We start from the raw sequence: 571,650 nt of genomic DNA, 5'->3' as shown, positions 1-571,650 counted from the left end.
CAATTATGGGGATCTATTTTGCTATCAACATTATGGGCATAATTTTTACACAAAACAAACACGTGAAGACCTGTTTAAAATTATACACAATGGGAGCATTGTCCTACTCCCGTAAAAGGGAGTTCTAAAACTCATACAGGTAAATTCACATGTTTTACAGATTATGACATATCTAATCCGGAATCCTATTTTTTTAAACTTCTATCATCTTCACAATCCAAATGTATGTTGACCCACACTAAATTGATATACGCCAACTTGTTTAGAAATAAATTGGCTACAGAGGGTTATGATCACTGGAAAGAGATGGTTGATTTAAAACCAATCTGGGGCATGAAGCCTTGGCAGGTTCAGGGAACTGAGTCTTTACATCGTGCCTGCCTGATCCCAGCTAAAATTTCATTTTTGAATGATACGGTGTACCAGACCACTTGTTTTGGACTGGCAACTGTCAAAAATGTAAATACCCCATCCATTCCGTCCTTAGCGGAATATGACGATTGGTGCACTCAAACAAATTATACCATTGAGATATTGCAAGCTTTGCTTCCAAATGATACTTTTGATGTCTCTGAAATTGATTCTTCCGGGTGGTTGGTGTGGCAAATAAATACAAATGCATGCCAATTTCATTTTCATACTGCTACACCTGGATTCATTCAGACTAGACCTGATCCTCGATATCCCCTCACACATTCGGTCACCACATACTCTGTGGGTAAATTATGTCAACAATTGTTAGAACATTCCACATTGGCATGGGTGAAACAACATCTTTCTCTCTTGTCGAATGACTTCAATCTGGCTGATTTCATCTTAGGACCTAGGAATCCTAGATCTAAGAGGTTTATTTATGCCGCTTACAATGAAATTTGGAAACTTTCGCAGATTGAGGCTGCTCTTCGTCTGCGCCAAATTGATCAAGCTAATTTAGAAAAAGTCCTTGCTATAGTAGACAATATCGTCAACACACTTTCCTCACGCATTTTATACATTGGATAATATTGTTTCATCTGTTATTGATATTGTTTAAAATGATGTATTTGTGTTATATCATGGTCAAAATCAGTTAAGATCTGTTATGCAATTTGCTTGGACATTGCAGACTCTTAAAATGGGAAAAGTGCCCTGGGATTATTTGAATGCCACAGCTTTATTTTTGCTATTTAATCTAACTGATAAACAGAGATTTATGTACATGAAAGAGGCTGCATATACACTTTTGCATATTGAACAATTGGAGCCCTTGCCGTTCTCGGTAGCGGAAACAGATTCTGCTGTTTGGTTAATTCATGGGGTCATCTCTCTCCCTTTTTCACTGTTTCAATTTAAATCATGCATGCAACATTTTCCAGTTGGCCGTTTTGAAACACTGGGTAGTGCAACTCTACATGAATTGTGGTCCCTACCTTTCACTTACAGATTTTGGAGGGAGGGTAAGGACGTTCTTCTTACAGGTGAGGACTGCGATTTCACAGTAGGACATTCCCCTGTTTGCAAACACGTTAAGTTGCATGGCACTTGTAATGTGTCGGCGCCCAATCTGTCTCGTTTTTTAAAAGGGACCCCAGTACCGTCAATAATTCCCACTTTTACATTGCTTACAAATGGCAGTTTTCTTATTTTACAGGCAGGAGTCCCGTATTTAGTAACGTTTTCCCAGAGCGTAACTTGTTGTAAAAATGTGCTTTTTCCTCCCCCGCATGGGAGTCTAGATAGTTCAATTTGGGCTTCCATTTTGACTTTGAAAACAGATTTCAACAATTTGAGCAGGCTCAAAGTGCTATTATTCCAGCAAGGGGTGGCTCTCACTTCGGGCCGAGAGACCTTTGAGTTACAGGTGGCTAGGACTGCTAATGAGATACTGTCCCTTCTGAACACTACCCTCCTACTTCATTTTGGGGAGCTTATACACCAAGGGCCTCATGTAGGTAGCCAAATACCGGTCGGTAACGGCCGATTTTCGGTAATTATACCGTTACCGACCGGTATTTTGGCCATTGGTATGTAGGGGGACATATTTTGCTTTCGGAATTTACCGAATCGGTAAAATTACCGAATCGGTAATAATACCGAATCGGTAATGTTACCGAATCGGTAACTTTTCCGAATCGGTAATTTTACCGATTCGGTAAATTCCGAAAGCAAAATCGGGATGTAGGGGGAGTGTGTGTGTGTGTTTATGAGTCGGTATTTACCACCAACTTATAGTTGGTGGTAAATAATGAATGTATGTGTAAATGCATTTTAACGCGCGTAGCAGTGTGCAATGTGGCATACATACATGCCCTTAGGGCATGTATGTGTGCCACATGTGCACACATGGCCGAATCAGGGGTGCAACAGGGTGTCAATGTGACACCCTGCCACCCTTGTATGTGTTCCCCCCATTACCGAATCGGTATTTACCGATTCGGTAATGAGGCATACCTTCCCATCAATGGGAAGGTATGCCTCATTACCGAATCGGTAAATACCGATTCGGTAATTACCGACTAGTAACGAATCGGTAAAAATTACCGACTCATTACCTACATACGAGTTACCACTTCTTAAATACCGAGTCGGTACGGCTCGGTATTTAAGAAGTGGTAACTGGTACGCTACCTACATGAGGCCCCAAATCTTTAATGCGTCTGACACCAAAGGCCTTGCATATTTCTTTAAACGTGTGGGATCTGGCCATGTGACTTCTTTTCAGACGATATTTGGAGTAACACTGGCTTTTATTCATTCTATTTTTTCCAGCGTCTTCGGAGGGTTCCCCTTAGTATTGGCGTTAGGGGCTGGAATCCTGCTTCTCCTGTTCCCTGCTGCGCATTGGCTGCTCATCTTGTGGTAATGCACAGACCAGGCCAATTGCAGCTGTACCGTAATCACATTCAACACGTTTTTGGATGCTTGCCATTAGCAACGCTTGGCGTCAGTTATAGATTAACTTTTCGCTTTGCCTACACAACCAGTGTTCTACTGTCGGCGATGCCCCTTCTATTGGGCAATGGCTATATGCCTCTCTAACACGTCGTGTCCAGTCCTGTATTTTGTCCAGTTGATGAATGCCTCAGAGGCTCATGACCAGGCTTGTTCTGTGGATGGCCATATGGTGCATGCTGCTGCACTTGGAGTATTGGTTGAATGGGATGTCAGTGCGGCTGCGCAGAACGTCCTGAATCGGAGTTTCATCCAATATCACGCAAGTTGCCCACTTATGCTTTTAGAGGCGTCTGATTATGAGGAGCACGTTTGTTCCTTAGACTTACTTACTTGGATGGCATCCCTTTTTTCTACCAACGATAGCGATGATCTTTAGAAGAGAATTACATTCGTCGGTTCACACACCTTGATGGACTTACCACCTCCAGCACTCTTTCAGTAGGCCCTAAATAACGATATTGAAAATTTTCTTTTTGAGAAATTTTGAATTTTTTCCAATTTTTTTTTTTTCAAATGCTTTGAACTCTGCTTGACTTTTGAACTCTGTTTTGGTCCTTTGTCTGTGTCCTATGACCTTACCAAGGTGAGGGTGTTATATGGCCCTTATGGACATTGTCGACATTGCTAAGTTAACATGAGCCTTTCTGCCATGATGCAGCTTTTGCGCACATTACCAGCCTTTCCTGGGAGTTTAGTCTGAACACGATGTGCAAAGTTGATAAACAATGCCCCTTGTTATTCTGTTCTGGTCAGTCTCTAGCACCTAGACATAACATGCTACACACAGCTGCAATACTGAAGACTCGTGCCTTGATATTACCGGGTTGCATGTTGTTTTAACACATTTGGTGAAAGCCGTTCCATGAAGAAGAGCTCCGCTGTTCCTAAGATGTAAACCTTACATCCAGGCTTAAAGGTATGGGTCTGCTGTCAAAGCCCAGAGATCTTCCTTTATATAAAATAAACTTCTTCTAATCAAGGGGATTGTGGTTAGGTCTAATTGCCCTTTTTTCCACAGTCTTTATATAATGACTTCTGTATTCTATGGAATTGTAACAATGCTAACCTTGCTGAGTTAATGCATTTTGCTGCTGGTAGTGGTTCGTGTACTGTATTGTAAAGCACAATAGTCAAAATAAACATTTTGAACTATTTTTAGTGACTCTGCAAATTCTTATTGTGGACAAGTGCGAGTGAGGGAGCGAAAGAGTATGGCTTGCTCCCGCGATTCTAGAGAGTCGGGAGTGTTGTGTTCTGGGTTGTCTAATCATTTGTAGCTTCGTGATATTTGGAGGAAAATGAGACACTGTAGCTAGTCGGTTTTGGGATTTTGGGTACTAATGTGGTTGGTTGGTACACCCCTATACACTGAGGTCCTGTTTTCCTGTGCATAGCTCTGTGTATGTGCAGAATCCCCGCAACAATAGATAATCGTGGGTGGCACCCTGCACTACTGGGACATTATCAGAAAATGAGTTATTCGTAACATCTTGTGATAATAAACTCTCATGCACTGCTATAATCTGAGAGATAAAGTTACTGTCGAACTCCACGTACTCTGGTACATGAACCCGAAGATCCTACCCAGTGTCATCAAATCCTATCACAACTCTTTGAGATACCTTAAATCTACTTGGATCTAATCTTGAAGATGTCTAGTATTATTTGATGCTTGGCTTTCCTTAACAAGATCTGCTTGTTCTTTATCACACCAGTCTTCTAACGTCTCCCATTTTGAAAGTCAAAATTTCAGACAATGAGCCGGATTTAAATTTAAGCGGATTTAGGTGCAGGAGTACCTGGTGGCCTGAATTAATGTTTACAGCTGTCATCTCTACATCTAAATCTGGCTGTTATCAGTTAGTCCACCAGGAATGGGGAAATAACATGCAGGCCTAGTTTTACTGATTCAAAATCCACATGTAGATCCCCATTATGTGCGAATAACAGCCCCTCTCCACTTCCGTTTATCATTTGCTTTAAGCAGACGGTAAATGGCAGTAGGGATGTTGCTTAGGCTTATGAGAGGTACAGGAAGCATTCCATGCTCCAACCTTGCAGAATGCTGGGGGTCAGCAAGGGGCTGGACTGGGCTTGTGCGTGCAGTCCCAGCTCAGACTGAAAGCAGTAACCTCACCTGGTATACACACCCAGTAAGGATCACAGGAGCAGTTGTGACCGGTCATAGCAGTATACTGACTGGGGATATCGTTCCTGCCAACCTGTAATCTGGCCCAATGTCTTTAATTGTCCATCGAGGAGATAAATTGGTCAGTAACTTTAATGTCAAAGATAAACCTTTCAATTTTTAAGTTTTACATGACAGCAAACTCCTTCAAATGATCATAGAGGCATATGTTCTATACAACTTCGCTGAAGATTTCCTTCAAAATTAAAAGAGTACTTTTGTCAATATGTTAAAATACTTCCATCCATGTCCATACCAAAAATGTACCTTTCACTACTCTGTTGGAACTTGGACATTTGCAGTGATCTGTGTAGAGAACCACCCGGTCTTTATGTATAAATGTATCCACTGTAACCCTCGGGGCTGAGCTCGGCCCGAGTGTATAAATAAAAGAGTAGAAGGTCACTAGTGGCCTTAGCTGAGAAGTACCAAGCAGTCTGTCTGCCTCCAGTCATTCCGTTGCCCAGAGAGGCCTAGATGGCCCGTCACTGACGCTACTTCACACTGGCGAAGAGGGGGAAGTACCCCTTGCTTTGACCTTGCTGCAGCCCTTGCTTCTGTGCTGCTACACGCTTGTGCCAGCCAAGTGCGGTGCTGCGCCACAGCTACTACCTCCAGCTCCCTTGCTGGCCATGCTTGTTCTATATGGCCAAAGCACCCCGCCAGCTGGAGGTCTCTCAGTGCCTGCTTACCTGCACCCTGCTCTGGGTGAATCGAACCGGTGTTCCTGTGTGTGCGGTGACCCTTTGCCTGGTCGCAGCCGGCTCTGCTTTCTGGCCTGTGCCGTACTCACGCTGCACCGGTGGGTGTGGCCTTCACCTGGATTTGCCTCAGGGCTGTACCTTTTTGTTCCTTCAGTGCTGGTGAATCCTGCTGCCCTCACATGCCCCAGTCTTGCAGTACGTCCTGCCTTCTGTGGCTACAATGGCCCATCGTTCCTCCTACACCGGTCCTGGGACAAGCTCATGAGGCGGGAGCATACCAGGAGGCCTGCACGTGGCATGCCCCAGCAGCACGTGGTCAGAACCATGAATGTCCCTCCTGTGCAAGGTACTGTGGTTTGCCCTGCATGTCCCCTGCTCTGCATTTTCAAAACAAAACAAATACAATTCACTGCAGAGTGTATAGGACATAATATTGATGACACTGTTCCCCACCATCTCAATGTTTTCCGGAGGACCAAAAGGCATCCACTCGTCAGTATTCAACAGTTGCCACATATCTTCTCCGCCGCAGCCCCCCCATACCCCCATTACCTCCCCTACCTCAAGCAACAATTGCAGCGCCGCATGGGCCACCCGGCGCCCGTCTCCTTCCGCCCCACCGCGGTGCAGGCCGCTGTTCTACAGTTCTTGGAGCGTTGTGTGAGCCAACCAATGTGTGAATGGCTCCCATATGTCCTTAGGTCGGGAACGTGCCGGCATGAGCTCCCAGTATAGAGTAAGTTGTGTCTGGCAATATACTACACTTTTAATCCATTCCCTAATAGTGGGTGATGTGGTAGCCCCCCAGTGTATCGCGACTTGTCTTTTAGCAAGCAAAAGGAGCATGGCCGGCAGTCTACGGTGTTTAGGCTGTACCATGTGCAAGATCCCCAGTAGTGCAGCCTGCGGGGTGCATGGAATCTGTAGTCCAGTGATCGTGCACACTATCGCCAGGGCCTTGGTCCAGAAGGAGGCAAGCGTGTGGCAACCCCATGCCATATGCATGAAATCGGCGCCGCGTGCGGCACATTTCCAGCAGTTATCCGTGTCTCTCAAGCCCATACGATGCAACCGGATGGGTGTGCGATATGTCATGTGTATGTATTTGAAATGGATCAGCCGGAGTCTGTAGTTGGGGGACAGCATCTCAAGCATTTTACAGCAGATATCCCAGTGAGCGTCAGTGATGTCAACTCCCAGTTCAGTACTCCACAGACCGCGCGCCGCCGGGGTCACTACTGGATGGTCACTTTGCATGCGGCCATATATGCGGGAAATCAATTTGCGTCCCGATTCTACCTTCAGTACATTCTCCAGCGCCAGCAAACTAGGCGGCGGCGCCGGAAATGTGGGAGATAGCTTCTGACAAGTATGCCGAAGCTGATAATAGAGCAGGGTGTCAATCATCGTCGGGGCCTCTGTGTTGCACATTTGCTCCAGCGTAATAAAGCTATCGGCAGGGAAAATGTCCCCCGCCACGTGAAGGCCGCGCGTCATCGCGCGTTCTCCAGTTTTCGTGTGTTGCAGCGGGGGCCACATGGGATTGCCGCGTAAAGGTACCGATGTAGTGAAGAGGAGGTCCAGCTTGGCCCTACGGTGCAAACCGTCCCATGCCCACTTAAGCGTGTGCACCGTATCAATTTCATTACACCGCCTCTTGTACTGTGTATACAGGGCAGTGTTGAGCGGTAACGGGGCCACCCTATCTGCCTCTATCGCCACATGCGGCTGAAACGCCGTTGGATGTGCCCAATAGTGCAAGAATTGCGCCTGTGCGCTGTAGGCATACAGCGTAAAATCTGGTGCCGCCATACCTCCCTGTCTCTGTGGAAGAGTAAGGGTCTCCCAGGCCACCCTTGGCTGCTTCCCCCCCCATGCCAGTTCGATCATCAGCGAGCGCACTTGGTTCAGAAAGCGTTTTGTCAGGGGAATTGGAACATTTACAAATAAGTAGAGTAGTTTGGGCAGGATGACCATTTTGGCCACAGCTATCCTACCCGCCAGCGACAGGGGCAAATGTTTCCAGCGGCTGACCCTTTCCTCTATCCAATGCAGCGCCCGATCGTAGTTCTCTACCCACAACGTTTGCATGTCTGTGCTGACCCATACCCCCAGGTAGCATACCGGACCTGTCGCCCACTTCAGCGGGCAGTCTGGAGTGAAGCGGGGTGTCCCAGTCGTCAAAGGCAGAATTACCGATTTTTCCCAATTTATGGCCATTCCTGATAATAGGCCATACTGTATCAATTCAGTCGTCATTGGGGAGAGGTTTTCCTGCGGGTCGGTTACATATAGTGCAATATCATCTGCATACATCGAGATAGTCAATGCCCGGGAGGAGAAACCGATACCCCTGTCCGCATGGTGCTGTCTAATCCGGGCCGCCAGGGGCTCGGTTGCTATCGCAAACAGCAGGGGTGACAGGGGGCAACCTTGCCGCGTGCCGCGCCTAATCGCAAAAGGCTCAGACACAAGCCCGTTCATCCGCACCCGGGCGGTGATGGTGGTATATAGTAGTCTAATATATCGGATAAATGCTTCGCTTATCCCCATACGCTGTAGCAAGGGAAATAGAAACCCCCAATCCAGAGAATCGAATGCCTTCGTGGCGTCCAATAGCACCACCGCAGCCCTCACGTGGGGGGCCAAATAGTGCAGGACCCCAAAAAGGGTTCGTAAGTTGTGGGATGTGGAGCGACCCGGCACGAACCCCGACTCATCCGGGCGGATCATGAGTGGCAGCACCGGCTGCAACCGCAGGGCAAGCATTTTAGTGAATATTTTTGCATCCGTGTTAATTAAGGACAGTGGCCGATATGAGTCGCACTTTTGGGCATTCTTATCAGGTTTTAGCAGGGCAATAATTAGGGCCTCTCGCATGGAGTCTGGGAGGACACCCGATTCAACTGCCTCAGCGTAGACAGCCAGCAGCCGGGGGGCCAGGATGTCAGCATACTCCTTGTAAAACTGCGCTGGCAGGCCATCTGGCCCCGGCGCCCTGCCCGCTGCCAATGACCCCAGCGCTTCCTTGACATCTTCGAGAGTGAAGGGGCGATCGAAGTACCCTTTTTGGTGCGCATTAAACCATATCAGTTGCACCGTGTCTAGGTAATCAGAGAGGTCTACCGAAGTGGGCACCCCCCGAGAGCGGTATAAATCTTTATAAAAAGACCGAAATGTGTCCAGGATCTCCGGAGGCGTTCACGCAAGGTCTCCACTCAATGTTTCGACTGAGGGAATGTATGAGGAGGCTCTCTGCGAGCGCAGCAAATGGGCAAGCGTTTTGCCCGAGCGATCCCCCTCTCCATACCGGCGCGCCGTTGCATGCTTATGTAAGAATTTAAGCTCCCTATCTGCCTCAGTTTGGTACTCCGTTAGTGTGGTGCGTGTTTCCGCCAGGGTTGTAGCCGAGGGGTCAGAGCAGTATTGTATTTCTAAAGCATTTAGGCGGTCCTCTAGCCGCTGAAGGGTATTTCTGATGTCCTTCAATACCCTTGCCTGCCCCGCTATGCAGTGGCCCCTTATCACCACCTTGAACGCATCCCAGAGGGTGCCCATGGACGCCACTGAGTTCGTGTTCAGTTCAAAATAGTCAAGTATGTGTTGGTGCACTTCCTCGCGGAATACCTGGTCCAATAAGGCCTGCGCCGGTAAAGTGTACGCGCTCTGTGGTGAACCACAGATGTCCACGCATGTATATGCGGAGTTAGGAGCCAGAAGTCTAACCTGGACCATGCCTTTCTGTGTGGGGTGAAGCAGGTGCCCTCCCTCCCTTCGGGGTGTAATATCCGCCATGAGTCTAGCAGGTTGTATTCCTCCATGAGGCCTCGAAGAAGGTCCGCCGCGCGTGGGTGATGCGTGCGTGCAGCCCCCTCCCTGTCGTGTTCCAGCGATAGCACCGCATTGAAATCCCCTCCCCATATGTATTCCCCCTCTCCCAGTGAGTGTGCCTTGAGCCATACGGTCCGGAAGAAACCAGGGTCATCCGTGTTAGGGCCATATGTGTTAATCAGTATAACCGGCTTATGAAACAGTTTCCCCAGCAAGATGAGATACCGCCCATCCGAGTCGGCCAGCACTTTAAATGTTTGCCAGGGCAGGCCCTTACGAATCAATATAGCCACCCCTCGGGAATAGCTAGAGCAGCCAGACGTGTGCACCTCTCCCCACCTAGCATGTCGTAGTTTGTCCCCAGCATTCTGCAGCAGGTGGGTTTCCTGCAGGAGACATATGTCGATGTGGTGCCTGGTCAGATGCGCATTGGTCAGTCGGATCTTGCGGTGGTCGTTAAGACCGCGGATATTCCATGTCAGGCAGCGCAGCGCGGTCAGTGGTGCAGTTGGTGATGTGTCTGACGCAACTGTGAGTGCACCAGCGGTGCAAGGGCCGGGGCGAGCGACGAGATGCCCATCGTGGCAGGTCCTATACGCAATTGCAAGGCATGTGCGGTCAGGGTTAACACTATGTCATCAGGAAGTCGGGCATTAAGATGCTGCAGTTCAACAATACATAACAATAACAATCCCCCCCCCCCCCCTCCTCCCACTCCAACCCCCCAATTAGGTTGAGATACATTGACCCTCCCAAAATTAACCCAAAAACAGTACTTCTGTAACCTTAGCTCGGGAATCATCCCTGCGAGGGCGCGGGGTCACCGGCACACTACCCCATCTACAATCGATAGGGTGGCCGAACAGTTTCTGCCGTCCAAAATCGTTAGCAGATCAGACCCAGCAGGCGACATTAAAAAAGTGTAATTTACTATTCCAACTCCAGTCCACTTAACAGTAGGGAAGGTGTTGGGATAGTAAACTACACTATTTGTAATGTTAGCACGCCATCTAGCGCAAGTCGATGTACAGACTTGCGTTCTAATGGCATAGCGTTGTAACATCGCATGCGTTGTAACGCATGCGATGTAACTGCACAGCGTTGTAATGGCTGTTCCCCCTGGCTAGGCTGCCAGAAGCAAAATAATAAAAAGGGAAAACAAAGCTGAATGATAAAGTGATAAGCCCACTCATACACCGCATCAATGGGAGACCCACCGTAACCACAAGTCCCTGCACCCCCTGCACCCTACACGCATGCTTCCATCACCCCTCTGCCTCCTTTCAGATAGTTGGCTGACCCAGTAATGGGAACGCCTCGGAGGATGCTGTGGCTCGGACAATTAAATCACTATTTTCGCAGCACAAGTGAGACAGATAGTGCCAGGAAACTCTCACTACTGATGCACTTTGGGGGTTATGAGCTTTACGAACTGTTTCAGACCATGCCAAATACGGTTGAGGACGATGACGCTGCATAGCCACCCTTAACAGGCACTTCGACCCACAGATGAATCCCAACTACAAGCGCTTCAAGCTGCGCCAAGTAAAGCAGGCAGACTCGTAGTCAGTGGGTATGTTCTACGGCAGATGCGTAATCTCACGTGCACATCCGTAGCCATTGACAAACACGAAGAAATATGTGAACAAATCAACCGAGTATGCAAGTTCATTGCACTTCGCTGCCTCATACTCCGCCAGCCTGGGATATCTTTGGACAAGATCCTGATCCTCGCATGTTATCAAAAACAGTCACAGAGCAGAGGAGATGGAAGCCGCTTGTGTCGGAACTACCCCCACTCCCTCAGCACCGCAACACCCTGTATCAAGTAGAGCAGATGTGGTGGAAAAGCCACCGGGGCAATCACAGCCACAAGAAGCCCCTGGCAGGCGGCACCAAAAGTGTGGTTACATTTAGCTTTGATCACAAGCCATCAGCGTACCCAGCAAAAGGACAGACCAGTTCTAAGTTTGTAAGGATCAACCGTTATGCAAGAGTTTGCCGGGGTGGAAGGTGGTAACTGAGACGAGGTGCTTCCAGGAGATGGACACAGACTCTTCGACATCTGACTCAGGAGGAACACTCCAAGGCAGAACTGTCCCCCTCCAAAGGGGCCACCACCCACTTCGAGGATGATGATGATGACGCCATCTTCGTTATCTCCTTCGCCAGACACTCTGGCCAAAAGAGACGTCCCACACCCATGTGCATGGTACATTTGAAGGACATCCCTATGCTAGCCTTGATAGACACCAGGGCATCAGTGAATGTGATGGACTCTGTGCAACACGAAAAACTGATACCTTGTCTCATGCTCAATCCCAGCCGAGCAAGAATCTACACGCTTGGGAGCATTGAACCACTGCCACTGATAGACACCATCGAAGTTGACGTCACCAGCTGTGACCGGACCATCAGAACCAAGTTCCACGTCACCAAGGGCCAAAAGGGTACTCTGCTAGGGTGCCATTCCGCAGAGGACCTTGAACTGGTGTTCTTCATGAAGCAGATCCACGACTCTCATGCAGACAACATCTTGAAAGACTTTCCTCAACTGTTCCACAGACTAGGGAAACTTAAAGATCGCCAAGTCACCCTGCACCTTGACAAGTCTATAAAGCTCATGGCGCTTCATCACCGAAGAGTCCCTTTTTATCTTAGATCGTTATTGGAGAAGGAACTGGAGAGACAAGGGGTCATTGAGAAGGTGTCTGGTCCCAATCCATGAGTATACCCACTTGCCATCGTGCCTAAGCCGAAGCAGCCTGGCACCATAAGACTATGCGTTGACATGAGATTGCCAAACCAAGCCATCTGGAGAGTAAGACACGCTACTCCAACTATGGATGACATCATCGAAGACCTGAACGGAGCCTAATGGTTCTTGGAGTTAGACCTAAATTCAGGATACCATCTGTTGGAGTTAACAACGGAAAGTCGATACATCACAACATTTTAGATGCATGTGGGTCTCTGGCGTTACATGTGGTTGAGCTTTGGCATCTCCTCTGTGGCAGAGGCATTTCAGAACGCCATCAAAGAAACACTCTCAGGGCTGATAGGCGTGATGAATCTGACTGACGTTATCCTCATCTACTCGCAGAACCTGGAGGACCACCACATCCGACTGCGGGCCACCCTCTAACAGTTGGCAGATCGTGGCCTTACCTTACATCGGAAAAAAAAATTCTTCTACAACACTTTGATTTACTTTTTTGGATATGTCTTCTACCGGGACGGGCTCAAGGTTGATCCAAGGAAAGCAGAGGCAATCCATAATGCACCGATACCACAGAGCCCTATGGAGGTACGCAGTTTCCTGGGAATGGCAGCATAGTGGGAGGTTCATACCGAACCTAGTTACTCTCACAGAGCCGCTGCAACATCTAACGAAAATGGGTATGCCGTCGCAGTGGGGACCCAAAGAAGAGAGGTCATTTCGCAGCGCAAAAGGCACACTGTTGGCTTAAGCCACCATGGCCTACTTTCCCCTTCAATGCAGGACTGAGCTTGTAGTCAATACCTCAGAACCATCCTCCTACAGGAAGATGTCAGAGGTGAATGCTTGTTACTGGCCTATGCCAGAAGGGTGTTATCATCCATGGAAGCCTGCAATGCCCAGATAGAACGAGAGGCTCTTGCCTCCAGGTGGACATGTCAACATTTCCATCTCTACCTGTGTGGTCACAAGTTTAGGGTAGTAACAGATCATAAGAATATAATACCACTCATATAATCATAAGAATATAATACCACTCAGATCATAAGAATATAATACCACTGTTCACCGGATCATCTTGACTTGCCCCACCGCGGATAGGGAGGTGGGCCATACAGCTGCAGTCCTCTGCATTCCAACTCAGAAGTGTGATGCAGCGGCGTGATCGGCTGACTCCGGAGCACAGGCTCATGGTTTGATCCCGGGGCAGCTCAGCACCCTATGACTCTTGGGCAATAGTTTACTTAATCTCCCCGACGGTCCTCAGTGCGTTGAGACCCCTAGGGGTGATTAGTTCATGCTTTACAAATACCGGATACATACATACAACTGGTCTACAGACCAGCTTCAACAACCCTGCCGATTTCCTATTGCATCATCCTACACAGAGTACCCTCAGTCAGCAGGCCCATTAAAAAGAGCACATAGAGTGTTTTGTAATGATCAAAGACAATGCCTGCCCGATTGCCATCACCCTGGAGGACATACAGGATGCCACTGATGTGGATGATACCCTCATGAAAGTGAAAGAGGTTCTGGCTCGGGTACAATTACACCAATTCCTCAACGAGTCCAAGACGATGATGTGGGAGGAGTAGAACATGCGTTGTCAGCTCTGGAGGGTATGAAACAAGCTCATTGTGAGAGGCACTGACCTGGTGCTGCGGGGATAGAGAATTGTCATCCATAAAATCATCCTGAGTGGGATGAACAAGTTACTTACCTTCGGTAACGCTTTTTCTGGTGGATACAGTATCTGCCTGTGGATTCCTCACCTTATGAATATCCCCTGCGCCAGCAACATTCGGAAACTTTTGTAGCAGTCCACGCCGATGTGGTCGAAGACGACGTCACAGAGACACGGCTCCGCTCGCGACTCCGCTGACGTCACCGGCTCCATAAGAAGACCTCATCGGCGTGATGACGTCAGTTCCGCCCCTTTTTTGCGTGCCTTCGAGGCACACAGACGGACTGACAGCAATATGTACATAAACAGTATACACAGTACACAATATGCATATCAACACACACAGTGTGGAGAAGAAACATCAAAGCACTAGAAATAACATAATGCCCTTGACAGTCATAAACACATTTGAAACCATCAATAGAATTACAGTCATAGAATCACTGGTATAGAAGGATGGACAATGGGGAGGCGGGTGGGTCAGTGAGGAATCCACAGGCAGATACTGTATCCACCAGAAAAAGCGCTACCGAAGGTAAGTAACTTGTTCTTCTGATGGATACATCTGCCAGTGGATTCCTCACCTTGTGAATAGATTCCACAGCAGTCCCCACTCCCGGAGGAGGGTGTCCATCCCCTTATACCAGAAAATCCTGAAGGACGGAACAAGCAAAATGTCCGTCCCTCCTCACCTCGGTGTCCAAGCAATAATGTTTTGCGAAGGTGTGGAGGGAGGCCCAAGTTGCCGCCCTACAAATGTCCTCCACAGGAACACCCCTAGATAAAGCAGACGTAGAAGACTTTGCCCTGGTAGAATGAGCCCTCAAACCCTCCGGAGGCTCCTTACCAGCCAGGGAGTAGCAGATCTTGATGCATAGTACAATCCATCTGGAAAGGGTGCGCTTGTGCACCGCACGACCCTTTCCGCAGCCAGCAAAGCCCACAAAGAGCTGGTCATCAATCCTGTAGTCTTTTGTCCTGTCCAGGTAAAAGCTCACCACCCTCTTAGGGTCCAAGCGGTGAAGTCTCTCCTCCTCCTTGGAAGGGTGTGGGGGAGGATAAAAGGAAGGAAGGGTAATGGATTGCCCCAGATGGAAGGGAGTTACCACTTTAGGCAAAAACGCAGCCCTGGTCCGGAGCACCATTCGTTCAGCATGCACAGTCAAGAATGGGGGTTTTGAACTAAGAGCTTGAAGCTCACTTACCCTCCTTGCCGAGGTGATTGCAATGAGGAAAACCGTTTTAAAAGACAACAACCTCAAGGGACACTTATGTAAGGGCTCGAAGGGAGAACCCATAAGATAAGTCAGTACAAGGTTTAAGTCCCATTGAGGTACAATAAAAGGAGTAGGAGGAAATTTATTTGTGAGGCCCTTGAGAAACCTAAGAACAATAGGTGATTTAAACAAGGACGGCTGATCCGGTAGGCATAGGAGAGCCGACAAAGCTGATAAATATCCTTTAACTGTAGCCACAGCAAAGCCTTGCTGAGCAAGAGAAAGGGCAAACTGCAAAATGTTAGACAAACGAGCCTTCAAGGGATCAATTGACCTCTCTCCACACCAGAGAACGAATTTAGACCATCTATAGGAGTATATGGATTTGGTGGAATGTCGCCTGGCCGATAAAATAACATCCACCACATCCGGCGGGAGAGAGAAAGAATTCAGGTTGCCCCGTTCAATCTCCTGGCATGAAGGTGTAAGCTCTGGAGGTGGGGGTGTACAACCTGCCCCTCCGACTGCGAGAGGAGATCTGCCCTCAGAGGGAGACGGAGCGGAGGGCACGAGGAGAGGTGGAGAAGATCTGTGTACCACACCCTTCTTGGCCGATCCGGGGCGATCAATATAACTTGGCCCGATCTTGGCGAACCTTCCTCAGAACCCGAGGAATCAAGGGTATGGGAGGAAACGCGTAAAGGAGTTGTGAACCCCAACTCAACTGGAACGCGTCCCCTAACGCTCCCTGCAACGGATACTGGAGACTGCAGAATGCCGGGCAGTGAGCATTCTCGTGAGTGGCGAACAGGTGCACCCGAGGAGTTCCCCACATCCGAAAGACGTGACGAACTACCTCTGGATGAAACCTCCACTCGTGGTCGGCGGAGAACTGCCGACTGAGACTGTCCGCACGCACGTTCAGAACTCCGGCCAGATGATTTGCCATCAGACAAATCTGATGGTCCTGAGCCCAGGACCATAGACGCAGGGCCTCTCTGCAGAGACAAAGAGACCCCACACCTCCCTGTTTGTTTATATTCCACATCGCGGTAGTGTTGTCCGTCAGGACTTGAACAGACTGACCGCGAAGGGAAGGGAGGAAGGCCTTGAGCGCCAAACGTATCGCCCGTAATTCCAGAAGGTTGATGTGCAGCAACCTTTCTTCCGGAGACCAAAGGCCCTTGATCTCCAGATCCCCCAGATGAGCACCCCACCCTAGAGTGGAGGCATCCGTTATCACTGTGGTCACCGATGGAGGTAGAGTAGCATCCCTGACCCTCTCCTGCTCCGGAACCACCTCTATCACAGCTTTCTGAAACAACTTCAGGACTTCCTCCTGCAGGAGAAGACGGTGGTCCTCCGAGCAAGCCCCTTGGCAAGGAGGATAATTGGGAGGGAATTCCCGAAAGGGAAGGGCGTACCCATTTTCTACAAGATCCAGAACCCAGAGATCTGTAGTTACAGATTCCCAATCTTGTAGAAAATGGGTAAGCCGGCCCCCCACAGGACCAGCATGATCCGGAATGTCGAATCTAGGGCTGTTTTGCGGTGGTGGGAGGGGCTGAGGAAGAGGAAGAGGAGGAGGAGAGTTGACGGCCACGTGAGCGACCTCTAAGTCTTCCTCTATATCCTTTGGACAGAGAGCCTTGCTGCTGCAGCTGCTGCTGCTGCTGCTGGGTTGGTCTGTAGGAACGAAAACTCGCCCTTCCAAAGCCTCTGTATCTTTTGAAAGTACCTCGCGGCTGGGATTGAAGGCCCAACGACCTAGCCGTAGCCTTACTCTCTTTGAAGCGTTCTAGAGCCGCATCAGCCTTCTTGCCAAACAACCCAGACCCATCAAAAGGTAAGTCCAATAAAGTTGACTGTACATCAGAAGAGAATTCGGAGGACTTAAGCCATGCACCCCTCCTGGTGGCAACTGAAGACCCCATGACCCTGGCAACTGAGTCTGCTGTATCCAGGCCACTCTGAATAACCTGGCGAGCAGCCGCCTGGGCATCCGATAGAACTTCATTGAAGCCCCCTCTATCCTCCTCTGACAGTTTTGGCGCCAACTTTTTAGCCGAGTCCATAAGCGCATGAATATAGCGCCCCAACAGACAAGTCGCATTTGAAGACTTTAACGCCATACTGGCTGATGAAAAGACCTTTTTGGCCGATTGGTCCACCTTTTTTGCCTCCTATCTCCTGGGACTTGAGGAAATGCCCCTTTCGACCGTCCCGAACAAGCCGCCTGAACTACTAGGCTTTCAGGTGAAGGGTGTGATGATAAAAACTCAGGATCCCATGGAGCCACCCTATACCTTCTTGCGACTACTTTGGAGACTGCAGGAGCTGAGAAAGGCTTGCGCCATACATCCAGCACAGGTTCCAAAATTGTTTCGTTGAAAGGCAACAGAGGCTCTGAGACCGCAGTCGGGGAATGCAACACTTCAGTTAAAATATTGGACTTGAATTCGGTGGATGGCAATTGAAGGTCCAACAACTCAGCAGCCTTTCTAATTACCGCATGATAGGGTGCTGTGTCTTTGGAGGGTTCGTCTGATGGTGGAGTGATCTCCCACTCTGGAGACAAATCTAGTCCACTTGCCTCCTTCAACTCGTCGAACACCTCATTGGATTCGACTAATTCCCCCTCTTCAGCCTCTTCCATCAGAAAGCGTCTCTCCTCTAGCACTCTCTGCGCTTCCCTTCTCGAACGGATCCGTACCTGCGGCGTCGGCGGCGCCGTGTTTGAATCCGACGGCGCCGGCAGCGGCGTAGAACGCGGATCAGCTGGAGCAGCCGGCGTCGAACGAAGTCGAGTCGGCGCCGGTGAAGAGGGAAGCGGCGTCGATGTTCTCGGCGCCGGCAGCTGCCAAGACGGCGTCGCTGGGAAGAATGGCATAAACGGTGCTTGAGGGTAAACCTGCGGCACTCCCAAATTGAAAGCCATCGGACCCATAGGTGCACCAGAGGTATACATGGCCCGTGAAAACACCCCATACATTGCATTGAGATAATGCGAGGGGTCCTCACCTGGAGTAGGGAAAGCCGGATACTGGTCAGGTAACACCGGACTCGGGCCTGCCAGCGCCGACGGTGGAACTTGCGGCGTCACAGACTCACCCGGAGCCTGACGATCCTCATCCTGGCCCGGGGTCGGAGACGGAGCCCGAGGACTAGCTGGAGCCGGAAATGGAACCGGCGTCGGAGATGACACTGGCACCGGAGATCCAGCCGGAGCCGGCGAAGTCACCGGAGAAGAAGGCGCCGGAGGCGAAGTCGGGACTGGAGAAGGAGACACTGACTCCCTACGACGTCGCGAAGGCGATCTCGACTTCGAAGTCGCACCTTTATCGGAATGGTGATGTGAAGAGTGCCTCCTCTTTTTCTTATGCTTCTTGCTCTTTGAAGCATGACCCGAAGTCGACTTGGAAGCCGACCTCGACCTCAACCTGGAACCAGACCTTCTTCTTCCTCTTTTCTCCTTTTTCTTCATCCGGGCGATAAAGAGCTTTGCTTCTCTTTCTTTAAGAGCCTTCGAGCTCATCTTCCTGCAACTCGAACAACCTTCTACATCGTGGTCCGAGGACAAACACCAAACATAATCGTCGTGCGGGTCGGTGATAGACATATATTTACCACATTCACGGCAAGGCTTAAAACCAGACTTCCTTGTTGACATTTTTCAAAAAAGACAGAGAAATCCAGAAAAACACACAAAGTAACCAGAACAGCTACTAGTAACGATTCCCGAAATCCGTTGGCGTCGTCGGCGCAGAAAAAAGGGAACTGACGTCATCACGCCGATGAGGTCTTCTTATGGAGCCGGTGACGTCAGCGGAGTCGCGAGCGGAGCCGTGTCTCTGTGACGTCGTCTTCGACCACATCGGCGTGGACTGCTACAAAAGTTTCCGAATGTTGCTGGCGCAGGGGATATTCACAAGGTGAGGAATCCACTGGCAGATGTATCCATCAGAAGGTCACCTTCGCCCACCAAGGATACCAAGGGGCCGCAAAGACCAAGGCGAAGCTGAGAGCACATATCTGGTTTCTGGGCATGGATGATCTAGTCGATGAAGAACTCAGGAGATGTAACCATGGTGCCATAACCAGCAAAGACCCAATCCCTGCACCTGTGCTGATGGTAGAGCCCGGTCTCACCCCATGGTCAAAAGTCAGCATCAACTATGGAAATTTTCCCAATGGGCGCAACACCCTGGTGGTCATGGACTCGTAGTCCAAGCTCCCCATGGTAGAACTGGTTCCCTCCACGGCATTTGCCCACGTCCAACCTGCACTGGAGAAGACTTTTGCACTGCTAGGTCTGCCAAAAGAGGTGAAGTCTGATAATATCCCCCACTTCCAGGGACAAGAATTCCAGGACTTCTTGGCACAGGGAGCTATCCTTCACCTGAGAATTACCCCACAATTGCCGCAAGCTAACAGGGAGGTAGTGAGGTTCATGAGGACCCTGACCGAGCCCTCTGAATTCAGGTAGCCCAACACCGAGACGCCCCAGTCTGCCTCCACCAATTCCTCAAAGCATACCCACAGACCACACATTCAACTATGGGGTGTGCCCCTGCCATGCTATGTTTCAAGCGGACACCTCAAGACTTCATCCCTGAAGTTCCTGTTCGGGTGCCCCTGAGCATGGATGTGGATAACAGGTGACAAACGAAGAGGCCAGATGTGATCGGCACGTGAGGATCCTAACTCTGCAGGTTGGGGCTCAAATTGTTCTCAAAGATCACCACTCAGGGTGGAAGTTCAGGACGCCCTATGAGCCTGAAGTTTGGTCTGTCGTGCAAATCAAGTCAAGTCAAGTAAAAAAAAACTTTATTTCGGACAAAATGTCGTGCAAATCAGTGGGACCATGGTAACAGCGAAATGTGGTCGGCAGACAGTTGTGAGAAACATATCGTTGTTCAAGGAGATACCGAGAGGCACCAAGCCCCCCAGTCCAAGAAGAGGTGACAACAGCAACCAGGAAGATGGAGAAGGCATGCCGGAAGTGGCAGAAAGTGGAGGTGTTTACTTGTACCCTCAGCAGGCGGAGAAGGATTTGAGCACCGCGTGGATGTCACTTGCAGGCCACTGGGGTTCCTGTCAGCACCGTCCAGTGATGTAGCAGAAAGAGAGCAGCACAGCGGGCAGGAGCCGAATGCGATACCCAGGAGCCAAAGGTACCAACTGCGCCCGAACTTGGCACCCAGTAAGAGATTTAGAGACTTTTTGTGCTGAAGATCTGCTTGTGTATTTCATTATATTTATTGATTAGAAGATGGGATGGATGTAGAGGGTCACCCGGCCTCTATGTCTAAATGTATCCACTGCAACTTTTGGGGCAAGGCTCTGCCCGAGGGTATAATAAAAGGGAGGAAGGTCGCTTGTGGCCTTAGCCGAGAAGTACCAAGTAGTGTGTGTGCCTCCAGTCATTCCCTGGCCCTGAGAGGCCTAACTGGCCCGCCACCAAAGCCACTTCACAGACTGTTACATATGCATTGTTACAAACAGTGCCTTTTCACTCTGTTAAATCCCATTCCTGTGAATATTATTATTTTGTAATTGCATTCATGTAGTGCTTACTATCTCTGACAAGGCATCAAAGTCCTTTTTCGACGAGTACCACGCTTCACCGGAACCCAAAAAATTTGTGGTAAATTGGTATAGTGAAATATTAAATTAATTTGAGCTGTGCATATGTTGGTCTGTGCTTTGGATTGAGAAGGATAGTGGAGGGATAGTTTAGGAAAAGAGTTGCATTTATATAGCACTTGCTACTCCTGATGAAGGGTTGAAGTGCTTTTTGGTGAGTAGCATGCTACTTGGGAGACAGAAAAGGATTAATGGTGAATTTGTCTGGGGAAGTATGAAATACATTTTTGCAGTGGACATGTTAGTGTGTTATTTGGATTGAAAAGGATAGTGGAGGGGATGGAAGAGGGATGGGTTTGCATTTATATAGTGCTTGCTCCCCTGATGAGGGGTTGTAGCACCTTTCGGTGAGTAGCAGGCTACTCTGGGCCCCAAAAACGATTAGTGATGAATTAGTGTAGGAAAATATGAAATTAATTTGATTTGAGCGGCGGACATGTGAATCTGTTATTGTAAAAGGAGTATTGGAAGAATAGAAAAAGGAAGGGTCCCGAATTTTTTTAAGTTCATAGTAGTAGGAGGGGGTTTGGGATGAGTAAAGGGGAGGTGGAGGGTGAATATTCAGAGATAAGGGTTTATAAAGGCTTGATTGGGAGATCTGAATAGTAAAAGAGGTATAATATGATGATAGGAGGGGAAGAGGAGGGAAGAGTTTAGAGAGGGTTATTTTGGGGGTCATAGTAGTGGTATGGGGTTTGGGATGAATGGGAGAGTGGAGGTTGAGGATATATTGAGAGAGGTATAGGGTGAGAAATTGGGTAGTGCATTGGCGAGAGTAGTGGAATGAGGTTTGAGATGAGTTAGAGTGCATGCAGAGAATATAGTGCGAGAGATTAAGGGTGAGAAATAGGGTGGTGCATTGGATATGCCGAAATAGAAGCAAAGTAATAAATAGAATAATACATATGTGCATGGAAGGTATGTCATAAGTACATGGAAGGTATATATGTATTAGGAAGGTAAGATATATAGATTAAAGTTGCATTTTTTTATTTTTTGTAATTGTAGATAAATAGTTATGATAAAATATGCACTTATTTATGCAATCACTTATATACATGGTAAACCTAGAATATTGTAACTATAAGTAATATGTACAATTGTTTCTATATTCTGTATTATGGATCTAAACTGATGGTTAGTATCTGTGTGTATTTCTGGTTAATTAAAATGTTGTATCAGCAATACATTGAATTGAATTTAAATAATTGTATCTCATTGGTGAAACAGATCAATGGAAAATCTACGCAAAATTTCGTTTCAAAATATATTTGCATGACTGGCTAAATCATTTTGACAGTTTACTAGTGTAGCTAATATTGAATGTGCGTGATATGAATTTTGTGACCTTGATGCTAGTTGACCTTTGCCCACTAGATGGCAGAACGAGCAAATAAATCAGCGTTAAGCATTTTGTTGCAAATGAAATTAGGGCTAGATTTACAACGCTGTTTTGCCTTCCCAAACTCTGCGATCTACAAAATCACAGGGTTTGCAGAACGGTTTTTTGCCATTTACTGACCCCTTTTTGAGAATCAGTAAAGCCTTTCCCTAATTGCAATGTGCGTTTACCGCCTAATACCTATTCGCAATCAGATCAGGAAGGGGTGTAAAAGGGGCTTTCCCTCCTAACTGCAAATTGCATCGAGATGTATCAATAGTATGTGAGCTCAATTGTAGTTGCAATTCCATAAAAGGATTACTAACCCCTCAAAGGAGGTGGCCCCCATTCAACCTAAAGTCTCTGACTGTCTGGTCTCACCTTCTGTGGGGACTAGGGTTCCCAACTGTCACAGAGAAAAAATACCAGACATATGTTCACGTTTTAAGATTCTGCAAAGGTGTGGACACTGTAGCAGTCTAGTTGTTCCCCTAAAGACTGCCCCCATATCCCGGAAGGACTCACACACTTCGTAGCACTCTCTGGTCAGGTGTGGCCAGAGAGCTTAAATAAACGGGCGGAGGTCGCACAGGACTTCCGGTCCATACTATGAACCAAGTGTGCACTTCATTATTTCCTGGGTCCCGCATGCTGGCATAAACGTAGTATAAAGCAAACTCCACACTGGCGACGAGGGTGGGCGCCCCTGCCCATCGCATCCTCTCTCCCTACCTCCGTGTGCAGCCGACCAGTACCGCTATCCAGGTGCCTGCACCCCGCGCCGAGAATCGTCGCACTCCCGCTGACTCCTGCAGTGCACCGGAAGCCACACGTGGGTGGTAAAAGTCGGCAGCCGCATCTCTCCTGGATCGTCACAGTCCAGGTACCCCAGCATATGTCCATGCATCGCCCGCTGGTTCCACCGAGCGGATCTCTGCTCACACACAGCACAGCCTCTACATCGCGCGCACGGGCGCATCGTCCTGTCGAGGCACTCTGGCCATCCCGTTCTGACTCGCAGAGATACGCCACCTGCTGGCTCAAAGGTGGAACTGCATGCTGCAGTCACACTGTGCATCTAAGCTGACGTCGCTGCTGAGAAGTACCCTTGCTCATATCCTGCTGCCTGCAAACCTGGACGTTCCCTTACTTATATCTAAGGGGAGGAGAGAGCTGGCCTGCTGCAGGGGCAGCCCATCACCCTGACATCTTCTCCAGGCCCGCCGGGAGTAGGAACCTCTGAGGCAGCCTGACAAGCCCAGCGCGCAACGCATCTCAGCGGAGGTGGAACTCATCGGTCTTTGCAGAGAGCATTACTGTGCTGACAACGCTGAGGCACCACCATGTCGCTCCCTGCTGTGGCGGCCGCACCTGCGGCCCAACAGAACGTGCCTCCTGCACAGCCAGTGGCACAACCCACGTCACAACACGCACAGATCACCGCACTGCCCACGTTCAGCGAGCTCACTGATCCTGCGACAGCGTCACCGAGGTGGACAATCTGGATTGGTAGGCTCAACAATTACTTCACCGCCACTCATGAGACGGACGGCGCAGTGGAAAGGTCGCTACTGCTCCATTTTGGGGGGGAAGAAATATACAAACTGTTTGCACATCTCCCGGACACCAGTGCCTCTACCGATTATGATGCAGCAGTGATGGCATTAAACGCCCATTTTGACCCGCAACTTAACCCAGATTACAGGCGTTTCAAGCTCCGTCAAGCTTGTCAGAGAGCAGGTGAGACTAAGGACGCTTTCCAGGCTCGTTTGCGAAAACTGGCCAGTACCTGCATGGACAAGCAATCCAAGGGTGCCGCAACGAACATCTTCGGACCCTCATACTGTGACAACCAGGAATCATCCTGGAGGACATCCTTATCCTAGCAAGGTCGCATGACCTTTCCGATGCCAGAGCTACGGTCATGGACGCGCGCTTACCTAACAAGCAGAAAAGCCAGTAACAATAAAGACTGAACGAGCGGATGCAATACGCACCCCAGCCAGAGGCACCCGAGGACGATGGCTGACCAGAATTCCGTGAGGGTCGTGCTGTGGCTATTGCGGGAATAAAGAACATCCACCTGAGGAATGCCCTGCACAAGGCCGGACATGCTCCAAATGCGGCATCCCCAATCACTATGCAAGTATCTGCAGAGGAGAGGCCCGAAGCAGAGGAGCTCGTGGAAGACGACCGCCATCCAAGGCAGTGCGACAATTATTGCTCGATGAAGTGGACAATTCCAAAGCAGCTAAGTCATCAGCCAATCAGAGGCAGTTCCTAGAAGACTCATCCACAGATGATGAGGCTGAAGCCTATATGATATAATTTGCAAGTGATCTAAAAGGAAGAAGGAGACCCCAACCGACGTGCACCATCGAAATTGCAGGAACACCAGTGACGGCTCTGATCGACACAGGAGCATCTGTAAATGTAATGGGCTGCCAACATTACAAGCAACTGAAGCCGAAGCCTGTGTTAACCCCATCAAGTATGAAAATCCTGATGTACGGAAGACAAAAGCCATTACCTCTAAAAGGGAAGATGATGGTGCAAGTCAAGTCAGACACTCACAAGGTCACCAAGACGTTCCACGTCATAGACTGAGAAGCAGACATCTTAGTGAGCAGCCACACGGCAGGAGATCTGGGGCTGGTGACATTCGCCAACGCAGTCAAGACCCTGCAGGCCGATGACATACTTGAGCTTGTTCCCACAACTCTTCAAAGGCCTTGGGTGTATGAAGAGAAACCCCGCCAAGCTGCACATTGATAAGGCGGTAAAACCAGTCGCCCTACGACACCATCGCATACCTTTTTATCTCAGGCCACTCGTCGAGCAAGAGCTGCAGAATCTAGAGCAGCAAGGAGTGATCGAAAAGGTCATGGGACCGACGCCATGAGTGTCGCCCATGGTCATTGCTGAGAATCCGAAGCAGCCAGGGAAAATACATCTCTGCATTGATATGCGCATGCCGAATCAAGCAATAAAGCGGGAGCGACACCTCACCCCAACGGTTGATGACATACTGGCGGGGAACAACCTTTACAACGCAACTGTTACAACGCACTACACTTACAACGCATTTTTTACAACGCATAATCCATTACAACGCACTACACTTACAACGCATGACACTACAACGCATTTTTAAAAAATACCTTTACAACGCATACCATTACAACGCCTACCATTACAACGCATAATATTACACTACACTATCCAACACTTACCCTACTGTTGCACCCCCTGGAGTTAGAATAGTAATTTTTACCCCTATACTATCCAACACTTACCCTACTGTTGCACCCCCTGGAGTTAGAATAGTAATTTTTACCCCTATACTATCCAACACTTACCCTACTGTTGCACCCCCTGGAGTTAGAATAGTAATTTTTACCCCTATACTATCCAACACTTACCCTACTGTTGCACCCCCTGGAGTTAGAATAGCAATTTTTACCCCTATACTATCCAACACTTACCCTACTGTTGCACCCCCTGGAGTTAGAATAGCAATTTTTACCCCTATACTATCCAACACTTACCCTACTGTTGCACCCCCTGGAGTTAGAATAGCAATTTTTACCCCTATACTATCCAACACTTACCCTACTGTTGCACCCCCTGGAGTTAGAATAGTAATTTTTACCCCTATACTATCCAACACTTACCCTACTGTTGCACCCCCTGGAGTTAGAATAGTAATTTTTACCCCTATACTATCCAATACTTACCCTACTGTTGCACCCCCTGGAGTTAGAATAGTAATTTTTACCCCTATACTATCTAATACTTACCTTAAATGCAATTAAATATTATGCGTTGTAATGGTATGCGTTGTAATGGTAGTTTTTAAAAATGCGTTGTAGTGTCATGCGTTGTAAGTGTAGTGCGTTGTAATGGATTATGCGTTGTAAAAAATGCGTTGTAAGTGCATGCGTTGTAAAAGTGTGCGTTGTAACGTCATACATCCCATACTGGCTGATCTAAACGGATCCTGATGGTTTTCCAAGCTCGATCTCAACGCGGGATACCACCAGCTGAAGCTGGCGGAGGAAAACAGATATATTACGACTTTGTCAACTCACCTGGGGCTACGCCGCTACAAAAGATTACATTTTGGCATATCTTCGGCAGCAGAAATTTTCCAAAATGCAGTCCGGGAAATGCTTTTAGGGCTTCAGGGAGTTTTCAACGTCAGTGACGATATACTCATTCACTCAGCAACACTCGAAGAACACCATCGCCGTCTCAGGGCCACTTTGCAATGCTTAGTTGACCATGGTGTGACACTACACCGGGACAAATGCCAATTTTGCCAAAAGTCCATTGAATTCTTTGGCTACTTATTCAGCCAAGATGGAGTGCAGGTAGACCCCAGGAAGTCACAAGCTATTCAACAAGCACCAGCACCCAGCACGGCATCAGAAGTTCGGAGCTTCTTGGGCATGGCCACATACTGCGGACGGTTCATACCTAACCTTGCTACAGTGGCTGAACTTTTAAGAGCTCTCACCAAAAAGGATGCAGTGTGGAAATGGGGAAAGGAAGAAGGAGAAGCATTCTAAAAAGTAAAGTTGAGCCTGTTGAGCAAAACCACCATGACCTATTTTGACACTGCTCGGCGGACAGAAGTAGTAGTGGATGCCAGCCCCGTGGGATTAGGAGCACTCCTCGCCCAAGAAATAGAGCCCGGAAAGTGGGTTCCTCTCGCCTTCGCAAGCAAAGCGCTTACACCAACCGAGGCTCGTTACTCCCAAATTGAGCGAGAAGCGCTAGCCATCAAATGGGCTTGTAATCACTTTCATCTTTATATCAGCGGACACCCTTTCAAGGTTGTAACTGACCACCAGCCACTACTTCCTCTGTTCAGAGGCACCGCTCCACATCCACCTCCCAGAATCGAAAGGTGGGCAATGCAATTACAGCATTATCAAATGGAAATAAAGTACAGACCTGGAGCCAAAAATCCTGCTGACTTTCTGTCCAGGAACCCGTTAGATGTACTCCCAGGAAGCACTAGACAAGAACAACGCACCGAGGAGTACGTATGCATGCTGTCTCAATGGGCCTGTCCACGAACCCTTACAGTAGAGGAGATAAAAGCAGAAACGGACAATGAAGCCATACGCAGTGGGTCATGGGAAGGTTTCCTCCAAGGCATCACAGGCTGCAACGAACCAGACCGAATCCGGCTCGGGAAAATGAGGTGGGTCCATGACAAATTCAGTACTACTGACAGTGGCGTTGTACTACGAGGGTCACGAATCGTCATCCCGGTAGGCCTCTAGGAACGAGCGACCGTTCTAGCACACAAAGGCCATCAAGGTACAGTGAGAATGAAGTCACGGATGCGAGAGAAGGTGTGGTTCTCTGGCTTAGAAGTAGCCGTAGACACCGTTGTGAGAAATTGCCGGTCCTGCCAGCCCACCAGCAACTCTAAAGTACCAGCACCGGTGATAACAGAAGATCCAGCACCTTACCCGTGGTTGTGGGTGAGCCTAGATTTCGGGAGCTTCCCAGGCAGAAGGGTCACCGCTGTCCTAGTTGACAGTTACACAAAGTACCCTATTGTAGAGGTCATACAGTCCACATCATTCAACCATCTGCAGCCAGTGCTCGAGAAGGCGTTTGCTCTTTTCGGACTGCCTCAAGTCGTGAAAACCGACAACAGGCCACCGTCCACGGAGGAGAGTTCAAAGAGCTGCTAACGCAACTAGGAATCAAACACCACCGCATTACTCCACAATGGCCTCAAGCCAATGGTGAAGCAGAACGCTTTATGCGAACACTAAATAAAATCCTTCGGATATCAGCAGCCGAACAATCAGACCCTGAAATGGCGCTTCACCGGTTCTTGAGAGAATATCGCAATACCTCACACAGCACTACATAACGGTCGCCGTGGGCCCTCATGCTAGCCGGGCCCCGGCGAGACACCATTCCAGTGGCTGAGAACTGGACAACCGAGCCATACAATCCTGTCGATGCACAAACTCGACAAAGAGCCACTAACGATAAAGCTAGCAGCCGGAGAAGAGCACGGCCAAGGGTCATAGCACCTGGATGCACTGTCCTAGTGCGCCACCTTCGCGGCGGAGGGAAATTCTGCACAGTATATGAGCCCGGACTATGGACAGTATTGAACATCAACGGAATAGCCCTCACTGCAAAGAAGGGAGGAGAGATCATCACCCGGAACATTTCCTAGTTTAAACATGTACAACCGGACGATACTGAGCCGTTGCACCCCAGCGGACTAGATGATGAGGACCCTCCAAGCGGCAGTCTGTCACTACGATCCGACAGCTTCAGGACCAGGTTCCCGAAACTGTCACTCCAACCCCGGATGGTGGACAACCCAATGTCATGGAAGCACCGCCAGCCGCCAGCCCGATAAGAGGTCAACAAGATGCGCAATGCCGGTACAGCTTAAGGCCAAACCCTAGGCCGAGTCAGAGACTGGCAGACTTTGTATGTTGATCCATCGTTGACATCCCCGTTGAACACTGTTTTGGAATGGGATGTAGCAGTCTAGTTGTTCCCCTAAAGACTGCCCCCATAGCCCGGACTTTGTAGCACTCTCTGGCCAGGCGTGGCCAGAGAGCTTAAATAAACGGGCGGAGGTCGTACGGGACGTCTGGCCCATACTGTGAACCAAGTGTGCACTTCATTATTTCCTGGGTCCCGCATGCTGGCATAAACGTAGTGTAAAGCAAACTCCACAGACACGATCCCTTGACTTAACGTTATATAAAATCGTCTGTGTTCATTTTCACATAGCATTTCTGTGTTTGTTTACTTTAATTATCAGTCAGGAATCATCCAGGCAGCTCTAGAGCACTTTTTAGAGAGCTTTCTTTATATAGTTACTGCTTTACGTGGAAATATACTGGCTTCGTGTGATTTTACGAATCTATGGATTGGCAGGGACATTAGAATACTGCTTATGCCCATAAAAAAATGGCTAAGTAACGAGTGCAGCGCTAGCGTGTGCTGAATCATCTTGTGTTACACCACTGACTGGTTGCCACTCAGTCTATATCAGCACTGGGTGTTAAGGATGAGGCCTGAGTAGAGCACAACATACCCGAAAAAAGTATGGGTAATTTGAACTGCTCATGTCCAAGGAGATGGACTGAACACTTTGCACTACAGTACACAATTCAAAGGGTCAGCTAAAGCACTACTTATACATATATAGGAACTGGAATATATGTGAATGTAGCGGTGCACTTTTCTGATGGAGGAGCGGGGAGAATGTCAGGATTTTGAAAACCAAAACCTGGACTTGCCATAGATATAACCTTGAGATACATTTTGGGAGCACAAGGATGTTTTTGGCACACAGCAATCATCAACATAGAAAGTGTATCACGATGAGGTATGCAAGACAAAACAATGGTATGTTGGTGATAATAAGATGGAGAACATTACATGAAACTTTTAACCCCAGTATCAGATTAAAAAGAATAGAACATGTTATAATGTGGGTTTTTACTCATGACATATGCCACAGCTAAACATATGGCACAGTGCCAAAATAGTAATTGGAAAGCAATGAGTTTCTTTGGCATCCATGCAGTAACAAGCAATGAACGTGGTGGACACAGAATTAGAAAACTACGTCACATGGAATCACGTTACATAATAAGACCAAGAACTAAGACCCCGTCAGGGATCAACATTGACGAGGAATTATATGCACACTTGGAATAAGAACAAAAAAGAAAAAATAAGGAAAAGAAACAACTGAAGTTAAGAATGAGAAAAATGAGACAAAAAATTAGAAGGAAATTAAATTGAGAAACAAAAAACTCAACGATTGAACAAAGAATACAAAAGAAATGCAAAACTTTGGGGAGGTCCTGAACTCAAGAAGCATGGTTTGATATAGAAACAATGGGCACTAAACCCGACAAAGCAATTCGAAGTCAAATGCCATGTAATTATGAAATAACATGGGAGAAACTGGGCAAAAAGCCAAAAGAGACTATCCAAAGATACCAATGGACATAGAAGACAGCTTAACTATAAGCTGTAGATTTACAACAAAAAAAGAAATATGTACATCATACAGCAAAAGTATGACACATCTAATAATTCTGAAAGTCTCTAAAAAATTGTGATAGTAATTACCATCAACAGTCAATACATGCATGTTGTAAATATTGTAAATATATTTCAATGTATATGAGCACTACATTACCCTCAAGGACGCATAGAAGGCTAATGTGACATGTATATATTTTGCTAGAAGAAATTCACACTAACCGTGATTAAGGCCTAGAAAGGCTGAAACGCGTTGACGAAGTGTTGCATAATAAATTTTGAATATCGGAGATCTAAGAGTGCAGTGTTTCTTTGGATGTAAAATTGACTATAGGGCTTGGATTCAGCCCCTCACGCTGGCACCTGTTGCAGAGCGTGCTGTAAACTAGGATCCTATTGTGGTACATGGAAAGAAAAGTTGTGGCGCCCGTGACTATAGGAGGATACACTGTGAGAAGCAAGAAATCACCTCCGTGGTAGAGCGGCAAAGGTCGGGCTTGGAGGACGCCGTCTGCACAGGAGTCCCCCCGAAGGTGAGTGTAACATACACGGAAATAGAGTGTAGTTCACAAACGGCCTTTGTTCGGTATGGAAGCAAAGTCAGACTTGTATACAATACGGCTGACATAGTAAACAGAGCGGTGTAGATCTGATAACAAATAAACAAGGAAAGGGAAGATTTTCCTGAACTGGAACGACTCAGTGAGTTCAAAAGACTGTTGTGGTTGATTTTTTCTTTAACGAGAGTAATGAGATTAAACATGGAGGTGTGAAAGGCAAAAAGAGCATTGAAAGCTGCTACAATGTTTCAGTCTGGCTTACAAACCATGGAAAGTCAAATGAGAGGCAACAGTGGACAAGAGAATCAGGAAATCCCCCTGAAATAATTGCTTTTATAAGTGGAACGGCTGTACAGAAAAGAAATTAACAAAAACTGGGAGGCCATAGCCTTGGAGGAAGATATAGAGGTTAACAGTGTCCCAAGAGGGCTACGGATTTTCACAATGCCAACTCACACAGACGCCAAAACCGAGTTATTGGAAGAATGGGGCCAAATTAATATGCAGTGCTCCCTCAACATGAGGAAAATCCATATTATTAAACACGCCAGAAATAACCTAGATGAATTAATAAAAAAGATTGAGGATGTGGAAACACAAAGTAATGCACAACCCAATAAAGAGGAGGCGGTAAAAATGAGAAAAAAGATGGAAATGCGCCTCGAAAAGTACGAAACAGAGATTCAAAAACGCAAACAAAGAAAATTTAAAAGGGATGAAACAAAATGTAAGCAAGGAAGAATCTTGACATTTGCAAAAAGATTTGACTCACTAAAAAAGAACTACCCTACTAATAAGTACATTCCAACTGGGGACATTACAAGTGAATCGGACATAAGTGAAGGAGAAGGAATAAGTGGCCCGAACCCACCAATGAAGACAGCTTTTTTAGAAGAGATGCGTTTAATGCATATCGATCAAACGCTGATAAGGGGGAGAGGACGAGGAAGAGGAACCAACATAGGTAGTGGCAAGGGAGATTCAAATGCGACCAAAATCCAAGAAAAACCAGACGATCAAGATGGAAAAAGGAAATATCTGGTTCGCAATCTGAAGCCTAAAAGAACAAACAAACTTGATTGTAAATCTATCAAAATACAAGTTAACAAAGAAGGAAATCACACTCTTGAATAAAGGACTCTCCTTCTGTCCGGAAAGCCATTATGATTATACCCAAACCAGAATTGAGTTATATACATAGAGAAAGAAATTAAAACTAGCAAAAACAAATGCAAAGAAAAATTTGAAGGGAGATGAACATAATGTGAACAAACCATTGAAACAGGATGAAACAAAACTAAACATTGATCAAATCACAGACCTAAAAAATATGTTCGATTTGATGTTCAATTTGAATAATGAAGAGCTGTCGGAGGAACAAGCCCTTCAGGAACTATCAATAGAAACTGACAAACTTCTTTCAAGTGGCCTAAAAAAGAAGTCCAAATACTGCCCGTCAGTATCACCGGGAAATACATTTGACCTATTTAGGGAAGCAATAACAGGAGAATTGGACAAAATGTAAAAAATAAAACACCAAACTAAAAGAGAAAATTTAACGTGCAAAGAAAGGAGAGCTTTGAAATCATTGATGGAGAATCAAGCTATAATAATCAAACCCACGGATAAGGGTGGGAATATTGTCCTTATGGACAAAAAGACTACAGAAAAGAAGTATACAGGCAATTGAACGATGCCACCAATTACAGTAAACTTCAGAAGAATCCCATCAATGAAATGACAGAAAATCTGAATGGAATGCTGAAAGACTGGCATGAAACAAATCTAATTGATGACAATGAATTACAATTTTTAACGAACAACTTTCTAACAATAATTCATTTTCATACGAAAATTCATAAATCACTTGATAATCAACCAGGTAGACCAATTGTGTCCTCATGTGATTCACTATATGAAAATATGTCAAAATATGTAGATCATTATCTGGCACCCATTGCACAAAGCTTAAGCTCGTACCTTCGAGACACTGGAGATTTCCTAGAAAAATAACTGGGATCAGTTGGAATAAGAACTACATATTAGCCACCATAGATGTAGTCTCTTTATATACATCGATTCAGCATGAAGTTGGATTAAAAGCCTGAATATATTTTTTACAACAAAGATGTGTAACAGAGATGGAACACACACAAATGCTATTAACCATGATAGAAATATGCTTGACCAACAACATTTTCCTCTTCAATCATGAACTATTTAGACAAGACTGCGGGACTGCCATGGGCATTTCTTTTTCACCCAAGCATTACAGAATACATTTGAATATCAGAGATCTAAGAGTGCAGCGTTTCTTTGGATGTAAAATAGACTGTTGGGCTTGGATTCAGCCACTCACGCTGGAACCCGTTGCAGAGCGCGCCATAAACGAGGATCCTGTTAAGGCACATATATATATATATATCGCCAAACAAAGGGACCCAAAGTTCCGGGGCACACTGGCAGCGGGTGCTCTGCATACGGGCCGGATCCAGGCCCCAAAATTTAATTGTAAATCCAAAGATGCGGCACTCAGGAGAGAGATTTTTCACAAGTAAATTTATTTGCCAAACAGCTCCACCAACGCGTTTCAGCCAACAAGGCCTTGGTCACGGTCAGTGAGTCCTTTCTCTATTGCACCTTATATCCATCCACTAGATCATAATGTTGCATTGTGGGTGATGTAGTGCATTGAAAAACAAAAAGTGTATTTAGATCCAAAAGGGTACTCATATTCGACTGTTAGATAACAGGAAAAGAGAGTTTAAACTAAGTTACGGTCTAGTACCAGACATTTCAAATGATTGTGAATTATAATGCTAGTAAAGAAACGATAAATGACAGTACTGTCATGATGTCTGACAGCGTAAATTACATGCTCAAGTAACTGTATAGTACAATTATTATACAAGCGGCATAATTAATGTAAAATACAAAGGTTTCAAAGTCCTATGTTTTCAAAGGCGGAAGTAGAAAGAGGAGGAACACAAGCAAGAAAAGGAAAACAAGTCAGTTGAGAGAATAGAGGTCCCAATCAAGTTCATCGTAGGTCAACAAATTCATCATGTAACGGGACATTATTCTAAGTGTACATAAAGTTCTTCGTCATTATTCATGCCTCTCGGGTACTTCGTTTTGAGTTTAATTATGTAGCGTGATTCAAGTTGGCGAAGTTTCCTGATTCTGTTGCCACCTCGCTCATTTACTGGGATGGTGTCAATCCCATAGTAACACATTGATCTCCAGTTCCCCTTCTGGCAGAGTATCATGTGTTTGGCAGTTGCATAAGCTATGTCTTTATTTTTCACTGCGCGAATGTGTTCAAGAATACGCTTTTTTAGTGGGCAGATGGTGCTTCCCACGTATTGCTGTCCACAGGTGCATTCAATGACGTAGATCACGAATTTAGTGTTACAGGTTATTCTTGTCCCTATCGTTACAACATTTCCATTAGGCTCTGTAATAGTTCTTGTGTTTTTGCCAATCTTGCATGCCTTGCACGAATTGCATTTGGTAAATCCATTTTGTTTTTCTGTTAGCCAAGTTGTATCTTCTTTTTGTACAAAATGGCTTTTGACAAGCATATCGCTGAGAGATTTGGTTTTTCTGTATGTGACAGTTGGTTTGGTGCCAACTAGTTTTCCTATGTCTGGGTCTTTCATGATTAAGTGCCAATGTTTTCTGATTTTGCCCATAATGGTGCTGCTTTCTTTACTGTAGGTAGTTACAAATCTCGGTATTTGTTTTTCATCTTCAGGTATTGGTGTCATTTTGGGTATTAAGGTCTCTGCTCGGGTTTTATTGTCAATTCTTTTTTTGTTTTTCTTGAGAGTGGGTTCTGAGTAACCTCTCTCTCTGAACCTTTCCATGGATTCGTAAATTTTGTCTTCGGCATCTTCTGGTTTAGAACAGTTCCGTTTTAATCGCATAAATTCCCCATAGGGAATACTGTCCAGAAGGGGCTTAGGGTGGAAGCTGGTCCCATGTAGGATACTGTTGGTCGCTGTTTCCTTTCTGTATAATGTCGAGTGAATTTGATCGTTCTCAATGTAGATCAAAGTGTCCAGGAAAGGGATTTCGGACCTGCTCATACTTGATGTAAAGGATAGGCCGATTTCGTTGTTGTTCAGTTTCTCAAAATACTTTTTGAAATCCTCATCTGTGCCATTCCAAATTAAAAACAGGTCATCGATGTAACGAACCCATAAAACAATCTTTTCTAGTTCCTCCTGGTTGTCAAGATTCCACGCAATAGTTTTCTCCCACCATCCCATGGTGATGTTAGCGTAATTTACAGAAAAGGAAATGCCCATGGCTGTTCCGCACATTTGTTTGAACAGTTCCTTATTGAAACAGAAAATGTTGTTAGTGAGACACATTTCGATCATGCTGAGAAGCATTTGAGTATGTTTTTTTTCCGTGATTTTCCTTTGTCTCAAAAAGTAGTTGCATGCTTCCAGGCCCACCTCGTGTCGTATAGATGTGTATAATGAAACCACATCTATGGTGATTAGCAGAAACTGATTGTTCCAGGATATCCCATTCAAGACACGCAAGAAGTCTCCGGTGTCCCTAATGTAGGAGCTCATGCTGCGGGCTATTGGGGCGAGGAAATGATCCACATATTCTGATACGTTCTCAAACATAGAGTCACATGAGGATACGATCGGTCTGCCCGGTGGATGGTTTAGGGTTTTGTGGATTTTAGGCAGGAAGTATATAGTTGGAATGGTTGGAAATTCATTCGTCATGAATTTCAATTCCTCTGCACTAATTAAGTTTTCGTTATGCCATTTGATTAGTTTTTCGCTAAGGTTCTTTATCATTGTGTTCATTGGATTAGTAGTAATCCTGTTGTAGTTTGAGGTATTGTTCAATTGTCTATATGCTTCATTTAGGTAATCTTCAGTGTTTAGAAGTACCGTATTGCCGCCTTTGTCCGCCGGTTTTATTATCAGATTTTTATTTTGCATCAGGTTTTTGATTGCTTCTCGTTCTTTTTTGCTCATGTTCTCTCTGTTTGTGACATTTCTGGTATTTGTAATTTTATCCAGTTCTTCAATTACTGCTTCGCTAAATTGGTCGAAGCGATTTCCAGGTGGTAAGACAGGGCAATACTTTGATTTCTTCTTAAGTCCACTGTCTGGTCTTTTGTCTGTTTCTATTGCCAGATGTTCAAGAAGTTGTTCCTCAGTCATCTCATCATCATTTAGGTCAAATAAGAGATCAAAGATATTTTTTAAATCAGTTGCTTGGTCAATACTTAGCATGGGTTCCTGATTTGGAGGGGATTAATCATTAGATATTTGTGTGCTCATCATCTCTTTGGAGGCTTTATTCACATGGATTTTAGCAAGTTTCAGTTTACGAATATATTTATATAGATCGATCCTCACTTGAGTATGGTCAAAATGACTTTCTGGACAGAAAGATAATCCTTTGTTTAATGCGGATTCCTCCTCAGGTGTGAGTACATGTTTTGAAAGATTAATGATCAGGTTGACATTGTGTGTTTTTATTTTCGGTTCCGTAGCGAATATTGTCTTTTTCCGCTTAGCACGTCGGGTTTTTCTGGTGCTTGTGAGGGGTGTTCTCCCCTTCCTCGTCCGCGGTTTTGATTTCTTCCGCGGCCTCTTCCCCGTGTCAAAGTCTGATCTACATGCATCAGCCGCATTTCCTCTAAAAAATTCGTTTTTGGGCCCGGTGTTGCTCCAATGTTAGATTCTCCTTCACTGAGGTCTGATTCCCCTTCAGTTGTGCTGTCTGTTGATCTTGGAATCTGTGCGGGGTAATTTTTCTTCAAAGTTTCGAACCTTTTGGCAAAAGTGAAATAGATATATTCACTGAAAAAAACAAAGGTTTAAGTGGAGTTATACATAAGTAAAGTAGCAAGATTATAACTTATGTTAAAAACAAACCTTAGAAATTCACTGAAATAACCAAAGGTTAAAGTGGAGTCATTCGTATGCCTTCTAATTAAAAAAAGCTACTGTTTTAAAACAAAGAAAACAGTGAAATGTACCAGTTATGCCAGTTATAAAAATTGCACCACCTTAGGTTAGGTTCCAGGTGTCATCAGAGATGTAATATGTTGGCTGCCGTGGGGGGCTCGATGCATGACCTAGCTGCAGGCCAGGCCTAGAGGCTATCTCTAGGCAGCAATTGTAAATAAAATGATACTTGTAAATTGATACTTGTATAGCGCACTACTCACCCACAAGGGTCTCAAGGCGCTTGTACGAATACCACTGTGGAACCCATCCTGGCTTCCCCTGTGAGGCGTCCACTCCTGGGCACCCTCAAGGTGGAGGCCAGGCATCCTTAGTGTTGTGTGGGCTGTTGTGGAGATTAAGCAAGCTATTGCCCAGAGTGGGACTCCATGATTGGAATGGCACCGAGGCGAGAATTATCAGGTCTGTGGAATTTTTGAGCCGAGGCGGGGAATTGAACCTTGGTCCCAGGCTAGACCTCTGCATCAGGGCCTGCCGCTCTAATCATTGAGCCACACTTCTCCACAATATGAGTGGGTTCATTGACCCATTGTTTGAGTTGTAAGAAGTGCATATCATCTCTTAGTTGCTTGCCCCTAGAATCAGTCCTGTCTTCGTAGTGGATAATAAAGTCGCCTATAACCAAAAAGTGGTTATGTTTCAGGCAGGAGGGAAATAGTTGGGCTAATAGGTTGGTGCTGAATTAGTGCTTGCTGCCTTATTCTCAAGGGTTACAGGGTGTCATTCCTTTTTACACAGGTTAGCTAGAACATCACTGTTAGAGCTAGCCCTCTCAGCAGGGTCACCCCCAAATGATTTGCCTTCACCCTTCCTGTTTTTTTTAAATTTATGTTGGCTCTTTGCCTCTGTGCCATTTACCACTGCTAACCAGCTCTAAAGTGCTTACGCTCTGTCCTTTAAATATGATAAAATTGGCATACAACCAATTGGCACATTTAATTGACTTATAAGTCCCAAGTAAATTGGTACTACAGGTACCCAGGGCCTGCAAAGTAAATGCTACTAGTGGGCCTGCAGCACTTATTGTGCCATCTACTTAATTAAACCTTTTAAACATGTCTCATCCCTGTCATTGCAGCCTGTGGGCCTTTTTAAACTGCCATATCGGCCTGGCAATACCCTTTTGCCAGGCCTAAACCTTACCTTGGAATCCATAAAAGCCACCTATAACCACATGGGGCAGGGTGTGTTGTATTTAAAATATTGGACCTGCACTTTTAAGTTTTACATGTCCTGGTAGTGAAAAACTCTCAAATTCGTTTTTCACTATCACAGGCCCTCCCTCTCCCATAGGACAACGTTGTGTTACTTTATTACATTTAATACATGATAACCCTTGATTGGGAGCAGGTGGGACAATCATGTCTGATGTCTGAGGAATTGTAATTTAAAACTCCTCTTTAATGGTAAAGTTGGATTTTAAGTCACGATTCTGAAAATGTCACTTTTAGAAAGTTGGCATTTTCTTGCCCTAACCATTTGGTGACTGCAACCTGTTCCTGGGTCACATGACTAGGTGTAGATGACTGTTTGCCTTCGTGTGTTCCTCCAAGGCCGCCACACAATAGGGGGATTAGATGTTGGCAGGATGGACCACCTCTGGCTTGATGAAGGGGTGGAGCTTTCACCTACCACACTTGCACTTCAAAGGGGCTGCATCAGCACACACACACACACACTGGACTTCACACTATCCTATTGTGCCCCCAGACAGACTCGGACCAGGGCAGAGGGGCAGGAAATTCCAGACACCTCTGTAAGGGGAAACTCCAGAAGCTACTCGCACTCCAAAGTGGGCACCAGGTATAAAAAGGAGACCCTCAGTCCCACTCTTCAATACACTCCTAAATCTGTAGATACCTCTGAAGGAGGATACCCCATGCCATTCTACCCTGCTGCTTGAGGCCTACCCTGCTTGTTGAGAAGGAAGCCTGCAGCTGCACTCTTCATCCCAGGCTGAAGTGACTCCAAGGGTCAGCTGAGTAATCTCCTGTTCTGAGCTATAGGGAAGCAAAAGGCTCCAGATGCCCACTGACCTGCAGCAACTGGACCTGCCTGAACCCTGCTGGCCTCTGCTGGAGTGAGTTCCTGATACCCAAGAGCTGCCTCCAAGGTCCTGGACCCTTTGTGTGGCATCAGTTGAGCTCCTACTTAAATAAAAGATGAAATCCTGATGTTTTGGGCTCTTTGCGAGTGCGAATGGGCCCATTCACTCCAGATCTTGCCATCCGCAACAACCGCCAACGTGAAACCTCGGTGAACCCGACTCATCTCGCTACAGCAACTACCAGCGACAACCGGCAATGTGAGATTTGCACGTTCCGCTAAAACATTGACATTCCATGGTGACCGCCAACGCAATGCTCCAGCAACAACCATCAACGATGTCAACCATCATTTATGTGTCTTTTGCTTCCTCGCACTAAGTGCACTAGGTACACCTAGAAGTGGGTCCCGGGCTCACTGTGTTACTGCTACACCGCGGGCCGACTCGCAACCTGCGGCGCTTCTTGTTTCCTCTTCGCCGGCTGCGGTGCAACCCACGGCGCGCCTCCCTTCTCATCGGGGGTGCCGCGGTACAGCGTCGCAGCCTGCTGTGGCCTTTTTTAACGGCGTCTCGGAAAGCACCCGCGACGCCTGTTGGTTTTTGGGCACGCCGCATACTTGCACGGCGGCTCATCCACTTCCCGAGGCACCATGGGACATTACACTCACCTGGTGTGGGCGTCTGCTGATTGCCCTTCCTTGGGGGCGATATTGTTGCTCTCCTCTTCACCTTGCTTCCAGAAGGCAATAGGGGAGGTTTATTTACCTTCCTAATATAGTGATCTTTCTGTAATGCACTTCACTCTTTTCCCTATCCAAGATGGCGACACCTCTCCTTCCTGTTTTGTCACTTCCTGTTCCTGTGTGTCACTTCCTGTTTTTCTGTATATAAGGGATCAGAACATTTCCTTCCTTGCGTTGCAACACTCTTTATTCCTGCTGGTGTGTCTTCGCTCCTGCTGGCTCCTTGACTTTTATTTTGGTGATCCCTTCCTTCAGTTGACGTTCCTGGTTACCTTGCAACTTCTGCTCCAGCTTGACTTCCAGTTTTCTCCTGGTTCCTTTTGGGCTCCTGGTCTTCTAGTGTTTTCTGTCTCCTTGTCTTCTCCTTCATTCCTGGAGTCTCATCATCATCGTCAGAGGTTTTTTCTCTCTGGGGTTTTCCTCTTGGGACTCCTTATGGAGTGCACTTGCTGCTTAGGCTTTCATTGTCAGCAGCACCGTGGCTACCGGACGGGGTCGACCCTATCTTGGACAAACCAGGACTTACAAGAACCGAAGCCGAGAACTGTCCCAACGCCTCAAGACTGGTAAGAAAGACCCTAAACCCGACAGCCACTGGATTCAAGCTAGCCTGGCTGATTAAGGGTGTTACCCCGAAGCCAGTCCCAGGATGCTTGTTTGTGGTCCAGGGAGGACCTGGCTTGGCAGTTGGGGAGCTGGGTCAAGACTGATTTGCATATGGCTGGGTCTAAACTGAGGTGGCATGGTGAGCAAAAGAATGATAGATTTAACCCAGATCTCATGACTGGGGTTGACTGTTTAATTTATTCTGCATTCCGTCCTTCATTTGTGTGTCTTTTGCTTTCTCGCCCTAAGTGTGCCGGGCACGCCTAGACATGGGTCCCGGGCTCACTGTGCCACTGGATTCAAGCTAGCCGGGCTGATGTTGGGTGATACCCCAAAACCAGTTCCAGGATGCTTATTTCTGGCCCAGGGAAGGCCTGGCTTGGCGGTTTGGGCTAGACTGTTCCCATGAAGAGCAGGGTCAGGAGTGATTTGCTTATGGCTGGGTCTAAATTGAGGTGACATAGGGAGCAAAAGAACAATTGATTTAACCCAGATCCCCTGACTGAGGGTGAATGTTTGATGTATTCCGCATTCTATCCATCACTTTTGTGTCTTTTGCTTTCTTGCCCTATGCCTCGACGTGGATCCCAGGCTCACTGTGCACTTGATTCAAGCTAGCCTGGCTGATGAGGGGTGATACCCTGAAACTGGTCCAAGGATGATAGTTTCTAGTCCAGGGAGGGCCTGGCTTGGCAGTTCGGGCTGGACAGTTCCCACGAGGAGCAGAGTCAAGATTGATTTGCATATATGGCTGGGTCTAAACTGGGGTGGCATTGTGAGCAAAAGAACAATGGATTTAAACCAGATATCTTGACTGGGAGTGAATGTTTGATTTATTCCGCTTTTCATTCATCATTTGTGTGTCTTTTTAATCAACAATGCATCAAAATGTGAGATTTGCACGTTCCGCTACAGCATTGACATTCCATGGTGACCGCCAACGCAATGCTCCAGCAACAACCATCAACGATGTCAACCATCATTTGTGTGTCTTTTGCTTCCTCGCACTAAGTGCACTAGGTACACCTAGAAGTGGGTCCCGGGCTCACTGTGTCACTGCTACACCGCGGGCCGACTCGCAACCCACGGCGCTACTTGTTTCCTCTTCGCCGGCTGCGGTGCAACCCGCGGCGCGCCTCCCTTCTCATCGGGGGTGCCGCAGTACAGCGTTGCAGCCTGCTGTGGCCTTTTTTAATGGCGTCTCGGAAAGCACCCGTGACGCCTGTTGGTTTTTGGGCACGACGCATACTTGCACGGCGGCTCATCCACTTCCCGAGGCACCATGGGACATTACACTCACCTGGTGTGGGCGTCTGGTGATTCCCCTTCCTTGGGGGCGATATTGTTGCTCTCCTCTTCACCTTGCTTCCAGAAGGCAATAGGGGAGGTTTATTTACCTTCCTAACATAGTGATCTTTCTGTAATGCACTTCACTCTTTTCCCTATCCAAGATGGCGACACCTCTCCTTCCTGTTTTGTCACTTCCTGTTCCTGTGTGTCACTGCTGGAGCAGGGTTTTCTATTTAAACTCAAACTTCAGTTTATATTTCGATATGTCACAATTAAAATTACTAACGAATAATTATTAAATATTAAATTTTGTCGAGTGTTTTTGACTAATCAACCTTACGAATGAAAGGACTACACGTGGGAATTCAATTGTGTGGCTTAATTGATACGTGAACTAAGTTGGTGAGCAAATTAATTAAATAAGTGTGGCTAAAGTGCTATTTGTTATGTGTTTGCGCTTTAAATAATATGCTTTAATGCTTCTTTATGTCACAAAAAGGCTAGATAATTACATACACATAAGGGTATTAGTGGGAATTAACACTGTATAATCAATACGATGTAGTAACGTTGTTTTGTGTTTCTTTTAATTAAGATTGTCCATTTTGGCCTATTGAAAAATGGCCGACATTTACAGCCTGCATTTGAGTAGATGAAATACGAAGAGAGGCCTCGCTGAATATGGTTGAAAACATGACCTCGGCCTCTGTCTGAAGCTAAAAGTTATGAAAGGACAGCAGCTCTGGGCTCATCGCCAGATATCCTTGGAAGAGAACAATTGTCACAATGAACATTTTGATAAACTTGCGGTGGCTTCACTATAATTCCGGAGAAGAGCATCCATGAATGTTGCGGATTTAGTTTGTGCTTCCTTTTTCCGTGTTTTTATTTTTGAGATATTCGAGAGCGGAGGTTTTTTCTAAATGTTGCGAGCCAACATCCTTTCCTGCTCGCTCTGCTCAATGGATGTTTAGAGCTTGTTTGTAACTTTTAATGTGTAAGTTTTAGTATAAATATTGTTAGACTAGTGAGGGTCTAAGGCCACTTCTTCCCGAACCTATGCTCGAGAGGATCGATGCTGATCAAGAGGACGGCGACTCGGGAGACTCTTTGAGAGACCTGTCTTGACCTAAATACGACATTTAGCTAGAATAGGTAACTATGAGAATAATGATTTTGCTATTAGATGATTTTCATTTGAACTAATTTAGATAAAATGACCTTTGTTTGAATTACAGTGTCGGGTGGTTTTTTTTTTGTCAATTTATTGAGATCTCAAATGTGTTCTTATTGTTTAAATCATGACTCGAGACAAATCAATTAGGTTGCATTGACCTCAGTTTAGATGCAGATTGATTCAGGAGTTCTCTCGTATATTCAGTGTGGATAGAGTAATAGAATGAATGTTGGTGTGATGGGCCCTAGTGTATGGTGATTGTATGCGCGTATGACTGGAATTACTCTGTCCATGGAAGTAGGGAGAATTTATATGCTCTGATCTGCAGCAGTTTGCTGGTAGCAGTATGATGGTTTTGATTATTGTCTTGATCTGATAGATTGCTTGTACATAGGCTTTCGGATTTATTGATTTATTGATTGATGTTGATACATGTACTAATACTAAATGTTGAAATCGTCGTATTGAGTTATATGTAGTGTGTACGGCTTCTGGAACGTAGGGAGCTGGTGACGGTTCCGTAGTAGGGCAGAGGGAAGTGAGAGCTGCTCTCGGGAAAGACGGGATTGTTGGCCCTGTACGTATGCAGGGAAAAGCGTGTGACAATTGAAGTTGCGCGTCGCATTGTCTGGGTTTGGAATCAGTGACATCGCCGTGTGTTACTACTAGAGATATATTCTTTTGTATAAAAGGAGTGTGTATGGTAGCAAAGGTTATCTATGAAACTCTGGTCTTAAGTCCCAGGGATCCGTAAGGTTTGCCGTTAAAAGCTTACCGCTGGAGGAGTAATAGGTATTCTCTGAGCTTGTTTGAAGGACTGGGCAGAGGTAAGCGCTGCTTGGTTAATGTGTGTTATAATTCTGTAGCAGGACAGATTGTTCGATGTTCTCGGGAAAGGCAGGATTCTGTGTAAATGTGCTACATTTTCTGGTGTGAAAGTGCGTGAATGTATGAGCATTTAGTTAATTGTGAAACTCTTAGGAGCATTCCGGGAGGAAACAGTTACACTGCATGTTAGAAGGGCAGAGTAGAGGGATGTGCTACTGTGTCAACGAAAGTAATAATTCCGTAGTAGAGCAGAGGTAAGCGCTGTTCTAGAGAGAGGCGGGATTCTCGTGGGAAAGGTCTTTAATATTCTGTGGTTAGTGGAGCAGACAATGGAGATGTTTATATGTTGTAACTAATAGATTTGTGGAATCTGAAACAGAGTCTACCAAGAAGGTTTTGTAAAGGAGGGGTAGATGAGTGACAGGAGACAGGAGTAGATGCGACTGCAGCAACTACTGACGTCAGAAAGACCGCGCTGTGATTGGATAGTGGGTTAGAACAGCGAAAGCGCTGTGATTGGTGCGTTGGTGTGAGCCGCGCAGGGATTGGAAGAGGTACAGGGTGACGTAGACGCTCCGGGATTGGTGCATTAGTGTGAGTCGCGCTGTTATTGGACAAAAGATCGTACAGTTGTAGTGAAGACTAGAGGGTTGTGGTAAACGCGAAAATGTATTACCAAACAGAGGAAAAGAAGAAAAAATCCTTGTTCAGTAAAATTAAAAAGTGGTTCGACAAGGATAAGGACATAATAACTAGAGAAGGTGAATTACTACCTCCGACAAGAACCCCTGCATCCTTCATGGTTGCGAAATATGGGTATCATACCTGTATTTGGTTAGACAATTGGGCTAAGTACACTAGAGAAGATGGTGTTCTAGCGTTCCCGGAACATGGTTCATTTAATCTGGCCGTGTTGAGAAATTTAAGGGAAAAGATGATGTGTCTAGAGCCTAGACCAAGGCCGACACAGTTCGAGGCATTGGTGGAATGGGAAGATGAGGTGCATGAGCGAGAAAAGCAGAGGAGTGGAGGTAATTATAGGTACATTTTTGGGAGGGAATATGATCGTGAAACTCATCATGATCGAATGAGGAGATGGCGAGATGCTAGTATGTCAGAGGGACTATATCCAATGAGAACTGTTGAGGAGACGGAAGGGAGGAAAGGTACAAAAAAGGTACCTGATGCAGAATTGAGAAGGTATGGGGCTAATGACTATGAGGATGAAGTCATGGATGACATGATCTATAAGAGACCACCCCCATATAGACCAGAACCAGAAGAGAGAACACCAGTTGCTACTCCCATAAGAGATACTTTGCGAATCGTTAAAACAGAAATTGCGACACCAGATCTGAAAAGTGGTAGCTCTTTCATGGAAAGGGAGAGAGAGAGAGAGCGAGAGAGAGAGAATGCAATCCTGGATGAGAAAACAAGAGAATTAGCAAAAACCACATCCGAATTGACTGAGAAAATTAGAGAATTGACAAAGAATCTAGAAGCAGTTACAGTTCCTGTAACCATAGGTCCGGTTATGCCTATTTTTGATAAGCAAAGAATGGGTGAAAATGGTTTAACAGTTCCATATGTAGGAAATGGATTAGTTGGTTCTTCGGGAGGGTCAGAAATAAGGACGGAAGAGAATCATCTGAGACAGCTGAGACATGATACATGTAGTGGAGGATCAAATGTACAGCATAATTCAGGATTGAATACTGGTTGTTTAGGAGGATCAATTTTGGAACCACAGAGGATGGCAGAACAAGTGAGTACAGTGAAAAAGTCCACAGAAATAACGGCTGAGGATTTGAATGATTGGTTGAAAGTTCTCCAAAAGAAGGATAAAGATTCTCAGGCAATTGATGTAGCCAGGTTGCGCATAGAATTGGAGGAACCTATAGCAGGAACAATTCCTACAGAAATGTTGAAAAATCATCATGATGGAGAGTTGTTTTTCATGTGCAAGAGTATCACCTGGAGGGCTAAGAGTACACATGATAGGTTAAAGGGTATAGCGAGTGAAATGGGAGTTGACATGGATAAGGTAAAAGCTTTGCAGAGTGGATTTTTCTGATAAAGATATCGAGAATCTAAATGGTGTTGGCAGAACAGGGCAGATTAAGGAAATGATTTCCTTATTGCGAAAATGGGGTGATGTGGAAAAGTGGAAGGATGGGTGGTATAAGAAAAGGGAAGATTCAGAGGACAGGACTTACTCAGCATTTCCCATGAGAGAAAAGGAAAAAACAGTGGATGCCTATCCTATGAGGGAAATTCATGGAGGAGGATATCTACATGTCCCATGGACTAGACAGGATATTTTGTCATTTACAAATGATTTCCCTCGACTGAGAGAAAAGCCCGTCGAGTGGTATAGGCAGGTAGATAGGTTTGTGAAATTGTCAAAAGTGCTGTGGATTGACCTGAATAGTCTGTTTGATATAATTGTTCCAGCAGACTTGTGGGCAGAGTGTAAAATAGTTGTAGGTTGGCCTGCAAAGGAATACCCGAGAGATCAGAAAACAGGAGCTCCAGATCCGGAGGTTATGAAGAAGTACGAGCAGGTTATTGTGTTCCTGAAGAATAAGGTACCCCCTAAAGAGACAGACTGGGTTAAGAGAGATCGAACGCATCAGGAAGCAAAAGAATCAGTTCATGCTTTCTATGAAAGGTTGATATTGGCTTTTAAACTATTCAGTGGAGATGAACACCTGGGTGATAAAGATTTGAGTCATTTTGTATACAGATTTGTATATGGCTTGAGACCTGAAATCAGTGAAATGATTCGTGAGCACACAGTTGACTGGCAGAGTAAGAAGATTGATGAGATCTTGAGACATGCGAAGTACTTCAGTGATAAAATTGAGGCAAAGCAAAGAAAGCTGAAGGAGAAAGCAATGTGGGCACAGGTGAAAGTTGCAGAAAGACAAGAAGCACAGCTGGTGGAACAAGCAAATAATCCAGGAAATAGGCCTAGATATGGTACAGGAAAAGGAAAGGGGAATTTAGAAGAGGCCAAGAAGAAATTCCCATGTCACAACTGTGGACAATTGGGGCATTGGAGATCCGAGTGTACGAATCCACCATTAGTGAGTAATGAGAATAAATCCTTGAATCAACAGGTGCAGAACGAGTGGTGTAATCATCAGCAGCAACAGCAAAAGGTTGTCAAGCAGCAGAATCAAGAGCCAAAACCGCCCTTGCCACAGAATAGAGGGTCCCAGAAATATAACCAGGACTCAGGATTCTACAATGATGAGCAGGTAAACAAACCGAGACGTACTAACCCAGTACAGCAATACTGGTTAAAGAATGAGGGGAGTGAGTCTGAAGGGGACTACTGACGGTGCCGAAGAGAGGAGGAAGAGTGCATACTTGGAACAACTCTAGAAATAGACCAGGCAGGACCATTTGTGGATGGGAAAATAAATGGGGAAAGTGTTGCCTTTTTATTAGACACAGGAGCGACAAGATCAACTGTCAGGTCAGCAGATATAAGAAATTTTCCTCTCTCGGACGAAGCAATCCAAGTGGTTGGTGTAGCTAATACACAGATTAAGACTCGTCTTACTGAACCAGTAAGGGTGAGGATAGGGAAATGTTCAGATATGCACAGGTTTGTGGTGTGCGACACTAGTCCAGTGAACTTGTTAGGTAAAATGAATTGCACAATTTTTTGTACTCCGGATGGAATAGCTTTTGAGACACCAGATGAGGATGTTTTGTACAGGATGACTCTAGATAATAGAGAAAGTGAGATTGTTGGAACATATGCTGTGTTTAATCCAGATGATTTGCCTCAAGAGTTGAGAAATACAGTAAAAGCAGCAGTTTGGGATTTTACTGGAGAGGATGTGGGATTGATGAATAATGTAGATCCAGTAAAGATTACAGTGAAAGAGGGAATCACTTATCCTAATATCCCACAATACAGACTGACACCGGAGATAATTGAAGGAATAACACCTATAATTGACAAGATGATTCAGCAGGGTGTTTTGAGAGAGTTACTGAGTAGCCCATGTAATTCACCAATAATGGGGCTAAAGAAACCTAATGGGAAGTTCAGAATAGTGCAGGATTTGAGAAAAGTTAAAATTGTGGTATCATGCTGTCCCATTGTGCCAAATCCGTCAGTGATTTTGTATCAGATTCCTCATGATGCTGAATGGTACACAGTAATTGATTTGTGTCATGCTTTCTTTTCAATTCCATTGCATCATGACAGCCAGCCGATTTTTGCATTTCGGTTTGGACAGCGTATTTTGGCATGGTGCCGAATCCCACAGGGGTATACAGAGAGTCCTTCACTATTCAATCAGTTGCTGAAAAAATCTTTGGAGAGTTTGATCATGCCTGAAAGCTCAGTACTAGTACAGTATATCGATGACCTACTTGTGGCATCAAAGACACGTGAAGCTTGTGAGGTAGATACCATAGCTTTACTGAATCATCTGGCAGATGGAGGGTTAAAGGTATCACCAGCCAAATTGCAATTTTGCAAGAAAGAAGTACATTATCTTGGACACAATATTGAAAAAGGTCTGAGAAAGGTGACTAATGACAGGATCAAGATTATCAGAGGAATGAGAGCCCCAATGACTCAGAGAGAAGTGAGAATGTTTTTGGGAATGGTGGGGTACTGTCGTCAGTGGATAAGTAATTTTTCCCTGATAGCAAAGCCACTGATTAAATTGACCAAAAGTGAGGTAAAGGACCCCTTGGAACTGAATGCGGAACAAATGGCAGCATTTGAAGAATTAAAGAGCAGATTATGTGAAGCTCCTGCTCTGGGAATGCCAGACTATGAGAAGGAGTTTGAACTCTACTGTAGTGAGAGGAATGGATGTGCACTTTCAGTGTTAATCCAGAAACATGGACGTCTGAGAAGGCCAATTGCGTACTTCTCATCAACACTTGATCCAGTAGCTGTGGGTTTGCCAGGTTGCCTGAAAGCAGTAGCTGCCACATGCAGAAGCTTGGAACAGAGTGAGGGTATAATAATGGGATATCCTGTACGGGTATTCGTACCTCATGATGTGGCAATTCTTTTGACAAGAAGCAGAACTCAATATATGTCACATAGTCGGCTGACTAGATATGAGAAAATCATTCTGGGAGCATCAAATGTGACTCTTGAGAGATGTGTGAATGTGAATCCAGCGACACTGTTGCCAGATGCTGAAATTGTGAGTGTGAGAGATGATGTTGATCATGATTGTTTGGATGTGCTTGATTACTGCACAAAACCGAGACCAGACATAAGAGATCTGCCACTGCCTGAGAGTGATCATGTGCTGTTTGTGGATGGATTATGTTTGAGAACAGAAGAAGGTGTGCTGAGTGCAGCATATGCGGTGTGTAAAGTCTCAGAAGTTATGAAAGCTTCATCTTTGAAAGGAGTAAAATCTGCTCAAGTAGCTGAATTGATTGCATTGAAAAAAGCTTGCAAGATTGGGAAAAATATGAGAGTGACTGTGATGACTGATAGTCAATACGGATTTGGAGTTGTTCACAACTTTGGCCAGCTTTGGCTACAGAGAGGTTTCCTGACCTCGAGTGGAACTCCTATAAAGAATGCTGAAGTGATTGGGAAATTGCTTGAGGCGATACAGCTGCCTAAAGAACTAGCAGTTGTAAAATGTGCTGCTCATGGACAGGGAAATGATTTTGTTACTCTTGGTAATCGGTCCGCAAATGACATAGCACAGTATTGTGCAAAGAACGATAATTCGATTAACAAGGGAAGAGAGAAGGAAATGTCTTTTTGTTCAGTGATGTTTACTAATGTCCTGGAAACATGGGATGAGGTGAAACAGTTGCAGGATGAAGCAGGAGATGAGGAAATGAGAGATTGGATCAAAGCAGGTTGTGCACCAAGAGAGAAAGATCATGTTTGGATTTATAGAGATGGAAGACCAGTCATGCCAAATTCCATGTTGTCAACAATGGCAAGAATGTATCATGGCCAGGGACACTTGGGGAGGGATGCTATACTTAGGTCCATCAAACAAACCTGGTACAATGCAAAGTTCAGGCTGATTGCAGAGAGCATCTGTCAAAGATGTTTGATTTGTCATCAGTTCAATACTGGAAAGAAAACAGTGGTGAGCCTAGGAACAATAGGCAGAGAAGGAGGTCCTTTTACCAGAATGCAAATAGATTTCATTGAAATGCCCCAAGTCAATAGATTGAGGTATGTTCTAGTGGTAGTTTGTTTGTTCTCAAGGTGGGTGGAAGCATATCCGACTAGGAGAAATGATGGAATAACAGTGGCCAAGTTGCTGTTAAGAGAGTTAATTCCTAGGTACGGGTTCCCAGTGACAATTGAGTCAGACAGAGGGGGACACTTCTACAATGAGCTCATGAGTTTAATTTGTGAAGCATTGAGCATACAGCAGAAGCTACATTGTGCATACAGGCCAGAGGCTTCTGGCGTTGTTGAACAGATGAACGGTACAATCAAAAACAGAATTGGCAAGATGTGCTTAGCTACTGGAATGAAATGGCCTGATGTCTTTCCTCTGGTGCTAATGACTATTAGATCTACTCCAGATAGAACTACAGGGTTGAGTCCACATGAAATATTGATGGGACGTGCTATGAGACATGCATTTGTGCCTGTCAACAAGCTGATGACTATAACTGATGACATGATTTTGGTTTACTGTAAAGGCCTGGCTGACGCAGTTCATTCTGTGTTTCACCAGGTTGGAGAAGACGCCACTACACTTGAAAAGAAGCAAGCCCATGATCTGAGTCCAGGGGATTGGGTGAGAATAAAAGTGCACAGGAGAAGAAATTGCTTGGTTCCAAGGTGGGGAAGGCCAAGACAAGTCATTCTGACTACGACGACTGCTGTGAAGTGTGCTGGAGTGAAAAACTGGGTTCATGCAAGTCATACTCTGAGAGTTCCAAATCCAAAGGATGGGACTGGGAAAGAGTACTTTGAAGAGTCAGATTCCAGTGACGATGATGACACTGAAACAGTGAGAAGAAAAAAGAATCCTGATAGGGGGGAAAGAGAGTCAGAAAGAGAGTCAGGTGATTCTTTTTTCTTACCGAGAGAAGCTTCAAGAGGAACACTGCGAACCTCAGAAGAGAGTTCAGATTCTGGAAAAGTGCCTGAAGTTCCAACGAGCAGTGGAGAAAATAAAGAGGGAAGAAGAAAAGAAAAGAGCAATTCCACAGAAACTACACCTGAGTCAGATGAAGAGATTGAGAATCCATCTGAGATAACTTCTGAAGAAGTAGGGTCAGAAGAAGATAGAGAGGGACAGATTGCGGAAGACCCCCGAGGAGGTGTAGGGAACATTCCTGATAAGCTAGGTGAAGGGACAAGTAGACAGCAAGAAGATTGCGTGTCGGAGACCCGAGGAGGGACAGTAGCAGGGAAATCTCAATCGGTGGAAAAGAAGATTGTGGAAAAAGAGAAAATTGTTGATGAACAAGAGGCAAATGAGACAGAATCGGATGAGAGTGAGAATGAGATACCAGCGGGTCGAGTTCTGAGAAAGAGAACTTGGATCGGAGAAAGAAACAATAGAGAAGGGAAACAGAAAAGAAGTGTAAAAGGAGATCTTTGGCCTAACAAGATAAAGAGGCTGAGATATGGACTGACACGAGTGAATTCATCAAAAACTGAACAGGTGAACGAGGTGTCAAGTCAAAATCAAGCAAAAGGAGAAGAACAAAAAGAGCCAAAGGAACCAGAAGGGATCAAAAGAATCAGAAAGCCCAACCAGAAGTATAGGTCACCGGAATGGACGTATGTGGCACTGTCTGAAGAAGAAGAAGAGGCAGAGAGTCAAGGAAATCCAGAGGGGACCTTACGCCGAGTGGTTGAGGAGGAGAAAGCTGTTGGAATCCTGAAAGTTATCTTGACTGACATTGGAGAAGAGTCAGATGCTCAGGATGTTCAGGATCTGATACAATTTGATGTTGCTGAAGAAGAAGTGAAAAGTGATGAAAATCCAAATTGAGTGAACTAGAGGAGTCACTTGGAGAGGAGTGAAAAAAAGAGATCTAAAAATTAACAGATTGAAATAATCTAGTGTCCTAGAAATTCAGTAGTGGAGTAGTAGGGGCTAAGTCAAAAGTCACTGCCAAAGTAATAAGATGGCTAACACAGAAAATAATCAAAGTAGATGTACCTTCTTGAAAAGATGGTGTAGAATTTGCTGCTGCTGTACAGGATTATTAATGCTACTATGGCGTGTACTTGCTTTATTAGTTACTTTTAGAGTTACAATAGATACTTTGGGAATACATACTGAGAATATGACTAACATAGAGAAGAGTTCACAGAAAGTAGTGCCAACTAGAATTAGCAATATATACATACATAAGGATAGATCAATTAATGATGTTTCTAGCAATGTTTTTTCAAAATTGTTGTATGAATATGTAAAGACAATGGAAGTAAGGGATTGCTACGTCTGTATGCAATTGCCTGCATCCGTTTCGGAGGGAGTTACTTATCATCATCTTCCAGCTACGTATGGGATTTCATGTAGTGTGTTGAGTAGTATTTTTTATTTGTTAGGGAAAATAGATTATGAGATGTCTAATAAGGATAACATTTTTGGGCAATTGCCTATGAATAAAAAACTGAATCCTGCTAAAGAAGCTAACATTTTTGGTGAGATTTTTATTGAAACAGAAGAATTAACATTAGATTATATTTTTAGATACAATTTAACTTGTAGTTTGAAAGAGGAGGAAAAAGCTTTCCTAGACATGGTAGAGAAAAGGAGAGTGAGCATGCATGAAAAGGCAGGAGGATATAAAATGAGTGAGACAGTGTGGGACATTGAGATGGGAAAGGAGTTGAAGAATGGGGCCAGTCCAACTTTGGCTTTAGATGCACCACAGAAGGGTAAACTATGCATTACCAGAAGGAAGTCCCAATATGATTATCATTTCGTTGGGACTAGTGAGTGCCATGATACATACTTTATTGCAACAGGATGGGGATTCAAAGGAGGAGAAGATCCAGTTTTCCCGGGAGTGTATTATATTTGTGGGAATAAGGCTTATTACAGGTTGCCTGACCATTGGTATGGCACATGTTATGTTGGCCTGGTCTTTCCAAAGATTTTTCATATAGATAGAATAGAAGATGCAGAACAAATTAATCTACTAACACGTTTTAAAAGAGAAACTTGGTCAGAAATTGTAGGAGATATTTTTGGAGCTTTGATTCCAGCAGTGGGAATTTCATTAAATGCATATGGAATTCGGAAGCTGTCAACAGTGGTGGATCGCTTATCGACAAGCACCGCTGGAGGGTTTCTGTTGGTGAATACGGAGATGGTTGCCTTACGCGCCATGTCTATGCAAAATCGACTTGCCCTTGATATTCTATTGGCCAAAGAGGGTGGAGTCTGTGGAATGCTGAAAGTTCAACATTGTTGCACTTACATTCCTGACGAAAGCAAAGATCTAAAGATTTATATCAAAAATATTACTGATTTGCATGAAGAATTAGTACCACTGGAAGCTGAAAGTATCTGGACTAAAATGGCTAATAAGATGATTGCTGTTAAGAATTTTATTGCTAAGATAGGTAGTCCCATTTTTGGTAAAATATTATTTCCATTGACATGTGTGATAGTTGCTTTATTGATTCTTAGATTAGGGTGTTTATGTTGTAAATACAGGAGAAGTAAAAAGAAAATAATAAAAAAAAATGTTGAAAAGAGACAAAAGAAGTCAAAAAGAGACCCACAAGAAATAAAATTAGAAGAATTTAGAGAGAGCATGTACTTAGAAACGAAAAGGGATGATGAAAGAGAAACTGGAGTATAGTATAAATGCAAAAAGACATTTGAATTTCTCCTAAGAAATGGGGACTAAATTTTGGGTTGGATTTTTGTGGTGATGATATATCACCAAAGGGGGGATTGCTGGAGCAGGGTTTTCTATTTAAACTCAAACTTCAGTTTATATTTCGATATGTCACAATTAAAATTACTAACGAATAATTATTAAATATTAAATTTTGTCGAGTGTTTTTGACTAATCAACCTTACTAATGAAAGGACTACACGTGGGAATGCAATTGTGTGGCTTAATTTATACGTGAACTAAGTTGGTGAGCAAATTAATTAAATAAGTGTGGCTAAAGTGCTATTCGTTATGTGTTTGCGCTTTAAATAATATGCTTTAATGCTTCTTTATGTCGCAAAAAGGCTAGATAATTACATACACATAAGGGTATTAGTGGGAATTAACACTGTATAATCAATACGATGTAGTAACGTTGTTTTGTGTTTCTTTTAATTAAGATTGTCCATTTTGGCCTATTGAAAAATGGCCGACATTTACAGCCTGCATTTGAGTAGATGAAATACGAAGAGAGGCCTCGCTGAATATGGTTGAAAACATGACCCCGGCCTCTGTCTGAAGCTAAAAGTTATGAAAGGACAGCAGCTCTGGGCTCATCGCCAGATATCCTTGGAAGAGAACAATTGTCACAATGAACATTTTGATAAACTTGCGGTGGCTTCACTATAATTCCGGAGAAGAGCATCCATGAATGTTGTGGATTTAGTTTGTGCTTCCTTTTTCCGTGTTTTTATTTTTGAGATATTCGAGAGCGGAGGTTTTTTCTAAATGTTGCGAGCCAACATCCTTTCCTGCTCGCTCTGCTCAATGGACGTTTAGAGCTTGTTTGTAACTTTTAATGTGTAAGTTTTAGTATAAATATTGTTAGACTAGTGAGGGTCTAAGGCCACTTCTTCCCGAACCTATGCTCGAGAGGATCGATGCTGATCAAGAGGACGGCGACTCGGGAGACTCTTTGAGAGACCTGTCCTGACCTAAATACGACATTTAGCTAGAATAGGTAACTATGAGGATAATGATTTTGCTATTAGATGATTTTCATATGAACTAATTTAGATAAAATGACCTTTGTTTGAATTACAGTGTTGGGTGGTTATTTCTTTGTCAATTTATTGAGATCTCAAATGTGTTCTTATTGTTTAAATCATGACTCGAGACAAATCAATTAGGTTGCATTGACCTCAGTTTAGATGCAGATTGATTCAGGAGTTCTCTCGTATATTCAGTGTGGATAGAGTAATAGAATGAATGTTGGTGTGATGGGCCCTAGCGTATGGTGAGTGTATGCGCGTATGACTGTGGAATTACTCTGTCCATGGAAGTAGGGAGAATTTATATGCTCTGATCTGCAGCATCACTTCCTGTTTTTCTGTATATAAGGGATCAGAACCTTTCCTTCCTTGCGTTGCAACACTCCTTGTTCCTGCTGGTGTGTCTTCGCTCCTGCTGGCTCCTTGACTTTTATTTTGGTGATCCCTTCCTTCAGTTGACGTTCCTGGTTACCCTGCAACTTCTGCTCCAGCTTGACTTCCAGTTTTCTCCTGGTTCCTTTTGGGCTCCTGGTCTTCTAGTGTTTTCTGGCTCCTTGTCTTCTCCTTCATTCCTGGAGTCTCATCATCATCGTCAGAGGTTTTTTCTCTCTGGGGTTTTCCTCTTGGAACTCCTTCTGGAGTGCACTTGCTGCTTAGGCTTTCATTGTCAGCATCACCGTGGCTACCGGACGGGGTCGACCCTATCTTGGACAAACCAGGACTTACAAGAACCGAAGCCGGGAACTGTCCCAACGCCTCAAGACTGGTAAGAAAGACCCTAAACCCGACAGCCACTGGATTCAAGCTAGCCTGGCTTATGAAGGGTGTTACCCCGAAGCCAGTCCCAGGATGCTTGTTTGTGGTCCAGGGAGGACCTGGCTTGGCAGTTGGGGAGCTGGGTCAAGACTGATTTGCATATGGCTGGGTCTAAACTGAGGTGGCATGGTGAGCAAAAGAATGATAGATTTAACCCAGATCTCATGACTGGGGTTGACTGTTTAATTTATTCTGCATTCCGTCCTTCATTTGTGTGTCTTTTGCTTTCTCGCCCTAAGTGTGCCGGGCACACCTAGACATGGGTCCCGGGCTCACTGTGCCACTGGATTCAAGCTAGCCGGGCTGATGTTGGGTGATACCCCAAAACCAGTTCCAGGATGCTTATTTCTGGCCCAGGGAAGGCCTGGCTTGGCGGTTTGGGCTAGACTGTTCCCATGAAGAGCAGGGTCAGGAGTGATTTGCTTATGGCTGGATCTAAATTGAGGTGATATAGGGAGCAAAAGAACAATTGATTTAACCCAGATCCCCTGACTGAGGGTGAATGTTTGATGTATTCCGCATTCTATCCATCACTTTTGTGTCTTTTGCTTTCTTGCCCTAAGTGTGCTGGGTATGCCTCGACGTGGATCCCAGGCTCACTGTGCACTTGATTCAAGCTAGCCTGGCTGATGAGGGGTGATACCCTGAAACTGGTCCCAGGATGATAGTTTCTGGTCCAGGGAGGGCCTGGCTTGGCAGTTCGGGCTGGACAGTTCCCATGAGGAGCAGAGTCAAGATTGATTTGCATATATGGCTGGGTCTAAACTGGGGTGGCATTGTGAGCAAATCATGACAGCCAGCCGATTTTTGCATTTCGGTTTGGACACCGTATTTTGGCATGGTGTCGAATCCCACAGGGGTATCCAGAGAGTCCTTCAATATTCAATCAGTTGCTGAAAAAAACTTTGGAGAGTTTGATCATGCCTGAAAGCTCAGTACTAGTACAGTATATCGATGACCTACTTGTGGCATCAAAGACACGTGAAGCTTGTGAGGTAGATACCATAGCTTTACTGAATCATCTAGCAGATGGAGGGTTAAAGGTATCACCAGCCAAATTGCAATTTTGCAAGAAAGAAGTACATTATCTTGGACACAATTTTGAAAAAGGTCTTAGAAAGGTGACTAATGACAGGATCAAGATTATCAGAGGAATGAGAGCCCCAATGACTCAGAGAGAAGTGAGAATGTTTTTGGGAATGGTGGGATACTGTCGTCAGTGGATAAGTATTTTTTCCCTGATAGCAAAGCCACTGATTAAATTGACCAAAAGTGAGGTAAAGGACCCCTTGGAACTGAATGCGGAACAAATGGCAGCATTTGAAGAATTAAAAAGCAGATTATGTGAAGCTCCTGCTCTGGGAATGCCAGACTATGAGAAGGAGTTTGAACTCTACTGTAGTGAGAGGAATGGATGTGCACTTTCAGTGTTAATCCAGAAACATGGACGTCTGAGAAGGCCAATTGCGTACTTCTCATCAACACTTGATCCAGTAGCTGTGGGTTTGCCAGGTTGCCTGAAAGCAGTAGCTGCCACATGCAGAAGCTTGGAACAGAGTGAGGGTATAATAATGGGATATCCTGTACGGGTATTCGTACCTCATGATGTGGCAATTCTTTTGACAAGAAGCAGAACTCAATATATGTCACATAGTCGGCTGACTAGATATGAGAAAATCATTCTGGGAGCATCAAATGTGACTCTTGAGAGATGTGTGAATGTGAATCCAGCGACACTGTTGCCAGATGCTGAAATTGTGAGTGAGAGAGATGATGTTGATCATGATTGTTTGGATGTGCTTGATTACTGCACAAAACCGAGACCAGACATAAGAGATCTGCCACTGCCTGAGAGTGATCATGTGCTGTTTGTGGATGAATCATGTTTGAGAACAGAAGAAGGTGTGCTGAGTGCAGCATATGCGGTGTGTAAAGTCTCAGAAGTTATGGAAGCTTCATCTTTGAAAGGAGTAAAATCTGCTCAAGTAGCTGAATTGATTGCATTGACAAAAGCTTGCAAGATTGGGAAAAATATGAGAGTGACTGTGATGACTGATAGTCAATACGGATTTGGAGTTGTTCACGACTTTGGCCAGCTTTGGCTACAGAGAGGTTTCCTGACCTCGAGTGGAACTCCTATAAAGAATGCTGAAGTGATTGGGAAATTGCTTGAGGCGATACAGCTGCCTAAAGAACTAGCAGTTGTAAAATGTGCTGCTCATGGACAGGGAAATGATTTTGTTACTCTTGGTAATCAGTCCGCAAATGACATAGCACAGTATTGTGCAAAGAACGATAATTCGATTAACAAGGGAAGAGAGAAGGAAATGTCTTTTTGTTCAGTGATGTTTACTAATGTCCTGGAAACATGGGATGAGGTGAAACAGTTGCAGGATGAAGCAGGAGATGAGGAAATGAGAGATTGGATCAAAGCAGGTTGTGCACCAAGAGAGAAAGATCATGTTTGGATTTATAGAGATGGAAGACCAGTCATGCCAAATTCCATGTTGTCAACAATGGCAACAATGTATCATGGCCAGGGACACTTGGGGAGGGATGCTATACTTAGGTCCATCAAACAAACCTGGTACAATGCAAAGTTCAGGCTGATTGCAGAGAGCATCTGTCAAAGATGTTTGATTTGTCATCAGTTCAATACTGGAAAGAAAACAGTGGTGAGCCTAGGAACAATAGGCAGAGAAGGAAGTCCTTTTACCAGAATGCAAATAGATTTCATTGAAATGCCCCAAGTCAATAGATTGAGGTATGTTCTAGTGGTAGTTTGTTTGTTCTCAAGGTGGGTGGAAGCATATCCGACTAGGAGAAATGATGGAATAACAGTGGCCAAGTTGCTGTTAAGAGAGTTGATTCCTAGGTACGGGTTCCCAGTGACAATTGAGTCAGACAGAGGGGGACACTTCTACAATGAGCTCATGAGTTTAATTTGTGAAGCATTGAGCATACAGCAGAAGCTACATTGTGCATACAGGCCAGAGGCTTCTGGCGTTGTTGAACAGATGAACGGTACAATCAAAAACAGAATTGGCAAGATGTGCTTAGCTACTGGAATGAAATGACCTGATGTCTTGCCTCTGGTGCTAATGACTATTAGATCTACTCCAGATAGAACTACAGGGTTGAGTCCACATGAAATATTGATGGGACGTGCTATGAGACATGCATTTGTGCCTGTCAACAAGCTGATGACTATAACTGATGACATGATTTTGGTTTACTGTAAAGGCCTGGCTGACGCAGTTCATTCTGTGTTTCACCAGGTTGGAGAAGACGCCACTACACTTGAAAAGAAGCAAGCCCATGATCTGAGTCCAGGGGATTGGGTGAGAATAAAAGTGCACAGGAGAAGAAATTGCTTGGTTCCAAGGTGGGGAAGGCCAAGACAAGTCATTCTGACTACGACGACTGCTGTGAAGTGTGCTGGAGTGAAAAACTGGGTTCATGCAAGTCATACTCTGAGAGTTCCAAATCCAAAGGATGGGACTGGGAAAGAGTACTTTGAAGAGTCAGATTCCAGTGACGATGATGACACTGAAACAGTGAGAAGAAAAAAGAATCCTGATGGGGGGAAAGAGAGTCAGAAAGAGAGTCATGTGATTCTTTTTTCTTACCGAGAGAAGCTTCAAGAGGAACACTGCGAACCTCAGAAGAGAGTTCAGATTCTGGAAAAGTGCCTGAAGTTCCAACGAGCAGTGGAGAAAATAAAGAGGGAAGAAGAAAAGAAAAGAGCAATTCCACAGAAACTACACCTGAGTCAGATGAAGAGATTGAGAATCCATCTGAGATAACTTCTGAAGAAGTAGGGTCAGAAGAAGATAGAGAGGGACAGATTGCGGAAGACCCCTGAGGAGGTGTAGGGAACATTCCTGATAAGCTAGGTGAAGGGACAAGTAGACAGCAAGAAGATTGCGTGTCGGAGACCCGAGGAGGGACAGTAGCAGGGAAATCTCAATCGGTGGAAAAGAAGATTGTGGAAAAAGAGAAAAATGTTGATGAACAAGAGGCAAATGAGACAGAATCGGATGAGAGTGAGAATGAGATACCAGCGGGTCGAGTTCTGAGAAAGAGAACTTGGATCAGAGAAAGAAACAATAGAGAAAGGAAACAGAAAAGAAGTGTAAAAGGAGATCTTTGGCCTAACAAGATAAAGAGGCTGAGATATGGACTGACACGAGTGAATTCATCAAAAACTGAACAGGTGAACGAGGTGTCAAGTCAAAATCAAGCAAAAGGAGAAGAACAAAAAGAGCCAAAGGAACCAGAAGGGATCAAAAGAATCAGAAAGCCCAACCAGAAGTATAGGTCACCGGAATGGACGTATGTGGCACTGTCTGAAGAAGAAGAAGAGGCAGAGAGTCAAGGAAATCCAGAGGGGACCTTACGGCAAGTGGTTGAGGAGGAGAAAGCTGTTGGAATCCTGAAAGTTATCTTGACTGACATTGGAGAAGAGTCAGATGCTCAGGATGTTCAGGATCTGATACAATTTGATGTTGCTGAAGAAGAAGTGAAAAGTGATGAAAATCCAAATTGAGTGAACTAGAGGAGTCACTTGGAGAGGAGTGAAAAAAAGAGATCTAAAAATTAACAGATTGAAATAATCTAGTGTCCTAGAAATTCAGTAGTGGAGTAGTAGGGGCTAAGTCAAAAGTCACTGCCAAAGTAATAAGATGGCTAACACAGAAAATAATCAAAGTAGATGTACCTTCTTGAAAAGATGGTGTAGAATTTGCTGCTGCTGTACAGGATTATTAATGCTACTATGGCGTGTACTTGCTTTATTAGTTACTTTTAGAGTTACAATAGATACTTTGGGAATACATACTGAGAATATGACTAACATAGAGAAGAGTTCACAGAAAGTAGTGCCAACTAGAATTAGCAATATATACATACATAAGGATAGATCAATTAATGATGTTTCTAGCAATGTTTTTTCAAAATTGTTGTATGAATATGTAAAGACAATGGAAGTAAGGGATTGCTACGTCTGTATGCAATTGCCTGCATCCGTTTCGGAGGGAGTTACTTATCATCATCTTCCAGCTACGTATGGGATTTCATGTAGTGTGTTGAGTAGTATTTTTTATTTGTTAGGGAAAATAGATTATGAGATGTCTAATAAGGATAACATTTTTGGGCAATTGCCTATGAATAAAAAACTGAATCCTGCTAAAGAAGCTAACATTTTTGGTGAGATTTTTATTGAAACAGAAGAATTAACATTAGATTATATTTTTAGATACAATTTAACTTGTAGTTTGAAAGAGGAGGAAAAAGCTTTCCTAGACATGGTAGAGAAAAGGAGAGTGAGCATGCATGAAAAGGCAGGAGGATATAAAATGAGTGAGACAGTGTGGGACATTGAGATGGGAAAGGAGTTGAAGAATGGGGCCAGTCCAACTTTGGCTTTAGATGCACCACAGAAGGGTAAACTATGCATTACCAGAAGGAAGTCCCAATATGATTATCATTTCGTTGGGACTAGTGAGTGCCATGATACATACTTTATTGCAACTGGATGGGGATTCAAAGGAGGAGAAGATCCAGTTTTCTCGGGAGTGTATTATATTTGTGGGAATAAGGCTTTTTACAGGTTGCCTGACCATTGGTATGGCACATGTTATGTTGGCCTGGTCTTTCCAAAGATTTTTCATATAGATAGAATAGAAGATGCAGAACAAATTAATCTACTAACACGTTTTAAAAGAGAAACTTGGTCAGAAATTGTAGGAGATATTTTTGGAGCTTTGATTCCAGCAGTGGGAATTTCATTAAATGCATATGGAATTCGGAAGCTGTCAACAGTGGTGGATCGCTTATCGACAAGCACCGCTGGAGGGTTTCTGTTGGTGAATACGGAGATGGTTGCCTTACGCGCCATGTCTATGCAAAATCGACTTGCCCTTGATATTCTATTGGCCAAAGAGGGTGGAGTCTGTGGAATGCTGAAAGTTCAACATTGTTGCACTTACATTCCTGACGAAAGCAAAGATCTAAAGATTTATATCAAAAATATTACTGATTTGCATGAAGAATTAGTACCACTGGAAGCTGAAAGTATCTGGACTAAAATGGCTAATAAGATGATTGCTGTTAAGAATTTTATTGCTAAGATAGGTAGTACCATTTTTGGTAAAATATTATTTCCATTGACATGTGTGATAGTTGCTTTATTGATTCTTAGATTAGGGTGTTTATGTTGTAAATACAGGAGAAGTAAAAAGAAAATTATAAAAGAAAATGTTGAAAAGAGACAAAAGAAGTCAAAAAGAGACCCACAAGAAATAGAATTAGAAGAATTTAGAGAGAGCAAGGGATGATGAAAGAGAAACTGGAGTATAGTATAAATGCAAAAAGACATTTGAATTTCTCCTAAGAAATGGGGACTAAATTTTGGGTTGGATTTTTGTGGTGATGATATATCACCAAAGGGGGGATTGCTGGAGCAGGGTTTTCTATTTAAACTCAAACTTCAGTTTATATTTCGATATGTCACAATTAAAATTACTAACGAATAATTATTAAATATTAAATTTTGTCGAGTGTTTTTGACTAATCAACCTTACTAATGAAAGGACTACACGTGGGAATGCAATTGTGTGGCTTAATTGATACGTGAACTAAGTTGGTGAGCAAATTAATTAAATAAGTGTGGCTAAAGTGCTATTTGTTATGTGTTTGCGCTTTAAATAATATGCTTTAATGCTTCTTTACGTCGCAAAAAGGCTAGATAATTACATACACATAAGGGTATTAGTGGGAATTAACACTGTATAATCAATACGATGTAGTAACGTTGTTTTGTGTTTCTTTTAATTAAGATTGTCCATTTTGGCCTATTGAAAAATGGCCGACATTTACAGCCTGCATTTGAGTAGATGAAATACGAAGAGAGGCCTCGCTGAATATGGTTGAAAACATGACCCCGGCCTCTGTCTGAAGCTAAAAGTTATGAAAGGACAGCAGCTCTGGGCTCATCGCCAGATATCCTTGGAAGAGAACAATTGTCACAATGAACATTTTGATAAACTTGCGGTGGCTTCACTATAATTCCGGAGAAGAGCATCCATGAATGTTGCGGATTTAGTTTGTGCTTCCTTTTTCCGTGTTTTTATTTTTGAGATATTCGAGAGCGGAGGTTTTTTCTAAATGTTGCGAGCCAACATCCTTTCCTGCTCGCTCTGCTCTATGGACGTTTAGAGCTTGTTTGTAACTTTTAATGTGTAAGTTTTAGTATAAATATTGTTAGACTAGTGAGGGTCTAAGGCCACTTCTTCCCGAACCTATGCTCGAGAGGATCGATGCTGATCAAGAGGACGGCGACTCGGGAGACTCTTTGAGAGACCTGTCTTGACCTAAATACGACATTTAGCTAGAATAGGTAACTATGAGAATAATGATTTTGCTATTAGATGATTTTCATTTGAACTAATTTAGATAAAATGACCTTTGTTTGAATTACAGTGTTGGGTGGTTATTTCTTTGTCAATTTATTGAGATCTCAAATGTGTTCTTATTGTTTAAATCATGACTCGAGACAAATCAATTAGGTTGCATTGACCTCAGTTTAGATGCAGATTGATTCAGGAGTTCTCTCGTATATTCAGTGTGGATAGAGTAATAGAATGAATGTTGGTGTGATGGGCCCTAGCGTATGGTGAGTGTATGCGCGTATGACTGTGGAATTACTCTGTCCATGGAAGTAGGGAGAATTTATATGCTCTGATCTGCAGCATCACTTCCTGTTTTTCTGTATATAAGGGATCAGAACCTTTCCTTCCTTGCGTTGCAACACTCCTTGTTCCTGCTGGTGTGTCTTCGTTCCTGCTGGCTCCTTGACTTTTATTTTGGTGATCCCTTCCTTCAGTTGACGTTCCTGGTTACCCTGCAACTTCTGCTCCAGCTTGACTTCCAGTTTTCTCCTGGTTCCTTTTGGGCTCCTGGTCTTCTAGTGTTTTCTGGCTCCTTGTCTTCTCCTTCATTCCTGGAGTCTCATCATCATCGTCAGAGGTTTTTTCTCTCTGGGGTTTTCCTCTTGGAACTCCTTCTGGAGTGCACTTGCTGCTTAGGCTTTCATTGTCAGCATCACCGTGGCTACCGGACGGGGTCGACCCTATCTTGGACAAACCAGGACTTACAAGAACCGAAGCCGGGAACTGTCCCAACGCCTTAAGACTGGTAAGAAAGACCCTAAACCCGACAGCCACTGGATTCAAGCTAGCCTGGCTGATGAAGGGTGTTACCCCGAAGAGCAGGGTCAGGAGTGATTTGCTTATGGCTGAGTCTAAATTGAGGTGATATAGGGAGCAAAAGAACAATTGATTTAACCCAGATCCCCTGACTGAGGGTGAATGTTTGATGTATTCCGCATTCTATCCATCACTTTTGTGTCTTTTGCTTTCTTGCCCTAAGTGTGCCGGGTATGCCTCGACGTGGATCCCAGGCTCACTGTGCCCTTGATTCAAGCTAGCCTGGCTGAGGAGGGGTGATACCCTGAAACTGGTCCCAGGATGATAGTTTCTGGTCCAGGGAGGGCCTGGCTTGGCAGTTCGGGCTGGACAGTTCCCATGAGGAGCAGAGTCAAGATTGATTTGCATATATGGCTGGGTCTAAACTGGGGTGGCATTGTGAGCAAAAGAACAATGGATTTAAACCAGATATCTTGACTGGGAGTGAATGTTTGATTTATTCCGCTTTTCATTCATCTTTTGTGTGTCTTTTACATCAACGATGCCTGATAGGATATTCGCACTACAGCGGCTACCTGTTATGGACCGAACTCGAGCGCGCTCGTTAACGTTACGGACGAAGACACCCCCCAAACTACATTTCCCAGAAGCCCTAGGAGCGCAACACGTCATACGCTAGGACCGACGTCACATGAACGCGTCTGCTACATAGACGCCGGCGCCGCCACACAACGCGTCGGAAATTAATTCCAACGGCCGTAGCAGAGCCGCGCACTTCCAGTGGATCTTGTCCGGTTGTGCAGAGTTGCAGTTTGTGTCCAAGTCGCTCCCTTGAGGAAGGGGGCTTTACGGGACCCGAAGGTCTGGTAAGGGTGCTGTGCACCACACCGTGACAGCCCATTGTTGCTTTCCCCAACCCCTACTCCGTTGGAGAGCTCGGAGCTAGCTCATGCGGAGGTAGGGGGGGTTAACGTCTCCTTGAGTGGTGGTATTGCTGCCACTAAAACTTTGTTACCTCCTTGAGAGAACTTGCCCGGAGGCTTCTGGCTCCTTTCGGTTCTCTGAATACGTACATGGAGGTTAGCCTAAACATTACCTCTTGGTATCAAGCGGTACCCGAGTAAAACTTGACCTCTGGTATCCATACTAGTTACCATACGTTTTCCTTTTTTGTTTGGACATCTATTACGAAATACCTCCTACATGAATACTGACCTCTGATAGAGGCTGGGCTCTACCAATGGCGATAAACTTTATATGTTACCACATATGTGTCAGTCGTTGTGTTTGTGTGTTCTTGACTCCATTCTAACAGGAATTCCTACAAAGGTAGCGGTTTCGCGCTGTCCCTGTGAAGCAAGGTGGAGCCTTGATTGGGGTAGGTGCTGGGAGGGAACTACGCTGTTGCATTGTATCTCTAGGGGAGAACCCGTGCTCATTGGTGACGCTGTATTATTGTCCTATGATGCCCTTGTATTTGTGTATCCATTTATGTAGCCAAACCAACGAGAACATCTGTTAAGACCACTCTAATAGGAGTTACGCCAAAGAAGCCGATTGTTCTGTTTTCTTTACAGGTATACATATGTCTTTATAGAATAGGTACGCTTATGGGTCTGAGGTAACTGGAAATCTTAACGAAACGGTAGGGAAGCTAGGTAGAGTACTAATCGTGTTTCTTCTGTTTTACAGGTCTCCCTCCCTGCTGTCCCCATCCTTTCCTTCCCTCACGTGATCCTCCTCATGACCTGTGCCATTACGGCTATCTAGGCTTGGGTAGATCAAGAGGTGGACCAAAATTAGCAACAATCCGATCCCGAGGGCTGAACCAACGTGACACTACCGTCCGTGATGCACGGTATACTACTTGAGGCCTTCTCCCCTGCGAATTGAACTCTTCATGATGGACTGTAATAGGTAATTTTTTTAGTGGTACTAACCTGGTCCCAGTATCAGGCCCATGCTCCATAGCGGTTGGCCTTTACTTGGGACTTTCACCCAGTCTCACACACCAGGTAACCATGAGTGGTGCTTTTTACTTTCAGGTGCTATGCCTACCTTAAATCTTTAAAATTGCATATTTCCGATTCTACTGATTGGATTCTTGTCATTATGGTGGCAATAAAAATGTTAAAATCTACTCTATTTTCCAAAAATTTATGTGGGATTTTTCTTCTGCTGTGGTGTCACTCAATTACTGTTTGTGTACTCTACACATGGCCTCTACCTTAAGTCTGACTGCTTTTTTGCCAAGCTACCAGAGGGGCAAACAATGTCTAATTAAGTGATTTTTTGTGGTTTACCCTGGCAATGATTGTGGCTGTTGCTTGAGAAGAGTTTACACACCCTCAGCAAAAAGCCCAATTACTGATACTCATCAAAAAGGTCGATTATATCTCAAAATGTGGTCATTAATAGTCCTCTTATAGCCAAAATGTTGCAGAAAATGCCCAATGTATGTCAAGCATTTGACACTATTGTGACAGGGATAGGCAGACACTAGTAATTGTTGTCTAGAATGCCCACCTTCTCTGGTATGGGCATTTTGGACACCATTAGGCCACAGTGAGCTCCCTAGCCTCTTTAGCCCTGCCTCCAGCCGACCACATTCCCACACCAAATATACACATGCACTCACATATATACACACACACACGCACACACACGCACGCACACAGATGCATTCATGCACGGACACACTCATAGACTCTTTTCAGCCCCCTGCCCCTTTTTCTAGGCTGATGGGACTGCAGATGGTCCTTCAGTCTTCTTTGGGCTCTGTGATATAGGCGCGGAAATTTGATGTGTGGGGTGCTGTAGCATTTCCAAAATACCCATGGTGACGTTCAGAAGGTGAATGAGCAATAAAGATGCTTTTAATTGTTTGGTTTTATCTTGTCACATTTGCTGTGTTCAAAGACAGAGGTCAACTTCGAGGGTGTGTCTTTAGGTGAATTGCTGCTTATCTTTTTTAACGTAGAGATTGGTGTGTACTTTTCTTTCTCTACAATGCAAAGGGAAAGGATTTTGTAAATTAAACAATGCGACAATCTTCCTAGGCTACAGGGGGTGTGAAAGGAAAGGCTGTAGGAAGTCATTATTTTCAATACAACAACATTTAAATACCTGAACATAAATTGTACACATATTTCAAATATATGTGCAGTTAGGAAAGCGCAAATAAATGGAGCACCTATTTTTGTGTTTCAGAAGTGTGATGGAAACAAAGGGTCTCATTTATGTGTTTTTGCCCTAGGGCAGTGCAACAGAAAAGGTCAGGAATGCGCTGTATCTATGAGATACGGCACATACCTGTCCTTTTCCCCGCTGCTGGCGCATAATGGGGTGCCGTGTGCCAACACAGGCACCTTTGCACCATGGTGCAAGGGTGCCTGTGTTGAGGGGATGATTGTTTTTGTGCAGGAAGGGAAATCTTCCTGCACAAAAACAATCACAAGAGGCTTTGTACTTTTTCTATGTGTGCTGCATTCTTCAGCACACATAGAAAAAGGAAAAATGAGGAGAAATAAAGACATCTCTCCTCGTTGTGACTCCCTTACGCCTCCTCTGGGGAGGCATATGTTTTTGGCGCTGCCTCAGATTTACAATTTTTCGTAATTCTAGGGCAGTGTCAAAATGCCATGGATGTTGCTGGGAAGGTGCCCAGCAACACGCATTGCAGGCCCCTTTAACGCAAAAAACTGCATTAAAAGGGAACGTCACAAAAAGTGATGTTCCGACGGTGCAAGGGACCTCATAAATGAGGCCCAAAGATTTTAATAGGATCAAACAAATCAAGATGCATTTCCACGTGATGCACAAATTACCACAAACATTGTTTGTACGTGGTACATTTTTTATCAATAAAAGTGTATGTCTGTGCAAATTTAGTGGCCATGGAAATCCTTATGGAAAACTGCGGGGGAATGGGAAATTACAAGGGTGGACTTTGACCAAGATGACCTATTCCAAAGTTAAGTTCTCATTACTCGGGGGTTTTCAAGGTCGATCCCAGGATTCCTGTTAATTACGCACATACCCTCCCCTGATTTAATGCTATTATTAAACCCAGGGGGTGCAGAATTAACAAACCTGCATCCGGAGACTTCAGAATGAGGCCCCAGGGGGTCACAAAATTACTGACATGGAAAGTTGAAACAAAGTTAGTGAAATAACTGGTGGGGGAGAATTGCAGGGGAATTTGCCACGCCACCTTCAGAGACAATCTCATTATTTTCAAAAGTGAATAGCACAGAAAAAAAACCACAGAAGTGTCCCATCTTATTTATTTCCTGTCATTGCAGATAGGAAGATCTGTCAATGGTTATACAGGTCACACAGGCTGTAATCTTCTATTAAATGACAAGGCATATAATGTGGTGAGGAGTTGTGGCCCTACAACAGAGTAGGCAAAATATTAAATTTAACTAGCATCCCAGCAGTTGCCAGTTCATCCATAAACAGTTTATTGCACTGTTGAAGGCCTTTAAGGTGGGTTTTTGTGAATATGCTCAGGAGTTCTTTGCTTTCTAGTGCTCATTTTAAAACTTTGTCAAGAGAAAACTTCCCCAATTGCTGTAATTCAGTTTTCTTCAAGAATGGAAACTCTTGTCCATTTCTTTGACCCCCACGGAGCTTTAAACAAGGAATGAGGGAACCTGTGGTAACATGTACCAGTATAAATGGCCTCAAATGGAAGAGGGGAACGGTGAGAAATAAACACTCTAATAAATATCTTCAAAATTCAGCCAAGAACAAGTGAGTGTAGTTTCCACCACTCAGGAGGAACTGCGCATTTGGGGAAACATAAACTTAGGATGGTGCCAGACTGATTCCATGAACCCCCGCAGGATAAGTTGTTCATTGGACCAGTTAGCTCACAGTGCCACCGTTAGCCCCCCAAACCTAAACTGGCAGCGAACAGTTCTTGCTACCACTGAACATGACAACTCTGTTCCCTCAGGAACCGTGGTGACAGACTTCCAACTTTTCGCTCAGTCACTCTTGCCTTCTTTCACTCAGAGAAATATACAAAGAATACACAGAGGGGCATTTTCAACATTTATTGAACCATAGTGATTCTTGCATAGAGAAAGTGGGCTGCGATGATTAATAGACAGAAGCAGACAAAAGGCATACTAAGGTGCCGATTCCGATCCTGGAAAAATTTCCCCCGTACGAATCGTATCCGGATTTTTTACCGTACGAATCGTACAAGTAGCGTACAAACTGCCAAGTAAGATTCGCATGGCAAAAAGTCCATACGAATCGCAGTGGGAAAATTTCCCCACACGTCCTCGGGTCGGAAAATGTGTCCGACACATCCCCGGACGATTTACCGTACGATTCGGAAAAATGAAGTCCGACCGCGCAAGTACGATCAGTCCCGTCCTTTAGATTTCACAACCGTATGGAAAAAACACCGTACGGACCCAACTTCCATAGCAACCATGGGGACATGTGCCCGCATACTCGCAGAACACCCCACCCCAGACCCCGTATGTACGCGCAGACCACCCCCCCAGCGCCCGTATGTATGCGTCGAACCCCCCCCCCCAGGCCCCGCATGTACGCGCCAAACGCCCCCTGGCCGCGGATGTACGCGCCGAATCCACACCAGTGTATGTACGGAGCGTACTCCCACCCGTGTATGTACGGAGCGTACCCCCACCTGTGAATGAATGGAGCGTACCAACACCTCACCAGTGTATGTACGTAGCGTACCCCCACCCGTGTATGTACGGAGCGTACCCCCACCAGTGTATGTACGGAGCGTACCCCCACCCATGTATGAATGGAGCGTACCAACACCCCACCAGTGTATGTACGGAGCGTACCCCCACCCGTGTATCAATGGAGCGTACCCCCACCCGTGAATGAATGGAGCGTACCAACACCTCACCAGTGTATGTACGGAGCGTACCCCCACCCGTGTATGAATGGAGTGTACCCCCACCCATGAATGAATGGAGCGTACCAACACCTCACCAGTGTATGTACGGAGCGTACCCCCACCCGGGTATGAATGGAGCGTACCCCCAACCGTGTATGAATGGAGCGCACCAACACCCCACCAGTGTATGCACGGAGCGTACCCCCACCCGTGTATGTATGGAGCATACCCACACCCCACCAGTGTATGTACGGAGCGTACCCCCACCCGTGTATGTATGGAGCGTACCCACACCCCACCAGTGTATGTACGGAGCATACCCCCACCCGTGTATGTACGGAGCATACACCCAGGCCCCTTCTGTATGTACGGTGCGAAACACCACCACCGATGGACGGTGCGGACCAACACCCTGCCCGTGTCTGTACGTACCCTACCCCAGGCCCCTACACCAGCACCCTCACCCAACATCGCGCATGTAGGAGTCGTACTAAGCCATAGCAAAGGACAGCACTGTGCAACAACATGGCCCATGTACGCACCGTACAGACGCCAAAAACACTCGTACTGAACCAGGACAAACAAAAACAACACAAGGAGAGTCAATTTGATGCACACAACACCACAAAACATGTCCAACAAGCCCAAATACATCCTATACACTGACCTGCAACTGCCAAACAGCTAAACAGAGGCCCAAAACACAACCACTCCTTATAACACACCCACCCAAAGTTCAAACACAGCCACACCCACAAATGGACCAATAAAAAGGCCCAACACACACAAACCATGATCCTTTGCAACTGATCCACTACTGCCAGACCACAGAGACAACACACTGCACCATACTACATCCATCAATACACCTTACACTTGCACTCCTTCACACAACCACCATCACAAACACCCCCTCATCACATTCACATACACACACCTTCACAACCACACTCACACACACACAACCATCCACACCAACACCCCCACAAACATCCACACCCACACCCCACACCATGCCCACTAACAAGAATCCAAAGTTCACAAAGGAGGAGCTGGAGGTCCTTGTCGACGAAATCGTCAGTCGAGCCACAGCTCTTTGGAACATTGGTCAGACGGACCAGCATATCCGAAAAATCAGCCATGTGGGAGAGTATTGTCAATGCTATGAATGCTGTTGGGTCCACCAGAAGGACCAGGCATGAGTGCCAAGCCAGGTGGTACGATCTGCGGAGGTCGGTCCGCCGAAAAATGACGGACGAGCACAACCAGGCCAACATCACTGGAGGAGGGCCGCCCCGCAGACCGGTACACTACCATCCCTGGGAGGAGAAGGTGATGGCCACGCTGCCGCCGGTGGGAGTAGATGGAGTAGAAGGAGTCCGAGAGCCTGGTGAGTACACAAACAACTCACCTCACATGGGGGGAACGCCATACACAACCAAAATACCAATCATGCACGCAACCCCCCCAAAGCCAGCACCGGACACAACCACACTCCAAAAACACACACATGCCACTAGCGCCTCCATGCCCCAAGCAAGGCCAGGCCAAGTTACAGGCCACACAAAACACCAACACAAGACAGGATGTCCCCGATGCCGGGAGGGTGGCCCTCAAAACTAACATAGAACAACTCTGAAGCACACAACAATGCCCTCAGCCCATATGGCCTAGGGCACAGCCATACAAACAGTGTGTCCCCACACAGTACTGTGTTGCCTGCAAATGGTGGCCGCGTTGAAGGATGACATGGGTATGAAGGCACAATTTGCACATAACAGCAGCTAATGAAGAGGCTTCACTCTGAAAGAGTGACAGCACACACCGCCACAGCAGCAGCGCAGACTCAGACACTCCGCCCAATGGGTGCCCGGAGATAAGCAACAAACCCACATGAACAAGCCAATGGCCTTTGAAAGACCTGCAAACTGTGTGTGCCCAGGAAGCTGGGCTGAGGTGACAGAGGGTGACACACAGAGGGAGGGAGAGGGGGAGAGAGAGGGAGGGATACAGAGGTGGACACAGGGAGACAGACAGAGGGAGGAAGGAGGTTGACAGAGGGAGACGGACAGAGGGAGGAGGCGGACAGAGGGAGGGAGAAAGGGAGACAGAGGGAGACGGACAGAGGGAGGAGGCTGACAGAGGGAGGGAGAAAGGGAGACAGAGGGAGACGGACAGAGGGAGGAGGTTGACAGAGGGAGGGAGAAAGGGAGACAGTGGGAGACGGACAGAGGGAGGAGGTTGACAGAGGGAGATGGACAGAGGGAGGAGGCTGACAGAGGGAGGGAGAAAGGGAGACAGAGGGAGACGGACAGAGGGAGGAGGTTGACAGAGGGAGACGGACAGAGGGAGGAGGCGGACAGAGGGAGGGAGAAAGGGAGACAGAGGGAGACGGACAGAGGGAGGAGGCTGACAGAGGGAGGGAGAAAGGGAGACAGAGGGAGACGGACAGTGGGAGGAGGTTGACAGAGGGAGGGAGAAAGGGAGACAGAGGGAGACGGACAGAGGGAGGAGGTTGACAGAGGGAGACGGACAGAGGGAGGAGGCTGACAGAGGGAGGGAGAAAGGGAGACAGAGGGAGACGGACAGAGGGAGGAGGCTGACAGAGGGAGGGAGAAAGGGAGACAGAGGAAGACGGACAGAGGGAGGAGGTTGACAGAGGGAGAAGGACAGAGGGAGGAGGCTGACAGAGGGAGGGAGAAAGGGAGACAGAGGGAGACGGACAGAGGGAGGAGGCTGACAGAGGGAGGGAGAAAGGGAGACAGAGGGAGATGGACAGAGGGAGGAGGTTGACAGAGGGAGACGGACAGAGGGAGGAGGCTGACAGAGGGAGGGAGAAAGGGAGACAGAGGGAGACGGACAGAGGGAGGAGGCTGACAGAGGGAGGGAGAAAGGGAGACAGAGGGAGAGGGATAGAGGGAGGAGGTTGACAGAGGGAGGGAGAAAGGGAGACAGAGGGAGACGGACAGAGGGAGGAGGTTGACAGAGGGAGACGGACAGAGGGAGGAGGCTGACAGAGGGAGGGAGAAAGGGAGACGGACAGAGGGAGGAGGCTGACAGAGGGAGGGAGCAAGGGAGACAGAGGGAGACCAAATCACCCTTGGGTGTTGTGGCCATGCCCGCTCGTCAGCAGGTGGACTGTGTGCATGTAGACAAGGTTTGGCAGTGCGTGAACCCGCCCTTCAACCTTTGATAAACACTGGGCCATGTGTCAATCTGTGCACGAGTACATCCATGCTGCAGGCACAAACCTAACCTTACACCCAGTATACCCACCCACTGTGTTTGTTAGAACCCTGTCACATGTTACCTACCTGCATTCCAAATAGCATGGAAAAAACACCATTTGGCATCGTACAGTGCAACACGTAAGGTGGCTCAGCATGGCTTGCTACGGCCGCACACTACACTGCTGACTGCGTTCCAAAAAGATGCATCAACTAAGATTGTGTCACACATAGGTCAAGTGTCGAAAGCTGTGGCCAAGGGACATACCCATGCACGAGTGCACTGTGAGAGGAATGCAAGCCAAATCCAACCACACAGAGGAACTGTGCCAACTCAAAATGAATTAAACATGGATGTCGCATGTAACACAATTAACATTGCCTCTCTCACACACAGGTCAACGTCGTCCATCTCCCTCCAACACTGGGGGGGAAGACTCACAGGACCAGGCTCTGCGTGAAGAGGACCCCACCGGCAGCGATGACTCTCACCACTCCGTGGATGACCCAGACCAACCTGGCCCCTCTGGTGTCCAACCACCTGCAGCACCTGCGTCAGGTACAACTGTGCCAACCACCACCCCCATTCCTGCCACATCCCAGGAGACATCCAGGAGCCCTGCCCACACACAACAACACAGCCAGTCTGTCCAGGAGGGACAAGGTTCTCCGGGCACCCAGGAGGAGGCAGGTGACACCGCAAATGCCATCCCTCAGGTGTCCCGGAGACCCGACGTGCCCACAAGGGCAGGCCGGGCTCAAGTGGGCAGGGGTGGTGGGAGTGGAGGACGGCGGAGGCGCAAGCCTGACCAGGCAGCTGGGGACCCGGTTATGTCACACGTCCACAACATCCTGGACACATACCGGTGTGACTCCAGAGGCATCGACCAGGTAGTGGAGACCCTCAATGAGATAAAGAACATGCAGGTCGAGCATCATGCCAGTCATCTACAACACCATGGACGGATGGAGGCAAGACTGGCTGAGCTCCTGGCGGTGCACAGGGACGTGAGCCAATCACTCCGTCAGATCGCCCAAAGCCTGGCAAACCCTCCCTGTGCCACCAGGCGTAGACCAGCACCAGACACAGGGAGGGAGGAGGATTCATCTGACGGAGCGTCCCCAGCATTGTCAAGGCCTGCATCTGAGGGTCCACGGAGGAAGGTGGGTCGTCCACGCAAAAGACCGTGAGAGTCAGCGGACCATCACCATCTCCCAGGTCACCTGGCCTGGCACCTGGCCCCCTGGCGCAACAGCAGCACAGCAGCAAGTGACATTCTCTGCCACATGGACTTGCTGGTCACTGTCTGACCAATGTTGACAAAGACTGTGGCACAGACTCTGATGACTTTCAATGGCAAGGATACCAACTCCCCCTGTGAACTTTGGATTCTACACTCCCGCCAAGCACCTCTTGTCACCCCGCCAACACGTACCCCAGCACAAATAAAATTCATCACAATCACAAGATGATGCCGTCATTTTGCATTATTCCACTACATGTGTGTGTTGTAAAGTCAAACCATGCCTGATTTCAGAAGTAACTCCAAACATCCATACCCTGGGGTCTGAGTCTGGCACAGGACACACATTGGTCACAATGTACCATCCAATACAGACATGGAGCACCATACTCACCCGTGATGGGCCCAACCAGCTGAGGGGGTGCCCGCACAACTGTGCCTACAGACCTATGTAGAAGAGCAACAGTCATGCGCAGAGGTCAGGGATCATGTGGAGTGTCCTGGGGTGCTACTCCCAGGTATGTGTAGACACGTGGCAGAACCATGTCCTGCATGCTTGAGTCAGGTGGATGTGGAGAATGGTGGGCCGGCCAACGTTGGATGCATGGAGATGGCACAATGGGGTGTTGGATCACAGTGCCACAAGGTTGTGTTGTGGTTGTGGGCTGCATCCTGAGTGTGTGCGTGGATTGAGAAGGTCATCCTGCAGCTGGCAGTGATTCATTCCCCCCATCTCTGTTGGACGTTGATGTGGCCTGGTCGCCGGATGTAGAAGCAGAGCTGTGCAGATGCACCCTGGATGTGGACAAGTATCATGGGAGTTGTAACGCACACGTCCGTAGAGTGCAGGGTAGGATTAGACACGGATGTCGTAGTTGACCTGGGGGATGGTCTCTCTTGCCTTGAGGTGGATGGAACTGGGGATCTTGTGCATAATCCAGAGTGTGCAGCAGCATGAGGCACAGATGCTGCTGATCTGCATAGCACGTCAGCAAGCAATCCATGATGTACACCAGCTCGTTTGCGTGGACACTGGGTGCCCTTGCTGCAGGGCCTGCAGCAGCATGTGCCATGTCAAGAAAACAATGCCACAAGTAGCACACAACGACAAGGATCTCAGGAAGGAACCATGCAAACGGTGTATGTCAAGGAAGGACTGTCTGGTTCAACATGGCACACACACACACAATGGATGCACATGCAGCACAGTGGCTTTCGTGGAGACTGACATGCCATAATACCTACACAGCCATGGACATCATGCACAATACAGATTCTAATCCCTGACAAACAGCTTGCATCTTGCTACTCTACACATAGACTCATATGCACCATCTCTGAGAACTATGCCAGACATGGCGCATGCACAGTGGCAACAGACCACCATTGACAGAGATGAGGCACCTTGGATGCAGAGGGACACCTTTATTAGTCATGTGTGTCGGAATGCTAATGCAACTCTGTCAACACATACACAGGTCATGTGGATGAACATGTGGGACCAACACTGGCACCCCCCTGTGCACCACAGATGCTGTAAATCCATAGAACTGGCACACAAGTGACGGGTTACAGCTAAACACCCCCTGCTGCTCACGGAGAGGCTGCTATACACCATTGAGCCTCTAATGGGGAATTCACACACCATGTCAACCCGGTGCAACCCGTATGTTTCCGAGGGCAGTGTTACACACATTGATGGCTTCATCACAATCCACAATCCCATTACAGATGACTGTAACCAAGTCTGTCAAAAATCAACAAGAGAGGAAGGGATCAACACGGCTAGTCCCCTCAGTAGATTATCCAGAATCAACAAAGCCAGTGTACAGTAATAATAACAAGGGGCACTGTAGTTAATGCAATACATTAATCAGAAGAGCACAGAGCCACAGATTCTCTATGAACCGTTATGTTCATGGAAAGAGAGTGGGCCACTATGGAACAATACCCGGTGGGTATAAAAAGCCCTCACTCGCCAACAAGGAGTGAGGGTCAAAAAAATAAAAGACCTGGTTCACTCCGTGGCGGTCAACATGTTTCTGCCTCTAAGAGTGTTAATCGGGCATTCTTCAGGACCAGAGTGGGATGTGCGGAGCCCCGGTGGTGTGAACGCACTAAGGTCCACCCTACCGTGGGCTGATATGTGAAAATCAAAGTGTTTTTTTGATTTTCACATATCAGCCCACGGTAGGGTGGACCTTAGTGCGTTCACACCACCGGGGCTCCGCACATTATTTTTTTGACCCTCACTCCTTTTTACTCCTTTCCAATTAAGCAAAATCATTAAAGTTCCTTTTTGACTCAATTGGATATTTTAAATTCACTTTCCCCACACAACAAACCCCGCTCCGCAGTAACCTGGCGTCGCAGCACACTGGGATGACATTCGGCCGTCCCAGTGGAAGCCCAATGATGAAGCATGTCACCAACCAGGTTGGCGAGTGAGGGCTTTTTATACCCACCGGGTATTGTTCCATAGTGGCCCACTCTCTTTCCATGAACATAACGGTTCATAGAGAATCTGTGGCTCTGTGCTCTTCTGATTAATGTATTGCATTAACTACAGTGCCCCTTGTTATTATTACTGTACACTGGCTTTGTTGATTCTGTAACCAAGTCTGACCATCAATTCAGGGGAATTCAGCTCCATGTCATGTGCCCCATGGTGATTCTACATGTATGTAAAGTATCCAAACATGAACAGGAGCAGTGCACACACATTCCAAACAAATACCACACCCAAAAAGCCGTGCTGCATCCCTTACCCTAAGGAGATTTTCAAACTTGTCCGTGCATGTAACGCTGATTCAGCACATGTTGCTGTGTACATGAGGAATAGCAGGAGCACAACAATGCCACCAGCAGACAGCAAGCGCAAGTACCTGTGGATGAGAGACACACCAGAAGTCAGCCAAAAGAAGAACATCCGCATGCATGTGCATGTACTCGACACGTATAAGGTTGTCAACATGCTAGGTGACAATGATGTCTCTGGAAAAACATTCTTCCATTGCACCATCACTCGAGTGACACATCCAAACACACCTCTGACTCACTTGGCAGACATGCAGATGGACACACACATCGCAACCCATGCCACACACGGCCCAATGCGTGCACACTCAGACACTGGAACTCACCACTAAGCAAAGAAGTTGCGTATGTGCCGACTCCGGATGTCCTCTACCGCCTCCTCCTCCTCCACATCACTTGCCTCGTGACCAAGCCCTTCATCCTCCACGGGTGGATGGTCCTGCTCATCTGGATCCAGGATGAGTGGCACAGCTTTCTCCACTGCCATGTTGTGCAGCATGCAGCACACGAGGAAGATCTTGCAGACCTTCACCGGTGCATATGGGAGTGCGCCACCGGTCTTGTGGAGGCAACGGAATCGGCTCTTCAGGAGGCCAAACGTCCTCTCTATCACTCGCCTGGTCAGCCCATGGGCGTTGTTGTAGCGGTGCTGGGCAGCCGTGCTGGGGTTGCGGAGAGGCATGATCAGCCATGGCATGTTAGAATAGCCAGCGTCCCCTACATGGAAACATCATGGACAAGAGTGGGTCAGGAGAAGCAGTAAGACAGGAAGATGACGTTAAATACAGGACTGCCAGAGTATACCCACCAACAACACATGCTCGTTTGTTGCGCAGCTGCAGCATCATTTCAGGCACCCTGCTACGCCTCATGATGTAGGCATCGTGTGCTGATCCTGGAAAACGAGCACAGACATGTGAAATCACCATGTTGGCAAGACACACTACAAGGGCATTAATGGAGTGGTAATGCTTGCGGTTCCTATATGCTACCTCCTGTGCCTGTGGTGGTACCAAAGCCACATGTGTTCCATCTATGGACCCAATGACATGGGGCATCCCTCCCAGGGCATAGAACTCACGCTTGACACCTGTCAACTGCTCAGGAGTTGGGAATTTAATGAACTCATCCAGATGATCCAACATGGCCTCTAAAAAATCATGCAGAACACGGCTGAACATGGTTTGGGACATGCCCCCAACATGAGCAATGGTAAATTGAAAGGTACCCGTGGCAAAGAAATGTAGGGCTGCCATCACCTTCATCTTCTTGGGTGTCAGTGCAGTAGGATACCTCTGTAGCGGTTGGAGGTGTGGTGCCAGCCGTGTCGTCAAGTCCTCAACAACTGTTGGGGGAAGCGGTAGCGGCGTATACAGTCACGTTCCCTCAGGTCAGCCAAGTCCGGAATTGGTCGAAGGAGAGGCGGAGCCCTGCAGTGAATTTGAAGGGACAACGAAGAGTGAGTACAGTACACCACCAATGTCAATGTACTGAGCACATGTTCAACAGGCAATACACATATGCTACATACAGAGTTAGGTCTGTGCAATATGCCCTGGACACGTATGCCAGGCAGGTGACACTCCTACCAAGAGCCAGCCACAAACGTGGATTCTCAGGCTCAACATGACATGGCATTAAACTAGCGGTGGGCCAGTGTGAGTGAACAGGCAGACGCATCACAGGAGTGCCAGACATCCGCATATGGGCAGAATAAATATGTCAATCATACAGACAGGTTGCGGAACACTAGAGGCACAGGTCACATGTAATGTAAAAAGGACAGACCACACACCTTGCCATCAAGGGGTACATGTCAAGACTGATCACACATACATTGAGAGTATGCAGATATGTCCTTGTTTTGGAACTCCGTGTCGATGCATACATACACACCTTACGTCAGATTACACATGTGGGCTGGTGTGCGTAACAGTGTGCCATGCCCATCTACACACAGACACATGTTGGTTGCAGCAACTGCAGATGCATTTGACCAAACACCTACGGCAAACCCATGGGAACACATGACACACACATGACATAGTTACAGCGTGCAACGCAGGCATTCACATCTCAGGTGTAACCTTCCGTGTACCTAGCATCAGGGGACAGTTGCGGGTGTCGGTGACTGTGGCATGCCAGTGACGCATGGCTCAACAAGTCTGTACTACATGCACACATGTCAAAGGAGTGAAGGGGATGTGTGGCACATAGTGCACCATCACACATGACATGTGTACACAGCTCATCATACAGTCATTTGCTTCACACCTCAGGAGTAATGTGCCACATCATAGCCTGACACACCTGTGCCCGACACATGTAGTACTGCACAGATGTCCAGCCTTGGCCAAGTATGACAGCTCTATTCCTGTCTGTGTGCTGCCTGTCACCACTGTCAGGTGTGAAACGCACCGTACATACGCACTGAGGGCGTGTGTACGGTCCCTATCACAATGGGAGTGCTGGCGTATGCATATGCCATAGTGATACAGACCGTACACGCGCGTGTGGGGTCCCTATCACTATGGGAGTGCTCGCGTATGCGTACGCCATAGTAATACGGTCCGTACCCACGTGTGTAGGGTCCGTACCACCATGGTTGTGCAGCCCTAGGCGTACGCCATGATGATATGCCCGCCCTCTCTGGTCATCTGTTGCGTGCCAACATTCTGGACGACACCCAGAATGGTTTTCGGGCTGGCCACAGTACGGAGACAGCACTGTTATCTATGGTCGAGCACCTTCGGGTAGTTCTGGATGCAGGTCAAACGGCGGCGCTTGTTTTGTTAGACCTAAGCGCCGCCTTTGACACGGTCTCCCATGACATTCTCCTGCAACGTCTTGAGGAGATAGGGGTGATCGGCACTGCACACCAGTGGTTCCGTTCGTTTCTCAGGGATCGTTCCTTCTGTGTGGCGTCCCCGCCCTACCAGTCCAAATGTCATCGTCTGTCTCTTGGGGTCCCACAGGGTTCCTCACTGAGCCCCACGTTGTTTAACATCTACGTGAGGCCGCTGGCTGAGGTTGTGAAGCTCTGTGGTATGACCATGGTGTCGTACGCAGATGACACCCAGCTAGCGGTCACGATCAGCGGGGACTCGGGGGTGGATGCCCCAAGATTCAGAGAAGGACTCAGGGCGGTGGCTGGTTGGATGACGTCCAACTGTCTCCAACTAAACGCCAAAAAAACGGAGGTGATGATCTTTGGGAAGCGGACGGACCTATGGGGAGATACTTGGTGGCCCTCTGAGTTGGGGCCGACCCCCACTCCGGTTGCGGAGATCAAAAACCTTGGTGTTTGGCTGGACCCTTCCCTCAACTTCGTTGGCCACACCAAAAGGACGGCGGCTTGCTGCTTCGGCATCCTGCGCAATCTGCGCCCTGCCCTTAAATACTTCGATGCCGCAACTCGTCAATTGGTGGTGCAAGCAACGGTTTTGGCACGGCTGGACTATGCCAGCTCCCTTTTTATAGGATTAAACCAGGCTGAGTTAACCCGACTTCAAAGAGTGCAGAACGCTGCGGCCAGAGCGATCATAGGTCTTCCTAGGTTTTGCTCGGCCGGTCAATCTTTGCGAGCCTTGCATTGGTTACCCGTTAGGCAGCGGATCCACTTTAAAGTTTTGTGCCTTTCCTTCAAAATTCTGAAGGGCCTATCACCTCCCTTACTGCACCAACTCTTGCGCCCTTACATCCCGGGCCGCACTCTGCGCTCGCTAGACCAAGAATTAGCGGTAGCCCCTCGGTTCAAACTCAGTCGGGTGGGGGGTCGCTCTTTTAAGGTGCGGGCAGCCGCACTCTGGAACGCTCTCCCTTTGAAACTCCGGACCTTTGGTGACCTGCTCTCCTTCCGCAAGGCCGCTAAAACTTATTTATTTTCTGAGCTTTGTTAAATCCTGCACTCCCCAATTTCTTAATAATTATTTCTGTTCCCCAGTTGTGTTGTGTTCGCCACCTTGTCGGTGCGCCGGGACGCTCCTTCGCTGGAGCAGCCGTGCGCAGTACAAATAGCACTAACATAACATAACATAACATAACATATGGTCCGTACCCGCGTGTGTAGGGTCCGTACCACCATGGTTGTGCAGCCCTAGGCGTACGCCATGGTGATACGGTCCGTACCCGCGTGTGTAGGGTCCGTACCACCATGGTTGTGCAGCCCTAGGCGTACGCCATGGTGATACGGTCCGTACCCGCGTGTGTAGGGTCCGTACCACCATGGTTGTGCAGCCCTAGGCGTACGCCATGGTGATACAGTCTGTACCCGCGTGTGTAGGGTCCGTACCACCATGGTTGTGCAGCCCTAGGCGTACACCATGGTGATACGGTCCGTACCCGCATGTGTAGGGTCCGTACCACCATGGTTGTGCAGCCCTAGGCATACGCCATGGTGATACGGTCCGTACCCGTGTGTGTAGGGTCGGTATTACTATGGCGTACGCATACGCGAGCACTCCCATAGTGATAGGGACCCTACACACGCGTGTATGGTCCGTATTACTATGGCGTACGCATACGCGAGCACTCCCATAGTGATAGGGACCCTACACACGCGTGTACGGTCCATATTACTATGGCGTACGCATACGCGAGCACTCCCATAGTGATAGGGACCCTACACACGCGTGTATGGTCCGTATTACTATTGCGTACGCATACGCGAGCACTCCCATAGTGATAGGGACCCTACACACGCGTGTACGGTCCGTATTACTATGGCGTACGCATACGCGAGCACTCCCATAGTGATAGGGACCCTACACACGCGTGTACGGTCCGTATTACTATGGCGTACGCATACACGAGCACTCCCATAGTGATAGGGACCCTACACACGCGTGTACGGTCCATTTCACTGCATTTGGGGTGCCCTAGGGTACCTGTGTGTGAATATTGGAACAACATAGGGGACACATGAGGGACAAGTATAAGGGCCTAAATGCATGCTGGTTGTCATGGAGACCGAGTTTAAAGTTTGAAGTTTTCCATCAGGTGGCCAGCAGAAGTCGGTTGGAAACAATATACTTTGTTGCAAAGTGGTTGTTGACTTGACATCATGCTCAATTTTTAAACCATGCAAAGACACTCACTGGGGTAGGTTTAAAGGGATTGGAGGAAACGTAGGATGCTAATGTGACTGACCAATCACTCTGTACTCCTGTAAATGAAACAGGCCAGCAAGGCAGATATAAGGCAGCCAGGTCCCATGAGAGAGCACTTGCCTGCACATCCTTTCATTCCACAACACTGCTGCTGCTTGTGATTCCTCTGGCACCATGTCCAGGTCTGTGGAGAGGGCCCAGCCATTCACCATGGAGGAGAATATGGCGTTGGTGGATGTGATCCTCCCACAGTACACCATGCTGTATGGTCGACCAGGGGAGCAGGTGAGTGCAGACTCCACTAGCTTAAACTGTGCCCCTTTTTGTGACTGTGACTTCTGGCATTGTGTCCATGTGTGACAGACATGCAATGTTGTTTAGAGTGGGTCCCAGGGTGGGGAAGGCCTCATGTCTCCCATGCAGAGCATGCTGTAGTTCCTGTGTGCACTCCTCACTTGCATAGTGCTTACTGTGACAATCAATGCATGGTGCATGCCACATTCTGCCTGGCTACTCCTCCTGGGAATGTTGTTTCTACAGTCCTGATGTGATTCTGTGGTCCCCCCAGTGTGACAGGTGACAGTACCCATAGATGTGTGTTTGTTTAGTGTACCTGTGCTGTGAGTGTCCAAATGATGTGTTCCTCCCCTGGACATTGGTGTGTGTGTCCCCTGTCATGTGGGTGAGTGCATATGGGGAGTGTTGCACACCAGCTGAATGAGGGATGGATATACCCTGGCCATCTGATGTGAGCAGGGAGCAGTGCTGTGTGACTGCCGTGCGGAGCCAGCCCCACACCTGTGACACCCCCCAGTCTAGTGGCACATGGGCAGAGTGAGGTTTGTACCCGCAGTTGCCAATGGCAGGTGATTGTCCTATGCCTGTGTGTGTCTGTGTACTCTGCTGAGGTTGCGTCAGTGGGCTGGGGCATGTGACTGCTTTGAGGTGCTGTACATAATCCTGGTGTAGCTTGTGATGCACAGTGTGATCCAGGATCATTGATTGTGTGGCACCCCTCATGCTACCTGTGTACGTTCAATGCCACATAGTGCATTTGGCCTTCCCCAGAGGATAATGTCCCTATGACAAAGGTGCAATGAGTTGCCTGCAGACCATGGCCTGTTCAAACAAGACAAGTTATTAATATGTGTGTCTCTGTGTCATTGCTCAGGTGTATTAAAGTATTCTCACTTTTGCATCCTCACAGGTAGGCGTCCATGCCAAGGGGGAGATATGGAAGCAAGCCGCAGTGCCGTGAGGAAGACGGAGGTTCGGAAGCGGCGCCTAGCCCAGGTGAGGAAACGCTGGCAGGATATCCAGTGCTGGACAAGGAGGATCGCACGGGTCCTGCTGGGGGACTCACCTGAGAGCCACAAGAACCGTGGGCGCCGGCGTCTGACCCACATCCATAAGCGTGTGCTGGCGGTGGTCTTCCCCGACTTGGATAGGCGCTTACTGGAGAAGCAGCAGCAGGAAGGGGGTAGGTACATGTGTGTTTGTTGTGTGTCACCAGCTTTTGGAAGTGCGCTGTTGCATGGATACACTGCCAGTGTTTAAATGTGCAGTGTATGACCTGTTCCCCAAAGTACACCGGTGCTGTTCTTCCTCCCTTTCCCTCCTTGCCATGTGTTCCCTGGTCTGTGTGTAGTCACTCTTGCACAAGGTTATCTAGGCTGCCAGTTAATCCAAGTGCCCAATGCTTGCAGCATCATGTGTGGGGGTGGTGTGTAACAGGTTTTGGGACCTTGCCTGTGCCCTGGCCAGTTCAGTCATTGTGGGGTCTATGTCAGTTGGCACTGATGGTGAGTCCCGACATAGGAGTGTGTCTTACAAGTGTACTGCCTTACAGCATACATGTCCAATGTTGTGCTCTCTGACATGATGTGCATGAGTGGGAGTAATGCACAGTGCAGGGACGGTTGCTTCAGTTGCAGTCATATCCATCCAGGACCATGGAGGAGTGTGGCCACTACCGTGCCCTGGGGCACCTTTTCCTAGGTATCATGTGTGTCATCCAACAATGTGGACATTCTCTGTGTCTTCGGCATAGGTTGGGCTCTGTGGCATTGTACCCTGGCCTCATCTGTATTTACGTAAACTGTGCTACATGTGTCCACTGTACTGTGTGACCCAATTTTGCTTGTACATACTCACAGTGGGCAGTGCCTGTGTGTCTTGGTACGACAATCTGATGATGGTTTATTGTCAATGATATATGTGGACAGGCGCACCAGGGGTAGTTTGTGTACAATCAGGATTTAGTGCAGGCCATGTGTTTTTATCCCAGAGTAAGAGGTGTAAGTACTTCCTCTGTCTCAATCACATTGTCTCAGGTAGGGGATGGTTTGTGCGGGCAAGGCCTACATGTAAAAATCTGAAGTCTCCTTGGTAGGTGTGGCCTGTGTGTGATGTTTGTCTGGACATACACTCAAGGTGCAGTGACCCAGTCATGTTGGGCATGGTTTAATGTATTAGCTTTGCAGCATGTGCATAAAGTTAATAGACATGGTTCCTGCTCATCCCTTTTTTGGCAACGCTGTGTGGTGCAGATGCTGTGCACGATTGTCCCCAGAGCCTGGCTCCTCTGTCCAATTTGATATCAAGTAATTTGCTGTTGTGTCATGCTCTCCATTGTTTCTCAGTGGCATGGTGGGTCAACCAACCGTGTGTTGCAGGGCCTACAAATGTACCTTGTATTGTAGATGTTACTCATGTTGCTTTTCAGGCTATGCACTGTGACCTATGTAGATTTGGCTCATGTGACATATGTATCCAGGTGTCTGATTATTTCCTGTCTCTTCACCTTGCCCACAGCATCGTCGGGGGACTCCGAGGGAGACACTGGCACGGACCGTGAGGAGGGATCGAGCACCAGTGCTGTCTTGTCTGGCGAATCAAGTGGCACGGAGCCAGAGGGGAGTACGGCGGAGGACCTGTCCAGTCCCACCACCGACTATGACGCTGACGGGTCCGAGGCTGAGCTCCCAGAGGGGGCGGAGGCAGCTCCCACAGCTGAAAGCAGCACTCAATCTCTGGCCGCCCCCTCCATTACCATCACCGGCCTCCCACTTGCTCGGGTCCCTTCCCGCTGTGCTAGGTCACCACGTGTCTCCTTCTTGCCAGGCACCGCACCCCCTGCCCCTGTCTCCACTGCTGCCGCGAATGCCGAGTCTGTGGACATCCTGCGCCAGTTGCAGGTTGGTCAGACTGCGATGCTTAATGTCCTCCATGGCCACACCCGTGTGCTCACCCAGATGGAGGCATACATGGAGGGCATCTCAGCTGCGCAGTCTGACCAACGCCAGTTGCTGAGGTCCATAGACTCGACACTGACTGCAGCAGTGGGTCTCCTACAGCGCTGCGTCCCCCCCCTACCCCTGCACCATCCACACTTCCCACTCCCATGCCTTTCCCAAGCACACCCAGACATCCCCATGCACACACCCCACCAGACACAGGCACCACACCACCAGGGAAGGCCAAGCGCACACCTCCTGTCACGCACACACAGGGTGAAGTAGGCACAGCCACTGGGTCGGGGGGCAAACGGAAGACACGCAGCCACAGTGGGAGTCCACATTCCTCACAACCCACTCCCTCCAAATCCACTCCCCTCAGCTCTCCTGGCCAAGATTCAAAAAAAGATTCCTTCATGGCCGCTCTGTCCCTGAGCCCCAGTGTGTCACCACCCCGCAAGCGGTCAAAGGAGTCCCCGGTCAGGGTAGTTGAGTCCCCCCCCTGTCCACACCCTCCCCCAGTAGCGCTGTGACCCATCCCTCCGACCCCCCCCCCCATCCTTGGGGCCTGTGGTTCCTTCGGGTGCAGGGGAGACGCTGGGGGACCTTGCAACCGTGTGCAGCGCCATTCTCACCACCACCTTTGGTGCTGCCCCACCCCCTGTGCTGGAGTCCTCCGTCCCTGCACCCACAACACCTACCCTTGCCCCTCCTGTCCCTGCGGTGCCTGGTCCTTCCCCCCCACATGATGCCCCCCCCTGTGGAAGCTATGAACTGTGCAGGCAAGCTAGGGGACACGCGTCCCTATGTGTCCCCCACCAGGAATTGGACTATGGACTGCCCTATGGGCCCTGTACATATTGAACTTTTATTACCCATTTTTTTTCATGCTGAATAAAGCAATGTTTTTTTTCCTTTGAACACTACTGCTTTTCTGGTATTGCTGTTGTTGGTGCTGCTCCATGATTTGGGGTGGTGATAATGTGTTAGGTGTCTGGGAAATGTAGTGGTGTGCTGCTCATGGGGTGGACCCTGGTATCTGTGTGCCATCACAAGGTATTTGCCAAATCTCTTTGTTCATGTCAGCTCTTACTGTATGGTGACATTGTCCCAAGGTGTGTTCCTTCCTCTGTGGCCCCTGACATTTTCCCTGCAGGGTGTTTCCTAAATGTTGTGCTGGGCTGTGTCTACATATCCTGGGTGTGTGACGGATCTGTTCAACTTTGCCCATGCATGCTGGGCAATGTCTCCACCTGCATCATTAGTGGCATCCTTGGTGGTCACTGTACTTGTGTATGGAGTATATTGACATGACTTCATGTGGACATGTTCCCTTTTACACACTATGCACTATGCAGCCTCGCACACATGTGTTACGTGTTCTGCAGGGTCTTTGAGCACCTGACTGACAATTGTGGCCATTGTATCTGTGGGTACTGCACCCTTTTCTTTCCATGGGCACTGCTGGGGGGACTCTGCACCCACCCCTCCTGTGTCTGGGCACTGCTGGGAGGACTCTGCACCCACCCCTCCTGTGTCTGGGCACTGCTGGGAGGACTCTGCACCCACCCCTCCTATGTCTGGGCACTGCTGGGAGGACTCTGCACCCACCCCTCCTATGTCTGGCCACTGCTGGGAGGACTCTGCACCCACCCCTCCTGTGTCTGGGCACTGCTGTGAGTGATGGGAACCCACACCTCCTGTGTCTGGGCACTGCTGGGAGGACTCTGCACCCACCCCTCCCGTGTCTGGGCACTGCTGGGAGGACTCTGCACCCACCACTCCTGTGTCTGGGCACTGCTGGGAGTGATGGGAACCCACCCCTCCCGTGTCTGGACACTGCTGGGAAGACTCTGCACCCACCCCTCCCATGTCTGGGCACTGCTGGGAGGACTCTGCACCCACCCCTCCTGTGTCTGGGCACTGCTGGGAGGACTCTGCACCCACCCCTCCTGTGTCTGGGCACTGCTGGGAGGACTCTGCACCCACCCCTCCTGTGTCTGGGCACTGCTGGGAGGACTCTGCACCCACCCCTCCTGTGTCTGGGCACTGCTGTGAGTGATGAGAACCCACCCCTCCTGTGTCTGGGCACTGCTGGGAGGACTCTGCACCCACCCCTCCTGTGTCTGGGCACTGCTGGGAGGACTCTGCACCCACCCCTCCTGTGTCTGGGCACTGCTGGGAGTGATGGGAACCCACCCCTCCCGTGTCTGGGCACTGCTGGGAGGACTCTGCACCCACCCCTCCCGTGTCTGGGCACTGCTGGGAGGACTGTGCACCCACCCCTCCTGTGTCTGGGCACTGCTGGGAGTGATAGGCACCCACCCCTCCTGTGTCTGGGCACTGCTGGGAGGACTCTGCACACACCCCTCCTGTGTCTGGGCACTGCTGGGAGTGATGAAAACCCACCCCTCCTGTGTCTGGGCACTGCTGGGAGGACTCTGCACCCACCCCTCCAATGTCTGGGCACTGCTGGGGGGACTCTGCACCCACCCCTCCTGTGTCTGGGCATGTACGCTCGGGACATACACGGGTGTTGGTATGCTCCATTCATACACGTGTGGGGGTACGCTCCGTACATACACTGGTGGGGTGTTGGTGCGCTCCATTCATACACGGGTGGGGGTACGCTCCATTGATACACGGGTAGGGGTACGCTCCGTACATAAACTGGTGGGGTGTTGGTGCGCTCCATTCATACACGGGTGGGGGTACGCTCAATTCATACACTGGTGGGGGTACGCTCCGTACATACACTGGTGGGGTGTGGGTACGCTCCATTGATACACGGGTGGGGGTACGCTCCGTATATACACTGGTGGGGTGTTGGTGTGCTCCATTCATACACGGGTGGGGGTACGCTCCATTTATACACTGGTGGGGGTACGCTCCGTACATACACTGATGGGGTGTGGGTACGCTCCATTGATACACGGGTGGGGGTACGCTCCGTACATTCCCGTACCCACGATCTGTAGGCCTGGGTACGGGACATACCCATGCCTTTGGAATGTGGGTACGGTGCGTACCAGCATTGTTGGGGTGCCGTAGGGGTACGCGTGGTACGACCCGTACCCACGCTCTTAAGGCCTGGGTAGGGTGCAGACCCCCAATGGGGTGCCGTAGGGGTACCCACCGTACCCAGGCCTTCGGAGGGTGGATACGGGTCGTACCACGCGTACCCCTACATCACCCCAACGATGCTGGTACGGCCCGTACCCATGCCTTTGGAACGTGGGTACGGGCCGTACCACCATTGTTGGGGTGACGTAGGGGTGGGGGTGGTACGACCCGTACCCACGCTCTTAAGGCGTGGGTACGGTACTTACCGGAATTGTTGTGTTGCCGGTTTACGTCAACATCCACTTCCGTTGTGGCGGACGCTTGCGTTGCTGGACACGACCCCACCCCCTCGAGGTGACCAGGTCCTGCAGGTCAGGTATGTCCAGGGCATGTCTGATTTGGGACTTGGGTGGGGGTTATGTTTCCTGCCCCTGCCCCCCCCTTAGCCCCTGGGTGTTGTTCTGACCTTCTGCGGCGTCTGCGTCGGTTCCTGTAGAGCAGGTGGACTGCTATGAGGGCCGGGATGACGCGTAGGTTGGAGTCCATGGCTGTCCATCGCGTACAGGTGCTCCTTGTGCGCGTCGTCCTGATTTCCCGGCTGTTTTTGGCAGCCGGAGAATATAATCCGTGCGGGGTGACGTCGGTGCGGATCGTACTTCCTGGTTCGTGAAACGCAGCCAGAATGCGTCCCGATGTCACGTCGGCGCTTTCCCGGATCACATTTGTATGTATATTTTCGTCGGTCGGTGTTTTGTTCGATTCGCACGGAAATAGTGTTTCCATGTGAATCGTACTTGCATTTTTGTAATGTTGTTTTGCCGGGTACGAGTCGGACGGAGAAAATGCTCCGTTCGACGGTTCGTACCCGGTTTCTCCAGGATCGGAATCGACACCTAAGTGTCAGAACACTTAACAAAATGAGTAGCTCTAAAATTTGTTGAGACAACTTATATAGCATACATATACAATTAAATGACTATGTAGCGCACTCCTATAGTATAATCCTCTGTGTAGATGTATGTTTTGCCAGGAAACCCCCTTCCGGATGATCAAAACCCATTACCTGATGGGAAGAGTTGCTAGGCAAAGGTTTTAGCATGCAGCAACCCTTCGAAGTCAGCAGAAATGTTTCCTCTGATTGTATTAGGAAACAAAATGTTATATTTCGAAAATGGTATCCTTGCCTTGGGCCGAGATTGTGATCAGTCAAACATGGTTTGTATTTCACAGATAGCTGCATCGCCACTTGGACGTAATGATAAACACATTGTATCCCTAATGTCAAGACAGTGTGATAGTGTGCTCACAAAGTGTTCCGTGTCAGAAACTAGTCCTAGTGTCACAAATGCAAATGTGTGTCAAAGGTTGATGTAGCAAAGAGAGGGCAACTTTAGGAAAGGACCGTGTACATATAAAAATAGCACAAATTCCTACGGGGCCTAACTCAGGCACATGACAACATTATATAAAAACAACGAAAACTCAAATTCCAACATTAGTCTAAAGGGTGATCTGGACATATGCAAGCTTTGTGTATGAATTGTAAATTAAAGTGTGGGATAAAAGTTGGTTGGTCTTCTCAATCAAAAGCATTGCCTTCAGTATTAGAAACTCTTCTAGAGGTTGAAGATCTTCAGAGGGGTAGGTGAAGAAGCCATAGCCATGAAGGCTCTATCAAGGTAGATACGTCTGATGAACTGCCCCACTGTAGCCTTGAATGTCTCACCTAAAAAAGCTCAAATTGAGAAACACTGCTCAGATGAAGCTGGGAATCACGAATCTTCTATCAGGGATGCTTGACACCTTCCCAACTTTTATATACATTTTCTCTAGCACCACCCCCCTGATGAAAAAGATGATAAAGTCTACTAATCCTCCACTCTGTCGATCTGTGAAGTGCTATCTTTTAGCTTCCAGTTAAGCGGCCAACAAAACTTCAAAGGTATTTTAGTTTACTGACCGCCAGGACTAAGTTATTTTAGTTTACTGACCGCCAGGACTAAGAAGTCCCTTTATAGACAACCTGCACAATCTTTTAGAAGATGTCTTGGCAGCCCCAATTTAACAGTGATGGGGGATTTTAACTTTCATCTGGAAGCCATCACAGAGTCAGATACAGCAAATCTTCTGGATCTTATGGAGAGTTTTGGGCTCTCTCAATTTGTGAAGGAGCCCACCCATAGAGCGGGCCATACGCTAGATGGGATTTTTTCTAATAATCCCCATATTTCAGTAAAGGATATCTTACCGCTCACCTGGTCAGACCATTCAGCTATTCTATTTACCATCGGATTAACAGAAAATGCCCCTCAAATTGGGGGAGCAGGTCAGTTAGAGCTTGGAATAGGGTAGTCCAATAGAAACTCCAAGTAAATTTAACTAGCTCACAGCCAGAGTATGGGGAAGATGCAGATAATAATGCCAGTTCTTATAATGAATGGCTGGATACAAATGCTTCCTCCTTAGTGCCCTTGGTCTTTTCACGCTTACGGCGCAATGATCCTACAGCCCCTTGGAACTCGGAACAATTGAAAGAAGGTAAACTAAACTGTAAAAAACAGGAACGCATTTGGAGATCAGCTTATGATCCAGTAGAGATACATAAATACAAACAAACTTTGAGTAAATATAAAGAACTGATAAGGAGCGTGAAAACGTTGTACTAAATAGAAAGTACAAGAACTCCTCTTAGGAATTGTTTAGAACACTATTGTCCCTTACCTCGCCACACACTCAAGAGTTTGTACCAACTCAGTCTCTGTGTGACAAGCTCGCCATGCACTTTTTGCATAAAGTAGAGAGTACCTTTAATAAAGTAGGCATACCTAGATCTCAGGGGAAATCACTTACTTCTGACATAGAGTTTGTAGTGGTTTGACCTGGAGTAAGCCAAGTTTTTGAAAGTTCACTGATATGGACAAAACACAAATAATAGACTTAATGGCAAAAACTAAATCAGGATTTCCTACCGATCCCTGCCCAGTGGCTGCGGTGAAAATGGCTCAAGAGGTAGTAGCAGATAACTTGTTAAGAATTTTTTACTTGATCTTGAAGGCAGGAGTATTTCCAAAGATGTGGAAAACAGCCTCAATTCAGCCTATAGTTAAAAAACCTAATTTAGATCCAGAGGACGTTAATATTTACCGTACTATATCACGACAACCTTTTCCTGCCAGACTCATGGGGGGGGCTATGAATAGACAGGTTGTAGAATATATCAATGCACATATGTGGCTAGATAAATCACAACATGACTTTAGAGCCGGACATAGCACCGAGTCGGCCTTGATGAAATCGGTCGAGGAAATGAGGGAAGCATTGGATAATGGTGGGAAGGCTGCTCTCATTCTATTAGATCTGTCGGCGGTCTTCGACACTGTCCACCACACCATTTTGGTGGAGAGGTTAGCAGCAGTAGGAGTGCAGGGAGTAGCTCTCTGTCTGCTTGAATCTTTTCTGGAAGATAGGACACAATTTGTAGATATGGATTGTACAAGTCCACTTTTTTCCAGCTTCCATGTGGAGTACCGCATGACTCTTCAATGAGCCCCACCCATTTTAATATATATGTATATATATATATATATATACATATATATATATATATATTCACTTAAAAAACCATAGGTTTCACACAGGTTATAGTTAGGTGGACATTTCACTCGTAAAAAAACAATGAAATTCCCCCGTTATAGTTAGTTCAGATAACTATAACTCACGCTCCCACAATCCACTGCTCATGACGTCACATATTACATAACTCATGACATGGTCAGTGGCATCACTCGTGACATCACTGATGACATCATCCTTGTGATAGAGTGGCGGTCGCGCGAGTTATAGTTATCTGAACTAACTATAACGGGGGAATTTCATTGGTTTTTTACGAGTGAAATGTCCACCTAACTATAACCTGTGTGAAACCTATGGTTTTTTAAGTGAATTTGCAAGGTTTTTTAAATGCTAATTCCTAACTATAACGTGTGTGAAACCTATGGATTTTTCAGTGAATTTGTACGTTTTTTAAATGCTAAGATATGTATTTATTAATATATATATATTTTTTTAAGGTATTTCACCGTGCGCGCATGGTGCGCGCCCGGTGCGCTTCGCGCCCCGAGCGCACGCGTTGGGCGCACCTTGCGCAGCGCGCACCGTGCACCGTGCGCGCGCGCACCCCGCGATTTTTATAAAAAAATATAAAATGTTTATTTGACCCTTGGGGGTCCTTCTGTGACCCCCTGACAAAGGCTAGGGGGTCAGGAACTCTCTTCCCTGCCCCCTTTTCACGTTTTCCACCTTTTTTCCCCCTTTCCTTTTCAGTGCGAGAGATAAAATGGCAGCCGACACTTCCTGATTTCGACCGATTCGAATGTTGACTGACATCTAACAACCAATCAGAATTTCGCTCGCGCACGGCACCGCGCGTATAGATATTTATATGCTTTTAAATGCAATATTCTCAGGAAATACTGAACAGATTGACACCAGACCTGCAAAAGGCACTTCCCTGACCTGAGGACTACCTCTCTGCCAAATTTCAAGTAATTCTGTTCAGCCGTTCGGGCTGTACCTTCGACTAAAGGTCCTATGGAAAAATGCATGGGGAAAACGTGTTTTGGGACCTCCATTTTTTCTCAGCCCCCGCTTGACAAATCACCCCGAGACTTTCAGGGTAGGAGCTGAGCGGAGCGCCCCATTAGTTTTGAAAATTTCGCGAAGATTCGTCAACCGGCGCCAAAGTTATTCAAAATAGAATTTTGAGATTTCCTATGGAAACACGGTCCTACCTATAACTATGTACTGGCGACCGCCAGTAGATATATATATATATATATATATATATATATATATATATATATATATATATATATATTACAGCCATGGCTCCAGTTGTAAGATCCTTTGGGTTCGCATTAACCTCTTATGCTGACGACACGAAAATTGTTATAGAAGTCACAGATCAATCTCATACCATTAGTAAACAATTTAGTGACTGCATGTCAGCAGTAAACTCTTGGATGAATTTTAACTGTTTAAAGTTAAACAGTAATAAAACAGAGGTAGTGCTGTTTGGTAATGACCCCTCTTTTTGGTCCCCTAGCTGGTGACCAGTGAACCTAGGTAAACTACCTCAGCCAGTTGAAAAAGCCAAAAATCTTTGGATTATTGTAGACAACAAGCTTTCTTTTGGTAATCAGATTGATGCCTTGACATCATCCATCTATTTCATTCTAAGGAAAATTAGGAAGATTCTTGTATATATCCCAGAAAACACCCAAAAGCTGGTAATATCAGCTTTGGCACTGGCAAGATTAGATTATTGTAATGGTCTTGATCTCAATCTTAGGACCAGACAGCTTAGGAAACTACAGGTACTGCAAAATACTGCAGCCAGAGTTTTAACTCACACTCCTAAACATGTTTCAGTTAGGAAACCAATCAAGCAGCAGCACTTGTTGCCAGTGAAGGAAAGGATTCAGTTCAAGGCTGTGTGTTTTGCCTACAAAGCCTTGCATAAACAAGGACACAATACCTAGGCCAGAAATTTAGACGGTACATACCTAATAGGGTACTTAGGTCAGCTAATCTGAAATTTAATAGAAAGAATTGGGGTGGTAGAAGTTTCTACCCAGGAATGGCTACAATCTGGAACTTACTTCCATTACCCATTCGATCCGCCACCTCCCTTCTTAAATTTAGATGGGAGTTGAAAACGTGCCTTTTTAGTGTATCAGAGTTCTGGTAAAGATACATGGTTATATATCCGATCATTGGTTAGCTCCAGGACACCGTTTGGTAACAGTGCACTTTACAAATCTCACTAACATTAACATCTACACTACTGGTTATTTATATCCCGATCAATGGCTTCTAGTGGCAGAAGGCTTTCTGTACCCCCAGGTCCTTAGCAAAATATGTGGTTGCAAATAATCCTAGAGATTTTGCTAGAGCAGCAACTAATATGACATGGAACCATTTCCAGTCTCAAGTCACAATAATGAAGTTCCACAGGACAAATAAAGGAAATGTGTAATTGTAATTAGATCCACTGTTTTTCTTCCAGTCAGGCAACAGTGACCTATGCTACAAGACCTTCTATACTTCCTGCTGCTAGAGAAAGATTTAACTGACACAAACAGGCTCTACCTACAATACCTGGTCTCTTTTTAAATTTGTGGAGTAAGTGAAGCCGGGGGCCAGTACCCTTGGAGGAAAATTTAGAAGGCGTAGTTCCTATACAGAGCAAGAAACAACTCTATCCAGAAACCTCTGCCAGGCAGGTAGGAATTATTCAGAGCGGCAGCTGGCAGAGAGCTTTTCTCGCCACTCAAGTTACAAATATATCTGTTTTTGGTGTGAATCAAGCAGTGCATTTAAAAGAGAAAAATCTATCCATTTGGGTAAGGACCACTGAGCCAGTGATACAGAAATTACCTTGCTTTCCCCATCAAGAATTAATCAAAGTTATCCACTCCCATTCCTAAATATATCCTAGGAAAAAAGCTATGCCACAGTCCCATGTACTATGGAATTCAGGATGGTGCTTCCTTTGTTCAACTGTGTAAACCTCAATCACTCTGCTAACATAAAGCCTAGGGTTCATTCTGAGACTGGCTGTAATGTTCTGTACTTGCCCTATCATCTAAAACAAGAAGACTGCTTTAACAGCTATTCAAATGACGCTGTGACTCAGGAAAGCCCATGGCTAAACGTCCTTCTCCATCCTGGCCTTTGTGTGGCTTTACAATGTTTTAGAAGCTGATGTCTCTGGTGGAGCAAGACTAGCAATCTAACTGTAAAGTGACAAAAACACCAACTGATAATGTAAAAGCCGCCTATCTTGCAACCCTGCCCCTTTTTTGCATTACACTTTCTATTTAGGTTGAGCATTCAAAACCTCTTGTATATGCTTTAGTATATACTTTAATGTATATGCACTTGGCGGTCTCTGGAGATCAGCCCTAGAACTTGTCTGCTTCCACTTAGGGACTTTTGTCTGTTCTACTGCCTCTATTTAACTGTTTTGATAGAAAATTACCAGTAGAGGTCAGTAAAACACCAGAATTGCTGTCTGCTTGGTCCACTGCCTTTATTTAACTGTCTTGATAGACAACGACAAGTAGAGGTCAGCAAAATACCAGAATTGCTTTCTGCTGAGGGACTTTCTTTTTTTAATTTTTCTGTCACTGCCTCTATTTAACTTTTTTGATAGAAAACGACCAGCAGAGGTCAGTAAAATACCAGAATTCCTTAGCATTCTTTAGATTCCAGTCCATAGAAATTGTCTTCCACAAGCCCCCGTAGACAATAATATTTTTTTCAAATCATGTATTTTCAGTGATATGACCACAGAAGGCCCTGATTTTATATTAAAAACAGAGCTTTGGACTATACCATTTCCTGCTGAAAGGCAATGTTTCTTTCCATTTTAAAGAACAGTAGATGTTTCAGCACCCAAGCTAATGTGCTGCATAACTAAAAACATATAAGGTCCCAAAGGCGAGACCAATTGCAATGCAAATGCTTGTTAGCTTGGATTTCATTTAAATTATACATACTTATACTCGGTTGAGCTTAGGCAGAATTAATATTCCAAAACTAGAAAAAGTGTTTTAGAAAATATTAATTGGACCTTAGCACGTTTCTCTTGAAGACAGATTCCCCAAACGCTAAAAATCGGATTTTAAAATCTCGTTCTGATCAAAAGTTAGCAAAGTAATGAATTGCACAAATCCTGGCTGCAGAGAGCAAACATTTCTAAAAGCTTTTTATGTTTTTAGGTGTAGGGTGGAAACACACTTCCGGTCTCTTTAACATCCCATATCATCACTCCATGCTACAGAACTATTAAGTAACCAGAATGTCGGCTCAGAATGCTAATTAAGAATTAAAAAAAAAAACTTTAATTACAAGTGGTCAGACAGGATATTCAGGATACAAGGGAGCTTGTATGGTAATTTGTTCTGGTGCCTTTTATTCTAATAACATTCAGTACTAGTCTGGGGAATAATATGTGATAGCATGTACATAATTCATTGATTAAATTGTCTTTACGTCCGGTCTATATAGGGCATGGTTGGTTAGAGGACCCACTGAAATCAGGGAAAGGACACTCTTCCAAATCTTGTCTTCTTAATTTCACCTCTGTATTAGCCCAGTGTTGCATGGGATAAGAAAAAAAATACATCAGCACACACCTCTATTGTCCTGGTTTCCAGACCTCTCCTCACTCTGCTGTACATGGGTGCGCCTGACTCAGATCACTTCCCTCCCACGCCCATAGCAAATACCAGTCAGAGACTAAATATATCATCCCATAAGAAATAATATTAAATAATATTAATTATTTTGACTTCAAAATTATATATATATATATTATTGTTTTTAGTACTAAAAAGTTAGATTAAATAAAAACTTTTTTTTATCCTTTTAAAAATTGGTAATTAACTTATTTTGAAAAAAAAAAAAATTCAACTCTTAAAAATGTAAAATTATTTAAATTAATACAAAGCACATAAATGTACTTATTTACTAAATGTTTATTAAATCTTAACATGCTGTGATGGTGTTATTTTTAAATTGTTCTTAAATTTTTTTTATATATTAAATTAATATATTTTTATTATTTACTAATTTAACAAACATTTGATGAGTTAATGTGCTGAGATATTTTATTGTATTAGCTATGGATTAGTAATTATCATTATAAATTAATTCATCTTTAATGTTACATAAAAATATGTTTAATATTTTTAGAGAATAATACATTTATTATTTTTCCCTATACTTTACCATAGAGAGATCTCTGCATTGGTGGTGACGATCTTTGACTACATGTGAAAAGTTACGTGTAGTAACTAACTTTCTACTCTTAAATTCTGTCTTAGATGTCACCATCCCCTGATTTCAAGGTGTGGAGACATGTAAGTTTGCACTTAGGTACAAGTCTGCACTTGGACATGTTGAATAGTGAAAAAGTGTAGACTTATACCTAGGTGCAGGAGTAGATTTACTCATAAATAAATCCACATGTGTTAATTTACCTTGGTGAATAGAGCTCCAAGGAAGGACTGCAGGCACAGAACCTTAAAACGAGCAATCATACTTAGAGAATCATTGGAACTTTTGAACGTTATTACTTTTATTGAACATATCCTTTTCTAAAGGAAGTCAGCAGAGGGAAGTTCACTGACATCTTGTCACTTAAGGGGCAAACCCACCCAGTAGGAATCATTAGATAATGAGAATCTATTTCAGAGGTTCTGGACTTTTTTGTAGACTGTTCTGGGACTCGGTCACTCCTGCAAAAGAGCAGACACACTAAACGGGTTGGTGGTTGTGCCATTCTGTTCCTTGACACCCACCTCTGAGAAGCCGGTGTCCAATGTACTAACCATAGGCTAGATAGTCTATCTGTGTTTTTGTAAGTTAACCTGATACGTTGACTTTGATTTAAAAGTAGTATATAATATGATATGGTGTGTGCATTAGTTGAAATATAATTTTGAATAGCTTGCGTTTTGTTTGAGCAAAAGGTAATCTGCACTGTAGTATAATATTTCTACTCAGTACATAGATGCACGCAAAGTACCTTTCTGTTATCTCAGAATTGGTGCAGCAAATGCAGTGGCACTGGGGCCAAGAAGCCTGAGAGGCCCACTAAAATATGACGATTGCTTTATTTCACAGGCCAGGAGACCCATTTCCACCCTTGCACTTCTGCCTGTGACACACTGGCTACTCTGCTGTGGTTGTGGTAATTTAATGCAAGGAACCATCCAATAAAATATGCAATCTGAAGCAAAACGGTTTTTGGAATTTACTCATGTAATTGATTTTAAGATTATGGAAGATCTCGCATTTAGCAATTATGGTGCCAGTGTGTTCATATGATTAATATATAAAAAAGCATATTAAAAGCATAATGATGATGATGAAGACAATGGTAATAATATCAAAAATACTAATAAAGTTCGCAATAGCAACAACAATATGAACAATAATTAAATGTAATCATTTTTCAAACAATATGCAGGTATTCTTTTAAAGGCCATGGAGCACATGAGCATCTATATTCCTTGGTTCTGAGCGCTGACAATTCCATGTCCCAAATGTAGGTTATGTGAGCACGTAATACAGCACAGAAAAAGAAGAGCAACCATAATGCTCAATAGCTATTGGTAGCCAAAGATATAATCCACATTTGAAATATCAAGTCGTTCCTGGAGCAGCAATATGTGCTGGAAGATTCGCCTCACTTCAGTTTACTGGAAGAGGTTGTATTACCTACTAATAAAACCAATACTGTGCCTAAAACTCAGTCATTAAGGCACTTAGTACATGACATAACTGATTCCCCTCCTGAAGAAACCATCCGCCGACCCATCAGACCCGGAGAACTACCAGTCCATCTCCCTGCTCCCCTTTTCAGTGAAGCTTCTCGAGAAGGCACTCAACCAGCAACTCACTGAACTCCTGGGACACAACAGCCTCCTGGACCCCATGCAATCCGGATTCCAAGCCAACCACAGCACCGAGACAGCCCAGATCACAGTCACCGATGACACCAGGGCACTCCTGGACCATGGCGAAACGGCTGCCCTCATCCTCCTGGACCTGTCGGCCACCTTCTACACCATTTCCCATCACATCTTGATAAACAGACTCCACCACACCGGAATCCAGGGGGACGTCCTCAAATGAATTGCCTCATAACTAACAGACAGGACTCAAAGAAATTGTCTCCCACTGTTCACCTCAAAACCCAAGAAAATCATCTGCGGCATCCCCCAAGGAACATCCCTCAGCCCCAACCTCTTCAACATGTACATGACCTCCCTGGCTAACATCGTCAGATCGCACAGACTCAACATCATCTCCTACCCCGATGACACCCAGCTCATCCTCTCACTTTCAGAAGACCACTCCACCACCAGAGCCAATTTCCACAGATGTATGATAAACTCCACCGACTGGATGGAGGATAACCATCTCAAGCTTAACACCGACAAGACGGAAGTCCTCAGCTTTGGGTAAAACACCTCGCCATGGAATGATGGATGGTGGTTGCAGGAACTCAGCCCATCCCCCGCCCGACAGACCCCGCCCGCAACCTTAGCATCATCTTGGACAGCAAACGATCTATGAAGAAACAGATAAATGCACTCTCATCTGTCTGCTTCCACACCCTACACATGCTCTGCAAGATCTTCAGGAGGCTCACAGTCAACACTTGGAGGACTGTCACGCAAGCCCTTGTCACCAGCAGGCTGGACTACAGAAACACACCCTATGAAGGAATCACCACTCTCCTCCTAAAGAGACTACAGACAATACAAAACTCATCCTCGACCTCCCCAGACAGACTTACATTACACCCCACATCAAGATGCTACACTGGCACCCGATCCATAAGAGATACTAGTTCAAGATGTTGACCCACGCACACAAAGTCCTGCACAGCAAAGGACCAGCATACATCAACAAACACATGACCTTCCACCAACTGACTAGACACCTACGATCCTCCTCTGTCTTCCTTGCTGACAACCCCCCACCCACCGGATTCACAGAGGCAACAGTGGTGGATGCTCCCTCTCACACCTGGCGGCCAAAGCTTGGAACGACCGCCCCCTGCACCTCAAGACCGCCTCATTGCTCCAGCAATTCAGGAAAGGACTCAAGACATGGCTGTTCGAATTATAGATCACCACGACCCAGTAGCATCTCCAGCGCCTTGAGACCCTGACAGGTGATTTGTCGTCCTTTATAAATCCTTGATTTATTGAGTGCCTAACGGTGCTTCTCTATTAATATTCATGGGTGCTACAATCTTTTGCTGGAGCAAGTGTGAGTGACGAGGAGCGAATCGTCATCCTAAAGCTGGATCACCTGTATCTCCTGGAGAGGAATCTATCAGGATAAAACTGTGAGGGGGTGATAATTATCACACAACGCATAATTCCGACCACTAAGCATAGTGCAAACTCCTGTTTGCACAAGGATCGGAAATGAGCCCTGAAGTTGTAATGAAGGCCTCAGAGTTTTTGTTACATAGTGTATGTACCTGTGACTCCCCATGAAAACAGCCGCCTCTGGTCCGACCATGGGACATGTTGCTTTTGTGGTGTTCTTAGATATTGATTTGTCATGAGCACTAGGACTACAATCTGCACGCTCAGTGACTCTTCTTGTTCCTATTTATGTGTGCTCTAAATATTTTTCTAGGCTTGTTCATTAATTATATTTTCTATCCAAATCAGCTTCCTGTCATTATTAGTCAAGTGTGCGTTGCTGGAGATATTTGATGCTATGCCATTTTGGGACTATCTGTGACACCAGTGTGGATGTGGTTGAGTCTAATTAAAAACTGATGCTAATTAATTCAGAAATTGAGCACCTGCACGTGTTCTGGCATGATAAAGTTTTCCTTGCTGACTGTTGGCCATGACAATTTTCGTTCTATAGCTACTGTTTTTGTCACCTCCATTATACTTATGTCCAAAATGTTGCTCCGTCTCTGGATCTTCTCTAGGCAAGGACAAAGTGATAGTTAAAGTGTTTTAAACTTCGGGGTCCTCCATGCTATATAGCCAGTTCCAATCTGCCTTTTAGGATTCCAAGGGGCATATTAGCAAGGAGATGCATTATCGCAGTCTATCGCTGGATTTCTGCCCCGGGTTAGCGGAGTATTCTCAACGCTTTTCACCGAGGCGATGTGAAATCCAGCGATAGAGGGTGAGAAGCTGCATTAGCGTGTGAAAATCAGCGATAATTATCCTGCAAGAACGAGAACCTTGATAATAGGCAGGTGTGGACCTAGCCTTTCAATCCTCCTCCCATGTTACAGATCGCTAAGTAGAACTTTTAGCAGGAGTTAACATCCAACGTTAAAGGGGCCTTAGCGCGACTTTAAGAATGGCTTTGCGGGTCTGGGGCATCCTTGTAAATATAGCGAAGCTGTGTTTGCGAGGTTATCCCTTGATGTTATATGGGGAACGCCTACTTTGCATGTCATTAGCGATATTGATCGCTGATATGCAAGGTAGCAAGGAAATACGCGCTTATGCTTGTTAGCGTGTCGTTGTAAATAGGGTGATGACCAAATCGCCGCTTTTTCGGCGCTATGTGCCGAAAAAGTGGCGATGTCTCCCTTGATGATATGCCCCATAGTGTGTGTGTATTTGCCGCCTTTGTCATTTGCGCCTGCCAAGCCTCAGACGGCGCAGCATATAATCTGACAAACACTTGCTCACCTGAGGTCCGTTTTGTGACCCTCAGTAATTTTCCACCGACATTATTATTATTATTTTTAGCAACTTGTGACGCGCACAGCTACCCGGATAGGGTTTCCTGGCGCGAGGAAAGCACAGATGAAATGTCCCAGGACATTGCCTTGGAATAGCCATGTCTTTCGATTTTTGCGGAGCTGAAAAATTACTTGCAGTTTCTGAGAGCGTCTGGTGGAGAATTCTACAAGTTAGGGCCTAAATTTGCCGGGGTAGAAAGGGCTATAGAAATACACATTTCTCTACAATTACAATTTACAGTGATCGACAGGTGCAAAAAAATGACAATTTCATGACTCGGCAAGACGTAAAATTAGAACTGCATCAAGCAGTCAAAGGACTTCACGTTCATAAAGGTAAATAAATGCAAATTTAATTTTTGCACCAGTTGTTTGGAGCAAAAATTCGTGCAAATTAGCAATGCGGAGTTGCAAAAAGCAAACCAATTGACACATTTGACATCAGAAAGGTCATTTTGAAAAATATGATTAAATGAAAAGAAATTCACGTGAAGTAACAAATGTAATAATGCACTATCATTAATAAGGCCATTTTAACTGATTGGGCAAAGTGGTGATCAAGTAGAGGCTACCAGAAGATGTTCATGTATTCATTGCCACTAAACTCTCTTGTAATCCCCAGACCTTGGTTGACTGCGCAGCAGGGATTATGTCCCAGCAAAGATCTATGAAATGAAGGGGCATATTATCAAGAACGGCGTTAAATTTTAGCGGCAGGACACTGCCGCTAAAGCGGTGATAATGGGCTTGATAATATGCCGCAGAGAATTTCAATAGAAGTCCATGTTCTGGTGTCAACCTGGGCTTCTATTGGAATTCTCTGCGGCATATTATCAAGCCCATTATTGCCGCTTTAGCGGCAGTTTCCTGCCGCTAAAGCGGCGATGATTTTAACGCCGTTCTTGATAATATGCCCCCTCTTGCTTTCTTTATTCTAAAGACATTAATAAATGCGGCCTCTGGCGTGAGATAAAGTGAGAGGCTGTGGAACTGATGAGTCCTGATCTCAAATGGAGGTGGCTTTGCATCTACAAAAAGAGATTTTCTTGCGAAATGTAATCTAAAAAGGATCAAACAACATCTAATCCTTGGAACACATTAATATTCTATTTCCTGAAATGTACGAATAGCAGATAACTATGCATGTGGTGCGGTAGCATAATACTTGGCATATAGTAGTGAAATTAAAGGCCCTCTTTTGTAAACCTTGATTTCTTCACACTTTAAAAGTTACTAAATTTCACTCAAGGGAAATCAGACCAAATGTGTGCAATTGAACAAATGTGGCAAGCCTGTCCAGGACAGAGTAGGACTGGGACAGGAAATAGACCCGGGCACCAAAATAAAAGTGTCTCTCATCAGCGAACATGATAGCTAAAAAATGGCCCACATTTACAAACTGGGACAGTTTTGAACTTGTAAAGGCACACTATATAGTTATTTTGCAAGGTATTGGGAACTGCATGGATTTGTGTTGCAGGCAATTTTTGTTGTAATATCAAATAACTCCACAGTAAGACCCGGCCCTCAAGAGTGTACAACAGGCCCACAAACAGTCAAACAAGCATTTGCAAGGCAATAGTTATTTGTTAAATTTAGAGCTGTTAGTGTTGAAAATTACAATGTTTTTTACTTTTGTTTTTAAATTTGCAGTTGAGTAATTATATTTGCATAGCGCTATTGCCATTGGTATAAAAAAGCAAAAGTGAAAAAAATAGTCATTTGTAATGCCAACAGCTTTAACTAACAAATGCAAGACCTATTGCATTGCAAATGGTTGTTTACCTAGCCATGTCGCGGGTGCAGTACCATATGTGGCACATGTGGGTGCCTCTTTCGCCCACATATGGTATTGTACCCGCAATATGGCTAGATAAAAAAGGCAGTGTGTGAACCTGTCCTCCCACAGCATAAGAGGCAGGTTGTTTGAAAAGGATTTGTTCTGGCACACGGAGCGACGGGTTTCCTGCACCGATAAAGCGAGATACTTCAAAACCAGCAGTGTGCAAAAGCCATATTACATGTCCACGTCTTGAGGTTGCATGACCTGTTGCAGCTCTAAAACTAGGTCCCAAGCCTGGTGAAATGTAGGGCCAGCCATAAAAATAAAAGCAACACAAGATTAAAAACGTCATCTTTTGTAAAGTCAACTACTCAACCCACATCATTTTCTTAACAATTAATCACGTGGATGCTGAAAATGTTATAAAGTAATTTACTATGCGAAGTCTTCCAACAGGCCACTGAGCTACTGTATTTCAAATGCCCATGTCTTTTAAGTAGCAGGCTGAAATACGATAACCAAAGTCCTAAGAGACACACCTTGGGCAAGGGTGCCATGGGGACTAATGCAGGCAAGGAAATAGCTTCCCAGACACCCGCTTAGGCAGTAAAATATGGCTACACTGCGCTACAGTGGGCCCCTCGCACGCAGGGAGCCAGGTGCAGTTTCATCTGTTGCACTAGTAATAGCCACCTCACTAAGGACCAGACCTACCTATTTATTAGGCAATACAGCCTTTTCCTCAAAGCCAGTCAGGAGGAGAGCCATCCCATAGTGCAGAATAAGTTTTATACGCAAATGACCGAACTGTGGTGATCTGGAGCAAAGGGTGAAGAAACTCCACCAAGGGAAGAACGAATGCAATCCCCACTGTGCACGCGCTGCTACGACCAGTTTTATAACATTAACAACTAGTAAATGGGGAGGGCAAAGAAGGGCCAAAGTAATCGATGAGCTGGTCACATGCATATCCTTAGGATATTGAGAAAAATAAAACTGTCTCTTCCAACGGATGGTTTCAGGTTAGCAGTCTCAGCACTTAATCTGTCACGTTTGGACTACTGTAACAGTCTGTATCTGAATCTGAAAAAAAAACATCTGCACAGACTACAGATGGTACAACACGCGGCGGCGAGACTGCTAACAGGCACTCCAAGGTTTGCCTCTGTCCGAGAGGGAATACGGCAACTGCACTGGCTGCCGGTATCCAGACGAGCTCAATTTAAGGCACTGCGCACGGTATTCAAAGCATTGAAGGGCTGTGGCACAGAGTTTTTGAATAGATGCTTCAATTGGTATGTGCCAGGGAGAGCTCTCCGCTCCGCCGAAAGCAAACTAGTGGCTGTGCCCCGAATAAAAAAGGCCAGCTGGGGAGGAAATACTTTTTCCTATGGTGCAGCGAAAGCTTGGAACAGCCTGCCGGCGCACATCAGGAAGGCTGAGGAGCTACTCTCTTTTAGGAAGACCCTGAAGACTTGGTTAATTAGGGATTGAGCCCCTCGTTCTTCAGGAGTTCAGTGTGCAGCACCAGGACACCCTTGGGTATAAGTGCGCTTTATAAGCGCCTAATAATAATAATAATAATGGGTATCATGGCCCTAAAGCCCTAAGTGCAGGGCCAGCTTTAGCGCTGGTGGCACCCAGTGCAACAATGGTCGTTGGCGCCCTCCAGTGACCACCTCTGCCATGGATTCCCTCACTACCACCCTTTAACAGTGCCCCTCAAGTCGCCATAACCACTCCATCTCTTAGATGCATTTAATTAGTTGTATAGCGCCACTTATACCAGTGTAGGGTGTCAGAGCACTTTACATCACACGCACACTACACAGAGACAATCAATCATAGGTGTGCAAATCAGTGTATAGAAAATGTTAAATAAGACAGAGGACTACAAGGTGTAGGAGTCACATGTCATCCATAGTTTAATAGCGCTTGGTCTGGAGAAGCACAAACTCAGAATTTAAAACGTAACACCATAGTTGGGGGGGGTCTTTTTATTAATCAGATTTGATTTATATCCAAATTAATCCTTTTTCCAACATTAGAATAATGAAAGACGGGGGAAAAATCATAACACTCTCATCTATGCCTTGCAGGTTGCATGCAGCTCTTTCATGACAGTTAATAGCTCATTGTCTATGTTAGGATGTTAACTTATTAACTGCAAGTAATAAAAGGATCTCTCAGACAAAAGCAATAACCCACAGATCTATTTAAATTATATGCACGTTGTGATCTGCTGTTACAGGTTCTTTGCAGTAAGCACATTAACCATCTGCGCTACCCTACCATGACTCAAGGCTTCCACTAGACAAACCTCCGATCTTTTTGTAGGAAAAAAATTAATCACGGAGAAATCTTGACATTTTTATTGACGGCTGAAAACTGCTGGAGGCCAGAACGCTGGCAGATGGCGCTTTTAAAACTATTATATACTTGCAAACATGACGCCCCCACCTATAGTCAGTGCCCTGTGCGCTTGCACCGGTCGCACCGCCCTGCCTAACTGCTTCACCCCGCCTCTCTCCATATTGTGCAGTGCGCGCTGCGGTCTCTCTGGAGTGTCCTTCCGTTACACCTAGCGAAGTTGTGCACTTTTCCATATCTATCTTCTCAAAAAAACAAACAAAAAGAAGAAGAAACAAGCATGAAGCATGAAGCAATGCAATAAATAACTAGGACCCAGAGAGCGGCGTGAAGAAACCTGAAAGAAAAAGAAAATAAACAAGGAGCGACGGGCAGATGGCACTGAGGGGGGGCACACAGAGGGTGGGTGGCGGTGCGGTGGGGGGACGATGTTCAGGAGGACAACACAGACGTGTTTCGAGCAAAGCCACAAGCATGAAGCACTGCAATAAACACAACAAAGAGTTCCCCAAATAACAGTTACGCTGCCTAAGCGTAACAAGCCTGTACTTAGTCAGTGCTGCATGGGAAAAAAACGGAAGTGATGTTGGCTGCCTAAACCAATTACACGGCAGCAAAGAAGACCGACACTGCCCTGAGCAAATAGTAAGCAGCAGGCGGGAGTTACCTCACTTTACTGAATACTACAGGTCTTGCGACAGCACATGCGCTGTCTAGGCTCAATCTAAAAAAAGAGTCACAAACTGACCTTTCAGACCAGCCCGTCGGGTACCGCCGGATGGCCCTATGGCAAGTGCCTCATTCTGAGTGCACCGCTATTTGGTGTGTGGCATTTCTGTATTGGGGAAATACCGATACCGTCAGATGTTAAACTTCCGGGTGTGCTATAACCTCATCCTTCTGAGCTCTGAACCTAAAAATTGAGTCATTGCAGTAATACCACAGGTGTCCCCCCAACCCCATACATTGGTGCACAACTCCGAGTGATGCAGTTGCCACCACAAAAGTTCCATCAGGTTTTACGGGGTGAAATGTTTGCCAGTAAAATTAGGAATTGTTGGTTGGTTTCGATTCCTTATTCGAATCGGGATTTACGTGGAACTCAGAATAAAGCCATAATGTGAAAAGTGAACGTCAAAGTAGAATGACTGACGTCACTCTAAACACAGCATCTGCATTATTATTGACAACGAGGCACTGCTCCCCGCGCAAAATTGAGATCAGTCACCTCGAAGTGTGGCTCAAAGACATGCAGAATTTGTTCATGTCTGCACATACAATCCCATGACTCCACTCTGACTTAACGAAGATCTGTATGAGTAATGATTAAGAAGTACACTTGCAATCAATGTGAATCAATTAAAGTATGCACAAACAAGCAACACGAAAAACCAAATAATTCACATTGGCATTAAACCTAAGACCGCAATGTTGAGTGATCGCAGTACATTTAATACCCACATGTAGTTTTTGTACTTAATTATGTGACTCTCGCCCATACATACACATCAACACAGACCAGTACAGTAATGAAGGAAAATAAAATAAATGAAGAAATATATGAATGTACTCATCATTATGGGTTATGTACAAGAAAGACAAAGTATTTTTTTAGAGGAGAGGGTGGGTCACTGTATCACAAATGTTGCAGATATCCCTTCTCCCTATTACAAGCACGAACTTGCAATAAGGTGGATGGGATATCCATCACGTTCGTGATAGAGAAACCCAGCTACCAAATTTTAAATTGGGCCCATAGTCTGCAAGATGCCCTCAAGAAGAACACAAACCAGGAAATGATAATGCAGCTCAATGGTCAGGCACATAGATGCAAGCACCCAAGTGGAGAAGTGTGGCTCACTGGTTAGAGTTGCAGACCTGGAAGCAGAGTTCAGCCCGGGACCAGGGTTCAATTCCCGGCTCGGCTGGGTCTTGAGTCCATAAATTGCCCATGGACTCGATAATTCTCGCTCCAGTGCATACTCGATTCATGGGTTCACACTCTGTGACTCTGGGCAATAGCTTGCTTAATCTCCACAATGGCCCCTCGCGGCGGGATGCCTGGCTTTCACCTTGTGGATGCCCTGCTGGGTTATCTCACAGGGGAATACCAGGACGGGTTCCCTAAGCAAGCGCTTAGAGACCGGTTGGTGATTTGCGCTATATAAATATCTGCACATTTACTTTACTCATACCCCTTGGGGCTTCAGGACCTAGGGATAGTACAGCAGATCCTGGCCCTCATCCTTAAATCATAATAAATAGAACAATATATGGTCACATCGCACACAAATCCTGATTATCGGAGACCTTAGTTAGGATTTACATAATAGAGGGGATTACCAAATCACTGCTCACATATATCTACATTACGCATGGTCTGTTTCATTACATTCTCAAATAAGTCACATTTTATCAAGCTATAGACAGACAGTTCTATTTTCAATGTGCCTGAACACCTATATGCTAATGTTTGTAGTGCACGCTTGAAATGGAATATGTACCAGGACACAAGGTAGGAAAACGAGTTTAATTATCTAGGAGCAAGTTTCTGGTTCTAACTCAGGCTTAATGAACAGTATAAATACATTGAATTAAATCAAAGGTGATATTAACTTTATCTATAGGTTAAATGGTACAAAATATATTTCCTGTATGTGATGATTGAGTGCACAGAAAATGAAATTTGAATGCAATTATCTACCAAATCGACAGACAGAAACAACATACTCGTGTACGATATCTTTCTCTCCTTCTGCTCAAAGAGACATTGACTTCAGTCTAAACTCGTAGAGTTTAATAGAATTATATTGGCCCTTGACAAGTGTGGAAAAAGATGAAGAAACCGTACAACAGAAGACTATAGAATGATGGAAAGCTCGAAAAGTATCGGCAAAACATCAGAAGAAATGAAAAAAATGTAAAAGAGATGAATTGTTGTGTACGCGTTAGAAATACTGAAAAATATTACAAATGGATGTAATATTTAATCATATGTTTTCAAGAAAAGAAAAGGGTTCTACCAAAATTCTAAAAAATAGTGATTAAATGAATGCATGATGGAATGCTGCAACAGAAAGAACAGCAAGCATGCGTGAACCCTGATGAACATTGACAATGAAGTTTGCAGTTATTTAATTGTACTTACATCAGATTATTGCATAATGAACAAGAAATCGTTCCAAATGGTCTTTAAAATTAATGGTTGTGAATTTGTGTTGCCGGTAAACTGTTTGTAAAGTAGCACTTGATGAGGAGCACATCCAGAGATGCAAACTGGGGAAGGCACATCTGCCTTTGAAGACTACTTTGATTTTAATTGAAAAAGAAGAATACGCACATCAAATAAAATGCATGAATTAAATAATACAATATTTGAATAAAAACACTTGAAAAAGAGATGCATAAACTTACAGACATCTTCTTTCAGCCCTCCAGACCGTGTGCCATTTGGAACTGGCAGAAGTACCCCAGACGATGAGATATATATTTATGGTAGCTGTCATATCTTACTACAAGGACTGCAGTGTTGTGAGAGACAGGGGTAATTAATGCTACTGTTGCTGTCCTGCATCAGGCAATGAAGCAGTTGGTTTTCACTAAAGGCAATAAGATGTAATTTGCTAAGCATAAGATCAGGTAAGAAGGTATGTATACTGAATGTCTGACAGCTTCCACAACCTATACATTTAATAGACCATAAATTACTTACTTGGTGCAAGACTAAACTAGTTAAAGCGTCAGAAGAATGGATTACGGGGCATATTATCAAGCAACTTTTTGCCACTTTTGCGGCCCATTTCGCCGAAAAAGTGGCAAAATTAATATCGCTCTATTAGCAAGGACTCGCTAACGCTTGTTTCCTTGCGATAGTAGCCTGTTTTCACATCGCTTTGTATGCCAGCGATATTTATCGCTAATGGCATGCAAAGAGGGCGTTCCTCACTAAAAGTTAATGAAATATGTCGCTAAAACAGCTTCGCACTATTATCAATGCGGACCCATATCCGCGAAGCTATGAATAAAGCTGGGCCATATTACCAACAAAATGCGATAAATATCGCAAAACACGCTTAGTGCGTTTTCTGCTATCGCCGTCTATCGCTGAATCACATCGCCCTCTTAGCGGCGTATTATTAACGCTTTGCTAAGAGACGATGTGAAATCCAGCGATAGCGGTGATTAGCGTGAGAAATCCTGTGATAATGCGAGTGCGCTAATGAAAAGCTTGCTAATAGGCAAGCGTGGACTTAACATATCAATCCACCTCCCATTGTAAAGGTGGTTAAGTAATGTTTTTTTCATGTGTTAAATAGCTGCGATAAACGGTGCTCAGCGTGGGGCATATTATCAAGTGACTTTTCTTCACTTTTGCGGCCCATTTCCTCCTTGCAGCTTGTCCTCCAATTTGGGTCCCTCTTTAAGGGACTCTTGACACCTTTCATATATAGTGTTCTGGGTAGGGTGCACCTATCTTGGGCAGTCTAGAAGGGGAATAGTAGACCATTCAAACATCCAGTTCTTGGCGCCACCTGACACATGGAATTACAGGGGTCTCCCCTGCCTTCCACCAGTAAAGACAAAGGCTGGCTTAACAAGTTAATTAAACTGGAAAAGGCATGACAGGGTATTATATTTTAGCAGGACATGCATCTAGAAAATCATATTCGCTGAGCGCAGCAACATTTGACAGAAAACCACATTTCTGCTTTCAGATTCTTTGAATAGTCCATTCTATGAGGCTCACAAATATATGTAACACATTCTATCATTTCCCACGCCAATACACTATATTTTAATACAGTTTCTGTGCACATGCTGCTTTTGTATGGGTGAAGATGCTTAAGTAACTAAGTTGCTTGGTAATTTACGCTATATAGTCAATACCCTTCATTTAAAGTGCAGCCAACACCACAGATTATTATGTAATATGTGAACATACAGGGCATGAACTGTATTTACACTGTGATAGATGCAGAGCTTAGATCTAAATGGCCCCCCACCGTTATGAGCAACAGTAAAGTGGCCTAGAGGGCACATGTAGGTCCACCATGCACCTCCGTGCACTTGAAGTTTGGAGGACCAAACAAAATGCAGCTAGCAGTTAGAGGCAGTTATTTAAGACCAGAACATAGCTGGTCTTAAAAATGGAGATAACCCTTGGGGCCTCATTTCAGCAGGTTTTGGTGCTGGACAGCGTTGCAAGCAATGTTGCTGCACTGCGCTGCGACAAAACTACAGGGCAGGACTGTGCACCATCAATAAGATGTGCGCATTCCTGGGCATCACTCATGAAAATTGTTGCAGCGATGCGACAAGACAGCATTGCAACACTTTTCACTACCCCCTTCTTGCTACACCACGGATGTTCTGTATCACTGGACAGCGCTCCATGATGCAAGTAATGACATATATGTCTGGAATCCTGACGTATCTGTCTGTGCTAAAGTCACGCATTGCTGCAGTCATGTCACAACTATGATGCAACTCCAGCAATGCATGGGGCCAGTCTATCCCCGTGGCACTGCTTCACCCTTACGCTTGCCATCACTGAGCTAATGTTAGCAGCATTTTTCGCAGCCGATCCCTGAAGCTATCGCCATGCAGCGACGGCTTGTAAATACGTCACTAACATGGCGATAATTTTCAGCGGTACGCGGCGGTAAGAAATCTGCCGCTAACTAACGTTAGCGATAGTTTTTGCCAGTCCTTGTACATATCCTCCGATGTGTTATGTTCCACTGTAGTAAAACGTTAGCTGGTAATTAACGGTTGCAGTAAATAGTTATCCCATTTGTCCATAGATCTTAATTTAACTAACCAGTTGGAATTGGGCCATGATTCACAAAGGTAACTTACACAGTTGTGCACGTTTATGTTTTGTTTGGTATTCACAAGGTCTGAGTTAACAGTAAGTTTATCATTGTGGAGACCTGCCTTGTCTTTTTATGTGCAGAATTTCTGCTGCCATGGAATCTCCGTAGTTGTGAACTTACTGTTAACACGTACCTAGTGAATACCAAACAAAACGTAAACTTAGACAAAAGAGTAAGCTTACCTTTGGGAATCAGGCTTTAAGTGACTCACAGCCATTAGTGTTCTCTTGCTTCCTTGCAGATTGAATGATTGATGGTGCTCAAGCTTGTTATGGACAAAGTCTCTCTTTCAAGGCCAGTAGGTCAGCTGAGGCTTGCTTTCTGTTCCCCTGACTCTTCTAAATATTTTTCTGCAATTACCTGATAATTAGTCTACTTGTCCTAGACACGTTGCCTGTTTAGCATAAGCTTTTCATAAGTGTTATTTAATGCCTGCAGTTTGTTTAGAATATATCCAGTAGCTACTATTCTGGCTATATCAGCCCCTAGGGCACAACTGATGGTATTAGTATATAAAACCAGTATTGGAATGGGGGAAAGGAGGGAGTTCTGCGCATTGCTAGAAATTCAGCACATTACTGATTACTGATTTCAAGGGTTACCAATGGCTGTTATTGCGCCAACCTTTATAGAGAAATGGTGATAGTGGTTTGGGGGAAACATCCATTACAATGCAGTCATTACAACGACCTACCTTTACAACGCAACTGTTACAACGCAACAGCCTTTACATCGCATGCCATAACAATGCATGCCATTGCAACGCATGTCACTACAACGCATGCCATTACAACGCATACCACTACAATGCATGCCATTACAACGCATTATAGGGTAAGTAATGGTGATTGTTTTAGTATTAGGGTGGATATGGGTTTGGGATATATAGTAATTTTTACCCCTAAACTATCCAACACTTTCCCTACTGTTGCACTCAATGGAGTGGGAATAGTAATTTCTACCCCTACACTATCCAACACTCAGTAATGTTTACCCCTTCACTATCCAACACTTACCCTACTGTTGCACTCACTGGAGTGGGAATAGTAATTTTTACCCCTACACTATCCAACACTTACCCTACTGTTGCCCTAAAAGTATCATGCTTTGTAATGGTATGCGATGTAATGGTATGCATTGTAATGGAATGCATTGTATTGGCAGTTTTAAAAATATGCTTTGTAATGGCATGCGTTGTAAAATCATGCAATGTAATGGTAGTTGTGATGTAAAGATTGCATTGTAAAAGCATGTGTTGTACTTTCATGCGTTGTACCATCATATATTCGTGGTTTGGTCCTACATTTAGTGCTCATTGTACCTGCAGAGGTGCTTTTAATAGGTGTCATAGAGGTTGTTGTAGTGATGGGGTGATTTAGAGTGGACCAGCGAGACACATGCTCCAGTATATTGGTGAAAGACTTATTTCGGTCATTGCTCATGCTGTCATCATCGTTGAGTGTTTCTTTTGCACCTGTGATTAGATTAATGTGACATAAGGATAGCTCGATAAGTTGAATGATCTGCTGGAAAAAAGTTGTGATAGCATCCACAAGGTCTAATCGTAGCATGGCCGACTCTGCCTTCCATCCTTCCGAAGGTGAGTAAATTGAGAACATCAAATTGGGTAATAGTAACATCTAATATTTACACTGCTTCGAAATGGCAACAGTGCAGTATGAAACTGTATATAAAGTAAGTTATTAATTAGGGTATATATCTTTTTATTCCTGTGCGAAACCCCATATCCTCTTAGTCATAAAGCTATGGCTCATCCGTCACTCCTTTGATCACCACTTCCCAACCCTCATTTTATTTTCCTTATCATGCTGTACTTTCTGTACACACAGCAACACTTAACCCATCATACATTCATAACAAAAATGGGGGTGAGTGTTTTTTTTGCACATGTCGTGAAAAGTTAAAAAATGCACATTTTTATTTCTGAGGTTAATTGAAGTGACATAATTAACCATGCAGTGAGAACCTCCTCGATAGGATGACTGAGCCAGCAGAGCGTCAAATGAACTGAATGTTAGTGTAATCAGTGTGACCACTTCAGATCAATGCCTCCTGCCATTGTGAAGCTGTAATCATGACATCTAGTAAGGAACCGTGCATAAAAGAACATCCATTCAAGCATGGTTTTGTTACCATGGTGGCTGCTCTGACACAGCCTAGCACCAACAGTATTATCTTTTGAAATGGAACAATACTTTCCCTTTACTCAATTACTTGTTTTTAAGTTCATATGTTTACACAGTCCGTTTGTATACATTTGCCAGTCCTCCAACCCAATTTGTTCAGTTTAAATATTATTCATACATAATTGTATATGCTTTTTATAGTTCTTTTATTAAATGTGTTTAATCAAAAACATGTTTCTATTCATTTGCAATGCAAGAGGTCTTGCATTACTGAAAGTTTAAGCTACTGGTGTTGCAAATAAGATTGTTAGATTTTATTTTGTTAACAAATATCCCAGCATTAGCATACGTAAGGGTGCAGTACCTTATGTGGCTAATAGCAGTCCCTTACAACTCAAGAGGGACACTTAGTAACATCCTGTGGTACTGCACCTTTTTCTTGCTTGCTTTATTTTATTACTTTGCTACTTCAGGGATATTTTTTAACAAAAAGAAACAACCTAACAAACATTATCATTTGCAACACCAATAGCTCAAACTTTCAGTAATGCGAGACCTATTGCATTGCAAATGCTTGTTTATTTCTCCACCTTCATCTGCTGCTGCAGTGCTTTAGTCAATGGTGTGTTGCATGTGGGCATGTAACCAGCAAGGTGATATAGGACAGAAAAGAGTTCTCAAGATGATGGATCTCTTTGCTAATGGAAATGATTCATGAAATAGATTTAGAAAAATCTAAGGTTATTGCACAGTTATCCACAACTTCATTTCCTTTCTTCCTCAAAATTGGACAGAAAAAAATCTGTATACTTTTCAGTAAATTTCCCACTAATCACAAAAAGATCTAGGAGTACTCCCGGGAATCTGCGACTATGGCAACTTTACTTGCATATCCATTTATACACACAGAAATGATCTATCTCTGCAAGCAGATTTGCTGACATAGGGCCTGTTTGACAAAGTTATTTGTGCTTCTGAGCTACACATAGGCTTACTAATAGGTTAGTTTCTAAGGATCCCTTATTTAAGTTTTCGTTTCTCACTTTAGGTTGGGCACCTCTTTATCTGCATGGACATTTGGAGTCCACAAAGTCTTCCAGCCATCTCAGAAACACGCAAAGATAAGCTTCTGTGTCCCAGTTGAACCATATTCAATGCTTCGTAGTTGTATTCCATTCCATTTGGTTAATGTTAGAAATGGGGGTCTCTAGTTGGCAGAGGTAGGTACCTTTGACCAACTAGGGACACTTCTTCCTAGTCAGGGTAAGGGGGATACACTCCTAAAATAAACCCTGCCCACCCCCTTGGTAGCTTGGCATGAGCAGACAGGCTTATTTCAGAGGCAGTGTGTAAAGCATTTGTGAACACATACAGTAATACAGTGAAAACACTACAAACGGACAGCACACCCGTTTAGAAAAAGAAGTAATCTGTATCTAAACCAAAACAAGACCAAATGACAAAAATCCACAAAACAGTAATTAAAAATTACTTTCAAATGGTAGAAAACTGTTTTGTTACAAGAAAATGTGAGATGTGACACTTTTACACAAAGTATCTTGGATGTGTCGAAAAATGCAAGCAATAAGGGTTGCAGGGAAGGTGATGCATTGGTTCCTTACACTCAGGTAAGGTGATGCATCGGTTCCTTGCTCCGGGGGACGTGATGCGTTGGTTCCTTACTGCTGCACAGAGTACGTGATGCGTCGGTTCCTTACCGGAGAGGAGGTGATGAGTCGGTTTCTTACTGTGTGGGGAGGTAATGCATCGGTTTCTTACTGCATCCCCCAACGATGCAACAGACTTGGCGCTTCAATGCGTTGCGTGACGATCCGGTGCGATGCGTTGGTTCTGCTCCACCCGGGCCTGCGTCAGAATTGGTGCAGTGATCTCGGACGTTGGAGATCAGTGCACAGGATTCATCGCACGGCAGACACATCAGCCGCAAGCAGGTGCTGCGTCGATTCTTCGGCGGGGGCGATGCATCTGAAATCTCCTCTTGCACCGTTGCGATGCGTCGGAAATAGGCTATGCATCGTTTTTCACAATTCTTGCAGTTTCCAGTCCCAAAACAACCTCCAGGGGCCCAGAACCCTGGCAGGCACCTCTCATCAGTGCGGAACTCCCAGCAAAGGAGTTCAGGGGGAATGTTTGTGTCCCTGAGACTTCAGAAAAGGAGGCAAGCTCAATTCAATCCCTTGGGGATCTTCCTCAAGCAGGGGACACAGCAAACAGCAAAGTCCTTCTCATTTCCTTTTGCAGTAAGTCGCCACTGCAGGCCAACTCCAGACAACAAACAGCACAGGGGCAGTATTTCTCTTCAGCTTCTCCGACTCTTCTCCTTGGCAAATGTTCCTTTTGATTCCCATAAGTGATCTAAAGTTCAGGGGTCTGGGGCCCTCTTTTTGTAATACAAAATCCTTTGTTCTCTGGAGGCAGAGAGTGTCTGTGCCCAGCCAAAACCCAGTTCTGTCCTCACTGGTGCAGCTTCCTGGCAGGAGGTGGAGACAGCATTGTCCTTGGCAGACCAGGCCCATTCAGGTGTGAAAGAAATCTCCTCCCCTACTCTGAATGCAGCCCAGGTCTATTCAGCATGACCCTGAATCACCCTGGAAAGTCAGGACACACCTAACCCCCCCCCTCCCTCCCAAGTGGCTGTCTGAACAGAATGCACTTCCCCAGCCCCTGCCCCTCCAAAGCCAGACAGTCAATACACAACCTAGCAGAGGCACACTAGATGGTTAGGCAAGAAAATACCTACTTTCTAAAAGTGGTATTTTCAAAACTAGAATGTAAAAATCACCCTCGCTAAAAGATGCATCTTCACATTCTGAGTTCAGACATATCAAACTTTATTTTCCTATCTTGTTCTAATGGGCAGTAATGCTCATAAGATGTTATGAGCAAACTCCCTATTCTATCCAATGGGGACAGATAGCCTTATAATAGTGAAAAAGGAAATTGTTAGAATTTCACTATCAGGGCATGCCACACACATCAGGGAATGTCCTACCTTTCACATACACTGCAACCTGCCCACAGGGGTACCTTGGGCCTACCTTATGGGTGACTCACATGTAAGAAAAGGAAAGGTTAGGGCCTGGCAAGTGGGTGCAACTGCCAGGTCGACATGGCAGTACTAGACTGCACACAGGCACTGCAATTGCAGGCCTCAGACCTTGTTGCAAAGCTGCTTGTGTGGGTGGCACAATCAGTGCTGCAAGCCCACTAGCAGCATTTGGTTTACAGGCCCTGGGCACACATGGCACACTGTACTAGGGACTTAGTAGCAAACCAAATAACCCAATCATGGGAACACTAATCCATAATAACAATTTACACAGAGAGCATATGGACTTTAGCACTGATCGGCAGTGGTAAAGTGCCCAGAATCATAAAACCAACCAAAACAGGGGGGCAAAAAGCAAAAAGTGTAGGGATAAACCCTCTGAAAAAAACAGGTCTAACAGTTAATCAATGTTACCTTCAATGCTGAGGAGCAACAGATTTGAAAAGTTTCAATTTATCCCTTCATTCTCTATTCTTCAGCGGTCTCTTCTACTGATTATTTGTGATTTTTCTGTCTAGTCATGGTATGCTTTATAGGTTTCTGAACAACACTATGATTTGGTTCTCATCTCTTTATTCTCCCAGACCTTTTTCCATGGGGTATAAGACAGTTGTTTCTTCCACAATGAAAGTCAGAATCCTGGTCTTTGGCATTTTCTGGTCTTCTATGGGTAAGAGAGTACCAGTTCTATAATCCATTTGGATTCCAAGAAAGATAATTTTCTCATTTATTGAACATGCACACATTTCACATGAACAGCCTCTATAAGAAAGTGCCTAACTTATATAACCAAACAACATCCAATCAAGATTAGAGTGTAACAGATACTGCCAGGCAGTCTTAAAGATCTTTCCATGAGATCCCTATGGCAGCCGCAATCTTACCACTGGTTGTAATGAACCGAAGAGGGAGACAGGAACTTGAGACACAAGCTAGTGTGCTTGAAACTATTAACAACTTTCTGGATTCTTAGTAAAGTCGCTACAGTCCCAAGCTTAATTAGGTGAAATTGGTGCTTTCTCAAGAGCAACTCCGTAGTCAACAACATGGCAAAGGACTAAAAGAGAAAAGGGTAAGGAAGATCAGAGACCAGCTAAAAATATAAAGGACTAAATGAGAAAAAAAGCATGGGAGGCACGCAGAGGCAGGAAAGGAATCAAGGGTCGCAAGGTCAGAGTGAGGATAGAGATGCAGAGAATGCCAACTGAGGCAAAAATATCAAAGAGAGAGACGATGAGGATGCTACCTTGGGAAAAAAGCCAAGGAAAGAAAATGGAACACTGCAGTTGACCACAGTAATGCAGAAGACACCTACGGTGGCTACTATATGTTAATTTATCTTTGGCAGATTTAAAAAAAATCTTATATGGATCCAGCTCTCTTTGGCCTACGGTCCACCCATTGTCTAGCACCTAACCCCCGCCTGTACCCCAGTACCTCAACTCCTATCACTACTTATACTCTGCTATCGCTACACATACATCTACCATAATACCTCTACCCCCTCTATACCAGTGTCTCTATCACTGCCTAAATCCTATTGCCTTTAGTCCTAAATATATCCTATTATTTGCCTCTCTGCCTAAACACCAGACCCTCTACTTCAACCTATACTCAAGTAACAGTTTCTCCACTCTTCCTATTTCTATTCCTCCTACCTTTATTTTCTCATTGCCTACATTCTTGTATTATTTCTGGTTCATCATTTCTGATGCCTGTTTTGTGAAATGTCCTCCAATTTTATGAGGAAAGAGTTGCTCTCAGTTTGGAAATTCACCAGACTGAAGCTTAATCGGCTTAGCATTGTCAGGAAACTGTGTGCCACTTTGGGGGTTCTCTGGCATGATGGATCCCATATTTTATGCTTACTTGACATTATGGATCCCATACCTAATAAATGGTGGCTTTGCCATAGTGGTGTATGTTGTTTGGCATATAGTTGTTATTTGTGATATTGCAGGGTCACCCCTGACATAATGGTGAACAATCCTGGCAAGTGATTATCGTCCCTGGAATGTGACGGAGATACAGTAGCATGTATGGTAAAACTGTACATGCGTGGTAGAGATATGTGTGAGAACTTGATGAAAATGACAACATGATGTTTGGGGACCAATTTTGATTCTACTAATATAAAAAGATGACATTTGGGGACAATAAAAACGTTCAAGGGTTTGGGGAGGTACGATGTCACTTATGTCATTACACAATATGAGTGGCAGGATGATGTTTGCAGACAAAGTGTTTCTAGTTCGAAAATCTATTTAAAGCTTCTAAAGGCTCGGTCTGTGAGCATTAATGCCTGTGTTGTTTACTTGGTGCTAGATGGCACTTCCTACTATGGTTGTTATTTCATTAAAGGCAGGGGTATTTCATCAGCCAAGTATCTTGTATTATCTGTACAAATATTACACAGATTATCTGTATTATCTGTACAAATGGAAAAAATAGAACGAAGACCTTTTCCTACAATAGCCCACGGATATATAACATCAATCAGTTTATCAATTGTAACACCACTTATGTGGTATATATCTTGGGATGTGAGTGTGGTGCTATCTATGTGGGGAGCACCATACGATGCCTAAAAATTCGCATACAAGAACACAGAAGAGCTCTACTCAATAGGGACACCAGATATCCTATTACTGTACATTACAACATTAAACACAATGATAGTAATATTTTCTGGTTCCATGGCATTGATCATGTTCCTACAGGCAGGAGAGGCTTGAATAGTGAACTGGCACTCAGACAGTTAGAGTCAAAATGGATCTGTCGCTTGCGGGCTACCACGTTGGGCCATAATTCTGATTCTGAAATGCATCATTTTCTTTAAGATAGGTTTTGGTTATCTGGATATTACTCTATTCTCGATGTATCTGATGTAGTATATTTTGTTGTTGTTTATTGCGAGTCTATTGGTCAATTTTATTTTATGTCTCTTCTAGCAGGTTATTTTCTTGATTTACCATTGCTTTTTGAATATGGAATACCATTCCAACATGGCGCCCTAATATGAAGTCCATATTGTTAACCTATAATGATGGCTCTGTGTTGCCATTTAATTTGGACTTCTCCCATGTTTTTCACAACATTCCTGCTGAAGTATAACAATATCTGGGGCAATTTTTCTATTACCATTCCATAATGTCGCCCCATTTTTTAGCGTACTAATGGGACGTACGATGACCTTCTTTGTAACAACATCGGGGGCGTGTATTTATTTAATTTGGTTTCGTATTGTTATTTGATTTGTTAACCCACGTTATTTACTATAGTTTGACTTAATTAAGTCTTAACCCCTGTTGCTTGCCTATATAGTTTTAACAATAGTGGGGGTAGGTCTCCTTTTTCCATCATTAGTGTGCCCGGTTTTTTCCCTTCCTACTTGGTCTTTTTACCTGTACTACCTTTCTATCATGGCGCCCCATCTTTTTGCGTATTGATGGTACACACGATGACTGTCTTTACAACAGCATCAGGGGCTTGTATGTACTTTATTGTATTTCCATCACGGATATGTCCGTTCTTTCTATGGTGTTTCTTTATTTTTATTTTTATTTTTATCACCATTTCATCATGGCGCCCCATTTTCGATCGTATCACCTTGACGTACGGGGACGTCTGTTTACGGTCAGGTGACCGACACTTCATGTGTTTATAAAAATCAGGCAAAATGGAGCGCGATGCTGAGTATACCGTCGCTTATCTATTTAGGGTCCAGTGTTACGGGACTTCTAAGGTAGGAGTATCTCTTTGTATGACATAGCCGTTGGGTTTTGTTTTTTTCTTCTGCAAATGTTATTATTGTACTTGCGGGTTATGGGAGGACGGGTGGTTTGCGTCTCTTCACATATAGGCGACACTTAAGCCATATATGTCCCCTTATTATTCTTTAATTTGTCATCTAACATGAAGTGACTTAACAGGCAGTAGCGTTTTTTCCTGTGTGGTATAGTTGTTTGATATTGGCCTTACATTTGCCAGTATTATTATTTTCTTTTGCTCTTTACAGTAGGACGGGTGTTTGTGCATGCGTTAATCTGTAGACAATATCGAAGCCTTTGGTGGTTACATGGATGTCGAGTCATCTTTCTCTTTTTTCCTCTATTCTCTTGTAACCGCTTGCTGCATAAACTTTGTTGTGTTTATTTTTCAGTGTCTTTTTTCTTCATATTTTGCAGAGGCAATATAAGTTTATTGTTATATATGTGTTTCCTTGTGTCCACTGTTTTTAGATTTCTGGAACCCTATTGATTGCACTCTTATTATGAAGTGACACAACAAAATATTTAAGGGACATATTCCTAGATGTATTTGTTCGGTCCATATTCACTTCATGATGAATATCTTCTCTATTTCGGGTGAGATTCTTTGATTGTTTTGATTTATTTTGAAGCCAATAATATGAATTTTCTTTGTATAAATTCTACTTATTTTGTTATTTGGATTACGTATCCTTTATCTTGATTCTTATATCGTTTGTAGACACTTATTTGATTAGTAATATATTGTTTTTTAAATATAAATGTTTTGCTGCTTGATAATGTATTTAATGAGATTGTTTTTCTAAGTATACTGTGGTTCTGAAAGGGGTATAGTTACTTGCTCTTTTTTCTGTCTTTTTAGGACATATTGTTTACATAATGAATTATTATATTCTGTCTCACATATACATATACATATATATACATTCTCTTTATATACATTAGATTGTCGTATTTAGGAATTTTTCATGCACATGGGACTGCTTTCATTGCATTTTTACTGCCGAAGGCTACAAAGATTCTATTTTGGTGAGTGTTTGGCTATATTTATTATTATTAATTTTTGTGGCTTGATGTTTCACTTATGGACTACCTATGAATTCCATTATAATTCCATTACCCTCAGAAAACTGGACCTTGCCTAAAATAAATGAACTATATGTGTGGGTTTTTTTTGGGGATTTGGAATGAGATAGGGTATGCATATATGCTATCAGTTTGGCATGTGTTCATATTACATTTGTATCTGTTTTTTATATACGTTTTAAATGTTTTTCACCTTTTGTTGTTATATGTTTATGTCATTTTTTGTGCTGCTTATCTGTGTTGATTCCTATTTGTGGTGATAATATTTACAAACAAATATTTTTGTTGTATTTGTATTTTATATATATTGTATTGTTATTTATTTGTTGTCATGTTGCTTGTTTCAGCCCTGAAGAAGTTCCTGTGTAGAACGAAACGCGAAGGCTGAGTTTTATCTTTTTGAACTACAAGAATAAAAGAAATACTAAGGACCTCTTTTCGAATTTGGACTTTTTTTGCTGGTGCACCTTCCTCTTTTATTTCTATTGATCTGACAGCTTAAAACCTGTTTGTAGGAAAGTGCATCTCCTAATATGAGGCAACTAGTTTGTAGTCTACCCTAAAAAGCGCTAGGGGCCGATCTCTTGCCACCATCTCCCACTTGCCTTTCAGGTCTCCCTATCTTTGCAGACCGAGTGATGCTACATCAGAGAGATGTTATTTAACCTTTTTGCTTGTTGCAGTAGGTGCCCTAGGTGCAACAGATATTCCTACATTTGGGGCCCATGCTCATGGTGCTATAGTACTCATGCTAAAATCAGACTGGGGTTGCTTGTGTTTCATAAGTACGAGCCCCGGGGGGGGGGTAAGATGGCGACCGGCGCAGAATGTGAGATCAGGCCTGAGCCTAACCTTAATCCTTCACTATCCAGGGCGCTCTGGCCTCCCGACACCCATTGCAGGGCAGCCGTGCCCCCCTGCGGAACCTGACACTGAGGAGTGATTGCGCGGGCAGGTGAGGGCCGACAATGGCTGACAGCGGCGCTGCCTATGCCGGACCACAAGACTAAATATGGCGGAGGCTATCGACCTCCGGTGAGGCCTCCGAGGAGTGTGAGGAGGCAGGGGTGCCCCCGAGCACCTAGTATCACCCCCTGCTGGAGCGGATGCAGGGGTCCGGGGCAATCAGCCGAAGTCTGCACCGGGCTCCCTGAGCAGATCCCTGGTGCCTGTGGCCTGCAGGAGCATATCACAGCTGACTGCTGCCCAAACGGGCGGATTGTGAGTAGGTATCCCCCTACTGGAGTGGATATTGGGGGCTGGGCCGACTGGTCCGAAGACTGCACCCGGCTTCACCGAGCATGTCCGTGACACTTGAGGCCTGTGAGGGCATATGACAGCCGGGGAGGCCGGAGGTGACTGCGGCCCAGTCAGTGGACGCTGCTAGGCCTGGGCGGTTTATCGCCTGTGTGGGACAGCTCATGAGTAAACAGGGGCCCCATGCTGAGGAGGCACGTGCAGTACATGGGAGATGATGGGTGCCTGGGGGTCAAAGGCCCGCCCTACCCCTTGAAGCCCAGTGAGAGGTGGACGATGGTGGACCTAGGTGAGGCAGAGAGTGCTTCTGATCGTGACCCCCTACTGGAACATGCACCCGGAATCAGACACCTGTGTGAGGCGCTGGCGGCTGAGATGCCTCCTTCCCCGTGGGCCCTGGATAGGGATCGGCCCACCACGGGGGCGCCTGCCACCCTGCCGAATCCCAACTGGTGATGGTTGCCTGGAAGTCGTTGAGTGTAGTGGCTCCTGAGAATCTCTGCTGGTTCAGTGTGGCACTAATTGAGGAGTGGGGCACGCCTACCCCCCGAAGTGCTGGGGCCCACGACCTCACCCTAGATTGAGCATTGCAGATTTGGAGATCCCTAGTGGCAGCAGCTTGAACTGCAGTCATATACATCTTTGGAGGCGTGACGGCCTGTCGGCTGGCGAGTGTGTGGCCCTTGCTTCAGAGTTCTTGGGAATTCTAAGGGGCTCCCAGATGGCTGCAATGTGACTTGTTTGTGTGCTCTTTGCCTCTCACCACAGCGATGGTGAAGCCTAGATAGACCTAGACCCCATCCCTGCCTGATGAGGACCCCACGTCCCGAGACAGTGGCATGGAGTAGGAGGATAGCGCTCTGCGCAGCCTGCAGGCCACCCGAAACAGTCATTCGAGCTAGTTCAAAAAGATCCTGCAAGCAATTCTGGACACTAAAATCATCTTGGAATCAGTGGCGCAACACTAGCCCCTGCGATGCGGGAGGGGGTACTCTGGCACTGGGCATGGGTGGTGAGGCACCTGGCCCTAAATCTCCTCGCTGGGTCCAGGGTATGGTGGCCCCTCAGTGAACTTGCAGGAGGCCCCCCTCAAATTTCGTTATGCCACTGCTGAAATCCAAGCTTGACGCAGTTTCACAGGACAGTGGCCTACTTTGAGTGGATCACCGGAAACGGGCATAAACGGTGGACCACACAGAGTCTGCTTTAATCTCACTGTTTCCCAGGGTGCACGAGTTGCAATCTCAAATACAGGGGATGCAGACAGACATCAACACCTTGCAACAGAAGGCGGAGTATGCTGAGGGGGACTAACGTCAGAACAATGTACGCTTCCTGGGCTTCTCAGAGCATTCAGAGGGCCTGAGTGTGGACATTTTCCTTGAGTAGTGGCTGGTGTCCACGGTGTTTGTCTGGCAAGGTACCAAAATACTTCTTGATCGAGTGAGCACACCACCTGCCAGGTTGTCCTCCCCCACTGGGGGCTTCATCGCGCCCAGTGATAGCGTGCCTCCTGAACTTCAGTGGCAGGGACTTGATCCTCCAACTGTTCAGGATGAGGGGCCCCTGGCAGTTTGAAGGTGCTACCATTAATGCCTATCCTGATTTGTTTGCAGAGGTGCAGTGACGCCGTGACTCCTAAGCTCAGTAAAGCAGCAGAGTCTTGGATTGAAATACGCACCCCTCTTCCCTGCAAAGCTCAAGGTCATAGAGGCGAAGGAGATCCGTTTCTTCTCGACTCATGAGGATGACTGGGCATGGCTACATGCTAAGGGCTTGGCAATGCCACTGGTAGCAGACCAGCATACTGCAGATTGGTTGATCTGGAGATCAAACCACTGATGCTCCAGGAGGCTGCAACACCGCCCTACTACTGACCAGGTGACCAGGAAACTAGCACAAGTAGTGGCAGAGGTGTTGCACCAGAGTCATAACCCCTTCGCAGTTCTACAACCGGACCATGCCTGCACCACTGGATTGGACACTAATTACACTGTGGATTTTCTTGGTGGGGAATGCCTTGGTCCAGAGCTGACATGGCATCTGGTGGATGACCGGCTGTAAGAAACTCTGTCTCACCTGGTTGGTTAGCCCTGTGACTGGTTTGATAGGCCAGGTGGACAAAGGGTTGGGCTGGGTGGTGGGGATTGGGTGGAGGTTGGGTGCCAAGTGATTCATAGTGGGCTTAGGAGGCCGGGTGCCACGCAACATTAATTGCTGAACACCCCGGTTTACCCTAATGAACTTGATTTATACAGTTATGTCAAGTGTCTTTGTAGTTAATCTGTTGCTTTTACGATGGCTGAGCAGCAAGTGTTGCTCAGACAGGGTGGGTGGGCTGGGGGGTGTATGAATTGTTTATATGGTGTTGGAATTAACCTCTGCACTGGCCTGGTCAACACCACATGCACATACACAGGGGGAGCGGAGCACCAGCCCAGGGGGACTCCATAGGGAGGGGCCTGCTAGATGCACACACACCTAATAACTACATCTCCACAAGTGCAGACACTGCAATATAACCTGATGACCTGGAACATGAGGGGCATGCCCACTCCCACCAGGGGGTACTATATTTATTCTTACTGTAAGCGGCATCATACGCACATAGCATTCCTACAGGAGACTCACATGTAAACTTCGCACAAAATAGAGAGGTCAGATCTATGGGACAACGATATCGGCCTATGCGAAGGGGGTACTGTTGTGGATAGCCCTGGGTGTCCCATTTAAGGCTTCCACACGAAGGGAGGATCCAGAGGGACAGTACATGGTGGTGGAGGGCCACTTAGATGGCATGCCCTATGTGCTGTTGGCTATATATATTCCCCCAATGCTGGCCCGTCCTCGCCCCTGGACCGCCTACTCCAGCTCTCCTCCCTGACACCATATGCACCTACCATTTGGGACAGAGATTTCAATTGCATCCCAGACATTCTCAGGGACTGATTTTTTCCATTGTTGCCGGGGGCTAGTTGTCACAAAATGACCAATCACTTCCAGGGTTGGCTGACCAGTGGCAGATTGCATGATATATGGTGCCTTCAACATCTGAGGATAGTGTGTTCTCTTTGTACTCGTCGGTCCACAACTACATACTAGATTTGATCTTTTCCCCGGCTGCGCCACGCTCGGCCCATTGATCCTTCGCACAGACTACATGGCATGTACATTTTCTGATAATTGCCTGTTGCTGCTGACATTGCGGTGTGAAAGGGCCTGCCCATGTATTCCCACTTGGAGGCTCCAGACGGAGGCGCTTTAGGATGCTCCCTTCTGCGATGCACTGGCAAGGCATATCACTCAATACTTTGCTATGAACACAGGTACCACCTCCCTCAGGTCAATGAAATGGGACACACACAAAGTGGCAATGAGGGGACAGTGCATCCATACGGAGGGGGCTCATGATGCAGAAAAGAGAGCTGGAACAGCTTGAAATTGAGCCGCATGTGCAGGCCGTGGGGGCAGACTGGCTGAGTCAGCTGCGGAGAGAACACCTGAACCTCAAGGCACGTTTGGGAAAGCTAGCCTATAAGTAGTACCTTACCCACCTCCATGGTGAACGGGATAGAGCTGGCAAATTGCTAGAGTGGCTGGTCCATGAGAACCATTCACGCTCACTGAGCTCAATCCTCCCACACATGATGCAGCAGATGGAAACCATATGTCCCTGCTGGCAGAAATAGGCGGGTTGCTGTAACGAGACCCTACCCCCATAGTTGCCACTGATCCTGATTTGGCACACAGCAGCGCTTCAGGGGATTCACCGACACCATGAGACACAGAGCTGGCGAGACGGGGGACTAGAACACATGGGGTATCTTTTCGGGGAGGGAGACATTCTTGTCCTTCCAGGAACTTGGGGACACCCACACCATCCAAGTGGGACACTTCCTGGCGCTTAATGCAGTGTACCCGGCAGTCACCACGTATTGGTGCAGAGCTGTACTGAACCACTCACAGCGATGCTGCTAGACACGGCTTTATCCCACAGGGGCGCATGCAGATTCATATCAGTGCTATGCGGTGCTGTGTTGAATCATCACCGCAGGCCAGAGACTAAAGCACGTGAGTGCTGGGATCTGGACCTGCGAACGCCACTTACAGACAGGTGTTACCCCGAAAATGGTCTAAGGATGCTTGTTTCTGGTCCAGGGAAAACGAGTTCGGGCTGGACTGTTCTTATGAGGCACAGGGTCAAGACTGATTTGCATATAGCTGGGTCTGAACTGGGGTGGCGAAGTGAGCTAAAAAACTATGATGGCTTCAACCCAGATCTGTGACTGGGGTTGAGTGTCTGAAAAGTTTCAGCGCTCCATACATCATCTCTTTGTGGTAGTATTACTTCATAACCTATCGATCTTTGAGTGCTCAGTGTACTTTTACTTTTCTGAAGCACGGCAAATGGGGAGTGTTCAACATACAGCTTTACTGTGCATTTTGCAGTAACAGTGCTACTCTTTTCTACAGCAAAAGCTGCTGCCGCAGGAGCTCACTCACAAGGAAATTGACCTTTCATTACTGGATCTAATAGTCCACCAAGATAGGTGAAAGGTTTGTGACCCATCGGGTATTTTTAAGTAAGGACTGATATCATGGAATCCTCTGTGGCAGCGGAGAACGGAAAACAATCTCTTTGTATAGTCTGGATTTGCTAGCACTGGGCCCAAAGCAATTGCTTCTTTCCATGTCTGAAATGCACTCCCAATGTCATCAGTCCACTGTATGCCTGTGTTATCAGTTTTAGCTTTCTTCAGTGCACATAATATTGGTTGTATGATGGTAGCATAATCAAATACCCACTGGCGAAAAAAATTACAAAGATCTAGGAATCTTTGCATGTCTTTTACAGTCTTGGGCTGAGGTTGATCATGTATAGTTTGTATTCTAGAACCTGTTATCTTTTTGCCTTCTTCAGACAACACTTGGCCCAAATACAGCACTTCCTGTTGCACAAACTGTAATCTTGCCCTATCCACTTTGCATCCCTTAGTAGCAATTAGCGTTAAGAGATTGACAGTGTCCAAAACACATTCATATTCTGTTTTACTACATATTAGTAAATCATCTACATATTGCAAGAATGTACTGGCTGACTGGAAATTTAACAAATCGTCTCTTAACACTCTATTGAACACAGATGGAGACTCACAATAGCCTTGTGGAAGTCTAGAGTAAACCACTTGTTCACCCTCAAAACTGAAGGCAGTCAAATAGTGACTGTCAGGATGTAAAGGTATACTAAAAAAATAATTCTTTAGATCCACCACAGAAAACCATATGCTGTTACTTGGTATTTTAGTCAATATCACAGATGGGTCTGGCACTATGGGGTACTCTGCTAATACTATGGCATTAAGAGGGCAAAAATCCTGTACTATTCTCCAAGTATTACCTGTAGCTTTTTTCACAGGATAAATTGCGGTGTTACATGGACAGGAATATAGGACTCTCTGATCCTTCAGTCTTTGTATTGTCCCTCTAATACCTTATTTTGCTTCTTTGGGCAGTGGAGACTGTTTTACATGGGACAATTGTGCACCTGGTTTCAACTTTATCTTAAATGGTTCTGCAGATTGTATCAGTTCTACTTTCATCTGAAACTGATGTCCAGAGACAAGGCGGGACCATTGCAAGCACTTCAATATCATGGGAGGGGGATGACACAACTGGTAATGTGGTTTGTGCACGGTAAACATGCACTAACAAGGGTACGGTGTGTGTTAACTATCTAAGTCCTGGTGGGATTGTCTGAAAAGAGTTCTGAGTCAGAAATGTCCCTTGGTTTCAGACCAGGCATGAGAAAAATCAGGACCTTCCAAATTGCTCCATCATTATGCCACCAGGGCACCCCACCTACTGGGTATTTCCATGCACTCAGGTAAAGGGTATTCACCTGTCCCAGTTTGTCACCACTAACTTGCCTCCGTAAAATTAGTCTAGGTGGCAATTCCATCCATCTCCCTAAAAGTATTTTCTCAGTCTTCTGAACCTTAAGTACTGCATCTGCTAGTAATTTATAATGCACTGGTTCTGCCCTTCCAACCGCATTTTTCTCTGGTATTCTTAGCAGTATCCCACATTCCGATTGACCTGGCATTTCACATGTCACGGAACCATCAGAGGAAAAACCTATTGTCATGTTTAATTTAGACATAATATCCCTTCCTAATAAATTTGCTGGTGAGTTTGGAGAGTAAAGGAGATGCTCCTGCGTTCGCAGTCCTGTCACCTCTATGGGCACATATGTTGTATACGGAATGCGCTGTACTTCAACAGAGAAGCCCTGCGTATCCATGGTGGCAGAAGACAATGGAACATTTCCTTCTCAGAGGCCAGATTTATTTACCCCTGTATCAACCATTATCCCATTATGATAATTTCCACCATTGGTTCTTCCTCTGGGTCAAGAGTCCTAGCTACCACAGAACAACTTGGATTCCCTGGTGCGTCCCATGTAGCTGTTTGACAAAAGGAGTTTCCACCTTGAACAATCACTCCCCCTTGCCCTTGACTCCCTGTGCTTACCACTGCGGTAGTCTGCACCTGAGTCTGGCCTCCTGTCTGTACTACAGGTGCTGTGTCCCTTGGACAGTTACATTAGCAAATTGCTGTTGTGGAGTTATTTGTTGTCGAGAGTAGGGGATATACTGGTAAGGAGCACATTGAGGTACTGGCCCTGACATGTTGACATTTTGTCGTCCCCTTCCACTCCCTATTCCTATCACTCCCTGTGCTTCATCACACTTCTTAAGGTAGCATTCAGCAATAAAATGTCCAATGTTACCACAGTAATAGCATTTCTGACATCTGTCTCCCCTCTCTTTGATCCCTTCCTTGCTCTCTGTTCGCAACAGGAACCAGCAAGTCATTTCTTTTCCTGTATTTTCCTGTATTTTTTTGTGTCACCAGTTTGGCTTGGGGTCTTTCACTTTGGTCTTTATTTTTTCTTTCCTTCTAATTATATATATATATATATATTCACTGAAAAAAACCACAGGTTTCAGGGCCGTTATAGTTAGCTGGACTTTTCACTCGTACAAAACCATTGAAATTCCCCCGTTATAGTTAGTTCAGCTAACTATAACACGCGCGCACGCAATGCACTGCTGATGATGTCACATATTACATCACTCATGACATGGTCAGTGACATCACTCATGACATCACTGATGACATCTCAAATGACATCACTGATGACATCACTGATGACATCATCAAGTGAATGTGTGTTTTTCTGAAAATTACATATGTTTTATATATGTATATCTCAAGGTCGATGGAAGAATAAATGGGTATATAAGTGTCTAAATGGATGATTTTTTTTTTTAAATTGATTGTATAACTGACTGATTAAGTGTATCTTAGTGAATACATGGCTTAGTGAGTAATGTTTAAATATGTCCAGCTAACTATAACGCCCCTGAAACCTATGGTTTTTTCAGTGAATTTCTAAGGTTTTTTAAATGCTAATTCCTAACTATAACGTGCCTGAAACCTATGGTGTTTTCAGTGAATTTCAAAGGTTTTTTAAATGCTAATTTCTAACTATGCCTACAGAGATAGGACATGTGAAGAAAGAAGAAAAACCACACAGAAATAAAAAAAAGAGATGCAGAAAGAAGCAACAGAAGTCCTCAAAGACGAAGAAAAGTGCAGGAAGAAGGATAACGTGCAGAAAGAACAAACAGAAGAGCAGAAAGAAGCCTTGTTGCAAAATCATCCTGTACCCTCAACTTTTTCAGACGGATACTGGTGGTAACTGAGTCTGACTAACCAGTCCTAGAGCCAGTGCTATGTTAAAAGATACTCAGAATACAGTGAAAACACCTACATACACTAGGGAACACTATGCGTTGGGGTCCCCCTGTGATCAGCATGACCTCCTCTGTAAGCCCCTAGTATATAATAGGGCAGGGGATTAAAACTACCTCTTAAAACGCGCCACAGGGCGTGTTTGCACACGTCACCTCAGGCCCTGTCCCCTCACTTCCCCACTGTGTAAACAAGCCCTGTGGCCGTTTTAAGTTGGGAGATTAAGTCTCCTTGAATCCTGAGGGTCCCTAGGGTCCAACTAGACCACTAGGTACCTCCAGTAAGCGCCACAGAGCTGCGTTGCAGAGAGGTGTAAAAAGTGGCATGGCCTGGACCACCTCTCTGCAACGCTTACTGGAATCACCTAGTTGGCTAGTTAGCCCCCATGGGCCCTCAGGATTGAAGGGGAATTATTTCCCCAACTTAAAACGCGCCATAGGGCGTGTTTGCACACGTCACCTCAGGTCCCGTCCCCTCCCTTCCCCACTGTGTAAACACGCCCTGTGGCCGTTTTTTAAGTTGGGAGATTAAGTCCCCTTGAATCCTGAGGATCCCTAGGGGCAAAATAGCCCACTAGGTATGCCCAGTAAGCGCCATTGCAGAGAGGTGTAAAAAGGGGCACGGCCTGCACCACCTCTCTGCAACGCAGAGCAGTGGCGTTTACTGGAAGCACCTGGTGGGCTAGTTGGCCCCCAGGGTCCCTCAGGATTGAAAGGGAATTATTTCCCCAACTTAAAACGCGCCACAGGGTGTGTTTGCACACGTCACCTCAGGCCCCGTCCCCTCCCTTCACCACTGTGTAAACGCACCCTGTGGCCATTCTAAGTTGAGAGATTAAGTCCCCTTGAATCCTAAGGGTCCCTAGGGTCAAACTAGCCCACTAGGTACCTCCAGTAAGCGCCACAGAGCTGCGTTGCATAGAGGTGTAAAAAGGGGCGTGGCCTCAGATCACCTGTCTGCAACGCAGCTCCCTGGCGCATACTGGTAATACCTGTTGGGCTAGTTGGCCCTCAAGGACCCTCAGTATTGAAGGGGAATTAATTCCCCAACTTACAACTGGCCAGGGGGCGCGTTTGCAGAGTGCTGCATGGAGGGGGCGTGGCCTCCGGCACGATGCCGGTCTTTTATTTATTTTATTTTTTTAAGAAGGCGGGCTGTGTGGCCCCCCTTCTTTTTCTAATTTACTGGCCCTGGGGACCCCATCCCCCAGGGCCTGCACCCTAATTTATTTTGTTGAAAAAAATTAATTTGGCCCTCCCAAGGCCTTAATCGGCCCTGGGGACCCCAACCCCCGGGTCATGGCCTATTTTTTTTATTATTCTTTAGGAGGGGGCTGCGTCGCCCCCCTCCTCAGGCCACTTATGGCCCCAGGGATCCCATCCCCCGGGGCCGGCCTTTGTTTTTTATTATTTATTTTATAAATATATTTATAGAAAAACCTAGGACATGCTGGACAAACCGTATGTACCTATCATCATGACGATTTGCGTGATATTCATTAAAAGGCGACTATGCATAGAATGAATCCACATGGAATGTATTTACTCCTCTAGTGAAGCTCTGACGTGTCTGATGCCCTACCGTGCCTAATCCCGGCGCCCCCGTCCATGGGTACTCTCCAAGTAGACACCCTTGTCGTTTATTTATACAAACATGGGTAGCTATTGACGGGCACATTTAATATACACGCACACCAAGCCATTCAAAGCGGATTCGACAAAAATTCGACCAAACTATGCAAGAAACCCCCCTCACGGTCAATAAAACACACATCCACCGCCGGATGTGTGTATATATATATATCCCATAGTCTGTTGCACTTTCCGGAGCCAATGGACCCCTGGGAGGTGACGCGTGTGCCAGCAGAGCATACCGGCTATAATCCAAAACAGAGTTTCCCAGTAGACGCGCTCTCAGGGTACAGTACACCAAAATCCAAAGTAGATGCTGCAAACTGTTTATTTACAATAGTGAATAAACAGTTTGCAGCATCTACACTGGATTTTGGGGTACTGTACCCTGAGAGCGTGTCTACTGGGAAACTCTGCTTATATATATATTCACTGAAAAAACCACAGGTTTCAGGAACGTTTTAGTTAGAAATTAGCATTTAAAAATCCTTTGATATTCATTGAAAAAAACACAGGTTTCAAGGATGTTCTAGTTAGTTGGACATTTCACTCGTACAAAACCAGAGAAATTCGGCGGTTATAGGTAGTTGAGCAAACTATAACTCGCGCCCCCGCAATGCACTGCTGATGACGTCACATTAAAGGAAATGACCCGATTAGGGTCACCCGGGTCACTTACGACCACCTCTTAGCCTTCCAAGGAAGTGAAGAGTCGGTCAGACAGTAGAGACAATCATTTATTAGTAAAATACACTGCAGCGGAGCCCAATCTGAGCAGCATCCAGGGATGGCTGTCGAGGGGACTGGCTCCCCACCACTTGGTAATGCATAATCATTCTTCCAACCACCCCCAACCACGCCAGTGGAAAGTTACCAGCTTGAGTCATTCATGAACAAAGAAGGCACAGGAGGATGGGCTACCGCCTGCGAGATGGGTACACACTATCACTATGTCAAGGTTGCCTTGCTAGGTCTTGGTTCCTCCTAACGTGGGAGCAGGGCGACAGCGAAGGATACGCATGCAGGGGCAGAATGGCCTATTCATTAGTAAGTCGGAATCCAACCTTGAACACGAAAGAAAAAAATAGCTGAACTCAGTCTTCTGCTGAAGCAAGCAATACAGATAATTGGAGTCCAATCCAGTCACAGTGTAACATTGCCTACGAACTGCAAAATGGAGCCGCAAATGCTAACTTAAGCTTGCATGACAAGGAAATGTCAGTGGGGTACAGTAGGCGTGGCGGCTGATACAAACATAGCCTTATAAATGCTAACCTAACATAACGCAAATTAAAGTACATAAATTGCTGAATTCCTACAACATATTACATCACTCATGACATAGTCAGTGACCTCACTCATGCCATCATCCAGTGACTGAGTGTTTTTTTTAAGTTTAAGAATGTTATATATATACACACGCCAAGGTGTATTGAAGAATGAGTTTGGTTATGAGTGTCTGAATGGATGATTTACTGGGTGTGTGACTGACTGTGTATGTGAGTGATTAAACGTGTCTTAGTGAATGCATGGGTGAATAACTAATCTGTGTGAATGTCTGTATCAGTCTGTTAGTTGGTGTGTAAGTGGTTGCATGGATTGGTGTGCTACATGAGTGTCTATATGGGTTAATGATTGGTTGTCTGAGTACCTGTATTGGTGCCTGAGTGTCTGTGTTGGTGGATGGGGGTTGTGTGACTCTCTGTATGGATGTGTGAGTGGGTGTTTAACTATGGGCATAGGCTCGTTAGTGCATCTGCGAGGGGCTGTATGGATGAGTGAGTGTGCATATGGCTGTGTTGGTGAATGAATGGATGTCTCAGTGGTATATGTTTGAGTAACCACATATGTAAAAGGCAGTATATGTGAGTGTTGGACTATATAAGTGACTATATGTGAGAGTGAGTGATTGTGAGAGTGCCTGTATGGATGAGTGTGTGCTTGTGTCAGTGATTGTATAAGAGAGTAAGAATGTGTTAGTATCTGCATGAATAAGTGAGGTGGTGTGTCTATAACTGTATAGGTGAGTAAATGGCAGGTTATATTAGGGTGTGAGGAAGTGCATCAGTTATTAAGTGGATGATGTCATCAGTTGTGTCATCAGTGATGTCATTGACCATGTCAAGAGTGATGTAATATGTGTCGTCATCAGCAGTGCCAACACAGACACTCAGGCACCCATACAGGTACTCAGATAACCAAAGTCACCAAAATCCCTTAGGAGTAAAGTGGACTTCATCCCCCAACCAGTACTGTGCCAGGAGGCTCGTTTGCAGAGTGGTAGAGAAAGGTGAGCGTGGCCTCTGAAGACCTCTTAGCAAACCCACTCTGTGGGACTTACTGGAGGTAACAGGAGGGGGAATTGGCCCCCAAGGTCAACCTTGGGAGCCAACTGCCCCTCATATTACCTCCAGTAAGTCCTACACAGCAGGATTGCTAAGTTCTCCTAGCAGGCCACGCCCCCTTTCCCCACCACTCTGCAAACACACTTCCTGGCACGCTCTTGAATGGGGATTAAAGTCCCCTTCGCTGCTGGGGGTCCTTAGGGGCCAACTAGCCTACCTGATACTTCCAGTTAGTCCCAGATAGTGGGATTGCTGACAGGTGGACACAGGCCACGTCCCTTTTTTTCCACCACTCTGCATACACGCCTCCTGGTGCGTTCTGGGTGGGGGATTAAGTCCCCTTGAATCCTGAGGGTCCCTGGGGGCCAACTAGCCCACCAGGGACCTCCAGTAAGCCCCACACAGCTGGATTGCTGAGACTGGTCTGAGGCCACGCCCCCTTTTTACACCACTCTGCAAATGCGCCTCCTGGCGCACTGCTGCCCGGGGAATGAAGTCCACTTTAGTCCTGAGGTCCTCAGAACACAAGAGGACCTCTTCGCCCCACCAGGAATGTGCCAAGAGGTGCATGGCATGAGGTCCCAGTAGTTTGTCAACTGTTCTTGGCAGTAGACAACATCCTGAATCCATGCCTTAACACTTGGGCAACTAGGGGTGCCCCAGTGCATAGCTAACCAATGCTGTGCAAGGACCAGCAGCATTGCTGTCAGGTGGCGGACCTCGGGTAGGGACTGCTCCACATAACCCAACGACATCACTAGTGGGGAACATTCAAGGGGCTTGCCCGTTATGGCCTGAATGGTGTCACATACCTGCCCCCAGTATTGGGAGATAGCAGGGCACTCCCATGCTATGTGTAGGAAGGCGGCTCCTTTCCGTTTGCACTTCCAGCAATTAGAATCAGCTCTCAGTCTTAATTTAAATAGTTGTAGAGGGGTACGATAGAAGCGGTGCAAGAATTTAAAATGTATGAGCCTCAACTTGAAGTTGTGGGACAAATGCTTTATTTGTCTGCAGCAGTACGCCCATTGTTCATCCGGAGGCTGAGCTATGAGCTCCGCACTCCACTGCTCCAGCGCCCTTGGGTCTGCCCACGGAGTGTGTGCTTGCGTGTGGACATAGAGTCTGGTAACCAATTTCTTGGGGGATAATGTGTTTAATAAATGTTCTAGCTGGTGCAGTGGAGTTGGAGAAGTCGGAAAGTGGGATGTAACGCTCTGCAGGCAGCCCGAGTTGATAAAATCACAACCTTTCCAGAGCCGGTATTTGTTCCCCAGGCCTAATCCACAGGCCGCTCCAGAAAGGTGCCATTTGGGTAGAGATCACCGAGCGTCTTAATGCCCATTTTGTGTGCCCTTTCAATGGCGCCCTTGTCGTGTAAAAAGGGAAAATGCGGATGCAATGCAATTGGGTGGAGGGGGCATAAAGTAGAGGGCTCTGCATCCACCTGTGCAAGCTTTCCCATGCTCAACAGTATTATTGTCATTAGCAGATCTATTGTAAGGCTGAAACACCGCCATTTGCAAAGGAGTGGGGTCTACTATATCCTTCTCAGTGGCCACGTGGTAAAAAACCCAATAGTGTAAAAATTGGGCTTGCGCACATAAAGCGTATAGTTCCAAATCTGGCGCTTCCAGGCCACCCCTGGATAGTGGGCGGGTCAGCAGATCCCAACTTATTCTGGGTTGTCCCAGATCATGTAAATTGCAGCGGAGCGCAAGGATTTAAAAAGGGCTTGGGTAAGTGGGACGGGTATATTCACGAATATGTACAATAATTTAGGGAGGAGAATCATTTTCAATATAGCAATCCTACCAGCTAGTGACAAAAGTCAGACCGTACTTAGACCTTTTACCAAAGCATGCTGTAGATTATTTCCCAGATAAATGTGCAACTTATACATGCACTTTAACGACACATTTAAACAGTCTCCTCATATAAAATTTCCTTCTTTACACCATAATAATGCTTTGCAGTTTTTTGGTGAGAGACAGGTAAAACAGAATAATGAACAGAATGATTAGGGCCTAAAGCTAAATTTGGGCTTTGATTCCTTTCAATTGCTTGGGCTATGTAATGCTCCTGCAACGTTTCATTACTTCCTCAATGAGGTATTACGAGATTTTCCAGATGTATGAGTCATCGTCTGTATAGATAACATCTTGACTTACTCCAAAAACACGCACGACCATGTAAGAGATGTAAGGGTAGTCCTGCAAAAACTACCAAATTGGAAAAATGTGCCTTCCACATCACACAGATATATTTCTTAGGCTTCATAATTTTGCCCACTGTAATCCAGATGGATAACACAAAGATAGAAGCGATTCTTAACTGGCCAATTCCAACCTGTGTGAAAGAAGTGAAGAGCCTGTTAGGCTTTGCAAACTTCTACCACAGGTTTATTAGCCAGTTTTCTGACCTAGTTGCTCCAGTCACTGAGATATTGAAGAAGGGCACGGTCCACAGGCACAAACCATAATTATTCCTTACTAAAGGAATGATTCACTTCAGCACTAATTCTCAACCACCCGAACCGCAACCCAATCATATTTTGTGTTGGGGACATGCTTCCCAGTTTGACAACTGGGGAGTCCTTTCCCAAAGGGACGAACACACAGGAAATATGCATCCAATAGTGTATTTCTCCCGCAAATCATTACCAGCAGAACAAAACTAAATAGTCACAGAGTGCGAACTCTTAGCTATCAAACTGGCCTTCCAGGAGTGGAGAAATTACTTATTAGGGGATCGCCATACCATAATGATATACTCATATCACAAAAATCTGCAGGTTTTTTTTTGCTCTGCCAAAACATTGACACCTTGTCAGATCCTTTGGCTCCTAGTTCTTTAGTGAGTTTGATTTTGTAATAATATACTGACCGGGGACAAAACTGGCCAAGGACAATGCCTTGTCTCGTATTCATACCTTTGGTCCTGCAGACCATTCCATGAGCGTTCCCCCCCATTCTATCTCTGAGAGAATAATAAGAGCAAATACTGTATCTGACTTCTGGGAAAGATTGCAACAATATAATGACAAAATGGATCCCAGAGACTGGTTAAAAAAGCCTGGCAATAGCATCCCACAGGGAGGATTCTAATATTCTGGGCTATTGTATATCCCTACTCCAGACTTGCAAAAAGAAGTTATACACTGGAATCATGCCACCTCCTTAGTAGGACATTCTGAGGAGCAAAAAACTTGACAGAATTGCATGCACTGGTTATGGTGGGAAGAGATTTCCAAAGACATCACAACATTTGTGCAACAATGCCCAACCTGTGCACAAAACAAGAGTAGTAAACACAAACCTACTGGATTGTTACACCCATTACACATCCCACTAGCTCCTTTGCACACTCTCAGTATGGATTTCATCACCAACATGCCTACTAAGAAAGGATATACCACTATCCTTGTAACTGTGGATATGTAAACTAAACATGCTCACTTTATATCTCTATGGAAACTACAAATAGCCATGGAATTAGCTGGATTTATTTCTGCAACATATGATCCATTTACATGGAATACCTTCAATCATAATCTCAGATCATCGCCCCCAATTAATTGTTAAATTTGTATGTGGCTTTTGCGCATCTTTGGGGATTTACCTCAGTTTCTCCTCGGCCTACCATCCTCAGACTGATGGACAGAGAGGATAAATCAGTCCCTCGAACAAGACCTTTGTTGCACACTACATACCCTTAATAGTGATTGGGTCCAAGCCCTTAGCTTAGCAGAATTTGCATACAATACCACACATTCAGCTATTAGGGTTTCCCCTTTCTTTTGCAATCTAGGATACCACCCATGATCTTTCCCAGTCTCTATCTTACATGAGTCCGCTCAATACCTGCAGTCAAGGAACATCATGATAATCTTAGACTCATTTGATCAGTAGTAAAAGAACATTTCACACACTACAAAAATACCATTAAAGTGCAGGCAGATCACAAACGTATCAAGGACCCACACTGTCATTGCCTTTTTAATTTAGGCCTCCTTCCTACAGCCCCTGGAAACCCTGCCTACTCACATGGCCTTGGGGAGTGGCTACTATCAAGGGTGGGATCTTGTATAAAAGCCAATCCCCTACATGTGCCAACTGCTTGGTTTTCAGACTTCCCAAGAAGAGTGTCTGAGTATGTTTGTTCTCAGGTCCTGTTTGATTTTGCAAGACTTGACACCACTTGCCTGATGCTGCGAATGGAACTCTGTTGTGGCATCTACCTTACATCCTGACATCCGGAGTCAATGTTTTCTGCTCAAGGCGATCACCTTTAAGGGAAACAAAAAGAGTCATTACTTGTACGGTAAGGTGAATTACCGTGTGCTGTTGCTAGCCAGGAAAAGGAGCGCAACAACAACAAAAATGACTTGTTGGACAGTGGTATGCTGAGTTATTTTTTAGGTATTTAGATGACAGCAGCAGCCAAAGACATTCGCAACGAAATGCCAAAGCAATTAAGCCAGAATAGAAGAACTAAGAGGACCCTGAAGGCAGGGTAGCCCTCTGAACTTTTAGAACTGGCAAGAAATGGTGAAGAGCCCGAAAAAGAGTTAACAGATTAAAAGGAAACTCCCACTTGTATGGTTTTCTGTAACTAACCCTGAGGCTCACTCACTCCTTGTGTCTTTAGGGAACAACAAAACCAGAGACTGTCATTTCGGAGGGAGAGATATGATTATCAGCCATGCTACTTACTATCACACCACTACAGAAGAAGTCATTAGGAGCCTCAAGACTCCTCCCCTCATAGAGACAAGGTACATAACTGGGAAGTGGGGGATCAGGGGGAACCCGGTGGAGCAGGGTAACAGTTAGGGTAACAGTTAGGGTGTATAAACTTTCCGCTATGTCCTCTTAACAGAAGGTATCCTCAGCTCATCTAAAGTTTCTGACCTTGGAGATCAGTGACCCAGGGAGGCAGACGACACCCAATTCATAGATGAAGTTGGACGAATCTCTTCTTTTTTGCTTTCCCAACCTCTTTACCTTGGGGGCTGCTCCCTGTACACAGTTGTGAGTGTGGTGTGCATGGTGCCAGCCTTGTAGGGGATTTGCGGTCTCGGTTTTGCTTCGTCAGACTCCTGGAACATTTCAGGTTAGTGTTCTCCTGGTCCTGGACCAGTCTACCCAAGACTCCATGGGGAGTGCTCCATGTACAAGACACACAATGACTGCAAAAAAGGGTCAAAACTAGTAACAAGGAACATTTAATTTTCTATGATGTTTTAAAGTGCTCTGGATCAGTAGAAGACAACGGTTCCGAAGCCAGAAATGATGATCAGTTGGAATGTTTCTATGATATTCTTCCTGGGTTACTTCCACGGTTTGACCAGGCTCACCCTTCACCATTGTTGCAGGCAGTAGTGGATTCTCTACTGACTCGGGCCACCATTTTCTTTAACTGATACGCATTTTGAGCTGATCAACCTTGATATTGTTTGACGGTCAACCCCCCACTGTCTCAGCGATATATAGACCATTTTCAATAGCTGTCATATTTTGTACTGTAGGGATGTCACCTAGCAGGTGTTATATCAACATGAGTGGTAATTTAATATCCCTGACAGTACAAACATCTGGGTTAAATAAAGCCAGTATTTTCCCCTTATCAGTACATACTTTAAACAGTGAGGGGGTTATTTATTAGAGCCTTGTGTCACTTTTGCACCACATACAGTGGTACATGCGTGACAAAGCGCTTTAAAGCAGATTTATGAAGCCACGCAAAGCCACCTTCCATAACTTTGAGTGGCCTCATAAATCTTGAGTAAGGCGACACAGCGATTTGCAATCGGGAGTCGCTACCTGGGCGTAGCGTTGGGTGCTTCCACGCAACACCAATGGATTTTGACAGCGCCCCAGATTTACTAAATGATGTAAACCTGGGGAAGCGTACAAGGTCATCCTGCTGGGTTGCCATTATAAGTTTAGATAGTTGAGAAATCTTACATCTCCCCTTTATAGACTCCAATATCGAGTTCTTAATACGCCCTCTTAGATTAAGTTTATCTAAAAAACTTTGAATTTGAAGATATTTAAAGAAGTCCGAGCATTGCAGCCCAAACTTCTCCTGAAGTTCACAAAACGACATCATTTGATCATTTAAAAAGAGGTCCCCAATAGTTCTGATCCCCTGAATATTCCATCTCAGAATAGTTGAGTCGCAAAAGATTACAGGGAGCTTCCCTGTTCTTCCTAGAGGCATATAACGATTATATTCCTTTGAAATAAACTTTGCGCCAGACTGCAGCTGCAGCCCCAAGAATCTTAAAACGGGTTCTTTTATAATAACTTGGCTCAGAGAACTTAGAAAATAAATACCTAGCTTCAGGCCCCATGATGAGCTCATATAGAGAGGGAAAAACAGCTGGGTCTTATACATCTGAGTACCAAAAAACAATATCCCCATATGCTGGAGCATCGCAGCCCAATAATAATAACGAAATTGGGGGATATCCGACCCCCCCCTTGCTCTTGGTAAATTGAGCCATTTAAAAGCTCTCCTTGTCCTCTTATAACCCCATATGAAAAGAGAGCACATTCTTTCTATCTTTATAAAGATTGAATTGGGTAACAAAAGTGGAATTGTACGAAATAGATAAAGAAATTTAGGAAAAACAACCATCTTAATAACATTGCACCTGCCATAAAGAGACAGGTGCAAATAATCCAAATTCTCTAACATTTTATTGGACGAGGCTAACATTGGATCAAAATTTAGATTAACAATAGTTTGTACCTTTGAGGCAATTTTGATGCCCAAATAAACAGCCTCTGTCACTGTGTTAACACCTGTCAAAACCTCTGTACCCGTAAAAAGGACTTGTGTCTTTTGTAAGTTCAATTTGTAGCCTGACACGGCACCGAACTCCGACGTCAAAATTTCAATACGTCTCATCGTTTTGACCACGTCCCCTGTAACAACAGCCACATCATCTGCATAAGCTAATACTTTAACAGATTCCTGCATAGGTTTAACTGACATAATCTCTGGGTCTTGCTCAATTTTGATCAACAGAGGCTCAATATAAAGAGCAAAAAGAAGGGGAGAGCAGGGGCAACCCTGACGAGTGCCCCTGTAAATCTTAAACTCCTCAGAATACTTCCCGGATATACGAACTGTCGCAGCAGGACGGATATAAAGAGCGTGCGCTGCCTTGATAAAGGATAATGGGAAACCTTTCCATATGAGAACCGCCCATAAAAAGTCCCAGGAGACCCTGTCGAATGCCTTCTCGGCATCCAACAGGGCCACCCCGATTGAAGCTTCAGAAACCTGAGCCCAATCCAAAAGAGATATTATTCGGCAGACATGGTCAGTAGGCAATAACCTTCCCTAGCCTTCTAGCAAGAAGCTTGGAAAAGATCTTGCTGTCTGAATTAATTAATGTAATTGGGCGATAGGAAGCCGGTTCAAGCGCATCCTTCCCTTTCTTTTTAAAGACTATTATGGATGTCTTAGACCATGAATCCGGTATTATACCATTACATGCCTGCTGAAATAGAGAGAGCAACACCTCGCGCAATTCAACCTGAAAAATACTGTAAAACTCCAAGGGGATCATATCCGGCCCCATCGCTTTCCCCTGAGGTAAAGATGCCATCGCCAACTCAATTTCCTCCCAGATTATTGGAGTAGAGAGCATGTTCTTCTGGACCAGCCCTAAACATGAAGAGGGGATTTCCCCCAGATACTCCCCCGAGTCCATAGTTTTTTCATTTTCATACAGCTTTTGATAGAAGTTTTTGAACACCTCCCGGACCCCAACCTCCGTTTCTTGTATTGAACCATCTCTATCCTTGATTTTATCAATCTTAGTTTGCATCTGTTTTTGCCGTAATCTATTGGCCAACACCTTCCCCACCTGCTCCCCATATTCATAACATTCCCTTCGGAAAGTCTGATATTTAACGGCTGCTTCATCAGCATAATGCTGAAAAATTAGAGACCTCCGTATATCCGCGTCCGACCTGTCCTTAATCTTTTGAGCTAGCTCGCATTCCGCCATACTTAAATCTAGAATGCGTTGTTCCAATATATGTTTCATAGTTTTACGCTTCTGTACCACAAATCTCAAGGTTTCCCCCCTTACACCGGCCTTAAATGTGTCCCAGACCACTGTGTCTGGGGCCGAATTTTTATTAACTAAAAAGAAGCCTTGCAGCCAGAATTTGATATGATCCCGGTACTCCTGATCAGATAGTAGTTTCCTATCAAAGGTCCAATTGGACATCGGAGAAGGCGCAACAGAAATTAAAACATTTTAACACAAGGGGATTTTGGTCCGAGATTAGTCTCGGCAACAGAGTAATTGTGGCTTTTTCCAATATCGCAGATGAGACCCATATATAGTCGAGCCGAAACAGTTTATTGTGGGGAGCAGAGTAAAAAGTATAGCCCAGCTGTCCTTTATTAAGCCTGCTCCAGGCGTCGTATAGACCCTGATTCCTAGCTAAGTTACACAGAGTCCTATAAACTCTTGGCTTTCTCCCCACATACGATAAACCTGAATTAATATGACTGACTCATCCAAATGTATATTTAGATCCCCACATAGTATGACAGGTTGGGGCCACATAGAAAGTTCCAGATTAAGGAGGTCATATATTTCAGGTTCGTCCAGGTTTGGCCCATAAAGTGAACAAATAGTTAATACCTCCATATTTCCAAACATTGCCTCAATGATCACCCACCTACCCCACTTATCCTCCTTATATTTCTTACAGGACAGTAGCCCCATCTTGCAGAGAATTGCCACACCCCTAGTATTAGTAGATTGTTTTGAACACGCAATCAGCTCCATCCCCAGTTTTTTAAGCCACGCCCTATTGGCCCAGGCAATGTGCGTCTCCTGGAGACAGAGAATATCCCAAGAAAGTCCTCTAGCTATCTTTGCCAAAACCTGTCTTTTTTTAAAATCGTTCAGTCCACAGATATTTAAAGTACATAATGATATTGTTTTCATTTTGTTCTTTCAAATTTGAACATTTACCCCCAGCTACGTATATGGACCCTGCCTCAGGTCCCCTACACCTATCTTAAAGAGTACAAACATAGCTATGTTACTAATTATTTTATAAAGAAAAACCTCTTGTCTCAAACAAAATAACATAAAAAAATATATCAATGCTGATTTTTTTTTTACACCCCTGTAACCACCCCATGCACGAACCCCCAACACCACCCATACCCCCACCCCATCCAACTTCCCCCCTCCCATCCCACCCCTACCAATCCCATGAAGCACTAAGACAATAGTCCCGGTAGATGAAGAGTCGGGCCACCCACCTCCCCCCCCTCGGCCCCCCAATATCCAAGACATTATAGATGCTTAAATTATAGCCAAATACAATATGGATTTCGACAAGTCCTAAGTCCGTGAAAGAAATAGCTATAGATTCTGCAGAAATTCCTTAGCAGAACATTCTTCCGTGAACACTGATGACCGTCCCTTGACGACGACTTTAAGCTTTGCCGGATTTTGTAAGAAAGCCTGCGCTCCTTTTCCTTGGAACTTCGGGATGAGCTGTCGGAGTCTCCACCGGAGGTCCACAGTTGCCTGACAAAAGTCCGGACGTACAGAGAATTCGAACCCCCTGGCCTGGGCTTTCTTAGTGGGACGGGCCATATCATAAAGAGCTTCTCGTGCCAAGAAATGATTTAATGAAATTAAAATAGCTCTTGGGAGGAGGTTGGGGGTAGTGGGTATTGACTTACAGCTTGTATTGGGCCTGGTGGATGCCGTTCTTTTATCAGGTAGTTTCAGAAGTCAATGTTATATGGCTATTTTCGATTTATACTATTCCCCAGCGAAGATAGCTAAATGGGAGACTAGTCGGGGGGACGTTTGTCCTCGATGTGCCTTGAGCGCAGCTGATTCGGTGCATATGTTTTATGAATGTCCTGTACTGGCCCCTTTGCTGAAGGAGGTAAAATGTTTTCTGAACTCAGCTCTGGGAGTGCTTGTCGATATTACACCTCAATTAGTGTTATTTGGATATGAGTTTGGGGTAAATATTAGAAAGCGTTCAACTCCTGAGAAGGGGTTTCTGCTTTTATGTATGGCTGTCTTCCGTTTATGTATCACCTCCCAATGGCTAAGTCCGGATTCACCGTCTTTCTCTATTTGGAAGGCTAAACTGTTAGCTTTGGATAACTTGGAAATTGCTTTGTATAAACTTAAAGGCAGAAGAAAAAAGAAATTTGGGTTAGCACTATGGGCCCCAATAATTAATTGGGTCTGACTGAGGTATTCTTTATGTATTGATTCTGTATTGACTAAAACTTCTTTGAATGTAATTATGAAATTATCAATGCTGATTTTAATAAAACTTTAAAAAATAAAAAATAAAAATAAAAAAGTAAACCTGGGGAAGCGCCAAATTCTTACGCCTTCCAAGGTGAGGCAGAATGAGGAGAAATATATTTATTTCTCCTTGTTTTTCCTCTTTCTATGTGTGCTACATTCCGCACCACACATAGAAAGAGGAAAATGCCTCTTAGGATTGTTTCTGTGCAGGATGGTGCCCCTTCCTGCACACAAACAATCCTTCATACAACAGAGGCACCCTTGCACTGTGATGCAAGGATGCCTACGTTGGCACTAGGCTGCCTAAAAGGTGCAAGGAGAAAGGACAGTAATGCATGTATTGCTTAAATATGCTGCATTTCTGCCCTTTCACTTTGGCATAGGGCATTGCAGCAAGTTGACTGGCTGCACTGCCCTAAGCCAAAATCCTGTAAATGAGGGCTTAAATGTAAGAAGAAAATACTTTAGAATGTGTTCTACAGGTGCCTTAACCCGTTGTGTGCGGTGGACAGCCTGAAGTCATCCTCTATCACAATGGGCATGTGCTGAGGACGGCTCCAGCCCATCCTAGCACCCACTCACCCATGGGGGAAGCACTGGCGCTCCTCCATGCACTGCCCACCACATGCCCCCAGCAGGGGTGATCTGATGATGTCAGCGTGCATGCCACATGCTGATGTCATCAAAACACGGCAGGGACACCCTGGACGCCATTTACTTCCAGCTCAGTGAAAGAGGAGGGATGTTTTTCCTCCTGGGAGGGATTGGGGAGGGCAGAGAGGCACTGGGGGAAAGGAAAGAGTTTTTCCTTTCACCCAGTGTCACTGTGCAGTGCATTCCTAGTCTAGGATCGTGGGTGGGTTCGCGATTGCACAGCACAGAAGCACCCATTAGGCCACCAGGAATATTATTTTAATTGTAGGGGACTGTCTCCTCGGCCAAGGGCTTCTCCCCATTATGGGGCATTATTTTGGCCGTTTTCTGCCCCTCCTCCCCTCTGGGGCAGATTTGCAATATTTTTAGGACGATCTGACCCCAAAGGTTGGCAGAAAACTACTAGACACCAGGAATAGTTATTTTAGATGTCAGGCAGTGGCATCTTGGGAAAGGGTCCCTCCCCATTATTGGGGAAGTATGTTGGTCATGTTGTGCCCCTCCCCCGCCCGGGGGCAGATCAGCTTTATCTTTAGACCCAAAAACCACTAGACACCAGGGATTAATCTATTTAGATGTCAGGGAGCAGCCAGTTGGGCAAGGGTCACTCCCTATTATTGGGGAACTGTTTTGGCCATTCCCCGCCCCCCCGGGGGGCATATCAGCCATATTTTTAGACCCATCTGTCAGGGAATGGCCCCTTGGGCAAAGGCTGCAACCTATTATTGGTGAAGTGTTTTGATTGTTTTCTGCCCCCTCCCTTGCCTTTTTTTAGTCAGATCTGCCTCCAAGGGTGGCAGAAATCCACTAGACACCATGAATAAGTTTCTCTGTGTGTGTGAACTGGTGTTTGGCTGGCGGTGTGTGTGGACTGGCTTTGTCTGATGGTGTGTTTGAACTGAGGATTTTGCTGGAGGTGTGTGTGGACTGGCGTCTGGCTGGCAATGTGTGTGGCTGGCGTTTGGATGGTGGTTTGTGTGAACTGGTGTTAAGCTCGGGTAAAGGTCACTCCCCTTTAGGGTGTCAATTTCTTGCCTTTGCTCTGTGCCCCCCTTGGGGGCAGATCAGACATTTGTGATGTTGATCTGCCTCCAAAGACAGACTTCATAGTGTTTTATAATGTTAACTGTTTTATTTCTTGTCATTTGCATTTGTGATCTTAATGTTTTATTTCTCCTATTTTTCTAGTGCAAAAATTTTGATTTCCTAGGTAGTAACTCCTGCTTGCAGTTTTGGCACTGGCATGATTCATGATCAAAGTACTTCACCTGTGACTGTTTGGGGTCAGGTTGCTGAAGTGCGCACACCTGTGTGCATTTTAGACTACATTAAGCACATGGGTGGCGTAGACAGAGTAGATCAAAGGTTTGAGCCTTACAGTGCAGATTGTAAGGCATACATTTGGTCTAAGAAGTTGGCTGTCCATTTGTTTCATTTGGCAACCTTCAATGCTTTTGTTGTATTCAAGGATTGTTCTCCAGATTCAAAGATTACTTTTGTTCAGTTTCAGCAGTCTGTAATAGGCAGCCTTGTTGTAGTGGAGTAGGCAAGTGTTCCTAGAGATGGAGTGGTGGAGGATGTGGCTAGATTAAAAGATTGCCACTTTCCTAATTACATTCCTTCCACACCCAAAAAAACCTTTCCCTGTAGGAGATGTAGAGTATGTATCTGAAGAGGCGTGCGAAAGGAACATTGCATATACTGCCTGGGTGTCATTCCAATCCTGGGCTGTGTGTGCCCACATGTTTTAAATTATACTACACACAACTCAAGTATTGGGAGCAACCATGAGAGTAAAGGTGAATGGACTGGTCTGTGTCATTTATATTTTATGTTCAGTTTCAAGTTTGGTGGTTGTTTGATGTATTTAGTTAAACCTGATGTGTTTGTAGTCATAATTGTTTTTTTATCTCATTGGTTTGTGTTTTCTTGTTTGTAGAAAATTATTTTATGGTGGTGTGTGTAGACTGGTATTTGGCTGGTGGGTGTGTGTGGTCTGGCACTTGGCTGGCGGTGTGTGTGGACCAGTGCTTGACTTGCAGTGTGTGTGGACTGGCTCTTGGCTAGCAGTATGTGTAGACTGGTGCTTGGAAGGTTGGTGTGCGTGGACTGGCGCTTGGCTGGCAGGCATGGACTGGCGCTTGGCTGGGGGTGTGCGTGGACTGGTATTTGGCTGGCGGTATGTATGGCCGGTGTTGTGTGTGGACTGGTGTTTGGTTGGCAGTGTGTGTGTTGTGATCAACAGCATCTGGCTGGTGGTGTGTGTCGGCTGGTTGTGTGTTGGTTGCTGGTAGCCAGTATGTGTATTGACTTGCTTAAGTGTGTTTATAAGTTGTCTGATGTTTAGGTGTTTGGTGGTGAGATTGGTGCGTTAGTCTTGTTGGTGTATGAAAATGATGGGCCCTTGAATGGTGCTGTTTCTAATGGTAAGTGTTGTACTGTGTTAGGCCCACAGCTGGCAGTGTGAATGGACTGTAAAGCGGTTGGTTCCTTAATATGGCTTTACAGCTCACAAGATGTAAGTCAGTGGTTCTCTATTCTGATGTTTAAAATTATTAACAATGACGTTTGCAGATTTTAGTTTGTAAAGGCATTGGTGAATAAAGTTTATTTATGAACCATTTACTTACCCTCATGCCAAATCCAACCAGTGTGCCTGTGATTGACTAGTGGATGGGTGTGCAATAATGTTATTTGTTTACTTTTTACTGTCAGTGTGTGCTCTCTCTGTAGTGAACACCTTCTCCCCACACATATATTTGGAAACTGGTCACTAAGGGAATAAGGGAATAATATGTGGGATATTTTCTGTGGATCCTACTAGGTTTACTTACCCAGAAGTCCTTGTAAATCTGATTCATTAACAAAAATATATTTTTTTCTCACATTTCTATGTGGGAAAGTTATTGGATGACCGGGCCAGCATAAATTTCCTAACACCCAGCGTTCTCCAAGGGCTCCCGTTAAAAATACTACCGCACTTGTGTGGGTGGGCCAACTGCCCACGACAGGGAAGGGCACAAAACGTATAGTGGAGACATCCAAATGATCTATTACAAAACAACCTGGTTTTGCAAGAATGGGCACCTGCGTTTTTGGTCCCGGATGTGGCAGCCATCTAGGGAAATTTACCAAACCCAGACATTTCTGAAAAATAGACACCTGGGGGAGTCCAGGTAGCTGTGGCTTGCATGAATCCCACAATGGTTTCTTACCCAGCATTCCCTATAAACCTCAAATTTAGCTAAAAAGTTAAATTTTCCTTACATTTCTGTGAGGTAAAGTTGTTGGATCACCTGGCCGGCACAAATTTCCTACCAACCAGAATTCGCTCAGGTCTCCTGATAAAAATGGTACCTCACTTGTGTGGGCTGGCCAAGTGCCCACAACGGGGAAGGGCAAAAAAGTATTGTGGAAACATCAACATTATCTATTACAAAACAACCAGGTTTTGCAATGGGGGCTCTTGCGTTTTTGGTCCTGGGGTTGGCGGCCATCTAGGGGAATGTTAGAAAATGGGTTTCTAGTTGGCAAAGGTTAGCACTCTGTCCAAGCAGGAGAAACAATCCTAGTCAGGGTAAGCTAGATACACACTAAACCTGTGCTCACCCTCTGGTAGCTTGGCACAGAGCAGTCAGGCTTATCTAAAGAGGCAATGTGTAAAGTATTTGTGCAAAACACACACACAGTAACACAATGAATACACCAGAAAAACACTTCAAACCAGTTTTTAAAAATAGATTAGTATATTATAAACAAAATAGGACCAAAACGACAAAATTCCAATATATAGAAGTTGAGATATTGAATTTCAAAAGAATAAATGCAGTAAAAGCGCTTAGAAGCAAGTAGCGCAAAAAGGCTACTTTAGGTCTTGTTGCACCGAGGAAAAGTCGAAGTCCAGGCCAACCGTGATGGAATGCCGGACGGCTATATGACCCACGCAGGCCCCTATGAACAGAGTACCTTTCCTGGTTGCAAGCAACGAGATGCGTCGATCTTCTCCGTGGAGTGAAGGCAATGTGTCAATTCCGAAGACAGGTGCCAGATTCAAGAGGCGTCTAGCGTAGCGCCCAATTCTGCCATGCAGTCAAGAGGATGCATCAATCTCACCAAGCTGTAGGGGCATCAACACGCTGTCCCATATGTCGATCTCTAGAGGCAAAGCACTGGTTCCTATGCAATGTGCCGATTTTACTCTGCAACCAGTTCGATCCGCCGGTTCTGTTACACACAGAAAGGAGATGCATCAAAATCCATGTTGCAAGTATCTGGGCCACTTCCAGTGGCTTAGGCACAGAAGTAGGAGTAGAGACTTTGATTTCCCTGAGTGTCAAGCAACAGACGTCAAGCCAACAGGCCCTTGGAGATCACTTAGAGGGAAGGCAGAGCCCAGCTCTCCTTCAACAGAGTCAGAGAGCAGCAGGGAAACACAAGAGAGAAGAAGTCCATACAAGTCTGCCGTCCAAGGATGAGTCCTTTAACCAGCATAGTAGTCCATCTGTCAGAGGTTCAGAGACCCAGAACTTATACCCAAAAGTGTCTTCGATGTGAGAAAGACTTCAAAGCAGCTCTCTGAAGTACACATGTCCCCTGTTCAGCCCAGTCCTGTCTGCCAGGCTATCCATGGTGGGAAAATCAGCCTTTTATGTGGGAACAGGGCACTACCTATTCAAGTGAAGTGTAAGCCCCTCCCTTCCATCCTGCCCAGGCAAGGCCATCAGAATACAGATATATGTAGATGGGTACTCACAAACACCTACCATAACTGTGTTGTGGCTGTCTAGAGGGAATGCACAAAGGGTAACTGTCACCCACCCAAGATGTATACTGGAAACAGGCTGTCAGGCACACAGACCAGTAAGTGCAGAGAAATGTACACTTTTTAAAAGTCGCATTTCTAAAATAGTAATGTTAAATCGAACTTCATCAGTAAGTAATATTTATCAATACCATTCCAAACATATGAAACATGAAAACGCCACTCCCCTCTGACCTGGAATTATAGCTTAATGGTGTATTAAGGAATTTCCAATGCTAACCTATGAGAGGAGAGGGCCTCACTGTACTGAAAAATGAAATAGGCTTGTTGTCACTACCAAGACGTGCAACACATAAAAGTACATGTCCTACCTTTTACTTACATAGCACCCTACTCTTTAGGCTACCTAGGGCCTACCTTAGAGGTGACTTATATGTAATAAAAGGGGAGTTTAAGGCTTGGCAAGTAGCTTTAAATGTCAAGTTGAAGTGACAGTAAACTGCACACATAGGCACTGCAGTGGCAGTCCTGAGATAGGTTTAAAAGGCTACTTCTGTGGGTGGCACAATCACTGCTGCAGCCCACTAGTGGCATTTAAATTACTGGCCTGGATATATGGTATACCACCTTACAAGGGACTTACAACTAAATGTAATATGTCAATCAGGTATACACCAATTACACACATGTTTAGGGAAGATGTATATGCACTTTAGCACTGATTAGTAGTGATAAAGTGCTCGGAGTCCAAAGGCCAACAAAAAGATTCAGCAAAATGTGCAAGCAAAAAGCAAAAATGTTGGGGGAAGAAAAACCTAAAGCTGACAGGTCTAACACGTGTCCCCCCAGCTGAAAGTGGGGAGAGCTACCCAGTCTCTAGGGAGTTCTCTTCACTAAGGTGTAACAACCTGAATAGACCATCAGCAAAGGAGTGGTCTACCCCTGGTCTGTGTTTCACTCTGAAGTCCATACCGTGTAGGGAAATGGACCGCATCAACAGTTTTGGATTCTCACCCCTCATTTGCTAGAGCCACCTGAGGGGTCTGTGGTTGGTCTGAATCAGGAATTGAGTTTCAAACAAGTATGGTCTCAGCTTCTTCAGTGCCCAAACCACAGCAAAAGCTTATTTTTCTATAGCACTCCACCTTTGTTCACTGGACAATAACCTCTTGGAGATGAAGGCTACAGATTGGTCTAGGCCCTCCTCATTAAACTGAGATAGTACTGCCACTATGCCATGCTCTGCGTAATCTGTCTGTATGATGAACTCCTTGGAGAAGTCCGGAGTCCTCAGTACAGGAGCTGTGCACAAAGCTTGCCTCAGGGAACCACATGCAATTTGGCATGCCTCTGCCCAATTTACATTCTTGGGCTGCTTTTTAAAAGTCTGTTCATTCAAGGGGGCCACAATAGTACCATAGCCCTTGACAAATCATCTATATTACCCAGTGAAGCCCAAAAATGCTCTGACCTCAATCTGGGTTTTGGGTAGGAAGGTCATGATGATTTGTATCTTAGCCTGAAGGGGTTACACCTTTCCTGTCCACCAGGAGTCCCAAGTACACCACAAACCCCTGCCCTAACTGTCACTTATTTGCCTTGATAGTCAGGCCTGCCTGTCAAGGAGCCCAACGCACTTCCAGGTGGTGAAAAAGGTGGTCCTTCCAGCTACTACTGAAGACAGATATGCCATCCAGATAAGCAGCAGAGAAAGTATCAGTACCAGCAAGAACCTGGTTAACCAGCCTCTGGAAGGTGGCAGGGGTATTCTTTAATCAAAAGGGCATCACTCTAAACTGGTGATGGCCCTCTGGAGTGGGGAAGGCTGACCTCTCCTTTGCTCCTCTATTAGGGTGATCTGCCAGTATCCTGATGTAAGATCAAAGGTACTGAGATACTGGGCAGCACCTAACTGATCAATCACCTCAGTTCAGGTTAGGTGCCCGGTGAGGCAGCCTTGGCACCAGAACCACAGGACTGGACCAAGGGCTACTGGAGGGTTCTATCACCTCCAACACCAGCATTTTGGAAAACTTCAGCCTTAATGCTAGACCTCCTCTTATCTGACAACCTGTAAGACTTATTCTTATCAGGGAGGTTATCTCCTGTGTCCACATCATGATTACACAGGTGGGTAGTCCCAGGGACAAGGGAGAACAGAGAGGCCCAACACTTCGTGGCATTCTCTCTGTTGTTCAGGAGTTAGAGTGGGGGGATAGACTTACTCCCTCGACAGACCCATTTATCTCCTTACAGTCTAAGAGGTCAGGGAGAGTTTCACTCTCCTCTTCCTCCTCTCCATCTGTCACCAATAGCATGCTGACCTCAGACCTCTCTAGGTTATTAATATGTAGCACACGGTGAAGTTGCTTAGGGGTCTTGAGATCCACAATGTAGGTGGTTTCCTCCTTTCTCTCAATCACATCATATGGGCCAGTCCAGTCATCTTGGAGAGCTCTTGCTCCCCAGTCTCCATTGCCCACACTTTCTGACCAGGCTGCATATTTAGAGTGGTAGAATGTTTGTCATACCACTCCTTCATTACAGCTTGGCTGGCTTCAAGGTTGTTGGAAGCTAACTTCCACAACTTAACCATTTGGCCCCTGGTGGCCAGCATGTGGCTCACTACCTCCTGGGGAGATTTCATGGGAGATTGCTCCCAGCCTTCCTTGACGACCAAACTCAGGGGTCCTCTAACAGGGTGCCCAAACAGAAGTTCAAATAGGCTAAAGCTGACTACCTTCTGTGGTACCTCTCTTTAGGCAAACAACAGGCATGGCAAGAGGCTAGCCCACGTTTTTCTCAAGGCCTCAGGCAGGCCTCTAATCATGTTCAACACAAAATGGGGCCGCTCCCAGAGTAGTGACCTAGGTCAAGCTTAAATTGTGAGTGTGGGCATCTCACAAAATGTGACGGACTGGTCTCACACACCACCTGGTGTCATGCTTCATCATTGACCAGTCCTCGCCCTCCAGAAACTCGGTTTGGTGGAGGGCGGGCATACACCTGACGATAGTGCCTCGTTTTCCCACTAGCCTGGTAGGTTGCAGTAGTCCTACAAAACGTATCTGAGGAAGTCTTGATCCTGGACCAATAAAAGTGTGGGATAAGCCTTGCAAAAGGTCTTGTTTTGGACCAGCTGTCCTGCTAGGGGGATTTCGTGAGCCAGTCCCAGTGGGAAGGCCCTGTAGCAATGGTGGACCACCACAGCCCTTGTTGTCCTATGCCCAGGAACCTTAGGCTCACTTTTTTTTTTTGCAGCGTTTTATATAGCGCAAACGTGACCCGAATCCAATCAGGTATCAGAGCTCTTTACATAGTACCAGTTGCGTTACATGAGGACACACATTCATTTTTTGTTAGGCACGGGGAGATTAAGTGATTTGCCCAGAATCACAGGCTGTTCAGCGTCATTACCGAGACTCAAACCCAGTTACGCAGGTCCGAGGTCGAGCGCCCTAGCCGTTAGGCCAACTCCTCTCCCCACTGAAGAGAAAGCCGTCCTCCCAGTAAATATAGTGACTACCAGAGGTATTACCTGAAGCTTGGGCTTCAGCCTATTGCCTTAGGCCTTCAAGGGTTGGATACTCTCTTAGTGCACCACAGAACTCCTCCTTGGTGGGTCCTCCTTCTGCATGCCATCCAGCAGTCATAGACAGGTCGCCAAGAGAAGCAGTGCCCTCCTCAGTGGGATCCGGGTAAGCCACCGCAAGTGCCCCATTCACCTCAGTGGGATTACACTCAGGGGCTGGTTTTCCACACCCCTTGCCTTTCCCAGTTTTTAGTATCTGGCAGGGCTATTATTCCAGGCTTTATCTGTTTTTGACTCTAATCCAGGGCAGCCATACACCTTGTTGTGGCACAGATCCAATCAGGTAATCCTAACATTTATTTATTTTAACAACTTGTAAAGCGCACAAATACCCATAGGTGTCTCGGCGCTGTGAGCTAGAGGTACGCAAAAGCCAGGTTTTAATTTGTTTTCTAAATTATATCAGCGTGGGACTAGCCCTAATCTGCATGGGAAGAGAATTCCATAGTTTGGATGTGGCCACTATGAAGGTTCTGTCACCCCAGTTGGCTTTCCTAGTTCTGGGGACGATCAGCAGATTGGCATCTGCTGAGCGCAGAGGTCTGCTGGGCGTATAAGCTCGGAAGGCTTTCTTTAAACATTCTGGTCCGGTATCGTGAATTGCCTTATAGGCAATGCAGAGAGCCTTGAATTTCGTTCTACTTCTTATGGTCAGTCAATGAAGCAGTAGGACCACATTGGATATGGGCTTGAACTTGGGGGTACCCGATAGTATCCTAGCGGCTACGTTCCATACCAGCTGCAGTCTGCCCAGTACTCTTTCTTGAGCATTGATTAAAAGGCTATTGCAGTAGTCAACCTTCAACATAACCAGAGCACAAATTAGCTTTCTCCCGGTACTGGCTGGGACAAAAGGTAGCAGTTACTTTATTATTCTTAAAACATACAAAGATGAGGAGACCACTGCATTAGCATGATGTATAAAACATAATTTATCATTACAGATTATACCCACATTTCTGGCCTTTTTAACAGGGATTGGGGCTACTCCCAAATTCTCTGGCCACCAGGTAGTGAACCATTTTGGGGCAAGGTTGCCAAAGACCATTACCTCTGTCTTGGCCGAATTTAATTTAAGGTAATGATTAGACATCCAGGTACTAATGGCCAACATGCCATCATGAAATCTGGCTGCTACTGTGTCTCCATCTTTATGCACCGCCAGCACCAGTTGTGTGTCATTAGCATATGATGTAATTCCCATCCCAAATGAGTTAATTACTCGTGCTAAGTCAATCACGTAAATGTTGAACGTCGGACTAAGCGATGACACTTGTGGAACTCCATACGGGAGCCTTGAGCTCCACTTCCTTCCAAGGAGTGTGCTCAAGGTCATTACTTAACAAACAGTCCACAGGCATGGCAGGGCTCACAGCAACTTTCAGATGACCAGAACTCCCCGCTGCTCAAACTGAACCAGGGCCACAGGATAGTGACAATCTCTGTTGCCAGCCACCACAACCTGGTGGAATGCATTTGGAATTACCTGCTCCGGGGAAACCAGCTGACTCCTAACCATAGTCATACTGCCTATACTTTGCAGTACAAGAGGGCACATGGATCTTAGGAACCATCTCACTGTCACCCAGGGACACTAGGTTAACCTCACTAAACTCCCCCACATTAACTGGGATAAACTCCTCCCCAGCACTACACTCACCCCCCCTGGAACCTTTCCTCCAGTGGGAGTTTGTGCTCTTTTTGGATACTTGGGGTCCACCTTGTAGTGCCCATACTCAGAGCTCTCATAGCACTTAACAGGCTTGGGCTGCTGACTTTTGTCAGGGTCGTTTTTCTTCTGGTGGACCAGATTGGGAATGAGAACCAGACGCTTTCCCCTGTGAGTTGTTTGGGGACATGAAGAGAACTCCTTCTTTTTATCTTCTTCTGGTGGGAACCCTGACCCCAGATGCTTTTTTGGACACTCTGTGCTGACCCAGATGTCCGCCTCCTCAGCAAGCTCCCTGGGGTCATTAGGCTTACTATCTACTAGGTGTTGACACAGCTCTGTAAAACGAATATCAAGCATTTGCTCCTTTAAATTGAGTTGTGCAGCCCTGAATAATCATCTACTTTTCCCCCTCACCCAGCCCTTCAGTGCCTTACCAGCATGGTCTAAGCAGTCAACCCAGCTTGTTGTGGATAACTTGTGGCTGGTCCTCAACCTCTGTAGGTATTTCTCAGGCGTCAGCCCAAACTTACTGGTCAAGATGGCCTTTATAGCAATGCAGCATGTCTGGTTACCCACTCTAGTGTAAGAAGAGTGTCCCTCCCCAACATGGGCATATACCTCCATAGACTACCACCCCAAAACTCCTCCTGGGACCTTGTCCACTCTTTGAGTCACTTCACAAACTGTATACCACTTGTCAATGTCATCCCCCACCACATAGCTAGGCACCAACTCCTTGGGTATTCTGACACTTGACTCATGTGAAGACACTGCAGGTATGCTGCCACCATTAATGTTGCTGGACCCTACTTGCAGGGCTCTGATATTCAGCTTTCTGAGATTAAGCTCACGGGTAAGTTTCATCTCCTCCATGGCCAGCCTCCTTTCTTCACGAGCCTGCTCCAGTTTGGAAAGCACTACCTTTAATTTTCTTTCCTTCCTCCCTCCTGCCTGCCAGCTCCTCTGGAAGCAGGTTCTTTGAGGAGACACTGCTCCATGCTCCGGTAACCACTGCTGCTCCTAGCAAGATGTTGGCCCACTCCCAGGGCGTTCCAGAGCCATTTCAGACTCCAAACTCAGGTCACCCTCCTCCTCAGCAATTTCCTGCTCCTCATCTAGATTGTCATCCCCTGCAACCTGGGACTCTGCTGGGGACCTCAAGGTTTTCTGCAGCTCCACCTTCAGTGTGAAGCCTCTCATGGAGACCTGAAAATCTTTGCAAAAACTCTTCATCTGAGCCACAGTGTAAGACTTTAACCTGGTGAGGTCAAACTCCAAAACTTCAGGTAAAGGTGCAGTTGCAGGTGTAGCTTCTCCAGACAGACGTGATTTACAAAGAAAAATCAAAAGGCCAATCAGGGAGAATTGAAAAAAAAATAGAAATGGTCTAAGTATAAAGTTATAGTGAACAATGAGTTACTATATGGCTTTGCACAAACACAAGTCCTATCCTCGCCGCTGATCACCAATGTTAGAAACTGCGTTTGTGGTTGGCAAAGGTAGACACTCTGTCCAAGCAGGAGCCACAATCCTAGTCAAGGTAAACTAGATACACACTAAAAGACAATCTGTGCTCACCCTTTGGTACCTAGCACAGAGCAGTCAGGCATATCTAATGAGGCAATATGTAAAGTATTTGTGCAACACGGACACAGTAAAACAATGATACACCACAAAAAGACCCCACGCAGGTTTAAAAAATATATATTATAAACAAAACAAGACCTAACCAATAAAAACCCAGTGTATATAAGTTGAGATATTGGATTTTTAAAAGAATAAATGCAGTAAAAATGATTAGAAGCACGTAGTGCTAAAAGGTTACTATATGTTGCGCTTCAGGCCGGCTGGCTACAGGACCCACACAGGTCGCGCTGAACAAAGTACCTTTCCTGGTCGCAAGCAACGAGATGCATCAATCTTCTCCGTGCAGTGAAGGCAATGAGTCAGTTCTGACGACAGGCTCCGGAGTTGAGGGGCATCGAGCGATGCACTGGATTCTACCATCCAGTAGAGAGGATGCCTTGATCTCACCAAGCTGCAGCGGCGGCAACACGCTTTCCGATGCATTGATCTCTGGAGACAAAGCACTGATTCTGATGCGATGCACTGATTTTACTCCCACAACTGGGTCGATGTGCCGGTTCTATTAGACACAGACAGGAGATACGTTGAAATCCATGTTGCAAGTATATTGGCCACTTCCAGTGAGCGAGGCACAGGAGTAGGGGTAGAGACATTGATTTCCCTGAGTCTCATGGAACAGGAGGCAAGCCAACAAAACATTAGAGATCACTTAGAAGGAAGACAGAGTCCAGCTCCCCTTCAACAGAGTCAGAGAGCAGCATGCAACAGGGCAATGCAAGAGAAAAGCAGGCCTTCCAATTCTGCAGCCCAAAGAGGAGTCCTGTAAGTAGCACAGTAGTCCTTCTGACAGAGGTTCAGTTCATGATCCAGAAGTGCCTGATTTTAAGGGATCAGAGACCCTATACTTATACCCAAAAGTGCCTTTGATGTGGGGAGGTGACTTCATAGCAGCTCTCTGAAGTGCACAGATCCCCCTTTCAGTCCAGTCCTGTCTGCCTGGCTACCTAGGGGGGTGGGGGGGTTAAAAAGCCCTTTGTGTGGGGAAGGACACCACCTATTCAAGTGAAATGTTAGCCCCTCCCTTCCATCCTGCCCAGGCAAGGCCATCAGAATGCAGATGTATGCAGATGTGAAGTCAGACACACCTATCCTTCCTGTGTTGTGGTTGTCTAGAGGGAATGCACAAAGTGTAGCTGTCACCCACCCCAGATGTTTATTGGAGACCGGCAGTCAGGTACACAGAGCATTAAGTGCAAAGAAATGTTCACTTTCTAAAAGAGAAATTTCTAAAATAGTAATGTTAAATCCAACTTCACCAGTAAGTAAGATTTATCAATACCATTCCAAACATGAAACATGAACAAGCTACTCCTCTCTGACCAGTAATTACAGCTTAAATGTGTATTAAGGAATTCCCAATGCTAACCTATGAGAGAAGTGGACCACAGAGTAGTGGAAAAAAAAAATCGGCTGGCTGTCACTACCAGGACATGCAAAACATAAAGGTACATGTCCTACATTTTACTTAAATAGCACCCTTCCCTTTGGGATACCTAGGACCTACCTTAGGGGTGACTTATATGTAACAAAAGGGGAGTTTACAGCTTGGCAAGTAGTTTTAAATGTCAAGTCAAAGTGGCAGTAAACTGCACACACATACACTGTAGTGGCAGGCCTGAGATAGGTTTGAAAAGCTAATTCTGTGGGTGGCACAATCAGTCATGCAGCCCACTAGTAGCATTTACCTTACAGGCCCTGGGTATATGGTATACCATTTTACAAGAGACTTACAAGTAAATTAAATATGTCAATCAGGTATACACTAATTACACACATGTTTAGGGAAGAAGCACATGCACTTTAGCACTGATTAGCAGTGGTAAGGTGCTCAGAGTCCTATGGCCAACAAAACGATTCCAGTCCAGGGAAGGCATGGCTTGGCAGTTCGGGCTGGACTGTTCCCATGAGGCACAGGGTCAGACTGATTTGCATATGGCCATGTCTGAACTGGGGTGGCAGAGTGGGCTAAAGAACGGTGATGGATCAAACCCAGATCTGTTGACTGGGTGTGAGTGTTTGATTGTTTCTGATGCTCCGTCCATCACCACCCCCTTTTTTTCACCACCCCCTTTTGTACAACAAAACGATTCAGCAAAATTGGGAAGGCAAAAATGAAAAAGATTGGGGAAAGACCACCCTAAAGCTGACAGGTTGAACAGGAAACCTATCAAACCCAGACATTTCTGAAAACTAGACACCCGGCGGAGTCCAGGGGAGGTGTGGATTGTGTGGATCCCTCAATGTTTTCTTGCCCAGAATTCCCTGCAAATATGTAAGGTTGAATAAAAACACTATTTTTTCTGTGCATTTCTGACATAAACTACAGGAATGTGCACGGATCCACAAAATTCCTACCGGCCAGCATTCTCCCACTTGTTCCGATAAAAACCCTACACCACTTGTGTGCCTGGGTCTAGTGCCCGCATCAGGAATGGTTCACATCAGGGTCAACAGTAGTCCTCATGCAAGGCCCAAAATATACAGCTAGCCACATTGCAAAGAAACACTTTGTTTTTCACTTGAAAATTGTGTTTGGAATGCTTTCCTGTCACATACACTCGACCTACCCATACAAGTGTGGCACTGTTTTTCTCAGGAGACTTGGGGAAACTCTGGGAGGTAGGAAATTTGTGAATACCTGCAGATTCTAGGACTTTTATATACAGAAATGCGAGGAAAATGTGTTTTTTGGCAACGTTTGCTATTTGCAAGGGGTTCTGGGTAAACAAACCTGGTGAAAACTACACAAGTCACCCCATCCTGGATGCCCACAGATATCTAGTTTTCAAAGATGTGCTGGTTCCATAGGTTTCCCTAGGGGCTGGCTGAATTGGGGCCCAAAATCCACAGCTAGCCACCTTGTGAAAAAAAAATATGAATTCTGCTGGGTGAAATATGATATCTCCTAGGTCACGTTTTGATTTTTTTTGTGTCGCGGGCGCCAGGCCCAGCAACACAAGTGGGTACCATTTGTATCAGAAGACATGTGGGAATACAGAATAGTAGAAGATTTGTTATTACCAATTGAATATCTCTTCGTTTGTGCCTTTCAAATGTTAGCAAGTGTGTAACAAAGAAGACATTTTACAAAATGACCTCAGAAACACATGTCAGTATGGGTGCCCCTATATTCAGAGATGTACAAACAACCACTGCTCCTAAACTCAGTATCTGGTGTACATTTCAGAAATCCAGAGTTTTCCTTCATACCCTTTTTCCATTCTTTAGAATTTACCATATGAATTGCTGTAGAGTTGGTACACAATGAGAAACCATTGTATGGTGCAGCTCGGTTATTGGCTCTGAGGACCTCGGGGTTTTGGAGAACTTACAAACTTGCAACTAGAATGACCCAATGGACGTAGTGGTATGTTGCTTTCAAAAATCTGCTGTAGTAAGAAGAAGTTACAGATGAAAACGCAGACACAAATGGCTGGTTTTCTTCAACTCAATTGCAATATTCCTTTAACCTCTGTTACCTTCTATAGGAAAACCTTGAAGGGTCTACACCAACGACCCCTTGATAAATTCAGAAGCTTGTCTAGTTTTCATAAATGTATAGCTTTCTGAGATTCACCATTGGATGTCATGCCCTTTTCCATCACACAAACTGGAAAGCGGTGGAAAGCACAACAATAGGAAAAATTGGCTGTCTCCCAGTAAAATGCCAAAACTGTGGTAAAACATTTGGTTTTCTGAATCAAGTCTACCTGTTCCTGAAAGCTGGGAAGATGGTGATTTTGGCACTGGAAACCTTTTGTTAATGCCATTTTCAGGAAACAAAAACAGATGCTTTCTTCTGAAGCATTTTTTTCCATTTTCCCCCAAAAACTAAGTTTAGCTACATTCTGGCTAGTTTCTCAGTCCCCTCTATTGGAAATCTACAAACCCTGGGTACCACTGGAATCACCAGGATGTTGGGGGAAAAGGATGCAAAATTGGCGTAGATACCTTATTTGGAAAAAAAAGTTATGGTGGCCTCAGCACAAAATATCCCAAATAGCCAAAAAAAGGCGTAGTATTGTGGGGAGAGGGGATAGGGAGGGAGTCTTAGCAGTGAAAGGGTTACTGACCACCATCTTGACTGATAATTAAAGTAAACAAAGACAGAATAGCCATGTTAAAAATGAATATAGACAATTTCATAGAAAGCTCTACTTAAGAATCATGTTCAAGCCTTTGCAGAATCTTAAAACGTGAACAGATGTCTGCCACATGTTTGTCTGGCAAAGGTGGCAACCCTGCTTTATACGGGGTTAGTGTAACATACGTGTGCTACTGTAGGGAATGAATGGTGTGCCTCCACTGACCCCTCTCCCCGGGCGTAAGGCAATGAATTAAAGAAGGTTTGCTTTGAGTCGGCATTCGTGGTGCCGGCGAACTAGAATATATGTTTACGAGTAATTGTGGATTCCAGTGCGACATCGCCATGGCCTCCTGGGCCCAAACACAACAGCAACTAGGCCCCAGTAGTGTCATGCGCCGTTTAATGCGCGTTATTTTCCTAAACACGGCATTTTGTTCAAAGAAATCTGTTTTACCGTCCAGTCTACATACGTTATCTACGTTCCATCCCAACGAGACACCTAAGGTGCAACAACACTCTACTTGTAATTAAAAGGATTTAAAAGTATCGTATTAAAAATTGTCATCTGCCAATATAGAAGAATTTGATGTTTTGTTTGTACACACTCTGTATGTGCGATGATTTCTAAAGAACATACTTTTTCCAAGACTTACACTATTTTTCCTGTAGATGGCACTGTAACCCAGAAGAAAATGCAGACAGGCTGTTATTGACTCTAACAGTCACGAAATGGGTTGCCAGGTTACCAGATTGCATACTGGCAGAGTACATATGTGACAGGGCTACCAATTAAAATACATGCCAAAAATAGGGTTCTTGAATTGTCATGCTAGACCCCAGCGAAGCAGGAGGCATGGAGGAAAGAACAAGACTGTACAGGAATTCTGAATCCAATAAAACAACGAAAAAGTGAGAATTAGATGCAAGAAAGTGGAAACATCTATCTATCTATCTATCTATCTATCTATCTATCTATCTATCTATCTATCTATCTATCTATCTATCTATCTATCTATCTATCTATCTATCTATCTATCTATCTATCTATCTATCTATCTATCTATCTATCTATCTATCTATCTATCTCTATCTATCTATCTATCTATCTATCTATCTATCTATCTATCTATCTATCTATCTATCTATCTATCTATCTATCTATCTATCTATCTATCTATCTATCTATCTATCTATCTATCTATCTATCTATCTATCTATCTATCTATCTATCTATCTATCTCCATACTCGGGTCCGTCTCCCTGTCCCCTCTCTCTCTCACACACACACACACACACACACTCACACACACACACACTATCTATCTCTCTCTCTCTCTCTCTCTTTCTTTCTCCCTAATTTCTCCCTCTTTCTCTGGCCCTCTCTTTTCACTCTTTCGCCCTCTCATCATTTCTCTTCTCCTATCTGCCTTCTCCTCCCTCTGTTTCTCACCTTTACATCTTTGTGTCTCAATCCGACTGGACTCCAGAATTCGGGATCTGGCAGGGGCTCGAAGCAGCATGGATGGGCCATGAATGGGATTGTCATGTGTCCCCAGGAGTCTGAGAGCTGGCTCTGTGCATGCTGCATTATTTACTAATTTTATGTGGTATTTCTGGGGGTTTATATCTATGCGCTACATCTCTTCTGCTCTCTGCCTCACCCTCCTTTCTCTTGCCTCTTCCCTTCTCCCTCTCTCATAGTGCCGATATCAGCAACCCCCTCCCCCCCAGCTCCGCAGTAATTTGTCGCACTGCACGCAAAAAAACAAGCTCCGCTGTAATCAGGCGTTGAAGCACATCCTAGATGCATTCGGCAACAAGGGTGGGAAACCTATGATGAAACATGTCACCAACTAGGTTGGTGAATGAGGGTTCTTTTAAAAACCTTGGGGTTCCACTCTCACCGGGTCTTGAGCTAGAGATCCTGAAAGATCTTGGGTTTGATAGGTACTTGTTCCTCTTTTGTTTTGTTGATTTAGTCTAGGAAAGACGGATGAGTTCCCGTCTCTCTCTCTTGTGTTTATTATAGATTTAATTTGCAACCGGAGAAAGCTCCAAACCTATTAGCCTCGTGAGTTATTTGGCTAATAGCAGGGGATTCTCTTTTCACGCAAAGGTATGCACATTAGATAGCTGCAGGAGGACGTTCTCTGTAAAAGACTCGGGTTCGTGACATGGTTTCTTCCAGTAGGTTCTATGGTAATGGCATTTAATTTCACCAGGCACTATGGTGTTCACAGGTGCTTTTCCAACATGTGAATCCAAGCGGTGCTCCACGAGGCCGCATCTCTCAAGTGGGAGTTGGGAAAACTGCATGTAGGACATGGCAAAAAGAGTCAGTCGAGGGCGCACTTTTCAGCATTCCATAGAGTATGTTCTACAAATTTAGCTCACTATGCAAAGGTGCTTTGTGGCAATTTCAGCAGTGCTGCTGTACAGACTTGAAATACCCTTTGGTTCTTCCAGCTGTCATCTTAATTGTTTACAGATGATCAAGTTCAGGCAGCACCACCATTTTTTCAATGTGCCGGCTCAACTTCCTGTCGATAGTGCCTAGAAAATAGCATCAGGGCACACTGGGGACCCTGTGTGTAGCTCTTCTCTGCAGTCCATTTCTCTGGTACCACATCTTCTTGGAGGGTCTCCAAGGCACTAGACAAGGGTGTACAAATAGCCGATGGGCATGGAGCAAGGTGTCCCTCTCTGCCACATTAGACGAACAGCAAGCAGGCAGGACAAGCCTTTACCGGAGCTATCAACTGTCACAGGTTAACAGTGGCAAACTGTGGCACCTTCATAGGCAAACATAACTAGTTTCGCAGTACAAATCTCAAAGGATTAAGTGACTAACAGTGAAGGACACCTTCTCTCCTTTTTACATCACCCTACACATACGAGAGCTGGGGTGGGACGGTGTCAGTGGAATCCTCTCTTCAGATCCCCTGTATTAGCTTGAGTGGCTTCTGCAAGCCTCACTGGGCAAAGTACATCTCTACAGGCCAAATTACAGGTTGTCCGAATCAAACCATCCTACCATGTAATGGAGCTCTCTATCCAGTTCAGTCAAGTTCCACTTTATTCGATTAATTAAAATCATAAAAGCATTCTACAACAAATATCAAAGAATTCATCTAAAACAGTATTAAACAATTCATAAATTTAAAAAACAGAATAAAAAGGCATTATTTGCATAAAATACATTACAAATGCACTCAAATATGCGATAAAGATGGATACAAATTTCTATTGTTCTTCCAATCTTAGCCTTAGTCTCTTGCATCTAACAGATGCGGCCAAAAAACTAGCAGTACAGTACATAATTAATGGAGAAAGCAACATCTGTAAATATAACAATGCAGGCTTATACTGGATAAAACCCAGGTCCTTCAAAATAGATTTTAAATATCTAATGCGAGGTTCATGATAGAAGGAACAAAAAAACAAAAAGTGGGCATTATCCTGAATAGAGAAACCATCGCATTTGCATGGAGACGATTCCTCAAGCTTGCACCAGTCTTTCTCATCCCACAGTACCGTATAAATTTGATTAAACCGAAATTTGGATAAAAGCCATCTATGAAAAGGGTTGGTTACCGTTATTAAATAAGGAGCCAGCACACAAGATGGAGTTATCAGAACATGGGCCCTCACAGAGGGTTTACATAGATCGTGAGCTTCGCGCTCGGCCATGCGTATTCTCAGAAAATTTGTTTTCACCCACGGCAGGTCAGCTCTACACAGGGCTTCAGGTCTACTAAAAATTTCAGGGCGTCCCAGAAGTGCTGTCGTAGTTTCAATGTAAGACAGCCACTGAATATCCCTCCTGTGATCAAGTTGGAGACAATCTTTGATGATCCGATGATTAAGGCTAAGGTTTGGGTTAAGCCAAAGCTTTATCCACATCAAGAGTGGAGCTAGATTGATTATGTCTAGGATGTAGCCCATCCCCAACTCAAGGTGTACTGAGTAGGTAGCAGTTGACTGGGGTAGACCCAGCAATGAGCGAAGAAATGTATTTTCCTCAGTCTGGATATCTTTAGAATTAACGTAACCCCAGACAGCTGCACCGTATCTAGCAATTGCGATAGTCTTAGCTTTATAGACGGCCATAATAGCCTCCATAGGTTTCCCCCCCAATCTCTTAGCAAAACCCAAAATTGCAGCATATGAACTTCTAACCGCATTCATTTTAGATGTTAGCTGCGGTGTCCAGGTTCCCCTTTGGTCAAAAATCACACCCAAGTAGGTAAAGACTTTGACACTAGTAATCACCTCTCCATCACAAAAAAAGGTTTTTTCTTTACGCTTACCACATCCTACTGACATGGTATGTGATTTGCTTTTGTTGATCACCAGGTCGAGACTAGTCATAAAATTGCCAAAGGCATCAAGTAGCTTTTGTAGGGCAACTGGGGTCCTAGCTATAAGTACCGCGTCATCGGCATAGAGGAGCACCGGAATTGGTGCACCCCCCATGCTCGGGAAATCCTTTGTGGCAGACGTTAGGTAGCCCTCCAAAGAGTTCACGTAAAGCGTGAACAACATTGGCGCCAGGATGCATCCCTGGCGGACCCCTCTAGTGGATCTGAAACTCTCGGTACACTTTCCGTCGGTGGTCATTCTGATGCGGTCCCTCAGATCTTTGTGGAGCTCCGCCAGAAAGTGTACCAAGGAACTGTCGAGGCCCATCTCCAGCAGCATTGCCCACAGCTTAGATCTATTAACAAGATCAAAAGCTGTGGACAGGTCCATGAAACCAAGGAATAAGCTGCCCCCTTTTGCTCTGGTGTATTTGGACAGTATGAGGTGGAGATTGAGGCATTGGTCCTCAGTACTCCTCCCTGACCTAAAGCCAAATTGTGCCTCGGACAAGATGTTATTCCCCTTAGCCCACGCAGAAATCCTCGCCAGGACAGCCTTACCTAAAATTTTTACCGAGGAGTCCAAAAGCGATATTGGTCTATAGCATTTTGGGTCTCCTCTCTGCCCTTTTTTGAATATTGGGACGATTGTAGCTAAGGACCAGGACTGAGGGAAACCCACTATTGCAGCAGCGTTAAAAACTCTAGTTAAAATATTTGCCCAAAACAGCGGATTTGCCCTGAACATGTCCGCTGGCACTCCATCGGGGCCCGGGGCCTTGCGACCTGCTGTCTCCTCTATGGCTCTAAGTACCTCACTGGTTTCAAATCTCACAGGCTCCATGGGGCTCTCATTTACGGGGATTGTGAAAGGGTCCGGCTCCCTATTACTGTCATAAATTTTTTCGAAATGGCATAGCCAATCCTCCTCTCGAATATTTAATTCCTGTGCTGAGTTTTGAACACCTGTAAGTAATGGGGAATTTATTATTGTCCAAAACTCAGCGCTATTTTTTAGAGTGGCTTTATCCCTTAAGTCCTCCCAAGCTTTGCTTTTTAATTCATTTTTACGCAAAGTAGTGGCCGTGTTATAATCCTTTCTTAATCGCGCCACAAGCTCCTTATCCCTTGGGCGAGTATTGAGGGCTTTTTTAAGGCGGTTATGAGCTTTACTGCAATTTTTATCAAACCAGCCTTTAGCCGGCTTTTGTTTGGCCCCCTGCCCTTTGGCTGAGAGACTGCTAGACACAAACCGGCAAATATCTTCAAAGGAAGATATAATATCATTGTGCCCAGCTGACGGAGTGGCACACACAATTAACTCTTCCGCGACTGAGTTGGATAAAGTTAAGAAAAAATTTTCTGGTACAACCGTCTCCCATTTAAGTCTTCTCCCCTGATCTTTTTCCTTAACAGGCAATATGGTCCGATGGAGAACAACAGATTTCGACAAGAAAGCACTATTTGTTAACACCAATCCAACAGGATTATGATCACTCATGGGCATAGCAATTGCATTATATGAAATCACATAATTAAGAAAATATCTCGAGACAAAAATAAAATCAATTATCGAATCGCTAGCCCTTCCCGTGTAGGTGGCAACCCGTGTACTATTGTCATAAAATTCAGGTTCAAATAGCTCATTTTCCTGCAGTACATGTTCAAGTGCCCGACCCTTTTGTGTGTTTTCTAAATGAGGGGGGGGCACGCTGTCTGGCCCGTCTGATTCCACCATAACACAATGTGAGCACAAATGAACATTAAAATCACCCATTAAAATGAATCGATACAGAGTGGAATGCTTGTCTCCGTAGAGAATTAAAAAATCAGATAACCAATTAAAATGCATGGATTCTGGATTGCTATTAGGAGCACTATAACAGTTAACCAAAAGTAGTTTACCACCATCCTCTAAAGTTAGCTCCAGAATAATAAAATTATTGGAGGCGCAGTCTATCGGGATCAATTTGCCTTTTAAATTCACCGAAACCAGCATCATGAGACCTCCTTTGTTCCGTCCGGCAGGAGAAGGCAAAGCAGGGACAAAGAAGGATGTGAAGCCATCTATCCAGTAATCACACTCCAAGTCCCAAGTCTCTTGCAAGGCGATAACATCGTAACGCTTTACAAAGTTTTCCCAATTGGGGTCTCCCTTCTTAGCCCGCAACCCAGCAATGTTCCAAGATAACAGTCTAACCGTGTCCCCATTGTCAATAATAATCTCTGGTGAACTGTTCTTGACCGCCTCAGAAGAAGGTACAAGGACCGCTGGTGTGGGGGTCGCTACGGCGGCGTCCTCTGTACCCTCTCCCTCACCCCGTCAATCACAGAGGTCGAGGCCTGAGAGCACATTAAATCTGTTATATGTTGTAATGGGGGGACCAAATGTACTAGGGTTATCACGGCCCTGCAACGAACTTTGATGAGCCCAACTTGACCCCACCGGGGTGAATGGATTTGATCTTAGTCTGGGCAAGGAGGGAAAATTGGCCTGGTTGTAGAAATACCCAAGCGGACGAACTCGGATACTGTTACTGTCCTCCAACAGGGATGCTGCCCGTAGGAGGACTGTGTCCACATGTTGTGGGTATTTAAAGTTCACAACCACGCAATCCCCTCTACATGATTTCCTTGATGGGCCAATCCAGTTCACTCTCCTCGTCGTAATAATATCTCCAGCATGTTTAGAAGGGAAACCACATTTAGCACCTAACCAGGCCACCACTTTGTTTTTGAGAGAATCATGCGCTTCCTCTAGCGGCTCAGAATTACCTGAGCAAAACGACGGAACATTTGCAAGTACGATGACATAAGGGGCGCAATCCGGGGGCAAATTGATGGTATTGATGCGCCTACATTGTGCAGCGTTAGTGGTCTCTGGAAGCCCCTAACCTGATCAGCATCCAAGTCTACTGGTGGGGGATGGATGGCTGGGGGAACAGTAGGGTTGTTAACCGGGCAACTAGCCGGAGGGATCGAGGAAGGTGGGTTGGGGGCTTTTGTGGCACTTTTTCCCATGACTTCGGGGCTTGCTAAACTAATTTGAGGGGGTAAGGGATTCACCTGAGAAAGTTTAGCCAACTGTTGGTCCAATAGACCTCCTAGTCTTTTAAGCTCCGCATTTGCGGTGTCCAATTTGACTGTAAGACAGTCAATGGAAGCCTTAAGTTTTAGGTCAACAGCCGCCTCTATACGTTTAATTAGCAAACCAAACTGCTCTGGGCTCAGTGTAATACTGGGTTCCTTTATGATCTCTGCATTTGGTTTGGATTTGGGGGAGATGTAGCTATCCGGCAGGTGATTTTCCCCTCTTCTCCTGTGGGCGGTCTTGCCCCCCCTCTTGCTTTGCTGCCTTCTGCATGATCTAAAGGGTCTCTTTCCCCTAATATCTTCCAATACTTCTACCTCTTCCTCAAAGTCAGAGTATAACGTATCATTCATTGTAGGGTCCATCATTACAGTATCAGGCTCCCGGTGGATGGAAGCTACTATAGTACTTATTGGCTCGGTAGCGTTTTGTTCGCCTAACGTGCAGTCCACGCTTCTTTCGCCTTCTTGGGAATCCTCCAGTGTAGCAGCTCTAGCTGGAGGGAGGGCGTAATCTAGAGCGTCTGCTTTACCCAAAGAAGCCCTTCTATCATCGTTGATTTTTGTCACCATTTTAACGAGGAAATTATTCATGGGACCAGCCCCCGTGACCACCTTGTTTTTCTTAGAGCCAGACATAATAGGATATCAGCCGAGATTAAATGTCAGCTATAACTACTGACTTGCTGCCTGCAAGGTCTCACAGCCTTAGACCCAGGCTACTCCAGGTAATAATGCGCGGATTAACTCTCACGGGATCTTGGAACAGTTAATATCTCAACTCTTGCATGACAGTTGTCAGAGACCAAAAAGTCACGAGCAGGCTCAAAAGATGTTACGAGATCCAGATTTCAGCCAATGTACACCATCACTAACCGACTCCACAGCAACACTCATGGAGCAAGAATATGGGAAACAACAGCCGTACCTGATATGGGGCAGATGTCCTGATGTCCGATGTCAGAGGGATGGCCCAGCCCTGCCTCCTTCTGCCCCTGACGGCCACAGACGGCCCGCCCTTTGCCCGGGCTTAGCCCGGCGCGGTCCCGCGCGCGTCCCGCGAAGCGGGTCTGCCCGGTCTCTTGAAGCGTCACCTGGCGCTCACAGCGCGTCAGCTGTACGCGCCGCCGCTGGGGCTGCCGGGAGATTGAGTCCCGGGGCGGCGACGCGGTGGTTATGCTCCTCTGCTGCTCGTTGGCCCCCAAAAATGACTCCTGGCGGTGGCGGCGTAAAGCGGGTAAGTATTCCTGCTCTCCCCCCTGCTCCGCCGGTCTGCCCGGTCTCTTGAAGCGTCACCTGGCGCTCACAGCGCGTCAGCTGTACGCGCCGCCGCTGGGGCTGCCGGGAGATTGAGTCCCGGGGCGGCGACGCGGTGGTTATGCTCCTCTGCTGCTCGTTGGCCCCCAAAAATGACTCCTGGCGGTGGCGGCGTAAAGCGGGTAAGTATTCCTGCTCTCCCCCCTGCTCCGCCGGTCTGCCCGGTCTCTTGAAGCGTCACCTGGCGCTCACAGCGCGTCAGCTGTACGCGCCGCCGCTGGGGCTGCCGGGAGATTGAGTCCCGGGGCGGCGACTCGGTGGTTATGCTCCTCTGCTGCTCGTTGGCCCCCAAAAATGACTCCTGGCGGTGGCGGCGTAAAGCGGGTAAGTATTCCTGCTCTCCCCCTATCCAGTTATTTTTGGGACGGATCCCTCCTCTTTACTGATACTTCAGCCTAGGCCTCAACTAAAGATTGACACTAGTGGACTTCCAGATATCTGGTGCCACAAGGTGACAATACTGTACAGTCTATTCAGCCATCAGCAACAAATCATACTACCACAATGCATCTCAATGGGTGAAGTGTTTCTTTTTTGCTTCATCCCAGAAAGTACATACCATGGTGATCAAATCCCAGCACGAATAAACTCTGCAAGGAGGCCCTCTATCTCTGCTGCAGTACCATCCAAATCCTTTCTCATGCATTATGAGACCTAACTCCGACTGATTCCTATCTTTCCTGACCCCGTCTCAGGATATCCGCATTTCTTGCCTGTAAAAGTTAATTCCTTTAATAATACCAGAGGGAAGTGCAAGTCCAGAATTTTGCATGCTACTAATTAAGGGATTCAAATTCCCGAATGTTGGAAGTAAGCTTCTTCCACATTGTATGTACTCTACTGCGACCAAATCAAAAACTGCCTGAAGGTGTCAAATACCTTTCATAAAGAGACCGCATGGCACCTGATTATAGAGTTGAAACTATTTTGCAGTGGTAAAAATGCATTGGCTGCCAACAAATCTTGTGGCATAATATGGTAGGTAATTATATTGTTGTTCTGCACTTGTTAATAGTATAATTTTTTTAAATATTGAATATTAAAAATATATTTGCATCTAATTTAGTTACCAATAGTATTACACTTTTAGTCTTAGCTAAAGCCTTTGAAATTGTTAGTTGGAAGTTTGTATTCACTGCCCTGAGAAAGATGGGCCTATGGTCTGGAAGGCTCAAGTGGCTCTCCTTCTAACTCGCAGCCAACAACAAGCGTCCCAGTCGTAAGTTCATAACAGACTTATTCAATTTATAGGGAAACACAACATGACTGCTCCCCTTTCACACTGGCCATGGATCCATTCATCAAATTGATGCAGCTTGAAGGTAGGGAACAGAAGTGTAATGGTTAACAATGGTAGACTTATAATCCTATTAGAAGAAGGTGACTTTAAAAGAGGCCCCTTTTCGGACTTGTGCTTGAAGTATTTTGCATCAAATAAGGGCTTTTGGATAACTGGAACAAGGCTTACATGCTTCTGGCCAACCCTGTGCAAATTGCAAAAGAAATAACCACCGACACTCCCTTAGGACAGGAACTAGTTACGTTCAGGTACCTAGGGGGTAGACTCTACCTGGCAGGAGGGAACATCCTAGGTGAGGAATACACCTCCAGGTCAAAGTGGTAGAACACATACCACATGCTTAACTGCACTGCACACATCTCCTTGCTTGACAAGGGTTTGCAGTCATATCGGCTCTCGCGACAGCTTCAGTTCGGTTCACTTGGCCTTGCATTGCACCCAACGGTCTTGTGTTTTCTATTGCCGGTTTGCATTTCTGGTTAGTTCTTGCTCCGAGAAAGGATCAACACTGGTAACCTGCCCAATGTCTTGTCGCATTATGGCCTCTTTTTCCCTGGATTGGGCTAAGCCACAGTTCCCCATCATGGGGCAACTATTCTCCTCATGCTTATCGTCTTGTAATTTAGCTCACCTTCCAGTCTCTATTTTCTTATTTAGAACTTTCCTCACCCACTGCCTGAGGAACATTCAGGAGACTAGTCAAACAGCAGACACTAGACCTGTCTGCACATTTCAGATGGCGCGCTACCATGATAAACAAGCGCTTCTGTGTTTTCTCTTCTTCATCTTCCCCTTATGCTTCTTGTCAAGGATTCAAGTTCTTGATACCACTGGAGAAATTCCCCGGAAAGACTCTGGGGTTTTCACGTGTCTGTGTCTTGACACTGCCATACAGAACCAGGTATTGTGGATATTAATATTTTTGCAATTATAGCAGCCCTGAGGAGTTGCATTTCATTTGAAAAGGTTATCAAAGGTAAGGATGCAGCCATGCGTTTTGTATAATTTTGACAACTTACCCATATATTTACATCAAAGACTATTCAAGGATAAATATTCTGTCCTACTTGACTTAATTTGGGGGCTCAATGCAAAATGTAATTGATTCTAATCAGAGTGGAACATGAGTCTCAGATTTTAAGTTGTATTACTTGAAAGCCAAATTTCAATGAACTGCAAAATGGGTGGTCAGTGACTGTTATGTGTAGATGCAATCGCATTTTTAGGGACTATCTGAGAGGGTGACTTTATTGGTATGTTTATTAACTCAAAAACGTACCCAAGTAATTATCCAGACTCGTGAAAATACCTAAACACTCTATGGTGCAGATGAGGATGGAAGTGCCATTCGCCCCCAGCGCGCCTCCACTGTGTCTTCCAGGAAAGCAACACTGATGATATGATCATGGAAGGGAATTGAGTCAGCTACAGACTTTTTTGAAGCAAGCTGGCTTATGAAAACCTTTTAAAGGGCCGGTGAAGTTCTAATTTATTACTAAGGGTCAATTTTTGATGTATGGGACAATAACCAGAGAAATATGTCACATCTTGGGAGAAGCTGATCAGAAACCAACCATATATAAAGTAATACATTTACTGTACACGATAGGGGAAGGCAGGAAGATAGTTTCTTATTTGTAACATACATTCCCCAATACTACCACGGTCAATCTTGCAGTCCTGAAAGAAAGTTGGGCAACATATATCAGTATATACATTAGCAAAGAAGATTAGATGCTGATATTATCCAGTATCATAAAAAGCTAATTTCAAGCTTATACAATTTAGCTTCTTATACAAAACATACCTCACAACCAAAAGGATGGCTAAAATGTATCAAGCAACTTGTTCATATTGCCCCAGGTGTAGGAAAGATGAAGCTGATTTCTTTCATATGCTTTGGACCTGACCAGTTAACTGTCAGGAATCTGCTCGTTCCAGCTGGGGAGAGCGAGGCATTGGTCTCAGACTCAGAGAATAACCAACCAATCTCCCCGTAAAGACTTCCCAGGACAAGATATAGTTGGTGCAACCAATCAGAGAAATCAGTCTGCAATGGGGCAAGAGGGGCATAGGGGCAAGGAAGGACAAGAGAGAGCACACATATCTGTGTGGAAATGTCACAGGAAAATCCCTCTACAGGCGTGAAGCGGATGGTGTTGGAGTGGGCTGTTTCAGGCTCGGACAGAAAGGCCCTGTAATACCAAATGGAACTACAACTGTTAACACATGTGGTACCACACATACAAGGTATTAATATGAAACTGAAGGCAATATTGGACCACCAGGTGCTTTGTAAGAGATAGCAATAATGAGCTTCAAAGGCAGCAAGAAACACCCTGAAACCCAAAAGAACTTGGTGAGTAGGTGTCAACAGGCCACCTGAAGAGCTAGAACCAATGATCCCTTGTTGTAAAACAGCGGGATCCAAACTGAGAAAAGGTAGTAAGACAAAAAAGGAACAGGGGATAAAGGAACCCAGGAAGGAACAAAACAATAAATATGAAGCATACAATGCAGAGATAAACCAAGCTAGAGTGGGAGCCAATAAATAATGACAAAGTTGCTTGGCATCATCATGCTAGTTTGGAGCCCTTTTTTAAAGAACCAGAAGGTACTTTTCTAGCCGTTCCAGTCCTGAACTGGAACTGCAGGCTCTCATGGAAAATTCAGATCAGATTTCAGAAACTCAAACTGTAATATTCCAATACCTAGTAGACAAAAAGAGGAAAAAACATCTCAACCAAAATCAACAACCTCTTTGAAGAAAACCAGACAAAATCGAGGAAGAAAAAGTACAAAGTTTTAAAGTTTCGCTGTTATCTGAAATCCACCTTCTAGTAAAGATACAAATGGCAACACAGGCTGGTAGAGCCCCTGCAAATAAAGATAGAAATAAGGGTTCACATGATGATAAAATCTACTCCCATCAGAAATTATTTAAGGAGCCCTCAAGTAAAACTAACACACAAAAGGTTATTTAATTTTTTCCAATCTTTGATCAGAAAAGAACTCAGGATTCTATAAACCAAATAGTAAAAAAATAAGAAATTGTCACTCTTGGATCTCCGACTACAAGGGAGTCTGGACCTTCGCCAAAACATAAGGAAAAGAGAGACAACAGACAAGGCAAAGGTAATAAGAAAAGAGTAAAACGTAGACTTTCTAAATGAACAACAAGGAAATAAAAATGTCACAGTCCCTGTCTCTAGAACGGAAAACTTTGGCCAGTGAAAAATCTCAAAGCCTCCAGAATCTGCCCAAACAAAAGACCAGCCTCCATCATTCCACAATATTAAAGAAGACCAGAAACAGTTAAATCCCTTTCCGACAAATTTCACTATGGACATTATAAAAGAACATTCATTTATGATTATCCCAGGCAAAGAAAGCCACTTCTCCTCGGGGAATCCAAATGAAAAAGGGAAGCAGATTGACTCCTGTGTCCTAGAGTTTATGGACCTATTTCCAGTCGGGAAGGTTCCTCAGATCTGTGGGAGAATAGTAAATCTATTACAGAAGATATATTCATTACACTAATTAAAAACCTCCGAAATAAAACTAGTGGTCTTCCCGAACAAATCCCAGCCCATGGTGGCAAGCGTTGAATTTTTGTCGAACGTGATCCCGTCTATTATCTTAAAAGAGAGAGAGATCTCCTCCATAAAAATGGATTTGATGTTGTGGAAATCAAGGAAAATGTAATGCTACAAAAACCAAAAGGAAAAATACGACAGCAAGATCTCTTATCATAATCATACACCTCATGGAACTGGAGCTCAAACGAACGTACCTGAAGGTTCGTTAACCATCTCCATAAAAAACAGAGTGACAAATTTTGAATTATAACCTAACAAATCAAGTGACACAGCCTCAGGAATACTCCTGGTCCTGGATCTCTGGTAATTTGAACAGTAACAAACAGGGTAAGGTAAATAAACTCGCTTTTTAGCAGATCCTTAAACATCGCATCTTGGAACAAAGCCGGGAAAGACCTGGAAAAACTAGCTTTGATCCTGGAAATCTCCCTGGCGATAGTGACCCTGCAAGAAACTTGGGCTTTTGAAACCTTTGACCAAAAAGATTACTTTGGTACAATATCCCGGCAGAAGACGTGAGAAGGTGCCATGGAAAAGGAGGTCTTGAAATTCAGTTAAAGTAAGACATTTTCTGGGATCAGGAAGTAGTTAACATGTTTCTTTAGAATATCCAATGTATAAAGATTTTGTACAGGAAGGAAAGCCCGGACTCCATTGAAGATCTTCTCATTTTAATGTTTATATACCCCCCAGGGCTCTGTAATCCTCGTCTAATGAATAAACCATTCGACAAAATTGATCTCGTCGTAGAATACAAAGGGTACCCTTCGATAATGATATTTGGGGACTTTAATGGAAAAATCTCTAATGCTCTTTTGGCTAAATGGGGGACTCAAGCACATCAGGAAGTGTTGTCAAACCCATTACCTTTATTTCTGACAAAGGCAAAAGCTGATAAAAAGGAGAAAATACTTCTCGCCTCAGTGACCACAATGAATCGACTTATACTAAGTGGACAAATAGAAGGCGATATTCCTGCTGCTTACACGAGAAAGGGGTTCTTTTAGTTCTTCAATTCTTGACTACATAATCTGCAGTTTGGACCTATTCGGAAAAGTGCAAACACTGAGCATTGAAAGTACAAAAGAAAGTGATCACGCAATTTTGCACTTGGGAACTGAGATTCTTCTGCAATCCACCGTTTCATGGTCCCTACCTCTTAAAAACTGAACTTCTGAAGTAGAACCAAAAAATGAGCAGATACAATGGAATTCTAGTGCAATTGATCAAATAAATACCACAATTATTCCTTCACAATTGGTGGCCGGTAGATTTGTGGTGGACCCTATAACAACTTATGAAGATACAGTTACTGCGATCATGGCCTCTTTGATGGGACACCCAACTGGGCGAGACAAGTGAAAAAGATATCTTGATGTAAAGCGTCCAGATTGTGAAACATCAGACCTAAGTTAATTGATCATATTGCAATTCCAAAACTACTCTGGGGCCAGACAAAAAGAGATTGCAAAGTTGATAAAAAGTGCAACAACGAAAAAGGGAGGAAAAGTGCCAAGATCAAAAAGATAAAAACTGGTTGGATATTCAAATTGCAGTAAAATGCAAAAATAGTCAGCCATTTTGGAGGATAGTAGCTGAAGAAACGGGTACAAGTAAACCCCTCCAGTCATCTCCAGTATCACCTTCCGACTGGGAAAGATATATGCTTGAGTTATACAAACCGAACTCCCAGAATTCGGAAAAATAAAGACAATCTTGGTCCTGAAAGGAGAAAAAGATCCAAGATGTTTCAGCTCCATCTCCGAAACAAATAGCCCATTACAGTCCAAATCCAAATTACAGTCGTCCAAAGTAACCCCGAAGAACGGAGCAATTTTTTAGCCCCCTTATTCTCCCACTGTTTTTCCACTGGGAAAATTCCAAAATCATGGCAGGGGAGCATTGTGGTCCCTATTCTTAAAAAAAGGGTCCAGCTCTATAATAATTACCAACAGATAGCTTTACTGGACGCTACCGGGAAGATCTTTGCAGCATGTGTTCTGGATCATCTGAAAGAGTGGTACCCATGACGCAGGCTGGTTTTCGCCCAAAACACACTGTAACAGACAATATTACAGCCCTACAAACAGTGATAGATAAATATGTAGTATCAACGGTGTAGGTTGTATACTGAGTTTTTGTCAATTTCACCACTTTCTTTGACAGCGTTGACAGGCCAACGCTCTGGATGAAGTTGGAGAAGTTAGGAATTCCCAATGGCCTTCTAACTAAAATTATCTCATTACACTCTGCAACATGATGTAGAGTCCAAATGGGGGGAGAAACGGGATTAACTCGATTTATTCCTACGAGGAATAGATTGAAGCAAGGCTGTCTTTTGGCCCCTATTTTATTTTCGCTCTTCATAATTGATCACACAGAGTGTTTCTTAAAAAATTTAGTAATTTTAGATCTCACACATATTGTCCTAAAAAGAAACTTAAACGCAATAAATCGAAAGTTTATGTCATCCCAAACATCTCTAAAACAAAAGTCGTTCCCTTTAGATGGAGAAAGCAATATTCTCACTTTAATTGGACATTAGACAGAAAATCCTTGGAGGTCATTAAGGAATACACTTACTTGGGGCAAATTTTTACTCAGTCCTTACAAAATTCCTCCCATTTCCAGTATATTGGTCTCAAGGCAGACGCCCACGCTGGCGCACTTCAGAGATTTTACTCTTCCTCTGGGAACAGATATTTTTACGGTTTGCTTGAGGTTTTTCATACGCCCTAGAATATGTCTTGATTAAGACTTGGCATTCATTAAAAGAAAGCATAGGAAACTTATTACACAAGCTGTTAAGAGTTAATCAAGCTGTCTCTGTCTAAGTAATACGCTTAGAGTTATCCTTAGTGAGCACCTATGCTAGAGCCATCTCTAATATACTCAGATGGGCCTATAATCTTTTACTTGCTGATCTAGGATCTTTAAGGTATATTTTAAAATTGGAGAATTTTAGAAATGAGTCCTCACAACATACTTTATATAAGAATCTTAGTATTGCACTAAACCTGTCCTGTTGCATGACAGCACTTTTTAAATCTTGGACACCAACACATCTGAAGGTTTTCTTAATGAATTTGACCCCCAAAAATAAGTTATGACCTGGATGTAGAACACTGTTCTCAGTTAAAATACTTTGCACACCTAGTAGACAGCTTAGAATATAAAATCCTACAACAATATATACGCTTTTCATTACAACATAGGGTCCGGCGCACCATCATTTTATTGCGGTTGGGGATTCTGCAATCCTCCGCCAAGCATATTGTGACCTCAAGACTGCCGCACCATGCCAGGGATCTCTGTGGTGGTCCCAGGGCGGACCCACTGCCCTGGTCTTAATAGGCCCCTGCGAGCCTGGCGGTCCATGGACCATCAGACTGGTAATAAGTCCTTAAATATTTTTGTAATTCTGAAGTATAAAAGAAGCAAACATTTTCAGAGCATCAAAACAAGCCAAGACTCTTACTCGAGTGATGTGCAAATGATAATTATGTGCAAATGATAATTATGCACAGAAGTCCCATTTTTACAAATTATTGTTTGTGCACCATCTATGTTTATCAATGCTAATATAAGTCAAATATTTGGGACAATGTTCTCCAAAATGCACCACTCGATGCATGCTACTTTCCTGCCAGTCTCCGGTGGAGTAGGTGCATCTGATTTGCTACACAATTTCTTTGCGTGATGTTTGAATTGTATACACACCCTATGACTTTAGTGATCTAATACTGATGGCAGCAACCTCCATTCTCCAAATTGTCCCAGCAACACTATGTACATCAGGCCTTCAATGTACAGATCAGTGGTTCCTAAACTCTATAGAACCTTGACCTACTTTTTAGAACAAACTTTTTGCAACTCACCTACCTTTAATGGACATAAGGATGGGCAATTTTTAAATGTGATTAAAGCATTGTGTGGTAGCGCTTTGTCATTTACAGAGAGCATATTTTCCATTGAAATGGCAATAACTTTGTGCAGACATACAGATTTAAAGATAAAACTATATAGCACACAATTGATAATGTGTGGAAATCAGTTTCTGTGAATATTTGTCATTCGTACATCACCAAGTAAAGTATTTTGATATGTTTTGATCCTATTCAAATCTCTGTTTCCAGCACACTTCAGAATTACAAAAAAGTGCCTACTTTTTGCTTTCCTAACTGATGAATGGATACAGTTCATTACCCCCACATCCCTCCCTTCAGCACCAATGGAGCCTCTTTGCCTTCTCAGACTCAATCCCAAGTCAACCTCTATCCTTCAAAACCCACCCCCGCCAGCTTCTCCTGTTCGTATTAAAGCTTAGCACTTAGAACATCTCAGTTGCTCCGGACAGGCAGGGAGTGTCTCTGAATTAAAGCGAGGGAACAGAACTAGGAGTAATGTAATTACTGGTAAGTAATTGAAACATTACCTCCATGTTCCTCCCTCACTGGAATCCAGGTCAACTGTGCTGGATGCTCAAATCCAAAAACACTTTGGGGTATATGTACAAGAACTGCGGCTAACTAATGCTAATGCTAGTTAGCTGCAGTTTTCTTAACACGGTCTATCACCAAAACCTGTTAGCGATGTATTTACAATACGTCGCTACATGGCGATATTTTCAGGTAGCCGTGGTAAAACTGCTGCTAACACTAGCGTGAAGGTGATACAAATACTGACGTAAGTGGGCGAAAACTGGCGAAAGGCCCATTATTCAGCCCAACGTAACTTTTTTTGCCTCTAGAGGCAAAAGTAGCCTATAAGTCCACCTCCAATGAAAAATAGGAAACAAAACCAATAGAATGCAGAATGGAGCAGTCAGGGCCAAGTGCAGCACAGATCAACAACCCCCTCCAAGCCCCCAACAGCCAGGAGTCCCAGGGGAAGAGGAAATTCAGGGCTACAATCATGAAAAGAGGCGCATCGCTGGGCAAAACGAGTGATGCATCACTTATCATTGCGCACTCCTTACAACACCATGGCATCCAAAACCTTTAAAGCAAGGACAGTCCCTGGGGCTCGAAGGCCTTGCTGAGCCTGCATCTGGGAATCGGAAGGGAATGCGGAGGTGCTGTGGAGTTGCTGGGCCGTGGCGGTAGACATTGAGGCATCGGCGATCGCACTTACCTGGTGGTGATTCTGCCAGGTCGCATGGAGACACGTTGCTGACCTGTGTGAGAAGACCTCCTGGTGCCCCATGGAGCTGTGAATGGTAGAGGCGCTCCTACGTACCAACGTAGGGAAGTCTGCATGGCATACCACACGCCACCACCACACCGAGGTGCACGGTGGAGTTTACCAATGGTGGGCCGCGCCTCTCTGCATCACATGCCGGAGGATATTGCACTGGCCAGACGCTATGGAGGGTGAGGGCCCTGAGCTGCACCAAACTTGTGTGGCGGGAGCACAGCAACTTCATGCCTAAGGGGGCCTTGTTGCATTACCAGCATCGGGAGGTTCCCCAGCGGACTTGGCGGTGACTGCTGTACCCAGGCTTGTGAAATACCACCTGGCTGAGTCTCCTGCTGGCCGAGTCACAGAATTGGAGAGAGTGCAGTGGATTGCACCATGGTGTCAATGTCCAGTTGAGGAGAAGGTGGGGCGCATAGCCGAGGAGGCCCGGGGGTCGAGTTGGCCCAGACCTAGAACCTGTGGATGACGCAGCCCCAGTGGTGGCTCATCTGCTATGGCGGAAGAGCATCGCCCCACTGCTTCAAGCAGTGCAAGAAGAGGAAACACAACATGATGATAACTTTCTGATGTGCTCATGCTATGTTTCCTTTGCGGGTGGGAGGGTTGGTGGTGCTGCTCTACTCACGGAGCACGGCAGGGGCGGAGTGGTATGCCCACTCAAGTTTGCAATGACTGTTTGGTCGGCCCTCTCAGGCCACCCAAAGCAGTCATGCGCACTTCCCTGTTTGCAATGAAGGCTGCATTACAGCCTGCATGGAGTACATGCCCAACCCTTTGCAGCATTGTGATTGGCTTAGGGGAGGGAGCCTGGCTGCCTGTTTTCTGTTCCTGAAAGCAGACTCAGGAAAGCAGGAGCACAGAAGACGCAGGACCCGGCCTCAAGGTAAGAATTTTTAAAAACATATTAACCCCCACTCCCTCCCACATCCCGGCCTCCTTCAAAGTCCTTTCCTGTGTTTCCTGCCTCCTAGCTGTTCCGTCTCCCCTGCAGCACTACTTAATGGCAGCTGCTGTGCGGCCATGTGCAGCAGGGGTACCACTGGTGTGCCAAAAGCAAGCCCGTCTGCATTTGTCTGTCCATGGACCGTGCCCAACACCAAGGACCCTTCCTCTCAGACACTCCACCGCTACGACGCCAGCACCCTCCTCGCCATCAACCCTGGACACCACACGACTGCCATCTAGCAACACTATTGAATTCTATTGCACACTGCACCTGTCGAAACTTCCACCGCACCTTCTGCCACATCAGCACACCAGCGCCTCCTGTGTGGTCCCTCCACAAACACACAACATAAATTAGGGACATCCTCGATGCCACCTCTTCAGACATTGCTTTCTTCACATAAACCTGGACCAACCTCTGCTCTGGACTGGACATCGCCATCACCATCCACGACACTATAAATTCACCCGCACGGACCACCCCGAGAACCCAGGAGGCGGTGTTGCCATTTTCTAAAAAAGCACACTCTGACTGACCATGCACTCTAATGACCTGATGGTGACTATGGAACACCTCCACTTCCAGATCCAGACCAACATCACCCTCTGCGGCACCCTCATCTACAGGCCCCCCGGGCCATGAACCCCGATTCACCGATGCCATTGTAGACCTCATCGCACCCCAGGCTCTCCCACCCACCGACTACATCGTACTAGGAGACCTCAACTTCCACCTGGACAACCTCAGTGACCAGAACACCACCCCCCTCCTGAGGAACCTTACCAACATCGAACTCAAGCAGCTATTCACCACACCAACCCACATACCCTGACACACGCACGAGCCCATCATCTCCACAAGTGAGAACTTCAACTACAGCCACATCACAGGACTCTCCTGTACCAACCATAATTGTTTACATCATGCCTTAACCACGCCCACTGTACAATGTTGCCATCATTGCCCCACTGCCAACTGGTTCACTCCCACCTTCCACTAGGCCAGCCCCACCTGCAGACGTCTCTACAAGAGATGGAGCCACAACATCAATCAAATCCGCAACACAGTCACCCTTGCACCATGGCGCAAGGGTGCCTGAGTTGGTGCCTGGCAGCCATTGTGCGCCAACGTAGGGGAAAAAGACAAGGGGGCTTATTCATAAGCCTCTTCTGACAGTTTCATCCTGCCAGCGCGTCATTTTCTTGACGTACTTGCATCGTGGTTCTTGCACCACGTTGCGCCTTATTTGAAAAGTGACGCATCCAGGCATATGCATGACCTTGTGAAGCCCTGTGCGCCGTTATAAATGCATCAGGTATGATTTATGTAGGGTGGGCCTTCCCATGCAACAAAGCCTCATTGGAGTGGCGCAGTGAGATCCATCAGATTTCACTGCAACAATTGTAGGATGCCTCTCCATCAATACCTTACGTCTGCCTCATGGCAGGCGTAAGGGTGTTGCAGTGCCACAGGGATAGGTGGGCCCCATGCATTGCAGGAGTTGCGTCATACTTGTGACAAAACTGCAGCAATGCGTGCCTTTAGCGCAGACAGATACATCAGGATTCCAGACGTATCTGTCATTAATTGAGACATGGAGCGCCAGACCGTGAATACAGCGCATCCATGGTGTTGCAAAAAGGGAGTAGTGAAAAGTGTTGCAACGCTGTTTTGTCGCAGCGATGCAACACTTTTCATGAATGAGGCCCAGTAATGCACCCTATCTTATTGATGGTGCGCATTCCTGCCCTGTAGTTTTGCCACAGGGCAGTGCAGCAACATTCCTTTCAGTGGAGTCCAGCACCAACACCTTCTGAAATGAGGCCCCAAGTTTTTGCACCATTTTTAAGACCAGCTATTTTCTGGTCTTAAACAACTGCCTCTAACTGGAGTTAGAGGCAGTTTTTGGTTTTGCACCATACAAGGAATTCCTTGTAAATATTGTGAGGTGGGTTAGAAGCAGTATTTGCTCGGGAACTCCTACCTTGCATTTCATTATAACGTCAACAATTTGACACTACGGCGGCGTTAACTCCTTGACCATATGCTCCTTTATTTTTCCAGACTATACCTCTCCCTTTATTACGTCATAGAGGAAATAACTTTATGACCAAAAACATCAGTAATGTCCCCACACTCCACAACCTTGTAGGAGTGGCCCACAGAGCTGCCCAACATATTTCAGAGATTGAAGCCTCTTGTCATAGAACTGCACCCAAAACCCACCCTCACACCTGCTCTGAATGCTCAGTTTCTTTGCACTTCCTTTCTAACCATTGTACAGCATTTTATGTCATGATGCTCTGCACCTACAAGTAAAATAATGCACATGTAATAAATATGAAGTGCTTGACCATTATGAGTAACAAGAACATTAAGGGTAACAAGCTACCCATGTAGCTCTTAAATGCAAAGATCACCTGCATTAATAAGAGATCAGTGTGCGGTCACCTCGCTGCATGAGTCTGTCTTGTTTGTCAAGGGCCGGCTCTGGCTTACCCAGGTTGCTCAGGGTTAGGAGGCATTGCTGGTACAGCTGTCTGAACAACTGAATGCGACTGTGGTATGCACCTTCAAAATCTCGATATGGTGTCTCACAATTTCAAGACGGTGACTGACATTAACCCCTGTTTACGCACAAGTTGAAATTTACGAGATTTATTTAAAGCATCTGATAATTATCGACATCGGGTCCAACCTGTAAAAATTTTACAGGGGGAAAGCATACAGTATTTACAATATGATGCAGAATTTGGTGAGTTAAACACCAAAATCAGCATGTTATTCCCCACAGGCTATACCCCATGGCATTGTTATTTATCAGGTGCGATAAAATAGCACCTATACTCATAATCAGGACCCAAGTAATTTGCCCAGAATCACAGGATACTCAAACCTGGTTCCCCAGTTCCAAAGTCAGCAGCTCTGGTTGTTACGCCACATCCTAAATACCTCTGCTCTCTTTCCTCTTTCAAAATTGTCAATGGCTACTAAGGATAATGTTCTCATTGATGATCATACGGAATTATCCAGTAGTACAACTATAAATGGATATTGCATAATGCCATGACGTGCACCCCAAAAATAGAAAGTAAAAAAAAAATACTAAGAAAAGGGGATGTAGTAGATGATCTGATCTGTAAGATGTTACATGACAAGAAACGATAAGAAATCTGAAGCAGATGCTTTGTTTTAACATGTTTATTCGTTTTTTAACAGAGGCGCATTTGGAATTCAATCTGTTGTAGTTTAATCAAGAGGTTCAAATCGAGTATAATTGCATATTTTCATTAAGACATCTTATAAAACAATAGCACTTCTACTTATCCCCTTCTCTCCCACCTGCAAGCATTGAATCAAAAGAAAGTATCACAAATCCATTTGGACTGTGTCCATACTGTCCCATTCCATGCACCTATAGAAGTATATTGTACTACTTTCTTATTTATTTATAATAAATCATAACAATTGTATTATAACATCATATACACATTTATAAACCACGCTTTAGTTGTAACAAATCACAAACACTTTTTGGTAGAAAAATCAGTCGCAATAAACAATTCCTATAATATGACACATACTCTTTGAATACACTGCCTTTTAAAATAATTCCAGTATGTACCTACTTCTTTAACTCGTTTGCTGTCTCATTGATGTACGTACACGTCATGAAAGTACATTACTACTGCATCCTTATGATGCTGTTATGACTTATGTATGCATCATTAAATGAAGGGGGCTCCCATAAATTGCAGCCTTTGGTCTTTGTTTGTGTTCCCCGAATTGGGGACAAACTCCTGTTAGTGCTAGGTATATTTTTTGTAGTTTGGCAGTGCCGGATCTCTTCCAGGCATGGGCAGAGTCCTGAATGAATTGGTCTGGTTCTCACTTCCCGGCCACCTCATTGATATGCATGTCATGTGGAAAATATCTAAATATCATCTGTCTCCTTGCTGGATCACAGACTTATAATTTTGTATCACAGCAAGAAGCCAGACATAGTTTAGATTTTTTCTCACAATAAGAAAAGATTCATACAGCCCCTGATTCCTTGCTGGTAAGGGGGGGGGGGGGGCAGACACAGAGTTCTATTCCCTGGCACGTAGCCAGAAAAGGTGTGGTTTTTATTCTCAGCCTAAGAAAGAAATCAAACGGCATTGGGCTATGTGCTGGGGCACAGGTACACTGGGCTACATATACTTAGTATTTAAACAGTCCTACATGCTCCAGTTCAGTGTTTGCAACTGTTAAAATGCTTTTCTTATGCACTGATTCAGTTTTAGCAGTCAGAAAAGTTTTTACGACTACTAAAACAGAATTTCATTACAAAACCGAAGGACAAATATTTGTGTAGGTATCTAGGAGATATTTTCACTTTATGATTTAAGACACCAAAGAAGTGCGGATTGGTGGCCGTTGGAGCATGCCACAAAGTTTATTAAATTATGGATCAGGAAGCCTTTAGAGAAGGAAGTGAGAAGTGTTTAGAAGGCTGAGTGTTCCATACCTGTTATAGATGACAAGGTCTGTTGTTCTCCTAATTTGGACCCAGAAATGATCTATTTCTTGTTTAAGTTGGGTAGAGACTCACCCAAAGGACTAAAAAGGTTACTTAAACAGAGTCAGATCATATTCTTGGATGTGTTAGAGCCTTTAGCCCGAATTAATAGGTATTGGTTCTGTATCTATAAGGGGTGTGTCCATTCCAAATATTGAATTGGTATCTAATGTATCAATATTTTCTGACCAAATTCCTTTTCCAAACATTGATATTTTACTGACACCTAAGATGTGGTAATGTATATGCAAAAGGGAAGGAGTCCTCCTTGTGAATGTAAAATAGGTTTGGTGAAGAGTAGGCATTGGAAAAGGGCATCACTGTCAGCTCTTAAACAAAAAAACTTATTTTTCATTTTACATTCAGGTCTGTTTGCTTTAAGGAATATGGGCTGCAGTTCAAAAGTGCAATGACAGACATGAAGGTCTGCTGACACCGACAGACCATCATCCCTGTGATAGCACACAAATGAATTGAGCTGTAGTTTGTGACCTAACTCCTTAATATTCATTATTCTGTTCTTCATACATTGGTTCGTTTTTAAAACTCTTTACTGGCCACAAAAATTCTGGTTGCGAATTGCGACCAGCATTTTGTGACCAATAAATAGTACATCTGGCCCTCAGTTCTTTGCCCCAGCAAGGAGCTTATCACAGTTCAAATTTTTTTCTTTGCATCAGAAATAATTCAGACTGCATATGTCTCCCTCTTGAGGCTTATTCACCCACTTATGTACCCCAGCAAGTAAACAGAAGCAGTATGGATTATGTTTTAAGCTATGAAAAAACACAACTTGTGTCTGACTCTCTGGCTGAGCAGAGAGTTGTGAGTCTATGCTCCACAATAGACTCAGCTACAGTTTAGATTTTTGTCATAGGCAACAAATCCAATCTGCATCCTGCAGGGGCACAGAACATGCGTGTGCCCATAACAATTCATGGAGCCCAATACAGGAATGTTCTTAGTTTAAGAAAAATCCATACAGCCTCTGGTGTATCACAAGGCGATGGTTCCTAAGGCCTGCAGGTGGCGGTACAAGGTCCTGTGTCAGAGATGCTTTGTGCAGAATTGGTTCCGAAGGAGCCATCGACTGGACTTGAGGTCCTGCATCATCATTGAGGATGCCATTGATGAAGGCTTGCAATGAGAAGTCCTGCGTCGAGGGTACTTCTCTCACTGGCGGTTCTGAGGAGTTGCAGGCTGTGTTGTGAGGTCTTGGTTCAGGGATGCGTCTCACAGGGGCGGTTCCGATGTGGAGCTGCATTGGTTCTGCCCAAAAGACCACCGCTTGGCTGGCAGAGGACATTTAGGCCCACTTCCAGGCCAGGACTAGGGTGACAACAATGGAGGGGCAAGACTCACAGCAGATAGAGTCCATGTGCTGGGTTCAAGGTGGTTGGAGCATTTTTGTGTCCCTGAGGCTCTTATCAGGAGCCTAGCCACCTAGCCCTTGGAGTCACTTTGGTGGTGATGGGTTCAAGATGTAGGTCCAGTCCTTTTCACTCAGGTAGCAGAGTAGCAGGGCAACAGAGTAGTACTTATTGCAGTGGAGCAGCACATCAGTCCCCTGAGTATTCCACAGGTCCAGGGGTGTGGTGAAGAGTTGTGTCTGAGGGTCCAATATCTATACTTGGTGCCAGCTTTGAAATAGGAGAAGATTCTGGAGGTTTCCACCAAAGAGGTGTTTGGAATTTCCTGCCTCCCTCCCCTGGCCCCAGCTTGTCAGGGGGCACGAAAGACTAGCATAAAACCCTTTGTGAATGTGCTGAGGCAGAGCCTTTGTGATGTGTAAGTGTGGAAGGTGACAGCTCCTCCCCCTATCAAGTTAGAGATGGCCCATCCTGTCAACAGCTATTCTCCCTTTGTTTCACAAAGGCTAATAGCCAGCTAGACCTAGTCACGTGTCCCAGGCTACAGGCTGCAGGCAGCAAATGGTTAAGACAAGAAAATGCAAGCTTCAAGCAACAGCTTTCTAAAAGTGCCTTTTTCAGAATTGTGACTTCTGAATTAACCATTAAAGAGAGTTTTAAATTATAATTCTTTAGAGATGAAACTTGATATTACTACCTGCTTCTTATTGAAAGTTATATATTATTAAATGTAATAAGGTAACCAAATGTTATGCTATCGGAGCAGTAGGCCTCGTAGTAGTGAAAAACAAATTTTTTCACTACAAGGACATGTAAAAGTTAAACATACATGTTCAATATTGAAAATACACTGCACCCTGCTTTATGAGCTGTTTAAGGCCTACCTTTGGGTTGACCTGCATGTATTAAACAGAAAGGTATAGGCGTGACAAAGGGTTTATTCTGCCAGGCCCAAATGGCAGTGTAAACGTGCACACACAAGCTGCAATGGCAGGCCTGTGACATGTTTAAAGGGCTACCTAAGTGGGTGGCACAATAAGTGCTGCAGACCCACTAGCAGCATTTAATTTTCATGCCCTGGATACAGATAGTACCACTTTACTAGGGTCTTACAAGTAAATTAATTGTGCCAATTGGGTATATATCAATTTTACCATGTTTAGAGGAGAGAGCACAAGCACTGGTTAGCAGTAGTAAAGTGTGCAGAGTCCTAACAGCCAACAATAATTTGTTCAGAAAACAGGAGGATGAAGGCAACAAGTTTGGTGAAGACCCTGCAGAAAGGACCAAATCCAATAAAGGAAAGGGACCCCCTGCAAGTTAATTGTAACTGGGCAGGGAAAACACAAATAATAAATGACCAACCCCCCCCCCCCCCCCCCCATCTTGCCATTCAATACCATCAAATAGCCTTCTAATGCTCAGAAAAGTTGAGTTCTTAATAACATCATATTAATTACTTTTATTCAATATACATTTCATTTAATATGAAAATACAAATTGCTTTTTTCTCCTCTCTTTTTATTTGAAGATCATCTATATGGCATTTCATAGTATATAAAATGAGTACTCTGTGGGCTTCACCTAAACATTTGTAAAAACACACTTGCGGCCAGATAAGAATAGGAAATACCGCCCCATCTTTTCCTGCTAAACTTGGGGATCACCACCAAAAGAGAGTTAGAAGAGCAAAGGGATCTAGATGGAAAGTAGGGAATGATCCTGTTAGAAAGATAACGAGGGCCTGAGTGGTAAAAGGCTTTGTGTGTCATATCAGACCTGTAAACCTCACCCCCTCCCCTGTAATAGGGAGCCAGTGAGGCTCTTTCAGATAGGGCTATGTGTGAGTCCTTCTAGGCAGCTTTAGGAGAGGGCGCATTGCTGCATTCTGCACGAAATGCATTTTTTACAAGGTAAGAAGGTAGACCTAAATACAATGAATTAGCATAATCCAACCTTGAAGTCATCAATGCCTGGATTAGTTTTCTGCTGTGAGGTAGGAAGAAGATAAAGAAATTTCTTTAGTGTCTTTATAAGTCCAAAACAAACCCCAACCACATTAGCCACCTGTGGGGCAAAGGTAACAGAATTACAGGAACACAATATAATACCTTTCTGAGCGTTCACAAAAACTCAATGAAAAGGAACTAGAGAACCTCCACATTATGTATGTGGCGATTATAGTGCTTCCAAATGTGCTGTGGCCCCCTTCACCAGGTCCTCATTGAGTGCAGATACTCAGTGCAATCAGCCTGTGAATACATGCAGGCCTTATAGTGATTATTAGTGCATCAACTGCAAATTGTCCTCTATCACCTTATGGTTCCCTCTAAATGACAAACCGTGAACTCCAAACCATTAAAGTACTCAAAAAATCGAATTACTTGCCAAGAGTCAAAGATATGGCTTCCCAACAATCGTTTGTGTACTTCCAGCATCCTCAATCAAGTCTGCCTTTCTGGCTTAGAATCGGAGAATTCCCACCCAAACTTAAATCCATTTCTAAACACATAAGGGAAGCGCAAAAAATATATAGTCACTAAGTTTAATTGAATGAAGGAGCCTAGGAGCACAATAAATCTGCTTGAAATGCCCAAGTTTCGGGTTGAACTTACTTCGTTTGAATTCCTGTGCACTTCATATGTACACCTTCCTAGTACGGACGTAACTTCTCATCCTTCACAATAATGGCAAAATCTAAAAGGAACCAGAGATCACAAAACGTTGACTCACTCTTTTGAACTGAAGGCCTGGCAGGGAAGGCATTGTGAATAGAGACAAATGGAAGCTAGGAAGCAATCAGCTGATAGAAATCCTCTTCTCACAAAGAAGACGGCCAAGTCAAAACGTTGCTTGTGTTCAGAGCGGACCTGGCTTGGGAGTTTGGGCTGGACTGTTCCTATTGGAGCCAAACTAAGACTGATTTCCATATGGCTGGGTCTAAACTGAGGTGGCATGGTGGGTAAAAGAACAATGGGTTGGAGCACTACACCAAACAATTGCCAGTAGTTAGACAAACTGCAATCACTTCTCCCATCAACTTTGTGTGTTTGATGTACCGCCCTAAGTGGCCATGGGTATGCCCAGGCGTGAGTCCCTTGTTCACCATGCTACTGAAATCAAGCTGAACCTGACTAGGGTGAAGCAAGTCTGAGGTTGCTTGCATTCCATTTCAGTGTGCACCTAGCTTGGCATTTTGGGCTAGACTGTTCCTATTGGAGCAGGACTAAGACTGACTTGAATATGGTTGGGTTTAAACAGCGGTGTCATGGTGGGCAAAAGAATGATAGTTGGAATGCTACCCGAGCGATTGCCAATAGACAAATTTCAAGCATTCCTCACCTCACCTTGTGTGTGTCTGAGGGCTCCTGGTTTGCTAAACCCTAAATAACTCCCTATATATATATAGCAGCAGGAAACCATTGTAGCTAAACCAGAGCATTAGAAATGTAGTCATACTTGCACACGGCAAGCATAATTTGTGCAGTAGAATTTTGAATGTGCTGCAAGTGCTGAATCTGAAGGTAGATGCTGTTCTTGTAATTCAAGTGGGTTTGAATGAAAGCTTTTTCACATGGATGTAAAACAGAGGTTTTATATAACAGAATATCCTCTTGAGTTCTTCTAAGGGCACTTGTTACATCTCAGAACGGGGCTCACTGGTGGTGTTGTGTTCCCATAGCCGTGAATCATACAAGAAGAAGACAGCATATCTTTTGTTCTCGCAGTCAGAGTATTTTAAGAGGCTTGCCTTCGCTATGCCTTGCTGGCATTGGCATCTACAAGGCCATGGCTGCCCTGCGGTATGTTCCAAGCAGTGGGCGAAGTGCACAAAGAAAAGTATGGGAACTGTGATCCCGGATACAAAGAGGGCATGGTCAGCGAGTGTGTAGGCGAGGTCTGAGACATGGCTAAAAAGGACAAAAAAAAATGTTACTTTTTTGATGACCTTTCACATACGGGTCACAACATATAAAATATAATGCACACACCTGAAACGAAAAGTAAATGCAACCTAAATTTAACCATAGGAAATGCATTTTTCAGATTGATCAGCTCGGTTGGTTAATGCCATCACTATGTGTCTTTGGGTGAAACTGGTTGGTCACTAACCTGAATCCTGTTCACTGCACTGGGGAAATAGAGACATGTCTTTATAGTGCTAGGAGGCTCAAGTCTGTGATAGAAAGCACTGTGAATAAGCAACTCATAGTTTAAAAAAAGTATTACACACAGTATGAGATAGGTTGCACACAGTGTAAATAGGCTTTCGCTCAGTGTACAAGAAGATTTTGTTTAAATGTTTACAGTGCTTTCAAAAAGTTATGTTTTCAGTAACACGCTGATTGTACGTAGTGCACACCTTTTTATAGGTTTCCATTAAAAGGACACATGCCATATTCTATGAGTTAAATCCTATACTGGCTCCCAAGCAGCCTATAGATTTTCCAATTCACCAATTGCGCTCATTTATTTCAGGTAGCAGGCACCCTGGAGAGAAGACTTGTTCCTTCTTTATCTGCAACTCCCTGGTAGAGAAGTTCTGTTTCCCCTTTCACCCTGCAGTAACTCAACCATTCAGGAACAATTGTTTTTTAAAATAAAAAGTATGGGAACTATTTTGATCAAATGAATAAAACTTGGAAACGTCGTTCACCCAATCGCCTGTCCACTTCGATCTTTGGTTCCGAGGGTGTTGCCGAGCTCTGGGACCCGGAAAAAGTTGTCAGAGTGTGAATGTATGAGGTTAAACATGGGGTTCTTCAATTGCCTACGATTCTGGGGAAATGTTATTCTCCTGGAATGGTAGACAAAACTAGTACCAAGGAAAACCTGTACACATACCAATCGAAGTCTGAAATTAACAAAAGAAAATGTAATTATCTGTGAATGAGAGATTTGGTTTCCCAGGGGATCCCTTAGCAAACCATAATAGGAGCTATCCATTCCGAACTGTCCCCTTTGGTGGCCTTGACTGGCATGCATAGAATGTCGGCTTTGGTATTATTGCCCGCCCACCTTGCATCCAGAATCCAATTTTCCAGGAATACACTTTTTTTTTGTCTTTTAAGTTTACTGCACTGCACTTGTATACAACAGCACAGTATTGAGCAACCTGCAACTGTATCAGTGCGCCATAAAAGGGTGCTTATTAATTAATGATTTCATTCATTCACGTTATCCTCTAAAAACTGAAAGCTAAGTCCTGCTGATGTCAAGTCACCATCCTTGCTTCAGAGGCTAATGCGTAGCGTGCAAGAGCTGAGTAGGGCTTTGCTCTTGTGTTGTCATTGCAGGCCCACACTAGATGCCCAGCTCCAGAGGCCTATTTACAAGCCCATTGCACTGCCGGTCCGTCCCTTTTTATGACATACCGACGATGCAATGAGCTTGCCCAAGTTTTCAAGGCCACGTAAAGTCACCCTGCATGACTTTTCACGGCCTTGTAAATATGGGCCCCTTTCACACATTACTCTGCATGAAAGGGGCGTTTCAGGGGTGTTGCACTGGAGTCCCATGCAACATCCTTGGAATTCGATGCATTCCCAGATATACAACATTTTGTCAAACTGATAAAGCGTCAGAATTCTACGACTCCCCAGGGGGGGCGTAGGAATGGTGCAATGAGGAGAAATACTTTTATTTGTCCTTGTTTTTTTCCTCTTTCTATCTGTGCTGCTGCAGCACACATAGAAAAAGGAAAATGCCATTAATTATTGTTTTTGTGCAGTTAGGTCTTCCTTCCTGTACAAAAACAACCAACTCAGCAGAGCAGGCACCTTGCAAAATGATGCAAGGGTCCCTGTGCTAGCGCACAGGGACGATGGGTAAATAAAAAATAAAATTAAACTTACCTATGCGCTGCGTCCTCCCTCCCTGCATCCTCCTCGTAGCGTCCCTCCTCCAGTCGGAACACAGAACAGGAAGAGCCCAGGCCTTCGAGATGAGACTGGTGCAATGCAGCATTGTGGTTGGTCTGAGGATCGTGGTTTGGCGCTCAGACGGGGACAGGGAGGCTGGGCATGTTCTCCACCAAGGCTGTAATGCAGCCTTTGTGGAGAACACGTTTTGTGCGCATGAATGTTTGGCAGGCCCGAGAGGGTGGTGAAAACCATTCCTGCCCTCCTCTGCTCTGTCAGCAGAGCAGCCCCACCCTGCCCGCCTCGACTGGCAAAGCTGCAGCGCCCGCAACAGGAAAATAAAGTGATAATAACTTTCAGTTATTATCAGTTTATTTTTCCTTACACTGCTGAAAAGCAGTGCGGCGACGCTCCTCCGCCTTAGAGGAGGAGCCGCCACTGATTGAGGCCCTCACAAAGGACCCCGAAACCACCAGACTCAGCTTCCAAGAAGGAATGAAAGACGTCGCAGCTTGGATAAGCAGCAGCTGTCTGAAACTCAACTCAGAGAAGTCAGAAGTCCTTGTCATTGGACCCACCCCCTCAGCATGGGAAAATTCTGGTGGCCCACCACACTCAGCAGCCCCCCCACCCCCCACAGACCATGCCCGGAACCTCTGCATCATTCTTGACTCCTCCCTCACCATGACCCAACAGATCAACACTGTTGCCTGCTTCAACACCCTCCGCATCCTCTGCAAGACCTTCAAGTTAATTCCCCCCCGAAGCCAGAAAGACCGTCACCCACGCACTCATAACAAGCAGACTGGACTACGGAAACACCCTCTATGCTGGAATCAACAAATCCCTGCTCCACAAATTCCAGACCATCCAGAACACCGTGGCCAGAATCGTCCTCGGCATCCAACGACATGAGCACATCACCCAACACCTGCGAGACCTCCACTGGCTCCCGGTCGAGAAGAGAGTATCCTTCAAGCTACTCAAACATGCCTACAAACTCCTCCACAACACCGGACCCAAATATCTCAACAAAAGAGTCTCCTTCCACGTACCCGAAAGAAACCTCCGCTCTGCCGACCTTGCCCTAGCAGAAACTCCACGCATCCGCAGATCCTTCAACTACATTGCAGCCAAAACCTGGAATGTCAGACGCTCCCCCACTCTGCACACCTTCAGGAAGAGCCTCAAGACCTGAGTTATTGGGTGACTCGGACCTGCAAACCCAGCCCCCCCGCGCCTTGCAACCCTCACGGGTAAGTAGCGCACTTTAAACCCCGATTGATTGATTGATTGAACTTTGTAAGTGAAAATACCTGTTTAATTACCAATATTTGTGAAGATATAGAGCACTGATCTCTGTTTTCTTTCTAGCACCAAAAGTCAGCTCCCTATTTAAGCCTGCTGTCTGTATTCCACCCTAATAAAAGCTCACAGATTCCATCCAATTTGAAATGCCACAGCCGAGTCAGCCTGTTTCAGTAATTGCAGAGTGCATTGAAAATGACTCACAAAGATCTTCTGTAAAATCTCCCAACTAACACTGTGTTAATGCCCTTAAGGTGTGAAGCTGCTGGGACATGGCATTGGAGTAGCTGTGTACATCTCGCAATGCATGGACATGCAAGTTTAATATAAACAGATATTCACCATCATCTCACAGTTGTGTGAATGTTGCAGCTTAAACAGTTCCAGCATACAAACCTATGTCAACAGTAAAGGAGATACGTTCGTGCTGGGCGTGAGGGATCCTGGCGGATTTAAAAAGCCTGTGCATGCAAGGATCGAAAACCACAAACCACCACGGAGGCACTTGTGAAGCAAAACAGTCATTATTAATGATGAGTAGGTGGTAGCGTGACACATGCACTTCTTCTTTTCGTAGTTGTGTTTGGAAACATCTGCACAGTGCCGTGCGGGCACATGGAGAGATGACATTGAGGGTCTTTTGAGCTAATTAAATTACGAGGTCAATGTATTTATTTGTGATAAAACCGTGGCACCTTCCTTAACCTCTTCAATGCCCGTGACGAGCTGGTCTCGTCATGGGCCACGGTTGCGCTGTGCCCATGACGAGACCAGCTCGTCATAAACCCTGCCCGCTAATGAAACGGCCGGCACAGGTAGGGGAAAGGGGCGGGCACTGAAGGGGTTAAGTCCCAAAACCAGAATTCCGTGTGAGGCAAATCGGCACTGTGGTGATGCAGTAATCATTCTACGGCGTAGGTGCTGAGGGTTTGCTGCCATTTCACTACAGGCCATACACTGGCGCAGTCTATTCATGGGTGTTTGCTCCACAGTAATATCTACGTCATGTTTTAATTCCTGCCCCCTTTCCCCATCACCAGGGCACAAGTCCTAAGAAAATAAGTGGGGGGACTAACCAAGTTAGGCAGAATGCTAGTGACATCATGGTGAGTGCCATCACAACGCATGACGTCAAGACGTGTGATATCGCTCATGGCATCACAGAAAGTAACCTCACTGGAGGTGACAACACAAGAAGTTACATCAGATATTAAGACCTCACAAATATGTTTATCAGGTATATCACGAGTACATTTAAGCACATTACGAGATTTAAGAAATTAGATTTTGCGTCAGGGTTGTGCCAAAAATGTCGCACAACATCAACGCAAAATCTGGGCCTCAACTAATACATTTGTGTTTTTCAAAGAAAGTGCCACAAAGAAATTGGCAACAAGGAGAAGCATGGCAGCAGATCTGTTCTGCTTAATTGGTTGCAAAATCTGAATTTAAAAATATCTTAAAGGATTTAAGCACCTGCTGCACAGATCTTGGCGTGCCCAGTAAATCTCAGGGAATAGTAATAATAGTAAGATAACTCTGGAGGTTAACACTTTTGTGGAGAGACCTGTGTTTTGTCTAGTGCCAGATTTGAATCAAAGTAGTATAGAATATTAATGTGTCTCCTGCAAAGCACAACATGTAACATGCAAATGACATATTTTTATTTTATGTAGATCGGTAAGTGGTTTACTGCTTTGAACACAGAGATCCTTTTGTTACTTGCAGTTCATCAACTGTAATCCTTCTAATATAACACATGTCCTATAAATGACATGTGACTCCTACACCTTGTAACCCTCACTGTCTTATGTATCAATTCTTGTACATTTATTTATACACCTACATGATTTATTGTCAAAGCATAAGGTGTATGTAACGTAAAGTGCTTTGATACCCTGCAATGGGATGAGTAGCGCTATAAAATAACTAACACAGTGCTAATTAAATTGTTATTTGTGTAAATACTGGGACAGACCAACACTTCTGACATTCTTACAGTATATGCAACTATATACAGGGACAGAACAAAATCAAAAGCATTCCTCTATTAAGTACTTGTGAAGTGATAAGCCGTGTGCTTTTGTTTCCCCTCCGTTGCATTGCATTTATGTGTGAGGCTGGTGGTGATATGTCCAGCACGAGGAAGGACCTGGCAGGAAGGCCACATGCCAGTACAATGCAAAACTAGACAGATGTAGTGGTGGCCGAGTGGTTAAGGTGATGGACTTAAAATCCATTGGGGTCTCCCGGTGCAGGTTCGAATCTGGCTGACTAAGCTTTCCTTTTTAATCATATCATTACATTTTGACGTGGAACGCAAACATCTGCATTTCCGCATAATTGTGTCTTTGCTACTCTGGTGCTAAGTGTGCTGCACCTGTTGCTTGAAGCTTGCATTACTGCTTCCCATGTTGTACTTTGATGGCAGTGCAGCTTAAAAACATCTTTTCACTTCACAAAACCAAACTGAATGTCTTTGAAAATTCAAGATTCTGGTGGTTGGTGGTACAATACATTGGGATCTAAACACCCGAAAACATCTTTAGCTTCGAAGGAGGAGCATTGTGTGCATGAGGATAATTATAATTAATGCTCCAGGTTTTCCGTTTTTACAGATTTTTACAGATGCATACATACTAAAAACCATTTATTTTCTTGCCTATTTGTTTTTAAATATGGATAAAAACGGAAATTGGGTGCTTTTTGAGTGATTTTAAATACATTTTGCCATGACTGCCAGGCCAATAACTGTGTGGACTGATAGGTAAAGGGGTTAAAAAAGAAAGACATTTTGTAAAGAGGATTAAACAGCAGTAGATATGCACAAAGCTGATACTGAAATGCACATACTCTCATATAAGTGCATTGATTTATCTTCTGCATTTGTTCTTATCACTAACACCTGGCAGACATTAAAGCATGGCTGCATATTTATTGGTTAAATAAATATGGAAATATACCAGTTTCAGCTTTATTTTTCTCACAAAACCCATAATAAATATGGATGAATACAGATAAAGTTGACAACAAAATTAAATATGGATAAATACAGACGGAATTGTCAAAAAAATAAACACCATAAAACCGGGAGCCCTAAATATAATAGGACCAAATGGGTTTACAAAGAATGACAGTACCTCTTCTATGAGGTTGTGTAAAACAAAAGGCATTGCTGAGATACGGACTCAGGATCTCCTGTCTACTAGACAGGCGCTTTAACCAACTAAGCCACAGGACCTACTCTGCTTTAGAACTCACCACTGTACCTTCTGTCCTGGTGTCACTGTGAGGCCCTGCATATTTTTCTGTCTTGAAAGATTTGATATTTTTCAGCTGCTACCAAAAAGAAAATGGAGAAGAAAAATCTGATATTAGAATGGAAATATTACAAAGAGGGTCATGAAAAACTAACATCATTATACGTACGTATCTGTATTTATTTTCTAATGTTTTACACTGATGGACCAGGGGCTCAATGCATTCGTTAAACTAAACCAGATTACAATGATTTAAAGGTCACCAATACACACAAGATCATTTCCTGATGCCTACATTACCCATTTGCTCTTTCCTTCACCTCTCGTGACCTCTGGACATCCCACCAAGAAGCAGAGGAATCGCAACTCACGGAGAGAAAGTGTCACCTCAGTGACGCGTCCATGTTCAAACAGCGCTTCACAAAGTGTACTTTTGAGAGACCCAAGAAAACATGGCATAGGTGGGTATCACAGCAAGGGGGGTTGATAGAACGCAGTGTCCTTTACATGGCTCTAGCAATACTCACCCTGGTTCTGATCCAAACATCAGCCACCAGAGCTCAGTAAATTACCAGAATAAACAGCAACCCTATAAGGTGTTTTTAAAGCCTTGTTTTTTAATGCATGTCTTTTCTACTTCATGGAAAAGGTGTTGTCCGTACGGAGATCAAACTCACAGCCTTGGTGTTACTAGCACCATGCTCTAACCAACTGACCTAACCGGCCAAAGCAGAATGCGATATTAAAGGAGTTCTATTGAAACTGAAGAGGCAGTGACTGTACACAGAGACATTGAATAGACAGACAGACAGGCCATTGCTGACCCATCATAGTTTCAGGCCAAGACATTGAAGCGCTCCTATGATCCTGCACCAATTCGCACACACACCGGGGAGCATCACCAAAAAACACAGATAGTATTTAATGAGCTGCACTGAACGTGCTTCAATAAGAAGAGCTGCACGACCATCACTCCCCAGAAAAGATGGATTGAAGGCAAGAATCATCCGCAGACCCTCTTATCTGCCACACTCATCCAGAAAGGCACACCTCCCTCTCCCTTCACTTTCATAGAACTGGACCCTTGCTGCACCTTCTGTGGTTCTCCAGAGTACACAGTTTATAACTTTCTAAAGAAGATGATGTGCTCATTATTCTCTGCGCCTTCCTTTCATTAACTAACTTCTTTTACCCAAACTATAGACCACATTACAGATTATTTATGAGTAAGTGCACAACTTGGCAAATGTAGTCGTGGCCGAGTGGTTGAGGCAATGGACTTGAAATCCATTGGGGTCTCCCCGCGCAGGTTCAAATCCTGCCGACTATGCTTTCCTTTTTAATCGTCTCATTATTTTGTGACGTGGAAACTAATTATGTGGTTCACAAACATCTGCATTTCCGCATAATTGTGTCTTTGCTACTCTGGTGCTAAGTGTGCTGCACCTGTTGTTTGAAGCTTGCATTACTGCTTCCCATGTTGTACTTTGATGGCAGTGCAGCTTAAAAACATCTTTTCACTTCACAAAACCAAACTGATTGTCTTTGAAAATTCAAGATTCTGGTGGTTGGCGGTACAATACATTGGGATCTAAACACCCGAAAACATCTTTAGCTTCGAAGGAGGAGCATTGTGCGCATGAGGATAATTATAATTAATGCTCCATGTCTCCTGTTTTTACAGATTTTTATAGATGCATACATACTAAAAACCATTTTTTTTCTTGCCTATTTGTGTTTAAATATGGATAAAAACGGAAATTAGGTGCTTTTTGAGTGGTTCTAAATACACTTTACCATGACTGCCAGGCCAAAAACTGTGTGGACTGATAGGTAAAGGGGTTGAAAAAGAAAGACCTTTTGTAAAGAGGATTAAACAGCAGTAGACATGCACAAAGCTGATACTGAATTGTGCATACTCTCATATAAGTGCATTGATTTATCTTCTGCTTTTGTTCATATCACTAACACCTGGCAGATATTAAAGCATGGCTGCATATTTATTGGTTAAATAAATATGGAAATATACCAGTTTCAGCTTTATTTTTCTCACAAAACCCATTATAAATATGGATGAATACAGATAAAGTTGACAAAAAATTTAAATATGGATAAATACAGACGGAAATGTCAAAAAAATAAACACCATAAAACCGGGAGCCTTAAATATAATAGGACCAACTGGGTTTACAAAGAATGAGTCTATTATCTAACAGTACCTCTTCTATGAGGTTGTGTAAAACAAAAGGCACTGCTGAGATTTGAACTCAGGATCTCCTGTTTACTAGAGAGGTGCTTTAACCAACTAAGCCACAGCACCTACTATTCTAGGACTCCCCACTGTACCTTCTGTCCTGGTGTCACTGTGAGGCCCTGCATATTTTACTGTCTTGAAAAATGTGATATTTTTCAGCTGCTACCGAAAAGAAAATGGAGAAGAAAAATCTGATATTAGAATGGGAATATTACAAAGAGGGTCATGAAAAACTAATATCATTATACGTACGTATCTGTATTTATTTTCTAAAGTTTTACACTGATGGACCAGGGGCTCAATGCATTCGTTAACCTAAACCAGATTACAATGATTTAAAGGTCACCAATATACACAAGATCATTTCCTGATGCCTACATTACCCATGTGCTCTTTCCTTCTCCTCTCGTGACCTCTGGACATCCCACCAAGAAGCAGAGGAACCGCAACTCACGGAGAGAAAGTGTCACCTCAGTGACTCGTCTATGTTCAAACAGCGCTTCACAAAGTGCACTTTGACAGACCCAAGAAAACATGGCAGAGGCGGGTATCAGAGCAGGGGGTGCTGATAGCCCGCAGTGCACTTTTATGGCTATAGCAATACTCACCCTGGTCCTGGTCCAAACATCAGCCACCAGAGCTCAGTAAATTACCAGAATAAACAACAACCCTATAAGGTGTTTTTAAAGCCTTGTTTTTTAATGCATGTCTTTTCTACTTTATGGAAAAGGTGTTGCCCGTACAGAGATCGAACTCACAGCCTTGGTGTTAGTAGCACCACGCTCTAACCAACTGACTTAACCGGCCAAAGCAGAACGTGATACTAAAGGAGTTCTATTGAAACTGAAGAGGCAGTGACTGTACACAGAGACATTGAATAGACAGACAGACAGGCCATTGCTCACCCATAATAGTTTCAGGCCAAGACATTGAAGCGCTCCAATAATCCTGCACCAACTCGCACACGCCGGGGAGCATCACCAAAGAACACAGATATTATTTAATGAGCTGCACTGAACGTGCTTCAATAACAAGAGCTGCAGAACCATCACTCCCCAGAAAAGATGGATTGAAGGCAAGAATCATCCACAGACCCTCCCATCTGCCACACTCATCCAGAAAGGTACTGGTCTCGGCTCGGCAGCACTCACATGCTCAATGCTATGCAGGTTCATCTCACACCCGAGTTTAATCCATACCTCACACTGTCACTCACTGGTCTCTCAATCCTTATCCCTTCACTTCCTGTACCTTTTTCTCTGTACTCCTTCCCCAATCACTCACACCTCCCCCTCCCTTCACTTTCATAGAACTGGACCCTTGCTGCACCTTCTTCTTTCGTTCTCCAGAGTACACAGTTTATCACTTTCTAAAGAAGATGATGTGCTCATTATTCTCTGCGCCTTCCTTTCATTAACTAACTTCTTTTACCCATACTATAGACCACATTACAGCTTATTTATGAGTGAGTGCATAACTTGGCAAATGTAGTCGTGGCAGAGTGGTTGAGGCGATGGACTTGAAATCCATTAGGGTCTCCCCGCGCAGTTTCAAATCCTGCCAACTACGCTTTTCTTTTTAATCGTATCATTAAATTTTGACTTGGAAACTAATTATGTGGTTCGCAAACATCTGCATTTCCGCATAATTGTGTCTTTGCTACTCTGGTGCTAAGTGTGCTGCACCTGTTGTTTGAAGCTTGCATTACTGCTTCCCATGTTGTACTTTGATGCAGTGCAGCTTAAAAACATCTTTTCACTTCACAAAACCAAACTGATTGTCTTTGAAAATTCAAGATTCTGGTGGTTGGTGGTACAATACATTGGGATCTAAACACCCGAAAACATCTTTAGCTTCGAAGGAGGAGCATTGTGCGCATGAGGATAATTATAATTAATGCTCCATGTTTCCTGTTTTTACAGATTTTTACAGATGCATACATACTAAAAACCATTTATTCGCTTGCCTATTTGTTTTTAAATATGGATAAAAACGGAAATTGGGTGCTTTTTGAGTGATTTTAAATACACTTTACCATGACTGCCAGGCCAATAACTGTGTGGACTTGTAGGTAAAGGGGTTAAAAAAGAAAGACCTTTTGTAAAGAGGATTAAACAGCAGTAGACATGCACAAAGCTGATACTGAAATGCGCATACTCTCATATAAGTGCATTGATTTATCTTCTGCATTTGTTCTTATCACTAACACCTGGCAGACATTAAAGCATGGCTGCATATTTATTGGTTAAATAAATATGGAAATATACCAGTTTCAGCTTTATTTTTCTCACAAAACCCATAATAAATATGGATGAATACTCATGGGAATGGGAAGGGGAAGGGTGGGTTGGGAGGGGGGTGGCAGGTTAGGGTGGGGGCGGGGGGGGGGGGTTGGTGCTGGGGTTTTGGATAAGGGGTGGTGACGGGGGGTGTAAGAATAAATCAGCATTGATGGCTTTATTAGTATTTCTTTGTTTGAACCCAAAGTGTATCCTTCTCGAAATAACCAGACTGATGTTTCTTCAACTTATGGTAGTGTCAGCATGTGTGTCCGGGCCAAACGGCTTAAAATCAATACACAAACCGTTAAAATGAGAACACTATCTTTATGTACTCTAAATATATGTGGGCTGAATGACCACAAAAAAAGGCTGGTTTTGACCAAGATAGTTAGCGACTTCTCCTGGGACATTTTGTGTCTTCAGGAGACACATACAGCTTGGGCCAACAGGGCATGGCTCAAAAAAATTGGGATGGAGTTAATTACCTGCTCAAAGCAATCCTTCAATAGCAGAGGTGTGGCAATTTTGTGTAAAGCTGGGGTTTTGTCTTGTAAGAAATATAAGGAAGACCAAAAAGGAAGGTGGGCTATTGTTGAAGCACTGTTTGACAATGAGGAGACAATCACTATTTGTACAGTGTATGGTTCTAACTTGGATGAACCTGATCTATTTGATTTCCTAAATTTGGAACTTGCTATGTGGCCCCAACCGGTTATATTTTGTGGGGACTTTAATATAAGGTCTGTTTCTACATATTTTGGACGAAAACCAAGAGTTTACAAATCCCTACGCAATTTAGCATTGAAGCAGGGCCTTTATGATACTTGGAATAGATTCAATAATGCACATCAGGGAAGCACTTTTTACTCTGCTCCACACAATAAACTATTTCGGCTTGATTATATACTGGCCTCACCTTCTATTTTGGAAAGAGCAACTATTACTGTATTGCCAAGACTAATCTCTGACCACAATCCTCTTATGCTTAAATTTGAGATGTCTGTGGTGGCACCTTTAAGATCGAATTGGACCTTCGATAGGAAGCTCGTAGCCGACAAGGATTATCGGGACCATATTAATTCTTGGCTGCCAGGATTCTTTGCCATTAATAAAAATTCAGCCCCAGACACAGTTGTTTGGGATGCTGTTAAGGCCGGTGTTAGGGGGGAAACCCTAAGATTTGCAATACGTAAGCGTAAGATTCTTAGACATAGATTCGAACAATCTATTTTAGAGCTAAATACGCTTGATTGTGAGCTAGCGCAGAAGATTAAGGATCGGTCGGACGTCTCTGTAGTACAAAATAAATTAATTAAACAGAGGTCTCTAATCTTTCAGCATTTTGCTGACGAAATGGCCGCTAAATATCAAATGTTTAGAAGGGAGTGTTTTGAATATGGTGAGCAGGTGGGAAAAGTCTTGGCAAATAGATTACGGCAAAAACAGATACAGGCAAAGATCGATAAAATTAAAGACATTGACGGGCTTCTACAAAATTCGGAGTCTGATGTCCGTGAGGCCTACAAAACCTTTTATCAAAAATTATATGTGAACGAGGAAACTGTTGATCCAGCGGAGTATTTGGGGGACATTCCCTATTTAGGTTTAGATCAGGCCCATAAGGATATTCTCGCTACTCCCATAGACTGGGAGGAAATTAAATTGGCAATGCTTTCTTTACCTCGGGCCAAAGCAATGGGGCCAGATTTGATTCCTTTGGAATTCTACATTGTGTTTCAGACTGTCCTACGGGACCTACTAACTTCCCTATTTCAGACAGCATTTAGTGGTATAGCTCCTGATTCATGGTCCAGAACAACCATTATAGTCTTCAAAAAGAAAGGGAAGGATGCGCTTGAACTTGCCTCATACCGCCCCATCACATTAATTAACGCGGATAGTAAGATTTTTTCCAAACTTCTTGCCAGAAGACTGGGAAGGGTCATAGCACCATTAGTCTCTTATCGTCAGCACGGTTTTGTAGCAGGCAGAGACACTATAGATCACGTCCGTAGAGTAATCTCCCTTTTGGATTGGTCTCAGGGGTCAGAAGTTCCATTAGGGGTAGCCCTGTTGGATGCCGAGAAGGCATTCGACAGGGTTTCCTGGGAATTTCTATGGGCCGTCCTTCAGTGGAAAGGATTTCCATTATCCTTTATCAAAGCAGTACAAGCTCTTTATACCAGTCCAGTAGCTTCAATTCGTATTTTTGGGAAGCGCTCCGCGGAGTTTAAGATCTACAGGGGCACCCGGCAGGGTTGCCCCTGTTCTCCTCTTCTCTTTGCTCTCTACATTGAGCCTCTCTTGGCCAAAATTGAGCAGGACCCCGAGATTATACCAGCTAAACCTATGTCTCAACCTATTAAAGTGCTAGCCTACGCTGACGATGTGGCGGTTATCACAATGGATGTCGCCAAAGCGTTGAGACGTATTGAAACAGTGACTATGGAACTTGGATCAGTATCCGGCTACAAACTGAATCTACATAAGATGCAAGTTCTCTTTACTGGTACTTGTCCTCCTCCAGGGGTTAACACTGTTTTGGAGGCTGTATACCTAGGGGTCAAAATTGCTTCGAAGGTTGAAACCATTGTTAGTCTTAATTTCGATCTAATTTTAATCTCATCTAATAAAATGCTGGAAAATTTGGACTATTTGCACCTATCTATTTATGGCAGGCACAATGTCATTAAGATGGTGGTTTTTCCGAGATTTCTTTATTTACTCCGCTCAATTCCTCTTTTTGTACCCAATCTACTCTTCACCAAAATAGAAAGAATGTGTTCTTGTTTTATATGGGGGTATAAGAGATCAAGAAGAGCTTTTAAGAAACTTACTTTACCTAGGGCAAGGGGGGGACTGAGGATCCCTCAGTTCCAGTATTATTATTGGGCGGCGATGCTCCAACACATGGGGATTTTATTTTTTGGCTCTCAGGCATACTCTGACCCTGCTTCTTCACCATCCATATATGAGCTTATTTTAGGGCCAGAAGCTAAACACCTATTTTCTAAATTCTTCGAGCCTAGCTATTATAAAAGAACCCGCTTTAAGATTTTGGTGGCTGCAGCTGCAGTGTGGTCAAAAGTACATAAACTTTTTATTATGAAGGAATATAACCGGTACATGCCTTTAGGAGAAATAGGGAAACTTTTCGGACTCAATCCTGCGTAGATGGAATACTCAGGGGATTAGAGCTATCGGGGACTTATTTTCAAACAACCAATTGATGTCCTTTTCTGAACTTCAAGAGAAGAATGGGTTGCAACGCACGGATTTTTTTAAATATCTTCAGATCCGAAGTTTTTTAGCTAAGTTAGCTTCAAGAGGTCAGATTAGTTTGGAAAGGAATCCAATCTTAGAACGTATAAAAGGGAGATGTAAGATCTCTCAATTGTCTAAAATTATAATTGCAACCCAACAGGACGACCTCGCTCACTTCGAGCAAGGCTGGGAAACGCGGCTGGGGATAGTCGGTGTCGATTTACAATTAGTTTTGAACCTCACCGATGCTGTTATATTTTCAGGTAGCTTTAAAAGCCAATGCTATATGGCAATCTTTGATTTATACTATTCCCCAGCGAAGTTAGCTAAATGGGGCACAAACAGGGGGGACCTATGTCCCAGATGTAGCCAGAGGGCTGCTGATCTGTTGCATATGTTATTTGAATGCCCTGTACTAACCCCTTTCTTTAAAGAAATACATTGTTTTTTGAACTCAGGTTTAGGAGTTTCTGTTGATATTACACCCCAATTAGTATTATTTGGTTATGATTTTGTGTTTAATAGTAGAAATCGCTCAACCCCTGAGAAAGGTTTCCTGTTTCTCTGTATGGCCATCTCCCGCTTATGTATTACCTCACAATGGCTTAGTTCGGATGCACCGTCTTTTTCTATATGAAAGCTAAGCTGTTATCCTTGTACAAGCTGGAAATTGCTTTATATAATCACAAAAGCACAAGAAGGAAAGAATTTGGGTTTGCATTATGGGCCCCAGTGACGAATTGGGTTTGACTACTATATTCTTTCTTTGTTTCTGCTCACTCTCTATTGAATGACAACTGCTTTTTTTTTTTTTTTTTTTCCCCTGACTGTAAATTTTCTATCATTGATGCTGATTTATCAAAACTAATAAAAACTGTTAAAAAAAATAAAAATAAAAATAAATATGGATGAATACAGATAAAGTTGACAAAAAATTAAATATGGATAAATACAGACGGAAATGTCAAAAAAATAAACACCATAAAACCTGGAGCCTTAAATATAATAGGACCAACTGGGTTTACAAAGAATGAGTCTATTATCTAACAGTACCTCTTCAATGAGGTTGTGTAAAACAAAAGGCACTGCTGAGATTTGAATTCAGGATCTCCTGTTTACTAGACAGGCGCTTTAACCAACTAAGCCACAGCACCTACTGTTCGAGGACTCACCACTGTACCTTCTGTCCTGGTGTCACTGTGAGGCCCTGCATATTTTACTGTCTTGAAAAATGTGATATTTTTCAGCTGCTACCGAAAAGAAAATGGAGAAGAAAAATCTGATATTAGAATGGGAATATTACAAAGAGGGTCATGAAAAACTAATATCATTATACGTACGTATCTGTATTTATTTTCTAAAGTTTTACACTGATGGACCAGGGGCTCAATGCAATGGAGAAGCTCGCCTCAATCAAAGAGCTCCTAGCTAGAAAACATACTGAACTTTGTGATGCTAGCACCAAAATGGATGATCCCCAACTTATAGCTTCTGTTTATCTTGACACCATCAATAAAATAGGGGATTTCTTTATTCTTGGGGAGAAAACTCGTTCCAAGGTAGATTCCACGAAAAGCGGGAACCCATGGTATTCTAAAGATTGCAAAAGGGCCAGAGTGACCCTGTCCAAAGCCCTAAGGAAACAGGATAGAAATTTAATTAGCAAGGCGAGACAAGACTATTCGAGATCCTTGATAGTCGCCAAGCGGAACTGGGAAGAAAACCACTAGCAGGAACTCAAGGGGGCGGCTCTAAACCGGAACTCAACAGCTTTTTGGGACCTTCTAAACAGAGCCAAAAGGGCTAAAACAACAAGCATCCCAAACCATATAGCGGAGCTGCAATGGTTCAACCATTTCTCTGCTATATATGCAGGAGAGACTGTATCAGCTGCTCCGGTGGTGGATGATTTGCCCCCTACTGTAGAGTTCCCAGCGGAGACCAATTTTGGGACCCACGAAGCTATCCTGGCCATTAAAAGTATTGCCCCCGGCAAGGCGGCTGGCCCCGATGGCATACCAGGCGATCTTCTTTTACACGATCCAATTCCCTGGGCCTCTTTTATCTCTGTTGTTATGAACGCTATAGCTAAGGGTTCCATAGTACCTGAGTCCTGGAAAGCCGCGGTGGTGATTCCAATCTTTAAAAAGGGCAATAGGGAGGACCCTGCCAACTATAGACCTATTAGTCTAATTGACGTAGTACAGAAAGTGGTTGGCAGGGTTCTCCTGATGAGATTGAGATGCTGGATTGAGAACAGGGATGTTTTATCACACTTTCAAGCAGGTTTTAGACAAAAGGTAGGCACTATGGATCAAGTTTTTAGATTTTTTATGATTTACTGGAAAACGGCAGTTTTAGGCAAGGGAACTTTATATTTAGCTTTTATTGACCTAAAGTCTGCTTTCGACTTAATTCCTCGACAACGATTGTGGCAGGTCTTATCCCAATTAGGTGTTCCTCATGAGATCCTTGCCTTTTTAAGGCTTTTGCATGAGAACAACCATGCTAATATTAGATGGGGTGCCCAGGGCCAGATTACAGGGAGTGTCGCGGTGAACAGGGGGGTACGCCGGGGCTGTGTTCTGGCTCCCACCCTGTTCTCTCTATACATCAACGGGGTGGTGGATTTCCTTAGAGAGGTCCCAGCTGATGCTCCAGTCCTGGCAGGTGAAAAGATCCCTACTCTCCTGTTCGCCGATGACACTCTCCTGATCTCCAAATCCCCGGCTGGCCTGCAAAGAATTTTAAATAGATTCAACTCTTTTTGCAAGTCCTATGGACTTATTATAAACACAGAAAAAACCAAATTAATGGTCATAAACCCTCCGAGACGTTTTAGATATACTTTTACTCTGGATGGCACACCGTTAGATATTGTGGATTCTTTCGATTACCTAGGCATATGTATTGCAAAAGGGATGAAGTGGAGTTCGCACCTGACCAAGATGCTCCTATGCCACAAGAGGGTATCCGGTGCCATTATAAGAGAACAACACCTCTCTACTAGTCGACCTGTGGCACCGGCCCTTGTGGTATATGAGGCACAGGCACTGTCTAGTTCTATGTATGGGGCGGAAATTTGGGGCTACGAAAATATTCATGACTTGGTCGTCTCGGAGAAAAAATTTATGAGGAATCTCATTTCTGTCCCAACATCATCTCCACTAAAACCCTTGCTGTATGACCTAGGTAGACATTCCATTCAGGACATTGCACGTTTACGACCTTTATTATTCTGGGCAAGACTGCGACGGACCCCAGAACTTGCCAAATATGCTGCAGGCTCAAATGATCTTATTTCAGCGGACACTGGAAGGAGGCTAAAATGGATTACCTATATAAAACAAACTTTGAGATCCATTGGCTATGAAGATTGTTGGGAATCCCAGATACCCCCTTCGAAACAGGATCTTAAGAAGGCCTACTGGAGCTGGGTAAACTCAAGAGAGTTGAACAATCCAAAGTCGGGGAAGCTGAGCGAGGCTTTTTTCGAACATAAGCCTTTCCGCAAATTGGAAGCATATCTCGACTTTATCCAGTCTCCATTGGATAGATCCTTGTATGTGCGCTTTAGATTGGGGTCCCTCCCCCTCAACTGTGTGATTGCTGGTTGGAAGGGATCTTTATCTTCATCTGTTGGTTGTCCGAGCTGTACAGCACCCAAAGAGTCTATTCCCCACTTTTTATTTGTCTGCTACCATTATCGAAGACCAACAGCTAAGTGGCTGAGTCCGATTTGTAGAATGCTCGGATGCCGCGACTATCGTACTGTGTTACGCATTCTGCAAACCGATGCCTCGTCCCTTACTATTGTCTGCGGTATTGCTAAGTATCTGGGCTGTGCTTGGCTGCTGCGAAAGAAAAAAATTGCCCTTCATTTGCACTGATTTACCTTTGCGATTTGTTCTTATTGCACTTCAACGAACTCCAGGCCACCAAGCACTTTGTATTTTACATATGCTGTTCTTAACTATTTTTATAATCTTCTTTAGATGTACCTATGATCAATTGATTTTTTTACTGTCTAACTTGATCCCTTTTTTATTACTGTATGTTGTGCTTTTATGATATTTTTTATCGAATAAAGCTTTACCTACCTACCTACCTACCTACTAATATCATTACACTTACGTATCTGTATTTATTTTCTAATGTTTTACACTGATGGACCAGGGGCTCAAAGCATTCGTTAAACTAAACCAGATTACAATGATTTAAAGGTCACCAATATACACAAGATCATTTCCTGATGCCTACATTACCCATGTGCTCTTTCCTTCTCCTCTCGTGACCTCTGGACATCCCACCAAGAAGCAGAGAAACCGCAACTCACTGAGAGAAAGTGTCACCTCAGTGACTCGTCTATGTTCAAACAGCGCTTCACAAAGTGCACTTTGAGAGACCCAAGAAAACATGGCAGAGGCGGTATCACAGAAAGGGGGGCTGATAGCCCGCAGTGCCCTTTACATGGCTCTAGCAATACTCACCCTGGTCCTGGTCCAAACATCAGCCACCAGAGCTCAGAAAAATTACCAGAATAAACAACAACCCTATAAGGTGTTTTTAAAGCCTTCATTACCTCCTCGTCCGTCTTCCTCGCCACAGTATTAAGAATGAGACTTCGGCTCCCGACAGAAACTCCAAGTGAAAATTAGCATACCAGTCTCCCTCTCCCTCCAATATGGCCCCCAGTGACGACAGCCAATCCCATAAAGGGATACAGAAATCCTCAAACGACTAGTTTTTTTGTTTCTGCAATGCTCCGAGTGCTGTGTTCCTGCTTGTCAGGTGAGTGTGGGGCAGCGGTCCTGCTGTAGCGGACTCTTGTGCCCTGTGTTCGTTTGGTGTTGGGTGAACGTTAGTTTTTGTGAATTTGTTTTGTTCCTCTGTCCAACGTGCCTCTCCGGTTCCTGCTCTAGCGGCCCCGGCGTGGCGGCGGTCGGGTTCGCTTTGGGACCCGCCTCCTCCCTGAATTCCCCGCCTCGGTGTCCTGCCGCAGCGGACTCTTAGCAGCGCGTTTTTCAGTCCTTGCCGACCGCACGTCCTGCACAGCAGACTTCATGCGGTCGGCGCTTTATTGTTGTTTATGTTCTTCGCGCTTCAGGCGCAGGGCGTTCTGTGCTGCCGTCTTTCTGTTTGGGGATTCCTTTAGCTCAACAGTCGTTGTCAGCGACTCCTCGGCCGGGGTTTTTTCTCGGGTAAGGGGCGCGGGCTTCCGGCTCCTTTATTGTGTGTTGGGGGCGTGTCCTGTGTTTTTTTTCATGATTGACATGGGGCCAGGTGGCCATTTAAATGCTGATTTCTTGCCGGTTTCTGTGCTGGGTTGTTCTTCCCTTACTGCTTTTGCGTTTGCTGCTGTTATGGAGGTTTCTGGTGATGCTGTGGCTCTTGGCCTTGGGGAAGTCGCTTCTGGGTCTCAGGATGCATTGCCTTCCTTGTCTGTGCTTCAACAGATGATTGATTCGGCTGTGGCTGCTGCTTTGCAGGGCAAGATGGCTGCACCTCCTTCTAAGAAGATCAGGTCTGATCCTGCCTCCCAGGTTGATTCTGACGCTGAGGATGATGTGGAGGTTAGGGGTCGCCTTGTGCAAGGTGCTGACCTTAAGGACGTGCTGGGGCACATTCGCACCAACTTGCTGTTTCCTGATTCGGTTGTTCCGATGGAGGAGGATTTGTTTGCGCAATATCAACGTCCGGATCCTGAAAATCTTCCTCTGCATTCTTCTGTTGTTAAGGTATTAGAGACTGAATGGAAGGATGTTGAAAAGGGGGCTTTCCCACGATACTTGCCTAAGCGTTACCTTAGCAGGATTTTTCTACCAAGTATCCTTCGTCTGTGAAGGTTGATTCCTTGATGGCGGCGATGTCGTCTCATTGATCTGTGGTTTCTGATGATTCCTCTCCAGCGGATCCTGTGGATAGGAAGGTGGATGGGGCGGTGAAGCACACTTTTTCTGCTGCCAATTTTTCCATCCGAACTGCTACTTATTCTTCTTATGCCATTCAGTCCCTGCTGAAGGACTTTCAGTCGTTGGCTGAACTATTGGACCAGGGGGAGGATGTCTCCTCCACGTTGGCCATGATGGAGCAGCTGGTTCGTCTCCTTTCGGACGTCTCTTTTGATGCCTTGGGTGCGGCTGCTTCTGCGGCTGGTTCTTCGGTAGCGGCTAGGCGCCAGTTGTGGCTGCGCTCCTGGAAGGCTGATGCTACCCAGAAGTCTTTGTTGATGAAGATTACATTTACTGGGTTAAGCTTTTTGAGCCTCCTTTGGAGGATATGGTGAAGAAGACTGCGGAGGATAGGAAGCTGCTGGCTCTGGATCGAGCTGGTCGTTTCCGATCTTTTGGTGCTACCCGTGCCTTTGGTCCTTCTCGTAGGGGCCGTGTTCACCAGCCCTTTCGTGGTCGGGGGCGTGGCTGGGGTGCCCCTTCCACTGATAAGTCCCGGTTCTCCAATGTTCCCTCCTCCGCTTCTTCTCCCTCCACATCGTGACTCTGTTTCTCCGGGGAAGGGTCCAGTTGGGGGTCGGCTGCGATTCTTCCTGACGTCCTGGAGGTTGACTGTGTCCGATCAGTGGGTCCTTCGTGTAGTTTCCGAGGGTTTTCGCCTTGGGTGCAGCCAGGATTCGCCAGACTATTTCCGGTCCACTCCGTGCCCCCGGTTTGCCCTCAAGATAGCGGCGCTTTTGGCAGGTATAGACTCTCTTCTGTCAAAAGGTGCTGTGATTCCAGTTCTGGAGGCTCAGCGGGGGTTGGGGGTGTACTCCATACTGTTTGTTGTGTCCAAGTGCACGGGGGATCTCAGGCCTGTCCTGGACCTAAAGTGGCTGAATGGCTTCATTCCCCCTCAGACTTTCAAGTTGGTGTCTCTGAAGGTGATTCTACCTCTGATTTCTCGGGGAGACTTTCTGGCTTCAATTGATCTGCAAGACGCCTATCTCCATGTGCCTGTGCACCACGACAGTCAGCGTTTTCTGCGGTTCTGTGTACTAGGTCGGCACTACCAGTTTCAGGTATTGCCTTTTAGCCTCTGCTCTGCACCCAGGGTGTTTACGAAGGTTCTGGCACCTGTCATTGGTCATTTGCATGGGGAGGGCATTCAGGTGTTTCCCTACCTGGAAGATTTATTGATTTCTGCTTCTTCTCTTCCTAAGGCGGTGTTCCATGACCAGAGGGTTTGCCGGGTCCTGGAATTGCACGGATTCCTGGTGAATGTAGGGAAGTCATCCCTGGTTCCTTCGCAGGATCTGACTTTCATTGGGGCTCGTTTCAGGACTCTCTTGGGGTCGGTGTTCCTGCCCCCTGCTCGGATGGAAACCCTGCTGTCTGCTGTTCGGTCCCTGCTGTCAGGTCCTTCCCAGCCTGCGGGACTTTGGTTGAGGGTTCAGGGTCTCATGTCCGCTTCCTTGTCCGTGGTTCCTTGGGCTCGCCTGCACATGTATCCCGTGCTGTCCCACATTTTGTTGCATTGGGACCCCTGTTCTCGGAATCTCGCTCTCTTGATTCCTGTGTCAGTGGGGGTTCGGGAGTCCCTGGGGTGGTGGTTGGACGTGGTTCATCTCTCCCGGGGTTGTCCTTTTCTGGTGGTTCCTTCTCGGGTCCTCACTACCGATGCCAGACTCTTGGGCTGGGGTGCTACTCTGGGGGACTCTTCAACTCAGGGTGTTTGGGCTCCGAATGTGATGTCTTGTTCCTCGAATTACAGGGAGCTGAAGGCTGTCCAGTTGGGTCTGTTGGCCTTCTCGGACCTTCACTTGGGTCACCATGTTCAGGTCAGGACGGACAATCAGGTGGTCATGGCGTATCTCAATCATCAGGGGGGTTGCCGGGTTCCTTCCCTCAGTTCCCTCAGTTACCAGATTTGTTTGTAGGCGGAGTTGCACCTGGAGTCACTGTCGGCTGTTTACCTTCCTGGTCGTGAGAACGTGGTGGCGGACTGCCTGAGCAGGGTCTTTCCGTCCATGGGGTCCTTGTCCCTGGCGCGCCCGATGTTCCGGGCTTTGCGGAGGAGGTTTGGGTCTCCGATTGTGGACCTGTTTGCATCCCGGTCCAATGCGCAAATCCATTGTTTTTGCACGATTATGCCGTGTCCGGAGGCATGGCGGATAGATGCTCTGTCCTTCCTTTGGCCGAAGGGCCTGTTGTACGCATTCCCTCCTGTTCCCCTGATCCCCGCTGTGTTGCAGAAGATCAAGAGGGAGGGGGCCCTTGTTCTTCTGATTGTACCGGGTTGGCGTCGCCGCCCGTGGTTGCCTCTATTGTTGGAGTTGGCGGTGGGCACGGGATGATTGTTGCCCTTCGATCCTTTTCCTCTGGTGGGCCTCCGCTTCCTCTTCCAGTGTTCCGGTCCTTGGGTCTGCGGGCCTGGCTCTTGAGAGGGACTCCCTGATTCGGGGTGGGTGTTCTGTGGTAGTTGCTGATGTTATTCAGCGGTCCAGGCGTCCATCTACTTTGCGTTCCTATGCTAAACACTGGGACAACTTTGCGCCTTGGTGCGTTCGGCACAATTTTTCTGTGTCTGACTTGGATCCTGCACGCATTCTTGATTTTTTGCATGAGGGTATTGATTTGGGTTTGGCCATCTCTACTCTCCGTGCACAGTGGGCTGCCATTCGGGCCTTTCATGCGCTTCCTTTGTTCTCTGTGAAGCCCTTGGTGTCCAGACTTTTGAAGTCTCTGGCTTTTCAGCGCCCCGTCCTGTTCTGTCTTCTCCTCCTTGGGATCTTCCGCTGGTTCTGCGTGCTCTGCAGTCAATTCCTTTTGAGCCTTTGGAGTCTGTTGACTTGAAATTCTTGACTCTTAAGGTAGTCTTTCTTGTGGCTATTGCTTCTGCCAGGAGGATTGGGGAGTTGGGGTCTTTCCTGCGGTCTGCTCCTTTTTTGTGTATTCTGGAGGATCGTGTTGTGCTACGCCCTCACCCCACTTTTGTTCCTAAGGTGAATTCCTTTTTTCATCGTTCTGCTGAGGTGGTTCTTCCGGTTCTTTGTCCTGGTCCCTCCTCTGGGAAGGAGTCACTGCTGCATCTTCTGGATGTTCGGCGCGCCTTGTTGATATACCTGGATCGGACTTCTTCCTTTTGCAAGGTGAACAATTTGTTTGTGAATTTTGGTTTGTCCCGTAGGGGTTTGCGCCCTTCCCTGTCCACTCTCAGTTGTTGGATTAAGGACGTTATTCTGTTGGCTTATGGTTCATCTTCCATGGTTCCCTCTCTTCCTATTCAGGGGCGTTCCACTCGTTCGGTTGCTGTCTCCTGGGCTGCTTTCAAGGGGGTGTCCATGGAGGATATTTGCCGTGCTGCCACTTGGTCTTCCCCTCATACCTGCATGTCGTCTTCAGGTTGGGGGTGGTGCTTCGGTTGCCTTTGCTTCTTCTGTGCTGTGTTCTGGGGTCCCATTGGATAGGTTGGAGGTTCTATGTGTCTCTTTCCTGTTGTTTAATAAAGTTTTGCTATGATGCAGACTTACCTGGTGGCCTGTGTTCTTCCATGAAGCTGATATGCTTTGGTATCGGCTCATTCTTAATACTGTGGCGAGGAAGACGGACGAGGAGGTAATGCCCCGGTTACTTACCGGTAATCTTCATTACTCCGAGTCCTTGTCTTCCTCGCCACAGTATAGTTTCCCTTTCCCTCCCGGCCCTCTTATTGGCTTCATGTCTGCGGCTTGGTTTCTCAGGTCATTTGAGGATTTCTGTTTCCCTTTATGGGATTGGCTGTCGTCACTGGGGGCCATATTGGAGGGGGAGGGAGACTGGTATGCTAATTTTCACTTGGAGTTTCTGTCGGGAGCCGAAGGCTCATTCTTAATACTGTGGCGAGGAAGACAAGGACTCGGAGTAACGAAGATTACCGGTAAGTAACCGGGGCATTTTTAATGCATGTCTTTTGTACATTATGGAAAAGTTGTTGCCCGTATGGAGATAGAACTCACAGCCTTGACGTTACTAGCACCATGCTCTAACCAACTGACCTAACCGGCCAAAGCAGAATGTGATACTAAAGGAGTTCTATTGAAACTGAAGAGGCAGTGACTGTACACAGAGACATTGAATAGACAGACAGACAGGCCATTGCTGACCCATCATACTTTCAGGCCAAGACATTGAAGCGCTCCAATAATCCTGCACCAACTCGCACACACCAGGGAGCATCACCAAAGACCACAGATATTATTTATTGAGCTGCACTGAACGTGCTTCAATAACAAGAGCTGCACGACCATCACTCACCAGAAAAGATGGATTGAAGACAAGAATCATCCACAGACCCTCCCATCTGCCACACTCATCCAGAAAGGTACTGGTCTCGGCTCGGCAGCACTCGCATGCTCAATGCTATGCAGGTTCATCTCATAACCAAGCTTAATCCATACCACACACTGTCACTCACTGGGCTCTCAATCCTTAACCCTTGACTTCCTGTACCCTTTTCTCTGTACTCCTTCCCCAATCACTCATACATTCCCCTCCCTTCACATTCATAGAACTGGACCCTTGCTGCACCTTCTTCTGTGGTTCTCCAGAGAACACAGTTTATAACTCTCTAAAGAAGATGATGTGCTCATTATTGTCTGTGCCTTCCCTTCATTAACTAACATCATTTACCCATAATATAGACCACATTACAGCTTATTTATGAGTGAGTGCACATCTTGCAAGGTGTAGTCGTGGCCGAGTGGTTAAGGCGATGGACTTGAAATCCATTGGGGTCTCCCTGCGCAGGTTCAAATCCTGCCGACTATGCTTTCCTTTTTAATCATGACATTAAATTTTGACGTGGAAACTAATTATGTGGTTCGCAAACATCTGCATATCCGCATAATTGTGTCTTTGCTACTCTTGTGCTAAGTGTGCTGCACCTGTTGTTTGAAGCTTGCATTACTGCTTCCCATGTTGTACTTTGATGGCAGTGCAGCTTAAAAACATCTTTTCACTTCACAAAACCAAACTGATACTGAAATGCGCATACTCTCATATAAGTGAATTGATTTATCTTCTGCATTTGTTGATATCACTAACACCTGGCAGACGTTAAAGCATGGCTGCATATTTATTGGTTAAATAAATATGGAAATATACCAGTTTCAGCTTTATTTTTCTTACAAAACCCATAATAAATATGGATGAATACAGATAAAGTTGACAAAAAATTAAATATGGATAAATACAGATGGAAATGTAAACAAAAAAAACACCATAAAACCGGGAGCCCTAAATATAATAGGACCAACTGGGTTTACAAAGAATGAGACTATTATCTAACAATACCTCTTCTATGAGGTTGTGGAAAACGAAAGGTACTGCTGAGATTCGAACTCAGGATCTCCTGTTTACTAGACAGGCGCTTTAACCAACTAAGCCACAGCACCTACTCTGTTATACAACTCACCACTGTACCTTCTGTCCTGGTGTCACTGTGAGGCCCTGCATATTTTTCTGTCTTGAAAGATTTAATATTTTTCAGCTGCTACCGAAAAGAAAATGGAGAAGAAAAATCTGATATTAAGATGGAAATATTACAAAGAGGGTCATGAAGAACTAATATCATTATACATACGTATCTGTATTTATTTTCTAATGTTTTACACTGATGGACCAGGGGCTCAATGCATTCGTTAAACTAAACCAGATTACAATGATTTAAAGGTCACCAATATAAACAAGATCATTTCCTGATGCCTATATTACCCATGTGCTCTTTCCTTCACCTCTCGTGACCTCTGGACATCCCACCAAGAAGCAGAGGAACCGCAACTCACGGAGAGAAAGTGTCATCTAAGTGACGCGTCCATGTTCAAACAGCTGTTCACGAAGTGTACTTTGAGAGACCCAAGAAAACATGGCAGAGGCGGGTATCACAGCAGGGGGGGCTGATAGCCCGCAGTGCCCTTTACATGGGTCTAGCAACACCCACCCTGGTCCAAACATCAGCCACCAGAGCTCAGTAATTACCAGAATAAACAACAACCCTATAAGGTGTTTTTAAAGCCTTCATTTTTAATGCATGTCTTTTGTACATTATGGAAAAGTTGTTGCCCGTATGGAGATCGAACTCACAGCCTCGACGTTATTAGCACCATGCTCTAACCAACTGACCTAACCGGCCAAAGCAGAGTGTGATACTAAAGGAGTTCTATTGAAACTGAAGAGGCAGTGACTGTACACAGAGACATTGAATAGACAGACAGACAGGCCATTGCATACCCATCATAGTTTCAGGCCAAGAGATTGAAGCGCTCCAATAATCCTGCACCAACTCCCACACACCGGGGAGCATCACCAAAGAACACAGATAATATTTAATGAGCTGCACTAAACGTGCTTCAATAACAAGAGCTGCACGACCATCACTCCCCAGAACAGATGGATTGAAGGCAAGAATCATCCACAGACCCTCCCATCTGCCACACTCATCCAGAAAGGTACTGGTCTCGGCTCGGCAGCACTCGCATGCTCAATGCTTTGCAGGTTCACCTCAGACCCGAGCTTAATCCATACCACACACTGTCACTCACTGGGCTCTCAATCCTTAACCCTTCACTTCCTGTACCCTTTTCTCTGTACTCCTTCCCCAATCACTCATACCTCCCCCTCCCTTCACTTTCATAGAACTGGACCCTTGCTGCACCTTCTTCTGTGGTTCTCCAGAAAACACAGTTTATAACTCTCTAAAGAAGATGATGTGCTCATTATTGTCTGCGCCTTCCCTTCATTAACTAACTTCTTTTACCCATACGATAGACCACATTACAGCTTATTTATGAGTGAGTGCCCATCTTGACAGGTGTAGTCGTGGCCGAGTGGTTAAGGCTATGGATTTTAAATCCATTGGGGTCTCCCAGCGCAGGTTCGAATCCTTCCGACTACGCTTTCCTTTTAAACCATAACATTAAATTTTGACGTGGAAACTAATTATGTGGTTCGCAAACATCTGCATTTTCGCATAATTGTGTCTTTGCTACTCTGGTGCTAAGTGTGCTGCACCTGTTGTTTGAAGCTTGCATTACTGCTTCCTATGTTGTACTTTAATGGCAGTGCAGCTTAAAAACATCTTTTCACTTCACAATACCAAACTGATACTGAAATGCGCATACTCTCATATAAGTGAATTGATTTATCTTCTGCATTTGTTCATATCACTAACACCTGGCAGACATTAAAGCATGGCTGCATATTTATTGGTTAAATAAATATGGAAATATACCAGTTTCAGCTTTATTTTTCTTACAAAACCCATAATAAATATGGATGAATACAAATAAAGTTGACAAAAAATTAAATATGGATAAATACAGACGGAAATGTAAACAAAATAAACACCATAAAACCGGGAGCCCTACATATAATAGGACCAACTGGGTTTACAAAGAATGAGACTATTATCTAACAGTACCTCTTCTATGAGGTTGTGTAAAACAAAAGGTACTGCTGAGATTCGAACTCAGGATCTCCAATTTATTAGACAGGCGCTTTAACCAACTAAGCCACAGCACCTACTCTGTTACATGACTCACCACTGTACCTTCTGTCCTGGTGTCACTGTGAGGCCCTGCATATTTTTCTGTCTTGAAAGATTTAATATTTTTCAGCTGCTACGGAAAAGAAAATGGAGAAGAAAAATCTGATATTAAGATGGAAATATTACAAAGAGGGTCATGAAAAACTAATATCATTATACATACGTATATGCATTTATTTTCTAATGTTTTACACTGATGGACCAGGGGCTCATTGCATTCGTTAAACTAAACCAGATTACAATGATTTAAAGGTAACCAATATACACAAGATCATTTCCTGATGCCTACATTACCCATGTGCTCTTTCCTTCACCTCTCGTGACCTCTGGACATCCCACCAAGAAGCAGAGGAACCGCAACTCACGGAGAGAAAGTGTCACCTCAGTGAAATGTCCATGTTCAAACAGCTCTTCACAAAGTGTACTTTGAGAGACCCAAGAAAACTTGGCAGAGGCAGGTATCACAGCAAGGAGGGCTGATAGCCCGCAGTGCCCTTTACATGACTATAGCAATACCCACCCTGGTCCTGGTCCAAACATCAGCCGCCAGAGCTCAGTAATTACCAGAGTAAACAACAACCCTATAAGGTGTTTTTAAAGCCTTCATTTTTAATGCATGTCTTTTGTACATTATGGAAAAGTTGTTGCCCATATGGAGATCGAACTCACAGCCTCGACGTTATTAGCACCATGCTCGAACCAACTGACCTAACCGGCCAAAGCAGAATGTGATACTAAAGGAGTTCTATTGAAACTGAAGAGGCAGTGACTGTACACAGAGACATTGAATAGACAGACAGACAGGCCATTGCTTACCCATCATAGTTTCAGGCCAAGAGATTGAAGCGCTCCAATAATCCTGCACCAACTCGCACACACCGGGGAGCATCACTAAAGAACACAGATAGTATTTAATGAGCTGCACTGAACGTGCTTCAATAACAAGAGCTGCATGACCATCACTCCCCAGAAAAGATGGATTGAAGGCAAGAATCATCCACAGACCCTCCCATCTGCCACACTCATCCAGAAAGGTACTGGTCTCGGCTCGGCTGCACTCGCATGTTCAATGCTATGCAGGTTCACCTCACACCCGAGCTTAATCCATACCACACACTGTCACTCACTGGGCTCTCAATCCTTAACCCTTCACTTCCTGTACCCTTTTCTCTGTACTCCTTCCCCAAATCACTCATACCTCCCCCTCCCTTCACTTTCATAGAACTGGACCCTTGCTGCACCTTCTTCTGTGGTTCTCCAGAGAACACAGTTTATAACTCTCTAAAGAAGATGATGTGCTCATTATTGTCTGCACCTTCCCTTCATTAACTAACTTCTTTTACCCATACGATAGACCACATTACAGCTTATTTATGAATGAGTGCACATCTTGACATGTGTAGTTGTGGCCGAGTGGTTAAGGCTATGGACTTTCAATCCATTGGGGTCTCCCAGCGCAGGTTCGAATCCTTCCGACTACGCTTTCCTTTTAAACCATAACATTAAATTTTAACGTGGAAACTAATTATGTGGTTCGCAAACATCTGCATATCCGCATATTTGTGTCTTTGCTACTCTGGTGCTAAGTGTGCTGCACCTGTTGTTTGAAGCTTGCATTACTGCTTCCCATGTTGTACTTTAATGGCAGTGCAGCTTAAAAACATCTTTTCACTTCACAAAACCAAACTGATACTGAAATGCGCATACTCTCATATAAGTGAATTGATTTATCTTCTGCATTTGTTCATATCGCTAACACCTGGCAGACATTAAAGCATGGCTGCATATTTATTGGTTAAATAAATATGGAAAGATACCAGTTTCAGCTTTATTTTTCTCACAAAACCAATAATAAATATGGATGAATACAGATAAAGTTGACAACAAATTAAATATGGATAAATACAGACGGAAATGTCAAAAAACATAAACACCATCAAACCGGGAGCCCTAAATATAATAGGACCAACTAGGTTTACAAAGAATGAGTCTATTATCTAACAGTACCTCTTCTATGAGGTTGTGTAAAACAAAAGGTACTGCTGAGATTTGAACTCAGGATCTCCTGTTTACTAGACAGGCGCTTTAACCAACTAAGCCACAGCCCCTACTCTGTATTATGGCTCACCACTGTACCTTTTGTCCTGATGTCACTGTGAGGCCCTGCATATTTTTCTGTCTTGAAAGATTTGATATTTTTCAGCTGCTACCGAAAAGAAAATGGAGAAGAAAAATCTGATATTAAGATGGAAATATTACAAAGAGGGTCATGAAAAACTAATATCATTATACGTACGTATCTGTATCTATTTTCTAATGTTTTACACTGATGGACCAGGGGCTCAATGCATTTGTTAAACTAAACCAGATTACAATGATTTAAAGGTCACCACTATACACAAGATCATTTCCTGATGCCTACATTACCCATGTGCTCTTTCCTTCACCTCTCGTGACCTCTGGACATCCCACCAAGAAGTAGAGGAACCACAACTCACGGAGAGAAAGTGTCACCTCAGTGACGCGTCCATGTTCAAACAGCGCTTCACAAAGTGCACTTTGAGAGACCCAAGAAAACTTGGCAGACGCGGGTATCACAGCAAGGAGGGCTGATAGCCCGCAGTGCCCTTTACATGTCTATAGCAATACTCACCCTGATCCTGGTCCAAACATCAGCCACCAGAGCTCAGTAAATTACCAGAATAAACAACAACCCTATATGGTGTTTTTATAGCCTTGTTTTTTAATGCATGTCTTTTCTACTTTATGGAAAAAGTGTTGCCCGTACGGAGATCGAACTCACAGCCTTGGTGTTCTTAGCACCATGCTCTAACCAACTGACCCAACCGGCCAAAACCAAATGTGATACTAAAGGAGTTCTATTGAAACTGAAGAGGCAGTGACTGTACACAGAGACATTGAATAGACAGACAGACAGGCCATTGCTTCCTGTACCTTTTTCTCTGTACTCCTTACCCAATCTTTCATACCTCCCCCTCCCTTCATTTTCATAGAACTGGACCCTTGCTGCACCTTCTTCTGTGGTTCTTCAGAGAACACAGTTTATAACCTTCTAAAGAAGATGATGTGCTCAATATTGTCTGCGCCTTCCCTTCATTAACTAACATCTTTTACCCATACTATAGACCACATTACAGCTTATTTATGAGTCAGTGCACATCTTGAAAGGTGTAGTCGTGGCCGAGTGGTTAAGGCGATGGACTTGAAATCCATTGGGTTTTCCCCGTGCAGGTTTGAATCCTGCCTACTACGCTTTCCTCTTTTAGTCATGTCATTAAATTTTCACGTGGAAACTAATTATGTGGTTCGCAAACATCTGCATAGCCGCATAATTGTGTCTTTGCTACACTTGTGCTAAGTGTGCTGCACCTGTTGTTTGAAGCTTGCATTACTGCTTCCCATGTTGTACTTTGATGGCAGTGCAGCTTAAAAACATATTTTCACTTCACAAAACCAAACTGATACTGAAATGCGCATACTCTCATATAAGTGAATTGATCTATCTTCTGCATTTGTTCATATCACTAACACCCGGCAGACATTAAAGCATGGCTGCATATTTATTGGTTAAATAATTATGGAAATATACCAGTTTCAGCTTTATTTTTCTCACAAAACCCATAATAAATATGGATGAATACAGATAAAGTTGACAACAAATTAAATATGGATAAATACAGAGGGAAATATCAAAAAACATAAGCACCATAAAACCGGGAGCCCTAAATATAATAGGACCAACTGGGTTTACAAAGAATGAGTCTATTATCTAACAGTACGTCTTCTATGAGGTTGTGGAAAACAAAAGGTACTGCTGAGATTCAAACTCATGATCTCTTGTTTACAAAACAGGCGCTTTAACCAACTAAGCCACAGCACCTACTCTGTTTCACGGTACACCACTGTACCTTCTGTCCTGGTGGTCACTGTGAGGCCCTGCATATTTTTCTGTCTTGAAAGATTTGATATTTTTCAGCTGCTACCGAAAAGAAAATGGAGAAGAAAAATCTGGTATTAAGATGGAAATATTACAAAGAGGGTCATGAAAAACTAATATCATTATCCATACGTATCTGTATTTATTTTCTAAAGTTTTACACTGATGGACCAGGGGCTCAATGCATTCGTTAAACTCAACCAGATTACAATGATTTAAATGTTACCAATATACACAAGATCATTTCCTGATGCCTATATTACCCATGTGCTCTTTCCTTCACCTCTCGTGACCTCTGGACATCCCACCAAGAAGCAGAGGAACCGCAACTCAAGGAGAGAAAGTGTCACCTCAGTGACGCGTCCATGTTCAAACAGCGCTTCACAAAGTGCACTTTGAGAGACCCAAGAAAACTTGGCAGACACAGGTATCACAGCAAGGAGGGCTGATAGCCCGCAGTGCCCTTTACATGGCTATAGCAATACTCACCCTGGTCCTGGTCCAAACATCAGCCACCAGAGCTCAGTAAATTACCAGAATAAACAACAACCCAATATGGTGTTTTTATAGCCTTGTTTTTTAATGCATGTCTTTTCTACTTTATGGAAAATGTGATGCCCGTACGGAGATTGAACTCACAGCTTTGGTGTTACTAGCACCATGCTCTAACCAACTGACCTAGCCGGCCAAAGCAAAATGTGATACTAAAGGAGTTCTATTGAAACTGAAGAGGCAGTGACTGTACACAGAGACATTGAATAGACAGACAGACAGGCCATTGCTGACCCATCATAGTTTCAGCCCAAGACATTGAAGCGCTCCAATAATCCTGCACCAATTCGCACACACCGGGGAGCATCACCAAAGAACACAGATAGTATATAATGAGCTGCACTGAACGTGCTTTAATAACAAGAGCTGCATGACCATCACTCCCCAGAAAAGATGGATTGAAGGCAAGAATCATCCGCGGACCCTCCCATCTGCCACACTCATCCAGAAAGGTACTGGTCTCGGCTCGGCAGCACTCGCATGCTCAATGCTATGCAGGTTCATCTCACACCCGAGCTTAATCCATACCACACACTGTCACTCACTGGGCTCTCAATCCTTAACCCTTCACTTCCTGTACCTTTTTCTCTGTACTCCTTACTCAATCTCTCATACCTCCCCCTCCCTTCACTTTCATAGAACTGGACCATTGCTGCACCTTCTTCTGTGGTTCTCCAGAGAACACAGTTTATAACCTTCTAAAGAAGATGATGTGCTCATTATTGTCTGCGCCTTCCCTTGATTAACTAACATCTTTTACCCATACTATAGACCACATTACAGCTTATTTATGAGTGAGTGCACATCTTGAAAGGTGTAGTCGTGGCCGAGTCGTTAAGGCGATGGCCTTGAAATCCATTGGGGTCTCCCCACGCAGGTTCGAATCCTGCCGACTACGCTTTCCTTCTTAATCATGTCATTACATTTTGACGTGGAAACTAATTATGTGGTTCGCAAACATCTGCATATCCGCATAATTGTGTCTTTGCTACTCTTGTGCTAAGTGTGCTGCACCTGTTGTTTGATGCTTGCATTACTGCTTCCCATGTTGTACTTTGATGGCAGTGCAGCTTAAAAACATCTTTTCACTTCACAAAACCAAACTGATACTGAAATGCGCATACTCTCATATAAGTGAATTGATTTATCTTCTGCATTTGTTCATATCACTAACACCTGGCAGACATTAAAGCATGGCTGCATATTTATTGGTTAAATAAATATGGAAATATACCAGTTTCAGCTTTATTTTTCTCACAAAACCCATAATAAATATGGATGAATACAGATAAAGTTGACAACAAATTAAATATGGATAAATACAGACGGAAATGTCAAAAAAATAAACACCATAAAACCGGGAGCCCTAAATATAATAGGACCAACTGGGTTTACAAAGAATGAGTCTATTATCTAACAGTACCTCTTCTATGAGGTTGTGTAAAACAAAAGGTACTGCTGAGATTCGAACTGAGGATCTCCTGTTTACTAGAGAGGCACTTTAACCAACTAAGCCACAGCACCTTCTCTGTTTCAGGACTCACCACTATACCTTCTGTCCTGGTGTCACTGTGAGGCCCTGCATATTTTTCAGTCTTGAAAGATTTGATTATTTTCAGGTGCTACCGAAAAGAAAATGGAGAAGAAAAATCTGATATTAAGATGGAAATATTACAAAGAGGGTCATGAAAAACTAATATCATTATACGTACGTATCTGTATTTATTTTCTAAAGTTTTACACTGATGGACCAGGGACTCAATGCATTCGTTAAACTAAACCAGATTACAATGATTTAAAGGTCACCAATATACACAAGATCATTTCCTGATGCCTACATTACCCATGTGCTCTTTCCTTCACCTCTCGTGACCTCTGGACATCCCACCAAGAAGCAGAGGAACCGCAACTCACGGAGAGAAAGTGACACGTCCATGTTCAAACAGCGCTTCACAAAGTGCACTTTGAGAGACCCAAGAAAACTTGGCAGAGGCGGGTATCACAGCAAGGAGGGCTGATACCCCGCAGTGCCCTGTACATGGCTATAGCAATACTCACCCTGGTCCTGGTCCAAACATCAGCCACCAGAGCTCAGTAAATTACCAGAATAAACAACAACCCTATATGGTGTTTTTATAGCCTTGCTTTTTAATGCATGTCTTTTCTACTTTATGGAAAAGGTGTTGCCCGTACGGAGATCGAACTCACAGCCTTGGTGTTACTAGCACCATGCTCTAAGCAACTGACCTAACCGGCCAAAGCATAATATGATACTAAAGGAGTTCTATTGAAACTGAAGAGGCAGTGACTGTACACAGAGACATTGAATAGACAGACAGACAGGCCATTGCTGACCCATCATAGTTTCAGGCCAAGACATTGAAGCACTTCAATAATGCTGCACCAATTCGCAAACACCGGGGAGCATCACCAAAGAACACAGATAGTATTTAATGACCTGCACTGAACCTGCTTCAATAACAAGAGCTGCACGACCCTCACTCCCCAGAAAAGACGGATTGAAGGCAAGAATCATCCGCAGACCCTCCCATCTGCCACACTCATCCAGAGAGGTACTGGTCTCGGCTTGGTAGCACTCGCATGCTCAATGCTATGCAGGTTTATCTCACACCCGAGCTTAATCCATACCACACACTGTCACTCACTGGGCTCTCAATCCTTAACCCTTCACTTCCTGTACCTTTTTCTCTGTACTCCTTACCCAATCTCTCATACCTGCCCCTCCCTTCACCACTTTCATAGAACTGGACACTTGCTGCACCTTCTTCTGTGATTCTCCAGAGAACACAGTTTATAACCTTCTAAAGAAGATAATGTGCTCAATATTGTCTGTGCCTTCCCTTCATTAACTAACATCTTTTACCCATACTATAGACCACATTACAGCTTATTTATGAGTGAGTGCACATCTTGAAAGGTGTAGTCGTGGCTGAGTGGTTAAGCCGATGGGCTTAAAATCCATTGGGGTCTCCTCGCGCAGGTTTGAATCCTGCCGACTATGCTTTCTTTTTTATTATGTCATTACATTTTGACGTGTAAACTAATTATGTGGTTCGTAAACATCTGCAGATCCGCATAATTGTGTCTTTGCTACTCTTGTGCTAAGTGTGCTGCACCTGTTGTTTGAAGCTCGCATTACTGCTTCCCATGTTGTACTTTGATGGCAGTGCAGCTTAAAAACATCTTTTCACTTCACAAAATCAAACTGATACTGAAATGCGCATACTCTCATATAAGTGAATTGATTTATTTCTGCATTTGTTCATATCACTAACACCTGGCAGACATTAAAGCATGGCTGCATATTTATTGGTTAAATAAATATGGAAATATACCAGTTTCAGCTTTATTTTTCTCACAAAACCCATAATAAATATGGATGAATACAGATAAAGTTGACAACAAATTAAATATGGATAAATACAGACGGAAATGTCAAAAAAATAAACACCATAAAACCGGGAGCCCTAAATATATGAGGACCAACTGGGTTTACAAAGAATGAGTCTATTATCTAACAGTACCTCTTCTATGAGATTATGTAAAACAAAAGGTACTGCTGAGATTCAAACTCAGGATCTCCTGTCTACTAGACAGGCGCTTTAACCAACTAAGCCACAGCACCTACTCTGTTTCACAACTCACCACTGTACCTTCTGTCCTGGTGTCACTGGGATTCCCCGCATATTTTTCTGTCTTGAAAGATTTGATATTTTTCAGCTGCTACCGAAAAGAAAATGGAGAACAAAAATCTGATATTAAGATGGAAATATTACAAAGAGGGTCATGAAAAACTAATATCATTATACGTACGTATCTGTATTTATTTTCTAAAGTTTTACACTGATGGGCCAGGGGCTCAATGCATTCGTTAAACTAAACCAGATTACAATTATTTAAAGGTCACCAATATACACAAGATCATTCCTGATGCCTACATTACCCATGTGCTCTTTCCTTCACCTCTGGTGACCTCTGGACATCCCACCAAGAAGCAGAGGAACCGCAACTCACGGAGAGAAAGTGTCACCTCAGTGACGCGTCCATGTTCAAACAGCGCTTCACAAAGTGCACTTTGAGAGACCCAAGAAAACTTGGCAGAGGCGGGTATCACAGCAAGGAGGGCTGATATCCCGCAGTGCCCTTTACATGGCTATAGCAATACTCACCCTGGTCCTGGTCCAAACATCAGCCACCAGAGCTCAGTAAATTACCAGAATAAACAACAACCCTATATGGTGTTTTTATAGCCTTGTTTTTTAATGGATTTCTTTTCTACTTTATGGAAAAGGTGTTGCCCGTACGGAGATCGAACTCACAGCCTTGACGTTACTAGCACCATGCTCTAACCAACTGACCTAAACGGCCAAAGCATAATGTGATACTAAAGGAGTTCTATTCAAACTGAAGAGGCAGTGACTGTACACAGAGACATAGAATAGACAGACAGACAGGCCATTGCTGACCCATCATAGTTTCAGGCCAAGACATTGAAGCGCTCCAATAATCCTGCACTAATTCGCACACACCGGGGAGCATCACCAAAGAACACAGATAGTATTTAATGAGCTGCACTGAACGTGCTTCAATAGCAAGAGCTGCACGACCATCACTCCCCAGAAAAGATGGATTGAAGGCAAGAATCATCCGCAGACCCTCCCATCTGCCACACTCATCCAGAAAGGTACTGGTCTCGGCTTGGTAGCACTCGCATGCTCAATGCTATGCAGCTTCATCTCACACCCGAGCTTAATCCATACCACACACTGTCACTCACTGGGCTCTCAATCCTTAACCCTTCACTTCCTGTACCTTTTTCTCTGTACTCCTTACCCAATCTCTCATACCTGCCCCTCCCGTCACTTTCATAGAACTGGACCCTTGCTGCACCTTCTTCTGTGATTCTCCAGAGAACACAGTTTATAACCTTCTAAAGAAGATTATGTGCTCAATATTGTCTGCGCCATCCCTTCATTAACTAATATCTTTTACCCATACTATAGACCACATTACAGCTTATTTATGAGTGAGTGCACATCTTGAAAGGTGTAGTCGTGGCCGAGTGGTTCAGGCGATGGACTTGAAATCCATTGGGATCTCCCTGTGCAGGTTCAAATCCTGCCAACTACGCTTTCCTTTTTAATCATGTCATTAAATTTTGACGTGGAAACTAATTATGTGGTTCGTAAACATCTGCATATCCGCATAATTGTGTCTTTGCTACTCTTGTGCTAAGTGTGCTGCACCTGTTGTTTGAAGCTTGCATTACTGCTTCCCATGTTGTACTTTGATGGCAGTGCAGCTTAAAAACATCTTTTCACTTCACAAAACCAAACTGATACTGAAATGCGCATACTCTCATATAAGTGAATTGATTTGTCTTCTGCATTTGTTCATATCACTAACACCTGGCAGACATTAAAGCATGGCTGCATATCTATTGGTTAAATAAATATGGAAATATACCAGTTTCAGCTTTATTTTTCTCACAAAACCCAAAATAAATATGGATGAATACAGATAAAGTTGACAACAAATTAAATATGGATAAATACAGACGGAAATGTCAAGAAAATAAACACCATAAAACCGGGAGCCCTAAATATAATAGGACCAACTGGGTTTACAAAGAATGAGTCTATTATCTAACAGTACCTCTTCTATGAGGTTGTGTAAAATAAAAGGTACTGTTGAGATTCAAACTCAGGATCTCCTGTTTACTAGAGAGACGCTTTAACCAACTAAGACACAGCACCTACTCTGTTTCACGACTCACCACTGTACCTTTTGTCCTGGTGTCACTGTGAGGCCCTGCATATTTTTCTGTCTTGAAAGATTTGATATTTTTCAGCTGCTACCGAAAAGAAAATGGAGAAGAAAAATCTGATATTAAGATGGAAATATTACAAAGAGGGTCATGAAAAACTAATATCATTATACGTACGTATCTGTATTTATTTTCTAAAGTTTTACACTGATGGGCCAGGGGCTCAATGCATTCGTTAAACTAAACCAGATTACAATAATTTAAAGGTCACCAATATACACAAGATCATTCCTGATGCCTACATTACCCCTGTGCTCTTTCCTTCACCTCTCGTGACCTCTGGACATCCCACCAAGAAGCAGAGGAACCGCAACTCACGGAGAGAAAGTGTCACCTCACTGACGCGTCCATGTTCAAACAGCGCTTCACAAAGTGCACTTTGAGAGACCCTAGAAAACTTGGCAGAGGCGGGTATCACAGCAAGGAGGGCTGATAGCCCGCAGTGCCCTTTACATGGCTATAGCAATACTCACCCTGGTCCTGGTCCAAACATCAGCCACCAGAGCTCAGTAAATTACCAGAATAAACAACAACCGTATATGGTGTTTTTATAGCCTTGTTTTTTAATGGATTTCTTTTCTACTTTATGGAAAAGGTGTTGCCCGTACGGAGATCGAATTCACAGCCTTGGTGTTACTAGCACCATGCTCTAACCAACTGACCTAAGCGGCCAAAGCAAAATGTGATACTAAAGGAGTTCTATTGAAACTGAAGAGGCAGTGACTGTACACAGAGACATTGAATAGACAGACAGACAGGCCATTGCTGACCCATCATAGTTTCAGGCCAAGACATTGAAGCGCTCCAATAATCCTGCACCAATTCGAACACACCGGGGAGCATCACCAAAGAACACAGATAGTATTTAATGAGCTGCACTGAACGTGCTTCAATAACAAGAGCTGCACGACCATCACTCCCCAGAAAAGATGGATTGAAGGCAAGAATCATCCGCAGACCCTCCCATCTGCCACACTCATCCAGAAAGGTACTGGTCTCGGCTTGGTAGCACTCGCATGCTCAATGCTATGCAGGTTCATCTCACACCCGAGCTTAATCCATACCACACACTTTCACTCACTGGGCTCTCAATCCTTAACCCTTCACTTCCTGTACCTTTTTCTCTGTACTCCTTACCCAATCTCTCATACCTGCCCCTCCCTTCACTTTCATAGAACTGGACCCTTGCTGCACCTTCTTCTGTGATTCTCCAGAGAACACAGTTTATAACCTTCTAAAGAAGATTATGTGCTCAATATTGTCTGCGCCTTCCCTTCATTAACTAACATCTTTTACCCATACTATAGACCACATTACAGCTTATTTATGAGTGAGTGCACACCTTGAAGGGTGTAGTCGTGGCCGAGTGGTTAAGGCGATGGACTTGAAATCCATTGGGATCTCCCCGCACAGGTTCGACTCCTGCCGACTATGCTTTCCTTTTTAATCATGTCATTAAATTTTGACGTGGAAACTAATTATGTGGTTCGTAAACATCTGCATATCCGCATAATTGTGTCTTTGCTACTCTTGTGCTAAGTGTGCTGCACCTGTTGTTTGAAGCTCGCATTACTGCTTCCCATGTTGTACTTTGATGGCAGTGCAGCTTAAAAACATCTTTTCACTTCACAAAACCAAACTGATACTGAAATGCGCCTACTCTCATATAAGTGAATTGATTTATTTCTGCATTTGTTCATATCACTAACACCTGGCAGACATTAAAGCATGGCTGCATATTTATTGGTTAAATAAATATGGAAATATACCAGTTTCAGCTTTATTTTTCTCACAAAACCCATAATAAATATGGATGAATACAGATAAAGTTGACAACAAATTAAATATGGATAAATACAGACGGAAATGTCAAAAAAATAAACACCATAAAACCGGGAGCCCTAAATATATTAGGACCAACTGGGTTTACAAAGAATGAGTCTATTATCTAACAGTACCTCTTCTATGAGATTATGTAAAACAAAAGGTACTGCTGAGATTCGAACTCAGGATCTCCTGTTTACTAGACAGGCACTTTAACCAACTAAGCCACAGCACCTACTCTGTTTCACGACTCACCACTGTACCTTCTGTCCTGGTGTCACTGGGAGGCCCCGCATATTTTTCTGTCTTGAAAGATTTGATGTTTTTCAGCTGCTACCGAAAAGAAAATGGAGAAGAAAAATCTGATATTAAGATGGAAATATTACAAAGAGGGTCATGAAAAACTAATATCATTATACGTACGTATCTGTATTTATTTTCTAAAGTTTTACACTGATGGGCCAGGGGCTCAATGCATTCGTTAAACTAAACCAGATTACAATTATTTAAAGGTCACCAATATACACAAGATCATTCCTGATGCCTACATTACCCATGTGCTCTTTCCTTCACGTCTGGTGACCTCTGGACATCCCACCAAGAAGCAGAGGAACCGCAACTCACGGAGAGAAAGTGTCACCTCAGTGACGCGTCCATGTTCAAACAGCGCTTCACAAAGTGCACTTTGAGAGACCCAAGAAAACTTGGCAGAGGCGGGTATCACAGCAAGGAGGGCTGATAGCCCGCAGTGCCCTTTACATGGCTATAGCAATACTCACCCTGGTCCTGGTCCAAACATCAGCCACCAGAGCTCAGTAAATTACCAGAATAAACAACAACCCTATATGGTGTTTTTATAGCCTTGTTTTTTAATGGATTTCTTTTCTACTTTATGGAAAAGGTATTGCCCGTACGGAGATCGAACTCACAGCCTTGACGTTACTAGCACCATGCTCTAACCAACTGACCTAACCGGCCAAAGCATAATGTGATACTAAAGGAGTTCTATTCAAACTGAAGAGGCAGTGACTGTACACAGAGACATAGAATAGACAGACAGACAGGCCATTGCTGACCCATCATAGTTTCAGGCCAAGACATTGAAGCGCTCCAATAATCCTGCACTAATTCGCACACACCGGGGAGCATCACCAAAGAACACAGATAGTATTTAATGAGCTGCACTGAACGTGCTTCAATAGCAAGAGCTGCACGACCATTACTCCCCAGAAAAGATGGATTGAAGGCAAGAATCATCCGCAGACCCTCCCATCTGCCACACTCATCCAGAAAGGTACTGGTCTCGGCTTGGTAGCACTCGCATGCTCAATGCTATGCAGGTTCATCTCACACCCGAGCTTAATCCATACCACACACTTTCACTCACTGGGCTCTCAATCCTTAACCCTTCACTTCCTGTACCTTTTTCTCTGTACTCCTTACCCAATCTCTCATACCTGCCCCTCCCGTCACTTTCATAGAACTGGACCCTTGCTGCACCTTCTTCTGTGATTCTCCAGAGAACACAGTTTATAACCTTCTAAAGAAGATTATGTGCTCAATATTGTCTGCGCCTTCCCTTCATTAACTAATATCTTTTACCCATACTATAGACCACATTACAGCTTATTTATGAGTGAGTGCACATCTTGAAAGGTGTAGTCGTGGCCGAGTGGTTCAGGCGATGGACTTGAAATCCATTGGGATCTCCCTGTGCAGGTTCAAATCCTGCCGAGTACGCTTTGCTTTTTAATCATGTCATTAAATTTTGACGTGGAAACTAATTATGTGGTTCGTAAACATCTGCATATCCGCATAATTGTGTCTTTGCTACTCTTGTGCTAAGTGTGCTGCACCTGTTGTTTGAAGCTTGCATTACTGCTTCCCATGTTGTACTTTGATGGCAGTGCAGCTTAAAAACATCTTTTCACTTCACAAAACCAAACTGATACTGAAATGCGCATACTCTCATATAAGTGAATTGATTTGTCTTCTGCATTTGTTCATATCACTAACACCTGGCAGACATTAAAGCATGGCTGCATATCTATTGGTTAAATAAATATGGAAATATACCAGTTTCAGCTTTATTTTTCTCACAAAACCCAAAATAAATATGGATGAATACAGATAAAGTTGACAACAAATTAAATATGGATAAATACAGACGGAAATGTCAAGAAAATAAACACCATAAAACCGGGAGCCCTAAATATAATAGGACCAACTGGGTTTACAAAGAATGAGTCTATTATCTAACAGTACCTCTTCTATGAGGTTGTGTAAAATAAAAGGTACTGTTGAGATTCGAACTCAGGATCTCCTGTTTACTAGAGAGGCGCTTTAACCAACTAAGACACAGCACCTACTCTGTTTCACGACTCACCACTGTACCTTTTGTCCTGGTGTCACTGTGAGGCCCTGCATATTTTTCTGTCTTGAAAGATTTGATATTTTTCAGCTGCTACCGAAAAGAAAATGGAGAAGAAAAATCTGATATTAAGATGGAAATATTACAAAGAGGGTCATGAAAAACTAATATCATTATACGTACGTATCTGTATTTATTTTCTAAAGTTTTACACTGATGGACCAGGGGCTCAATGCATTCGTTAAACTAAACCAGATTACAATAATTTAAAGGTCACCAATATACACAAGATCATTCCTGATGCCTACATTACCCCTGTGCTCTTTCCTTCACCTCTCGTGACCTCTGGACATCCCACCAAGAAGCAGAGGAACCGCAACTCACGGAGAGAAAGTGTCACCTCACTGACGCGTCCATGTTCAAACAGCGCTTCACAAAGTGCACTTTGAGAGACCCAAGAAAACTTGGCAGAGGCGGGTATCACAGCAAGGAGGGCTGATAGCCCGCAGTGCCCTTTACATGGCTATAGCAATACTCACCCTGGTCCTGGTCCAAACATCAGCCACCAGAGCTCAGTAAATTACCAGAATAAACAACAACCGTATATGGTGTTTTTATAGCCTTGTTTTTTAATGGATTTCTTTTCTACTTTATGGAAAAGGTGTTGCCCGTACGGAGATCGAACTCACAGCCTTGGTGTTACTAGCACCAAGCTCTAACCAACTGACCTAACCGGCCAAAGCAAAATGTGATACTAAAGGAGTTCTATTGAAACTGAAGAGGCAGTGACTGTACACAGAGACATTGAATAGACAGACAGACAGGCCATTGCTGACCCATCATAGTTTCAGGCCAAGACATTGAAGCGCTCCAATAATCCTGCACCAATTCGCACACACCGGGGAGCATCACCAAAGAACACAGATAGTATTTAATGAGCTGCACTGAACGTGCTTCAATAACAAGAGCTGCACGACCATCACTCCCCAGAAAAGATGGATTGAAGGCAAGAATCATCCGCAGACCCTCCCATCTGCCACACTCATCCAGAAAGGTACTGGTCTCGGCTTGGTAGCACTCGCATGCTCAATGCTATGCAGGTTCATCTCACACCCGAGCTTAATCCATACCACACACTTTCACTCACTGGGCTCTCAATCCTTAACCCTTCACTTCCTGTACCTTTTTCTCTGTACTCCTTACCCAATCTCTCATACCTGCCCCTCCCTTCACTTTCATAGAACTGGACCCTTGCTGCACCTTCTTCTGTGATTCTCCAGAGAACACAATTGATAACCTTCTAAAGAAGATTATGTGCTCAATATTGTCTGCGCCTTCCCTTCATTAACTAACATCTTTTACCCATACTATAGACCACATTACAGCTTATTTATGAGTGAGTGCACAACTTGAAAGGTGTAGTCGTGGCCGAGTGGTTAAGGCGATGGACTTGAAATCCATTGGGATCTCCCCGCACAGGTTCGTCTCTTGCCGACTATGCTTTCCTTTTTAATCATGTCATAAAATTTTGACGTGGAAACTAATTATGTGGTTCGTAAACATCTGCATATCCGCATAATTGTGTCTTTGCTACTCTTGTGCTAAGTGTGCTGCACCTGTTGTTTGAAGCTTGCATTACTGCTTCCCATGTTGTACTTTGATGGCAGTGCAGCATAAAAACATCTTTTCACTTCACAAAACCAAACTGATACTGAAATGCGCATACTCTCATATAAGTGAATTGATTTATCTTCTGCATTTGTTCATATCACTAACACCTGGCAGACATTAAAGCATGGCTGCATATCTATTGGTTAAATAAATATGGAAATATACCAGTTTCAGCTTTATTTTTCTCACAAAACCCAAAATGAATATGGATGAATACAGATAAAGTTGACAACAAATTAAATATGGATAAATACAGACGGAAATGTCAAAAAAATAAACACCATAAAACTGGGAGCCCTAAATATAATAGGACCAACTGGGTTTACAAAGAATGAGTCTATTATCTAACAGTACCTCTTCTATGAGGTTGTGTAAAATAAAAGGTACTGCTGAGATTCGAACTCAGGATCTCCTATTAACTAGACAGGCGCTTTAACCAACTAAGCCACAGCACCTACTCTGTTGCACGACTCACCACTGTACCTTCTGTCCTGGTGTCACTGTGAGGCCCTGCATATTTTTCTGTCTTGAAAGATTTGATATTTTTCAGCTGCTACCGAAAAGAAAATGGAGAAGAAAAATCTGATATTAAGATGGAAATATTACAAAGAGGGTCATGAAAAAATAATATCATTATACGTGCGTATCTGTATTTATTTTCTAAAGTTTTACACTGATGGACCAGGGGTTCAATGCATTCGTTAAACTAAACCAGATTACAATGATTTAAAGGTCACCAATATATGCAAGATAATTTCCTGATGCCTACATTACCCATGTGCTCTTTCCTTCACCTCTCGTGACCTCTGGACATCCCACCAAGAAGCAGATGAACCGCAACTCACGGAGAGAAAGTGTCACCTCAGTGACGTGTCCATGTTCAAACAGCGCTTCACAAAGTGCACTTGGAGAGACCCAAGAAAACTTGGCAGAGGCGGGTATCACAGCAAGGAGGGCTGATAGCCCGCAGTGCCCTTTACATGGCTATAGCAATACTCACCCTGGTCCTGGTCCAAACATCAGCCACCAGAGCTCAGTAAATTACCAGAATAAACAACAAACCTATATGGTGTTTTTATAGCCTTGTTTTTTAATGCATGTCTTTTCTACTTTATGGAAAAGGTGTTGCCCGTACGGAGATCGAACTCACAGCCTTGGTGTTACTAGCACCATGCTCTAACCAACTGACCTAACCGGCCAAAGCATTATGTGATACTAAAGGAGTTCTATTGAAACTGAAGAGGCAGTTACTGTACACAGAGACATTGAATAGACAGACAGACAGGCCATTGCTGACCCATCATAGTTTCAGGCCAAGACATTGAAGCGCTCCAATAATCCTGCACCAATTCGCACACACCGGGGAGCCTCACCAAAGAACACAGATAGTATTTAATGAGCTGCACTGAACGTGCTTCAATAACAAGTGCTGCACGACCATCACTCCCCAGAAAAGATGGATTGAAGGCAAGAATCATCCGCAGACCCTCCCATCTGCCACACTCATCCAGAAAGGTACTGGTCTCGGCTTGGTAGCACTCGCATGCTCAATGCTATGCAGGTTCATCTCACACCCGAGCTTAATCCATACCACACACTGTCACTCACTGGGCTCTCAATCCTTAACCCTTCACTTCCTGTACCTTTTTCTCTGTACTCCTTACCCAATCTCTCATACCTGCCCCTCCCTTCACTTTCATAGAACTGGACCCTTGCTGCACCTTCTTCTGTGATTCTCCAGAGAACACAGTTTATAACCTTCTAAAGAAGATAATGTGCTCAATATTGTCTGCGCCTTCCCTTCATTAACTAACATCTTTTACCCATACTATAGACCACATTACAGCTTATTTATGAGTGAGTGCACATCTTGAAAAGTGTAGTCGTGGCCGAGTGGTTAAGGCGATGGACTTGAAATCCATTGGGGTCTCCCGGCGCAGGTTTGATTCCTGCCGACTACGCTTTCCTTTTTATCATGTCATTACATTTTGACGTGGAAACTAATTATGTGGTTCGTAAACATCTGCATATCCACATAATTGTGTCTTTGCTACTCTTGTGCTAAGTGTGCTGCACCTGTTGTTTGAAGTTTGCATTACTGCTTCCCATGTTGTACTTTGATGGCAGTGCAGCTTAAAAACATCTTTTCACTTCACAAAACCAAACTGATACGGGAATGCGCATACTCTCATATAAGTGAATTGATTTATCTTCTGCATTTGTTCATATCACTAACACCTGGCAGACATTAAAGCATGGCTGCATATTTATTGGTTAAATAAATATGGAAATATACCAGTTTCAGCTTTATTTTTCTCACAAAACCCATAATAAATTTGGATGAATACAGATAAAGTTGACAACAAATTAAATATGGATAAATACAGACGGAAATGTCAAAAAAATAAACACCATAAAACCGGGAGCCCTAAATATAATAGGACCAACTGGGTTTACAAAGAATGAGTCTATTATCTAACAGTACCTCTTCTATGAGGTTGTGTAAAACAAAAGGAACTGCTGAGATTCGAACTCAGGATCTCCTGTTTACTAAACAGGCACTTTAACCAACTAAGCCACAGCACCTACTCTGTTTCACGACTCACCAGTGTACCTTCTGTCCTGGTGTCACTGTGAGGCCCTGCATATTTTTCTGTCTTGAAAGATTTGATATTTTTCAGCTGCTACCGAAAAGAAAATGGAGAAGAAAAATCTGATATTAGGATGGAAATATTACAAAGAGGGTCATGAAAAACTAATATCATTATACGTACGTATCTGTATTTATTTTCTAAAGTTTTACACTGATGGACCAGGGGCTCAATGCATTCGTTAAACTAAACCAGATTACAATGATTTAAAGGTCACCAATTTACACAAGATCATTTCCTGATGCCTACATTACCCATGTGCTCTTTTCTTCACCTCTCGTGACCTCTGGACATCCCACCAAGAAGCAGAGGAACCGCAACTCACGGAGAGAAAGTGTCACCTCAGTGACGCGTCCATGTTCAAACAGCGCTTCACAAAGTGCACTTTGAGAGACCCAAGAAAACTTGGCGGAGGCGGGTATCACAGCAAGGAGGGCTGATAGCCCGCAGTGCCCTTTACATGACTATAGCAATACTCACCCTGGTCCTGGTCCAAACATCAGCCACCAGAGCTCAGTAAATTACCAGAATAAACAACAACCCTATATGGTGTTTTCATAGCCTTGTTTTTTAATGCATGTCTTTTCTACTTTATGGAAAAGGTGTTGCCCGTACGGAGATCGAACTCACAGCCTTGGTGTTACTATCACCATGCTCTAACCAACTGACCTAACCGGCCAAAGCATAATATGATACTAAAGGAGTTCTATTGAAACTGAAGAGGCAGTGACTGTACACAGAGACATTGAATAGACAGACAGACAGGCCATTGCTGACCCATCATAGTTTCAGGCCAAGACATTAAAGCGCTCCAATAATCCTGCACCAATTCGCAAACACCGGGGAGCATCACCAAAGAACACGGATAGTATTTAACCCCTTGAGTGCCCCGCCCTTTCCCCGCCCTGTGCCGGCCCTTTCATTAGCGGGCGGGGTTCATGACGAGATAGTCTCGTCATGAGCACAGCACAACCGCGGCCCATGACGAGACCATCTCGTCATGGGCACTCAAGAGGTTAATGAGCTGCACTGAACGTGCTTCAATAACAAGAGCTGCACGACCATCACTCCTCAGAAAAGATGGATTGAAGGCAAGAATCATCCGCAGACCCTCCCATCTGCCACACTCATCCAGAAAGGTACTGGTCTCGGCTTGGTAGCACTCGCATGCTCAATGCTATGCAGGTTCATCTCACACCCGAGCTTAATCCATACCACACACTGTCACTCACTGGGCTCTAAATCCTTAACCCTTCACTTCCTGTACCTTTTTCTCTGTACTCCTTACCCAATCTCTCATACCTGCTCCTCCCTTCACTTTCATAGAATTGGACACTTGCTGCTCCTTCTTCTGTGATTCTCCAGAGAACACAGTTTATAACCTTCTAAATAAGATAATGTGCTCAATATTGTCTGCGCCTTCCCTTCATTAACTAACATCTTTTACCCATACTATAGACCACATTACAGCTTATTTATGAGTGAGTGCACATCTTGAAAGGTGTAGTCGTGGCCGAGTGGTTAAGGCGATGGACTTGAAATCCATTGGGGTCTCCCTGCGCAGGTTCGAATCCTGCCGACTACACTTTCCTTTTTATCATGTCATTACATTTTGACGTGGAAACTAATTATGTGGTTCGTAAACATCTGCATATCCGCATAATTGTGTCTTTGCTACTCTTGTGCTAAGTGTGCTGCACCTGTTGTTTGAAGCTTGCATTACTGCTTCCCATGTTGTACTTTGATGGCAGTGCAGCTTAAAAACATCTTTTCACTTCACAAAACCAAACTGATACTGAAATGCGCATACTCTCATATAAGTGAATTGATTTATTTCTGCATTTGTTTATATCACTAACACCTGGCAGACATTAAAGCATGGCTGCATATTTATTGGTTAAATAAATATGGAAATATACCAGTTCCAGCTTTATTTTTCTCACAAAACCCATAATAAAGATGGATTTATACAGATAAAGTTGACAACAAATTAAATATGGATAAATACAGACGGACATGTCAAAAAAATAAACACCATAAAACCGGGAGCCCTAAGCATAATAGGACCAACTGGGTTTACAAAGAATGAGTCTATTATCTAACAGTACCTCTTCTATGAGGTTGTGTAAAACAAAAGGAACTGCTGAGATTCGAACTCAGGATCTCCTGTTTACTAAACAGGCACTTTAACCAACTAAGCCACAGCACCTACTCTGTTTCACGTCTCACCACTGTACCTTCGGTCCTGGTGTCACTGTGAGGCCCTGCATATTTTTCTGTCTTGAAAGATTTGATATTTTTCAGCTGCTACCGAAAAGAAAATGGAGAAGAAAAATCTGATATTAAGATGGAAATATTACAAAGAGGGTCATGAAAAACTAATATCATTATAGGTACGTATCTGTATTTATTTTCTAAAGTTTTACACTGATGGACCAGGGGCTCAATGCATTCGTTAAACTAAACCAGATTACAATAATTTAAAGGTCACCAATATACACAAGATCATTTCCTGATGCCTACATTACCCATGTGCTCTTTCCTTCACCTCTCGTGACCTCTGGACATCCCACCAAGAAGCAGAGGAACCGCAACTCACGGAGAGAAAGTGTCACCTCAGTGACGCGTCCATGTTCAAACAGCGCTTCACAAAGTGCACTTTGAGAGACCCAAGAAAACTTGGCAGAGGCGGGTATCACAGCAAGGAGGGCTGATAGCCCGCAGTGCCCTTTACATGACTATAGCAATACTCACCCTGGTCCTGGTCCAAACATCAGCCACCAGAGCTCAGTAAATTACCAGAATAAACAACAACCCTATATGGTGTTTTTATAGCCTTGTTTTTTAATGCATGTCTTTTCTACTTTATGGAAAAGGTATTGCCCGTACGGAGATCGAACTCACAGCCTTGGTGTAACTAGCACCATGCTCTAACCAACTGACCTAACCGGCCAAAGCGTAATATGATACTAAAGGAGTTCTATTGAAACTGAAGAGGCAGTGACTGTACACAGAGACATTGAATAGACAGACAGGCCATTGCTGACCCATCATAGTTTCAGGCCAAGACATTGAAGCGCTCCAATAATCCTGCACCAATTCGCAAACACCGGGGAGCATCACCAAAGAACACAGATAGTATTTAATGAGCTGCACTGAACGTGCTTCAATAACAAGAGCTGCATGACCATCACTCCCCAGAAAAGATGGATTGAAGGCAAGAATCATCCGCAGACCCTCCCATCTGCCACACTCATCCAGAAAGGTACTGGTCTCGGCTTGGTAGCACTCGCATGCTCAATGCTATGCAGGTTCATCTCACACCCGAGCTTAATCCATACCACACACTGTCACTCACTGGGCTCTAAATCCTTAACCCTTCACTTCCTGTACCTTTTTCTCTGTACTCCTTACCCAATCTCTCATACCTGCCCCTCCCTTCACTTTCATAGAACTGGACACTTGCTGCACCTTCTTCTGTGATTCTCCAGAGAACACAGTTTATAACCTTCTAAAGATGATCATGTGCTCAATATTGTCTGCGCCTTCCCTGCATTAACTAACATCTTTTACCCATACTATAGACCACATTACAGCTTATTTATGAGTGAGTGCACATCTTGAAAGATGTAGTCGCGGCCGAGTGGTTAAGGCGATGGACTAGAAATCCATTGCAGTCTCCCCGCGCAGGTTCGAATCCTGCCGACTACGCTTTCCTTTTTATCATGTCATTACATTTTGACGTGAAACTAATTATGTGGTTTGTAAACATCTGCATATCTGCATAATTGTGTCTTTGCTACTCTTGTGCTAAGTGTGCTGCACCTGTTGTTTGAAGCTTGCATTACTGCTTCCCATGTTGTACTTTGATGGCAGTGCAGCTTAAAAACATCTTTTCACTTCACAAAACCAAACTGATACGGGAATGCGCATACTCTCATATAAGTGAATTGATTTATCTTCTGCATTTGTTCATATCACTAACACCTGGCAGACATTATAGCATGGCTGCATATTTATTGGTTAAATAAATATGGAAATATACCAGTTTCAGCTTTATTTTTCTCACAAAACCCATAATAAATTTGGATGAATACAGATAAAGTTGACAACAAATTAAATATGGATAAATACAGACGGAAATGTCAAAAAAATAAACACCATAAAACCGGGAGCCCTAAATATAATAGGACCAACTGGGTTTACAAAGAATGAGTCTATTATCTAACAGTACCTCTTCTATGAGGTTGTGTAAAACAAAAGGAACTGCTGAGATTCGAACTCAGGATCTCCTGTTTACTAAACAGGAAGTTTAACCAACTAAGCCACAGCACCTACTCTGTTTCGCCACTCACCACTGTACCTTCTGTCCTGGTGTCACTGCGAGGCCCTGCATATTTTTCTGTCTTGAAAGATTTGATATTTTTCAGCTGCTACCGAAAAGAAAATGGAGAAGAAAAATCTGATATTAGGATGGAAATATTACAAAGAGGGTCATGAAAAACTAATATCATTATACGTACGTATCTGTATTTATTTTCTAAAGTATTACACTGATGGACCAGGGGCTCAATGCATTCGTTAAACTAAACCAGATTACAATGATTTAAAGGTCACCAATATACACAAGATCATTTCCTGATGCCTACATTACCCATGTGCTCTTTCCTTCACCTCTCGTGACCTCTGGACATCCCACCAAGAAGCAGAGGAACCGCAACTCACGGAGAGAAAGTGTCACCTCAGTGACGCGTCCATGTTCAAACAGCGCTTCACAAAGTGCACTTTGAGAGACCCAAGAAAACTTGGCAGAGGCGGGTATCACAGCAAGGAGGGCTGATAGCCCGCAGTACCCTTTACATGACTATAGCAATAATCACCCTGGTCCTGGTCCAAACATCAGCCACCAGAGCTCAGTAAATTACCAGAATAAACAACAACCCTATATGGTGTTTTTATAGCCTTGTTTTTTAATGCATGTCTTTTCTACTTTATGGAAAAGGTGTTGCCTGTACGGAGATCAAACTCACAGCCCTGGTGTTACTAGCACCATGCTCTAACCAACTGACCTAACCGGCCACAGCATAATATGATACTAAAGGAGTTCTATTGAAACTGAAGAGGCAGTGACTGTACACAGAGACATTGAATAGACAGACAGACAGGCCATTGCTGACCCATCATAGTTTCAGGCCAAGACATTGAAGCGCTCCAATAATCCTGCACCAATTCGCAAACACCGGGGAGCATCACCAAAGAACACAGATAGTATTTAACCCCTTGAGTGCCCCGCCCTTTCCCCGCCCTGTGCCAGCCCTTTCATTAGCGGGCGGGGTTCATGACGGGATAGTCTCGTCATGGGCACAGCGCAACCGCGGCCCATGACGAGAGGATCTCGTCATGGGCACTCAAGAGGTTAATGAGCTGCAATGAACGTGCTTCAATAACAAGAGCTGCACGACCATCACTCCCCAGAAAAGATGGATTGAAGGCAAGAATCATCCGCAGACCCTCCCATCTGCCACACTCATCCAGAAAGCTACTGGTCTCGGCTTGGTAGCACTCGCATGCTCAATGCTATGCAGGTTCATCTCACACCCGAGCTTAATCCATACCACACATTGTTACTCACTGGGCTCTCAATCCTTAACCCTTCACTTCCTGTACCTTTTTCTCTGTACTCCTTACCCAATCTCTCATACCTGCCCCTCCCTTCACTTTCATAGAACTGGACACTTGCTGCTCCTTCTTCTGTGATTCTCCAGAGAACACAGTTTATAACCTTCTAAATAAGATAATGTGCTCAATATTGTCTGCGCCTTCCCTTCATTAACTAACATCTTTTACCCATACTATAGACCACATTACAGCTTATTTATGAGTGAGTGCACATCTTGAAAGGTGTAGTCGTGGCCGAGTGGTTAAGGCGATGGACTTGAAATCCATTGGGGTCTCCCAGCGCAGGTTCGAATCCTGCCGACTACACTTTCCTTTTTATCATGTCATTACATTTTGACGTGGAAACTAATTATGTGGTTCGTAAACATCTGCATATCCGCATAATTGTGTCTTTGCTACTCTTGTGCTAAGTGTGCTGCACCTGTTGTTTGAAGCTTGCATTACTGCTTCCCATGTTGTACTTTGATGGCAGTGCAGCTTAAAAACATCTTTTCACTTCACAAAACCAAACTGATACTGAAATGCGCATACTCTCATATAAGTGAATTGATTTATTTCTGCATTTGTTTATATCACTAACACCTGGCAGACATTAAAGCATGGCTGCATATTTATTGGTTAAATAAATATGGAAATATACCAGTTCCAGCTTTATTTTTCTCACAAAACCCATAATAAAGATGGATTTATACAGATAAAGTTGACAACAAATTAAATATGGATAAATACAGACGGACATGTCAAAAAAATAAACACCATAAAACCGGGAGCCCTAAGCATAATAGGACCAACTGGGTTTACAAAGAATGAGTCTATTATCTAACAGTACCTCTTCTATGAGGTTGTGTAAAACAAAAGGAACTGCTGAGATTCGAACTCAGGATCTCCTGTTTACTAAACAGGCACTTTAACCAACTAAGCCACAGCACCTACTCTGTTTCACGTCTCACCACTGTACCTTCGGTCCTGGTGTCACTGTGAGGCCCTGCATATTTTTCTGTCTTGAAAGATTTGATATTTTTCAGCTGCTACCGAAAAGAAAATGGAGAAGAAAAATCTGATATTAAGATGGAAATATTACAAAGAGGGTCATGAAAAACTAATATCATTATAGGTACGTATCTGTATTTATTTTCTAAAGTTTTACACTGATGGACCAGGGGCTCAATGCATTCGTTAAACTAAACCAGATTACAATAATTTAAAGGTCACCAATATACACAAGATCATTTCCTGATGCCTACATTACCCATGTGCTCTTTCCTTCACCTCTCGTGACCTCTGGACATCCCACCAAGAAGCAGAGGAACCGCAACTCACGGAGAGAAAGTGTCACCTCAGTGACGCGTCCATGTTCAAACAGCGCTTCACAAAGTGCACTTTGAGAGACCCAAGAAAACTTGGCAGAGGCGGGTATCACAGCAAGGAGGGCTGATAGCGCGCAGTGCCCTTTACATGACTATAGCAATACTCACCCTGGTCCTGGTCCAAACATCAGCCACCAGAGCTCAGTAAATTACCAGAATAAACAACAACCCTATATGGTGTTTTTATAGCCTTGTTTTTTAATGCATGTCTTTTCTACTTTATGGAAAAGGTATTGCCCGTACGGAGATCGAACTCACAGCCTTGGTGTAACTAGCACCATGCTCTAACCAACTGACCTAACCGGCCAAAGCATAATATGATACTAAAGGAGTTCTATTGAAACTGAAGAGGCAGTGACTGTACACAGAGACATTGAATAGACAGACAGGCCATTGCTGACCCATCATAGTTTCAGGCCAAGACATTGAAGCGCTCCAATAATCCTGCACCAATTCGCAAACACCGGGGAGCATCACCAAAGAACACAGATAGTATTTAATGAGCTGCACTGAACGTGCTTCAATAACAAGAGCTGCATGACCATCACTCCCCAGAAAAGATGGATTGAAGGCAAGAATCATCCGCAGACCCTCCCATCTGCCACACTCATCCAGAAAGGTACTGGTCTCGGCTTGGTAGCACTCGCATGCTCAATGCTATGCAGGTTCATCTCACACCCGAGCTTAATCCATACCACACACTGTCACTCACTGGGCTCTAAATCCTTAACCCTTCACTTCCTGTACCTTTTTCTCTGTACTCCTTACCCAATCTCTCATACCTGCCCCTCCCTTCACTTTCATAGAACTGGACACTTGCTGCACCTTCTTCTGTGATTCTCCAGAGAACACAGCGCTTTACAAGACACATACATACATACATACATAACCTTCTAAAGAAGATAATGTGCTCAATATTGTCTGCGCCTTCCCTTCATTAACTAACATCTTTTACCCATACTATAGACCACATTACAGCTTATTTATGAGTGAGTGCACATCTTGAAAGGTGTAGTCGTGGCCGAGTGGTTAAGGCGATGGACTTGAAATCCATTGGGGTCTCCCCGCGCAGGTTTGATTCCTGCCGACTATGCTTTCCTTTTTATCATGTCATTACATTTTGACGTGGAAACTAATTATGTGGTTCGTAAACATCTGCATATCCACATAATTGTGTCTTTGCTACTCTTGTGCTAAGTGTGCTGCACCTGTTGTTTGAAGTTTGCATTACTGCTTCCCATGTTGTACTTTGATGGCAGTGCAGCTTAAAAACATCTTTTCACTTCACAAAACCAAACTGATACGGGAATGCGCATACTCTCATATAAGTGAATTGATTTATCTTCTGCATTTGTTCATATCACTAACACCTGGCAGACATTAAAGCATGGCTGCATATTTATTGGTTAAATAAATATGGAAATATACCAGTTTCAGCTTTATTTTTCTCACAAAACCCATAATAAATTTGGATGAATACAGATAAAGTTGACAACAAATTAAATATGGATAATTACAGACGGAAATGTCAAAAAAATAAACACCATAAAACCGGGAGCCCTAAATATAATAGGACCGACTGGGTTTACAAAGAATGAGTCTATTATCTAACAGTACCTCTTCTATGAGGTTGTGTAAAACAAAAGGAACTGCTGAGATTCAAACTCAGGATCTCCTGTTTACTAAACAGGCACTTTAACCAACTAAGCCACAGCACCTACTCTGTTTCACGACTCACCACTGTACCTTCTGTCCTGGTGTCACTGTGAGGCCCTGCATATTTTTCTGTCTTGAAAGATTTGATATTTTTCAGCTGCTACCGAAAAGAAAATGGAGAAGAAAAATCTGATATTAGGATGGAAATATTACAAAGAGGGTCATGAAAAACTAATATCATTATACGTACGTATCTGTATTTATTTTCTAAAGTATTACACTGATGGACCAGGGGCTCAATGCATTTGTTAAACTAAACCAGATTACAATGATTTAAAGGTCACCAATATACACAAGATCATTTCCTGATGCCTACATTACCCATGTGCTCTTTCCTTCACCTCTCGTGACCTCTGGACATCCCACCAAGAAGCAGAGGAACCGCAACTCACGGAGAGAAAGTGTCACCTCAGTGACGCGTCCATGTTCAAACAGCGCTTCACAAAGTGCACTTTGAGAGACCCAAGAAAACTTGGCAGAGGCGGGTATCACAGCAAGGAGGGCTGATAGCCCGCAGTACCCTTTACATGACTATAGCAATAATCACCCTGGTCCTGGTCCAAACATCAGCCACCAGAGCTCAGTAAATTACCAGAATAAACAACAACCCTATATGGTGTTTTTATAGCCTTGTTTTTTAATGCATGTCTTTTCTACTTTATGGAAAAGGTGTTGCCTGTACGGAGATCGAACTCACAGCCTTGGTGTTACTAGCACCATGCTCTAACCAACTGACCTAACCGGCCACAGCATAATATGATACTAAAGGAGTTCTATTGAAACTGAAGAGGCAGTGACTGTACACAGAGACATTGAATAGACAGACAGACAGGCCATTGCTGACCCATCATAGTTTCAGGCCAAGACATTGAAGCGCTCCAATAATCCTGCACCAATTCGCAAACACCGGGGAGCATCACCAAAGAACACAGATAGTATTTAACCCCTTGAGTGCCCCGCCCTTTCCCCGCCCTGTGCCAGCCCTTTCATTAGCGGGCGGGGTTCATGACGGGATAGTCTCGTCATGGGCACAGCGCAACCGCGGCCCATGACGAGAGGATCTCGTCATGGGCACTCAAGGGGTTAATGAGCTGCACTGAACGTGCTTCAATAACAAGAGCTGCACGACCATCACTCCCCAGAAAAGATGGATTGAAGGCAAGAATCATCCGCAGACCCTCCCATCTGCCACACTCATCCAGAAAGGTACTGGTCTCGGCTTGGTAGCACTCGCATGCTCAATGCTATGCAGGTTCATCTCACACCCGAGCTTAATCCATACCACACACTGTCACTCACTGGGATCTCAATCCTTAACCCTTCACTTCCTGTACCTTTTTCTCTGTACTCCATACCCAATCTCTCATACCTGCCCCTCCCTTCACTTTCATAGAACTGGACCCTTGCTGAACCTGCTTCTGTGATTCTCCAGAGAACACAGTTTATAACCTTCTAAAGAAGATTATGTGCTGAATATTGTCTGCGCCATCCCTTCATTAACTAACATCTTTTACCCATACTATAGACCACATTACAGCGTATTTATGAGTGAGTGCACATCTTGAAAGGTGTAGTCATCGCCGAGTGGTTAAGGCGATGGACTTGAAATCCATTGGGGTCTCCCCACGCAGGTTCGAATCCTGCCGACTACGCTTTCCTTTTGATCATGTCATTATATTTTGACGTGGAAACTAATTATGTGGTTCGTAAACATCTGCATATCCGCATAATTGTGTCTTTGCTACTCTTGTGCTAAGTGTGCTGCACCTGTTGTTTGAAGCTTGCATTACTGCTTCCCATGTTGTACTTTGATGGCAGTGCAGCTTAAAAACATCTTTTCACTTCACAAAACCAAACTGATACTGAAATGCGCATACTCTCATATAAGTGAATTGATTTATTTCTGCATTTGTTTATATCACTAACACCTGGCAGACATTAAAGCATGGCTGCATATTTATTGGTTAAATAAATATGGAAATATACCAGTTTCAGCTTTATTTTTCTCACAAAACCCATAATAAAGATGGATGAATACAGATAAAGTTGACAACAAATTAAATATGGATAAATACAGACGGACATGTCAAAAAAATAAACACCATAAAACCGGGAGCCCTAAATATAATAGGACCAACTGGGTTTACAAAGAATGAGCCTATTATCTAACAGTACCTCTTCTATGAGGTTGTGTAAAACAAAAGGTACTGCTAAGATTCGAACTCAGGATCTCCTGTTTACTAGACAGGCGCTTTGACCAACTAAGCCACAGCACCTACTCTGTTTCACGATTCACCACTGTACCTTCTGTCCTGGTGTCACTGTGAGGCCCTGCATATTTTTCTGTCTTGAAAGATTTGATATTTTTCAGCTGCTACCGAAAAGAAAATGGAGAAGAAAAATCTGATATTAAGATGGAAATATTACAAAGAGGGTCATGAAAAACTAATATCATTATACGTACGTATCTGTATTTATTTTCTAAAGTTTTACACTGATGGGCCAGGGGCTCAATGCATTCGTTAAACTAAACCAGATTACAATTATTTAAAGGTCACCAATATACACAAGATCATTCCTGATGCCTACATTACCCATGTGCTCTTTCCTTCACCTCTCGTGACCTCTGGACATCCCACCAAGAAGCAGAGGAACCGCAACTCACGGAGAGAAAGTGTCACCTCAGTGACGCGTCCATGTTCAAACAGCGCTTCACAAAGTGCACTTTGAGAGACCCAAGAAAACTTGGCAGATGCAGGTATCACAGCAAGGAGGGCTGATAGCCCGCAGTGCCCTTTACATGGCTATAGCAATACTCATCCTGGTCCTGGTCCAAACATCAGCCACCAGAGCTCAGTCAATTACCAGAATAAACAACAACCCTATATGGTGTTTTTATAGCCTTGTTTTTTAATGGATTTCTTTTCTACTTTATGGAAAAGGTGTTGCCCGTACGGAGATCGAACTCACAGCCTTGGTGTTACTAGCACCATGCTCTAACCAACTGACCTCACCGGCCAAAGCATAATGTGATACTAAAGGAGTTCTATTGAAACTGAAGAGGCAGTGACTGTACACAGGGCCTTTGAATAGACAGACAGACAGGCCATTGCTGACCCATCATAGTTTCAGGCCAAGACATTGAAGCGCTCCAATAATCCTGCACCAATTTGCACACACCGGGAGCATCACCAAAGAACACAGATAGTATTTAAGTGATTCACTGAACGTGCTTCAATAACAAGAGCTGCACGACCATCACTCCCCAGAAAAGATGGATTGAAGGCAAGAATCATCCGCAGACCCTCCCATCTGCCACACTCATCCAGAAAGGTACTGGTCTCGGCTTGGTAGCACTCGCATGCTCAATGCTATGCAGGTTCATCTCACACCCGAGCTTAATCCATACCACACATTGTCACTCACTGGGCTCTCAATCCTTAACCCTTCACTTCCTGTACCTTTTTCTCTGTACTCCTTACCCAATCTCTCATACCTGCCCCTCCCTTCACTTTTATAGAACTGGACACTTGCTGCTCCTTCTTCTGTGATTCTCCAGAGAACACAGTTTATAACCTTCTAAATAAGATAATGTGCTCAATATTGTCTGCGCCTTCCCTTCATTAACTAACATCTTTTACCCATACTATAGACCACATTACAGCTTATTTATGAGTGAGTGCACATCTTGAAAGGTGTAGTCGTGGCCGAGTGGTTAAGGCGATGGACTTGAAATCCATTGTGGTCTCCCCGCGCAGGTTCGAATCCTGCCGACTACGCTTTCCTTTTTATCATGTCATTACATTTTGACGTGGAAACTAATTATGTGGTTCGTAAACATCTGCATATCCGCATAATTGTGTCTTTGCTACTCTTGTGCTAAGTGTGCTGCACCTGTTGTTTGATGCTTGCATTACTGCTTCCCATGTTGTACTTTGATGGCAGTGCAGCTTAAAAACATCTTTTCACTTCACAAAACCAAACTGATACGGGAATGCGCATACTCTCATATAAGTGAATTGATTTATCTTCTGCATTTGTTCATATCACTAACACCTGGCAGACATTATAGCATGGCTGCATATTTATTGGTTAAATAAATATGGAAATATACCAGTTTCAGCTTTATTTTTCTCACAAAACCCATAATAAATTTGGATGAATACAGATCAAGTTGACAACAAATTAAATATGGATAAATACAGACGGAAATGTCAAAAAAATAAACACCATAAAACCGGGAGCCCTAAATATAATAGGACCAACTGGGTTTACAAAGAATGAGTCTATTATCTAACAGTACCTCTTCTATGAGGTTGTGTAAAACAAAAGGAACTGCTGAGATTCGAACTCAGGATCTCCTGTTTACTAAACATGAAGTTTAACCAACTAAGCCACAGCACCTACTCTGTTTCACCACTCACCACTGTACCTTCTGTCCTGGTGTCACTGTGAGGCCCTGCATATTTTTCTGTCTTGAAAGATTTGATATTTTTCAGCTGCTACCGAAAAGAAAATGGAGAAGAAAAATCTGATATTAGGATGGAAATATTACAAAGAGGGTCATGAAAAACTAATATCATTATACGTACGTATCTGTATTTATTTTCTAAAGTATTACACTGATGGACCAGGGGCTCAATGCATTCGTTAAACTAAACCAGATTACAATGATTTAAAGGTCACCAATATACACAAGATCATTTCCTGATGCCTACATTACCCATGTGCTCTTTCCTTCACCTCTCGTGACCTCTGGACATCCCACCAAGAAGCAGAGGAACCGCAACTCACGGAGAGAAAGTGTCACCTCAGTGACGCGTCCATGTTCAAACAGCGCTTCACAAAGTGCACTTTGAGAGACCCAAGAAAACTTGGCAGAGGCGGGTATCACAGCAAGGAGGGCTGATAGCCCGCAGTACCCTTTACATGACTATAGCAATAATCACCCTGGTCCTGGTCCAAACATCAGCCACCAGAGCTCAGTAAATTACCAGAATAAACAACAACCCTATATGGTGTTTTTATAGCCTTGTTTTTTAATGCATGTCTTTTCTACTTTATGGAAAAGGTGTTGCCTGTACGGAGATCAAACTCACAGCCCTGGTGTTACTAGCACCATGCTCTAACCAACTGACCTAACCGGCCACAGCATAATATGATACTAAAGGAGTTCTATTGAAACTGAAGAGGCAGTGACTGTACACAGAGACATTGAATAGACAGACAGACAGGCCATTGCTGACCCATCATAGTTTCAGGCCAAGACATTGAAGCGCTCCAATAATCCTGCACCAATTCGCAAACACCGGGGAGCATCACCAAAGAACACAGATAGTATTTAACCCCTTGAATGCCCCGCCCTTTCCCCGCCCTGTGCCAGCCCTTTCATTAGCGGGCGGGGTTCATGACGGGATAGTCTCGTCATGGGCACAGCGCAACCGCGGCCCATGACGAGAGGATCTCGTCATGGGCACTCAAGAGGTTAATGAGCTGCACTGAACGTGCTTCAATAACAAGAGCTGCACGACCATCACTCCCCAGAAAAGATGGATTAAAGGCAAGAATCATCCGCAGACCCTCCCATCTGCCACACTCATCCAGAAAGGTACTGGTCTCGGCTTGGTAGCACTCGCATGCTCAATGCTATGCAGGTTCATCTCACACCCGAGCTTAATCCATACCACACACTGTCACTCACTGGGCTCTCAATCCTTAACCCTTCACTTCCTGTACCTTTTTCTCTGTACTCCATACCCAATCTCTCATACCTGCCCCTCCCTTCACTTTCATAGAACTGGACCCTTGCTGCACCTGCTTCTGTGATTCTCCAGAGAACACAGTTTATAACCTTCTAAAGAAGATTATGTGCTGAATATTGTCTGCGCCATCCCTTCATTAACTAACATCTTTTACCCATACTATAGACCACATTACAGCGTATTTATGAGTGAGTGCACATCTTGAAAGGTGTAGTCATCGCCGAGTGGTTAAGGCGATGGACTTGAAATCCATTGGGGTCTCCCCACGCAGGTTCGAATCCTGCCGACTACGCTTTCCTTTTGATCATGTCATTATATTTTGACGTGGAAACTAATTATGTGGTTCGTAAACATCTGCATATCCGCATAATTGTGTCTTTGCTACTCTTGTGCTAAGTGTGCTGCACCTGTTGTTTGAAGCTTGCATTACTGCTTCCCATGTTGTACTTTGATGGCAGTGCAGCTTAAAAACATCTTTTCACTTCACAAAACCAAACTGATACTGAAATGCGCATACTCTCATATAAGTGAATTGATTTATTTCTGCATTTGTTTATATCACTAACACCTGGCAGACATTAAAGCATGGCTGCATATTTATTGGTTAAATAAATATGGAAATATACCAGTTTCAGCTTTATTTTTCTCACAAAACCCATAATAAAGATGGATGAATACAGATAAAGTTGACAACAAATTAAATATGGATAAATACAGACGGACATGTCAAAGAAATAAACACCATAAAACCGGGAGCCCTAAATATAATAGGACCAACTGGGTTTACAAAGAATGAGCCTATTATCTAACAGTACCTTTTCTATGAGGTTGTGTAAAACAAAAGGTACTGCTAAGATTCGAACTCAGGATCTCCTGTTTACTAGACAGGCGCTTTGACCAACTAAGCCACAGCACCTACTCTGTTTCACGATTCACCACTGTACCTTCTGTCCTGGTGTCACTGTGAGGCCCTGCATATTTTTCTGTCTTGAAAGATTTGATATTTTTCAGCTGCTACCGAAAAGAAAATGGAGAAGAAAAATCTGATATTAAGATGGAAATATTACAAAGAGGGTCATGAAAAACTAATATCATTATACGTACGTATCTGTATTTATTTTCTAAAGTTTTACACTGATGGGCCAGGGGCTCAATGCATTCGTTAAACTAAACCAGATTACAATTATTTAAAGGTCACCAATATACACAAGATCATTCCTGATGCCTACATTACCCATGTGCTCTTTCCTTCACCTCTCGTGACCTCTGGACATCCCACCAAGAAGCAGAGGAACCGCAACTCACAGAGAGAAAGTGTCACCTCAGTGACGCGTCCATGTTCAAACAGCGCTTCACAAAGTGCACTTTGAGAGACCCAAGAAAACTTGGCAGAGGCAGGTATCACAGCAAGGAGGGCTGATAGCCCGCAGTGCCCTTTACATGGCTATAGCAATACTCATCCTGGTCCTGGTCCAAACATCAGCCACCAGAGCTCAGTCAATTACCAGAATAAACAACAACCCTATATGGTGTTTTTATAGCCTTGTTTTTTAATGGATTTCTTTTCTACTTTATGGAAAAGGTGTTGCCCGTACGGAGATCGAACTCACAGCCTTGGTGTTACTAGCACCATGCTCTAACCAACTGACCTCACCGGCCAAAGCATAATGTGATACTAAAGGAGTTCTATTGAAACTGAAGAGGCAGTGACTGTACACAGGGCCATTGAATGGACAGACAGACAGGCCATTGCTGACCCATCACAGTTTCAGGCCAAGACATTGAAGCGCTCCAATAATCCTGCACCAATTCGCACACACCGGGGAGCATCACCAAAGAACACAGATAGTATTTAAGTGATTCACTGAACGTGCTTCAATAACAAGAGCTGCACGACCATCACTCCCCAGAAAAGATGGATTGAAGGCAAGAATCATCCGCAGACCCTCCCATCTGCCACACTCATCCAGAAAGCTACTGGTCTCAGCTTGGTAGCACTCGCATGCTCAATGCTATGCAGGTTCATCTCACACCCGAGCTTAATCCATACCACACATTGTCACTCACTGGGCTCTCAATCCTTAACCCTTCACTTCCTGTACCTTTTTCTCTGTACTCCTTACCCAATCTCTCATACCTGCCCCTCCCTTCACTTTCATAGAACTGGACACTTGCTGCTCCTTCTTCTGTGATTCTCCAGAGAACACAGTTTATAACCTTCTAAATAAGATAATGTGCTCAATATTGTCTGCGCCTTCCCTTCATTAACTAACATCTTTTACCCATACTATAGACCACATTACAGCTTATTTATGAGTGAGTGCACATCTTGAAAGGTGTAGTCGTGGCCGAGTGGTTAAGGCGATGGACTTGAAATCCATTGGGGTCTCCCTGCGCAGGTTCGAATCCTGCCGACTACGCTTTCCTTTTTATCATGTCATTACATTTTGACGTGGAAACTAATTATGTGGTTCGTAAACATCTGCATATCCGCATAATTGTGTCTTTGCTACTCTTGTGCTAAGTGTGCTGCACCTGTTGTTTGAAGCTTGCATTACTGCTTCCCATGTTGTACTTTGATGGCAGTGCAGCTTAAAAACATCTTTTCACTTCACAAAACCAAACTGATACTGAAATGCGCATACTCTCATATAAGTGAATTGATTTATTTCTGCATTTGTTTATATCACTAACACCTGGCAGACATTAAAGCATGGCTGCATATTTATTGGTTAAATAAATATGGAAATATACCAGTTCCAGCTTTATTTTTCTCACAAAACCCATAATAAAGATGGATGAATACAGATAAAGTTGACAACAAATTAAATATGGATAAATACAGACGGACATGTCAAAAAAATAAACACCATAAAACCGGGAGCCCTAAGCATAATAGTACCAACTGGGTTTACAAAGAACGAGTCTATTATCTAACAGTACCTCTTCTATGAGGTTGTGTAAAACAAAAGGAACTGCTGAGATTCGAACTCAGGATCTCCTGTTTACTAAACAGGCACTTTAACCAACTAAGCCACAGCACCTACTCTGTTTCACGTCTCACCACTGTACCTTCGGTCCTGGTGTCACTGTGAGGCCCTGCATATTTTTCTGTCTTGAAAGATTTGATATTTTTCAGCTGCTACCGAAAAGAAAATGGAGAAGAAAAATCTGATATTAAGATGGAAATATTACAAAGAGGGTCATGAAAAACTAATATCATTATAGGTACGTATCTGTATTTATTTTCTAAAGTTTTACACTGATGGACCAGGGGCTCAATGCATTCGTTAAACTAAACCAGATTACAATAATTTAAAGGTCACCAATATACACAAGATCATTTCCTGATGCCTACATTACCCATGTGCTCTTTCCTTCACCTCTCGTGACCTCTGGACATCCCACCAAGAAGCAGAGGAACCGCAACTCACGGAGAGAAAGTGTCACCTCAGTGACGCGTCCATGTTCAAACAGCGCTTCACAAAGTGCACTTTGAGAGACCCAAGAAAACTTGGCAGAGGCGGGTATCACAGCAAGGAGGGCTGATAGCCCGCAGTGCCCTTTACATGACTATAGCAATACTCACCCTGGTCCTGGTCCAAACATCAGCCACCAGAGCTCAGTAAATTACCAGAATAAACAACAACCCTATATGGTGTTTTTATAGCCTTGTTTTTAAATGCATGTCTTTTCTACTTTATGGAAAAGGTATTGCCCGTACGGAGATCGAACTCACAGCCTTGGTGTTACTAGCACCATGCTCTAGCCAACTGACCTAACCGGCCAAAGCATAATATGATACTAAAGGAGTTCTATTGAAACTGAAGAGGCAGTGACTGTACACAGAGACATTGAATAGACAGACAGGCCATTGCTGACCCATCATAGTTTCAGGCCAAGACATTGAAGCGCTCCAATAATCCTGCACCAATTCGCAAACACCGGGGAGCATCACCAAAGAACACAGATAGTATTTAATGAGCTGCACTGAACGTGCTTCAATAACAAGAGCTGCACGACCATCACTCCCCAGAAAAGATGGATTGAAGGCAAGAATCATCCGCAGACCCTCCCATCTGCCACACTCATCCAGAAAGGTACTGGTCTCGGCTTGGTAGCACTCGCATGCTCAATGCTATGCAGGTTCATCTCACACCCGAGCTTAATCCATACCACACACTGTCACTCACTGGGCTCTAAATCCTTAACCCTTCACTTCCTGTACCTTTTTCTCTGTACTCCTTACCCAATCTCTCATACCTGCCCCTCCCTTCACTTTCATAGAACTGGACACTTGCTGCACCTTCTTCTGTGATTCTCCAGAGAACACAGTTTATAACCTTCTAAAGATGATAATGTGCTCAATATTGTCTGCGCCTTCCCTGCATTAACTAACATCTTTTACCCATACTATAGACCACATTACAGCTTATTTATGAGTGAGTGCACATCTTGAAAGATGTAGTAGCGGCCGAGTGGTTAAGGTGATGGACTTGAAATCCATTGCAGTCTCCCCGCGCAGGTTCGAATCCTGCCGACTACGCTTTCCTTTTTATCATGTCATTACATTTTGACGTGGAAACTAATTATGTGGTTTGTAAACATCTGCATATCTGCATAATTGTGTCTTTGCTACTCTTCTGCTAAGTGTGCTGCACCTGTTGTTTGAAGCTTGCATTACTGCTTCCCATGTTGTACTTTGATGGCAGTGCAGCTTAAAAACATCTTTTCACTTCACAAAACCAAACTGATACTGAAATGCGCATACTCTCATATAAGTGAATTGATTTATTTCTGCATTTGTTCATATCACTAACACCTGGCAGACATTAAAGCATGGCTGCATATTTATTGGTTAAATAAATATGGAAATATACCAGTTTCAGCTTTATTTTTCTCACAAAACCCATAATAAATATGGATGAATACAGATAAAGTTGACAACAAATTAAATATGGATAAATACAGACGGAAATGTCAAAAAAATAAACACCATAAAACCGGGAGCCCTAAATATAATAGGACCAACTGGGTTTACAAAGAATGAGTCTATTATCTAACAGTACCTCTTCTATGAGGTTGTGTAAAACAAAAGGAACTGCTGAGATTCGAACTCAGGATCTCCTGTTTACTAAACAGGAACTTTAACCAACTAAGCCACAGCACCTACTCTGTTTCACGACTCACCACTGTACCTTCTGTCCTGGTGTCACTGTGAGGCCCTGCATATTTTTCTGTCTTGAAAGATTTGATATTTTTCAGCTGCTACCGAAAAGAAAATGGAGAAGAAAAATCTGATATTAAGATGGAAATATTACAAAGAGGGTCATGAAAAACTAATATCATTATACGTACGTATCTGTATTTATTTTCTAAAGTTTTACACTGATGGGCCAGGGGCTCAATGCATTCGTTAAACTAAACCAGATTACAATAATTTAAAGGTCACCAATATTCACAAGATCATTTCCTGATGCCTACATTACCCATGTGCTCTTTCCTTCACCTCTCGTGACCTCTGGACATCCCACCAAGAAGCAGAGGAACCGCAACTCACGGAGAGAAAGTGTCACCTCAGTGACGCGTCCATGTTCAAACAGCGCTTCACAAAGTGCACTTTGAGAGACCCAAGAAAACTTGGCAGAGGCGGGTATCACAGCAAGGAGGGCTGATAGCCCACAGTGCCCTTTACATGACTATAGCAATACTCACCCTGGTCCTGGTCCAAACATCAGCCACCAGAGCTCAGTAAATTACCAGAATAAACAACAACCCTATATGGTGTTTTTATAGCCTTGTTTTTTAATGGATTTCTTTTCTACTTTATGGAAAAGGTGTTGCCCGTAAGGAGATCGAACTCACAGCCTTGGTGTTACTAGCACCATGCTCTAACCAACTGACCTAACCGGCCAAAGCATAAAGTGATACTAAAGGAGTTCTATTGAAACTGAAGAGGGAGTGACTGTACACAGAGACATTGAATAGACAGACAGACAGGCCATTGCTGACCCATGATAGTTTCAGGCCAAGACATTGAAGCGCTCCAATAATCCTGCACAAATTCGCACACACCGGGGAGCATCACCAAAGAACACAGATAGTATTTAATGAGCTGCACTGAACGTGCTTCAATAACAAGAGCTGCACGACCATCACTCCTCAGAAAAGATGGATTGAAGGCAAGAATCATCCGCAGACCCTCCCATCTGCCACACTCATCCAGAAAGGTACTGGTCTCGGCTTGGTAGCACTCGCATGCTCAATGCTATGCAGGTTCATCTCACACCCGAGCTTAATCCATACCACACACTGTCACTCACTGGGCTCTAAATCCTTAACCCTTCACTTCCTGTACCTTTTTCTCTGTACTCCTTACCCAATCTCACATACCTGCCCCTCCCTTCACTTTCATAGAACTGGACACTTGCTGCACCTTCTTCTGTGATTCTCCAGAGAACACAGTTTATAACCTTCTAAAGAAGATAATGTGCTCAATATTGTCTGCACCTTCCCTTCATTAACTAACATCTTTTACCCATACTATAGACCACATTACAGCTTATTTATGAGTGAGTGCACATCTTGAAAGGTGTAGTCGTGGCCGAGTGGTTAAGGCGATGGACTTGAAATCCATTGGGGTCTCCCCGCGCAGGTTTGATTCCTGCCGACTATGCTTTCCTTTTTATCATGTCATTACATTTTGACGTGGAAACTAATTATGTGGTTCGTAAACATCTGCATATCCACATAATTGTGTCTTTGCTACTCTTGTGCTAAGTGTGCTGCACCTGTTGTTTGAAGTTTGCATTACTGCTTCCCATGTTGTACTTTGATGGCAGTGCAGCTTAAAAACATCTTTTCACTTCACAAAACCAAACTGATACGGGAATGCGCATACTCTCATATAAGTGAATTGATTTATCTTCTGCATTTGTTCATATCACTAACACCTGGCAGACATTAAAGCATGGCTGCATATTTATTGGTTAAATAAATATGGAAATATACCAGTTTCAGCTTTATTTTTCTCACAAAACCCATAATAAATTTGGATGAATACAGATAAAGTTGACAACAAATTAAATATGGATAAATACAGACGGAAATGTCAAAAAAATAAACACCATAAAACCGGGAGCCCTAAATATAATAGGACCAACTGGGTTTACAAAGAATGAGTCTATTATCTAACAGTACCTCTTCTATGAGGTTGTGTAAAACAAAAGGAACTGCTGAGATTCGAACTCAGGATCTCCTGTTTACTAAACAGGCACTTTAACCAACTAAGCCACAGCACCTACTCTGTTTCAGGACTCACCACTGTACCTTCTGTCCTGGTGTCACTGTGAGGCCCTGCATATTTTTCTGTCTTGAAAGATTTGATATTTTTCAGCTGCTACCGAAAAGAAAATGGAGAAGAAAAATCTGATATTAGGATGGAAATATTACAAAGAGGGTCATGAAAAACTAATATCATTATACGTACGTATCTGTATTTATTTTCTAAAGTATTACACTGATGGACCAGGGGCTCAATGCATTCGTTAAACTAAACCAGATTACAATGTTCTAAAGGTCACCAATATACACAAGATCATTTCCTGATGCCTACATTACCCATGTGCTCTTTCCTTCACCTCTCGTGACCTCTGGACATCCCACCAAGAAGCAGAGGAACCGCAACTCACGGAGAGAAAGTGTCACCTCAGTGACGCGTCCATGTTCAAACAGCGCTTCACAAAGTGCACTTTGAGAGACCCAAGAAAACTTGGCAGAGGTGGGTATCACAGCAAGGAGGGCTGATAGCCCGCAGTACCCTTTACATGACTATAGCAATAATCACCCTGGTCCTGGTCCAAACATCAGCCACCAGAGCTCAGTAAATTACCAGAATAAACAACAACCCTATATGGTGTTTTTATAGCCTTGTTTTTTAATGCATGTCTTTTCTACTTTATGGAAAAGGTGTTGCCTGTACGGAGATCGAACTCACAGCCTTGGTGTTACTAGCACCATGCTCTAACCAACTGACCTAACCGGCCACAGCATAATATGATACTAAAGGAGTTCTATTGAAACTGAAGAGGCAGTGACTGTACACAGAGACATTGAATAGACAGACAGACAGGCCATTGCTGACCCATCATAGTTTCAGGCCAAGACATTGAAGCGCTCCAATAATCCTGCACCAATTCGCAAACACCGGGGAGCATCACCAAAGAACACAGATAGTATTTAACCCCTTGAGTGCCCCGCCCTTTCCCCGCCCTGTGCCAGCCCTTTCATTAGCGGGCGGGGTTCATGACGGGATAGTCTCGTCATGGGCACAGCGCAACCGCGGCCCATGACGAGAGGATCTCGTCATGGGCACTCAAGAGGTTAATGAGCTGCACTGAACGTGCTTCAATAACAAGAGCTGCACGACCATCACTCCCCAGAAAAGATGGATTGAAGGCAAGAATCATCCGCAGACCCTCCCATCTGCCACACTCATCCAGAAAGGTACTGGTCTCGGCTTGGTAGCACTCGCATGCTCAATGCTATGCAGGTTCATCTCACACCCGAGCTTAATCCATACCACACACTGTCACTCACTGGGCTCTCAATCCTTAACCCTTCACTTCCTGTACCTTTTTCTCTGTACTCCATACCCAATCTCTCATACCTGCCCCTCCCTTCACTTTCATAGAACTGGACCCTTGCTGCACCTGCTTCTGTGATTCTCCAGAGAACACAGTTTATAACCTTCTAAAGAAGATTATGTGCTGAATATTGTCTGCGCCATCCCTTCATTAACTAACATCTTTTACCCATACTATAGACCACATTACAGCGTATTTATGAGTGAGTGCACATCTTGAAAGGTGTAGTCATCGCCGAGTGGTTAAGGCGATGGACTTGAAATCCATTGGGGTCTCCCCACGCAGGTTTGAATCCTGCCGACTACGCTTTCCTTTTGATCATGTCATTATATTTTGACGTGGAAACTAATTATGTGGTTCGTAAACATCTGCATATCCGCATAATTGTGTCTTTGCTACTCTTGTGCTAAGTGTGCTGCACCTGTTGTTTGAAGCTTGCATTACTGCTTCCCATGTTGTACTTTGATGGCAGTGCAGCTTAAAAACATCTTTTCACTTCACAAAACCAAACTGATACTGAAATGCGCATACTCTCATATAAGTGAATTGATTTATTTCTGCATTTGTTTATATCACTAACACCTGGCAGACATTAAAGCATGGCTGCATATTTATTGGTTAAATAAATATGGAAATATACCAGTTTCAGCTTTATTTTTCTCACAAAACCCATAATAAAGATGGATGAATACAGATAAAGTTGACAACAAATTAAATATGGATAAATACAGACGGACATGTCAAAGAAATAAACACCATAAAACCGGGAGCCCTAAATATAATAGGACCAACTGGGTTTACAAAGAATGAGCCTATTATATAACAGTACCTTTTCTATGAGGTTGTGTAAAACAAAAGGTACTGCTAAGATTCGAACTCAGGATCTCCTGTTTACTAGACAGGCGCTTTGACCAACTAAGCCACAGCACCTACTCTGTTTCACGATTCACCACTGTACCTTCTGTCCTGGTGTCACTGTGAGGCCCTGCATATTTTTCTGTCTTGAAAGATTTGATATTTTTCAGCTGCTACCGAAAAGAAAATGGAGAAGAAAAATCTGATATTAAGATGGAAATATTACAAAGAGGGTCATGAAAAACTAATATCATTATACGTACGTATCTGTATTTATTTTCTAAAGTTTTACACTGATGGGCCAGGGGCTCAATGCATTCGTTAAACTAAACCAGATTACAATTATTTAAAGGTCACCAATATACACAAGATCATTCCTGATGCCTACATTACCCATGTGCTCTTTCCTTCACCTCTCGTGACCTCTGGACATCCCACCAAGAAGCAGAGGAACCGCAACTCACGGAGAGAAAGTGTCACCTCAGTGACGCGTCCATGTTCAAACAGCGCTTCACAAAGTGCACTTTGAGAGACCCAAGAAAACTTGGCAGAGGCAGGTATCACAGCAAGGAGGGCTGATAGCCCGCAGTGCCCTTTACATGGCTATAGCAATACTCATCCTGGTCCTGGTCCAAACATCAGCCACCAGAGCTCAGTCAATTACCAGAATAAACAACAACCCTATATGGTGTTTTTATAGCCTTGTTTTTTAATGGATTTCTTTTCTACTTTATGGAAAAGGTGTTGCCCGTACGGAGATCGAACTCACAGCCTTGGTGTTACTAGCACCATGCTCTAACCAACTGACCTCACCGGCCAAAGCATAATGTGATACTAAAGGAGTTCTATTGAAACTGAAGAGGCAGTGACTGTACACAGGGCCATTGAATGGACAGACAGACAGGCCATTGCTGACCCATCACAGTTTCAGGCCAAGACATTGAAGCGCTCCAATAATCCTGCACCAATTCGCACACACCGGGGAGCATCACCAAAGAACACATATAGTATTTAAGTGATTCACTGAACGTGCTTCAATAACAAGAGCTGCACGACCATCACTCCCCAGAAAAGATGGATTGAAGGCAAGAATCATCCGCAGACCCTCCCATCTGCCACACTCATCCAGAAAGCTACTGGTCTCGGCTTGGTAGCACTCGCATGCTCAATGCTATGCAGGTTCATCTCACACCCGAGCTTAATCCATACCACACATTGTCACTCACTGGGCTCTCAATCCTTAACCCTTCACTTCCTGTACCTTTTTCTCTGTACTCCTTACCCAATCTCTCATACCTGCCCCTCCCTTCACTTTCATAGAACTGGACACTTGCTGCTCCTTCTTCTGTGATTCTCCAGAGAACACAGTTTATAACCTTCTAAATAAGATAATGTGCTCAATATTGTCTGCGCCTTCCCTTCATTAACTAACATCTTTTACCCATACTATAGACCACATTACAGCTTATTTATGAGTGAGTGCACATCTTGAAAGGTGTAGTCGTGGCCGAGTCGTTAAGGCGATGGACTTGAAATCCATTGGGGTCTCCCTGCGCAGGTTCGAATCCTGCCGACTACGCTTTCCTTTTTATCATGTCATTACATTTTGACGTGGAAACTAATTATGTGGTTCGTAAACATCTGCATATCCGCATAATTGTGTCTTTGCTACTCTTGTGCTAAGTGTGCTGCACCTGTTGTTTGAAGCTTGCATTACTGCTTCCCATGTTGTACTTTGATGGCAGTGCAGCTTAAAAACATCTTTTCACTTCACAAAACCAAACTGATACTGAAATGCGCATACTCTCATATAAGTGAATTGATTTATTTCTGCATTTGTTTATATCACTAACACCTGGCAGACATTAAAGCATGGCTGCATATTTATTGGTTAAATAAATATGGAAATATACCAGTTCCAGCTTTATTTTTCTCACAAAACCCATAATAAAGATGGATGAATACAGATAAAGTTGACAACAAATTAAATATGGATAAATACAGACGGACATGTCAAAAAAACAAACACCATAAAACCGGGAGCCCTAAGCATAATAGGACCAACTGGGTTTACAAAGAATGAGTCTATTATCTAACAGTACCTCTTCTATGAGGTTGTGTAAAACAAAAGGAACTGCTGAGATTCGAACTCAGGATCTCCTGTTGACTAAACAGGCACTTTAACCAACTAAGCCACAGCACCTACTCTGTTTCACGTCTCACCACTGTACCTTCGGTCCTGGTGTCACTGTGAGGCCCTGTATATTTTTCTGTCTTGAAAGATTTGATATTTTTCAGCTGCTACCGAAAAGAAAATGGAGAAGAAAAATCTGATATTAAGATGGAAATATTACAAAGAGGGTCATGAAAAACTAATATCATTATAGGTACGTATCTGTATTTATTTTCTAAAGTTTTACACTGATGGACCAGGGGCTCAATGCATTCGTTAAACTAAACCAGATTACAATAATTTAAAGGTCACCAATATACACAAGATCATTTCCTGATGCCTACATTACCCATGTGCTCTTTCCTTCACCTCTCGTGACCTCTGGACATCCCACCAAGAAGCAGAGGAACCGCAACTCACGGAGAGAAAGTGTCACCTCAGTGACGCGTCCATGTTCAAACAGCGCTTCACAAAGTGCACTTTGAGAGACCCAAGAAAACTTGGCAGAGGCGGGTATCACAGCAAGGAGGGCTGATAGCCCGCAGTGCCCTTTACATGACTATAGCAATACTCACCCTGGTCCTGGTCCAAACATCAGCCACCAGAGCTCAGTAAATTACCAGAATAAACAACAACCCTATATGGTGTTTTTATAGCCTTGTTTTTTAATGCATGTCTTTTCTACTTTATGGAAAAGGTATTGCCCGTACGGAGATCGAACTCACAGCCTTGGTGTTACTAGCACCATGCTCTAGCCAACTGACCTAACCGGCCAAAGCATAATATGATACTAAAGGAGTTCTATTGAAACTGAAGAGGCAGTGACTGTACACAGAGACATTGAATAGACAGACATGCCATTGCTGACCCATCATAGTTTCAGGCCAAGACATTGAAGCGCTCCAATAATCCTGCACCAATTCGCAAACACCGGGGAGCATCACCAAAGAACACAGATAGTATTTAATGAGCTGCACTGAACGTGCTTCAATAACAAGAGCTGCACGACCATCACTCCCCAGAAAATATGGATTGAAGGCAAGAATCATCCGCAGACCCTCCCATCTGCCACACTCATCCAGAAAGGTACTGGTCTCGGCTTGGTAGCACTCGCATGCTCAATGCTATGCAGGTTCATCTCACACCCGAGCTTAATCCATACCACACACTGTCACTCACTGGGCTCTATATCCTTAACCCTTCACTTCCTGTACCTTTTTCTCTGTACTCCTTACCCAATCTCTCATACCTGCCCCTCCCTTCACTTTCATAGAACTGGACACTTGCTGCACCTTCTTCTGTGATTCTCCAGAGAACACAGTTTATAACCTTCTAAAGATGATAATGTGCTCAATATTGTCTGCGCCTTCCCTGCATTAACTAACATCTTTTACCCATACTATAGACCACATTACAGCTTATTTATGAGTGAGTGCACATCTTGAAAGATGTAGTCGCGGCCGAGTGGTTAAGGCGATGGACTTGAAATCCATTGCAGTCTCCCCGCGCAGGTTCGAATCCTGCCGACTACGCTTTCCTTTTTATCATGTCATTACATTTTGACGTGGAAACTAATTATGTGGTTTGTAAACATCTGCATATCTGCATAATTGTGTCTTTGCTACTCTTCTGCTAAGTGTGCTGCACCTGTTGTTTGAAGCTTGCATTACTGCTTCCCATGTTGTACTTTGATGGCAGTGCAGCTTAAAAACATCTTTTCACTTCACAAAACCAAACTGATACTGAAATGCGCATACTCTCATATAAGTGAATTGATTTATTTCTGCATTTGTTCATATCACTAACACCTGGCAGACATTAAAGCATGGCTGCATATTTATTGGTTAAATAAATATGGAAATATACCAGTTTCAGCTTTATTTTTCTCACAAAACCCATAATAAATATGGATGAATACAGATAAAGTTGACAACAAATTAAATATGGATGAATACAGACGGAAATGTCAAAAAAATAAACACCATAAAACCGGGAGCCCTAAATATAATAGGACCAACTGGGTTTACAAAGAATGAGTCTATTATCTAACAGTACCTCTTCTATGAGGTTGTGTAAAACAAAAGGAACTGCTGAGATTCGAACTCAGGATCTCCTGTTTACTAAACAGGAACTTTAACCAACTAAGCCACAGCACCTACTCTGTTTCACGACTCACCACTGTACCTTCTGTCCTGGTGTCACTGTGAGGCCCTGCATATTTTTCTGTCTTGAAAGATTTGATATTTTTCAGCTGCTACCGAAAAGAAAATGGAGAAGAAAAATCTGATATTAAGATGGAAATATTACAAAGAGGGTCATGAAAAACTAATATCATTATACGTACGTATCTGTATTTATTTTCTAAAGTTTTACACTGATGGGCCAGGGGCTCAATGCATTCGTTAAACTAAACCAGATTACAATAATTTAAAGGTCACCAATATTCACAAGATCATTTCCTGATGCCTACATTACCCATGTGCTCTTTCCTTCACCTCTCGTGACCTCTGGACATCCCACCAAGAAGCAGAGGAACAGCAACTCACGGAGAGAAAGTGTCACCTCAGTGACGCGTCCATGTTCAAACAGCGCTTCACAAAGTGCACTTTGAGAGACCCAAGAAAACTTGGCAGAGGCGGGTATCACAGCAAGGAGGGCTGATAGCCCACAGTGCCCTTTACATGACTATAGCAATACTCACCCTGGTCCTGGTCCAAACATCAGCCACCAGAGCTCAGTAAATTACCAGAATAAACAACAACCCTATATGGTGTTTTTATAGCCTTGTTTTTTAATGGATTTCTTTTCTACTTTATGGAAAAGGTGTTGCCCGTAAGGAGATCGAACTCACAGCCTTGGTGTTACTAGCACCATGCTCTAACCAACTGACCTAACCGGCCAAAGCATAAAGTGATACTAAAGGAGTTCTATTGAAACTGAAGAGGGAGTGACTGTACACAGAGACATTGAATAGACAGACAGACAGGCCATTGCTGACCCATGATAGTTTCAGGCCAAGACATTGAAGCGCTCCAATAATCCTGCACCAATTCGCACACACCGGGGAGCATCACCAAAGAACACAGATAGTATTTAATGAGCTGCACTGAACGTGCTTCAATAACAAGAGCTGCACGACCATCACTCCTCAGAAAAGATGGATTGAAGGCAAGAATCATCCGCAGACCCTCCCATCTGCCACACTCATCCAGAAAGGTACTGGTCTCGGCTTGGTAGCACTCGCATGCTCAATGCTATGCAGGTTCATCTCACACCCGAGCTTAATCCATACCACACACTGTCACTCACTGGGCTCTCAATCCTTAACCCTTCACTTCCTGTACCTTTTTCTCTGTACTCCTTACCCAATCTCACATACCTGCCCCTCCCTTCACTTTCATAGAACTGGACACTTGCTGCACCTTCTTCTGTGATTCTCCAGAGAACACAGTTTATAACCTTCTAAAGAAGATAATGTGCTCAATATTGTCTGCGCCTTCCCTTCATTAACTAACATCTTTTACCCATACTATAGACCACATTACAGCTTATTTATGAGTGAGTGCACATCTTGAAAGGTGTAGTCGTGGCCGAGTGGTTAAGGCGATGGACTTGAAATCCATTGGGGTCTCCCCGCGCAGGTTTGATTCCTGCCGACTACGCTTTCCTTTTTATCATGTCATTACATTTTGACGTGGAAACTAATTATGTGGTTCGTAAACATCTGCATATCCACATAATTGTGTCTTTGCTACTCTTGTGCTAAGTGTGCTGCACCTGTTGTTTGAAGTTTGCATTACTGCTTCCCATGTTGTACTTTGATGGCAGTGCAGCTTAAAAACATCTTTTCACTTCACAAAACCAAACTGATACGGGAATGCGCATACTCTCATATAAGTGAATTGATTTATCTTCTGCATTTGTTCATATCACTAACACCTGGCAGACATTAAAGCATGGCTGCATATTTATTGGTTAAATAAATATGGAAATATACCAGTTTCAGCTTTATTTTTCTCACAAAACCCATAATAAATTTGGATGAATACAGATAAAGTTGACAACAAATTAAATATGGATAAATACAGACGGAAATGTCAAAAAAATAAACACCATAAAACCGGGAGCCCTAAATATAATAGGACCAACTGGGTTTACAAAGAATGAGTCTATTATCTAACAGTACCTCTTCTATGAGGTTGTGTAAAACAAAAGGAACTGCTGAGATTCAAACTCAGGATCTCCTGTTTACTAAACAGGCACTTTAACCAACTAAGCCACAGCACCTACTCTGTTTCACGACTCACCACTGTACCTTCTGTCCTGGTGTCACTGTGAGGCCCTGCATATTTTTCTGTCTTGAAAGATTTGATATTTTTCAGCTGCTACTGAAAAGAAAATGGAGAAGAAAAATCTGATATTAGGATGGAAATATTACAAAGAGGGTCATGAAAAACTAATATCATTATACGTACGTATCTGTATTTATTTTCTAAAGTATTACACTGATGGACCAGGGGCTCAATGCATTCGTTAAACTAAACCAGATTACAATGATTTAAAGGTCACCAATATACACAAGATCATTTCCTGATGCCTACATTACCCATGTGCTCTTTCCTTCACCTCTCGTGACCTCTGGACATCCCACCAAGAAGCAGAGGAACCGCAACTCACGGAGAGAAAGTGTCACCTCAGTGACGCGTCCATGTTCAAACAGCGCTTCACAAAGTGCACTTTGAGAGACCCAAGAAAACTTGGCAGAGGCGGGTATCACAGCAAGGAGGGCTGATAGCCCGCAGTACCCTTTACATGACTATAGCAATAATCACCCTGGTCCTGGTCCAAACATCAGCCACCAGAGCTCAGTAAATTACCAGAATAAACAACAACCCTATATGGTGTTTTTATAGCCTTGTTTTTTAATGCATGTCTTTTCTACTTTATGGAAAAGGTGTTGCCTGTACGGAGATCGAACTCACAGCCTTGGTGTTACTAGCACCATGCTCTAACCAACTGACCTAACCGGCCACAGCATAATATGATACTAAAGGAGTTCTATTGAAACTGAAGAGGCAGTGACTGTACACAGAGACATTGAATAGACAGACAGACAGGCCATTGCTGACCCATCATAGTTTCAGGCCATGGGCACTCAAGAGGTTAATGAGCTGCACTGAACGTGCTTCAATAACAAGAGCTGCACGACCATCACTCCCCAGAAAAGATGGATTGAAGGCAAGAATCATCCGCAGACCCTCCCATCTGCCACACTCATCCAGAAAGGTACTGGTCTCGGCTTGGTAGCACTCGCATGCTCAATGCTATGCAGGTTCATCTCACACCCGAGCTTAATCCATACCACACACTGTCACTCACTGGGCTCTCAATCCTTAACCCTTCACTTCCTGTACCTTTTTCTCTGTACTCCATACCCAATCTCTCATACCTGCCCCTCCCTTCACTTTCATAGAACTGGACCCTTGCTGCACCTGCTTCTGTGATTCTCCAGAGAACACAGTTTATAACCTTCTAAAGAAGATTATGTGCTGAATATTGTCTGCGCCATCCCTTCATTAACTAACATCTTTTACCCATACTATAGACCACATTACAGCGTATTTATGAGTGAGTGCACATCTTGAAAGGTGTAGTCATCGCCGAGTGGTTAAGGCGATGGACTTGAAATCCATTGGGGTCTCCCCACGCAGGTTCGAATCCTGCCGACTACGCTTTCCTTTTGATCATGTCATTATATTTTGACGTGGAAACTAATTATGTGGTTCGTAAACATCTGCATATCCGCATAATTGTGTCTTTGCTACTCTTGTGCTAAGTGTGCTGCACCTGTTGTTTGAAGCTTGCATTACTGCTTCCCATGTTGTACTTTGATGGCAGTGCAGCTTAAAAACATCTTTTCACTTCACAAAACCAAACTGATACTGAAATGCGCATACTCTCATATAAGTGAATTGATTTATTTCTGCATTTGTTTAAATCACTAACACCTGGCAGACATTAAAGCATGGCTGCATATTTATTGGTTAAATAAATATGGAAATATACCAGTTTCAGCTTTATTTTTCTCACAAAACCCATAATAAAGATGGATGAATACAGATAAAGTTGACAACAAATTAAATATGGATAAATACAGACGGACATGTCAAAGAAATAAACACCATAAAACCGGGAGCCCTAAATATAATAGGACCAACTGGGTTTACAAAGAATGAGTCTATTATCTAACAGTACCTCTTCTATGAGGTTGTGTAAAACAAAAGGAACTGCTGAGATTCGAACTCAGGATCTCCTGTTTACTAGACAGGCGCTTTGACCAACTAAGCCACAGCATCTACTCTGTTTCACGATTCACCACTGTACCTTCTGTCCTGGTGTCACTGTGAGGCCCTGCATATTTTTCAGCTGCTACCGAAAAGAAAATGGAGAAGAAAAATCTGATATTAAGATGGAAATATTACAAAGAGGCTCATGAAAAACTAATATCATTATACGTACGTATCTGTATTTATTTTCTAAAGTTTTACACTGATGGGCCAGGGGCTCAATGCATTCGTTAAACTAAACCAGATTACAATTATTTAAAGGTCACCAATATACACAAGATCATTCCTGATGCCTACATTACCCATGTGCTCTTTCCTTCACCTCTCGTGACCTCTGGACATCCCACCAAGAAGCAGAGGAACCGCAACTCACGGAGAGAAAGTGTCACCTCAGTGACGCGTCCATGTTCAAACAGCGCTTCACAAAGTGCACTTTGAGAGACCCAAGAAAACTTGGCAGAGGCAGGTATCACAGCAAGGAGGGCTGATAGCCCGCAGTGCCCTTTACATGGCTATAGCAATACTCATCCTGGTCCTGGTCCAAACATCAGCCACCAGAGCTCAGTCAATTACCAGAATAAACAACAACCCTATATGGTGTTTTTATAGCCTTGTTTTTTAATGGATTTCTTTTCTACTTTATGGAAAAGGTGTTGCCCGTACGGAGATCGAACTCACAGCCTGGGTGTTACTAGCACCATGCTCTAACCAACTGACCTAACCGGCCACAGAATAATATGATACTAAAGGAGTTCTATTGAAACTGAAGAGGCAGTGACTGTACACAGAGACATTGAATAGACAGACAGGCCATTGCTGACCCATCATAGTTTCAGGCCAAGACATTGAAGCGCTCCAATAATCCTGCACCAATTCGCAAACACCGGGGAGCATCACCAAAGAACACAGATAGTATTTAATGAGCTGCACTGAACGTGCTTCAATAACAAGAGCTGCACGACCATCACTCCCCAGAAAAGATGGATTGAAGGCAAGAATCATCCGCAGACCCTCCCATCTGCCACTCTCATCCAGAAAGGTACTGGTCTCGGCTTGGTAGCACTCGCATGCTCAATGCTATGCAGGTTAATCTCACACCCGAGCTTAATCCATACCACACACTGTCACTCACTGGGCTCTAAATCCTTAACCCTTCACTTCCTGTACCTTTTTCTCTGTACTCCTTACCCAATCTCTTATACCTGCCCCTCCCTTCACTTTCATAGAACTGGACACTTGCTGCACCTTCTTCTGTGATTCTCCAGAGAACACAGTTTATAACCTTCTAAAGATGATAATGTGCTCAATATTGTCTGCGCCTTCCCTGCATTAACTAACATCTTTTACCCATACTATAGACCACATTACAGCTTATTTATGAGTGAGTGCACATCTTGAAAGATGTAGTCGTGGCTGAGTGGTTAAGGCGATGGACTTGAAATCCATTGCAGTCTCCCCGCGCAGGTTCGAATCCTGCCGACTACGCTTTCCTTTTTATCATGTCATTACATTTTGACGTGGAAACTAATTATGTGGTTTGTAAACATCTGCATATCTGCATAATTGTGTCTTTGCTACTCTTCTGCTAAGTGTGCTGCACCTGTTGTTTGAAGCTTGCATTACTGCTTCCCATGTTGTACTTTGATGGCAGTGCAGCTTAAAAACATCTTTTCACTTCACAAAACCAAACTGATACTGAAATGCGCATACTCTCATATAAGTGAATTGATTTATTTCTGCATTTGTTCATATCACTAACACCTGGCAGACATTAAAGCATGGCTGCATATTTATTGGTTAAATAAATATGGAAATATACCAGTTTCAGCTTTATTTTTCTCACAAAACCCATAATAAATATGGATGAATACAGATAAAGTTGACAACAAATTAAATATGGATAAATACAGACGGAAATGTCAAAAAAATAAACACCATAAAACCGGGAGCCCTAAATATAATAGGACCAACTGGGTTTACAAAGAATGAGTCTATTATCTAACAGTACCTCTTCTATGAGGTTGTGTAAAACAAAAGGAACTGCTGAGATTCGAACTCAGGATCTCCTGTTTACTAAACAGGAACTTTAACCAACTAAGCCACAGCACCTACTCTGTTTCACGACTCACCACTGTACCTTCTGTCCTGGTGTCACTGTGAGGCCCTGCATATTTTTCTGTATTGAAAGATTTGATATTTTTCAGCTGCTACCGAAAAGAAAATGGAGAAGAAAAATCTGATATTAAGATGGAAATATTACAAAGAGGGTCATGAAAAACTAATATCATTATACGTACGTATCTGTATTTATTTTCTAAAGTTTTACACTGATGGGCCAGGGGCTCAATGCATTCGTTAAACTAAACCAGATTACAATAATTTAAAGGTCACCAATATTCACAAGATCATTTCCTGATGCCTACATTACCCATGTGCTCTTTCCTTCACCTCTCGTGACCTCTGGACATCCCACCAAGAAGCAGAGGAACCGCAACTCACGGAGAGAAAGTGTCACCTCAGTGACGCGTCCATGTTCAAACAGCGCATCACAAAGTGCACTTTGAGAGACCCAAGAAAACTTGGCAGAGGTGGGTATCACAGCAAGGAGGGCTGATAGCCCACAGTGCCCTTTACATGACTATAGCAATACTTACCCTGGTCCTGGTCCAAACATCAGCCACCAGAGCTCAGTAAATTACCAGAATAAACAACAACCCTATATGGTGTATTTATAGCTTTGTTTTTTAATGGATTTCTTTTCTACTTTATGGAAAAGGTGTTGCCCGTACGGAGATCGAACTCACAGCCTTGGTGTTACTAGCACCATGCTCTAACCAACTGACCTAACCGGCCAAAGCATAAAGTGATACTAAAGGAGTTCTATTGAAACTGAAGAGGGAGTGACTGTACACAGAGACATTGAATAGACAGACAGACAGGCCATTGCTGACCCATCATAGTTTCAGGCCAAGACATTGAAGCGCTCCAATAATCCTGCACCAATTCGCACACACCGGGGAGCATCACCAAAGAACACAGATAGTATTTAATGAGCTGCACTGAACGTGCTTCAATAACAAGAGCTGCACGACCATCACTCCTCAGAAAAGATGGATTGAAGGCAAGAATCATCCGCAGACCCTCCCATCTGCCACACTCATCCAGAAAGGTACTGGTCTCGGCTTGGTAGCACTCGCATGCTCAATGCTATGCAGGTTCATCTCACACCCGAGCTTAATCCATACCACACACTGTCACTCACTGGGCTCTAAATCCTTAACCCTTCACTTCCTGTACCTTTTTCTCTGTACTCCTTACCCAATCTCTCATACCTGCCCCTCCCTTCACTTTCATAGAACTGGACACTTGCTGCACCTTCTTCTGTGATTCTCCAGAGAACACAGTTTATAACCTTCTAAAGAAGATAATGTGCTCAATATTGTCTGCGCCTTCCCTTCATTAACTAACATCTTTTACCCATACTATAGACCACATTACAGCTTATTTATGAGTGAGTGCACATCTTGAAAGGTGTAGTCGTGGCCGAGTGGTTAAGGCGATGGACTTGAAATTCATTGGGGTCTCCCCGCGCAGGTTTGATTCCTGCCGACTACGCTTTCCTTTTTATCATGTCATTACATTTTGACTTGGAAACTAATTATGTGGTTCGTAAAGATCTGCATATCCACATAATTGTGTCTTTGCTACTCTTGTGCTAAGTGTGCTGCACCTGTTGTTTGAAGTTTGCATTACTGCTTCCCATGTTGTACTTTGATGGCAGTGCAGCTTAAAAACATCTTTTCACTTCACAAAACCAAACTGATACGGGAATGCGCATACTATCATATAAGTGAATTGATTTATCTTCTGCATTTGTTCATATCACTAACACCTGGTAGACATTAAAGCATGGCTGCATATTTATTGGTTAAATAAATATGGAAATATACCAGTTTCAGCTTTATTTTTCTCACAAAACCCATAATAAATTTGGATGAATACAGATAAAGTTGACAACAAATTAAATATGGATAAATACAGACGGAAATGTCAAAAAAATAAACACCATAAAACCGGGAGCCCTAAATATAATAGGACCAACTGGGTTTACAAAGAATGAGTCTATTATCTAACAGTACCTCTTCTATGAGGTTGTGTAAAACAAAAGGAACTGCTGAGATTCGAACTCAGGATCTCCTGTTTACTAAACAGGAAGTTTAACCAACTAAGCCACAGCACCTACTCTGTTTCACTACTCACCACTGTACCTTCTGTCCTGGTGTCACTGTGAGGCCCTGCATATTTTTCTGTCTTGAAAGATTTGATATTTTTCAGCTGCTACCGAAAAGAAAATGGAGAAGAAAAATCTGATATTAGGATGGAAATATTACAAAGAGGGTCATGAAAAACTAATATCATTATACGTACGTATCTGTATTTATTTTCTAAAGTATTACACTGATGGACCAGGGGCTCAATGCATTCGTTAAACTAAACCAGATTACAATAATTTAAAGGTCACCAATATACACAAGATCATTTCCTGATGCCTACATTACCCATGTGCTCTTTCCTTCACCTCTCGTGACCTCTGGACATCCCACCAAGAAGCAGAGGAACCGCAACTCACGGAGAGAAAGTGTCACCTCAGTGACGCGTCCATGTTCAAACAGCGCTTCACAAAGTGCACTTTGAGAGACCCAAGAAAACTTGGCAGAGGCGGGTATCACAGCAAGGAGGGCTGATAGCCCGCAGTACCCTTTACATGACTATAGCAATAATCACCCTGGTCCTGGTCCAAACATCAGCCACCAGAGCTCAGTAAATTACCAGAATAAACAACAACCCTATATGGTGTTTTTATAGCCTTGTTTTTTAATGCATGTCTTTTCTACTTTATGGAAAAGGTGTTGCCTGTACGGAGATCGAACTCACAGCCTTGGTGTTACTAGCACCATGCTCTAACCAACTGACCTAACCGGCCACAGCATAATATGATACTAAAGGAGTTCTATTGAAACTGAAGAGGCAGTGACTGTACACAGAGACATTGAATAGACAGACAGACAGGCCATTGCTGACCCATCATAGTTTCAGGCCAAGACATTGAAGCGCTCCAATAATCCTGCACCAATTCGCAAACACCGGGGAGCATCACCAAAGAACACAGATAGTATTTAACCCCTTGAGTGCCCCGCCCTTTCCCCGCCCTGTGCCAGCCCTTTCATTAGCGGGCGGGGTTCATGACGGGATAGTCTCGTCATGGGCACAGCGCAACCGCGGCCCATGACGAGAGGATCTCGTCATGGGCACTCAAGAGGTTAATGAGCTGCACTGAACGTGCTTCAATAACAAGAGCTGCACGACCATCACTCCCCAGAAAAGATGGATTGAAGGCAAGAATCATCCGCAGACCCTCCCATCTGCCACACTCATCCAGAAAGGTACTGGTCTCGGCTTGGTAGCACTCGCATGCTCAATGCTATGCAGGTTCATCTCACACCCGAGCTTAATCCATACCACACACTGTCACTCACTGGGCTCTCAATCCTTAACCCTTCACTTCCTGTACCTTTTTCTCTGTACTCCATACCCAATCTCTCATACCTGCCCCTCCCTTCACTTTCATAGAACTGGACCCTTGCTGCACCTGCTTCTGTGATTCTCCAGAGAACACAGTTTATAACCTTCTAAAGAAGATTATGTGCTGAATATTGTCTGCGCCATCCCTTCATTAACTAACATCTTTTACCCATACTATAGACCACATTACAGCGTATTTATGAGTGAGTGTGTTAAATGGTAGCGGCAGTTTCAGTCGATAACCTTTCAAGTATTTGCCCGGCGGTAATCGCCTCTCATACCACTCGATAATTTACCAATAAAAGAGGCAGGCGCCGGAGACTGGAAGGCAGGAAACAAAGTTTTATTCCGTCGGAGCAGAACACATCAGATCAGACAGCAAGGTATCGTCACGAGGTGCTCTAACTGCATCTCTGAGACCTGGTCTCTTATACACTGGTTTATTGCTTTATTACACATAGTACATTCTTGAGATTCCCTTGATGTACGGGGGGAATATCCCCTGAAGCCCCGGTTCAGATCCGATCCCACACATAGATACAGTAGAAGTTCCCACCCCACCCACAGTAGGAGATGGCTATTGCGCAGCAGGGTATTCCGCCAATTCCTGGGGGGTGTGTGACCGGTCGGGTCTCAGGGAGTAGGGGCTTTGATCTACTGTAATCCCTTTGATGTGGGGTGTTTCCCTTACAGTAGGGGCAATAAACTGCATCCGCAGGGCTAGGTGATGGCCTGGGACCAGTTCAGACAATGGGGCGCAGAGGAAGGGGGTTATCAAAGGAGAGGCATGACCATGTATGGGTTGTCGGTCGGAAGTGGTTCCGTAGCAGGGTCGCGCAGAAAGAGAGGGTTTATGGCCTGTATGAGAGAGCGGGGGTGGCCAGCGCGCGGGGGATGCTCGCAGCGCCAAGGGGACCGCGCTGGCGATTGACAATGAGTAGGGAGAGAGTGGGGTGCCTAAAATGGCGGCCGTGCATTCGCTGTGCGTGGCGCTGAGGAGAGGCAAGATGGCGCAGATAATGTTAAGTTTGTAAGCTAAATTTCCACAGTCCTCCCTTTTAACATATCTCGCCAGCTTGTCTAGTTCGGATTTATCCCCATAATACTACGGACCTCCACCTCATAAAGGGCTTTCATCCGCTCTGTTTCAAAGTTCAAAGTCTTAGGGCAGATGCAGTTCATAAAAAGCGAACATAAAGGTGGCAGACACTGAATCCCCAAGCAACATCCACATAGTATCACAATCGGTATTAGGATAAATGAAAACAGCCTCCATCCCCAACTTTTAATAGCGTCCCAAAACCAACTCCCCAGCGACCATTCTTCTTGCTCTTGATGTGTGGAAATATGGATTTTTATGATCAGTTATGTCCCCTATCTTGGACCCCAACGGTTTCATGTATAAATCACAAGTACATGTATGTTCCCTCCAGTTCCAGTTATGAAGACGCAAACACATGTGCGTCCACCGTCAACATGTCCTCTTTCAGATCCGCCATGAATGGGCCGGATATTCTATTCCTAAGTATGAAAGGCCACAGGCTTTATATGGTTCATTTATCCCATTTTACAGTCCAGGCGAGTAGGCCCTGATTCTGCCATTAAGCCTTTTCCTGCCTTCTGCCTCTGAAAGCTCCAGTCTGAGCTCGCATCTGTATCCATGAACTTTGTCCTACTCCCTGCGCGGCTAACGGTGCCTGACTCCAGCCTGTTGCCTGCCAAAAACTGTATTTCACCTTCGAGATTATCTGCTCCGCTCCCTATCCAATGCATTCCTGTCTAGTAGTTTAAGTAAACATTCTTCCAGCTACCGAGCAAAGAGCCCGGTTTCCCTGTCTTTATGCAAGTAATTCATAGCCCTGTTACTATGGAAGATTTCTGCCCTCGCATCTAGTGTAGACACTTAGACGCTTGTACACGCACTCACAGTCAGTATAGAATAGATTTTGTTCGAAAGACCTTTCTTTTTGGATAACATAGTTCTTTAAACATAGGATGTTAGATATGATTTGGGATTAGGTTGACTTGACCCCCCAGACTTCTGTCTCCACATGTAGAGCTAAATGTCAAGTCCCCTTCACCCCCTAGTTGCACGTCAATCACACGTCATGCTGCTGTGCGCGCATCTCTGCCAAGTATTTCTGCTGACATTGCGAAATTCTTTCATGGAACCACCCTATTGTGACATCATACCTGATGACGTTCTTTAAGTTACGCCCAGTTACACCCACTTTAGTTACGCATGTATGTTTTATCTTTGTTATCAATTGTTACGCCTCCTGCATCTGTTTCACTGTAACGCCTATTGTATAAAAATGATTACTTGTCAATAAAGTATGATCCTTCACTTCCTGAACCTTCGTGGTGATGGAATATGGAGTCCATCAATTCGAATTGATTTTGGAATAAAGCCCGTTCCGAACCTCTAATACCACGGATTCTGCCTCTTATTTTTCTGAGCTATTATTATTAATTTTCCGCATCAAATTAAGTTCCGGTAATTAAATTATTTACCACATATATGGCGCCCGAACAGGGACACTTTCTCATCTCACGCGCCGGCGGTGCGTTGCAGGCCCGGTCTCCTGCCACAGCTGGACGGACAACAACGCGTACCCACAGGATTTCCTGTATCTCCCTCCTGCCGAGCGGGGGTAACTGAGGCTGCGATCAACACCCAGACGAGGCGGTGAGAAGTGCGAAGTATCCCGACCAGAGCCTAGCTGAGAGAGCAAGATCCGAGGTATACAGAGGCCCACCAGTTTCCGAAGCTTCCGAAGTTTCGAGTCGAGTCCAGTCCGGTTCAAGTCCAGTCCAGTTCAGTTCCGAGGCCTTCCGTTCCGAGCTACCCGGTGAGTACCATTGTCGGGGAGGCGTTCTGACGTGCACATAGTTTGTGCCGGTCAAGACGGGTTTGGGTACACAAATCCGGTCTGCACTGTTTTCAGCAGTGTATCTGTACTGTTTAGCAGTATATCAAGTGTGTCTAGTATATAATTCAGAATTATCTAGTTAGTGCCGAGTATTATGCTTAGTGACTAGTTCCCTAAATGGCCATCATTGTTGTTCATTAAATGTTAAATGTTAAAATGTTTTAAATACGTTCTGCATATTGTGGTGTGAATGACTGTTCATTATTGTGTTTTGTTGTATTAAACGTGTTCAAAATTAGGTATCAGATCAGTTCTCAATATGCCGCTCTTTTCGAAATTAAGACAGATAAAAACTAGAAAAGGGGTACTCGAAGAAGCTGTTCCCATTCCTCCTAGGGACACTCCAGGGTACTTCATGTATCATAAACATGGCCTAGACGCCATATTATTTCTTGATTTATGGGTAGACTACACCAAGGAATTACCAGAAAGTCAGAGGTGGCCCGCAGCTGGGACCTGGGATGCAGATTGCATCATGAAAGTAGAGGAAGAATTATGGAAAAAGAAAGCTAGACAGTCACAGAAAGATGGCATTGAATTATGGCGTAAAGAATCATATAGACGTACAGAAAAAGCGCTCAGACAGGAAGAGAAAAGTAAGGAGAATTCAAATAAAGTTCGAGAAAATTTATTAATTGAAGAAGGTACTCGAGTAAAGACAGAACAAATAGACAGACAAAGAAATGCCCTTATGAATGGTATGTATCCTCTTCTGGCCGAAGGATTACCTAAGGCTACTCCGGAGATACCAAAAGACTTGCCACCCCCGTTGTTTCCGATAAAAGTACATCCCAAAGGGCATCCCAGAACCGCAGAAGATGTTTTTCTTTCCTCTTATTTAGACGACGCAGCTCCCGAGTATGCTAATGCTGCGCCACATAGACCGCCTGCCGAGGGGGTTCAACGCCAAGACCCTCCTCCGTCTGTACCTCCGCAACAGCAAACTCCGACACAAGTTCCGGCAAGCACATCTGTTTCTACATCTGTATCCACACCTATGGTTGCTATATCACGTTCAACGAATCCTTTCACATCCAGCACCCCAGGTGGTGCGACAGGAGGTACATCAAACATTTTTTCCACGCCACCCAGAGTAAATAAACTTTCCTTTCAAGAATTAGCCCACCAACGTACGCCCAAACTAGTAACTCCCGACACGCTCAAGGAACTTCTAATAGATTGTAGATATGACCCTGTGCCCGGAAAAGGGGACGAAATGCTGCTGGCATCATTACGTATCCGACGAGCTGCAATATATTTAGGGAGGCTACCAGGAATGACTACACATTTAGAAAGTATATATCACTTTGTCCAGTCAGGGCGAGATTCTGAGAACATGAACAAAGACGCATGAAAGACACGAAAATGAAAATGCTAGTTTCCCAGACAGTTCCAGCTGACGGTCATAAAAAGGGTATGACACAGTCCAGTGTTTCAGCAGGTCCTGTAAAAGGGACATGCAACTATTGTAAACAGCCAGGTCATTATGTACACGATTGTCCAGTTTTAAAACATAATATCGCCATAGGTAACACAAAAGAAAGACCACGACCACTTAGACAGGATCAGAACCAACAAGGAGCTCCGCAGCATGCACAGTCCATGCCAGCTCCGCAACAGTCTATGTCAGCTCCAACACCGCAGCCTATTGCTGCCACACAAACAACGACACAACAGATGTACCAGACCGCACAGTATGACTATCCTGATTATCAACGATACTCATGAAACAGCCTAGAGAGGGAAGTTGGCTTACCCCTTATCGAGGTCCCTGTAGATCAGGAAGGACCCTATGTACACAGTGAACTATTAGGCCAAGATAGAAAATTTTTACTTGATACAGGGGCAAGCCGAACAACCATAAAACGTAGTGAAGTTCCAGGGGCACCCCTCTCAGGCTCACAAAATATTTCCCTTGGCTTTTCAGGAAAACCTATCATTAACGAAGTATCACAGCCTCTTCCACTTACGATTGGTCCCTTGACACGAACTACAGATTTATTGCTTACTAAATCATGTCCAGAAAACCTGTTAGGTATAAAAACATTGAAAGCCCTAGGAGCTATAATATGTTGTTCTCCGGAAGGAGTAAGATTGTTTTTACGTGATTTCAAAGGGCACTATGTGTCCCGAGACATGGATGACCGACTGCAGACTTTACCCACACATCTATGGGCACAAGGCCCTACAGATGTTGGTTGCATGAACATTACACCATATCGAGTCACACTAAAGGCAGGAGTGGTACTACCATGAATGCAACAATACAAGTTACCGCCAGATGCTGTAGTGGCTTTACTGCAAATCATTGACGAGCTTATTACCCAAGGAGTGGTTGTGGAAACCGACTCCAATGTATGTAATTCACCGATAATTCCGATTCTTAAACGAACTGATCCAAAAGCCCCGCCAGTATATCGATTGGTTATTGATCTGCGCGAATTAAATAAATGTATTGTGCCACAATACCCCGTAGTCCCAGACATTTCTTCATTACTGACAGCCATTGATTCCGAAGCAACATTCTTTACTGTAATTGATCTCAAGAATGCCTTTTTCAGCGTCCCAATAGATCCGGAAAGCCAATACTTGTTCGGATTTAGTTTAAATGGACGAAGCTTTAAATTCACACGCGCACCTCAAGGATTCACAGAGAGCCCCAGCATCTATAGCCAAGCACTAAACGAGAACTTGACAGTATCCACATGCCAGTCAACACTGCCCTGCTTCAATATGTCGATGATCTGCTGATCACCGCTAGAAGCGAACCTGAATGTGAAAAAGCCTCACTGACGGTTTTACAATTTTTGGCCGAAAAGGGGCACAAGGTGTCCCCTTCTAAGCTGCAATTCTGTGTCCAGCGAGTTGTTTACCTTGGGCACTCGCTGTCCAAGGAGGGAAGGCAGCTTACCCCAGATCGCATCCAGTTAATTGCTAACATGCCAATACCCAAGACACAAAAGGAGGTGCGGGCCTTCATAGGCCTCACTTCATATTGTAGGCAGTGGATCCCTCAGTATGCATTTCTAGCAAAACCACTCATCCAGTTGACAACACAGGAGGCAGCCACATCGACTGTCCTCCCTTGGACTCAGGAACATACACAAGCTTTTGAAAGCCTAAAGAAAGCTTTCAGTGGCAGCGACAGCTTTAGCAATCAGACAAAGCGATGCCATAGTGTTAGGACACCAATTGACAGTACAAGTACCACATGCAGTAGAGGTTCTCTTGAACCGCACACAAACACAACACTTGACTATAGCAAGACTCACGGGTTACGAACTAACATTGTTTCAGCCACATATAGAAATCAGACGTTGTAGTACATTGAATCCTGCCACACTGTTACCAGTAAATGGAACAGACCCACTTGCACATGATTGTATTGAAGTTATTACTATCACGACGAAACCTAGACAAGACTTGACAGACGTCCCATTGTCAGACCCAGACCTGACGTTGTATGTAGATGGTTCATGTATGAGAACAAATACAGGAGAGCTAGTGGCCGCTTACGCAGTCACAACAGACACTGAAGTCATTGAAACAAATCGCATAAATACCTTGTCCGCTCAAGCAGCAGAGCTTATCGCTCTGACACAAGCCTGTATTCAAGCCACAAATAAAAAAGTCAACATATACACTGATTCACGTTATGCATTCGGAGTTGTACATGACTTCGGCGTGCTGTGGCGAGAGAGAGGTTATTTAACTTCTCACGGTGCCCACATTCAGCACGGACCCCTCATTCATGCCTTATTAGATGCAATACATCTACCCACTGCAATATCAATTATGAAATGTAAAGCTCATACGAAAGTTACTGATATCATTTCCCAAGGCAATGATCTAGCTGACAGAACAGCTAAACAGACTGCTCAAACTCACACATCTGACATGACAAAGACAATAGTCCCGACACCAACACATTGCATGACGGTTAAGGATCCCGCTCTTGACGTAATTGACATACAGACACATGCTACACCAGATGAAATAAAGAAATGGACTGAATTAGGAGGGATCCAAACGGATCAAGGATGGATGACGAAGGAAAAATCTGTGTGGTTCCTTCCTGATTCAATGGTCCAGGTTATCATTAATACAATACATAGTCCAGCGCACCTAGGAGAAAAAGCTATGCTAGACAGCATTCAACACATTTGGTTCAACAAACATTTACGAGCAGCAGCTAAACAAAAAGTTCGTACCTGTATGATCTGTTGTCAGTTTAACCCAGGTAAAAGCATTCCCGTAGAACAAGGTGGATTTCAGCCTCCTGATCACCCTTTTGAAGTCCTCCAGATGGATTATATCCAGATGGAACGATGTCGAGGATTCAAATATGTTCTCGTAGTTGTCTGTGCTCTTTCCCGTTGGACAGAGGCATACCCGGTTTCAGATTACACTGCCCCGACTACTGCCAAACAGTTGGTTCGAGAATTCTTCCCACGGTACGGTTTACCACGTGTTGTCTACTCAGATAACGGCCAGCCGTTCTCATCCGAACTAATGAAACACGTTTCACTTTTGTTAGGCTATCAGTGGAGATTTCACTGTGTCCGACACCCCGAGGCAGCAGGTCTCGTGGAACGACATAATCAAACTCTGAAAATTAGATTGTCCAAAATATGTAGAGAGAAAGGTGTCGACTGGGTAGTAGCCTTACCAGTTGCACTCTTTTACATGAGAATGGTAGCGCACTCTCGAACAGGGCTATCCCCTTATGAGGTGATCTTCGGTAGACCACCAAATATGTGGGGGACGCCTATACCACGCAAAATAACTGATGTTGACTGTAATATGCTGACAGATTACTTGGCTTCCTTGATGTCTGCACTACAATCTTGTCGTTCACAGGTAGCTGCAGCCTTTCCCGACAACACCGAGGTGAAACCCCATGACGTAATTCCCGGGGACATGGTGTTAGTGAGGAACTTTGACCGGAAGTCTCAGCTGGATCCTAGGTGGAAATCGCCTCAACTCGTACTGTTAACCACGAGGACAGCCGTGAAGATCGAAGGTCGAAAAGGCTGGATACATTCAAGTCATATCAAGAAATTTCATGGACTACAATCAGATGTAAACGATACACCTCGCGTGTCTTCACCGATTGACTCAAAGCTTCCTTTGGTTGAACTGAATGACAAGGAACAATATAAACTAAAACTAAGGTCTAACAAGTCAGACAATTTGATTGTTTAAGTCCTCTCCAAGGTGAATCGGTCGAATTTGTCTCTGATATGTATCCTCTAGACCTGAATAGAGAAAGAAACCGAAAAATGCGATTGAAACAACATGCGTACTGTAAATCACTGCGTAGTCATTGCACAGTGACGTTATTAATTTTGTTTTTCTTAAGTCTTTTAATAATCGCTGCAAGTATATTGTTGCACATATATTATCCTATTTCTAAACATGTTTACAATGTTACTGCCGAACATTCCTTTAGTGAATTACCCCCGCATGAGTTGTCCTATAGATTTGCGCTGCGCAATAACACTTTCATTAGCATGTTACATCATTCCCATCAGGCTAGCAATGCTACAAATTGTTGGATATGTGGCCGACTCCCTCCCTATCAGAACTATAAAGGAATTCTGCCTCTCTTTCCATATCCGTTCACACACAATGGCTCCTGTGGAGCATGGTTTAGTTTAATTAATTCCCTAGATTCGAATTCTGCAGTTGATCAAGACAACTGGGTATGGGGAAACCTGAACTTAGTTTTACTCAAAGTCTGTTACCCTAACAAGGAGGGACTTCCCAAAAGAACAGGAACTGATCTAGAAAATGAGGTATATGGATTAGGGAATTTCACGCTCAATCTCATGATCCTGAATGTTGAATCCGAAGCTGCACCAATTTTGCCCGCCATGTCAGTATTTCCAGTTAAAGGTGAATTATGTGTAAGAAAGAATGGTTCCATACATATGGGCCATAGTAGATGCACCACTGTAATAGAATTCAGTGATCAAGGCAAGTCTACATTTAGAGCTTCTCGCCATTCCTACTTCCTATGTGGTCAGACTGCATATATACGTTTGCCTCTAGATTGGGATGGTACCTGCTACATCGGATTCCTTTTGCCACCTGTTTTTCTAGCTCCTCCTGATTATCACAGAAATACTCATTTAGTACACAATAGAGAACGGAGAGATCTCCCAATAGTCGACTACACTGAGACAGCATGGGAAAAATACACAGATTTCAATAAAGGTCTCTTTCCCTATATAGGTACAGTTACCAATAGTAAGCTGATACGTAGATTAACAAGAACCCTTGAAGCAGTAGTGAACGAAACTATTTCCGCCTTAGGCAATTTAACAGAAGAGCAGTCTGCTATGCGGATTGTTGTGCTTCAAAATCGTCTTGTCCTTGACGTCATCCTGTCCGATAGGGGCGGAGCTTGTAGGGTCATCGGATCAAGCTGTTGCATTTTCATACCAGAAAATTCGCCATCTGTATATAAAGCCATAACTCGCCTTCATAAGATTGTAAGCCAGATACACCAGAATCCAGGCACCTGGACTTGGTCCGGTTGGTTTTGGAGTGTATTGTCAACCTTTGGATGGAGGGTCCTATCCTTCCTAGGTATTGGCTTTCTCATACTATTCAGTTGCTGCTTATGCCTACAATGTGGACCAGCGATTTGTGGTCTGTGTGCCACATCGTGTATTCCACCATCAAGATTTCATTCATTCCGGAAGAAGAAAGAAGAACAAATGATGCTATATGAACAGATCAACGGATTGATGAAGATTGATATCTCTTAAGGGCAAGTAGGGGACAAGGAGGGAATGTGGAAATATGGATTTTTATGATCAGTTATGTCCCCTATCTTGGACCCCAACGGTTTCATGTATAAATCGCAAGTACATGTATGTTCCCTCCAGTTCCAGTTATGAAGACGCAAACACATGTGCGTCCACCGTCAACATGTCCTCTTTCAGATCCGCCATGAATGGGCCGGATATTCTATTCCTAAGTATGAAAGGCCACCGGCTTTATATGGTTCATTTATCCCATTTTACAGTCCAGGCGAGTAGGCCCTGATTCTGCCATTAAGCCTTTTCCTGCCTTCTGCCTCTGAAAGCTCCAGTCTGAGCTCGCATCTGTATCCATGAACTTTGTCCTACTCCCTGCGCGGCTAACGGTGCCTGACTCCAGCCTGTTGCCCGCCAAAAACTGTATTTCACCTTCGAGATTATCTGCTCCGCTCCCTATCCAATGCATTCCTGTCTAGTAGTTTAAGTAAACATTCTTCCAGCTACCGAGCAAAGAGCCCGGTTTCCCTGTCTTTATGCAAGTAATTCATAGCCCTGTTACTATGGAAGATTTCTGCCCTCGCATCTAGTGTAGACACTTAGACGCTTGTACACGCACTCACAGTCAGTATAGAATAGATTTTGTTCGAAAGACCTTTCTTTTTGGATAACATAGTTCTTTAAACATAGGATGTTAGATATGATTTGGGATTAGGTTGACTTGACCCCCCAGACTTCTGTCTCCACATGTAGAGCTAAATGTCAAGTCCCCTTCACCCCCTAGTTGCACGTCAATCACACGTCATGCTGCTGCGCGCACATCTCTGCCAAGTATTTCTGCTGACATTGCGAAATTCTTTCATGGAACCACCCTATTGTGACATCATACCTGATGACGTTCTTTAAGTTACGCCCAGTTACACCCACTTTAGTTACGCATGTATGTTTTATCTTTGTTATCAATTGTTACGCCTCCTGCATCTGTTTCACTGTAATGCCTATTGTATAAAAATGATTACTTGTCAATAAAGTATGGTCCTTCACTTCCTGAACCTTCGTGGTGATGGAATATGGAGTCCATCAATTCGAATTGATTTTGGAATAAAGCCCGTTCCGAACCTCTAATACCACGGATTCTGCCTCTTATTTTTCTGAGCTATTATTATTAATTTTCCGCATCAAATTAAGTTCCGGTAATTAAATTATTTACCACAGATGGACCTCTGTGGACAGTCTGTGGAGGTGTTCAATTGCTTTGTAGACTGAGGGTGAGTTGTCTGGTACGTAGGTACAACAGCTGGATCCAATGATGCGGCATGCTCCTCCACGATCAGCCAGAACCACATCTAGAACGAGGCGGTTCTGAAGGGCCACTAAGCGGACGGCCTGGAGCTCGGCGGTGTTGTTGGCGAGGGCGCCAGCCGTAATGTTCATTGCCGTTTCGACTGCCTGGGTCAAGTGGCGGATGGCACGGCTGTTTGCCATTGGGCCCCAGAGTGGAACAAGGCCTTTGACTGCGTCCATGAACTGTGCTCCGGTGGAGTCGGCCTGCACAATGTCTTTGGCCCGTTTCTGTCGGTGATGGTTTGCTGGGGCCACATACGTCGGAGGAAGGACAAAGGCGATGTAGCAAGTGCCTCCCCAACCTCTCGGGAGCCAGGTGTAGGCCTTAGTACCACAGACGAAGTACACATTCGGGGAGGCAACAAAGGAGGGTGGGTCAACTGAATCCAATGTTCGGGTGATGAGGCAGGAGCTGTGGCCCACCAGCTGTGCCCCCAGGCCTTCGAGGCATACAGATCCAGTGATGTTGATGACGGACAGGGCCACTGTTAGGGTGGCGGCTGTCCGTTTTCGGAGGTAAGAGAAGGTGGGTCTGGCTGGATTGTTGAACACTTGCATTTCAACTCGTTCTTTGGCAGGGATGTCCATGTGAAAGGAAGTGTTCGATCTCAGAGGGCAGAAGAGGGCGGAAGTTCTACCAGTTTTGTTCATCCAGAACCCATGGTAGAAGTGTGACATGGTTCTGCCGGAAGTGGCATTGTCCTTGTAGCTCTCCTGCAGAAGGATCAGCCAGGCGAGGCAGGAACCATGGACAGAAAAAGGTGAAGGGATGAAAGGGATTGAGTGCCCAGTGGCATGCGGTAGCAATCCACAGATCCAGCAGTTAGTGGCGTTGGTGGCAAGATTGTGTTGGTGGAGCAACTGCACAAAAGAGTTATTCCAGAACTCCTTACGCCTTTCTCGGAGTTGGGGTGAAAGTGAGATCAGATGGTGCTCCTTCGTGGTGGTAGGTTGAACGGTAGTCAGCAATGTGTTATGAGCGGGTGTGTTCTCCTCCATGATCCAGAAGGTGACCATGAGGAGAAGGCAAAAGAGAAGGGTAATAAAAAGTGTTATAGTCTTAAAGCTGTGCATTCGGTCAGTCTTTGGGTTTTTGTAGGGGATCTTCGGACGTCCGGTTGCTTCCATCACCTTCATGTCGGGCGCTTCCATCACCTTCGAGAGACTCGGTAGCGGGCAGAACCACAGACTTTGCTTAGTTTCTCTCCTGGTGGCCTTTGAAGTGACTAGGCTACCGCTCTGAGATTTCCACTTAGCCTGCGGTCTGCTTAGCCGAAGTTCTCTCCTTTCGTCGCAAGTTATACCCTTCTTTGGATGGCACAGTGGGATCGGGATATTCAATCAATTCAAGTGTCTCTGTATCCGGGCAGCGGCTCAGGGATGGTCGGTCTTTGTTCAGGAGTTCCTCTTGGGCGGTGACGTTGTCCGTGGTTGTCAGGGTCGGTGATACCTTCTTGCAGTGGTGTGCATGCAGCCAATTGCGTTTCCCCTCCACTCGAAGAGCTGTTCGGGTGGTGATCAGGACTTGCAGGGGGCCCGTCCACCGGGGCTCCAGACTCTTGGTGCGCTGGAAGTTACGCACTAAGACGAAGTCACCTGGTTGGATGTCGTGCCCGGGGCCCCTGGAAACATCGGGAATGGCGTGCAGCACCTGCTGATGGATGATAGACAACGTTTTAGTTAGATTGTACAGATAATCAGACATGAGGACGTCTGGGACGTCGTGGATGGATGTCGGTTTTGGTGCAGTCCAAAGGTTCATGGGCCGCCCGAAGACGACCTCGTAGGGGGTTAAGTGGTGTTTGGTGGGGGTGGAACGCATTGATAGCAAGGCTAGTGGGAGAGCGTCTGGCCATCTTAGCCCTGTGGTGGCGACTATTTTTACTATCTTAAGCTTCAATGTGGCATTGTGTCGTTCAACCAGGCCTGCAGATTGGGGATGGAAAACCGCATGGAACTTCTGTTTTACACCCAACCCTTTTAAGATGAGTTGGATAACTTCGGCTACGAAGTGGGGGCCATTGTCGCTCCACAAAATTCGACAAAGGCCGTATCGGGGGAAGAATTCCTTCAGTAGTACCTTTGCGGTAGTCATAGCGGTGTTGTCATGGGTTGGGTAGGCTTCCACCCACTTGCTGAAGGCACACACAATGACGAGTACATACTTCAAACCTTGGCACCTTTCTAGCTGGACATAGTCCATTTGTAGGACTTCAAAGGGGTGATTGGGGACCCCAAACCCTCCCCGGGGTACAGCAGTTCCTTTCCCAGGGTTGTGTTGGAGGCATACTAGGCATTGTTGGACTAGACGTTTGGCTGAGTCTGGTATTTTGTCGTTGTGCCAGACTTTAGAGATGAGTTCGATCATGGGGGCAGACCCTATGTGTGCGGGGGAGTGAGCCATGGTCAGCATGGGGATCAAGTATGAATCTGGTAACAACCATTTGTTCAAGTCTTTGGTTCGCCAGCAACCGTCATCGTCCTTCAATCCCACCCGGGCCCATTCAGTTAACTCGTGTGGTGTGCTGGCTAGTTGGATATCCCTAATTGTTTCCCTAGCATCCTTCCATTTCTCAGTTTGTGACCTGGTCACGTACATACGGGTCGTGGACCTATTCTCGGCTGTGGTCCGGGCAGTAATGTCAGCTAGTGCATTTCCCTGTCCTATAATGTCTGTCACCTTCTTGTGTGCCTGGCATTTGATCACAGCTAACCGTGTGGGGAGGAGGACTGCTTCGGTCAGGGCAGAGACTAGATCTCCATGCAGGATGGGTGTGCCATGAGAAGTCAAGAATCCCCTCTCTTTCCATAAGAGCCCAAAGTGGTGAACTACCCCGAAGGCGTACTGACTGTCTGTGTAAATGTTTGCGGTTGTCCCTGCTGCCAGGATGCAAGCTCGTGTAAGAGCAATTAGTTCCGCCGCCTGTGCGGATCGCTGTGTGATGCGGGCTGTCTCAACAACTGTTCGGGCTGTGGTGACTGCATAGGCAGCTGAGGTGGTGCCATCGGGGAGCTTGATGCATGAGCCATCCACCCACAGTTCTCCGTCAGGGTCCGGGAAGGCAGTATCCCGGAGGTCAACCCTACTCTTGGTTTGTTCGTCGGTGAGGGTCACGCAATCATGTATATGGGATGCATTGGGGTCAGCGTCAGGGAGAGGCAGTAGTGTAGCTGGATTCAGAGTGGTGCATCGTTTCAATGTGATGTGGGGTGCAAGCAGAGTCAGTTCATAACCGGTCAGTCGTGCGCTAGTCAGGTGTTGAGTCTTGGTTTGGTTCAGGAGGGTGTCAACAGCATGGGGTACCAATACCGTGAGGGGGTTCGAGAGCACGATCCCCTCACTTTGTCGGATAGAGACAGCAGCGGCGGCTACTGCTCGAAGACAGGCGGGCAAAGCTCTGGCTACGGGGTCGAGAGTGGCAGAGAAGTAGGCACAAGGGCGTTGCTTAGGGCCTATGGACTGGGTTAGGACAGACAACGCACATCCCTCCCTTTCGTGGGTGTAGAGGGAGAAAGGTTTAGTGTAGTCTGGGGTTCCTAGGACTGGGGCCGAGCAGAGGGCGTCTCGTAATTCTTTGAAGGAGGATTGACATTCAGGTGTCCAGGGGAGGGGGAAGGGGACATCCTTAGCCAGCAGGGAAAGCAGAGGCTTTATGGTAAGACTGAAGTTTGGCAACCACTGTCGACAAAAGGAGGTGAGGCCCACTAGGGATCGTACTTGCTTCTGAGTTTTGGGAACAGGGGTTTCTAGGATGGTTTGAATTCGGTCAGGGGTAAGTTTCCTCCCGTCTTTGGATAGTAGGTGGCCTAGATACGTTACCTGGGGCTGGCAGAATTGCAATTTCTTTCTGGAGACCTTGTGACCGTTCTCCGCAAGGAAGCGGAGGAGGTGAATGGTGGCTGTGACAGCAAGAGGAGTGGTGTCGGCCGCCAAAAGAATGTCATCGACGTACTGTATCAACACCACTCCATCGGGTAGTTGGACTGCATCCAGTTGCCTCTTGAGGGCTTGGCTGTAAATACTGGGACTCTCAGTGTAGCCTTGGGGTGCCCTGCAGAATCTGTACGAACGGGCTTTTAAAGTGAAGCCGAACAGGTAGCGGCTGTCTGGGTGGATGGGGATGGAAAAGAATGCGTTCTTGAGGTCAATAACAGTAAAGATGGTGGCAGTGGATGGAATCAGGGTGAGGATGGTGGTGATGTCTGAGACTACGGGGTACTGGGGTATGACTACTTTGTTAACCTCTCGCAAGTCAACAATGAAACGGTAGGCTTTCTCATCCCCCTCGCCTTGCTTCTTTACAATGGGTAGGATAGGGCTGTTGCAAACATTACTGACTACTTCTTCTACCACTCCTGCCTCGACCAGGGACTCGATGATTTCCACCAATGCCTTCTCGCCTTCGGGTGATATCCTATACTGTGGAAGCTTTGGGAGCACTGCATCCGGTCGGACGGTTATGTGTACCGGGTCGATCACCATGCGCCCTACATCTGAGTCGGTTTTAGCCCATAGATGTGAAGGTAATGTGTCGAGTAGGGACGTATCAGCATCGGTTATAGAGAGCATACGCCGTGTGTGACAGGGTCTGGAAAGATCTGGGTTATCGTGTAGGATGACTCGAACTCCGTCTGGGGAGCATCTGATGGTGGCTCGAAAATGTTTTAGCAAATCGAGCCCCATAATAGCATCGGGGGTGTTGGAGGAGAGCAGAAAGGTCGTGTCAGTGGTGTTATCTTCTAAGTCAAAGGAGATTGGTGCTGATAAGGGGTTAGTGGAGGGCGTTCCGTCAAAGCCTATTGAGGTTACGTGTGAGCCAGACAAGGGTGCCCTAGGAATCAGTCGTTTAGATAACGCACTACGTGTCGCCCCAGTATCTACCAGGAATGGAGATTTTGTGCCCAAGACCTTAGCGGTGACGTAAGGACCTTGCTGGTCAACACGGAGTTCGACTGGATCCCTCCCTTGTCCCTGGCGGTCCTATGCGAAGTCCTGGGTGCTCTCGTAGTCGGACTGCTGACACTGGTTTTGTCGGGGGCGATCAAAGGTGTTCGGTCTGCCTGGCCTGTCGTTGATGGTGTTGTTCGCGTGCCCTCGTCCCTGTCCTCTATTTCTGGGGTCATATGCTGTGTCTCTGGGGTCCCTATTCTTGTTCATTTCCAGAAGGACCGGGCACTGGGATTTCCAGTGTCCGAACCCTCTACAGAACGCACATTGATTCCCATCTAAGTCTCTCCGTCCGTTGTAGGGTGTAGGTGTATGGTCTCTAGGGGGTAGCTTTCTAGGGGCGGTTGGTTGGTAATTCTCTTTTGGGGGTTCCCTTCCTATGGTCACCCCTTGCAACTGTGCTATCATCACCCTCTCCTTTAATTCCTTTTTCTTCTTCTCTGACGCCCTATCGTTCTCGTTCTTCTGGTTTTCGTAGTATTGGGCCATCTGGAGAATTGCTGCGGGTTTGGAGGCTGCCCAACTACTCTCGCTGGTCTGTAGTTTCTGGGAAACTTCTGGCGACAGACCCTTTACATAATTCTGGACAAAGAGGTGATGTCCGGTTGCGGTGGTCATGTCTTGGCCACTGTAATCGGAGAACACAGTCTCGAATCGGGAGAAGTATTCAGACACATCCTCCTGGGGTTTCTGGCGGCAAGCTGTCACTATCGACCAGTCTACCTTTCTTTCTGGGATTAGAGTCTTCAGTTTTAGTACAATCTTGTCTGGGAGCTCTAAGATGGCCTTCGGGGGTTTCTGTCCTGGTTCTCGCTGTTTATCTATGGTATCGAGTTGTACCCAGGTATATCCGAACGGCTCAGCGTGGTCAACCTTCCGGATTTGTTTCCACACATCAGCCGGCAGGCATAGCCCAAAGAACAAGTCGATATCTGCTAACGTCATTATCGTTGAGCCTAAGGCTGTACCCAATTCAGTGTAGAAGGCAGTCGGGTTCGTTCTCAAGTCGGGTAGAGTCTTTCTAAAGGTCAAAATATCTTGCCGGTCCCACGGCTGGTAGACCCAGTTATATACAACCCTTCCCTTCGCATCTTGGTGGTTGATGTCGTCGTGTGTTCCCTGACCCCGTGGGGGGACCCAGTAGGGGGCAGCTTCTTTAATGGGCATCATGGCATCGGACCTTCCTCCCTGGGGCTTAGTTGCTATGGGGGTTTCTGTTTTGGTGGTCTGTCCATATTCTTTAAGGTGTCGGTAGACCTCGAGTGTACGAGTGAAGAGGTTCGCTACATCGCCCTCTCTTTCTTCCCCAATGTCTACCTTCCTATATAGGGCCGCTAAGCCTTCGGGACCTTTATCGTGGTACCTATCCTCATATGCATTCAGGGCGTGATAACAGAGCCGTACGACGAAGTGTCGTCTGCGGCTGTCGGCGTACGAGTTATACACGTCTGTTATATACTCCTCACTTTCTTTTCGTTCCACCAGCGTCCCTACTATCTTGTCAATTCCTGCTCGTTCATCCTTAGTTAATCGATTCATTCTGGTGGACTCTTTCTTTCCTATCTCATGGTCGTCTAGCGTTGTAGTCGACGTTGGGTTCGGCACAAGAGGCTCAGCCGGCGCGGAGGCCGTGAGGGCCGAGGCCCCTGTACTGCTTTCGCTCGTGTTCGGGGGTTGTGGGTGTTGCACTATTGATTGGGAGGGTGCATACGGAGGGGGCATGTAAATGATCGGGGGACCTAACAGTAACTCGTCATTCGTTCGCTGCTTGGAGGACAACTCAGGGTAGAGCAAAGAAGGGGTCCTAACAGCGTACTGGCCTGAGGTTTCGGGCTCCTGTCTTAGTTTAGTTTCCCTTCTCTCCTTTATGTCTTCTTCTAACTTTCTAGCGGCAAGGTGAGCTGCCTTTCGTAATTCCTTTTCTGCTTTTACTTCTTCCCTCTTTTTCCGTTGCGTCGCTTCTTTGCGCCACATGCCGATACTGTCAAGCATAGTAGGCGTCGTCTTGTTGCTACGCAGAGCTATTTCTAGCGCTTCTATCTTATGGTCGTCGAAGGATCCCATCAGTGGCCACTGACTTTCGGGGTCCTTCTTGGAATATTTATGCCACAGCTTGCTATAAGCTACGGCGACTAGTCCATATTTAGTGAACATGTCCTTATTAGGGGTGCCTTCCAGTGGAGCCGGGTGGTTCACCTCTAATAAGCGGTCCGGGCAGAACCAACTACCAATCAGTGGGGAGAAGATAGGCATGACGGGTTTCAACGGGGACAAAAGTCAGCACTACCTATCTTTTCACTGCTTGCAAAGACTAGACAGAATATCTCTATTCTTCGTTATTTGTAAGCAGAGAATACCTCCAAAGAACCAATATCGAACAACTAGTGTTCGGACAATCAATCAATCAATCAATGGGGAGATAAAGATAGGCACGACGGGTTTCAACGGGGACAAAAGTCTGCGTTACCTACCCTTCACTATCTGCAAAGGGAGAGAGAGAGAGTATTTCTACTCCTCCCCGTTTGTAGACAGCGAATATCTCAAAAAGAACAATCAATGAGCAATACTAGTATTTCCAAAGCATCAAACAATCAATCAATTATTTCTCAATTTGTCATGTATCACGACCTTACCCGGACCGCGTGGACAGTTTCTCGTCTTCCGCCTCCAGCGCCCGATCGTCCTCTACTCTCCGTATTTGCCGCGGCACTCCTGATGGACCGTAGATCACTCGAGAGAGGTCTGCTCGGAACCAGTGAAGTTCGGATGATCGGCTGCCAGACGAGGGTCTATTGGGCAGGAGCTCTCCCGATCGTTGCAGTCGTTCACTCTGTCGTCGGGACCTCTCCCACTGGATCCACGTGTCGCTGATGGGCCCCACGTTTCGGACGCCAATTGTTAAATGGTAGCGGCAGTTTCAGTCGATAACCTTTCAAGTATTTGCCCGGCGGTAATCGCCTCTCATACCACTCGATAATTTACCAATAAAAGAGGCAGGCGCCGGAGACTGGAAGGCAGGAAACAAAGTTTTATTCCGTCGGAGCAGAACACATCAGATCAGACAGCAAGGTATCGTCACGAGGTGCTCTAACTGCATCTCTGAGACCTGGTCTCTTATACACTGGTTTATTGCTTTATTACACATAGTACATTCTTGAGATTCCCTTGATGTACGGGGGGAATATCCCCTGAAGCCCCGGTTCAGATCCGATCCCACACATAGATACAGTAGAAGTTCCCACCCCACCCACAGTAGGAGATGGCTATTGCGCAGCAGGGTATTCCGCCAATTCCTGGGGGGTGTGTGACCGGTCGGGTCTCAGGGAGTAGGGGCTTTGATCTACTGTAATCCCTTTGATGTGGGGAGTTTCCCTTACAGTAGGGGCAATAAACTGCATCCGCAGGGCTAGGTGATGGCCTGGGACCAGTTCAGACAATGGGGCGCAGAGGAAGGGGGTTATCAAAGGAGAGGCATGACCATGTATGGGTTGTCGGTCGGAAGTGGTTCCGTAGCAGGGTCGCGCAGAAAGAGAGGGTTTATGGCCTGTATGAGAGAGCGGGGGTGGCCAGCGCGCGGGGGATGCTCGCAGCGCCAAGGGGACCGCGCTGGCGATTGACAATGAGTAGGGAGAGAGTGGGGTGCCTAAAATGGCGGCCGTGCATTCGCTGTGCGTGGCGCTGAGGAGAGGCAAGATGGCGCAGATAATGTTCAGTTTGTAAGCTAAATTTCCACAAGTGCACATCTTGAAAGGTGTAGTCATCGCCGAGTGGTTAAGGCGATGGACTTGAAATCCATTGGGGTCTCCCCACGCAGGTTCGAATCCTGCCGACTACGCTTTCCTTTTGATCATGTCATTATATTTTGACGTGGAAACTAATTATGTGGTTCGTAAACATCTGCATATCCGCATAATTGTGTCTTTGCTACTCTTGTGCTAAGTGTGCTGCACCTGTTGTTTGAAGCTTGCATTACTGCTTCCCATGTTGTACTTTGATGGCAGTGCAGCTTAAAAACATCTTTTCACTTCACAAAACCAAACTGATACTGAAATGCGCATACTCTCATATAAGTGAATTGATTTATTTCTGCATTTGTTTATATCACTAACACCTGGCAGACATTAAAGCATGGCTGCATATTTATTGGTTAAATAAATATGGAAATATACCAGTTTCAGCTTTATTTTTCTCACAAAACCCATAATAAAGATGGATGAATACAGATAAAGTTGACAACAAATTAAATATGGATAAATACAGACGGACATGTCAAAAAAATAAACACCATAAAACCGGGAGCCCTAAATATAATAGGACCAACTGGGTTTACAAAGAATGAGCCTATTATCTAACAGTACCTCTTCTATGAGGTTGTGTAAAACAAAAGGTACTGCAAAGATTCGAACTCAGGATCTCCTGTTTACTAGACAGGCGCTTTGACCAACTAAGCCACAGCACCTACTCTGTTTCACGATTCACCACTGTACCTTCTGTCCTGTTGTCACTGTGAGGCCCTGCATATTTTTCTGTCTTGAAAGATTTTATATTTTTCAGCTGCTACCGAAAAGAAAATGGAGAAGAAAAATCTGATATTAAGATGGAAATATTACAAAGAGGGTCATGAAAAACTAATATCATTATACGTACGTATCTGTATTTATTTTCTAAAGTTTTACACTGATGGGCCAGGGGCTCAATGCATTCGTTAAACTAAACCAGATTACAATTATTTAAAGGTCACCAATATACACAAGATCATTCCTGATGCCTACATTACCCATGTGCTCTTTCCTTCACCTCTCGTGACCTCTGGACATCCCACCAAGAAACAGAGGAACCGCAACTCACGGAGAGAAAGTGTCACCTCAGTGACGCGTCCATGTTCAAACAGCGCTTCACAAAGTGCACTTTGAGAGACCCAAGAAAACTTGACAGAGGCAGGTATCACAGCAAGGAGGGCTGATAGCCCGCAGTGCCCTTTACATGGCTATAGCAATACTCATCCTGGTCCTGGTCCAAACATCAGCCACCAGAGCTCAGTCAATTACCAGAATAAACAACAACCCTATATGGTGGTTTTATAGCCTTGTTTTTTAATGGATTTTTTTTCCACTTTATGGAAAAGGTGTTGCCCGTACGGAGATCGAACTCACAGCCTTGGTGTTACTAGCACCATGCTCTAACCAACTGACCTCACCTGCCAAAGCATAATGTGATACTAAAGGAGTTCTATTGAAACTGAAGAGGCAGTGACTGTACACAGGGCCATTGAATGGACAGACAGACAGGCCATTGCTGACCCATCACAGTTTCAGGCCAAGACATTGAAGCGCTCCAATAATCCTGCACCAATTCGCACACACCGGGGAGCATCACCAAAGAACACAGATAGTATTTAAGTGATTCACTGAACGTGCTTCAATAACAAGAGCTGCACGACCATCACTCCCTAGAAAAGATGGATTGAAGGCAAGAATCATCCGCAGACCCTCCCATCTGCCACACTCATCCAGAAAGCTACTGGTCTCGGCTTGGTAGCACTCGCATGCTCAATGCTATGCAGGTTCATCTCACACCCGAGCTTAATCCATACCACACATTGTCACTCACTGGGCTCTCAATCCTTAACCCTTCACTTCCTGTACCTTTTTCTCTGTACTCCTTACCCAATCTCTCATACCTGCCCCTCCCTTCACTTTCATAGAACTGGACACTTGCTGCTCCTTCTTCTGTGATTCTCCAGAGAACACAGTTTATAACCTTCTAAATAAGATAATGTGCTCAATATTGTCTGCGCCTTCCCTTCATTAACTAACATCTTTTACCCATACTATAGACCACATTACAGCTTATTTATGAGTGAGTGCACATCTTGAAAGGTGTAGTCGTGGCCGAGTGGTTAAGGCGATGGTCTTGAAATCCATTGGGGTCTCCCTGCGCAGGTTCGAATCCTGGCGACTACGCTTTCCTTTTTATCATGTCATTACATTTTGACGTGGAAACTAATTATGTGGTTCGTAAACATCTGCATATCCGCATAATTGTGTCTTTGCTACTCTTGTGCTAAGTGTGCTGTACCTGTTGTTTGAAGCTTGCATTACTGCTTCCCATGTTGTACTTTGATGGCAGTGCAGCTTAAAAACATCTTTTCACTTCACAAAACCAAACTGATACTGAAATGCGCATACTCTCATATAAGTGAATTGATTTATTTCTGCATTTGTTTATATCACTAACACCTGGCAGACATTAAAGCATGGCTGCATATTTATTGGTTAAATAAATATGGAAATATACCAGTTTCAGCTTTATTTTTCTCACAAAACCCATAATAAAGATGGATGAATACAGATAAAGTTGACAACAAATTAAATATGGATAAATACAGACGGACATGTCAAAAAAATAAACACCATAAAACCGGGAGCCCTAAGCATAATAGGACCAACTGGGTTTACAAAGAATGAGTCTATTATCTAACAGTACCTCTTCTATGAGGTTGTGTAAAACAAAAGGAACTACTGAGATTCGAACTCAGGATCTCCTGTTTACTAAACAGGCCCTTTAACCAACTAAGCCACAGCACCTACTCTGTTTCACGACTCACCACTGTACCTTCTGTCCTGGTGTCACTGTGAGGCCCTGCATATTTTTCTGTCTTGAAAGATTTGATATTTTTCAGCTGCTACCGAAAAGAAAATGGAGAAGAAAAATCTGATATTAGGATGGAAATATTACAAAGAGGGTCATGAAAAACTAATATCATTATACGTACGTATCTGTATTTATTTTCTAAAGTATTACACTGATGGACCAGGGGCTCAATGCATTCGTTAAACTAAACCAGATTACAATGATTTAAAGGTCACCAATATACACAAGATCATTTCCTGATGCCTACATTACCCATGTGCTCTTTCCTTCACCTCTCGTGACCTCTGGACATCCCACCAAGAAGCAGAGGAACCGCAACTCATGGAGAGAAAGTGTCACCTCAGTGACGTGTCCATGTTCAAACAGCGCTTCACAAAGTGCACTTTGAGAGACCCAAGAAAACTTGGCAGAGGCGGGTATCACAGCAAGGAGGGCTGATAGCCCGCAGTACCCTTTACATGACTATAGCAATAATCACCCTGGTCCTGGTCCAAACATCAGCCACCAGAGCTCAGTAAATTACCAGAATAAACAACAACCCTATATGGTGTTTTTATAGCCTTGTTTTTTAATGCATGTCTTTTCTACTTTATGGAAAAGGTGTTGCCTGTACGGAGATCGAACTCACAGCTTTGGTGTTACTAGCACCATGCTCTAACCAACTGACCTAACCGGCCACAGCATAATATGATACTAAAGGAGTTCTATTGAAACTGAAGAGGCAGTGACTGTACACAGAGACATTGAATAGACAGACAGACAGGCCATTGCTGACCCATCATAGTTTCAGGCCAAGACATTGAAGCGCTCCAATAATCCTGCACCAATTCGCAAACACCGGGGAGCATCACCAAAGAACACAGATAGTATTTAACCCCTTGAGTGCCCCGCCCTTTCCCCGCCCTGTGCCAGCCCTTTCATTAGCGGGCGGGGTTCATGACGGGATAGTCTCGTCATGGGCACAGCGCAACCGCGGCCCATGACGAGAGGATCTCGTCATGGGCACTCAAGGGGTTAATGAGCTGCACTGAACGTGCTTCAATAACAAGAGCTGCACGACCATCACTCCCCAGAAAAGATGGATTGAAGGCAAGAATCATCCGCAGACCCTCCCATCTGCCACACTCATCCAGAAAGGTACTGGTCTCGGCTTGGTAGCACTCGCATGCTCAATGCTATGCAGGTTCATCTCACACGCGAGCTTAATCCATACCAGGCACTGTCACTCACTGGGATCTCAATCCTTAACCCTTCACTTCCTGTACCTTTTTCTCTGTATTCCATACCCAATCTCTCATACCTGCCCCTCCCTTCACTTTCATAGAACTGGACCCTTGCTGCACCTGCTTCTGTGATTCTCCAGAGAACACAGTTTATAACCTTCTAAAGAAGATTATGTGCTGAATATTGTCTGTGCCATCCCTTCATTAACTAACATCTTTTACCCATACTATAGACCACATTACAGCTTATTTATGAGTGAGTGCACATCTTGAAAGGTGTAGTCGTGGCCGAGTGGTTCAGGTGATGGACTTGAAATCCATGGAGGCCTTCCCGTGCAGGTTTGAATCCTGCCGACTAGGCGTTCCTTTTAATCATGTCATTAAATTTTGACGTGGAAACTAATTATGTGGTTCGTAAACATCTGCATATCCGCATAATTGTGTCTTTGCTACTCTTGTGCTAAGTGTGCTGCACCTGTTGTTTGAAGCTTGCATTACTGCTTCCCATGTTGTACTTTGATGGCAGTGCAGCTTAAAAACATCTTTTCCCTTCACAAAACCAAACTGATACTGAAATGCGCATACTCTCATATAAGTGAATTGATTTATCTTCTGCATTTGTTCATATCACTAACACCTGGCAGACATTAAAGCATGGCTGCATATTTATTGGTTAAATAAATATGGAAATATACCAGTTTAAGCTTTATTTTTCTCACAAAACCCATAATAAATATGGATGAATACAGATAAAGTTGACAACAAATTAAATATGGATAAATACAGACGGAAATGTCAAAAAAATAAACACCATAAAACCGGGAGCCCTAAATATAATAGGACCAACTGGGTTTACAAAGAATGAGTCTATTATCTAACAGTACCTCTTCTATGAGGTTGTGTAAAACAAAAGGAACTGCTGAGATTCGAACTCAGGTTCTCCTGTTTACTAAACAGGCACTTTAACCAACTAAGCCACAGCACCTACTCTGTTTCACGACTCACCACTGTACCTTCTGTCCTGTTGTCACTGTGAGGCCCTGCATATTTTTCTGTCTTGAAAGATTTTATATTTTTCAGCTGCTACCGAAAAGAAAATGGAGAAGAAAAATCTGATATTAAGATGGAAATATTACAAAGAGGGTCATGAAAAACTAATATCATTATACGTACGTATCTGTATTTATTTTCTAAAGTTTTACACTGATGGGCCAGGGGCTCAATGCATTCATTAAACTAAACCAGATTACAATTATTTAAAGGTCACCAATATACACAAGATCATTCCTGATGCCTACATTACCCATGTGCTCTTTCCTTCACCTCTCGTGACCTCTGGACATCCCACCAAGAAACAGAGGAACCGCAACTCACGGAGAGAAAGTGTCACCTCAGTGACGCGTCCATGTTCAAACAGCGCTTCACAAAGTGCACTTTGAGAGACCCAAGAAAACTTGACAGAGGCAGGTATCAAAGCAAGGAGGGCTGATAGCCCGCAGTGCCCTTTACATGGCTATAGCAATACTCATCCTGGTCCTGGTCCAAACATCAGCCACCAGAGCTCAGTCAATTACCAGAATAAACAACAACCCTATATGGTGTTTTTATAGCCTTGTTTTTTAATGGATTTTTTTTCCACTTTATGGAAAAGGTGTTGCTCGTACGGAGATCGAACTCACAGCCTTGGTGTTACTAGCACCATGCTCTAACCAACTGACCTCACCTGCCAAAGCATAATGTGATACTAAAGGAGTTCTATTGAAACTGAAGAGGCAGTGACTGTACACAGGGCCATTGAATGGACAGACAGACAGGCCATTGCTGACCCATCACAGTTTCAGGCCAAGACATTGAAGCGCTCCAATAATCCTGCACCAATTCGCACACACCGGGGAGCATCACCAAAGAACACAGATAGTATTTAAGTGATTCACTGAACGTGCTTCAATAACAAGAGCTGCACGACCATCACTCCCTAGAAAAGATGGATTGAAGGCAAGAATCATCCGCAGACCCTCCCATCTGCCACACTCATCCAGAAAGCTACTGGTCTCGGCTTGGTAGCACTCGCATGCTCAATGCTATGCAGGTTCATCTCACACCCGAGCTTAATCCATACCACACATTGTTACTCACTGGGCTCTCAATCCTTAACCCTTCACTTCCTGTACCTTTTTCTCTGTACTCCTTACCCAATCTCTCATACCTGCCCCTCCCTTCACTTTCATAGAACTGGACACTTGCTGCTCCTTCTTCTGTGATTCTCCAGAGAACACAGTTTATAACCTTCTAAATAAGATAATGTGCTCAATATTGTCTGCGCCTTCCCTTCATTAACTAACATCTTTTACCCATACTATAGACCACATTACAGCTTATTTATGAGTGAGTGCACATCTTGAAAGGTGTAGTCGTGGCCGAGTGGTTAAGGCGATGGACTTGAAATCCATTGGGGTCTCCCTGCGCAGGTTCGAATCCTGCCGACTACGCTTTCCTTTTTATCATGTCATTACATTTTGACGTGGAAACTAATTATGTGGTTCGTAAACATCTGCATATCCGCATAATTGTGTCTTTGCTACTCTTGTGCTAAGTGTGCTGTACCTGTTGTTTGAAGCTTGCATTACTGCTTCCCATGTTGTACTTTGATGGCAGTGCAGCTTAAAAACATCTTTTCACTTCACAAAACCAAACTGATACTGAAATGCGCATACTCTCATATAAGTGAATTGATTTATTTCTGCATTTGTTTATATCACTAACACCTGGCAGACATTAAAGCATGGCTGCATATTTATTGGTTAAATAAATATGGAAATATACCAGTTTCAGCTTTATTTTTCTCACAAAACCCATAATAAAGATGGATGAATACAGATAAAGTTGACAACAAATTAAATATGGATAAATACAGACGGACATGTCAAAAAAATAAACACCATAAAACCGGGAGCCCTAAGCATAATAGGACCAACTGGGTTTACAAAGAATGAGTCTATTATCTAACAGTACCTCTTCTATGAGGTTGTGTAAAACAAAAGGAACTACTGAGATTCGAACTCAGGATCTCCTGTTTACTAAACAGGCCCTTTAACCAACTAAGCCACAGCACCTACTCTGTTTCACGTCTCACCACTGTACCTTCGGTCCTGGTGTCACTGTGAGGCCCTGCATATTTTTCTGTCTTGAAAGATTTGATATTTTTCAGCTGCTACCGAAAAGAAAATGGAGAAGAAAAATCTGATATTAAGATGGAAATATTACAAAGAGGGTCATGAAAAACTAATATCATTATAGGTACGTATCTGTATTTATTTTCTAAAGTTTTACACTGATGGACCAGGGGCTCAATGCATTCGTTAAACTAAACCAGATTACAATAATTTAAAGGTCACCAATATACACAAGATCATTTCCTGATGCCTACATTACCCATGTGCTCTTTCCTTCACCTCTCGTGACCTCTGGACATCCCACCAAGAAGCAGAGGAACCGCAACTCACGGAGAGAAAGTGTCACCTCAGTGACGCGTCCATGTTCAAACAGCGCTTCACAAAGTGCACTTTGAGAGACCCAAGAAAACTTGGCAGAGGCGGGTATCACAGCAAGGAGGGCTGATAGCCCGCAGTGCCCTTTACATGACTATAGCAATACTCACCCTGGTCCTGGTCCAAACATCAGCCACCAGAGCTCAGTAAATTACCAGAATAAACAACAACCCTATATGGTGTTTTTATAGCCTTGTTTTTTAATGCATGTCTTTTCTACTTTATGGAAAAGGTATTGCCCGTACGGAGATCAAACTCACAGCCTTGGTGTTACTAGCACCATGCTCTAACCAACTGACCTAACCGGCCAAAGCATAATATGATACTAAAGGAGTTCTATTGAAACTGAAGAGGCAGTGACTGTACACAGAGACATTGAATAGACAGACAGACAGGCCATTGCTGACCCATCATAGTTTCAGGCCAAGACATTGAAGCGCTCCAATAATCCTGCACCAATTCGCAAACACCGGGGAGCATCACCAAAGAACACAGATAGTATTTAATGAGCTGCACTGAACGTGCTTCAATAACAAGAGCTGCACGACCATCACTCCCCAGAAAAGATGGATTGAAGGCAAGAATCATCCGAAGACCCTCCCATCTGCCACACTCATCCAGAAAGGTACTGGTCTCGGCTTGGTAGCACTCGCATGCTCAATGCTATGCAGGTTCATCTCACACCCGAGCTTAATCCATACCACACACTGTCACTCACTGGGCTCTAAATCCTTAACCCTTCACTTCCTGTACCTTTTTCTCTGTACTCCTTACCCAATCTCTCATACCTGCCCCTCCCTTCACTTTCATAGAACTGGACACTTGCTGCACCTTCTTCTGTGATTCTCCAGAGAACACAGTTTATAACCTTCTAAAGATGATAATGTGCTCAATATTGTCTGCGCCTTCCCTGCATTAACTAACATCTTTTACCCATACTATAGACCACATTACAGCTTATTTATGAGTGAGTGCACATCTTGAAAGATGTAGTCGCGGCCGAGTGGTTAAGGCGATGGACTTGAATTCCATTGCAGTCTCCCCGCGCAGGTTCGAATCCTGCCGACTACGCTTTCCTTTTTATCATGTCATTACATTTTGACGTGGAAACTAATTATGTGGTTTGTAAACATCTACATATCTGCATAATTGTGTCTTTGCTACTCTTCTGCTAAGTGTGCTGCACCTGTTGTTTGAAGCTTGCATTACTGCTTCCCATGTTGTACTTTGATGGCAGTGCAGCTTAAAAACATCTTTTCACTTCACAAAACCAAACTGATACTGAAATGCGCATACTCTCATATAAGTGAATTGATTTATTTCTGCATTTGTTCATATCACTAACACCTGGCAGACATTAAAGCATGGCTGCATATTTATTGGTTAAATAAATATGGAAATATACCAGTTTCAGCTTTATTTTTCTCACAAAACCCATAATAAATATGGATGAATACAGATAAAGTTGACAACAAATTAAATATGGATAAATACAGACGGAAATGTCAAAAAAATAAACACCATTAAACCGGGAGCCCTAAATATAATAGGACCAACTGGGTTTACAAAGAATGAGTCTATTATCTAACAGTACCTCTTCTATGAGGTTGTGTAAAACAAAAGGAACTGCTGAGATTCGAACTCAGGATCTCCTGTTTACTAAACAGGAACTTTAACCAACTAAGCCACAGCACCTACTGTGTTTCACGACTCACCACTGTACCTTCTGTCCTGGTGTCACTGTGAGGCCCTGCATATTTTTCTGTCTTGAAAGATTTGATATTTTTCAGCTGCTACCGAAAAGAAAATGGAGAAGAAAAATCTGATATTAAGATGGAAATATTACAAAGAGGGTCATGAAAAACTAATATCATTATACGTACGTATCTGTATTTATTTTCTAAAGTTTTACACTGATGGGCCAGGGGCTCAATGCATTCGTTAAACTAAACCAGATTACAATAATTTAAAGGTCACCAATATTCACAAGATCATTTCCTGATGCCTACATTACCCATGTGCTCTTTCCTTCACCTCTCGTGACCTCTGGACATCCCACCAAGAAGCAGAGGAACCGCAACTCACGGAGAGAAAGTGTCACCTCAGTGACGCGTCCATGTTCAAACAGCGCTTCACAAAGTGCACTTTGAGAGACCCAAGAAAACTTGGCAGAGGCGGGTATCACAGCAAGGAGGGCTGATAGCCCACAGTGCCCTTTACATGACTATAGCAATACTCACCCTGGTCCTGGTCCAAACATCAGCCACCAGAGCTCAGTAAATTACCAGAATAAACAACAACCCTATATGGTGTTTTTATAGCCTTGTTTTTTAATGGATTTCTTTTCTACTTTATGGAAAAGGTGTTGCCCGTACGGAGATCGAACTCACAGCCTTGGTGTTACTAGCACCATGCTCTAACCAACTGACCTAACCGGCCAAAGCATAAAGTGATACTAAAGGAGTTCTATTGAAACTGAAGAGGGAGTGACTGTACACAGAGACATTGAATAGACAGACAGACAGGCCATTGCTGACCCATGATAGTTTCAGGCCAAGACATTGAAGCGCTCCAATAATCCTGCACCAATTCGCACACACCGGGGAGCATCACCAAAGAACACATATAGTATTTAATGAGCTGCACTGAACGTGCTTCAATAACAAGAGCTGCACGACCATCACTCCTCAGAAAAGATGGATTGAAGGCAAGAATCATCCGCAGACCCTCCCATCTGCCACACTCATCCAGAAAAGTACTGGTCTCGGCTTGGTAGCACTCGCATGCTCAATGCTATGCAGGTTCATCTCACACCCGAGCTTAATCCATACCACACACTGTCACTCACTGGGCTCTAAATCCTTAACCCTTCACTTCCTGTACCTTTTTCTCTGTACTCCTTACCCAATCTCACATACCTGCCCCTCCCTTCACTTTCATAGAACTGGACACTTGCTGCACCTTCTTCTGTGATTCTCCAGAGAACACAGTTTATAACCTTCTAAAGAAGATAATGTGCTCAATATTGTCTGCGCCTTCCCTTCATTAACTAACATCTTTTACCCATACTATAGACCACATTACAGATTATTTATGAGTGAGTGCACATCTTGAAAGGTGTAGTAGTGGCCGAGTGGTTAAGGCAATGGACTTGAAATCCATTGGGGTCTCCCTGCGCAGGTTTGATTCCTGCCGACTATGCTTTCCTTTTTATCATGTCATTACATTTTGACGTGGAAACTAATTATGTGGTTCGTAAACATCTGCATATCCACATAATTGTGTCTTTGCTACTCTTGTGCTAAGTGTGCTGCACCTGTTGTTTGAAGTTTGCATTACTGCTTCCCATGTTGTACTTTGATGGCAGTGCAGCTTAAAAACATCTTTTCACTTCACAAAACCAACCTGATACGGGAATGCGCATACTCTCATATAAGTGAATTGATTTATCTTCTGCATTTGTTCATATCACTAACACCTGGCAGACATTAAAGCATGGCTGCATATTTATTGGTTAAATAAATATGGAAATATACCAGTTTCAGCTTTATTTTTCTCACAAAACCCATAATAAATTTGGATGAATACAGATAAAGTTGACAACAAATTAAATATGGATAAATACAGACGGAAATGTCAAAAAAATAAACACCATAAAACCGGGAGCCCTAAATATAATAGGACCAACTGGGTTTACAAAGAATGAGTCTATTATCTAACAGTACCTCTTCTATGAGGTTGTGTAAAACAAAAGGAACTGCTGAGATTCGAACTCAGGTTCTCCTGTTTACTAAACAGGCACTTTAACCAACTAAGCCACAGCACCTACTCTGTTTCACGACTCACCACTGTACCTTCTGTCCTGGTGTCACTGTGAGGCCCTGCATATTTTTCTGTCTTGAAAGATTTGATATTTTTCAGCTGCTACCGAAAAGAAAATGGAGAAGAAAAATCTGATATTAGGATGGAAATATTACAAAGAGGGTCATGAAAAACTAATATCATTATACGTACGTATCTGTATTTATTTTCTAAAGTATTACACTGATGGACCAGGGGCTCAATGCATTCGTTAAACTAAACCAGATTACAATGATTTAAAGGTCACCAATATACACAAGATCATTTCCTGATGCCTACATTACCCATGTGCTCTTTCCTTCACCTCTCGTGACCTCTGGACATCCCACCAAGAAGCAGAGGAACCGCAACTCACGGAGAGAAAGTGTCACCTCAGTGACGCGTCCATGTTCAAACAGCGCTTCACAAAGTGCACTTTGAGAGACCCAAGAAAACTTGGCAGAGGCGGGTATCACAGCAAGGAGGGCTGATAGCCCGCAGTACCCTTTACATGACTATAGCAATAATCACCCTGGTCCTGGTCCAAACATCAGCCACCAGAGCTCAGTAAATTACCAGAATAAACAACAACCCTATATGGTGTTTTTATAGCCTTGTTTTTTAATGCATGTCTTTTCTACTTTATGGAAAAGGTGTTGCCTGTACGGAGATCGAACTCACAGCTTTGGTGTTACTAGCACCATGCTCTAACCAACTGACCTAACCGGCCACAGCATAATATGATACTAAAGGAGTTCTATTGAAACTGAAGAGGCAGTGACTGTACACAGAGACATTGAATAGACAGACAGACAGGCCATTGCTGACCCATCATAGTTTCAGGCCAAGACATTGAAGCGCTCCAATAATCCTGCACCAATTCGCAAACACCGGGGAGCATCACCAAAGAACACAGATAGTATTTAACCCCTTGAGTGCCCCGCCCTTTCCCCGCCCTGTGCCAGCCCTTTCATTAGCGGGCGGGGTTCATGACGGGATAGTCTCGTCATGGGCACAGCGCAACCGCGGCCCATGACGAGAGGATCTCGTCATGGGCACTCAAGGGGTTAATGAGCTGCACTGAACGTGCTTCAATAACAAGAGCTGCACGACCATCACTCCCCAGAAAAGATGGATTGAAGGCAAGAATCATCCGCAGACCCTCCCATCTGCCACACTCATCCAGAAAGGTACTGGTCTCGGCTTGGTAGCACTCGCATGCTCAATGCTATGCAGGTTCATCTCACACGCGAGCTTAATCCATACCACACACTGTCACTCACTGGGATCTCAATCCTTAACCCTTCACTTCCTGTACCTTTTTCTCTGTATTCCATACCCAATCTCTCATACCTGCCCCTCCCTTCACTTTCATAGAACTGGACCCTTGCTGCACCTGCTTCTGTGATTCTCCAGAGAACACAGTTTATAACCTTCTAAAGAAGATTATGTGCTGAATATTGTCTGTGCCATCCCTTCATTAACTAACATCTTTTACCCATACTATAGACCACATTACAGCTTATTTATGAGTGAGTGCACATCTTGAAAGGTGTAGTCGTGGCCGAGTGGTTCAGGTGATGGACTTGAAATCCATGGAGGCCTTCCCGTGCAGGTTTGAATCCTGCCGACTAGGCGTTCCTTTTTAATCATGTCATTAAATTTTGACGTGGAAACTAATTATGTGGTTCGTAAACATCTGCATATCCGCATAATTGTGTCTTTGCTACTCTTGTGCTAAGTGTGCTGCACCTGTTGTTTGAAGCTTGCTTTACTGCTTCCCATGTTGTACTTTGATGGCAGTGCAGCTTAAAAACATCTTTTCCCTTCACAAAACCAAACTGATACTGAAATGCGCATACTCTCATATAAGTGAATTGATTTATCTTCTGCATTTGTTCATATCACTAACACCTGGCAGACATTAAAGCATGGCTGCATATTTATTGGTTAAATAAATATGGAAATATACCAGTTTAAGCTTTATTTTTCTCACAAAACCCATAATAAATATGGATGAATACAGATAAAGTTGACAACAAATTAAATATGGATAAACACAGATGGAAATGTCAAAAAAATAAACACCATAAAACCGGGAGCCCTAAATATAATAGGACTAACTGGGTTTACAAAGAATGAGTCTATTATCTAACAGTACCTCTTCTATGAGGTTGTGTAAAACGAAAGGAACTGCTAAGATTCGAACTCAGGATCTCCTGTTTACTAAACAGGCACTTTAACCAACTTAGCCACAGCACCTACTCTGTTTCACGACTCACCACTGTACCTTCTGTCCTGGTGTCACTGTGAGGCCCTGCATATTTTTCTGTCTTGAAAGATTTGATATTTTTCAGCTGCTACCGAAAAGAAAATGGAGAAGAAAAATTTGATATTAAGATGGAAATATTACAAAGAGGGTCATGAAAAACTAATATCATTATACGTACGTATCTGTATTTATTTTCTAAAGTTTTACACTGATGGGCCAGGGGCTCAATGCATTCGTTAAACTAAACCAGATTACAATTATTTAAAGGTCACCAATATACACAAGATCATTCCTGATGCCTACATTACCCATGTGCTCTTTCCTTCACCTCTCGTGACCTCTGGACATCCCACCAAGAAGCAGAGGAACCGCAACTCACGGAGAGAAAGTGTCACCTCAGTGACGCGTCCATGTTCAAACAGCGCTTCACAAAGTGCACTTTGAGAGACCCAAGAAAACTTGGCAGAGGCAGGTATCACAGCAAGGAGGGCTGATAGCCCGCAGTGCCCTTTACATGGCTATAGCAATACTCATCCTCTTCCTGGTCCAAACATCAGCCACCAGAGCACAGTCAATTACCAGAATAAACAACAACCCTATATGGTGTTTTTATAGCCTTGTTTTTTAATGGATTTCTTTTCTACTTTATGGAAAAGGTGTTGCCCGTACGGAGATCGAACTCACAGCCTTGGTGTTACTAGCACCATGCTCTAACCAACTGACCTCACCGGCCAAAGCATAATGTGATACTAAAGGAGTTCTATTGAAACTGAAGAGGCAGTGACTGTACACAGGGCCATTGAATAGACAGACAGACATGCCATTGCTGACCCATCATAGTTTCAGGCCAAGACATTGAAGCGCTCCAATAATCCTGCACCAATTCGCACACACCGGGGAGCATCACCAAAGAACACAGATAGTATTTAAGTGATTCACTGAACGTGCTTCAATAACAAGAGCTGCACGACCATCACTCCCCAGAAAAGATGGATTGAAGGCAAGAATCATCCGCAGACCCTCCCATCTGCCACACTCATCCAGAAAGGTACTGGTCTCGGCTTGGTAGCACTCGCATGCTCAATGCTATGCAGGTTCATCTCACACCCGAGCTTAATCCATACCACACATTGTCACTCACTGGGCTCTCAATCCTTAACCCTTCACTTCCTGTACCTTTTTCTCTGTACTCCTTACCCAATCTCTCATACCTGCCCCTCCCTTCACTTTCATAGAACTGGACACTTGCTGCTCCTTCTTCTGTGATTCTCCAGAGAACACAGTTTATAACCTTCTAAATAAGATAATGTGCTCAATATTGTCTGCGCTTTCCCTTCATTAACTAACATCTTTTACCCATACTATAGACCACATTACAGCTTATTTATGAGTGAGTGCACATCTTGAAAAGTGTAGTCGTGGCCGAGTGGTTAAGGCGATGGACTTGAAATCCATTGGGGTCTCCCTGTGCAGGTTTGAATCCTGCCGACTACGCTTTCCTTTTTATCATGTCATTACATTTTGACGTGGAAACTAATTATGTGGTTCGTAAACATCTGCATATCCGCATAATTGTGTCTTTGCTACTCTTGTGCTAAGTGTGCTGCACCTGTTGTTTGAAGCTTGCATTACTGCTTCCCATGTTGTACTTTGATGGCAGTGCAGCTTAAAAACATCTTTTCACTTCACAAAACCAAACTGATACCGAAATGCGCATACTCTCATATAAGTGAATTGATTTATTTCTGCATTTGTTCATATCACTAACACCTGGCAGACATTAAAGCATGGCTGCATATTTATTGGTTAAATAAATATGGAAATATACCAGTTTCAGCTTTATTGTTCTCACAAAACCCATAATAAATATGGATGAATACAGATAAAGTTGACAACAGATTAAATATGGATAAATACAGACGGAAATGTCAAAAAAATAAACACCATAAAACCGGGAGCCCTAAATATAATAGGACCAACTGGGTTTACAAAGAATGAGTCTATTATCTAACAGTACCTCTTCTATGAGGTTGTGTAAAACAAAAGGAACTGCTGAGATTCGAACTCAGGATCTCCTGTTTACTAAACAGGCACTTTAACCAACTAAGCCACAGCACCTACTCTGTTTCACGAATCACCACTGTACCTTCTGTCCTGGTGTCACTGTGAGGCCCTGCATATTTTTCTGTCTTGAAAGATTTGATATTTTTCAGCTGCTACCGAAAAGAAAATGGAGAAGAAAAATCTGATATTAAGATGGAAATATTACAAAGAGGGTCATGAAAAACTAATATCATTATACGTACGTATCTGTATTTATTTTCTAAAGTTTTACACTGATGGACCAGGGGCTCAATGCATTCGTTAAACTAAACCAGATTACAATTATTTAAAGGTCACCAATATACACAAGATCATTCCTGATGCCTACATTACCCATGTGCTCTTTCCTTCACCTCTCGTGACCTCTGGACATCCCACCAAGAAGCAGAGGAACCGCAACTCACGGAGAGAAAGTGTCACCTCAGTGACGCGTCCATGTTCAAACAGCGCTTCACAAAGTGCACTTTGAGAGACCCAAGAAAATTTGGCAGAGGCGGGTATCACAGCAAGGAGGGTTGATAGCCCGCAGTGCCCTTTACATGACTATAGCAATACTCACCCTGGTCCTGGTCCAAACATAAGCCACTAGAGCTCAGTAAATTACCAGAATAAACAACAACCCTATATGGTGTTTTTATAGCCTTGTTTTTTAATGCATGTCTTTTCTACTTTATGGAAAAGGTGTTGTCCGTACGGAGATCGAACTCACAGCCTTGGTGTTACTAGCACCATGCTCTAACCAACTGACCTAACCGGCCAAAGCAAAATATGATACTAAAGGAGTTCTATTGAAACTGAAGAGGCAGTGACTGTACACAGAGACATTGAATAGACAGACAGACAGGCCATTGCTGCCCCATCATAGTTTCAGGCCAAGACATTGAAGCGCTCCAATAATCCTGCACCAATTCGCAAACACCGGGGAGCATCACCAAAGAACACAGATAGTATTTAATGAGCTGCACTGAACGTGCTTCAATAACAAGAGCTGCACGACCATCACTCCCCAGAAAAGAGGGATTGAAGGCAAGAATAATCCGCAGACCCTCCCATCTGCCACACTCATCCAGAAAGGTACTGGTCTCGGCTTGGTAGCACTCGCATGCTCAATGCTATGCAGGTTCATCTCACACCCGAGCTTAATCCATACCACACACTGTCACTCACTGGGCTCTCAATCCTTAACCCTTCACTTCCTGTACCTTTTTCTCTGTACTCCTTACCCAATCTCTCATACCTGCACCTCCCTTCACTTTCATAGAACTGGACCCTTGCTGCACCTTCTTCTGTGATTCTCCAGAGAACACAGTTTATAACCTTCTAAAGAAGATTATGTGCTCAATATTGTCTGCGCCTTCCCTTCATTAACTAACATCTTTTACCCATACTATAGACCACATTACAGCTTATTTATGAGTGAGTGCACATCTTGAAAGGTGTAGTCGTGGCCGAGTGGTTCAGGCGATGGACTTGAAATCCATGGAGGCCTCCCTGTGCAGGTTTGAATCCTGCCGAATACGTGTTCCTTTTTAATCATGTCATTAAATTTTGACGTGGAAACTAATTATGTGGTTCGTAAACATCTGCATATCCGCATAATTGTGTCTTTGCTACTCTTGTGCTAAGTGTGCTGCACCTGTTGTTTGAAGCTTGCATTACTGCTTCCCATGTTGTACTTTGATGGCAGTGCAGCTTAAAAACATCTTTTCACTTCACAAAACCAAACTGATACTGAAATGCGCATACTCTCATATAAGTGAATTGATTTATCTTCTGCATTTGTTCATATCACTAACACCTGGCAGACATTAAAGCATGGCTGCATATTTATTGGTTAAATAAATATGGAAATATACCAGTTTAAGCTTTATTTTTCTCACAAAACCCATAATAAATATGGATGAATACAGATAAAGTTGACAACAAATTAAATATGGATAAATACAGATGGAAATGTCAAAAAAATAAACACCATAAAACCGGGAGCCCTAAATATAATAGGACTAACTGGGTTTACAAAGAATGAGTCTATTATCTAACAGTACCTCTTCTATGAGGTTGTGTAAAACAAAAGGAACTGCTAAGATTCGAACTCAGGATCTCCTGTTTACTAAACAGGCACTTTAACCAACTTAGCCACAGCACCTACTCTGTTTCACGACTCACCACTGTACCTTCTGTCCTGGTGTCACTGTGAGGCCCTGCATATTTTTCTGTCTTGAAAGATTTGATATTTTTCAGCTGCTACCGAAAAGAAAATGGAGAAGAAAAATTTGATATTAAGATGGAAATATTACAAAGAGGGTCATGAAAAACTAATATCATTATACGTACGTATCTGTATTTATTTTCTAAAGTTTTACACTGATGGACCAGGGGCTCAATGCATTTGTTAAACTAAACCAGATTACAATGATTTAAAGGTCACCAATATACACAAGATCATTTCCTGATGCCTACATTACCCATGTGCTCTTTCCTTCACCTCTCGTGACCTCTGGACATCCCACCAAGAAGCAGAGGAACCGCAACTAACGGAGAAAAAGTGTCACCTCAGTGACGCGTCCATGTTTAAACAGTGCTTCACAAAGTGCACTTTGAGAGACCCAAGAAAACTTGGCAGAGGCGGGTATCACAGCAAGGAGGGCTGATAGCCCGCAGTGCCCTTTACATGGCTATAGCAATACTCGCCCTGGTCCTGGTCCAAACATCAGCCACCAGAGCTCAGTAAATTACCAGAATAAACAACAACCCTATATTGTGTTTTTATAGCCTTGTTTTTTAATGGATTTCTTTTCTACTTTATGGAAAAGGTGTTGCCCGTACGGAGATCAAACTCACAGCCTTGGTGTTACTAGCATCATGCTCTAACCAACTGACCTAAACGGCCAAAGCATAATGTGATACTAAAGGAGTTCTATTGAAACTGAAGAGGCAGTGACTGTACACAGAGACATTGAATAGACAGACAGACAGGCCATTGCTGACCCATCATAGTTTCAGGCCAAGACATTGAAGCGCTCCAATAATCCTGCACCAATTCGCAAACACCGGGGAGCATCACCAAAGAACACAGATAGTATTTAATGAGCTGCACTGAACGTGCTTCAATAACAAGAGCTGCATGACCATCACTCCCCAGAAAAGATGGATTGAAGGCAAGAATCATCCGCAGACCCTCCCATCTGCCACACTCATCCAGAAAGGTACTGGTCTCGGCTTGGTAGCACTTGCATGCTCAATGCTATGCAGGTTCATCTCACACCCGAGCTTAATCCATACCACACACTGTCACTCACTGGGCTCTCAATCCTTAACCCTTCACTTCCTGTACCTTTTTTTCTGTACTCCTTACCCAATCTCTCATACCTGCCCCTCCCTTCACTTTCATAGAACTGGACACTTGCTGCACCTTCTTCTGTGATTCTCCAGAGAACACAGTTCATAACCTTGTAAAGAAGATAATGTGCTCAATATTGTCTGCGACTTCCCTTCATTAACTAACATATTTTACCCATACTATAGACCACATTACAACTTATTTATGAGAGAGTGCACATCTTGAAAGGTGTAGTCATGGCCGAGTGGTTAAGGCGTTGGACTTGAAATCCATTGGGGTCTCCCCACGCAGGTTTGAATCCTGCCGACTACGCTTTCCTTTTGATCATGTCATTATATTTTGACGTGGAAACTAATTATGTGGTTCGTAAACATCTGCATATCCGCATAATTGTGTCTCTGCTACTCTTGTGCTAAGTGTGCTGCACCTGTTGTTTGAAGCTTGCATTACTGCTTCCCATGTTGTACTTTGATGGCAGTGCAGCTTAAAAACATCTTTTCACTTCACAAAACCAAACTGATACTGAAATGCGCATACTCTCATATAAGTGAATTGATTTATTTCTGCATTTGTTCATATCACTAACACCTGGCAGACATTAAAGCATGGCTGCATATTTATTGGTTAAATAAATATGGAAATATACCAGTTTCAGCTTTATTTTTCTCACAAAACCCATAATAAAGATGGATGAATACAGATAAAGTTGACAACAAATTAAATATGGATAAATACAGACGGAAATGTCAAAAAAATAAACACCATAAAACCGGGATCCCTAAATATAATAGGACCAACTGGGTTTACAAAGAATGAGCCTATTATCTAACAGTACCTCTTCTATGAGGTTGTGTAAAACAAAAGGTACTGCTAAGATTCGAACTCAGGATCTCCTGTTTACTAGACAGGCGCTTTAACCAACTAAGCCACAGCACCAACTCTGTTTCACGACTCACCACTGTACCTTCTGTCCTGGTGTCACTGTGAGGCCCTGCATATTTTTCTGTCTTGAAAGATTTGATATTTTTCAGCTGCTACCGAAAAGAAAATGGAGAAGAAAAATCTGATATTAAGATGCAAATATTACAAAGAGGGTCATGAAAAACTAATATCATTATACGTACGGATCTGTATTTATTTTCTAAAGTTTTACACTGATGGGCCAGGGGCTCAATGCATTCGTTAAACTAAACCAGATTACAATTATTTAAAGGTCACCAATATACACAAGATCATTCCTGATGCCTACATTACGCATGTGCTCTTTCCTTCACCTCTCGTGACCTCTGGACATCCCACCAAGAAGCAGAGGAACCGCAACTCACGGAGAGAAAGTGTCACCTCAGTGACGCGTCCATGTTCAAACAGCGCTTCACAAAGTGCACTTTGAGAGACCCAAGAAAACTTGGCAGAGGCAGGTATCACAGCAAGGAGGGCTGATAGCCCGCAGTGCCCTTTACATGGCTATAGCAATACTCATCCTGGTCCTGGTCCAAACATCAGCCACCAGAGCTCAGTCAATTACCAGAATAAACAACAACCCTATATGGTGTTTTTATAGCCTTGTTTTTTAATGGATTTCTTTTCTACTTTATGGAAAAGGTGTTGCCCGTACGGAGATCGAACTCACAGCCTTGGTGTTACTAGCACCATGCTCTAACCAACTGACCTCACCGGCCAAAGCATAATGTGATACTAAAGGAGATCTATTGAAGCTGAAGAGGCAGTGACTGTACACAGGGCCATTGAATAGACAGACAGACAGGCCATTGCTGACCCATCATAGTTTCAGGCCAAGACATTGAAGCGCTCCAATAATCCTGCACCAATTCGCACACACCGGGGAACATCACCAAAGAACACAGATAGTATTTAATGAGCTGCACTGAACGTGCTTCAATAACAAGAGCTGCACGACCATCACTCCCCAGAAAAGATGGATTGAAGGCAAGAATCATCCGCAGACCCTCCCATCTGCCACACTCATCCAGAAAGGTACTGGTCTCGGCTTGGTAGCACTCGCATGCTCAATGCTATGCAGGTTCATCTCACACCCGAGCTTAATCCATACCACACATTGTCACTCACTGGGCTCTTAATCCTTAACCCTTCACTTCCTGTACCTTTTTCTCTGTACTCCTTACCCAATCTCTCATACCTGCCCCTCCCTTCACTTTCATAGAACTGGACACTTGCTGCTCCTTCTTCTGTGATTCTCCAGAGAACACAGTTTATAACCTTCTAAATAAGATAATGTGCTCAATATTGTCTGCGCCTTCCCTTCATTAACTAGCATCTTTTACCCATACTATAGACCACATTACAGCTTATTTATGAGTGAGTGCACATCTTTAAAGGTGTAGTCGTGGCCGAGTGGTTAAGGCGATGGACTTGAAATCCATTGGGGTCTCCCTGCGCAGGTTTGAATCCTGCCGACTACGCTTTCCTTTTTATCATGTCATTACATTTTGACGTGGAAACTAATTATGTGGTTCGTAAACATCTGCATATCCGCATAATTGTGTCTTTGCTACTCTTGTGCTAAGTGTGCTGCACCTGTTGTTTGAAGCTTGCATTACTGCTTCCCATGTTGTACTTTGATGGCAGTGCAGCTTAAAAACATCTTTTCACTTCACAAAACCAAACTGATACTGAAATGCGCATACTCTCATATAAGTGAATTGATTTATTTCTGCATTTGTTCATATCACTAACACCTGGCAGACATTAAAGGATGGCTGCATATTTATTGGTTAAATAAATATGGAAATACACCAGTTTCAGCTTTATTTTTCTCACAAAACCCATAATAAATATGGATGAATACAGATAAAGTTGACAAGAAATTAAATACGGATAAATACAGACGGAAATGTCAAAAAAATAAACACCATAAAACCGGGAGCCCTAAATATAATAGGACCAACTGGGTATACAAAGAATGAGTCTATTATCTAACAGTACCTCTTCTATGAGGTTGTGTAAAACAAAAGGTACTGCTGAGATTCGAACTCAGGATCTCCTGTTTACTAGACAGGCGCTTTAACCAATTAAGCAACAGCACCTACTCTGTTCCACGACTCACCACTGTACCTTCTGTCCTGGTGTCACTGTGAGGCCCTGCATATTTTTCTGTCTTGAAAGATTTGATATTTTTCAGCTGCTACCGAAAAGAAAATGGAGAAGAAAAATCTGATATTAAGATGGAAATATTACAAAGAGGGTCATGAAAAACTAATATCATTATACGTACGTATCTGTATTTATTTTCTAAAGTTTTACACTGATGGGCCAGGTGCTCAATGCATTCGTTAAACTAAACCAGATTACAATTATTTAAAGGTCACCAATATACACAAGATCATTCCTGATGCCTACATTACCCATGTGCTCTTTCCTTCACCTCTCGTGACCTCTGGACATCCCACCAAGAAGCAGAGGAACCGCAACTAACGGAGAGAAAGTGTCACCTCAGTGACGCGTCCATGTTCAAACAGTGCTTCACAAAGTGCACTTTGAGAGACCCAAGAAAACTTGGCAGAGGCGGGTATCACAGCAAGGAGGGCTGATAGCCCGCAGTGCCCTTTACATGGCTATAGCAATACTCGCACTGGTCCTGGTCCAAACATCAGCCACCAGAGCTCAGTAAATTACCAGAATAAACAACAACCCTATATGGTGTTTTTATAGCCGTGTTTTTTAATGGATTTCTTTTCTACTTTATGGAAAAGGTGTTGCCCGTACGGAGATCGAACTCACAGCCTTGGTGTTACTAGCACCATGCTCTAACCAACTGACCTAACCGGCCAAAGCATAATGTGATTCTAAAGGAGTTCTATTGAAACTGAAGAGGCAGTGACTGTACACAGAGACATTGAATAGACAGACAGACAGGCCATTGCTGACCCATCATAGTTTCAGGCCAAGACATTGAAGCGCTCCAATAATCCTGCACAAATTCGCACACACCGGGGAGCATCACCAAAGAACACAGATAGTATTTAATGAGCTGCACTGAACGTGCTTCAATAACAAGAGCTGCACGACCATCACTCCCCAGAAAAGATGGATTGAAGGCAAGAATCATCCGCAGACCCTCCCATCTGCCACACTCATCCAGAAAGGTACTGGTCTCGGCTTGGTAGCACTCGCATGCTCAATGCTATGCAGGTTCATCTCACACCCGAGCTTAATCCATACCACACACTGTCACTCACTGGGCTCTCAATCCTTAACCCTTCCCTTCCTGTACCTTTTTCTCTGTACTCCATACCCAATCTCTCATACCTGCCCCTCCCTTCACTTTCATAGAACTGGACCCTTGCTGCACCTGCTTCTGTGATTCTCCAGAGAACACAGTTTATAACCTTCTAAAGAAGATGATGTGCTGAATATTGTCTGCGCCATCCCTTCATTAACTAACATATTTTACCCATACTATAGACCACATTACAGCGTATTTATGAGTGAGTGCACATCTTGAAAAGTGTAGTCGTGGCCGAGTGGTTAAGGCGATGGACTTGAAATCCATTGGGGTCTCCCCGCGCAGGTTCGAATCCTGCCGACTACGCTTTCCTTTTGATCATGTCATTACATTTTGACGTGGAAACTAATTATGTGGTTTGTAAACATCTGCATATCCGCATAATTGTGTCTTTCCTACTCTTGTGCTAAGTGTGCTGCACCTGTTGTGTGAAGCTTGCATTACTGCTTCCCATGTTGTACTTTGATGGCAGTGCAGCTTAAAAACATCTTTTCACTTCACAAAACCAAACTGATACTGAAATGCGCATAATCTCATATAAGTGAATTGATTTATCTTCTGCATTTGTTCATATCACTAACACCTGGCAGACATTAAAGCATGGCTGCATATTTATTGGTTAAATAAATATGGAAATATACCAGTTTCAGCTTTATTTTTCTCACAAAACCCATAATAAATATGGATGAATACAGATAAAGTTGACAACAAATTAAATATGGATAAATACAGACGGAAATGTCAAAAAAATAAACACCATAAAACCGGGAGCCCTAAATATAATAGGACCAACTGGGTTTACAAAGAATGAGTCTATTATCTAACAGTACCTCTTCTATGAGGTTGTGTAAAACTAACTGGACTGCTGAGATTCGAACTCAGGATCTCCTGTTTACTAGACAGGCGCTTTAACCAACTAAGCCACAGCACCTACTCTGTTTCACGACTCACCACTGTACCTTCTGTCCTGGTGTCACTGTGATGCCCTGCATATTTTTCTGTCTTGAAAGATTTGATATTTTTCAGCTGCTACCGAAAAGAAAATGGAGAAGAAAAATCTAATATTAAGATGGAAATAGTACAAAGAGGGTCATGAAAAACTAATATCATTATACGTACGTATCTGTATTTATTTTCTAAAGTTTTACACTGATGGACCAGGGGCTCAATGCATTCGTTAAACTACACCAGATTACAATGATTTAAAGGTCACCAATATACACAAGATCGTTTCCTGATGCCTACATTACCCATGTGCCCTTTCCTTCACCTCTCGTGACCTCTGGACATCCCACCAAGAAGCAGAGGAACCGCAACTCACGGAGAGAAAGTGTCACCTCAGTGACACGTCCATGTTCAAACAGCGCTTCACAAAGTGCAGTTTGAGAGACCCAAGAAAACTTGGCAGAGGCGGGTATCACAGCAAGGAGGGCTGATAGCCCGCAGTGCCCTTTACATGACTATAGCAATACTCACCCTGGTCCTGGTCCAAACATCAGCCACCAGAGCTCAGTAAATTACCAGAATAAACAACAACCCTATATGGTGTTTTTATAGCCTTGTTTTTTAATGCATGTCTTTTCTACTTTATGGAAAAGGTGTGGCCCGTACGGAGATCGAACTCACAGCCTTGGTGTTACTAGCACCATGCTCTAACCAACTGACCTAACCGGCCAAAGCATAATGTGATACTAAAGGAGTTCTATTGAAACTGAAGAGGCAGTGACTGTACACAGAGACATTGAATAGACAGACAGACACGCCATTGCTGACCCATCATAGTTTCAGGCCAAGACATTGAAGCGCTCCAATAATCCTGCACCAATTCGCAAACACCGGGGAGCATCACCAAAGAACACAGATAGTATTTAATGAGCTGCACTGAACGTGCTTCAATAACAAGAGCTGTACGACCATCACTCCCTAGAAAAGATGGATTAAAGGCAAGAATCATCCGCAGACCCTCCCATCTGCCACACTCATCCAGAAAGGTACTGGTCTCGGCTTGGTAGCACTCGCATGCTCAATGCTATGCAGGTTCATCTCACACCCGAGCTTAATCCATACCACACACTGTCACTCACTGGGCTCTCAATCCTTAACCCTTCACTTCCTGTACCTTTTTCTCTGTACTCTATACCCAATCTCTCATACCTGCCCCTCCCTTCACTTTGATAGAACTGGACCCTTGCTGCACCTGCTTCTGTGATTCTCCAGAGAACACAGTTTATAACCTTCTAAAGAAGATTATGTGCTGAATATTGTCTGCGCCATCCCTTCATTAACTAACATCTTTTACCCATACTATAGACCACATTACAGCTTATTTATGAGTGAGTGCACATCTTGAAAGTTGAACTCGTGGCCGAGTGGTTAAGGCGATGGACTTAAAATCTATTGGGGTTTCCCAGCGTAGGTTCGAGTCCTGCCGATTACGCTTTCCTTTTTAATCATGTCATTAAATTTTGACGTGGAAACTAATTATGTGGTTTGTAAACATCTGCATATCCGCATAATTGTGTCTTTGCTACTCTTGTGCTAAGTGTGCTGCACCTGTTGTTTGAAGCTTGCATGACTGCTTCCCATGTTGTACTTTGATGGCAGTGCAGCTTAAAAACATCTTTTCACTTCACAAAACCAAACTGATACTGAAATGCGCATACTCTCATATAAGTGAATTGATTTATCTTCTGTATTTGTTCATATCACTAACACCTGGCAGACATTAAAGCATGGCTGCATATTTATTGGTTAAATAAATATGGAAATATACCAGTTTCAGCTTTATTTTTCTCACAAAACCCATAATAAATATGGATGAATACAGATAAAGTTGACAACAAATTAAATATGGATAAATACAGACGGAAATGTCAAAAAAATAAACACCATAAAACCGGGAGCCCTAAATATAATAGGACCAACTGGGTTTACAAAGAATGAGTCTATTATCTAACAGTACCTCTTCTATGAGGTTGTGTAAAACAAAAAGTACTGCTGAGATTTGAACTCAGGATCTCCTGTTTACCAGACAGGCGCTTTAACCAACTAAGCCACAGCACCTACTCTGTTTCACGACCCACCACTGTACCTTCTGTCCTGGTGTCACTGTGAGGCCCTGCATATTTTTCTGTCTTAAAAGATTTGATATTTTTCAGCTGCCGCCGAAAAGAAAATGGTGAAGAAAAATCTGATATTAAGATGGAAATATTACAAAGAGGGTCATGAAAAACTAATATCATTATACGTACATATCTGTATTTATTTTCTAAAGTTTTACACTGATGGACCAGGGGCTCAATGCATTTGTTAAACTAAACCAGATTACAATGATTTAAAGGTCACCAATATACACAAGATCATTTCCTGATGCCTACATTACCCATGTGCTCTTTCCTTCACCTCTCGTGACCTCTGGACATCCCACCAAGAAGCAGAGGAACCGCAACTCACGGAGAGAAAGTGTCACCTCAGTGACACGTCCATGTTCAAACAGCGCTTCACAAAGTGCACTTTGAGAGACCCAAGAAAACTTGGCAGAGGCGGGTATCACAGCAAGGAGGGCTGATAGCCCGCAGTGCCCTTTACATGACTATAGCAATACTCAACCTGGTCCTGGTCTAAACATCAGCCACCAGAGCTCAGTAAATTACCAGAATAAACAACATCCCTATATGGTGTTTTTATAGCCTTGTTTTTTAATGCATGTCTTTTCTACTTTATGGAAAAGGTGCTGCCCGTACGGAGATCGAACTCACAGCCTTGGTGTTACTAGCACCATGCTCTAACCAACTGATCTAACCGGCCAAAGCATAATATGATACTAAAGGAGTTCTATTGAAACTGAAGAGGCAGTGACTGTACACAGAGACATTGAATAGACAGACAGACAGGCCATTGCTGACCCATCATAGTTTCAGGCCAAGACATTGAAGCGCTCCAATTATCCTGCACACATTCGCAAACACTGGGGAACATCACCAAAGAACACAGATAGTATTTAATGAGCTGCACTGAATGTGCTTCAATAACAAGAGCTGCACGACCATCACTCCCCAGAAAAGATGGATTGAAGGCAAGAATCATCCGCAGACCCTCCCATATGCCACACTCATCCAGAAAGGTACTGGTCTCGGCTTGGTAGCACTCGCATGCTCAATGCTATGCAGGTTCATCTCACACCCGAGCTTAATCCATACCACACACTGTCACTCACTGGGCTCTCAATCCTTAACCCTTCACTTCCTGTACCTTTTTCTCTGTACTCCTTACCCAATCTCTCATACCTGCCCCTCCCTTCACTTTCATAGAACTGGACACTTGCTGCACCTTCTTCTGTGATTCTCCAGAGAACACAGTTTATAACCTTGTAAAGAAGATAATGTGCTCAATATTGTCTGCGACTTCCCTTCATTAACTAACATCTTTTACCCATACTATAGACCACATTACAGCTTATTTATGAGTGAGTGCACATCTTGAAAGGTGTAGTCGTGGCCGAGTGGTTAAGGCGATGGACTTGAAATCCATTGGGGTCTCCCAGCGCAGGTTCGAATCCTGCCGACTACGCTTTCCTTTTGATCATGTCATTACATTTTGACGTGTAAACTAATTATGTGGTTCGTAAACATCTGCATATCCGCATAATTGTGTCTTTCCTACTCTTGTGCTAAGTGTGCTGCACCTGTTGTTTGAAGCTTGCACTACTGCTTCCCATGTTGTACTTTGATGGCAGTGCAGCTTAAAAACATCTTTTTACTTCACAAAACCAAACTGATACTGAAATGCGCATACTCTCATATAAGTGAATTGATTTATTTCTGCATTTGTTCATATCACTAACACCTGGCAGACATTAAAGCATGGCTGCATATTTATTTGTTAAATAAATATGGAAATATACCAGTTTCAGCTTTATTTTTCTCCCAAAACCCATAATAAATATGGATGAATACAGATAAAGTTGACAACAAATTAAATATGGATAAATACAGACGGAAATGTCAAAAAAATAAACACCATAAAACCGGGAGCCCTAAGTATAATAGGACCAACTGGGTTTACAAAGAATGAGTCTATTATCTAACAGTACCTCTTCTATGAGGTTGTGTAAAACAAACTGGACTGCTGAGATTCGAACTCAGGATCTCCTGTTTACTAGACAGGCGCTTTAACCAACTAATCCACAGCACCTACTCTGTTTCACGACGTCTCCACTGTACCTTCTGTCCTGGTGTCACTGTGATCCCCTGCATATTTTTCTGTCTTGAAAGATTTGATATTTTTCAGCTGCTACCGAAAAGAAAATGGAGAAGAAAAATCTAATATTAAGATGGAAATATTACAAAGAGGGTCATGAAAAACTAATATCATTATACGTACGTATCTGTATTTATTTTCTAAAGTTTTAAACTGATGGACCAAGGGCTCAATGCATTCGTTAAACTAAACCAGATTACAATGATTTAAAGGTCACCAATATACACAAGATCATTTCCTGATGCCTACATTACCCATGTGCTCTTTCCTTCACCTCTCGTGACCTCTGGACATCCCACCAAGAAGCAGAGGAACCGCAACTCACGGAGAGAAAGTGTCACCTCAGTGACACGTCCATGTTCAAACAGCGCTTCACAAAGTGCACTTTGAGAGACCCAAGAAAACTTGGCAGAGGCGGGTATCACAGCAAGGAGGGCTGATAGCCCGCAGTGCCCTTTACATGACTATAGCAATACTCACCCTGGTCCTGGTCCAAACATCAGCCACCAGAGCTCAGTAAATTACCAGAATAAACAACAACCCTATATGGTGTTTTTATAGCCTTGTTTTTTAATGCATGTCTTTTCTACTTTATGGAAAAGGTGTTGCCCGTACGGAGATCAAACTCACAGCCTTGGTGTTACTAGCACCATGCTCTAACCAACTGACCTAACCGGCCAAAGCATAATATGATACTAAAGGAGTTCTATTGAAACTGAAGAGGCAGTGACTGTACACAGAGACATTGAATAGACAGACATACAGGCCATTGCTGACCCATCATAGTTTCAGGCCAAGACATTGAAGCGCTCCAATAACCCTGCACCAATTCGCACACACCGGGGAGCATCACCAAAGAACACAGATAGTATTTAATGAGCTGCACTGAACGTGCTTCAATAACAAGAGCTGTACGACCATCACTCACTAGAAAAGATGGATTGAAGGCAAGAATCGTCCGCAGACCCTCCCATCTGCCACACTCATTCAGAAAGGTACTGGTCTCGGCTTGGTAGCACTCGCATGCTCAATGCTATGCAGGTTCATCTCACACCCGAGCTTAATCCATACCACACACTGTCACTCACTGGGCTCTCAATCCTTAACCCTTCACTTCCTGTACCTTTTTCTCTGTACTCCTTACCCAATCTCTCATACCTGCCCCTCCCTTCACTTTCATAGAACTGGACACTTGCTGCACCTTCTTCTGTGATTCTCCAGAGAACACAGTTTATAACCTTCTAAAGAAGATAATGTGCTCAATATTGTCTGCGCCTTCCCTTCATTAACTAACATCTTTTACGCATACTATAGACCACATTACAGCTTATTTATGAGTGAGTGCACATCTTGAAAGGTGTAGTCGTGGCCGAGTGGTTAAGGCGATGGACTTGAAATCCATTGGGGTCTCCCTGCGCAAGTTCGAATCCTGCCGACTACGCTTTCCTTTTTATCATGTCATTACATTTTGACGTGGAAACTAATTATGTGGTTCGTAAACATCTGCATATCCGCATAATTGTGTCTTTGCTACTCTTGTGCTAAGTGTGCTGCACCTGTTGTTTGAAGCTTGCATTACTGCTTCCCATGTTGTACTTTGATGGCAGTGCAGCTTAAAAGCATCTTTTCACTTCACAAAACCAAACTGATACTGAAATGCGCATACTCTCATATAAGTGAATTGATTTATTTCTGCATTTGTTCATATCACTAACACCTGGCAGACATTAAAGCATGGCTGCATATTTATTGGTTAAATAAATATGGAAATATACCAGTTTCAGCTTTATTTTTCTCACACAACCCATAATAAATATGGATGAATACAGATAAAGTTGACAAGAAATTAAATACGGATAAATACAGACGGAAATGTCAAAAAAATAAACACCATAAAACCGGGAGCCCTAAATATAATAGGACCAACTGGGTTTACAAAGAATGAGTCTATCATCTGACAGTACCTCTTCTATGAGGTTGTGTAAAACAAAAGGTACCGCTGAGATTCGAACTCAGGATCTCCTGTTTACTAGACAGGCACTTTAACCAACTAAGCCACAGTACCTACTCTGTTTCACGACTCACCACTGTACCTTCAGTCCTGGTGTCACTGTGAGGCCCTGCATATTTTTCTGTCTTGAAAGATTTGATATTTTTCAGCTGCTACCGAAAAGAAAATGGAGAAGAAAAATCTGATATTAAGATGGAAATATTACAAAGAGGGTCATGAAAAACTAATATCATTATACGTACGTATCTGTATTTATTTTCTAAAGTTTTACACTGATGGGCCAGGGGCTCAATGCATTCGTTAAACTAAACCAGATTACAATTATTTAAAGGTCACCAATGTACACAAGATCATTCCTGATGCCTACATTACGCATGTGCTCTTTCCTTCACCTCTCGTGACCTCTGGACATCCCACCAAGAAGCAGAGGAACCGCAACTAACGGAGAGAAAGTGTCACCTCAGTGAAGCGTCCATGTTCAAACAGTGCTTCACAAAGTGCACTTTGAGAGACCCAAGAAAACTTGGCAGAGGCGGGTATCACAGCAAGGAGGGCTGATAGCCCGCAGTGCCCTTTACATGGCTATAGCAATACTCGCCCTGGTCCTGGTCCAAACATCAGCCACCAGAGCTCAGTAAATTACCAGAATAAACAACAACCCTATATGGTGTTTTTATAGCCTTGTTTTTTAATGGATTTCTTTTCTACTTTATGGAAAAGGTGTTGCCCGTACGGAGATCGAACTCACAGCCTTGGTGTTACTAGCACCATGCTCTAACCAACTGACCTAACCGGCCAAAGCATAATGTGATTCTAAAGGAGTTCTATTGAAACTGAAGAGGCAGTGACTGTACACAGAGACATTGAATAGACAGACAGACAGGCCATTGCTGACCCATCATAGTTTCAGGCCAAGACATTGAAGCGCTCCAATAATCCTGCACCAATTCGCACACACCGGGGAGAATCACCAAAGAACACAGATAGTATTTAATGAGCTGCACTGAACGTGCTTCAATAACAAGAGCTGCACGACCATCACTCCCCAGAAAAGATGGATTGAAGGCAAGAATCATCCGCAGACCCTCCCATCTGCCACACTCATCCAGAAAGGTACTGGTCTCGGCTTGGTAGCACTCGCATGCTCAATGCTATGCAGGTTCATCTCACACCCGAGCTTAATCCATACCACACACTGTCACTCACTGGGCTCTCAATCCTTAACCCTTCACTTCCTGTACCTTTTTCTCTGTACTCCTTACCCAATCTCTCATACCTGCCCCTCCCTTCACTTTCATAGAACTGGACCCTTGCTGCACCTTCTTCTGTGATTCTCCAGAGAACACAGTTTATAACCTTCTAAAGAAGATTATGTGCTCAATATTGTCTGCGCCATCCCTTCATTAACTAACATCTTTTACCCATACTATAGACCACATTACAGCTTATTTATGAGTGAGTGCACATATTGAAAGTTGTAGTCGTGGCCGAGTGGTTAAGGCGATGGACTTGAAATCCATTGGGGTCTCCCCGCGCAGGTTCAAATCCTTCCGACTATGCTTTCCTTTTTATCATGTCATTAAATTTTGACGTGGAAACTAATTATGTGGTTCGTAAACATCTGCATAGCCGCATAATTGTATCTTTGCTACTCTTGTGATAAGTGTGCTGCACCTGTTGTTTGAAGCTTGCATGACTGCTTTCCATGTTGTGCTTTGATGGCAGTGCAGCTTAAAAACATCTTTTCACTTCACAAAACCAAACTGATACTGAAATGCGCATACTCTCATATAAGTGAATTGATTTATTTCTGCATTTGTTCATATCACTAACACCTGGCAGACATCAAAGCATGGCTGCATATTTATTGGTTAAATAAATATGGAAATATACCAGTTTCAGCTTTATTTTTCTCACAAAACCCATAATAAATATGGATGAATACAGATAAAGTTGACAAGAAATTAAATACGGATAAATACAGACGGAAATGTCAAAAAAATAAACACCATAAAACCGGGAGCCCTAAATATAATAGGACCAACTGGGTTTACAAAGAATGAGTCTATCATCTGACAGTACCTCTTCTATGAGGTTGTGTAAAACAAAAGGTACCGCTGAGATTCGAACTCAGGATCTCCTGTTTACTAGACAGGTGCTTTAACCAACCAAGCCACAGCACCTACTCTGTTTCACGACTCACCACTGTACCTTCAGTCCTGGTGTCACTGTGAGGCCCTGCATATTTTTCTGTCTTGAAAGATTTGATATTTTTCAGCTGCTACCGAAAAGAAAATGGAGAAGAAAAATCTGATATTAAGATGGAAATATTACAAAGAGGGTCATGAAAAACTAATATCATTATACGTACGTATCTGTATTTATTTTCTAAAGTTTTACACTGATGGGCCAGGGGCTCAATGCATTCATTAAACTAAACCACATTACAATTATTTAAAGGTCACCAATGTACACAAGATCATTCCTGATGCCTACATTACCCATGTGCTCTTTCCTTCACCTCTTGTGACCTCTGGACATCCCACCAAGAAGCAGAGGAACCGCAACTAACGGAGAGAAAGTGTCACCTCAGTGACGCGTCCATGTTCAAACAGTGCTTCACAAAGTGCACTTTGAGAGACCCAAGAAAACTTGGCAGAGGCGGGTATCACAGCAAGGAGGGCTGATAGCCCGCAGTGCCCTTTACATGGCTATAGCAATACTCGCCCTGGTCCTGGTCCAAACATCAGCCACCAGAGCTCAGTAAATTACCAGAATAAACAACAACCCTATATGGTGTTTTTATAGCCTTGTTTTTTAATGGATTTCTTTTCTACTTTATGGAAAAGGTGTTGCCCGTACGGAGATTGAACTCACAGCCTTGGTGTTACTAGCACCATGCTCTAACCAACTGACCTAACCTTCCAAAGCATAATGTGATTCTAAAGGAGTTCTATTGAAACTGAAGAGGAAGTGACTGTACACAGAGACATTGAATAGACAGACAGACAGGCCATTGCTGACCCATCATAGTTTCAGGCCAAGACATTGAAGCGCTCCAATAATCTTGCACAAATTCGCACACACCGGGGAGAATCACCAAAGAACACAGATAGTATTTAATGAGCTGCACTGAACGTGCTTCAATAACAAGAGCTGCACGACCATCACTCCCCAGAAAAGATGGATTGAAGGCAAGAATCATCCGCAGACCCTCCCATCTGCCACACTCATCCAGAAAGGTACTGGTCTCGGCTTGGTAGCACTCGCATGCTCAATGCTATGCAGGTTCATCTCACACCCGAGCTTAATCCATACCACACACTGTCACTCACTGGGCTCTCAATCCTTAACCCTTCACTTCCTGTACCTTTTTCTCTGTACTCCTTACCCAATCTCTCATACCTGCCCCTCCCTTCACTTTCATAGAACTGGACCCTTGCTGCACCTTCTTCTGTGATTCTCCAGAGAACACAGTTTATAACCTTCTAAAGAAGATTATGTGCTCAATATTGTCTGCGCCATCCCTTCATTAACTAACATCTTTTGCCCATACTATAGACCACATTATAGCTTATTTATGAGTGAGTGCACATCTTGAAAGTTGTAGTCGTGGCCGAGTGGTTAAGGCGATGGACTTGAAATCCATTGGGGTCTCCCCGCGCAGGTTCAAATCCTTCCGACTACGCTTTCCTTTTTATCATGTCATTAAATTTTGACGTGGAAACTAATTATGTGGTTCGTAAACATCTGCATATCCGCATAATTGTATCTTTGCTACTCTTGTGCTAAGTGTGCTGCACCTGTTGTTTGAAGCTTGCATGACTGCTTTCCATGTTGTGCTTTGATGGCAGTGCAGCTTAAAAACATCTTTTCACTTCACAAAACCAAACTGATACTGAAATGCGCATACTCTCATATAAGTGAATTGATTTATCTTCTGTATTTGTTCATATCACTAACACCTGGTAGACATTAAAGCATGGCTGCATATTTATTGGTTAAATAAATATGGAAATATACCAGTTTCAGCTTTATTTTTCTCACAAAACCCATAATAAATATGGATGAATACAGATAAAGTTGACAACAAATTAAATATGGATAAATACAGACGGAAAAGTCAAAAAAATAAACACCATAAAACCGGGAGCCCTAAATATAATAGGACCAACTGGGTTTACAAAGAATGAGTCTATTATCTAACAGTACCTCTTCTATGAGGTTGTGTAAAACAAAAGGTACTGCTGAGATTCGAACTCAGGATCTCCTGTTTACTAAACAGGTGCTTTAACCAACTAAGCCACAGCACCTACTCTGTTTCACGACTCACCACTGTACCTTCTGTCCTGGTGTCACTGTGAGGCCCTGCATATTTTTCTGTCTTGAAAGATTTGATATTTTTCAGCTGCCGCCGAAAAGAAAATGGTGAAGAAAAATCTGATATTAAGATGGAAATATTACAAAGAGGGTCATGAAAAACTAATATCATTATACGTACGTATCTGTATTTATTTTCTAAAGTTTTACACTGATGGGCCAGGTGCTCAATGCATTCGTTAAACTAAACCAGATTACAATTATTTAAAGGTCACCAATATACACAAGATCATTCCTGATGCCTACATTACCCATGTGCTCTTTCCTTCACCTCTCGTGACCTCTGGACATCCCACCAAGAAGCAGAGGAACCGCAACTCACGGAGAGAAAGTTCACCTCAGTGACACGTCCATGTTCAAACAGCGCTTCACAAAGTGCACTTTGAGAGACCCAAGAAAACTTGGCAGAGGCGGGTATCACAGCAAGGAGGGCTGATAGCCCGCAGTGCCCTTTACATGACTATAGCAATACTCAACCTGGTCCTGGTCTAAACATTAGCCACCAGAGCTCAGTAAATTACCAGAATAAACAAAAACCCTATATTGGGGTTTTTATAGCCTTGTTTTTTAATGCATGTCTTTTCTACTTTATGGAAAAGGTGCTGCCCGTACGGAGATCGAACTCACAGCCATGGTGTTATTGGCACCATGCTCTAACCAACTGACCTAACCGGCCAAAGCATAATATGATACTAAAGGAGTTCTATTGAAACTGAAGAGGCAGTGACTGTACACAGAGACATTGAGTAGACAGACAGACAGGCCATTGCTGACCCATCATAGTTTCAGGCCAAGACATTGAAGCGCTCCAATAATCCTGCACCAATTCGCAAACACCGGGGAGCATCACCAAAGAACACAGATAGTATTTAATGAGCTGCACTGAACGTGCTTCAATAACAAGAGCTGCACGACCATCACTCCCCAGAAAAGATGGATTGAAGGCAAGAATCATCCGCAGACCCTCCCATCTGCCACACTCATCCAGAAAGGTACTGGTCTCGGGCTTGGTAGCACTCGCATGCTCAATGCTATGCAGGTTCATCTCACACCCGAGCTTAATCCATACCACACACTGTCACTCACTGGGCTCTCAATCCTTAACCCTTCACTTCCTGTACCTTTTTCTCTGTACTCCTTACCCAATCTCTCATACCTGCCCCTCCCTTCACTTTCATAGAACTGGACCCTTGCTGCGCCTTCTTCTGTGATTCTCCAGAGATCACAGTTTATAACCTTATAAAGAAGATTATGTGCTCAATATTGTCTGCGCCTTCCCTTCATTAACCCTATTAGTGCCCATTGAAAATCCTTCAGTGCCAAGCCATTTTATGACTTTTTGTAATGCTTTGCTCTAACATGCTGTAGTTTCTGTAATTACCATTATAATGTTGGTAAACTATATATTTTTGGTTTCAGTACTTCTAGTACTATAAATTTATACCTAAAACATACATTTATAATACAGCCTGAAGTCACATGACACAATTCAAGATGGCCGACAGGTGACAGTGAAAATGATAAGTGTAAATGACCGCGTTGGTAGGGTAATAAAAAAAATGGTGTTTTCCAAATGCAGATACACATAAATATTTATTATTCTGTTAGCTCACCAGGTAAAACGGCAGGTTTTGAATTTATTTTATGTTTTTGTGTTTTTTAGGGCTATCTATCTTACTATGACATACATATAAGGCACATACATTTTTCATGTGTTTCTATTATTGTGCAGAATCTAAAGTTATAAGCCTAGTCAAATTGGTGCACAGTAGTAAAATTGATGTTTCAGAGATGTTGGTTAGTAAAGACATGAAAATTCATATTTTTCCTGCTTTGGACAGCACTTTACGTACTACAAAATGGCCGACATGCTGTTTCGTCTGTTGTTGTTTTTCATATAATGGTCTCAATTTTGTTATTGGACATGTGTTTAACATCTCAAAATGTATTTTCTGACTTTTATGCAAAGCAGTGATGCCTATTTTGTGAATAGGTGGCAGATGATTTTATGCATAGTCTCTTGAAGGTCACAGTCCTTGACCTTTGACCCCAAATGGTAGCTCCTGGAAGTGTGCAAAGGATGTATCTTTGTAACACTGATATTGTTTATGCAAAGTGATATATCATTTGAAAAGTCATTGTCTGATCTCAAGGTTCAACTAGTCAATTTTTTTAAGAGGTTAAAAAACCGTGACCTTTGACCCCTAAATACACATTTTCTTGTAACTTTTTTTAGTTTTTATTCTGTTACCCTTGGATCAATTTCAGCAAGTGTGGTATTATCGGACTTGTCAAGAAAATCAACAAAAAAATATTTGTTCAAATTGTTGGAGAGGTCATAGTATTTGACCTTTGACCTCTATTTGCACCTATTGTGAGTGTTTCAAGTTGTTTATTCCATTAATGCTAGATTATTTTTGGCAAGTATTGCAGTGTTTGAATTGTCATGATAAGGACATAAATTTGCTTAAATTGGTATGGGGGTCATGTGGTTTGACCTTTGACCTCTATTTTCACTGTTCTAAGTGTTTCATGGTCATTAATCCAATACACTTGGATCATTTGTTTCAAGCGAGTCATTATTGGAATTATCATGACAAGTACTAATTCCTATTTAGATACTGTGTAGCAGGAGGTTATGCTTTTTGACCTTTGACCTCTAATTATACTTGTTTAGGTGTTTGAAGGTTGTTATTGCACTACCCTTGGATCATTTGTTACTAGTGTTGCATTGCAGTTGTTTTGAAAAATGCTTCCATTTTCATTGGTTTAATTGGTGTTGGGGGCTCATGTCTGTAGACCGTTGACCTCTAATTCCACTATTCGAAGTCTTTCAAGGTCATTAATCCATTATGGATGGATCTTTCCTGCCCCTACGCCCCCTACACCTCTACTTACCTCTACTGTCATTGGTCTCCCTCTTGCAATCTCCGTAACGATGCCTGCAGCTGGTTTGTCAAAAGAAGAAACTCCACTGAGAAGCATTAGGTGCCTAACGCTGAAGTGGTGCCCTGCACTCTGCTCCCCTGTGCTGCTGGGGGTGTATGTTTGGTGCTGCTTTGTCCCCTTTCCCCATGCCACCCCCCAACGTTAGCCTCCTGAAACCGATATACTTACCTGTAAGTAGTGTGGCTCCAGGCACCCCAGTTTCCATTGAAACACACTGGGCCGAACTCCAACTTTGACCTCTGCACCCAGCTGCCCCTGTGTACTGGAGGTGCAGGTTTGGTACTCACCTGACCCTTTGCCCATGCTGACATTTGGCCTCAAAAACTTTAACTGTAAGTGTGGTACTTACCTGTTTAACCACAATATTGTTTTCCCCATAGGATAACACTGAACTGTTGTGAAAATATTATAATTGTCGACTTTTGAAAGTGAAAAGTATTTTTATTTAACACATCTGATTGTGAAGATCTAATTCTTAAAATAAAATACAAAGTATATGTTTCTAAATTGCTGTGGTGAGCCATGTGTCTATTATTGATCATTTTCGAGCAATAAATGTCCAACACTCCTCTGTGTTAGACCTAAGGCTCCTTGCCCACAGTACCACTAATAGAGCGTTTTGGGTTTTACATTGACCCATGTACACTTTTGGGGAACCCCTGGACCCTGTGCACGGTATTACCACCTAGTGGCAATATCATATACAGAGCCAACTTCCTACACTCTTTCACATAATTCACTATAAAAACTCTTCTCACTTTGCAGTCAGAGAAAGAAAAGTAAACATCAATGCTGCAGCAATTTGTCAGAAGACATAGCCAGATTTTTGACCTCTGTCTGTGAAGCACCTTCAAATGTGAAAAGTTAAACACAGAACTTAAAGCCATCTTTATTTTTTTCTAGGACTTTCAAAACCCACAAAAGGACACAATGTGTGATTGAGAATGACACCTTTTCAATGCGCCATTCACCTATGCCTAAAAACACCAATGAGCCCAGAGTCTTGTTCAATCATGCTCTGCTGCTTGAATGCAAGTGTAATGCTGCGGACCATTGTTAGTCTATGGCCAATTAAAAACAAGAAAGTAACAAGACAGCATGAAATAAGGAATGCCATGGGAGAATGGCAGTGTCACATGTAGTTATAGCCCTTTTTAATCATGTTCAAGTGCTTGTCAGCAAGGGCAAAGGTGGATACAATGGAGAGATTCGAAGCGATTAACTACTAGGAAATGGAAATAAGGCCATCATTACAGTAGAGGTTAACATTACAATCTAATCCAGTCACCAGTATTAAAAGTAGTATCAGCTATTCAAAACTAACAGTGAAAATATATTTAAATACCTATTTCGCTATAAGAAGAATTAGCCGAAGAAAAATAAGTCATGTCGGTAATATCAAATTTGTTCTAGGCTATCTTTTTCAGTTTGTGAAAAATATATATTGCTGCAATGCTTTTCTAAATTACCTCAAACAGTTATTACAAAATGTCCGACTCTTTCCACTGAAAGGTGCACTGTGTCTGCTTGTCCTTCTTCTCTGTCAGCATACTCTGCCATGAGCAGCCAAAAAGATACATTAGCCCCCTCGCTGACAGAAATTTCTCTGACAGGGATTTGGTTGTGCTGGAGAGTGGTTGGGTTTTTAGGAGCTTGTGAGAGAATTACTGATCTACAATTGTTTTGTTTTTTCAATGCTACAGATTTTTTTTGTGTGAATATATAGGGTGTGTTAGGTTTAATTTTTTAATTATTATTACTAAAAATTGGGCAGTGTGAAGGAGGGTTTGGATTGTTTATCCTGAAGAAACAGCCCTGTCTCTAGATGATGGACATCCAAATGGCTTGCAAGACCCTAAATCACTGTTAATCAGCCATGTCAACAAGACAATATATTATGACGACCTAGGCCTGCTGGAAAGTTTTTTGGCCTCAGTGTTTGATACAGACATGGACACTTCTGATAGAAAATCTTGACCAGCCCTCAAACAGCATGTAGTGAGGGCTGCAATTTACATACATACATTGCTAAGTTAGCATAACCACGTTAGATTCTAGAAAGCCATCTTGCCACTTTTGCTGCTTTTGCACAAGACACTGCAGTTACATGTTATTATTTGAAAACTGCTTGCTCGCCTTTTCTTTACATGAGAACTGTCTGTTGTTCACATCCCTAGCCGTGAGCTGCGACCTTGGTCTGAACATTGTGTAAAGAAACAGTCAGGGTCGCTAGACAATGCATGTTTTTGAGTTCAGGTTGATCGGCCCACTATTTAGCCATAACATGCACGCAGCTGTGAATACCTGAAAGTCGAGTGCTTTAAATATTGCAGGCTGCATGAAGAGCTTTCCCAGGAGAAGAGCACACCTGATCCTGTGATGTGATCCAACTAAGCTGATCTTTACGGTATGGGGTTCCCCATTTAAGCCAAGAGACCGTCTATTAGTCTAATAATACTAGTTTACTAGTGAAGGGAAGGTGGTTGTAATCCACTGTCATTTATATTATGATTTCTCCCTTTATTTTCTTGGTATTGTAACTATGCTGATGGTTTTGATTTTAATCGTTTGCCTGCTTATGTTAGCCAAAGTACTGCATCTTAGGACACGAGGTTTATAAAATAAACTCTTTAAACTTTACCGTGTCTCTGTTTACTCTTGTTGTGGACTGATATGAGAATAATAACGAACAGGTATTTCTGATTCCCACCATTCCTGAGAGTACTCTAAGTCGCTTGTTCTGGGTTGTCTATACATTGGGACCGCCGTGATAATACGGATAACGAATGGGACACTGATGCTGGTCGGATAAGGGTTTCTGGGGTCTGAGGTGAGTTTTTGGTACACCACAATTCACTGAGGTCCTGGTTTCCTGCGCATAGTTCTGCGCATGAGCAGAATCCCTGCAACAGACTGTTGCCCTGAGATTCACTACTTTAGTTGTTGGAATGAATTAATTGTTGCCCTGCGATCACCTGTTTTAGTTACTTGAATGAATTTACTGCTGTCGTGAGATTATCTGCATTATTCCTGAAATGAATTGATTTGCCATGACGTGAAATAGATAAAAGATCTTGTTTTACCAAACAGCTTGGTGTGGTGTCCTTCATTGTGTGTGCATTGCTGAGTCTGGGTGAGTGAGTGCTGCACAACCGCTATGATTGGAATATATGTTGTAACATTTCTATAAAAATATGTTAAAAAAATAACATTCTTGGCAAAGCCAGGAGTGACAAAACAGGAGCGAGTTTGCCTTGAACCAACTGTACAAAGTGGTGCTGTGGGTCTCCTGCCACCAAAAGCACCTCAGTGAGGGCATTGGCACAAGGCAAGCTGCCATAAACCTGCAAGCTGTCCCTAGGCTAAACATGTGTACTTGACGGTTGTTGAAGACCCGATCCACCTAGAGGGAAAAAAGAGAGAGAGTGTGCCTATAATCTGACCCTTTACTAAACATTGTTGGTACAGCCAGGAGAAACCAAAGGAGACGGAGGTTGCCTTGAACCAACTGTACAAAGTGGTGCGGTGGGTCTCCTGCCACCAAAAGCACCTCAGTGAGGGCATTGGCACAAGGCAAGCTGCCATAAACCTGCAAGCTGTCCCTAGGCTAAACATGTGTACTTGACGGTTGTTGAAGACCCGATCCACCTAGAGGGAAAAAAGAGAGAGAGTGCGCCTATAATCTGACCCTTTACTAAACATTGTTGGTACAGCCAGGAGAAACCAAAGGAGAAGGAGGTTGCCTTGAACCAACTGTACAAAGTGGTGCTGTGGGTCTCCTGCCACAAAAAGCACCTCAGTGAGGGCATTGGCACAAGGCAAGCTGCCATAAACCTGCAAGCTGTCCCTAGGCTAAACATGTGTACTTGACGGTTGTTGAAGACCCGATCCACCTAGAGGGAAAAAAGAGAGAGAGTGTGCCTATAATCTGACCCTTTACTAAACATTGTTGGTACAGCCAGGAGAAACCAAAGGAGACGGAGGTTGCCTTGAACCAACTGTACAAAGTGGTGCTGTGGGTCTCCTGCCACAAAAAGCACCTCAGTGAGGGCATTGGCACAAGGCAAGCTGCCATAAACCTGCAAGCTGTCCCTAGGCTAAACATGTGTACTTGACGGTTGTTGAAGACCTGATCCACCTAGAGGGAAAAAAGAGAGAGTGTGTGCCTACAATCTGTCCCTGTACTAAACATTCATGGCAGATCGAGGAGATAGAAAATGAAACGCAGGTTGCCTTGAACCAACTGTACAAAGTGGTGCTGAAGCTCTGCTGGCAGCAAAAACACCTCAGTGAGGGCATTAGCTCAGGGCAAGCTGCCATAAACCTACAAGCTGTCCCTAAGCTAAAAGTGTAGTTGAATATTGTTTTAGTTCCTAGTCCACCTAGGAGGGAAAACAAGAGTATGTCTATAACCTGCCCCTATGCTCCTCTTGTTGAAAGAGTAAAAACTAGATCCGGATTCCTAGAGCGTATACCAAGATGCTTCCCAGGAGGTCCACAGATTTGGTATACCTTCTAGTCACCGACTTACCTGAATGATGTTTTTTTGGCAGCATCCAACAGTCTTTCCAGCGTGACGTGATTGTTCATCTTCTTCACCTTCATCACAGACACCATCAAAGAGTTCTCATGAGTACGGTTTCCAATATGTGAAGAAAAAACATAATTTAATGATTAAATACTACTCGTCACACATCCCCAAATCACACCCATCCATTTATTTGATACTCACCCTCTTACTATGCAGAGTTGGATTTTAAGTAGCATTTTCAGAGGCAGAGCATCCCATCAAAAACTCTCATACAGAACACGGTTGGTATTAGTGAAACTATGTAGTGCTAAACCAAGGGCAATTAAATCACTTCCAAAAAGCCATTGGTCACCCTCTCTCACCCCCACATCAAACATGACTGACTTTCCACTGGTTTATATCCACCCACTTGTCAGTCAACACAGTATGCTTCTCTGTATCCTTTTCTGATAAGTTAGACTGCTATTTATTATGCAGAGTAGAGCAATTCTATTTACTCTGCACTGTTTGCAAGGTCATGCAAGGCTAAGCTAATTGTTTATCCAAGCTGAGATCAAAAGATAGTCACAGAACAGGACCCTGCCTTTTAGACTAACAACTCATCTGACCATCCCCCTGATCACAAGAAACAAAGAGCCCAATGCTTGCTCGAGGTTCACCAAACAAGCCATGTAGCAAGAGGCCTATGCACGATATCAGATATCCATGTTATGTTATGTTATCCCAGAAGGGTATCCTGGTGCTGAAGCAGGAAATATTTAGGCCAGAGTAGGTGCTAGATCAAGAGTCAGGTCTTCACTTTCTAGTGGAATTCAAGAACTGAGGCGGTGGCTCTGATGCACAGAGGCAGATCATTTCTGGCTTTAGGAGGGAGGAGAGAGCATGACTGCCAGATCTGCTTCTGTATATGCAGGGGTGTGTGCGAGTCAAATACCAAGGTTCACAAACACATAATAAGGAGTCGGGCCAAAAACTGAATTTCTAATGAGAGACTATGAGGTCTATTAGCATGGCGGTCAGAAAATCACTCCGACCGCCATGGTAGCGGGTAAACGTTTTTCCCTCTTCTATCTCTCTGCTATTCTCCTCAATCAAAATAACTGACTAATATCCACCACTTTAATTACTATCATATTTCACTTGACTAATTATCCACTAAATCTTTATGGTTTCTGGAGTAGCGTGCTACTCGCCAAAAAAGCACTTCAACACCCCATATGGGGTAAGAAGTGTTATATAAATGTAAACCTTTTTCCCTCTTCTATCCCTTCGCTATCCTTCTGAATCCAAATAACTGACTAACATGCCCACCACTCAAATTACTTTCATATTTCAATATACTAATTCACCACTAATCCTTTTTGGATTCCGTAGTAGCGTGCTACTAACTGAAAAAGCGATTTGACGCCCGGTCAGGGTAAGTAAGCACTAAATAAGTGCAATTATAATTACACTTACAATTGAAATGTTAAGAATAGACCTGTCTCTAGCCTCCGTCACTACTATGTATGGGTTGCCACACTCCAGCCACAGAAATGCAGGCACTTTAAAAACTCCTCTCACTGTGCAGTCAGAGAAAGAAAAGTAAACACCAATCTTGCAGCAATTTGTCAGAAGACAGAGTTAGACATTTGACCTCTGTCTTTGAAGCACCTGCAGATGTGACAAGTTAAACAGACAGATTCAACATCACCCTGTTGTTAGTTGATATTCTGGCTATGATATTTTTGAACCACAATATATTTGTGGTTGATATTTTGTCTTGCAATCCAGTGTTGTGGTGCCTTCCAATTATTAACCATGGCTTGGAGGATCTTAGCTAGCCTATGCACATGTGTCTATTTACTAGCCCCTTCCAAATAGATTTCTGATCTAAAATCCTTTTGTATTTTATGAGTGTCTCAAAAGGTCCCTATTCCTTGGGATTCTTCCCCAGACATGCATCTTTACAAACTGCGCCAAGAGATGGATTGTGTTACATAGTGTGTGCCTCTATGTGGCACTTCACTTCCTCACATCTTTCTCCTAGGGCCCTCATTACAAGCGGTCCTTTGTGGTAACTCATATTACCGCACATATCACAATTATGAGATCTGTGATAAATATCAGCAGGCCAAATAGGGCAGTATGTATTGGGACAAAAAAGTCCAGTATCTAATGGAAGATGAGGATTTTGTTGCAGTATGTACCACAATCTCCATGTTAATGCCCAAAAGCTCATGATGGCACCAGATAGATATAAAACAACTCAGGTTTTATCAGATGTGATATAATTATTGCATTAGACAGTGTCTATCTCATAATTAGGATTTAGGTGTGCAGTTATGTTTGTGTCACCCCTTTTACTTCCTCTGTATGGTAGTACTATGCACACGAGCGCTTCCTTTTCCTCTGTGTGCACCAACAATTTCTTTAGGCTATTTTCTCATCCATTGTGTGCACTAACATGTGAACACACCCTTCTTCAATCACTGCATAAGACAAGGCCTTTCGTGCTCCGCTGTATGACACTAACATACTAGAAGCCCTTCTGTGTTCTCTGTGTAAATTATCGCTTGCATACAGCCTTTGCCCATCCTCTCTATTCACTAATATTTGCATGTGCCGCTGCTTTCCCCTTTGCATAGCACTAACAAGTGCATAATGCCATATTCCTTTCTATATATACGAGACATAAAAAGGATAGTCTGGAGAGATACAGATTGGGGGTGCACCTCACACACAGTATGATGCACCAAAAACAGCTGAAGGAAAACTCCTTTCATATGAACATAGTGAATCCTAACTTTATCACAGATTGCATTTGTTAGGCAAACACTGTCTAAGCGATGAGATGTAACTCAGGAAAATTAAGTTTTACTCCAGTATAGACACTTTGGTCGCAATTGGAAGGGTTGTATAAAGGTCCAAGGGGCTGGGCTTGGCAACATGTTGAATTTAGTGCATAGTGCAGAATTACATGCTGAAAAGTGAGAGTTTCACAGCTAGAATCCTAAAGTTACGTGTCAGTCTGAAACATCTTGAGCGTCGCACATCAAAATCCGTGGGTATAAGATAAAGTTATTAGTACATAGAGGACATAAGTAGTTCTCTTGCCCGCATCAAAATCTGAGCAGATGGGATTGCAAATGTCCCTGTCAAGAAAATAGGTGACAGGCTAACAAGAGGGTCAACCCACAGTTTGCAGCAACCTAAGAAAAAAGAATCCTGTTCCAGCCCACAAGAGCTGCACACAAAGCTGACACTTCTGATTCTCATGAAAATCTGAGCTGCAGGGGCTCGGAACGCTGAACATTGCAAAGTGACCACTCCCAAACTCTTACATTTTCAGAGACTACTAACACCATCATTACATATCTATGAGAGCAGAAACAACACCCACCATACCAGTATGGAGCAGTCCCAGTACATGTCACTTTGGTGTGGCCTAAAGATAGAGATATGTAAGTGTAAATAAATTAACAAGAAAATCATCACCACTAAGTCAAATGTTGAAATAGATCAGTTTGGCTTCTGCTGTGCAACATAAAACTTGACATCTGTTTGGGAGGGGGAAATCTACTATATTTTAACGAACTATGTGTCTATGACTCTCATTTTTTACTTTCGCAATGTCTATGAAAATAAAACACCAAATTTCACGTGCAACACAGTGGGACATATGACACTGTTCAAAAACTTTTAGGGCTGATTCGTAGATACAAATACACAACAAATGCATATTACGATATAAAGATATAAATTCATGCCAACATTTTCACAGAAATTACCTATGGAATTTGGACAGGTCCAGTTTCAGTAAACTGTGCAAATTAAAGTTGTGCAGGGAGCAATTGGTGCAAGATCTAAAATCATACCCATAAAAATACTATTTGAGCCATCCTCCTCCCACTGTCTGACATGTCACAATCTTCCCTCAAGCCTGTTGAATGGCTATTACCATTTTACGCCATTCTATACTAACCTAAGGTGTTATCACCCATTCACAGATATACATAATCAAAAATCCAATGCATGGTCGTCACTGGAGCTGCTGAGCTGAGTGGAGTGCAGGGGTATGTGCTAGGGTCACGATCAGGTCAGGTCACATGGTGCACTGTCTCTGGGGCTCGCAGTAGCACAGAGCAGACTTCATACATCAATTCTTGTCAGAGGCTGGCCAGTTTTCCATGCCCCTTCTCTCAGTTTACTTGCAGCTGAGGACAGCTCACTGTCCTCCTATCCTGCTGCTCCCTCATAACTTCTCTGCTACTCAAATCCAGCTTTCCCCTCCGCCCTGTACCAAACCCCTCATCAAACTCACATGCCCCGGAGTCAATAAATCTCTCAGTAACTCTCCACTTTCTCCTTACTTTCTCTTTCTATCTGCTCTGGGACCTCTCTATCCATGATCTCACTTCTCTGCCCTGAGCTCGGTCCTTCTTCACATAGAGCTCTTACTAATCTCACCTAGCTATGCTGTCATTTATCATCCTGCCTGTAGCTCCACCTCTACCCCTTCTTTAAGGGGTCTCTGTCAGAAGTCGACTAGAGCCTATTTACCCTACTCTCCTTATGACACTCGTCTTACAGCAGCTACTCATTTAACTTCTATGGGCCAGATGTACGACCTGCGAAATAGCGCCTCGCAAATTGTGTTGCATTTGCGACTCACAATTTGCGAGGCGCTATTTGGCATGTTCAACAGTGTGTTGAATATTAATGAGCCTCTCGCAATTTGCAAGCCCATTAGGAATGACAGGTCCTCCCAGGTATGGTGGCGTGCTGGGCTCAACAGACCACCATGTCTGGGACTGCTTTTAAATAAAGCAGCTTTTTTTTTTAATGCAGCCTTTTTTCCTTAAAGGAAAACGGTGTGCATTTAAAAAAGAAAGAATTAAACGTTTTCGATTGATTTTTTATGGGCAGGCAGTGGTCCCTGGGACCACTGCCTGCCCTTAAAAAATAATATTGCATGCATTTGCAAAGAGGAAGGGGTCCACTGGGGACCCTTCCCATTTGTGAATATGTGAATGCATTACCACCTACTTGAAGTAGGTGGTAATTTGCAAGTGTTTTGTGACCGCAATTGCAGTCGCAAAACATTGGTACATAGCTTTGCAGTCGAAATTAGGAAGGGAATGCCCATTCCTAATAGCGAGTCGAAAAACCATGTATTCTGTTTGTACATGGGCCCATGCTTTTTAGGGTGCGCAAACGGGTCTAAGACCTGTTTGCGCACACTAAAAAGCATTACCCATCTAGCCCAAAGACTTTAAAACCCCTTGCACATTGCTGCTTCAGTGTCTAAATCACTTGAGATATCTTGTCCCCCTTGCATAACTGTATGCAGGGGGCACTAAATGGTGCCAACCACGTTCCAGTAATTAATCAGTCTGCATGCGCTTCCAGACTCTTCGTGAGTACTTAGCTTTTTAGTACACTAGGGAGAAAGTTTACTTTTTGATGATATCCCTTCACCATCTCCAAATACAAGATGGGGACTCTCAGCTAAACACATTTCTAGCATGGTACCGCCCCCTTCCAAAATTATTCATTTTTCCATCTCCGGAAGATGCAGAGACACGTAGAGTTCTAGTCCATGGCATATTGGAAACATTAGCCTACAAAAGACAAAACAATGCAAGGTGTACCTTCAAAAAATAGTTCAGGATTAGAAGGTATTATGAAAAAATATGTGCAACCATGCAGTAAAGTGATTTTACTCTACTCTTGCTACACATGCTCAAAATGCTGAAATCTGTTGAGTTTCCATGGCCAAACTTACCATTTGAGACTTTATCCTGGTTCAAAGCATTGTACTCACACATTTCGGACTGAACGTCCTTTGTACAAGTGCACTAGGTTTTCATTTTCTCACCATCCACCCTACTCCAGTAAACTCATAAATCAGCGCAGATTGACACAGGCCCAACTAACATAGGCTAGACTCACAAATTCACACAAACAGCACAAGAAATACAAATGGATTCCAGGCATCTGTGACTATTACTTGGAGGTGCAGGCCAGGCATTTAACCATGGGACCACGTTTTTCATTGCAAGGCATGCTCTCATCCTACCTGCCATGTTTCCTAGGGCCATGTGTAATGTGCTACTCCAGTACACTCTTTTTTCATTATTCTGGGGCTTGTAATCGTGTTTTCTAATGGGGTAAATAGCACTACAAGCCCCAAAAATCAAAGGAAACACCAGGACTTTAGCAGTATATCTTCCGTGGACATAGAAAACGTGAGAGAGCTGCTGTCTCCTCGTGTGTATTGTTTAGAATATGTGAAACCAGGTCTTTCGGTAGAGACCAGCACCCTACTTTCAAGCATGGTTTTAGGGGTAGGGGACAATAGTCCTCTGGCTTGAACACGCAGAGGAGCGCAGTTTGAGGTTTATAAGAGATGGTGCTGAGTTAGGGGCTGCGCTGCAGGCCTGAGGGAATTAAATTACGTTGCGCATTAGGTGAACACAGACTTTGCAATGACACACAGCCAAAAAAGCGATGAAAAGCCTGAAAGAAAAACAGACATTTGACTTACTTCCTGAACAAATCATCTTCACCATTCGCCAAACACAACTTATGAGGCTTGTTATGTGTTACTGAACAGTTATAATGAGGCCAGTGGAAAAAACAAAGGAGAAATGGTTTTCGGCAATTTGCCTGCCACATTTATTGTAAAATTAGTTGTTTGTAGTTATTTTACAAAATGCATGCTGCGGTGTGTAATTTTTAAAAGGGTAGCTTTTGAAAGCGAAGATCTTCAGATAAGCAAAAACACGTGCTCAAAGCCAACCAGCCTCCTTCATTTCTCCCTCGAGTGTGCAAATGCCTTTTACAGGCCCAGTTATAACCGTCAAAGCTTTTGCTAAGGATTGTAACATGACGATGGACAAGAGCTTGCAGATATTGTAGTTCAGCGAAATGAGGGAAGTGTTTTTCATTTATTGTGCTGTAACCTTGCTTCCTTTGCAGCCGGTCGTGTATCGTCTCTCTAACTTTCTCCGGTGTGTACCTCATCGGCCCGGAACATAACACAGATTACGTCCATTTAAAACCCCTTTCTTTTTTTCGAAAACGCTACAATTGTGAACTGTACCAAGGAATAGTTTTGTGGCTTGGGACAGACATGACTATAATGGAGGGAGGAGCTCAGAACCGAGTGTCTCCAAGGAGCTGAATAAATTGAATGGTGGCGCTTCTGATTTTATGTTCAAAGCGATTGAGAAATTTGAAATAAACTTATCAAAGTACCTAATTCAATGGTGCTATTTAGTGAGCCATACCTGCACTGGTTTCTTGGTGTTTTCCGATCAAGGCCAGAAGCGGTGGACGCGTCGAGCACGCACACTTGCTGCACTGTCTCTGGGGCTTACGGAAGATTTCAGCAATGTCTCCGAGCTGCCTGCGCCCTCTACTGGTAAACAGGGGCCAGTGCAGCTTTCAGCTGACGCTGCTTTTCATTCCGAGAACAAGATTTCTCCACTGGTTTTAAGTGAGGAAATCTCCGTGAGTGGGTCACAATATGGCCTAATACTACTTTGGAATGAACGAGGGCTGTGTTCTAGATTGGCATTTGAGGCCAGTTTTCATTTTCAAGTGACACAGCAGGAGAGAAACTGCTCCCAAATGAGTGTGAGCTCCTGGGCCGATCTGATCGGCCTGAGCACTCTCGCTTTTAACACAGGGCCGATTAGATCGGCCCGTGGCACTTCTTAAGTTAACTAACATCTTTTACCTATACTATAGACCACATTAAAGCTTATTTATGAGTGAGTGCACATCTTGAAAGGTGTAGTCGTGGCCGAGTGGTTAAGGCGATGGACTTGAAATCCATTGGGGTCTCCCCATGCAGGTTCGAATCCTGCCGACTACGCTTTCCTTTCGATCATGTCATTACATTTTGACGTGGAAACTAATTATGTGGTTCGTAAACATCTGCATATCCGCATAATTGTGTCTTTGCTACTCTTGTGCTAAGTGTGCTGCACCTGTTGTTTGAAGCTTGCATTACTGCTTCCCATGTTGTACTTTGATGGCAGTGCAGCTTAAAAACATCTTTTCACTTCACAAAACCAAACTGATACTGAAATGCGCATACTCTCATATAAGTGAATTGATTTATCTTCTGCATTTGTTCATATCACTAACACCTGGCAGACATTAAAGCATGGCTGCATATTTATTGGTTACATAAATATGGAAATATACCAGTTTCATCTTTATTTTTCTCACAAAACCCATAATAAATATGGATGAATACAGATAAAGTTGACAACAAATTAAATATGGATAAATACAGACGGAAATGTCAAAAAAATAAACACCATAAAACCGGGAGCCCTAAATATAATAGGACCAACTGGGTTTACAAACAATGAGTCTATTATCTAACAGTACCTCTTCTATGAGGTTGTGTAAAACAAAAGGTACTGCTAAGATTCGAACTCAGGATCTCCTGTTTACTAGACAGGCGCTTTAACCAACTAAGCCACAGCACCTACTCTGTTTCACGACTCACCACTGTACCTTCTGTCCTGGTGTCACTGTGAGGCCCTGCATATTTTTCTGTCTTGAAAGATTTGATGTTTTTCAGCTGCTACCGAAAAGAAAATGGAGAAGAAAAATCTGATATTAAGATGGAAATATTACAAAGAGGGTCATGAAAAACTAATATCATTATACGTACGTATCTGTATTTATTTTCTAAAGTTTTACACTGATGGGCCAGGGGCTCAATGCATTCGTTAAACTAAACCAGATTACAATTATTTAAAGGTCACCAATATACACAAGATCATTCCTGATGCCTACATTACCCATGTGCTCTTTCCTTCACCTCTCGTGACCTCTGGACATCCCACCAAGAAGCAGAGGAACCGCAACTCACGGAGAGAAAGTGTCACCTCAGTGACGCGTCCATGTTTAAACAGCGCTTCACAAAGTGCACTTTGAGAGACCCAAGAAAACTTGGCAGAGGCGGGTATCACAGCAAGGAGGGCTGATAGCCCGCAGTGCCCTTTACATGGCTATAGCAATACTCACCTTGGTCCTGGTCCAAACATCAGCCACCAGAGCTCAGTAAATTACCAGAATAAACAACAACCCTATATGGTGTTTTTATAGCCTTGTTTTTTAATGGATTTCTTTTCTACTTTATGGAAAAGGTGTTGCCCGTACGGAGATCAAACTCACAGCCTTGGTGTTACTAGCACCATGCTCTAACCAACTGACCTAACCGGCCAAAGCATAATGTGATACTAAAGGAGTTCTATTGAAACTGAAGAGGCAGTGACTGTACACAGAGACATTGAATAGACAGACAGACAGGCCATTGCTGACCCATCATAGTTTCAGGCCAAGACATTGAAGCGCTCCAATAATCCTGCACCAATTCGCACACACCGGGGAGCATCACCAAAGAACACAGATAGTATTTAATGAGCTGCACTGAACGTGCTTCAATAACAAGAGCTGCACGACCATCACTCCCCAGAAAAGATGGATTGAAGGCAAGAATCATCCGCAGACCCTCCCATCTGCCACACTCATCCAGAAAGGTACTGGTCTCGGCTTGGTAGCACTCGCATGCTCAATGCTATGCAGGTTCATCTCACACCCGAGCTTAATCCATACCACACACTGTCACTCACTGGGCTCTCAATCCTTAACCCTTCACTTCCTGTACCTTTTTCTCTGTACTCCTTACCCAATCTCTCATACCTGCCCCTCCCTTCACTTTCATAGAACTGGACAATTGCTGCACCTTCTTCTGTGATTCTCCAGAGAACACAGTTTATAACCTTGTAAAGAAGATAATGTGCTCAATATTGTCTGCGACTTCCCTTCATTAACTAACATCTTTTACCCATACTATAGACCACATTACAGCTTATTTATGAGTGAGTGCACATCTTGAAAGATGTAGTCGTGGCCGAGTGGTTAAGGCGATGGACTTGAAATCCATTGGGGTCTCCCCATGCAGGTTCGAATCCTGCCGACTACGCTTTCCTTTCGATCATGTCATTACATGTTGACGTGGAAACTAATTATGTGGTTCGTAAACATCTGCATATCCGCATAATTGTGTCTTTGCTACTCTTGTGCTAAGTGTGCTGCACCTGTTGTTTGAAGCTTGCATTACTGCTTCCCATGTTGTACTTTGATGGCAGTGCAGCTTAAAAACATCTTTTCACTTCACAAAACCAAACTGATACTGAAATGCGCATACTCTCATATAAGTGAATTGATTTATCTTCTGCATTTGTTCATATCACTAACACCTGGCAGACATTAAAGCATGGCTGCATATTTATTGGTTACATAAATATGGAAATATACCAGTTTCATCTTTATTTTTCTCACAAAACCCATAATAAATATGGATGAATACAGATAAAGTTGACAACAAATTAAATATGGATAAATACAGACGGAAATGTCAAAAAAATAAACACCATAAAACCGGGAGCCCTAAATATAATAGGACCAACTGGGTTTACAAACAATGAGTCTATTATCTAACAGTACCTCTTCTATGAGGTTGTGTAAAACAAAAGGTACTGCTAAGATTCGAACTCAGGATCTACGGTTTACTAGACAGGCGCTTTAACCAACTAAGCCACAGCACCTACTCTGTTTCACGATTCACCACTGTACCTTCTGTCCTGGTGTCACTGTGAGGCCCTGCATATTTTTCTGTCTTGAAAGATTTGATATTTTTCAGCTGCTACCGAAAAGAAAATGGAGAAGAAAAATCTGATATTAAGATGGAAATATTACAAAGAGGGTCATGAAAAACTAATATCATTATACGTACGTATCTGTATTTGTTTTCTAAAGTTTTACACTGATGGGCCAGGGGCTCAATGCATTCGTTAAACTAAACCAGATTACAATTATTTAAAGGTCACCAATATACACAAGATCATTCCTGATGCCTACATTACCCATGTGCTCTTTCCTTCACCTCTTGTGGCCTCTGGACATCCCACCAAGAAGCAGAGGAACCGCAACTCACGGAGAGAAAGTGTCACCTAAGTGATGCGTCCATGTTCAAACAGCGGTTCACAAAGTGCACTTTGAGAGACCCAAGAAAACTTGGCAGAGGCGGGTATCACAGCAAGGAGGGCTGATAGCCCGCAGTGCCCTTTACATGGCTATAGCAATACTCACCCTGGTCCTGGTCCAAACATCAGCCACCAGAGCTCAGTAAATTACCAGAATAAACAACAACCCTATATGGTGTTTTTATAGCCTTGTTTTTTAATGGATTTCTTTTCTACTTTACGGAAAAGGTGTTGCCCGTACGGAGATCGAACTCACAGCCTTGGTGTTACTAGCACCATGCTCTAACCAACTGACCTAACCGGCCAAAGCATAATGTGATACTAAAGGAGTTCTATTGAAACGGAAGAGGCAGTGACTGTACACAGAGACATTGAATAGACAGACAGACAGGCCATTACTGACCCATCATAGTTTCAGGCCAAGACATTGAAGTGCTCCAATAATCCTGCACCAATTCGCACACACCGGGGAGCATCACCAAAGAACACAGATAGTATTTAATGAGCTGCACTGAACGTGCTTCAATAACAAGAGCTGCACGACCATCACTCCCCAGAAAAGATGGATTGAAGGCAAGAATCATCCGCAGACCCTCCCATCTGCCACACTCATCCAGAAAGGTACTGGTCTCGGCTTGGTAGCACTCGCATGCTCAATGCTATGCAGGTTCATCTCACACCCGAGCTTAATCCATACCACACACTGTCACTCACTGGGCTTTCAATCCTTAACCCTTCACTTCCTGTACCTTTTTCTCTGTACTCCTTACCCAATCTCTCATACCTGCCCATCCCTTCTTTTCATAGAACTGGACCCTTGCTGCGCCTTCTTCTGTGATTCCCAGAGAACACAGTTTATAACCTTATAAAGAAGATTATGTGCTCAATATTGTCTGTGCCTTCCCTACATTAACTAACATCTTTTACCCATACTATAGACCACATTACAGCTTATTTATGAGTGAGTGCACATCTTGAAAGGTGTAGTCGTGGCCGAGTGGTTAAGGCGATGGAATTGAAATCCATTGGGGTCTCCCCGCGCAGGTTCGAATCCTGCCGACTACGCTTTCCTTTTTATTATGTCATTACATTTTGACGTGGAAACTAATTATGTGGTTCGTAAACATCTGCATATCCGCATAATTGTGTCTTTGCTACTCTTGTGCAAAGTGTGCTGCACCTGTTGTTTGAAGCTTGCATTACTGCTTCCCATGTTGTACTTTGATGGCAGTGCAGCTTAAAAACATCTTTTCACTTCACAAAACCAAACTGATACTGAAATGCGCATACTCTCATATAAGTGAATTGATTTATCTTCTGCATTTGTTCATATCACTAACACCTGGCAGACATTAAAGCATGGCTGCATATTTATTGGTTAAATAAATATGGAAATATACCAGTTTCATCTTTATTTTTCTCACAAAACCCATAATAAATATGGATGAATACAGATAAAGTTGACAAGAAATTAAATATGGATAAATACAGACGGAAATGTCAAAAAAATAAACACCATAAAACCGGGAGCCCTAAATATAATAGGACCAACTGGGTTTACAAAGAATGAGTCTATTATCTAACAGTACCTCTTCTATGAGGTTGTGTAAAACAAAAGGTACTGCTGAGATTTGAACTCAGGATCTCCTGTTTACTAGACAGGCGCTTTAACCAACTAAGCCACAGCACCTACTCTGTTTCACGGCTCACCACTGTACCTTCTGTCCTGGTCTCACTGTGAGGCCCTGCATATTTTTCTGTCTTGAAAGTTTTGATATTTTTCAGCTGCTACCGAAAAGAAAATGGAGAAGAAAAATCTGATATTAAGATGGAAATATTACAAAGAGGGTCATGAAAAACTAATATCATTATACGTACGTATCTGTATTTATTTTCCAAAGTTTTACACTGATGGGCCAGGAGCTCAATGCATTCGTTAAACTAAACCAAATTACAATTATTTAAAGGTCACCAATATACACAAGATCATTCCTGATGCCTACATTACCCATGTGCTCTTTCCTTCACCTCTCGTGACCTCTGGACATCCCACCAAGAAGCAGAGGAACCACAACTTACGGAGGGAAAGTGTCACCTCAGTGACACGTCCATGTTCAAACAGCGCTTCACAAAGTGCACTTTGAGAGACCCAAGAAAACTTGGCAGAGGCGGGTATCACAGCAAGGAGGGCTGATAGCCCGCAGTGCCCTTTACATGGCTATAGCAATACTCACCCTGGTCCTGGTCCAAACATCAGCCACCAGAGCTCAGTAAATTACCAGAATAAACAACAACCCTATATGGTGTTTTTATAGCCTTGTTTTTTAATGGATTTCTTTTCTACTTTATGGAAAAGGTGTTGCCCGTACGGAGATCGAACTCACAGCCTTGGTGATACTAGCACCATGCTCTAACCAACTGACCTAACCGGCCAAAGCATAATGTGATACTAAAGGAGTTCTATTGAAACTGAAGAGGCAGTGACTGTACACAGAGACATTGAATAGACAGACAGACAGGCCATTGCTGACCCATCATAGTTTCAGGCCAAAACATTGAAGCGCTCCAATAATCCTGCACCAATTCGCACACACCGGGGAGCATGACCAAAGAACACAGATAGTATTTAATGAGCTGCACTGAACGTGCTTCAATAACAAGAGCTGCACGACCATCACTCCCCAGAAAAGATGGATTGAAGGCAAGAATCATCCGCAGACCCTACCATCTGCCACACTCATCCAGAAAGGTACTGGTCTCGGCTTGGTAGCACTCGCATGCTCAATGCTATGCAGGTTAATCTCACACCCGAGCTTAATCCATACCACACACTGTCACTCACTGGGCTCTCAATCCTTAACCCTTCACTTCCTGTACCTTTTTCTCTGTACTCTTTACCCAATCTCTCATACCTGCCCATCCCTTCACTTTCATAGAACTGGACCCTTGCTGCGCCTTCTTCTGTGATTCCCAGAGAACACAGTTTATAACCTTATAAAGAAGATTATGTGCTCAATATTGTCTGCGCCTTCCCTACATTAACTAACATCTTTTACCCATACTATAGACCACATTACAGCTTATTTATGAGTGAGTGCACATCTTGAAAGGTGTAGTCGTGGCCGAGTGGTTAAGGCGATGGACTTGAAATCCATTGGGGTCTCCCCGCGCAGGTTCGAATCCTGCCGACTACGCTTTCCTTTTTATTATGTCATTACATTTTGACGTGGAAACTAATTATGTGGTTCGTAAACATCTGCATATCCGCATAATTGTGTCTTTGCTACTCTTGTGCCAAGTGTGCTGCACCTGTTGTTTGAAGCTTGCATTACTGCTTCCCATGTTGTACTTTGATGGCAGTGCAGCTTAAAAACATCTTTTCACTTCACAAAACCAAACTGATACTGAAATGCGCATACTCTCATATAAGTGAATTGATTTATCTTCTGCATTTGTTCATATCACTAACACCTGGCAGACATTAAAGCATGGCTGCATATTTATTGGTTAAATAAATATGGAAATATACCAGTTTCAGCTTTATTTTTCTCACAAAACCCATAATAAATATGGATGAATACAGATAAAGTTGACAACAAATTAAATATGGATAAATACAGACGGAAATGTCAAAAAAATAAACACCATAAAACCGGGAGCCCTAAATATAATAGGACCAACTGGGTTTACAAAGAATGAGTCTATTATCTAACAGTACCTCTTCTATGAGGTTGTGTAAAACAAAAGGTACTGCTGAGATTCGAACTCAGGATCTACGGTTTACTAGACAGGTGCTTTAACCAACTAAGCCACAGCACCTACTCTGTTTCACGACTCACCACTGTACCTTCTGTCCTGGTGTCACTGTGAGGCCCTGCATATTTTTCTGTCTTGAAAGATTTGATATTTTTCAGCTGCTACCGAAAAGAAAATGGAGAAGAAAAATCTGATATTAAGATGGAAATATTACAAAGAGGGTCATGAAAAACTAATATCATTATACGTACGTATCTGTATTTATTTTCTAAAGTTTTACACTGATGGGCCAGGGGCTCAATGCATTCATTAAACTAAACCAGATTACAATTATTTAAAGGTCACCAATATACACAAGATCATTCCTGATGCCTACATTACCCATGTGCTCTTTCCTTCACCTCTCGTGGCCTCTGGACATCCCACCAAGAAGCAGAGGAACCGCAACTCACGGAGAGAAAGTGTCACCTAAGTGACGCGTCCATGTTCAAACAGCGCTTCACAAAGTGCACTTTGAGAGACCCAAGAAAACTTGGCAGAGGCGGGAATCACAGCAAGGAGGGCTGATAGCCCGCAGTGCCCTTTACATGGCTATAGCAATACTCACCCTGGTCCTGGTCCAAACATCAGCCACCAGAGCTCAGTAAATTACCAGAATAAACAACAACCCTATATGGTGTTTTTATAGCCTTGTTTTTTAATGGATTTCTTTTCTACTTTATGGAAAAGGTGTTGCCCGTACGGAGATCGAACTCACAGCCTTGGTGTTACTAGCACCATGCTCTAACCAACTGACCTAACCGGCCAAAGCATAATGTGATACTAAAGGAGTTCTATTGAAACTGAAGAGGCAGTGACTGTACACAGAGACATTGAATAGACAGACAGACAGGCCATTGCTGACCCATCATAGTTTCAGGCCAAGACATTGAAGCCCTCCAATAATCCTGCACCAATTTGCACACACCGGGGAGCATCACCAAAGAACACAGATAGTATTTAATGAGCTGCACTGAACGTGCTTCAATAACAAGAGCTGCACCACCATCACTCCCCAGAAAAGATGGATTGAAGGCAAGAATCATCCGCAGACCCTCCCATCTGCCACACTCATCCAGAAAGGTACTGGTCTCGGCTTGGTAGCACTCGCATGCTCAATGCTATGCAGGTTCATTTCACACCCGAGCTTAATCCATACCACACACTGTCACTCACTGGGCTCTCAATCCTTAACCCTTCACTTCCTGTACCTTTTTCTCTGTACTCCTTACCCAATCTCTCATACCTGCCCCTCCCTTCACTTTCATAGAACTGGACCCTTGCTGCGCCTTCTTCTGTGATTCTCCAGAGAACACAGTTTATAACCTTATAAAGAAGATTATGTGCTCAATATTGTCTGCTCCTTCCCTTCATTAACTAACATCTTTTACCCATACTATAGACCACATTACAGCTTATTTATGAGCGAGTGCACATCTTGAAAGGTGTAGTCGTGGCTGAGTGGTTAAGGCGATGGACTTGAAATCCATTGGGGTCTCCCTGCGCAGGTTCGAATCCTGCCAACTACGCTTTCCTTTTTATTATGTCATTACATTTTGACGTGGAAACTAATTATGTGGTTCGTAAACATCTGCATATCCGCATAATTGTGTCTTTGCTACTCTTGTGCCAAGTGTGCTGCACCTGTTGTTTGAAGCTTGCATTACTGCTTCCCATGTTGTACTTTGATGGCAGTGCAGCTTAAAAACATCTTTTCACTTCACAAAACCAAACTGATACTGAAATGCGCATACTCTCATATAAATGAATTGATTTATCTTCTGCATTTGTTCATATCACTAACACCTGGCAGACATTAAAGCATGGCTGCATATTTATTGGTTAAATAAATATGGAAATATACCAGTTTCAGCTTTATTTTTCTCACAAAACCCATAATAAATATGGATGAATACAGATAAAGTTGACAACAAATTAAATATGGATAAATACAGACGGAAATGTCAAAAAATAAACATCATAAAACCGGGAGCCCTAAATATAATAGGACCAACTGGGTTTACAAAGAATGAGTCTATTATCTAACAGTACCTCTTCTATGAGGTTGTGTAAAACAAAAGGTACTGCTGAGATTCGAACTCAGGATCTCCTGTTTACTAGACAGGCGCTTTAACCAACTAAGCCACAGCACCTACTCTGTTTCACGACTCACCACTGTACCTTCTGTCCTGGTGTCACTGTGAGGCCCTGCATATTTTTCTGTCTTGAAAGATTTGATGTTTTTCAGCTGCTACCGAAAAGAAAATGGAGAAGAAAAATCTGATATTAAGATGGAAATATTACAAAGAGGGTCATGAAAAACTAATATCATTATACGTACGTATCTGTATTTATTTTCTAAAGTTTTACACTGATGGGCCAGGGGCTCAATGCATTCGTTAAACTAAACCAGATTACAATTATTTAAAGGTCACCAATATACACAAGATCATTCCTGATGCCTACATTACCCATGTGCTCTTTCCTTCACCTCTCGTGACCTCTGGACATCCCACCAAGAAGCAGAGGAACCGCAACTCACGGAGAGAAAGTGTCACCTAAGTGACGCGTCCATGTTCAAACAGCGCTTCACAAAGTGCACTTTGAGAGACCCAAGAAAACTTGGCAGAGGCGGGTATCACAGCAAGGAGGGCTGATAGCCCGCAGTGCCCTTTACATGGCTATAGCAATACTCACCCTGGTCCTGGTCCAAACATCAGCCACCAGAGCTCAGTAAATTACCAGAATAAACAACAACCCTATATGGTGTTTTTATAGCCTTGTTTTTTAATGGATTTCTTTTCTACTTTATGGAAAAGGTGTTGCCCGTACAGAGATCGAACTCACAGCCTTGGTGTTACTAGCACCATGCTCTAACCAACTGACTTAACCGGCCAAAGCATAATGTGATACTAAAGGAGTTCTATTGAAACTGAAGAGGCAGTGACTGTACACAGAGACATTGAATAGACAGACAGACAGGCCATTGCTGACCCATCATAGTTTCAGGCCAAGACATTGAAGCGCTCCAATAATCCTGCACCAATTCGCACACACCGGGGAGCATCACCAAAGAACACAGATAGTATTTAATGAGCTGCACTGAACGTGCTTCAATAACAAGAGCTGCACGACCATCACTCCCCAGAAAAGATGGATTGAAGGCAAGAATCATCCGCAGACCCTCCCATCTGCCACACACATCCAGAAAGGTACTGGTCTCGGCTTGGTAGCACTCGCATGCTCAATGCTATGCAGGTTCATCTCACACCCGAGCTTAATCCATACCACACACTGTCACTCACTGGGCTCTCAATCCTTAACCCTTCACTTCCTGTACCTTTTTCTCTGTACTCCTCACCCAATCTCTCATACCTGCCCCTCCCTTCACTTTCATAGAACTGGACCCTTGCTGCGCCTTCTTCTGTGATTCTCCAGAGAACACAGTTTATAACCTTATAAAGAAGATTATGTGCTCAATATTGTCTGCGCCTTCCCTTCATTAACTAACATCTTTTACCCATACTATAGACCACATTACAGCTTATTTATGAGTGAGTGCACATCTTGAAAGGTGTAGTCGTGGCCGAGTGGTTAAGGCGATGGACTTGAAATCCATTGGTGTCTCACCGCGCAGTTTCGAATCCTGCCGACTACGCTTTCCTTTTTATTATGTCATTACATTTTGACGTGGAAACTAATTATGTGGTTCGTAACCATCTGCATATCCGCATAATTGTGTCTTTGCTACTCTTGTGCTAAGTGTGCTGCACCTGTTGTTTGAAGCTTGCATTACTGCTTCCCATGTTGTACTTTGATGGCAGTGCAGCTTAAAAACATCTTTGCACTTCACAAAACCAAACTTATACTGAAATGCGCATACTCTCATATAAGTGAATTGATGTATCTTCTGCATTTGTTCATATCACTAACACCTGGCAGACATTAAAGCATGGCTGCATATTTATTGGTTAAATAAATATGGAAATATACCAGTTTCAGCTTTATTTTTCTCACAAAACCCATAATAAATATGGATGAATACAGATAAAGTTGACAACAAATTAAATATGGATAAATACAGACGGAAATGTCAAAAACATAAACACCATAAAACCGGGAGCCCTTAATATAATAGGACCAACTGGGTTTACAAAGAATGAGTCTATTATCTAACAGTACCTCTTCTATGAGGTTGTGTAAAACAAAAGGTACTGCTGAGACTCGAACTCAGGATCTCCTGTTTACTAGACAGGCGCTTTAACCAACTAAGCCACATCACCTACTTTGTTTCACGACTCACCGCTGTACCTTCTGTCCTGGTGTCACTGTGAGGCCCTGCATATTTTTCTGTCTTGAAAGATTTGATATTTTTCAGCTGCTACCGAAAAGAAAATGGAGAAGAAAAATCAGATATTAAGATGGAAATATTACAAAGAGGGTCATGAAAAACTAATATCATTATACGTACGTATCTGTATTTATTTTCTAAAGTTTTACACTGATGGGCCAGGGGCTCAATGCATTCGTTAAACTAAACCAGATTACAATTATTTAAAGGTCACCAATATACACAAGATCATTCCTGATGCCTACATTACCCATGTGCTCTTTCCTTCACCTCTCGTGACCTCTGGACATCCCACCAAGAAGCAGAGGAACCGCAACTCACGGAGAGAAAGTGTCACCTCAGTGACACTTCCATGTTCAAACAGCGCTTCACAAAGTGCACTTTGAGAGACCCAACAAAACTTGGCAGAGGCGGGTATCACAGCAAGGAGGGCTGATAGCCCGCAGTGCCCTTTACATGGCTATAGCAATACTCACCCTGGTCCTGGTCCAAACATCAGCCACCAGAGCTCAGTAAATTACCAGAATAAACAACAACCCTCTATGGTGTTTTTATAGCCTTGTTTTTTAATGGATTTCTTTTCTACTTTATGGAAAAGGTGTTGCCCGTACGGAGATCGAACTCACAGCCTTGGTGTTACTAGCACCATGCTCTAATCAACTGACCTAACCGGCCAAAGCATAATGTGATACTAAAGGAGTTCTATTGAAACTGAAGAGGCAGTGACTGTACACAGAGACATTGAATAGACAGACAGACAGGCCATTGCTGACCCATCATAGTTTCAGGCCAAGACATTGAAGCGCTCCAATAATCCTGCACCAATTCGCACACACCGGGGAGCATCACCAAAGAACACAGATAGTATTTAATGAGCTGCACTGAACGTGCTTCAATAACAAGAGCTGCACGACCATCACTCCCAAGAAAAGATGGATTGAAGGCAAGAATCATCCGCAGACCCTCCCATCTGCCACACTCATCCAGAAAGGTACTGGTCTCGGCTTGGTAGCACTCGCATGCTCAATGCTATGCAGGTTCATCTCACACCCGAGCTTAATCCATACCACACACTGTCACTCACTGGGCTCTCAATCCTTAACCCTTCACTTCCTGTACCTTTTTCTCTGTACTCCTTACCCAATCTCTCATACCTGCCCCTCCCTTCACTTTCATAGAACTGGACCCTTGCTGCGCCTTCATCTGTGATTCTCCAGAGAACACAGTTTATAACCTTATAAAGAAGATTATGTGCTCAATATTGTCTGCGCCTTCCCTTCATTAACTAACATCTTTTACCCATACCATAGACCACATTACAGCTTATTTATGAGCGAGTGCACAACTTGAAAGGTGTAGTCGTGGCTGAGTGGTTAAGGTGATGGACTTGAAATCCATTGGGGTGTCCCTGCGCAGGTTCGAATCCTGCCGACTACGCTTTCCTTTTTATTATGTCATTACATTTTGACATGGAAACTAATTATGTGGTTCGTAAACATCTGCATATCCGCATAATTGTGTCTTTGCTACTCTTGTGCCAAGTGTGCTGCACCTGTTGTTTGAAGCTTGCATTACTGCTTCCCATGTTGTACTTTGATGGCAGTGCAGCTTAAAAACATCTTTTCACTTCACAAAACCAAACTGATACTGAAATGCGCATACTCTCATATAAATGAATTGATTTATCTTCTGCATTTGTTCATATCACTAACACCTGGCAGACATTAAAGCATGGCTGCATATTTATTGGTTAAATAAATATGGAAATATACCAGTTTCAGCTTTATTTTTCTCACAAAACCCATAATAAATATGGATGAATACAGATAAAGTTGACAACAAATTAAATATGGATAAATACAGACGGAAATGTCAAAAAATAAACACCATAAAACCGGGAGCCCTAAATATAATAGGACCAACTGGGTTTACAAAGAATGAGTCTATTATCTAACAGTACCTCTTCTATGAGGTTGTGTAAAACAAAAGGTACTGCTGAGATTCGAACTCAGGATCTCCTGTTTACTAGACAGGCGCTTTAACCAACTAAGCCACAGCACCTACTCTGTTTCACGACTCACCACTGTACCTTCTGTCCTGGTGTCACTGTGAGGCCCTGCATATTTTTCTGTCTTGAAAGATTTGATGTTTTTCAGCTGCTACCGAAAAGAAAATGGAGAAGAAAAATCTGATATTAAGATGGAAATATTACAAAGAGGGTCATGAAAAACTAATATCATTATACGTACGTATCTGTATTTATTTTCTAAAGTTTTACACTGATGGGCCAGGGGCTCAATGCATTCGTTAAACTAAACCAGATTACAATTATTTAAAGGTCACCAATATACACAAGATCATTCCTGATGCCTACATTACCCATGTGCTCTTTCCTTCACCTCTCGTGACCTCTGGACATCCCACCAAGAAGCAGAGGAACCGCAACTCACGGAGAGAAAGTGTCACCTCAGTGACACGTCCATGTTCAAACAGCGCTTCACAAAGTGCACTTTGAGAGACCCAAGAAAACTTGGCAGAGGCGGGTATCACAGCAAGGAGGGCTGATAGCCCGCAGTGCCCTTTACATGGCTATAGCAATACTCACCCTGGTCCTGGTCCAAACATCAGCCACCAGAGCTCAGTAAATTACCAGAATAAACAACAACCCTATATGGTGTTTTTATAGCCTTGTTTTTTAATGGATTTCTTTTCTACTTTATGGAAAAGGTGTTGCCCGTACGGAGATCGAACTCACAGCCTTGGTGTTACTAGCACCATGCTCTAACCAACTGACCTAACCGGCCAAAGCATAATGTGATTCTAAAGGAGTTCTATTGAAACTGAAGAGGCAGTGACTGTACACAGAGACATTGAATAGACAGACAGACAGGCCATTGCTGACCCGCCATAGTTTCAGGACAAGACATTGAAGCGCTCCAATAATCCTGCACCAATTCGCACACACCGGGGAGCATCACCAAAGAACACAGATAGTATTTAATGAGCTGCACTGAACGTGCTTCAATAACAAGAGCTGCACGACCATCACTCCCCAGAAAAGATGGATTGAAGGCAAGAATCATCGGCAGACCCTCCCATCTGCCACACTAATCCAGAAAGGTACTGGTCTCGGCTTGGTAGCACTCGCATGCTCAATGCTATGCAGGTTCATCTCACACCCGAGCTTAATCCATACCACACACTGTCACTCACTGGGCTCTCAATCCTTAACCCTTCACTTCCTGTACCTTTTTCTCTGTACTCCTTACCCAATCTCTCATACCTGCCTCTCCCTTCACTTTCATAGAACTGGACCGTTGCTGCGCCTTCTTCTGTGATTCTCCAGAGAACACAGTTTATAACCTTATGAAGAAGATTATGTGCTCAATATTGTCTGCGCCTTCCCTTCATTAACTAACATCTTTTACCCATACTATAGACCACATTACAGCTTATTTATGAGTGAGTGCACATCTTGAAAAGTGTAGTCGTGGCCGAGTGCTTAAGGCGATGGACTTGAAATCCATTGGGGTCTCCCCGCGCAGGTTCGAATCCTGCCAACTACGCTTTCCTTTTTATTATGTCATTACATTTTGACGTGGAAACTAATTATGTGGTTCGTAAACATCTGCATATCCGCATAATTGTCTCTTTGCTACTCTTGTGCCAAGTGTGCTGCACCTGTTGTTTGAAGCTTGCATTACTGCTTCCCATGTTGTACTTTGATGGCAGTGCAGCTTAAAAACATCTTTTCACTTCACAAAACCAAACTGATACTGAAATGCGCATACTCTCATATAAGTGAATTGATTTATCTTCTACATTTGTTCATATCACTAACACCTGGCAGACATTAAAGCATGGCTGCATATTTATTGGTTAAATAAATATGGAAATATACCAGTTTCAGCTTTATTTTTCTCACAAAACCCATAATAAATATGGATGAATACAGATAAAGTTGACAACAAATTAAATATGGATAAATACAGACGGAAATGTCAAAAAAATAAACACCATAAAACCGGGAGCCCTAAATATAATAGGACCAACTGGGTTTACAAAGAATGAGTCTATTATCTAACAGTACCTCTTCTATGAGGTTGTGTAAAACAAAAGGTACTGCTGAGATTCGAACTCAGGATCTCCTGTTTACTAGACAGGCGCTTTAACCAACTAAGCCACAGCACCTACTCTGTTTCACGACTCACCACTGTACCTTCTGTCCTGGTGTCACTGTGAGGCCCTGCATATTTTTCTGTCTTGAAAGATTTGATATTTTTCAGCTGCTACCGAAAAGAAAATGGAGAAGGAAAATCAGATATTAAGATGGAAATATTACAAAGAGGGTCATGAAAAACTAATATCATTATACGTACGTATCTGTATTTATTTTCTAAAGTTTTACACTGATGGGCCAGGGGCTCAATGCATTCGTTAAACTAAACCAGATTACAATTATTTAAAGGTCACCAATATACACAAGATCATTCCTGATGCCTACATTACCCATGTGCTCTTTCCTTCACCTCTCGTGGCCTCTGGACATCCCACCAAGCAGCAGAGGAACCGCAACTCACGGAGAGAAAGTGTCACCTAAGTGACGCGTCCATGTTCAAACAGCGCATCACAAAGTGCACTTTGAGAGACCCAAGAAAACTTGGCAGAGGCGGGTATCACAGCAAGGAGGGCTGATAGCCCGCAGTGCCCTTTACATGGCTATAGCAATACTCACCCTGGTCCTGGTCCAAACATCTGCCACCAGAGCTCCGTAAATTACCAGAATAAACAACAACCCTATATGGTGTTTTCATAGCCTTGTTTTTTAATGGATTTCTTTTCTACTTTATGGAAAAGGTGTTGCCCGTACAGAGATCGAACTCACAGCCTTGGTGTTACTAGCACCATGCTCTAACCAACTGACCTAACCGGCCAAAGCATAATGTGATACTAAAGGAGTTCTATTGAAACTGAAGAGGCAGTGACTGTACACAGAGACATTGAATAGACAGACAGACACGCCATTGCTGACCCATCATAGTTTCAGGCCAAGACATTGAAGCGCTCCAATAATCCTGCACCAATTCGCACACACCGGGGAGCATCACCAAAGAACACAGATAGTATTTAATGAGCTGCACTGAACGTGCTTCAATAACAAGAGCTGCACGACCATCACTCCTCAGAAAAGATGGATTGAAGGCAAGAATCATCCGCAGACCCTCCCATCTGCCACACTCATCCAGAAAGGTACTGGTCTCGGCTTGGTAGCACTCGCATGCTCAATGCTATGCAGGTTCATCTCACACCCGAGCTTAATCCATACCACACACTGTCAATCACTGGGCTCTCAATCCTTAACCCTTCACTTCCTGTACCTTTTTCTCTGTACTCCTTACCCAATCTCTCATACCTGCCCCTCCCTTCACTTTCATAGAACTGGACCCTTGCTGCGCCTTCTTCTGTGATTCTCCAGAGAACACGGTTTATAACCTTATAAAGAAGATTATGTGCTCAATATTGTCTGCTCCTTCCCTTCATTAACTAACATCTTTTACCCATACTATAGACCACATTACAGCTTATTTATGAGTGAGTGCACATCTTGAAAGGTGTAGTCATGGCCGAGTGGTTAAGGCGATGGACTTGCAATCCATTGGTGTCTCACCGCGCAGTTTCGAATCCTGCCGACTACGCTTTCCTTTTTATTATGTCATTACATTTTGACGTGGAAACTAATTATGAGGTTCGTAACCATCTGCATAGCCGCATAATTGTGTCTTTGCTACTCTTGTGCTAAGTGTGCTGCACCTGTTGTTTGAAGCTTGCATTACTGCTTCCCATGTTGTACTTTGATGGCAGTGCCGCTTAAAAACATCTTTTCACTTCACAAAACCAAACTGATACTGAAATGCGCATACTCTCATATAAGTGAATTGATTTATCTTCTGCATTTGTTCATATCACTAACACCTGGCAGCCATTAAAGCATGGCTGCATATTTATTGGTTAAATAAATATGGAAATATACCAGTTTCAGCTTTATTTTTCTCACAAAACCCATAATAAATATGGATGAATACAGATAAAGTTGACAACAAATTAAATATGGATAGATACAGACGGAAATGTCAAAAAAATAAACACCATAAAACCGGGAGCCCTAAATATAATAGGACCAACTGGGTTTACAAAGAATGAGTCTATTATCTAACAGTACCTCTTCTATGAGGTTGTGTAAAACAAAAGGTACTGCTGAGATTCGAACTCAGGATCTCCTGTTTACTAGACAGGCGCTTTAACCAACTAAGCCACAGCACCTACTCTGTTCACGACTCACCGCTGTACCTTCTGTCCTGGTGTCACTGTGAGGCCCTGCATATTTTTCTGTCTTGAAAGATTTGATATTTTTCAGCTGCTACCGAAAAGAAAATGGAGAAGAAAAATCTGATATTAAGATGGAAATATTACAAAGAGGGTCATGAAAAACTAATATCATTATACGTACGTATCTGTATTTATTTTCTAAAGTTTTACACTGATGGGCCAGGGGCTCAATGCATTCGTTAAACTAAACCAGATTACAATTATTTAAAGGTCACCAATATACACAAGATCATTCCTGATGCCTACATTACCCATGTGCTCTTTCCTTCACCTCTCGTGGCCTCTGGACATCCCACCAAGAAGCAGAGGAACCGCAACTCACGGAGAGAAAGTGTCACCTAAGTGACGCGTCCATGTTCAAACAGCGCTTCACAAAGTGCACTTTGAGAGACCCAAGAAAACTTGGCAGAGGCGGGTATCACAGCAAGGAGGGCTGATAGCCCGCAGTGCCCTTTACATGGCTATAGCAATACTCACCCTGGTCCTGGTCCAAACATCAGCCACCAGAGCTCAGTAAATTACCAGAATAAACAACAACCCTATATGGTGTTTTTATAGCCTTGTTTTTTAATGGATTTCTTTTCAACTTTATGGAAAAGGTGTTGCCCGTACGGAGATCGAACTCACAGCCTTGGTGTTACTAGCACCATGCTCTAACCAACTGACCTAACCGGCCAAAGCATAATGTGATACTAAAGGAGTTCTATTGAAACTGAAGAGGCAGTGACTGTACACAGAGACATTGAATAGACAGACAGACACGCCATTGCTGACCCATCATAGTTTCAGGCCAAGACATTGAAGCGCTCCAATAATCCTGCACCAATTCGCACACACCGGGGAGCATCACCAAAGAACACAGATAGTATTTAATGAGCTGCACTGAACGTGCTTCAATAACAAGAGCTGCACGACCATCACTCCCCAGAAAAGATGGATTGAAGGCAAGAATCATCCGCAGACCCGCCCATCTGCCACACTCATCCAGAAAGGTACTGGTCTCGGCTTGGTAGCACTCGCATGCTCAATGCTATGCAGGTTCATCTCACACCCAAGCTTAATCCATACCACACACTGTCACTCACTGGGCTCTCAATCCTTAACCCTTCACTTCCTGTACCTTTTTCTCTGTACTCCTTACCCAATCTCTCATACCTGCCCCTACCTTCACTTTCATAGAACTAGACCCTTGCTGCGCCTTCTTCTGTGATTCTCCAGAGAACACAGTTTATAACCTTATAAAGAAGATTATGTGCTCAATATTGTCTGCGCCTTCCCTTCATTAACTAACATCTTTTACCCATACTATAGACCACATTACAGCTTATTTATGAGTGAGTGCACATCTTGAAAGGTGTAGTCGTGGCCGAGTGGTTAAGGCGATGGACTTTAAATCCATTGGGGTCTCTCCGCGCAGGTTCGAATCCTGCCGACTACGCGTTCCTTTTTATTATGTCATTACATTTTGACGTGGAAACTAATTATGTGGTTCGTAAACATCTGCATATCCGCATAATTGTGTCTTTGCTACTCTTGTGCTAAGTGTGCTGCACCTGTTGTTTGAAGCTTGCATTACTGCTTCCCATGTTGTACTTTGATGGCAGTGCAGCTTAAAAACATCTTTTCACTTCATAAAAACTAAACTGATACTGAAATGCGCATACTCTCATATAAGTGAATTGATTTATCTTCTGCATTTGTTCATATCACTAACACCTGGCAGACATTAAAGCATGGCTGCATATTTATTGGTTAAATAAATATGGAAATATACCAGTTTCAGCTTTATTTTTCTCACAAAACCCATAATAAATATGGATGAATACAGATAAAGTTGACAACAAATTAAATATGGATAAATACAGACGGAAATGTCAAAAAAATAAACACCATAAAACCGGGAGCCCTAAATATAATAGGACCAACTGGGTTTACAAAGAATGAGTCTATTATCTAACAGTACCTCTGCTATGAGGTTGTGTAAAACAAAAGGTACTGCTGAGATTCGAACTCAGGATCTCCTGTTTTCTAGACAGGCGCTTTAACCAACTAAGCCACAGCACCTACTCTGTTTCACGACTCACCACTGTACCTTCTGTCCTGGTGTCACTGTGAGGCCCTGCATATTTTTCTGTCTTGAAAGATTTGATATTTTTCAGCTGCTACCGAAAAGAAAATGGAGAAGAAAAATCTGATATTAAGATGGAAATATTACAAAGAGGGTCATGAAAAACTAATATCATTATACGTACGTATCTGTATTTATTTTCTAAAGTTTTACACTGATGGGCCAGGGGCTCAATCCATTCGTTAAACTAAACCAGATTACAATTATTTAAAGGTCACCAATATACACAAGATCATTCCTGATGCCTACATTACCCATGTGCTCTTTCCTTCACCTCTCGTGGCCTCTGGACATCCCACCAAGCAGCAGAGGAACCGCAACTCACGGAGAGAAAGTGTCACCTAAGTGACGCGTCCATGTTCAAACAGCGCATCACAAAGTGCACTTTGAGAGACCCAAGAAAACTTGGCAGAGGCGGGTATCACAGCAAGGAGGGCTGATAGCCCGCAGTGCCCTTTACATGGCTATAGCAATACTCACCCTGGTCCTGGTCCAAACATCTGCCACCAGAGCTCAGTAAATTACCAGAATAAACAACAACCCTATATGGTGTTTTCATAGCCTTGTTTTTTAATGGATTTCTTTTCTACTTTATGGAAAAGGTGTTGCCCGTACAGAGATCGAACTCACAGCCTTGGTGTTACTAGCACCATGCTCTAACCAACTGACCTAACCGGCCAAAGCATAATGTGATACTAAAGGAGTTCTATTGAAACTGAAGAGGCAGTGACTGTACACAGAGACATTGAATAGACAGACAGACACGCCATTGCTGACCCATCATAGTTTCAGGCCAAGACATTGAAGCGCTCCAATAATCCTGCACCAATTCGCACACACCGGGGAGCATCACCAAAGAACACAGATAGTATTTAATGAGCTGCACTGAACGTGCTTCAATAACAAGAGCTGCACGACCATCACTCCCCAGAAAAGATGGATTGAAGGCAAGAATCATCCGCAGACCCTCCCATCTGCCACACTCATCCAGAAAGGTACTGGTCTCGGCTTGGTAGCACTCGCATGCTCAATGCTATGCAGGTTCATCTCACACCCGAGCTTAATCCATACCACACACTGTCAATCACTGGGCTCTCAATCCTTAACCCTTCACTTCCTGTACCTTTTTCTCTGTACTCCTTACCCAATCTCTCATACCTGCCCCTCCCTTCACTTTCATAGAACTGGACCCTTGCTGCGCCTTCTTCTGTGATTCTCCAGAGAACACGGTTTATAACCTTATAAAGAAGATTATGTGCTCAATATTGTCTGCTCCTTCCCTTCATTAACTAACATCTTTTACCCATACTATAGACCACATTACAGCTTATTTATGAGTGAGTGCACATCTTGAAAGGTGTAGTCATGGCCGAGTGGTTAAGGCGATGGACTTGCAATCCATGGGTGTCTCACCGCGCAGTTTCGAATCCTGCTGACTACGCTTTCCTTTTTATTATGTCATTACATTTTGACGTGGAAACTAATTATGAGGTTCGTAACCATCTGCATATCCGCATAATTGTGTCTTTGCTACTCTTGTGCTAAGTGTGCTGCACCTGTTGTTTGAAGCTTGCATTACTGCTTCCCATGTTGTACTTTGATGGCAGTGCCGCTTAAAAACATCTTTTCACTTCACAAAACCAAACTGATACTGAAATGCGCATACTCTCATATAAGTGAATTGATTTATCTTCTGCATTTGTTCATATCACTAACACCTGGCAGACATTAAAGCATGGCTGCATATTTATTGGTTAAATAAATATGGAAATATACCAGTTTCAGCTTTATTTTTCTCACAAAACCCATAATAAATATGGATGAATACAGATAAAGTTGACAACAAATTAAATATGGATAGATACAGACGGAAATGTCAAAAAAATAAACACCATAAAACCGGGAGCCCTAAATATAATAGGACCAACTGGGTTTACAAAGAATGAGTGTATTATCTAACAGTACCTCTTCTATGAGGTTGTGTAAAACAAAAGGTACTGCTGAGATTCGAACTCAGGATCTCCTGTTTACTAGACAGGCGCTTTAACCAACTAAGCCACAGCACCTACTCTGTTCACGACTCACCGCTGTACCTTCTGTCCTGGTGTCACTGTGAGGCCCTGCATATTTTTCTGTCTTGAAAGATTTGATATTTTTCAGCTGCTACCGAAAAGAAAATGGAGAAGAAAAATCTGATATTAAGATGGAAATATTACAAAGAGGGTCATGAAAAACTAATATCATTATACGTACTTATCTGTATTTATTTTCTAAAGTTTTACACTGATGGGCCAGGGGCTCAATGCATTCGTTAAACTAAACCAGATTACAATTATTTAAAGGTCACCAATATACACAAGATCATTCCTGATGCCTACATTACCCATGTGCTCTTTCCTTCACCTCTCGTGGCCTCTGGACATCCCACCAAGAAGCAGAGGAACCGCAACTCACGGAGAGAAAGTGTCACCTAAGTGACGCGTCCATGTTCAAACAGTGCTTCACAAAGTGCACTTTGAGAGACCCAAGAAAACTTGGCAGAGGCGGGTATCACAGCAAGGAGGGCTGATAGCCCGCAGTGCCCTTTACATGGCTATAGCAATACTCACCCTGGTCCTGGTCCAAACATCAGCCACCAGAGCTCAGTAAATTACCAGAATAAACAACAACCCTATATGGTGTTTTTATAGCCTTGTTTTTTAATGGATTTCTTTTCAACTTTATGGAAAAGGTGTTGTCCGTACGGAGATCGAACTCACAGCCTTGGTGTTACTAGCACCATGCTCTAACCAACTGACCTAACCGGCCAAAGCAGAATGTGATACTAAAGGAGTTCTATTGAAACTGAAGAGGCAGTGACTGTACACAGAGACATTGAATAGACAGACAGACACGCCATTGCTGACCCATCATAGTTTCAGGCCAAGACATTGAAGCGCTCCAATAATCCTGCACCAATTCGCACACACCGGGGAGCATCACCAAAGAACACAGATAGTATTTAATGAGCTGCACTGAACGTGCTTCAATAACAAGAGCTGCACGACCATCACTCCCCAGAAAAGATGGATTGAAGGCAAGAATCATCCGCAGACCCTCCCATCTGCCACACTCATCCAGAAAGGTACTGGTCTCGGCTTGGTAGCACTCGCATGCTCAATGCTATGCAGGTTCATCTCACACCCAAGCTTAATCCATACCACACACTGTCACTCACTGGGCTCTCAATCCTTAACCCTTCACTTCCTGTACCTTTTTCTCTGTACTCCTTACCCAATCTCTCATACCTGCCCCTACCTTCACTTTCATAGAACTAGACCCTTGCTGCGCCTTCTTCTGTGATTCTCCAGAGAACACAGTTTATAACCTTATAAAGAAGATTATGTGCTCAATATTGTCTGCGCCTTCCCTTCATTAACTAACATCTTTTACCCATACTATAGACCACATTACAGCTTATTTATGAGTGAGTGCACATCTTGAAAGGTGTAGTCGTGGCCGAGTGGTTAAGACGATGGACTTGACATTCATTGGGGTCTCCCCGCGCAGGTTCGAGTCCTGCCGACTACGCGTTCCTTTTTATTATGTCATTACATTTTGACGTGGAAACTAATTATGTGGTTCGTAAACATCTGCATATCCGCATAATTGTGTCTTTGCTACTCTTGTGCTAAGTGTGCTGCACCTGTTGTTTGAAGCTTGCATTACTGCTTCCCATGTTGTACTTTGATGGCAGTGCAGCTTAAAAACATCTTTTCACTTCATAAAAACTAAACTGATACTGAAATGCGCATACTCTCATATAAGTGAATTGATTTATCTTCTGAATTTGTTCATATCACTAACACCTGGCAGACATTAAAGCATGGCTGCATATTTATTGGTTAAATAAATATGGAAATATACCAGTTTCAGCTTTATTTTTCTCACAAAACCCATAATAAATATGGATGAATACAGATAAAGTTGACAACAAATTAAATATGGATAAATACAGACGGAAATGTCAAAAAAATAAACACCATAAAACCGGGAGCCCTAAATATAATAGGACCAACTGGGTTTACAAAGAATGAGTCTATTATCTAACAGTACCTCTGCTATGAGTTTGTGTAAAACAAAAAGTACTGCTGAGATTCGAACTCAGGATCTCCTGTTTACTAGACAGGCGCTTTAACCAACTAAGCCACAGCACCTACTCTGTTTCATGACTCACCACTGTACCTTCTGTACTGGTGTCACTGTGAGGCCCTGCATATTTTTCTGTCTTGAAAGATTTGATATTTTTCAGCTGCTACCGAAAAGAAAATGGAGAAGAAAAATCTGATATTAAGATGGAAATATTACAAAGAGGGTCATGAAAAACTAATATCATTATACGTACGTATCTGTATTTATTTTCTAAAGTTTTACACTGATGGGCCAGGGGCTCAATGCATTCGTTAAACTAAACCAGATTACAATTATTTAAAGGTCACCAATATACACAAGATCATTCCTGATGCCTACATTACCCATGTGCTCTTTCCTTCACCTCTCGTGACCTCTGGACATCCCACCAAGAAGCAGAGGAACCGCAACTCACCGAGAGAAAGTGTCACCTCAGTGACGCGTCCATGTTCAAACAGCGCTTCACAAAGTGCACTCTGAGAGACCCAAGAAAACTTGGCAGAGGCGGGTTTCACAGCAAGGAGGGCTGATAGCCCGCAGTGCCCTTTACATGGCTATAGCAATACTCACCCTGGTCCTGGTCCAAACATCAGCCACCAGAGCTCAGTAAATTACCAGAATAAACAACAACCCTATATGGTGTTTTTATAGCCTTGTTTTTTAATGGATTTCTTTTCTACTTTATGGAAAAGGTGTTGCCTGTACGGAGATCGAACTCACAGCCTTGGTGTTACTAGCACCATGCTCTAACCAACTGACCTAACCGTCCAAAGCACAATGTGATACTAAAGGAGTTCTATTGAAACTGAAGAGGCAGTGACTGTACACAGAGACATTGAATAGACAGACAGACAGGCCATTGCTGACCCATCATAGTTTCAGGCCAAGACATTGAAGCGCTCCAATAATCCTGCACCAATTCGCACACACCGGGAAGCATCACCAAAGAACACAGATAGTATTTAATGAGCTGCACTGAACGTGCTTCAATAACAAGAGCTGCACGACCATCACTCCCCAGAAAAGATGGATTGAAGGCAAGAATCATCCGCAGACCCTCCCATCTGCCAAACTCATCCAGAAAGGTACTGGTCTCGGCTTGGTAGCACTCGCATGCTCAATGCTATGCAGGTTCATCTCACACCCGAGCTTAATCCATACCACACATTGTCACTCACTGGGCTCTCAATCCTTAACCCTTCACTTCCTGTACCTTTTTCTCTGTACTCCTTACCCAATCTCTCATACCTGCCCCTCCCTTCACTTTCATAGAACTGGACCCTTGCTGCGCCTTCTTCTGTGATTCTCCAGAGAACACAGTTTATAACCTTATAAAGAAGATTATGTGCTCAATATTGTCTGCGCCTTCCCTTCATTAACTAACATCTTTTACCCATACTATAGACCACATTACAGCTTATTTATGAGTGAGTGCACATCTTGAAAGCTGTAGTCGTGGCCGAGGGGGTAAGGCGATGGACTTGAAATCCATTGGTGTCTTACCGCGCAGTTTCGAATATTGCCGACTACACTTTCCTTTTTATTATGTCATTACATTTTGACGTGGAAACTAATTATGTGGTTCGTAACCATCTGCATATCCGCATAATTGTGTCTTTGCTACTCTTGTGCTAAGTGTGCTGCACCTGTTGTTTGAAGCTTGCATTACTGCTTCCCATGTTGTACTTTGATGGCAGTGCAGCTTAAAAACATCTTTTCACTTCACAAAACCAAACTGATACTGAAATGCGCATACTCTCATATAAGTGAATTGATGTATCTTCTGCATTTGTTCATATCACTAACACCTGGCAGACATTAAAGCATGGCTGCATATTTATTGGTTAAATAAATATGGAAATATACCAGTTTCAGCTTTATTTTTCTCACAAAACCCATAATAAATATGGATGAATACAGATAAAGTTGACAACAAATTAAATATGGATAAATACAGACGGAAATGTCAAAAAAATAAACACCATAAAACCGGGAGCCCTAAATATAATAGGACCAACTGGGTTTACAAAGAATGAGTCTATTATCTAACAGTACGTCTTCTATGAGGTTGTGTAAAACAAAAGGTACTGCTGAGATTCGAACTCAGGATCTCCTGTTCACTAGACAGGCGCTTTAAACAACTAAGCCACAGCACCTACTCTGTTTCACGACTCTCCACTGTACCTTCTGTCCTGGTGTCACTGTGAGGCCCTGCATATTTTTCTGTCTTGAAAGATGTGATATTTTTCAGCTGCTACCGAAAAGAAAATGGAGAAGAAAAATCTGATATTAAGATGGAAATATTACAAAGAGGGTCATGAAAAACTAATATCATTATACGTACGTATCTGTATTTATTTTCTAAAGTTTTACACTGATGGGCCAGGGGCTCAATGCATTCGTTAAACTAAACCAGATTACAATTATTTAAAGGTCACCAATATACACAAGATCATTCCTGATGCCTACATTACCCATGTGCTCTTTCCTTCACCTCTCGTGGCCTCTGGACATCCCACCAAGAAGCAGAGGAACCGCAACTCACGGAGAGAAAGTGTCACCTAAGTGACGCGTCCATGTTCAAACAGCGCTTCACAAAGTGCACTTTGAGAGACCCAAGAAAACTTGGCAGAGGCGGGTATCACAGCAAGGAGGGCTGATAGCCCGCAGTGCCCTTTACATGGCTATAGCAATACTCACCCTGGTCCTGGTCCAAACATCAGCCACGAGAGCTCAGTAAATTACCAGAATAAACAACAACCCTATATGGTGTTTTTATAGCCTTGTTTTTTAATGTATTTCTTTTCTACTTTATGGAAAAGGTGTTGCCCGTACGGAGATCGAACTCACAGCCTTGGTGTTACTTGCACCATGCTCTAACCAACTGACCTAACCGGCCAAAGCATAATGTGATACTAAAGGAGTTCTATTGAAACTGAAGAGGCAGTGACTGTACACAGAGACATTGAATAGACAGACAGACAGGCCATTGCTGACCCATCATAGTTTCAGGCCAAGACATTGAAGCGCTCCAATAATCCTGCACTAATTCGCACACACCGGGGAGCATCACCAAAGAACACAGATAGTATTTAATGAGCTGCACTGAACGTGCTTCAATAACAAGAGCTGCACGACCATCACTCCCCAGAAAAGATGGATTGAAGGCAAGAATCATCCGCAGACCCTCCCATCTGCCACACTCATCCAGAAAGGTACTGGTCTCGGCTTGGTAGCACTCGCATGCTCAATGCTATGCAGGTTCATCTCACACCCAAGCTTAATCCATACCACACACTGTCACTCACTGGGCTCTCAATCCTTAACCCTTCACTTCCTGTACCTTTTTCTCTGTACTCCTTACCCAATCTCTCATACCTGCCCCTCCCTTCACTTTCATAGAACTGGACCCTTGCTGCGCCTTCTTCTGTGAATCTCCAGAGAACACAGTTTATAACCTTATAAAGAAGATTATGTGCTCAATATTGTCTGCGCCTTCCCTTCATTAGCTAACATCTTTTACCCATACTATAGACCACATTACAGCTTATTTATGAGTGAGTGCACATCTTGAAAGGTGTAGTCGTGGCCGAGTGGTTAAGGCGATGGACTTGAAATCCATTGGTGTCTCACCGCGCAGTTTCGAATCCTGCCGACTACGCTTTCCTTTTTATTATGTCATTACATTTTGACGTGGAAACTAATTATGTGGTTCGTAACCATCTGCATATCCGCATAATTGTGTCTTTGCTACTCTTGTGCTAAGTGTGCTGCACCTGTTGTTTGAAGCTTGCATTACTGCTTCCCATGTTGTACTTTGATGGCAGTGCAGCTTAAAAACATCTTTTCACTTCACAAAACCAAACTGATACTGAAATGCGCATACTCTCATGTAAGAGGATTGATGTATCTTCTGCATTTGTTCATATCACTAACACCTGGCAGACATTAAAGCATGGCTGCATATTTATTGGTTAAATAAATATGGAAATATACCAGTTTCAGCTTTATTTTTCTCACAAAACCCATAATAAATATGGATGAATACAGATAAAGTTGACAACAAATTAAATATGGATAAATACAGACGGAAATGTCAAAAAAATAAACACCATAAAACCGGGAGCCCTAAATATAATAGGACCAACTGGGTTTACAAAGAATGAGTCTATTATCTAACAGTACCTCTTCTATGAGGTTGTGTAAAACAAAAGGTACTGCTGAGATTCGAACTCTGGATCTCCTGTTTACTAGACAGGTGCTTTAACCAACTAAGCCACAGCACCTACTCTGTTTCACGACTCACCACTGTACCTTCTGTCCTGGTGTCACTGTGAGGCCCTGCATATTTTTCTGTCTTGAAAGATTTGATATTTTTCAGCTGCTACCGAAAAGAAAATGGAGAAGAAAAATCTGATATTAAGATGGAAATATTACAAAGAGGGTCATGAAAAACTAATATCATTATACGTACGTATCTGTATTTATTTTCTAAAGTTTTACACTGATGGGCCAGGGGCTCAATGCATTCGTTAAACTAAACCAGATTACAATTATTTAAAGGTCACCAATATACACAAGATCATTCCTGATGCCTACATTACCCATGTGCTCTTTCCTTCACCTCTCGTGACCTCTGGACATCCCACCAAGAAGCAGAGGAACCGCAACTCACGGAGAGAAAGTGTCACCTCAGTGACACGTCCATGTTCAAACAGCGCTTCACAAAGTGCACTTTGAGAGACCCAAGAAAACTTGGCAGAGGCGGGTATCACAGCAAGGAGGGCTGATAGCCCGCAGTGCACTTTACATGGCTATAGCAATACTCACCCTGGTCCTGGTCCAAACATCAGCCACCAGAGCTCAGTAAATTACCAGAATAAACAACAACCCTATATGGTGTTTTTATAGCCTTGTTTTTTAATGGATTTCTTTTCTACTTTATGGAAAAGGTGTTGCCCGTACGGAGATCGAACTCACAGCCTTGGTGTTACTAGCACCATGCTCTAACCAACTGACCTAACCGGCCAAAGCATAATGTGATTCTAAAGGAGTTCTATTGAAACTGAAGAGGCAGTGACTGTACACAGAGACATTGAATAGACAGACAGACAGGCCATTGCTGACCCATCATAGTTTCAGGACAAGACATTGAAGCGCTCCAATAATCCTGCACCAATTCGCACACACCGGGGAGCATCACCAAAGAACACAGCTAGTATTTAATGAGCTGCACTGAACGTGCTTCAATAACAAGAGCTGCACGACCATCACTCCCCAGAAAAGATGGATTGAAGGCAAGAATCATCGGCAGACCCTCCCATCTGCCACACTAATCCAGAAAGGTACTGGTCTCGGCTTGGTAGCACTCGCATGCTCAATGCTATGCAGGTTCATCTCACACCCGAGCTTAATCCATACCACACACTGTCACTCACTGGGCTCTCAATCCTTAACCCTTCACTTCCTGTACCTTTTTCTCTGTACTCCTTACCCAATCTCTCATACCTGCCTCTCCCTTCACTTTCATAGAACTGGACCGTTGCTGCGCCTTCTTCTGTGATTCTCCAGAGAACACAGTTTATAACCTTATAAAGAAGATTATGTGCTCAATATTGTCTGCGCCTTCCCTTCATTAACTAACATCTTTTACCCATACTATAGACCACATTACAGCTTATTTATGAGTGAGTGCACATCTTGAAAAGTGTAGTCGTGGCCGAGTGGTTAAGGCGATGGACTTGAAATCCATTGGGATCTCCCCGCGCAGGTTCGAATCCTGCCAACTACGCTTTCCTTTTTATTATGTCATTACATTTTGACGTGGAAACTAATTATGTGGTTCGTAAACATCTGCATATCCGCATAATTGTCTCTTTGCTACTCTTGTGCCAAGTGTGCTGCACCTGTTGTTTGAAGCTTGCATTACTGCTTCCCATGTTGTACTTTGATGGCAGTGCAGCTTAAAAACATCTATTCACTTCACAAAACCAAACTGATACTGAAATGCGCATACTCTCATATAAGTGAATTGATTTATCTTCTACATTTGTTCATATCACTAACACCTGGCAGACATTAAAGCATGGCTGCATATTTATTGGTTAAATAAATATGGAAATATACCAGTTTCAGCTTTATTTTTCTCACAAAACCCATTATAAATATGGATGAATACAGATAAAGTTGACAACAAATTAAATATGGATAAATACAGACGGAAATGTCAAAAAAATAAACACCATAAAACCGGGAGCCCTAAATATAATAGGACCAACTGGGTTTACAAAGAATGAGTCTATTATCTAACAGTACCTCTTCTATGAGGTTGTGTAAAACAAAAGGTACTGCTGAGATTCGAACTCAGGATCTCCTGTTTACTAGACAGGCGCTTTAACCAACTAAGCCACAGCACCTACTCTGTTTCACGACTCACCACTGTACCTTCTGTCCTGGTGTCACTGTGAGGCCCTGCATATTTTTCTGTCTTGAAAGATTTGATATTTTTCAGCTGCTACCGAAAAGAAAATGGAGAAGAAAAATCAGATATTAAGATGGAAATATTACAAAGAGGGTCATGAAAAACTAATATCATTATACGTACGTATCTGTATTTATTTTCTAAAGTTTTACACTGATGGGCCAGGGGCTCAATGCATTCGTTAAACTAAACCAGATTACAATTATTTAAAGGTCACCAATATACACAAGATCATTCCTGATGCCTACATTACCCATGTGCTCTTTCCTTCACCTCTCGTGGCCTCTGGACATCCCACCAAGCAGCAGAGGAACCGCAACTCACGGAGAGAAAGTGTCACCTAAGTGACGCGTCCATGTTCAAACAGCGCATCACAAAGTGCACTTTGAGAGACCCAAGAAAACTTGGCAGAGGCGGGTATCACAGCAAGGAGGGCTGATAGCCCGCAGTGCCCTTTACATGGCTATAGCAATACTCACCCTGGTCCTGGTCCAAACATCTGCCACCAGAGCTCAGTAAATTACCAGAATAAACAACAACCCTATATGGTGTTTTCATAGCCTTGTTTTTTAATGGATTTCTTTTCTACTTTATGGAAAAGGTGTTGCCCGTACAGAGATCGAACTCACAGCCTTGGTGTTACTAGCGCCATGCTCTAACCAACTGACCTAACCGGCCAAAGCATAATGTGATACTAAAGGAGTTCTATTGAAACTGAAGAGGCAGTGACTGTACACAGAGACATTGAATAGACAGACAGACAGGCCATTGCTGACCCATCATAGTTTCAGGCCAAGACATTGAAGCGCTCCAATAATCCTGCACCAATTCGCACACACCGGGGAGCATCACCAAAGAACACAGATAGTATTTAATGAGCGGCACTGAACGTGCTTCAATAACAAGAGCTGCACGACCATCACTCCCCAGAAAAGATGGATTGAAGGCAAGAATCATCCGCAGACCCTCCCATCTGCCACACTCATCCAGAAAGGTACTGGTCTCGGCTTGGTAGCACTCGCATGCTCAATGCTATGCAGGTTCATCTCACACCCGAGCTTAATCCATACCACACACTGTCAATCACTGGGCTCTCAATCCTTAACTCTTCACTTCCTGTACCTTTTTCTCTGTACTCCTTACCCAATCTCTCATACCTGCCCCTCCCTTCACTTTCATAGAACTGGACCCTTGCTGCGCCTTCTTCTGTGATTCTCCAGAGAACACGGTTTATAACCTTATAAAGAAGATTATGTGCTCAATATTGTCTGCTCCTTCCCTTCATTAACTAACATCTTTTACCCATACTATAGACCACATTACAGCTTATTTATGAGTGAGTGCACATCTTGAAAGGTGTAGTCATGGCCGAGTGGTTAAGGCGATGGACTTGCAATCCATTGGTGTCTCACTGCGCAGTTTCGAATCCTGCCGACTACGCTTTCCTTTTTATTATGTCATTACATTTTGACGTGGAAACTAATTATGTGGTTCGTAACCATCTGCATATCCGCATAATTGTGTCTTTGCTACTCTTGTGCTAAGTGTGCTGCACCTGTTGTTTGAAGCTTGCATTACTGCTTCCCATGTTGTACTTTGATGGCAGTGCAGCTTAAAAACATCTTTTCACTTCACAAAACCAAACTGATACTGAAATGCGCATACTCTCATATAAGTGAATTGATGTATCTTCTGCATTTGTTCATATCACTAACACCTGGCAGACATTAAAGCATGGCTGCATATTTATTGGTTAAATAAATATGGAAATATACCAGTTTCAGCTTTATTTTTCTCACAAAACCCATAATAAATATGGATGAATACAGATAAAGTTGACAACAAATTAAATATGGATAAATACAGACGGAAATGTCAAAAAAATAAACACCATAAAACCGGGAGCCCTAAATATAATAGGACCAACTGGGTTTACAAAGAATGAGTCTATTATCTAACAGTACGTCTTCTATGAGGTTGTGTAAAACAAAAGGTACTGCTGAGATTCGAACTCAGGATCTCCTGTTCACTAGACAGGCGCTTTAACCAACTAAGCCACAGCACCTACTCTGTTTCACGCCTCACCCCTGTACCTTCTGTCCTGGTGTCACTGTGAGGCCCTGCATATTTTTCTGTCTTGAAAGATTTGATATTTTTTAGCTGCTACCGAAAGGAAATGGAGAAGAAAAATCTGATATTAAGATGGAAATATTACAAAGAGGGTCATGAAAAACGAATATCATTATACGTACGTATCTGTATTTATTTTCTAAAGTTTTACACTGATGGGCCAGGGGCTCAATGCATTCGTTAAACTAAACCAGATTACAATTATTTAAAGGTCACCAATATACACAAGATCATTCCTGATGCCTACATTACCCATGTGCTCTTTCCTTCACCTCTCGTGGCCTCTGGACATCCCACCAAGAAACAGAGGAACCGCAACTCACGGAGAGAAAGTGTCACCTAAGTGACGCGTCCATGTTCAAACAGCGCTTCACAAAGTGCACTTTGAGAGACCCAAGAAAACTTGGCAGAGGCGGGTATCACAGCAAGGAGGGCTGATAGCCCGCAGTGCCCTTTACATGGCTATAGCAATACTCACCCTGGTCCTGGTCCAAACATCAGCCACCAGAGCTCAGTAAATTACCAGAATAAACAACAACCCTATATGGTGTTTTTATAGCCTTGTTTTTTAATGGATTTCTTTTCTACTTTATGGAAAAGGTGTTGCCCGTACGGAGATCGAACTCACAGCCTTGGTGTTACTAGCACCATGCTCTAACCAACTGACCAAACCGGCCAAAGCATAATGTGATACTAAAGGAGTTCTATTGAAACTGAAGAGGCAGTGACTGTACACAGAGACATTGAATAGACAGACAGACAGGCCATTGCTGACCCATCATAGTTTCAGGCCAAGACATTGAAGCGCTCCAATAATCCTGCACCAATTCGCACACACCGGGGAGCATCACCAAAGAACACAGATAGTATTTAATGAGCTGCACTGAACGTGCTTCAATAACAAGAGCTGCACGACCATCACTCCCCAGAAAAGATGGATTGAAGGCAAGAATCATCCGCAGACCCTCCCATCTGCCACACTCATCCAGAAAGGTACTGGTCTAGGCTTGGTAGCACTCGCATGCTCAATGCTATGCAGGTTCATCTCACACCCAAGCTTAATCCATACCACACACTGTCACTCACTGGGCTCTCAATCCTTAACCCTTCACTTCCTGTACCTTTTTCTCTGTACTCCTTACCCAATCTCTCATACCTGCCCCTCCCTTCACTTTCATAGAACTGGACCCTTGCTGCGCCTTCTTCTGTGATTCTCCAGAGAACACAGTTTATAACCTTATAAAGAAGATTATGTGCTCAATATTGTCTGCGCCTTCCCTTCATTAACTAACATCTTTTACCCATACTATAGACCACATTACAGCTTATTTATGAGTGAGTGCACATCTTGAAAAGTGTAGTTGTGGCCGAGTGGTTAAGGCGATGGACTTGAAATCCATTGGGGTCTCCCCGCGCAGGTTCGAATCCTGCCAACTACGCTTTCCTTTTTATTATGTCATTACATTTTGACGTGGAAACTAATTATGTGGTTCGTAAACATCTGCATATCCGCATAATTGTCTCTTTGCTACTCTTGTGCCAAGTGTGCTGCACCTGTTGTTTGAAGCTTGCATTACTGCTTCCCATGTTGTACTTTGATGGCAGTGCAGCTTAAAAACATCTATTCACTTCACAAAACCAAACTGATACTGAAATGCGCATACTCTCATATAAGTGAATTGATTTATCTTCTACATTTGTTCATATCACTAACACCTGGCAGACATTAAAGCATGGCTGCATATTTATTGGTTAAATAAATATGGAAATATACCAGTTTCAGCTTTATTTTTCTCACAAAACCCATAATAAATATGGATGAATACAGATAAAGTTGACAACAAATTAAATATGGATAAATACAGACGGAAATGTCAAAAAAATAAACACCATAAAACCGGGAGCCCTAAATATAATAGGACCAACTGGGTTTACAAAGAATGAGTCTATTATCTAACAGTACCTCTTCTATGAGGTTGTGTAAAACAAAAGGTGCTGCTGAGATTCGAACTCAGGATCTCCTGTTTACTAGACAGGCGCTTTAACCAACTAAGCCACAGCACCTACTCTGTTTCACGACTCACCACTGTACCTTCTGTCCTGGTGTCACTGTGAGGCCCTGCATATTTTTCTGTCTTGAAAGATTTGATATTTTTCAGCTGCTACCGAAAAGAAAATGGAGAAGAAAAATCAGATATTAAGATGGAAATATTACAAAGAGGGTCATGAAAAACTAATATCATTATACGTACGTATCTGTATTTATTTTCTAAAGTTTTACACTGATGGGCCAGGGGCTCAATGCATTCGTTAAACTAAACCAGATTACAATTATTTAAAGGTCACCAATATACACAAGATCATTCCTGATGCCTACATTACCCATGTGTTCTTTCCTTCACCTCTCGTGGCCTCTGGACATCCCACCAAGCAGCAGAGGAACCGCAACTCACGGAGAGAAAGTGTCACCTAAGTGACGCGTCCATATTCAAACAGCGCATCACAAAGTGCACTTTGAGAGACCCAAGAAAACTTGGCAGAGGCGGGTATCACAGCAAGGAGGGCTGATAGCCCGCAGTGCCCTTTACATGGCTATAGCAATACTCACCCTGGTCCTGGTCCAAACATCTGCCACCAGAGCTCAGTAAATTACCAGAATAAACAACAACCCTATATGGTGTTTTCATAGCCTTGTTTTTTAATGGATTTCTTTTCTACTTTATGGAAAAGGTGTTGCCCGTACAGAGATCGAACTCACAGCCTTGGTGTTACTAGCACCATGCTCTAACCAACTGACCTAACCGGCCAAAGCATAATGTGATACTAAAGGAGTTCTATTGAAACTGAAGAGGCAGTGACTGTACACAGATACATTGAATAGACAGACAGACACGCCATTGCTGACCCATCATAGTTTCAGGCCAAGACATTGAAGCGCTCCAATAATCCTGCACCAATTCGCACACACCGGGGAGCATCACCAAAGAACACAGATAGTATTTAATGAGCTGCACTGAACGTGCTTCAATAACAAGAGCTGCACGACCATCACTCCCCAGAAAAGATGGATTGAAGGCAAGAATCATCCGCAGACCCTCCCATCTGCCACACTCATCCAGAAAGGTACTGGTCTCGGCTTGGTAGCACTCGCATGCTCAATGCTATGCAGGTTCATCTCACACCCGAGCTTAATCCATACCACACACTGTCAATCACTGGGCTCTCAATCCTTAACCCTTCACTTCCTGTACCTTTTTCTCTGTACTCCTTACCCAATCTCTCATACCTGCCCCTCCCTTCACTTTCATAGAACTGGACCCTTGCTGCGCCTTCTTCTGTGATTCTCCAGAGAACACGGTTTATAACCTTATAAAGAAGATTATGTGCTCAATATTGTCTGCTCCTTCCCTTCATTAACTAACATCTTTTACCCATACTATAGACCACATTACAGCTTATTTATGAGTGAGTGCACATCTTGAAAGGTGTAGTCATGGCCGAGTGGTTAAGGCGATGGACTTGCAATCCATTGGTGTCTCACCGCGCAGTTTCGAATCCTGCCGACTACGCTTTCCTTTTTATTATGTCATTACATTTTGACGTGGAAACTAATTATGTGGTTCGTAACCATCTGCATATCCGCATAATTGTGTCTTTGCTACTCTTGTGCTAAGTGTGCTGCACCTGTTGTTTGAAGCTTGCATTACTGCTTCCCATGTTGTACTTTGATGGCAGTGCAGCTTAAAAACATCTTTTCACTTCACAAAACCAAACTGATACTGAAATGCGCATACTCTCATATAAGTGAATTGATTTATCTTCTGCATTTGTTCATATCACTAACACCTGGCAGACATTAAAGCATGGCTGCATATTTATTGGTTAAATAAATATGGAAATATACCAGTTTCAGCTTTATTTTTCTCACAAAACCCATAATAAATATGGATGAATACAGATAAAGTTGACAACAAATTAAATATGGATAGATACAGACGGAAATGTCAAAAAAATAAACACCATAAAACCGGGAGCCCTAAATATAATAGGACCAACTGGGTTAACAAAGAATGAGTGTATTATCTAACAGTACCTCTTCTATGAGGTTGTGTAAAACAAAAGGTACTGCTGAGATTCGAACTCAGGATCTCCTGTTTACTAGACAGGCGCTTTAACCAACTAAGCCACAGCACCTACTCTGTTCACGACTCACCGCTGTACCTTCTGTCCTGGTGTCACTGTGAGGCCCTGCATATTTTTCTGTCTTGAAAGATTTGATATTTTTCAGCTGCTACCGAAAAGAAAATGGAGAAGAAAAATCTGATATTAAGATGGAAATATTACAAAGAGGGTCATGAAAAACTAATATCATTATACGTACGTATCTGTATTTATTTTCTAAAGTTTTACACTGATGGGCCAGGGGCTCAATGCATTCGTTAAACTAAACCAGATTACAATTATTTAAAGGTCACCAATATACACAAGATCATTCCTGATGCCTACATTACCCATGTGCTCTTTCCTTCACCTCTCGTGGCCTCTGGACATCCCACCAAGAAGCAGAGGAACCGCAACTCACGGAGAGAAAGTGTCACCTAAGTGACGCGTCCATGTTCAAACAGCGCTTCACAAAGTGCACTTTGAGAGACCCAAGAAAACTTGGCAGAGGCGGGTATCACAGCAAGGAGGGCTGATAGCCCGCAGTGCCCTTTACATGGCTATAGCAATACTCACCCTGGTCCTGGTCCAAACATCAGCCACCAGAGCTCAGTAAATTACCAGAATAAACAACAACCCTATATGGTGTTTTTATAGCCTTGTTTTTTAATGGATTTCTTTTCTACTTTATGGAAAAGGTGTTGCCCATACGGAGATCGAACTCACAGCCTTGGTGTTACTAGCACCATGCTCTAACCAACTGACCTAACCGGCCAAAGCATAATGTGATACTAAAGGAGTTCTATTGAAACTGAAGAGGCAGTGACTGTACACAGAGACATTGAATAGACAGACAGACAGGCCATTGCTGACCCATCATAGTTTCAGGCCAAGACATTGAAGCGCTCCAATAATCCTGCACCAATTCGCACACACCGGGGAGCATCACCAAAGAACACAGATAGTATTTAATGAGCTGCACTGAACGTGCTTCAATAACAAGAGCTGCACGACCATCACTCCCCAGAAAAGATGGATTGAAGGCAAGAATCATCCTCAGACCCTCCCATCTGCCACACTCATCCAGAAAGGTACTGGTCTCGGCTTGGTAGCACTCGCATGCTCAATGCTATGCAGGTTCATCTCACACCCAAGCTTAATCCATACCACACACTGTCACTCACTGGGCTCTCAATCCTTAACCCTTCACTTCCTGTACCTTTTTCTCTGTACTCCTTACCCAATCTCTCATACCTGCCCCTACCTTCACTTTCATAGAACTAGACCCTTGCTGCGCCTTCTTCTGTGATTCTCCAGAGAACACAGTTTATAACCTTATAAAGAAGATTATGTGCTCAATATTGTCTGCGCCTTCCCTTCATTAACTAACATCTTTTACCCATACTATAGACCACATTACAGCTTATTTATGAGTGAGTGCACATCTTGAAAGGTGTAGTCGTGGCCGAGTGGTTAAGGCGATGGACTTTAAATCCATTGGGGTCTCTCCGCGCAGGTTCGAATCCTGCCGACTACGCGTTCCTTTTTATTATGTCATTACATTTTGACGTGGAAACTAATTATGTGGTTCGTAAACATCTGCATATCCGCATAATTGTGTCTTTGCTACTCTTGTGCTAAGTGTGCTGCACCTGTTGTTTGAAGCTTGCATTACTGCTTCCCATGTTGTACTTTGATGGCAGTGCAGCTTAAAAACATCTTTTCACTTCATAAAAACTAAACTGATACTGAAATGCGCATACTCTCATATAAGTGAATTGATTTATCTTCTGCATTTGTTCATATCACTAACACCTGGCAGACATTAAAGCATGGCTGCATATTTATTGGTTAAATAAATATGGAAATATACCAGTTTCAGCTTTATTTTTCTCACAAAACCCATAATAAATATGGATGAATACAGATAAAGTTGACAACAAATTAAATATGGATAAATACAGACGGAAATGTCAAAAAAATAAACACCATAAAACCGGGAGCCCTAAATATAATAGGACCAACTGGGTTTACAAAGAATGAGTCTATTATCTAACAGTACCTCTGCTATGAGGTTGTGTAAAACAAAAGGTACTGCTGAGATTCGAACTCAGGATCTCCTGTTTTCTAGACAGGCGCTTTAACCAACTAAGCCACAGCACCTACTCTGTTTCACGACTCACCACTGTACCTTCTGTCCTGGTGTCACTGTGAGGCCCTGCATATTTTTCTGTCTTCAAAGATTTGATATTTTTCAGCTGCTACCGAAAAGAAAATGGAGAAGAAAAATCTGATATTAAGATGGAAATATTACAAAGAGGGTCATGAAAAACTAATATCATTATACGTACGTATCTGTATTTATTTTCTAAAGTTTTACACTGATGGACCAGGGGCTCAATGCATTCGTTAAACTAAACCAGATTACAATTATTTAAAGGTCACCAATATACACAAGATCATTCCTGATGCCTACATTACCCATGTGCTCTTTCCTTCACCTCTCGTGACCTCTGGACATCCCACCAAGAAGCAGAGGAACCGCAACTCACGGAGAGAAAGTGTCACCTCAGTGACGCGTCCATGTTCAAACAGCGCTTCAAAAAGTGCACTTTGAGAGACCCAAGAAAACTTGGCAGAGGCGGGTTTCACAGCAAGGAGGGTTGATAGCCCGCAGTGCCCTTTACATGGCTATAGCAATACTCACCCTGGTCCTGGTCCAAACATCAGCCACCAGAGCTCAGTAAATTACCAGAATAAACAACAACCCTATATGGTGTTTTTATAGCCTTGTTTTTTAATGGATTTCTTTTCTACTTTATGGAAAAGGTGTTGCCCGTACGGAGATCGAACTCACGGCCTTGGTGTTACTAGCACCATGCTCTAACCAACTGACCTAACCGTCCAAACCACGATGTGATACTAAAGGAGTTCTATTGAAACTGAAGAGGCAGTGACTGTACACAGAGACATTGAATAGACAGACAGACAGGCCATTGCTGACCCATCATAGTTTCAGGCCAAGACATTGAAGCGCTCCAATAATCCTGCACCAATTCGCACACACCGGGGAGCATCACCAAAGAACACAGATAGTATTTAATGAGCTGCACTGAACGTGCTTCAATAACAAGAGCTGCACGACCATCACTCCCCAGAAAAGATGGATTGAAGGCAAGAATCATCCGCAGACCCTCCCATCTGCCACACTCATCCAGAAAGGTACTGGTCTCGGCTTGGTAGCACTCGCATGCTCAATGCTATGCAGGTTCATCTCACACCCGAGCTTAATCCATACCACACACTGTCACTCACTGGGCTCTCAATCCTTAACCCTTCACTTCCTGTACCTTTTTCTCTGTACTCCTTACCCAATCTCTCATACCTGCCCCTCCCTTCACTTTCATAGAACTGGACCCTTGCTGCGCCTTCTTCTGTGATTCTCCAGAGAACACAGTTTATAACCTTATAAAGAAGATTATGTGCTCAATATTGTCTGCGCCTTCCCTTCATTAACTAACATCTTTTACCCATACTATAGACCACATTACAGCTTATTTATGAGTGAGTGCACATCTTGAAAGGTGTAGTCGTGGCCGAGTGGTTAAGGCGATGGACTTGAAATTCATTGGGGTCTCCCCGAGCAGGTTCGAGTCCTGCCGACTACGCGTTCCTTTTTATTATGTCATTACATTTTGACGTGGAAACTAATTATGTGGTTCGTAAACATCTGCATATCCGCATAATTGTGTCTTTGCTACTCTTGTGCTAAGTGTGCTGCACCTGTTGTTTGAAGCTTGCATTACTGCTTCCCATGTTGTACTTTGATGGCAGTGCAGCTTAAAAACATCTTTTCACTTCATAAAAACTAAACTGATACTGAAATGCGCATACTCTCATATAAGTGAATTGATTTATCTTCTGCATTTGTTCATATCACTAACACCTGGCAGACATTAAAGCATGGCTGCATATTTATTGGTTAAATAAATATGGAAATATACCAGTTTCAGCTTTATTTTTCTCACAAAACCCATAATAAATATGGATGAATACAGATAAAGTTGACAACAAATTAAATATGGATAAATACAGACGGAAATGTCAAAAAAATAAACACCATAAAACCGGGAGCCCTAAATATAATAGGACCAACTGGGTTTACAAAGAATGAGTCTATTATCTAACAGTACCTCTGCTATGAGGTTGTGTAAAACAAAAAGTACTGCTGAGATTCGAACTCAGGATCTCCTGTTTACTAGACAGGCGCTTTAACCAACTAAGCCACAGCACCTACTCTGTTTCATGACTCACCACTGTACCTTCTGTCCTGGTGTCACTGTGAGGCCCTGCATATTTTTCTGTCTTGAAAGATTTGATATTTTTCAGCTGCTACCAAAAAGAAAATGGAGAAGAAAAATCTGATATTAAGATGGAAATATTACAAAGAGGGTCATGAAAAACTAATATCATTATACGTACGTATCTGTATTTATTTTCTAAAGTTTTACACTGATGGGCCAGGGGCTCAATGCATTCGTTAAACTAAACCAGATTACAATTATTTAAAGGTCACCAATATACACAAGATCATTCCTGATGCCTACATTACCCATGTGCTCTTTCCTTCACCTCTCGTGACCTCTGGACATCCCACCAAGAAGCAGAGGAACCGCAACTCACCGAGAGAAAGTGTCACCTCAGTGACGCGTCCATGTTCAAACAGCGCTTCACAAAGTGCACTTTGAGAGACCCAAGAAAACTTGGCAGAGGCGGGTTTCACAGCAAGGAGGGCTGATAGCCCGCAGTGCCCTTTACATGGCTATAGCAATACTCACCCTGGTCCTGGTCCAAACATCAGCCACCAGAGCTCAGTAAATTACCAGAATAAACAACAACCCTATATGGTGTTTTTATAGCCTTGTTTTTTAATGGATTTCTTTTCTACTTTATGGAAAAGGTGTTGCCCGTACGGAGATCGAACTCACAGCCTTGGTGTTACTAGCACCATGCTCTAACCAACTGACCTAACCGTCCAAAGCACAATGTGATACTAAAGGAGTTCTATTGAAACTGAAGAGGCAGTGACTGTACACAGAGACATTGAATAGACAGACAGACAGGCCATTGCTGACCCATCATAGTTTCAGGCCAAGACATTGAAGCGCTCCAATAATCCTGCACCAATTCGCACACACCGGGAAGCATCACCAAAGAACACAGATAGTATTTAATGAGCTGCACTGAACGTGCTTCAATAACAAGAGCTGCACGACCATCACTCCCCAGAAAAGATGGATTGAAGGCAAGAATCATCCGCAGACCCTCCCATCTGCCACACTCATCCAGAAAGGTACTGGTCTCGGCTTGGTAGCACTCGCATGCTCAATGCTATGCAGGTTCATCTCACACCCGAGCTTAATCCATACCACACATTGTCACTCACTGGGCTCTCAATCCTTAACCCTTCACTTCCTGTTCCTTTTTCTCTGTACTCCTTACCCAATCTCTCATACCTGCCCCTCCCTTCACTTTCATAGAACTGGACCCTTGCTGCGCCTTCTTCTGTGATTCTCCAGAGAACACAGTTTATAACCTTATAAAGAAGATTATGTGCTCAATATTGTCTGCGCCTTCCCTTCATTAACTAACATCTTTTACCCATACTATAGACCACATTACAGCTTATTTATGAGTGAGTGCACATCTTGAAAGGTGTAGTCGTGGCCGAGTGGTTAAGGTGATGGACTTGAAATTCATTGGGGTCTCCCCGAGCAGGTTCGAGTTCTGCCGACTACGCGTTCCTTTTTATTATGTCATTACATTTTGACGTGGAAACTAATTATGTGGTTCGTAAACATCTGCATATCCGCATAATTGTGTCTTTGCTACTCTTGTGCTAAGTGTGCTGCACCTGTTGTTTGAAGCTTGCATTACTGCTTCCCATGTTGTACTTTGATGGCAGTGCAGCTTAAAAACATCTTTTCACTTCATAAAAACTAAACTGATACTGAAATGCGCATACTCTCATATAAGTGAATTGATTTATCTTCTGCATTTGTTCATATCACTAACACCTGGCAGACATTAAAGCATGGCTGCATATTTATTGGTTAAATAAATATGGAAATATACCAGTTTCAGCCTTATTTTTCTCACAAAACCCATAATAAATATGGATGAATACAGATAAAGTTGACAACAAATTAAATATGGATAAATACAGACGGAAATGTCAAAAAAATAAACACCATAAAACCGGGAGCCCTAAATATAATAGGACCAACTGGGTTTACAAAGAATGAGTCTATTACCTAACAGTACCTCTGCTATGAGGTTGTGTAAAACAAAAAGTACTGCTGAGATTCGAACTCAGGATCTCCTGTTTACTAGACAGGCGCTTTAACCAACTAAGCCACAGCACCTACTCTGTTTCATGACTCACCACTGTACCTTCTGTCCTGGTGTCACTGTGAGGCCCTGCATATTTTTCTGTCTTGAAAGATTTGATATTTTTCAGCTGCTACCGAAAAGAAAATGGAGAAGAAAAATCTGATATTAAGATGGAAATATTACAAAGAGGGTCATGAAAAACTAATATCATTATACGTACGTATCTGTATTTATTTTCTAAAGTTTTACACTGATGGGCCAGGGGCTCAATGCATTCGTTAAACTAAACCAGATTACAATTATTTAAAGGTCACCAATATACACAAGATCATTCCTGATGCCTACATTACCCATGTGCTCTTTCCTTCACCTCTCGTGACCTCTGGACATCCCACCAAGAAGCAGAGGAACCGCAACTCACCGAGAGAAAGTGTCACCTCAGTGACGCGTCCATGTTCAAACAGCGCTTCACAAAGTGCACTTTGAGAGACCCAAGAAAACTTGGCAGAGGCGGGTTTCACAGCAAGGAGGGCTGATAGCCCGCAGTGCCCTTTACATGGCTATAGCAATACTCACCCTGGTCCTGGTCCAAACATCAGCCACCAGAGCTCAGTAAATTACCAGAATAAACAACAACCCTATATGGTGTTTTTATAGCCTTGTTTTTTAATGGATTTCTTTTCTACTTTATGGAAAAGGTGTTGCCCGTACGGAGATCGAACTCACAGCCTTGGTGTTACTAGCACCATGCTCTAACCAACTGACCTAACCGTCCAAAGCACAATGTGATACTAAAGGAGTTCTATTGAAACTGAAGAGGCAGTGACTGTACACAGAGACATTGAATAGACAGACAGACAGGCCATTGCTGACCCATCATAGTTTCAGGCCAAGACATTGAAGCGCTCCAATAATCCTGCACCAATTCGCACACACCGGGAAGCATCACCAAAGAACACAGGTAGTATTTAATGAGCTGCACTGAACGTGCTTCAATAACAAGAGCTGCACGACCATCACTCCCCAGAAAAGATGGATTGAAGGCAAGAATCATCCGCAGACCCTCCCATCTGCCACACTCATCCAGAAAGGTACTGGTCTCGGCTTGGTAGCACTCGCATGCTCAATGCTATGCAGGTTCATCTCACACCCGAGCTTAATCCATACCACACATTGTCACTCACTGGGCTCTCAATCCTTAACCCTTCACTTCCTGTACCTTTTTCTCTGTACTCCTTACCCAATCTCTCATACCTGCCCCTCCCTTCACTTTCATAGAACTGGACCCTTGCTGCGCCTTCTTCTGTGATTCTCCAGAGAACACAGTTTATAACCTTATAAAGAAGATTATGTGCTCAATATTGTCTGCGCCTTCCCTTCATTAACTAACATCTTTTACCCATACTATAGACCACATTACAGCTTATTTATGAGTGAGTGCACATCTTGAAAGCTGTAGTCGTGGCCGAGGGGTTAAGGCGATGGACTTGAAATCCATTGGTGTCTTACCGCGCAGTTTCGAATATTGCCGACTACGCTTTCCTTTTTATTATGTCATTACATTTTGACGTGGAAACTAATTATGTGGTTCGTAACCATCTGCATATCCGCATAATTGTGTCTTTGCTACTCTTGTGCTAAGTGTGCTGCACCTGTTGTTTGAAGCTTGCATTACTGCTTCCCATGTTGTACTTTGATGGCAGTGCAGCTTAAAAACATCTTTTCACTTCACAAAACCAAACTGATACTGAAATGCGCATACTCTCATATAAGTGAATTGATGTATCTTCTGCATTTGTTCATATCACTAACACCTGGCAGACATTAAAGCATGGCTGCATATTTATTGGTTAAATAAATATGGAAATATACCAGTTTCAGCTTTATTTTTCTCACAAAACCCATAATAAATATGGATGAATACAGATAAAGTTGACAACAAATTAAATATGGATAAATACAGACGGAAATGTCAAAAAAATAAACACCATAAAACCGGGAGCCCTAAATATAATAGGACCAACTGGGTTTACAAAGAATGAGTCTATTATCTAACAGTACGTCTTCTATGAGGTTGTGTAAAACAAAAGGTACTGCTGAGATTTGAACTCAGGATCTCCTGTTCACTAGACAGGCGCTTTAACCAACTAAGCCACAGCACCTACTCTGTTTCACGACTCACCACTGTACCTTCTGTCCTGGTGTCACTGTGAGGCCCTGCATATTTTTCTGTCTTGAAAGATGTGATATTTTTCAGCTGCTACCGAAAAGAAAATGGAGAAGAAAAATCTGATATTAAGATGGAAATATTACAAAGAGGGTCATGAAAAACTAATATCATTATACGTACGTATCTGTATTTATTTTCTAAAGTTTTACACTGATGGGCCAGGGGCTCAATGCATTCGTTAAACGAAACCAGATTACAATCATTTAAAGGTCACCAATATACACAAGATCATTCCTGATGCCTACATTACCCATGTGCTCTTTCCTTCACCTCTCGTGGCCTCTGGACATCCCACCAAGAAGCAGAGGAACCGCAACTCACGGAGAGAAAGTGTCACCTAAGTGACGCGTCCATGTTCAAACAGCGCTTCACAAAGTGCACTTTGAGAGACCCAAGAAAACTTGGCAGAGGCGGGTATCACAGCAAGGAGGGCTGATAGCCCGCAGTGCCCTTTACATGGCTATAGCAATACTCACCCTGGTCCTGGTCCAAACATCAGCCACCAGAGCTCAGTAAATTACCAGAATAAACAACAACCCTATATGGTGTTTTTATAGCCTTGTTTTTTAATGTATTTCTTTTCTACTTTATGGAAAAGGTGTTGCCCGTACGGAGATCGAACTCACAGCCTTGGTGTTACTAGCACCATGCTCTAACCAACTGACCTAACCGGCCAAAGCATAATGTGATACTAAAGGAGTTCTATTGAAACTGAAGAGGCAGTGACTGTACACAGAGACATTGAATAGACAGACAGACAGGCCATTGCTGACCCATCATAGTTTCAGGCCAAGACATTGAAGCGCTCCAATAATCCTGCACCAATTCGCACACACCGGGGAGCATCACCAAAGAACACAGATAGTATTTAATGAGCTGCACTGAACGTGCTTCAATAACAAGAGCTGCACGACCATCACTCCCCAGAAAAGATGGATTGAAGGCAAGAATCATCCGCAGACCCTCCCATCTGCCACACTCATCCAGAAAGGTACTGGTCTCGGCTTGGTAGCACTCGCATGCTCAATGCTATGCAGGTTCATCTCACACCCGAGCTTAATCCATACCACACACTGTCACTCACTGGGCTCTCAATCCTTAACCCTTCACTTCCTGTACCTTTTTCTCTGTACTCCTTACCCAATCTCTCATACCTGCCCCTCCCTTCACTTTCATAGAACTGGACCCTTGCTGCGCCTTCTTCTGTGATTCTCCAGAGAACACAGTTTATAACCTTATAAAGAAGATTATGTGCTCAATATTGTCTGCGCCTTCCCTTCATTAACTAACATCTTTTACCCATACTATAGACCACATTACAGCTTATTTATGAGTGAGTGCACATCTTGAAAGGTGTAGTCGTGGCCGAGTGGTTAAGGCGATGGACTTGAAATTCATTGGGGTCTCCCCGCGCAGGTTCGAGTCCTACCGACTACGCGTTCCTTTTTATTATGTCATTACATTTTGACGTGGAAACTAATTATGTGGTTCGTAAACATCTGCATATCCGCATAATTGTGTCTTTGCTACTCTTGTGCTAAGTGTGCTGCACCTGTTGTTTGAAGCTTGCATTACTGCTTCCCATGTTGTACTTTGATGGCAGTGCAGCTTAAAAACATCTTTTCACTTCATAAAAACTAAACTGATACTGAAATGCGCATACTCTCATATAAGTGAATTGATTTATCTTCTGCATTTGTTCATATCACTAACACCTGGCAGACATTAAAGCATGGCTGCATATTTATTGGTTAAATAAATATGGAAATATACCAGTTTCAGCTTTATTTTTCTCACAAAACCCATAATAAATATGGATGAATACAGATAAAGTTGACAACAAATTAAATATGGATAAATACAGACGGAAATGTCAAAAAAATAAACACCATAAAACCGGGAGCCCTAAATATAATAGGACCAACTGGGTTTACAAAGAATGAGTCTATTACCTAACAGTACCTCTGCTATGAGGTTGTGTAAAACAAAAAGTACTGCTGAGATTCGAACTCAGGATCTCCTGTTTACTAGACAGGCGCTTTAACCAACTAAGCCACAGCACCTACTCTGTTTCATGACTCACCACTGTACCTTCTGTCCTGGTGTCACTGTGAGGCCCTGCATATTTTTCTGTCTTGAAAGATTTGATATTTTTCAGCTGCTACCGAAAAGAAAATGGAGAAGAAAAATCTGATATTAAGATGGAAATATTACAAAGAGGGTCATGAAAAACTAATATCATTATACGTACGTATCTGTATTTATTTTCTAAAGTTTTACACTGATGGGCCAGGGGCTCAATGCATTCGTTAAACTAAACCAGATTACAATTATTTAAAGGTCACCAATATACACAAGATCATTCCTGATGCCTACATTACCCATGTGCTCTTTCCTTCACCTCTCGTGGCCTCTGGACATCCCACCAAGAAGCAGAGGAACCGCAACTCACGGAGAGAAAGTGTCACCTAAGTGACGCGTCCATGTTCAAACAGCGCTTCACAAAGTGCACTTTGAGAGACCCAAGAAAACTTGGCAGAGGCGGGTATCACAGCAAGGAGGGCTGATAGCCCGCAGTGCCCTTTACATGGCTATAGCAATACTCACCCTGGTCCTGGTCCAAACATCAGCCACCAGAGCTCAGTAAATTACCAGAATAAACAACAACCCTATATGGTGTTTTTATAGCCTTGTTTTTTAATGTATTTCTTTTCTACTTTATGGAAAAGGTGTTGCCCGTACGGAGATCGAACTCACAGCCTTGGTGTTACTAGCACCATGCTCTAACCAACTGACCTAACCGGCCAAAGCATAATGTGATACTAAAGGAGTTCTATTGAAACTGAAGAGGCAGTGACTGTACACAGAGACATTGAATAGACAGACAGACAGGCCATTGCTGACCCATCATAGTTTCAGGCCAAGACATTGAAGCGCTCCAATAATCCTGCACCAATTCGCACACACCGGGGAGCATCACCAAAGAACACAGATAGTATTTAATGAGCTGCACTGAACGTGCTTCAATAACAAGAGCTGCACGACCATCACTCCCCAGAAAAGATGGATTGAAGGCAAGAATCATCCGCAGACCCTCCCATCTGCCACACTCATCCAGAAAGGTACTGGTCTCGGCTTGGTAGCACTCGCATGCTCAATGCTATGCAGGTTCATCTCACACCCAAGCTTAATCCATACCACACACTGTCACTCACTGGGCTCTCAATCCTTAACCCTTCACTTCCTGTACCTTTTTCTCTGTACTCCTTACCCAATCTCTCATACCTGCCCCTCCCTTCACTTTCATAGAACTGGACCCTTGCTGCGCCTTCTTCTGTGAATCTCCAGAGAACACAGTTTATAACCTTATAAAGAAGATTATGTGCTCAATATTGTCTGCGCCTTCTCTTCATTAACTAACATCTTTTACCCATACTATAGACCACATTACAGCTTATTTATGAGTGAGTGCACATCTTGAAAGGTGTAGTCGTGGCCGAGTGGTTAAGGCGATGGACTTGAAATCCATTGATGTCTCACCGCGCAGTTTCGAATCCTGCCGACTACGCGTTCCTTTTTATTATGTCATTACATTTTGACGTGGAAACTAATTATGTGGTTCGTAACCATCTGCATATCCGCATAATTGTGTCTTTGCTACTCTTGTGCTAAGTGTGCTGCACCTGTTGTTTGAAGCTTGCATTACTGCTTCCCATGTTGTACTTTGATGGCAGTGCAGCTTAAAAACATCTTTTCACTTCACAAAACCAAACTGATACTGAAATGCGCATACTCTCATGTAAGTGGATTGATGTATCTTCTGCATTTGTTCATATCACTAACACCTGGCAGACATTAAAGCATGGCTGCATATTTATTGGTTAAATAAATATGGAAATATACCAGTTTCAGCTTTATTTTTCTCACAAAACCCATAATAAATATGGATGAATACAGATAAAGTTGACAACAAATTAAATATGGATAAATACAGACGGAAATGTCAAAAAAATAAACACCATAAAACCGGGAGCCCTAAATATAATAGGACCAACTGGGTTTACAAAGAATGAGTCTATTATCTAACAGTACCTCTTCTATGAGGTTGTGTAAAACAAAAGGTACTGCTGAGATTCGAACTCAGGATCTCCTGTTTACTAGACAGGTGCTTTAACCAACTAAGCCACAGCACCTACTCTGTTTCACGACTCACCACTGTACCTTCTGTCCTGGTGTCACTGTGAGGCCCTGCATATTTTTCTGTCTTGAAAGATTTGATATTTTTCAGCTGCTACCGAAAAGAAAATGGAGAAGAAAAATCTGATATTAAGATGGAAATATTACAAAGAGGGTCATGAAAAACTAATATCATTATACGTACGTATCTGTATTTATTTTCTAAAGTTTTACACTGATGGGCCAGGGGCTCAATGCATACATTAAACTAAACCAGATTACAATTATTTAAAGGTCACCAATATACACAAGATCATTCCTGATGCCTACATTACCCATGTGCTCTTTCCTTCACCTCTCGTGGCCTCTGGACATCCCACCAAGAAGCAGAGGAACTGCAACTCACGGAGAGAAAGTGTCACCTAAGTGACGCGTCCATGTTCAAACAGCGCTTCACAAAGTGCACTTTGAGAGACCCAAGAAAACTTGGCAGAGGCGGGTATCACGCAAGGAGGGCTGATAGCCCGCAGTGCCCTTTACATGGCTATAGCAATACTCACCCTGGTCCTGGTCCAAACATCAGCCACCAGAGCTCAGTAAATTACCAGAATAAACAACAACCCTATATGGTGTTTTTATAGCCTTGTTTTTTAATGGATTTCTTTTCTACTTTATGGAAAAGGTGTTGCCCGTACGGAGATCGAACTCACAGCCTTGGTGTTACTAGCACCATGCTCTAACCAACTGACCTAACCGGCCAAAGCATAATGTGATACTAAAGGAGTTCTATTGAAACTGAAGAGGCAGTGACTGTACACAGAGACATTGAATAGACAGACAGACAGGCCATTGCTGACCCATCATAGTTTCAGGCCAAGACATTGAAGCGCTCCAATAATCCTGCACCAATTCGCACACACCGGGGAGCATCACCAAAGAACACAGATAGTATTTAATGAGCTGCACTGAACGTGCTTCAATAACAAGAGCTGCACGACCATCACTCCCCAGAAAAGATGGATTGAAGGCAAGAATCATCCGCAGACCCTCCCATCTGCCACACTCATCCAGAAAGGTACTGGTCTAGGCTTGGTAGCACTCGCATGCTCAATGCTATGCAGGTTCATCTCACACCCAAGCTTAATCCATACCACACATTGTCACTCACTGGGCTCTCAATCCTTAACCCTTCACTTCCTGTACCTTTTTCTCTGTACTCCTTACCCAATCTCTCATACCTGCCCCTCCCTTCACTTTCATAGAACTGGACCCTTGCTGCGCCTTCTTCTGTGATTCTCCAGAGAACACAGTTTATAACCTTATAAAGAAGATTATGTGCTCAATATTGTCTGCGCCTTCCCTTCATTAACTAACATCTTTTACCCATACTATAGACCACATTACAGCTTATTTATGAGTGAGTGCACATCTTGAAAGGTGTAGTCGTGGCCGAGTGGTTAAGGCGATGGACTTGAAATCCATTGGTGTCTTACCGCGCAGTTTCGAATCCTGCTGACTACGCTTTCCTTTTTATTATGTCATTACATTTTGACGTGGAAACTAATTATGTGGTTCGTAACCATCTGCATATCCGCATAATTGTGTCTTTGCTACTCTTGTGCTAAGTGTGCTGCACCTGTTGTTTGAAGCTTGCATTACTGCTTCCCATGTTGTACTTTGATGGCAGTGCAGCTTAAAAACATCTTTTCACTTCACAAAACCAAACTGATACTGAAATGCGCATACTCTCATATAAGTGAATTGATGTATCTTCTGCATTTGTTCATATCACTAACACCTGGCAGACATTAAAGCATGGCTGCATATTTATTGGTTAAATAAATATGGAAATATACCAGTTTCAGCTTTATTTTTCTCACAAAACCCATAATAAATATGGATGAATACAGATAAAGTTGACAACAAATTAAATATGGATAAATACAGACGGAAATGTCAAAAAAATAAACACCATAAAACCGGGAGCCCTAAATATAATAGGACCAACTGGGTTTACAAAGAATGAGTCTATTATCTAACAGTACGTCTTCTATGAGGTTGTGTAAAACAAAAGGTACTGCTGAGATTCGAACTCAGGATCTCCTGTTTACTAGACAGGTGCTTTAACCAACTAAGCCACAGCACCTACTCTGTTTCACGACTCACCACTGTACCTTCTGTCCTGGTGTCACTGTGAGGCCCTGCATATTTTTCTGTCTTGAAAGATTTGATATTTTTCAGCTGCTACCGAAAGGAAATGGAGAAGAAAAATCTGATATTAAGATGGAAATATTACAAAGAGGGTCATGAAAAACGAATATCATTATACGTACGTATCTGTATTTATTTTCTAAAGTTTTACACTGATGGGCCAGGGGCTCAATGCATTCGTTAAACTAAACCAGATTACAATTATTTAAAGGTCACCAATATACACAAGATCATTCCTGATGCCTACATTACCCATGTGCTCTTTCCTTCACCTCTCGTGGCCTCTGGACATCCCACCAAGAAACAGAGGAACCGCAACTCACGGAGAGAAAGTGTCACCTAAGTGACGCGTCCATGTTCAAACAGCGCTTCACAAAGTGCACTTTGAGAGACCCAAGAAAACTTGGCAGAGGCGGGTATCACAGCAAGGAGGGCTGATAGCCCGCAGTGCCCTTTACATGGCTATAGCAATACTCACCCTGGTCCTGGTCCAAACATCAGCCACCAGAGCTCAGTAAATTACCAGAATAAACAACAACCCTATATGGTGTTTTTATAGCCTTGTTTTTTAATGGATTTCTTTTCTACTTTATGGTAAAGGTGTTGCCCGTACGGAGATCGAACTCACAGCCTTGGTGTTACTAGCACCATGCTCTAACCAACTGACCAAACCGGCCAAAGCATAATGTGATACTAAAGGAGTTCTATTGAAACTGAAGAGGCAGTGACTGTACACAGAGACATTGAATAGACAGACAGACAGGCCATTGCTGACCCATCATAGTTTCAGGCCAAGACATTGAAGCGCTCCAATAATCCTGCACCAATTCGCACACACCGGGGAGCATCACCAAAGAACACAGATAGTATTTAATGAGCTGCACTGAACGTGCTTCAATAACAAGAGCTGCACGACCATCACTCCCCAGAAAAGATGGATTGAAGGCAAGAATCATCCGCAGACCCTCCCATCTGCCACACTCATCCAGAAAGGTACTGGTCTAGGCTTGGTAGCACTCGCATGCTCAATGCTATGCAGGTTCATCTCACACCCAAGCTTAATCCATACCACACACTGTCACTCACTGGGCTCTCACTCCTTAACCCTTCACTTCCTGTACCTTTTTCTCTGTACTCCTTACCCAATCTCTCATACCTGCCCCTCCCTTCACTTTCATAGAACTGGACCCTTGCTGCGCCTTCTTCTGTGATTCTCCAGAGAACACAGTTTATAACCTTATAAAGAAGATTATGTGCTCAATATTGTCTGCGCCTTCCCTTCATTAACTAACATCTTTTACCCATACTATAGACCACATTACAGCTTATTTATGAGTGAGTGCACATCTTGAACGGTGTAGTCGTGGCTGAGTGGTTAAGGCGATGGACTTGAAATCCATTGGGGTCTCCCTGCGCAGGTTCGAATCCTGCCGACTACCCTTTCCTTTTTATTATGTCATTACATTTTGACGTGGAAACTAATTATGTGGTTCGCAAACATCTGCATATCCGCATAATTGTGTCTTTGCTACTCTTGTGCCAAGTGTGCTGCACCTGTTGTTTGAAGCTTGCATTACTGCTTCCCATGTTGTACTTTGATGGCAGTGCAGCTTAAAAACATCTTTTCACTTCACAAAACCAAACTGATACTGAAATGCGCATACTCTCATATAAATAAATTGATTTATCTTCTGCATTTGTTCATATCACTAACACCTGGCAGACATTAAAGCATGGCTGCATATTTATTGGTTAAATAAATATGGAAATATACCAGTTTCAGCTTTATTTTTCTCACAAAACCCATAATAAATATGGATGAATACAGATAAAGTTGACAACAAATTAAATATGGATAAATACAGACGGAAATGTCAAAAAATAAACACCATAAAACCGGGAGCCCTAAATATAATAGGACCAACTGGGTTTACAAAGAATGAGTCTATTATCTAACAGTACCTCTTCTATGAGGTTGTGTAAAACAAAAGGTACTGCTGAGATTCGAACTCAGGATCTCCTGTTTACTAGACAGGCGCTTTAACCAACTAAGCCACAGCACCTACTCTGTTTCACGACTCACCACTGTACCTTCTGTCCTGGTGTCACTGTGAGGCCCTGCATATTTTTCTGTCTTGAAAGATTTGATGTTTTTCAGCTGCTACCGAAAAGAAAATGGAGAAGAAAAATCTGATATTAAGATGGAAATATTACAAAGAGGGTCATGAAAAACTAATATCATTATACGTACGTATCTGTATTTATTTTCTAAAGTTTTACACTGATGGGCCAGGGGCTCAATGCATTCGTTAAACTAAACCAGATTACAATTATTTAAAGGTCACCAATATACACAAGATCATTTCTGATGCCTACATTACCCATGTGCTCTTTCCTTCACCTCTCGTGACCTCTGGACATCCCACCAAGAAGCAGAGGAACCGCAACTCACGGAGAGAAAGTGTCACCTCAGTGACACGTCCATGTTCAAACAGCGCTTCACAAAGTGCACTTTGAGAGACCCAAGAAAACTTGGCAGAGGCGGGTATCACAGCAAGGAGGGCTGATAGCCCGCAGTGCCCTTTACATGGCTATAGCAATACTCACCCTGGTCCTGGTCCAAACATCAGCCACCAGAGCTCAGTAAATTACCAGAATAAACAACAACCCTATATGGTGTTTTTATAGCCTTGTTTTTTAATGGATTTCTTTTCTACTTTATGGAAAAGGTGTTGCCCGTACGGAGATCGAACTCACAGCCTTGGTGTTACTAGCACCATGCTCTAACCAACTGACCTAACCGGCCAAAGCATAATGTGATTCTAAAGGAGTTCTATTGAAACTGAAGAGGCAGTGACTGTACACAGAGACATTGAATAGACAGACAGACAGGCCATTGCTGACCCATCATAGTTTCAGGACAAGACATTGAAGCGCTCCAATAATCCTGCACCAATTCGCACACACCGGGGAGCATCACCAAAGAACACAGATAGTATTTAATGAGCTGCACTGAACGTGCTTCAATAACAAGAGCTGCACGACCATCACTCCCCAGAAAAGATGGATTGAAGGCAAGAATCATCGGCAGACCCTCCCATCTGCCACACTAATCCAGAAAGGTACTGGTCTCGGCTTGGTAGCACTCGCATGCTCAATGCTATGCAGGTTCATCTCACACCCGAGCTTAATCCATACCACACACTGTCACTCACTGGGCTCTCAATCCTTAACCCTTCACTTCCTGTACCTTTTTCTCTGTACTCCTTACCCAATCTCTCATACCTGCCTCTCCCTTCACTTTCATAGAACTGGACCGTTGCTGCGCCTTCTTCTGTGATTCTCCAGAGAACACAGTTTATAACCTTATAAAGAAGATTATGTGCTCAATATTGTCTGCGCCTTCCCTTCATTAACTAACATCTTTTACCCATACTATAGACCACATTACAGCTTATTTATGAGTGAGTGCACATCTTGAAAAGTGTAGTCGTGGCGGAGTGGTTAAGGCGATGGACTTGAAATCCATTGGGGTCTCCCCGCGCAGGTTCGAATCCTGCCAACTACGCTTTCCTTTTTATTATGTCATTACATTTTGACGTGGAAACTAATTATGTGGTTCGTAAACATCTGCATATCTGCATAATTGTCTCTTTGCTACTCTTGTGCCAAGTGTGCTGCACCTGTTGTTTGAAGCTTGCATTACTGCTTCCCATGTTGTACTTTGATGGCAGTGCAGCTTAAAAACATCTATTCACTTCACAAAACCAAACTGATATTGAAATGCGCATACTCTCATATAAGTGAATTGATTTATCTTCTACATTTGTTCATATCACTAACACCTGGCAGACATTAAAGCATGGCTGCATATTTATTGGTTAAATAAATATGGAAATATACCAGTTTCAGCTTTATTTTTCTCACAAAACCCATAATAAATATGGATGAATACAGATAAAGTTGACAACAAATTAAATATGGATAAATACAGACGGAAATGTCAAAAAAATAAACACCATAAAACCGGGAGCCCTAAATATAATAGGACCAACTGGGTTTACAAAGAATGAGTCTATTATCTAACAGTACCTCTTCTATGAGGTTGTGTAAAACAAAAGGTACTGCTGAGATTCGAACTCAGGATCTCCTGTTTACTAGACAGGCGCTTTAACCAACTAAGCCACAGCACCTACTCTGTTTCACAACTCACCAGTGTACCTTCTGTCCTGGTGTCACTGTGAGGCCCTGCATATTTTTCTGTCTTGAAAGATTTGATATTTTTCAGCTGCTACCGAAAAGAAAATGGAGAAGAAAAATCAGATATTAAGATGGAAATATTACAAAGAGGGTCATGAAAAACGAATATCATTATACGTACGTATCTGTATTTATTTTCTAAAGTTTTACACTGATGGGCCAGGGGCTCAATGCATTCGTTAAACTAAACCAGATTACAATTATTTAAAGGTCACCAATATACACAAGATCATTCCTGATGCCTACATTACCCATGTGCTCTTTCCTTCACCTCTCGTGGCCTCTGGACATCCCACCAAGCAGCAGAGGAACCGCAACTCACGGAGAGAAAGTGTCACCTAAGTGACGCGTCCATGTTCAAACAGCGCATCACAAAGTGCACTTTGAGAGACCCAAAAAAACTTGGCAGAGGCGGGTATCACAGCAAGGAGGGCTGATAGCCCGCAGTGCCCTTTACATGGCTATAGCAATACTCACCCTGGTCCTGGTCCAAACATCTGCCACCAGAGCTCAGTAAATTACCAGAATAAACAACAACCCTATATGGTGTTTTCATAGCCTTGTTTTTTAATGGATTTCTTTTCTACTTTATGGAAAAAGTGTTGCCCGTACAGAGATCCAACTCACAGCCTTGGTGTTACTAGCACCATGCTCTAACCAACTGACCTAACCGGCCAAAGCATAATGTGATACTAAAGGAGTTCTATTGAAACTGAAGAGGCAGTGACTGTACACAGAGACATTGAATAGACAGACAGACAGGCCATTGCTGACCCATCATAGTTTCAGGCCAAGACATTGAAGCGCTCCAATAATCCTGCACCAATTCGCACACACCGGGGAGCATCACCAAAGAACACAGATAGTATTTAATGAGCTGCACTGAACGTGCTTCAATAACAAGAGCTGCACGACCATCACTCCCCAGAAAAGATGGATTGAAGGCAAGAATCATCCGCAGACCCTCCCATCTGCCACACTCATCCAGAAAGGTACTGGTCTCGGCTTGGTAGCACTCGCATGCTCAATGCTATGCAGGTTCATCTCACACCCGAGCTTAATCCATACCACACACTGTCAATCACTGGGCTCTCAATCCTTAACCCTTCACTTCCTGTACCTTTTTCTCTGTACTCCTTACCCAATCTCTCATACCTGCCCCTCCCTTCACTTTCATAGAACTGGACCATTGCTGCGCCTTCTTCTGTGATTCTCCAGAGAACACGGTTTATAACCTTATAAAGAAGATTATGTGCTCAATATTGTCTGCTCCTTCCCTTCATTAACTAACATCTTTTACCCATACTATAGACCACATTACAGCTTATTTATGAGTGAGTGCACATCTTGAAAGGTGTAGTCATGGCCGAGTGGTTAAGGCGATGGACTTGCAATCCATTGGTGTCTCACCGTGCATTTTCGAATCCTGCCGACTACGCTTTCCTTTTTATTATGTCATTACATTTTGACGTGGAAACTAATTATGTGGTTCGTAACCATCTGCATATCCGCATAATTGTGTCTTTGCTACTCTTGTGCTAAGTGTGCTGCACCTGTTCTTTGAAGCTTGCATTACTGCTTCCCATGTTGTACTTTGATGGCAGTGCAGCTTAAAAACATCTTTTCACTTCACAAAACCAAACTGATACTGAAATGCGCATACTCTCATATAAGTGAATTGATTTATCTTCTGCATTTGTTCATATCACTAACACCTGGCAGACATTAAAGCATGGCTGCATATTTATTGGTTAAATAAATATGGAAATATACCAGTTTCAGCTTTATTTTTCTCACAAAACCCATAATAAATATGGATGAATACAGATAAAGTTGACAATAAATTAAATATGGATAGATACAGACGGAAATGTCAAAAAAATAAACACCATAAAACCGGGAGCCCTAAATATAATAGGACCAACTGGGTTTACAAAGAATGAGTGTATTTTCTAACAGTACCTCTTCTATGAGGTTCTGTAAAACAAAAGGTACTGCTGAGATTCGAACTCAGGATCTCCTGTTTACTAGACAGGCGCTTTAACCAACTAAGCCACAGCACCTACTCTGTTTACGACTCACCGCTGTACCTTCTGTCCTGGTGTCACTGTGAGGCCCTGCATATTTTTCTGTCTTGAAAGATTTGATATTTTTCAGCTGCTACCGAAAAGAAAATGGAGAAGAAAAATCTGATATTAAGATGGAAATATTACAAAGAGGGTCATGAAAAACTAATATCATTATACGTACGTATCTGTATTTATTTTCTAAAGTTTTACACTGATGGGCCAGGGGCTCAATGCATTCGTTAAACTAAACCAGATTACAATTATTTAAAGGTCACCAATATACACAAGATCATTCCTGATGCCTACATTACCCATGTGCTCTTTCCTTCACCTCTCGTCTCCTCTGGACATCCCACCAAGAAGCAGAGGAACCGCAACTCACGGAGAGAAAGTGTCACCTAAGTGACGCGTCCATGTTCAAACAGCGCTTCACAAAGTGCACTTTGAGAGACCCAAGAAAACTTGGCAGAGGCGGGTATCACAGCAAGGAGGGCTGATAGCCCGCAGTGCCCTTTACATGGCTATAGCAATACTCACCCTGGTCCTGGTCCAAACATCAGCCACCAGAGCTCAGTAAACTACCAGAATAAACAACAACCCTATATGGTGTTTTTATAGCCTTGTTTTTTAATGGATTTCTTTTCTACTTTATGGAAAATGTGTTGCCCGTACGGAGATCGAACTCACAGCCTTGGTGTTACTAGCACCATGCTCTAACCAACTGACCTAACCGGCCAAAGCATAATGTGATACTAAAGGAGTTCTATTGAAACTGAAGAGGCAGTGACTGTACACAGAGACATTGAATAGACAGACAGACAGGCCATTGCTGACCCATCATAGTTTCAGGCCAAGACATTGAAGCGCTCCAATAATCCTGCACCAATTCGCACACACCGGGGAGCATCACCAAAGAACACAGATAGTATTTAATGAGCTGCACTGAACGTGCTTCAATAACAAGAGCTGCACGACCATCACTCCCCAGAAAAGATGGATTGAAGGCAAGAATCATCCGCAGACCCTCCCATCTGCCACACTCATCCAGAAAGGTACTGGTCTCGGCTTGGTAGCACTCGCATGCTCAATGCTATGCAGGTTCATCTCACACCCAAGCTTAATCCATACCACACACTGTCACTCACTGGGCTCTCAATCCTTAACCCTTCACTTCCTGTACCTTTTTCTCGGTACTCCTTACCCAATCTCTCATACCTGCCCCTACCTTCACTTTCATAGAACAAGACCCTTGCTGCGCCTTCTTCTGTGATTATCCAGAGAACACAGTTTATAACCTTATAAAGAAGATTATGTGCTCAATATTGTCTGCGCCTTCCCTTCATTAACTAACATCTTTTACCCATACTATAGACCACATTACAGCTTATTTATGAGTGAGTGCACATCTTGAAAGGTGTAGTCGTGGCCGAGTGGTTAAGGCGATGGACTTTCAATCCATTGGGGTCTCTCTGCGCAGGTTCGAATCCTGCCGACTACGTGTTCCTTTTTATTATGTCATTACATTTTGACGTGGAAACTAATTATGTGGTTCGTAAACATCTGCATATCCGCATAATTGTTTCTTTGCTACTCTTGTGCTAAGTGTGCTGCACCTGTTGTTTGAAGCTTGCATTACTGCTTCCCATGTTGTACTTTGATGGCAGTGCAGCTTAAAAACATCTTTTCACTTCATAAAAACTAAACTGATACTGAAATGCGCATACTCTCATATAAGTGAATTGATTTATCTTCTGCATTTGTTCATATCACTAACACCTGGCAGACATTAAAGCATGGCTGCATATTTATTGGTTAAATAAATATGGAAATATACCAGTTTCAGCTTTATTTTTCTCACAAAACCCATAATAAATATGGATGAATACAGATAAAGTTGACAACAAATTAAATATGGATAAATACAGACGGAAATGTCAAAAAAATAAACACCATAAAACCGGGAGCCCTACATATAATAGGACCAACTGGGTTTACAAAGAATGAGTCTATTATCTAACAGTACCTCTGCTATGAGGTTGTGTAAAACAAAAGGTACTGCTGAGATTCGAACTCAGGATCTCCTGTTTTCTAGACAGGCGCTTTAACCAACTAAGCCACTGCACCTACTCTGTTTCACGACTCACCACTGTACCTTCTGTCCTGGTGTCACTGTGAGGCCCTGCATATTTTTCTGTCTTGAAAGATTTGATATTTTTCAGCTGCTACCGAAAAGAAAATGGAGAAGAAAAATCTGATATTAAGATGGAAATATTACAAAGAGGGTCATGAAAAACTAATATCATTATATGTACGTATCTGTATTTATTTTCTAAAGTTTTACACTGATGGACCAGGGGCTCAATGCATTCGTTAAACTAAACCAGATTACAATTATTTAAAGGTCACCAATATACACAAGATCATTCCTGATGCCTACATTACCCATGTGCTCTTTCCTTCACCTCTCGTGACCTCTGGACATCCCACCAAGAAGCAGAGGAACCGCAACTCACGGAGAGAAAGTGTCACCTCAGTGACGCGTCCATGTTCAAACAGCGCTTCAAAAAGTGCACTTTGAGAGACCCAAGAAAACTTGGCAGAGGCGGGTTTCACAGCAAGGAGGGCTGATAGCCCGCAGTGCCCTTTACATGGCTATAGCAATACTCACCCTGGTCCTGGTCCAAACATCAGCCACCAGAGCTCAGTAAATTACCAGAATAAACAACAACCCTATATGGTGTTTTTATAGCCTTGTTTTTTAATGGATTTCTTTTCTACTTTATGGAAAATGTGTTGCCCGTACGGAGATCGAACTCACGGCCTTGGTGTTACTAGCACCATGCTCTAACCAACTGACCTAACCGTCCAAACCACGATGTGATTCTAAAGGAGTTCTATTGAAACTGAAGAGGCAGTGACTGTACACAGAGACATTGAATAGACAGACAGACAGGCCATTGCTGACCCATCATAGTTTCAGGCCAAGACATTGAAGCGCTCCAATAATCCTGCACCAATTCGCACACACCGGGGAGCATCACCAAAGAACACAGATAGTATTTAATGAGCTGCACTGAACGTGCTTCAATAACAAGAGCTGCACGACCATCACTCCCCAGAAAAGATGGATTGAAGGCAAGAATCATCCGCAGACCCTCCCATCTGCCACACTCATCCAGAAAGGTACTGGTCTCGGCTTGGTAGCACTCGCATGCTCAATGCTATGCAGGTTCATCTCACACCCGAGCTTAATCCATACCACACACTGTCACTCACTGGGCTCTCAATCCTTAACCCTTCACTTCCTGTACCTTTTTCTCTGTACTCCTTACCCAATCTCTCATACCTGCCCCTCCCTTCACTTTCATAGAACTGGACCCTTGCTGCGCCTTCTTCTGTGATTCTCCAGAGAACACAGTTTATAACCTTATAAAGAAGATTATGTGTTCAATATTGTCTGCGCCTTCCCTTCATTAACTAACATCTTTTACCCATACTATAGACCACATTACAGCTTATTTATGAGTGAGTGCACATCTTGAAAGGTGTAGTCGTGGCCGAGTGGTTAAGGCGATGGACTTGAAATTCATTGGGTTCTCCCTGCGCAGGTTCGAATCCTGCCGACTACGCGTTCCTTTTTATTATGTCATTACATTTTGACGTGGAAACTAATTATGTGGTTCGTAAACATCTGCATATCCGCATAATTGTGTCTTTGCTACTCTTGTGCTAAGTGTGCTGCACCTGTTGTTTGAAGCTTGCATTACTGCTTCCCATGTTGTACTTTGATGGCAGTGCAGCTTAAAAACATCTTTTCACTTCACAAAACCAAACTGATACTGAAATGCGCATACTCTCATATAAGTGAATTGATGTATCTTCTGCATTTGTTCATATCACTAACACCTGGCAGACATTAAAGCATGGCTGCATATTTATTGGTTAAATAAATATGGAAATATACCAGTTTCAGCTTTATTTTTCTCACAAAACCCATAATAAATATGGATGAATACAGATAAAGTTGACAACAAATTAAATATGGATAAATACAGACGGAAATGTCAAAAAAATAAACACCATAAAACCGGGAGCCCTAAATATAATAGGACCAACTGGGTTTACAAAGAATGAGTCTATTATCTAACAGTACGTCTTCTATGAGGTTGTGTAAAACAAAAGGTACTGCTGAGATTCGAACTCAGGATCTCCTGTTCACTAGACAGGCGCTTTAACCAACTAAGCCACAGCACCTACTCTGTTTCACGACTCACCACTGTACCTTCTGTCCTGGTGTCACTGTGAGGCCCTGCATATTTTTCTGTCTTGAAAGATGTGATATTTTTCAGCTGCTACCGAAAAGAAAATGGAGAAGAAAAATCTGATATTAAGATGGAAATATTACAAAGAGGGTCATGAAAAACTAATATCATTATACGTACGTATCTGTATTTATTTTCTAAAGTTTTACACTGATGGGCCAGGGGCTCAATGCATTCGTTAAACTAAACCAGATTACAATTATTTAAAGGTCACCAATATACACAAGATCATTCCTGATGCCTACATTACCCATGTGCTCTTTCCTTCACCTCTCGTGGCCTCTGGACATCCCACCAAGAAGCAGAGGAACCGCAACTCACGGAGAGAAAGTGTCACCTAAGTGACGCGTCCATGTTCAAACAGCGCTTCACAAAGTGCACTTTGAGAGACCCAAGAAAACTTGGCAGAGGCGGGTATCACAGCAAGGAGGGCTGATAGCCCGCAGTGCCCTTTACATGGCTATAGCAATACTCACCCTGGTCCTGGTCCAAACATCAGCCACCAGAGCTCAGTAAATTACCAGAATAAACAACAACCCTATATGGTGTTTTTATAGCCTTGTTTTTTAATGGATTTCTTTTCTACTTTATGGAAAAGGTGTTACCCGTACGGAGATCGAACTCACAGCCTTGGTGTTACTAGCACCATGCTCTAACCAACTGACCTAACCGGCCAAAGCATAATGTGATACTAAAGGAGTTCTATTGAAACTGAAGAGGCAGTGACTGTACACAGAGACATTGAATAGACAGACAGACAGGCCATTGCTGACCCATCATAGTTTCAGGCCAAGACATTGAAGCGCTCCAATAATCCTGCACCAATTCGCACACACCGGGGAGCATCACCAAAGAACACAGATAGTATTTAATGAGCTGCACTGAACGTGCTTCAATAACAAGAGCTGCACGACCATCACTCCCCAGAAAAGATGGATTGAAGGCAAGAATCATCCGCAGACCCTCCCATCTGCCACACTCATCCAGAAAGGTACTGGTCTCGGCTTGGTAGCACTCGCAGGCTCAATGCTATGCAGGTTCATCTCACACCCAAGCTTAATCCATACCACACACTGTCACTCACTGGGCTCTCAATCCTTAACCCTTCACTTCCTGTACCTTTTTCTCTGTACTCCTTACCAAATCTCTCATACCTGCCCCTCCCTTCACTTTCATAGAACTGGACCCTTGCTGCGCCTTCTTCTGTGAATCTCCAGAGAACACAGTTTATAACCTTATAAAGAAGATTATGTGCTCAATATTGTCTGCGCCTTCCCTTCATTAACTAACATCTTTTACCCATACTATAGACCACATTACAGCTTATTTATGAGTGAGTGCACATCTTGAAAGGTGTAGTCGTGGCCGAGTGGTTAAGGCGATGGACTTGAAATCCATTGGTGTCTCACCGCGCAGTTTCGAATCCTGCCGACTACGCTTTCCTTTTTATTATGTCATTACATTTTGACGTGGAAACTAATTATGTGGTTCGTAACCATCTGCATATCCGCATAATTGTGTCTTTGCTACTCTTGTGCTAAGTGTGCTGCACCTGTTGTTTGAAGCTTGCATTACTGCTTCCCATGTTGTACTTTGATGGCAGTGCAGCTTAAAAACATCTTTTCACTTCACAAAACCAAACTGATACTGAAATGCGCATACTCTCATGTAAGTGAATTGATGTATCTTCTGCATTTGTTCATATCACTAACACCTGGCAGACATTAAAGCATGGCTGCATATTTATTGGTTAAATAAATATGGAAATATACCAGTTTCAGCTTTATTTTTCTCACAAAACCCATAATAAATATGGATGAATACAGATAAAGTTGACAACAAATTAAATATGGATAAATACAGACGGAAATGTCAAAAAAATAAACACCATAAAACCGGGAGCCCTAAATATAATAGGACCAACTGGGTTTACAAAGAATGAGTCTATTATCTAACAGTACCTCTTCTATGAGGTTGTGTAAAACAAAAGGTACTGCTGAGATTCGAACTCAGGATCTCCTGTTTACTAGACAGGTGCTTTAACCAACTAAGCCACAGCACCTACTCTGTTTCACGACTCACCACTGTACCTTCTGTCCTGGTGTCACTGTGAGGCCCTGCATATTTTTTCTGTCTTGAAAGATTTGATATTTTTCAGCTGCTACCGAAAAGAAAATGGAGAAGAAAAATCTGATATTAAGATGGAAATATTACAAAGAGGGTCATGAAAAACTAATATCATTATACGTACGTATCTGTATTTATTTTCTAAAGTTTTACACTGATGGGCCAGGGGCTCAATGCATTCGTTAAACTAAACCAGATTACAATTATTTAAAGGTCACCAATATACACAAGATCATTCCTGATGCCTACATTACCCATGTGCTCTTTCCTTCACCTCTCGTGGCCTCTGGACATCCCACCAAGAAGCAGAGGAACCGCAACTCACGGAGAGAAAGTGTCACCTAAGTGACGCGTCCATGTTCAAACAGCGCTTCACAAAGTGCACTTTGAGAGACCCAAGAAAACTTGGCAGAGGCGGGTATCACAGCAAGGAGGGCTGATAGCCCGCAGTGCCCTTTACATGGCTATAGCAATACTCACCCTGGTCCTGGTCCAAACATCAGCCACCAGAGCTCAGTAAATTACCAGAATAAACAACAACCCTATATGGTGTTTTTATAGCCTTGTTTTTTAATGGATTTCTTTTCTACTTTATGGAAAAGGTGTTGCCCGTACGGAGATCGAACTCACAGCCTTGGTGTTACTAGCACCATGCTCTAACCAACTGACCTAACCGGCCAAAGCATAATGTGATACTAAAGGAGTTCTATTGAAACTGAAGAGGCAGTGACTGTACACAGAGACATTGAATAGACAGACAGACAGGCCATTGCTGACCCATCATAGTTTCAGGCCAAGACATTGAAGCGCTCCAATAATCCTGCACCAATTCGCACACACCGGGGAGCATCACCAAAGAACACAGATAGTATTTAATGAGCTGCACTGAACGTGCTTCAATAACAAGAGCTGCACGACCATCACTCCCCAGAAAAGATGGATTGAAGGCAAGAATCATCCGCAGACCCTCCCATCTGCCACACTCATCCAGAAAGGTACTGGTCTCGGCTTGGTAGCACTCACAGGCTCAATGCTATGCAGGTTCATCTCACACCCAAGCTTAATCCATACCACACACTGTCACTCACTGGGCTCTCAATCCTTAACCCTTCACTTCCTGTACCTTTTTCTCTGTACTCCTTACCAAATCTCTCATACCTGCCCCTCCCTTCACTTTCATAGAACTGGACCCTTGCTGCGCCTTCTTCTGTGAATCTCCAGAGAACACAGTTTATAACCTTATAAAGAAGATTATGTGCTCAATATTGTCTGCGCCTTCCCTTCATTAACTAACATCTTTTACCCATACTATAGACCACATTACAGCTTATTTATGAGTGAGTGCACATCTTGAAAGGTGTAGTCGTGGCCGAGTGGTTAAGGCGATGGACTTGAAATCCATTGGTGTCTCACCGCGCAGTTTCGAATCCTGCCGACTACGCTTTCCTTTTTATTATGTCATTACATTTTGACGTGGAAACTAATTATGTGGTTCGTAACCATCTGCATATCCGCATAATTGTGTCTTTGCTACTCTTGTGCTAAGTGTGCTGCACCTGTTGTTTGAAGCTTGCATTACTGCTTCCCATGTTGTACTTTGATGGCAGTGCAGCTTAAAAACATCTTTTCACTTCACAAAACCAAACTGATACTGAAATGCGCATACTCTCATGTAAGTGAATTGATGTATCTTCTGCATTTGTTCATATCACTAACACCTGGCAGACATTAAAGCATGGCTGCATATTTATTGGTTAAATAAATATGGAAATATACCAGTTTCAGCTTTATTTTTCTCACAAAACCCATAATAAATATGGATGAATACAGATAAAGTTGACAACAAATTAAATATGGATAAATACAGACGGAAATGTCAAAAAAATAAACACCATAAAACCGGGAGCCCTAAATATAATAGGACCAACTGGGTTTACAAAGAATGAGTCTATTATCTAACAGTACCTCTTCTATGAGGTTGTGTAAAACAAAAGGTACTGCTGAGATTCGAACTCAGGATCTCCTGTTTACTAGACAGGTGCTTTAACCAACTAAGCCACAGCACCTACTCTGTTTCACGACTCACCACTGTACCTTCTGTCCTGGTGTCACTGTGAGGCCCTGCATATTTTTTCTGTCTTGAAAGATTTGATATTTTTCAGCTGCTACCGAAAAGAAAATGGAGAAGAAAAATCTGATATTAAGATGGAAATATTACAAAGAGGGTCATGAAAAACTAATATCATTATACGTACGTATCTGTATTTATTTTCTAAAGTTTTACACTGATGGGCCAGGGGCTCAATGCATTCGTTAAACTAAACCAGATTACAATTATTTAAAGGTCACCAATACACACAAGATCATTCCTGATGCCTACATTACCCATGTGCTCTTTCCTTCACCTCTCGTGGCCTCTGGACATCCCACCAAGAAGCAGAGGAACTGCAACTCACGGAGAGAAAGTGTCACCTAAGTGACGCGTCCATGTTCAAACAGCGCTTCACAAAGTGCACTTTGAGAGACCCAAGAAAACTTGGCAGAGGCGGGTATCACAGCAAGGAGGGCTGATAGCCCGCAGTGCCCTTTACATGGCTATAGCAATACTCACCCTGGTCCTGGTCCAAACATCAGCCACCAGAGCTCAGTAAATTACCAGAATAAACAACAACCCTATATGGTGTTTTTATAGCCTTGTTTTTTAATGGATTTCTTTTCTACTTTATGGAAAAGGTGTTGCCCGTACGGAGATCGAACTCACAGCCTTGGTGTTACTAGCACCATGCTCTAACCAACTGACCTAACCGGCCAAAGCATAATGTGATACTAAAGGAGTTCTATTGAAACTGAAGAGGCAGTGACTGTACACAGAGACATTGAATAGACAGACAGACAGGCCATTGCTGACCCATCATAGTTTCAGGCCAAGACATTGAAGCGCTCCAATAATCCTGCACCAATTCGCACACACCGGGGAGCATCACCAAAGAACACAGATAGTATTTAATGAGCTGCACTGAACGTGCTTCAATAACAAGAGCTGCACGACCATCACTCCCCAGAAAAGATGGATTGAAGGCAAGAATCATCCGCAGACCCTCCCATCTGCCACACTCATCCAGAAAGGTACTGGTCTAGGCTTGGTAGCACTCGCATGCTCAATGCTATGCAGGTTCATCTCACACCCAAGCTTAATCCATACCACACATTGTCACTCACTGGGCTCTCAATCCTTAACCCTTCACTTCCTGTACCTTTTTCTCTGTACTCCTTACCCAATCTCTCATACCTGCCCCTCCCTTCACTTTCATAGAACTGGACCCTTGCTGCGCCTTCTTCTGTGATTCTCCAGAGAACACAGTTTATAACCTTATAAAGAAGATTATGTGCTCAATATTGTCTGCGCCTTCCCTTCATTAACTAACATCTTTTACCCATACTATAGACCACATTACAGCTTATTTATGAGTGAGTGCACATCTTGAAAGGTGTAGTCGTGGCCGAGTGGTTAAGGCGATGGACTTGAAATCCATTGGTGTCTTACCGCGCAGTTTCGAATCCTGCCGACTACGCTTTCCTTTTTATTATGTCATTACATTTTGACGTGGAAACTAATTATGTGGTTCGTAACCATCTGCATATCCGCATAATTGTGTCTTTGCTACTCTTGTGCTAAGTGTGCTGCACCTGTTGTTTGAAGCTTGCATTACTGCTTCCCATGTTGTACTTTGATGGCAGTGCAGCTTAAAAACATCTTTTCACTTCACAAAACCAAACTGATACTGAAATGCGCATACTCTCATATAAGTGAATTGATGTATCTTCTGCATTTGTTCATATCACTAACACCTGGCAGACATTAAAGCATGGCTGCATATTTATTGGTTAAATAAATATGGAAATATACCAGTTTCAGCTTTATTTTTCTCACAAAACCCATAATAAATATGGATGAATACAGATAAAGTTGACAACAAATTAAATATGGATAAATACAGACGGAAATGTCAAAAAAATAAACACCATAAAACCGGGAGCCCTAAATATAATAGGACCAACTGGGTTTACAAAGAATGAGTCTATTATCTAACAGTACGTCTTCTATGAGGTTGTGTAAAACAAAAGGTACTGCTGAGATTCGAACTCAGGATCTCCTGTTCACTAGACAGGCGCTTTAACCAACTAAGCCACAGCACCTACTCTGTTTCACGACTCACCACTGTACCTTCTGTCCTGGTGTCACTGTGAGGCCCTGCATATTTTTCTGTCTTGAAAGATTTGATATTTTTCAGCTGCTACCGAAAAGAAAATGGAGAAGAAAAATCTGATATTAAGATGGAAATATTACAAAGAGGGTCATGAAAAACGAATATCATTATACGTACGTATCTGTATTTATTTTCTAAAGTTTTACACTGATGGGCCAGGGGCTCAATGCATTCGTTAAACTAAACCAGATTACAATTATTTAAAGGTCACCAATATACACAAGATCATTCCTGATGCCTACATTACCCATGTGCTCTTTCCTTCACCTCTCGTGGCCTCTGGACATCCCACCAAGAAACAGAGGAACCGCAACTCACGGAGAGAAAGTGTCACCTAAGTGACGCGTCCATGTTCAAACAGCGCTTCACAAAGTGCACTTTGAGAGACCCAAGAAAACTTGGCAGAGGCGGGTATCACAGCAAGGAGGGCTGATAGCCCGCAGTGCCCTTTACATGGCTATAGCAATACTCACCCTGGTCCTGGTCCAAACATCAGCCACCAGAGCTCAGTAAATTACCAGAATAAACAACAACCCTATATGGTGTTTTTATAGCCTTGTTTTTTAATGGATTTCTTTTCTACTTTATGGAAAAGGTGTTGCCCGTACGGAGATCGAACTCACAGCCTTGGTGTTACTAGCACCATGCTCTAACCAACTGACCTAACCGGCCAAAGCATAATGTGATACTAAAGGAGTTCTATTGAAACTGAAGAGGCAGTGACTGTACACAGAGACATTGAATAGACAGACAGACAGGCCATTGCTGACCCATCATAGTTTCAGGCCAAGACATTGAAGCGCTCCAATAATCCTGCACCAATTCGCACACACCGGGGAGCATCACCAAAGAACACAGATAGTATTTAATGAGCTGCACTGAACGTGCTTCAATAACAAGAGCTGCACGACCATCACTCCCCAGAAAAGATGGATTGAAGGCAAGACTCATCCGCAGACCCTCCCATCTGCCACACTCATCCAGAAAGGTACTGGTCTAGGCTTGGTAGCACTCGCATGCTCAATGCTATGCAGGTTCATCTCACACCCAAGCTTAATCCATACCACACACTGTCACTCACTGGGCTCTCAATCCTTAACCCTTCACTTCCTGTACCTTTTTCTCTGTACTCCTTACCCAATCTCTCATACCTGCCCCTCCCTTCACTTTCATAGAACTGGACCCTTGCTGCGCCTTCTTCTGTGATTCTCCAGAGAACACAGTTTATAACCTTATAAAGAAGATTATGTGCTCAATATTGTCTGCGCCTTCCCTTCATTAACTAACATCTTTTACCCATACTATAGACCACATTACAGCTTATTTATGAGTGAGTGCACATCTTGAAAGGTGTAGTCGTGGCCGAGTGGTTAAGGCGATGGACTTGAAATCCGTTGGTGTCTCACCGCGCAGTTTCGAATCCTGCTGACTACGCTTTCCTTTTTATTATGTCTTTACATTTTGACGTGGAAACTAATTATGTGGTTCGTAACCATCTGCATATCCGCATAATTGTGTCTTTGCTGCTCTTGTGCTAAGTGTGCTGCACCTGTTGTTTGAAGCTTGCATTACTGCTTCCCATGTTGTACTTTGATGGCAGTGCAGCTTAAAAACATCTTTTCACTTCATAAAAACTAAACTGATACTGAAATGCGCATACTCTCATATAAGTGAATTGATTTATCTTCTGCATTTGTTCATATCACTAACACCTGGCAGACATTAAAGCATGGCTGCATATTTATTGGTTAAATAAATATGGAAATATACCAGTTTCAGCTTTATTTTTCTCACAAAACCCATAATAAATATGGATGAATACAGATAAAGTTGACAACAAATTAAATATGGATAAATACAGACGGAAATGTCAAAAAAATAAACACCATAAAACCGGGAGCCCTAAATATAATAGGACCAACTGGGTTTACAAAGAATGAGTCTATTATCTAACAGTACCTCTTCTATGAGGTTGTGTAAAACAAAAGGTACTGCTGAGATTCGAACTCAGGATCTCCTGTTTACTAGACAGGCGCTTTAACCAACTAAGCCACAGCACCTACTCTGTTTTACAACTCACCACTGTACCTTCTGTCCTGGTGTCACTGTGAGGCCCTGCATATTTTTCTGTCTTGAAAGATTTGATATTTTTCAGCTGCTACCGAAAAGAAAATGGAGAAGAAAAATCTGATATTAAGATGGAAATATTACAAAGAGGGTCATGAAAAACTAATATCATTATACGTACGTATCTGTATTTATTTTCTAAAGTTTTACACTGATGGGCCAGGGGCTCAATGCATTCGGTAAACTAAACCAGATTACAATTATTTAAAGGTCACCAATATACACAAGATCATTCCTGATGCCTACATTACCCATGTGCTCTTTCCTTCACCTCTCGTGGCCTCTGGACATCCCACCAAGAAGCAGAGGAACCGCAACTCACGGAGAGAAAGTGTCACCTAAGTGACACGTCCATGTTCAAACAGCGCTTCACAAAGTGCACTTTGAGAGACCCAAGAAAACTTGGCAGAGGCGGGTATCACAGCAAGGAGGGCTGATAGCCCGCAGTGCCCTTTACATGGCTATAGCAATACTCACCCTGGTCCTGGTCCAAACATCAGCCAGCAGAGCTCAGTAAATTACCAGAATAAACAAAAACCTTTATGGTGTTTTTATAGCCTTGTTTTTTAATGTATTTCTTTTCTACTTTATGGAAAAGGTGTTGCCCGTACGGAGATCGAACTCACAGCCTTGGTGTTACTAGCACCATGCTCTAACCAACTGACCTAACCGGCCAAAGTATAATGTGATACTAAAGGAGTTCTATTGAAACTGAAGAGGCAGTGACTGTACAGACAGACAGACAGGCCATTGCTGACCCATCATAGTTTCAGGCCAAGACATTGAAGCGCTCCAATAATCCTGCACCAATTCGCACACACCGGGGAGCATCACCAAAGAACACAGATAGTATTTAATGAGCTGCACTGAACGTGCTTCAATAACAAGAGCTGCACGACCATCACTCCCCAGAAAAGATGGATTGAAGGCAAGAATCATCCGCAGACCCTCCCATCTGCCACACTCATCCAGAAAGGTACTGGTCTCGGCTTTGTAGCACTCGAATGCTCAATGCTATGCAGGTTCATCTCACACCCAAGCTTAATCCATACCACACACTGTCACTCACTGGGCTCTCAATCCTTAACCCTTCACTTCCTGTACCTTTTTCTCTTTACTCCTTACCCAATCTCTCATACCTGCCCCTCCCTTCACTTTCATAGAACTGGACCCTTGCTGCGCCTTCTTCTGTGATTCTCCAGAGAACACAGTTTATAACCTTATAAAGAAGATTATGTGCTGAATATTGTCTGCGCCATCCCTTCATTAACTAACATCTTTTACCCATATTATAGACCACATTACAGCTTATTTATGAGTGAGTGCACATCTTGAAAGGTGTAGTCGTGGCCGAGTGGTTAAGGCGATGGACTTGAAATCCATTGGGGTCTCCCCGCGCAGGTTCGAATCCTGCCGACTACGCTTTCCTTTTTATTATGTCATTACATTTTGACGTGGAAACTAATTATGTGGTTCGTAAACATCTGCATATCCGCATAATTGTGTCTTTGCTACTCTTGTGCCAAGTGTGCTGCACCTGTTGTTTGAAGCTTGCATTACTGCTTCCCATGTTGTACTTTGATGGCAGTGCAGCTTAAAAACATCTTTTCACTTCACAAAACCAAACTGATACTGAAATGCGCATACTCTCATATAAGTGAATTGATGTATCTTCTGCATTTGTTCATATCACTAACACCTGGCAGACATTAAAGCATGGCTGCATATTTATTGGTTAAATAAATATGGAAATATACCAGTTTCAGCTTTATTTTTCTCACAAAACCCATAATAAATATGGATGAATACAGATAAAGTTGACAACAAATTAAATATGGATAAATACAGACAGAAATGTCAAAAAAATAAACACCATAAAACCGGGAGCCCTAAATATAATAGGACCAACTGGGTTTACAAAGAATGAGTCTATTATCTAACAGTACGTCTTCTATGAGGTTGTGTAAAACAAAAGGTACTGCTGAGATTCGAACTCAGGATCTCCTGTTCACTAGACAGGCGCTTTAACCAACTAAGCCACAGCACCTACTCTGTTTCACGACTCACCACTGTACCTTCTGTCCTGGTGTCACTGTGAGGCCCTGCATATTTTTCTGTCTTGAAAGATGTGATATTTTTCAGCTGCTACCGAAAAGAAAATGGAGAAGAAAAATCTGATATTAAGATGGAAATATTACAAAGAGGGTCATGAAAAACTAATATCATTATACGTACGTATCTGTATTTATTTTCTAAAGTTTTACACTGATGGGCCAGGGGCTCAATGCATTCGTTAAACTAAACCAGATTACAATTATTTAAAGGTCACCAATATACACAAGATCATTCCTGATGCCTACATTACCCATGTGCTCTTTCCTTCACCTCTCGTGGCCTCTGGACATCCCACCAAGAAGCAGAGGAACCGCAACTCACGGAGAGAAAGTGTCACCTAAGTGACGCGTCCATGTTCAAACAGCGCTTCACAAAGTGCACTTTGAGAGACCCAAGAAAACTTGGCAGAGGCGGGTATCACAGCAAGGAGGGCTGATAGCCCGCAGTGCCCTTTACATGGCTATAGCAATACTCACCCTGGTCCTGGTCCAAACATCAGCCACCAGAGCTCAGTAAATTACCAGAATAAACAACAACCCTATATGGTGTTTTTATAGCCTTGTTTTTTAATGGATTTCTTTTCTACTTTATGGAAAATGTGTTGCCCGTACGGAGATCGAACTCACGGCCTTGGTGTTACTAGCACCATGCTCTAACCAACTGACCTAACCGTCCAAACCACGATGTGATTCTAAAGGAGTTCTATTGAAACTGAAGAGGCAGTGACTGTACACAGAGACATTGAATAGACAGACAGACAGGCCATTGCTGACCCATCATAGTTTCAGGCCAAGACATTGAAGCGCTCCAATAATCCTGCACCAATTCGCACACACCGGGGAGCATCACCAAAGAACACAGATAGTATTTAATGAGCTGCACTGAACGTGCTTCAATAACAAGAGCTGCACGACCATCACTCCCCAGAAAAGATGGATTGAAGGCAAGAATCATCCGCAGACCCTCCCATCTGCCACACTCATCCAGAAAGGTACTGGTCTCGGCTTGGTAGCACTCGCATGCTCAATGCTATGCAGGTTCATCTCACACCCGAGCTTAATCCATACCACACACTGTCACTCACTGGGCTCTCAATCCTTAACCCTTCACTTCCTGTACCTTTTTCTCTGTACTCCTTACCCAATCTCTCATACCTGCCCCTCCCTTCACTTTCATAGAACTGGACCCTTGCTGCGCCTTCTTCTGTGATTCTCCAGAGAACACAGTTTATAACCTTATAAAGAAGATTATGTGTTCAATATTGTCTGCGCCTTCCCTTCATTAACTAACATCTTTTACCCATACTATAGACCACATTACAGCTTATTTATGAGTGAGTGCACATCTTGAAAGGTGTAGTCGTGGCCGAGTGGTTAAGGCGATGGACTTGAAATTCATTGGGTTCTCCCTGCGCAGGTTCGAATCCTGCCGACTACGCGTTCCTTTTTATTATGTCATTACATTTTGACGTGGAAACTAATTATGTGGTTCGTAAACATCTGCATATCCGCATAATTGTGTCTTTGCTACTCTTGTGCTAAGTGTGCTGCACCTGTTGTTTGAAGCTTGCATTACTGCTTCCCATGTTGTACTTTGATGGCAGTGCAGCTTAAAAACATCTTTTCACTTCACAAAACCAAACTGATACTGAAATGCGCATACTCTCATATAAGTGAATTGATGTATCTTCTGCATTTGTTCATATCACTAACACCTGGCAGACATTAAAGCATGGCTGCATATTTATTGGTTAAATAAATATGGAAATATACCAGTTTCAGCTTTATTTTTCTCACAAAACCCATAATAAATATGGATGAATACAGATAAAGTTGACAACAAATTAAATATGGATAAATACAGACGGAAATGTCAAAAAAATAAACACCATAAAACCGGGAGCCCTAAATATAATAGGACCAACTGGGTTTACAAAGAATGAGTCTATTATCTAACAGTACGTCTTCTATGAGGTTGTGTAAAACAAAAGGTACTGCTGAGATTCGAACTCAGGATCTCCTGTTCACTAGACAGGCGCTTTAACCAACTAAGCCACAGCACCTACTCTGTTTCACGACTCACCACTGTACCTTCTGTCCTGGTGTCACTGTGAGGCCCTGCATATTTTTCTGTCTTGAAAGATGTGATATTTTTCAGCTGCTACCGAAAAGAAAATGGAGAAGAAAAATCTGATATTAAGATGGAAATATTACAAAGAGGGTCATGAAAAACTAATATCATTATACGTACGTATCTGTATTTATTTTCTAAAGTTTTACACTGATGGGCCAGGGGCTCAATGCATTCGTTAAACTAAACCAGATTACAATTATTTAAAGGTCACCAATATACACAAGATCATTCCTGATGCCTACATTACCCATGTGCTCTTTCCTTCACCTCTCGTGGCCTCTGGACATCCCACCAAGAAGCAGAGGAACCGCAACTCACGGAGAGAAAGTGTCACCTAAGTGACGCGTCCATGTTCAAACAGCGCTTCACAAAGTGCACTTTGAGAGACCCAAGAAAACTTGGCAGAGGCGGGTATCACAGCAAGGAGGGCTGATAGCCCGCAGTGCCCTTTACATGGCTATAGCAATACTCACCCTGGTCCTGGTCCAAACATCAGCCACCAGAGCTCAGTAAATTACCAGAATAAACAACAACCCTATATGGTGTTTTTATAGCCTTGTTTTTTAATGGATTTCTTTTCTACTTTATGGAAAAGGTGTTGCCCGTACGGAGATCGAACTCACAGCCTTGGTGTTACTAGCACCATGCTCTAACCAACTGACCTAACCGGCCAAAGCATAATGTGATACTAAAGGAGTTCTATTGAAACTGAAGAGGCAGTGACTGTACACAGAGACATTGAATAGACAGACAGACAGGCCATTGCTGACCCATCATAGTTTCAGGCCAAGACATTGAAGCGCTCCAATAATCCTGCACCAATTCGCACACACCGGGGAGCATCACCAAAGAACACAGATAGTATTTAATGAGCTGCACTGAACGTGCTTCAATAACAAGAGCTGCACGACCATCACTCCCCAGAAAAGATGGATTGAAGGCAAGAATCATCCGCAGACCCTCCCATCTGCCACACTCATCCAGAAAGGTACTGGTCTCGGCTTGGTAGCACTCGCAGGCTCAATGCTATGCAGGTTCATCTCACACCCAAGCTTAATCCATACCACACACTGTCACTCACTGGGCTCTCAATCCTTAACCCTTCACTTCCTGTACCTTTTTCTCTGTACTCCTTACCAAATCTCTCATACCTGCCCCTCCCTTCACTTTCATAGAACTGGACCCTTGCTGCGCCTTCTTCTGTGAATCTCCAGAGAACACAGTTTATAACCTTATAAAGAAGATTATGTGCTCAATATTGTCTGCGCCTTCCCTTCATTAACTAACATCTTTTACCCATACTATAGACCACATTACAGCTTATTTATGAGTGAGTGCACATCTTGAAAGGTGTAGTCGTGGCCGAGTGGTTAAGGCGATGGACTTGAAATCCATTGGTGTCTCACCGCGCAGTTTCGAATCCTGCCGACTACGCTTTCCTTTTTATTATGTCATTACATTTTGACGTGGAAACTAATTATGTGGTTCGTAACCATCTGCATATCCGCATAATTGTGTCTTTGCTACTCTTGTGCTAAGTGTGCTGCACCTGTTGTTTGAAGCTTGCATTACTGCTTCCCATGTTGTACTTTGATGGCAGTGCAGCTTAAAAACATCTTTTCACTTCACAAAACCAAACTGATACTGAAATGCGCATACTCTCATGTAAGTGAATTGATGTATCTTCTGCATTTGTTCATATCACTAACACCTGGCAGACATTAAAGCATGGCTGCATATTTATTGGTTAAATAAATATGGAAATATACCAGTTTCAGCTTTATTTTTCTCACAAAACCCATAATAAATATGGATGAATACAGATAAAGTTGACAACAAATTAAATATGGATAAATACAGACGGAAATGTCAAAAAAATAAACACCATAAAACCGGGAGCCCTAAATATAATAGGACCAACTGGGTTTACAAAGAATGAGTCTATTATCTAACAGTACCTCTTCTATGAGGTTGTGTAAAACAAAAGGTACTGCTGAGATTCGAACTCAGGATCTCCTGTTTACTAGACAGGTGCTTTAACCAACTAAGCCACAGCACCTACTCTGTTTCACGACTCACCACTGTACCTTCTGTCCTGGTGTCACTGTGAGGCCCTGCATATTTTTTCTGTCTTGAAAGATTTGATATTTTTCAGCTGCTACCGAAAAGAAAATGGAGAAGAAAAATCTGATATTAAGATGGAAATATTACAAAGAGGGTCATGAAAAACTAATATCATTATACGTACGTATCTGTATTTATTTTCTAAAGTTTTACACTGATGGGCCAGGGGCTCAATGCATTCGTTAAACTAAACCAGATTACAATTATTTAAAGGTCACCAATACACACAAGATCATTCCTGATGCCTACATTACCCATGTGCTCTTTCCTTCACCTCTCGTGGCCTCTGGACATCCCACCAAGAAGCAGAGGAACTGCAACTCACGGAGAGAAAGTGTCACCTAAGTGACGCGTCCATGTTCAAACAGCGCTTCACAAAGTGCACTTTGAGAGACCCAAGAAAACTTGGCAGAGGCGGGTATCACAGCAAGGAGGGCTGATAGCCCGCAGTGCCCTTTACATGGCTATAGCAATACTCACCCTGGTCCTGGTCCAAACATCAGCCACCAGAGCTCAGTAAATTACCAGAATAAACAACAACCCTATATGGTGTTTTTATAGCCTTGTTTTTTAATGGATTTCTTTTCTACTTTATGGAAAAGGTGTTGCCCGTACGGAGATCGAACTCACAGCCTTGGTGTTACTAGCACCATGCTCTAACCAACTGACCTAACCGGCCAAAGCATAATGTGATACTAAAGGAGTTCTATTGAAACTGAAGAGGCAGTGACTGTACACAGAGACATTGAATAGACAGACAGACAGGCCATTGCTGACCCATCATAGTTTCAGGCCAAGACATTGAAGCGCTCCAATAATCCTGCACCAATTCGCACACACCGGGGAGCATCACCAAAGAACACAGATAGTATTTAATGAGCTGCACTGAACGTGCTTCAATAACAAGAGCTGCACGACCATCACTCCCCAGAAAAGATGGATTGAAGGCAAGAATCATCCGCAGACCCTCCCATCTGCCACACTCATCCAGAAAGGTACTGGTCTAGGCTTGGTAGCACTCGCATGCTCAATGCTATGCAGGTTCATCTCACACCCAAGCTTAATCCATACCACACATTGTCACTCACTGGGCTCTCAATCCTTAACCCTTCACTTCCTGTACCTTTTTCTCTGTACTCCTTACCCAATCTCTCATACCTGCCCCTCCCTTCACTTTCATAGAACTGGACCCTTGCTGCGCCTTCTTCTGTGATTCTCCAGAGAACACAGTTTATAACCTTATAAAGAAGATTATGTGCTCAATATTGTCTGCGCCTTCCCTTCATTAACTAACATCTTTTACCCATACTATAGACCACATTACAGCTTATTTATGAGTGAGTGCACATCTTGAAAGGTGTAGTCGTGGCCGAGTGGTTAAGGCGATGGACTTGAAATCCATTGGTGTCTTACCGCGCAGTTTCGAATCCTGCCGACTACGCTTTCCTTTTTATTATGTCATTACATTTTGACGTGGAAACTAATTATGTGGTTCGTAACCATCTGCATATCCGCATAATTGTGTCTTTGCTACTCTTGTGCTAAGTGTGCTGCACCTGTTGTTTGAAGCTTGCATTACTGCTTCCCATGTTGTACTTTGATGGCAGTGCAGCTTAAAAACATCTTTTCACTTCACAAAACCAAACTGATACTGAAATGCGCATACTCTCATATAAGTGAATTGATGTATCTTCTGCATTTGTTCATATCACTAACACCTGGCAGACATTAAAGCATGGCTGCATATTTATTGGTTAAATAAATATGGAAATATACCAGTTTCAGCTTTATTTTTCTCACAAAACCCATAATAAATATGGATGAATACAGATAAAGTTGACAACAAATTAAATATGGATAAATACAGACGGAAATGTCAAAAAAATAAACACCATAAAACCGGGAGCCCTAAATATAATAGGACCAACTGGGTTTACAAAGAATGAGTCTATTATCTAACAGTACGTCTTCTATGAGGTTGTGTAAAACAAAAGGTACTGCTGAGATTCGAACTCAGGATCTCCTGTTCACTAGACAGGCGCTTTAACCAACTAAGCCACAGCACCTACTCTGTTTCACGACTCACCACTGTACCTTCTGTCCTGGTGTCACTGTGAGGCCCTGCATATTTTTCTGTCTTGAAAGATTTGATATTTTTCAGCTGCTACCGAAAAGAAAATGGAGAAGAAAAATCTGATATTAAGATGGAAATATTACAAAGAGGGTCATGAAAAACGAATATCATTATACGTACGTATCTGTATTTATTTTCTAAAGTTTTACACTGATGGGCCAGGGGCTCAATGCATTCGTTAAACTAAACCAGATTACAATTATTTAAAGGTCACCAATATACACAAGATCATTCCTGATGCCTACATTACCCATGTGCTCTTTCCTTCACCTCTCGTGGCCTCTGGACATCCCACCAAGAAACAGAGGAACCGCAACTCACGGAGAGAAAGTGTCACCTAAGTGACGCGTCCATGTTCAAACAGCGCTTCACAAAGTGCACTTTGAGAGACCCAAGAAAACTTGGCAGAGGCGGGTATCACAGCAAGGAGGGCTGATAGCCCGCAGTGCCCTTTACATGGCTATAGCAATACTCACCCTGGTCCTGGTCCAAACATCAGCCACCAGAGCTCAGTAAATTACCAGAATAAACAACAACCCTATATGGTGTTTTTATAGCCTTGTTTTTTAATGGATTTCTTTTCTACTTTATGGAAAAGGTGTTGCCCGTACGGAGATCGAACTCACAGCCTTGGTGTTACTAGCACCATGCTCTAACCAACTGACCTAACCGGCCAAAGCATAATGTGATACTAAAGGAGTTCTATTGAAACTGAAGAGGCAGTGACTGTACACAGAGACATTGAATAGACAGACAGACAGGCCATTGCTGACCCATCATAGTTTCAGGCCAAGACATTGAAGCGCTCCAATAATCCTGCACCAATTCGCACACACCGGGGAGCATCACCAAAGAACACAGATAGTATTTAATGAGCTGCACTGAACGTGCTTCAATAACAAGAGCTGCACGACCATCACTCCCCAGAAAAGATGGATTGAAGGCAAGACTCATCCGCAGACCCTCCCATCTGCCACACTCATCCAGAAAGGTACTGGTCTAGGCTTGGTAGCACTCGCATGCTCAATGCTATGCAGGTTCATCTCACACCCAAGCTTAATCCATACCACACACTGTCACTCACTGGGCTCTCAATCCTTAACCCTTCACTTCCTGTACCTTTTTCTCTGTACTCCTTACCCAATCTCTCATACCTGCCCCTCCCTTCACTTTCATAGAACTGGACCCTTGCTGCGCCTTCTTCTGTGATTCTCCAGAGAACACAGTTTATAACCTTATAAAGAAGATTATGTGCTCAATATTGTCTGCGCCTTCCCTTCATTAACTAACATCTTTTACCCATACTATAGACCACATTACAGCTTATTTATGAGTGAGTGCACATCTTGAAAGGTGTAGTCGTGGCCGAGTGGTTAAGGCGATGGACTTGAAATCCGTTGGTGTCTCACCGCGCAGTTTCGAATCCTGCTGACTACGCTTTCCTTTTTATTATGTCTTTACATTTTGACGTGGAAACTAATTATGTGGTTCGTAACCATCTGCATATCCGCATAATTGTGTCTTTGCTGCTCTTGTGCTAAGTGTGCTGCACCTGTTGTTTGAAGCTTGCATTACTGCTTCCCATGTTGTACTTTGATGGCAGTGCAGCTTAAAAACATCTTTTCACTTCATAAAAACTAAACTGATACTGAAATGCGCATACTCTCATATAAGTGAATTGATTTATCTTCTGCATTTGTTCATATCACTAACACCTGGCAGACATTAAAGCATGGCTGCATATTTATTGGTTAAATAAATATGGAAATATACCAGTTTCAGCTTTATTTTTCTCACAAAACCCATAATAAATATGGATGAATACAGATAAAGTTGACAACAAATTAAATATGGATAAATACAGACGGAAATGTCAAAAAAATAAACACCATAAAACCGGGAGCCCTAAATATAATAGGACCAACTGGGTTTACAAAGAATGAGTCTATTATCTAACAGTACCTCTTCTATGAGGTTGTGTAAAACAAAAGGTACTGCTGAGATTCGAACTCAGGATCTCCTGTTTACTAGACAGGCGCTTTAACCAACTAAGCCACAGCACCTACTCTGTTTTACAACTCACCACTGTACCTTCTGTCCTGGTGTCACTGTGAGGCCCTGCATATTTTTCTGTCTTGAAAGATTTGATATTTTTCAGCTGCTACCGAAAAGAAAATGGAGAAGAAAAATCTGATATTAAGATGGAAATATTACAAAGAGGGTCATGAAAAACTAATATCATTATACGTACGTATCTGTATTTATTTTCTAAAGTTTTACACTGATGGGCCAGGGGCTCAATGCATTCGGTAAACTAAACCAGATTACAATTATTTAAAGGTCACCAATATACACAAGATCATTCCTGATGCCTACATTACCCATGTGCTCTTTCCTTCACCTCTCGTGGCCTCTGGACATCCCACCAAGAAGCAGAGGAACCGCAACTCACGGAGAGAAAGTGTCACCTAAGTGACACGTCCATGTTCAAACAGCGCTTCACAAAGTGCACTTTGAGAGACCCAAGAAAACTTGGCAGAGGCGGGTATCACAGCAAGGAGGGCTGATAGCCCGCAGTGCCCTTTACATGGCTATAGCAATACTCACCCTGGTCCTGGTCCAAACATCAGCCAGCAGAGCTCAGTAAATTACCAGAATAAACAAAAACCTTTATGGTGTTTTTATAGCCTTGTTTTTTAATGTATTTCTTTTCTACTTTATGGAAAAGGTGTTGCCCGTACGGAGATCGAACTCACAGCCTTGGTGTTACTAGCACCATGCTCTAACCAACTGACCTAACCGGCCAAAGTATAATGTGATACTAAAGGAGTTCTATTGAAACTGAAGAGGCAGTGACTGTACAGACAGACAGACAGGCCATTGCTGACCCATCATAGTTTCAGGCCAAGACATTGAAGCGCTCCAATAATCCTGCACCAATTCGCACACACCGGGGAGCATCACCAAAGAACACAGATAGTATTTAATGAGCTGCACTGAACGTGCTTCAATAACAAGAGCTGCACGACCATCACTCCCCAGAAAAGATGGATTGAAGGCAAGAATCATCCGCAGACCCTCCCATCTGCCACACTCATCCAGAAAGGTACTGGTCTCGGCTTGGTAGCACTCGAATGCTCAATGCTATGCAGGTTCATCTCACACCCAAGCTTAATCCATACCACACACTGTCACTCACTGGGCTCTCAATCCTTAACCCTTCACTTCCTGTACCTTTTTCTCTTTACTCCTTACCCAATCTCTCATACCTGCCCCTCCCTTCACTTTCATAGAACTGGACCCTTGCTGCGCCTTCTTCTGTGATTCTCCAGAGAACACAGTTTATAACCTTATAAAGAAGATTATGTGCTGAATATTGTCTGCGCCATCCCTTCATTAACTAACATCTTTTACCCATATTATAGACCACATTACAGCTTATTTATGAGTGAGTGCACATCTTGAAAGGTGTAGTCGTGGCCGAGTGGTTAAGGCGATGGACTTGAAATCCATTGGGGTCTCCCCGCGCAGGTTCGAATCCTGCCGACTACGCTTTCCTTTTTATTATGTCATTACATTTTGACGTGGAAACTAATTATGTGGTTCGTAAACATCTGCATATCCGCATAATTGTGTCTTTGCTACTCTTGTGCCAAGTGTGCTGCACCTGTTGTTTGAAGCTTGCATTACTGCTTCCCATGTTGTACTTTGATGGCAGTGCAGCTTAAAAACATCTTTTCACTTCACAAAACCAAACTGATACTGAAATGCGCATACTCTCATATAAGTGAATTGATGTATCTTCTGCATTTGTTCATATCACTAACACCTGGCAGACATTAAAGCATGGCTGCATATTTATTGGTTAAATAAATATGGAAATATACCAGTTTCAGCTTTATTTTTCTCACAAAACCCATAATAAATATGGATGAATACAGATAAAGTTGACAACAAATTAAATATGGATAAATACAGACAGAAATGTCAAAAAAATAAACACCATAAAACCGGGAGCCCTAAATATAATAGGACCAACTGGGTTTACAAAGAATGAGTCTATTATCTAACAGTACGTCTTCTATGAGGTTGTGTAAAACAAAAGGTACTGCTGAGATTCGAACTCAGGATCTCCTGTTCACTAGACAGGCGCTTTAACCAACTAAGCCACAGCACCTACTCTGTTTCACGACTCACCACTGTACCTTCTGTCCTGGTGTCACTGTGAGGCCCTGCATATTTTTCTGTCTTGAAAGATGTGATATTTTTCAGCTGCTACCGAAAAGAAAATGGAGAAGAAAAATCTGATATTAAGATGGAAATATTACAAAGAGGGTCATGAAAAACTAATATCATTATACGTACGTATCTGTATTTATTTTCTAAAGTTTTACACTGATGGGCCAGGGGCTCAATGCATTCGTTAAACTAAACCAGATTACAATTATTTAAAGGTCACCAATATACACAAGATCATTCCTGATGCCTACATTACCCATGTGCTCTTTCCTTCACCTCTCGTGGCCTCTGGACATCCCACCAAGAAGCAGAGGAACCGCAACTCACGGAGAGAAAGTGTCACCTAAGTGACGCGTCCATGTTCAAACAGCGCTTCACAAAGTGCACTTTGAGAGACCCAAGAAAACTTGGCAGAGGCGGGTATCACAGCAAGGAGGGCTGATAGCCCGCAGTGCCCTTTACATGGCTATAGCAATACTCACCCTGGTCCTGGTCCAAACATCAGCCACCAGAGCTCAGTAAATTACCAGAATAAACAACAACCCTATATGGTGTTTTTATAGCCTTGTTTTTTAATGGATTTCTTTTCTACTTTATGGAAAAGGTGTTGCCCGTACGGAGATCGAACTCACAGCCTTGGTGTTACTAGCACCATGCTCTAACCAACTGACCTAACCGGCCAAAGCATAATGTGATACTAAAGGAGTTCTATTGAAACTGAAGAGGCAGTGACTGTACACAGAGACATTGAATAGACAGACAGACAGGCCATTGCTGACCCATCATAGTTTCAGGCCAAGACATTGAAGCGCTCCAATAATCCTGCACCAATTCGCACACACCGGGGAGCATCACCAAAGAACACAGATAGTATTTAATGAGCTGCACTGAACGTGCTTCAATAACAAGAGCTGCACGACCATCACTCCCCAGAAAAGATGGATTGAAGGCAAGAATCATCCGCAGACCCTCCCATCTGCCACACTCATCCAGAAAGGTACTGGTCTCGGCTTGGTAGCACTCACAGGCTCAATGCTATGCAGGTTCATCTCACACCCAAGCTTAATCCATACCACACACTGTCACTCACTGGGCTCTCAATCCTTAACCCTTCACTTCCTGTACCTTTTTCTCTGTACTCCTTACCAAATCTCTCATACCTGCCCCTCCCTTCACTTTCATAGAACTGGACCCTTGCTGCGCCTTCTTCTGTGAATCTCCAGAGAACACAGTTTATAACCTTATAAAGAAGATTATGTGCTCAATATTGTCTGCGCCTTCCCTTCATTAACTAACATCTTTTACCCATACTATAGACCACATTACAGCTTATTTATGAGTGAGTGCACATCTTGAAAGGTGTAGTCGTGGCCGAGTGGTTAAGGCGATGGACTTGAAATCCATTGGTGTCTCACCGCGCAGTTTCGAATCCTGCCGACTACGCTTTCCTTTTTATTATGTCATTACATTTTGACGTGGAAACTAATTATGTGGTTCGTAACCATCTGCATATCCGCATAATTGTGTCTTTGCTACTCTTGTGCTAAGTGTGCTGCACCTGTTGTTTGAAGCTTGCATTACTGCTTCCCATGTTGTACTTTGATGGCAGTGCAGCTTAAAAACATCTTTTCACTTCACAAAACCAAACTGATACTGAAATGCGCATACTCTCATGTAAGTGAATTGATGTATCTTCTGCATTTGTTCATATCACTAACACCTGGCAGACATTAAAGCATGGCTGCATATTTATTGGTTAAATAAATATGGAAATATACCAGTTTCAGCTTTATTTTTCTCACAAAACCCATAATAAATATGGATGAATACAGATAAAGTTGACAACAAATTAAATATGGATAAATACAGACGGAAATGTCAAAAAAATAAACACCATAAAACCGGGAGCCCTAAATATAATAGGACCAACTGGGTTTACAAAGAATGAGTCTATTATCTAACAGTACCTCTTCTATGAGGTTGTGTAAAACAAAAGGTACTGCTGAGATTCGAACTCAGGATCTCCTGTTTACTAGACAGGTGCTTTAACCAACTAAGCCACAGCACCTACTCTGTTTCACGACTCACCACTGTACCTTCTGTCCTGGTGTCACTGTGAGGCCCTGCATATTTTTTCTGTCTTGAAAGATTTGATATTTTTCAGCTGCTACCGAAAAGAAAATGGAGAAGAAAAATCTGATATTAAGATGGAAATATTACAAAGAGGGTCATGAAAAACTAATATCATTATACGTACGTATCTGTATTTATTTTCTAAAGTTTTACACTGATGGGCCAGGGGCTCAATGCATTCGTTAAACTAAACCAGATTACAATTATTTAAAGGTCACCAATACACACAAGATCATTCCTGATGCCTACATTACCCATGTGCTCTTTCCTTCACCTCTCGTGGCCTCTGGACATCCCACCAAGAAGCAGAGGAACTGCAACTCACGGAGAGAAAGTGTCACCTAAGTGACGCGTCCATGTTCAAACAGCGCTTCACAAAGTGCACTTTGAGAGACCCAAGAAAACTTGGCAGAGGCGAGTATCACAGCAAGGAGGGCTGATAGCCCGCAGTGCCCTTTACATGGCTATAGCAATACTCACCCTGGTCCTGGTCCAAACATCAGCCACCAGAGCTCAGTAAATTACCAGAATAAACAACAACCCTATATGGTGTTTTTATAGCCTTGTTTTTTAATGGATTTCTTTTCTACTTTATGGAAAAGGTGTTGCCCGTACGGAGATCGAACTCACAGCCTTGGTGTTACTAGCACCATGCTCTAACCAACTGACCTAACCGGCCAAAGTATAATGTGATACTAAAGGAGTTCTATTGAAACTGAAGAGGCAGTGACTGTACAGACAGACAGACAGGCCATTGCTGACCCATCATAGTTTCAGGCCAAGACATTGAAGCGCTCCAATAATCCTGCACCAATTCGCACACACCGGGGAGCATCACCAAAGAACACAGATAGTATTTAATGAGCTGCACTGAACGTGCTTCAATAACAAGAGCTGCACGACCATCACTCCCCAGAAAAGATGGATTGAAGGCAAGAATCATCCGCAGACCCTCCCATCTGCCACACTCATCCAGAAAGGTACTGGTCTAGGCTTGGTAGCACTCGCATGCTCAATGCTATGCAGGTTCATCTCACACCCAAGCTTAATCCATACCACACATTGTCACTCACTGGGCTCTCAATCCTTAACCCTTCACTTCCTGTACCTTTTTCTCTGTACTCCTTACCCAATCTCTCATACCTGCCCCTCCCTTCACTTTCATAGAACTGGACCCTTGCTGCGCCTTCTTCTGTGATTCTCCAGAGAACACAGTTTATAACCTTATAAAGAAGATTATGTGCTCAATATTGTCTGCGCCTTCCCTTCATTAACTAACATCTTTTACCCATACTATAGACCACATTACAGCTTATTTATGAGTGAGTGCACATCTTGAAAGGTGTAGTCGTGGCCGAGTGGTTAAGGCGATGGACTTGAAATCCATTGGTGTCTTACCGCGCAGTTTCGAATCCTGCCGACTACGCTTTCCTTTTTATTATGTCATTACATTTTGACGTGGAAACTAATTATGTGGTTCGTAACCATCTGCATATCCGCATAATTGTGTCTTTGCTACTCTTGTGCTAAGTGTGCTGCACCTGTTGTTTGAAGCTTGCATTACTGCTTCCCATGTTGTACTTTGATGGCAGTGCAGCTTAAAAACATCTTTTCACTTCACAAAACCAAACTGATACTGAAATGCGCATACTCTCATATAAGTGAATTGATGTATCTTCTGCATTTGTTCATATCACTAACACCTGGCAGACATTAAAGCATGGCTGCATATTTATTGGTTAAATAAATATGGAAATATACCAGTTTCAGCTTTATTTTTCTCACAAAACCCATAATAAATATGGATGAATACAGATAAAGTTGACAACAAATTAAATATGGATAAATACAGACGGAAATGTCAAAAAAATAAACACCATAAAACCGGGAGCCCTAAATATAATAGAACCAACTGGGTTTACAAAGAATGAGTCTATTATCTAACAGTACGTCTTCTATGAGGTTGTGTAAAACAAAAGGTACTGCTGAGATTCGAACTCAGGATCTCCTGTTCACTAGACAGGCGCATTAACCAACTAAGCCACAGCACCTACTCTGTTTCACGACTCACCACTGTACCTTCTGTCCTGGTGTCACTGTGAGGCCCTGCATATTTTTCTGTCTTGAAAGATTTGATATTTTTCAGCTGCTACCGAAAAGAAAATGGAGAAGAAAAATCTGATATTAAGATGGAAATATTACAAAGAGGGTCATGAAAAACGAATATCATTATACGTACGTATCTGTATTTATTTTCTAAAGTTTTACACTGATGGGCCAGGGGCTCAATGCATTCGTTAAACTAAACCAGATTACAATTATTTAAAGGTCACCAATATACACAAGATCATTCCTGATGCCTACATTACCCATGTGCTCTTTCCTTCACCTCTCGTGGCCTCTGGACATCCCACCAAGAAACAGAGGAACCGCAACTCACGGAGAGAAAGTGTCACCTAAGTGACGCGTCCATGTTCAAACAGCGCTTCACAAAGTGCACTTTGAGAGACCCAAGAAAACTTGGCAGAGGCGGGTATCACAGCAAGGAGGGCTGATAGCCCGCAGTGCCCTTTACATGGCTATAGCAATACTCACCCTGGTCCTGGTCCAAACATCAGCCACCAGAGCTCAGTAAATTACCAGAATAAACAACAACCCTATATGGTGTTTTTATAGCCTTGTTTTTTAATGGATTTCTTTTCTACTTTATGGAAAAGGTGTTGCCCGTACGGAGATCGAACTCACAGCCTTGGTGTTACTAGCACCATGCTCTAACCAACTGACCTAACCGGCCAAAGCATAATGTGATACTAAAGGAGTTCTATTGAAACTGAAGAGGCAGTGACTGTACACAGAGACATTGAATAGACATACAGACAGGCCATTGCTGACCCATCATGGTTTCAGGCCAAGACATTGAAGCGCTCCAATAATCCTGCACCAATTCGCACACACCGGGGAGCATCACCAAAGAACACAGATAGTATTTAATGAGCTGCACTGAACGTGCTTCAATAACAAGAGCTGCACGACCATCACTCCCCAGAAAAGATGGATTGAAGGCAAGAATCATCCGCAGACCCTCCCATCTGCCACACTCATCCAGGAAGGTACTGGTCTAGGCTTGGTAGCACTCGCATGCTCAATGCTATGCAGGTTCATCTCACACCCAAGCTTAATCCATACCACACACTGTCACTCACTGGGCTCTCAATCCTTAACCCTTCACTTCCTGTACCTTTTTCTCTGTACTCCTTACCCAATCTCTCATACCTGCCCCTCCCTTCACTTTCATAGAACTGGACCCTTGCTGCGCCTTCTTCTGTGATTCTCCAGAGAACACAGTTTATAACCTTATAAAGAAGATTATGTGCTCAATATTGTCTGCGCCTTCCCTTCATTAACTAACATCTTTTACCCATACTATAGACCACATTACAGCTTATCTATGAGTGAGTGCACATCTTGAAAGGTGTAGTCGTGGCCGAGTGGTTAAGGCGATGGACTTGAAATCCGTTGGTGTCTCACCGCGCAGTTTCGAATCCTGCTGACTACGCTTTCCTTTTTATTATGTCTTTACATTTTGACGTGGAAACTAATTATGTGGTTCGTAACCATCTGCATATCCGCATAATTGTGTCTTTGCTGCTCTTGTGCTAAGTGTGCTGCACCTGTTGTTTGAAGCTTGCATTACTGCTTCCCATGTTGTACTTTGATGGCAGTGCAGCTTAAAAACATCTTTTCACTTCATAAAAACTAAACTGATACTGAAATGCGCATACTCTCATATAAGTGAATTGATTTATCTTCTGCATTTGTTCATATCACTAACACCTGGCAGACATTAAAGCATGGCTGCATATTTATTGGTTAAATAAATATGGAAATATACCAGTTTCAGCTTTATTTTTCTCACAAAACCCATAATAAATATGGATGAATACAGATAAAGTTGACAACAAATTAAATATGGATAAATACAGACGGAAATGTCAAAAAAATAAACACCATAAAACCGGGAGCCCTAAATATAATAGGACCAACTGGGTTTACAAAGAATGAGTCTATTATCTAACAGTACCTCTTCTATGAGGTTGTGTAAAACAAAAGGTACTGCTGAGATTCGAACTCAGGATCTCCTGTTTACTAGACAGGCGCTTTAACCAACTAAGCCACAGCACCTACTCTGTTTTACAACTCACCACTGTACCTTCTGTCCTGGTGTCACTGTGAGGCCCTGCATATTTTTCTGTCTTGAAAGATTTGATATTTTTCAGCTGCTACCGAAAAGAAAATGGAGAAGAAAAATCTGATATTAAGATGGAAATATTACAAAGAGGGTCATGAAAAACTAATATCATTATACGTACGTATCTGTATTTATTTTCTAAAGTTTTACACTGATGGGCCAGGGGCTCAATGCATTCGGTAAACTAAACCAGATTACAATTATTTAAAGGTCACCAATATACACAAGATCATTCCTGATGCCTACATTACCCATGTGCTCTTTCCTTCACCTCTCGTGGCCTCTGGACATCCCACCAAGAAGCAGAGGACCCGCAACTCACGGAGAGAAAGTGTCACCTAAGTGACACGTCCATGTTCAAACAGCGCTTCACAAAGTGCACTTTGAGAGACCCAAGAAAACTTGGCAGAGGCGGGTATCACAGCAAGGAGGGCTGATAGCCCGCAGTGCCCTTTACATGGCTATAGCAATACTCACCCTGGTCCTGGTCCAAACATCAGCCAGCAGAGCTCAGTAAATTACCAGAATAAACAAAAACCTTTATGGTGTTTTTATAGCCTTGTTTTTTAATGGATTTCTTTTCTACTTTATGGAAAAGGTGTTGCCCGTATGGAGATCGAACTCACAGCCTTGGTGTTACTAGCACCATGCTCTAACCAACTGACCTAACCGGCCAAAGTATAATGTGATACTAAAGGAGTTCTATTGAAACTGAAGAGGCAGTGACTGTACACAGAGACATTGAATAGACAGACAGACAGGCCATTGCTGACCCATCATAGTTTCAGGCCAAGACATTGAAGCGCTCCAATAATCCTGCACCAATTCGCACACACCGGGGAGCATCACCAAAGAACACAGATAGTATTTAATGAGCTGCACTGAACGTGCTTCAATAACAAGAGCTGCACGACCATCACTCCCCAGAAAAGATGGATTGAAGGCAAGAATCATCCGCAGACCCTCCCATCTGCCACACTCATCCAGAAAGGTACTGGTCTCGGCTTGGTAGCACTCGAATGCTCAATGCTATGCAGGTTCATCTCACACCCAAGCTTAATCCATACCACACACTGTCACTCACTGGGCTCTCAATCCTTAACCCTTCACTTCCTGTACCTTTTTCTCTTTACTCCTTACCCAATCTCTCATACCTGCCCCTCCCTTCACTTTCATAGAACTGGACCCTTGCTGCGCCTTCTTCTGTGATTCTCCAGAGAACACAGTTTATAACCTTATAAAGAAGATTATGTGCTGAATATTGTCTGCGCCATCCCTTCTTTAACTAACATCTTTTACCCATACTATAGACCACATTACAGCTTATTTATGAGTGAGTGCACATCTTGAAAGGTGTAGTCGTGGCCGAGTGGTTAAGGTGATGGACTTGAAATCGATTGGGGTCTCCCCGCGCAGGTTCGAATCCTGCCGACTACGCTTTCCTTTTTATTATGTCATTAAATTTTGACGTGGAAACTAATTATGTGGTTCGTAAACATCTGCATATCCGCATAATTGTGTCTTTGCTACTCTTGTGCCAAGTGTGCTGCACCTGTTGTTTGAAGCTTGGATTACTGCTTCCCATGTTGTACTTTGATGGCAGTGCAGCTTAAAAACATCTTTTCACTTCACAAAACCAAACTGATACTGAAATGCGCATACTCTCATATAAGTGAATTGATTTATCTTCTGCATTTGTTCATATCACTAACACCTGGCAGACATTAAAGCATGGCTGCATATTTATTGGTTAAATAAATATGGAAATATACCAGTTTCAGCTTTATTTTTCTCACAAAACCCATAATAAATATGGATGAATACAGATAAAGTTGACAACAAATTAAATATGGATAAATACAGATGGAAATGTCAAAAAAATAAACACCATAAAACCGGGAGCCCTAAATATAATAGGACCAACTGGGTTTACAAAGAATGAGTCTATTATCTAACAGTACCTCTTCTATGAGGTTGTGTAAAACAAAAGGTACTGCTGAGATTCGAACTCAGGATCTCCTGTTTACTAGACAGGCGCTTTAACCATCTAAGCCACAGCACCTACTCTGTTTCACAACTCACCACTGTACCTTCTGTCCTGGTGTCACTGTGAGGCCCTGCATATTTTTCTGTCTTGAAAGATTTGATATTTTTCAGCTGCTACCGAAAAGAAAATGGAGAAGAAAAATCTGATATTAAGATGGAAATATTACAAAGAGGGTCATGAAAAACTAATATCATTATACGTACGTATCTGTATTTATTTTCTAAAGTTTTACACTGATGGGCCAGGGGCTCAATGCATTCGTTAAACTAAACCAGATTACAATTATTTAAAGGTCACCAATATACACAAGATCATTCCTGATGCCTACATTACCCATGTGCTCTTTCCTTCACCTCTCGTGGCCTCTGGACATCCCACCAAGAAGCAGAGGAACCGCAACTCACGGAGAGAAAGTGTCACCTAAGTGACACGTCCATGTTCAAACAGCGCTTCACAAAGTGCACTTTGAGAGACCCAAGAAAACTTGGCAGAGGCGGATATCACAGCAAGGAGGGCTGATAACCCGCAGTGCCCTTTACATGGCTATAGCAATACTCACCCTGGTCCTGGTCCAAACATCAGCCACCAGAGCTCAGTAAATTACCAGAATAAACAACAACCCTATATGGTGTTTTTATAGCCTTGTTTTTTAATGGATTTCTTTTCTACTTTATGGAAAAGGTGTTGCCCGTACGGAGATCGAACTCACAGCCTTGGTGTTACTAGCACCATGCTCTAACCAACTGACCTAACCGGCCAAAGCATAATGTGATACTAAAGGAGTTCTATTGAAACTGAAGAGGCAGTGACTGTACACAGAGACATTGAATAGACAGACAGACAGGCCATTGCTGACCCATCATAGTTTCAGGCCAAGACATTGAAGCGCTCCAATAATCCTGCACCAATTCGCACACACCGGGGATCATCACCAAAGAACACAGATAGTATTTAATGAGCTGCACTGAACGTTCTTCAATAACAAGAGCTGCACGACCATCACTCCCCAGAAAAGATGGATTGAAGGCAAGTATCATCCGCAGACCCTCCCATCTGCCACACTCATCCAGAAAGGTACTGGTCTCGGCTTGGTAGCACTCGCATGCTCAATGCTATGCAGGTTCATCTCACACCCGAGCTTAATCCATACCACACACTGTCACTCACTGGGCTCTCAATCCTTAACCCTTCACTTCCTGTACCTTTTTCTCTGTACTCCTTACCCAATCTCTCATACCTGCCCCTCCCTTCACTTTCATAGAGCTGGACCCTTGCTGCGCCTTCTTCTGTGATTCTCCAGAGAACACAGTTTATAACCTTATAAAGAAGATTATGTGCTCAATATTGTCTGCGCCTTCCCTTCATTACCTAACATCTTTTACCCATACTATAGACCAATTTACAGCTTATTTATGAGTGAGTGCACATCTTGAAAAGTGTAGTCGTGGCTGAGTGGTTAAGGCGATGGACTTGAAATCCATTGGGGTCTCCCTGCGCAGGTTCGAATCCTGCCGACTACGCTTTCCTTTTTATTATGTCATTACATTTTGACGTGGAAACTAATTATGTGGTTCGTAACCATCTGCATATCCGCATAATTGTGTCTTTGCTACTCTTGTGCTAAGTGTGCTGCACCTGTTGTTTGAAGCTTGCATTACTGCTTCCCATGTTGTACTTTGATGGCAGTGCAGCTTAAAAACATCTTTTCACTTCACGAAACCAAACTGATACTGAAATGCGCATACTCTCATATAAGTGAATTGATGTATCTTCTGCATTTGTTCATATCACTAACACCTGGCAGACATTAAAGCATGGCTGCATATTTATTGGTTAAATAAATATGGAAATATACCAGTTTCAGCTTTATTTTTCTCACAAAACCCATAATAAATATGGATGAATACAGATAAAGTTGACAAGAAATTAAATATGGATAAATACAGACGGAAATGTCAAAAAAATAAACACCATAAAACCGGGAGCCCTAAATATAATAGGACCAACTGGGTTTACAAAGAATGAGTCTATTATCTAACAGTACCTCTTCTATGAGGTTGTGTAAAACAAAAGGTACTGCTGAGATTCGAACTCAGGATCTCCTGTTTACTAGACAGGTGCTTTAACCAACTAAGCCACAGCACCTACTCTGTTTCACGACTCACCACTGTACCTTCTGTCCTGGTGTCACTGTGAGGCCCTGCATATTTTTCTGTCTTGAAAGATTTGATATTTTTCAGCTGCTACCGAAAAGAAAATGGAGAAGAAAAATCTGATATTAAGATGGAAATATTACAAAGAGGGTCATGAAAAACTAATATCATTATACGTAAGTATCTGTATTTATTTTCTAAAGTTTTACACTGATGGGCCAGGGGCTCAATGCATTCGTTAAACTAAACCAGATTACAATTATTTAAAGGTCACCAATATACACAAGATCATTCCTGATGCCTACATTACCCATGTGCTCTTTCCTTCACCTCTCGTGGCCTCTGGACATCCCACCAAGAAGCAGAGGAACTGCAACTCACGGAGAGAAAGTGTCACCTAAGTGACGCGTCCATGTTCAAACAGCGCTTCACGAAGTGCACTTTGAGAGACCCAAGAAAACTTGGCAGAGGCGGGTATCAGAGCAAGGAGGGCTGATAGCCCGCAGTGCCCTTTACATGGCTATAGCAATACTCACCCTGGTCCTGGTCCAAACATCAGCCACCAGAGCTCAGTAAATTACCAGAATAAACAACAACCCTATATGGTGTTTTTATAGCCTTGTTTTTTAATGGATTTCTTTTCTACTTTATGGAAAAGGTGTTGCCCGTACGGAGATCGAACTCACAGCCTTGGTGTTACTAGCACCATGCTCTAACCAACTGACCTAACCAGCCAAAGCATAATGTGATACTAAAGGAGTTCTATTGAAACTGAAGAGGCAGTGACTGTACACAGAGACATTGAATAGACAGACAGACAGGCCATTGCTGACCCATCATAGTTTCAGGCCAAGACATTGAAGCGCTCCAATAATCCTGCACCAATTCGCACACACCGGGGAGCATCACCAAAGAACACAGATAGTATTTAATGAGCTGCACTGAACGTGCTTCAATAACAAGAGCTGCACGACCATCACTCCCCAGAAAAGATGGATTGAAGGCAAGAATCATCCACAGACCCTCCCATCTGCCACACTCATCCAGAAAGTTACTGGTCTAGGCTTGGTAGCACTCGCATGCTCAATGCTATGCAGGTTCATCTCACACCCAAGCTTAATCCATACCACACATTGTCACTCACTGGGCTCTCAATCCTTAACCCTTCACTTCCTGTACCTTTTTCTCTGTACTCCTTACCCAATCTCTCATACCTGCCCCTCCCTTCACTTTCATAGAACTGGACCCTTGCTGCGCCTTCTTCTGTGATTCTCCAGAGAACACAGTTTATAACCTTATAAAGAAGATTATGTGCTCAATATTGTCTGCGCCTTCCCTTCATTAACTAACATCTTTTACCCATACTATAGACCACATTACAGCTTATTTATGAGTGAGTGCACATCTTGAAAGGTGTAGTCGTGGCCGAGTGGTTAAGGCGATGGACTTGAAATCCATTGGTGTCTTACCGCGCAGTTTCGAATCCTGCCAACTACGCTTTCCTTTTTATTATGTCATTACATTTTGACGTGGAAACTAATTATGTGGTTCGTAACCATCTGCATAGCCGCATAATTGTGTCTTTGCTACTCTTGTGCTAAGTGTGCTGCACCTGTTGTTTGAAGCTTGCATTACTGCTTCCCATGTTGTACTTTGATGGCAGTGCAGCTTAAAAACATCTTTTCACTTCACAAAACCAAACTGATACTGAAATGCGCATACTCTCATATAAGTGAATTGATGTATCTTCTGCATTTGTTCATATCACTAACACCTGGCAGACATTAAAGCATGGCTGCATATTTATTGGTTAAATAAATATGGAAATATATCAGTTTCAGCTTTATTTTTCTCACAAAACCCATAATAAATATGGATGAATACAGATAAAGTTGACAACAAATTAAATATGGATAAATACAGACGGAAATGTCAAAAAAATAAACACCATAAAACCGGGAGCCCTAAATATAATAGGACCAACTGGGTTTAAAAAGAATGAGTCTATTATCTAACAGTACCTCTTCTATGAGGTTGTGTAAAACAAAAGGTACTGCTGAGATTCGAACTCAGGATCTCCTGTTTACTAGACAGGCGCTTTAACCAACTATGCCACAGCACCTACTCTGTTTCACGACTCACCACTGTACCTTCTGTCCTGGTGTCACTGTGAGGCCCTGCATATTTTTCTGTCTTGAAAGATTTGATATTTTTCAGCTGCTACCGAAAAGAAAATGGAGAAGAAAAATCTGATATTAAGATGGAAATATTACAAAGAGGGTCATGAAAAACTAATATCATTATACGTACGTATCTGTATTTATTTTCTAAAGTTTTACACTGATGGGCCAGGGGCTCAATGCATTCGTTAAACTAAACCAGATTACAATTATTTAAAGGTCACCAATATACACAAGATCATTCCTGATGCCTACATTACCCATGTGCTCTTTCCTTCACCTCTCGTGGCCTCTGGACATCCCACCAAGAAGCAGAGGAACCGCAACTCACGGAGAGAAAGTGTCACCTAAGTGACGCGTCCATGTTCAAACAGCGCTTCACAAAGTGCACTTTGAGAGACCCAAGAAAACTTGGCAGAGGCGGGTATCACAGCAAGGAGGGCTGATAGACCGCAGTGCCCTTTACATGGCTATAGCAATACTCACCCTGGTCCTGGTCCAAACATCAGCCACCAGAGCTCAGTAAATTACCAGAATAAACAACAACCCTATATGGTGTTTTTATAGCCTTGTTTTTTAATGGATTTCTTTTCTACTTTATGGAAAAGGTGTTGCCCGTACGGAGATCGAACTCACAGCCTTGGTGTTACTAGCACCATGCCCTAACCAACTGACCTAACCGGCCAAAGCATAATGTGATACTAAAGGAGTTCTATTGAAACTGAAGAGGCAGTGACTGTACACAGAGACATTGAATAGACAGACAGACAGGCCATTGCTGACCCATCATAGTTTCAGGCCAAGACATTGAAGCGCTCCAATAATCCTGCACCAATTCGCACACACCGGGGAGCATCACCAAAGAACACAGATAGTATTTAATGAGCTGCACTGAACGTGCTTCAATAACAAGAGCTGCACGACCATCACTCCCCAGAAAAGATGGATTGAAGGCAAGAATCATCCGCAGACCCTCCCATCTGCCACACTCATCCAGAAAGGTACTGGTCTAGGCTTGGTAGCACTCGCATGCTCAATGCTATGCAGGTTCATCTCACACCCAAGCTTAATCCATACCACACACTGTCACTCACATGGCTCTCAATCCTTAACCCTTCACTTCCTGTACCTTTTTCTCTGTACTCCTTACCCAATCTCTCATACCTGCCCCTCCCTTCACTTTCATAGAACTGGACCCTTGCTGCGCCTTCTTCTGTGATTCTCCAGAGAACACAGTTTATAACCTTATAAAGAAGATTATGTGCTCAATATTGTCTGCGCCTTCCCATCATTAACTAACATATTTTACCCATACTATAGACCACATTACAGCTTATTTATGAGTGAGTGCACATCTTGAAAGGTGTAGTCGTGGCCGAGTGGTTAAGGCGATGGACTTGAAATCCGTTGGTGTCTCACCGCGCAGTTTCGAATCCTGCTGACTACGCTTTCCTTTTTATTATGTCATTACATTTTGACGTGGAAACTAATTATGTGGTTCGTAACCATCTGCATATCCGCATAATTGTGTCTTTGCTGCTCTTGTGCTAAGTGTGCTGCACCTGTCGTTTGAAGCTTGCATTACTGCTTCCCATGTTGTACTTTGATGGCAGTGCAGCTTAAAAACATCTTTTCACTTCACAAAACCAAACTGATACTGAAATGCGCATACTCTCATATAAGTGAATTGATTTATCTTCTGCATTTGTTCATATCACTAACACCTGGCAGACATTAAAGCATGGCTGCATATTTATTGGTTAAATAAATATGGAAATATACCGGTTCAGCTTTATTTTTCTCAACAAATCCATAATAAATATGGATGAATACAGATAAAGTTGACAACAAATTAAATATGGATAGATACAGACGGAAATGTCAAAAAAATAAACACCATAAAACCGGGAGCCCTAAATATAATAGGACCAACTGGGTTTACAAAGAATGAGTCTATTATCTAACAGTACCTCTTCTATGAGGTTGTGTAAAACAAAAGGTACTGCTGAGATTCGAACTCAGGATCTCCTGTTTACTAGACAGGCGCTTTAACCAACTAAGCCACAGCACCTACTCTGTTTCACGACTCTCCGCTGTACCTTCTGTCCTGGTGTCACTGTGAGGCCCTGCATATTTTTCTGTCTTGAAAGATTTGATATTTTTCAGCTGCTACCGAAAAGAAAATGGAGAAGAAAAATCTGATATTAAGATGGAAATATTACAAAGAGGGTCATGAAAAACTAATATCATTATACGTACGTATCTGTATTTATTTTCTAAAGCTTTACACTGATGGGCCAGGGGCTCAATGCATTCGTTAAACTAAACCAGATTACAATTATTTAAAGGTCACCAATATACACAAGATCATTCCTGATGCCTACATTACCCATGTGCTCTTTCCTTCACCTCTCGTGGCCTCTGGACATCCCACCAAGAAGCAGAGGAACCGCAACTCACGGAGAGAAAGTGTCACCTAAGTGACGCGTCCATGTTCAAACAGCGCTTCACAAAGTGCACTTTGAGAGACCCAAGAAAACTTGGCAGAGGCGGGTATCACAGCAAGGAGGGCTGATAGCCCGCAGTGCCCTTTACATGGCTATAGCAATACTCACCCTGGTCCTGGTCCAAACATCAGCCACCAGAGCTCAGTAAATTACCAGAATAAACAACAACCCTATATGGTGTTTTTATAGCCTTGTTTTTTAATGGATTTCTTTTCTACTTTATGGAAAAGGTGTTGCCCGTACGGAGATCGAACTCACAGCCTTGGTGTTACTAGCACCATGCTCTAACCAACTGACCTAACTGGCCAAAGCATAATGTGATACTAAAGGAGTTCTATTGAAACTGAAGAGGCAGTGACTGTACACAGAGACATTGAATAGACAGACAGACAGGCCATTGCTGACCCATCATAGTTTCAGGCCAAGACATTGAAGCGCTCCAATAATCCTGCACCAATTCGCACACACCGGGGAGCATCACCAAAGAACACAGATAGTATTTAATGAGCTGCACTGAACGTGCTTCAATAACAAGAGCTGCACGACCATCACTCCCCAGAAAAGATGGATTGAAGGCAAGAATCATCCGCAGACCCTCCCATCTGCCACACTCATCCAGAAAGGTACTGGTCTCGGCTTGGTAGCACTCGCATGCTCAATGCTATGCAGGTTCATCTCACACCCAAGCTTAATCCATACCACACACTGTCACTCACTGGGCTCTCAATCCTTAACCCTTCACTTCCTGTACCTTTTTCTCTTTACTCCTTACCCAATCTCTCATACCTGCCCCTCCCTTCACTTTCATAGAACTGGACCCTTGCTGCGCCTTCTTCTGTGATTCTCCAGAGAACACAGTTTATAACCTTATAAAGAAGATTATGTGCTCAATATTGTCTGCGCCTTCCTTTCATTAACTAACATCTTTTACCAATACTATAGACCACATTACAGCTTATTTATGAGTGAGTGCACATCTTGAAAGGTGTAGTCGTGGCCGAGTGGTTGAGGGAATGGACTTGAAATCTATTGGTGTCTCCCCGCGCAGGTTCGAATCCTGCCGACTACGCTTTCCTTTTTATTATGTCATTACATTTTGACGTGGAAACTAATTATGTGGTTCGTAAACATCTGCATATCCGCATAATTGTGTCTTTGCTACTCTTGTGCCAAGTGTGCTGCACCTGTTGTTTGAAGCTTGGATTACTGCTTCCCATGTTGTACTTTGATGGCAGTGCAGCTTAAAAACATCTTTTCACTTCACAAAACCAAACTGATACTGAAATGCGCATACTCTCATATAAGTGAATTGATTTATCTTCTGCATTTGTTCATATCACTAACACCTGGCAGACATTAAAGCATGGCTGCATATTTATTGGTTAAATAAATATGGAAATATACCAGTTTCAGCTTTATTTTTCTCACAAAACGCATAATAAATATGGATGAATACAGATAAAGTTGACAACAAATTAAATATGGATAAATACAGACGGAAATGTCAAAAAAATAAACACCATAAAACCGGGAGCCCTAAATATAATAGGACCAACTGGGTTTACAAAGAATGAGTCTATTATCTAACAGTACCTCTTCTATGAGGTTGTGTAAAACAAAAGGTACTGCTGAGATTCGAACTCAGGATCTCCTGTTTACTAGACAGGCGCTTTAACCAACTAAGCCACAGCACCTACTCTGTTTTACAACTCACCACTGTACCTTCTGTCCTGGTGTCACTGTGAGGCCCTGCATATTTTTCTGTCTTGAAAGATTTGATATTTTTCAGCTGCTACCGAAAAGAAAATGGAGAAGAAAAATCTGATATTAAGATGGAAATATTACAAAGAGGGTCATGAAAAACTAATATCATTATTTGTACGTATCTGTATTTATTTTCTAAAGTTTTACACTGATGGGCCAGGGGCTCAATGCATTCGGTAAACTAAACCAGATTACAATTATTTAAAGGTCACCAATATACACAAGATCATTCCTGATGCCTACATTACCCATGTGCTCTTTCCTTCACCTCTCGTGGCCTCTGGACATCCCACCAAGAAGCAGAGGAACCGCAACTCACGGAGAGAAAGTGTCACCTAAGTGACACGTCCATGTTCAAACAGCGCTTCACAAAGTGCACTTTGAGAGACCCAAGAAAACTTGGCAGAGGCGGATATCACAGCAAGGAGGGCTGATAACCCGCAGTGCCCTTTACATGGCTATAGCAATACTCACCCTGGTCCTGGTCCAAACATCAGCCACCAGAGCTCAGTAAATTACCAGAATAAACAACAACCCTATATGGTGTTTTTATAGCCTTGTTTTTTAATGGATTTCTTTTCTACTTTATGGAAAAGGTGTTGCCCGTACGGAGATCGAACTCACAGCCTTGGTGTTACTAGCACCATGCTCTAACCAACTGACCTAACCGGCCAAAGTATAATGTGATACTAAAGGAGTTCTATTGAAACTGAAGAGGCAGTGACTGTACACAGAGACATTGAATAGACAGACAGACAGGCCATTGCTGACCCATCATAGTTTCAGGCCAAGACATTGAAGCGCTCCAATAATCCTGCACCAATTCGCACACACCGGGGATCATCACCAAAGAACACAGATAGTATTTAATGAGCTGCACTGAACGTTCTTCAATAACAAGAGCTGCACGACCATCACTCCCCAGAAAAGATGGATTGAAGGCAAGAATCATCCGCAGACCCTCCCATCTGCCACACTCATCCAGAAAGGTACTGGTCTCGGCTTGGTAGCACTCGCATGCTCAATGCTATGCAGGTTCATCTCACACCCGAGCTTAATCCATACCACACACTGTCACTCACTGGGCTCTCAATCCTTAACCCTTCACTTCCTGTACCTTTTTCTCTGTACTCCTTACCCAATCTCTCATACCTGCCCCTCCCTTCACTTTCATAGAGCTGGACCCTTGCTGCGCCTTCTTCTGTGATTCTCCAGAGAACACAGTTTATAACCTTATAAAGAAGATTATGTGCTCAATATAGTCTGCGCCTTCCCTTCATTACCTAACATCTTTTACCCATACTATAGACCAATTTACAGCTTATTTATGAGTGAGTGCACATCTTGAAAAGTGTAGTCGTGGCCGAGTGGTTAAGGCGATGGACTTGAAATCCATTGGGGTCTCCCTGCGCAGGTTCGAATCCTGCCGACTACGCTTTCCTTTTTATTATGTCATTACATTTTGACGTGGAAACTAATTATGTGGTTCGTAACCATCTGCATATCCGCATAATTGTGTCTTTGCTACTCGTGTGGTAAGTGTGCTGCACCTGTTGTTTGAAGCTTGCATTACTGCTTCCCATGTTGTACTTTGATGGCAGTGCAGCTTAAAAACATCTTTTCACTTCACGAAACCAAACTGATACTGAAATGCGCATACTCTCATATAAGTGAATTGATGTATCTTCTGCATTTGTTCATATCACTAACACCTGGCAGACATTAAAGCATGGCTGCATATTTATTGGTTAAATAAATATGGAAATATACCAGTTTCAGCTTTATTTTTCTCACAAAACCCATAATAAATATGGATGAATACAGATAAAGTTGACAAGAAATTAAATATGGATAAATACAGACGGAAATGTCAAAAAAATAAACACCATAAAACCGGGAGCCCTAAATATAATAGGACCAACTGGGTTTACAAAGAATGAGTCTATTATCTAACAGTACCTCTTCTATGAGGTTGTGTAAAACAAAAGGTACTGCTGAGATTCGAACTCAGGATCTCCTGTTTACTAGACAGGTGCTTTAACCAACTAAGCCACAGCACCTACTCTGTTTCACGACTCACCACTGTACCTTCTGTCCTGGTGTCACTGTGAGGCCCTGCATATTTTTCTGTCTTGAAAGATTTGATATTTTTCAGCTGCTACCGAAAAGAAAATGGAGAAGAAAAATCTGATATTAAGATGGAAATATTACAAAGAGGGTCATGAAAAACTAATATCATTATACGTACGTATCTGTATTTATTTTCTAAAGTTTTACACTGATGGGCCAGGGGCTCAATGCATTCGTTAAACTAAACCAGATTACAATTATTTAAAGGTCACCAATATACACAAGATCATTCCTGATGCCTACATTACCCATGTGCTCTTTCCTTCACCTCTCGTGGCCTCTGGACATCCCACCAAGAAGCAGAGGAACCGCAACTCACGGAGAGAAAGTGTCACCTAAGTGACGCGTCCATGTTCAAACAGCGCTTCACAAAGTGCACTTTGAGAGACCCAAGAAAACTTGGCAGAGGCGGGTATCACAGCAAGGAGGGCTGATAGCCCGCAGTGCCCTTTACATGGCTATAGCAATACTCACCCTGGTCCTGGTCCAAACATCAGCCACCAGAGCTCAGTAAATTACCAGAATAAACAACAACCCTATATGGTGTTTTTATAGCCTTGTTTTTTAATGGATTTCTTTTCTACTTTATGGAAAAGGTGTTGCCCGTACGGAGATCGAACTCACAGCCTTGGTGTTACTAGCACCATGCTCTAACCAACTGACCTAATCGGCCAAAGCATAATGTGATACTAAAGGAGTTCTATTGAAACTGAAGAGGCAGTGACTGTACACAGAGACATTGAATAGACAGACAGACAGGCCATTGCTGACCCATCATAGTTTCAGGCCAAGACATTGAAGCGCTCCAATAATCCTGCACCAATTCGCACACACCGGGGAGCATCACCAAAGAACACAGATAGTATTTAATGAGCTGCACTGAACGTGCTTCAATAACAAGAGTTGCACGACCATCACTCCCCAGAAAAGATGGATTGAAGGCAAGAATCATCCGCAGACCCTCCCATCTGCCACACTCATCCAGAAAGGTACTGGTCTAGGCTTGGTAGCACTCGCATGCTCAATGCTATGCAGGTTCATCTCACACCCAAGCTTAATCCATACCACACACTGTCACTCACTGGGCTCTCAATCCTTAACCCTTCACTTCCTGTACCTTTTTCTCTGTACTCCTTACCCAATCTCTCATACCTGCCCCTCCCTTCACTTTCATAGAACTGGACCCTTGCTGCGCCTTCTTCTGTGATTCTCCAGAGAACACAGTTTATAACCTTTTAAAGAAGATTATGTGCTCAATATTGTCTGCGCCTTCCCTTCATTAACTAACATCTTTTACCCATACTAAAGACCACATTACAGCTTATTTATGAGTGAGTGCACATCTTGAAAGGTGTAGTTGTGGCCGAGTGGTTAAGGCGATGGACTTGAAATCCGTTGGTGTCTCACCGCGCAGTTTCGAATCCTGCTGACTACGCTTTCTATTTTATTATGTCATTACATTTTGACGTGGAAACGAATTATGTGGTTCGTAACCATCTGCATATCCGCATAATTGTGTCTTTGCTGCTCTTGTGCTAAGTGTGCTGCACCTGTCGTTTGAAGCTTGCATTACTGCTTCCCATGTTGTACTTTGATGGCAGTGCAGCTTAAAAACATCTTTTCACTTCACAAAACCAAACTGATACTGAAATGCGCATACTCTCATATAAGTGAATTGATTTATCTTCTGCGTTTGTTCATATCACTAACACCTGGCAGACATTAAAGCATGGCTGCATATTTATTGGTTAAATAAATATGGAAATATACCAGTTTCAGCTTTATTTTTCTCAACAAATCCATAATAAATATGGATGAATACAGATAAAGTTGACAACAAATTAAATATGGATAGATACAGACGGAAATGTCAAAAAAATAAACACCATAAAACCGGGAGCCCTAAATATAATAGGACCAACTGGGTTTACAAAGAATGAGTCTATTATCTAACAGTACCTCTTCTATGAGGTTGTGTAAAACAAAAGGTACTGCTGAGATTCGAACTCAGGATCTCCTGTTTACTAGACAGGCGCCACAGCACCTACTCTGTTTTACAACTCACCACTGTACTTTCTGTCCTGGTGTCACTGTGAGGCCCTGCATATTTTTCTGTCTTGAAAGATTTGATATTTTTCAGCTGCTACCGAAAAGAAAATGGAGAAGAAAAATCTGATATTAAGATGGAAATATTACAAAGAGGGTCATGAAAAACTAATATCATTATACGTACGTATCTGTATTTATTTCTAAAGTTTTACACTGATGGGCCAGGGGCTCAATGCATTCGGTAAACTAAACCAGATTACAATTATTTAAAGGTCACCAATATACACAAGATCATTCCTGATGCCTACATTACCCATGTGCTCTTTCCTTCACCTCTCGTGGCCTCTGGACATCCCACCAAGAAGCAGAGGAACCGCAACTCACGGAGAGAAAGTGTCACCTAAGTGACACGTCCATGTTCAAACAGCGCTTCACAAAGTGCACTTTGAGAGACCCAAGAAAACTTGGCAGAGGCGGATATCACAGCAAGGAGGGCTGATAACCCGCAGTGCCCTTTACATGGCTATAGCAATACTCACCCTGGTCCTGGTCCAAACATCAGCCACCAGAGCTCAGTAAATTACCAGAATAAACAACAACCCTATATGGTGTTTTTATAGCCTTGTTTTTTAATGGATTTCTTTTCTACTTTATGGAAAAGGTGTTGCCCGTACGGAGATCGAACTCACAGCCTTGGTGTTACTAGCACCATGCTCTAACCAACTGACCTAACCGGCCAAAGCATAATGTGATACTAAAGGAGTTCTATTGAAACTGAAGAGGCAGTGACTGTACACAGAGACATTGAATAGACAGACAGACAGGCCATTGCTGACCCATCATAGTTTCAGGCCAAGACATTGAAGCGCTCCAATAATCCTGCACCAATTCGCACACACCGGGGATCATCACCAAAGAACACAGATAGTATTTAATGAGCTGCACTGAACGTTCTTCAATAACAAGAGCTGCACGACCATCACTCCCCAGAAAAGATGGATTGAAGGCAAGAATCATCCGCAGACCCTCCCATCTGCCACACTCATCCAGAAAGGTACTGGTCTCGGCTTGGTAGCACTCGCATGCTCAATGCTATGCAGGTTCATCTCACACCCGAGCTTAATCCATACCACACACTGTCACTCACTGGGCTCTCAATCCTTAACCCTTCACTTCCTGTACCTTTTTCTCTGTACTCCTTACCCAATCTCTCATACCTGCCCCTCCCTTCACTTTCATAGAGCTGGACCCTTGCTGCGCCTTCTTCTGTGATTCTCCAGAGAACACAGTTTATAACCTTATAAAGAAGATTATGTGCTCAATATAGTCTGCGCCTTCCCTTCATTACCTAACATCTTTTACCCATACTATAGACCAATTTACAGCTTATTTATGAGTGAGTGCACATCTTGAAAAGTGTAGTCGTGGCCGAGTGGTTAAGGCGATGGACTTGAAATCCATTGGGGTCTCCCTGCGCAGGTTCGAATCCTGCCGACTACGCTTTCCTTTTTATTATGTCATTACATTTTGACGTGGAAACTAATTATGTGGTTCGTAACCATCTGCATATCCGCATAATTGTGTCTTTGCTACTCTTGTGCTAAGTGTGCTGCACCTGTTGTTTGAAGCTTGCATTACTGCTTCCCATGTTGTACTTTGATGGCAGTGCAGCTTAAAAACATCTTTTCACTTCACGAAACCAAACTGATACTGATATGCGCATACTCTCATATAAGTGAATTGATGTATCTTCTGCATTTGTTCATATCACTAACACCTGGCAGACATTAAAGCATGGCTGCATATTTATTGGTTAAATAAATATGGAAATATACCAGTTTCAGCTTTATTTTTCTCACAAAACCCATAATAAATATGGATGAATACAGATAAAGTTGACAAGAAATTAAATATGGATAAATACAGACGGAAATGTCAAAAAAATAAACACCATAAAACCGGGAGCCCTAAATATAATAGGACCAACTGGGTTTACAAAGAATGAGTCTATTATCTAACAGTACCTCTTCTATGAGGTTGTGTAAAACAAAAGGTACTGCTGAGATTCGAACTCAGGATCTCCTGTTTACTAGACAGGTGCTTTAACAAACTAAGCCACAGCACCTACTCTGTTTCACGACTCACCACTGTACCTTCTGTCCTGGTGTCACTGTGAGGCCCTGCATATTTTTCTGTCTTGAAAGATTTGATATTTTTCAGCTGCTACCGAAAAGAAAATGGAGAAGAAAAATCTGATATTAAGATGGAAATATTACAAAGAGGGTCATGAAAAACTAATATCATTATACGTACGTATCTGTATTTATTTTCTAAAGTTTTACACTGATGGGCCAGGGGCTCAATGCATTCGTTAAACTAAACCAGATTACAATTATTTAAAGGTCACCAATATACACAAGATCATTCCTGATGCCTACATTACCCATGTGCTCTTTCCTTCACCTCTCGTGGCCTCTGGACATCCCACCAAGAAGCAGAGGAAGTGCAACTCACGGAGAGAAAGTGTCACCTAAGTGACGCGTCCATGTTCAAACAGCGCTTCACAAAGTGCACTTTGAGAGACCCAAGAAAACTTGGCAGAGGCGGGTATCACAGCAAGGAGGGCTGATAGCCCGCAGTGCCCTTTACATGGCTATAGCAATACTCACCCTGGTCCTGGTCCAAACATCAGCCACCAGAGCTCAGTAAATTACCAGAATAAACAACAACCCTATATGGTGTTTTTATAGCCTTGTTTTTTAATGGATTTCTTTTCTACTTTATGGAAAAGGTGTTGCCCGTACGGAGATCGAACTCACAGCCTTGGTGTTACTAGCACCATGCTCTAACCAACTGACCTAATCGGCCAAAGCATAATGTGATACTAAAGGAGTTCTATTGAAACTGAAGAGGCAGTGACTGTACACAGAGACATTGAATAGACAGACAGACAGGCCATTGCTGACCCATCATAGTTTCAGGCCAAGACATTGAAGCGCTCCAATAATCCTGCACCAATTCGCACACACCGGGGAGCATCACCAAAGAACACAGATAGTATTTAATGAGCTGCACTGAACGTGCTTCAATAACAAGAGCTGCACGACCATCACTCCCCAGAAAAGATGGATTGAAGGCAAGAATCATCCTCAGACCCTCCCATCTGCCACACTCATCCAGAAAGGTACTGGTCTAGGCTTGGTAGCACTCGCATGCTCAATGCTATGCAGGTTCATCTCACACCCAAGCTTAATCCATACCACACACTGTCACTCACTGGGCTCTCAATCCTTAACCCTTCACTTCCTGTACCTTTTTCTCTGTACTCCTTACCCAATCTCTCATACCTGCCCCTCCCTTCACTTTCATAGAACTGGACCCTTGCTGCGCCTTCTTCTGTGATTCTCCAGAGAACACAGTTTATAACCTTATAAAGAAGATTATGTGCTCAATATTGTCTGCGCCTTCCCTTCATTAACTAACATCTTTTACCCATACTATAGACCACATTACAGCTTATTTATGAGTGAGTGCAAATCTTCAAAGGTGTAGTCGTGGCCGAGTGGTTAAGGCGATGGACTTGAAATCCATTGGTGTCTCACCGCGCAGTTTCGAATCCTGCCGACTACGCTTTCCTTTTTATTATGTCATTACATTTTGACGTGGAAACTAATTATGTGGTTCGTAACCATCTGCATATCCGCATAATTGTGTCTTTGCTGCTCTTGTGCTAAGTGTGCTGCACCTGTTGTTTGAAGCTTGCATTACTGCTTCCCATGTTGTACTTTGATGGCAGTGCAGCTTAAAAACATCTTTTCACTTCACAAAACCAAACTGATACTGAAATGCGCATACTCTCATATAAGTGAATTGATTTATCTTCTGCATTTGTTCATATCACTAACACCTGGCAGACATTAAAGCATGGCTGCATATTTATTGGTTAAATAAATATGGAAATATACCAGTTTCAGCTTTATTTTTCTCACAAAACCCATAATAAATATGGATGAATACAGATAAAGTTGACAACAAATTAAATATGGATAGGTACAGACGGAAATGTCAAAAAAATAAACACCATAAAACCGGGAGCCCTAAATATAATAGGACCAACTGGGTTTACAAAGAATGAGTCTATTATCTAACAGTACCTCTTCTATGAGGTTGTGTAAAACAAAAGGTACTGCTGAGATTCGAACTCAGGATCTCCTGTTTACTAGACAGGCGCTTTAACCAACTAAGCCACAGCACCTACTCTGTTTCACGACTCACCGCTGTACCTTCTGTCCTGGTGTCACTGTGAGGCCCTGCATATTTTTCTGTCTTGAAAGATTTGATATTTTTCAGCTGCTACCGAAAAGAAAATGGAGAAGAAAAATCTGATATTAAGATGGAAATATTACAAAGAGGGTCATGAAAAACTAATATCATTATACGTACGTATCTGTATTTATTTTCTAAAGCTTTACACTGATGGGCCAGGGGCTCAATGCATTTGTTAAACTAAACCAGATTACAATTATTTAAAGGTCACCAATATACACAAGATCATTCCTGATGCCTACATTACCCATGTGCTCTTTCCTTCACCTCTCGTGGCCTCTGGACATCCCACCAAGAAGCAGAGGAACCGCAACTCACGGAGAGAAAGTGTCACCTAAGTGACGCGTCCATGTTCAAACAGCGCTTCAAAAAGTGCACTTTGAGAGACCCAAGAAAACTTGGCAGAGGCGGGTATCACAGCAAGGAGGGCTGATAGCCCGCAGTGCCCTTTACATGGCTATAGCAATACTCACCCTGGTCCTGGTCCAAACATCAGCCACCAGAGCTCAGTAAATTACCAGAATAAACAACAACCCTATATGGTGTTTTTATAGCCTTGTTTTTTAATGGATTTCTTTTCTACTTTATGGAAAAGGTGTTGCCCGTACGGAGATCGAACTCACAGCCTTGGTGTTACTAGCACCATGCTCTAACCAACTGACCTAACCGGCCAAAGCATAATGTGATACTAAAGGAGTTCTATTGAAACTGAAGAGGCAGTGACTGTACACAGAGACATTGAATAGACAGACAGACAGGCCATTGCTGACCCATCATAGTTTCAGGCCAAGACATTGAAGCGCTCCAATAATCCTGCACCAATTCGCACACACCGGGGAGCATCACCAAAGAACACAGATAGTATTTAATGAGCTGCACTGAACGTGCTTCAATAACAAGAGCTGCACGACCATCACTCCCCAGAAAAGATGGATTGAAGGCAAGAATCATCCGCAGACCCTCCCATCTGCCACACTCATCCAGAAAGGTACTGGTCTCGGCTTGGTAGCACTCGCATGCTCAATGCTATGCAGGTTCATCTCACACCCAAGCTTAATCCATACCACACACTGTCACTCACTGGGCTCTCAATCCTTAACCCTTCACTTCCTGTACCTTTTTCTCTTTACTCCTTACCCAATCTCTCATACCTGCCCCTCCCTTCACTTTCATAGAACTGGACCCTTGCTGCGCCTTCTTCTGTGATTCTCCAGAGAACACAGTTTATAACCTTATAAAGAAGATTATGTGCTCAATATTGTCTGCGCCTTCCCTTCATTAACTAACATCTTTTACCAATACTATAGACCACATTACAGCTTATTTATGAGTGAGTGCACATCTTGAAAGGTGTAGTCGTGGCCGAGTGGTTGAGGGGATGGACTTGAAATCCATTGGGGTCTCCCCGCGCAGGTTCGAATCCTGCCGACTACGCTTTCCTTTTTATTATGTCATTACATTTTGACGTGGAAACTAATTATGTGGTTCGTAAACATCTGCATATCCGCATAATTGTGTCTTTGCTACTCTTGTGCCAAGTGTGCTGCACCTGTTGTTTGAAGCTTGGATTACTGCTTCCCATGTTGTACTTTGATGGCAGTGCAGCTTAAAAACATCTTTTCACTTCACAAAACCAAACTGATACTGAAATGCGCATACTCTCATATAAGTGAATTGATTTATCTTCTGCATTTGTTCATATCACTAACACCTGGCAGACATTAAAGCATGGCTGCATATTTATTGGTTAAATAAATATGGAAATATACCAGTTTCAGCTTTATTTTTCTCACAAAACGCATAATAAATATGGATGAATACAGATAAAGTTGACAACAAATTAAATATGGATAAATACAGACGGAAATGTCAAAAAAATAAACACCATAAAACCGGGAGCCCTAAATATAATAGGACCAACTGGGTTTACAAAGAATGAGTCTATTATCTAACAGTACCTCTTCTATGAGGTTGTGTAAAACAAAAGGTACTGCTGAGATTCGAACTCAGGATCTCCTGTTTACTAGACAGGCGCCACAGCACCTACTCTGTTTCACGACTCACCACTGTACCTTCTGTCCTGGTGTCACTGTGAGGCCCTGCATATTTTTCTGTCTTGAAAGATTTGATATTTTTCAGCTGCTACCGAAAAGAAAATGGAGAAGAAAAATCTGATATTAAGATGGAAATATTACAAAGAGGGTCATGAAAAACTAATATCATTATACGTACGTATCTGTATTTATTTTCTAAAGTTTTACACTGATGGGCCAGGGGCTCAATGCATTCGTTAAACTAAACCAGATTACAATTATTTAAAGGTCACCAATATACACAAGATCATTCCTGATGCCTACATTACCCATGTGCTCTTTCCTTCACCTCTCGTGGCCTCTGGACATCCCACCAAGAAGCAGAGGAAGTGCAACTCACGGAGAGAAAGTGTCACCTAAGTGACGCGTCCATGTTCAAACAGCGCTTCACAAAGTGCACTTTGAGAGACCCAAGAAAACTTGGCAGAGGCGGGTATCACAGCAAGGAGGGCTGATAGCCCGCAGTGCCCTTTACATGGCTATAGCAATACTCACCCTGGTCCTGGTCCAAACATCAGCCACCAGAGCTCAGTAAATTACCAGAATAAACAACAACCCTATATGGTGTTTTTATAGCCTTGTTTTTTAATGGATTTCTTTTCTACTTTATGGAAAAGGTGTTGCCCGTACGGAGATCGAACTCACAGCCTTGGTGTTACTAGCACCATGCTCTAACCAACTGACCTAATCGGCCAAAGCATAATGTGATACTAAAGGAGTTCTATTGAAACTGAAGAGGCAGTGACTGTACACAGAGACATTGAATAGACAGACAGACAGGCCATTGCTGACCCATCATAGTTTCAGGCCAAGACATTGAAGCGCTCCAATAATCCTGCACCAATTCGCACACACCGGGGAGCATCACGAAAGAACACAGATAGTATTTAATGAGCTGCACTGAACGTGCTTCAATAACAAGAGCTGCACGACCATCACTCCCCAGAAAAGATGGTTTGAAGGCAAGAATCATCCGCAGACCCTCCCATCTGCCACACTCATCCAGAAAGGTACTGGTCTAGGCTTGGTAGCACTCGCATGCTCAATGCTATGCAGGTTCATCTCACACCCAAGCTTAATCCATACCACACACTGTCACTCACTGGGCTCTCAATCCTTAACCCTTCACTTCCTGTACCTTTTTCTCTGTACTCCTTACCCAATCTCTCATACCTGCCCCTCCCTTCACTTTCATAGAACTGGACCCTTGCTGCGCCTTCTTCTGTGATTCTCCAGAGAACACAGTTTATAACCTTATAAAGAAGATTATGTGCTCAATATTGTCTGCGCCTTCCCTTCATTAACTAACATCTTTTACCCATACTATAGACCACATTACAGCTTATTTATGAGTGAGTGCAAATCTTGAAAGGTGTAGTCGTGGCCGAGTGGTTAAGGCGATGGACTTGAAATCCATTGGTGTCTCACCGCGCAGTTTCGAATCCTGCCGACTACGCTTTCCTTTTTATTATGTCATTACATTTTGACGTGGAAACTAATTATGTGGTTCGTAACCATCTGCATATCCGCATAATTGTGTCTTTGCTGCTCTTGTGCTAAGTGTGCTGCACCTGTTGTTTGAAGCTTGCATTACTGCTTCCCATGTTGTACTTTGATGGCAGTGCAGCTTAAAAACATCTTTTCACTTCACAAAACCAAACTGATACTGAAATGCGCATACTCTCATATAAGTGAATTGATTTATCTTCTGCATTTGTTCATATCACTAACACCTGGCAGACATTAAAGCATGGCTGCATATTTATTGGTTAAATAAATATGGAAATATACCAGTTTCAGCTTTATTTTTCTCACAAAACCCATAATAAATATGGATGAATACAGATAAAGTTGACAACAAATTAAATATGGATAGATACAGACGGAAATGTCAAAAAAATAAACACCATAAAACCGGGAGCCCTAAATATAATAGGACCAACTGGGTTTACAAAGAATGAGTCTATTATCTAACAGTACCTCTTCTATGAGGTTGTGTAAAACAAAAGGTACTGCTGAGATTCGAACTCAGGATCTCCTGTTTACTAGACAGGCGCTTTAACCAACTAAGCCACAGCACCTACTCTGTTTCACGACTCACCGCTGTACCTTCTGTCCTGGTGTCACTGTGAGGCCCTGCATATTTTTCTGTCTTGAAAGATTTGATATTTTTCAGCTGCTACCGAAAAGAAAATGGAGAAGAAAAATCTGATATTAAGATGGAAATATTACAAAGAGGGTCATGAAAAACTAATATCATTATACGTACGTATCTGTATTTATTTTCTAAAGTTTTACACTGATGGGCCAGGGGCTCAATGCATTCGTTAAACTAAACCAGATTACAATTATTTAAAGGTCACCAATATACACAAGATCATTCCTGATGCCTACATTACCCATGTGCTCTTTCCTTCACCTCTCGTGGCCTCTGGGCATCCCACCAAGAAGCAGAGGAACCGCAACTCACGGAGAGAAAGTGTCACCTAAGTGACGCGTCCATGTTCAAACAGCGCTTCACAAAGTGCACTTTGAGAGACCCAAGAAAACTTGGCAGAGGCGGGTATCACAGCAAGGAGGGCTGATAGCCCGCAGTGCCCTTTACATGGCTATAGCAATACTCACCCTGGTCCAAACATCAGCCACCAGAGCTCAGTAAATTACCAGAATAAACAACAACCCTATATGGTGTTTTTATAGCCTTGTTTTTTAATGGATTTCTTTTCTACTTTATGGAAAAGGTGTTGCCCGTACGGAGATCGAACTCACAGCCTTGGTATTACTAGCACCATGCTCTAACCAACTGACCTAACCGGCCAAAGCATAATGTGATACTAAAGGAGTTCTATTGAAACTGAAGAGGCAGTGACTGTACACAGAGACATTGAATAGACAGACAGACAGGCCATTGCTGACCCATCATAGTTTCAGGCCAAGACATTGAAGCGCTCCAATAATCCTGCACCAATTCGCACACACCGGGGAGCATCACCAAAGAACACAGATAGTATTTAATGAGCTGCACTGAACGTGCTTCAATAACAAGAGCTGCACGACCATCACTCCCCAGAAAAGATGGATTGAAGGCAAGAATCATCCGCAGACCCTCCCATCTGCCACACTCATCCAGAAAGGTACTGGTCTCGGCTTGGTAGCACTCGCATGCTCAATGCTATGCAGGTTCATCTCACACCCAAGCTTAATCCATACCACACACTGTCACTCACTGGGCTCTCAATCCTTAACCCTTCACTTCCTGTACCTTTTTCTCTTTACTCCTTACCCAATCTCTCATACCTGCCCCTCCCTTCACTTTCATAGAACTGGACCCTTGCTGCGCCTTCTTCTGTGATTCTCCAGAGAACACAGTTTATAACCTTATAAAGAAGATTATGTGCTCAATATTGTCTGCGCCTTCCCTTCATTAACTAACATCTTTTACCAATACTATAGACCACATTACAGCTTATTTATGAGTGAGTGCACATCTTGAAAGGTGTAGTCGTGGCCGAGTGGTTGAGGCGATGGACTTGAAATCCATTGGGGTCTCCCTGCGCAGGTTCGAATCCTGCCGACTACGCTTTCCTTTTTATTATGTCATTACATTTTGACGTGGAAACTAATTATGTGGTTCGTAAACATCTGCATATCCGCATAATTGTGTCTTTGCTACTCTTGTGCCAAGTGTGCTGCACCTGTTGTTTGAAGCTTGGATTACTGCTTCCCTTGTTGTACTTTGATGGCAGTGCAGCTTAAAAACATCTTTTCACTTCACAAAACCAAACTGATACTGAAATGCGCATACTCTCATATAAGTGAATTGATTTATCTTCTGCATTTGTTCATATCACTAACACCTGGCAGACATTAAAGCATGGCTGCATATTTATTGGTTAAATAAATATGGAAATATACCAGTTTCAGCTTTATTTTTCTCACAAAACCCATAATAAATATGGATGAATACAGATAAAGTTGACAACAAATTAAATATGGATAAATACAGACGGAAATGTCAAAAAAATAAACACCATAAAACCGGGAGCCCTAAATATAATAGGACCAACTGGGTTTACAAAGAATGAGTCTATTATCTAACAGTACCTCTTCTATGAGGTTGTGTAAAACAAAAGGTACTGCTGAGATTCGAACTCAGGATCTCCTGTTTACTAGACAGGCGCTTTAACCAACTAAGCCACAGCACCTACTCTGTTTCACAACTCACCACTGTACCTTCTGTCCTGGTGTCACTGTGAGGCCCTGCATATTTTTCTGTCTTGAAAGATTTGATATTTTTCAGCTGCTACCGAAAAGAAAATGGAGAAGAAAAATCTGATATTAAGATGGAAATATTACAAAGAGGGTCATGAAAAACTAATATCATTATACATACGTATCTGTATTTATTTTCTAAAGTTTTACACTGATGGGCCAGGGGCTCAATGCATTCGTTAAACTAAACCAGATTACAATTATTTAAAGGTCACCAATATACACAAGATCATTCCTGATGCCTACATTACCCATGTGCTCTTTCCTTCACCTCTCGTGGCCTCTGGACATCCCACCAAGAAGCAGAGGAACCGCAACTCACGGAGAGAAAGTGTCACCTAAGTGACACGTCCATGTTCAAACAGCGCTTCACAAAGTGCACTTTGAGAGACCCAAGAAAACTTGGCAGAGGCGGATATCACAGCAAGGAGGGCTGATAACCCGCAGTGCCCTTTACATGGCTATAGCAATACTCACCCTGGTCCTGGTCCAAACATCAGCCACCAGAGCTCAGTAAATTACCAGAATAAACAACAACCCTATATGGTGTTTTTATAGCCTTGTTTTTTAATGGATTTCTTTTCTACTTTATGGAAAAGGTGTTGCCCGTACGGAGATCGAACTCACAGCCTTGGTGTTACTAGCACCATGCTCTAACCAACTGACCTTACCGGCCAAAGCATAATGTGATACTAAAGGAGTTCTATTGAAACTGAAGAGGCAGTGACTGTACACAGAGACATTGAATAGACAGACAGACAGGCCATTGCTGACCCATCATAGTTTCAGGCCAAGACATTGAAGCGCTCCAATAATCCTGCACCAATTCGCACACACCGGGGAGCATCACCAAAGAACACAGATAGTATTTAATGAGCTGCACTGAACGTGCTTCAATAACAAGAGCTGCACGACCATCACTCCCCAGAAAAGATGGATTGAAGGCAAGAATCATCCGCAGACCCTCCCATCTGCCACACTCATCCAGAAAGGTACTGGTCTAGGCTTGGTAGCACTCGCATGCTCAATGCTATGCAGGTTCATCTCACACCCAAGCTTAATCCATACCACACATTGTCACTCACTGGGCTCTCAATCCTTAACCCTTCACTTCCTGTACCTTTTTCTCTGTACTCCTTACCCAATCTCTCATACCTGCCCCTCCCTTCACTTTCATAGAACTGGACCCTTGCTGCGCCTTCTTCTGTGATTCTCCAGAGAACACAGTTTATAACCTTATAAAGAAGATTATGTGCTCAATATTGTCTGCGCCTTCCCTTCATTAACTAACATCTTTTACCCATACTATAGACCACATTACAGCTTATTTATGAGTGAGTGCACATCTTGAAAGGTGTAGTCGTGGCCGAGTGGTTGAGGTGATGGACTTGAAATCCATTGGGGTCTCCCCGCGCAGGTTCGAATCCTGCCGACTACGCTTTCCTTTTTATTATGTCATTACATTTTGACGTGGAAACTAATTATGTGGTTCGTAACCATCTGCATATCCGCATAATTGTGTCTTTGCTACTCTTGTGCTAAGTGTGCTGCACCTGTTGTTTGAAGCTTGCATTACTGCTTCCCATGTTGTACTTTGATGGCAGTGCAGCTTAAAAACATCTTTTCACTTCACAAAACCAAACTGATACTGAAATGCGCATACTCTCATATAAGTGAATTGATGTATCTTCTGCATTTGTTCATATCACTAACACCTGGCAGACATTAAAGCATGGCTGCATATTTATTGGTTAAATAAATATGGAAATATACCAGTTTCAGCTTTATTTTTCTCACAAAACCCATAATAAATATGGATGAATACAGATAAAGTTGACAACAAATTAAATATGGATAAATACAGACGGAAATGTCAAAAAAATAAACACCATAAAACCGGGAGCCCTAAATATAATAGGACCAACTGGGTTTACAAAGAATGAGTCTATTATCTAACAGTACGTCTTCTATGAGGTTGTGTAAAACAAAAGGTACTGCTGAGATTCGAACTCAGGATCTCCTGTTCACTAGACAGGCGCTTTAACGAACTAAGCCACAGCACCTACTCTGTTTCCCGACTCACCACTGTACCTTCTGTCCTGGTGTCACTGTGAGGCCCTGCATATTTTTCTGTCTTGAAAGATTTGATATTTTTCAGCTGCTACCGAAAAGAAAATGGAGAAGAAAAATCTGATATTAAGATGGAAATATTACAAAGAGGGTCATGAAAAACGAATATCATTATACGTACGTATCTGTATTTATTTTCTAAAGTTTTACACTGATGGGCCAGGGGCTCAATGCATTCGTTAAACTAAACCAGATTACAATTATTTAAAGGTCACCAATATACACAAGATCATTCCTGATGCCTACATTACCCATGTGCTCTTTCCTTCACCTCTCGTGGCCTCTGGACATCCCACCAAGAAACAGAGGAACCGCAACTCACGGAGAGAAAGTGTCACCTAAGTGACGCGTCCATGTTCAAACAGCGCTTCACAAAGTGCACTTTGAGAGACCCAAGAAAACTTGGCAGAGGCGGGTATCACAGCAAGGAGGGCTGATAGCCCGCAGTGCCCTTTACATGGCTATAGCAATACTCACCCTGGTCCTGGTCCAAACATCAGCCACCAGAGCTCAGTAAATTACTAGAATAAACAACAACCCTATATGGTGTTTTTATAGCCTTGTTTTTTAATGGATTTCTTTTCTACTTTATGGAAAAGGTGTTGCCCGTACGGAGATCGAACTCACAGCCTTGGTGTTACTAGCACCATGCTCTAACCAACTGACCTAACCGGCCAAAGCATAATGTGATACTAAAGGAGTTCTATTGAAACTGAAGAGGCAGTGACTGTACACAGAGACATTGAATAGACAGACAGACAGGCCATTGCTGACCCATCATAGTTTCAGGCCAAGACATTGAAGCGCTCCAATAATCCTGCACCAATTCGCACACACCGGGGAGCATCACCAAAGAACACAGATAGTATTTAATGAGCTGCACTGAACGTGCTTCAATAACAAGAGCTGCACGACCATCACTCCCCAGAAAAGATGGATTGAAGGCAAGAATCATCCGCAGACCCTCCCATCTGCCACACTCATCCAGAAAGGTACTGGTCTAGGCTTGGTAGCACTCGCATGCTCAATGCTATGCAGGTTCATCTCACACCCAAGCTTAATCCATACCACACACTGTCACTCACTGGGCTCTCAATCCTTAACCCTTCACTTCCTGTACCTTTTTCTCTGTACTCCTTACCCAATCTCTCATACCTGCCCCTCCCTTCACTTTCATAGAACTGGACCCTTGCTGCGCCTTCTTCTGTGATTCTCCAGAGAACACAGTTTATAACCTTATAAAGAAGATTATGTGCTCAATATTGTCTGCGCCTTCCCTTCATTAACTAACATCTTTTACCCATACTATAGACCACATTACAGCTTATTTATGAGTGAGTGCACATCTTGAAAGGTGTAGTCGTGGCCGAGTGGTTAAGGCGATGGGCTTGAAATCCGTTGGTGTCTCACCGCGCAGTTTCGAATCCTGCTGACTACGCTTTCCTTTTTATTATGTCATTACATTTTGACGTGGAAACTAATTATGTGGTTCGTAACCATCTGCATATCCGCATAATTGTGTCTTTGCTGCTCTTGTGCTAAGTGTGCTGCACCTGTCGTTTGAAGCTTGCATTACTGCTTCCCATGTTGTACTTTGATGGCAGTGCAGCTTAAAAACATCTTTTCACTTCACAAAACCAAACTGATACTGAAATGCGCATACTCTCATATAAGTGAATTGATTTATCTTCTGCATTTGTTCATATCACTAACACCTGGCAGACATTAAAGCATGGCTGCATATTTATTGGTTAAATAAATATGGAAATATACCAGTTTCAGCTTTATTTTTCTCAACAAACCCATAATAAATATGGATGAATACAGATAAAGTTGACAACAAATTAAATATGGATAGATACAGACGGAAATGTCAAAAAAATAAACACCATAAAACCGGGAGCCCTAAATATAATAGGACCAACTGGGTTTACAAAGAATGAGTCTATTATCTAACAGTACCTCTTCTATGAGGTTGTGTAAAACAAAAGGTACTGCTGAGATTCGAACTCAGGATCTCCTGTTTACTAGACAGGCGCTTTAACCAACTATGCCACAGCACCTACTCTGTTGCACGACTCACCACTGTACCTTCTGTCCTGGTGTCACTGTGAGGCCCTGCATATTTTTCTGTCTTGAAAGATTTGATATTTTTCAGCTGCTACCGAAAAGAAAATGGAGAAGAAAAATCTGATATTAAGATGGAAATATTACAAAGAGGGTCATGAAAAACTAATATCATTATACGTACGTATCTGTATTTATTTTCTAAAGTTTTACACTGATGGGCCAGGGGCTCAATGCATTCGTTAAACTAAACCAGATTACAATTATTTAAAGGTCACCAATATACACAAGATCATTCCTGATGCCTACATTACCCATGTGCTCTTTCCTTCACCTCTCGTGGCCTCTGGACATCCCACCAAGAAGCAGAGGAACCGCAACTCACGGAGAGAAAGTGTCACCTAAGTGACGCGTCCATGTTCAAACAGCGCTTCACAAAGTGCACTTTGAGAGACCCAAGAAAACTTGGCAGAGGCGGGTATCACAGCAAGGAGGGCTGATAGACCGCAGTGCCCTTTACATGGCTATAGCAATACTCACCCTGGTCCTGGTCCAAACATCAGCCACCAGAGCTCAGTAAATTACCAGAATAAACAACAACCCTATATGGTGTTTTTATAGCCTTGTTTTTTAATGGATTTCTTTTCTACTTTATGGAAAAGGTGTTGCCCGTACGGAGATCGAACTCACAGCCTTGGTGTTACTAGCACCATGCTCTAACCAACTGACCTAACCGGCCAAAGCATAATGTGATACTAAAGGAGTTCTATTGAAACTGAAGAGGCAGTGACTGTACACAGAGACATTGAATAGACAGACAGACAGGCCATTGCTGACCCATCATAGTTTCAGGCCAAGACATTGAAGCGCTCCAATAATCCTGCACCAATTCGCACACACCGGGGAGCATCACCAAAGAACACAGATAGTATTTAATGAGCTGCACTGAACGTGCTTCAATAACAAGAGCTGCACGACCATCACTCCCCAGAAAAGATGGATTGAAGGCAAGAATCATCCGCAGACCCTCCCATCTGCCACACTCATCCAGAAAGGTACTGGTCTAGGCTTGGTAGCACTCGCATGCTCAATGCTATGCAGGTTCATCTCACACCCAAGCTTAATCCATACCACACACTGTCACTCACTGGGCTCTCAATCCTTAACCCTTCACTTCCTGTACCTTTTTCTCTGTACTCCTTACCCAATCTCTCATACCTGCCCCTCCCTTCACTTTCATAGAACTGGACCCTTGCTGCGCCTTCTTCTGTGATTCTCCAGAGAACACAGTTTATAACCTTATAAAGAAGATTATGTGCTCAATATTGTCTGCGCCTTCCCTTCATTAACTAACATCTTTTACCCATACTATAGACCACATTACAGCTTATTTATGAGTGAGTGCACATCTTGAAAGGTGTAGTCGTGGCCGAGTGGTTAAGGCGATGGGCTTGAAATCCGTTGGTGTCTCACCGCGCAGTTTCGAATCCTGCTGACTACGCTTTCCTTTTTATTATGTCATTACATTTTGACGTGGAAACTAATTATGTGGTTCGTAACCATCTGCATATCCGCATAATTGTGTCTTTGCTGCTCTTGTGCTAAGTGTGCTGCACCTGTCGTTTGAAGCTTGCATTACTGCTTCCCATGTTGTACTTTGATGGCAGTGCAGCTTAAAAACATCTTTTCACTTCACAAAACCAAACTGATACTGAAATGCGCATACTCTCATATAAGTGAATTGATTTATCTTCTGCATTTGTTCATATCACTAACACCTGGCAGACATTAAAGCATGGCTGCATATTTATTGGTTAAATAAATATGGAAATATACCAGTTTCAGCTTTATTTTTCTCAACAAACCCATAATAAATATGGATGAATACAGATAAAGTTGACAACAAATTAAATATGGATAGATACAGACGGAAATGTCAAAAAAATAAACACCATAAAACCGGGAGCCCTAAATATAATAGGACCAACTGGGTTTACAAAGAATGAGTCTATTATCTAACAGTACCTCTTCTATGAGGTTGTGTAAAACAAAAGGTACTGCTGAGATTCGAACTCAGGATCTCCTGTTTACTAGACAGGCGCTTTAACCAACTATGCCACAGCACCTACTCTGTTGCACGACTCACCACTGTACCTTCTGTCCTGGTGTCACTGTGAGGCCCTGCATATTTTTCTGTCTTGAAAGATTTGATATTTTTCAGCTGCTACCGAAAAGAAAATGGAGAAGAAAAATCTGATATTAAGATGGAAATATTACAAAGAGGGTCATGAAAAACTAATATCATTATACGTACGTATCTGTATTTATTTTCTAAAGTTTTACACTGATGGGCCAGGGGCTCAATGCATTCGTTAAACTAAACCAGATTACAATTATTTAAAGGTCACCAATATACACAAGATCATTCCTGATGCCTACATTACCCATGTGCTCTTTCCTTCACCTCTCGTGGCCTCTGGACATCCCACCAAGAAGCAGAGGAACCGCAACTCACGGAGAGAAAGTGTCACCTAAGTGACGCGTCCATGTTCAAACAGCGCTTCACAAAGTGCACTTTGAGAGACCCAAGAAAACTTGGCAGAGGCGGGTATCACAGCAAGGAGGGCTGATAGACCGCAGTGCCCTTTACATGGCTATAGCAATACTCACCCTGGTCCTGGTCCAAACATCAGCCACCAGAGCTCAGTAAATTACCAGAATAAACAACAACCCTATATGGTGTTTTTATAGCCTTGTTTTTTAATGGATTTCTTTTCTACTTTATGGAAAAGGTGTTGCCCGTACGGAGATCGAACTCACAGCCTTGGTGTTACTAGCACCATGCTCTAACCAACTGACCTAACCGGCCAAAGCATAATGTGATACTAAAGGAGTTCTATTGAAACTGAAGAGGCAGTGACTGTACACAGAGACATTGAATAGACAGACAGACAGGCCATTGCTGACCCATCATAGTTTCAGGCCAAGACATTGAAGCGCTCCAATAATCCTGCACCAATTCGCACACACCGGGGAGCATCACCAAAGAACACAGATAGTATTTAATGAGCTGCACTGAATGTGCTTCAATAACAAGAGCTGCACGACCATCACTCCCCAGAAAAGATGGATTGAAGGCAAGAATCATCCGCAGACCCTCCCATCTGCCACACTCATCCAGAAAGGTACTGGTCTCGGCTTGGTAGCACTCGCATGCTCAATGCTATGCAGGTTCATCTCACACCCAAGCTTAATCCATACCACACACTGTCACTCACTGGGCTCTCAATCCTTAACCCTTCACTTCCTGTACCTTTTTCTCTTTACTCCTTACCCAATCTCTCATACCTGCCCCTCCCTTCACTTTCATAGAACTGGACCCTTGCTGCGCCTTCTTCTGTGATTCTCCAGAGAACACAGTTTATAACCTTATAAAGAAGATTATGTGCTCAATATTGTCTGCGCCTTCCCTTCATTAACTAACATCTTTTACCAATACTATAGACCACATTACAGCTTATTTATGAGTGAGTGCACATCTTGAAAGGTGTAGTCGTGGCCGAGTGGTTGAGGGGATGGACTTGAAATCCATTGGGGTCTCCCCGCGCAGGTTCGAATCCTGCCGACTACGCTTTCCTTTTTTATTATGTCATTACATTTTGACGTGGAAACTAATTATGTGGTTCGTAAACATCTGCATATCCGCATAATTGTGTCTTTGCTACTCTTGTGCCAAGTGTGCTGCACCTGTTGTTTGAAGCTTGGATTACTGCTTCCCATGTTGTACTTTGATGGCAGTGCAGCTTAAAAACATCTTTTCACTTCACAAAACCAAACTGATACTGAAATGCGCATACTCTCATATAAGTGAATTGATTTATCTTCTGCATTTGTTCATATCACTAACACCTGGCAGACATTAAAGCATGGCTGCATATTTATTGGTTAAATAAATATGGAAATATACCAGTTTCAGCTTTATTTTTCTCACAAAACGCATAATAAATATGGATGAATACAGATAAAGTTGACAACAAATTAAATATGGATAAATACAGACGGAAATGTCAAAAAAATAAACACCATAAAACCGGGAGCCCTAAATATAATAGGACCAACTGGGTTTACAAAGAATGAGTCTATTATCTAACAGTACCTCTTCTATGAGGTTGTGTAAAACAAAAGGTACTGCTGAGATTCGAACTCAGGATCTCCTGTTTGCTAGACAGGCGCTTTAACCAACTAAGCTACAGCACCTACTCTGTTTTACAACTCACCACTGTACCTTCTGTCCTGGTGTCACTGTGAGGCCCTGCATATTTTTCTGTCTTGAAAGATTTGATATTTTTCAGCTGCTACCGAAAAGAAAATGGAGAAGAAAAATCTGATATTAAGATGGAAATATTACAAAGAGGGTCATGAAAAACTAATATCATTATACGTACGTATCTGTATTTATTTTCTAAAGTTTTACACTGATGGGCCAGGGGCTCAATGCATTCGGTAAACTAAACCAGATTACAATTATTTAAAGGTCACCAATATACACAAGATCATTCCTGATGCCTACATTACCCATGTGCTCTTTCCTTCACCTCTCGTGGCCTCTGGACATCCCACCAAGAAGCAGAGGAACCGCAACTCACGGAGAGAAAGTGTCACCTAAGTGACACGTCCATGTTCAAACAGCGCTTCACAAAGTGCACTTTGAGAGACCCAAGAAAACTTGGCAGAGGCGGATATCACAGCAAGGAGGGCTGATAACCCGCAGTGCCCTTTACATGGCTATAGCAATACTCACCCTGGTCCTGGTCCAAACATCAGCCACCAGAGCTCAGTAAATTACCAGAATAAACAACAACCCTATATGGTGTTTTTATAGCCTTGTTTTTTAATGGATTTCTTTTCTACTTTATGGAAAAGGTGTTGCCCGTACGGAGATCGAACTCACAGCCTTGGTGTTACTAGCACCATGCTCTAACCAACTGACCTAACCGGCCAAAGTATAATGTGATACTAAAGGAGTTCTATTGAAACTGAAGAGGCAGTGACTGTACACAGAGACATTGAATAGACAGACAGACAGGCCATTGCTGACCCATCATAGTTTCAGGCCAAGACATTGAAGCGCTCCAATAATCCTGCACCAATTCGCACACACCGGGGATCATCACCAAAGAACACAGATAGTATTTAATGAGCTGCACTGAACGTTCTTCAATAACAAGAGCTGCACGACCATCACTCCCCAGAAAAGATGGATTGAAGGCAAGAATCATCCGCAGACCCTCCCATCTGCCACACTCATCCAGAAAGGTACTGGTCTCGGCTTGGTGGCACTCGCATGCCCAATGCTATGCAGGTTCATCTCACACCCGAGCTTAATCCATACCACACACTGTCACTCACTGGGCTCTCAATCCTTAACCCTTCACTTCCTGTACCTTTTTCTCTGTACTCCTTACCCAATCTCTCATACCTGCCCCTCCCTTCACTTTCATAGAGCTGGACCCTTGCTGCGCCTTCTTCTGTGATTCTCCAGAGAACACAGTTTATAACCTTATAAAGAAGATTATGTGCTCAATATAGTCTGCGCCTTCCCTTCATTACCTAACATCTTTTACCCATACTATAGACCAATTTACAGCTTATTTATGAGTGAGTGCACATCTTGAAAAGTGTAGTCGTGGCCGAGTGGTTAAGGCGATGGACTTGAAATCCATTGGGGTCTCCCTGCGCAGGTTCGAATCCTGCCGACTACGCTTTCCTTTTTATTATGTCATTACATTTTGACGTGGAAACTAATTATGTGGTTCGTAACCATCTGCATATCCGCATAATTGTGTCTTTGCTACTCTTGTGCTAAGTGTGCTGCACCTGTTGTTTGAAGCTTGCATTACTGCTTCCCATGTTGTACTTTGATGGCAGTGCAGCTTAAAAACATCTTTTCACTTCACGAAACCAAACTGATACTGAAATGCGCATACTCTTATATAAGTGAATTGATGTATCTTCTGCATTTGTTCATATCACTAACACCTGGCAGACATTAAAGCATGGCTGCATATTTATTGGTTAAATAAATATGGAAATATACCAGTTTCAGCTTTATTTTTCTCACAAAACCCATAATAAATATGGATGAATACAGATAAAGTTGACAAGAAATTAAATATGGATAAATACAGACGGAAATGTCAAAAAAATAAACACCATAAAACCGGGAGCCCTAAATATAATAGGACCAACTGAGTTTACAAAGAATGAGTCTATTATCTAACAGTACCTCTTCTATGAGGTTGTGTAAAACAAAAGGTACTGCTGAGATTCGAACTCAGGATCTCCTGTTTACTAGACAGGTGCTTTAACCAACTAAGCCACAGCACCTACTCTGTTTCACGACTCACCACTGTACCTTCTGTCCTGGTGTCACTGTGAGGCCCTGCATATTTTTCTGTCTTGAAAGATTTGATATTTTTCAGCTGCTACCGAAAAGAAAATGGAGAAGAAAAATCTGATATTAAGATGGAAATATTACAAAGAGGGTCATGAAAAACTAATATCATTATACGTACGTATCTGTATTTATTTTCTAAAGTTTTACACTGATGGGCCAGGGGCTCAATGCATTCGTTAAACTAAACCAGATTACAATTATTTAAAGGTCACCAATATACACAAGATCATTCCTGATGCCTACATTACCCATGTGCTCTTTCCTTCACCTCTCGTGGCCTCTGGACATCCCACCAAGAAGCAGAGGAACTGCAACTCACGGAGAGAAAGTGTCACCTAAGTGACGCGTCCATGTTCAAACAGCGCTTCACAAAGTGCACTTTGAGAGACCCAAGAAAACTTGGCAGAGGCGGGTATCACAGCAAGGAGGGCTGATAGCCCGCAGTGCCCTTTACATGGCTATAGCAATACTCACCCTGGTCCTGGTCCAAACATCAGCCACCAGAGCTCAGTAAATTACCAGAATAAACAACAACCCTATATGGTGTTTTTATAGCCTTGTTTTTTAATGGATTTCTTTTCTACTTTATGGAAAAGGTGTTGCCCGTACGGAGATCGAACTCACAGCCTTGGTGCTACTAGCACCATGCTCTAACCAACTGACCTAATCGGCCAAAGCATAATGTGATACTAAAGGAGTTCTATTGAAACTGAAGAGGCAGTGACTGTACACAGAGACATTGAATAGACAGACAGACAGGCCATTGCTGACCCATCATAGTTTCAGGCCAAGACATTGAAGCGCTCCAATAATCCTGCACCAATTCGCACACACCGGGGAGCATCACCAAAGAACACAGATAGTATTTAATGAGCTGCACTGAACGTGCTTCAATAACAAGAGTTGCACGACCATCACTCCCCAGAAAAGATGGATTGAAGGCAAGAATCATCCGCAGACCCTCCCATCTGCCACACTCATCCAGAAAGGTACTGGTCTAGGCTTGGTAGCACTCGCATGCTCAATGCTATGCAGGTTCATCTCACACCCAAGCTTAATCCATACCACACACTGTCACTCACTGGGCTCTCAATCCTTAACCCTTCACTTCCTGTACCTTTTTCTCTGTACTCCTTACCCAATCTCTCATACCTGCCCCTCCCTTCACTTTCATAGAACTGGACCCTTGCTGCGCCTTCTTCTGTGATTCTCCAGAGAACACAGTTTATAACCTTATAAAGAAGATTATGTGCTCAATATTGTCTGCGCCTTCCCTTCATTAACTAACATCTTTTACCCATACTATAGACCACATTACAGCTTATTTATGAGTGAGTGCACATCTTGAAAGGTGTAGTCGTGGCCGAGTGGTTAAGGCGATGGACTTGAAATCCGTTGGTGTCTCACCGCGCAGTTTCGAATCCTGCTAACTACGCTTTCCTTTTTATTATGTCATTACATTTTGACGTGGAAACTAATTATGTGGTTCGTAACCATCTGCATATCCGCATAATTGTGTCTTTGCTGCTCTTGTGCTAAGTGTGCTGCACCTGTCGTTTGAAGCTTGCATTACTGCTTCCCATGTTGTACTTTGATGGCAGTGCAGCTTAAAAACATCTTTTCACTTCACAAAACCAAACTGATACTGAAATGCGCATACTCTCATATAAGTGAATTGATTTATCTTCTGCATTTGTTCATATCACTAACACCTGGCAGACATTAAAGCATGGCTGCATATTTATTGGTTAAATAAATATGGAAATATACCAGTTTCAGCTTTATTTTTCTCAACAAATCCATAATAAATATGGATGAATACAGATAAAGTTGACAACAAATTAAATATGGATAGATACAGACGGAAATGTCAAAAAAATAAACACCATAAAACCGGGAGCCCTAAATATAATAGGACCAACTGGGTTTACAAAGAATGAGTCTATTATCTAACAGTACCTCTTCTATGAGGTTGTGTAAAACAAAAGGTACTGCTGAGATTCGAACTCAGGATCTCCTGTTTACTAGACAGGCGCTTTAACCAACTAAGCCACAGCACCTACTCTGTTTCACGACTCTCCGCTGTACCTTCTGTCCTGGTGTCACTGTGAGGCCCTGCATATTTTTCTGTCTTGAAAGATTTGATATTTTTCAGCTGCTACCGAAAAGAAAATGGAGAAGAAAAATCTGATATTAAGATGGAAATATTACAAAGAGGGTCATGAAAAACTAATATCATTATACGTACGTATCTGTATTTATTTTCTAAAGCTTTACACTGATGGGCCAGGGGCTCAATGCATTTGTTAAACTAAACCAGATTACAATTATTTAAAGGTCACCAATATACACAAGATCATTCCTGATGCCTACATTACGCATGTGCTCTTTCCTTCACCTCTCGTGGCCTCTGGACATCCCACCAAGAAGCAGAGGAACCGCAACTCACGGAGAGAAAGTGTCACCTAAGTGACGCGTCCATGTTCAAACAGCGCTTCAAAAAGTGCACTTTGAGAGACCCAAGAAAACTTGGCAGAGGCGGGTATCACAGCAAGGAGGGCTGATAGCCCGCAGTGCCCTTTACATGGCTATAGCAATACTCACCCTGGTCCTGGTCCAAACATCAGCCACCAGAGCTCAGTAAATTACCAGAATAAACAACAACCCTATATGGTGTTTTTATAGCCTTGTTTTTTAATGGATTTCTTTTCTACTTTATGGAAAAGGTGTTGCCCGTACGGAGATCGAACTCACAGCCTTGGTGTTACTAGCACCATGCTCTAACCAACTGACCTAACCGGCCAAAGCATAATGTGATACTAAAGGAGTTCTATTGAAACTGAAGAGGCTGTGACTGTACACAGAGACATTGAATAGACAGACAGACAGGCCATTGCTGACCCATCATAGTTTCAGGCCAAGACATTGAAGCGCTCCAATAATCCTGCACCAATTCGCACACACCGGGGAGCATCACCAAAGAACACAGATAGTATTTAATGAGCTGCACTGAACGTGCTTCAATAACAAGAGCTGCACGACCATCACTCCCCAGAAAAGATGGATTGAAGGCAAGAATCATCCGCAGACCCTCCCATCTGCCACACTCATCCAGAAAGGTACTGGTCTCGGCTTGGTAGCACTCGCATGCTCAATGCTATGCAGGTTCATCTCACACCCAAGCTTAATCCATACCACACACTGTCACTCACTGGGCTCTCAATCCTTAACCCTTCACTTCCTGTACCTTTTTCTCTTTACTCCTTACCCAATCTCTCATACCTGCCCCTCCCTTCACTTTCATAGAACTGGACCCTTGCTGCGCCTTCTTCTGTGATTCTCCAGAGAACACAGTTTATAACCTTATAAAGAAGATTATGTGCTCAATATTGTCTGCGCCTTCCCTTCATTAACTAACATCTTTTACCAATACTATAGACCACATTACAGCTTATTTATGAGTGAGTGCACATCTTGAAAGGTGTAGTCGTGGCCGAGTGGTTGAGGGGATGGACTTGAAATCCATTGGGGTCTCCCCGCGCAGGTTCGAATCCTGCCGACTACGCTTTCCTTTTTATTATGTCATTACATTTTGACGTGGAAACTAATTATGTGGTTCGTAAACATCTGCATGTCCGCATAATTGTGTCTTTGCTACTCTTGTGCCAAGTGTGCTGCACCTGTTGTTTGAAGCTTGGATTACTGCTTCCCATGTTGTACTTTGATGGCAGTGCAGCTTAAAAACATCTTTTCACTTCACAAAACCAAACTGATACTGAAATGCGCATACTCTCATATAAGTGAATTGATTTATCTTCTGCATTTGTTCATATCACTAACACCTGGCAGACATTAAAGCATGGCTGCATATTTATTGGTTAAATAAATATGGAAATATACCAGTTTCAGCTTTATTTTTCTCACAAAACGCATAATAAATATGGATGAATACAGATAAAGTTGACAACAAATTAAATATGGATAAATACAGACGGAAATGTCAAAAAAATAAACACCATAAAACCGGGAGCCCTAAATATAATAGGACCAACTGGGTTTACAAAGAATGAGTCTATTATCTAACAGTACCTCTTCTATGAGGTTGTGTAAAACAAAAGGTACTGCTGAGATTCGAACTCAGGATCTCCTGTTTACTAGACAGGCGCTTTAACCAACTAAGCCACAGCACCTACTCTGTTTTACAACTCACCACTGTACCTTCTGTCCTGGTGTCACTGTGAGGCCCTGCATATTTTTCTGTCTTGAAAGATTTGAAATTTTTCAGCTGCTACCGAAAAGAAAATGGAGAAGAAAAATCTGATATTAAGATGGAAATATTACAAAGAGGGTCATGAAAAACTAATATCATTATACGTACGTATCTGTATTTATTTTCTAAAGTTTTACACTGATGGGCCAGGGGCTCAATGCATTCGGTAAACTAAACCAGATTACAATTATTTAAAGGTCACCAATATACACAAGATCATTCCTGATGCCTACATTACCCATGTGCTCTTTCCTTCACCTCTTGTGGCCTCTGGACATCCCACCAAGAAGCAGAGGAACCGCAACTCACGGAGAGAAAGTGTCACCTAAGTGACACGTCCATGTTCAAACAGCGCTTCACAAAGTGCACTTTGAGAGACCCAAGAAAACTTGGCAGAGGCGGATACCACAGCAAGGAGGGCTGATAACCCGCAGTGCCCTTTACATGGCTATAGCAATACTCACCCTGGTCCTGGTCCAAACATCAGCCACCAGAGCTCAGTAAATTACCAGAATAAACAACAACCCTATATGGTGTTTTTATAGCCTTGTTTTTTAATGGATTTCTTTTCTACTTTATGGAAAAGGTGTTGCCCGTACGGAGATCGAACTCACAGCCTTGGTGTTATTAGCACCATGCTCTAACCAACTGACCTAACCGGCCAAAGGATAATGTGACACTAAAGGAGTTCTATTGAAACTGAAGAGGCAGTGACTGTACACAGAGACATTGAATAGACAGACAGACAGGCCATTGCTGACCCATCATAGTTTCAGGCCAAGACATTGAAGCGCTCCAATAATCCTGCACCAATTCGCACACACCGGGGATCATCACCAAAGAACACAGATAGTATTTAATGAGCTGCACTGAACGTTCTTCAATAACAAGAGCTGCACGACCATCACTCCCCAGAAAAGATGGATTGAAGGCAAGAATCATCCGCAGACCCTCCCATCTGCCACACTCATCCAGAAAGGTACTGGTCTCGGCTTGGTAGCACTCGCATGCTCAATGCTATGCAGGTTCATCTCACACCCGAGCTTAATCCATACCACACACTGTCACTCACTGGGCTCTCAATCCTTAACCCTTCACTTCCTGTACCTTTTTCTCTGTACTCCTTACCCAATCTCTCATACCTGCCCCTCCCTTCACTTTCATAGAGCTGGACCCTTGCTGCGCCTTCTTCTGTGATTCTCCAGAGAACACAGTTTATAACCTTATAAAGAAGATTATGTGCTCAATATAGTCTGCGCCTTCCCTTCATTACCTAACATCTTTTACCTATACTATAGACCAATTTACAGCTTATTTATGAGTGAGTGCACATCTTGAAAAGTGTAGTCGTGGCCGAGTGGTTAAGGCGATGGACTTGAAATCCATTGGGGTCTCCCTGCGCAGGTTCGAATCCTGCCGACTACGCTTTCCTTTTTATTATGTCATTACATTTTGACGTGGAAACTAATTATGTGGTTCGTAACCATCTGCATATCCGCATAATTGTGTCTTTGCTACTCTTGTGCTAAGTGTGCTGCACCTGTTGTTTGAAGCTTGCATTACTGCTTCCCATGTTGTACTTTGATGGCAGTGCAGCTTAAAAACATCTTTTCACTTCACGAAACCAAACTGATACTGAAATGCGCATACTCTCATATAAGTGAATTGATGTATCTTCTGCATTTGTTCATATCACTAACACCTTGCAGACATTAAAGCATGGCTGCATATTTATTGGTTAAATAAATATGGAAATATACCAGTTTCAGCTTTATTTTTCTCACAAAACCCATAATAAATATGGATGAATACAGATAAAGTTGACAAGAAATTAAATATGGATAAATACAGACGGAAATGTCAAAAAAATAAACACCATAAAACCGGGAGCCCTAAATATAATAGGACCAACTGGGTTTACAAAGAATGAGTCTATTATCTAACAGTACCTCTTCTATGAGGTTGTGTAAAACAAAAGGTACTGCTGAGATTCGAACTCAGGATCTCCTGTTTACTAGACAGGTGCTTTAACAAACTAAGCCACAGCACCTACTCTGTTTCACGACTCACCACTGTACCTTCTGTCCTGGTGTCACTGTGAGGCCCTGCATATTTTTCTGTCTTGAAAGATTTGATATTTTTCAGCTGCTACCGAAAAGAAAATGGAGAAGAAAAATCTGATATTAAGATGGAAATATTACAAAGAGGGTCATGAAAAACTAATATCATTATACGTACGTATCTGTATTTATTTTCTAAAGTTTTACACTGATGGGCCAGGGGCTCAATGCATTCGTTAAACTAAACCAGATTACAATTATTTAAAGGTCACCAATATACACAAGATCATTCCTGATGCCTACATTACCCATGTGCTCTTTCCTTCACCTCTCGTGGCCTCTGGACATCCCACCAAGAAGCAGAGGAAGTGCAACTCACGGAGAGAAAGTGTCACCTAAGTGACGCGTCCATGTTCAAACAGCGCTTCACAAAGTGCACTTTGAGAGACCCAAGAAAACTTGGCAGAGGCGGGTATCACAGCAAGGAGGGCTGATAGCCCGCAGTGCCCTTTACATGGCTGTAGCAATACTCACCCTGGTCCTGGTCCAAACATCAGCCACCAGAGCTCAGTAAATTACCAGAATAAACAACAACCCTATATGGTGTTTTTATAGCCTTGTTTTTTAATGGATTTCTTTTCTACTTTATGGAAAAGGTGTTGCCCGTACGGAGATCGAACTCACAGCCTTGGTGTTACTAGCACCATGCTCTAACCAACTGACCTAATCGGCCAAAGCATAATGTGATACTAAAGGAGTTCTATTGAAACTGAAGAGGCAGTGACTGTACACAGAGACATTGAATAGACAGACAGACAGGCCATTGCTGACCCATCATAGTTTCAGGCCAAGACATTGAAGCGCTCCAATAATCCTGCACCAATTCGCACACACCGGGGAGCATCACCAAAGAACACAGATAGTATTTAATGAGCTGCACTGAACGTGCTTCAATAACAAGAGCTGCACGACCATCACTCCCCAGAAAAGATGGATTGAAGGCAAGAATCATCCGCAGACCCTCCCATCTGCCACACTCATCCAGAAAGGTACTGGTCTAGGCTTGGTAGCACTCGCATGCTCAATGCTATGCAGGTTCATCTCACACCCAAGCTTAATCCATACCACACACTGTCACTCACTGGGCTCTCAATCCTTAACCCTTCACTTCCTGTACCTTTTTCTCTGTACTCCTTACCCAATCTCTCATACCTGCCCCTCCCTTCACTTTCATAGAACTGGACCCTTGCTGCGCCTTCTTCTGTGATTCTCCAGAGAACACAGTTTATAACCTTATAAAGAAGATTATGTGCTCAATATTGTCTGCGCCTTCCCTTCATTAACTAACATCTTTTACCCATACTATAGACCACATTACAGCTTATTTATGAGTGAGTGCAAATCTTGAAAGGTGTAGTCGTGGCCGAGTGGTTAAGGCGATGGACTTGAAATCCATTGGTGTCTCACCGCGCAGTTTCGAATCCTGCCGACTACGCTTTCCTTTTTATTATGTCATTACATTTTGACGTGGAAACTAATTATGTGGTTCGTAACCATCTGCATATCCGCATAATTGTGTCTTTGCTGCTCTTGTGCTAAGTGTGCTGCACCTGTTGTTTGAAGCTTGCATTACTGCTTCCCATGTTGTACTTTGATGGCAGTGCAGCTTAAAAACATCTTTTCACTTCACAAAACCAAACTGATACTGAAATGCGCATACTCTCATATAAGTGAATTGATTTATCTTCTGCATTTGTTCATATCACTAACACCTGGCAGACATTAAAGCATGGCTGCATATTTATTGGTTAAATAAATATGGAAATATACCAGTTTCAGCTTTATTTTTCTCACAAAACCCATAATAAATATGGATGAATACAGATAAAGTTGACAACAAATTAAATATGGATAGATACAGACGGAAATGTCAAAAAAATAAACACCATAAAACCGGGAGCCCTAAATATAATAGGACCAACTGGGTTTACAAAGAATGAGTCTATTATCTAACAGTACCTCTTCTATGAGGTTGTGTAAAACAAAAGGTACTGCTGAGATTCGAACTCAGGATCTCCAGTTTACTAGACAGGCGCTTTAACCAACTAAGCCACAGCACCTACTCTGTTTCACGACTCACCGCTGTACCTTCTGTCCTGGTGTCACTGTGAGGCCCTGCATATTTTTCTGTCTTGAAAGATTTGATATTTTTCAGCTGCTACCGAAAAGAAAATGGAGAAGAAAAATCTGATATTAAGATGGAAATATTACAAAGAGGGTCATGAAAAACTAATATCATTATACGTACGTATCTGTATTTATTTTCTAAAGTTTTACACTGATGGGCCAGGGGCTCAATGCATTCGTTAAACTAAACCAGATTACAATTATTTAAAGGTCACCAATATACACAAGATCATTCCTGATGCCTACATTACCCATGTGCTCTTTCCTTCACCTCTCGTGGCCTCTGGACATCCCACCAAGAAGCAGAGGAACCGCAACTCACGGAGAGAAAGTGTCACCTAAGTGACGCGTCCATGTTCAAACAGCGCTTCACAAAGTGCACTTTGAGAGACCCAAGAAAACTTGGCAGAGGCGGGTATCACAGAAAGGAGGGCTGATAGCCCGCAGTGCCCTTTACATGGCTATAGCAATACTCACCCTGGTCCTGGTCCAAACATCAGCCACCAGAGCTCAGTAAATTACCAGAATAAACAACAACCCTATATGGTGTTTTTATAGCCTTGTTTTTTAATGGATTTCTTTTCTACTTTATGGAAAAGGTGTTGCCCGTACGGAGATCGAACTCACAGCCTTGGTGTTACTAGCACCATGCTCTAACCAACTGACCTAACCGGCCAAAGCATAATGTGATACTAAAGGAGTTCTATTGAAACTGAAGAGGCAGTGACTGTACACAGAGACATTGAATAGACAGACAGACAGGCCATTGCTGACCCATCATAGTTTCAGGCCAAGACATTGAAGCGCTCCAATAATCCTGCACCAATTCGCACACACCGGGGAGCATCACCAAAGAACACAGATAGTATTTATTGAGCTGCACTGAACGTGCTTCAATAACAAGAGCTGCACGACCATCACTCCCCAGAAAAGATGGATTGAAGGCAAGAATCATCCGCAGACCCTCCCATCTGCCACACTCATCCAGAAAGGTACTGGTCTAGGCTTGGTAGCACTCGCATGCTCAATGCTATGCAGGTTCATCTCACACCCAAGCTTAATCCATACCACACACTGTCACTCACTGGGCTCTCAATCCTTAACCCTTCACTTCCTGTACCTTTTTCTCTGTACTCCTTACCCAATCTCTCATACCTGCCCCTCCCTTCACTTTCATAGAACTGGACCCTTGCTGCGCCTTCTTCTGTGATTCTCCAGAGAACACAGTTTATAACCTTATAAAGAAGATTATGTGCTCAATATTGTCTGCGCCTTCCCTTCATTAACTAACATCTTTTACCCATACTATAGACCACATTACAGCTTATTTATGAGTGAGTGCACATCTTGAAAGGTGTAGTCGTGGCCGAGTGGTTGAGGCGATGGACTTGAAATCCGTTGGTGTCTCACCGCGCAGTTTCGAATCCTGCTGACTAAGCTTTCCTTTTTATTATGTCATTACATTTTGACGTGGAAACTAATTATGTGGTTCGTAACCATCTGCATATCCGCATAATTGTGTCTTTGCTGCTCTTGTGCTAAGTGTGCTGCACCTGTCGTTTGAAGCTTGCATTACTGCTTCCCATGTTGTACTTTGATGGCAGTGCAGCTTAAAAACATCTTTTCACTTCACAAAACCAAACTGATACTGAAATGCGCATACTCTCATATAAGTGAATTGATTTATCTTCTGCATTTGTTCATATCACTAACACCTGGCAGACATTAAAGCATGGCTGCATATTTATTGGTTAAATAAATATGGAAATATACCAGTTTCAGCTTTATTGTTCTCAACAAACCCATAATAAATATGGATGAATACAGATAAAGTTGACAACAAATTAAATATGGATAGATACAGACGGAAATGTCAAAAAAATAAACACCATAAAACCGGGAGCCCTAAATATAATAGGACCAACTGGGTTTACAAAGAATGAGTCTATTATCTAACAGTACCTCTTCTATGAGGTTGTGTAAAACAAAAGGTACTGCTGAGATTCGAACTCAGGATCTCCTGTTTACTAGACAGGGGCTTTAACCAACTAAGCCACAGCACCTACTCTGTTTCACGACTCTCCGCTGTACCTTCTGTCCTGGTGTCACTGTGAGGCCCTGCATATTTTTCTGTCTTGAAAGATTTGATATTTTTCAGCTGCTACCGAAAAGAAAATGGAGAAGAAAAATCTGATATTAAGATGGAAATATTACAAAGAGGGTCATGAAAAACTAATATCATTATACGTACGTATCTGTATTTATTTTCTAAAGTTTTACACTGATGGGCCAGGGGCTCAATGCATTCGTTAAACTAAACCAGATTACAATTATTTAAAGGTCACCAATATACACAAGATCATTCCTGATGCCTACATTACCCATGTGCTCTTTCCTTCACCTCTCGTGGCCTCTGGACATCCCACCAAGAAGCAGAGGAACCGCAACTCACGGAGAGAAAGTGTCACCTAAGTGACGCGTCCATGTTCAAACAGCGCTTCACAAAGTGCACTTTGAGAGACCCAAGAAAACTTGGCAGAGGCGGGTATCACAGCAAGGAGGGCTGATAGCCCGCAGTGCCCTTTACATGGCTATAGCAATACTCACCCTGGTCCTGGTCCAAACATCAGCCACCAGAGCTCAGTAAATTACCAGAATAAACAACAACCCTATATGGTGTTTTTATAGCCTTGTTTTTTAATGGATTTCTTTTCTACTTTATGGAAAAGGTGTTGCCCGTACGGAGATCGAACTCACAGCCTTGGTGTTACTAGCACCATGCTCTAACCAACTGACCTAACCGGCCAAAGCATAATGTGATACTAAAGGAGTTCTATTGAAACTGAAGAGGCAGTGACTGTACACAGAGACATTGAATAGACAGACAGACAGGCCATTGCTGACCCATCATAGTTTCAGGCCAAGACATTGAAGCGCTCCAATAATCCTGCACCAATTCGCACACACCGGGGAGCATCACCAAAGAACACAGACAGTATTTAATGAGCTGCACTGAACGTGCTTCAATAACAAGAGCTGCACGACCATCACTCCCCAGAAAAGATGGATTGAAGGCAAGAATCATCCGCAGACCCTCCCATCTGCCACACTCATCCAGAAAGGTACTGGTCTCGGCTTGGTAGCACTCGCATGCTCAATGCTATGCAGGTTCATCTCACACCCGAGCTTAATCCATACCACACACTGTCACTCACTGGGCTCTCAATCCTTAACCCTTCACTTCCTGTACCTTTTTCTCTTTACTCCTTACCCAATCTCTCATACCTGCCCCTCCCTTCACTTTCATAGAACTGGACCCTTGCTGCGCCTTCTTCTGTGATTCTCCAGAGAACACAGTTTATAACCTTATAAAGAAGATTATGTGCTCAATATTGTCTGCGCCTTCCCTTCATTAACTAACATCTTTTACCAATACTATAGACCACATTACAGCTTATTTATGAGTGAGTGCACATCTTGAAAGGTGTAGTCGTGGCCGAGTGGTTGAGGTGATGGACTTGAAATCCATTGGGGTCTCCCCGCGCAGGTTCGAATCCTGCCGACTACGCTTTCCTTTTTATTATGTCATTACATTTTGACGTGGAAACTAATTATGTGGTTCGTAAACATCTGCATATCCGCATAATTGTGTCTTTGCTACTCTTGTGCCAAGTGTGCTGCACCTGTTGTTTGAAGCTTGGATTACTGCTTCCCATGTTGTACTTTGATGGCAGTGCAGCTTAAAAACATCTTTTCACTTCACAAAACCAAACTGATACTGAAATGCGCATACTCTCATATAAGTGAATTGATTTATCTTCTGCATTTGTTCATATCACTAACACCTGGCAGACATTAAAGCATGGCTGCATATTTATTGGTTAAATAAATATGGAAATATACCAGTTTCAGCTTTATTTTTCTCACAAAACCCATAATAAATATGGATGAATACAGATAAAGTTGACAAAAAATAAATATGGATAAATACAGACGGAAATGTCAAAAAAATAAACACCATAAAACCGGGAGCCCTAAATATAATAGGACCAACTGGGTTTACAAAGAATGAGTCTATTATCTAACAGTACCTCTTCTATGAGGTTGTGTAAAACAAAAGGTACTGCTGAGATTCGAACTCAGGATCTCCTGTTTACTAGACAGGCGCTTTAACCAACTAAGCCACAGCACCTACTCTGTTTTACAACTCACCACTGTACCTTCTGTCCTGGTGTCACTGTGAGGCCCTGCATATTTTTCTGTCTTGAAAGATTTGATATTTTTCAGCTGCTACCGAAAAGAAAATGGAGAAGAAAAATCTGATATTAAGATGGAAATATTACAAAGAGGGTCATGAAAAACTAATATCATTATACGTACGTATCTGTATTTATTTTCTAAAGTTTTACACTGATGGGCCAGGGGCTCAATGCATTCGGTAAACTAAACCAGATTACAATTATTTAAAGGTCACCAATATACACAAGATCATTCCTGATGCCTACATTACCCATGTGCTCTTTCCTTCACCTCTCGTGGCCTCTGGACATCCCACCAAGAAGCAGAGGAACCGCAACTCACGGAGAGAAAGTGTCACCTAAGTGACACGTCCATGTTCAAACAGCGCTTCACAAAGTGCACTTTGAGAGACCCAAGAAAACTTGGCAGAGGCGGGTATCACAGCAAGGAGGGCTGATAGCCCGCAGTGCCCTTTACATGGCTATAGCAATACTCACCCTGGTCCTGGTCCAAACATCAGCCAGCAGAGCTCAGTAAATTACCAGAATAAACAAAAACCTTTATGGTGTTTTTATAGCCTTGTTTTTTAATGGATTTCTTTTCTACTTTATGGAAAAGGTGTTGCCCGTACGGAGATCGAACTCACAGCCTTGGTGTTACTAGCACCATGCTCTAACCAACTGACCTAACCGGCCAAAGTATAATGTGATACTAAAGGAGTTCTATTGAAACTGAAGAGGCAGTGACTGTACACAGAGACATTGAATAGACAGACAGACAGGCAATTGCTGACCCATCATAGTTTCAGGCCAAGACATTGAAGCGCTCCAATAATCCTGCACCAATTCGCACACACCGGGGAGCATCATCAAAGAACACAGATAGTATTTAATGAGCTGCACTGAACGTGCTTCAATAACAAGAGCTGCACGACCATCACTCCCCAGAAAAGATGGATTGAAGGCAAGAATCATCCGCAGACCCTCCCATCTGCCACACTCATCCAGAAAGGTACTGGTCTCGGCTTGGTAGCACTCGCATGCTCAATGCTATGCAGGTTCATCTCACACCCAAGCTTAATCCATACCACACACTGTCACTCACTGGGCTCTCAATCCTTAACCCTTCACTTCCTGTACCTTTTTCTCTTTACTCCTTACCCAATCTCTCATACCTGCCCCTCCCTTCACTTTCATAGAACTGGACCCTTGCTGCGCCTTCTTCTGTGATTCTCCAGAGAACACAGTTTATAACCTTATAAAGAAGATTATGTGCTCAATATTGTCTGCGCCTTCCCTTCATTACCTAACATCTTTTACCCATACTATAGACCAATTTACAGCTTATTTATGAGTGAGTGCACATCTTGAAAAGTGTAGTCGTGGCCGAGTGGTTAAGGCGATGGACTTGAAATCCATTGGGGTCTCCCTGCGCAGGTTCGAATCCTGCCGACTACGCTTTCCTTTTTATTATGTCATTACATTTTGATGTGGAAACTAATTATGTGGTTCGTAACCATCTGCATATCTGCATAATTGTGTCTTTGCTACTCTTGTGCTAAGTGTGCTGCACCTGTTGTTTGAAGCTTGCATTACTGCTTCCCATGTTGTACTTTGATGGCAGTGCAGCTTAAAAACATCTTTTCACTTCACGAAACCAAACTGATACTGAAATGCGCATACTCTCATATAAGTGAATTGATGTATCTTCTGCATTTGTTCATATCACTAACACCTGGCAGACATTAAAGCATGGCTGCATATTTATTGGTTAAATAAATATGGAAATATACCAGTTTCAGCTTTATTTTTCTCACAAAACCCATAATAAATATGGATGAATACAGATAAAGTTGACAAGAAATTAAATATGGATAAATACAGACGGAAATGTCAAAAAAATAAACACCATAAAACCGGGAGCCCTAAATATAATAGGACCAACTGGGTTTACAAAGAATGAGTCTATTATCTAACAGTACCTCTTCTATGAGGTTGTGTAAAACAAAAGGTACTGCTGAGATTCAAACTCAGGATCTCCTGTTTTCTAGACAGGTGCTTTAACCAACTAAGCCACAGCACCTACTCTGTTTCACGACTCACCACTGTACCTTCTGTCCTGGTGTCACTGTGAGGCCCTGCATATTTTTCTGTCTTGAAAGATTTGATATTTTTCAGCTGCTACCGAAAAGAAAATGGAGAAGAAAAATCTGATATTAAGATGGAAATATTACAAAGAGGGTCATGAAAAACTAATATCATTATACATACGTATCTGTATTTATTTTCTAAAGTTTTACACTGATGGGCCAGGGGCTCAATGCATTCGTTAAACTAAACCAGATTACAATTATTTAAAGGTCACCAATATACACAAGATCATTCCTGATGCCTACATTACCCATGTGCTCTTTCCTTCACCTCTCGTGGCCTCTGGACATCCCACCAAGAAGCAGAGGAACTGCGACTCACGGAGAGAAAGTGTCACCTAAGTGACGCGTCCATGTTCAAACAGCGCTTCACAAAGTGCACTTTGAGAGACCCAAGAAAACTTGGCAAAGGCGGGTATCACAGCAAGGAGGGCTGATAGCCCGCAGTGCCCTTTACATGGCTATAGCAATACTCACCCTGGTCCTGGTCCAAACATCAGCCACCAGAGCTCAGTAAATTACCAGAATAAACAACAACCCTATATGGTGTTTTTATAGCCTTGTTTTTTAATGGATTTCTTTTCTACTTTATGGAAAAGGTGTTGCCTGTACGGAGATCGAACTCACAGCCTTGGTGTTACTAGCACCATGCTCTAACCAACTGACCTAATCGGCCAAAGCATAATGTGATACTAAAGGAGTTCTATTGAAACTGAAGAGGCAGTGACTGTACACAGAGACATTGAATAGACAGACAGACAGGCCATTGCTGAACCATCATAGTTTCAGGCCAAGACATTGAAGCGCTCCAATAATCCTGCACCAATTCGCACACACCGGGGAGCATCACCAAAGAACACAGATAGTATTTAATGAGCTGCACTGAACGTGCTTCAATAACAAGAGCTGCACGACCATCACTCCCCAGAAAAGATGGATTGAAGGCAAGAATCATCCGCAGACCCTCCCATCTGCCACACTCATCCAGAAAGGTACTGGTCTAGGCTTGGTAGCACTCGCATGCTCAATGCTATGCAGGTTCATCTCACACCCAAGCTTAATCCATACCACACAATGTCACTCACTGGGCTCTCAATCCTTAACCCTTCACTTCCTGTACCTTTTTCTCTGTACTCCTTACCCAATCTCTCATACCTGCCCCTCCCTTCACTTTCATAGAACTGGACCCTTGCTGCGCCTTCTTCTGTGATTCTCCAGAGAACACAGTTTATAACCTTATAAAGAAGATTATGTGCTCAATATTGTCTGCGCCTTCCCTTCATTAACTAACATCTTTTACCCATACTATAGACCACATTACAGCTTATTTATGAGTGAGTGCAAATCTTGAAAGGTGTAGTCGTGGCCGAGTGGTTAAGGCGATGGACTTGAAATCCATTGGTGTCTCACCGCGCAGTTTCGAATCCTGCTGACTACGCTTTCCTTTTTATTATGTCATTACATTTTGACGTGGAAACTAATTATGTGGTTCGTAACCATCTGCATATCCGCATAATTGTGTCTTTGCTGCTCTTGTGCTAAGTGTGCTGCACCTGTTGTTTGAAGCTTGCATTACTGCTTCCCATGTTGTACTTTGATGGCAGTGCAGCTTAAAAACATATTTTCACTTCACAAAACCAAACTGATACTGAAATGCGCATACTCTCATATAAGTGAATTGATTTATCTTCTGCATTTGTTCATATCACTAACACCTGGCAGACATTAAAGCATGGCTGCATATTTATTGGTTAAATAAATATGGAAATATACCAGTTTCAGCTTTATTTTTCTCACAAAACCCATAATAAATATGGATGAATACAGATAAAGTTGACAACAAATTAAATATGGATAGATACAGACGGAAATGTCAAAAAAATAAACACCATAAAACCGGGAGCCCTAAATATATAGGACCAACTGGGTTTACAAAGAATGAGTCTATTATCTAACAGTACCTCTTCTATGAGGTTGTGTAAAACAAAAGGTACTGCTGAGATTCGAACTCAGGATCTCCTGTTTACTAGACAGGCGCTTTAACCAACTAAGCCACAGCACCTACTCTGTTTCACGACTCACCGCTGTACCTTCTGTCCTGGTGTCACAGTGAGGCCCTGCATATTTTTCTGTCTTGAAAGATTTGATATTTTTCAGCTGCTACCGAAAAGAAAATGGAGAAGAAAAATCTGATATTAAGATGGAAATATTACAAAGAGGGTCATGAAAAACTAATATCATTATACGTACGTATCTGTATTTATTTTCTAAAGTTTTACACTGATGGGCCAGGGGCTCAATGCATTCGTTAAACTAAACCAGATTACAATTATTTAAAGGTCACCAATATACACAAGATCATTCCTGATGCCTACATTACCCATGTGCTCTTTCCTTCACCTCTCGTGGCCTCTGGACATCCCACCAAGAAGCAGAGGAACCGCAACTCACGGAGAGAAAGTGTCACCTAAGTGACGCGTCCATGTTCAAACAGCGCTTCACAAAGTGCACTTTGAGAGACCCAAGAAAACTTGGCAGAGGCGGGTATCACAGCAAGGAGGGCTGATAGCCCGCAGTGCCCTTTACATGGCTATAGCAATACTCACCCTGGTCCTGGTCCAAACATCAGCCACCAGAGCTCAGTAAATTACCAGAATAAACAACAACCCTATATGGTGTTTTTATAGCCTTGTTTTTTAATGGATTTCTTTTCTACTTTATGGAAAAGGTGTTGCCCGTACGGAGATCGAACTCACAGCGTTGGTGTTACTAGCACCATGCTCTAACCAACTGACCTAACCGGCCAAAGCATAATGTGATACTAAAGGAGTTCTATTGAAACTGAAGAGGCAGTGACTGTACACAGAGACATTGAATAGACAGACAGACAGGCCATTGCTGACCCATCATAGTTTCAGGCCAAGACATTGAAGCGCTCCAATAATCCTGCACCAATTCGCACACACCGGGGAGCATCACCAAAGAACACAGATAGTATTTAATGAGCTGCACTGAACGTGCTTCAATATCAAGAGCTGCACGACCATCACTCCCCAGAAAAGATGGATTGAAGGCAATAATCATCCGTAGACCCTCCCATCTGCCACACTCATCCAGAAAGGTACTGGTCTCGGCTTGGTAGCACTCGCATGCTCAATGCTATGCAGGTTCATCTCACACCCAAGCTTAATCCATACCACACACTGTCACTCACTGGGCTCTCAATCCTTAACCCTTCACTTCCTGTACCTTTTTCTCTTTACTCCTTACCCAATCTCTCATACCTGCCCCTCCCTTCACTTTCATAGAACTGGACCCTTGCTGCGCCTTCTTCTGTGATTCTCCAGAGAACACAGTTTATAACCTTATAAAGAAGATTATGTGCTCAATATTGTCTGCGCCTTCCATTCATTAACTAACATCTTTTACCAATACTACAGACCACATTACAGCTTATTTATGAGTGAGTGCACATCTTGAAAAGTGTAGTCGTGGCCGAGTGGTTGAGGCGATGGACTTGAAATCCATTGGGGTCTCCCCACGCAGGTTCGAATCCTGCCGACTACGCTTTCCTTTTTATTATGTCATTACATTTTGACGTGGAAACTAATTATGTGGTTCGTAAACATCTGCATATCCGCATAATTGTGTCTTTGCTACTCTTGTGCCAAGTGTGCTGCACCTGTTGTTTGAAGCTTGGATTACTGCTTCCCATGTTGTACTTTGATGGCAGTGCAGCTTAAAAACATCTTTTCACTTCACAAAACCAAACTGATACTGAAATGCGCATACTCTCATATAAGTGAATTGATTTATTTCTGCATTTGTTCATATCACTAACACCTGGCAGACATTAAAGCATGGCTGCATATTTATTGGTTAAATAAATATGGAAATATACCAGTTTCAGCTTTATTTTTCTCACAAAACCCATAATAAATATGGATGAATACAGATAAAGTTGACAACAAATTAAATATGGATAAATACAGACGGAAATGTCAAAAAAATAAACACCATAAAACCGGGAGCCCTAAATATAATAGGACCAACTGGGTTTACAAAGAATGAGTCTATTATCTAACAGTACCTCTTCTATGAGGTTGTGTAAAACAAAAGGTACTGCTAAGATTCGAACTCAGGATCTACTGTTTACTAGACAGGCGCTTTAACCAACTAAGCCACAGCACCTACTCTGTTTCACAACTCACCACTGTACCTTCTGTCCTGGTGTCACTGTGAGGCCCTGCATATTTTTCTGTCTTGAAAGATTTGATATTTTTCAGCTGCTACCGAAAAGAAAATGGAGAAGAAAAATCTGATATTAAGATGGAAATATTACAAAGAGGGTCATGAAAAACTAATATCATTATACGTACGTATCTGTATTTATTTTCTAAAGTTTTACACTGATGGGCCAGGGGCTCAATGCATTCGTTAAACTAAACCAGATTACAATTATTTAAAGGTCACCAATATACACAAGATCATTCCTGATGCCTACATTACCCATGTGCTCTTTCCTTCACCTCTCGTGGGCTCTGGACATCCCACCAAGAAGCAGAGGAATCGCAACTCACGGAGAGAAAGTGTCACCTAAGTGACACGTCCATGTTCAAACAGCGCTTCACAAAGTGCACTTTGAGAGACCCAAGAAAACTTGGCAGAGGCGGGTATCACAGCAAGGAGGGCTGATAACCCGCAGTGCCCTTTACATGGCTATAGCAATACTCACCCTGGTCCAAACATCAGCCACCAGAGCTCAGTAAATTACCAGAATAAACAACAACCCTATATGGTATTTTTATAGCCTTGTTTTTTAATGGATTTCTTTTCTACTTTATGGAAAAGGTGTTGCCCGTACGGAGATCGAACTCACAGCCTTGGTGTTACTAGCACCATGCTCTAACCAACTGACCTAACCGGCCAAAGCATAATGTGATACTAAAGGAGTTCTATTGAAACTGAAGAGGCAGTGACTGTACACAGAGACATTGAATAGACAGACAGACAGGCCATTGCTGACCCATCATAGTTTCAGGCCAAGACATTGAAGCGCTCCAATAATCCTGCACCAATTCGCACACACCGGGGATCATCACCAAAGAACACAGATAGTATTTAATGAGCTGCACTGAACGTGCTTCAATAACAAGAGCTGCACGACCATCACTCCCCAGAAAAGATGGATTGAAGGCAAGACTCATCCGCAGACCCTCCCATCTGCCACACTCATCCAGAAAGGTACTGGTCTCGGCTTGGTAGCACTCGCATGCTCAATGCTATGCAGGTTCATCTCACACCCGAGCTTAATCCATACCACACACTGTCACTCACTGGGCTCTCAATCCTTAACCCTTCACTTCCTGTACCTTTTTCTCTGTACTCCTTACCCAATCTCTCATACCTGCCCCTCCCTTCACTTTCATAGAGCTGGACCCTTGCTGCGCCTTCTTCTGTGATTCTCCAGAGAACACAGTTTATAAACTTATAAAGAAGATTATGTGCTCAATATTGTCTGCGCCTTCCCTTCATTACCTAACATCTTTTACCCATACTATAGACCAATTTACAGCTTATTTATGAGTGAGTGCACATCTTGAAAGGTGTAGTCGTGGCCGAGTGGTTAAGGCAATGGACTTGAAATCCATTGGGGTCTCCCCGCGCAGGTTCGAATCCTGCCGACTATGCTTTCCTTTTTATTATGTCATTACATTTTGACGTGGAAACTAATTATGTGGTTCGTAACCATCTGCATATCCGCATAATTGTGTCTTTGCTACTCTTGTGCTAAGTGTGCTGCACCTGTTGTTTGAAGCTTGCATTACTGCTTCCCATGTTGTACTTTGATGGCAGTGCAGCTTAAAAACATCTTTTCACTTCACGAAACCAAACTAATACTGAAATGCGCATACTCTCATATAAGTGAATTGATGTATCTTCTGCATTTGTTCATATCACTAACACCTGGCAGACATTAAAGCATGGCTGCATATTTATTGGTTAAATAAATATGGAAATATACCAGTTTCAGCTTTATTTTTCTCACAAAACCCATAATAAATATGGATGAATACAGATAAAGTTGACAAGAAATTAAATATGGATAAATACAGACGGAAATGTCAAAAAAAATAAACACCATAAAACCGGGAGCCCTAAATATAATAGGACCAACTGGGTTTACAAAGAATGAGTCTATTATCTAACAGTACCTCTTCTATGAGGTTGTGTAAAACAAAAGGTACTGCTGAGATTCGAACTCAGGATCTCCTGTTTACTAGACAGGTGCTTTAACCAACTAAGCCACAGCACCTACTCTGTTTCACGACTCACCACTGTACCTTCTGTCCTGGTGTCACTGTGAGGCCCTGCATATTTTTCTGTCTTGAAAGATTTGATATTTTTCAGCTGCTACCGAAAAGAAAATGGAGAAGAAAAATCTGATATTAAGATGGAAATATTACAAAGAGGGTCATGAAAAACTAATATCATTATACGTACGTATCTGTATTTATTTTCTAAAGTTTTACACTGATGGGCCAGGGGCTCAATGCATTCGTTAAACTAAACCAGATTACAATTATTTAAAGGTCACCAATATACACAAGATCATTCCTGATGCCTACATTACCCATGTGCTCTTTCCTTCACCTCTCGTGGCCTCTGGACATCCCACCAAGAAGCAGAGGAACTGCAACTCACGGAGAGAAAGTGTCACCTAAGTGACGCGTCCATGTTCAAACAGCGCTTCTCAAAGTGCACTTTGAGAGACCCAAGAAAACTTGGCAGAGGCGGGTATCACAGCAAGGAGGGCTGATAGCCCGCAGTGCCCTTTACATGGCTATAGCAATACTCACCCTGGTCCTGGTCCAAACATCAGCCACCAGAGCTCAGTAAATTACCAGAATAAACAACAACCCTATATGGTGTTTTTATAGCCTTGTTTTTTAATGGATTTCTTTTCTACTTTATGGAAAAGGTGTTGCCCGTACGGAGATCGAACTCACAGCCTTGGTGTTACTAGCACCATGCTCTAACCAACTGACCTAACCGGCCAAAGCATAATGTGATACTAAAGGAGTTCTATTGAAACTGAAGAGGCAGTGACTGTACACAGAGACATTGAATAGACAGACAGACAGGCCATTGCTGACCCATCATAGTTTCAGGCCAAGACATTGAAGCGCTCCAATAATCCTGCACCAATTCGCACACACCGGGGAGCATCACCAAATAACACAGATAGTATTTAATGAGCTGCACTGAACGTGCTTCAATAACAAGAGCTGCACGACCATCACTCCCCAGAAAAGATGGATTGAAGGCAAGAATCATCCGCAGACCCTCCCATCTGCCACACTCATCCAGAAAGGTACTGGTCTAGGCTTGGTAGCACTCGTATGCTCAATGCTATGCAGGTTCATCTCACACCCAAGCTTAATCCATACCACACATTGTCACTCACTGGGCTCTCAATCCTTAACCCTTCACTTCCTGTACCTTTTTCTCTGTACTCCTTACCCAATCTCTCATACCTGCCCCTCCCTTCACATTCATAGAACTGGACCCTTGCTGCGCCTTCTTCTGTGATTCTCCAGAGAACACAGTTTATAACCTTATAAAGAAGATTATGTGCTCAATATTGTCTGCGCCTTCCCTTCATTAACTAACATCTTTTACCCATACTATAGACCACATTACAGCTTATTTATGAGTGAGTGCACATCTTGAAAGGTGTAGTCGTGGCCGAGTGGTTAAGGCGATGGACTTGAAATCCATTGGCGTCTCCCCGCGCAGGTTCGAATCCTGCCGACTACGCTTTCCTTTTTATTATGTCATTACATTTTGACGTGGAAACTAATTATGTGGTTCGTAAACATCTGCATATCCGCATAATTGTGTCTTTGCTACTCTTGTGCCAAGTGTGCTGCACCTGTTGTTTGAAGCTTGGATTACTGCTTCCCATGTTGTACTTTGATGGCAGTGCAGCTTAAAAACATCTTTTCACTTCACAAAACCAAACTGATACTGAAATGCGCATACTCTCATATAAGTGAATTGATTTATCTTCTGCATTTGTTCATATAACTAACACCTGGCAGACATTAAAGCATGGCTGCATATTTATTGGTTAAATAAATATGGAAATATACCAGTTTCAGCTTTATTTTTCTCACAAAACCCATAATAAATATGGATGAATACAGATAAAGTTGACAACAAATTAAATATGGATAAATACAGACGGAAATGTCAAAAAAATAAACACCATAAAACCGGGAGCCCTAAATATAATAGGACCAACTGGGTTTACAAAGAATGAGTCTATTATCTAACAGTACCTCTTCTATGAGGTTGTGTAAAACAAAAGGTACTGCTGAGATTCGAACTCAGGATCTCCTGTTTACTAGACAGGCGCTTTAACCAACTAAGCCACAGCACCTACTCTGTTTCACAACTCACCACTGTACCTTCTGTCCTGGTGTCACTGTGAGGCCCTGCATATTTTTCTGTCTTGAAAGATTTGATATTTTTCAGCTGCTACCGAAAAGAAAATGGAGAAGAAAAATCTGATATTAAGATGGAAATATTACAAAGAGGGTCATGAAAAACTAATATCATTATACGTACGTATCTGTATTTATTTTCTAAAGTTTTACACTGATGGGCCAGGGGCTCAATGCATTCGTTAAACTAAACCAGATTACAATTATTTAAAGGTCACCAATATACACAAGATCATTCCTGATGCCTACATTACCCATGTGCTCTTTCCTTCACCTCTCGTGGCCTCTGGACATCCCACCAAGAAGCAGAGGAACCGCAACTCACGGAGAGAAAGTGTCACCTAAGTGACACGTCCATGTTCAAACAGCGCTTCACAAAGTGCACTTTGAGAGACCCAAGAAAACTTGGCAGAGGCGGATATCACAGCAAGGAGGGCTGATAACCCGCAGTGCCCTTTACATGGCTATAGCAATACTCACCCTGGTCCTGGTCCAAACATCAGCCACCAGAGCTCAGTAAATTACCAGAATAAACAACAACCCTATATGGTGTTTTTATAGCCTTGTTTTTTAATGGATTTCTTTTCTACTTTATGGAAAAGGTGTTGCCCGTACGGAGATCGAACTCACAGCCTTGGTGTTACTAGCACCATGCTCTAACCAACTGACCTTACCGGCCAAAGCATAATGTGATACTAAAGGAGTTCTATTGAAACTGAAGAGGAAGTGACTGTACACAGAGACATTGAATAGACAGACAGACAGGCCATTGCTGACCCATCATAGTTTCAGGCCAAGACATTGAAGCGCTCCAATAATCCTGCACCAATTCGCACACACCGGGGAGCATCACCAAAGAACACAGATAGTATTTAATGAGCTGCACTGAACGTGCTTCAATAACAAGAGCTGCACGACCATCACTCCCCAGAAAAGATGGATTGAAGGCAAGAATCATCCGCAGACCCTCCCATCTGCCACACTCATCCAGAAAGGTACTGGTCTAGGCTTGGTAGCACTCGTATGCTCAATGCTATGCAGGTTCATCTCACACCCAAGCTTAATCCATACCACACATTGTCACTCACTGGGCTCTCAATCCTTAACCCTTCACTTCCTGTACCTTTTTCTCTGTACTCCTTACCCAATCTCTCATACCTGCCCCTCCCTTCACTTTCATAGAACTGGACCCTTGCTGCGCCTTCTTCTGTGATTCTCCAGAGAACACAGTTTATAACCTTATAAAGAAGATTATGTGCTCAATATTGTCTGCGCCTTCCCTTCATTAACTAACATCTTTTACCCATACTATAGACCACATTACAGCTTATTTATGAGTGAGTGCACATCTTGAAAGGTGTAGTCGTGGCCGAGTGGTTAAGGCGATGGACTTGAAATCCATTGGGGTCTCCCCGCGCAGGTTCGAATCCTGCCGACTACGCTTTCCTTTTTATTATGTCATTACATTTTGACGTGGAAACTAATTATGTGGTTAGTAAACATCTGCATATCCGCATAATTGTGTCTTTGCTACTCTTGTGCCAAGTGTGCTGCACCTGTTGTTTGAAGCTTGGATTACTGCTTCCCATGTTGTACTTTGATGGCAGTGCAGCTTAAAAACATCTTTTCACTTCACAAAACCAAACTGATACTGAAATGCGCATACTCTCATATAAGTGAATTGATTTATCTTCTGCATTTGTTCATATAACTAACACCTGGCAGACATTAAAGCATGGCTGCATATTTATTGGTTAAATAAATATGGAAATATACCAGTTTCAGCTTTATTTTTCTCACAAAACCCATAATAAATATGGATGAATACAGATAAAGTTGACAACAAATTAAATATGGATAAATACAGACGGAAATGTCAAAAAAATAAACACCATAAAACCGGGAGCCCTAAATATAATAGGACCAACTGGGTTTACAAAGAATGAGTCTATTATCTAACAGTACCTCTTCTATGAGGTTGTGTAAAACAAAAGGTACTGCTAAGATTCGAACTCAGGATCTACTGTTTACTAGACAGGCGCTTTAACCAACTAAGCCACAGCACCTACTCTGTTTCACAACTCACCACTGTACCTTCTGTCCTGGTGTCACTGTGAGGCCCTGCATATTTTTCTGTCTTGAAAGATTTGATATTTTTCAGCTGCTACCGAAAAGAAAATGGAGAAGAAAAATCTGATATTAAGATGGAAATATTACAAAGAGGGTCATGAAAAACTAATATCATTATACGTACGTATCTGTATTTATTTTCTAAAGTTTTACACTGATGGGCCAGGGGCTCAATGCATTCGTTAAACTAAACCAGATTACAATTATTTAAAGGTCACCAATATACACAAGATCATTCCTGATGCCTACATTACCCATGTGCTCTTTCCTTCACCTCTCGTGGGCTCTGGACATCCCACCAAGAAGCAGAGGAATCGCAACTCACGGAGAGAAAGTGTCACCTAAGTGACACGTCCATGTTCAAACAGCGCTTCACAAAGTGCACTTTGAGAGACCCAAGAAAACTTGGCAGAGGCGGGTATCACAGCAAGGAGGGCTGATAACCCGCAGTGCCCTTTACATGGCTATAGCAATACTCACCCTGGTCCTGGTCCAAACATCAGCCACCAGAGCTCAGTAAATTACCAGAATAAACAACAACCCTATATGGTATTTTTATAGCCTTGTTTTTTAATGGATTTCTTTTCTACTTTATGGAAAAGGTGTTGCCCGTACGGAGATCGAACTCACAGCCTTGGTGTTACTAGCACCATGCTCTAACCAACTGACCTAACCGGCCAAAGCATAATGTGATACTAAAGGAGTTCTATTGAAACTGAAGAGGCAGTGACTGTACACAGAGACATTGAATAGACAGACAGACAGGCCATTGCTGACCCATCATAGTTTCAGGCCAAGACATTGAAGCGCTCCAATAATCCTGCACCAATTCGCACACACCGGGGATCATCACCAAAGAACACAGATAGTATTTAATGAGCTGCACTGAACGTGCTTCAATAACAAGAGCTGCACGACCATCACTCCCCAGAAAAGATGGATTGAAGGCAAGAATCATCCGCAGACCCTCCCATCTGCCACACTCATCCAGAAAGGTACTGGTCTCGGCCTGGTAGCACTCGCATGCTCAATGCTATGCAGGTTCATCTCACACCCGAGCTTAATCCATACCACACACTGTCACTCACTGGGCTCTCAATCCTTAACCCTTCACTTCCTGTACCTTTTTCTCTGTACTCCTTACCCAATCTCTCATACCTGCCCCTCCCTTCACTTTCATAGAGCTGGACCCTTGCTGCGCCTTCTTCTGTGATTCTCCAGAGAACACAGTTTATAAACTTATAAAGAAGATTATGTGCTCAATATTGTCTGCGCCTTCCCTTCATTACCTAACATCTTTTACCCATACTATAGACCAATTTACAGCTTATTTATGAGTGAGTGCACATCTTGAAAGGTGTAGTCGTGGCCGAGTGGTTAAGGCAATGGACTTGAAATCCATTGGGGTCTCCCCGCGCAGGTTCGAATCCTGCCGACTATGCTTTCCTTTTTATTATGTCATTACATTTTGACGTGGAAACTAATTATGTGGTTCGTAACCATCTGCATATCCGCATAATTGTGTCTTTGCTACTCTTGTGCTAAGTGTGCTGCACCTGTTGTTTGAAGCTTGCATTACTGCTTTCCATGTTGTACTTTGATGGCAGTGCAGCTTAAAAACATCTTTTCACTTCACGAAACCAAACTAATACTGAAATGCGCATACTCTCATATAAGTGAATTGATGTATCTTCTGCATTTGTTCATATCACTAACACCTGGCAGACATTAAAGCATGGCTGCATATTTATTGGTTAAATAAATATGGAAATATACCAGTTTCAGCTTTATTTTTCTCACAAAACCCATAATAAATATGGATGAATACAGATAAAGTTGACAAGAAATTAAATATGGATAAATACAGACGGAAATGTCAAAAAAAATAAACACCATAAAACCGGGAGCCCTAAATATAATAGGACCAACTGGGTTTACAAAGAATGAGTCTATTATCTAACAGTACCTCTTCTATGAGGTTGTGTAAAACAAAAGGTACTGCTGAGATTCGAACTCAGGATCTCCTGTTTACTAGACAGGTGCTTTAACCAACTAAGCCACAGCACCTACTCTGTTTCACGACTCACCACTGTACCTTCTGTCCTGGTGTCACTGTGAGGCCCTGCATATTTTTCTGTCTTGAAAGATTTGATATTTTTCAGCTGCTACCGAAAAGAAAATGGAGAAGAAAAATCTGATATTAAGATGGAAATATTACAAAGAGGGTCATGAAAAACTAATATCATTATACGTACGTATCTGTATTTATTTTCTAAAGTTTTACACTGATGGACCTGGGGATCAATGCATTCGTTAAACTAAACCAGATTACAATTATTTAAAGGTCACCAATATACACAAGATCATTCCTGATGCCTACATTACCCATGTGCTCTTTCCTTCACCTCTCGTGGCCTCTGGACATCCCACCAAGAAGCAGAGGAACTGCAACTCACGGAGAGAAAGTGTCACCTAAGTGACGCGTCCATGTTCAAACAGCGCTTCTCAAAGTGCACTTTGAGAGACCCAAGAAAACTTGGCAGAGGCGGGTATCACAGCAAGGAGGGCTGATAGCCCGCAGTGCCCTTTACATGGCTATAGCAATACTCACCCTGGTCCTGGTCCAAACATCAGCCACCAGAGCTCAGTAAATTACCAGAAAAAACAACAACCCTATATGGTGTTTTTATAGCCTTGTTTTTTAATGGATTTCTTTTCTACTTTATGGAAAAGGTGTTGCCCGTACGGAGATCGAACTCACAGCCTTGGTGTTACTAGCACCATGCTCTAACCAACTGACCTAACCGGCCAAAGCATAATGTGATACTAAAGGAGTTCTATTGAAACTGAAGAGGCAGTGACTGTACACAGAGACATTGAATAGACAGACAGACAGGCCATTGCTGACCCATCATAGTTTCAGGCCAAGACATTGAAGCGCTCCAATAATCCTGCACCAATTCGCACACACCGGGGAGCATCACCAAATAACACAGATAGTATTTAATGAGCTGCACTGAACGTGCTTCAATAACAAGAGCTGCACGACCATCACTCCCCAGAAAAGATGGATTGAAGGCAAGAATCATCCGCAGACCCTCCCATCTGCCACACTCATCCAGAAAGGTACTGGTCTAGGCTTGGTAGCACTCGTATGCTCAATGCTATGCAGGTTCATCTCACACCCAAGCTTAATCCATACCACACATTGTCACTCACTGGGCTCTCAATCCTTAACCCTTCACTTCCTGTACCTTTTTCTCTGTACTCCTTACCCAATCTCTCATACCTGCCCCTCCCTTCACTTTCATAGAACTGGACCCTTGCTGCGCCTTCTTCTGTGATTCTCCAGAGAACACAGTTTATAACCTTATAAAGAAGATTATGTGCTCAATATTGTCTGCGCCTTCCCTTCATTAACTAACATCTTTTACCCATACTATAGACCACATTACAGCTTATTTATGAGTGAGTGCACATCTTGAAAGGTGTAGTCGTGGCCGAGTGGTTAAGGCGATGGACTTGAAATCCATTGGGGTCTCCCCGCGCAGGTTCGAATCCTGCCGACTACGCTTTCCTTTTTATTATGTCATTACATTTTGACGTGGAAACTAATTATGTGGTTCGTAAACATCTGCATATCCGCATAATTGTGTCTTTGCTACTCTTGTGCCAAGTGTGCTGCACCTGTTGTTTGAAGCTTGGATTACTGCTTCCCATGTTGTACTTTGATGGCAGTGCAGCTTAAAAACATCTTTTCACTTCACAAAACCAAACTGATACTGAAATGCGCATACTCTCATATAAGTGAATTGATTTATCTTCTGCATTTGTTCATATAACTAACACCTGGCAGACATTAAAGCATGGCTGCATATTTATTGGTTAAATAAATATGGAAATATACCAGTTTCAGCTTTATTTTTCTCACAAAACCCATAATAAATATGGATGAATACAGATAAAGTTGACAACAAATTAAATATGGATAAATACAGACGGAAATGTCAAAAAAATAAACACCATAAAACCGGGAGCCCTAAATATAATAGGACCAACTGGGTTTACAAAGAATGAGTCTATTATCTAACAGTACCTCTTCTATGAGGTTGTGTAAAACAAAAGGTACTGCTGAGATTCGAACTCAGGATCTCCTGTTTACTAGACAGGCGCTTTAACCAACTAAGCCACAGCACCTACTCTGTTTCACAACTCACCACTGTACCTTCTGTCCTGGTGTCACTGTGAGGCCCTGCATATTTTTCTGTCTTGAAAGATTTGATATTTTTCAGCTGCTACCGAAAAGAAAATGGAGAAGAAAAATCTGATATTAAGATGGAAATATTACAAAGAGGGTCATGAAAAACTAATATCATTATACGTACGTATCTGTATTTATTTTCTAAAGTTTTACACTGATGGGCCAGGGGCTCAATGCATTCGTTAAACTAAACCAGATTACAATTATTTAAAGGTCACCAATATACACAAGATCATTCCTGATGCCTACATTACCCATGTGCTCTTTCCTTCACCTCTCGTGGCCTCTGGACATCCCACCAAGAAGCAGAGGAACCGCAACTCACGGAGAGAAAGTGTCACCTAAGTGACACGTCCATGTTCAAACAGCGCTTCACAAAGTGCACTTTGAGAGACCCAAGAAAACTTGGCAGAGGCGGGTATCACAGCAAGGAGGGCTGATAACCCGCAGTGCCCTTTACATGGCTATAGCAATAGTCACCCTGGTCCTGGTCCAAACATCAGCCACCAGAGCTCAGTAAATTACCAGAATAAACAACAACCCTATATGGTGTTTTTATAGCCTTGTTTTTTAATGGATTTCTTTTCTACTTTATGGAAAAGGTGTTGCCCGTACGGAGATCGAACTCACAGCCTTGGTGTTACTAGCACCATGCTCTAACCAACTGACCTAACCGGCCAAAGCATAATGTGATACTAAAGGAGTTCTATTGAAACTGAAGAGGCAGTGACTGTACACAGAGACATTGAATAGACAGACAGACAGTCCATTGCTGACCCATCATAGTTTCAGGCCAAGACATTGAAGCGCTCCAATAATCCTGCACCAATTCGCACACACCGGGGATCATCACCAAAGAACACAGATAGTATTTAATGAGCTGCACTGAACGTGCTTCAATAACAAGAGCTGCACGACCATCACTCCCCAGAAAAGATGGATTGAAGGCAAGAATCATCCGCAGACCCTCCCATCTGCCACACTCATCCAGAAAGGTACTGGTCTCGGCTTGGTAGCACTCGCATGCTCAATGCTATGCAGGTTCATCTCACACCCGAGCTTAATCCATACCACACACTGTCACTCACTGGGCTCTCAATCCTTAACCCTTCACTTCCTGTACCTTTTTCTCTGTACTCCTTACCCAATCTCTCATACCTGCCCCTCCCTTCACTTTCATAGAGCTGGACCCTTGCTGCGCCTTCTTCTGTGATTCTCCAGAGAACACAGTTTATAACCTTATAAAGAAGATTATGTGCTCAATATTGTCTGCGCCTTCCCTTCATTACCTAACATCTTTTACCCATACTATAGACCAATTTACAGCTTATTTATGAGTGAGTGCACATCTTGAAAGGTGTAGTCGTGGCCGAGTGGTTAAGGCGATGGACTTGAAATCCATTGGGGTCTCCCCGCGCAGGTTCGAATCCTGCCGACTACGCTTTCCTTTTTATTATGTCATTACATTTTGACGTGGAAACTAATTATGTGGTTCGTAACCATCTGCATATCCGCATAATTGTGTCTTTGCTACTCTTGTGCTAAGTGTGCTGCACCTGTTGTTTGAAGCTTGCATTACTGCTTCCCATGTTGTACTTTGATGGCAGTGCAGCTTAAAAACATCTTTTCACTTCACGAAACCAAACTGATACTGAAATGCGCATACTCTCATATAAGTGAATTGATGTATCTTCTGCATTTGTTCATATCACTAACACCTGGCAGACATTAAAGCATGGCTGCATATTTATTGGTTAAATAAATATGGAAATATACCAGTTTCAGCTTTATTTTTCTCACAAAACCCATAATAAATATGGATGAATACAGATAAAGTTGACAAGAAATTAAATAAGGATAAATACAGACGGAAAAGTCAAAAAAATAAACACCATGAAACCGGGAGCCCTAAATATAATAGGACCAACTGGGTTTACAAAGAATGAGTCTATTATCTAACAGTACCTCTTCTATGAGGTTGTGTAAAACAAAAGGTACTGCTGAGATTCGAACTAAGGATCTCCTGTTTACTAGACAGGCGCTTTAACCAACTAAGCCACAGCACCTACTCTGTTTCACGACTCACCACTGTACCTTCTGTCCTGGTGTCAATGTGAGGCCCTGCATATTTTTCTGTCTTGAAAGATTTGATATTTTTCAGCTGCTACCGAAAAGAAAATGGAGAAGAAAAATCTGATATTAAGATGGAAATATTACAAAGAGGGTCATGAAAAACTAATATCATTATACGTACGTATCTGTATTTATTTTCTAAAATTTTACACTGATGGGCCAGAGGCTCAATGCATTCGTTAAACTAAACCAGATTACAATTATTTAAAGGTCACCAATATACACAAGATCATTCCTGATGCCTACATTACCCATGTGCTCTTTCCTTCACCTCTCGTGACCTCTGGACATCCCACCAAGAAGCAGAGGAACCGCAACTCACGGAGAGAAAGTGTCACCTCAGTGACACGTCCATGTTCAAACAGCGCTTCACAAAGTGCACTTTGAGAGACCCAAGAAAACTTGGCAGAAGCGGGTATCACAGCAAGGAGGGCTGATAGCCCGCAGTGCCCTTTACATGGCTATAGCAATACTCACCCTGGTCCTGGTCCAAACAGTAGCCACCAGAGCAGAGTAAATTACCAGAATAAACAACAACCTTTATGGTGTTTTTATAGCCTTGTTTTTTAATGGATTTCTTTTCTACTTTATGGAAAAGGTGTTGCCCGTACGGAGATCGAACTCACAGCCTTGGTGTTACTAGCACCATGCTCTAACCAACTGACCTAACCGGCCAAAGTATAATGTGATACTAAAGGAGTTCTATTGAAACTGAAGAGGCAGTGACTGTACACAGAGACATTGAATAGACAGACAGACAGGCCATTGCTGACCCATCATAGTTTCAGGCCAAGACATTGAAGCGCTCCAATAATCCTGCACCAATTTGCACACACCGGGGAGCATCACCAAAGAACACAGATAGTATTTAATGAGCTGCACTGAACGTGCTTCAATAACAAGAGCTGCACGACCATCACTCCCCAGAAAAGATGGATTGAAGGCAAGAATCATCCGCAGACCCTCCCATCTGCCACACTCATCCAGAAAGGTACTGGTCTCGGCTTGGTAGCACTCGCATGCTCAATGCTATGCAGGTTCATCTCACACCCGAGCTTAATCCATACCACACACTGTCACTCACTGGGCTCTCAATCCTTAACCCTTCACTTCCTGTACCTTTTTCTCTGTACTCCTTACCCAATCTCTCATACCTGCCCCTCCCTTCACTTTCATAGAACTGGACCCTTGCTGCGCCTTCATCTGTGATTCTCCAGAGAACACAGTTTATAACCTTATAAAGAAGATTATGTGCTCAATATTGTCTGCGCCTTCCCTTCATTAACTAACATCTTTTACCCATACTATAGACCACATTACAGCTTATTTATGAGCGAGTGCACATCTTGAAAGGTGTAGTCGTGGCTGAGTGGTTAAGGCGATGGACTTGAATTCCATTGGGGTCTCCCCGCGCAGGTTCGAATCCTGCCGACTACGCTTTCCTTTTTATTATGTCATTACATTTTGACGTGGAAACTAATTATGTGGTTCGTAAACATCTGCATATCCGCATAATTGTGTCTTTGCTACTCTTGTGCCAAGTGTGCTGCACCTGTTGTTTGAAGCTTGCATTACTGCTTCCCATGTTGTACTTTGATGGCAGTGCAGCTTGAAAACATCTTTTCACTTCACAAAACCAAACTGATACTGAAATGCGCATACTCTCATATAAATGAATTGATTTATCTTCTGCATTTGTTCATATCACTAACACCTTGCAGACATTAAAGCATGGCTGCATATTTATTGGTTAAATAAATATGGAAATATACCAGTTTCAGCTTTATTTTTCTCACAAAACCCATAATAAATATGGATGAATACAGATAAAGTTGACAACAAATTAAATATGGATAAATACAGACGGAAATGTCAAAAAATAAACACCATAAAACCGGGAGCCCTAAATATAATAGGACCAACTGGGTGTACAAAGAATGAGTCTATTATCTAACAGTACCTCTTCTATGAGGTTGTGTAAAACAAAAGGTTCTGCTGAGATTCGAACTCAGGATCTACTGTTTACTAGACAGGCGCTTTAACCAACTAAGCCACAGCACCTACTCTGTTTCACAACTCACCACTGTACCTTCTGTCCTGGTGTCACTGTGAGGCCCTGCATATTTTTCTGTCTTGAAATATTTGATATTTTTCAGCTGCTACCGAAAAGAAAATGGAGAAGAAAAATCTGATATTAAGATGGAAATATTACAAAGAGGGTCATGAAAAACTGATATCATTATACGTACGTATCTGTATTTATTTTCTAAAGTTTTACACTGATGGGCCAGGGGCTCAATGCATTCGTTAAACTAAACCAGATTACAATTATTTAAAGGTCACCAATATACACAAGATCATTCCTGATGCCTACATTACCCATGTGCTCTTTCCTTCACCTCTCGTGGCCTCTGGACATCCCACCAAGAAGCAGAGGAACCGCAACTCACGGAGAGAAAGTGTCACCTAAGTGACACATCCATGTTCAAACAGCGCTTCACAAAGTGCACTTTGAGAGACCCAAGAAAACTTGGCAGAGGCGGGTATCACAGCAAGGAGGGCTGATAACCCGCAGTGCCCTTTACATGGCTATAGCAATAGTCACCCTGGTCCTGGTCCAAACATCAGCCACCAGAGCTCAGTAAATTACCAGAATAAACAACAACCCTATATGGTGTTTTTATAGCCTTGTTTTTTAATGGATTTCTTTTCTACTTTATGGAAAAGGTGTTGCCCGTACAGAGATCGAACTCACAGCCTTGGTGTTACTAGCACCATGCTCTAACCAACTGACCTAACAGGCCAAAGCATAATGTGATACTAAAGGAGTTCTATTGAAACTGAAGAGGCAGTGACTGTACACAGAGACATTGAATAGACAGACAGACAGTCCATTGCTGACCCATCATAGTTTCAGGCCAAGACATTGAAGCGCTCCAATAATCCTGCACCAATTCGCACACACCGGGGATCATCACCAAAGAACACAGATAGTATTTAATGAGCTGCACTGAACGTGCTTCAATAACAAGAGCTGCACGACCATCACTCCCCAGAAAAGATGGATTGAAGGCAAGAATCATCCGCAGACCCTCCCATCTGCCACACTCATCCAGAAAGGTACTGGTCTCGGCTTGGTAGCACTCGCATGCTCAATGCTATGCAGGTTCATCTCACACCCGAGCTTAATCCATACCACACACTGTCACTCACTGGGCTCTCAATCCTTAACCCTTCACTTCCTGTACCTTTTTCTCTGTACTCCTTACCCAATCTCTCATACCTGCCCCTCCCTTCACTTTCATAGAGCTGGACCCTTGCTGCGCCTTCTTCTGTGATTCTCCAGAGAACACAGTTTATAACCTTATAAAGAAGATTATGTGCTCAATATTGTCTGCGCCTTCCCTTCATTACCTAACATCTTTTACCCATACTATAGACCAATTTACAGCTTATTTATGAGTGAGTGCACATCTTGAAAGGTGTAGTCGTGGCCGAGTGGTTAAGGCGATGGACTTGAAATCCATTGGGGTCTCCCCGCGCAGGTTCGAATCCTGCCGACTACGCTTTCCTTTTTATTATGTCATTACATTTTGACGTGGAAACTAATTATGTGGTTCGTAACCATCTGCATATCCGCATAATTGTGTCTTTGCTACTCTTGTGCTAAGTGTGCTGCACCTGTTGTTTGAAGCTTGCATTACTGCTTCCCATGTTGTACTTTGATGGCAGTGCAGCTTAAAAACATCTTTTCACTTCACGAAACCAAACTGATACTGAAATGCGCATACTCTCATATAAGTGAATTGATGTATCTTCTGCATTTGTTCATATCACTAACACCTGGCAGACATTAAAGCATGGCTGCATATTTATTGGTTAAATAAATATGGAAATATACCAGTTTCAGCTTTATTTTTCTCACAAAACCCATAATAAATATGGATGAATACAGATAAAGTTGACAAGAAATTAAATAAGGATAAATACAGACGGAAAAGTCAAAAAAATAAACACCATGAAACCGGGAGCCCTAAATATAATAGGACCAACTGGGTTTACAAAGAATGAGTCTATTATCTAACAGTACCTCTTCTATGAGGTTGTGTAAAACAAAAGGTACTGCTGAGATTCGAACTCAGGATCTCCTGTTTACTAGACAGGCGCTTTAACCAACTAAGCCACAGCACCTACTCTGTTTCACGACTCACCACTGTACCTTCTGTCCTGGTGTCAATGTGAGGCCCTGCATATTTTTCTGTCTTGAAAGATTTGATATTTTTCAGCTGCTACCGAAAAGAAAATGGAGAAGAAAAATCTGATATTAAGATGGAAATATTACAAAGAGGGTCATGAAAAACTAATATCATTATACGTACGTATCTGTATTTATTTTCTAAAATTTTACACTGATGGGCCAGAGGCTCAATGCATTCGTTAAACTAAACCAGATTACAATTATTTAAAGGTCACCAATATACACAAGATCATTCCTGATGCCTACATTACCCATGTGCTCTTTCCTTCACCTCTCGTGACCTCTGGACATCCCACCAAGAAGCAGAGGAACCGCAACTCACGGAGAGAAAGTGTCACCTCAGTGACACGTCCATGTTCAAACAGCGCTTCACAAAGTGCACTTTGAGAGACCCAAGAAAACTTGGCAGAAGCGGGTATCACAGCAAGGAGGGCTGATAGCCCGCAGTGCCCTTTACATGATTATAGCAATACTCACCCTGGTCCTGGTCCAAACAGTAGCCACCAGAGCAGAGTAAATTACCAGAATAAACAACAACCTTTATGGTGTTTTTATAGCCTTGTTTTTTAATGGATTTCTTTTCTACTTTATGGAAAAGGTGTTGCCCGTACGGAGATCGAACTCACAGCCTTGGTTTACTAGCACCATGCTCTAACCAACTGACCTAACCGGCCAAAGTATAATGTGATACTAAAGGAGTTCTATTGAAACTGAAGAGGCAGTGACTGTACACAGAGACATTGAATAGACAGACAGACAGGCCATTGCTGACCCATCATAGTTTCAGGCCAAGACATTGAAGCGCTCCAATAATCCTGCACCAATTTGCACACACCGGGGAGCATCACCAAAGAACACAGATAGTATTTAATGAGCTGCACTGAACGTGCTTCAATAACAAGAGCTGCACGACCATCACTCCCCAGAAAAGATGGATTGAAGGCAAGAATCATCCGCAGACCCTCCCATCTGCCACACTCATCCAGAAAGGTACTGGTCTCGGCTTGGTAGCACTCGCATGCTCAATGCTATGCAGGTTCATCTCACACCCGAGCTTAATCCATACCACACACTGTCACTCACTGGGCTCTCAATCCTTAACCCTTCACTTCCTGTACCTTTTTCTCTGTACTCCTTACCCAATCTCTCATACCTGCCCCTCCCTTCACTTTCATAGAGCTGGACCCTTGCTGCGCCTTCTTCTGTGATTCTCCAGAGAACACAGTTTATAACCTTATAAAGAAGATTATGTGCTCAATATTGTCTGCGCCTTCCCTTCATTACCTAACATCTTTTACCCATACTATAGACCAATTTACAGCTTATTTATGAGTGAGTGCACATCTTGAAAGGTGTAGTCGTGGCCGAGTGGTTAAGGCGATGGACTTGAAATCCATTGGGGTCTCCCCGCGCAGGTTCGAATCCTGCCGACTACGCTTTCCTTTTTATTATGTCATTACATTTTGACGTGGAAACTAATTATGTGGTTCGTAACCATCTGCATATCCGCATAATTGTGTCTTTGCTACTCTTGTGCTAAGTGTGCTGCACCTGTTGTTTGAAGCTTGCATTACTGCTTCCCATGTTGTACTTAGATGGCAGTGCAGCTTAAAAACATCTTTTCACTTCACGAAACCAAACTGATACTGAAATGCGCATACTCTCATATAAGTGAATTGATGTATCTTCTGCATTTGTTCATATCACTAACACCTTGCAGACATTAAAGCATGGCTGCATATTTATTGGTTAAATAAATATGGAAATATACCAGTTTCAGCTTTATTTTTCTCACAAAACCCATAATAAATATGGATGAATACAGATAAAGTTGACAAGAAATTAAATAAGGATAAATACAGACGGAAATGTCAAAAAATAAACACCATAAAACCGGGAGCCCTAAATATAATAGGACCAACTGGGTTTACAAAGAATGAGTCTATTATCTAACAGTACCTCTTCTATGAGGTTGTGTAAAACAAAAGGTACTGCTGAGATTCGAACTCAGGATCTCCTGTTTACTAGACAGGCGCTTTAACCAACTAAGCCACAGCACCTACTCTGTTTCACAACTCACCACTGTACCTTCTGTCCTGGTGTCAATGTGAGGCCCTGCATATTTTTCTGTCTTGAAAGATTTGATATTTTTCAGCTGCTACCGAAAAGAAAATGGAGAAGAAAAATCTGATATTAAGATGGAAATATTACAAAGAGGGTCATGAAAAACTAATATCATTATACGTACGTATCTGTATTTATTTTCTAAAATTTTACACTGATGGGCCAGAGGCTCAATGCATTCGTTAAACTAAACCAGATTACAATTATTTAAAGGTCACCAATATACACAAGATCATTCCTGATGCCTACATTACCCATGTGCTCTTTCCTTCACCTCTCGTGACCTCTGGACATCCCACCAAGAAGCAGAGGAACCGCAACTCACGGAGAGAAAGTGTCACCTCAGTGACACGTCCATGTTCAAACAGCGCTTCACAAAGTGCACTTTGAGAGACCCAAGAAAACTTGGCAGAAGCGGGTATCACAGCAAGGAGGGCTGATAGCCCGCAGTGCCCTTTACATGATTATAGCAATACTCACCCTGGTCCTGGTCCAAACAGTAGCCACCAGAGCAGAGTAAATTACCAGAATAAACAACAACCTTTATGGTGTTTTTATAGCCTTGTTTTTTAATGGATTTCTTTTCTACTTTATGGAAAAGGTGTTGCCCGTACGGAGATCGAACTCACAGCCTTGGTTTACTAGCACCATGCTCTAACCAACTGACCTAACCGGCCAAAGTATAATGTGATACTAAAGGAGTTCTATTGAAACTGAAGAGGCAGTGACTGTACACAGAGACATTGAATAGACAGACAGACAGGCCATTGCTGACCCATCATAGTTTCAGGCCAAGACATTGAAGCGCTCCAATAATCCTGCACCAATTTGCACACACCGGGGAGCATCACCAAAGAACACAGATAGTATTTAATGAGCTGCACTGAACGTGCTTCAATAACAAGAGCTGCACGACCATCACTCCCCAGAAAAGATGGATTGAAGGCAAGAATCATCCGCAGACCCTCCCATCTGCCACACTCATCCAGAAAGGTACTGGTCTCGGCTTGGTAGCACTCGCATGCTCAATGCTATGCAGGTTCATCTCACACCCGAGCTTAATCCATACCACACACTGTCACTCACTGGGCTCTCAATCCTTAACCCTTCACTTCCTGTACCTTTTTCTCTGTACTCCTTACCCAATCTCTCATACCTGCCCCTCCCTTCACTTTCATAGAACTGGACCCTTGCTGCGCCTTCATCTGTGATTCTCCAGAGAACACAGTTTATAACCTTATAAAGAAGATTATGTGCTCAATATTGTCTGCGCCTTCCCTTCATTAACTAACATCTTTTACCCATACTATAGACCACATTACAGCTTATTTATGAGCGAGTGCACATCTTGAAAGGTGTAGTCGTGGCTGAGTGGTTAAGGCGATGGACTTGAATTCCATTGGGGTCTCCCCGCGCAGGTTCGAATCCTGCCGACTACGCTTTCCTTTTTATTATGTCATTACATTTTGACGTGGAAACTAATTATGTGGTTCGTAAACATCTGCATATCCGCATAATTGTGTCTTTGCTACTCTTGTGCCAAGTGTGCTGCACCTGTTGTTTGAAGCTTGCATTACTGCTTCCCATGTTGTACTTAGATGGCAGTGCAGCTTGAAAACATCTTTTCACTTCACAAAACCAAACTGATACTGAAATGCGCATACTCTCATATAAATGAATTGATTTATCTTCTGCATTTGTTCATATCACTAACACCTTGCAGACATTAAAGCATGGCTGCATATTTATTGGTTAAATAAATATGGAAATATACCAGTTTCAGCTTTATTTTTCTCACAAAACCCATAATAAATATGGATGAATACAGATAAAGTTGACAACAAATTAAATATGGATAAATACAGACGGAAATGTCAAAAAATAAACACCATAAAACCGGGAGCCCTAAATATAATAGGACCAACTGGGTGTACAAAGAATGAGTCTATTATCTAACAGTACCTCTTCTATGAGGTTGTGTAAAACAAAAGGTACTGCTGAGATTCGAACTCAGGATCTCCTGTTTACTAGACAGGCGCTTTAACCAACTAAGCCACAGCACCTACTCTGTTTCACAACTCACCACTGTACCTTCTGTCCTGGTGTCACTGTGAGGCCCTGCATATTTTTCTGTCTTGAAAGATTTGATATTTTTCAGCTGCTACCGAAAAGAAAATGGAGAAGAAAAATCTGATATTAAGATGGAAATATTACAAAGAGGGTCATGAAAAACTAATATCATTATACGTACGTATCTGTATTTATTTTCTAAAGTTTTACACTGATGGGCCAGGGGCTCAATGCATTCGTTAAACTAAACCAGATTACAATTATTTAAAGGTCACCAATATACACAAGATCATTCCTGATGCCTACATTACCCATGTGCTCTTTCCTTCACCTCTCGTGGCCTCTGGACATCCCACCAAGAAGCAGAGGAACCGCAACTCACGGAGAGAAAGTGTCACCTAAGTGACACGTCCATGTTCAAACAGCGCTTCACAAAGTGCACTTTGAGAGACCCAAGAAAACTTGGCAGAGGCGGGTATCACAGCAAGGAGGGCTGATAACCCGCAGTGCCCTTTACATGGCTATAGCAATAGTCACCCTGGTCCTGGTCCAAACATCAGCCACCAGAGCTCAGTAAATTACCAGAATAAACAACAACCCTATATGGTGTTTTTATAGCCTTGTTTTTTAATGGATTTCTTTTCTACTTTATGGAAAAGGTGTTGCCCGTACGGAGATCGAACTCACAGCCTTGGTGTTACTAGCACCATGCTCTAACCAACTGACCTAACCGGCCAAAGCATAATGTGATACTAAAGGAGTTCTATTGAAACTGAAGAGGCAGTGACTGTACACAGAGACATTGAATAGACAGACAGACAGTCCATTGCTGACCCATCATAGTTTCAGGCCAAGACATTGAAGCGCTCCAATAATCCTGCACCAATTCGCACACACCGGGGATCATCACCAAAGAACACAGATAGTATTTAATGAGCTGCACTGAACGTGCTTCAATAACAAGAGCTGCACGACCATCACTCCCCAGAAAAGATGGATTGAAGGCAAGAATCATCCGCAGACCCTCCCATCTGCCACACTCATCCAGAAAGGTACTGGTCTCGGCTTGGTAGCACTCGCATGCTCAATGCTATGCAGGTTCATCTCACACCCGAGCTTAATCCATACCACACACTGTCACTCACTGGGCTCTCAATCCTTAACCCTTCACTTCCTGTACCTTTTTCTCTGTACTCCTTACCCAATCTCTCATACCTGCCCCTCCCTTTACTTTCATAGAGCTGGACCCTTGCTGCGCCTTCTTCTGTGATTCTCCAGAGAACACAGTTTATAACCTTATAAAGAAGATTATGTGCTCAATATTGTCTGCGCCTTCCCTTCATTACCTAACATCTTTTACCCATACTATAGACCAATTTACAGCTTATTTATGAGTGAGTGCACATCTTGAAAGGTGTAGTCGTGGCCGAGTGGTTAAGGCGATGGACTTGAAATCCATTGGGGTCTCCCCGCGCAGGTTCGAATCCTGCCGACTACGCTTTCCTTTTTATTATGTCATTACATTTTGACGTGGAAACTAATTATGTGGTTCGTAACCATCTGCATATCCGCATAATTGTGTCTTTGCTACTCTTGTGCTAAGTGTGCTGCACCTGTTGTTTGAAGCTTGCATTACTGCTTCCCATGTTGTACTTTGATGGCAGTGCAGCTTAAAAACATCTTTTCACTTCACGAAACCAAACTGATACTGAAATGCGCATACTCTCATATAAGTGAATTGATTTATCTTCTGCATTTGTTCATATCACTAACACCTGGCAGACATTAAAGCATGGCTGCATATTTATTGGTTAAATAAATATGGAAATATACCAGTTTCAGCTTTATTTTTCTCACAAAACCCATAATAAATATGGATGAATACAGATAAAGTTGACAACAAATTAAATATGGATAAATACAGACGGAAATGTCAAAAAATAAACACCATAAAACCGGGAGCCCTAAATATAATAGGACCAACTGGGTGTACAAAGAATGAGTCTATTATCTAACAGTACCTCTTCTATGAGGTTGTGTAAAACAAAAGGTACTGCTGAGATTCGAACTCGGGATCTCCTGTTTACTAGACAGGCACTTTAACCAACTAAGCCACAGCACCTACTCTGTTTCATACTCACCACTGTACCTTCTGTCCTGGTGTCACTGTGAGGCCCTGCATATGTTTCTGTCTTGAAAGATTTGATATTTTTCAGCTGCTACCGAAAAGAAAATGGAGAATTAAAATCTGATATTAAGATGGAAATATTACAAAGAGGGTCATGAAAAACTAATATCATTATACGTACGTATCTGTATTTATTTTCTAAAGTTTTACACTGATGGGCCAGGGGCTCAATGCATTCGTTAAACTAAACCAGATTACAATTATTTAAAGGTCACCAATATACACAAGATCATTCCTGATGCCTACATTACCCATGTGCTCTTTCCTTCACCTACTCGTGACCTCTGGACATCCCTCCAAGAAGCAGAGGAACCGCAACTCACGGAGAGAAAGTGTCACATCAGTGACGCGTCCATGTTCAAACAGCACTTCACAAAGTGCACTTTGAGAGACCCAAGAAAACTTGGCAGAGGCGGGTATCACAGCAAGGAGGGCTGATAGCCCGCAGTGCCCTTTACATGGCTATAGCAATACTCACCCTGGTCCTGGTCCAAACATCAGCCACCAGGGCTCAGTAAATTACCAGAATAAACAACAACCCTATATGGTGTTTTTATAGCCTTGTTTTTTAATGGATTTCTTTTCTACTTTATGGAAAAGGTGTTGCCCGTACGGAGATCGAACTCACAGCCTTGGTGTTATTAGCACCATGCTCCAACCAACTGACCTAACCGGCCAAAGCATAATGCGATACTAAAGGAGTTCTATTGAAACTGAAGAGGCAGTGACTGTACACAGAGACATTGAATAGACAGACAGACAGGCCATTGCTGACCCATCATAGTTTCAGGCCAAGACATTGAAGCGCTCCAATAATCCTGCACCAATTCGCACACACCGGGGAGCATCACCAAAGAACACAGATAGTATTTAATGAGCTGCACTGAACGTGCTTCAATAACAAGAGCTGCACGACCATCACTCCCCAGAAAAGATGGATTGAAGGCAAGAATCATCCGCAGACCCTCCCATCTGCCACACTCATCCAGAAAGGTACTGGTCTCGGCTTGGTAGCACTCGCATGCTCAATGCTATGCAGGTTCATCTCACACCCGAGCTTAATCCATACCACACACTGTCACTCACTGGGCTCTCAATCCTTAACCCTTCACTTCCTGTACCTTTTTCTCTGTACTCATTACCCAATCTCTCATACCTGCCCCTCCCTTCACTTTCATAGAACTGGACATTTGCTGCGCATTCTTCTGTGATTCTCCAGAGAACACAGTTTATAACCTTATAAAGAAGATTATGTGCTCAATATTGTCTGCGCCTTCCCTTCATTAACTAACATCTTTTACCCATACTATAGACCACATTACAGCTTATTTATGAGCGAGTGCACATCTTGAAAGGTGTAGTCGTGGCTGAGTGGTTAAGGCGATGGACTTGAAATCCATTGGGGTCTCCCCGCGCAGGTTCGAATCCTGCCGACTACGCTTTCCTTTTTATTATGTCATTACATTTTGACGTGGAAACTAATTATGTGGTTCGTAAACATCTGCATATCCGCATAATTGTGTCTTTGCTACTCTTGTGCCAAGTGTGCTGCACCTGTTGTTTGAAGCTTGCATTACTGCTTCCCATGTTGTACTTTGATGGCAGTGCAGCTTAAAAACATCTTTTCACTTCACAAAACCAAACTGATACTGAAATGCGCATACTCTCATATAAATGAATTGATTTATCTTCTGCATTTGTTCATATCACTAACACCTGGCAGACATTAAAGCATGGCTGCATATTTATTGGTTAAATAAATATGGAAATATACCAGTTTCAGCTTTATTTTTCTCACAAAACCCATAATAAATATGGATGAATACAGATAAAGTTGACAACAAATTAAATATGGATAAATACAGACGGAAATGTCAAAAAATAAACACCATAAAACCGGGAGCCCTAAATATAATAGGACCAACTGGGTGTACAAAGAATGAGTCTATTATCTAACAGTACCTCTTCTATGAGGTTGTGTAAAACAAAAGGTACTGCTGAGATTCAAACTCAGGATCTCCTGTTTACTAGACAGGCACTTTAACCAACTAAGCCACAGCACCTACTCTGTTTCATGACTCACCACTGTACCTTCTGTCCTGGTGTCACTGTGAGGCCCTGCATATTTTTCTGTCTTGAAAGATTTGATGTTTTTCAGCTGCTACCGAAAAGAAAATGGAGAAGAAAAATCTGATATTAAGATGGAAATATTACAAAGAGGGTCATGAAAAACTAATATCATTATACGTACGTATCTGTATTTATTTTCTAAAGTTTTACACTGATGGGCCAGGGGCTCAATGCATTCGTTAAACTAAACCAGATTACAATTATTTAAAGGTCACCAATATACACAAGATCATTCCTGATGCCTACATTACCCATGTGCTCTTTCCTTCACCTCTCGTGGCCTCTGGACATCCCACCAAGCAGCAGAGGAACCGCAACTCACGGAGAGAAAGTGTCACCTAAGTGACGCGTCCATGTTCAAACAGCGCTTCACAAAGTGCACTTTGAGAGACCCAAGAAAATTTGGCAGAGGCGGGAATCACAGCAAGGAGGGCTGATAGCCCGCAGTGCCCTTTACATGACTATAGCAATACTCACCCTGGTCCTGGTCCAAACATAAGCCACTAGAGCTCAGTAAATTACCAGAATAAACAACAACCCTATATGGTGTTTTTATAGCCTTGTTTTTTAATGCATGTCTTTTCTACTTTATGGAAAAGGTGTTGTCCGTACGGAGATCAAACTCACAGCCTTGGTGTTACTAGCACCATGCTCTAACCAACTGACCTAACCGGCCAAAGCATAATATGATACTCAAGGAGTTCTATTGAAACTGAAGAGGCAGTGACTGTACACAGAGACATTGAATAGACAGACAGACAGGCCATTGCTGACCCATCATAGTTTCAGGCCAAGACATTGAAGCGCTCCAATAATCCTGCACCAATTCGCAAACACCGGGGAGCATCACCAAAGAACACAGATAGTATTTAATGAGCTGCACTGAACGTGCTTCAATAACAAGAGCTGCACGACCATCACTCCCCAGAAAAGATGGATTGAAGGCAAGAATCATCCGCAGACCCTCCCATCTGCCACACTCATCCAGAAAGGTACTGGTCTTGGCTTGGTAGCACTCGCATGCTCAATGCTATGCAGGTTAATCTCACACCCGAGCTTAATCCATACCACACACTGTCACTCACTGGGCTCTCAATCCTTAACCCTTCACTTCCTGTACCTTTTTCTCTGTACTCCTTACCCAATCTCTCATACCTGCACCTCCCTTCACTTTCATAGAACTGGACCCTTGCTGCACCTTCTTCTGTGATTCTCCAGAGAACACAGTTTATAACCTTCTAAAGAAGATTATGTGCTCAATATTGTCTGCGCCTTCCCTTCATTAACTAAATCTTTTACCCATACTATAGACCACATTACAGCTTATTTATGAGTGAGTGCACATCTTGAAAGGTGTAGTCGTGGCTGAGTGGTTCAGGCGATGGACTTGAAATCCATTGAGGCCTCCCCGTGCAGGTTTGAATCCTGCCGACTACGCTTTCCTTTTTAATCATGTCATTAAATTTTGACGTGGAAACTAATTATGTGGTTCGTAAACATCTGCATATCCGCATAATTGTGTCTTTGCTACTCTTGTGCTAAGTGTGCTGCACCTGTTGTTTGAAGCTTGCATTACTGCTTCCCATGTTGTACTTTGATGGCAGTGCAGCTTAAAAACATCTTTTCACTTCACAAAACCAAACTGATACTGAAATGCGCATACTCTCATATAAGTGAATTGATTTATCTTCTGCATTTGTTCATATCACTAACACCTGGCAGACATTAAAGCATGGCTGCATATTTATTGGTTAAATAAATATGGAAATATACCAGTTTCAGCTTTATTTTTCTCACAAAACCCATAATAAATATGGATGAATACAGATAAAGTTGACAACAAATTAAATATGGATAAATACAGATGGAAATGTCAAAAAAATAAACACCATAAAACCGGGAGCCCTAAATATAATAGGACTAACTGGGTTTACAAAGAATGAGTCTATTATCTAACAGTACCTCTTCTATGAGGTTGTGTAAAACAAAAGGAACTGCTAAGATTCGAACTCAGGATCTCCTGTTTAATAAACAGGCACTTTAACCAACTTAGCCACAGCACCTACTCTGTTTCACGACTCACCCCTGTACCTTCTGTCCTGGTGTCACTGTGAGGCCCTGCATATTTTTCTGTCTTGAAAGATTTGATATTTTTCAGCTGCTACCGAAAAGAAAATGGAGAAGAAAAATTTGATATTAAGATGGAAATATTACAAAGAGGGTCATGAAAAACTAATATCATTATACGTACGTATCTGTATTTATTTTCTAAAGTTTTACACTGATGGACCAGGGGCTCAATGCATTTGTTAAACTAAACCAGATTACAATGATTTAAAGGTCACCAATATAAACAAGATCATTTCCTGATGCCTACATTACCCATGTGCTCTTTCCTTCACCTCTTGTGACCTCTGGACATCCCACCAAGAAGCAGAGCAACCGCAACTAACGGAGAGAAAGTGTCACCTCAGTGACGCGTCCATGTTTAAACAGTGCTTCACAAAGTGCACTTTGAGAGACCCAAGAAAACTTGGCAGAGGCGGGTATCACAGCAAGGAGGGCTGATAGCCCGCAGTGCCCTTTACATGGCTATAGCAATACTCGCCCTGGTCCTGGTCCAAACATCAGCCACCAGAGCTCAGTAAATTACCAGAATAAACAACAACCCTATATTGTGTTTTTATAGCCTTGTTTTTTAATGGATTTCTTTTCTACTTTATGGAAAAGGTGTTGCCCGTACGGAGATCAAACTCACAGCCTTGGTGTTACTAGCACCATGCTCTAACCAACTGACCTAACCGGCCAAAGCATAATGTGATACTAAAGGAGTTCTATTGAAACTGAAGAGGCAGTGACTGTACACAGAGACATTGAATAGACAGACAGACAGGCCATTGCTGACCCATCATAGTTTCAGGCCAAGACATTGAAGCGCTCCAATAATCCTGCACCAATTCGCACACACCGGGGAGCATCACCAAAGAACACAGATAGTATTTAATGAGCTGCACTGAACGTGCTTCAATAACAAGAGCTGCACGACCATCACTCCCCAGAAAAGATGGATTGAAGGCAAGAATCATCCGCAGACCCTCCCATCTGCCACACTCATCCAGAAAGGTACTGATCTCGGCTTGGTAGCACTTGCATGCTCAATGCTATGCAGGTTCATCTCACACCCGAGCTTAATCCATACCACACACTGTCACTCACTGGGCTCTCAATCCTTAACCCTTCACTTCCTGTACCTTTTTTTCTGTACTCCTTACCCAATCTCTCATACCTGCCCCTCCCTTCACTTTCATAGAACTGGACACTTACTGCACCTTCTTCTGTGATTCTCCAGAGAACACAGTTCATAACCTTGTAAAGAAGATAATGTGCTCAATATTATCTGCGACTTCCCTTCATTAACTAACATCTTTTACCCATACTATAGACCACATTACAGCTTATTTATGAGAGAGTGCACATCTTGAAAGGTGTAGTCATGGCCGAGTGGTTAAGGCGTTGGACTTGAAATCCATTGGGGTCTCCCCACGCAGGTTCGAATCCTGCCGACTACGCTTTCCTTTTGATCATGTCATTATATTTTGACGTGGAAACTAATTATGTGGTTCATAAACATCTGCATATCCGCATAATTGTGTCTTTGCTACTCTTGTGCTAAGTGTGCTGCACCTGTTGTTTGAAGCTTGCATTACTGCTTCCCATGTTGTACTTTGATGACAGTGCAGCTTAAAAACATCTTTTCACTTCACAAAACCAAACTGATACTGAAATGCGCATACTCTCATATAAGTGAATTGATTTATTTCTGCATTTGTTCATATCACTAACACCTGGCAGACATTAAAGCATGGCTGCATATTTATTGGTTAAATAAATATGGAAATATACCAGTTTCAGCTTTATTTTTCTCACAAAACCCATAATAAAGATGGATGAATACAGATAAAGTTGACAACAAATTAAATATGGATAAATACAGACGGAAATGTCAAAAAAATAAACACCATAAAACCGGGAGCCCTAAATATAATAGGACCAACTGGGTTTACAAAGAATGAGCCTATTATCTAACAGTACCTCTTCTATGAGGTTGTGTAAAACAAAAGGTACTGCTGAGATTCGAACTCAGGATCTCCTGTTTACTAGACAGGCGCTTTAACCAACTAAGCCACAGCACCTACTCTGTTTCACGACTCTCCGCTGTACCTTCTGTCCTGGTATCACTGTGAGGCCCTGCATATTTTTCTGTCTTGAAAGATTTGATATTTTTCAGCTGCTACCGAAAAGAAAATGGAGAAGAAAAATCTGATATTAAGATGGAAATATTACAAAGAGGGTCATGAAAAACTAATATCATTATACGTACGGATCTGTATTTATTTTCTAAAGTTTTACACTGATGGGCCAGGGGCTCAATGCATTCGTTAAACTAAACCAGATTACAATTATTTAAAGGTCACCAATATACACAAGATCATTCCTGATGCCTACATTACCCATGTGCTCTTTCCTTCACCTCTCGTGACCTCTGAACATTTCCACCAAGAAGCAGAGGAACCGCAACTCACGGAGAGAAAGTGTCACCTCAGTGACGCGTCCATGTTCAAACAGCGCTTCACAAAGTGCACTTTGAGAGACCCAAGAAAACTTGGCAGAGGCAGGTATCACAGCAAGGAGGGCTGATAGCCCGCAGTGCCCTTTACATGGCTATAGCAATACTCATCCTGGTCCTGGTCCAAACATCAGCCACCAGAGCTCAGTCAATTACCAGAATAAACAACAACCCTATATGGTGTTTTTATAGCCTTGTTTTTTAATGGATTTCTTTTCTACTTCATGGAAAAGGTGTTGCCCGTACGGAGATCGAACTCACAGCCTTGGTGTTACTAGCACCATGCTCTAACCAACTGACCTCACCGGCCAAAGCATAATGTGATACTAAAGGAGTTCTATTGAAACTGAAGAGGCAGTGACTGTACACAGGGCCATTGAATAGACAGACAGACAGGCCATTTCTGACCCATCATAGTTTCAGGCCAAGACATTGAAGCGCTCCAATAATCCTGCACCAATTCGCACACACCGGGGAGCATCACCAAAGAACACAGATAGTATTTAAGTGAATCACTGAACGTGCTTCAATAACAAGAGCTGCACGACCATCACTCCCCAGAAAAGATGGATTGAAGGCAAGAATCATCCGCAGACCCTCCCATCTGCCACACTCATCCAGAAAGGTACTGGTCTCGGCTTGGTAGCACTCGCATGCTCAATGCTATGCAGGTTCATCTCACACCCGAGCTTAATCCATACCACACATTGTAACTCACTGGGCTCTCAATCCTTAACCCTTCACTTCCTGTACCTTTTTCTCTGTACTCCTTACCCAATCTCTCATACCTGCCCCTCCCTTCACTTTCATAGAACTGGACACTTGCTGCTCCTTCTTCTGTGATTCTCCAGAGAACACAGTTTATAACCTTCTAAATAAGTTAATGTGCTCAATATTGTCTGCGCTTTCCCTTCATTAACTAACATCTTTTACCCATACTATAGACCACATTACAGCTTATTTATGAGTGAGTGCACATCTTGAAAGGTGTAGTCGTGGCCGAGTGGTTAAGGCGATGGACTTGAAATCCATTGGGGTCTCCATGCGCAGGTTTGAATCCTGCTGACTATGCTTTCCTTTTTATCATGTCATTACATTTTGACGTGGAAACTAATTATGTGGTTCGTAAACATCTGCATATCCGCATAATTGTGTCTTTGCTACTCTTGTGCTAAGTGTGCTGCACCTGTTGTTTGAAGCTTGCATTACTGCTTCCCATGTTGTACTTTGATGGCAGTGCAGCTTAAAAACATCTTTTCACTTCACAAAACCAAACTGATACTGAAATGCGTATACTCTCATATAAGTGAATTGATTTATTTCTGCATTTGTTCATATCACTAACACCTGGCAGACATTAAAGCATGGCTGCATATTTATTGGTTAAATAAATATGGAAATATACCAGTTTCAGCTTTATTTTTCTCACAAAACCCATAATAAATATGGATGAATACAGATAAAGTTGACAACAGATTAAATATGGATAAATACAGACGGAAATGTCAAAAAAATAAACACCATAAAACCGGGAGCCCTAAATATAATAGGACCAACTGGGTTTACAAAGAATGAGTCTATTATCTAACAGTACCTCTTCTATGAGGTTGTGTAAAACAAAAGGAACTGCTGAGATTCGAACTCAGGATCTCCTGTTTACTAAACAGGCACTTTAACCAACTAAGCCACAGCACCTACTTTGTTTTACGAATCACCACTGTACCTTCTGTCCTGGTGTCACTGTGAGGCCCTGCATATTTTTCTGTCTTGAAAGATTTGATATTTTTCAGCTGCTACCGAAAAGAAAATGGAGAAGAAAAATCTGATATTAAGATGGAAATATTACAAAGAGGGTCATGAAAAACTAATATCATTATACGTACGTATCTGTATTTATTTTCTAAAGTTTTACACTGATGGACCAGGGGCTCAATGCATTCGTTAAACTAAACCAGATTACAAATATTTAAAGGTCACCAATATACACAAGATCATTCCTGATGCCTACATTACCCATGTGCTCTTTCCTTCACCTCTCGTGACCTCTGGACATCCCACCAAGAAGCAGAGGAACCGCAACTCACGGAGAGAAAGTGTCACCTCAGTGACGCGTCCATGTTCAAACAGCGCTTCACAAAGTGCACTTTGAGAGACCCAAGAAAATTTGGCAGAGGCGGGTATCACAGCAAGGAGGGCTGATAGCCCGCAGTGCCCTTAACATGACTATAGCAATACTCACCCTGGTCCTGGTCCAAACATCAGCCACTAGAGCTCAGTAAATTACCAGAATAAACAACAACCCTATATGATGTTTTTATAGCCTTGTTTTTTAATGCATGTCTTTTCTACTTTATGGAAAAGGTGTTGTCCGTACGGAGATCGAACTCACAGCCTTGGTGTTACTAGCACCATGCTCTAACCAACTGACCTAACCGGCCAAAGCATAATATGATACTAAAGGAGTTCAATTGAAACTGAAGAGGCAGTGACTGTACACAGAGACATTGAATAGACAGACAGACAGGCCATTGCTGACCCATCATAGTTTCAGGCCAAGACATTGAAGCGCTCCAATAATCCTGCACCAATTCGCAAACACCGGGGAGCATCACCAAAGAACACAGATAGTATTTAATGAGCTGCACTGAACGTGCTTCAATAACAAGAGCTGCACGACCATCACTCCCCAGAAAAGATGGATTGAAGGCAAGAATCATCCGCAGACCCTCCCATCTGCCACACTCATCCAAAAAGGTACTGGTCTCGGCTTGGTAGCACTTGCATGCTCAATGCTATGCAGGTTCATCTCACACCCGAGCTTAATCCATACCACACACTGTCACTCACTGGGCTCTCAATCCTTAACCCTTCACTTCCTGTACCTTTTTCTCTGTACTCCTTACCCAATCTCTCATACCTGCACCTCCCTTCACTTTCATGGTACTCCGATAAACTCAAGGAACTTAAGCGGCTGTGTAAACGGGTGGAAAGGAAGTGGAGAAAGGATTTTGCACCAGCTTTGAAAACCCAATATAAAGCCTCTCTCAGATCCTATAATAACTTACTAAAATCTACTCAAGCAGCATATTATCAGGGTAAAATCTCAGAAGCAGCTAATGCTCCTAGAGAGATTTTTAAAATCTTCCAATCTCTGGTGGCTACTCATAGACCTACTAATCCGGCTTTGGATCCTCAAAAACATTGTGAGGATCTAGCCGCTTTTTTTGCATCCAAAGTCTCCAATATTTATTTGACTTTTGCAACAACTCCACATAGTCCAGATGAATTGGAGACTAGCCCTGAAACGCCGGATGTGGTTACCCCTAATTCAGCTGGAGCTCTCAAAATCTTTCCGCTGCTTGATCTGGCCAATGTTGAAAGGCTCCTTAACCACCTAAAATCGGGCTCTCCTCAGGATGTTGCCCCCCCAACGGTTCTCAAGCAGGTCTCTGAAACAGTATGCCCGGTAATAATGCAGGTCATCAATGCCTCTTTAGCTTCAGGAGTAGTGCCCCCCAATTGGAAGAAGGCAAAGGTTCGTGCCCTACTGAAAAAACCTAATTTAGACCCGAAAGATCTGGCGAATTACAGGCCTATCTCGCTTCTCCCGAGCCTTGGTAAAATAGCCGAAAAACACGTCAACCAGGTTCTTTCCTCTTTTGCTGAGTCTTCTGGTGCATTACACTCATCCCAGACTGGATTCAGAGCCAAGCAAGGAACAGAAACTGCACTGGTGGCGGTAGTGGAGGCGACCAGGGCTATTGTAGATGCTGGAGGCTGCGCTGCGGTGGTCCTACTGGACCTCAGCGCAGCCTTCGATACTGTAAATCACTCTCTTCTGCTGCATAGGCTTCGCCATGCAGGGATTTCCGGTTTGGCTCTTAAATGGCTTCACTCCTTTCTATCAGATAGATATTTCTCCGTCTTTGAGGATGAGGTGTCATCAAGCCAGCTGCAACTGAGTCACGGCGTTCCCCAGGGATCATCCCTCAGCCCCACTCTGTTTAATATCTATATGAGACCTTTGGCTGAGGTGGTGCTTCCGTGGGGAATTCAGCTTGTCACCTACGCCGATGACACGCAGCTGGTTGTTTCCCTTGTGAGAGACGATACCTTACATCAGGGGATTAACAATCTTACCCCTTGTCTCTCCAATGTTCTTGATTGGATGACCTCGTCCTGTTTAAAGCTAAATGGAGCCAAAACAGACATCATGCTGCTGGGCTATAAAGCCCCAATCAATTTGGACCCCTGGTGGCCGCAGTGTCTTGGACCCCCTCCGAAGCCTAAGACCAAAAAAAAAAGTTTAGGGGTCTGGTTGGACTCTGCCCTGAACTTCCAGCATCAGGCTAACAAAGTAGCCGCGACCTGCTATGGGCTTATGAGAGTTCTTAAAAAAATCCTAGACCTGCTTCCTTTTGAAGCCAGACGTATATTAGTACAGTCGCTGGTTCTCTCGCGACTGGAATATGCTAATGCTATCTATCTGGGGGCCTCTGCAACTACAACAAAAACTTTGCAAGCTGTACAGAATTGTGCAGCTCGCTTACTCATGAAAGTCCCTAAACGGTCATCAGCAAAGCCCTCAATTAGACTGCTCCATTGGCTTCCAGTCCATGAAAGGATTGTGTTTAAGACTATGTGTTTGGCACATAAGTCCATTCACAACCTTGGCCCTTCCATTCTGGATCCTTTCTTTCGTCGTTATCACTCGGTCAGATCTCTAAGATCTAACCAACGCAATCTGCTCGTTGTGTCAAAGGTCAGGCTGGCCCGCATGGGTGGCCGCCGACTTTCGGTCCTAGCAGCTAAAGAATGGAATAAACTCCCTGACAACATCAGGCATGAATTAAATCATACTGCCTTTAGGAAGCAACTAAAGACATTCTTGTTTAATAACATTCTCTAATGCTTGATAGTGTCCTTGGTCTTGACAGCGCTGGGATGCTCTAGGGTAGCCATGCGCTATATAAGAAGGTATTCATTCATTCATTCATTCATTTCATAGAACTGGACCCTTGCTGCACCTTCTTCTGTGATTCTCCAGAGAACACAGTTTATAACCTTCTAAAGAAGATTATGTGCTCAATATTGTCTGCGCCTTCCCTTCATTAACTAACATCTTTTACCCATACTATAGACCACATTACAGCTTATTTATGAGTGAGTGCACATCTTGAAAGGTGTAGTCCTGGCCGAGTGGTTCAGGCAATGGACTTGAAATCCATTGGGGCCTCCCCGTGCAGGTTTGAATCCTGCCGACTACGCTTTCATTTTTAATCATGTCATTAAATTTTGACGTGGAAACTAATTATGTGGTTCGTAAACATCTGCATATCCGCATAATTGTGTCTTTGCTACTCTTGTGCTAAGTGTGCTGCACCTGTTGTTTGAAGCTTGCATTACTGCTTCCCATGTTGTACTTTGATGGCAGTGCAGCTTAAAAACATCTTTTCACTTCACAAAACCAAACTGATACTGAAATGCGCATACTCTCATATAAGTGAATTGATTTATCTTCTGCATTTGTTCATATCACTAACACCTGGCAGACATTAAAGCATGGCTGCATATTTATTGGTTAAATAAATATGGAAATATACCAGTTTCAGCTTTATTTTTCTCACAAAACCCATAATAAATATGGATGAATACAGATAAAGTTGACAACAAATTAAATATGGATAAATACAGATGGAAATGTCAAAAAAATAAACACCATAAAACCGGGAGCCCTAAATATAATAGGACTAACTGGGTTTACAAAGAATGAGTCTATTATCTAACAGTACCTCTTCTATGAGGTTGTGTAAAACAAAAGGAACTGCTGAGAATCGAACTCAGGATCTCCTGTTTACTAAACAGGCACTTTAACCAACTTAGCCACAGCACCTACTCTGTTTCACGACTCACCACTGTACCTTCTGTCCTGGTGTCACTGTGAGGCCCTGCATATTTTTCTGTCTTGAAAGATTTTATATTTTTCAGCTGCTAGCGAAAAGAAAATGGAGAAGAAAAATTTGATATTAAGATGGAAATATTACAAAGAGGGTCATGAAAAACTAATATCATTATACGTACGTATCTGTATTTATTTTCTAAAGTTTTACACTGATGGACCAGGGGCTCAATGCATTCGTTAAACTAAACCAGATTACAATGATTTAAAGGTCACCAATATACACAAGATCATTTCCTGATGCCTACATTACCCATGTGCTCTTTCCTTCACCTCTCGTGACCTCTGGACATCCCACCAAGAAGCAGAGGAACCGCAACTAACGGAGAGAAAGTGTCACCTCAGTGACGCGTCCATGTTTAAACAGTGCTTCACAAAGTGCACTTTGAGAGACCCAAGAAAACTTGGCAGAGGCGGGTATCACAGCAAGGAGGGCTGATAGCCCGCAGTGCCCTTTACATGGCTATAGCAATACTCACCCTGGTCCTGGTCCAAACATCAGCCACCAGAGCTCAGTAAATTACCAGAATAAACAACAACCCTATATGGTGTTTTTATAGCCTTGTTTTTTAATGGATTTCTTTTCTACTTTATAGAAAAGGTGTTGCCCGTACGGTGATCAAGCTCACAGCCTTGGTGTTACTAGCACCATGCTCTAACCAACTGACCTAACCGGCCAAAGCATAATGTGATACTAAAGGAGTTCTATTGAAACTGAAGAGGCAGTGACTGTACACAGAGACATTGAATAGACAGACAGACAGGCCATTGCTGACCCATCATAGTTTCAGGCCAAGACATTGAAGCGCACCAATAATCCTGCACCAATTCGCAAACACCGGGGAGCATCACCAAATAACACAGATAGTATTTAATGAGCTGCACTGAACGTGCTTCAATAACAAGAGCTGCACGACCATCACTCCTCAGAAAAGATGGATTGAAGGCAAGAATCATCCGCAGACCCTCCCATCTGCCACACTCATCCAGAAAGGTACTGGTCTCGGCTTGGTAGCACTCGCATGCTCAATGCTATGCAGGTTCATCTCACACCCGAGCTTAATCCATACCACACACTGTCACTCACTGGGCTCTCAATCCTTAACCCTTCACTTCCTGTACCTTTTTCTCTGTACTCCTTACCCAATCTCTCATACCTGCCCCTCCCTTCACTTTCATAGAACTGGACACTTGCTGCACCTTCTTCTGTGATTCTCCAGAGAACACAGTTCATAACCTTGTAAAGAAGATAATGTGCTCAATATTGTCTGTGACTTCCCTTAATTAACTAACATATTTTACCCATACTATAGACCACATTACAGCTTATTTATGAGTGAGTGCACATCTTGAAAGGTGTGGTCATGGCCGAGTGGTTAAGGCGATGGACTTGAAATCCATTGGGGTCTCCCCACGCAGGTTCGAATCCTGCCGACTACGCTTTCCTTTTGATCATGTCATTATATTTTGACGTGGAAACTAATTATGTGGTTCGTAAACATCTGCATATCCGCATCATTGTGTCTTTGCTACTCTTGTGCTAAGTGTGCTGCACCTGTTGTTTGAAGCTTGCATTACTGCTTCCCATGTAGTACATTGATGGCAGTGCAGCTTAAAAACATCTTTTCACCTCACAAAACCAAACTGATACTGAAATGCGTATACTCTCATATAAGTGAATTGATTTATTTCTGCATTTGTTCATATCACTAACACCTGGCAGACATTAAAGCATGGCTGCATATTTATTGGTTAAATAAATATGGAAATATACCAGTTTCAGCTTTATTTTTCTCACAAAACCCATAATAAAGATGGATGAATACAGATAAAGTTGACAACAAATTAAATATGGATAAATACAGACGGAAATGTCAAAAAAATAAACACCATAAAACCGGGAGCCCTAAATATAATAGGACCAACTGGGTTTACAAAGAATGAGCCTATTATCTAACAGTACCTCTTCTATGAGGTTGTGTAAAACAAAAGGTACTGCTAAGATTCGAACTCAGGATCTCCTGTTTACTAGACAGGCGCTTTAACCAACTAAGCCACAGCACCTACTCTGTTTCGCCACTCACCACTGTGCCTTCTGTCCTGGTGTCACTGTGAGGCCCTGCATATTTTTCTGTCTTGAAAGATTTGAAATTTTTCAGCTGCCGCCGAAAAGAAAATGGTGAAGAAAAATCTGATATTAAGATGGAAATATTACAAAGAGGGTCATGAAAAACTAATATCACTATACGTACGTATCTGTATTTATTTTCTAAAGTTTTACACTGATGGACCAGGGGCTCAATGCATTTGTTAAACTAAACCAGATTACAATGATTTAAAGGTCACCAATATACACAAGATCATTTCCTGATGCCTACATTACCCATGTGCTCTTTCCTTCACCTCTCGTGACCTCTGGACATCCCACCAAGAAGCAGAGGAACCGCAACTCACGGAGAGAAAGTGCCACCTCAGTGACACGTCCATGTTCAAACAGCGCTTCACAAAGTGCACTTTGAGAGACCCAAGAAAACTTGGCAGAGGCGGGTATCACAGCAAGGAGGGCTGATAGCCCGCAGTGCCCTTTACATGACTATAGCAATACTCAACCTGGTCCTAGTCTAAACATCAGCCACCAGAGCTCAGTAAATTACCAGAATAAACAACATCCCTATATGGTGTTTTTATAGCCTTGTTTTTTAATGCATGTCTTTTCTACTTTATGGAAAAGGTGCTGCCCGTACGGAGATCGAACTCACAGCCTTGGTGTTACTAGCACCATGCTCTAACCAACTGATCTAACCGGCCAAAGCATAATATGATACTAAAGGAGTTCTATTGAAACTGAAGAGGCAGTGACTGTACACAGAGACATTGAATAGACAGACAGACAGGCCATTGCTGACCCATCATAGTTTCAGGCCAAGACATTGAAGCGCTCCAATAACCCTGCACCAATTCGCACACACCGGGGAGCATCACCAAAGAACACAGATAGTATTTAATGAGCTGCACTGAACGTGCTTCAATAACAAGAGCTGTACGACCATCACTCCCTAGAAAAGATGGATTGAAGGCAAGAATCATCCGCAGACCCTCCCATCTGCCACACTCATCCAGAAAGGTACTGGTCTCGGCTTGGTAGCACTCGCATGCTCAATGCTATGCAGGTTCATCTCACACCCGAGCTTAATCCATACCACACACTGTCACTCACTGGGCTCTCAATCCTTAACCCTTCACTTCCTGTACCTTTTTCTCTGTACTCCTTACCCAATCTCTCATACCTGCCCCTCCCTTCACTTTCATAGAACTGGACACTTGCTGCACCTTCTTCTGTGATTCTCCAGAGAACACAGTTTATAACCTTGTAAAGAAGATAATGTGCTCAATATTGTCTGCGACTTCCCTTCATTAACTAACATCTTTTACCCATACTATAGACCACATTACAGCTTATTTATGAGTGAGTGCACATCTAGAAAGGTGTAGTCATGGCCGAGTGGTTAAGGCGATGGACTTGAAATCCATTGGGGTCTCCCAGCGCAGGTTCGAATCCTGCCGACTACGCTTTCCTTTTGATTATGTCATTACATTTTGACGTGGAAACTAATTATGTGGTTCGTAAACATCTGCATATCCGCATAATTGTGTCTTTCCTACTCTTGTGCTAAGTGTGCTGCACCTGTTGTTTGAAGCTTGCACTACTGCTTCCCATGTTGTACTTTGATGGCAGTGCAGCTTAAAAACATCTTTTCACTTCACAAAACCAAACTGATACTGAAATGCGCATACTCTCATATAAGTGAATTGATTTATTTCTGCATTTGTTCATATCACTAACACCTGGCAGACATTAAAGCATGGCTGCATATTTATTGGTTAAATAAATATGGAAATATACCAGTTTCAGCTTTATTTTTCTCACAAAACCCATAATAAATATGGATGAATACAGATAAAGTTGACAACAAATTAAATATGGATAAATACAGACGGAAATGTCAAAAAAATAAACACCATAAAACCGGGAGCCCTAAATATAATAGGACCAACTGGGTTTACAAAGAATGAGTCTATTATCTAACAGTACCTCTTCTATGAGGTTGTGTAAAACAAACTGGACTGCTGAGATTCGAACTCAGGATCTCCTGTTTACTAGACAGGCGGTTTAACCAACTAAGCCACAGCACCTACTCTGTTTCACGACTCACCACTGTACCTTCTGTCCTGGTGTCACTGTGATGCCCTGCATATTTTTCTGTCTTGAAAGATTTGATATTTTTCAGCTGCTACCGAAAAGAAAATGGAGAAGAAAAATCTAATATTAAGATGGAAATATTACAAAGAGAGTCATGAAAAACTAATATCATTATACGTACGTATCTGTATTTATTTTCTAAAGTTTTACACTGATGGACCAAGGGCTCAATGCATTCGTTAAACTAAACCAGATTACAATGATTTAAAGGTCACCAATATACACAAGATCATTTCCTGATGCCTACATTACCCATGTGCTCTTTCCTTCACCTCTCGTGACCTCTGGACATCCCACCAAGAAGCAGAGGAACCGCAACTCACGGAGAGAAAGTGTCACCTCAGTGACACGTCCATGTTCATACAGCGCTTCACAAAGTGCACTTTGAGAGACCCAAGAAAACTTGGCAGAGGCGGGTATCACAGCAAGGAGGGCTGATAGCCCGCAGTGCCCTTTACATGACTATAGCAATACTCACCCTGGTCCTGGTCCAAACATCAGCCACCAGAGCTCAGTAAATTACCAGAATAAACAACAACCCTATATGGTGTTTTTATAGCCTTGTTTTTTAATGCATGTCTTTTCTACTTTATGGAAAAGGTGTTGCCCGTACGGAGATCAAACTCACAGCCTTGGTGTTACTAGCACCATGCTCTAACCAACTGACCTAACCGGCCAAAGCATAATATGATACTAAAGGAGTTCTATTGAAACTGAAGAGGCAGTGACTGTACACAGAGACATTGAATAGACAGACAGACAGGCCATTGCTGACCCATCATAGTTTCAGGCCAAGACATTGAAGCGCTCCAATAACCCTGCACCAATTCGCACACACCGGGGAGCATCACCAAAGAACACAGATAGTATTTAATGAGCTGCACTGAACGTGCTTCAATAACAAGAGCTGTACGACCATCACTCCCTAGAAAAGATGGATTGAAGGCAAGAATCATCCGCAGACCCTCCCATCTGCCACACTCATCCAGAAAGGTACTGGTCTCGGCTTGGTAGCACTCGCATGCTCAATGCTATGCAGGTTCATCTCACACCCGAGCTTAATCCATACCACACACTGTCACTCACTGGGCTCTCAATCCTTAACCCTTCACTTCCTGTACCTTTTTCTCTGTACTCCTTACCCAATCTCTCATACCTGCCCCTCCCTTCACTTTCATAGAACTGGACACTTGCTGCACCTTCTTCTGTGATTCTCCAGAGAACACAGTTTATAACCTTGTAAAGAAGATAATGTGCTCAATATTGTCTGCGACTTCCCTTCATTAACTAACATCTTTTACCCATACTATAGACCACATTACAGCTTATTTATGAGTGAGTGCACATCTTGAAAGGTGTAGTCATGGCCGAGTGGTTAAGGCGATGGACTTGAAATCCATTGGGGTCTCCCAGCGCAGGTTCGAATCCTGCCGACTACGCTTTCCTTTTGATTATGTCATTACATTTTGACGTGGAAACTAATTATGTGGTTCGTAAACATCTGCATATCTGCATAATTGTGTCTTTCCTACTCTTGTGCTAAGTGTGCTGCACCTGTTGTTTGAAGCTTGCACTACTGCTTCCCATGTTGTACTTTGATGGCAGTGCAGCTTAAAAACATCTTTTCACTTCACAAAACCAAACTGATACTGAAATGCGCATACTCTCATATAAGTGAATTGATTTATTTCTGCATTTGTTCATATCACTAACACCTGGCAGACATTAAAGCATGGCTGCATATTTATTGGTTAAATAAATATGGAAATATACCAGTTTCAGCTTTATTTTTCTCACAAAACCCATAATAAATATGGATGAATACAGATAAAGTTGACAACAAATTAAATATGGATAAATACAGACGGAAATGTCAAAAAAATAAACACCATAAAACCGGGAGCCCTAAATATAATAGGACCAACTGGGTTTACAAAGAATGAGTCTATTATCTAACAGTACCTCTTCTATGAGGTTGTGTAAAACAAACTGGACTGCTGAGATTCGAACTCAGGATCTCCTGTTTACTAGACAGGCGCTTTAACCAACTAAGCCACAGCACCTACTCTGTTTCACGACTCACCACTGTACCTTCTGTCCTGGTGTCACTGTGATGCCCTGCATATTTTTCTGTCTTGAAAGATTTGATATTTTTCAGCTGCTACCGAAAAGAAAATGGAGAAGAAAAATCTAATATTAAGATGGAAATATTACAAAGAGAGTCATGAAAAACTAATATCATTATACGTACGTATCTGTATTTATTTTCTAAAGTTTTACACTGATGGACCAAGGGCTCAATGCATTCGTTAAACTAAACCAGATTACAATGATTTAAAGGTCACCAATATACACAAGATCATTTCCTGATGCCTACATTACCCATGTGCTCTTTCCTTCACCTCTCGTGACCTCTGGACATCCCACCAAGAAGCAGAGGAACCGCAACTCACGGAGAGAAAGTGTCACCTCAGTGACACGTCCATGTTCATACAGCGCTTCACAAAGTGCACTTTGAGAGACCCAAGAAAACTTGGCAGAGGCGGGTATCACAGCAAGGAGGGCTGATAGCCCGCAGTGCCCTTTACATGACTATAGCAATACTCACCCTGGTCCTGGTCCAAACATCAGCCACCAGAGCTCAGTAAATTACCAGAATAAACAACAACCCTATATGGTGTTTTTATAGCCTTGTTTTTTAATGCATGTCTTTTCTACTTTATGGAAAAGGTGTTGCCCGTACGGAGATCAAACTCACAGCCTTGGTGTTACTAGCACCATGCTCTAACCAACTGACCTAACCGGCCAAAGCATAATATGATACTAAAGGAGTTCTATTGAAACTGAAGAGGCAGTGACTGTACACAGAGACATTGAATAGACAGACAGACAGGCCATTGCTGACCCATCATAGTTTCAGGCCAAGACATTGAAGCGCTCCAATAACCCTGCACCAATTCGCACACACCGGGGAGCATCACCAAAGAACACAGATAGTATTTAATGAGCTGCACTGAACGTGCTTCAATAACAAGAGCTGTACGACCATCACTCCCTAGAAAAGATGGATTGAAGGCAAGAATCATCCGCAGACCCTCCCATCTGCCACACTCATCCAGAAAGGTACTGGTCTCGGCTTGGTAGCACTCGCATGCTCAATGCTATGCAGGTTCATCTCACACCCGAGCTTAATCCATACCACACACTGTCACTCACTGGGCTCTCAATCCTTAACCCTTCACTTCCTGTACCTTTTTCTCTGTACTCCTTACCCAATCTCTCATACCTGCCCCTCCCTTCACTTTCATAGAACTGGACACTTGCTGCACCTTCTTCTGTGATTCTCCAGAGAACACAGTTTATAACCTTGTAAAGAAGATAATGTGCTCAATATTGTCTGCGACTTCCCTTCATTAACTAACATCTTTTACCCATACTATAGACCACATTACAGCTTATTTATGAGTGAGTGCACATCTTGAAAGGTGTAGTCATGGCCGAGTGGTTAAGGCGATGGACTTGAAATCCATTGGGGTCTCCCAGCGCAGGTTCGAATCCTGCCGACTACGCTTTCCTTTTGATTATGTCATTACATTTTGACGTGGAAACTAATTATGTGGTTCGTAAACATCTGCATATCCGCATAATTGTGTCTTTCCTACTCTTGTGCTAAGTGTGCTGCACCTGTTGTTTGAAGCTTGCACTACTGCTTCCCATGTTGTACTTTGATGGCAGTGCAGCTTAAAAACATCTTTTCACTTCACAAAACCAAACTGATACTGAAATGCGCATACTCTCATATAAGTGAATTGATTTATTTCTGCATTTGTTCATATCACTAACACCTGGCAGACATTAAAGCATGGCTGCATATTTATTGGTTAAATAAATATGGAAATATACCAGTTTCAGCTTTATTTTTCTCACAAAACCCATAATAAATATGGATGAATACAGATAAAGTTGACAACAAATTAAATATGGATAAATACAGACGGAAATGTCAAAAAAATAAACACCATAAAACCGGGAGCCCTAAATATAATAGGACCAACTGGGTTTACAAAGAATGAGTCTATTATCTAACAGTACCTCTTCTATGAGGTTGTGTAAAACAAACTGGACTGCTGAGATTCGAACTCAGGATCTCCTGTTTACTAGACAGGCGCTTTAACCAACTAAGCCACAGCACCTACTCTGTTTCACGACTCACCACTGTACCTTCTGTCCTGGTGTCACTGTGATGCCCTGCATATTTTTCTGTCTTGAAAGATTTGATATTTTTCAGCTGCTACCGAAAAGAAAATGGAGAAGAAAAATCTAATATTAAGATGGAAATATTACAAAGAGAGTCATGAAAAACTAATATCATTATACGTACGTATCTGTATTTATTTTCTAAAGTTTTACACTGATGGACCAAGGGCTCAATGCATTCGTTAAACTAAACCAGATTACAATGATTTAAAGGTCACCAATATACACAAGATCATTTCCTGATGCCTACATTACCCATGTGCTCTTTCCTTCACCTCTCGTGACCTCTGGACATCCCACCAAGAAGCAGAGGAACCGCAACTCATGGAGAGAAAGTGTCACCTCAGTGACACGTCCATGTTCATACAGCGCTTCACAAAGTGCACTTTGAGAGACCCAAGAAAACTTGGCAGAGGCGGGTATCACAGCAAGGAGGGCTGATAGCCCGCAGTGCCCTTTACATGACTATAGCAATACTCACCCTGGTCCTGGTCCAAACATCAGCCACCAGAGCTCAGTAAATTACCAGAATAAACAACAACCCTATATGGTGTTTTTATAGCCTTGTTTTTTAATGCATGTCTTTTCTACTTTATGGAAAAGGTGTTGCCCGTACGGAGATCAAACTCACAGCCTTGGTGTTACTAGCACCATGCTCTAACCAACTGACCTAACCGGCCAAAGCATAATATGATACTAAAGGAGTTCTATTGAAACTGAAGAGGCAGTGACTGTACACAGAGACATTGAATAGACAGACAGACAGGCCATTGCTGACCCATCATAGTTTCAGGCCAAGACATTGAAGCGCTCCAATAACCCTGCACCAATTCGCACACACCGGGGAGCATCACCAAAGAACACAGATAGTATTTAATGAGCTGCACTGAACGTGCTTCAATAACAAGAGCTGTACGACCATCACTCCCTAGAAAAGATGGATTGAAGGCAAGAATCATCCGCAGACCCTCCCATCTGCCACACTCATCCAGAAAGGTACTGGTCTCGGCTTGGTAGCACTCGCATGCTCAATGCTATGCAGGTTCATCTCACACCCGAGCTTAATCCATACCACACACTGTCACTCACTGGGCTCTCAATCCTTAACCCTTCACTTCCTGTACCTTTTTCTCTGTACTCCTTACCCAATCTCTCATACCTGCCCCTCCCTTCACTTTCATAGAACTGGACACTTGCTGCACCTTCTTCTGTGATTCTCCAGAGAACACAGTTTATAACCTTCTAAAGAAGATAATGTGCTCAATATTGTCTGCGCCTTCCCTTCATTAACTAACATCTTTTACGCATACTATAGACCACATTACAGCTTATTTATGAGTGAGTGCAAATCTTGAAAGGTTTAGTCGTGGCCGAGTGGTTAAGGCGATGGACTTGAAATCCATTGGGGTCTCCCTGCGCAAGTTCGAATCCTGCCGACTACGCTTTCCTTTTTATCATGTCATTACATTTTGACGTGGAAACTAATTATGTGGTTCGTAAACATCTGCATATCCGCATAATTGTGTCTTTTTTTTTTTGAAATCTTTTTATTAGGTTATTCAACAAAACAGAAAGTAAAAACCACTCTTTCAGTGTAAGGCTTAGGACAAAGCAGATTTGAATATATCTTGGCAATTCAGCACATGCATCACAGAGATACATATGCAAGCAAAGGACCAAACACATTAGTCTCCATCCCCAATCAATGTGCGAGATGGGGCAGCTAGTCATGGTCGCTGAGGTCAGATTCTGGTGCATCGGGTGGGGGCTCACAGATGTTCCCTCTATACACATTCCAGCCACCCCACACCTGGGACCATTTCTTGGGGCACCCTCTGTGTACATATACCGCTTTTTCAGTCACCATTACAAGGTCCATGTCTCGGATCCAGTGCGCCAGGGTCGGTGCCTGTCCCGATCCCCATCGCTGGGCTATGTTACGTTTTGCGAGCATGAGCCCCAATGTCACCCAGAGCTGGGCCATTCTTACGTGGTCGGTCTGCTCCCAGACGTTAAGAAGGCAGAGCCGAGGTTCGGGCAGGGTGGGGATTTTGGTCACTTGGGAGAGAGTACGGAACACCCCCTTCCAGTAAAGCGCTATGATGGGGCAGTCCCATAGGGTGTGGAGGAAGGTTCCTTCGTGGCCGCAGTTCCTGAGGCATACTGGGGAGTCCGTCCGATGTAGTTTGAATAGAAGTGTACGGGTATAGTATGTGCGGTGCAGAATTTTAAGCTGGACTAGCCTTAATTTGGACGATATGCCCACCTCCCTGGGGGATGACAGCGCGGCCTGCCAGTCAGTATCGTCAAAGTCTCCAAGTTCTGCCTCCCATTTCCCTTTAAGGACCAAAAAGGGGTCAGGGCGATTATTGATTATTTTCCGGTATGTTAGGGACGTCGCTTTTTGGATCAGATGTTCAGTGAGGAACCGGTCCTCCAAGGGTGATGACTCAGGGAGCCGAGTCCCGGGTGGAATCGCCGTCCGGAGTGCATGGTGAATTTGCATATAGCGGAAATGTTCGGTGTTAGCCAAATCGTATTCTGCCTGGAGTTGGGAAAAGGTGATCACCTCTCCCCGTCGCCAAAGGTCCCCTACCCTAGAAATGCCAATAAGATCCCACTGATAGAATCCCTTGGTGGTACGCAGCAGCCCAAGCAATTTAGCTTCCCATAGTGGCGTTGCCTGGGTGATCCTACCCGCCCAACCCATCGCACGCTGTGCCGCAAACCATATCTGAAGGGTGTGTGCTGCAGGCCCTGCCTGGACACAACCTCTTCTAGGGTTATAGAGGGCTCCTAGCACCCCCCCCGGAGCAAGCAGTTGCCTATCCATACGGTAGGCGGGGTCGTCGCTTGGTACATGGAGCCACTGATTTATGATCATGAGGTGCGAGGCCCAGTAGTAGGTTTTAATATCTGGGAGGGCTATACCCCCGTCGTACCAGCCACTGGTGAGCTTATGGAGCGCAATCCGAGGTGCCCTGTCCTCCCAAAGGAGACGGGTGATCTCCGCATTCACAGCCGTGAAATAAGAGGGCGCCACCGGGAAGGGAGTATTCTGTAGCGCATAGAGGAATCTAGGGAGAGCGAGCATCTTAAAGAGCGAGGCCCTCCCAAGCAAGGTCAGGGGCAGGGCTCGCCAGTGCTTGACATCGGTACGAAGCCGTTGGAGGGGCTTCATTAGGTTTTCGGCCACAAATTTATCCCGGTCTGTTGTGACATATATCCCTAGGTATTTGAATCCCTCCCGGGCCACGAGAATATTGCATCCCCTCGGGGGCCGAGGCGGGGAGCCTTGGAGCATATATAAAATGGATTTCTCCCAGTTGATTTCGTAGCCCGACCGTCGCCCGTATGACTCACAGATGTCGAGGAGACAGGCGATAGAGCGGGCAGGCGAGGCCAGATAGAGTAGTACATCGTCTGCATAAAGGGAGATCCGATCCTCCCAGTCTGGCCTCCATTTGAGGCCACGGATCACCGGATCCTGGCGCACCCATGCCGCCAAGGGCTCGAGAGCCATGGCAAAGAGGAGAGGGGAAAGGGGGCATCCCTGCCTTGTCCCCCGCCCCAGAGGGAAGGGGTCAGAGACACGGCCGTTTACCACCACTTGCGCAAGCGGCTGGGTGTACAGAAGCCGGATCCACGCGCAGATCTTGGGGCCAAGCCCCATGTGGCGGAGAACGGCGAACAGGAAAGGCCACTCCACCCTGTCAAACGCCATCCGAGCATCTAACGAGAGTATGGCCGCATCCTCCTCTATTGTGGAGCGGCAAGCAAGAATGCTATGCAGACGCCGTAGGTTTAGAGCGGTGTTCCGGTGCGGCATGAAGCCTGACTGGTCAGGGTGGATTAGGGTGGAGAGGTAGGGCTGCAGTCGTGTTGCCAGCAACTTTGCCAGGATCTTAGCCTCGGCGTTGAGCAGCGAAATCGTGCGATAAGAGGAGCACTCGTGCGCCGGTTTGTTGGGTTTCGGGATCGCGACTATTGTAGCCATCCTCTGATCCAGGGGGAGGGTCCCCCTAGATAAACAGTCCCTAAACATGGCCCGCAGGTGCGGGACTACTAGGGAGGAGTTGTTCTTATAGAACTCGATCGGGAGCCCGTTGGGCCCCAGCGCCTTCCCTGTGCGAAGGGACAGGATTGCCAGTGTTATCTCGTCGTCTGTCAGGTCCGCCTCGAGGGCCTCTGTTTCGGAGGAAGTCAATCGCGGCATCGCGATGTCCCGAAGGAATAGCTCATTTTCTGCCACGGTAGAGGAGGCTTCAGGCGTATAAACGGATTGGTAGTGGGCCGCGAACGCCTCCGCTATGCGCTGAGGGTCCGAAGTAAATTCCCCCTCGTCGAGCCGGATCCGAGCCACCCATCGCGACGCTCGGTCCCCCTTCTCGAGCCATGCAAGCAGTTTTCCCGCCTTGTCCCCAAGTTCATAGACTGTGTGTTGGGTTGCTACCCGCCGAGCACGCGCTGCCTCCCATAGATGGGACCTATATTCCTGCTGCGCCATGCGGAGTGTATGCGCCGAAACCTCATCCCCATGTAGTGTATGGGACGTTTCGGCCTCGGTTACCGAACGCTCCAGCTCTAGCACCGCCTGCCGCTGGGTGTTCTTGTGCTCAGAGATGACGGAGATGGCCTGCCCACGGAGGACAGTTTTGAAGGCTTCCCAGAGGGTTGCTGAGCTTCTGACGGAGTCAGCATTTTCGGCGAAATAGTGCTTGGTCGCGGTTTTGAGGGCCTTATTGATTTTAGGGATTTTGAGGTACCCGGGATGGAACGGAAACATAGTGCGTTTACACGGGTCGTTGGTCGCAAACGTTACAACCACAGGCGAGTGATCCGAGATACCCCTGGGGAGGTGCGACACCTCGGTCACCCCAGTGAACCCGGCAGGCGAAGTGAAGATGTAGTCTATGCGTGAAAGGGTGCGGTGTGCGCCAGAAAGAAAGGTGTATTGTCGCTCATTGGGCCTATATTCTCTCCAGGTGTCCACCAGGCCTAGCGCGGCAGTGAATTCGGTAAGAATGGAGGTGTCCCCCCCGTGTGCCCTGTGTGACGACCTGTCAAGTGTATGATCCATGGTTGCATTGAAGTCCCCACCTATGATAAGTTCCCCATGCGGGAGCGCCAACAGGAATTCACCCAGTGCCCTAAAGGAGACCTGGTGCAGTGTAGGGGGGATGTAGACGGTCACTAGGTTGTACACCTTCCCCTCCCATTGGCAGGTGAGTGCTGCAAAGCGGCCATAATCGTCCCTACGGGAGTCTAGAAGGATTAGGGGGAAACGTTTGTTAATCAGTATGCCTACCCCTCTGGAACCTGTCGTGAACTCTGAGTGTGTCGCCATCTTGAATCCCAGCCTATCCAGGGCCTTGGTGGCAGAACCCACCAGGTGCGTTTCTTGTAAGAGTGCCACCGCGGGCCCCCTACGCTTGAGGTATTGAATCACCAGCCCACGTTTGATCTTGTCCCCTAAACCATTGACGTTCCAGGAGAGGACCGCAAAGGAGGGACGTCGCTGCTGCGTAGGGACGCCGGGCATTGTGTCAGTGGTTACGTGGGGAGAGCTATGTGATGCCATCTTCAGGGAGGGATATAGAGATTGTCCACTGCAGTATTCCACCCCTGTGCCCCTGTGCTCGCCTAGTCAACCTGAAGTGCCCGTGAGTGGTAGGTGAACCTGAACTAAAACACAAAACAACATAACAGCAAATTCCCCTTCCCTCCTCCCCCCTCCCTGCCTCCCTGCCATGCGGATTTAAAACTACCCGCCACCCCAACTCAGCAGAGTGCTTAGTTCCCATAAACTGGTTACGTGCGTGTGGGGGGAAAACCGCTCACTGTTCAGCTGCCGATCCCCACACCGGATGCTTGTCCCTTCAAGCAGTCAAGTGTCCGATACTAGCCGGGGGCACCGAGTTCGTAGCCTCCTGCAAAGTTAAGGCCCCACTGGGCCGTCTGGAGCATCTAGGCCGCAGATCGCCGGGTGACAGCAAGTCCGATCGTCTCCATACCTTCATGTTTCACGGCGTTCCATCTCCTGCCCCCGACTCCTCGACACCCAAGTCCCCGGGAGAGGTTAAGAGGCCGCCAGGGGCATGCTCCCCCCTGCCCCTTGATTTAGCAGGACGCCATCCTTCCAGCCACTCCGAGGCCATAATTGTGTCTTTGCTACTCTTGTGCTAAGTGTGCTGCACCTGTTGTTTGAAGCTTGCATTACTGCTTCCCATGTTGTACTTTGATGGCAGTGCAGCTTAAAAGCATCTTTTCACTTCACAAAACCAAACTGATACTGAAATGCGCATACTCTCATATAGGTGAATTGATTTATTTCTGCATTTGTTCATATCACTAACACCTGGCAGACATTAAAGCATGGCTGCATATTTATTGGTTAAATAAATATGGAAATATACCAGTTTCAGCTTTATTTTTCTCACAAAACCCATAATAAATATGGATGAATACAGATAAAGTTGACAACAAATTAAATATGGATGAATGCAGACGGAAATGTCAAAAAAATAAACACCATAAAACCGGGAGCCCTAAATATAATAGGACCAACTGGGTTTACAAAGAATGAGTCTATTATCTAACAGTACCTCTTCTATGAGGTTGTGTAAAACAAAAGGTACTGCTGAGATTCAAACTCAGGATCTCCTGTTCACTAGACAGGCACTTTAACCAAATAAGCCAAAGCACCTACTCTGTTTCATGACTCACCACTGTACCTTCTGTCCTGGTGTCACTGTGAGGCCCTGCATATTTTTCTGTCTTGAAAGATTTGATATTTTTCAGCTGCTACCGAAAAGAAAATAGAGAAGAAAACTCTGATATTAAGATGGAAATATTACAAAGAGGGTCATGAAAAACTAATATCATTATACGTACGTATCTGTATTTATTTTCTAAAGTTTTACACTGATGGACCAGGGGCTCAATGCATTCGTTAAACTAAACCAGATTACAATGATTTAAAGGTCACCAATATACACAAGATCATTTCCTGATACCTACATTACCCATGTGCTCTTTCCTTCACCTCTCGTGACCTCTGGACATCCCACCAAGAAGCAGAGGAACCGCAACTCACGGAGAGAAAGTGTCACCTCAGTGACACGTCCATGTTCAAACAGCGCTTCACAAAGTGCACTTTGAGAGACCCAAGAAAACTTGGCAGAGGCGGGTATCACAGCAAGGAGGGCTGATAGCCCGCAGTGCCCTTTACATGGCTATAGCAATACTCGCCCTGGTCCTGGTCCAAACATCAGCCACCAGAGCTCAGTAAATTACGAGAATAAACAACAACCCTATATGGTGTTTTTATAGCCGTGTTTTCTAATGGATTTCTTTTCTACTTTCTGGAAAAGGTGTTGCGCGTACGGAGATCGAACTCACAGCCTTGGTGTTACTAGCACCATGCTCTAACCAACTGACCTAACCGGCCAAAGCATAATGTGATTCTAAAGGAGTTCTATTGAAACTGAAGAGGCAGTGACTGTACACAGAGACATTGAATAGACAGACAGACAGGCCATTGCTGACCCATCATAGTTTTAGGCCAAGACATTGAAGCGCTCCAATAATCCTGCACCAATTCGCAAACACCGGGGAGCATCACCAAAGAACACAGATAGTATTTAATGAGCTGCACTGAACGTGCTTCAATAACAAGAGCTGCACGACCATCACTCCCCAGAAAAGATGGATTGAAGGCAAGAATCATCCGCAGACCCTCCCATCTGCCACACTCATCCAGAAAGGTACTGTCCTCGGCTTGGTAGCACTCGCATGCTCAATGCTATGCAGGTTCATCTCACACCCGAGCTTAATCCATACCACACACTGTCACTCACTGGGCTCTCAATCCTTAACCCTTCACTTCCTGTACCTTTTTCTCTGTACTCCATACCCAATCTCTCATACCTGCCCCTCCCTTCACTTTCATAGAACTGGACACTTGCTGCACCTTCTTCTGTGATTCTCCAGAGAACACAGTTTATAACCTTCTAAATAAGATTATGTGCTGAATATTGTCTGCGCCATCCCTTCATTAACTAACATCTTTTACCCATACTATAGACCACATTACAGCTTATTTATGAGTGAGTGCACATCTTGAAAGTTGTAGTCGTGGCCGAGTGGTTAAGGCGATGGACTTAAAATCCATTGGGGTTTTCCAGCGTAGGTTCTAATCCTGCCGACTACGCTTTCCTTTTTAATCATGTCCTTAAATTTTGACGTGGAAACTAATTATGTGGTTCGTAAACATCTGCATATCCGCATAATTGTGTCTTTGCTACTCTTGTGCTAAGTGTGCTGCACCTGTTGTTTGAAGCTTGCATGACTGCTTCCCATGTTGTACTTTGATGGCAGTGCAGCTTAAAAACATCTTTTCACTTCACAAAACCAAACTGATACTGAAATGCCCATACTCTCATATAAGTGAATTGATTTATCTTCTGTATTTGTTCATATCACTAACACCTGGCAGACATTAAAGCATGGCTGCATATTTATTGGTTAAATAAATATGGAAATATACCAGTTTCAGCTTTATTTTTCTCACAAAACCCATAATAAATATGGATGAATACAGATAAAGTTGACAACAAATTAAATATGGATAAATACAGACGGAAATGTCAAAAAAATAAACACCATAAAACCGGGAGCCCTAAATATAATAGGACCAACTGGGTTTACAAAGAATGAGTCTATTATCTAACAGTACCTCTTCTATGAGGTTGTGTAAAACAAAAGGTACTGCTGAGATTTGAACTCAGGATCTCCTGTTTACTAGACAGGCGCTTTAACCAACTAAGCCACAGCACATACTCTGTTTCACGACTCACCACTGTACCTTCTGTCCTGGTGTCACTGTGAGGCCCTGCATATTTTTCTGTCTTGAAAGATTTGAAATTTTTCAGCTGCCGCCGAAAAGAAAATGGTGAAGAAAAATCTGATATTAAGATGGAAATATTACAAAGAGGGTCATGAAAAACTAATATCACTATACGTACGTATCTGTATTTATTTTCTAAAGTTTTACACTGATGGACCAGGGGCTCAATGCATTTGTTAAACTAAACCAGATTACAATGATTTAAAGGTCACCAATATACACAAGATCATTTCCTGATGCCTACATTACCCATGTGCTCTTTCCTTCACCTCTCGTGACCTCTGGACATCCCACCAAGAAGCAGAGGAACCGCAACTCATGGAGAGAAAGTGTCACCTCAGTGACACGTCCATGTTCAAACAGCGCTTCACAAAGTGCACTTTGAGAGACCCAAGAAAACTTGGCAGAGGCGGGTATCACAGCAAGGAGGGCTGATAGCCCGCAGTGCCCTTTACATGACTATAGCAATACTCAACCTGGTCCTAGTCTAAACATCAGCCACCAGAGCTCAGTAAATTACCAGAATAAACAACATCCCTATATGGTGTTTTTATAGCCTTGTTTTTTAATGCATGTCTTTTCTACTTTATGGAAAAGGTGCTGCCCGTACGGAGATCGAACTCACAGCCTTGGTGTTACTAGCACCATGCTCTAACCAACTGATCTAACCGGCCAAAGCATAATGTGATACTAAAGGAGTTCTATTGAAACTGAAGAGGCAGTGACTGTACACAGAGACATTGAATAGACAGACAGACAGGCCATTGCTGACCCATCATAGTTTCAGGCCAAGACATTGAAGCGCTCCAATAATCCTGCACCAATTCGCACACACCGGGGAGCATCACCAAATAACACAGATAGTATTTAATGAGCTGCACTGAACGTGCTTCAATAACAAGAGCTGCACGACCATCACTCCCCAGAAAAGATGGATTGAAGGCAAGAATCATCCGCAGACCCTCCCATCTGCCACACTCATCCAGAAAGGTACTGGTCTCGGCTTGGTAGCACTCGCATGCTCAATGCTATGCAGGTTCATCTCACACCCGAGCTTAATCCATACCACACACTGTCACTCACTGGGCTCTCAATCCTTAACCCTTCACTTCCTGTACCTTTTTCTCTGTACTCCTTACCCAATCTCTCATACCTGCCCCTCCCTTCACTTTCATAGAACTGGACACTTGCTGCACCTTCTTCTGTGATTCTCCAGAGAACACAGTTTATAACCTTGTAAAGAAGATAATGTGCTCAATATTGTCTGCGACTTCCCTTCATTAACTAACATCTTTTACCCATACTATAGACCACATTACAGCTTATTTATGAGTGAGTGCACATCTTGAAAGGTGTAGTCATGGCCGAGTGGTTAAGGCGATGGACTTGAAATCCATTGGGGTCTCCCAGCGCAGGTTCGAATCCTGCCGACTACGCTTTCCTTTTGATTATGTCATTACATTTTGACGTGGAAACTAATTATGTGGTTCGTAAACATCTGCATATCCGCATAATTGTGTCTTTCCTACTCTTGTGCTAAGTGTGCTGCACCTGTTGTTTGAAGCTTGCACTACTGCTTCCCATGTTGTACTTTGATGGCAGTGCAGCTTAAAAACATCTTTTCACTTCACAAAACCAAACTGATACTGAAATGCGCATACTCTCATATAAGTGAATTGATTTATTTCTGCATTTGTTCATATCACTAACACCTGGCAGACATTAAAGCATGGCTGCATATTTATTGGTTAAATAAATATGGAAATATACCAGTTTCAGCTTTATTTTTCTCACAAAACCCATAATAAATATGGATGAATACAGATAAAGTTGACAACAAATTAAATATGGATAAATACAGACGGAAATGTCAAAAAAATAAACACCATAAAACCGGGAGCCCTAAATATAATAGGACCAACTGGGTTTACAAAGAATGAGTCTATTATCTAACAGTACCTCTTCTATGAGGTTGTGTAAAACAAACTGGACTGCTGAGATTCGAACTCAGGATCTCCTGTTTACTAGACAGGCGCTTTAACCAACTAAGCCACAGCACCTACTCTGTTTCACGACTCACCACTGTACCTTCTGTCCTGGTGTCACTGTGATGCCCTGCATATTTTTCTGTCTTGAAAGATTTGATATTTTTCAGCTGCTACCGAAAAGAAAATGGAGAAGAAAAATCTAATAGTAAGATGGAAATATTACAAAGAGAGTCATGAAAAACTAATATCATTATACGTACGTATCTGTATTTATTTTCTAAAGTTTTACACTGATGGACCAAGGGCTCAATGCATTCGTTAAACTAAACCAGATTACAATGATTTAAAGGTCACCAATATACACAAGATCATTTCCTGATGCCTACATTACCCATGTGCTCTTTCCTTCACCTCTCGTGACCTCTGGACATCCCACCAAGAAGCAGAGGAACCGCAACTCACGGAGAGAAAGTGTCACCTCAGTGACACGTCCATGTTCATACAGCGCTTCACAAAGTGCACTTTGAGAGACCCAAGAAAACTTGGCAGAGGCGGGTATCACAGCAAGGAGGGCTGATAGCCCGCAGTGCCCTTTACATGACTATAGCAATACTCACCCTGGTCCTGGTCCAAACATCAGCCACCAGAGCTCAGTAAATTACCAGAATAAACAACAACCCTATATGGTGTTTTTATAGCCTTGTTTTTTAATGCATGTCTTTTCTACTTTATGGAAAAGGTGTTGCCCGTACGGAGATCAAACTCACAGCCTTGGTGTTACTAGCACCATGCTCTAACCAACTGACCTAACCGGCCAAAGCATAATATGATACTAAAGGAGTTCTATTGAAACTGAAGAGGCAGTGACTGTACACAGAGACATTGAATAGACAGACAGACAGGCCATTGCTGACCCATCATAGTTTCAGGCCAAGACATTGAAGCGCTCCAATAACCCTGCACCAATTCGCACACACCGGGGAGCATCACCAAAGAACACAGATAGTATTTAATGAGCTGCACTGAACGTGCTTCAATAACAAGAGCTGTACGACCATCACTCCCTAGAAAAGATGGATTGAAGGCAAGAATCATCCGCAGACCCTCCCATCTGCCACACTCATCCAGAAAGGTACTGGTCTCGGCTTGGTAGCACTCGCATGCTCAATGCTATGCAGGTTCATCTCACACCCGAGCTTAATCCATACCACACACTGTCACTCACTGGGCTCTCAATCCTTAACCCTTCACTTCCTGTACCTTTTTCTCTGTACTCCTTACCCAATCTCTCATACCTGCCCCTCCCTTCACTTTCATAGAACTGGACACTTGCTGCACCTTCTTCTGTGATTCTCCAGAGAACACAGTTTATAACCTTCTAAAGAAGATAATGTGCTCAATATTGTCTGCGCCTTCCCTTCATTAACTAACATCTTTTACGCATACTATAGACCACATTACAGCTTATTTATGAGTGAGTGCACATCTTGAAAGGTTTAGTCGTGGCCGAGTGGTTAAGGCGATGGACTTGAAATCCATTGGGGTCTCCCTGCGCAAGTTCGAATCCTGCCGACTACGCTTTCCTTTTTATCATGTCATTACATTTTGACGTGGAAACTAATTATGTGGTTCGTAAACATCTGCATATCCGCATAATTGTGTCTTTGCTACTCTTGGGCTAAGTGTGCTGCACCTGTTGTTTGAAGCTTGCATTACTGCTTCCCATGTTGTACTTTGATGGCAGTGCAGCTTAAAAGCATCTTTTCACTTCACAAAACCAAACTGATACTGAAATGCGCATACTCTCATATAGGTGAATTGATTTATTTCTGCATTTGTTCATATCACTAACACCTGGCAGACATTAAAGCATGGCTGCATATTTATTGGTTAAATAAATATGGAAATATACCAGTTTCAGCTTTATTTTTCTCACAAAACCCATAATAAATATGGATGAATACAGATAAAGTTGACAACAAATTAAATATGGATGAATACAGACGGAAATGTCAAAAAAATAAACACCATAAAACCGGGAGACCTAAATATAATAGGACCAACTGGGTTTACAAAGAATGAGTCTATTATCTAACAGTACCTCTTCTATGAGGTTGTGTAAAACAAAAGGTACTGCTGAGATTAAAACTCAGGATCTCCTGTTTACTAGACAGGCACTTTAACCAAATAAGCCAAAGCACCTACTCTGTTTCATGACTCACCACTGTACCTTCTGTCCTGGTGTCACTGTGAGGCCCTGCATATTTTTCTGTCTTGAAAGATTTGATATTTTTCAGCTGCTACCGAAAAGAAAATAGAGAAGAAAACTCTGATATTAAGATGGAAATATTACAAAGAGGGTCATGAAAAACTAATATCATTATACGTACGTATCTGTATTTATTTTCTAAAGTTTTACACTGATGGACCAGGGGCTCAATGCATTCGTTAAACTAAACCAGATTACAATGATTTAAAGGTCACCAATATACACAAGATCATTTCCTGATACCTACATTACCCATGTGCTCTTTCCTTCACCTCTCGTGACCTCTGGACATCCCACCAAGAAGCAGAGGAACCGCAACTCACGGAGAGAAAGTGTCACCTCAGTGACACGTCCATGTTCAAACAGCGCTTCACAAAGTGCACTTTGAGAGACCCAAGAAAACTTGGCAGAGGCGGGTATCACAGCAAGGAGGGCTGATAGCCCGCAGTGCCCTTTACATGGCTATAGCAATACTCACCCTGGTCCTGGTCCAAACATCAGCCACCAGAGCTCAGTAAATTACGAGAATAAACAACAACCCTATATGGTGTTTTTATAGCCGTGTTTTCTAATGGATTTCTTTTCTACTTTCTGGAAAAGGTGTTGCGCGTACGGAGATCGAACTCACAGCCTTGGTGTTACTAGCACCATGCTCTAACCAACTGACCTAACCGGCCAAAGCATAATGTGATTCTAAAGGAGTTCTATTGAAACTGAAGAGGCAGTGACTGTACACAGAGACATTGAATAGACAGACAGACAGGCCATTGCTGACCCATCATAGTTTCAGGCCAAGACATTGAAGCGCTCCAATAATCCTGCACCAATTCGCAAACACCGGGGAGCATCACCAAAGAACACAGATAGTATTTAATGAGCTGCACTGAACGTGCTTCAATAACAAGAGCTGCACGACCATCACTCCCCAGAAAAGATGGATTGAAGGCAAGAATCATCCGCAGACCCTCCCATCTGCCACACTCATCCAGAAAGGTACTGTCCTCGGCTTGGTAGCACTCGCATGCTCAATGCTATGCAGGTTCATCTCACACCCGAGCTTAATCCATACCACACACTGTCACTCACTGGGCTCTCAATCCTTAACCCTTCACTTCCTGTACCTTTTTCTCTGTACTCCATACCCAATCTCTCATACCTGCCCCTCCCTTCACTTTCATAGAACTGGACACTTGCTGCACCTTCTTCTGTGATTCTCCAGAGAACACAGTTTATAACCTTCTAAATAAGATTATGTGCTGAATATTGTCTGCGCCATCCCTTCATTAACTAACATCTTTTACCCATACTATAGACCACATTACAGCTTATTTATGAGTGAGTGCACATCTTGAAAGTTGTAGTCGTGGCCGAGTGGTTAAGGCGATGGACTTAAAATCCATTGGGGTTTTCCAGTGTAGGTTCTAATCCTGCCGACTACGCTTTCCTTTTTAATCATGTCCTTAAATTTTGACGTGGAAACTAATTATGTCGTTCGTAAACATCTGCATATCCGCATAATTGTGTCTTTGCTACTCTTGTGCTAAGTGTGCTGCACCTGTTGTTTGAAGCTTGCATGACTGCTTCCCATGTTGTACTTTGATGGCAGTGCAGCTTAAAAACATCTTTTCACTTCACAAAACCAAACTGATTCTGAAATGCGCATACTCTCATATAAGTGAATTGATTTATCTTCTGTATTTGTTCATATCACTAACACCTGGCAGACATTAAAGCATGGCTGCATATTTATTGGTTAAATAAATATGGAAATATACCAGTTTCAGCTTTATTTTTCTCACAAAACCCATAATAAATATGGATGAATACAGATAAAGTTGACAACAAATTAAATATGGATAAATACAGACGGAAATGTCAAAAAAATAAACACCATAAAACCGGGAGCCCTAAATATAATAGGACCAACTGGGTTTACAAAGAATGAGTCTATTATCTAACAGTACCTCTTCTATGAGGTTGTGTAAAACAAAAGGTACTGCTGAGATTTGAACTCAGGATCTCCTGTTTACTAGACAGGCGCTTTAACCAACTAAGCCACAGCACATACTCTGTTTCACGACTCACCACTGTACCTTCTGTCCTGGTGTCACTGTGAGGCCCTGCATATTTTTCTGTCTTGAAAGATTTGAAATTTTTCAGCTGCCGCCGAAAAGAAAATGGTGAAGAAAAATCTGATATTAAGATGGAAATATTACAAAGAGGGTCATGAAAAACTAATATCACTATACGTACGTATCTGTATTTATTTTCTAAAGTTTTACACTGATGGACCAGGGGCTCAATGCATTTGTTAAACTAAACCAGATTACAATGATTTAAAGGTCACCAATATACACAAGATCATTTCCTGATGCCTACATTACCCATGTGCTCTTTCCTTCACCTCTCGTGACCTCTGGACATCCCACCAAGAAGCAGAGGAACCGCAACTCACGGAGAGAAAGTGTCACCTCAGTGACACGTCCATGCTCAAACAGCGCTTCACAAAGTGCACTTTGAGAGACCCAAGAAAACTTGGCAGAGGCGGGTATCACAGCAAGGAGGGCTGATAGCCCGCAGTGCCCTTTACATGACTATAGCAATACTCAACCTGGTCCTAGTCTAAACATCAGCCACCAGAGCTCAGTAAATTACCAGAATAAACAACATCCCTATATGGTGTTTTTATAGCCTTGTTTTTTAATGCATGTCTTTTCTACTTTATGGAAAAGGTGCTGCCCGTACGGAGATCGAACTCACAGCCTTGGTGTTACTAGCACCATGCTCTAACCAACTGATCTAACCGGCCAAAGCATAATATGATACTAAAGGAGTTCTATTGAAACTGAAGAGGCAGTGACTGTACACAGAGACATTGAATAGGCAGACAGGCAGGCCATTGCTGACCCATCATAATTTCAGGCCAAGACATTGAAGCGCTCCATTATCCTGCACCAATTCGCAAACACCGGGGAACATCACCAAAGAACACAGATAGTATTTAATGAACTGCACTGAATGTGCTTCAATAACAAGAGCTGCACGACCATCACTCCCCAGAAAAGATGGATTGAAGGCAAGAATCATCCGCAGACCCTCCCATATGCCACACTCATCCAGAAAGGTACTGGTCTCGGCTTGGTAGCACTCGCATGCTCAATGCTATGCAGGTTCATCTCACACCCGAGCTTAATCCATACCACACACTGTCACTCACTGGGCTCTCAATCCTTAACCCTTCACTTCCTGTACCTTTTTCTCTGTACTCCTTACCCAATCTCTCATACCTGCCCCTCCCTTCACTTTCATAGAACTGGACACTTGCTGCACCTTCTTCTGTGATTCTCCAGAGAACACAGTTTATAACCTTGTAAAGAAGATAATGTGCTCAATATTGTCTGCGACTTCCCTTCATTAACTAACATCTTTTACCCATACTATAGACCACATTACAGCTTATTTATGAGTGAGTGCACATCTTGAAAGGTGTAGTCATGGCCGAGTGGTTAAGGCGATGGACTTGAAATCCATTGGGGTCTCCCAGCGCAGGTTCGAATCCTGCTGACTACGCTTTCCTTTTGATTATGTCATTACATTTTGACGTGGAAACTAATTATGTGGTTCGTAAACATCTGCATATCCGCATAATTGTGTCTTTCCTACTCTTGTGCTAAGTGTGCTGCACCTGTTGTTTGAAGCTTGCACTACTGCTTCCCATGTTGTACTTTGATGGCAGTGCAGCTTAAAAACATCTTTTCACTTCACAAAACCAAACTGATACTGAAATGCGCATACTCTCATATAAGTGAATTGATTTATTTCTGCATTTGTTCATATCACTAACACCTGGCAGACATTAAAGCATGGCTGCATATTTATTGGTTAAATAAATATGGAAATATACCAGTTTCAGCTTTATTTTTCTCACAAAACCCATAATAAATATGGATGAATACAGATAAAGTTGACAACAAATTAAATATGGATAAATACAGACGGAAATGTCAAAAAAATAAACACCATAAAACCGGGAGCCCTAAATATAATAGGACCAACTGGGTTTACAAAGAATGAGTCTATTATCTAACAGTACCTCTTCTATGAGGTTGTGTAAAACAAACTGGACTGCTGAGATTCGAACTCAGGATCTCCTGTTTACTAGACAGGTGCTTTAACCAACTAAGCCACAGCACCTACTCTGTTTCACGACTCACCACTGTACCTTCTGTCCTGGTGTCACTGTGATGCCCTGCATATATTTCTGTCTTGAAAGATTTGATATTTTTCAGCTGCTACCGAAAAGAAAATGGAGAAGAAAAATCTAATATTAAGATGGAAATATTACAAAGAGAGTCATGAAAAACTAATATCATTATACGTACGTATCTGTATTTATTTTCTAAAGTTTTACACTGATGGACCAAGGGCTCAATGCATTCGTTAAACTAAACCAGATTACAATGATTTAAAGGTCACCAATATACACAAGATCATTTCCTGATGCCTACATTACCCATGTGCTCTTTCCTTCACCTCTCGTGACCTCTGGACATCCCACCAAGAAGCAGAGGAACCGCAACTCACGGAGAGAAAGTGTCACCTCAGTGACACGTCCATGTTCATACAGCGCTTCACAAAGTGCACTTTGAGAGACCCAAGAAAACTTGGCAGAGGCGGGTATCATAGCAAGGAGGGCTGATAGCCCGCAGTGCCCTTTACATGACTATAGCAATACTCACCCTGGTCCTGGTCCAAACATCAGCCACCAGAGCTCAGTAAATTACCAGAATAAACAACAACCCTATATGGTGTTTTTATAGCCTTGTTTTTTAATGCATGTCTTTTCTACTTTATGGAAAAGGTGTTGCCCGTACGGAGATCAAACTCACAGCCTTGGTGTTACTAGCACCATGCTCTAACCAACTGACCTAACCGGCCAAAGCATAATATGATACTAAAGGAGTTCTATTGAAACTGAAGAGGCAGTGACTGTACACAGAGACATTGAATAGACAGACAGACAGGCCATTGCTGATCCATCATAGTTTCAGGCCAAGACATTGAAGCGCTCCAATAACCCTGCACCAATTCGCACACACCGGGGAGCATCACCAAAGAACACAGATAGTATTTAATGAGCTGCACTGAACGTGCTTCAATAACAAGAGCTGTACGACCATCACTCCCTAGAAAAGATGGATTGAAGGCAAGAATCATCCGCAGACCCTCCCATCTGCCACACTCATCCAGAAAGGTACTGGTCTCGGCTTGGTAGCACTCGCATGCTCAATGCTATGCAGGTTCATCTCACACCCGAGCTTAATCCATACCACACACTGTCACTCACTGGGCTCTCAATCCTTAACCCTTCACTTCCTGTACCTTTTTCTCTATACTCCTTACCCAATCTCTCATACCTGCCCCTCCCTTCACTTTCATAGAACTGGACACTTGCTGCACCTTCTTCTGTGATTCTCCAGAGAACACAGTTTATAACCTTCTAAAGAAGATAATGTGCTCAATATTGTCTGCGCCTTCCCTTCATTAACTAACATCTTTTACGCATACTATAGACCACATTACAGCTTATTTATGAGTGAGTGCACATCTTGAAAGGTTTAGTCGTGGCCGAGTGGTTAAGGCGATGGACTTGAAATCCATTGGGGTCTCCCTGCGCAAGTTCGAATCCTGCCGACTACGCTTTCCTTTTTATCATGTCATTACATTTTGACGTGGAAACTAATTATGTGGTTCGTAAACATCTGCATATCCGCATAATTGTGTCTTTGCTACTCTTGTGCTAAGTGTGCTGCACCTGTTGTTTGAAGCTTGCATTACTGCTTCCCATGTTGTACTTTGATGGCAGTGCAGCTTAAAAGCATCTTTTCACTTCACAAAACCAAACTGATACTGAAATGCGCATACTCTCATATAGGTGAATTGATTTATTTCTGCATTTGTTCATATCACTAACACCTGGCAGACATTAAAGCATGGCTGCATATTTATTGGTTAAATAAATATGGAAATATACCAGTTTCAGCTTTATTTTTCTCACAAAACCCATAATAAATATGGATGAATACAGATAAAGTTGACAAGAAATTAAATACGGATAAATACAAACAGAAATGTCAAAAAAATAAAACACCATAAAACCGGGAGCCCTAAATATAATAGGACCAACTGGGTTTACAAAGAATGAGTCTATCATCTGACAGTACCTCTTCTATGAGGTTGTGTAAAACAGAAGGTACCGCTGAGATTCAAACTCAGGATCTCCTGTTTACTAGACAGGGACTTTAACCAACTAAGCCACAGCACCTACTCTGTTTCACGACTCACCACTGTACCTTCAGTCCTGGTGTCACTGTGAGGCCCTGCATATTTTTCTGTCTTGAAAGATTTGATATTTTTCAGCTGCTACCGAAAAGAAAATGGAGAAGAAAAATCTGATATTAAGATGGAAATATTACAAAGAGGGTCATGAAAAACTAATATCATTATACGTACGTATCTGTATTTATTTTGTAAAGTTTTAAACTGATGGGCCAGGGGCTCAATGCATTTGTTAAACTAAACCAGATTACAATTATTTAAAGGTCACCAATGTACACAAGATCATTCCTGATGCCTACATTACCCATGTGCTCTTTCCTTCACCTCTCGTGACCTCTGGACATCCCACCAAGAAGCAGAGGAACCGCAACTAACGGAGAGAAAGTGTCACCTCAGTGACGCGTCCATGTTCAAACAGTGCTTCACAAAGTGCACTTTGAGAGACCCAAGAAAACTTGGCAGAGGCGGGTATCACAGCAAGGAGGGCTGATAGCCCGCAGTGCCCTTTACATGGCTATAGCAATATTCGCCCTGGTCCTGGTCCAAACATCAGCCACCAGAGCTCAGTAAATTACCAGAATAAACAACAACCCTATATGGTGTTTTTATAGCCTTGTTTTTTAATGGATTTCTTTTCTACTTTATGGAAAAGGTGTTGCCCGTACGGAGATCGAACTCACAGCCTTGGTGTTACTAGCACCATGCTCTAACCAACTGACCTAACCGGCCAAAGCATAATGTGATTCTAAAGGAGTTCTATTGAAACTGAAGAGGCAGTGACTGTACACAGAGACATTGAATAGACAGACAGACAGGCCATTGCTGACCCATCATAGTTTCAGGCCAAGACATTGAAGCGCTCCAATAATCCTGCACCAATTCGCACACACCGGGGAGAATCACCGAAGAACACAGATAGTATTTAATGAGCTGCACTGAACGTGCTTCAATAACAAGAGCTGCACGACCATCACTCCCCAGAAAAGATGGATTGAAGGCAAGAATCATCCGCAGACCCTCCCATCTGCCACACTCATCCAGAAAGGTACTGGTCTCGGCTTGGTAGCACTCGCATGCTCAATGCTATGCAGGTTCATCTCACACCCGAGCTTAATCCATACCACACACTGTCACTCACTGGGCTCTCAATCCTTAACCCTTCACTTCCTGTACCTTTTTCTCTGTACTCCTTACCCAATCTCTCATACCTGCCCCTCCCTTCACTTTCATAGAACTGGACCCTTGCTGCACCTTCTTCTGTGATTCTCCAGAGAACACAGTTTATAACCTTCTAAAGAAGATTATGTGCTCAATATTGTCTGCGCCATCCCTTCATTAACTAACATCTTTTGCCCATACTATAGACCACATTACAGCTTATTTATGAGTGAGTGCACATCTTGAAAGTAGTAGTCGTGGCCGAGTGGTTAAGGCGATGGGCTTGAAATCCATTGGGGTCTCCCCACGCAGGTTCAAATCTTTCCGACTATGCTTTCCTTTTTATCATGTCATTAAATTTTGACGTGGAAACTAATTATGTGGTTCGTAAACATCTGCATATCCGCATAATTGTATCTTTGCTACTCTTGTGCTAAGTGTGCTGCACCTGTTGTTTGAAGCTTGCATGACTGCTTTCCATGTTGTGCTTTGATGGCAGTGCAGCTTAAAAACATATTTTCACTTCACAAAACCAAACTGATACTGAAATGCGCATACTCTCATATAAGTGAATTGATTTATCTTCTGTATTTGTTCATATCACTAACACCTGGTAGACATTAAAGCATGGCTGCATATTTATTGGTTAAATAAATATGGAAATATACCAGTTTCAGCTTTATTTTTCTCACAAAACCCATAATAAATATGGATGAATACAGATAAAGTTGACAACAAATTAAATATGGATAAATACAGACGGAAAAGTCAAAAAAATAAACACCATAAAACCGGGAGCCCTAAATATAATAGGACCAACTGGGTTTACAAAGAATGAGTCTATTATATAACAGTACCTCTTCTATGAGGTTGTGTAAAACAAAAGGTACTGCTGAGATTCGAACTCAGGATCTCCTGTTTACTAAACAGGTGCTTTAACCAACTAAGCCACAGCACCTACTCTGTTTCACGACTCCCCACTGTACCTTCTGTCCTGGTGTCACTGTGAGGCCCTGCATATTTTTCTGTCTTGAAAGATTTGATATTTTTCAGCTGCTACCGAAAAGAAAATGGAGAAGAAAAATCTGATATTAAGATGGAAATATTACAAAGAGGGTCATGAAAAACTAATATCATTATACGTACGTATCTGTATTTATTTTGTAAAGTTTTAAACTGATGGGCCAGGGGCTCAATGCATTCGTTAAACTAAACCAGATTACAATTATTTAAAGGTCACCAATGTACACAAGATCATTCCTGATGCCTACATTACCCATGTGCTCTTTCCTTCACCTCTCGTGACCTCTGGACATCCCACCAAGAAGCAGAGGAACCGCAACTAACGGAGAGAAAGTGTCACCTCAGTGACGCGTCCATGTTCAAACAGTGCTTCACAAAGTGCACTTTGAGAGACCCAAGAAAACTTGGCAGAGGCGGGTATCACAGCAAGGAGGGCTGATAGCCCGCAGTGCCCTTTACATGGCTATAGCAATACTCGCCCTGGTCCTGGTCCAAACATCAGCCACCAGAGCTCAGTAAATTACCAGAATAAACAACAACCCTATATGGTGTTTTTATAGCCTTGTTTTTTAATGGATTTCTTTTCTACTTTATGGAAAAGGTGTTGCCCGTACGGAGATCGAACTCACAGCCTTGGTGTTACTAGCACCATGCTCTAACCAACTGACCTAACCGGCCAAAGCATAATGTGATTCTAAAGGAGTTCTATTGAAACTGAAGAGGCAGTGACTGTACACGGAGACATTGAATAGACAGACAGACAGGCCATTGCTGACCCATCATAGTTTCAGGCCAAGACATTGAAGCGCTCCAATAATCCTGCACCAATTCGCACACACCGGGGAGAATCACCGAAGAACACAGATAGTATTTAATGAGCTGCACTGAACGTGCTTCAATAACAAGAGCTGCACGACCATCACTCCCCAGAAAAGATGGATTGAAGGCAAGAATCATCCGCAGACCCTCCCATCTGCCACACTCATCCAGAAAGGTACTGGTCTCGGCTTGGTAGCACTCGCATGCTCAATGCTATGCAGGTTCATCTCACACCCGAGCTTAATCCATACCACACACTGTCACTCACTGGGCTCTCAATCCTTAACCCTTCACTTCCTGTACCTTTTTCTCTGTACTCCTTACCCAATCTCTCATACCTGCCCCTCCCTTCACTTTCATAGAACTGGACCCTTGCTGCACCTTCTTCTGTGATTCTCCAGAGAACACAGTTCATAACCTTCTAAAGAAGATTATGTGCTCAATATTGTCTGCGCCATCCCTTCATTAACTAACATCTTTTGCCCATACTATAGACCACATTACAGCTTATTTATGAGTGAGTGCACATCTTGAAAGTAGTAGTCGTGGCCGAGTGGTTAAGGCGATGGACTTGAAATCCATTGGGGTCTCCCCACGCAGGTTCAAATCCTTCCGACTACGCTTTCCTTTTTATCATGTCATTAAATTTTGACGTGGAAACTAATTATGTGGTTCGTAAACATCTGCATATCCGCATAATTGTATCTATGCTACTCTTGTGCTAAGTGTGCTGCACCTGTTGTTTGAAGCTTGCATGACTGCTTTCCATGTTGTGCTTTGATGGCAGTGCAGCTTAAAAACATCTTTTCACTTCACAAAACCAAACTGATACTGAAATGCGCATACTCTCATATAAGTGAATTGATTTATCTTCTGTATTTGTTCATATCACTAACACCTGGTAGACATTAAAGCATGGCTGCATATTTATTGGTTAAATAAATATGGAAATATACCAGTTTCAGCTTTATTTTTCTCACAAAACCCATAATAAATATGGATGAATACAGATAAAGTTGACAACAAATTAAATATGGATAAATACAGACGGAAAAGTCAAAAAAATAAACACCATAAAACCGGGAGCCCTAAATATAATAGGACCAACTGGGTTTACAAAGAATGAGTCTATTATCTAACAGTACCTCTTCTATGAGGTTGTGTAAAACAAAAGGTACTGCTGAGATTCGAACTCAGGATCTCCTGTTTACTAACAGGTGCTTTAACCAACTAAGCCACAGCACCTACTCTGTTTCACGACTCCCCACTGTACCTTCTGTCCTGGTGTCACTGTGAGGCCCTGCATATTTTTCTGTCTTGAAAGATTTGATATTTTTCAGCTGCCGCCGAAAAGAAAATGGTGAAGAAAAATCTGATATTAAGATGGAAATATTACAAAGAGGGTCATGAAAAACTAATATCATTATACGTACGTATCTGTATTTATTTTCTAAAGTTTTACACTGATGGGCCAGGGGCTCAATGCATTCGTTAAACTAAACCAGATTACAATTATTTGAAGGTCACCAATATACACAAGATCATTCCTGATGCCTACATTACCCATGTGCTCTTTCCTTCACCTCTCGTGACCTCTGGACATCCCACCAAGAAGCAGAGGAACCGCAACTCACGGAGAGAAAGTGTCACCTCAGTGACGCGTCCATGTTCACACAGCGCTTCACAAAGTGCACTTTGAGAGACCCAAGAAAACTTGGCAGAGGCGGGTATCACAGCAAGGAGGGCTGATAGCCCGCAGTGCCCTTTACATGGCTATAGCAATACTCACCCTGGTCCTGGTCCAAACATCAGCCACCAGAGCTCAGTAAATTACCAGAATAAACAACAACCCTATATGGTGTTTTTATAGCCTTGTTTTTTAATGGATTTCTTTTCTACTTTATGGAAAAGGTGTTGCCCGTACGGAGATCGAACTCACAGCCTTGGTGTTACTAGCACCATGCTCTAACCAACTGACCTAACCGGCCAAAGCATAATGTGATACTAAAGGAGTTCTATTGAAACTGAAGAGGCAGTGACTGTACACAGAGACATTGAATAGACAGACAGACAGGCTATTGCTGACCCATCATAGTTTCAGGCCAAGACATTGAAGCGCTCCAATAATCCTGCACCAATTCGCACACACCGGGGAGCATCACCAAAGAACACAGATAGTATTTAATGAGCTGCACTGAACGTGCTTCAATAACAAGAGCTGCACGACCATCACTCCCCAGAAAAGATGGATTGAAGGCAAGAATCATCCGCAGACCCTCCCATCTGCCACACTCATCCAGAAAGGTACTGGTCTCGGCTTGGTAGCACTCGCATGCTCAATGCTATGCAGGTTCATCTCACACCCGAGCTTAATCCATACCACACACTGTCACTCACTGGGCTCTCAATCCTTAACCCTTCACTTCCTGTACCTTTTTCTCTGTACTCCTTACCCAATCTCTCATACCTGCCCCTCCCTTCACTTTCATAGAACTGGACAATTGCTGCACCTTCTTCTGTGATTCTCCAGAGAACACAGTTTATAACCTTGTAAAGAAGATAATGTGCTCAATATTGTCTGCGACTTCCCTTCATTAACTAACATCTTTTACCCATACTATAGACCACATTACAGCTTATTTATGAGTGAGTGCACATCTTGAAAGATGTAGTCGTGGCCGAGTGGTTAAGGCGATGGACTTGAAATCCATTGGGGTCTCCCCACGTAGGTTCCAATGCTGCCGACTACGCTTTCCTTTCGATCATGTCATTACATTTTGACGTGGAAACTAATTATGTGGTTCGTAAACATCTGCATATCCGCATAATTGTGTCTTTGCTACTCTTGTGCTAAGTGTGCTGCACCTGTTGTTTGAAGCTTGCATTACTGCTTCCCATGTTGTATTTTGATGGCAGTGCAGCTTAAAAACATCTTTTCACTTCACAAAACCAAACTGATACTGAAATGCGCATACTCTCATATAAGTGAATTGATTTATCTTCTGCATTTGTTCATATCACTAACACCTGGCAGACATTAAAGCATGGCTGCATATTTATTGGTTAAATAAATATGGAAATATACCAGTTTCAGCTTTATTTTTCTCACAAAACCCATAATAAATATGGATGAATACAGATAAAGTTGACAACAAATTAAATATGGATAAATACAGACGGAAATGTCAAAAAAATAAACACCATAAAACCGGGAGCCCTAAATATAATAGGACCAACTGGGTTTACAAACAATGAGTCTATTATCTAACAGTACCTCTTCTATGAGGTTGTGTAAAACAAAAGGTACTGCTAACATTCGAACTCAGGATCTACGGTTTACTAGACAGGCGCTTTAACCAACTAAGCCACAGCACCTACTCTGTTTCACGACTCACCACTGTACCTTCTGTCCTGGTGTCACTGTGAGGCCCTGCATATTTTTCTGTCTTGAAAGATTTGATATTTTTCAGCTGCTACCGAAAAGAAAATGGAGAAGAAAAATCTGATATTAAGATGGAAATATTACAAAGAGGGTCATGAAAAACTAATATCATTATACGTACGTATCTGTATTTGTTTTCTAAAGTTTTACACTGATGGGCCAGGGGCTCAATGCATTCGTTAAACTAAACCAGATTACAATTATTTAAAGGTCACCAATATACACAAGATCATTCCTGATGCCTACATTACCCATGTGCTCTTTCCTTCACCTCTCGTGGCCTCTGGACATCCCACCAAGAAGCAGAGGAAGCGCAACTCACGGAGAGAAAGTGTCACCTAAGTGACGCGTCCATGTTCAAACAGCGGTTCACAAAGTGCACTTTGAGAGACCCAAGAAAACTTGGCAGAGGCGGGTATCACAGCAAGGAGGGCTGATAGCCCGCTGTGCCCTTTACTTGGCTATCGCAATACTCACCCTGGTCCTGGTCCAAACATCAGCCACCAGAGCTCAGTAAATTACCAGAATAAACAACAACCCTATATGGTGTTTTTATAGCCTTGTTTTTTAATGGATTTCTTTTCTACTTTATGGAAAAGGTGTTGCCCGTACGGAGATCGAACTCACAGCCTTGGTGTTACTAGCACCATGCTCTAACCAACTGACCTAACCGGCCAAAGCATAATGTGATACTAAAGGAGTTCTATTGAAACTGAAGAGGCAGTGACTGTACACAGAGACATTGAATAGACAGACAGACAGGCCATTACTGACCCATCATAGTTTCAGGCCAAGACATTGAAGCGCTCCAATAATCCTGCACCAATTCGCACACACCGGGGAGCATCACCAAAGAACACAGATAGTATTTAATGAGCTGCACTGAACGTGCTTCAATAACAAGAGCTGCACGACCATCACTCCCCAGAAAAGATGGATTGAAGGCAAGAATCATCCGCAGACCCTCCCATCTGCCACACTCATACAGAAAGGTACTGGTCTCGGCTTGGTAGCACTCGCATGCTCAATGCTATGCAGGTTCATCTCACACCCGAGCTTAATCCATACCACACACTGTCACTCACTGGGCTCTCAATCCTTAACCCTTCACTTCCTGTACCTTTTTCTCTGTACTCCTTACCCAATCTCTCATACCTGCCCCTCCCTTCACTTTCATAGAGCTGGACCCTTGCTGCGCCTTCTTCTGTGATTCTCCAGAGAACACAGTTTATAACCTTATAAAGAAGATTATGTGCTCAATATTGTCTGCGCCTTCCCTTCATTAACTAACATCTTTTACCCATACTATAGACCACATTACAGCTTATTTATGAGTGAGTGCACATCTTGAAAGGTGTAGTCGTGGCCGAGTGGTTAAGGCGATGGACTTGCAATCCATTGGTGTCTCACCGCGCAGTTTCGAATCCTGCCGACTACGCTTTCCTTCTTATTATGTCATTCCATTTTGACGTGGAAACTAATTATGTGGTTCGTAACCATCTGCATATCCGCATAATTGTGTCTTTGCTACTCTTGTGCTAAGTGTGCTGCACCTGTTGTTTGAAGCTTGCATTACTGCTTCCCATGTTGTACTTTGATGGCAGTGCAGCTTAAAAACATCTTTTCACTTCACAAAACCAAACTGATACTGAAATGCGCATACTCTCATATAAGTGAATTGATGTATCTTCTGCATTTGTTCATATCACTAACACCTGGCAGACATTAAAGCATGGCTGCATATTTATTCCTTAAAAAAATATGGAAATATACCAGTTTCAGCTTTATTTTTCTCACAAAACCCATAATAAATATGGATGAATACAGATAAAGTTGACAACAAATTAAATATGGATAAATACAGACGGAAATGTCAAAAAAATAAACACCATAAAACCGGGAGCCCTAAATATAATAGGACCAACTGGGTTTACAAAGAATGAGTCTATTATCTAACAGTACCTCTTCTATGAGGTTGTGTAAAACAAAAGGTACTGCTGAGATTCGAACTCAGGATCTCCGGTTTACTAGACAGGCGCTTTAACCAACTAAGCCACAGCACCTACTCTGTTTCACGACTCACCACTGTACCTTCTGTCCTGGTGTCACTGTGAGGCCCTGCATATTTTTCTGTCTTGAAAGATTTGATATTTTTCAGCTGCTACCGAAAAGAAAATGGAGAATTAAAATCTGATATTAAGATGGAAATATTACAAAGAGGGTCATGAAAAACTAATATCATTATACATACGTATCTGTATTTATTTTCTAAAGTTTTACACTGATGGGCCAGGGGCTCAATGCATTCGTTAAACTAAACCAGATTACAATTATTTAAAGGTCACCAATATACACAAGATCATTCCTGATGCCTACATTACCCATGTGCTCTTTCCTTCACCTCTCGTGACCTCTGGACATCCCACCAAGAAGCAGAGGAACCGCAACTCACGGAGAGAAAGTGTCACATCAGTGACGCGTCCATGTTCAAACAGCACTTCACAAAGTGCACTTTGAGAGACCCAAGAAAACTTGGCAGAGGCGGGTATCACAGCAAGGAGGGCTGATAGCCCGCAGTGCCCTTTACATGGCTATAGCAATACTCACCCTGGTCCTGGTCCAAACATCAGCCACCAGAGCTTAGTAAATTACCAGAATAAACAACAACCCTATATGGTGTTTTTATAGCCTTGTTTTTTAACCCCTTGCATGCCCGCCCCTTTCCCCGCCCAGTGCCGCGCTTTGTATTAGCGGGCGGAGTTCATGACGAGCTGGACTCGTCATGGGCACAGCGCCACCGTAGCCCATGACGAGTCCAGCTCGTCATGGGCACTGAAGGGGTTAATGGATTTCTTTTCTACTTTATGGAAAAGGTGTTGCCCGTACGGAGATCGAACTCACAGCCTTGGTGTTACTAGCACCATGCTCTAACCAACCGACCTAACCGGCCAAAGCATAATGTAATACTAAAGGAGTTCTATTGAAACTGAAGAGGCAGTGACTGTACACAGAGACATTGAATAGACAGACAGACAGGCCATTGCTGACCATCATAGTTTCAGGCCAAGACATTGAAGCGCTCCAATAATCCTGCACCAATTCGCACACACCGGGGAGCATCACCAAAGAACACAGATAGTATTTAATGAGCTGCACTGAACGTGCTTCAATAACAAGAGCTGCATGACCATCACTCTCCAGAAAAGATGGATTGAAGGCAAGAATCATCCGCAGACCCTCCCATCTGCCACACTCATCCAGAAAGGTACTGGTCTCGGCTTGGTAGCACTCGCATGCTCAATGCTATGCAGGTTCATCTCACACCCGAGCTTAATCCATACCACACACTGTCACTCACTGGGCTCTCAATTCTTAACCCTTCACTTCCTGTACCTTTTTCTCTGTACTCCTTACCCAATCTCTCATACCTGGCCCTCCCTTCACTTTCATAGAACTGGACCCTTGCTGCGCCTTCTTCTGTGATTCTCCAGAGAACACAGTTTATAACCTTATAAAGAAGATTATGTGCTCAATATTGTCTGCGCCTTCCCTTCATTAACTAACATCTTTTACCCATACTATAGACCACATTACAGCTTATTTATGAGTGAGTGCACATCTTGAAAAGTGTAGTCGTGGCCGAGTGGTTAAGGCGATGGACTTGCAATCCATTGGTGTCTCACCGTGCAGTTTCGAATCATGCCGACTACGCTTTCCTTTTTATTATGTCATTACATTTTGACGTGGAAACTAATTATGTGGTTCGTAACCATCTGCATATCCGCATAATTGTGTCTTTGCTACTCTTGTGCTAAGTGTGCTGCACCTGTTGTTTGAAGCTTGCATTACTGCTTCCCATGTTGTACTTTGATGGCAGTGCAGCTTAAAAACATCTTTTCACTTCACAAAACCAAACTGATACTGAAATGCGCATACTCTCATATAAGTGAATTGATGTATCTTCTGCATTTGTTCATATCACTAACACCTGGCAGACATTAAAGCATGGCTGGATATTTATTGGTTAAAAAAATATGGAAATATACCAGTTTCAGCTTTATTTTTCTCACAAAACCCATAATAAATATGGATGAATACAGATAAAGTTGACAACAAATTAAATATGGATAAATACAGACGGAAATGTCAAAAAAATAAACACCATAAAACCGGGAGCCCTAAATATAATAGGACCAACTGGGTTTACAAAGAATGAGTCTATTATCTAACAGTACCTCTTCTATGAGGTTGTGTAAAACAAAAGGTACTGCTGAGATTCGAACTCCGGATCTCCTGTTTACTAAACAGGCGCTTTAACCAACTAAGCCGCAGCACCTACTCTGTTTCACGACTCACCACTGTACCTTCTGTCCTGGTGTCACTGTGAGGCCCTGCATATTTTTCTGTCTTGAAAGATTTGATATTTTTCAGCTGCTACCGAAAAGAAAATGGAGAATTAAAATCTGATATTAAGATGGAAATATTACAAAGAGGGTCATGAAAAACTAATATCATTATACGTACGTATCTGTATTTATTTTCTAAAGTTTTACACTGATGGGCCAGGGGCTCAATGCATTCGTTAAACTAAACCAGATTACAATTATTTAAAGGTCACCAATATACACAAGATCATTCCTGATGCCTACATTACCCATGTGCTCTTTCCTTCACCTCTCGTGACCTCTGGACATCCCACCAAGAAGCAGAGGAACCGCAACTCACGGAGAGAAAGTGTCACATCAGTGACGCGTCCATGTTCAAACAGCACTTCACAAAGTGCACTTTGAGAGACCCAAGAAAACTTGGCAGAGGCGGGTATCACAGCAAGGAGGGCTGATAGCCCGCAGTGCCCTTTACATGGCTATAGCAATACTCACCCTGGTCCTGGTCCAAACATCAGCCACCAGAGCTCAGTAAATTACCAGAATAAACAACAACCCTATATGGTGTTTTTGTAGCCTTGTTTTTTAATGGATTTCTTTTCTACTTTATGGAAAAGGTGTTGCCCGTACGGAGATCGAACTCACAGCCTTGGTGTTACTAGCACCATGCTCTAACCAACTGACCTAACCGGCCAAAGCATAATGTAATACTAAAGGAGTTCTATTGAAACTGAAGAGGCAGTGACTGTACACAGAGACATTGAATAGACAGACAGACAGGCCATTGCTGACCCATCATAGTTTCAGGCCAAGACATTGAAGCGCTCCAATAATCCTGCACCAATTCGCACACACCGGGGAGCATCACCAAAGAACACAGATAGTATTTATTGAGCTGCACTGAACGTGCTTCAATAACAAGAGCTGCACGACCATCACTCCCCAGAAAAGATGGATTGAAGGCAAGAATCATCCGCAGACCCTCCCATCTGCCACACTCATCCAGAAAGGTACTGGTCTCGGCTTGGTAGCACTCGCATGCTCAATGCTATGCAGGTTCATCTCACACCCGAGCTTAATCCATACCACACACTGTCACTCACTGGGCTCTCAATCCTTAACCCTTCACTTCCTGTACCTTTTTCTCTGTACTCCTTACCCAATCTCTCATACCTGCCTCTCCCTTCACTTTCATAGAACTGGATCCTTGCTGCGCCTTCTTCTGTGATTCTCCAGAGAACACAGTTTATAACCTTATAAAGAAGATTATGTGCTCAATATTGTCTGCGCCTTCCCTTCATTAACTAACATCTTTTACCCATACTATAGACCACATTACAGCTTATTTATGAGTGAGTGCACATCTTGAAAGGTGTAGTCGTGGCCGAGTGGTTAAGGCGATGGACTTGAAATCCATTGGGGTCTCCCCGCGCAGGTTCGAATCCTGCCGACGACGCTTTCCTTTTTATTATGTCATTACATTTTGACGTGGAAACTAATTATGTGGTTCGTAAACATCTGCATATCCGCATAATTGTGTCTTTGCTACTCTTGTGCCAAGTGTGCTGCACCTGTTGTTTGAAGCTTGCATTACTGCTTCCCATGTTGTACTTTGATGGCAGTGCAGCTTAAAAACATCTTTTCACTTCACAAAACCAAACTGATACTGAAATGCGCATACTCTCATATAAGTGAATTGATTTATCTTCTGCATTTGTTCATATCACTAACACCTGGCAGACATTAAAGCATGGCTGCATATTTATTGGTTAAATAAATATGGAAATATACCAGTTTCAGCTTTATTTTTCTCACAAAACCCATAATAAATATGGATGAATACAGATAAAGTTGACAACAAATTAAATATGGATAAATACAGACGGAAATATCAAAAAAATAAACACCATAAAACCGGGAGCCCTAAATATAATAGGACCAACTGGGTTTACAAAGAATGAGTCTATTATCTAACAGTACCTCTTCTATGAGGTTGTGTAAAACAAAAGGTACTGCTGAGATTCGAACTCAGGATCTCCTGTTTACTAGACAGGCGCTTTAACCAACTAAGCCACAGCACCTACTCTGTTACACGGCTCACCACTGTACCTTCTGTCCTGGTGTCACTGTGAGGCCCTGCATATTTGTCTGTCTTGAAAGATTTGATATTTTTCAGCTGCTACCGAAAAGAAAATGGAGAAGAAAAATCAGATATTAAGATGGAAATATTACAAAGAGGGTCATGAAAAACTAATATCATTATACGTACGTATCTGTATTTATTTTCTAAAGTTTTACACTGATGGGCCAGGGGCTCAATGCATTCGTTAAACTAAACCAGATTACAATTATTTAAAGGTCACCAATATACACAAGATCATTCCTGATGCCTACATTACCCATGTGCTCTTTCCTTCACCTCTCGTGACCTCTGGACATCCCACCAAGAAGCAGAGGAACCGCAACTCACGGAGAGAAAGTGTCACATCAGTGACGCGTCCATGTTCAAACAGCACTTCACAAAGTGCACTTTGAGAGACCCAAGAAAACTTGGCAGAGGCGGGAATCACAGCAAGGAGGGCTGATAGCCCGCAGTGCCCTTTACATGGCTATAGCAATACTCACCCTGGTCCTGGTCCAAACATCAGCCACCAGAGCTCAGTAAATTACCAGAATAAACAACAACCCTATATGGTGTTTTTATAGCCTTGTTTTTTAATGGATTTCTTTTCTACTTTATGGAAAAGGTGTTGCCCGTACGGAGATCGAACTCACAGCCTTGGTGTTACTAGCACCATCCTCTAACCAACTGACCTAACCGGCCAACACATAATGTGATACTAAAGGAGTTCTATTGAAACTGAAGAGGCAGTGACTGTACACAGAGACATTGAATAGACAGACAGACAGGCCATTGCTGACCCATCATAGTTTCAGGCCAAGACATTGAAGCGCTCCAATAATCCTGCACCAATTCGCACACACCGGGGAGCATCACCAAAGAACACAGATAGTATTTAATGAGCTGCACTGAACGTGCTTCAATAACAAGAGCTGCACGACCATCACTCCCCAGAAAAGATGGATTGAAGGTAAGAATCATCCGCAGACCCTCCCATCTGCCACACTCATCCAGAAAGGTACTGGTCTCGGCTTGGTAGCACTCGCATGCTCAATGCTATGCAGGTTCATCTCACACCCGAGCTTAATCCATACCAAACACTGTCACTCACTGGGCTCTCAATCCTTAACCCTTCACTTCCTGTACCTTTTTCTCTGTACTCCTTACCCAATCTCTCATACCTGCCCCTCCCTTCACTTTCATAGAACTGGACCCTTGCTGCGCCTTCTTCTGTGATTCTCCAGAGAACACAGTTTATAACCTTATAAAGAAGATTATGTGCTCAATATTGTCTGCGCCTTCCCTTCATTAACTAACATCTTTTACCCATACTATAGACCACATTACAGCTTATTTATGAGTGAGTGCACATCTTGAAAGGTGTAGTCATGGCCGAGTGGTTAAGGCGATGGACTTGCAATCCATTGGTGTCTCACCGCGCAGTTTCGAATCCTGCCGACTACGCTTTCCTTTTTATTATGTCATTACATTTTGACGTGGAAACTAATTATGTGGTTCGTATCCATCTGCATATCCGCATAATTGTGTCTTTGCTACTCTTGTGCTAAGTGTGCTGCATCTGTTGTTTGAAGCTTGCATTACTGCTTCCCATGTTGTACTTTGATGGCAGTGCAGCTTAAAAACATCTTTTCACTTCACAAAACCAAACTGATACTGAAATGCGCATACTCTCATATAAGTGAATTGATGTATCTTCTGCATTTGTTCATATCACTAACACCTGGCAGACATTAAAGCATGGCTGCATATTTATTGGTTAAAAAAATATGGAAATATACCAGTTTCAGCTTTATTTTTCTCACAAAACCCATAATAAATATGGATGAATACAGATAAAGTTGACAACAAATTAAATATGGATAAATACAGACGGAAATGTCAAAAAAATAAACACCATAAAACCGGGAGCCCTAAATATAATAGGACCAACTGGGTTTACAAAGAATGAGTCTATTATCTAACAGTACCTCTTCTATGAGGTTGTGTAAAACAAAAGGTACTGCTGAGATTCGAACTCAGGATCTCTTGTTTACTAGACAGGCGCTTTAACCAACTAAGCCACAGCACCTACTCTGTTCCACGACTCACCACTGTACCTTCTGTCCTGGTGTCACTGTGAGGCCCTGCATATTTTTCTGTCTTGAAAGATTTGATATTTTTCAGCTGCTACCGAAAAGAAAATGGAGAAGAAAAATCTGATATTAAGATGGAGATATTACAAAGAGGGTCATGAAAAACTAATATCATTATACGTACATATCTGTATTTATTTTCTAAAGTTTTACACTGATGGGCCAGGGGCTCAATGCATTCGTTAAACTAAACCAGATTACAATTATTTAAAGGTCACCAATATACACAAGATCATTCCTGATGCCTACATTACCCATGTGCTCTTTCCTTCACCTCTCGTGACCTCTGGACATCCCACCAAGAAGCAGAGGAACCGCAACTCACGGAGAGAAAGTGTCACATCAGTGACGCGTCCATGTTCAAACAGCACTTCACAAAGTGCACTTTGACAGACCCAAGAAAACTTGGCAGAGGCGGGTATCACAGCAAGGAGGGCTGATAGCCCGCAGTGCCCTTTACATGGCTATAGCAATACTCACCCTGGTCCTGGTCCAAACATCAGCCACCAGAGCTCAGTAAATTACCAGAATAAACAACAACCCTATATGGTGTTTTTATAGCCTTGTTTTTTAATGGATTTCTTTTCTACTTTATGAAAAAGGTGTTGCCCGTACAGAGATCGAACTCACTGCCTTGGTGTTACTAGCACCATGCTCTAACCAACTGACCTAACCGGCCAAAGCATAATGTGATACTAAAGGAGTTCTATTGAAACTGAAGAGGCAGTGACTGTACACAGAGACATTGAATAGACAGACAGACAGGCCATTGCTGACCCATCATAGTTTCAGGCCAAGACATTGAAGCGCTCCAATAATCCTGCACCAATTCGCACACACCGGGGAGCATCACCAAAGAACACAGATAGTATTTAATGAGCTGCACTGAACGTGCTTCAATAAC

General features: G+C 43.4%; 219 non-coding genes across 219 annotated transcripts; 129 read left to right on the top strand and 90 right to left on the bottom strand.

The window, feature by feature from the left end:
- The first annotated feature begins 198,744 nt into the window (after positions 1 to 198,744).
- Positions 198,745 to 198,826, top strand: TRNAS-UGA (transfer RNA serine (anticodon UGA)). The gene has a single exon. It is a non-coding gene; the product is annotated as a tRNA-Ser (tRNA).
- Positions 198,827 to 215,956: 17,130 nt separating this feature from the next.
- TRNAS-UGA (transfer RNA serine (anticodon UGA)) lies at positions 215,957 to 216,038 on the top strand. The gene has a single exon. It is a non-coding gene; the product is annotated as a tRNA-Ser (tRNA).
- Positions 216,039 to 216,590: 552 nt separating this feature from the next.
- Positions 216,591 to 216,664, bottom strand: TRNAT-AGU (transfer RNA threonine (anticodon AGU)). The gene has a single exon. It is a non-coding gene; the product is annotated as a tRNA-Thr (tRNA).
- A 3,549-nt stretch (positions 216,665 to 220,213) lies between these two features.
- On the top strand, positions 220,214 to 220,295 carry TRNAE-UUC (transfer RNA glutamic acid (anticodon UUC)). The gene has a single exon. It is a non-coding gene; the product is annotated as a tRNA-Glu (tRNA).
- A 553-nt stretch (positions 220,296 to 220,848) lies between these two features.
- Positions 220,849 to 220,922, bottom strand: TRNAT-AGU (transfer RNA threonine (anticodon AGU)). Its single transcript has one exon. It is a non-coding gene; the product is annotated as a tRNA-Thr (tRNA).
- A 1,083-nt stretch (positions 220,923 to 222,005) lies between these two features.
- Positions 222,006 to 222,087, top strand: TRNAS-UGA (transfer RNA serine (anticodon UGA)). Its single transcript has one exon. It is a non-coding gene; the product is annotated as a tRNA-Ser (tRNA).
- Positions 222,088 to 224,140: 2,053 nt separating this feature from the next.
- TRNAS-UGA (transfer RNA serine (anticodon UGA)) lies at positions 224,141 to 224,222 on the top strand. The gene has a single exon. It is a non-coding gene; the product is annotated as a tRNA-Ser (tRNA).
- A 4,171-nt stretch (positions 224,223 to 228,393) lies between these two features.
- TRNAS-UGA (transfer RNA serine (anticodon UGA)) lies at positions 228,394 to 228,475 on the top strand. Its single transcript has one exon. It is a non-coding gene; the product is annotated as a tRNA-Ser (tRNA).
- Positions 228,476 to 230,524: 2,049 nt separating this feature from the next.
- On the top strand, positions 230,525 to 230,606 carry TRNAS-UGA (transfer RNA serine (anticodon UGA)). Its single transcript has one exon. It is a non-coding gene; the product is annotated as a tRNA-Ser (tRNA).
- A 551-nt stretch (positions 230,607 to 231,157) lies between these two features.
- On the bottom strand, positions 231,158 to 231,231 carry TRNAT-AGU (transfer RNA threonine (anticodon AGU)). Its single transcript has one exon. It is a non-coding gene; the product is annotated as a tRNA-Thr (tRNA).
- A 1,423-nt stretch (positions 231,232 to 232,654) lies between these two features.
- Positions 232,655 to 232,736, top strand: TRNAS-UGA (transfer RNA serine (anticodon UGA)). The gene has a single exon. It is a non-coding gene; the product is annotated as a tRNA-Ser (tRNA).
- Positions 232,737 to 236,917: 4,181 nt separating this feature from the next.
- TRNAS-UGA (transfer RNA serine (anticodon UGA)) lies at positions 236,918 to 236,999 on the top strand. Its single transcript has one exon. It is a non-coding gene; the product is annotated as a tRNA-Ser (tRNA).
- Positions 237,000 to 237,550: 551 nt separating this feature from the next.
- On the bottom strand, positions 237,551 to 237,624 carry TRNAT-AGU (transfer RNA threonine (anticodon AGU)). The gene has a single exon. It is a non-coding gene; the product is annotated as a tRNA-Thr (tRNA).
- Positions 237,625 to 239,192: 1,568 nt separating this feature from the next.
- Positions 239,193 to 239,274, top strand: TRNAS-UGA (transfer RNA serine (anticodon UGA)). The gene has a single exon. It is a non-coding gene; the product is annotated as a tRNA-Ser (tRNA).
- A 550-nt stretch (positions 239,275 to 239,824) lies between these two features.
- Positions 239,825 to 239,898, bottom strand: TRNAT-AGU (transfer RNA threonine (anticodon AGU)). Its single transcript has one exon. It is a non-coding gene; the product is annotated as a tRNA-Thr (tRNA).
- A 1,420-nt stretch (positions 239,899 to 241,318) lies between these two features.
- TRNAS-AGA (transfer RNA serine (anticodon AGA)) lies at positions 241,319 to 241,400 on the top strand. Its single transcript has one exon. It is a non-coding gene; the product is annotated as a tRNA-Ser (tRNA).
- A 2,192-nt stretch (positions 241,401 to 243,592) lies between these two features.
- On the top strand, positions 243,593 to 243,674 carry TRNAS-UGA (transfer RNA serine (anticodon UGA)). The gene has a single exon. It is a non-coding gene; the product is annotated as a tRNA-Ser (tRNA).
- Positions 243,675 to 244,224: 550 nt separating this feature from the next.
- TRNAT-AGU (transfer RNA threonine (anticodon AGU)) lies at positions 244,225 to 244,298 on the bottom strand. Its single transcript has one exon. It is a non-coding gene; the product is annotated as a tRNA-Thr (tRNA).
- Positions 244,299 to 245,746: 1,448 nt separating this feature from the next.
- Positions 245,747 to 245,828, top strand: TRNAS-UGA (transfer RNA serine (anticodon UGA)). Its single transcript has one exon. It is a non-coding gene; the product is annotated as a tRNA-Ser (tRNA).
- A 2,193-nt stretch (positions 245,829 to 248,021) lies between these two features.
- Positions 248,022 to 248,103, top strand: TRNAS-UGA (transfer RNA serine (anticodon UGA)). Its single transcript has one exon. It is a non-coding gene; the product is annotated as a tRNA-Ser (tRNA).
- A 550-nt stretch (positions 248,104 to 248,653) lies between these two features.
- On the bottom strand, positions 248,654 to 248,727 carry TRNAT-AGU (transfer RNA threonine (anticodon AGU)). Its single transcript has one exon. It is a non-coding gene; the product is annotated as a tRNA-Thr (tRNA).
- A 1,421-nt stretch (positions 248,728 to 250,148) lies between these two features.
- TRNAS-UGA (transfer RNA serine (anticodon UGA)) lies at positions 250,149 to 250,230 on the top strand. The gene has a single exon. It is a non-coding gene; the product is annotated as a tRNA-Ser (tRNA).
- A 2,193-nt stretch (positions 250,231 to 252,423) lies between these two features.
- On the top strand, positions 252,424 to 252,505 carry TRNAS-UGA (transfer RNA serine (anticodon UGA)). Its single transcript has one exon. It is a non-coding gene; the product is annotated as a tRNA-Ser (tRNA).
- A 550-nt stretch (positions 252,506 to 253,055) lies between these two features.
- TRNAT-AGU (transfer RNA threonine (anticodon AGU)) lies at positions 253,056 to 253,129 on the bottom strand. The gene has a single exon. It is a non-coding gene; the product is annotated as a tRNA-Thr (tRNA).
- Positions 253,130 to 254,551: 1,422 nt separating this feature from the next.
- On the top strand, positions 254,552 to 254,633 carry TRNAS-UGA (transfer RNA serine (anticodon UGA)). The gene has a single exon. It is a non-coding gene; the product is annotated as a tRNA-Ser (tRNA).
- A 550-nt stretch (positions 254,634 to 255,183) lies between these two features.
- TRNAT-AGU (transfer RNA threonine (anticodon AGU)) lies at positions 255,184 to 255,257 on the bottom strand. The gene has a single exon. It is a non-coding gene; the product is annotated as a tRNA-Thr (tRNA).
- Positions 255,258 to 258,807: 3,550 nt separating this feature from the next.
- On the top strand, positions 258,808 to 258,889 carry TRNAS-UGA (transfer RNA serine (anticodon UGA)). The gene has a single exon. It is a non-coding gene; the product is annotated as a tRNA-Ser (tRNA).
- A 551-nt stretch (positions 258,890 to 259,440) lies between these two features.
- TRNAT-AGU (transfer RNA threonine (anticodon AGU)) lies at positions 259,441 to 259,514 on the bottom strand. The gene has a single exon. It is a non-coding gene; the product is annotated as a tRNA-Thr (tRNA).
- A 1,568-nt stretch (positions 259,515 to 261,082) lies between these two features.
- TRNAS-UGA (transfer RNA serine (anticodon UGA)) lies at positions 261,083 to 261,164 on the top strand. Its single transcript has one exon. It is a non-coding gene; the product is annotated as a tRNA-Ser (tRNA).
- Positions 261,165 to 261,714: 550 nt separating this feature from the next.
- TRNAT-AGU (transfer RNA threonine (anticodon AGU)) lies at positions 261,715 to 261,788 on the bottom strand. The gene has a single exon. It is a non-coding gene; the product is annotated as a tRNA-Thr (tRNA).
- Positions 261,789 to 263,210: 1,422 nt separating this feature from the next.
- Positions 263,211 to 263,292, top strand: TRNAS-UGA (transfer RNA serine (anticodon UGA)). Its single transcript has one exon. It is a non-coding gene; the product is annotated as a tRNA-Ser (tRNA).
- Positions 263,293 to 265,336: 2,044 nt separating this feature from the next.
- TRNAS-UGA (transfer RNA serine (anticodon UGA)) lies at positions 265,337 to 265,418 on the top strand. The gene has a single exon. It is a non-coding gene; the product is annotated as a tRNA-Ser (tRNA).
- Positions 265,419 to 267,466: 2,048 nt separating this feature from the next.
- On the top strand, positions 267,467 to 267,548 carry TRNAS-UGA (transfer RNA serine (anticodon UGA)). Its single transcript has one exon. It is a non-coding gene; the product is annotated as a tRNA-Ser (tRNA).
- Positions 267,549 to 269,536: 1,988 nt separating this feature from the next.
- On the top strand, positions 269,537 to 269,618 carry TRNAS-UGA (transfer RNA serine (anticodon UGA)). The gene has a single exon. It is a non-coding gene; the product is annotated as a tRNA-Ser (tRNA).
- A 2,018-nt stretch (positions 269,619 to 271,636) lies between these two features.
- On the top strand, positions 271,637 to 271,718 carry TRNAS-UGA (transfer RNA serine (anticodon UGA)). Its single transcript has one exon. It is a non-coding gene; the product is annotated as a tRNA-Ser (tRNA).
- Positions 271,719 to 273,766: 2,048 nt separating this feature from the next.
- On the top strand, positions 273,767 to 273,848 carry TRNAS-UGA (transfer RNA serine (anticodon UGA)). The gene has a single exon. It is a non-coding gene; the product is annotated as a tRNA-Ser (tRNA).
- A 21,713-nt stretch (positions 273,849 to 295,561) lies between these two features.
- Positions 295,562 to 295,643, top strand: TRNAS-UGA (transfer RNA serine (anticodon UGA)). Its single transcript has one exon. It is a non-coding gene; the product is annotated as a tRNA-Ser (tRNA).
- A 2,046-nt stretch (positions 295,644 to 297,689) lies between these two features.
- On the top strand, positions 297,690 to 297,771 carry TRNAS-UGA (transfer RNA serine (anticodon UGA)). Its single transcript has one exon. It is a non-coding gene; the product is annotated as a tRNA-Ser (tRNA).
- A 2,825-nt stretch (positions 297,772 to 300,596) lies between these two features.
- Positions 300,597 to 300,670, bottom strand: TRNAT-AGU (transfer RNA threonine (anticodon AGU)). Its single transcript has one exon. It is a non-coding gene; the product is annotated as a tRNA-Thr (tRNA).
- A 1,422-nt stretch (positions 300,671 to 302,092) lies between these two features.
- Positions 302,093 to 302,174, top strand: TRNAS-UGA (transfer RNA serine (anticodon UGA)). Its single transcript has one exon. It is a non-coding gene; the product is annotated as a tRNA-Ser (tRNA).
- Positions 302,175 to 304,222: 2,048 nt separating this feature from the next.
- TRNAS-UGA (transfer RNA serine (anticodon UGA)) lies at positions 304,223 to 304,304 on the top strand. Its single transcript has one exon. It is a non-coding gene; the product is annotated as a tRNA-Ser (tRNA).
- A 2,048-nt stretch (positions 304,305 to 306,352) lies between these two features.
- TRNAS-UGA (transfer RNA serine (anticodon UGA)) lies at positions 306,353 to 306,434 on the top strand. Its single transcript has one exon. It is a non-coding gene; the product is annotated as a tRNA-Ser (tRNA).
- Positions 306,435 to 306,985: 551 nt separating this feature from the next.
- On the bottom strand, positions 306,986 to 307,059 carry TRNAT-AGU (transfer RNA threonine (anticodon AGU)). Its single transcript has one exon. It is a non-coding gene; the product is annotated as a tRNA-Thr (tRNA).
- Positions 307,060 to 310,757: 3,698 nt separating this feature from the next.
- TRNAS-UGA (transfer RNA serine (anticodon UGA)) lies at positions 310,758 to 310,839 on the top strand. Its single transcript has one exon. It is a non-coding gene; the product is annotated as a tRNA-Ser (tRNA).
- A 550-nt stretch (positions 310,840 to 311,389) lies between these two features.
- TRNAT-AGU (transfer RNA threonine (anticodon AGU)) lies at positions 311,390 to 311,463 on the bottom strand. Its single transcript has one exon. It is a non-coding gene; the product is annotated as a tRNA-Thr (tRNA).
- Positions 311,464 to 312,886: 1,423 nt separating this feature from the next.
- Positions 312,887 to 312,968, top strand: TRNAS-UGA (transfer RNA serine (anticodon UGA)). The gene has a single exon. It is a non-coding gene; the product is annotated as a tRNA-Ser (tRNA).
- Positions 312,969 to 315,018: 2,050 nt separating this feature from the next.
- Positions 315,019 to 315,100, top strand: TRNAS-UGA (transfer RNA serine (anticodon UGA)). Its single transcript has one exon. It is a non-coding gene; the product is annotated as a tRNA-Ser (tRNA).
- A 550-nt stretch (positions 315,101 to 315,650) lies between these two features.
- Positions 315,651 to 315,724, bottom strand: TRNAT-AGU (transfer RNA threonine (anticodon AGU)). Its single transcript has one exon. It is a non-coding gene; the product is annotated as a tRNA-Thr (tRNA).
- A 1,423-nt stretch (positions 315,725 to 317,147) lies between these two features.
- Positions 317,148 to 317,229, top strand: TRNAS-UGA (transfer RNA serine (anticodon UGA)). Its single transcript has one exon. It is a non-coding gene; the product is annotated as a tRNA-Ser (tRNA).
- A 2,047-nt stretch (positions 317,230 to 319,276) lies between these two features.
- On the top strand, positions 319,277 to 319,358 carry TRNAS-UGA (transfer RNA serine (anticodon UGA)). Its single transcript has one exon. It is a non-coding gene; the product is annotated as a tRNA-Ser (tRNA).
- Positions 319,359 to 322,041: 2,683 nt separating this feature from the next.
- Positions 322,042 to 322,115, bottom strand: TRNAT-GGU (transfer RNA threonine (anticodon GGU)). Its single transcript has one exon. It is a non-coding gene; the product is annotated as a tRNA-Thr (tRNA).
- Positions 322,116 to 323,539: 1,424 nt separating this feature from the next.
- Positions 323,540 to 323,621, top strand: TRNAS-UGA (transfer RNA serine (anticodon UGA)). Its single transcript has one exon. It is a non-coding gene; the product is annotated as a tRNA-Ser (tRNA).
- A 2,049-nt stretch (positions 323,622 to 325,670) lies between these two features.
- Positions 325,671 to 325,752, top strand: TRNAS-UGA (transfer RNA serine (anticodon UGA)). Its single transcript has one exon. It is a non-coding gene; the product is annotated as a tRNA-Ser (tRNA).
- A 550-nt stretch (positions 325,753 to 326,302) lies between these two features.
- On the bottom strand, positions 326,303 to 326,376 carry TRNAT-AGU (transfer RNA threonine (anticodon AGU)). The gene has a single exon. It is a non-coding gene; the product is annotated as a tRNA-Thr (tRNA).
- Positions 326,377 to 327,799: 1,423 nt separating this feature from the next.
- TRNAS-UGA (transfer RNA serine (anticodon UGA)) lies at positions 327,800 to 327,881 on the top strand. Its single transcript has one exon. It is a non-coding gene; the product is annotated as a tRNA-Ser (tRNA).
- Positions 327,882 to 329,928: 2,047 nt separating this feature from the next.
- Positions 329,929 to 330,010, top strand: TRNAS-UGA (transfer RNA serine (anticodon UGA)). Its single transcript has one exon. It is a non-coding gene; the product is annotated as a tRNA-Ser (tRNA).
- A 551-nt stretch (positions 330,011 to 330,561) lies between these two features.
- On the bottom strand, positions 330,562 to 330,635 carry TRNAT-AGU (transfer RNA threonine (anticodon AGU)). The gene has a single exon. It is a non-coding gene; the product is annotated as a tRNA-Thr (tRNA).
- A 15,329-nt stretch (positions 330,636 to 345,964) lies between these two features.
- On the top strand, positions 345,965 to 346,046 carry TRNAS-UGA (transfer RNA serine (anticodon UGA)). The gene has a single exon. It is a non-coding gene; the product is annotated as a tRNA-Ser (tRNA).
- Positions 346,047 to 346,597: 551 nt separating this feature from the next.
- On the bottom strand, positions 346,598 to 346,671 carry TRNAT-AGU (transfer RNA threonine (anticodon AGU)). Its single transcript has one exon. It is a non-coding gene; the product is annotated as a tRNA-Thr (tRNA).
- Positions 346,672 to 348,094: 1,423 nt separating this feature from the next.
- On the top strand, positions 348,095 to 348,176 carry TRNAS-UGA (transfer RNA serine (anticodon UGA)). The gene has a single exon. It is a non-coding gene; the product is annotated as a tRNA-Ser (tRNA).
- A 2,046-nt stretch (positions 348,177 to 350,222) lies between these two features.
- TRNAS-UGA (transfer RNA serine (anticodon UGA)) lies at positions 350,223 to 350,304 on the top strand. Its single transcript has one exon. It is a non-coding gene; the product is annotated as a tRNA-Ser (tRNA).
- A 551-nt stretch (positions 350,305 to 350,855) lies between these two features.
- TRNAT-AGU (transfer RNA threonine (anticodon AGU)) lies at positions 350,856 to 350,929 on the bottom strand. Its single transcript has one exon. It is a non-coding gene; the product is annotated as a tRNA-Thr (tRNA).
- Positions 350,930 to 352,351: 1,422 nt separating this feature from the next.
- Positions 352,352 to 352,433, top strand: TRNAS-UGA (transfer RNA serine (anticodon UGA)). The gene has a single exon. It is a non-coding gene; the product is annotated as a tRNA-Ser (tRNA).
- A 2,048-nt stretch (positions 352,434 to 354,481) lies between these two features.
- On the top strand, positions 354,482 to 354,563 carry TRNAS-UGA (transfer RNA serine (anticodon UGA)). Its single transcript has one exon. It is a non-coding gene; the product is annotated as a tRNA-Ser (tRNA).
- Positions 354,564 to 355,113: 550 nt separating this feature from the next.
- On the bottom strand, positions 355,114 to 355,187 carry TRNAT-AGU (transfer RNA threonine (anticodon AGU)). Its single transcript has one exon. It is a non-coding gene; the product is annotated as a tRNA-Thr (tRNA).
- Positions 355,188 to 356,610: 1,423 nt separating this feature from the next.
- On the top strand, positions 356,611 to 356,692 carry TRNAS-UGA (transfer RNA serine (anticodon UGA)). Its single transcript has one exon. It is a non-coding gene; the product is annotated as a tRNA-Ser (tRNA).
- Positions 356,693 to 358,740: 2,048 nt separating this feature from the next.
- On the top strand, positions 358,741 to 358,822 carry TRNAS-UGA (transfer RNA serine (anticodon UGA)). The gene has a single exon. It is a non-coding gene; the product is annotated as a tRNA-Ser (tRNA).
- A 550-nt stretch (positions 358,823 to 359,372) lies between these two features.
- Positions 359,373 to 359,446, bottom strand: TRNAT-AGU (transfer RNA threonine (anticodon AGU)). Its single transcript has one exon. It is a non-coding gene; the product is annotated as a tRNA-Thr (tRNA).
- Positions 359,447 to 360,869: 1,423 nt separating this feature from the next.
- Positions 360,870 to 360,951, top strand: TRNAS-UGA (transfer RNA serine (anticodon UGA)). Its single transcript has one exon. It is a non-coding gene; the product is annotated as a tRNA-Ser (tRNA).
- A 551-nt stretch (positions 360,952 to 361,502) lies between these two features.
- On the bottom strand, positions 361,503 to 361,576 carry TRNAT-AGU (transfer RNA threonine (anticodon AGU)). The gene has a single exon. It is a non-coding gene; the product is annotated as a tRNA-Thr (tRNA).
- Positions 361,577 to 363,632: 2,056 nt separating this feature from the next.
- TRNAT-AGU (transfer RNA threonine (anticodon AGU)) lies at positions 363,633 to 363,706 on the bottom strand. The gene has a single exon. It is a non-coding gene; the product is annotated as a tRNA-Thr (tRNA).
- Positions 363,707 to 365,762: 2,056 nt separating this feature from the next.
- On the bottom strand, positions 365,763 to 365,836 carry TRNAS-AGA (transfer RNA serine (anticodon AGA)). Its single transcript has one exon. It is a non-coding gene; the product is annotated as a tRNA-Ser (tRNA).
- A 2,056-nt stretch (positions 365,837 to 367,892) lies between these two features.
- Positions 367,893 to 367,966, bottom strand: TRNAT-AGU (transfer RNA threonine (anticodon AGU)). Its single transcript has one exon. It is a non-coding gene; the product is annotated as a tRNA-Thr (tRNA).
- A 1,422-nt stretch (positions 367,967 to 369,388) lies between these two features.
- TRNAS-UGA (transfer RNA serine (anticodon UGA)) lies at positions 369,389 to 369,470 on the top strand. The gene has a single exon. It is a non-coding gene; the product is annotated as a tRNA-Ser (tRNA).
- A 552-nt stretch (positions 369,471 to 370,022) lies between these two features.
- On the bottom strand, positions 370,023 to 370,096 carry TRNAT-AGU (transfer RNA threonine (anticodon AGU)). Its single transcript has one exon. It is a non-coding gene; the product is annotated as a tRNA-Thr (tRNA).
- A 1,423-nt stretch (positions 370,097 to 371,519) lies between these two features.
- TRNAS-UGA (transfer RNA serine (anticodon UGA)) lies at positions 371,520 to 371,601 on the top strand. Its single transcript has one exon. It is a non-coding gene; the product is annotated as a tRNA-Ser (tRNA).
- Positions 371,602 to 372,152: 551 nt separating this feature from the next.
- Positions 372,153 to 372,226, bottom strand: TRNAT-AGU (transfer RNA threonine (anticodon AGU)). Its single transcript has one exon. It is a non-coding gene; the product is annotated as a tRNA-Thr (tRNA).
- A 1,423-nt stretch (positions 372,227 to 373,649) lies between these two features.
- Positions 373,650 to 373,731, top strand: TRNAS-UGA (transfer RNA serine (anticodon UGA)). The gene has a single exon. It is a non-coding gene; the product is annotated as a tRNA-Ser (tRNA).
- Positions 373,732 to 375,779: 2,048 nt separating this feature from the next.
- Positions 375,780 to 375,861, top strand: TRNAS-UGA (transfer RNA serine (anticodon UGA)). Its single transcript has one exon. It is a non-coding gene; the product is annotated as a tRNA-Ser (tRNA).
- A 551-nt stretch (positions 375,862 to 376,412) lies between these two features.
- Positions 376,413 to 376,486, bottom strand: TRNAT-AGU (transfer RNA threonine (anticodon AGU)). The gene has a single exon. It is a non-coding gene; the product is annotated as a tRNA-Thr (tRNA).
- A 2,056-nt stretch (positions 376,487 to 378,542) lies between these two features.
- TRNAT-AGU (transfer RNA threonine (anticodon AGU)) lies at positions 378,543 to 378,616 on the bottom strand. Its single transcript has one exon. It is a non-coding gene; the product is annotated as a tRNA-Thr (tRNA).
- A 1,422-nt stretch (positions 378,617 to 380,038) lies between these two features.
- Positions 380,039 to 380,120, top strand: TRNAS-UGA (transfer RNA serine (anticodon UGA)). The gene has a single exon. It is a non-coding gene; the product is annotated as a tRNA-Ser (tRNA).
- A 551-nt stretch (positions 380,121 to 380,671) lies between these two features.
- On the bottom strand, positions 380,672 to 380,745 carry TRNAT-AGU (transfer RNA threonine (anticodon AGU)). The gene has a single exon. It is a non-coding gene; the product is annotated as a tRNA-Thr (tRNA).
- Positions 380,746 to 382,801: 2,056 nt separating this feature from the next.
- On the bottom strand, positions 382,802 to 382,875 carry TRNAT-AGU (transfer RNA threonine (anticodon AGU)). Its single transcript has one exon. It is a non-coding gene; the product is annotated as a tRNA-Thr (tRNA).
- Positions 382,876 to 384,931: 2,056 nt separating this feature from the next.
- Positions 384,932 to 385,005, bottom strand: TRNAS-AGA (transfer RNA serine (anticodon AGA)). The gene has a single exon. It is a non-coding gene; the product is annotated as a tRNA-Ser (tRNA).
- Positions 385,006 to 386,428: 1,423 nt separating this feature from the next.
- TRNAS-UGA (transfer RNA serine (anticodon UGA)) lies at positions 386,429 to 386,510 on the top strand. The gene has a single exon. It is a non-coding gene; the product is annotated as a tRNA-Ser (tRNA).
- Positions 386,511 to 387,062: 552 nt separating this feature from the next.
- Positions 387,063 to 387,136, bottom strand: TRNAT-AGU (transfer RNA threonine (anticodon AGU)). Its single transcript has one exon. It is a non-coding gene; the product is annotated as a tRNA-Thr (tRNA).
- Positions 387,137 to 388,559: 1,423 nt separating this feature from the next.
- Positions 388,560 to 388,641, top strand: TRNAS-UGA (transfer RNA serine (anticodon UGA)). The gene has a single exon. It is a non-coding gene; the product is annotated as a tRNA-Ser (tRNA).
- Positions 388,642 to 389,193: 552 nt separating this feature from the next.
- Positions 389,194 to 389,267, bottom strand: TRNAT-AGU (transfer RNA threonine (anticodon AGU)). Its single transcript has one exon. It is a non-coding gene; the product is annotated as a tRNA-Thr (tRNA).
- Positions 389,268 to 390,690: 1,423 nt separating this feature from the next.
- Positions 390,691 to 390,772, top strand: TRNAS-UGA (transfer RNA serine (anticodon UGA)). The gene has a single exon. It is a non-coding gene; the product is annotated as a tRNA-Ser (tRNA).
- A 551-nt stretch (positions 390,773 to 391,323) lies between these two features.
- TRNAT-AGU (transfer RNA threonine (anticodon AGU)) lies at positions 391,324 to 391,397 on the bottom strand. Its single transcript has one exon. It is a non-coding gene; the product is annotated as a tRNA-Thr (tRNA).
- Positions 391,398 to 392,820: 1,423 nt separating this feature from the next.
- Positions 392,821 to 392,902, top strand: TRNAS-UGA (transfer RNA serine (anticodon UGA)). Its single transcript has one exon. It is a non-coding gene; the product is annotated as a tRNA-Ser (tRNA).
- A 552-nt stretch (positions 392,903 to 393,454) lies between these two features.
- On the bottom strand, positions 393,455 to 393,528 carry TRNAT-AGU (transfer RNA threonine (anticodon AGU)). Its single transcript has one exon. It is a non-coding gene; the product is annotated as a tRNA-Thr (tRNA).
- Positions 393,529 to 394,951: 1,423 nt separating this feature from the next.
- Positions 394,952 to 395,033, top strand: TRNAS-UGA (transfer RNA serine (anticodon UGA)). The gene has a single exon. It is a non-coding gene; the product is annotated as a tRNA-Ser (tRNA).
- A 551-nt stretch (positions 395,034 to 395,584) lies between these two features.
- Positions 395,585 to 395,658, bottom strand: TRNAT-AGU (transfer RNA threonine (anticodon AGU)). Its single transcript has one exon. It is a non-coding gene; the product is annotated as a tRNA-Thr (tRNA).
- A 1,422-nt stretch (positions 395,659 to 397,080) lies between these two features.
- On the top strand, positions 397,081 to 397,162 carry TRNAS-UGA (transfer RNA serine (anticodon UGA)). The gene has a single exon. It is a non-coding gene; the product is annotated as a tRNA-Ser (tRNA).
- A 551-nt stretch (positions 397,163 to 397,713) lies between these two features.
- TRNAT-AGU (transfer RNA threonine (anticodon AGU)) lies at positions 397,714 to 397,787 on the bottom strand. The gene has a single exon. It is a non-coding gene; the product is annotated as a tRNA-Thr (tRNA).
- A 1,422-nt stretch (positions 397,788 to 399,209) lies between these two features.
- TRNAS-UGA (transfer RNA serine (anticodon UGA)) lies at positions 399,210 to 399,291 on the top strand. The gene has a single exon. It is a non-coding gene; the product is annotated as a tRNA-Ser (tRNA).
- A 550-nt stretch (positions 399,292 to 399,841) lies between these two features.
- On the bottom strand, positions 399,842 to 399,915 carry TRNAT-AGU (transfer RNA threonine (anticodon AGU)). Its single transcript has one exon. It is a non-coding gene; the product is annotated as a tRNA-Thr (tRNA).
- Positions 399,916 to 401,338: 1,423 nt separating this feature from the next.
- Positions 401,339 to 401,420, top strand: TRNAS-UGA (transfer RNA serine (anticodon UGA)). The gene has a single exon. It is a non-coding gene; the product is annotated as a tRNA-Ser (tRNA).
- A 551-nt stretch (positions 401,421 to 401,971) lies between these two features.
- Positions 401,972 to 402,045, bottom strand: TRNAT-AGU (transfer RNA threonine (anticodon AGU)). The gene has a single exon. It is a non-coding gene; the product is annotated as a tRNA-Thr (tRNA).
- A 2,056-nt stretch (positions 402,046 to 404,101) lies between these two features.
- Positions 404,102 to 404,175, bottom strand: TRNAT-AGU (transfer RNA threonine (anticodon AGU)). Its single transcript has one exon. It is a non-coding gene; the product is annotated as a tRNA-Thr (tRNA).
- A 1,422-nt stretch (positions 404,176 to 405,597) lies between these two features.
- TRNAE-UUC (transfer RNA glutamic acid (anticodon UUC)) lies at positions 405,598 to 405,679 on the top strand. Its single transcript has one exon. It is a non-coding gene; the product is annotated as a tRNA-Glu (tRNA).
- A 552-nt stretch (positions 405,680 to 406,231) lies between these two features.
- On the bottom strand, positions 406,232 to 406,305 carry TRNAS-AGA (transfer RNA serine (anticodon AGA)). The gene has a single exon. It is a non-coding gene; the product is annotated as a tRNA-Ser (tRNA).
- A 1,423-nt stretch (positions 406,306 to 407,728) lies between these two features.
- Positions 407,729 to 407,810, top strand: TRNAS-UGA (transfer RNA serine (anticodon UGA)). Its single transcript has one exon. It is a non-coding gene; the product is annotated as a tRNA-Ser (tRNA).
- Positions 407,811 to 408,361: 551 nt separating this feature from the next.
- Positions 408,362 to 408,435, bottom strand: TRNAT-AGU (transfer RNA threonine (anticodon AGU)). Its single transcript has one exon. It is a non-coding gene; the product is annotated as a tRNA-Thr (tRNA).
- Positions 408,436 to 409,858: 1,423 nt separating this feature from the next.
- TRNAS-UGA (transfer RNA serine (anticodon UGA)) lies at positions 409,859 to 409,940 on the top strand. Its single transcript has one exon. It is a non-coding gene; the product is annotated as a tRNA-Ser (tRNA).
- A 551-nt stretch (positions 409,941 to 410,491) lies between these two features.
- Positions 410,492 to 410,565, bottom strand: TRNAT-AGU (transfer RNA threonine (anticodon AGU)). The gene has a single exon. It is a non-coding gene; the product is annotated as a tRNA-Thr (tRNA).
- Positions 410,566 to 411,989: 1,424 nt separating this feature from the next.
- On the top strand, positions 411,990 to 412,071 carry TRNAS-UGA (transfer RNA serine (anticodon UGA)). The gene has a single exon. It is a non-coding gene; the product is annotated as a tRNA-Ser (tRNA).
- Positions 412,072 to 412,622: 551 nt separating this feature from the next.
- TRNAT-AGU (transfer RNA threonine (anticodon AGU)) lies at positions 412,623 to 412,696 on the bottom strand. Its single transcript has one exon. It is a non-coding gene; the product is annotated as a tRNA-Thr (tRNA).
- A 1,424-nt stretch (positions 412,697 to 414,120) lies between these two features.
- Positions 414,121 to 414,202, top strand: TRNAS-UGA (transfer RNA serine (anticodon UGA)). The gene has a single exon. It is a non-coding gene; the product is annotated as a tRNA-Ser (tRNA).
- A 551-nt stretch (positions 414,203 to 414,753) lies between these two features.
- On the bottom strand, positions 414,754 to 414,827 carry TRNAT-AGU (transfer RNA threonine (anticodon AGU)). Its single transcript has one exon. It is a non-coding gene; the product is annotated as a tRNA-Thr (tRNA).
- A 1,423-nt stretch (positions 414,828 to 416,250) lies between these two features.
- Positions 416,251 to 416,332, top strand: TRNAS-UGA (transfer RNA serine (anticodon UGA)). The gene has a single exon. It is a non-coding gene; the product is annotated as a tRNA-Ser (tRNA).
- A 552-nt stretch (positions 416,333 to 416,884) lies between these two features.
- Positions 416,885 to 416,958, bottom strand: TRNAT-AGU (transfer RNA threonine (anticodon AGU)). The gene has a single exon. It is a non-coding gene; the product is annotated as a tRNA-Thr (tRNA).
- Positions 416,959 to 418,365: 1,407 nt separating this feature from the next.
- Positions 418,366 to 418,447, top strand: TRNAS-UGA (transfer RNA serine (anticodon UGA)). The gene has a single exon. It is a non-coding gene; the product is annotated as a tRNA-Ser (tRNA).
- A 551-nt stretch (positions 418,448 to 418,998) lies between these two features.
- On the bottom strand, positions 418,999 to 419,072 carry TRNAT-AGU (transfer RNA threonine (anticodon AGU)). Its single transcript has one exon. It is a non-coding gene; the product is annotated as a tRNA-Thr (tRNA).
- Positions 419,073 to 420,495: 1,423 nt separating this feature from the next.
- On the top strand, positions 420,496 to 420,577 carry TRNAS-UGA (transfer RNA serine (anticodon UGA)). The gene has a single exon. It is a non-coding gene; the product is annotated as a tRNA-Ser (tRNA).
- A 551-nt stretch (positions 420,578 to 421,128) lies between these two features.
- TRNAT-AGU (transfer RNA threonine (anticodon AGU)) lies at positions 421,129 to 421,202 on the bottom strand. The gene has a single exon. It is a non-coding gene; the product is annotated as a tRNA-Thr (tRNA).
- A 1,423-nt stretch (positions 421,203 to 422,625) lies between these two features.
- TRNAS-UGA (transfer RNA serine (anticodon UGA)) lies at positions 422,626 to 422,707 on the top strand. Its single transcript has one exon. It is a non-coding gene; the product is annotated as a tRNA-Ser (tRNA).
- A 551-nt stretch (positions 422,708 to 423,258) lies between these two features.
- Positions 423,259 to 423,332, bottom strand: TRNAT-AGU (transfer RNA threonine (anticodon AGU)). The gene has a single exon. It is a non-coding gene; the product is annotated as a tRNA-Thr (tRNA).
- Positions 423,333 to 424,756: 1,424 nt separating this feature from the next.
- TRNAS-UGA (transfer RNA serine (anticodon UGA)) lies at positions 424,757 to 424,838 on the top strand. Its single transcript has one exon. It is a non-coding gene; the product is annotated as a tRNA-Ser (tRNA).
- Positions 424,839 to 425,389: 551 nt separating this feature from the next.
- Positions 425,390 to 425,463, bottom strand: TRNAT-AGU (transfer RNA threonine (anticodon AGU)). Its single transcript has one exon. It is a non-coding gene; the product is annotated as a tRNA-Thr (tRNA).
- A 1,423-nt stretch (positions 425,464 to 426,886) lies between these two features.
- On the top strand, positions 426,887 to 426,968 carry TRNAS-UGA (transfer RNA serine (anticodon UGA)). The gene has a single exon. It is a non-coding gene; the product is annotated as a tRNA-Ser (tRNA).
- Positions 426,969 to 427,520: 552 nt separating this feature from the next.
- On the bottom strand, positions 427,521 to 427,594 carry TRNAT-AGU (transfer RNA threonine (anticodon AGU)). The gene has a single exon. It is a non-coding gene; the product is annotated as a tRNA-Thr (tRNA).
- A 1,407-nt stretch (positions 427,595 to 429,001) lies between these two features.
- TRNAS-UGA (transfer RNA serine (anticodon UGA)) lies at positions 429,002 to 429,083 on the top strand. The gene has a single exon. It is a non-coding gene; the product is annotated as a tRNA-Ser (tRNA).
- Positions 429,084 to 429,634: 551 nt separating this feature from the next.
- On the bottom strand, positions 429,635 to 429,708 carry TRNAT-AGU (transfer RNA threonine (anticodon AGU)). Its single transcript has one exon. It is a non-coding gene; the product is annotated as a tRNA-Thr (tRNA).
- Positions 429,709 to 431,131: 1,423 nt separating this feature from the next.
- Positions 431,132 to 431,213, top strand: TRNAS-UGA (transfer RNA serine (anticodon UGA)). Its single transcript has one exon. It is a non-coding gene; the product is annotated as a tRNA-Ser (tRNA).
- A 551-nt stretch (positions 431,214 to 431,764) lies between these two features.
- Positions 431,765 to 431,838, bottom strand: TRNAT-AGU (transfer RNA threonine (anticodon AGU)). Its single transcript has one exon. It is a non-coding gene; the product is annotated as a tRNA-Thr (tRNA).
- A 1,409-nt stretch (positions 431,839 to 433,247) lies between these two features.
- TRNAS-UGA (transfer RNA serine (anticodon UGA)) lies at positions 433,248 to 433,329 on the top strand. Its single transcript has one exon. It is a non-coding gene; the product is annotated as a tRNA-Ser (tRNA).
- A 2,048-nt stretch (positions 433,330 to 435,377) lies between these two features.
- Positions 435,378 to 435,459, top strand: TRNAS-UGA (transfer RNA serine (anticodon UGA)). Its single transcript has one exon. It is a non-coding gene; the product is annotated as a tRNA-Ser (tRNA).
- Positions 435,460 to 436,011: 552 nt separating this feature from the next.
- TRNAT-AGU (transfer RNA threonine (anticodon AGU)) lies at positions 436,012 to 436,085 on the bottom strand. The gene has a single exon. It is a non-coding gene; the product is annotated as a tRNA-Thr (tRNA).
- A 1,422-nt stretch (positions 436,086 to 437,507) lies between these two features.
- Positions 437,508 to 437,589, top strand: TRNAS-UGA (transfer RNA serine (anticodon UGA)). The gene has a single exon. It is a non-coding gene; the product is annotated as a tRNA-Ser (tRNA).
- A 551-nt stretch (positions 437,590 to 438,140) lies between these two features.
- TRNAT-AGU (transfer RNA threonine (anticodon AGU)) lies at positions 438,141 to 438,214 on the bottom strand. Its single transcript has one exon. It is a non-coding gene; the product is annotated as a tRNA-Thr (tRNA).
- A 1,423-nt stretch (positions 438,215 to 439,637) lies between these two features.
- On the top strand, positions 439,638 to 439,719 carry TRNAS-UGA (transfer RNA serine (anticodon UGA)). Its single transcript has one exon. It is a non-coding gene; the product is annotated as a tRNA-Ser (tRNA).
- A 551-nt stretch (positions 439,720 to 440,270) lies between these two features.
- On the bottom strand, positions 440,271 to 440,344 carry TRNAT-AGU (transfer RNA threonine (anticodon AGU)). The gene has a single exon. It is a non-coding gene; the product is annotated as a tRNA-Thr (tRNA).
- Positions 440,345 to 441,767: 1,423 nt separating this feature from the next.
- On the top strand, positions 441,768 to 441,849 carry TRNAS-UGA (transfer RNA serine (anticodon UGA)). Its single transcript has one exon. It is a non-coding gene; the product is annotated as a tRNA-Ser (tRNA).
- Positions 441,850 to 443,897: 2,048 nt separating this feature from the next.
- On the top strand, positions 443,898 to 443,979 carry TRNAS-UGA (transfer RNA serine (anticodon UGA)). The gene has a single exon. It is a non-coding gene; the product is annotated as a tRNA-Ser (tRNA).
- Positions 443,980 to 444,529: 550 nt separating this feature from the next.
- Positions 444,530 to 444,603, bottom strand: TRNAT-AGU (transfer RNA threonine (anticodon AGU)). The gene has a single exon. It is a non-coding gene; the product is annotated as a tRNA-Thr (tRNA).
- Positions 444,604 to 446,026: 1,423 nt separating this feature from the next.
- TRNAS-UGA (transfer RNA serine (anticodon UGA)) lies at positions 446,027 to 446,108 on the top strand. The gene has a single exon. It is a non-coding gene; the product is annotated as a tRNA-Ser (tRNA).
- Positions 446,109 to 446,659: 551 nt separating this feature from the next.
- Positions 446,660 to 446,733, bottom strand: TRNAT-AGU (transfer RNA threonine (anticodon AGU)). Its single transcript has one exon. It is a non-coding gene; the product is annotated as a tRNA-Thr (tRNA).
- Positions 446,734 to 448,156: 1,423 nt separating this feature from the next.
- On the top strand, positions 448,157 to 448,238 carry TRNAS-UGA (transfer RNA serine (anticodon UGA)). Its single transcript has one exon. It is a non-coding gene; the product is annotated as a tRNA-Ser (tRNA).
- A 551-nt stretch (positions 448,239 to 448,789) lies between these two features.
- TRNAT-AGU (transfer RNA threonine (anticodon AGU)) lies at positions 448,790 to 448,863 on the bottom strand. The gene has a single exon. It is a non-coding gene; the product is annotated as a tRNA-Thr (tRNA).
- A 1,423-nt stretch (positions 448,864 to 450,286) lies between these two features.
- Positions 450,287 to 450,368, top strand: TRNAS-UGA (transfer RNA serine (anticodon UGA)). Its single transcript has one exon. It is a non-coding gene; the product is annotated as a tRNA-Ser (tRNA).
- A 2,032-nt stretch (positions 450,369 to 452,400) lies between these two features.
- On the top strand, positions 452,401 to 452,482 carry TRNAS-UGA (transfer RNA serine (anticodon UGA)). The gene has a single exon. It is a non-coding gene; the product is annotated as a tRNA-Ser (tRNA).
- A 2,048-nt stretch (positions 452,483 to 454,530) lies between these two features.
- TRNAS-UGA (transfer RNA serine (anticodon UGA)) lies at positions 454,531 to 454,612 on the top strand. Its single transcript has one exon. It is a non-coding gene; the product is annotated as a tRNA-Ser (tRNA).
- Positions 454,613 to 455,163: 551 nt separating this feature from the next.
- Positions 455,164 to 455,237, bottom strand: TRNAT-AGU (transfer RNA threonine (anticodon AGU)). Its single transcript has one exon. It is a non-coding gene; the product is annotated as a tRNA-Thr (tRNA).
- Positions 455,238 to 456,660: 1,423 nt separating this feature from the next.
- TRNAS-UGA (transfer RNA serine (anticodon UGA)) lies at positions 456,661 to 456,742 on the top strand. The gene has a single exon. It is a non-coding gene; the product is annotated as a tRNA-Ser (tRNA).
- A 2,033-nt stretch (positions 456,743 to 458,775) lies between these two features.
- TRNAS-UGA (transfer RNA serine (anticodon UGA)) lies at positions 458,776 to 458,857 on the top strand. Its single transcript has one exon. It is a non-coding gene; the product is annotated as a tRNA-Ser (tRNA).
- Positions 458,858 to 459,408: 551 nt separating this feature from the next.
- Positions 459,409 to 459,482, bottom strand: TRNAT-AGU (transfer RNA threonine (anticodon AGU)). Its single transcript has one exon. It is a non-coding gene; the product is annotated as a tRNA-Thr (tRNA).
- Positions 459,483 to 460,899: 1,417 nt separating this feature from the next.
- TRNAS-UGA (transfer RNA serine (anticodon UGA)) lies at positions 460,900 to 460,981 on the top strand. Its single transcript has one exon. It is a non-coding gene; the product is annotated as a tRNA-Ser (tRNA).
- A 551-nt stretch (positions 460,982 to 461,532) lies between these two features.
- Positions 461,533 to 461,606, bottom strand: TRNAT-AGU (transfer RNA threonine (anticodon AGU)). The gene has a single exon. It is a non-coding gene; the product is annotated as a tRNA-Thr (tRNA).
- Positions 461,607 to 463,029: 1,423 nt separating this feature from the next.
- On the top strand, positions 463,030 to 463,111 carry TRNAS-UGA (transfer RNA serine (anticodon UGA)). The gene has a single exon. It is a non-coding gene; the product is annotated as a tRNA-Ser (tRNA).
- Positions 463,112 to 465,159: 2,048 nt separating this feature from the next.
- Positions 465,160 to 465,241, top strand: TRNAS-UGA (transfer RNA serine (anticodon UGA)). The gene has a single exon. It is a non-coding gene; the product is annotated as a tRNA-Ser (tRNA).
- Positions 465,242 to 467,289: 2,048 nt separating this feature from the next.
- Positions 467,290 to 467,371, top strand: TRNAS-UGA (transfer RNA serine (anticodon UGA)). Its single transcript has one exon. It is a non-coding gene; the product is annotated as a tRNA-Ser (tRNA).
- Positions 467,372 to 469,419: 2,048 nt separating this feature from the next.
- On the top strand, positions 469,420 to 469,501 carry TRNAS-UGA (transfer RNA serine (anticodon UGA)). Its single transcript has one exon. It is a non-coding gene; the product is annotated as a tRNA-Ser (tRNA).
- A 552-nt stretch (positions 469,502 to 470,053) lies between these two features.
- On the bottom strand, positions 470,054 to 470,127 carry TRNAA-AGC (transfer RNA alanine (anticodon AGC)). The gene has a single exon. It is a non-coding gene; the product is annotated as a tRNA-Ala (tRNA).
- Positions 470,128 to 471,550: 1,423 nt separating this feature from the next.
- Positions 471,551 to 471,632, top strand: TRNAS-UGA (transfer RNA serine (anticodon UGA)). The gene has a single exon. It is a non-coding gene; the product is annotated as a tRNA-Ser (tRNA).
- Positions 471,633 to 472,183: 551 nt separating this feature from the next.
- TRNAT-AGU (transfer RNA threonine (anticodon AGU)) lies at positions 472,184 to 472,257 on the bottom strand. The gene has a single exon. It is a non-coding gene; the product is annotated as a tRNA-Thr (tRNA).
- Positions 472,258 to 473,680: 1,423 nt separating this feature from the next.
- On the top strand, positions 473,681 to 473,762 carry TRNAS-UGA (transfer RNA serine (anticodon UGA)). The gene has a single exon. It is a non-coding gene; the product is annotated as a tRNA-Ser (tRNA).
- A 551-nt stretch (positions 473,763 to 474,313) lies between these two features.
- TRNAT-AGU (transfer RNA threonine (anticodon AGU)) lies at positions 474,314 to 474,387 on the bottom strand. Its single transcript has one exon. It is a non-coding gene; the product is annotated as a tRNA-Thr (tRNA).
- A 1,423-nt stretch (positions 474,388 to 475,810) lies between these two features.
- Positions 475,811 to 475,892, top strand: TRNAS-UGA (transfer RNA serine (anticodon UGA)). Its single transcript has one exon. It is a non-coding gene; the product is annotated as a tRNA-Ser (tRNA).
- Positions 475,893 to 476,443: 551 nt separating this feature from the next.
- TRNAT-AGU (transfer RNA threonine (anticodon AGU)) lies at positions 476,444 to 476,517 on the bottom strand. The gene has a single exon. It is a non-coding gene; the product is annotated as a tRNA-Thr (tRNA).
- A 1,423-nt stretch (positions 476,518 to 477,940) lies between these two features.
- TRNAS-UGA (transfer RNA serine (anticodon UGA)) lies at positions 477,941 to 478,022 on the top strand. The gene has a single exon. It is a non-coding gene; the product is annotated as a tRNA-Ser (tRNA).
- A 2,048-nt stretch (positions 478,023 to 480,070) lies between these two features.
- On the top strand, positions 480,071 to 480,152 carry TRNAS-UGA (transfer RNA serine (anticodon UGA)). The gene has a single exon. It is a non-coding gene; the product is annotated as a tRNA-Ser (tRNA).
- Positions 480,153 to 480,703: 551 nt separating this feature from the next.
- TRNAT-AGU (transfer RNA threonine (anticodon AGU)) lies at positions 480,704 to 480,777 on the bottom strand. Its single transcript has one exon. It is a non-coding gene; the product is annotated as a tRNA-Thr (tRNA).
- Positions 480,778 to 482,833: 2,056 nt separating this feature from the next.
- On the bottom strand, positions 482,834 to 482,907 carry TRNAT-AGU (transfer RNA threonine (anticodon AGU)). The gene has a single exon. It is a non-coding gene; the product is annotated as a tRNA-Thr (tRNA).
- Positions 482,908 to 484,330: 1,423 nt separating this feature from the next.
- Positions 484,331 to 484,412, top strand: TRNAS-UGA (transfer RNA serine (anticodon UGA)). The gene has a single exon. It is a non-coding gene; the product is annotated as a tRNA-Ser (tRNA).
- Positions 484,413 to 484,962: 550 nt separating this feature from the next.
- TRNAT-AGU (transfer RNA threonine (anticodon AGU)) lies at positions 484,963 to 485,036 on the bottom strand. Its single transcript has one exon. It is a non-coding gene; the product is annotated as a tRNA-Thr (tRNA).
- Positions 485,037 to 486,458: 1,422 nt separating this feature from the next.
- Positions 486,459 to 486,540, top strand: TRNAS-UGA (transfer RNA serine (anticodon UGA)). The gene has a single exon. It is a non-coding gene; the product is annotated as a tRNA-Ser (tRNA).
- A 551-nt stretch (positions 486,541 to 487,091) lies between these two features.
- Positions 487,092 to 487,165, bottom strand: TRNAS-AGA (transfer RNA serine (anticodon AGA)). The gene has a single exon. It is a non-coding gene; the product is annotated as a tRNA-Ser (tRNA).
- Positions 487,166 to 488,588: 1,423 nt separating this feature from the next.
- Positions 488,589 to 488,670, top strand: TRNAS-UGA (transfer RNA serine (anticodon UGA)). The gene has a single exon. It is a non-coding gene; the product is annotated as a tRNA-Ser (tRNA).
- Positions 488,671 to 489,220: 550 nt separating this feature from the next.
- TRNAT-AGU (transfer RNA threonine (anticodon AGU)) lies at positions 489,221 to 489,294 on the bottom strand. The gene has a single exon. It is a non-coding gene; the product is annotated as a tRNA-Thr (tRNA).
- Positions 489,295 to 490,717: 1,423 nt separating this feature from the next.
- Positions 490,718 to 490,799, top strand: TRNAS-UGA (transfer RNA serine (anticodon UGA)). The gene has a single exon. It is a non-coding gene; the product is annotated as a tRNA-Ser (tRNA).
- A 2,041-nt stretch (positions 490,800 to 492,840) lies between these two features.
- On the top strand, positions 492,841 to 492,922 carry TRNAS-UGA (transfer RNA serine (anticodon UGA)). Its single transcript has one exon. It is a non-coding gene; the product is annotated as a tRNA-Ser (tRNA).
- A 552-nt stretch (positions 492,923 to 493,474) lies between these two features.
- TRNAT-AGU (transfer RNA threonine (anticodon AGU)) lies at positions 493,475 to 493,548 on the bottom strand. The gene has a single exon. It is a non-coding gene; the product is annotated as a tRNA-Thr (tRNA).
- A 1,423-nt stretch (positions 493,549 to 494,971) lies between these two features.
- Positions 494,972 to 495,053, top strand: TRNAS-UGA (transfer RNA serine (anticodon UGA)). Its single transcript has one exon. It is a non-coding gene; the product is annotated as a tRNA-Ser (tRNA).
- A 551-nt stretch (positions 495,054 to 495,604) lies between these two features.
- On the bottom strand, positions 495,605 to 495,678 carry TRNAT-AGU (transfer RNA threonine (anticodon AGU)). The gene has a single exon. It is a non-coding gene; the product is annotated as a tRNA-Thr (tRNA).
- A 1,423-nt stretch (positions 495,679 to 497,101) lies between these two features.
- TRNAS-UGA (transfer RNA serine (anticodon UGA)) lies at positions 497,102 to 497,183 on the top strand. The gene has a single exon. It is a non-coding gene; the product is annotated as a tRNA-Ser (tRNA).
- Positions 497,184 to 499,231: 2,048 nt separating this feature from the next.
- Positions 499,232 to 499,313, top strand: TRNAS-UGA (transfer RNA serine (anticodon UGA)). Its single transcript has one exon. It is a non-coding gene; the product is annotated as a tRNA-Ser (tRNA).
- Positions 499,314 to 499,865: 552 nt separating this feature from the next.
- TRNAT-AGU (transfer RNA threonine (anticodon AGU)) lies at positions 499,866 to 499,939 on the bottom strand. Its single transcript has one exon. It is a non-coding gene; the product is annotated as a tRNA-Thr (tRNA).
- Positions 499,940 to 501,362: 1,423 nt separating this feature from the next.
- Positions 501,363 to 501,444, top strand: TRNAS-UGA (transfer RNA serine (anticodon UGA)). Its single transcript has one exon. It is a non-coding gene; the product is annotated as a tRNA-Ser (tRNA).
- A 551-nt stretch (positions 501,445 to 501,995) lies between these two features.
- On the bottom strand, positions 501,996 to 502,069 carry TRNAT-AGU (transfer RNA threonine (anticodon AGU)). Its single transcript has one exon. It is a non-coding gene; the product is annotated as a tRNA-Thr (tRNA).
- A 1,423-nt stretch (positions 502,070 to 503,492) lies between these two features.
- On the top strand, positions 503,493 to 503,574 carry TRNAS-UGA (transfer RNA serine (anticodon UGA)). Its single transcript has one exon. It is a non-coding gene; the product is annotated as a tRNA-Ser (tRNA).
- Positions 503,575 to 504,125: 551 nt separating this feature from the next.
- On the bottom strand, positions 504,126 to 504,199 carry TRNAT-AGU (transfer RNA threonine (anticodon AGU)). The gene has a single exon. It is a non-coding gene; the product is annotated as a tRNA-Thr (tRNA).
- Positions 504,200 to 505,621: 1,422 nt separating this feature from the next.
- On the top strand, positions 505,622 to 505,703 carry TRNAS-UGA (transfer RNA serine (anticodon UGA)). The gene has a single exon. It is a non-coding gene; the product is annotated as a tRNA-Ser (tRNA).
- Positions 505,704 to 507,750: 2,047 nt separating this feature from the next.
- On the top strand, positions 507,751 to 507,832 carry TRNAS-UGA (transfer RNA serine (anticodon UGA)). Its single transcript has one exon. It is a non-coding gene; the product is annotated as a tRNA-Ser (tRNA).
- A 551-nt stretch (positions 507,833 to 508,383) lies between these two features.
- TRNAT-AGU (transfer RNA threonine (anticodon AGU)) lies at positions 508,384 to 508,457 on the bottom strand. Its single transcript has one exon. It is a non-coding gene; the product is annotated as a tRNA-Thr (tRNA).
- A 1,421-nt stretch (positions 508,458 to 509,878) lies between these two features.
- Positions 509,879 to 509,960, top strand: TRNAS-UGA (transfer RNA serine (anticodon UGA)). The gene has a single exon. It is a non-coding gene; the product is annotated as a tRNA-Ser (tRNA).
- Positions 509,961 to 510,510: 550 nt separating this feature from the next.
- On the bottom strand, positions 510,511 to 510,584 carry TRNAT-AGU (transfer RNA threonine (anticodon AGU)). The gene has a single exon. It is a non-coding gene; the product is annotated as a tRNA-Thr (tRNA).
- Positions 510,585 to 512,005: 1,421 nt separating this feature from the next.
- TRNAS-UGA (transfer RNA serine (anticodon UGA)) lies at positions 512,006 to 512,087 on the top strand. Its single transcript has one exon. It is a non-coding gene; the product is annotated as a tRNA-Ser (tRNA).
- Positions 512,088 to 512,637: 550 nt separating this feature from the next.
- On the bottom strand, positions 512,638 to 512,711 carry TRNAT-AGU (transfer RNA threonine (anticodon AGU)). Its single transcript has one exon. It is a non-coding gene; the product is annotated as a tRNA-Thr (tRNA).
- Positions 512,712 to 514,134: 1,423 nt separating this feature from the next.
- Positions 514,135 to 514,216, top strand: TRNAS-UGA (transfer RNA serine (anticodon UGA)). Its single transcript has one exon. It is a non-coding gene; the product is annotated as a tRNA-Ser (tRNA).
- Positions 514,217 to 516,263: 2,047 nt separating this feature from the next.
- TRNAS-UGA (transfer RNA serine (anticodon UGA)) lies at positions 516,264 to 516,345 on the top strand. The gene has a single exon. It is a non-coding gene; the product is annotated as a tRNA-Ser (tRNA).
- Positions 516,346 to 516,895: 550 nt separating this feature from the next.
- On the bottom strand, positions 516,896 to 516,969 carry TRNAT-AGU (transfer RNA threonine (anticodon AGU)). The gene has a single exon. It is a non-coding gene; the product is annotated as a tRNA-Thr (tRNA).
- Positions 516,970 to 518,391: 1,422 nt separating this feature from the next.
- Positions 518,392 to 518,473, top strand: TRNAS-UGA (transfer RNA serine (anticodon UGA)). Its single transcript has one exon. It is a non-coding gene; the product is annotated as a tRNA-Ser (tRNA).
- Positions 518,474 to 519,025: 552 nt separating this feature from the next.
- Positions 519,026 to 519,099, bottom strand: TRNAN-AUU (transfer RNA asparagine (anticodon AUU)). The gene has a single exon. It is a non-coding gene; the product is annotated as a tRNA-Asn (tRNA).
- Positions 519,100 to 520,523: 1,424 nt separating this feature from the next.
- TRNAS-UGA (transfer RNA serine (anticodon UGA)) lies at positions 520,524 to 520,605 on the top strand. Its single transcript has one exon. It is a non-coding gene; the product is annotated as a tRNA-Ser (tRNA).
- Positions 520,606 to 521,155: 550 nt separating this feature from the next.
- TRNAT-AGU (transfer RNA threonine (anticodon AGU)) lies at positions 521,156 to 521,229 on the bottom strand. The gene has a single exon. It is a non-coding gene; the product is annotated as a tRNA-Thr (tRNA).
- A 1,423-nt stretch (positions 521,230 to 522,652) lies between these two features.
- On the top strand, positions 522,653 to 522,734 carry TRNAS-UGA (transfer RNA serine (anticodon UGA)). The gene has a single exon. It is a non-coding gene; the product is annotated as a tRNA-Ser (tRNA).
- A 550-nt stretch (positions 522,735 to 523,284) lies between these two features.
- Positions 523,285 to 523,358, bottom strand: TRNAT-AGU (transfer RNA threonine (anticodon AGU)). Its single transcript has one exon. It is a non-coding gene; the product is annotated as a tRNA-Thr (tRNA).
- A 3,490-nt stretch (positions 523,359 to 526,848) lies between these two features.
- On the top strand, positions 526,849 to 526,930 carry TRNAS-UGA (transfer RNA serine (anticodon UGA)). The gene has a single exon. It is a non-coding gene; the product is annotated as a tRNA-Ser (tRNA).
- A 2,050-nt stretch (positions 526,931 to 528,980) lies between these two features.
- TRNAS-UGA (transfer RNA serine (anticodon UGA)) lies at positions 528,981 to 529,062 on the top strand. The gene has a single exon. It is a non-coding gene; the product is annotated as a tRNA-Ser (tRNA).
- A 550-nt stretch (positions 529,063 to 529,612) lies between these two features.
- TRNAT-AGU (transfer RNA threonine (anticodon AGU)) lies at positions 529,613 to 529,686 on the bottom strand. The gene has a single exon. It is a non-coding gene; the product is annotated as a tRNA-Thr (tRNA).
- A 1,424-nt stretch (positions 529,687 to 531,110) lies between these two features.
- Positions 531,111 to 531,192, top strand: TRNAS-UGA (transfer RNA serine (anticodon UGA)). The gene has a single exon. It is a non-coding gene; the product is annotated as a tRNA-Ser (tRNA).
- Positions 531,193 to 533,240: 2,048 nt separating this feature from the next.
- Positions 533,241 to 533,322, top strand: TRNAS-UGA (transfer RNA serine (anticodon UGA)). Its single transcript has one exon. It is a non-coding gene; the product is annotated as a tRNA-Ser (tRNA).
- Positions 533,323 to 535,370: 2,048 nt separating this feature from the next.
- TRNAS-UGA (transfer RNA serine (anticodon UGA)) lies at positions 535,371 to 535,452 on the top strand. The gene has a single exon. It is a non-coding gene; the product is annotated as a tRNA-Ser (tRNA).
- A 2,048-nt stretch (positions 535,453 to 537,500) lies between these two features.
- On the top strand, positions 537,501 to 537,582 carry TRNAS-UGA (transfer RNA serine (anticodon UGA)). The gene has a single exon. It is a non-coding gene; the product is annotated as a tRNA-Ser (tRNA).
- Positions 537,583 to 546,402: 8,820 nt separating this feature from the next.
- On the top strand, positions 546,403 to 546,484 carry TRNAS-UGA (transfer RNA serine (anticodon UGA)). The gene has a single exon. It is a non-coding gene; the product is annotated as a tRNA-Ser (tRNA).
- Positions 546,485 to 548,532: 2,048 nt separating this feature from the next.
- TRNAS-UGA (transfer RNA serine (anticodon UGA)) lies at positions 548,533 to 548,614 on the top strand. The gene has a single exon. It is a non-coding gene; the product is annotated as a tRNA-Ser (tRNA).
- A 4,179-nt stretch (positions 548,615 to 552,793) lies between these two features.
- On the top strand, positions 552,794 to 552,875 carry TRNAS-UGA (transfer RNA serine (anticodon UGA)). Its single transcript has one exon. It is a non-coding gene; the product is annotated as a tRNA-Ser (tRNA).
- A 2,048-nt stretch (positions 552,876 to 554,923) lies between these two features.
- TRNAS-UGA (transfer RNA serine (anticodon UGA)) lies at positions 554,924 to 555,005 on the top strand. The gene has a single exon. It is a non-coding gene; the product is annotated as a tRNA-Ser (tRNA).
- Positions 555,006 to 557,053: 2,048 nt separating this feature from the next.
- Positions 557,054 to 557,135, top strand: TRNAS-UGA (transfer RNA serine (anticodon UGA)). The gene has a single exon. It is a non-coding gene; the product is annotated as a tRNA-Ser (tRNA).
- A 551-nt stretch (positions 557,136 to 557,686) lies between these two features.
- Positions 557,687 to 557,760, bottom strand: TRNAT-AGU (transfer RNA threonine (anticodon AGU)). Its single transcript has one exon. It is a non-coding gene; the product is annotated as a tRNA-Thr (tRNA).
- Positions 557,761 to 559,183: 1,423 nt separating this feature from the next.
- Positions 559,184 to 559,265, top strand: TRNAS-UGA (transfer RNA serine (anticodon UGA)). The gene has a single exon. It is a non-coding gene; the product is annotated as a tRNA-Ser (tRNA).
- A 2,047-nt stretch (positions 559,266 to 561,312) lies between these two features.
- On the top strand, positions 561,313 to 561,394 carry TRNAS-UGA (transfer RNA serine (anticodon UGA)). The gene has a single exon. It is a non-coding gene; the product is annotated as a tRNA-Ser (tRNA).
- A 2,681-nt stretch (positions 561,395 to 564,075) lies between these two features.
- On the bottom strand, positions 564,076 to 564,149 carry TRNAT-AGU (transfer RNA threonine (anticodon AGU)). Its single transcript has one exon. It is a non-coding gene; the product is annotated as a tRNA-Thr (tRNA).
- Positions 564,150 to 567,845: 3,696 nt separating this feature from the next.
- On the top strand, positions 567,846 to 567,927 carry TRNAS-UGA (transfer RNA serine (anticodon UGA)). Its single transcript has one exon. It is a non-coding gene; the product is annotated as a tRNA-Ser (tRNA).
- A 551-nt stretch (positions 567,928 to 568,478) lies between these two features.
- TRNAT-AGU (transfer RNA threonine (anticodon AGU)) lies at positions 568,479 to 568,552 on the bottom strand. Its single transcript has one exon. It is a non-coding gene; the product is annotated as a tRNA-Thr (tRNA).
- A 2,056-nt stretch (positions 568,553 to 570,608) lies between these two features.
- Positions 570,609 to 570,682, bottom strand: TRNAT-AGU (transfer RNA threonine (anticodon AGU)). Its single transcript has one exon. It is a non-coding gene; the product is annotated as a tRNA-Thr (tRNA).
- Between the last annotated feature and the right edge of the window lie 968 nt (positions 570,683 to 571,650).

The sequence above is a fragment of the Triturus cristatus genome, chromosome 4_2, assembly GCF_964204655.1.
Source record: "Triturus cristatus chromosome 4_2, aTriCri1.1, whole genome shotgun sequence".
Taxonomy (NCBI): Eukaryota; Metazoa; Chordata; class Amphibia; order Caudata; family Salamandridae; genus Triturus; species Triturus cristatus.
This window is presented reverse-complemented; position numbering and strand designations above follow the sequence as displayed.